The 508,961-nt window shown below is 41.5% G+C and overlaps 5 protein-coding genes and 5 long non-coding RNA genes across 27 annotated transcripts; 6 read left to right on the top strand and 4 right to left on the bottom strand.

The window, feature by feature from the left end:
- Nucleotides 1-12,090: 12,090 nt before the first annotated feature.
- Nucleotides 12,091-351,734, bottom strand: IL1RAPL2 (interleukin 1 receptor accessory protein like 2). 9 transcript variants are annotated; one of them, XM_064426721.1, is made up of 11 exons: nt 339,691-339,762; nt 281,334-281,420; nt 180,168-180,441; nt 165,298-165,484; nt 159,534-159,687; nt 108,132-108,206; nt 38,836-38,965; nt 32,634-32,779; nt 27,365-27,508; nt 24,421-24,591; nt 12,097-16,010 (listed from the first exon to the last, which is right to left on the bottom strand). In XM_064426721.1, the coding sequence occupies exons 1-11, from the start codon at nt 339,722-339,724 to the stop codon at nt 15,313-15,315; spliced, it is 2,100 nt and encodes a 699-aa protein (XP_064282791.1). In that variant the 5' UTR covers nt 339,725-339,762; the 3' UTR covers nt 12,097-15,312. The 9 variants fall into 9 exon arrangements, with proteins under 9 accessions (XP_064282799.1, XP_064282800.1, XP_064282791.1 ...); XM_064426722.1 differs by lacking the exon at nt 281,334-281,420 and adding an exon at nt 351,697-351,734 and having other exon boundaries at nt 12,099-16,010; nt 339,691-339,791; XM_064426729.1 differs by lacking the exons at nt 281,334-281,420; nt 339,691-339,762 and adding an exon at nt 170,857-170,945 and having other exon boundaries at nt 12,091-16,010; nt 180,168-180,322.
- Nucleotides 54,662-57,963, top strand: LOC135304398 (uncharacterized). Its single transcript, XR_010365812.1, has 3 exons — nt 54,662-55,065; nt 57,679-57,747; nt 57,865-57,963. It is a non-coding gene; the product is annotated as an uncharacterized LOC135304398 (long non-coding RNA).
- LOC135304397 (uncharacterized) lies at nt 62,368-92,595 on the bottom strand. Its single transcript, XR_010365811.1, has 3 exons — nt 92,473-92,595; nt 92,152-92,229; nt 62,368-62,487 (listed from the first exon to the last, which is right to left on the bottom strand). It is a non-coding gene; the product is annotated as an uncharacterized LOC135304397 (long non-coding RNA).
- LOC135304394 (uncharacterized) lies at nt 170,496-174,701 on the top strand. Its single transcript, XR_010365806.1, has 3 exons — nt 170,496-171,033; nt 172,010-174,337; nt 174,439-174,701. It is a non-coding gene; the product is annotated as an uncharacterized LOC135304394 (long non-coding RNA).
- Nucleotides 322,416-325,226, top strand: LOC135304396 (uncharacterized). Of its 3 annotated transcripts, XR_010365809.1 has the most exons (3): nt 322,449-322,565; nt 323,154-323,292; nt 324,811-325,226. It is a non-coding gene; the product is annotated as an uncharacterized LOC135304396 (long non-coding RNA). The 3 variants fall into 3 exon arrangements; XR_010365810.1 differs by lacking the exon at nt 323,154-323,292 and having other exon boundaries at nt 322,416-322,825; XR_010365808.1 differs by lacking the exon at nt 323,154-323,292 and having other exon boundaries at nt 322,416-322,565.
- Nucleotides 351,735-411,476: 59,742 nt separating the features above from the next.
- On the top strand, nt 411,477-418,644 carry LOC135304392 (homeobox protein ARX-like). Of its 2 annotated transcripts, XM_064426737.1 has the most exons (5): nt 411,477-411,607; nt 411,713-411,926; nt 412,002-412,047; nt 416,474-416,760; nt 417,671-418,644. In XM_064426737.1, exons 1-5 carry the CDS (start codon nt 411,508-411,510, stop codon nt 417,894-417,896), a joined length of 873 nt encoding a protein of 290 aa, XP_064282807.1. In that variant the 5' UTR covers nt 411,477-411,507; the 3' UTR covers nt 417,897-418,644. The 2 variants fall into 2 exon arrangements, with proteins under 2 accessions (XP_064282807.1, XP_064282806.1); XM_064426736.1 differs by having other exon boundaries at nt 411,482-411,926.
- Nucleotides 418,645-438,701: 20,057 nt separating this feature from the next.
- Nucleotides 438,702-451,498, bottom strand: FAM199X (family with sequence similarity 199, X-linked). 7 transcript variants are annotated; one of them, XR_010365805.1, is made up of 8 exons: nt 451,196-451,498; nt 448,274-448,493; nt 446,017-446,166; nt 445,535-445,696; nt 444,227-444,487; nt 443,304-443,376; nt 440,904-441,051; nt 438,702-440,796 (listed from the first exon to the last, which is right to left on the bottom strand). XR_010365805.1 is itself a non-coding variant. In XM_064426735.1 (7 exons), exons 1-7 carry the CDS (start codon nt 451,381-451,383, stop codon nt 440,957-440,959), a joined length of 1,146 nt encoding a protein of 381 aa, XP_064282805.1. In that variant the 5' UTR covers nt 451,384-451,498; the 3' UTR covers nt 438,702-440,956. The 7 variants fall into 7 exon arrangements, 5 of the variants coding, with proteins under 5 accessions (XP_064282805.1, XP_064282804.1, XP_064282803.1 ...); XR_010365804.1 differs by having other exon boundaries at nt 438,702-440,799; XM_064426735.1 differs by having other exon boundaries at nt 438,702-441,048.
- Nucleotides 451,499-451,542: 44 nt separating this feature from the next.
- On the top strand, nt 451,543-467,764 carry COMMD5 (COMM domain containing 5). The gene is made up of 7 exons (XM_064426739.1): nt 451,543-451,716; nt 453,729-453,889; nt 455,007-455,035; nt 458,815-458,865; nt 462,848-462,943; nt 464,639-464,714; nt 467,256-467,764. The coding sequence occupies exons 1-7, from the start codon at nt 451,575-451,577 to the stop codon at nt 467,355-467,357; spliced, it is 657 nt and encodes a 218-aa protein (XP_064282809.1). The 5' UTR covers nt 451,543-451,574; the 3' UTR covers nt 467,358-467,764.
- Nucleotides 457,027-473,954, bottom strand: LOC135304395 (uncharacterized). The gene is made up of 2 exons (XR_010365807.1): nt 473,438-473,954; nt 457,027-472,649 (listed from the first exon to the last, which is right to left on the bottom strand). It is a non-coding gene; the product is annotated as an uncharacterized LOC135304395 (long non-coding RNA).
- Nucleotides 473,955-474,086: 132 nt separating this feature from the next.
- On the top strand, nt 474,087-493,993 carry LONRF3 (LON peptidase N-terminal domain and ring finger 3). Its single transcript, XM_064426746.1, has 12 exons — nt 474,087-474,800; nt 476,012-476,130; nt 476,692-476,814; nt 478,985-479,140; nt 480,509-480,752; nt 481,431-481,521; nt 484,681-484,795; nt 485,196-485,317; nt 485,988-486,146; nt 487,136-487,298; nt 488,074-488,223; nt 488,932-493,993. The coding sequence occupies exons 1-12, from the start codon at nt 474,179-474,181 to the stop codon at nt 489,088-489,090; spliced, it is 2,223 nt and encodes a 740-aa protein (XP_064282816.1). The 5' UTR covers nt 474,087-474,178; the 3' UTR covers nt 489,091-493,993.
- Nucleotides 493,994-508,961: the final 14,968 nt, after the last annotated feature.

A 508,961-nucleotide genomic window follows, 5' to 3' on the forward strand; every position in this document is an offset into this window, starting at 1 on the left:
GTTCTGCACTCCTGCCTTGGACTCTGTTCCAGCACCAGCTGAATCCTCAGCAGTGATTTTGTGCTGTAATACATGAATTGTATAGATAACTGCTTCCCTGTGTGAAAGCTCTTTCTATTATTTGGTCTCTCCATGAGAATTTTTCCTACTCTGATTTTCTTTCCTTTCATGTGTCACTATTTCACTGTGGCTCTGCCTTCTATCAGAATACCAAGTCAGTATCTGCCTGCTAGGATGATACCAGTGCACAAAGGCTGGCTGGCAATTTTGCAATATAAAGATAATTTATTAAAATAAATTGAACTTTCACATTTTTTATAACTATTGTATCTTGCTGTTGTGCAGCCATCTGCCTTGTTAGAGGCTTTTCCCTTCCCTCCCATCTACTGCAAATTTATTTCTTCATTCAAAATAAGAACACTTTGAAACACTTTGCAAGGAACAGTAGCTATATGTTACTAGGTCATCAGATCCCAGTGGAGTTTATGAATACCATAATGAATTTCAGCCCAACATCTGTCTGCTCTCTGAAACAGATGCAATTATGGAAAAAATAGCTGCTGCCTCTTCACAAGCAGATCTCTCAGTAACAAAAAAAAAAAAAAAAAATTAAAAACCCCAAACCCCAAACCCACCCCCCCCAAAAAAAAAAAAAACAAAGAAAACTGACAATGCACAGTTTAATCGCTACCACATTAAATTTATCAGTCAAAATATCACATGGCAGACGGTCTTTTTCTGGAAGCAAGACAAGTTGTGGTAACTCTGGCAGACAAGCAGGGGTTTTTTGACTTTAGAAAATCCTGCAGGCATGGCTTTGCCAACCAAATACTAACTCTGGATGACTCAGACCACGGTTCCCTTTTATCCAAACCACTGAAGTTTGGTGGTTAGCTAAAAAGGAACTGGTATCTGAATCACCCTTAGTTGGGAGGAATTGTCAGATTAAAGTCTTGGGCATGGGGTTTTGGGGGCAGGGTGTTGGTTTGGTTTCTGTTCCCTTCTTTCCCAAAGGAAAGAAAACAAAGATCAAAAACTTTAAATGTGAGGACACCTTTCTCACTTAAAAAATTATTTTAAAAAATTAACTTTATCCTATATTTTTAGCCACCTTAGTGTTGTGTCAATTTGAGCATATTCTCAGTAAATTAAATAGATTTTTTCAGTACTGCTGCAAGCCTAACCTGTGCCTCACAAAATTACACAATTTTAACCTTGCCTTAGCTACAAAAAAAGCCCAGCTCATTGCTCAAGTCCCTCTTACACATCTGCATTTCCCAGGCCCTCTGCTTCTCCTTTTCTTAGACAAGGAAAAAAAAAAGCAAAAGAGGAACTGTAATTTATAAACCTCTGTCCAGCCCTCTGGAACAAAACCTGCCCTCTGTGACCTATTAAACATCTTTGGGGAAGTCTCCTCTATTCTTGTTCCAGCTTCCATTTACTTCCAAGCTGCTTTTCATCTCAGTATTTTGCCAACTCCAACCATTTCAAACACACTTGGGTGCCCCAGTGCAGCGCCTGAATCTTTTAAATTCTCCTCTTTTCCTCAAGGGGAATGCATCCTGTATTTGGGAGGCTGCCTGATTTGTGTGTGTGTGTCTTCTGGGTGGGAAAGGCAAAGGGAAGCTCATTTAGGCATTGAGCAACAGCCTCTTCTTCCAACAGTAACTAATGAATAATCTGTGTCTTTTCCTGTAGCTCTGTGCCAGTCCTATCGAAACATTCTCTATCTTTGTGTATTAATAACCTGCATGTAACTTCCAGCCAAGTTTCACTTGTGCCTGTAACACCACGCTCAGCCTGGAAAGAGCTCTCGTGGGGCTCTGTCAGCTTCTCTCTGCACTTCACAGCGTTTTGGGCAGAGCACTGAGTAGGTGCACTCGCTTGATGCTGCTGCTGCACAGTGCAGCTGTCAGCTGAGACTGCAAACAGTTTAAAAATTAAATCAGACAAGTTGCTCAGCAGTTTGGGAAGAGTGGGAAGGCTCTGTACATCTGCCAGTCATTCACTGATATTTAGTCATGGAAGTTTTGTGGGAAGGAAATGTGTTTGCACAGGTCTGAGACTGGGTGTGTCCATTGTTTCTATTGATAACTTGGGAACAACTGCTGAATGAACCCACTGGAACAATATTCACCCGGGCAGCAGCTCGTGCCAGGCTGTGTGCAAGCCCAGCCTGCACACACTGGGGTGAAGGGCTGTGGCACTGACCCTCCTCCCTCTGCCTGGACACTGCCCAGAGCCCCAGAGACACAAATCTGTGCCAAATCTGTGGGAACACCTCAGTGCAATGCTGTGGGACTAGGGCTGATGGGATCAGCTGCATGAGCAAGGAAAGACAAGGGAAGGGACTTTGCCTCCAACGCTGCTTTGTGAGGCTACAGCTCCAGCAGCTTTCTAGCAATGCACAGAGCAGAAATGAAGACTTGGATTCAGTTAAAAGAGGGGCATAAAAATTAATACTGAGGGCAAAATGGTTTAATGTGTCCACTTGGAATAGCTAAAGCTATAACCTTATTAAAAAGAGAAGTGACTTTTTTATTTTCTCCTAAGGAGAAAATAGTGGCATTGTAATCACATGAGATATAATGAGAGCCAGTAGCTGAAGCAGAAACCGAACAATAAAGCAATAAACTCCCCCAAAACTAAAAGAACTTCAACAAAGTAGAAACAAAGGCACCACATGTTCACAGACCTCCTGGTTTCCATCTCCATTGGGTCTCTTGGGTCCCCTTCTGGTTCCTGGGGTGTGAAAGAGTGCTCAGACCCCCCCAAATTAGAGGTGCTTTCAGCAGCCTCTCAGGCAGCTTCACTAGTCCAAAGTCACAGGGAACCACATGTCCTGGCCACAGCACTTCTGTGCCAGCCAGGAAACCTGTCCCCCCTGGAGGGTTGATGGCTGCTGTGCAGCAGCCCAGGCACAGCCAGGCCCTCAGCTGCCACCCTACAGCTCACTTGGGCTTCACTTTCCAGCAGGGAGATTTGGGGATTTAAACCAGCTTCCCTTTTCACAGCAGCTTAAGTTCTTTAAGGAGTTTAGCTCCATAAGCCAATTAAACATCTTTAAGTCCTTGAGCTCTCCTACCTTCCCCGAGCAGTTTGCATGCTTACATGGCTTTACAGGCTGAAAGCTGATTTCTCCCAGCCAGGACCTGAGCATCTTATGAGGTCACAGGCCAAGCAACCCCAGGCAGAGTCAGCAAGTCTGGAATCCCCTGCAGACCTCAGAGTGCTGCATCCTGTGGCCTCGATCCTGAGAGCAGATTCTGTGGAAAAGGCCAATTCCACCTTTATTCCTTTGCTTTCCAGAAGCCGCAGCTCTAGGTTATAAAGTAATGGATGACCCATGGGCTCATAAACTTTACACACTGAGAGTGGGAGTGGAGCAGTTTATCCTCATTTACACATCCCCTGTGGAAGTGCAGGCAGACTGAACTGGTGTCATCCCCCAGGTCCCATCCCTGGGCGTTATCTCTCCTTCCTGCCTTTTTTCCTTTGGATTAGTTAACACTACAAGTAAGAGAACAGTAATACAGACATTTGATATTTGAATATGAAAGCTTAGAACCAAGTCTCTTAAGTGCTGTTCTAGGCTTTTTTCTCAGGGTTTCTTTCTATTTGTTTTTAAATGGACAAATCAGCAGCATCTCGAAAGCCAGAAAACCACAACATAAAATTTTATGAGAAGCTATCACCAGCCCCCTTTATTTCCTGTAAGACATCCTGCAAGCTAGATATATTTATATGTATTTGTTTCCTGTAAGACATATCCTGCATGGCTAGATATATTTATATATAAAGTATATGGATTTACATTATATATATGTTTAAAAAATCATTGTATATCTCCTAAATGCTCTTTTTAAGTCAGCTAATGACCATATGTCATTATGCTGTCAGAATGCAGTTTTAACTCCTTCAAAGCACAACCAGCATGCTGCAGCAACAATAAGATTCTGTAAAGTTGTGGATTAACATTCAGTGACCACTGAATCTTCTCTGTGATTAAAAACCCCCACCAGCTGCCCAATCTGCTTTTGTCAGTGAACTTTCTCTCATTTTATAGCAATAAATATACAGCTTGCCCACGTACTTGAGGTCAGTCATGCTTATGCCTGAAAAGGAACATTTCCATAAGCATCATGTGAAGGGCAAACCCACAGCTCTGGAGCTGCTCAAGGTCACCATTCTGTTTCTTCTACACCAGTGACAAACCATCCCAGAAGGATGTGACCCCAAATGCAGCCCCTGGACCCTGGAGCAGATGTGAGGGTGCTGGAAAAAAAAAACCCAACCAGAAATCTTTCAGTTTAACTCTGAAATGCTTGAACCCTTTTGTTCTTTTTGCTGGATTTAGGTCACCCCACATACATTGATTGTTTTCTTTCTTGTCCAGGCATGTCCTCCTGCTCAGGCTGATAATTTGCTCTACTTGTGTGTGGCTGCATGGGTCTGGGTTTTCCCTTGACATTTCTGTGAGCAGTGTAGCAAAGGTTGGTAGTGTTTATCCTCATTCCCTTTCTCCTTTTTGCTTATTTTGATTATTCTCCCATACCAGTGCTGGCTGTTTCTCCAGTCATATTTAATCCTCTTTTTGGCCACCTCCAATTTTCCAATGCATATGCTGGCATTAAATTTCCTGTTATCCTGTCCTAATTTCCATGTTACAACTGCTCAGAGGATAATAAAAATTTATCTATTATTTTTCTCTTTGCCTTTGCATTGTTTATTGTTCATCTGTACTGGGAGAGCCTGTGAATCCTTTCATGACTATTATTTTTTCCACATGTCCAAGCTCAAACTGAGAATAAGAAAGCTTCCAGGGCTGATCCCTCCTTGGCCAGAATTTCTAGTGCATTTTTATTTTTAACCTTTTGAGAGCATTTTCTGCAGTTTTGCCTTTCCAGCTCTGGGGGTGACTCTGCACTCAGATGTGCTGGGGCTCTTTGCAGAGGCACAAGCCAAGAGAAAGGTAAGTGAGACCTGCTTGCCCTTAAGGTCAGGAGGGACAGTTGTGGCCTCTGTGATTTTTGTGGTCATTTAGAGCACAGATGACTTCTTCAGGGAAGATTTGGTTGGTTTGTGTGGGAAACTCACTTCTTAAAATTTGGTGCAGTACTTGATGTCCCACCCCTGTAAAACTGGGGAAGGGGGTGAGTGTGGTTTTGTACTGCAGCTGGCAATCTGAAAATACTCCTGGTAACTTCCCTCCATGTTAGAGGGAATCACAACTTCTGCCAAGCCACATCACATTAACTAATCCAAAATACAAAAATACAGACCCTGTAACTCACAGGTCTTTTTTGTCCTCGACAGAGACCATTGGACCAACTGAAGCCAATGCTCAGAGTTATTACACTCTTCCCTTTAAGCCACCCAGATTAATGGAACAAATTCTCATTCAGAGAAATCAGGTACAGATCCCCAGTGACTACACTGATTTGACTCTGCTTTTGAGCAGTATAAATTACAGCAGAATATCATTATTAATTTCAGCTGTCCCCTGTCCTGGCAAATTATCATTCATCTCCCCAAATGGGTATCTCAGCTGGAGACCTTTATTTTATCATCTTAGTGGAAAAAAATCTGCACTGTTTCCTCCCTCCAAATTAGCAGTCCATGATTTCCCTGGAGAAGTCTTTCTTAGATGTAGTGCTGATTAGTGCTTGACTAACAGGCACCAGCACATTTTTTACCTTCCAACACATACCTGAAATCTCTCCCCAGGTCCATGGCTGCCTGCTCAGGATTTAGTCACTTCCTCCATGGCCTGTAGGGAAGACAGCAAAGTTAAAGAAATGCTCAGTTCTAACAAAGCTTATTGTTGGTGTCTCACTGCTCACACGTACACTGAATTTCATTCCAGAAGGAAAGCACCCAGGGTGAGGCCAGGGGCTGATCATTAAAGAGTGATTTCTTGATGGTACCTCGGAAGCTTCTGAATCAACCAAGCACCATAAAATATAATTTCTAAGTGTCACAGTCAGCCTCACTGCCCAAGTGCTGCATTTCAAGTTGCCCATGAGGAACTTTTCCCTTCCCAGAGCCAGGGAATTGCTCATGTGGCTCAGTGCAAAGTACTAGTTAAAGATAAAAATGTTTTGTCAGGGCAGTGGTGTCGGTGCAGGGTGGCTGAGGGATCAGCTGGGACCCCCCAGCCCATGGTAAACCTGGGAAAAGCACAGTGGGCTGGGGCAAGGCAGGTCAGCCCAGGGGAAAGTCCCTTCCCAGTGGTGCCAGGCAAAGCCATGAGGACACTGAGGCTGATGATTATGTGAGGTTGTTCTGCTCCAGCTGCTTTGGGAAAACACTGCTTCCACACCACAGTTTTTAAGTACTATTAAAAAAGGTGAAAACTTGCTGCAAGTGAGGCTGGCCCTGGCTAGGTGACCTGGTTACCTTCAGCCACTCTTCCATTGTAGCTCTGCCTCCAGTGCTATTCCTGAGGCTTTTTGCTGGCTTAGGGGCAGTGAGTATTAAAAATCAGACCCACTCTGATTTAAAAGAGCTTTATTGAAATGCAGTTGCATCTTCTGCCATGGAAGGGACAGTGACAGCTCCTGAAGCCCTGTGCCCTGGATGCTGGCCCCAAACAAGCATCCCTGTGCCACCCCTCACATTGTGCCCCTCTGCCCTCTCCCACCTCAACATCTGTCACCACCCTGCACAAACCTCTGCACTTTCCTTGGCTCTCTTGGAGAGAATTTGTGCTTTACAGTCTCACTGTAAAATAACAAGAATCAGGCTTTTAAAATCAGGAAGTTTCTCTAAGAGACTTCTGTGCTTTTGCTATAATCGCTCCATATGCTCCTCTGACAATTTCCATGACCTTATTTCTCAAAAAAAAAAAAGAAAAAAAAGACAACTCCCATCATCCCTCAAGTCTCAGAAGAGCTCTCCATACAGTAAAGGAGAAGCAGATGCTGCCAGCTCTCTATCTGGATCTCTTCTTACACATGTTTAACCCTCAGGGTACAATGGATGCTGAGAATTGCTCTTTCGCAACATTTGTTTGGCTGCCAGAAAGGAAAAATGATTAGCAGCTCAAAGGTTACATTGCTGTATTTTGCAAGAGGAGCCCTTGTCATGGGCTGGCTGTGGATGTGAGCTGAGATGCTCTGCTGCCCACGGGGCACTGGGGCTCTCTGCCCACTGGGCTGTGCTGCCCCAGCTCTGTCCCATCCCAGTGCTTGTGGTGCTGTGGGGAGTCTGCACTGCTGCCCTGCAGGGCCTGTCTATCCTCTCTTCCCCCCATGGGCAGCAGCACCCAGACATCACAAGGGGTACCCCGACCTTGAAGGGGTACCCCAGACCTAATGTCTCATCTCCCATTTAATCTGAATGACCACGCCCAGTTTTATTGGCACATAAAACACTTCCTGCTCTGTGCACTGCTATTCCCACACCCTGTCCCTAAACTTCAATATGTTAAAAATAAGCAAGATTATCAGTTTTTAAGATATAGTTAATGGTTTAAGAAAGGGATTTAAAATAAATTGCCGAATTAATGACTATTGTTATTGTTTCCTTTATTAGCCCCTTATTAGCCTGTTTCCTGAGGGCAGAGATGCTTGGATAGGATTTATCTCTCTTTGGACCCTCAGGAGCTCAGAAATTTGGTATAAATAGCTTTAGAAGCCTTTTTTGTGGTTTTTAGAGCAGGCTGCAATGTGCTGCTGCCGTTGTGTCCAAGCAGAAGCCTTGCCCTCCACTGCCAGCATGGGCAGCTCTGCTGGCCAGTGCTGCTGGGCTCCTTCCCTCGTGTGTCAGCTCCTGCCCCTCTCTGCCCTGAGCTGCTGCTCTGGACCATCCCCTGGACACACTCACCCAGCCTGGCTGCTCCTGCCACCTCACTCCTCTCACAGAGCACTCGTGCTGCTGCTTCACACCTGGGGGTCTGCCAAGGACGAGCCAGGTCCAGCAAGTTCATGAACATCCTCCTTTGGTTTGTTGTCTCAGGCTGCTCATTTTTGTTCCACAATAAAGGGGCTGCTTTGAATTATCTCTGCACTCGCTGTACCCACACCTGCTTTGGTCTGGGCAGTTTGTGCAGAGGGTAACTGAAATTTCTGGCCCTGGGTTGAAGCCTTCCTTGCAGATTGTCACTGTCACATCACAGATGCTTCTTCTGTTCATTGTCTTGATGGGTGAAAGCAATGGAGTTTGAACTTTGTTCAAATTTTCCCCTAGCTTGGCAGCATAAGAGCTCTAATAGGGGTTCAGGCTAGGTACAAATTATGTGTCAGTTCAGTGCTTTCCCCTGCTGTCTTCTCTTGCCAATAATTTCATACAGCACACAGAATTCCTGTCATCCCGTCAGCCTGCATCCTTCCAGAGTCACTTCAGTGCCCATGATCAGCTTCTGTCTTCTCCCTTCCCTGCAGTGAGCTGCTGATCCCACACAGAAGCATCACAAATCCTGTGGGAGAGCTCTGCTGAGCCCCAAACCAGCCCTGCTGTGACCTTGGGGCACACCCAGAGGCTGCTCACACAGGCTGGAACACGATGTGGCCACACGGCCAGGATGAGGCAATTTGCCCTGGAGTTACCAGCCCAGTCCAGGGAATATTATCTACTGGTCAGAACTCCAGACTGAGAGACTGTGAGCACAGCCCAAATTCTGCCTTTGGTTTTTTCACCGGATCTTGGGTAAAATGGTTCTAAACCCTCTTTTTCATTTGCAAAAGGGTGGATGAAAATATTTCCCCAGAGGAGTTAGGTGTTAGATTGATTGTTTCATGATCACAAAGCCTTTGATATCCTTTAATCAAAGAGTTGTTAAGGGTTTTAAAGGTTGTTATAATCTGTGGAAGAGATGTTAATTCTCTGTGTGCAGCCCATACAGAACAGGGAGTCTCTAATGCTATTTGGGGACTAAATATTAAGTGCTCCCTTCAAGATGCTGACAGAAGTCACCTTTCAGCCTCACACACGAGCTGATTAGAGTACAGTGTGCTTTGAAAGCTTCTGCACTTCTCATTAGACCCTCTCTTCTTGAGTCACCTCATAAGAGGCTGATTTACATGAAGTCTAGGCCACGTTAGGGTCTGGATTTCTCATGGAAATACATCTTGGTAGCAAAAGCAAAACCCCTTGTGCCCTCTGCATAAGAATCACTAATTCTCTCCTCCACATCATAAATCCCAAGGCATGCTCTGAATCCCAAATAAGTTTGATTTAGAAAGAAATTAGGTGCACATTTGGCAGTTTTTATTCCTGCCTTGGCCTGACTGTATTTCTCCATTAAAAGAGGGCACCAGAGATTTGCAAATCCCTCTCTCCAGTGTGAGCACACTTTGAACTGGTGCTCTGTTCTCCAGCCAAATTCTTGAGCCCACCTTGCCATGCTGAGCATGGTGGGTGCCCCACTGCCCTCAAATTTAGCTCTGTTGCTCCTCCAGCTCTGGCAGGTCCAGCAGCAGCTGTGGTGCTCCCACTCCAGCAAACCACTTTGAATATCCACAGTGGATACTCACAGCCAGGAAAACATTCACCACCCACTGCTGTGTACAAAGGAATTACTTTGCAGTCTTAGAAATTGCAAAACTCATCTAATGTAAAATCCATTGTTCTGTCTTTGTGTTTGTCCTGAAGAGAAGAAAACCCTTAAAACCTTGTAAAGCCAATTACACTCTATCAAAATGAATTAGGGGAGTTTATAGAACACCTACCGTGAGAATCTGGCTCAGCATGACAAACTGTATTTTTATTGTTATTATTTATTTGCTTTACTGCTTAGTCTGTAGCTATACAATAATACTGCAAAGAAGAGAAAATGCTGACAGGTCATGTTATGCTTCTATTGGCAGTGCTGATGTTTATATTTATATGACAAATATCCTGGTAAAGCTTGGTAACTTTTACTTTGTTGCCTTTTTTTTAGACATTGTTTTATACCTCTCTGGAGCAGCCTTATTAACCTCTGAATTTCTCCAGTGGCACTGAAATGATCAAAAAGGTTCTTGTGGTGAGCATTGCAAAGCTGTCCTTCCCTTGACACCACAAACACTGCAGGTCCTTTCTTTAGGGAAGCAAAATATATTACAGAACACTGTTCTTTGTGTTTGCAAGAATGTGACATGTTATTACTTTCAATTTTCAAATTCTACTTGCTTCCTATAACAAAATATTCCAAAATGTCATATTTTTAACATTTGCTGGGCTGACTACTTCTAAATTGGCACTGTTTCAATCAATGTTATTTATGAAATTTCAAAACCTTAAATACTTCCAAGACAGTAAATTATATTTCTCTACTTTTCATTATTTTATAAACAAAGAGAACAATATTGATTATGTTAAATCAATAGTATTGTACTGTTCACACACCCATCTTCCTTTGGGCCTGAGCAAGGAAATACTTCTGACATTACATGCAAGATGAAAACCTGAAATTTTAATTTTAAACTTATTAAGACAAGGGTTCTGAAGCAAGTGGGCTGCAAGAAATGGCATCTTTTTGGGGAACTTCACACAGCATCCGTTGAAGAATGGACAAACATGATGCATTCATACAAGAAAAACCCTTGGACTCTGACTGCTCTCTTCTTCCTCTCCCTTCTCCACATTCTCCACCTTTTTTTCTTAGAGTCCTAGAAACTCTGCAGCCCCAGCATGAACCTCAGAGGGTGCCCAAGAGAGGATGCAGCAGCTGCTGCAGGGATGTGGAGGTGTCCTGCAGACAGAATCTCTCACCAAGCCATCCCATGGGATGAGCTCCCGCTGCCCAGCAGGGACCCAACGCAAGCCCCAAGTTCTGCCCCCATGAGGAGCTCCCACGTGGGGTCACTGCCAGCCCAAGGGGCACTGAAGGCTCTCCCTGCTGTGGGCAGGGCTGTGAGACCTGGCAGCTCCTCTCACCTCTGCTCAGAGCTCTCCAGAAGGGCTCAGCTCTAAAGGCTGCTGAATGCTCGGATTTCTCGCACTGAACTGCCCTTCCAGACCCTGCTCAGAAAACCATTTCTCACTGAATTAAGGGGAATTTAAGTAGGTGCTTATGCATTTCGATGAACAGAGAGAGCCTGCTCAATCAAAGGAACTACTGAGAGCACAGGCCCTTAAAAGTCAGGATTTTTTTTTTCCTCTGTAAAAGTATCTGTTATTTATTCCCAAGTTCTTATCTTGTTTATAACAAAGAATGAACAAAATTCCTTTCCCAAGGCTGGATGGTCCTGGAGCATATCCACACCAAACAGGGACAAAAATAAGCTTCATTTTAGACAGAATAAATAAGCAAATGCTTCTTAGTCTCTTGCCTTCTATCTCTCTCTTTTTTTTCGTATTCCTCTGTACACAGCAAGCATAAGGTGTTATGGCCTCATCCAGAATCTGCTGGACTTCATGGAACTCTTTCTGTTGGCTTGAGTGGGTTTTGGAGCAGATCTGGTGGCAGAGTATGGCAATATCTTTATAGAGGCTTCTCATCTACTATCCAGAAAAAGGAATGTTATTAAAATACCAGCCCAACACACGTCCCCCAAGAACTGTCAATATTCACTGTGTTACCTAATTTTAAATTATCCTGTTTTCTTGCTGAGCATTCTTTAGGAGCATCAAATCTGTAGCACTGGATAGGCTTCCAGCTTCTGGCTCATTTTATAGACAATCTTTAACCACAGCTACCTTTAAAGTACATCACACACAAAGGTAAAAAAACAGCAGCTTCCAAACATTATCATAAACCATCTTTAAGATGGATGTGTCCCAAACCAGAAGTCCCCATGGTTGCAATAGGGATGTTTGCTGCTGGTGGGTTTGTCACTGGGCAAGGCACAGCCTGGCCAGCTGGGGAAGTGGGGCTGCACAGCCAGGGTGGTGTCCTGGCCTCTCCCCTGATAAATCCAGCTGATAAAGCCACCATGGCTCTGGTGAGAGAGGGGAACACAAAGTGCCTAAATGTCCTTCTATTTCAGCTGATGAATTTCACATGATTGAGCTGGGACACTTCTGCCACCAAGGCCTGACCCAGCTGTCACTGCTGCCACCCTGGAGGGCTGCTGTGGAGGTATTCCCACAGTGGGACAAGCTCGTGTGCCACCCAAGTCCCACAGATGGATGCACTTCACTGTTTGGCAGTGATTTTCCAGACCCTTAAATGCTACCTGTGGAAACACTTGGCCTCTTGCATGTCATAGAGAGGCTTGAGCGTGTCCAGAGAAGGACACAGAGCTGTGGAAAGGTCTGGAGCATAAAAATTTGATGAGCAGCAGCTGAGGGAGCTGGGGGGCTTAGCCTGGAGAAAAGGAGGCTCAGAGGGGACCTTCTCTCCCTCTACAGCTCCATGAAAGAAGGGTGCAGCCAGGTGTGGCTCAGTCTCTCTCCCCAAGTAACAATAACAGAACACAAAGAAATGGCCTCAAGCTGAGCCATGGGAGGTTTAGATTGGATTAGGAAAAAAATACTCACTGAAAGGGCTGTCAAGCACTGCCCAGGTGAGTGGTGGAGTCACCATCCCTGGAGGTGTACAGAAACCACGTGGCTGTGGCACCTGGGCACTCGGGTCAGAGGTGGGCTTGGCAGAGCTGGGTTAAGAGTTAGAGTTTATAATTTCAGAGATCTTCCCCAGCCTAAACAATTCTGTGGTTCTGTACTGATATCACACAAGCTGAGTCAACACGAGGCCCCGAGCTCAGGTGCCCACCCCCAGAAGCAGAGGGGCACAGGCAGGTCTGATTCATTTATATATTGTCATAGTACTCAACATACACTCAGAAACCTTAAAGCAGATTGTGACTTGGCATCTATAACTAAAAGATATCGATACACAGACACTCAGTGTGCTTTTGCAAAAGGACTGAAAACCTGTTCTTTTCATGTTTCCTCAATACAAACATGACTGCATTTTGCTTTAGGATAACTACTGCTCTGAGACATATCATCATTGGGTAAATGAATTTGTTACTGATATTAAATCCCTGTAAATAAAAGAAGCAGACCAACCTGCATATGTTTTTTTTCTTTCTTTTTTTTTTTTTTTTTGAGTTTGCATGCTTAATACAGAACTAGCAGGTTTAAATCTCACTGAACATTCTATGTGAATTAATCAGATTCTAGAATAATGTGGGAAGGAAAATAATGAAAAGTACAGCTTTTCATTTAAACATATGCAGCTCTTTTCATGCAGGGTTTTCATTTAGGATTTTTTTCTGGTTTTTTTTTTCATTACACTTTGCATTAAAGAACATAGCCAGTGTAAACACAGTCTGTAACATTTATAAAACAGTGCAAATTTTGTAAATTTTTGGGAGGAAGTTGAAATACATATATTTATAATGGAGGTAAAATCGCTTTCTTTCTCAGTAGAAAAATACGTCTATTAAACACCTATGTTTGGAACTTAACTTCACAAAAAAGCAAGTTATAGTTCTATACTGTGTAATAAATTAATATCTTTTCTAGATTTTCACTTTCAGTGTTAGTGTCAAATGCATAACATATTAGAAAAAAATGAGAGAAACATGTATTATTTTGAACCTAATGAAAAATCTTACAGACAATGACTAGTGAAGGAGGGCACAGAATAAAGAACTGGGGAAAGAAGCAATGGAAAAATACTGACCTCTATGAATTATTGCACATTTGAGATCATTTTCATGGCCTTTGGGCCAATTCTGGATACTTTTAAGTCTTAGGTCAGTGTTTGTTTCCATTTGACTGTAGGGTACAATTTAGGAACCACTGCAAAATGTCAAGGATTTACTGAATTTGTTTGCTGATGAAACCACAGGCAGCTGAGTGCAGAGTGCTAACTTTTATTCATGCAATCAAAGAGAAAAATGCTAAAGACATACTGAAGAACAGGCAAGGCTGCCTGCCTTAAAAATATTTTTGGGAACTTGCTCCAGCAGATCTTATTGAGACAAAACTCTCATGTCTGCTGTGTTTTCATTAGAGCCATGCCATAACCTGCAAAACTGGCTTTTGCCTTCATTATTTAGAGCTTTTTCCTTTGATAGAGTTGTCTCCATAGCCTGACTCTGCAACCCTTTCCCAGCTGAGTGTGGAAATCTCCATGCACCAGCCTGGTACTCGCTGAGCAGCAATGCCTGATGCCCAGCACCTGTGCAACAATTCTCATCCACCAGCGGCAGCAATGCTAAATGACAGGATCCTATTTGACTGATGGCATCACTCACACAAGTGTGAAATGCAAGACCTTGCCAGTTGCTTAAAAATATCACTTTTCACTAGTTACACAGAGAGCAGAAATAGTTCTGCTTCTGCCATATAAAAGGTACATAATTTGGCAGGTAGATAAACAAGAGAGAAAACTGTTTCAGGTGATTATCACTGCAACGGAAGTCAGACTTACTAGTAAACCTGAATAAATCAGCACTTAATCTCTGAATATTGCTGTAGTTTTCTATTGCTGATGTTCTCACAAAAAAAAAAAGGTTAATTCAAATTGTAACTAATGGTTTTGGAAAAATAATCCTACATAAAATTACTTTACTACAAATATTAAATCTTAAGAAATTTCAGATCAATGAATTGGCCAATAGACAGCTAAATTTATATTTAAACTGTTTGGAAAAAGTCATTAAAAATCTGCAAAAAATTGTGAAATAATATGTTGCTGACAGAAAAATTGTTTAAAATCCTCCTAAACATCTTCCAGTATTCTAGTAAGTTGTTAAATAAAACCACATTGCTAACCATTGACTAGGAATACAACATGCCTCAATAATAAAATGAAGAGATGCTGATGGGAGCAGGTGATTTATTTTGTAGTAACTGTTACTATGCACTTTATTGATAAAGCTTCATCTGCTTTGTTTCAGCTGGGCATCTTCTAAGAAGTATTTGCAAGACAATGTTACCAGGAAGGTTTCCTTCTCCTTCCTTTTCAAGATTATTCACCCCCTGTGGTCTGTGCAGGAGACACTAATTTTTGTAGCATGATTAGAATTTCAAACTGTACTGTAGTCTATATGAAAAACCCAACAACTTCTGTGTATTCCAAATACTGCTACTTAAATATGGATGGATGTTGGAAAACGTACCCAGGGACCTTTTATCTGTCCCAGATTGTAAACCTACTGTGAAGTGATGGGATGCGTTTTTCTCTCCCCCCTCCTTTTTAAAGAAGCAATAAAACTGTACATTAAAAGACAGGAAGGACATTACCGAGTTACAAAAGAATGCCCCCTTCGTCAATAATTTGTAAATGTAAACAAAAAAAGTTCAAGTAGAAAAGCAAACAAGTGTGCTGCTGCTCTGAATAGGTTTTCTCACCCCATGCGGGTAGGGCAAAGTTCTTTACAGGCGCCTCTTCATGGTGGCCATGAAGCGTCTCCAAAGAGCCCTGGTGCTCTACCAGATATCACTGGTGAAGCTGAGCTCCTTGGCCGACAAAGGCAGCAAGGGGCTGTTCCTGTGGAACTCCTGGGCGTCCTTGACGGCGTTGTTGAGAGGTAGCTGTCCGTTGAGGAGCGTCAGGGGGATGTTACAGTACGTGTGGTGGTTGCTGATGGAGGCCAGGGGCAACGTGGCCGCCGACACGTCGCACTCGTAGCCGCGGCAGAAGTGCCTCGTGTGCGCGGAGTCTGCCGGCTGGAAACCGCCCAAAGCCGCCCGCGACTCCACCAGCGTGGCAGAAGTGCCCGTGACGGCAAGAGAGGGCACAGTCTGGAGGTCTCCAAAGAGGCCCTGCTCTGCAGAATCCAGGACCTGATGCCGCGACACCACCTCCTTTTTCTTCCCTGGCATTTCAAAGACTAGGCGCTTCCAAAACTTAGAATTCAGTTTGCTGCTTTTTGGTCCTTTCCACTTGACCACTGAGAGAAGTTTGATGGTGTGCTTTAATGATTCCACTTCGTGATAATTCACCTTCCCTTTTAATTCAGTACACTCAATCAAAATAACTTTGATTTCTCCACTGACTAGCATGTTATGGAGTCTGTTTTCCATCTCAAAAATACTCCATCCTCTCCTGAGAACATAGTCTGGAGTTAACACGATAATGAGTCTTCTGCTTTGCTCAACACATCTTGTGAGATCTTCAATGTAGGCTACAAATTATAGAAAGAGAGAAAGAGTAAAGAATAAAGAAGTCTATTGTATTAAAACATCAGGCTTGCAATCAAGTATAACAAAATCCTGCATTTTACTGATCCACACCATTTAAAACAACGGGCATTTCAATATACTCCAACAAAAATAGGATTGTGTATCACAAAATATTTCTATTTATGGAGTACACATAGGAAACTCCTTAATAGCACCCTCCATCCTTTGCTATTTCCCCCTGTTCATTGCAGCAGGATGACATTTACATAACACCCTTGCTGTGTAGGTGCATTAGTGAATAAAAACACACAGTTCACTTAGTGAACAAAATACAGGTTGAAATCAATGCAATGTTTGTGTAAATTCTAACATTAACATTGGTCATGATTAACGCTGTGCTGAGGGAAGCAGGCTCTGGGGAGTGGTTCCCGTGTTCCAGATGCAAAGACATGAGGGTGCTGCAGGGTGTATGAACCATAGCTTGCAAAAGCTCAAAAAGAAATGAACCCTCATCACATGCAGAACTTGTGTTATTGCATAGAAGCATCATGGTAGCTTTTTCTTCTTTAGGTATTGACCACAAAAGCATAAGAACATTCTTTGTGGCTCAGTGGTCTGTTTTAATATCACAAACCTGTGCTTCTATGTACCCCAAGGTATTAACAGAGACTTCACAAGTGACAGGAACAAATGGAAAATTTAAACATATTGGAAGTATTTATTTGTTGAGACATCAGTGACAAAGAAAATAGTAGAATTCTTTTATTCATGCATGCCAAGTAGTTGCAACTGATCAGTGTAAGCAGAAATGCCAGCCCCATCAGCAGCTCCATGATGCCAGTTTACTGAACTTCAAAATATTTGTAAAGTTGGACTTTGATCCCTGAGTTTCACTTATCCCAGGGATGGTAGGGAAGAGAAGCCAAATACACTGGTCTGACATGGAACAGGATGGGAAAGAGATCTACTTACAGACCTGATCCAAAACCCATTCAAATGAACAGACTTCATTCCACAAACTTCAATGGGTTTTAGGTCAAAACCAGAAAAATTAAATCCCTTGAACAAAACCACTAAGGGCAGAAAATGTTCATTGGTTGCACAGCATTACAACTGCAAGCTTTGAGACAGGATATCGTTGTGTTTTCAAACTACATGAACCTCTTGACCATGCTGCTGGAATGTGCTGCCTGACCACAGAGGAGAAGCACGTGTTAGAAATGAAGACTTGGACACAAGAGCTGCACAGAACAGATCTTTACTCAGCACAGGGCAGGACCTCTCTTACACATCTGCCCTCTAGCAAGAACAATAATTACAAATAACATCATTAATCAACATCTGTTACTGCAAGACTCATTTTATAGTCCCAGGCACCATACCACAGCATGCTTATTCACACCACTTCCAGTAAAGTAAATTGCTACAAAATAGGCCAACAGGAACATTCTAAAATAGCTTATTTTCATGAGGCTGAAGGCATAGTTAGCATCAAATCTGCCTTTACCAATGTTTTATTTCACCACTTAGCAGCAAGAAGAATTTCTTTCACAAATGGAAAAAAGAGGCAATTGCAAACATCCCACAGACACACGAAAATTTAAGACATACACATACATTACAAATGTCTATGCAACAATCCTGACTTTTAGTTAATGGTTTATGACTTTTTAATCATGCAGCATTTACAGTTGTTTTTGTTTTTTGTTTCTTGAAATACTTTATGAGGAAACCCCCCCATTGTTCTGTGTAAAATAGTTAACTCATTAATGAAAAAAATTCAACATTAAAATCCATGGGAGAGGCAGTGGAGCGGGGAGAGAATCAGCAACAATGAGAAAATGATAAGCAGAACTGGTGAAACAAAACTTAAGGAAAGGTAGAAATGTTCAATACAATGGAAAGATATTATCCCAATGTATCAACAGCTCAGACTCTTCATTTTCTTCCTTTCTTTCTGCTCCCAAAAAGAAAGAATTTAGGTGGGAAGCTTCATCATTAGAGGTTGAATCTGCAAGATACAGTAAAACAACAAACTATCATGCATCTTTCCTGAGACATATTCATCCCTCCTCCAAACACTCAGAACACTGCTATGCACAAGACAATTCCCTGCAGGACACAATACTGGGCAGTACTATATGTCCAGAGTAGTGCTGAGCATGGCCATGCATATCCAAATGCATCCAACTGAGAAAAAACACAAACCAACAAAACAAACAAAAAAATCACTTCACTTCCATCTGTTCAAATATCCAGCACCAATCATTTCAGTAGTGACACTCCAGCAATAATCCATTACCCCATCGCAATCAAGAAGTTGTCAGCCTTTGCCTTGGGCAAACAGGGTGGAAAGAAGATGGGAGAAATTCCCTATTTTCTTGGGTGAACATTTCTCTCCTCTGTGCTTCTCATGTCTCTTTTGGATGCCCACCTTCCCTACTGGGTATTGCTACATGTTAGAGCTCTGTCCCCAGCTGAGTAGTGAACACCTTCACAAATTGTCTTGAGGTGATCCCTCAAATTCCATGTTTGGAGCTGGTCACGGGTGGACACGGCCAGTGAACAGGGGACTTGTTGATGAGGGTAAAGTCCACTGAGCTACAAGAAACTGGAACCCCAAACTTCCAGCCAACTGGTCCAGAAGTACTTAGTACTCCCACTAACTCTGGCTTGGGACTGCTACTGAAGGCAGGTGGCAATTTTCCTGGAGCCTGTGGCTCCACTGGGTGCACTCTACAATGTGTCAAATTTGCACCACTTGAACATTTCTGTGAAGAAAAGCACGGGGAGACAGATTCCTGTCCCTGGAATTTCCAGCTTTATTTTTCCCAGTGGTACCAATCTGACGGCATAAACCTCTGAGTTGCTAAATCATCTGCTCTTCTTTTACTTTAGAATTGGAGACTTCCCAAAATCCCACAGGTTCAGTCTGTCTCAAGTGTTCACTCCATTAGAAGGTACCAAATCCAAGGAATCTATATTGCAATGTGGGAGGAAGAAAGGGTTGCTTTCACCTTTCCAGTGAGCTAAGAAATTATTGTCAGGCAATGGCTCTGTTTCATTTGCAAGAAAAAAACTGAATAGGGACTTCAGGAATAATGTCACCAACTAGTATCAACTGTAAAGATCCAGAACAACATAGCTCCATCAGATAAATATAATTTTGCTGTAACTTTGCTTTTGCTGCAGGAGGTGTCAACTTCAATGAAATTTCATTGTAATGGGAGAAAAAAACATTGTCTTGGCAAAGTCAGTATGCAATTATTCACATTTAAGTCCCAGGGATTGTATTTTATCATAAATTAGAATGTAAAACTAAGATGTCAATGTTAGATCGAACCCACTTGTTTTTACTGAAAAAAATACATTTTAAATTTTGACCGTTTTCCCCCCTCCTGGAAACATATTTTGCACTATGGTACAAAGCTCTTCCCAAAATGTTAGCAACTTCCATAGGTAAAAAATTACATTGTGAGTGGTTCTATCAGTAACTTACTTACATCATCTTCAGTGCAATGCTGAAGAAGGAATGGACAGCAAGAAGTGTTATACCCAAACCCAAATATTGTTTTAGTCTTGCCAACAAATGGCAAGCAAATTTGTCTTGACAGCAAGTATGTGCTCACCAAACACTGTCTACATGTAACAATGCTGAACTGGAGTTTGGAGCACTGAAGTAGAGAATTTCAAGAAATGAATTCCGTTTGCAATTAAATCATGTGTAACTGCCTATGGAATCCTTAATGAGCTACAATAACCACAGGCTGGAGGGAAACCTAATATGCAAGCAGAATAGAATCAAGGAAATTAATGAACATTATGGGAACAGAATTGCTTACACAAAGAAATGACTGACTAACCAGATTCAGATGATTTGCAGGAATTGAAGGAGAAGGAAAAAAACCCACTAGAAATCACATAAAATCCTATGGATATTTTTGGGAAACACGGTTTGCAGCACTACGAGAACCAAAGAGTATCTACCATCAAACCAATGCTGGTTGGTTCCTGGCACTCTGAAAATAACCAGCCTTTCTGTGTTTGGCAGTGTAACCATCACTTGAGAAAGTTATTTATAAAAGAGTAATTCAGTTCTGGCTTCCTAGCTGAATAGTTCCCAAACCCTGAGTCTGATTACTTTATTATAACACCAATGATTTTGTGTCTTGCTTTTCCTATTTATTAAATGTATATTGCTTCTCTTAGCTTGGACCAGAACAGCTGAAACACCAAGCAGAGTAATGGCCCCTTCCCAGACAGAGCCCAATTCCAGGATGAGCTGAGGGACAGCTGATGAGTTTAACATAAAGAAACAAATAATGCAGATTAGTGCACTACAGGACAGGCAGCGCTTCTGCCTTTTGTTGATATTTATTCCTCTTTCAGCTGACATCCATGTGTATCCCCGCTACCCTCACCCATGCCTGACATTGAAAGTAAGATTCATACAGAGCAGACAACCAGGGACTCCTGAAAGGAGTTTGTGGAGCTGGATACCAAAGAAATGGTACCCTATAGTTTACTAAGGCTCCTCGGGAACCCCAGACACATGGTCCCACCAGGTTTTCTTCATGCAGGAGCTCAGGAAGCTGGAATTCCCCAGGCAAAAACCACACAGGTGGGCAGAAAAAACTACAAAGTGCCAGAACTACAATATTCACTGTTGTGTGCTTTTATCACATTACGTATTCATCCCTTGTGCTGAGAACTTCTCATTTTTCAGTCCATCACCATTGTTCTTTTCACTGCCTAATCTTCATACCCTGGGCTGAGCTGGAATGAATTGTTGGTGTTTTCTCTATTCTGTCAAGACCAAATGCACACATGCTTAGAGAACAACTAGGTGATGCTCTAATAGATATGTATTGCTGGTATTAAAAGTCTAACTTGACAATTTTTACCTCTTGACTTTCAGGTTTTAAAATAATTTGCAGAAACCATGGAGAAAAGTACCTTCCTCTGATGTAGTCCTGATTTTAGAAGAGTGACATGCAAACAGATATTTTTCACTGCAGACATCATCCTTGGCAAGACAAAAAATGGCTTAGGTGAAAACACAACTCGTCCTGTTAACCCCCCACCAACTACTCAAGGTCTCCTAACCCTGAATTGAAAAATCTCAGGGAACTTGAATATTTGTTGTGGGAAAGGGTTTGTTAAAAGAACTCTGAAAATGATAGGGTGAAAATAATGAGAACTGCTCAGGAATTCAGTAAGAAATGCAAGTGCATCTCAGGAATCCCAGCCTCCTTATGAAGGGTAATGTGTCCAATTACACCTAAATTACCTGTAGGGAGGTGTGTGTGCTGTCAGCTGTGACAGAATGAAGAACACTCATTCTGCTAAGACCAAAGAGCATTCTTTAAGACAGAATAGCTGCTACAGTACTTGCCATAACATGCAACTCAGCTCCTGGGTTACAAACTCGGTCTCCATTGCCATGTCTCCCTGCTGGGTCACCAGTCTTGCCTCCCACAGCTGTGTGGGATTTTGTTCCATCTTGCCAGCTCAGGGCATTGGATCCATCCATGCTGCTCTCAGGCAGCACCAGGAGTGATCACAAAGATCCCTGCTGGCCACTGTGTGACAACGGGCATTGCTGAGGCCATTGGCATCCTTCACGGTGCTTCTCCCTCCCACTGGCACAGAATGCTCTACTGGGATAAAATTTGTATCCCAGCAGGGCTCAGAACCAACACCTACTGCAAAACATGACTGTGCCCCATCTGACCTGAACCCTGGGATCTGCTTCCCCGTGGTGAAGAGATGGCCTCAGTCCCCACAGCCAGCACCTCTGTCCTCCTGGGGACAGCAGCAGTCGCTCCATGGACATCCCTGAATCAGACACAGAGCTGAAGGCAGAGCTTGGACATGTCCCTGGCACAGCACATCTGGCTGTAATCTCTCCCTGGGCTGCACAGGGACATGCAGAGCCCATCACAGCTTTCCCCCAGAGGTTAGCAATGAGCCAGCTGGACAAAAACACAATCAAACTTGTCCCTGAATTTTCCCCAAGTCAGCTTTTTAGGTTGTTTGCAGAACTGCGCAAGAAAATTAATGAAATAGTATTTGACAAATCTATTTTTTGCCTGCTCTCAAATGCAGGGAGCAGCTGCAGGAGCTGCTGCATGCCAGGAAGGAAGCGAATGGTGCACACCCTCCCGTGGCAGCTCCTCACAACTGCAGGGATTGCAGGAAGCACCAGCCATACACAGCTCCTGGCTGCACTGCTGGGGCGACACACGCCCAGGTACACAGGATACAGAGGGACACACATCAGAGCAGAGACTGGGAAATGATTACATTGATGAAAGTAATTTACCCTGAAAGAAGAGGAAGTGAAACATGTGAGAAGAGATATTTCCTAAAATAAAACTATAGCTGTGATCAACCATCCATTTTTCTACAGAAATCTGCCCTGGAAAGTTTTATATTTTGTCACATCTGCCAGTTTTTGAGACAGTCACTCAAAACCATGCTATGTTTTCCCCTGAAGTTTCTAGCAGGCCCATTCCACATCACACTGCCTTCAGCAAGCACTGCAAGTCCTTGTGAGAGTGGGGAGCATTAGGCAGAACACAGGCATGTTCCCCTACTCCAGGGCACACGGAGAACTCACAAATGCAGGAGGCCGAGCCTTCCCTCCTTCCCCATCCCCTCACCCTCCCTCTGGCCCCTCTCGAAATAAAGTGCTTTCCCCCATATCTTTTTCAAAGCTAAAGCATGCAAATCACACTCATTTCAGCTCCACATTTTATTCTGCCTTGTCATTATGTCTGATTAGGCGTTCTTGAAGCTCCATGTGTTAGAATCAGGCCTTTTCATAACACTGAAGAAGTGAGTTTGAGAGGAGAGAAGAAGGATTAAATCTGTGAATGTTCATAAATGAGAACTGACATTTTCAGGTACCCTACATTTTCAGGAGAGGTTTAATGAATACCCAAATTGATGGCAAGTATTTGCTGAGTGCCTTGCTGACAAAAATAGACAAAAATAAAATACCCTGCTGGCTGGAACAACAATTGGGAAAAAGAATCTTATTTCAGAGGAATCTGTGCTTCAGCATAGTTATTATTTAAGAGTTAACTTTAAACTTCTTAGTTCACTGGTAGGATTGCTATGTGTACTTTGCTATATTGTTGGCTATAAAACAACTAGTTACAACAATTCTGTGGTTTTTACCACAGAAAGATGTATTTTCTCTTAATAATATCTAAACATTTTATATAATTTGCTTGTACTGTAAGAAATAAGAAAGCTATGAGCCAAATCCCCTTTCTGTAATTTTTCACTATGGGAGAAAAACTTACACCTTGCAGAGGCAAAAAGAAAAAGTGAATCAGCTCTAAACTAGGAGCTGAAAATGCTTGTGATAAATTCAAGCCCCTGCAAGGCCTTTCATGATCTCTGGTGAGGCTCTGACTCCTCTTTCCCAGTGCTGAAGGGTTCAGAGATCTGTTTCCAGTGCTCTCAAAGGTCAGAGAAGAAACAGGCTCTGACTCCTGGGCCAGGCATTGGCACTTGGCAGCAGTTCCAAGTCTTTTGGCAGGCAGGTTGTAATAATGCAGCTCTGCTCGAGCCATTCCATGTTTGGAGACATCTGCTCCACTACAGCCACTGCTTTCTTCTCTTGTTCATATTTCCTACACAGCAGCACATTCAGAGAGAAGTTCACGTTCTCTTCTATTATTTTTATGAAAGTGATTTGGAGATGGAATTTAAAAAAAAAAAAAAAAGGCGGATTTTTCACAAGGGTAGCACTTCAAACAAATGTGATATTAAAGCAAACATACTATGCATTCAGAATTCATCAACACAATGGATATGATTTGTGGTCTTTTTGACTTGATCAAAAACGAGTCTGGTAGAAGAAATGCCATAACTACCACTAGGAAAGCATTGACCTTTGGTAGAGACATCCAAAGGTGCTGCTGAATCTTATTAGACTTCCAAGTTAAGGAAAAACCCAAAAGACAATAGAAAATATGACTTTTACTTGTAAAGCTGCTGCAGAGAAAACAACTAATCACTGAAAAAAATAATAATTCCATTTTCAAGCATGTAACAGAGATGATAAAATCCTTTTGGAAAGTTTCCTGCTTAGTTAGCTGAGTTTGATGTAGGTATTTTGGACTTGGTATTGCTTGCAGTGCTGCAGCCTTCCCTCTAGGAAGGTCCAGCTCCTGTTCCCACTGAAATCAATGGCAAATTGATTTCAACGGAAACTCCCTCTGATTTCAGCAGTGCAGGAACAAGCTCTATGAGAGAACTCAAATTTGCAGTGCTGAGGAAACTTTTCCAATCTTTGCAACCACTTCTCATGGTTTTCCATATCTGGTCCTTATCACACAGTCCAGGCCTTTGTGACACATCAGACAGAAGTTAAACTGAAAGGTCAGAAATACTTACTTCCACTAGGGATCAGGTCCCTATCTGGAATGAAGAGCTTATATCCATAGTGCTTTTCTAGAACATCTGGCAGAATTTCAAGTGCAAACTGCTCCTCTTCATTATTATCACGATCTAATGCATCAGGATCCACTTTGGTGTATGAAAGATAAGCATCATATTCTTTGTTGTCTGTAAGAAAACAAATTATGTTCAGCCTGCTGTTTGCAAGAACACTGTAAGGAACACAGGAGAGTACTGGGAAATTGCATTATTCCTTGAAACTACCAAGCATTTCCCAACAAAATGGGGACTTTTCACAGGAACATATAATCTGGCTTCCAGGCAGAAATCTCATGGATCCTTTCAGTTTTCTTCTGCATGCTGAGCAGTAACTCTGTTCCATGTGGTCAGATATGTGCCACAGATGGAAACATCATGGGCAAAATATTCATACAAATACTGAAGTGGCAACTTTTATTTTAAACCTTTACATATTTGTAATGCAATCCTTTAAACTTCTATTCCTCAAAAGTTCTAGGAGGTTGTTAAAGTTTTCAGCCTGGAAAAGTTTTGAGCCCGGAAAGTTTTGAGCAAGGAAAATTTCCTTCCATAAGTAATTGTGAGAAAAGACATGACTTAATTCAAATGAATACTGACTATTCAGAAAACAATGCCAAATACAAAGAGTTCAAAGCTGCTTTTTTTTTCCCCCCAGAAAATCCCATGGTTTTAAAAATCAATATCATAATTTTGGATCATAATCCACTTGATCCAGAAGACTTTAAATACTTGGGGATCACATCATAAGAGAGACAAATAACTCCCAGAAAGGGCAACATTCCTTCTCCTCTTCCTGCTCCTGCCCAGCACTGGGGCTTGTCTCCAGCTCTGCTTCTGAAACATGGAGCTAAGAGCTCATGAGTGTGCCAGGAACAGAAGTGGTGCCACCACAGAGCTGGGGACCCATGCTGGGATCAGACTGTCTTAGTGACATTTCTCTTTGTGTTCCTCTGCAGTAATGGAAAACAGTATATTGAAAAAGTCAACCTTCAGCAATTCAGCCTCTAGGGAAGAGCCCAGCTGCCATTATTTACAGAAAATGAAAAATCAAATAGTTAATGTTGTGAGAAGAAAACTGCATGAATGGAGGGTTTCTGAGTACCAATTATCTATAAAGAATAGTGCACATGAAAGATAATTAAGGCAGTTAAAATTCCTCAATATATTCTGATAAAAAGAACAAATACCTAATCATAATAAAATATATCTCTTTACGACCTTGAACTGATGGTTACTTACAATTCCTGACACAAAGCCAGACCCATGAGGGTCAGAGCTGTAGTCAAAGCATGTGAATAATTACATATTTGTAAAAGGCAATTTGCCTAGTGTCACCATGGCTGTAGGGGTCGATGGAAGATGTCCACCTGGCTTGCTGACATTTCTCTGAAGTCAACAGGCCAGCCAGCTTTGGAGGCCTTTCCAAAACCTGCCACCCTGTCCATAAGGAAGCCTGCCAAAACCTTTTAAGAGATGCCAGTAATCCTGGAGGCAGCATCCCTGTGCAGGTGTGGAGCTGCAGAGCCCTGACATCTCTGGGTCCCTAAGCCCCCTGCCCCTGCCCTGCCCAGGCTCCTGAGCCCACAGTGCCAGGCTGCAGGATGCTGACAGAGGCAGCTCCCTCGGGCTGCTGGCAGCTCGTGCAGGGGTGGTGCAGCCTCTGCTGGCTCCCCATGAGCTTCCTGCACCAGGGCACAGGAGAAGGAGCTGCCCACACTCACCCACTGCTGGCTCTGGGGGCTCTGGGAGCAGCACTGTTTGGAGCCATTTCCCAAATGGATCCTTTAATCCTCAGTGTCATTTTCTCTAAAAGCAAATGCTGCACACAACACAGGAAGTGAGTGTGTCCAGCACTGCTTACGTGGGGTATTTTTAGAAATAGGAATAAAGCAGATCAGTTGAATTCCAAATCTTGTTTTTTTAAAGAAACACACATACAAGTGGAAAATGACCCTGTGATTGCATCCATACAGCTGAGTGCTCATGGGAGCTCTGTATGCTCCCCCTGCATGAGAAGAAACAAACATCCCCATATGTGCTTTGACTTCTGTAACATTCTGCCTCCATCTTTCATCCTGCAGGATCAGAACAAGACACAGAGCTGTGAAAGGTCTACAATTATGCGCTGGGAAAATACGAGGTTGTTTTCAAAATTTATAGGCAGACAAAATCCTCTATGTACTCATGGGGCTTCCTCTAAACAATGCGAAAATAATATTGTTTCATAAATTAAAAAGTGATTGAACCAAGGAAGTTATATGAGTAAAAATGCAGCAGTTTCATGCTGAAAACAGAGGATAAACAAATTGAAGCAGGCTGGAGGAAGTTACCACTTTTGGTTGGTGTGAAGCAGGGATATTATGTTGGTACAATCCCAAGGTGTTTCAGGTAAAGTACTTCTCAAACCACATAATCTCACCCTTCTCTTTATCCTAGGTACCAGTATAAATATTGTGCAGTATCGTAGAGTATGGAAAAATCATAATTTTAGTTTTTTCCCAATCATACATGAGGATCAAGAAAGAGCAACCTTCCTGATCTCTATTCCTGCTATTTATCACAAAGAATCACAAAATATTCTGAGCTGGAAGGGACCCACAAGGATGACCCTTGGCATCTGGCACATGAAGGTGAAGAGTTCACAAATGACATGTGAGCCTCTGTAGCAGACTCATGAACAATTCTCCTGGCTCCCTTTTGCTCATGGCAGAGCAGTGACATTTCTGTGGAAGACTCATTGATCTCAGGGGGCTTTGGGAGAAAGTCTCAGGGCTTTACACTGTTGGGTGCTTAGTAGTTTAAACTAGCAACAGGTATCTTTTAGGATTAATTTCTATCTCACCACTTTGGGTCTCTGAAATACTTCCATTGCATATATTGAGTTTCCTGTGCAACTGCTTACCATCAGCTGCTTCATCTCCTCCAAAGTTCTGTCTGTAGAACAGCATTAACTCTATGTTGTAGCACTTATAGATGGTCACGAGCAAAATAAGCAGAAGAAGGATGGCTCCCAGTCCTCCAGCAAGTTCTATTTTGTAGATCAAATCTAAAATTCGCAAGGAAAGGCAAAAAAGGTTATGATCTTTCCAAGCTGTATTTTCTCTAATCCACAGTACAATTCCACATAAAATTATGCAACTTCCAATTACAACCACCACAACATTAGAAATGCCTAATAATTTTGTCCATTGCCTATTATTTAATTTTACTCATTTACTCCATGTACTGCTCATCTGAAATAACCATCTGAAATCCAGAATGCATTTGAAGCTACACATGTAAATCTCCTACACAAGAAGCAGTGATTTTACACAGAGGAGTAACCAACTTTTAATGAGCTGGTGGGGTTTGAAACTTCTGCACTGGCAGAGTGCACCAAATGCTGTATGCAGCTTGTGAGGACAGATTGGGCAGGGTCTGGTCCCATGCTCTCCAAATTAGACAGCTTTGGTTTTCTATTTGTGAAGCCTGTGGACAAGCTGATGGGAGCTGCCAAGCCAGGGCTCCAGCTGGATCCCTGGAAAATGAATTGGGCTTGCAGGAAGCCCAAGATAACACAAGAAGCCAGGAGACATCAGGCTGCAAAGAGCTGCTTGGTTCGTCATGGCTGCTAACACAGTTCTCACATATTTGTAAAGTTCACATCATACTTTAATGGGACCTAGTGCTAGCTAAAATTTTCTACTCAGATGCTTTTGTTAGGAAACATCACAAGAACTCGAAGAACTTCACAAATGCATCCAGACACACTGATGCATCTTTTACAGCTGGGGAAACAGGCTTAGGGAAGAGAAACAGCATGTTCAAGGTCATTCAGCAAACCAATGACAAAAGGGATAAACCCCTTGGATACCAGTCCAGAGCTCCATCTGATGCAAGGGACTAACTTGAACAGCATTGCTCTTGTCCTCAAATGTCCTCTGAAAGCAATATTGCTCCTAACACCACCTGGCATATTACTTAGCCATAAAAGACACAGGATGACAATTTGACTCTCCCAGCCTGTATTGGTTCAGATAAGACGTCATGAAGATATTTGCTGCTGTGACAAACACAGCCAGAAGTTTCCAAACTCACATAGCTGGGACAAAGTTCTTGTGATCTTTACGCTTCTAAAACTTTGGTCAGAAAAGAATTACTCATATGTCATTTGTGTCACTTTCAAGATAAAAAGCAAATTAGCTGTGTATCTTTGGGGGTTATTTTTGCCTCACCATGCCTTCTATTTCAATAATTAACATCAGATGTCAAGCTATTCCCAGTTTACAGTATCTCTGATGTGTGTCTGGCAAGAAGTCATGGACTAATAGATGGAAAAAGTCTATTATAATAGCTATTTAATCTCTCTGACAACACAGGGAATTCATGGGACTTTTACTACACGGCATGATAAAGCCTGCATCCTCTGGGGGATAAATCTAGGCAAATGGAGAGCAGAGTTGGTTAAAATCACTTTTGAGGGGATTTTTTTTTTTTTTTAAATTGTACTGAATCTTTTTTTCTAGGAAATTGAGATGATGGCAAAACTAACAGCTTGGAAGGAGAGAAAATGCTGAGCCTTGCAGCCCACACAGGAGCACAGAGCTGTGCCCATTTTGGTGGGGGGAATAGCAGGGTATTAAGCAAACCCACAAAATCCATCTTGAAAGGCAGAATTGATCAGCTTTTGCATGTCCAATATATATTCTTCTGCCCCATGAACTCTCCTAGAGTACATGGGAGACATAAGGAGGGAAAAGCTGAGGCTTTTGAGCTCTCCTTATCTCCATTCCAAAGTGGAGGCAATGAGAAAAACCCAGGATGTTCAATTTTTTGCCTACTCTACTTAGCCTTGACATCTAATTCCTTCCTCCTCAAGTGGTTCTCACTGAGACAAATAAGGAAGCAGCATATCCAACACTGGAAAAGAAGCTGAATCTGGTCTCTGTGCTGTAAGAGTGACTGAAAAATAGCAAATAATAATGTTGATAGTTTCTAATGTAAAATAATGTAGAAGGACCTTGCCACAATGTATTACACATATTTCAGAGGATCACGGTCTTTAAAATAGCAAAAGTCTCATTAATACCCAATAAGTGAGAGACAACTACATTTCAGAAGTTCCTCATAATTTAGTGATATACCAGTATCAAACTCACACCCCCCCAAAATTAGTTCCTTACATGTCTTAATTAAAGGCAGTCTCTAAAAAATCATGAAGAAAAGTCATCATAATATTTACTTTTATCTCAATTCACTACTTCTTGCCACTAAAAGCATGATCTGACTTTATTCTGCGGTTTCTGACAAGTTATTTATCTTTCAGAACAGTTATATTATAGACTATGTAGACTCCAGTCATGAAATACTGGACTGTTTTCAAACCCTTTTGAAGGGAATCCTGAACTATTCCCACAACTAAGGGACAACTGGGTGTATATTGCATTTCCATGTTATTTGAGCAGCAAATATGTTAGGACAGCATGGAGAAAAAAAAAAAATAAAAGCAAACCAAACCCAGGATTGTCCAGAACTTATTTCTGAACTGCTTGAGAGCAAGTAAAAATGTGGTCTTGAATTAAGTCAGTAAAGAAGAATGTGACAGCAGACAGTTGTGTTCAGGTCTTAGGAGCATCTCTGACTCTGCCTTTGCATTGGTAGCTTTGGGTTTGAAACTTGATTTGGTTCTTTTTCAGGTGAAAACTCCAAAAAATAAAAATAATCCTAAATGATGGCACATGCTTCTGGGGCTATTGCTACACTTGAGCTGTGCAAAAAGCCACTCCTGTATTCTCCAGAGGGTTTGTGGGGACTGTATCACTAATACAGTCACTAATGTATTTTGCCTGAAACATTTGAAAAGCTAATTTTTCTTTTTTTTTCAAAGCAAATTATGTGCTAAAAATAACCATCTGATGTCAGAACAAGAACTCTAGAAAATCTTACACAACATCTGCAATTTAGATTTTGGGTTTATTCCTGTTTTTCATCCAAGCCAGAAAAAAAACTATAACAGAGGGCAGGTCTGGAGACAAAACAGAGCTAGAAGTGCCTCTTGTCAAACACAGATAATACAGCTCTTAAGACGTAAGACTTTGCAGGGAGGGGGATTTCTCTGACTGAGAGATCTGTGCTGCAGCACATTGCAATAGAAATCCCTTTTTTGACACACACAAAGGATGCTGGGCAACAGCTTTCCGCAAGTCCTGCCCTAAATCTTGTCCCAGCTCAGCAAATACAGTAGTATTTCCTGACTCATGAATATCTACAGTAAAATCTAAGCTGGAGAAAGTTAGGATAAGAAGCAATTAAATCAAGTTGCAGAAAGGAAAAGTTTGGTCAAATATTTGTGAGAACTTAATAAATAACAAACAGGACAATAGGACAGGCAGTCAAAGGACACAGTAAAATACAGTGGTTATTTTAAATGACACTTTAATAGCCTGGAAATCAACTACTGAGAGTGCCTGAGGGGAATATAACTTTTCTACAGCCACAGTGCAGAGGGAAATGAAATAGTAGCTGCGAAGTGATCCTTTCCACCTCCAAATTCTGTATTCAGCAGTGCTTCTTCCATAATTCCAGCAGAGCTCTGAAATATCTGCATTTTTTTGTTATAAATAAATTGAGCTTGTTATTCTACTATATGCACATAGCAGAACATTTACCAGTGCCAAAGAGATATACTTACTATCAGTTGAATATTTATGAGGTTCAGTGGAAGGAAAGGTAGAATGCTTTTTGCACTAGACACTAATCCTTCATCATGATGACCAGATCCCTTAATTAAAGCTGTGACAACCTGTGTCAGTTTAGATCACAGAATTGTAGAATTGTTTCTGTTGGAAAACCCCTCCCAGATGATTGAGTCCAGGCATTAACCCAGCACTGCTGAGCCCACCACTAAACCATGTCCACGAGGGCCACATGGCTTTCAAACCCCTGCAGGGATGGTGGCTCCAGCATCCCCACATCCTTTGCCACCTGGCAGCTCTCCAGCCCCTCTGCCCCAGCCTGGAGCTGGTTGTGAGCCAAGAGCAGCACCAAGCACTTGGCCTTGTGGAGCCTCACACAGCTGGTCTCAGCCCATGGACCCAGCCAGTCCAGGTCCCTCTGCAGAGCCCCCTGCATGGAAGTTTGCAGTAGATAGTAGAATGATCAGCTGGATCATCATTCCTTTATTCCAACTTTGCCACAGTGAAAGCACACAAAGGACTGGAGCTTTCAGGTTTGCCTCATGAAAACAATTCTTCTCCTTTTTTGGCAAAATAATTTACATCCAAGGGTGATGGCAGAGGTCTGGATACTGTGTCAACTCTTGAGTCAATCTCCTGTGCTGATGTTCTGTGGTTTCACATAACAGCTTTGTCCCAAGGGTGAAACCTTTCTTTGCTTTTCCAACAATTACTATCTTACAGTTTTTATGTTTCCTAATACACTGATCTCAGAGAGACCAGCATCCAACCTAAATGTCAGCCCACTTATGAATAGGAGAGCTGATTGAACAAACAACAGAAGAACTGCCATGAGATATTGTTACACTCCCTTGATAGTGACTTTTTCAAACACAGAGCACAGCAGCACTTTTAAATTTGGCACATTCAAATCCAGTTTCCTTTCTGCTGCAGGTAATCTTTCAGTAGTGCTGTTCTCCATTCAGGAACTTCATTGAGGATCAAGCAAGACAACCATGATGGGGTAACTCTCCATGTATTTGTAGCTCCCATTGCAGGTCTTCATTGCTGATGCAGTTAGAAATCAAAACGCATGGAGACAGCTTAAAGTTTTCAATTTAAAACACAAAGCCAGGAAGTAGAGAAACAAGAGAACATCTGACCTCACTGCCAGGGCACCTGTTCTAAGAAATGTAAGTTTTAACTGGCCTAGTTAGTCAGTTCTGGGTCAAATTCATAGGTTGTTTAGTCCAAAATACCTTCCCTGATTTTTGGTGCCTTATGGGTGACTGTATTCCAGGCAAGTGCACCACCTGCAAGGCCAATTTTCTAGACACCAAAGAACAATCCATGATTTTTTTCCCCACAAATGGTAAACTGAAGCTGTACACAAGCACACTTCAGCTCCAAGCAGGCACACAGGAGTCCAGCCTGGCTCAGAGAGGTCAGCAGGACCTTGATGGATGTGTTGCTGCTGAGGCAGGTGAGGTCACAGATAACTAAAAAAGACAAAATTACCTTTTTTGCGCAGAAGAACACTGGCGTGTTTCCGTCCATTTCTGTTCTCCACGTGACACGTGTAGTTAGCCAGGTCTGCCTCCTCCACAGCATCAAAGATCAATGTCAACTCAACTTCTTTTTCTCCAAGATGTTCTCTGAGGAGTCTGAAAGGAAGGATGCAGCCTTTGCTTTAACTGAATTAATATGGATGGCAGATTCCCAAAAGCAATGTGATTTCTCAGCACATGACAATATTCATTGGCCTTCTTCACTCCTGGAGAAGGACTTAAAATAAGACTCATGTTGCCTGACAGAGGCTTCACAGAGGCATTTTCCATGACCACCAGAAGGGTTTTTCTCCTGCCATGTCTAGTGAGGAGCTGAACCAAGTGCAGGAAGAGTGGCCATGGGTACAGTGGATATGTGTGGCTTCTTTCTTGGCTCCATCAGAATTAAATGCTAAAAACAATCCTTCTTTTAAAAGAAGTGACAAATACCCATTTTCCAGAAGCAGGATGTGCTACTAAGCCATCAGTGAACAAATTACAGGGCAATTTACAGGCTGGGTATTGTGATACATTTTAATTCAGTGTGGAAAACCAACAAAAGGAGCTGTCCTAGTCTTTGGAATTTTCCTCTATTTTCTGGGGCTAGATCCTGACTTTTAAGGGAAACAGTGTCAAGAATAAGAGCTCTCTGCTCCTTTGAGAGGAAAGAGGAGACGTGCAAATCCCCACAAACGGAATAAAAGTTCTAGCAGACTTTCAGGCCAGAGGTACAGCCTTTTCATGTCATTGTTCTCATGTGAACATTAAAAAGAATGCAAAGTAAATGCACGTTTTCTGCTGCTGACATTAAGTCTAAAAATACAATACCCTATTCTCTCATAGGGCTTATCACTTGCTCAAGAAAACGTTGCTGCTCCTTTGAACAGGGAAATGTAATGTCAAGTAAAATCCACCAGATTAATTTGATCCTGTTTGTGTAATGCTGCACAGGAAGGTAAACAGAAAATGTGGGGTGCCCTCACAGTCACCTGTGAACTCCCCACTGCAGTGGTACTTCAGTGAGTCTCTTCTCTGAAAAGACAGCACAGCACTGTGAGGTAAAGGCAGAAATAAAACCCAGGGTCACCAAAAAAGAAATATTTTCTCCCAAGACCAAAAGGAGAAGAGTGGATGGGAAGTAATGAACCAGAGTGCTGCCTGCTCTGGATGGAAACTGCTGCTGGAGACATTCACAACTGTCAGTAATGGCAAACCCCAAGCTTCTCTTTTATAAACCAAAGACATTGTGAGCACACACATTTCCTTATGTACATGATTTCACATGACATCCATGGAACTCCAAACACACTGAAAACAAATCAAAAGAGAAGTCTGAGGGCATTGCACTAGACAGTCAAAAATGCAAGCCTGACTGCTAGAAACACATCTCTGCAATAACTCAGAAGAGGCACAGGAGCATCCACAACAATTCAGCCTCTTTCACTGTGGCAGCAAAACTTGCAAAAAAGTGAGTGGAAAAACAGTTTAAAAACAGGGGGGTGGTGTGTGTTTGTGTGTGTGTGTGTGTGTGTGTTGAATTTAGAAACTTGAATTGCATCTTTTTTTTTTTTTTTTTTTTTTTTTAGTTCTGGTCCAGAGTCCAAGTAGTGAAATAATGGAAGAAAGATTAAATTTGCACAATTTCTGGCCAGAAAACAACCTCCTCAGAAAGCCTAGTCCATTTGCATACTCAGCCTAAATCTCACTGGGAGTGAGATAAATCAATTCTCATTTACCTATTATTCTGCTATATCTATATAAAGACTCAGGAAAGCTACTTGGCTGGTAAACAATATGCCCAAAAACTTTTGGTCTACCAATCATGCAGTAAGGAACAATATAATCATTAACAGAGAAGATATCTGGGAAACTAATCTGGAGCATTCTGCAAATGTTCAGATTTTCTTGTTTATTGTAATCAGGATATTTTACTCAGAAAATAATGGAGACAGGTTACAGTTAAGATAAAAGAGACTTATTTTTATCTATATCTAAACTACATGTATGCAAGATGAAATAACTGACCCCTAACCTAAATTTAAATAATACATAATCAGCTAAAGATGAGCTTTCATAAAAAAAAGAATATTCAATATATTTGGACTGAGAATTCTTTTCTATATATCTTTTAATAGCAATTTTTAGCAAAAGAAATCTATAGAGTAGGATCTATCATAAAAATGCTGACAAACATTTAAGCATCATGCTGGCAGCAAAATGTAGAAAGCCCTTAGTGGTGTTAAACCTTTCATTCCTGCTTTTTCATTTTTCTTCTTTTTTCTTTTAACATTACTCTACACTTACATTATTGCCACAGAAATGCACAGCTAGTCACCTGCATTTTTTTAACACAAATGCAGCCCTTAATTAATTGCATTGACTAATTAATTGTTGTTGTTAGTTCAGAGAACACGGAACACAATACAATCTCAACAAGTAAGACCTTAAGGGTGCAGCAGCATTTGGTGCACACCCAGACATGAATCTCTGTCCCTGTCTGAGGTGGGGGAAGCTTCACGAGCATCACTGTCAACACAAGCCAGCTCCCACAAGTTGACAAAACAATAACTCACTCTTTCTGGGTTGCTGAACAAACTGTAAGAGTAATTACGACATTTAATGCATAGCTAAATCAATGGTGCTTGACAACTCACAACAAACAGGATGGAAAAAGAGAAATAAAAGGTGGGTGATGTAAAAACAACACTCAGTGCTTTCTTTTCCTTCAGGTTGAAGCATTTTATTTGATCTGAAACAAAACATTTTGTCTAGTGAATAATTTTCAGGTAAGAATATGAATTTTAAAAAGGAAGTGTCATTACAGAATAGAGATGCTTTCTTTTAAAATTATGCAATGGCTTGGATTTTTCAAATCCTTGATCATATTTTCCCAGTGCTTGTATGCACTAAGTTGAATCTGAATTTAAAACACTTTTACTTTGATACCATATTTTCCCAAAATGTTCAGTCTTTATATGACCAGAGATAACAAGTCCATAAGAAAGCTTCACTTGGGTCTCTCTGCAAGACAGAGGCATCCATTGCAAACCTTTACTAACCTGCATGAGAGCTGGGATTAGCAAAAATGAAACTTTCATTATTTATAAAGCTGAGGATCTCAACTGTGAACAGGGTTATGAAGTCTACTCCCTTCCTTCTATTCCTTGACAACAGCTGGAGATGAAAGGAAAGTTCTGTGTGTACACAAGCACCTCTCCAAAGCAAAGTCGTTCAACTGGCAGCACGACAGTGACCTTCCCTCTTTCTTTCCTGCATTGTGTTTCTTGTTCTCTGCCCTGAATTTGTCTACTTGAGTAGTGTAAGCTTTTCAGGAGAGAGCTGTTGCTTCCATACTTCTCTGCAAAGTACCCAGCACATCAGCTATGGGAGCTGTGCCTGCTGCCTCCAGCACCCCCTCCTAACAGAAAACAACATCCTCGTCTTGTCTGAGCATTTCATAACCATCTGTTGGCTTGTGTGGATGATAAATCAATCAGAAGAAATAAGGCTGCCATTCAAAATGTCTCCATTCACCTCTTTTCATGCCTCTAGGATGAGTTAAACTTATTCTACTTTAAAAATGGACAAGAGAGACAAAACAAGGACAAACACACTTTACAAGATGAGCATTATTACTATTCAGCGGTGTTGCCTGTTGAAGATCCAAAAAAGTAACTCATAGGTGGCTGAGAGAGCAACATTTATGTCTGAAAATACTTTGCCATGGCAGAGAGCCGGTGTTGAAACTTGCTGTGGGCTGCTTGGATAATTAGGTACAACTGACAACTCTGCAGACATGCTTAAAGACTCTGATTCCTTCTTTAATAACTCTGGTTCAATTTACATGACATTTTTATTACTGCTGTGAAAAATCCAGCTGGCAAGCAAAGTCTCTTCCTCCTTCCCCCCACGCATGTCTAACACCTGGGGATCTTAATTCAAGGGAAGACAAGGGGGCAGCTCAGACAGGGTGTCATTGCCTCCAAGTCCTGCAATATTTTGAGTTACTTTTTACCATGAAGCTTTGTAAAAAGGTCTAATAAATACTGAGAAGCCCAGAGTGACACCAATACCACTCTTGGTGAAGTGTGCTTACCAAAACCCAGTTCCATGGATTGGATTTGAACAAGAATGCTCAGGTCACATGCATCCTTATTTTAGTGCTTTCATGATAGCACAGTGAGTGTTAACCCTGCACACTGGGGATGGTGGTTTGTGCTCCCACATGTCATTTGCAAACCTGAGCTCTCATCATGCACAGAAAATCCAGCAACACAATGGATGGGCACAGCCCAGGGTAAGGACAGCACCATCAATTCAGAGTGCTACTAAATTTGTGAACTAATTCAAGAAAGGGGATGCAGAGTTGAAATGTACCAAAGGAACAGCCCAGGGAGTATCTTGTTCTGGTTGTAACAATTCTGTACTACTCCTAGCTTCTCAAAATAAAATGCCCCAGTAACACCATAGAGAAGCAAACTGATTAGGCAGACATCTAACCAGCAAGTTCACCATGGCTCATCAAATTTGAAACACACATGACAATTTTTAAATACATCAATAAATACATCAGGGTGGAAGATGTGGGCTGCCTCAGGGCACTGACAGAATAATTAGTGCTGCTTAGTTCCCCTGAAGCAGCATACCTGTACTGGAATACAAAAACAAGAGCTGTTATGGGCAAAAAATAATTTGCAAAAAGTTACTACTTCAGTTGCCATAGCTACTTCTAAATAAAAAAAGGGATGGACTGGGGTACTGCTGCTAATGATGAAGTGTGTTTTGGAAAATGCTGTTTCAAATGCTGGCAGTGATCACAGGAGATTAGGTAGGTGATAAGTAGCTTTGCTGAAGAGAAGATTCAGTGAATTGTGAAGGTCTGTAAACTGAGTCAAAGCACTTTAATGGAATGAGAAAAGCAACTTGTCACAAAATTAGTTTGAAACATGAATGTGCAATGAGATGGCACAACAAAGGACAAGTAACAGCCTTTTCAAACTCAGTTTCACTAATAAAGGAAAAGTTTTGAACTGTGCTAAAGCTGGAGCACTCTTTAAATACAAACCTCAAATTGTCCTGATGCAGAGGAAGAACATGACCAAAATCACTCTGTTCATATATAAACACACCAGAGAGAACACAATGCCATTAAGTGCTGATTACTTACAATGGCAGAAGTTTCCAATAATTGCTTTTTGTGGTCAGAAGCACAATGGCAATATAAGATAAATTTAATCTGTGTGCAATTAAGTGTATCTTAACAACTCGTGGCTAAGTGGCTGAACTTCACATTATTGATCAAGTAATAATGCAAAGGGACCTCTCTCCTCTTGCTCTCCAAAATCCCCTTTACAAGAAACAAAAAACTCAGACATGAGATAAAAAAATGTGCACTGGAAAGTGAAAAGACCTTGGCTTTCTTTATAATCCATATTCATTGTATCATAACTGATATTCATTGTATCTATAGGAGCTGGGACCACCTTGCCCACAGTAAAACCATAACTTAATCTTTGCTCAGAGAACAATAATCAGGTAATTATTAGGGAGGAGAGAAAGGTGCTGTTAGGTGCAAATTCCATGGAAGTTCATGGGGATACAAGTGTGTTTTCTTTACAACTTACATCAAATGATAACCAGCACCTGGGAAAAAGCCCAGAACAAGCTGGATATTGGACACAGCCACTCCTTCCTCTCCCTTGTGTGTTAGGCCTGGAGGAGCAAATGCTGACTCTTGAAGGCTCAGGTTAAGGCACACTGAGGGCTGGATCACACGCACACAAAACACATTCAGGAGAAGAGAAAAAGTGTGGTGGCTTTGACAGGAGCCCATTTGTCTTCAAGATTAACAGTGGTGCTGGAATGGATGTCATGTTGCCAAGGCAGGTCCCATGGGACAGCACCATTCCCTTGCAGAATCAACCCCCAGAACACTCAGGAGATGTTTCAGCCTCCAACCATCAGGGGAATTTGGTAACAGATTTTCAGGCATAAGTTACTCTGTCTTTAGTGTCCTCACTACAAAGGACAGGGAGCAACTCACACAGCCCTGGCTCCAAGTCATCCATCACTCTTTGGACAGGAAATGATTTCCACTTTCAATTAAAAACTTGTCAGCTCAACAGGCTTGTGGGACATACAGTATTTTTAATAGTAAATAATTCAAAAAGTACCTGACTTCGCCCTCTCTAATGTGACCTTCTAATTCTTCTATGAATTTTTCCCCTTTCATCCAGTAGATCATGGGGCCTGATTCTCCACTGAATCCAAAGAAAGCTTTGCAGGCCACAGTCAGTGGATTTCCTGAAGATAAAAGGAAGAGAGAAGATTAGAGACTTTGTCATAGCTACTAGTGAGAAAATTATTGTAAGAAATATCAACACCTCAGATAAACCTCCTTACAAAAAACTGGAGGAGAAAAAAAAAAAGAAAGAATAACTATAAACCATGGGAAAAACAGTGATGTTGATTTACATCTACAGGAAATAGGTGTAAAATGAAACTCTGAGGTTAGCCATTCATTTTTTTTCTGAGAAAAACAGTACATGAACAATGAGAAGGTATGAAAATGGTGGCAACATAAGGTGACACCAGACTGGCTGTTAAAAAGAAAGAGGTGACTTCCCTGTCACACTCCTTGGATCTCTACCAGGTTTAGAGATTTGTCCCTAAAAGGCAGGTAAATCACTGAATTACTGCTCCTTATCTATGCATAAAGACAGAGGAATAATTCCTTCCTTGGTGAGCTGCTCAGAGAGCTTTCAAAGACTCCCAAGAAATACATGATTCCAGTCAGCCCAACACTGATGTTACTGTCAACAGGCTTTTGGCTAAGGACCAAACTTCAAAGTATTATTGAAGCAGTAGAGTAAAGAATTCTTCCTTTCACCTCTTAAAAGATACTTAAAAAAAAAAAGAAAAAAGAAAAGTTGGAAATTATTCAAATTTATTTTCTTTTTAAAAATTCAGCATTTTACTGGTTTTTTTTGTTGGTTTTTTTTTTTGTGTGGTTTTTTTTTTTTTTTTTTTTTTTTTTTTGTCTGGCTACAGTTTTCACTGCTCTAGGTAGTCCAGGAATGTGCTTACACTGCCAGGACAGATGATGGTCTGCCTGCAGAAGACAACAAAAAAGAAAAAGAAAAGAAAACAAAAACCACAAAAACAAACAAAAGAACACACAAAAACCTCCAACAAATCAGGCAATTTGGAAGAACCATGCCCATTCCCTTGGTATGCAGATACAGCTGCTGCACCCACTTTTCTTTGCCTATTTTACTTCACATAGACGCTCCAGGTTCTGGAGCAGGTGTAGAATCAGCAGCTTAGCTGGGAGAACAGACCTCATTTAATGTCAGTGGAGACTCCTGCTGAATCTTTCAGGGCTTCAAGGAAGCACGGAAAGCCTAAATAATGAATTTGACTGTATTTGAAAGAAGTGTTTTACTATGTCAGGTATTCTCTGTTAGCAGGAGACTCTTGGCTGATATAGAAGAGGCCTACACTTTTCCAGAAGGGGCTAATCATTTGGAGCACACCACTTGGTATGGGCTAATAGCTTCCCATGATTGACTTGCTGTGCCTGAATTATTCACCTCTTGTCAGCCCAGGAGTGATAACTGGCTGTGTGCACACTCAGAGCATATCAGAGCTGAGTGTTAAAGTGCCTTTGCCTAAGCCCCCATAGAGCTGAGTCAACTGCTTGCACTTGTCTATCTATTATTTCAGTGCCCAATTTAAGACATGTCTAAAGAGTCTGATTAGTCAGGAAGCACAGCACTCCCAAACACAGAAAATCAGCTGCCTTTAAATTGTTTCCAAGTCAAGATCCAAAATTACAACTGCTTTGAAACATTAGGATACAGCAAGAAAAGATTTAAAGGCTGCACTTGAGTCTCTGTTTCTCAAATAGCAAAAGACAAAAATAGAAAATGTTTATCCTGAAAATGTTTTCCAGACTCTTTCATTATCTCCATATTCACGATGAACTCTGGCACCACAGCTGGCCCCTGAACACGTGGAGATGCTGGCAGATTACACAACTAGACCAGACATACAAGAGAGAAGAAGGGTGGATATTCAATTATCTGCACATCCTACAACACAGAGAAAGTTCCAAACTTCAGTAACTAATGAAGAGTCTGAAACACTTCCAGGCAGACATTTAATTCCACTACAGGCTCACCCAACCCTGTGAGTGCTGTGTGTCCTCCATGGGCAGAGGGGACAACTGGAGCCTCTGGCTGTATCCACCTCACCTTTTCCCAATGTGCTGAATGCCTGCATGGTGTGAGGTCTCTTTGTCTGCTTGCCTTGGAGTCACGACACACATCTTTTTAAATACCACTTGGTGATTCCTAGTGTGTGGCTGCTCAGTCCGTGCTTGATATTAATGGAAAAAGACATTGTAGCAATGTGAAAACTAAAAGGATAGACGAGATCTATCAGCATTGACAGTATTTGCCCTTTTCCTGGCACACCATGCTGGACATTAAGTGTTACAGGCAAAATATCTTACAGAATGTAATTTTCCTCAAACCAGCAGATGTTTACCTAAAAAAACAAGCCCTGAGAAATGAAAATATTCCAAGGAGAGTCTAAGGTTTCTATACATGCAGAGTAAATACCCTGAGGTAATAATGTCTGGTTTGAAGAAATATGAAGTTTTCTACGCAGATAGGAAAACTTAAAAACTCCAGCTGTTGGTAGACAGCTTCTGTAATAAACAAACCCAATATAAAGCATCAGAAACCTTTACCATGACAACCTGCATGCTCTGAATGTGCCTGGGCAGATCTATTTCCCAGCTTTGCCACCAGGGAAACTAGCAAAATAAACTAATACCATGAACAGAAAAATCTGGAGTGAGTTTGTATTCACAGTGCAAAGTTTGGAGTCAGCAACACCTGAAAAACCTCACAGTTCATCTCATCTGCAAACCCATCACTGATCAGAGGGTGGCATGAACAACTTTTCTCATGGAACAAATAATTTTTATCTCAGTAGCAGAATAATGCAGGTTTGGGTTGATCTGATCTGTCCTGGAATGGAAAGAACTGGGGGCTTGATGATACTTCAATGGCCCATCCAAACTCCAACTCTCACCTGCAGTTCTGATACTCTTCAAGCTGGTAAGGACATCTCACACCTCTATAGCTTCTGAAATAGCTTCTGGTTTATAACTCTCATTGCTCCTTTTGCATCTGGGAGGGGGACACCATCAGAAAGGTAACACTGACTTCCCTGCAGAACCACTCCATCTCCCAAAATAAGCCTCCATATGCAAAAGTAAGGGAGATTCCTCCCTCCTGCTGTATCACCACACAGCTACAGCAACAAGCTGTTACTGCTGGTTTTCAGGGAACTCCAACCATCCCCACCCAGAAAGGAACATGGCATGTTTCACTACATTCTCCCCCAAGTACTGCATTACTAAAAATGAGTCTGAATTCTATGGTCCCTAAATGTATCCTTCAATATATGGAGAAATAGGCACTGAGCATGGAAAGTGCCCCTTTGCAGGTCCTGGTTTTAGGGCTGGCTTCAAGCCATGCAATATTACACTGAGCCACAGTTCCAGGCAGAAGGAAGTAGCAGGCAATTTGTAATTCCAGAAATTCATCTTGTGTAAGGCCCAAACTTTTGCACATTATTACTGCTATTCTGCACGACCTTCAGTAGTTCCACTACTAATTGGTCTTATTAAAAAATATTCCCCTTGCATCATTTAATTAACAACATCAAAATTCCTGGAATGAATAGTATCCTACAAGTTTTCCATTTACAGATGGATTCTGTTCAGATCAGACAGACATTTCAGATGCCTTTACACTTAATAAAATAATTAGCTGAGGAACAGAGAAAGTTATTTGTGAATTTCTAATGAATCAACAGTTAAGAGAGTGTTTGAAGAAACACGGAAAGAAAGTAGAAAAGCTTGTTTGCAGACATCACTGTCTTCTGCTTTGCTGGGGTCACCTTGAATCAGTAAAGGACCAGGTTCAGCAGAAGTCTCTGGTGTAGCTTTTCTCCCTACCTTGTCAGTCAAGCAGGCTTGTTGCAACTCCCAGCTGATAAGACACAACCACTGGCAGTAAAAAAATTTATTGCTAAATCTCATTGTACAATTTTCGCCTGCCCATTTTCACAGTAAATCTGTGTGAACTCCACCATACATTCAAACAACTTTTTTCTGGCAATGAGAATTCCACAAAAAGCAATTATTCAAGCAGAAGAGCTGCCTGATGGTGTTAGGAGTACTGGCTAATGATGGAAAAGGGTCTGCAAAAGAATTTAGTCAGGAATGGTTCGGAATGTGCTTAATGCAGGGCCAGCATGCTTTGACAGAGAATCACAAATTCTGCAGCACAGTTTCTCTTGAACGAGACATGCTTCAAGCATAAAGTAACTGAAGCTTAAAATACCTAAAGTTGTTCTGTCTTTTAAAAACTTAAATGCCAAGGCTGGGTGACTGGCCAGCATGGAAGGCAAAGGCTCTTCACATCTAGCTTATGCCAAGGCATTTTTCTGGATTTTTTTTTTTTTTTTAATGCAGATGGATAGTTTGTTCTTTTTCACTTGTTTTGCCCAGGCAGGTGTATTTTGTAGTTTTGAATCCCACATCAGAGAATTTGCTTCCAGCAAATCAGACCTTCACTCACAGAGCACACCATCTCAGAGCAACCCCATCAAGCAGCCAAAGTATCTGTGAATCCCTGGATGCAGTTTTTTCCTTTGTCTTGAAATATGAATTGGTTTTCCTTTTCTCTCGCATTTTTGAGCCAGATATTGCTCTCAACAAGCCTGAACTGGAGCAGGTGAGCCTTCCCACCTAGTGGCAGAACTGACTGAAAATGCCTAAGGTCTCCCTTTGTGCTAAGCAACACCAAAAGTCAGACCTGCACACATTGCTAGCTGGATTTACATCTTCCACTCCAAAGGGGTGCTAATCCCCTGCTTTCATCTACTGCAGGGCTGTGTGCTGCCACGCATGGCAGGGCAGATGAGTGTGCAGTGCAACCAGAGGGTCAGCCCAACACTCCAAGTCCCTCTTATCCATGTATTTGCATATTGGAGCTCCTCTCTGGTAATGGTGCTTGTGTCTCTGTCCCTGAGAGACTAGGAGAGAACTGGGTGCTGCCAAAGGAGCAGCTTCCCACTCGACACATGCAGAGTTTTACAGGCACTTCATGGGCTTTGTTTCTTTCCTTTGCTGAGACAGAGGACAGCAAAGGCAGGTTACTTATCACTTCTCAGTAAGTGCATTCTGCAGACTGTCTGTAGAATCCAAGCTGACTTTCCAGGCTGTGAGCTTTGCAAGGCAAATCACCATGTCACTGACAAGAACATTATTGTTCTAATATGCTTTACAAGTGCTAGAAAGTGGCCAAAGAGCAGCAGAGTGATTTAAATTCCCCTGGCAAGGCAAGGCTGGGTTGTATACAACCCTGAAGTAAAGAACACATTTCCTTTTCTTTCAGAAGGACATCCTGGATAAGAAGATATGGGAGACAGAGCTTATGCCTGCAATTTATCCACAAAACAAATGTCAGGGGCAGCACAGACCTTGACTCATGAAAAACAATCTCTGTGTGTGGTAGTTCTATGCAGAGAGTGCCAATTGTCTCCAAGTGCCTTGCAATGACAACCTCTGAGCTGCTCTCCTGGGCTGGGCAGTGACAGCAGAGCCAGCAGCAGATGGAGGGGCTGCAGCCCAGCCCAGAAATGGCCCTGCCTTGGCTGGCTGATGCTGACCAGGCTGAGCTGCTGCTGGGCATGTGAGGTGGCCACGGCAGCAAATGGTGCCCACACAAGGTCACTCCTGCAATCAGAGCCCGGCCCTGTGGCTGAGCTGCTAAGCACAAACCCCTGTCCAGGGCTCACCACTGCCCTGGAGCAGGCTGCAGTATTTGGCAGGGGCAGCTGAGGCTGTGCTTGGGTTTGCTTGTGTCACCCAGCAGAGCTGATCCCATTTCCCACCCTCTCCCAGTACAGACCTGCAGGACCACTCACACATCAGGGGATTCAGCCTCTGTTCCTCTCACCTGCTTATCTGGCACTGAAATTCTTCACAGATTTACCCACTACTGAATTTAGGTAAACCTTCACAAAAACCACAGATTCATGATCCCTTATTTTCCCCAGCCATATCCCAGCACCACTTGCTCAGAGGTTCCATGCTTTGCTTTTTTCAACAAGATCAATAAAGACAGAGCTAATTACTGTACCTGGGCTTCTCTTCCCCCCTCTTTTACCTGTAGATTCTACAGAATACAGACCTAGCTAAACCACGCTATCCCATTTAGATAAAAGTCTCATGAAATTCAGTGACTAAGAGAATTACTGGATCCAGTGAAAATACAACATACTCAAACCAAATTATCTTCCCTTATGAAAAAAAACATAATTACAGAAAATTATATAATATTTCAAAATTCTATTCCAGCAGCCAGTGGATTCATGACTGGATATGAGCCTCCCAAACATTTGCATAATTAAAGCTCAGCCAGGAATTAATGAACTGAAAGCATTTTAAAGAAAATTAAGAAACCTGCTTTGGATAGTGATAATAATTTTCTCAATAAGATAAATTTATAGTGAAATCAAATCCAACTAGCCTCCAGACATTCATTTCATAACAGTTTGAGAGCATTTGAAAGCACCCATATAATATATATTTTATTAGATTTAGTCTCCAGGTTTTTAAAAGAAGCCTAGAAGGAAACTAAAGGAGGTGCTCTTCCCCTAAGCAAGGCCCTGTGCTGTGAGCTGCACATGCAGCCACTACAGTAATATCCTGGCAGCTGTAATGATGTGTAGGAAAAATAAATGGCAGTAGCACATAACTTAGAGTTAGCTGGCTCTTCACTCATATAAGAACTTTTTGACAAAGGCAAGTCTTTGGCAATAAACAAAAAGACTGGCAAAACTTGACGAGAAAAATGCAAGAGATCTTTAGGTTTTTGGTTTTTTTTGTTCTCTGTAGTTTACGATCTTAATTTTAACTTTCTTTCTTGCTCTGCTCTTATTTCTTATGCCCTGAGACATCAGAAAACACATAGCCATGAGATATTTGTGCTTTTCTGTCTCACTCAAGTGAGCAAATAGCACATATAAAAAGTAGGATAAAAATAACACTAACAGAGAGCAGAACTCCAAACACGAAACAAAGCAACTGAGCCTCTAGACAGTTTGTTGCCAAGAACACAAGTCAATGCATTTGCTGTCATTCCATACAGCCCCAACTGTTGCTAATTTAAATCACACAATCACCCACTGCAAGGGCTGCTTGTAGGCTTGGCTATTGACTGTAGCTCCCACAGAGAGAGAAAAACAAAACAAAAAACACACACAAGGCTGAAATGTTGCTGATAAAAATTTATCAGATGTTCCAAAAAATGAATCAATCAAATCAAGATCACCTAGAGCAGCTTTCTTAAAAAAAAAATAACATCCAGAAAAACATCCTAACTGCTAACTCTCCCCCCTCACCCTCGAAAAAAGTTAACCTCACCTAAATCCTGCAAAATCCTTTATCCCATTTTCAGAACTGCCTTGGGGTCAGAATTTAAAATCATAGTCATTGAGAGCTCAGGTATAACTGAAAGTCAAGGATTTTATCTTTCAGTTATGCACCTACAATGAAGACAGATGCTTAGTGGGATTTCCAGGAGCAGCTTGACAGCTGCCTTGTGCTGGCTTTAACTTGTGCTCAATGCTGAGGTCCTTCTGAAAATCTCATTTCTGTGCATTTTGAGGCACAGAAGAATTATTTAAGAGAAATATCCTGCAGGTAATTGGAAAATGTCCCCTTGGTGTTGGGGTTCCAAGGGCTGGGGCAGCCCAATGGCAGCAGAGCAGTGAGATCCAGAATAAGGTGAACTAAGGTACTTGCTAAGAAAACTGAAATGTACCCCAAGAATGATCATAGAAAATTCAATGCAGGGGCAAGCTGGAGAATTGGAAATTCCTCAACTAGCAAGTGGCAGCAATGTGAGGGGTAGGATCCTCCTTCTCCTCTGGCCAGCAGATTGGTGTGAGGACACAGGAGCATCTCTTTGTGGTCCATCTCTTTGTAGCTCAAAGAAGAATTGGCTGTTCCTCCTTTTCACCATGGGACAGCAATCTAAGGAAGCAAGTGTTCCCCAAACAATTCCTGCTCTTCTCTCAGAGCAGTGGCAGAAATTATGGCTGTGGTGTCTTGAGGCCATGCCTGGGCCAGAGAGAGATGATTTGTTCCCTTATTCCAGAGAAAGTAGCTTTGATTTTATAGAGTCCTAGAGCCTCAGAATGTCCCTCCCCCTGTGTTGCCCACAGCGGTGTTTGGATATAAGGCACTATCTTAGGACCTTAGAGCAAGATCTTAAAAAAACCCATCCTGAGAGAAAAGCTTTGCTCTTCTTTATTGCTTATCTCTTATCTTAGCTGTGCTAGAGCCAAGAAGGAAATTAAGCTGCTCTCCGCAAGGTCTAATGTGAAACCTTGGCCACTTCAGCATCAAGATTGTTATTTGAGCTTTTGTTCTAGTGCCAGAAACCTTTACATGGCCTTCACCTCTGCATTAACTAGAGAAGGTTACAGCCTTCATCTTCTCTCCCCTGGCAAAGCTCCTGCTACCACCCAACAAGGACCCAGGTAAATGTGATTGTCTGCAAGTGTGATGGTCTAATTACACAGATGGGCAGGAGCCAGAGCAAAGGACTGTTCTTCACAGATGTGCATCTGCTACCCCCAGAGCACTGAATAAAGCTGTGCCTGCAGCTGGCAACAGGCTGAGGCAAACCCTGTCCCCAACACCCTGACAATGTTTCTTTTAAGGATTTTTAAAGGGATGCTGTGTGTGTTCTCAAAAGCTCATGTAGCAATACCAAACAGAGACAAATACAACAGAAGAAACTTGCTGTCGTCCAGAATGTATTTTCAAATTCAGAAAAGACACTATTTCTCCAGCACAGGGTGACATGAACATGGCAGCACTTTGCTGTTATTTCCCACTCCAGCACCCAGGGGAATACTGGCAGAGGGTTCCCAGAGCAGGGTGATACCTGGGAAGAGCTGATAGCTGCCCTGAGGGGGCTGTTGCTCTTTGAAGTCAGAGAGGTTTTTCTCTAAGTCTTCCACTGACTGCTGAGTATTACAGACAGAAAAGGCTGAGTAAAATTTTCTCTCTGTTTGGATAATTGTCTTCTACGCTGCCTTGTTGAGAATGAATATGTCTGAGCTAATTTCTTTTATTTCTCTGTCAAAACCATACCTCCTTCCTTAGCTGATTCATTCTTTGGGCTAGGGCTCAGAAAAATACAATAACTTACATTTGTCAGGAATCATCTTGACTGAATGCTCCTCCCCTCAGCCCTTAACTCCAGAGTCAGCCCTCCTACAGCCTGAATCTCCAATGCTGCATCTGTGTTGACTCGGAAATGGACAGAAAGCTTCTTCTCATGGGTATGGTTTGTGTACTTTGGCATTTCACTGAAGGCCTGTTAATATTTTGCCTTATATGCCATAGCTGCTCCATTTCAGTACAGTATTTCTCAGAAACTATTCCCTCCTCTGAGCTGTGCAGGTATCAGGCAAGAGCCTGAAAGCAGCACTCCTTTGGGAAGGTTAGGACAGATTAGTGCTCTGTGCTATCTATACTTGTGTCATTTCCCATTTCCCACAAAGAATAAGCTCACAGCTGAGCCCAGAGAATGAGCACAGACCCCTGCAGAACACTGCACTTTGAAAACCAGAATCCCTTGGGTAGTTATCAGCTAAACAGACCTAATAACCCTCACTCTTCCCAAGTGCCAAACAAATTAGCTACACAGACACTCCCACTCTACTTCAGTCCCTCTAATGAAACCCTCTTTAAAAGGCAGCTCCACACAGAAACACAGCTCTGTTTGCAAACAAGTTGAGGTTTTCTTTTTTTTCCCAGTGAGTTGCTGATTGTTTCTTATTTTCCCAACAGACAGAAAATACATTAATTACTTGTAATATTGACTCCTGTAGTTTTTCAGCCCTATTAGATTTACTGACCCCTACCAATTTTCTGCTCAAGCTGTTGACCTACTCAGAGAGCTCTTGTCCCCAGCCACAGAAAGGTAGAGCTCAGCTGCCTTTCACACTCCTGAGCAATGATTAGTGAAAACACCCAATTGTGAGAATAAAAGGGACAAATCATGGCCTCCCTAAATCCCGGGAGGGCTGCTTGCACAGTCCCCCTGGCACTATGCCTGCCCTGCCTGAAAGCAGCATGGCCATTCCCAAGGCTGCCACAGTGGAGGTCCTTGCCTGTGCTTCACCAAAATAGTCTCAAGCTCAGGTTCAACAGTGCAAGAGGCAGTGCTAATGAAGGTCACACTTCTTCAGGGAGGCTGGCAGGGGACTGTTGCTCTTCAGCTGCTGTCACCTTTGACAAGGAAGAAAAATCTGCCCACATGCCCATGGAACAGCAAACCCATGGCTGGCAGTGAATTTGCTCTGAGCTGGGCTTGCAAGGGAAGACACAGCCAGGGGAACCCTATCACTGCTGCCTGTCAGGATTAGCCATGCCATGGCAGCAGCTTGCTTGTCCCCACTGCCCACAGGCTTGGAGCAGAGCATGGGGCGGCCCTTGGTGGTTCAGCCACCATCTCCTGCCTCCCCTCTTCACAGCCCATGGAGCCTGGCCCTGCTGCCACCACAGCGGGCAGACACTTGAGGTGACACATCTTTTATAATGGGTTAAAAAAACCTCAGCCCTCTGTGCACAGCCACTGCTGAAGTGGGCCTGGCCCACCAGGAGAAGGGGCCTCAAGCAGCCTTGCCCCCTGACACTGCCTGCCCTACTTTTGTGGTTGGCTTTAGATGCAAAAGAGAGGAGATGTGACAGGCAGTTTATGGGAGATACTGATTGCTGGCACCCTGCACTTTGCTTTTGTCATGCCAAGTCATCTGCAAGCTGCTCAGAGCCTCTGTGATGGTGCTCTTTGCTTGCTCACATGGAAATGAAGTGAAAGCCAGGCTGACATGCACGACTGTGCAGAGAAGCAAACGCAGAGCCTGAGTAGCACTTGCACCAGATCTGAGCCCCTGAGCCTCACCAGCGCCTGGGGAAAGTCTGCTTCACAGGAAGAAATTTCACTTTGTACAACATGAAGACAAGGTTCATGTAACCTCAAACCCAAAATAAATCAAAGGTGTGTGAATTGTCCAACAGAATGCTGATGCCTGCCCTGCTTCTGTCTGTGCTTTTCCTTGCACTGTTCCTGAGGCACTTCACAGGTAACAAGTCACCACCCTGATGGTCACTTGCCTTTAGTGTGAGCCAGCTTGGTTCATAGGCAGGGAAAGCTCAGTGTCTGGCAGGGTGTGAGCAGGACTTAGCTGCTGGGCCAGCAGCTTTGCCAGGGGCTGGTGGGCTGTATCAGGGACTGCAGACACCTGGTGGTGTGTATCCATCCATCCATCCATCCATCCATCCATCCATCCATCCATCCATCCATCCATCCATCCATCCATCCATCCATCCCAGACTCTGTCTCTCTCCTCATCTACCCCTCTATAAAAGGAAAGTGACTTTTTTGCACAGTTGTTCCAATACATCTCTCAACCCACAAAATATGAGCTGGGGTAACTGAGAGAAACACCAGAAGTACAAGGATACTCTAAGTACAAGATACTCTAAGTCATTCCAGAGCATGATGTGACCCATTTTAGCTCAATCAGAAGTATCTTAACTCCCCCACAATATTTTCATTTTCAATATGCTAGATTTCTAGAAAAGTCCAGTTTTTCAGTGATGGCAAAGTATTCTCTCAATAAGATGAAAATATATCTTTAGTCCCTAGCAGAAAAATGCACTGTTTGCACTTTGAGACCAGAGTTGAACAGAAAGGAAGAGAAGCCTTGTGGAGACAAGTTCACACAATAAAGCTTTTGGTTGCAAACACACTCTGAATGTTAAGATCTCAAAAACATGATCCCTCTTTCAGTGACTTCAATTTCACATAAAAACCTGAGTAGTGAGACCTGCTGTGGTACCAGGTGACAGATGGAACCACTGTGAGTCATATCAGTAGCTTACTTCCCGTGCACAGACACAGAGGTGTAATCAGCAGTTCATATCGGGTCCCTCCCAAATTAAAATGTGCTCAGATGTCTCCAACTTGAAAAAGAGGATAATAAAAATCTCCCAAAGAGACTCATTTAAAACAGAAGTTATTCAATTTTCTTTTGTTTTACACCAGATGTGCTCCAGACGCGCAAACTCAGTCTCTAAAGATTTTCCTGCCTACTACAGTCTCCTCTTCTCATCAAAGCACACCAGGTAAACATTTCCTTCCTCCACATCACTAGTCACCAATACAACCTTGTCATTTCAATTTCTCACATCTCTTCTTTCCCCCTGCCCTACATCTCTGCAAAGTCTCATCTCTACAGCTTATTGCTATTGGCTACTAATGTTGAACAAAGTGTTCCCAATTTCAAACACAAGGAAAAGAAAAATCAGTAGCACAAAAAAGAGAAAATTAACCATGGAAACCGTTCTACCAGGGCTGGCCAGGTTCTTTAGGTTCAACACCTGAATCTGCTGCTTTACAGAAGCATGGATTCACCTGCTGCTGCTATCCTTCATTTCCTTCAGAGTTTGTTACACTGAACAATCTGTTTCCAAACACAGGAAAAGCACTGGGGCAGGTGCCAACCTGAGCCCCCCCACCCTCCTGAACAGCACAAAAGTGTGGTTCTGCCCCCACCATCTTCCTCAGGTTTACCTACAGGCACATCTCCACACCCTGCCAGGAGCCCAGCTCCTGTTTCACAATAAGCAATGATTAGGAGATGTGAATCATCCCCTCAATCCTCTGTCACAGGCACACAAGATGCACCTCTTTCCCCTGCTCCCGCTGGAACTCCAGCAAGCTGTTCTCATAGCAGGTTTTCACTTTAGAAAGCAATTTGTCAGTACAAGTGATGCTTAAATTTTAAAAGGTAGTGACTAGTGCTGGGATTCAGAATCTCAGTCCTGACTCAGGCAGACCAAATCAGGCCGCTGCCTCTTTGGATTGAGGGTTGGTAGCCAAAATTCCATTTTGCTCTGATTGCTAGTATTTAAAATTTTAGTGTGTTAAAAATGGCATCTCAGGATGTCAGTGTACAGACACAGCCTGTGTTTGAGGGCACTTCTGAGAGCACCAAAGCACACAAGGCCTGGTTCCTGCCTCCAGCCATTTGGCTATGGGACAGAGAAGGAAGACAAAAGCAAGCAGGTTTTCTATTGGGACAGAGTCTCTACTTTACATGATGTTTTTTTACAGCCAGAGGGCTGCTCCTTACCACTCATCCATGCAGGAAAGCAAAGAAGGGGAAAGCTATGGGCTTTGCTTCAAAGACAGAAGCAATTGTCTGGTTCTATTGTACCACAGACTGCTTCTAGAATCTGCTTTAGGAGGCAGCGAGGAAAAGAAAGCTTGGCTGCATTGTGGGAGGTTTTGCAGCTACTATCTTTCTTAAGGAGCATCCACCTACCCTGCAAAATGCAATTTCTCCTTAGAGCAAGATGTCCAGCCTCAGAGGATGTGGTCTTATACTTTTGTCCTAGTCCTGCAGAACAGTGCACTGTTCCTTACTTCTTGTCCCAGGTAAACTCAAGCTTTTATCCTAGAGCAGTGCACAGATAATAGATTTAGCTAGCAAATCCCTCAATCCTTTAAATGATGCCTTGCAGAGTTGTATTTTCTTAAAAAGGAAAGGATAAAATTATATGAGAAAAGTCTCACTACAGCTAATATTCACAAAGTAAATGCTACATGCTTCAGAAGATATGAAGATTACTTTTTAAGACATGGACATCCTAGATTAGGGTACTAGGCATGATACTGCTCTACAATTTTGGAAAAAAAAAAAGAAAACCCACTTAGTGATTTTTTTATTTATTCACCTTGTATTTTGCAAGAAAGCAAATATTTGACCTTTGTGTTAACACTGGGGTATTCTGCACATTCCCTGTGTCAGCAGTGGAAGGACACTCACTGGTGTTGCATGTTGCCATGCTTATTTCCTTAAACCCTATTACTGCTGTGCTGTGTGAGACACTGACCTGAATTTACCCCATCGAGGTGTAAAATGTGAATGGCAGCTACAGTCTGTGAAACTACACCATGGCTAGGGAACAAGGATTGAACATTATAATGCTCAGGCTGACCCAGGAAGAGATGCCTTAGAAATCTGCAGGAGTCTACTACAAAGCATGCTGCCTCTCTAAGCCAATATGACTCAGGCTGAAAACTGAATCTCTCTCCTGCTATTTAATTCTGTGTGGTTTTACCAACATCAAGGAGTTCACTTGTCTAATGCTGGTTTGCTCTTCTGATAGCTGCACTGGGCTCTCTGCTGGCATCAGAGATTTGTAAGGCTTGAATGGTCATGGAGACCATCTCTCCCTAGCCCTGCTCATAAAGGTGTTCCTACTGACCCTGTGCCCATTACCCAGCACTCTCATGAGAGTGCATTTGGAAAGAGGCTGAGTGTCTGGAAGTCTGGAATGGGAAATGGCCTGGGATCCCTGATCCACTGCTCAGAAAAGCTCTGGAGTAACACTGAAGGCACAAAGAGAGCAAAATGCTCCCTCAGCAGCCATCTACCCTCCTCTTCTGTGGGCTGGTTGATAGCTTCGAGCACCCCTTGGCACCACAGCAGAGACCAGCACCTCATTTTCAGAAGCTTGCAAGCAACATGTCTGTACCAGCCTGCCCAGGGCTTGTAGATTTTTTTTAGTGTTGGTTATTTGTTCACTGCATTTTTTAAAGAGGGAAAGAGAACACCAGATTAATAACGTAAGCAAATGGAAACCTACCTTATTTTACTTGCTCCTGGAGAAAATACTTATGTGACAAAGTATTTTTAAAGTAGCAGTTAGGAAGTTATAAGCTACCTGCAGTCCCTATAGTATATAGGGATTATATATACTGTATATAGTATATAGGCACTATATATAGTATATACATTTACTATATATAGTAAATGTATTTTGGAAGATACATATAGCTACATACTCGACATCTAACATCAAAAGACCCTGTCCAGTTCCCAGGAGAGATTTGTAAATCTGGCAGATCTCAGCAGAGCTGGAAGGCCCTGATCAAGAGAGAACATCATGGTGACAGGAAGGCTTCTGTCAGGATCAATTTACTTTGACAAAATGTATTTAAGAAGCCTTGTAGAAAATATTATCCTGTTATATAGATAGCTCTGGCTATGCCAGAGAGCCTTTTGCATATACTTCCCCCAAGGCAGGAAGGGTTTATGACTTCTTTGTCCTCAGTAAAATAAAATTGCAGTCAACATCCTTCTTTTAGCATCCCCCTCTTCTGCACGCTGCCCCTAACCCATCTTAAAATAAAACTTTGGCAGAGTCATCTATCACTATGAATATAAGAGCAGATATTTCATGAAACTTAAAAAAAGTAATATCCATATTCTTTGCCCAAACATAAAACATGATAGATATGGATTGGTTGCCATTTTTTATGAATCTGCTTAGAGCCCCAGTGGATATAAATTATGGTAAAGGGCAAACTACAAGTTCTACATGACTTGGCTTGTAGTAATGAGAAACCAACCCTGCACAGAGTGTGTCACCAGATGACATACTGCTTCTCGTAGTTATCGTCAGTATCCATCAACTTCCTGTTGGGGGAATTCCCTGCCCTTACCCTGTTTGTCAGAGCTTTGGTAACAATCCAAGCACTTATTCCAGTCACATCCACAGCCAGTGACCAGCTGAAAGGATCCTTGGTTTCTGAAAACTCACTTGGTTTTAAGGAAGGAAGAAAAGGATAAAAGGATCTTGCTGCTTTTGCAGTATGTGTGGTTTCTGTCACTCCAGCCCCTCACAGAGGTGAGCCTTCAAGTCCAAGGAAATGAGCTTTGTATTTTTGATGCATCTGTGCCTTTTGCCACGTGTGGCAGCAATGCTTGTGTCATAATGAGGAGTCAGAATGCTGGGATCCAATCTGGGTACTGACGTGCAGAAACCTAACAGAGACTTACATCAAACTTTAAAAGGCAAACTGAAAAAATATTCTCATTCAGAGAGAGCATGGCCTGTGTGCCAACTACCACTGCTTTGAGAGATCCTCTTTGCACAGAACTGAGGAAAACAAGCTATTGCAATGTTTGACCCCTTTAGTGTTACCTTCCTATCATGAGCAAAGGGCTGTTATTTCACCTTTTCAGACTGCTCAGCAGAGAGACACAGCATTGCTGCCACTGTCTTCCTAGCTGGTACAAAACTTCCACACAGACTTTTATCAAAAGGAACCTCCATCCGGTGGAGCATATAGAGATTAAAATAGCATCCATATTCCAGGATTCATTCTGGACACAAATGTCCACAGTGCTGGCCCCAAGAGGACAAGTGAAAATGTTACACTGAGGTAAACTTGATGTGATTAAGTCTGTTGGCTTCAGCAAGGGTATCCAAATGACAGAAGGGATTAAAAGGGATAGCAGCAGGCAGTGGTGGTGCAGGCTGCTGCTAAGGTTGCTTTGTGACCTCAGGGAGCAGGAGCTGCTCAGCACACAGCTGCCTATTGCTTATCTTAATGATATCAGCCAGAGCCATGCTGGCTTTTGTGTTTACTGCAAGAAAAAACAACCAGGCAGTAGAACTTCAAAGGCAACTAAAAAGCTCAAGTGGAGACCAAGAGCCATGATCCTGTCCTCAGTGCACTCCAAAGCTTCCCTGTCAAACCAGAACAACTTCATGCTACAATGACAGCATCTGATTGGGTTTATAGTACAGTTTATAGGGCACACAGAACAGGCTGGGGTAATTTTTTCCATGTGCAAATCTTACTGAACTTCTCAAGCTGAATAGCTGAAAAACAAACCATTGTGTCCAAAGCAGGGAACAAGGGGAAGAGGCAGTTTGGGACAACACCATGCCCAGATCATCCCTTGATGCTCTTGTGTATCTCAGCCATGCCCCTTATCCTTCATCCACTTTACCAACCCAGCCAGAGCAGGGGACAGGCTCAAGCTGAAAGGCAGAAACAATTTTGCTTTAAATCATATTCTCTGCTGAGAAGCTGATGATGCTGAAGCTTCAGAAGGTGGAAAAGTGCCAGTGCCTGCTCTTGGGATGGCACTGTGGGACCCCACTGTATGTTTTGCAGAGACTGGTGCTCTAAGCTTGGCCTCCGTGTGGTACAGATCTCTAGAGAAAACTGAAGTTCAGTGATCTAATTCAAGTATGATGAAGTGTCCAACAATGCCTGAAGACTGTTCTGGCATTTAGATATATATTAAAACTCTCTCATGCATTTTTTGAGCCTGACTTCCTTTTTAACTCTTTGGGTTGTCAGTGATAGAAAAGAATAACACACGTTTCAGTTCCCTTCAAGGAAGTACAATCAGCAGGGAATCAGATCAGGTGCTCTCAGCATGATGTAGGGTAATGAATCTAAGGAAGGAATCATGACTGATCTCTCTCTCTTCATTGCCAGACTGGTTGGCTGAGAAGTCCTAGGACTCATGAACAGGCAGTACTGGTTGGGAAAATTATGGCAAACTACTTCCACTGAAGTGTGATGGAATTTACTGTCTAATCCAAACTGGAATTTTTTGACATACTGTATTACAATGCCCACCAAGCTTCTTTCCAAAAAAGACTCTAGTTCTTAAATACAGGTGTAGAATTTCTTACAGGCCCAGGGAAAATCCACAACTCTACAGGGAGCAGATGGGCATGTGATGGTCAGGGAAGGAAAACTGGGCCCTTCTTCCTGGGCTCTCAAGACAGCTCCTGCAGTGAACATTGCTTCTATGACACATATATCTGCTTCCAAGAAGTATCACTAAAGCACTATTTGGGAATATATTGATCAGTGGACATTTACAATGTTGTAAGTCCCAGACAAGATGACCCAAGATCAATTATTATATTGGGTATTACTTACAAATGTCAGAGGCATTACTTAGGAAATTGATCTTGACTTTATGAAATTTGAAGATCAATAGAAAGCAGCAAACAATTACCAGGCTATTAGTAAGGCACTGATACTCTGATAGACAGTTCTCTGGGAATTTATGTACTCACAGAAACACATACTATGTTTACATACCTGACACCTTTGGGCTACCTATACCCTCACCAGATGCTCAATGCTCTCACTGAATTGCACAGCTGCTCCAGAGTCTCATCCCTTCTGTGATTTTGACCCATCATTACTATTATTATCTCAGTGCCATCATAATCTTGTACACATTCTCCTTGGGATACATGGGGGTGCACCAGCAGCACACAGCAGCTTCCTTTCTTAACAAGTGCTCCAGGAGACAACTTACTAAGAAAATTGAGCTAGTCAGTCACTAGGGGACAAAAGAAAAAGAGAAGTCTGGATTGCTGTTTTTCCAAAACACAAAATAGTATTAAATATGTTTGTCTTAGTGTTCTGAACTAATTATTCTGAAGTACAAAGAAGTCTAGGAAAGCACAGCATTTCTCATTCAATTGTGTCTGTGCCTTCAGAACTGAGCTTTGTAATCAGTACCCCATCACCACCCACAGGAAAGAAAATGGTTGTTTTGTCACATCATTTACAAATGTCATTTTAAACTTCTGTTGCTTCCCTGGTAGGAAGGGTTTGAGTAAGCACAAAGCTGTCCATGAAATTATCTGTATTTCTTTCTGGCTACCTGCTACATAGTAACTGCTTTTCTCTGTCAAAACTGCCACTACTTTGAAAAGAAGGATTTAAGAATGCAGAAAATGCAGCTTGATTTCCCTTTCTTCTCCTCGAAAAAGAGATTCATGAGCTAGCTAAGCTGCCAGGGTTTTGAAAGCAGATAATGACTGTCTAGCTGCAGGTGAACAGAAACCTTGTACACAAAACTCTCAGCTATGTTTGGAGCCCCCTGCACTCATTTTGGTTGTTAAAACTCCACAGGTCCCAAGAATGAAGAAAAAGATGAAAGGTCTCCTATGATTAATTACAGTTGTGTCACACCTGCTCAGTCCCCTCATTTCCTCTCGCCCTTCCATGTAGGTACTTCAGTTTTAGTCTGAACAGTCTGGAGGAGGTTTGCAGGAGAGTGAACGCCTGTGGACACTGAAGGTCAGCAGAAATTCTGCCTGGGGTTTAATTGCAAGTGCTCTGCATTGCTTGTTTGAGAGGGGCTTGAGGTGACAGAGATAAAAGGGGATTTAGAAAATCTTCTTTATTGCCTTTCAGATCCAAAGCAGAATCAAATACAAGAAACTCTTCCATTAGGCCCATTCTCACTTTCAAGATGGTGCTTTAGAAGTATCAAAGGAAGCAAGCAGAAATACAGGTGGGAAGCTCTGCTTGGAGTCAAAAGAGGCGAAGGGGAGGAGAGGGGATGCTTTTTTCGGACAGATTCTCTGAAAAAGAAATGTCAAATCAAGTGACTGAAGCAAAAATACCACTGTTGCCTTACAGGCTACAGAGTCTTCCAATTTCCTTGCTGATTTGTCAGAAAAGCATTAATGTTGAAGAACAGAAGATCATCTAATGTACATGAACTGAATATACAAAGTCATTCTGGGGGTCGTCAGATGGAGAAAACCTTCCTGGAGCAGAACAGAGAGATGACAATTCAAAACTCACCAAGGACTTTGACTTTTTCTCTTCCAACTTATTTTTACAAAGCAACACACAGTTATTATTTTTCCTTGTCACTGACATTACAGCTGTCAACTGAATAAATAGTGATGTTTCAAAGGAACATCACACATTGGGAAGAGGGCATCAAGGAAATTAGAACACTGAGCAGGAGCCTGACTGTCACAGGAGGCATGACAAGAAATGACTTTGTAACTCTGCCTGTAGTGTAGCTGTGCAGTCAGTAAACACTGGCACGCCCTTTTCATTGCATTTTATTCCTCCTGGCACAGCTGCCAAAGGAAAAGCTTCTCATTTAACAGATTCCTGCCAAGTACAGTAAGGGGAATAGCCTCATTTGTGGCATCTGAGGATTTTGTTACATGGCATCATGTTTTAAAGCCCCCAAAGATCTGTCTAATAATGGAGCCTACATGCTCAGATGTTGGTATTGGCAAGTTCTTTGATTTAAGTGTACTTGTCCCTTTGTCAAGCAATAGTAAACAAGCTGTGCTTTTGCATTTTTGATGTGTGTGTAAAAGCAATGTGCAATGAATTCAAAGCAGCTCCCACAGCACTGCCCACGGTTTCTTTAGCACGAGGAGCAGAAGGCATTAGCAGCACCTGGGAATAAATAAGAAAGAATCCTGCTGATGTGATCTACCCTGTGCCGAAAAAGTTAACTTTCCTAGAGATTAAGCAGTCAATGATGTGACTCAGTGATTACATTTTAGCAAGTTGTGTGCAGTTTCTTTGTATGCCAAATGCAGACTGGCTGACTGCAGCAAATTCAGCTGAACCACTTGGCAGCATCTAGTGCTGAACCACACTTCTCCTAATGCTGCGCCCATGCAGGGGCACAGTCCAGCTCCCATCCTACCCAACAGGGACTCACAGCTGATGGAATTACACCTACTTAGCCAAATCCAAGATTTACCAGCTTTGGTCCCGATTCTGTGAAAATTTCTTTAATTATGCAGCTAATTCTGTTACAGCCACTGAGTCTTGAGATGTTGGGCTTGACACCAGCTGAGAAAGGCAGACAGGCTGAACACCTTAAGAGGGCCAGGGAGAGGTCAGAGGAAGAATTCAAGGACTTGTATGTTCAGTTTGTTGGTAAGAGAATTGGAAGGTGCTTACAATGCAGTGTACAAGGATTTCACTGGAAAGAAAAGCAAGAAAGTGGAAGATTTCTTAGCACAGCAGGAGAGGCATTTAAAGAGCTGAAAGGGGTATCCAGGAAAGTTTTAATTGCAAACAAAATACCAGTTTGAAAGAGTGAATCTAAACAGCAATTGGAAGACACTACTCTCAGAAATAGTGAATTCTCCAGCTCTCCACACCTTGAGATCAAGGCAAGTTGAACTCCCTGAACTACATAATCTTTTTAAAACACACTGTCCTGGGCTCAGCACAGGTGGTGACTGAAAATTTCATTGCCCATAATGCACACAAGATGAAATCAGGTGAACTAACAAACTGTCTCATGAAACTCAGAGCCTATGGACTAATGTTGATGGAATTACTTGCATGAAAAACTCCCAAATAAATGAGATCTTGCATGACTAGTGAAAATTTCTCCCAACAGATACCATCTATTTGACGTACTCCATCGCAATACAGCAATATGACCTATATCCTAATTTAAAGGAAACAACAAAAGCAAGGGGACTTATGAAGACTTTTAGAGAAAACTTTGTGGTGGTTTTTTTCCCCCAAAGAGTTTCTCAGTTACTCAGGTTTGTTTTGTTTTCTGCAGACTTGACTACTGAAGTGCAGTTGTCCAAATCTAATCTTACCACATTTTTCATCATCTTCAGAGTTTCCCACATCTAATGAAATCTTCTTTCTCATGACTTGGCACACATTGTTTGGTTTTTTCCCCTGTTTTAGAGGTAGGAAACAAAACATATTACCCTTAAATGTAGGGATCACTAAAAAGAATTTAGGGAAAGGTCATTTTAGAAATCTATCTGCAGAAGAAAAGTTATTCAAAATACAAAACATTAAATTCCTTAAATTAGTTTTAGGTTAAGAGGAGAAGCAAACAAATAGGAAAAAAATGGTCCCCAGGCTTAACTGAAAACCTCCTTATCTGTAAATTGGCCTTTTTTCTGAGTTCTCTTGGCAGCTTTGGCCTGAAGGAAGGTCTAGATGATGTGACTGCTTTCTTAGAGGAGCAATAAGATTAATGGGATGGATTCTCATTCACTGTATATAGACAATTCTCTGGCACTTACACTCTCTGAGGGTCTAGCCCAATATAATTTCACAATGATGAAGCAATTCTTAATGGGGTGGGTTACATTTCAAAAGGCTGTGAAAGCATTAAAACATCATTTCAGCCAGTAATGCTAAAAATGGACATTTTCCCCATCCTCCTAGCAGCAGAAGGTAGTGGACACTTTGTGATTAATTTCTAATTCTGCAGTTCATCTCAGTCTGTGGCACTGAGAATGTCAGCCCAACTTACTCTGGCAATTATTTTGAATCAAGAGGACATCTTTAACGAGCCAGGACTCTATTGCTGACCTGTTTCCAACTCATTAATGCTTTTAAAGTCTTTGCCATCTTTCATTTCCACATCAACTTCCTCACCAATGTACTTACCAGTAGCCCTGGCACTTTGCTAACAAATGATGTGGCACACAGCTCTCAGCTTGGAGAGATCTTACTCCAAAAATTAAAGCCACACTTTGAAAATGCATTTGGAGTGACAGTAAACTCCATCAAGTCTCAACTGCTTATTAAATCAGCAACATCTCAGTCAAAACCTGTGCAGTTGTCTGAGTCCCATACCATTTTTCACTGATGCTATACCATTCTAAAGACTTTTTTCTTGGCTCTTGAATAATTAAACAATATCCTTGCAACACAAAAGCAGCCATTCAGGATCAGGCCAGAAGTTCATCTAGCCTCCTATCTTTTCTCTGACAGTGGCTGGGATGAATGCCAAAGGAAAACAACCACCCTTCCCCTGAAACACCCTTCATCCTTTCAGCAGTCAGCATTGTAAGGACTTCCTGAGCTGCAGGTTGAGTCACATTTCAGAGCTGCCGCTGGGCAGCCTCTGCCCCAAGCCCTTCTGACATGCTGAGCCTGTCTATGATAGTGTCCAGAGGCAGAGTGGTCACAGTCCCAGAGCATAAAATTAATCAACTGCACAGAAATGCCAGTCTGCTAGCACACAAATGAAACTAGCTTTGATGATGGCCATTCTTCCTGTTTACATAATAGATGCATAATAATGACCAAAATATTTCTGGTCTTATCATGCACAAAAGTCAGCTAGTGACAAGACAGAAATAAACTTCTCCTTGTGGTTTAAAGTTTATTTACATATTAATTGCCCTTGTTATCATCTATTTAATTGTGCTAAAATTTATTAGACTGCAATTCTTTGGACAGAGACTAAGAGCCATACTTCCTCCAGAGTCCAGGTATCTTTGATACCTATTTTGCTGCTTAAAAGAATATATGTTTTGTTTCATATTTTTCCCGTATTTTGTAAAGTGGATACCTGAAGCTTTCTGCAGGACAGGCACCCCTGGATTGTGTGCTAGTACACAGTTAATCTCTCCTGGACTCAGTAAATGGGATAAGCCAGTGGCATTGTTAGCCTGATGGGGCTGCTGAATTCCTGCAGTGCTGAGCTGGAGCTGCCTGAGCTCTGGCTCAGTGTGAACCCAGGGGCTGGGTAAAAACTGCTCAGGCCTCATCCTCTCTAAATGTGGCCTTAAAGACAAGGATTGTGACCTGCCTGAACAGACAGCAGTGCTCTAGAAAAACCCATCTCTCTGAAGGAATAGTTGGGATGGCCACAGTGTCCCTTGGTGGGAGCTCTGCCACACCAAGTACCTGCCCTGTCCTTGCCCTGGGGAAGAGCCCAGGGAGCCATGGACAAGGAGAGTGAGGGCTGCTCCCCTCCCCTCCGAGCAGGGCGAGTGGCAGGAGGGACACGTGTGAGTGATGGGGAGAAGAGGAGGAGCTGCTCTTCCCTATGGCCTGAACACATCATATGCAATCAGGCTGCTAAAGCTGTCATAAAGTAAATATGCTGCATTTGTTAAAAATTATCTGCATACAGTTACCTACAAATACAATAACAATAACTCACCAAGTCGTGGCTGCAGCTGAAGGTGGAAACCATGCTAGCACCAAAGCCTGCATGTCCCTCAGAGATTTTACTGCCTGGATTTTGGTACTATTCCCAACACTGACACAGCTGATACCCTAGAACAGGGATGTGCTTTGTGAGAAGATAAATGACATATTTATCCAAGAAGTGTCCTGGTAGCTGTCAGTGCGAGTCTCTCATCCATCATACTGTCCCCTGTCCTACGGAGAAGTTCATCTATCCCACTATATATTCTGATAACCTGGTGGTGCGTTAAGAGCACGCTCTGCCTGCTGGAAATCACCAGTGAAAGGCAGGTTTGTTGCCTCTCCCCTCCACCAGCAGCACTGCTCGTGTTGGGGTTCATCTGAACTCGTTTGCAGCAGCAGAGCTGGAGCAGTGAGGACAGAGCAACTCCCACAGCAAAGCCACTGCTCTCTGCAGGCTGACAGGGCTGGTACCCAGCCCCAGAGCCCTGGCACAGGACACACTGCTGCACTCAGGTGGCACCTGTGGAGAGCTGTCCCAGGTGCTGCTCCTCATTTTCTTATCTGAAATGAAGGCTATTTATTATGTCCACACTAAGGAGTAAACTTCTCAAATGATGCAGTGTCCTAAAACAAAGGCTCCCCACCATCAGACAGCACTGATGGCACCCAGTTTGCACAAAGTCAGAGTGCTATGCAGTCTAAAAGCTCAAACATTCTTCTGCAGGGCCAAAAACATTCCTAGGGCCAAAACCAATAAAAACCCAAAAAGAAATGCCTTGAAAGTTGCAAATGTTTTAGCTTACACATTCTCTTATACATTCTCTCTCTCTCAGGATTTCACAGGATTTCTATTACATACTAGAACAGCTTCTCCTCAAGTCCCTACTCACCAGAGTGCTTAAAAGTGTGCAAATTTAAGTGTCAACATCAATGAAGTACTTGCATGCCTTAAAGTCCTGCTAAGCAGAGGCCTTGGGCTATGTCTCACTGCAAAAAGGTCTCTCCACATCGAGCCTCCTGTGCCAGGCCAGACACTGGGTGACACAGCACAGCAACAGCTGCACTACTGCAAAGGTCACATTATTTCTGCACATGGGCTACTCTGCAACTGTCTGGACTGAGTTAAAATACAACATCAGCTCTTGAGGGTGTTTGCATGGACACTCTCCCAGTAGCACAGCCTCAAGCTGCAGCAGTATCATTATTCCTTTTTGTGGTGAGAAAACTCCACACTGGAAAAAGCAAACTGAGCAGCTAAAAGTGTCTGTCACTGCTTTAACAAGGGAAGGAATGTGCCACCATCAAAAGTCTGTCAAAAAGCTTCTCCTCCAGAAATAAAAAATGAAAGATTACATCAATAGGGAATTTTACAGTTTTCCTCTGTATCACAATGGGATAACAGACAGATATAAAGCAAAGCAGCAGTGAGAAGGAAAGAAACCAAGGTAAGAAAGTTGAGATCTCTTCCCTTATAGCCAGAAAGAAAATCTTTCCTTGAACTGCAGGTAAAGATGGATGAATTTTCCCCAAAGGAAAAATAAAGCTGAAACTACTCATAAAATCCACCTGAGTGTACCAGTTAGTCATCACTTGAAATCTAAATAAAACAAACTTCATTTTTATGGGAATTCTGTAGAAGAAAAGAAAGTATTTTTTACCAAAAAAGCAAAGAATGCACCCGAGTAAGAACAACATCATTCACCCTGCAAATCAATGCGGGAGTGAGCCTTGGATGCTCCCAGAGGTCTCTGGTGCCTTTATGGACACATGATCCTGGAGCTGCACTCATCCACTCTGGCTGCTTCACCAAGGAAGCCGTGCCTGCAGCCTCACATTCTCCCCAGGGCCACTTCTGTGACAGTCTTGTTTGCTGTTTTCCTTCCCTGTGTACCAATATCTTAGTGGCCAAAATGAGACCTGTCATTTAGGCTTTCACGTTGCTGTCTGTGGAACAAATCTTTCTAAGGGTTTCTTTTCCTCTTCACCACAAACCTCAAAAAAATGCAATCACTGAATCTGAGATGAAATTAGCTCCTTCTGTCTTTTGCTTTGACTACTAACCTTGAAAAAAAATTTATTTTGTCAATTCTTGTTTTGGTCAGCATCTTATGTATTTGGACAACACCTCTTGTGATTGGCTCTTGTTTCATTATGGACAAGTTTTGAGGTGGTTTCTACAACACATCCTAAACACAGTCAGAGAAAACATCACAACAACAATAAAAAGGGTGTGATGCCAAGTGCTTGAGAGCTGGAATTACAGCTGCAGCCTTACTACAGCCTCCTTGTGCCTCTGCAGCACCAGCAGCCCAGAGACACAGACACAAGGTGTTTGTTCCTCAGCCACTCCCTCACACACTGCACAGGCAGGATGCTGTCCACGTAAAGAAAAACCATTCAGTGTTTTGTTTTTGCCCCTTTGTTCACTGCATGGTCCCAGGCTTTATTTACTTCACATCACTCAAACACTACAATGATGACAGTTTGTAATTTCCTCTTTTCCATTGGGTTAATCCCTCTCGTTTCAAATGGCTTGACAAACAATAAAAAATATCTAATTTTCACAGCAAGTCTGAGAGGCAAAGTGTGTGTGCTGAATCTGGACCAACAAAATTACCACACGTTACACAGAAGATCACATCATGCTGGATTCAAAACTGCTTCAGGCAGTGACTTTGCCTTTTCCACAGCAAAGTGCCATGTGCATCAATAAATCCACACAGCAGCTGTAACTTTACAGAGTGTCTTTGTGAACATTACTGAACCTCTCTTAATGCCATGTAAAAGACACTTTCTAGAAATGGAGAAATGAATTCTCCAGTTAATTACATGGGTGCAGAAAATTCAAAAGAGAGACATTAGGTAACACTGTGCAGCCAAGAAGGCCCAGAGCCAGATCCAAATTTCACTGAAGTGCAAGAAATTGTGACTCTCTGGGGGACTGACTAATCAGGCCCTAAAAGCTGATAGTACAGTTTTTCTTGAAAACAGGCAAACTTTTTTTCAAAATGTGTGTTTTCTACCAGTGGAGAGATCCAGAGGCTTCTTTATGCTGGCTGGCCTGGTATTTGCTCTCTGTTTGAAGATATTTTTTGAAACCATGTAGAAATAATGCTATTGATTGCCAGGGATTTATAAATATGAGTACTGTCAGCACAGTTTTAATCACAGCATAAATGTGGTGCAAAATAGGATTTCTAGGTAACAATCTCTATTCTAGATGAATGTTACAGACAAACTTCTCAGCAGAGTGATTTTGTAACCTCTTTGCAAGAACCATTTACAGTGTTTGATATATTGATATATGGTACCTCAGAGAACATTTTGTAGTGTCATAGGAAAAAATCCTTTGTAGAGGGCTTCAGATTCTGGTCAAACCTTGTTAATGAGTCAGGCTGTCAGCTTGTCAGATGAATTATACAGATTTGCAGGTCATTAACAAGAAATAGCTACTGCTAATTATAACAAGGCCATGAAAGCAATATCATTCCAAATGTATGAAGGAAATAAAAATAATAAGGGAAGTGTCTTTTAATCTGAACACAGTTTAAATGAATATTAAGTGTCTTTTCTCAGTATAAAGTAGTTTGTTTTGATAGTTGAAGTTATAGCTAGGTATTTTTTTACTGGAAGATGAGATTAAATTAGAGACATCCCACTAATTTAACTTCACTCATTATTTGATCATGCATATTTATTCACAACAAGTACTACTCAGCCCTTACTGGTTTTCCTCTTAATATTTTCCATGCCAAGACATTTGCAATTACAGAATTTTGCCTTCCATATTTGCTAGTAAATTGATTTAACTGCCACAAAACAACATGTTTGTAATAAATTACTCTCCTCTGCAATTTGGTTTAGCCTAAGGTAATGACAAATTGAGCTTCTTTGGAACAAACAATTTACACTTTGCACATAGGCAAATATTTGTATATTTAAAATGCTTCTGGAAGTTTCTGTTTATCACATTGAATCCCACAGGAAATCAGCGACTGATTTTAGAAGGGCACAAAGTTATCACTGCAGAAACATATTTAATATCTTGCTGTGGCCAGAATCATAACCATCCTCCTGAAATCCACAACTCCCTGCAGTTTAGGAGGGTGCATTCCCTAAATGTTTGCCTGGCCACCAGGCAGATGCTACTACCCTGCTAGGAGGGATGGCAGAGCAAGGGGCAAGCCTGTGGCTCTCCATCACATTTTCCAGCCTGGGATACAACTTTCACTTGGCACCAGCTCCTCTCTGACAATAAATGCTGTGAGCTGTGTGGGCTGTTCTGTCCCACCTTGGCTTTACCTCCAGCTCTGGAGAGCCTCAGTGGCCCAGCACCAACACCAAACCTCTCCCTGTGACTTATAGAGCTCTAATCCTCACTCATGAGCCAAGGAGGTCATGTCCTGATCCATTGGCAGATCCTGTTGGCAGAAGTAGGGCAGTACATTAGAGAGACTGATAAAAACTATAGAAAATTTTGGTCCCCAAAACACCAGGGTTTTTTCCCAGCAGACCTAGCTATGGGCAATGGTTTCTCCTGCTGGCTAGAATGGGCAGAGAGGCAGTTGATAAAACATTTTTAAGAGCAATTTGTAATAATGTCTCAGTGGTGAATTCCAGCAGAATTAGCATCAAAAAAAAGCTGTTATGTTTATTTTCACTACTGAATGTAATACAATCTGAAGCAGAAAATTGCAACTTTCATTTGAGGAAATTTCACTGCAATCTCCTGTATCTGAGGGTCTTCCAATATACTGTCAAACCCCAAAGTCAACACATTCCCTCTATAAAATGTAAACACAAAGTACTTCAAAATCTGGCCTGAAGCTTCAATTTGTAGTATCCCTACAGAACACAGAATTGTTCCCTGCCAAAGAATTCTGCAGAGCAGCAATACAAAAGAATAGCTTATTTTGTGTAAAAATGGTCATATTTTCTGAAAATGGAATCTACTGGGTACATTTCCATGAGGATTGAAATGTCTGTTTGGAATACACAAGCCTCTGTAAAATATTTCTCACAGCAGCTAGATAATTGTTCATTTCTGTTGCTTTGCTGGGAAGCATTCCTATTGAATTGAGTCTTGAATCACAGAAAAAAGAAGGCTCAGAAGCACAATAGAAAAGCAGTGTGTGGATTTCAAAAACAAACCCAAAACTCACATTACCTCTTAGGAAAAACTTTGCAGCAATGGGCTTAGTACAAGTTGTGAAGAAGAACAACGATGCCAACATTAGCAGCCAAGAAATCCTCATTCATTTAAGATGAAAAGGCAGAGCCAATTTCAAATTACACTTGCTGCCATATAACATATGCAACGAATAAAGAAAAAGCAATGGATTGAAGTCACCCCCGAACACCACACATGGTACACATTTCCAAAATGGTTTTGTGTGTAAAACAAAACATTCTCTTAATCCAGCACATTTCAGTGGCCCAAAGGGCCACCTAACTTTGTAAAAGGGACAAGCAGCTCTGCCACAGAAGATGATCTCCAGTGCATCTGAGTTCCCAAATCAAATTGGGAAATTATTGTTCCTCCTGGTTATGCATCACACTTCTTAAAGAAATTCAGAGGTATACTTGCAAAATTTTCTGGTATATTTAAAGAATTGTTCTCTGGGTAACTTTCCCCATCACTGTCTACCAAAATAAGTTGATTAACCTGCAGCAATATCTATAAAATGAAAATAATATTTTCCCTCTGCACCACAAACCTACCAGAGGGCACATTTTGTGAAGTTGCACAAACTCCACAAGCTTTATCACTTATTCTGCTTCTGGATCTATCTGCATTAGATCAGACCACCACCGCTGGGGTCTAAATGTTCTCCAAGGCCAACCTGTCTTTTTTTGTGAATATCTTAAAATTGAGGAACTCAGCTTAAAGGAATGAACTGTCTGGATTTCACCCCAAACTGCTGAGTGCTGGAATCCTGCCTTGGGCAAAACAGTGTGTGTTTTAGGTTGTGCAACCAATAGCCCAAAGGTAAAAAACAGAGAAGAAAAACATTTCTTTCAACATATTGGAGGCTTTTCTGTTGAGCACCAGCTTCTTGAGAGCTTTGCCCCTTCTGCCAACCACCAGTTCACAAGTGTCCTCCTGCATCCCTCACTGCCCTCTGCCCCTGCCTGGGGAGGATCGTGCCTTTTGCCTGTAAAAGCAGAGCTCTGTCCCCAGCCAGAATCCCCCAAAAAAGAGGCTTAAAGGACAGAGGATTTCTATATTGAAAGTCAGATTAGGACAATGCTCTGGGTTTTTTATCTAGTCAGTTTTACAGTATAAATAGTAATATGTTCATCACTGTTTTTTATCACAATCTGTCAAACTACCCCGTACCTACTAAAAACTGCTGTAGCACTATGAAGTGGAATGAGTAGAAATAATTCTAGGTTTGTTCCTGACATGAGGGGTTTGTTTACACTTAAAGACTGAGTCTCAATTTCCTACACAGTCTGAAGCCTGAAGCCATCACACAGGTGACAATTAAACATTTTTGGGAAGGAAGGCAAATGCAAAAAGCAGAGATTGAAGGCGACCTTTGTAGAAAACATGGTGAGTTCCTAGGGATTTCTATTTGCTCTGAAATTTTTCATCTCAGCAGGACTATAAGCACCAAAAGTTTTAATGAACATTAAAAAACTATAATTCACGTCTCTATTTCAGCTGCACAGCCCTATTTTGCAGAGATTTGGCAGCCAAGTCCCAGGCTTGGCACGGATCTCCTGCGTGCTCCCTACTCTCCATCTGTCCAGGCACTGTCCAGAAAAGCTCCCGTCACAGTCCTGTGGTGCCCTGAGTGATTCATGCTGCTCCCAGGCACCCCCAGCACGCTGGCATGGGGAGAGCACAGGCCAGCACTGACCTGAACCAAACACTTGGCTGATCCATCTTGCACATTTCCTGCAGGAGTGGGGAGGACCAAACCACTGCTGCGTTATTGCTGGGAAGCCATGACATTTTAATTAATGGCTGATTACCAAAAACATGAAATGGAATGAAAGGAGGACCTGGGTACCCCAAAACGTGCAACTTTCAATGAAATTAGAATTAATATTCCCAGGACCATCTTGCCAATTAGAAGAAATCCCTCATTAACCATTTGTTTCACTGCATTTACTTTCCTGGAAAGTGCAGCTGCAGTAAAGGGTTGATGTTTCCTTTAACTGATAACTTTTTTTTGTACAGATTCTACATTGTGCTGAGGTGCCTGCATAAAGAGAGATACAATAGATTATGTGGATACACACTGATACTCAATGCGCAGGGCAAGGAGGGGAAACACAACCACGAGAGTTACAATTGCCAAAAGGACCACCAATGTAGAATTTTGGATTAAATTAGTGGTAAAGGATTTATCTCAAATGGCTCTGCCTGAGAAAGGTAGCAATAAATAATATAAATATCTAAATATATGTGTGTATGCATGTTTTATCTGGGAAAGTCACAATGCACTAATACTAGCAATTCCAGTTTTCCACTGAAGAAAGGACACAAGCGAAGCACAGAAAGATCAATGCATCTCATGGCCTAATGGATAAAAACAGGAGAGAGTGATGGAAGCCTGGATAGTTGTGGAACAGAATAATTTACAGCCAGCTAGGCTTATGAGCTCTAATTCTGTATGAACCTTCCCAAAATCTGCACTGCTTCCAGCAGAAGCACTCACTGTGTCCACCCTGGACTTCCCCAGGCCCCTCACTTAGGGACTGTAGCCTGCCAGTGCCCCAGGCTGGCTCAGCAGATGCCTCAGCTCTGTGCTGCTCCAGAGCAGGGAGCATGCCCAGGCAAAGGCTCGGCTCCCCTGCCACGCAGACAAATGGCACTGAATGTGTCATTATTTACCTCTCCTGCCATCAGAGAGAAGATGCAGAGGTTTGAATTATTCCATTGGAGGAAGGAATATTTTTTCAGTGTTTCAGGACCCAAGTGCTGCACACTTTCTGCCACAGCTTTCCTGCTCATCCATGGCAGTGGCTCCACTGAAATCCATAAGGCAGACAAGACCTGGCCTGCTGTTGCTCAGCTGGAGGCAAAGGGAATGGAATCTTCAAGGACTGTACTCACTGACTACAACAAATTAGTCTCCAGTGAGCCTTTGTACATTTGGGTATTTTTCTTTACTGATGGCTTTAGAAGTTGTTAAACACCTGGAACTTGTTCTCTAAAAAGATTTAAAACAGAATATTTATGGAGAAAAATAAATGACCATATGGATGAGCGGGGGCTGAGTGTGCTCAGTGTGAGCACGTACAGAACACAGCTACAAAGTTCCTACTAACTTCAGGGATTCGATCTGCAGGGACACAGCACAGAAACACAGCAATATTATCAATAAAGTTTTTAATCTCTGAATTCCTTCTTGCCTGCATAGTTTCTGACCAAATTTGCTGACCAAATTTTCAGCTTATATTTTTCATGTGCAGAATTACCATTCTGCTTCAATCCTTAAGGAATACTTCTAACAAAAAGGATACCAACAAAAAAAAATGGATATTTAAAAGAATATAATAATATATTTTCATTACTCAATTGACTTCCAACTGAATTTTCTGTGATTTATACTTAGGGGTACTCTCAGAACATGTATAGGGTAATCAACCCTTCCTTAAAGATCACCATGATTTAGCATCACTTATTTTAGATGTCTTGAAAGTCACATTTAATTCTTCATTTTAAATATTCAATAGGATGTGTCTAGGAGCATTTTTCACTTGGTTATATTAACATGCTCTGACAAGTGAATATAATAATGAGATTAACAGCCCAGCTGTGAAACAAAACTCTTAAATTCTGTAACTTTTGCTAGGCAAGCAGTTATGTTATGGCAGGTTTGGTGAGCTGCTTTGACTTACTTGTCACCCACTCATTCTCCTGCAACAGGAATATAAGAGATCTTCAAAAACCATGAGACAGGTCTGTCTATTCATGTCATTGTGAAGAACCTCTGCCCCAAAATACACAAGGCTCTGAAGATCTGGACTTGACTATTTCCTCTGCTTCATTGTAAAATGCAAAAGCCAAGAGCAAAACTGGACTATGAGAAAACTCTCTAATGGTTTACAACATGCAGACAGAGCTGTACGAATCACAGGGAAGAGGATGTCAGCTATGGGCATGAAAGCTGTCAGCAGGACTGAGCCTGAGGTGTGGGTGCTCCATAGGAGGGCTGGCATAAAGCAATACTTGAGCTACTGTTTTCATCAATGTCCTGCAAGCAAAAACAAGATCAGGTACTGACACATTTGCAGGTGACAAATTGTGGCTGAATGACACGTCATGAGGAGGACAAGCCAATTAAAATTATGGGGATCATTGGGAAGCTATGCCCAGTTAAATTAATTAAATTTTAATTAGCCAAGTGCAAGGAGTTTAAGAAATAGAAACCTACTTGCAGGAAGAGGAATGCCTCTGTGATACCAGGAAGGATCTACACTACACTACACAGATATCTACACACATCTACCAACTCCCAGTATTATCCCAGCTGTATGAAAATGGAAACTTACTTCTTAAATTTGAATACCAGAGGGCAATGAGAAACAGAGAAGTGTAGACAGCACTTGTGAGACCTTAGGTTAGAACACAGTGTGTTCATGTCTTGTCTTAGAAAAAAAAAATGGAGAAAATACAGAAAGCAGCCCCAAACCCTTGACTACGTAGACAATATGAAAAATTCCATATAGTGAGACTACAGAAATCTCAAGACATTTAGTTTATAAAACAGAAGATTGACAAGTGACTGGTTTATACAGTGTAAGCACTTTCCTGTGGAGAAAACAAACACTGGGTACTTAGAGTCTCTCTTGTCCAGCAGAGAGAAATTACACAAGAACTGATGGCTGGGAACAGAAGCCAGACAAATTCATTTGGGAAACAAGGCACTGCTTTTGAACCCTGAGCCAAGCAGTACATCGAGTTCTGTGTTTCTTTACTTTTCAGTTGGGGGATGCCTTTGCAGGACAAGTATTGTACAGGCACAAGTTCTCAGGTGCAGTCTGAGAGAGCCAGGATAAGCTTTAATATGTAATTATCTTCCTTTTTTCCTGACCCTAAAGTAAATAAATTTATCCACATACATGAACCTTTTGCAAATGTCAAACAGATTTAATAGTTTCCTTTAATTATCAAACACTGCAGTGCAGCAAAGGGGACCCATTATTTCTAGTTACAAATATGCTGCTAACAGGCAGTGACACCGCTTACAACACCTAGACATGGAAATGTCTGCCATCACTGCTGCTGAGGGGACAGGCTATATTAGTAAATTTTTAATATTATGCTGTGAAGGATAGCTTACTTATTATTGTTAGTTCCTCCCTGGTGATATTTCCCATAATTTCTTATTGGAAATTTCACACTCTTCTCTGGAGTGGATCTAGCTCCCCTTAGGAGCACTTGGAGCTTCCCAAAGCTGCTCAGTTCACTTTTAGTTGGCCAGATGAGCTGCAGTATTACTCTAGATTGGCTCCATTGTCAATGAGCAACAGACACATCACTGCCAAGTGTGGGCAAAATCCACAGCATGTCACTGCACAACAGAAGGAAATCCCACACCTAAAAGCTTAACAAATTCTATTGGGAGCACCTGCTTCAGCTCTTCAGGACACCTGAGTAGCCAGCCTGGGGCAACACAAAATATCCAAACCCAAAACTTGTGTCTGTATATGCATTATGTAGCACCTCACTGCACTGGGAACCCTTCAAACTCATATCCATTTTGCTTTTGTAAATGGGTAGGGATGTCCTTAAATTACCTCTCTTGAACAATTTTCATTTATCCAACTAAACCCTTATGGACTTAGAGATGATTTTATATGAGAGAAAAAAAATCAGGAAAATTTGGAACAGGCTTTGAAACAGAAAACATCCACTCCTTTTAAATTAGAAACTGCAAAAGGAGAAAAGAATTTAAATGAAACAGCATTGTCTTTTCAACATAAAAAAATGTTTTAATATTCTAGCCCTGGTCGTGTCTCCAAAGGTGTTAGCTTATTTGACTTGAATTAGCTCCATGTGGAAAAGACCCAAACAAATAAATAAACAAAAACCAACCCCTACCCCACCACACCCAACCAAAGCAAACTAAACCAAACCAAACCACCTAACCCCACCAGAATTGTAAAATAAGCTGAAAAAATTTTGCGTACTCATTTCGCCATGTAATTATGTATAAAAGCTGCCCAAACATGCCTTAGACCTTTGTCTGCCTACTATGCCCACATCAGCTGCTGGCAAGCACAGTTCTTGCAGTAACAGGGTGTGGGATGCTTTCCCATCCCAGGAATTCTGCAGCCTGTGCTCTGCCATGCAATGATCAAGAAGTGCTTTTATTCCCCTGGGTGAAGAGCCTGAACAAAGCTTAACACCTCTCATGCCAACCCCCCAAGTGGATGTCAGTGATGCACAGGCTCTGGCAGAACAACAGCAGGTGCCAGATGGAAATCCCTCACACCTTGTGTGCATGGGAAGGCTGCCACTGAGGACACCACCACAGGACCTGACAGGGCTTGGTCTCTCACAACACGCTTGCCATCACAGCACTGAGAGTGCCAGTGAAGAATTCCTCTATTCCAGGCTGCTCCTGATCCTAAACTCTTGTGATCTGGTCCTCACTGACTTCTGGGACAACAGAATCAGATGACAAGAGACAGATCGATGGTGCTTTACACTGATTTAAGATGTCTTCCTCTCTCCCTCAAGCAGAGCAGAATTAGCCTTTTGTTACAGAAGCCAAAGCTATCATTTACTTAAATAAAATGAAGAGCCCTCTACATCAAACATGACTGAGCCCTCTGAATGGAGAGGTACTCCTTCAATACAAGGTACTGCAGGCACCAGCAGATTATCTCTGTCAAACAAACCCTTAGCAATTATGAGCTTTGGGAAAGTAGGAGGCTATTTAAAAACACAGGCTTCTAGTGAAATTGTAAAAAATTTAATAAAAATAAGTTTATTTCTTTTCATACAAATGGATTTGCAAAGAAGAGGTTTGCTAGCCGTTCATTTAATGGACTGCACTATAAAATAGTGTCTCAAAGCCCTGGCTGGAAAGGGAGGTGTTTTTATTTTTGAGCCCCCAAGTGAGCTCTCCAGCTCCATTTGCAAAAGCACAAAACTCAGATTAGAAGAAGAAGATTCAGATTTGTTGCCTACCAGGGGATATAAGCATATGCTTAAACATCCAGCAATGGGCTTCAGCACAACCTTTGCCAAGCTGAGCCCTAAAATTTCAAGTTTTACTGACTGTCATTACAGCAAAGCATTTACAGATTGCCCGATGTGTCACACACACCACCAGCACTCAGCTCCTCATCCCTCCTTAGCTCTTTTCTGTGCTCCCTCTAAACTCACACAAAGATGTGATTTGCAGGTAACTTGAGGGTGAAGAAAAAAAAAGAAAGGGTTTGGTTTGACAATTGGTAATAATCAGAACTAGTACTCCAAGCTGGTTTTACCAGAACAGAACAAGAGGATTTGACCTGAGCTTTTGCTGGCACTAACTCACTGAATGAATGATGCAACAACAGATGTCCCCACAGAGCTACAAAATGATCAGTGCTTCCAGCACCCCGAGCAATGATGGGTATTTATTTTTCCTCTGGAGGAAACAGCGTGGCAAACCAGCACCCAGATGGTTAAAAAGAAGCCGGAATAAAGAAAGTAAGTTTCAGAAATTCCTGGAGTAGGAAGATAAATTTAGCAACTATAATTCAAACAGCCATTGATTTCAGCAGGATGAATTCCCTGGTTGCTGCCATCACATTTTCCTCATCATTTTTGCTGCCCTTTAAAAGCTTAATTTTGCCATGTGTGCAATGGCCAGGGCAACAGTGAAAAGTGGTTTGGTGCTGTGACCTCAGATGGTGCATTTTGGCAGTGGCAGGGAGGCAGAGCAGATATTTCTCTGAATTATTTTTTAACATGTCCCTAAAGCAGTATGATTTCTTTGGCTTCAGAGGTAGCAAAGGAAAACTATTTATTAAATTGACTGCTGCTATTTCATCTATTTAATGTTGCTGATATAATGTCTCTACCCATTCTGTGACTTGAGTTTTTATTTATGCTTGTAAATCTGTGCTTAACATTTTGCATTATTATAGAAATAAGCTTCTTTTAAATGTTATTTTTTATTTATTTTTATTTGAACATGCAAATCGTCACTGGCTTAGTTTCCAAGTGAACACATCAACTCCCAACCTCTTTTTTCTTTTGAAATAATGGTTTTATTGTCTGTGGCATTTTGCAAGATGTTTTTCTCACTAATAGCCTGGGTTTTGGTGGGTTACTTAGAATGCACCATCTCAAACTGCTTTACTGGTCAACTGGGAGGACGAATTCAGCAATTGCAGGATTTGTCATTAGTGTCCTGAGGCACTTCTGAGCCACCTCTCTAATTACATACCAGTGTCAGCAGGGCTCTGTCCTCTGCTAAGGCACCATGTTCATGCAGAAAATCCCAAAAAGCACCTGAACTCCTGTTCTTGCTGGAGCACTGCCCAGCCACTGATTCACCTCCCCAGCCCTGCTGACACGAGCTCAACACACAGCTCTGACATGCTCTGCTCCGGAGCACACATGGAGCATCAGAACAGCACAACGTGCCCCCACAGAATCATTGGGTTAAATTGGATTGGAGCTCTTCCCCAGCCAAGGAAAGCAAATGCAGAATGACTGACTGCTCTGGCTTTGAGACATGGTCCTGCTCTGGGTAAAACTAAGGAAAGGGTTTATTTAAATGCCCTTAGGATCAGATCAAGCCCATCACAGTCTGTCAGGAAGGGGTCAGTGCCTCATTCCCAAGAAAACAGGATGTTAACATACGAGTTCTTGAAAAGACCCTACATCCAAAGCTGTTCTTTTTCTTCTTTTCAGCAACTTCTGAATCAAACATGAGGTTTTTCAGCTTTCCCTTAAACTCTAGCAACACGCTATATCCTGCAGACTCTCTCTGAGGAAATAATTCTTCTATAGCCTTAGCTCTCTTCTCCCTCCAGCTCTTTGAATAGCAAACCATAGTTAGTGTCTATATAAGATATACTTTTTCTAGTTGTTGAAGGCTGCAGCTCACTGTTTCTCTTTCTTAGGACTACTTATTTAGCAGCTCTCTTCCGCCTACAGATTTCTTCTTTAAGACTATTCATATTTTTCTTTAGGGGGAATGATTTTAGAGGAGCTGTTTTTTGACAGGAGAACAAATGTTTAAGACCTGAACTCATTACTTTTACATTTCTGGCAAGAATAAGAATTCATAATCATCTTTTGAAAAGTAAAAATTAAATCTGACTTCCAAAAAGTAGAAAATATGTTAGGAAATAAGAAAAAGCCAGGAAGGATGCTTCTCTCCTTATTCATTTAACTACAGTGAATCTCAATGTTTTTGAGGTAAATTTTGGCAGCAGCAAAACTCAATATCCCAGAATCCCTAATTTGCAAAACAGTGACACACTATGTGGACTAATTGGAATTATGGAGTGCCATCAGTCAGCATGGTAAGAATTCATTTACATTATACTAACATGACTTTAAACTAAATTAAATTAACCCCCGACTGTGCACACAATATTAATGCAGTGCTATTAATAACACTTTGGTTAAAGGTTTGGGCCAGCCTAATTCTAAGATCATTGTAGCGAACCAGAGCATATTGAACAACCCCAGGGTACATTTGTTAAAGAACCTGAGTGAATTAATACTTGGTGTTCCATTGATTTTTCCCACACATATCTAAATCAGTAATGTTTATTGCCAAACACCAAGTGGCTGACACACCCCAGCACTGAGTAAAGCACCAGTTAGTCCTTTCAATTCAAGCAACTTTGCCCAGTTTTAAATCACTTTGAGGAGAGAAGCTAAATAAATACCAACAACCTTTGCTGAGCAGGGAAGCACTTTCCCCTCAGGGAGTCCCTCTGGAGATGTTACAATGAACACATAAAAGTGCTCAGCAGTGGAAACACCCAGTATTTTCACATTAGAACCAGTAAGCTTTTCCACAACAGTATTCATCACATTTTCAGAACGAGCAGACCTAGTTCAGGGCTTCAACCAGCGCAAAAATATATTGCAATGTAGCATCTAACCAGACACCTCTTCCTCCACCAACATCTTTTAAGCTGTAAAAACTTTTAGAACTTGCCTGACTTACTCTGAGCAGCTTTTTTGCTCACTAGAAATCTGCTTGAAGATATCCTGGACTCAGTAGTTCTTCATTTTATTACAGCAGTGGTGAGAGAGCCATCGAAAGCCTCTTCATATCAGCAGCTGTGTCAGTCTGTGTAGTTTTTATCTCCCCAGACAACTGCCACCACTAGAAAAAGAGGCTCAGGAAAGATGACATTCATTCTTTAAAGCTGACAGCTGTAAAACAAGGTTCTTAGGACTGCAAAGACACCTCAAAGATTACACCAGTAATCAAGTCATTTGAGTGTTTCTTTTTAATTCTCAGCTGTCTAGGGGATTTTTCCTTTCCCAGGTCTGCATCTCACAGCTGCCTGCTAGAGATTAGGTGCCACTCACAATTAAAACTGCAGAAAAACTATAAAGATCATGTTTCTTTTGACACTTCTCTCTTGCTCTCTGAGCTTGTAATTGAAAGCCCTTTTAGTACGTTACAAGTACCCAGACAATGCTCTCAACTTATCAAAAACTCCACATCGCTGGAGTTCAGGGTAAGATGAAAGTCTGCAAGCGAGAAGGATCCTTCTCTATTGTACTTTCCAAAATGTCCCTTCTGCAAAGGTATGGAAAGGGTACAGCTCTGTGCTTGCTCTTGCTACTGAGACACCCATTTATGACTGTGCCAGTTGTGCCATTTCTTTTCTTCCCCAGATTTTAAGTGCTATCCAATCTCTCCCAAATTTCCACTGCAGCAGCTCCTACTTCAGTGAGCTCATGGGAAAGTATAATCTTCATGTGAAAGTGAAAAGACTCCGAAAGGCTCAGATGATCAAAATGTACTGCAGAGCTGGAGGCAGCCCCAAGGAGGGTAAGAAAACAAGCAAGGAGAAAGCAGAGACCTGTCTGGACCTGTGCAAGCCATGGGGAACTTTTTCTATCAACTTCCTGAAGAGCAGGCTCTGGCAGGAAAGATGAAGGACACAGAGTTTGAAACTGGCTTGAAAATTTCCTACTTGCACTATTTTCCTAATTGCACTGTTTTTAACTACATTTTATTAGTCACCCTTGGATGACACATCTGTGTCTATTTTGTTTTGTGATTCTCTTGGGATGACCTAATCGTGTAAAAAATAGGGAGGCTGTTCATGTCTAATCAGATGGCTCTGTGATTAACTCATTCACAAGCATTTTAAAGGCAATTTTATAAATGCATGTAAAGGCCTTTGTCTCCAAACTTGAAAAAGTCTATTTCAGTGTGTGTACACAGTCAGGCTGAGTCACTCCCTTTCTGCTAGTCAGCGAAAAGACATCCTATTATAGGACATTGAACTCTTATCTATTTACTGGTTACATTTATAGTTCAGAAAGACTGATTTTTTTCTCTTTTTTTTTTTTTTTTTTTTTTTTTTTTTTTTTTTTTTTTTTTTCCCCGCTGCACAGATTCAACCCCTGGGGACAAACGAGCTAGGTGACACCAGTGTCAGGCTTGTCCAGAAAATATTTTTAAAAACAAGGTTTTTAAACTCAACTTCCTCCAGTGTAGAAGAGGCAGCATCACACAGTAACACCAAGAACTGGGGAGGCCTTGTTCCCAAGCATAGGAGCTCAAGAAGAACTGATGTAGAGCTCAGTTATGCTTTATATCAAAAAATTCTGTGTCTCTCTTAAAAGTGGAGAGGGCAGCAGCTCCTCTGCCTGTGCCCCCATGTGTGTGCTGTCCCCTGCACATGGATCCCAGTCCTGTGGGAGGTTTTCAGGACACTGCAAGCACTGGAACAGCTATTTTGCACCATGGCAGATCTCACAGATCCCAGCTCATTGTGGGACTGCTAAATATTGAGAATATGAGTTTAACACAGACATGCCCTCTTTAAATAGAGTAGTAATATAATTCTCCCTCAGAAAGAACCATAATATTGAACAGCTTTACACTAGGCTTCCCCCCGAGTTTTACAATGTGGCCAAGACAGGGGGTGAAGAGCAGCACACAGACTCCAACAGGAAGGCTTATGAATCTCAGTAAAAAATATGTTTGCTTCTTGAGCAGAGTGAAAGTACTTCCTCAGTCAATAGATCTGGGCAGAGTAAAACAAATTTAAAGTACAATTCTGCATCAGGTTATAATTAACTTTTTTGTAAGAACAAGACAAGACCTACAGTCAGTAAGTAGAAATTCTATAACAAAACTTGACACTTAACAGATTTAATTAAAGTACAGATTTCCCAAATCCATTTCCTGTGATTACTGTTGTTTTTCTTTAGAAGCTGATTAGGCAATAGCAGATGTCACCACTGTACAAATCTACATACACATGCACAAATACCATAATTAGAAGATTACTCAGTTCTCACTAAAAGTTGCCTATAAAAGAACAAAAACCGAGTCTTGCTCCAAATATTTTTCAACATTTCAACACGAACCAAATGAACTTAATAGCAGAATTAATCTGCAGTTCTCTACCACCAGGATTATCTGTAGCAAAAGCATTCAAAAAGGCCTTGACTTGGAACCTTTTTGGGTGCAGGGGAAGGTTGCCGTCAGTGCACTGAGGTGTGTGAGCACTGCTCACCACGTGCACTGCTATCTCTGCTCCTGCTCCTTCCTACGTTCAGAGACTGCCAGACTGCCCAGAGCTATCACAGAGCTCAGGCAGCTCTGTCTGGTGACACAGTGACAGTGTTAGGCTCACTTCTGCATGGTGAAATGCAACATAAGGGGCTTTCTTGAGGCCCTGCAGTCCCAGAGCCCATTGCAGCTGGGTGGGGAGATGTGGGACCTGACCTCCTCCCACCCTCCTGAGTTGCTCTGCTTTATGATATTGTCATACATTATTAAATTGCAATAAATAAAAAATAGTTTGCAGGGAAGATGCTATTGTGTTCCATGCAAACACCTTATAAAAGGATTTTTAAAAAGCACCTATGCAAATCTGAAGACTCTGGTTTCCACTGACAAATCAGGGAAATTCATTCTCCTACGACAACTGTATTTGCATTGAATATCTCATCCCTCTCAGCCTGTTTCTCCTGTAACAGTCTGTAATTCTTTTGCCCACCTCAAAAGTCCTGTGTTTCCTTTTATTGCCATTAGCTAAAACCAATTCCTGCTGAGCAGTGTAGCAGTGTTGACTTCTGATACACGAGCTGAATCAGCTCCTGGATGTCTACAGCTATCTTCTTTTTTAATTCCATTTCTCATTTTGCTTCATGCTGTTTTGTTATTCCCTTGAACAATGCAGGAAGGACTCTCTGTAACAATGCACAATAGGTATGGTGCAATAATAAACAGTCCTTTCTACACATCCCAGCTTCATTCAAATGGAAAGTACCCACTTAAGACAAAACACAAAAGTGATTATTACCTGACTTGAAACCAGAAAAAAAAGATGAGAGAAAAAAAATTGTTCACAGGGGATTCAACTATATTTCAAAGGTAAGAATGCAGGAAAGACTAATGCCATATAAAATTATACTGCTTCTAAATGAAGCCTTAGACATTTAAATTAAATGATGCATTTTCACACAGGAAATATCTAAGATTAATAATATGATGAAGACATCAGCTCTTGCCATAGCAATGGAAAAAAATTTTGAAATACAAACCCCTGAATTGATATTTAACTATTCTGAAACCTATTTCAGTTAAAAAAGCTGGAGGAAGTATAACTGCATAGCAAATACCAGACTGAAGTTCACAGGCAGCTCCGAGCCAGGGCAGTGATCAGCATTTCCCAGGAAGGGAGGAGGGAGCACTCCATCCCGTGCTGCTGGCTGGGCTCCTTCCTGCCCCGGGGTGTTTGTGGAGCAGGAGAGGTGATGCCCGTGCTGGAGCAGAGCCAGGTCAGGATGCAGCTGTGAGCAGCCACAGAAGGAGTGCTTTTCAAAAACCAGATAATCCAGCTCAGGATTAACAACTACTGTAGCTGTTGAATTTGTTCAACTATATAAATACAAGGCTGTCTGCCCTCAATACAATTTTAAACATTTTTTGGCTTTTGGCCCTTTTCCACTTCAAGGCTATTTTTAAGCTGATTTAGCTTCTCTTTAACAAAGACAAGCCCACTTCCTCATCACAAAAATTTTCTTTACGTGGCCAGCAGGAATGCTCCACATACTTTCTTAGCACTCCAGAAACATCCCAGACACTTGTGGGATTTGGCAAATTCATACCAACACCCCCAAGTTTGCCCTTATGTGGAAGCACCACGTCTTTAAAGGAGGGATCTCTGTTTGGCTCCAGACAGGCCCACGGGTGAGATCAATGGCACCTCACACAGGCTGCTCTCTATCCCTGCCATAGGTCAGGTGATGGGATGATCCTTTCATGCTTTCTTTCTATAGACAGCAAGAAAGCAAAGGTTTAAACCTGTTTTCTGTCCAGTCCTTACATCACCTGGAAGAAACAGAGCTGTCTGTGTTGCAGAGCACAGCCTGTCCCTGCCTGGCCAGTTGGATCCAAATGTGTGTCCATGGAGGAGAGCCACAAATAATGACAACAAACACCTGCAAGGGGCTGGATGTTCACCTGCACTGTGAAAGTTTGTAGTTTGGTAAATTACACAGGTATTTTCAGCAAATCCAAAAAGCATATTCCTGAAATCTGTGTTAACCTTGCTCTCCAAGCTATCAAGTTTTTGTTTACAAAGCCCTAGTTAGAATGTTTGATTTTGCATTGGTCTCAGATACATGTGAGTTGACTGAATTTAAATTAATTGTTGAAGGCATGTTCCCCCAGGATGGGAAATTTGAGTTCAAAGCTTGTATTTTACTCAAATTCAAATTAAACCAAAGTTTTATAGTGGAGGATATACAACCACCATAATAAAACAACAGTGAGCTCTGCTTATAAAACAGAAAGTGTACTATCACATTCCAGCACCATTTAGTCAGAGTGAGGACCCACAAAGCCTAAGACAAATATGCTACAACTGGAAAGATACAGTAACAAAAGTATAAGATTTCATGTTCAGTCACATAGGGAAAAAAACAGTCCAGGACTCATTCCAGCTCTGTTGGGGGGAATGGGAGCCTATTTATCACTGACAGGTCATGCTAGACAGTCCTTGTCCTGTCAAATGAGCCAGGATATACTTTTGCTCCCAAGGCTGAGAGCTGAGGAAATGAGCCATGTTCTGTAAAAATGGTTCTTTTGCCCTCACAGGTCACAAACAAGTTTAACAAATTTAAAGTAATGAATTTGTCCTGGTTTGCAAATGCCAAATGTGGACTTTAACTTGGACAGCTATGAATGTATGATAAGTCATCTTCACTATCACCGCAAATGTGTTGATGGCTTTGATTTTACACCAACAGTCTGTACCACCTTTGTGGAGACAAGAAAAAAACCTCAATAAACCCAAACTACAGAACATGAGAGAAAATTATGAAGAGATTGTCATTTCCATTAACAAAATGTGAATCTGGGCTGCAGGAGTCACATAGTTCTGGGCTTCAGCAGACACAAAGAAATAGTTCTGAGTTGGGTAGGTCACACTTTGAACTGTTACCTGACAGCACAAGCAATATTCCATTTGCAGTTTTGAGATAAAGGCAGATAATAAGTGATATAGCTCTTTATTCATGTGAATGTGAACAGAGCTGGTGCTCTCTGAGTAGAAATAGGGCTCTAGATCAGACAGCTGCAGTATTTCTGAACAGTGTTTCTGTCTTAAACTTTCAAGGTCTGAAGGTATTCTCCAGCTATAGTGTTCCCAGTGATGCTACAATATATGGAAATAATACATCTCTGTGACTTGGAGGGGTTTCAAAATGAAATTTCTAAACATTTCTATGATTTCAAAGTTCTGACTGAATAAAGCACATCAACGTGTTCTGCAACAGTCCTGCCACTACCCACAAAGATGCACAAGAGTAACTTCTGCTGCTCTCTGTGAAAGCAGAAATGCTGATTTTAGTGGACTCTAATTTAGATCAGCTTTCCAAAAAATCTACCCAAGAGGTTCAATTTATCTACAGGACTCAGTCCTCAGGCATGTTTTCCAACATCAACTGCACATAGCCCTGGGGTTTTTTGATTGAGAGTAAACTCATAAACTTACTGGTTAGATAATTACTGGTTCATCTATAAGCAGTGATTAGATTTGTAAATGTAACTTGCAGCATCTAAATCTACCCATTTACAATGGGTAAATGATTTGAAAAACAAGCAGACTATTAGTGCCATAAACCACTGAGCTGATTGGCACATCCTGAAAGCATTTTGCATAATGCTAATTCTTTGAAAGCAATCCTTCCTACAAGAAGCTACCACTTGGCACAATGCTAAACCCTTCTGCTTTGCCTTGGGCTGTTAGCTGACTAAATGATCATTAATTCTTTGGAAATAACAAATACCTCTGAGATTAGCACTTTAATGTTGAAGGGAATCTATTTTGGTGCAAGGAATACAGTGAAATATGATGCCAGTTTTACGCAGTGCATTAATATTTCTAATTATCTTTAACACAAAAACTCAGTAATATCTATTCAGTCTACAATATACTTACTGAAGCATCTGCTGTGTCTAAGGCAGTCTCCAAACTCAGGTTGTTTGTTTTCACAATCTGCCACAGATCCACTTGCCCTGTTTTAGGTTACATTGTAAGATGTAACCAAAAGTATGTATTCTATTACCATCTTCATAAGCTGTTAAAACAGGTGGGGCAGTGTTCCTGATCTTCACCATGAGTCAGCCCTGATAACTCACTCAGGGGACCATTGTCACTGATGGACCACCAAGGTGTCACAGCATGACTCACAGAATTACAGTGTCCCATTGTGAGATGTCCCACTCTGAGGAGAGGAACCAAGAATTCCTGCCTGGGTATAATCTGAGTTTTGGAACACCATGGGCAGCACCTACCACGGGATTCCCAGAGGACAAGAGCTAAAGAACCACGACTGGAGAAGGATCAGATCTTTCTCCAGGATCACCACGTTGACAGAACCACATCCATCAATCCAGCAGGACTGCAGCCGCCATTTAATCACTCTGCTACCACCACCCTGACCAGCAGGGTGTCTGGTTATATTCTGACTCTGTCAGTTTAAGACAGTGTTTCTGTGTCATTGCCTTCATTTTAATTTTCCTACTAAATTGTAGTTCTGACTTGGAATCTTCTACTCACTTGCTTTCCAACTAGTACACCCTATAAATTTCCACTAATGTGTTTGTAAGTTGGGATGTTGGAACCCAGGTCTTTGGTGGGCCAGTTATAACCAATACCAGAAAACCAAAATCAAGACACATCCACTCCACAAAGCCATGAGAAGCACAGAAGTAGGAGGAGAAGGCAGAGGTTTTACATAAGACGATAGCTCAAGAGTCTAGGGTGGTTTTGTGCTGCAAAAATTTTTTTCTGAATCAAGTCAGACACCTCTAGCTTTCTCAACTAATGGTACTGATGACTTCAATAAATTTCACATTAGTATAAGTACTTACAAACATTATGGTGGGTCCAATCTGCAAGGATTTTGCACCTTGTTGAAATAAGATCAAAGTGACACATCAGTAGTTTCCTTTTGTCTTATTATAGCCAAAACTGATTGTTACTTGGCACATCATCTTGCTGGAACATCAATGGTGTCAGTAACTAGCGATTGATATAGCTGATTCCTTGAAAGTCATTCAGGAATCATCAGTCTCCTTTGATCCTTCAGGCTAATAAAGTGCAGTAGCCAAGCCAAAGGCATAATGATCCTTTGAGTTGGCTGGACTTCTACATTCACATGGTCTTTTTGTGCCTTTTCCAAGAAGCCATTAGAAATTTCAGGTGGTTCAAAGACAGTCTCAGAAATCTATCATTCCCTTCTCCAAGGAATTCTGTGGATCCAGCTGTACCAAGTCAGAGATGAGGGCCAGGTCCTCAGCAGGAATCCCAGCTCTACCATACCACCTTTGGCAGCAAGGGCACAGCAGCAGTGTAGCAGTTATGTCCTAGTTCCATTAAAATGCTCTGGTTTGATTTTCCTCTTAAATATGTCATCACCGAGGTGTTCCCAACCTCTCTAGCCGGGCCAGCAGCATGTCCATCTCCAGAGCCATCAGAGATTGGCTCTGTCAGACATGGTGGAAGCTTCCAGCAGCTTCTCACAGAAGCCACTTCTGTGGCCCTCCCACTACCAAAAACCAGCCTGTGCCAAATCAACACACACATATACTGTATTATCTACCACCTTCATGCAAAACACTGGAAAACAGATGCCAGAGAATAGGAGCTATGTAATTAACAGTCACTGTGAGGAAAATGGGAGAAGAAGTTAAATGAGGGATGGCAGCTGGGTATTCTCAAAGCTTCCATTTAGTTTTGAAATAAAGGTTGAGCCTTTTATTTGTAGGACAAAATTATAGGTTGAGCCTTTTATTTGTAGTACAAAATTCTATCTCATGTTGCCATAACCCAAGGGCTGACCTGAGCCCCATTGCTGTCAAAGGGACTGTTCTTCAGTCAGGGCATGAAAGCAGAGGTGCTCAGTGAGAAACATGTCATGTCTGAGCAGGCAAGGCACTGGCATACCCTCAAAATCACTAACAGCTGGCAGGCTCTTCCACAGAGCCATATATCCACCCCAAACCCATCTGGATTTTTTGGTATGCGCATGATCTTTTTAAGCATAATACTGTGGGATTCTGCCAGAGTAACAGTGGCAGGATCTGATTTACTACATGGCAAAGTAGGGAACTACCCTGTTTAAAATAGAATGGTGCAAGCTAGGGTATCACCAAGCAACTAACACCCAAGATCCCCCCTCATAAATCTGTATTACCAAACCCACTAAACAGAAGCATACAAACACTCCATATGTTCACCACCACCACATCATTGTCCAGAAAAATAACTCAGAACTGCAGTTTTAATTACGACAGTACAAAAGATATCTCTCTTTCATGATCTGCTTGAGTGTAATATACATGGCAAATGATATTATGTCTGTTTGTAAATGGCTTAGAAAAGAGTTAGGGGCTAAGATTATGCTGAGGAATTCTAACTTCTGCCTTTATGGAGCTTAACAGGGTTAGGCACCATGGCATCTCAGCCAGTCAAAACCATGACAGCAACACAGTGTACAAAATGACATCAAACCAAAAGATTTTCAGATAGAATCAAACTGGGACAACGGAAACAAAAGAAAAAATTAGCAAACACCTGCAAAAAAGCTGCCTAACAGTGCTCTAAACTGCATGAAACAGATATGATGCGATTCAATTTTTAAAGTATTTGCAGGAACAACATTTAAAAACATGGAATGAAAGTCTTTCATGCAGCAGCCATAATAATTCTCTTAGGCACAGAGAAGAATATTTGCTGTAAGTATGAGTATTCACTAGTCCAGAAGAAGAACATATCTATTTTCCAAACATTACCTATAGCAAAGCCTTATTTTTATGACAATGATTATTTTCATGCTGTTACAGTATTGAACTCAGTGACGCCAAGTTATGTAATGGGAGACTGAAAAAATCTGAAGCCTGTATTTAGAATTCAGATCATCTTAGCACACATAATTTAAGGAGTAATAGTCCTATTCTCTAAACGATGTTTCTCAAGCCTTTAAAGACTATCAATAAACCCAATATCACTTCCACCAGGAGCTGTTCAAAGCCTCCTTGAAGGGAGAGAGCACTCAGAGCAGAGCTCAATGATGTTTGCAAACTTCTCTCCTTTTTTTGGTATATTGATGTGCTGTGGCACAGATCCTATGCTAATAGTTTTCCAAATGTTCCTTTATAGCCAGACATTTACTTTTAAAGCTCCCTTTGCAGCTGAGAGTTGTGTCCTGGCCCAACACTGCCTCCCATGAGAAGCCTGCAGGGGATGGGGAAGTCAGCAGCTGATTTTGGCACAAGCTTCCCCTGGGGTGTGTGGATGGATGTCACCTTTTGGGTGAAAATCAAACACTGGCCTCTGGTTAAACCCAAGTCTGGGTTAGAAGGCACCAACAGTAAAGGTCAAAAATAAATGGGCCAGATTTCTGAGGCTGTTCTCCTTTCCCTTACACTGTCCTCTGGATTCTCAGCTGCTCTGAAACTATGCCTCTCCCTCAAAAAAACTTGCTCATACAGGAAAAGCGAACCAAATTCACCCTTCCTTCCCCAAGCCCGTAGAAATCTCACAGCTCAAAGCAAACAGGGAGCCACACATTCCCAATGGACCTCTTCTCCCACAGCACCACGATTACAGTGGAAATCAGAATCCTTTTCTAGAAAAGCTCATGCAGCAGTAGCCCACTGCCAGCAGTGTTACTACAGAACTGAAATGGGGTGAAGCACCTCCGGAATTTTTCATTTAATTGAACATTAGTATGGTTTGAGAATAACCATGCACTCCTACTACTGCGATCCTGTCTCTTATCTGAGCTGAAGTTAAGCAAAAGCATTTGCACTTTCCACTTCTAAAGATCATGCAAGCTGACTGAAGGGAACTTTCCAATTACTTCTGAGTGAGGATTATATAGATGAGGCCATAAATAATATCAGAGCTATTGAAATGACCTGACAGGACAGAAAGATTTATTTCATAGTTTATCTGAACACTTTTGTGAGACGATGGAATGAAGCTTGAATGTTCAATTTAATCCCTTCCTTGCTTTTTTATTGAGTCAGGAGATGTTTAAAGAAATTTATGTAGCTGTTTGAAAGTCAGAATTTTTAATAAGTGAGACAGAAAAAGAGATTACAGTAAGGAAAAGACGCAGATAACACAATACTGTACACAAGAAAAAAAAAGGCTCCCTATGAAGGCAGAGGGACAGAACATATTTTTTGTGATTTATCCACATAGCTTCCTTAATCACTGCACTTAAGGAAATGAGGGAAGGGGAAAGGACAGTTGTTAACTATATTGTAGAACTGCAATATATGAATGCAGAACTTCCCAAGGCACAGCATATAGAGACAGGGATGAGGGTGTGTATGCTGATCTACTCTGCCCAAAAGCAGAATTCTGTGGCTAACTTGTCCGTATGGCTACACAGACAGTGAAATAAAATGTTTATTCCATTAGTAGCAGCTTTAACTTTCCCTTCTTCAGGACCAATATTTCAGCTTCAACACTTAAATCTCAGTTTAAATAAGGGTGAGAAGAACACCTGGAGTCTTACACAAATTGTTTATAGGGTTGTGGGCATGTCTACTTGGAAGGACATTTCTCTGAATCTTGACTTTTTTCTCCACTTAAGATATGATTTTGAAATTGTTAAAATGCTGAGTTCATAATATCTCCCTCATTCACTTCAAATTTACTGTTGTTAGCTAATTAAAAACTCATCACAGATTTAAAAAAATGCAGAAGAATTTAGATTTCAATCTCATGTAACTGTGGCTTTAAAGACTTACTTGCAAGCAAAATATGATATATATGCAGAAATCTCTTTCCAAGTGTCTGCATGAAGCATAAACAGCAGTAATTCATCTCTAAAGGACAGCTAAAATATGCACTGCTTTGAATTCTTTCAATATTGTACACAAGGGATTGGTGAAGAGAATCAAGTGCCTTATGCTGCCTGGTTGTACGTATCAGATGGGTAACAATAAAAGAGAAAACAAAACCATTTAGAACTCTTTTAAGCCCATATGCTCAACTTCACTGGCAATAATTAATGATAGCTCCAATACTGCATGATTCAGGGTGAAGAACTGGAGACAGAATCTGTGCTCCTTTGGAAGAGTTACATAATCCAATCACACACACTTGCTGCCCTGCTTTTGGCACAGTTTAGTCCTGAAGATCCATGCGGATGTACAGATTTTTCCCTTCACATATAGCCAGTACAGATTAACTGAAAGTCACACACACTTAACCATAAACATGTAACAGAAGTGGAGTCAGGATCTCTGTCAGTATCCAAGCAATCCTGGCTGGTTTCAGGGAGTGGGAAGCATACATGCCAGTGTTGGAATAGAAAATGAGGAAATTATTCAGAGTTTAATAAAACATACATCTGAGTAACTGGTCAGGAGAATTAATGTATCCTATTAACATACCTCAATTTTAGAACAGCTCTCCTGAGGCTGGATGCTAGGTAGAGACACTTCTTAAGTCTCTCATTTTTTCTTTTCTTTTTTCCTTTTAAAAAGATCCTTTCCTCTCCACCAGAATGTTTTCATGTTGCTTTTCTTCTTGCTGAGAGGTGATAACTTACTCTAGCTTTCTGTTTCTCTCCTCCTGCCTTTCTGACATTATTTTTTTTTCCCCCAGACAGCTTTTTCCTTACTTCTATTCTCATTTCCCTACCTTTCAGAGGCTGTTAACAGAATGTTTAAGTGATAGTAGAACCTGTGTGCAGAACACTCTTAGAGTCCCTGGAAAAGGACAAACCCCCATCCCCATCTTCATAATTCCTAAAACATCACTGTGCTTTTTTTGAGACATCTAGATGTATTAACACCAGCATTATGAATTCTTTATGTGAATCCTTCTCTGTGTAGCACATGGAAACTAATCCAGGTAAACAGAGTTGTGCAAATAGAAGTGAACAGAGAGCAACAACTATGAAGAGCACATGGCTGAGCAGTCATTGCCTTTACGGTTGGAGCTGCAGGTTCTATGAAATCCCTTTCAAGATTGTTAAACATTTAATTGTACATAATTATTAAGCTTTAGTTCCTCATCACTAACTGGTTCTTCCTTAGAACTCCATTGAATCATACAATTCATGGCGAGTACATCAATGGCTGTAGAATGTTCTGGGTCTACATAATGCATAATTGCTCGAATTTATTCTTAACAACAACTTGGTGATAATGAATTAGCTCTTTTGTCTGAATACCCAGTGACAGCACATTGCAGGCAATGGGACAAGATATGTGATTAAAGCAATGGCTCTGCTAAGTTTCCATCATTTTCTGCCACAGATGGGACCAATGGGAAGCAGGAGAGGACTAGCTGGAAAAAACATAACTTGCCTTGGGGAAAGTTCACTTGAAGACAATAAATTGGGTCATTAGCAGCCCTGGATAAAATACCATGTCCAGATTTATTATTTTCCTGGTAATTTGCAATACCTTTGAAAATTTGGCTCCTTATCTCTGAGAAGTTGGAGAAAAGCACATTGCCTCCAGACACATGGAATACATACACACTACACTATGTTAAAAAAAGCCACAGCCTAAAATGCAACAATTAAAATTCAGGGAACTAAACAGGGAAAGAACAGATAAAAAACCTATGAGCATCTGTTTTCATTTTATCAGAGTATCTCAGTGCCTGAAGTTGCAGAGGATGGTAAAACCATCAGGTACAATGAACATGTCCATCCCTGGTACAGCTATTTATGAACTCATCCTTTAGGTAGTACAGACCAAACTTGAGATTTACTCAACAGGATAGGGCTTTGCAGGCTCCTAGGCAAACCACGAGCTTTATATATTACTTTTCTCTGGTAGGAGGCAGAATCAGACTATGCACCTCCATTTCCTTGGGAATAGCTAAATAAAACTTCGGGTTTAGACTTATTACTTCATAAAATAGAGAATAGATGAAAAAAGCAGGCTCTTCTGAACACCAGAAACAGCTAACTTTCACAGTCTATTTTACTCTCCTACCTTAACATGATTCCAAATGGAATTTTCTAGCAGAAAAATCAGAGCTAACTGCATTACAACAACAGCTTCTGGAATCAATTCCCTCTTTTCAGACATTTAGGCATATGTAACTAGAGCTTAGCTCTTTAGTTATAGAGAAATAAAACCAGAATAGAGTTGGTGCATAAAAAGTAAGCATATCTGATATTTGTTTTGTGTAAAATCTGACTATCACAGGGGTTTATTAAAACTATCTGTTACCTCAGAATCTGCACATACAGGCACAGACAACCAAACACTAAGAACCAGAAAGTATTTTGAAGTATAAGATACCTTTACATTAGCATAACTATATAGCAGGGAGTGTGCTGGCATAACTATTTCCATTTTTTAAAATCTTGAAACTTTTAAATCATACATTTGCCACGCAGGTGCATCTCCCAGATTCCCCACTATTACAAATTATCTTGCAGCAAACAAAACTGGAGGTCCAGGAGAGATTTTGGGGTGGGAGCCCTATGGTATACGAGCTCTGTTTTGTTCTGGAGCAAGACAATCTCCAGGACTCTGAGGTCTACATCTTGAACACATTCTGCCTTGGCCAGTTATTAGAAATAGCACATGTTAGCCTGAACTAGGCTATTTTCTCTCATGTACTGGTCCTCTACAGAGTAAATAAAGGTGCATTCACACATAATTAACAATTACAGACTAGAAATTTCACTCTGGCTATGTACCAAGGCTCAGATCCTGCTGACTTTGAAAGGGTTTTAAAATCAAGTCACTTACAGAACTTCAGGTTCAACAGTTTAACACTGGACATCTGGCTTTTTGGAGAGGACAGGGACAGAAGGGCCCTCTGATCTCCCACTTTGAGCTCTCATTCCAGAAGCCACAGGAGGAGGTCAGACAGCAGCACATCTTGAATTGGGCAAAGTCCAGTTCCTGACTGAGGAACTGACACTGATGGAGGGCCACAGGCTGATGAGCTGCTGCATTTTTTCATCACCTCCCCTGGAGAAAGCCTGTGCTGTGAATCTGGGATACACTCATAGTATCAACACAACATAATCACTTCTTGTTACACACTTCAGCCTAATAGACACAAGAGCTCTCCATCACCAATTCCAGCTCCCTCTACATGTACCTCACAGACGAAGCCATGCGTCACTGTGTTGAACACAGCAGAGATTCTGGATTTTCCTCTCTGCTTCTCAGGATGAAGCTGACATATAAATCCTCTGCTAAGGATAGAGTACTTCATGGGGGAAGTTTTATTGCTGATAAAGCCTGATTTCCAGCTTGCCACAACGAGGATGAAACGCAACACCATGGAACAGGCCTCCCAGCCTTCAACTAACAGTGAAATACCTCATGAGGTCACCTTCCTCCTCTCTGCAAACCCATGGTCTGCAGAGACACCACCCCATCCCTCTTCCTGCTCTTTCATGGCTGCAATGAAGGATACATATCCATCAGAAACTGCTTCCAGGCTCTCTCAGAAGCTGCAAACCTTCTGACAGATGGCTCCTCCTTCCCTCATCTGCTCTTAAACAGGTGATAAACATTGATTTTAGCACTTCCATCAGGCAAATCATTCCCACCAGATTTCTCTTATATAGACCAGGTTGAATTTAAGCCCATAAAGCTCCCAGGCTGTGGAGCTCAAATACCCTCAACTCAAATAATCCTACCAGAGACAAGTAATGCCAATGCCAAAAGACACAGAACTGGGCAAGAGGAGTGGTATCCATACTGGGGAATATACATGAACCACATCATGAAGGAATACTTGTAACTCAGGCCTGAGTCTCTGGGGATTTGGCAATGTTTTATTAATGTGCTGGCTCTCTATTCTTCTCATTTGAAACACAACTGGAAAACAAAAATGCATGAAGCTTCACACATCACACCAAAGGGTTTTATTTTCCCAAGGTTAAATGTACCAAGGTTGGCTGATACACAGAACAAGAATGAACAAACCTCAAGGAAAAAAAAAAAAGTAAAAAGAAAAATCACTTACTTTTTGATGGTGCAATTGTGTTTTCTCTTTGCGAACATCTGAGAGAATCATTCATTCATATTCTGAATGGGAAAAGGCAACTGAAACAGGTGGTCTATTACCAGATCCATTAAACAAGAGATTTATGCATTACATATCCATCTTGAGACAATTAGGCTGATCTTTTTTTTTTTTCTCTTTTATGGCTTCATTGAAAATTTTTGGCAATAAAGCAATTAAAAAGTAACTATCAAAGCATTTATCTATGATATCAAAGACAACCAGCCTTTATCAGAGAAAGGCTGCTTCACTTTCCATATTTAGAAAATACAAATTTAGAGGCAACATTCACACTTAAGACAGTGACATAATACTGCCATTGTTCCAAGCTTGAATGGTGAATGATGGGGTATGGACTATCTAAATCATTGTTTGCTTTCTCTTTTGGAAAATGATTCTTTTAAGTTTGACTTTAATCTCAGGAGGCATCCAGAGAAATGAAATTGCTGTAAAATAAATCTTGAAGTAACCTTGTTGCACGTGCTTTGGGTTTGTACACACACTGTCCTAATAGGGAAGCACAAAATCCACGTGGAATAATGATTTTAAAAGCTCAGGTTGATGTGACAGCTGGAGCCAGCCAGACACGAAAACATAAAACAATGTCTGCTGCAATCGGCTAAAAGTGCTACAAAGGTTTTTTTAAAGGTACTTGACATCAGCGGTGGAAACCAGTCTGTGACATAGTCCCCAAAGTCTCCTCCAAGAAGAGGCAACAAAAAGGGGATATGCAGAATGTAGTCCTGACAGTTCCCTTCTCTGCACCCCCCAAAGAAATCTCAATTTGTAGATTCTTTCTTCAACAACCAAAGCAGCCAAAGCTCTGTCTGTCAGTAACCTAAACAATGCAGGGACTGGACACACACTGACTGAGAGCAAACTACAGGGACTGATGGAATTGCTGCAGGTGTAAGAGCCTGCTGTGGCTGCCAGACTGTGCCTGAGCATGGCCTCAACCCTGGAAATAGTCAGTCAGGTTGGACAGGGCTCTGAGTGACCTGGTCTAGTTGAAGACATCCCTCCTCCTTGTAGGGGTGATGAACTAGATGATATTTAAAGGTCCCTTCCAACCCAAACTATTCTACAATTCCATAATTTTGGGCACGACAGGTGATTCTCCACCACACCACTCTCCAACCACACACATTGATACATTTCAACAGCAAAGATTAAAAGTGTATTAAAGAAACTGACAAATTAAATCTATTCTAATAATTTGATTATGGAATTTAAATTAACTGCAATGAAGTGGTGAACAGAAACAGAGAAGAGTACACTGCCAAGTTCATCAACATCTTGGGATTTTAACAAGAGCCTCAAGCTTTTTAAAATCTCCAGCCTCTTAAATCCTAACACAGTGGATGCTGAACCAGGAAGGGTCCTGAGAGATCAGCTCACCCATCCCTAGCTCCCAAGGCTGGCTAACTCTTAGTAAGCTAGCAAGACATAGCTGCATTTTTTACTGCTACTCTGAGTAAATTATTATACAGCCTGCTCTCTGTTGTGTGGATAGTCAGATGTGGGATGATCTGGAAAGCCATAAATCCATTAACATAAGCTCTATGGGATACACTGTGGGAATGGAGAAGCTGGATAGCAGTTCTTAAAGTGCAGTTCTAATGATGTACTTACAGGCAGAGAGCAATCTACATTTACAGAAAACAAAAGGCGAAAAGCCCCTTGAGTCTGATATATAAGCCAGTCTTGTGATTTATAAATAACCAATTCTTGATTTCTGAGAGCCAATAATTCCATATATCTTAAAAAGCAGAGTGCACAGCCACACAATATTCTATAGGATAAACCCAGCAATTACATTCAGTTCAGAGCAGGGCACACATTGCAAATGGAGCTCTTGCTCTTATTCCACCCTATGTTAGATAAGTTCAGTAGTTCTGGAAGTACTGCAGCACATTGTGAATGATGGATGAAATGAGAAATCTCTGCTCAGTGCACAGCAAGTAGCCAACTCCCTCCTGTACTGCATCGTTTGCTTTCAAGGTACTTAATATGCAACTTCAGTGAGAGACATTCAGAAAACCCCAGTGAGGCCATTTGTCTCAAAAATAAAAATAGAATGTTGCAATTTTGTCCCTGGGCTTCAGTTGTTTTTATTCAATTTTGATTTTATTTCTGCCTACCTCCATCCAGTGAACTCCCTTGTCAGGGTGCATTATGGACTCAAAACATAAACATCTACCACTGCTGGTTGCTCAGTTACAGAAGAAGTTTAAGAAACTGGTTGCTTCATCTCTCACTAATCAGACAATTTGTACTGCATGAATACTTCTTTTTGAAAATGTATCATAAGTGAATAATCCATCACTTTTTAAAATCAGGGGCCACAGAACTACATTGTTTTCTGCTGCACTTTGAGCAGCTTGATTTCTATAAAATATAATTCAAGCCACAAGCAGTTTGGATTGGTTTTCACTGAGATGATTTTCCATTAAATACAATCTGCTGGACAGAATTACCATGGAGGATGAAAGATTTAGTCTTTTGCTAACAAGCAGCACAAGTTGGCTTACAAAAATTTATGTCAAGGTTAAGTCATGGCTTCCCTTACGCTGGGTTAAAGAGTCAATACTCCCTGGCTATATTACTGTACTGTTTCAGGTTGTTGTATTGGGTACATGATCAGCTGCTATGCTGCTCCTGAAAGGCTAAAATTGCCAAAATCTGGCTATCTTATTGCTTTGTCTCTCTAGTCCCTCACTCCTGCTGGATCATTTGTATCATCAATTTACTACTTGCAATAACTGCAGACAATATATTATTTCCTACATGCATGGGCAGAGGTCAGAAGTTGCTTTATTCCTGTCTAAGTGCAATGGCCTCTGTTGTAATCCCATTAGGAATGTTTAAATAAGAAAAGCAATAAAACAGTTTAATACCTGAATGCACTGCTGCTGCATCTCTATAGTTAGTAATGGGGCATGGCAGGAAGAGAAAAGGATTAGCCCTATCACCACAATTCCTCCCACGAGGTTGGTTCCTTCAAAGGAGAAGACAGGAAATTATTTAGAGATTATATATAGTGTTACAGTTTTATTTACTCCTTTATTGGCACTGTAAGGCTGTACACACAGCCTTTATACAGAGAATTTATTACTAGATACAGAATTTCAGTCTAAAGATACAAAATTTGCCTGAGGAAGAACAGTAAGTCTTTCCTGTGCCCTTATGCCAGGCTCTCTTCAAAGTCCATGGACCAAGAGTGTGAGGCACATATTTAGCACAGTGGAAGTGTGGGATGCCAGGTTTGCTTGGATCAGCTGTCCAGGCTCCTTTCAGCTGACAGCATGGTGCTGGCTTCCAGGTATCAGGAAAGTGTTTATGTTTCTTTCTCAGCAGTGTCCAACCTCACTATAAATGTCTGGAAAATTGTTTTAAGCCATCATTAAAGCAACATCCACCGTGGGAATGCCCTGGGTGCTCCACTGGTCCATCACTAATTATCGTTCAGCCAATGTGGTATTTTAATAACACCCAGCTCTAAAAATGCATTTGTTTTTATGTACATATCAAAGCCCTGACAGCTTTATTTGCTTGGAAGGGAGGGTGGAACTGTTCCAGCAGACTTTCTATTTTCCACCAATTCCCTCAAGGATATTAAGGGCAGAGAGCAGAGTGGGTAATTCCCATCTCTGGGTAGAAAATGAGTCAGACTAGTTATGTAACAGAGGCTTTCACTGATTAAGAAGGATGCTATATTCAGGTAGACAACTGGCCAGAAACAGATGCTATTTGTGGGCATAACTGAGAATTAGCAAATTGGCTGTTTATTAAAACAGGTGTTTGTGGGGACTCACGTGTCTGACACTGCAGATGTGACATCCTGCTAGAGAACATTGGTTCCCTTCCCAGTTACACTTAGATTCAACTGAGTTGATGCAGGAACTACATTAGATTCAACAGAGTCAGCATCAGCTTTGAAAACTGGTGATTTCAATCAGAGATATAGCAAAAAAAACCAAACTAAAACCAAGTTTTTACTCATGCCAGCTGTTCTGTTGCCCACTTTTGATCTCAATCATTCATTATTGTGTCATCAAAAAATCTCCCAAAACCTGCTTAAAAATGCTTCTCTGGTTTCCATTAGAAGAACAACAACAAAACCCAGCAAGCAAACTCCTCGCACACTTCCAAAATTCCCAAAGATTTAGACAAAATACATCCTATTCATGCCATGAGAAACAGGAACACAAGGAGAGCAATGTCTCCTCAGATGGAAATTAGGCTCATGTCAGAGCAGGAACACTACACTGTCACTATAAGGCCATGCATCCTTTCCTGCAGGAGACATAATTCCCACAGATTCTTGAATTCCAGGTGTGTCTGAAGTGTCATCACTTGGATGCCATGGGCAGCAGGCGTCAGTTTGGGAGTTCACATCATTGCACCTTTTCTTTAAAAGGCATGCCACGGTGGCAGTAACATAGAATATCATTCCAAACATATCAGGTCATATTTTTTTGACCCAATAAAAGACAACAATTATTCTAATTATTTGTAAAACATTAATGATGGGTGTTTCTTCATGTGACCCAACATAGCCTTGCCAGACAGAAGTTCCTTTGGCTTGTACTGTAACAGAACACAGTGAACAAGACTGGGCCTGGATGTATCAATGCTGTTTTAGCATCTCTGTTCATAATGTAGACACTCAACTACTCTCATTTGTCACCCAATTTTTGCTGTGCCAGAAGTTGACATAAACAAAACTTCTGATAACATCACTCTGAATGCTTAAATTGATATTTCTGAACCTGATTTAATTTTTACATGGTTATGTACGATAACAGAATCGCAATTCAAAAATACTATTTGCACTAGAAATTTGCCAAAGCTCTCTCAATCAAAAGATATTTGTAATTTTAACTAATGTGGCCTTAGAAACAAGATTAATGGAAACTCTGACAGGGATTTCAGTGCTTGAGACTGTATGGTAAACTGTATGGTAACCGTATGGTAACTGTATGGTAACTATGGGAGAGGAAATAAAACGAAGAAGATACACCAATATTTACAAGTTAGTAACAGGAGAGTCTTATATCACAGAAAAAAAATTAATCTGCATGGTCAGTTTTGATGAAATGTTAGTAGAACACCTCACTACATAGCTGGCACAAGACAGGTGTTGTACAAGACAGGTGAGAACCAACATTCTAATACAAAATCATCACAGAAAACAAGATGCTTGCAAACTCCCAGGGAGGATTTACTGATATCTCCTCAAAAAGCCATTCCACTAACCTGAGGCAGCCACACTCGTTGTTATACACTACAGTGCTGTGATTCACTTGTGGATTTCCTGGCGTTTTTTACAGGCAAAACTATGACTGATGACTCCCAAGTGACATTAAAAAATTCAGGTGTTTGGAATCACGAGTTTGTTTAAGAGTTCTGACTGAGGAGGCATTTCACACAAGAGAGGTTAGGCTGTGAAGGTATGAGCTGAATTGTGAGACACAGAAAAACCTGACATGGAGAGAAGCAGCATGCTTGCCTGCCTCAGAAAAACTGCTCAAATGCTACAGATCCCCTCTCAGAGGCACTGTGCCCACAGGGTGAATAACAACTTGATAACTACACACCACTCACTATGCCAGGTGATATTTAGAAAAGTTAAACCACAGTCCTAAATAAAAGCACTTGGTCAGTGATCCTCAGTAAAGCAGATTCCTCATTGCACACAGTGCAGTCTCTTTAACTCAGTTTCCAAAGTGAGTTAAGCAGGAAAGGCAGGTGAATTCCAGTAAAACTAAACCACAAGTACACACTGCCCTTACAAATGAAATGCTCTGCCTACTCTATATGCATTCACTTCATTGGGGCAGTGCTCAAATGTTACAGCAAAGCAGTTTTCTGCCTGCAATGTTTTTTAATATCAACAATTTGAATGACAGGCTGCAGAATATTATCTATAAACTGGATTTCAAATTCATCAAAACAGATGCAGAAATCATTAAAAAGAGCTTACAGTAATGTGATTGGGAAACAGAAATCCTGATTTTATCAGCCTGCCCAATCATAACAGTTTCACTTTTCAAACTGCATATTGAGGACTTGACAATATGCTATTCAAAATAGTGTGTCAAATCACACTATTTTGCTAGAAGCATTCAGAGGATGTATCCAAGGAAACATCCACATGGACAGTCTTTTCCTTCATAAAGAGAGACAAAATTCAGAGAACAGAGTGCTTGCTAATATTTAATCATCTCACTAGTAATGAAAAAGGACACTTAAAACATCAGTTGTTTTCCTTCTTAAAATTAAAATTACTGCATCCTAAGTATTTAAATTCTCAAGTCAAACCACTGAGCTTGATCACAGAAATGTGAAAAACAATTTGGGTTTGCAAATGGTTACATCACATTTGGCCAGGAAAGCACGTAGCACCATTTACAAACTTCATCACTGACACTATAGCAGTAGCATATTCAGCTTACTTAAATTTGCAGCTCTGCTGGATATAAAATGAAATTTTCTTAGGCCTTTTAATTAATGCAGTGTACACGACCACAAGTGAAATTCGTATTAGAGTATATATAAAACATTGCTGAAGAATGTGTTTAGGCTCTTGTGAGCTGAAGTAACTGCACACCTGACTGTGCATCAATGAGATCTCCATGGATGTTTTCATGACTAATTATATTCACTTATTCATGGGATTAGAGCCAAGAATGTTAAAATGAGTAACCTTCTCATATAGTATAAGCAGATAATAAAAACCTACTCAGTAGCTGAAAGTTGCAGTCATCATTTACCATGTGGCTTGTTATAAACTAAAAAACCATGGTAGAAATCAGAGCACCTCTGCTGCCTTTCCTCAGATTACTGCTTCCTCTATTTTTTACTTTCCATCTGATTAGGGGTTCTGGGAAGTCACATAACATGTGTCTTCAGTAGGTAATAAAAATATCTCTTAATTTCAAGAGAAGCCTTGTTTTGACTGTCTTTCATTTGGTCTTCATTGGATTGCAATCTCTAACACGAAAACTGTAGCTCAATCTCATTCTAATGGTCGAAGTTCAATTACCTAATACAAACTATTTGTTTCTGCAGGATGGAGACAAGCACAAGGGTATTGAGGATGAAGGTAAGAGCAACATTTATCAAACGTGGATTAAATGAAGCAAAGATTTGGTGAGTGGAATTCCATTTCACTTCTTTTGAAAGACTATGACAGCTTTGATTTTCACAGCCTCTAAGATCATGACATTACGGTATTGAAATTTTAAGAAATAAGAATTATACCATCAGTCTTCATTTTCTGCATTGCTGCCTTCGGAACAGATTACAAAATACAATTTTCTATTATTTTTCAGTGAAGGAGGAAAAAATCACGAGAACACTTAGTCTAGATTTTAATCTTCCCTGTCCACTGAACAGCAGTGCTGTGATGCATGACCCTGACCTTTCCCAGCCCCGTATATTTTGACTGTTTGCCCACTCAGCTCCATCCCTACATTTTAGTGAGGCCGTAAACAAAAGATGTGGAATGGCATGCCCAGCAAATCACAGAATGCTGAAAAGGTCAAAATAGTAGTGCTGAATGTTTCTACTCTGTAATTTACAGAATATATGAGGCATTCACAGCTTAATAACTCATTCACATGACAAACACTGTAGAGGGAATGTAAAATGGCAGCACATGAATTTCTTCCAGTGACAGTGCTTCCAACAAGCATGGAAAATGGTGCAAACTTTGCCCTGTGGTTCTGTTTTCTGAAACATTAATATTGTCTGACTTTCAATGCACAATAGCATATGTCTGTGGATGGTGAAGTCAAATGTCTCTATGTTTGCAGTCAGGCTCAGAGCCCAAAAAGGCAAGGTCCCTGAGGCAAAAATCCAGTTCAAAGCTTTTTCTATCTGTACTCCTTCTTTGCCCTTCTTGGAGCACTTTCCCAATACAAGGTGATTTTATTGTCACAACATTCCTGAAAACTAGAGAAGCAATATCCTCACCTTAAATGAGGACAGAGCCCTGGTCAAGGTCAGGAGAGTTATGGCAGAAAAAAGCCCCAAACTCTTACTAACAGCCCTAAGCCCCTGCTCTCCACCAAGACCATCTTTTCTAGTACTTGTTCATGGGCTGAACTTCATTGGTGCACAAACAAATTTGTGCCCATTTCCCAGACACCAGTCAAATGAAGTAAATTGAGAAACCAAATTGAGAAACCAAACAAGCGATCCTTTAGCCAAGCTCAGCACAGCTGCATGTCTGTGGCAGCTGAAATGATGGTTGCACTGGTTGATGGCAGTTTAATCCTAATGAAATGCTACAGGTCCATGTGCTGGACACCCCCACACTACAGTCACCACTTTCAGAGGAAGATTTACTGGAGCAAGGTGATTGGAGGCATTCCTCAATCATCATGAGTTAGCTAATGCCCTTGGATGAGTGCCTTGGGACAACTCTAAGTCAGGATATACTGAAGTGTTTCCTCTTAACCACTTTCTTGGAACAAAAAGAAGACAACAGATGGATATATAGTATTGCTGTTTCAAAACTAACTGAAAGAGTGTCTGTCTGACACCAATTAATCAATTTTTTCTATACAGGCAGACTCATGTTACCCTAAGAGCATATACTGACCTAATATCTATTGAACCCAACATAAGCAATAAATAGTTTACAGAAGTACAAAAAACATTGGAAAGTGCTAAATCTTAATATCTGACATATCTGTCCAATCCCATGGATCCCAATGGGTGTAAAAACCATGGATACGCAGTCAGAATTCGGCTTGTCTTTCCAAGTCCATTAAAACAAAAGAAAGAAGTGTGCCAATGAACTGCACTGTTCCACAGATGAAAACCTGGATTAACCATACAAAAGGCAAAACAACTATGGATTTACACCAGCTGAACCACAGATCCCAGCCCAGGTCTCTGAAGTGCAGCATTTCACCATTATCCCCGAAAGAAGCAGGGATATTAACAACAGACCAAATTAGCATCAAAGCATTAGCAGTAATACACTTTGGGTATTTAGGGAACTACTTCTAAACCTAAATGTCAGACAATTTGTCTCTAATATTCCCTGCAGATTAGTACAGAATGATTGCAATAGATGTAAATCCTGCCTCTTTTCCTACAGGCACGTACAGCTGTGGAGCTGTATCCTTTGTGCTGCAAAGGAAGGCAGGTCCTAAAGTCCAGCCCCTCAGTTTCTCTTCATTTCCTAGTGAAAACTGCTCCTTTATGTATTTCTGTGCAGAAACACAGAGCTTTTTGTATGTGAGTCTGCACTGCTGGAAGGAGATGATTTTCCAGCACCAAATCTGGAGTGATTCACACAGCAAGTCTGAAACCTGGTGAAGGGAGGGGAACAATGTGTGAGGTTTGGTCCTCCCATGGGAAGAACAGGGATCTCCCAGCTTATCTGTGGGAGGAGGTGGATGCAGTGAAGAGCCATGGATGACTGGGAGAAGGTGTGGAGACAGCAGTGAAGGTACGAGCTTGCTCCTCCAGACAGCAACAGTACAGGGCTATAAGATGAAGGTGCAACATAGAGAGAACTGGGGATGGAGGGAAACAAATTTTTAGTGGTGTTGGGGTGGAAGGGACACTACCCACAGGTCTTCTCTGCCTTTAGTCCCATCTTCCCTCTGCTCTGCCATTCAGATCACTCAGACCTGAATTTGTGACACACAGACAGAATAAGGCAGTAGGACATGATTTGGGGCAAGACTGTCACTTATCCCCCACTCAGGCCTTGCACTAGGAAAGAACAGTGAGTCTCTGTGGATAACTTTCAGACAGCCTCTTTGTTGACTCAGGACCCACTTGGATCAGGTCACCTCTGATTCCTCAATGTTTGTCTCCTCCATGCCATCCCAGATGAGCCAGAAGGTGCAAAGCTCTGGGTCTGACCCGGCTCACAGAAACCCAGATCTCCCTCTGAGAGCCCCTGCCAAGCCCTAGGCTGGAGAATGCCTGGGAGCAGCTGAGGGAGGAAAGAAAGGCAGCCTGGAGTAACCAACATCCAGGATCCCTGGTACCCACTACATTCCTGAGCAGCTGTCTCACATGACCCTTTAATCAAACCCCAAATCAAAAGGCACATCCACAACACTCAAGAGGCTTCACCATGGACAATTATCAGTGCTCTTTTCACTCTGCAAGCACACTAAATAAGAATTTCTTACCAACTTCACTTTTAAATCACTTGCTCTACTTGAAGCATTTTACAGTTCAAATATTCTGTATTGCTTCCTGTCCAAGATCACCACTCTATTCAACTGCTTATCAAATACCTGTATCTTTAAATATGAAAGAATGCAAGATTTAATGAGCAAATCTGTAATGAGACAGTGCTGGATTGTCTTGAATAAATAGGCTTGGTATGAAATGAATGCCTCAAACATCTTGCAGGGTTTTCTTTGTTAAAAATTATTATTTAAGAGAGAAGTGGCATCTCACTGAAAATTGAGATTGTGGAAAGTGAAGTGGTATATTTAAAATGTCAGTAAATGCATGAATTTTCACTCCTCAAATAATTCCTTCCAGCCACTGTTGCAAACCAAAAGGGCTTTTTTTATTCCTGACTATTTTTAGTCGATTCCTATACCTGTCAGCAGATGTAACTTTGTACATTCCCTTGCACTTGTTTTACAGTAGCTCTATTGATCTCTATTGATCTGCCTAATAATGAGTCCCAGGGAATTGTGCTGTTAAATCTTTTAGAAACAAAATCTTTCTGAATAGTTCAGCTATTAGGAATAATGACAATCCTCATAAACTACGTGTTTTCTTTCCTCAGCATCTTTAGAAACAGAGAAACTACCATGACAAAAGCGAGTTAAACCCCTTGACATCCTTCCTGTTCAGTAAATGAATTAACACAGAGGATTCTTGCTTTGTTTTTTAAGACTCCTGCTACATTTCTTAGGTAAACACCTGAAACCAAAACCAGGACATAGCTGAAAAGAAAATGATATGTAAATTATATATTCAATTAATACAGACCCAAACATGCAAAATTCATTCCACTCAACTAACTCATTCATAAGAAGTCTAACTTAACACTGCACTCTCTGTAATACATGGTACAGAGTTAACAGATTTAGCATCCATTTTGATATTGTATTTTTAGCTTTTTTGATACTCTGTGAAACACACAAATGAAAAATAGCAGCCATGATGCAAGCTAGAGAACTCTGGCAGCTGTTTATACATAGACTGGCTAGATATAGATCCTTACAGATCTGTGTCCAGCCAAAAATCAGCAGAGCACAACTGTGCTTCCTTTCTCTCACAAATGCCTCTGTCCCACTGTTTCTATACCAGCTGAGAGCTGGCAGCACAACAGCTCCAGGGATCAGTGGGATTTTGGCTTCTTGGTGCTACTAAAACTGTGCAAATTCAAAGGAGAAACCTACTCTGTAATCATGTAATCAAAACACAGAAGATTGGTTTTCCTTTTTTCCATGTTCTCAAAGCACGAGGAGTGGACAGAGTTAGCTGGAAAAGAATGTAACAAATGAATTAAGAAATCAGCAGAGCAATGTACCAACATGTCATTTTTAGAGTTACAGCCCAGCATGCTCCACTTGCTGTCAGGCAGCTGTATGTGAAAGTAGATAACAGATCTTTAAAACTTACTGCTCACAGCCCCAAGACACCTGACTGAGGTCTCAGTCTTTACTCTTCTAAATCACATAAGGAATTCTCTAAACTCAGGGATTTGGCATAAAAAAATCCATAAACACACTTAGGTTTATATGGTCAAAGTAACAGCAAGCTCCTGCTCCAAAAAAGGGGCCTTTGAACAACTCAGCTATGAATCACACTGGCATACACTTCAATAAATTCCAGTCAGAGCTTCACAGGGGAGATGGTCTTCAAGGCCTTCTGCCAAAGCCACCCCATCTCCTGGGCAAAAGAGCTGTGTATTTTGGCCTGTACTATCAAATTTGATTTTAATGTCATGAAGAAAACTCAGGATTTATTTTTTTTTAGGAAGAACAAATATTATTTGTTAATACCAAGGTAGAGAAATATGAAATGTATCATATCACATACAACACAATCAAGAACTATTTTTGTACTGACCTCAATGCAAAAAAACTAAAATGCAAATAAAAAGGTTGAGTCTTTTTCTAGTTTTTTGTTTGTTTGGGGTTTTTTTGTTTTTTGGGTTTTTTTTTTACAAAAAGGAAGCAGTAAATGGACACCAACAAAAACAAAAAAATCAGTCATTATTTTCTAGGTCAGCCCAGAGATGAAATGATTGTCTGACTTGGTAAAGCAAATGAGTGAAACTGTTTTGGACTGTTTCTCCAGTCCTCTGGGATGCTCTTTTGTCCTCCTGTCAACCCCCCCGTGCCCCCATCTCTGGCTCTGTTTCTTCACCACAAGCAAATACAGAAAACAAAAAAGAAGCAAATTCCAGATTCTGCTTCTTTCTAATCTTGATGGGATTGGTTTTTGATCTCTGTCACATTCCAAAGAAAAACAGAAAACATAAAATACATGCCTGCTCCTTAAGAAGAACAAGGCAGGCTCGGGACCATGTTTGAAGCCTGAAGGAGCTCTTTTATCCACTGTCAATAAGAATGGTGCACACCTGTTTTCACTAAAAAATCCTATAAGTTCTGAAAGCTAAAAGGTGAATATTGAAGTTTGCAGTAAGGCCCAATAAGCTGCTAAATAGTTAGGCCACTGCCTAAAGGCCTAGGGAGATTTTGCATTGCATCATGCTAATCATTAAGGATAAAGACAGTAAATAATTATTAATCTTGTCTATTTATAGAGGAAAAACAGCTATTTCTTTAAAGATTAGTTTTCCAATAGAAAACTAAAATAATCTCTGCAGAACAAGTAGATGGATTAAACTCTATTTCTTTTGTAGTTTAGTGACACATTCATACTTGCATAACTACTGAAAAATCAGCCATATTGGGTGATTTGACTCCTTGGGCATGTAAAACACAGAAATTTCCTTTTAATATCTAATAAAATATCGAGTAATGTAAATTTTTCAAAACTCCTAGGAGCTTAACAAGGTTTCAATGAAGTGACCTTATAGATCCTTACACAAAACTTTCCCCCACCTTACATTGTGCAATCAAATAATTCCCAGTCCTTCAAGGCTGTGGCACATTTCAGAGGCCAGCACAAGCTGCCTGCCCCAAGCTGCTGGTGGCCTCCACAAGATGAAGGTGCTCCCTGAGAATCTTCCACTTCATCTATTTGCCAAGTTAAATCAAGAGGGAAATCAATAAACTTCACTGCAAAATAAGTTAAGGTTCAGTCATATGAATATGGTTTAGTGGCAATAACCAAACCTATTAACATATCAGAAAAAAGAAAAAAGCACCATATGTAAATTCCCTGCTCTTAAGGGACAACTAATGGATTACATTCCAGCAGATAAAAATGCAAGGTCTGTATTTCCCTCTAGAGATATTGCAAAATCCTATTACTGAGCCACATCTCCATGGAGAGGAGGGGGTTTATTTTAATTTTTTTAATCAAACCTCCTTTTAATCAGCCAGAACAAAATGTTTTCACGTAAACAACAACAACAACAAAGAATTCAGTGCAAAACCAACAGTCCTGATGGAGCAGGGGAACTTGGAAGAGAAAATGAAGATGAAATGAAAATGCAGGAAACAAAGATGGGTACTCTGAGTGCATTTATTACACAGATGTATACAGGGACAGTGTGCTCCCAAAGGAAATCATTAGAAAGTTGACTTTTAAAAAGTTAGACGAGGAGACTGAATTCAGCCTTTTGGGCTGATCCAAACTTCAGTGACTGGGTTTGGCTGGTAACTCAGGTAGGGTTTTAACTATGGCTCCAGGTCCATTTCATATCCTCTTTTAGGGGCAATTTCTGTTCAGCTACAGATATCCAAGCCCTGTGGAGGGGAACCTAAATATACAGACATGCAGCTGTCTGCAGAATTCATCTGGCAGTGGCTGCTGCCCAGATCCACTCCTGTCTTCCCTGTGCAAGCCCTTACAGACTCCTGAGTCAATTCAGCTGTATGAAAGCAAGCTAATCTTTAAGGTCACAGATCATTTATATTCTCACATTCAAGAATTCAAGCCCATTTTTAAATACTCATAGCAGCTACAGTGCTTCTCTGACATTGTTTGGCACCTGGTTTAAGAACAACGATGTGTCTTTGTACTCATCTCAAGTAGAGACCCATAGAATTTCACAAATACAAACAGCTTTACCACAATGTCACCAGCCCTCTTAAGATGTTTCACACTGACCCTGCTGGCCATTAAACACCATTCCACCTCTGAATTCCAGACAGCTTTGGTATAAAGGAGGAAGAGAGTCAAGCTCAAGAAGGAAAGTGCCACAGTTTGAGCACTGAGTGAATAATCCCCATATGCAATACATCTCTTGTAATTTAAGCTCATGGCACCACAGTCCTTAACAGCAACTCCAATTCTCCCTCTTAAAATTAGAAATCTATTTTAAAGTCACTGAAAAAAACCCCTGGAACCTCAACACTGAGCAGTTCTTTCAGTATCACAATGCCCTACAGCTCTCCAAAGTTAGCAGAGCTCTCTAACATTATTTTCTAACATGACAGAAAATAGAGGCTGCTAGCTGGGATTCAGAGATGTGCATTCACAGAAGAATGTATAACAGGAGTGAGAAAAGCATACAAGCATTTTAGTCAAAAGCCCTTTCTGGTACACATTCAGAACAACCTGAAAATGCAATGGTTTACACTAACTTTTAAAGGAATCAGCATTTCTTTTAAGAGAACATTTGTCTTACAGTGAACATCAACTGACCAATACAGCACCAATTTAGACATCTTTTACTCTACCAATCATATATTAAGAAGAGCATCAGTGCTTTATATTTAATACCCATTGTAACCAATTAGTGCTGCCATCCCCTGATGTTCACTCCCTTAAATTGCCGTGGCAGTAAATTCTACGGTTATAAATGAGAAGCTGCAAATTGATTTGCATGTAATAACTACCACTAAACCTTTCTTACCACTTTCAATTTATCCCATCTGCTACCAGAGTGGAAGTTTAGGATCTATTATTCCCAGAAGGGGACTTACCCAGCTGGACATCTATAACAGTTGGCTGGTTCTCCATGGGGAACAATGGCTTTGGAGGTTTGTCTGTGAGTAAAGCTAGAAAAGAAAATGAGAAAATGTAATGGAAAAATTGAGACCAATGACTGCAAAAGAAAAGCTCTGTCATGTAAGCAATCAAATGTTTGTATACTTGATGGCATGTAAACATTTATTACACAGTACAGCTGTTACACGGCCAATGTGTCACCACCTACCTTGTGGCTGTGGCGATCCCCTGATTCAACAGAAATTACCAGTCTCAAGAATTACATTTTTAGCACAAAGCAGCAAAACAAATTCAATTTCTCACTTTTAACTTACATGTAATAAGTAGAACAAGCAGTTTAGACCCTCATATTGCAAAGTTAACACAGTGAATTTGAAGTGCCAGACAAATCTATCTCGGTGTGACCAGTCCCAACATGTCTTTATGCCTGTCCAAAACAACGCATAGAAAACTTGCACACGATAGTGCTTGAAGGACCCCAGCAGCTCCACAGTAGCTTAGACTCCCACCCCAGCAGGTGGGGTACCCAGAGCCTGTCCTCAAAGCCTTACTGGGGACCCTGATTCCTGCTGTGCAGGAATATCTCCATCTGAGAGTAGGAAACAACACCCCAGCCTTTCCTGCCAGGGAACTGCTCCAGCAAGCAGATAACACAACTCTTAAAAAGTATAGCTGCAGGCACAGGCTTCACACCCCTGTTTGAAAACTCAGGGCCAGACTGTGCAAATAGGTTTTGTAATTTGGCTTATCTTGAAATAAACGACTGTGTATTCCTGAAAATGGGGAGAAATGTTTTTTTATAAAGTACAGCATCTTGCACCACATGAAATTAAACATTTAAAAATTACCTTCAAAGTTCTCTTGTTAAAACTCATCACCTGAAATTATTTGACCAGAGTTTGTAAAATAAACAACAGCGATTGTCAATCTACAAACCAATTTTACATCCACAATGGCCTCAGAGTTTCAGTTTCTGGTATAGTTACAACAGGGTTTTGTTTTTTTCTTTAGCCTTTTCTTCATTTTTTCAGGCTTTTCTTCCTACCTTTATGCTTTTCTTATTATTTTTATTTTATGGTACTAAATAGTAATCTGTTCATTGTAGAATATGCAGAAAAGTTGCTGGAGCAGCTTCATCCATACTGTGCCAGTGTGATCAGGCTTTCCTTACTTCATATTCTCTTCATATCCCATTTCTACCTACACCCTTTCTAACCCAATCTGACCAGGGCTTCCCCCTGTTTCCCTCAGCTTTACTTGCAACATTTGGAAGTTTTCTAAATGTGCTCCTGCACGTCACATTTTAAATGGTTATGGTCTGCCATGTTCTTGTTGGAGAGTAATCACCGTAATGAACTGGCAGCCTGTCAGAGCTCTTTCCACAGGAACTGAAATGGCCCAAAGGGATTTTGGGATGAGAAGGCAACAAACTGCTGGCTCTTCTATGTCAGATGTGTTTACTGAAAACAAAGGCTAATCTTATTTTAGAGGTCAGACATCAGACGACTTATTCACCTTATGAAATTCACTTTTGGTCCTTCTTAAACAGAAAGGCAACACAAGATATTTTCAGTTACAAGGGGCTCTAGACTTATATGATCTCTGTACTTGACAGATGTCTAAAAACATTTATTCAAATTCCTATTCCCCTACAATTCCTATTCCTCTACAATTTTCTTTAATTCTAGACATGGGGCACTGATATGCAGCATTGCTCAAGGAAAAGAAGAACAAAAAGTTAGTGCTGTTACTGTATCAACATGTATTTAATAAAGCTAACAGTATAAACTCTTACTTGACCTCCCACAAAGCTACATTAAATTAAAACAACTAAATGTACTGTAAATGTTCTTCCTATTATCAAAGGGGCAGTAATTCTGCTATGAAACTGAATCCACCTCATGAACTGTCAAGGGAAAAGCTGTGATACAGCTGTCTACACTATTTTTTTCCCCTTCCAAATGCCATGGAATGCGGCATGTCCCCGGGCTGCTCTGAGCATGGCGAAGCCACAAGGATGACATCAGCTTCCCAAGGCAGCAATTCCTGTGGCCACATAGACAGACCCACCTTTGGAAAGTACTGGTCTGACTTTGCAGCAGCCTAAGGGGTTGCTTTGCCTTTCCTCATCATTCTAGGATTTCATATAGGATTTCCCAGCCAGTGAGCAGGCTGGGACTTCCTGGGCTGGATTTGGAAGATACAGACAGAGCTGAGACTGAGGGGAGGCTTCTGTACCTTGTCCCAGGAGTAGAGCACTCACTACCTGGGGCATGGCTGGAAGTCACAGGTGTTGGAAGACAAGCTGGAAAGACATTTCTTTACTCAGAGGCACCTGGCAATGTGCCTCCCAAAAGACACTGGTGAACATGGCCGGAGGCTGTTTAGCAGCCAGACTGCTCAGGAACTGTCTAAAGTGCTGTTTCCTCCTATGCTTATATTCACTCCATTGAAAAGTAACACAAACTTTAGGACAATAATCACATTGCTGTGATTTCAACATTGTCACTCCATTTGTCCATGAGAGTTTTAAAGAGACATTGTTGTACTGATCAAGACTCTGAAGTGGTCCTCTGCAGCTGTTCATACAGGTGCATTTTCCTTCCCAGCATAAATGATGCTTTTATTCTCTTTTTGTCACAGTCACAAGGATTATGCTGTCACACCTGAAACGCTGCAGGAAAGCAGAGAAGAGACCTGTAAAAGATTTGGTCTCTCCAGTGAGTTACACAGTGGTCTCTGTCAGATAAAGCAGAGCATGATGTGCTGCACAGGTCAACATTTGGCTACTCACAGGAGCAACTAAAGAAGAAAACTGCCTTAGAGGAGTGGAGCCTCAGAGCCTGGAGGCTCATTTTTTTTCCCCACCACAGCCCTACTGTTTCAAAAATCTGTCATTCCATAGTCAGACACACTAATGAGTTCTCTTGAAAAAGTAGAAAGCAGTTGAAAACAAACAGCCTTAGGATATCTTTACATAGGGAAAAGCAGCCATAACCAGCTAGAAAAACCATCAGGCTTCTCAGGAAGCCCCAGTTCCTTCACAGTTTGTTATCTGACACAGCTCTATTTCCCCTTCCCTCTGCAGCAGCTTCACAGCACCCACCCTGCTCCAGTCAGACTTTTACAGCATCCACAGTGACAGACAGGGAGCCCAAACTGCTGCTACAATGAACTCAAGTCTCTCTTACTGCATATTTTGAGTGGCTCAGCTAAACACATCTTCTGAACTGAATGCAGATCCCACTCCCCTGTGCCATGCAGTAGGGCATGCCCCAAGCCAACAGGCATCACCTGTGCTCCAGGCCCTGAACTGCTCCAGTGTGAAGCCTGTCAGCACCAGGGTCATCCCTGAAATCCAGCTGCTTATGATCTGAAGGGTCTCTTTCTTGTGTGTGGGACACTCAGCATAGCTGGAGTGTTTTCCAGACCAGATAATTCTTAGAAGGGAGCTAAAATGTTAATTCCCATGTGGCTAGAAACTGTCAAATGCTGGGGAACAGCTTTCTTCTTCCTAGTGGTGGATAATGACTTCCCTCTTCTTGAGATAATCACCCAAAGTACATTTGCTGTTCTATAATTTTGCTATTGATGTACCTCCTGGACATTTGCTCATGTAATTTGCAATGATGAAATGAAAAATGATCTAAATATGAAACAGAATGCAAGGAATCTAACAAAATTGTTTCAAAGATTCTATGAGACAACTGCATGCCAACCTACTTCCTTCAATCAAAAGATCTGGCATTTTCCCACCATTAATTAACATACAGCCTCTAGTATCACTCAATCAAGAATCTGGCTAACCTTTTGACAGCAGAACAGATCTGTTTGAATAGCATCCTCTGGGGCAAATAACTGCATGCCAAATCCTTAATCTGAAACTAGCTCATACCCGAAGTTAAGCTTTTGTTCACTCCCAGTTCAAATACATATGCTTCCAGACATGGCTTAGATCTACTTTGGCAAAGACAAACCTTGGCAGTGATACTGCAACTTGCACACCACAGACGACAATGGAGCTAACTGCATACAAAGCTCTCAATCAATACATTAACCAGAGGGCATATGTTGCTATGAGAAACTCAGCATTCTACCTTTTAAAAAGATATGTATCTAACTCCCTTTGTCTCACCTGAAATCCCAGCTTGTGCCAAAAAGTTTCTCAGAGGCTGGCAGTAAAATGCTTCAGGCCTAACCTGCTACTGCTTTAACTTTCATGTTGCTGCTTACAACGACACAAATGTGAGTCAATTGTGCAGATGTAAATGGAAATGTGACAGCTGTAGTTTGGCTGACAGGGAATGGACTGTTCACTTGAAGGGTTAAAAGCTTGTTTACAAAGCCAAGGGTTCTCACTTGGACTTTGTGGACTGAACCTCTAACACACTATCACCAGCAGTCCTGCTACCAGACAAGAATCATTGCTTTCCATTTTCTTGGCACAGTAGAAAATTACCACACAAGGTGAAAAGTAGTAGGAAATCACATGAAGCAACTCATTCATAAAAATGCAATTTTGTGAGGCTGTGTTTATACAGGGACCCTGTTTCCTGATTAGCTCTATTGTAGTGTGCTCCACCAGTCAGTCAAAACACACTTCTCCATCAGTTGCCTATTGTGTTGTTTCCTTCCTCTCAGTTTAAGCTGACAAAATGATTGCACCTCCATTTGTTGTTTGCTCTAACAGAAATAAAGCCACTGCAATGAGATGTTGTCTAAGGATAAATATCTCCATCTTTGAAAATAAACACTGAACGCTTATTCTCAAAAAAACTGCAACTCAGTAAACTCAGAACTTGTGTGGAAGTCAGGAGTCATTAGCCAATGACAAAGAGTTTTTTTCTATTTATTACCATTCAAGCAGGAAATGCTTCTTTTGGGAAAATGCTGTGAAATGATTTAGCAGCTGGATGCCTCCCCCTTGGCCACTACCACCATGAACACCACTTTTTGAAAACCCTACCTAGGATCAAGAGTGCTTTAATGCACTGTTATGGCTGACTTTGGGGCACATTTTCTGCAAAAAGAAGTTTAGAATTTTTATATTAGGAGTAAATAATTGGAATTCATCACATGAATTTTTTTTATGACATAGAAAGAAGGACAACACAACCACAGCTTTCACAAGACGCTGTGTCCATGCTGAAATGCAGCTCACAAGGGAAATGAATTTTGAGGCACTCAAATGATCTTGGTTCGTTACTGGTGGTTTTGATTTTAAACCATCAAGTCCTCAGTGACTCAGAACAGACCCGTGTTTCATGCTACTGGCACCAAGAAGAAGCTGGCCATGACTGCAGCTCCCTTGACTTTGAGAGCAGTGAAAATCCTGCACAACTGGCTGTGCCTGTCCTGTTCTTACCAGCTGCTCCAACAACTTCTACTGCAGTTGTGCCCTTGTAACCCATGGTGACTATTTACTAGGAGCAGCTAATAATTCCATGGGCAAAATCACTTTTGAATAAAGAGTCTTGCTGCCAGTCTCCTCACCTGTCTCCATCTACTGCACATGGGATGCTATCAGAGTGCACAGAGAGAACCAAATGGCTTTGGAGAGAAGGTACCAGATGAACTCTGCTGAATTCATGAACATGTTAAGAGAAGTAGAGAATAACTCAATTTTTGTTTTGGGATCTTCTATTTTTCAGGTTTGTGCTGGACCTTCTTCCACCTTCTCACAAGGCAATTAAGTATCATAGGGTTGTAGAAAAGAAACTGGTGAGATTGGTAGAACTTATGCAATAGAGTACGGCTCAGGACTGGTGAAGTGGAGTAGAAACAATAGCACAGATTGCACATTACTGAAGCACAGATGGCAAAATCCCACAAGGTGCCTATCACAAAGTAATTACAACAGGGCTGAACACTTAACACGACTGCAATATACGTGTTAAATGCCCATGGCATTGACTGTTAGCATCTCCTGATGTGAAACATTCAGTGGCACTGATGGCAGGGGTTACCATTGGTGCTGTCACTAGAGTCATTGCAAGGTGGGTGCTGGAAAGCAGAAGAATTCTGTGCTAGCAGGGCTTTCACTGTATGAGGTTATCAAGCTTCCTTACTCCTACGCTTGCCAATACACCTTTCCTTTCACTGCATTTCTAAATTTCACAGATTGTGTTAGATTATGCAAAGTTCTTTCCCAACCAAAATGATTCCTGTGATGATTTTATTCCTTTCCTAAATGTGGATCATGCAGCTTGCTTTTAAGCATGAGTTTCCTCTCAAGTAGAAAAAAAGTGTAATAAATTCTTACTAAATGTAAATTACATTTTCCTTCAATGTAATTCATGAAAATCTCAAATGGAGTATGCTTTATTTAATGAACAGAGTGTATTTAGTACAAAGGACACCATTTCATCTGCACTCAAATGTTTCTCTTGGACTCTGGGCAGAAATAAGATGCTTGAAATTACCCTCTATTTCAAGGAGATCTGCAAAGAACATTTTATGACATTTTATGGTTTGGCTTTTTTAATTCTTTTTTCTTTCTGTCTTATAAAAAAGTAAAGAAGTGGTGACGGATGAAGCCAGAACCCTTCATCCATCTTAAAGGAACAGCTGGACTCTGCATGCAAATGAAAGCTATCATTCTTGTCAACCTGAAGCCAGGCTACCAAAACCCTGCAGTCCACAACCCATTAATATTCCATGATCAATTTGACCACCTGTGCACAGTGAGGTACTGCACCACAGCACAGCCCCAGACACATGAATTACCACAGAGTGGATTTTTTGCACTGTTTTAACAAAACTCAAAGTAATCCATTATTATCCAGAACTAAAAAACTTGTATTAGGTACAGAAAGTGTACAAATGAACTAAGTTTTAAGCACCCATGGTACCATTTGTAGGCAAAGCAATGGGTGCTCTTTTTGAGGAAAAGCCATCTCCAAGCTCAACAGCAGCTTCCAGCCAGTGCTCACCACAAACTGCTGAAGGAAGAGCCAGTGCCATTTCACCACCTCTTACTTTGCTGTTTCAACCTCAGGGCTCACCTGTGCCCTGAGACTGCCCAGATCAAACCCTCGCTGCAGACCAAACAACCCTGGGCAGCTTTTCAAAAAAAACAACAGAACTGCTGAAGAATGATGTTAAAAATGCATTTCACTTAAGTCTCAAAGGCAGTAGCAACCATTTAAAACTTGTATTTTGGACAATTTTAGATGTTGCACAGTGCGACAGCTCAAACTGTTTTGATGTTCAGCAGGGTCATTACAATTGCAAAGCTGCCATACCATAAACAATTTTTAGATGGAATAAGTCTTTAAGATTAATTATATTCACAAGTAAGAAACATGAAACTTCAGTTAAGTCATCTCTTGCCAATTGATTTTGCTCTGTTGGGGGCTAATGAGAAGGTTTCACCTGCCCTATCCAGTCTATTAATTCTGATGCATTCTTTGGATTAGCACCCTGGCTTCCTAAGCTTGTTACAATGATGAAAAATGTTACTTTACTTGACAAGGAAAACCTTTTCAAAAAATGTTTATGCAATATTTATGTAGGTTCTTTGTCTCTAATTTGCCTTCAAAAGCTGCAAAATATATTCTACCAGGTTTGTCTGTTATATTTTTGGTTTTTCCACTGAAGAAGTTTTGAATTGTATAATCACTAAGCACATGGAGCATCATTAAGAAAAAAATTGGGGCAGATCATGTCATTATTGGTTGGATGAGCAGTAAAATGAATAAAAGCAGGCATAATATAGGCAGATAAGGAACTCATAGATACACTTGCTATTGTTTATCCTGCTTCATGACCAAAGATCAAGAAAATGTAAATCTTCTGATGAAAGACAATGCTTTAAGAAATGAAGGAGATAGATCCCAGGAAATTTGTCTTCTTATTTGAGGAAAAGGATTTAAAAGAATTAACAAAAAAAGCAGCATCCATAGAAATCTCTGGCGGGACGACCCATTTTCAGAGTCAGCTCTGCTGCCTTTTACCACTTACATCAGAGTCTCTAGCAGCTGATGAGAAGCAGAATAACCCCTGGTGATCAGCCTGGGACCTGAACCTTTCAGTACTAGCTACTATCAAACAAAGGGAAGTGTCTCTGATCCAAGAATGCAATTTCTTTTTCACAAAAATACACCAAACATGTGCAAAGCACTGCACCAGGTTTGCAGAGGGCAAGTATTCAACAGTAAACATGATATTTTAAGACTACCATATTACTTGAAAATGTTTACTGGGCAGTGGGGATGCAAAGAATTGCAGGCAAACCTCTAAGAGGAACTTGACTAAAGGCTGTACAGGGATCTATTCATGGAAAAAGTCCAAGGATTTGCATTCCAGTGCCCACCGGGACATCTCTGGACAGCCCCATTAACCAGCCCAGTGAGTGACACTCAGCACAGTTGAGAGGAGCAAATGAACTGTCCAGAAAAACTGTTCAAAGACCTCAAGGCAATGCTAAAAGCAATGGAAAGCAGTGAAGTCATAGCCAAAAAAAGGTCATTGGGACTTTACTTGTTTTGAATCAATGTGACCATTGTGAAGCAGGTTGTCAACACACCAGACATTTTTATCACAGGACAATAAAATAAACTTGTCAGTGAGTGAGCCATGGATTGTACCCGTCCCACAGGTCAATTTGAGCACATATATACTGTATGCAGCAGAAACTGCAAGAGACCTAGCTTCCAAATCCTCTGAAATGTGAGATTAAACAGTCCCACAGGCACTTCAAATGGCTGCAGATAAGGATTTAATCCTTCAATATATTTCCTCCATCCTTTATTAAAAGATGAAGATAATCTTTAAATCAAGAGAAAAATAGAAAAAAAAAATTGACAGAGCCAAAAATCATCAAGTGGAAAAAGATGAGAGCAACCAATTCTATTTTTATTAACAAATCCTCTCAGCCAAGGCTTACACACCCAAAGTTGCAGGAAGGGGAAGCTGCTCCCCCAGCCTTAGTGGAAAAGGCAGTACAAGCTCCCCATGAGGGGGCATGGGCACAACACTAAAGGGCTGTCCCAATACTCAGGTACTCCACCTGCCTCTGCCTGAACCACTTGCACACAAACACACAGAGGGGTTTTCTGCTCTCAGAGAAACATTCCTTGCCCATCTTTTAGGTTTTCTGCTGCTTTTTTTCCCAGCAGACAAATAAGAGTTTTGTACCAGGAATGTAATTTCTGAGAAATTTCTCATGAAATTGTATCAGCTTCTTGTAAGGAACCTGCTTGACTCTTCATTCTCCTATTCAAAGTGTCTTCTGTTTGTCATGTGTTGAAGCAATTTAAGATTTTGCTTTGACATTTTCAACAAGAGAACAAGACGATTCAATCTGCTCTGGGTGGTAACTGCCATTACATTTAAAATACATCATTCAATTGAAACTCAACATACTATTTTGACTGCCATTTTATATCTTCTGGGTGATTATGTAGTGTTACTGCCCCAGCTCATGGAACAATTTTAAAGCAATAAAGACATTTAAAGAAGACCCCCTCCAATTTTCCAGTCAGGCCACTCTGGAACTTCTGTTTCTTTCTGAAACAGCATTCTCACACAGCATTTGTCAGACATGCCTTTATGACAGGAGTTTTATGAATTTTGGATTTTGTTCCAATGTAAAATAAAAGAAAAATCTGAGGAAAAAAAAACTAAAAAACCCACAAAATTCCTTCCAAATAAAAACTATACATTTCTTACTATACTTCAGTCCCTAAGGATGGGAAGATAGGTGGATGGAGAGGCTGGCTGAGCACAAATACAGCAGGGCAGGAAACAGTAAAGGCTGCATTACTTACATGTTCTTCATACAGTGAGTGTCATAACCTGCCCAGGCACGTGTAATTGTTTTACCTACCACCTAGCCCCATTTGATTTTTTTTCCATTTTGTTGTCTGCTCTAAGATGCATTATCCACCACATTCAATTCTCTCTAATCAACACATACTTGTCCATCAACTCCTTCTGATGCACAACAGCTATCAAACACCTATTTATTTATTACAGGGGAAAAAAAAAAGATTGTCTTGTTCAGCAATTCAATTCTAAGGTCTGTGTTTCCAGCAATGTAAGGCAAAGGCTTAAACTGAACTACGTGAGATGCATAGCTAAAGAGGAGGACAGTTTTTCAGGAGGTGAACAATATCTGGATTAATAATTACAGAACAAAGTATTTTAAGAGGGCATTATGGAGAGAATCTAAATACAGGATTAGAGATGGGAAATATTAGCACTTTGTCTCATAGATTTCAATTAGTAAATAAAGAAAATCTTTGCGTGTCAGCACACTTTTAATATGGCAACATATAAGGATCTATCACTTATATACAAACTACATTATATCAATGCTCTTTAGAGAACCAGTGGTTTAAATACAGAAAGGAAGAGCTGGTGGTTGTTTGTTGAGTTGTTGTGTTGGGTTTTCTTTAATTAGTAAAAGCATTGTGGCATTGTAAAAGGGCTGGATCACAAAAGCAAAAGCACAGTGCAGCAGCACTGTAAGACAGTCTTTTAGGGCAGAATGTCTGTCCTAATCTGTTATTACTCTCAGATTGTGTCTAAGGACCACCTTCTGTATCATGTTTTTGTTGTTTGTTGCCCATCCTGTCCCCATGCATGCATTACTGACATCACAAGCACAGGAAGCATTCAAATGCAGCTGCAGGATTGGGCTGCACTTCAGCAAATACACCAGAGCAAGCCACAGACCTCTCCCAGCCCCTGGTATTGCTCTGCAATGATGTGCTTCCTTACCAAGGTGCTGTAAAGGGATCTAATATACTGTACTGTGCCATAAATTGGCAATTTTGGCTGAATACATTGCAGCACTATTTTTTAACTGCTGCAGAGCTGACATTTAGGGAATTCTGAGTTGTTGCTGGAATGCTGCTTTTGTCTTTCTACATACTCCCAAGTTAGTACATCTCTTTCTATTGGCAAATAAGCACCTTTCTGTTCTCTTAGTCTCAATTGAAGCTGCTTAAAATAGTGAAGTATCATTAACACCATATACTGATATTAAAAGAAGCAGAATACTGCAGCACACTTTCATATCAAAGCAATGGACCCTTAAGCTTTTGCATCTATGAATGATGAGCAACATTACTCCAAATGACATATTTTGTCAGAGTTGCTTGAGCTAAAGACAGAGTGAATCCATTTGTATAAATTGTGGCTTTGCTGCTGAAAAATTACAAAAATATATGTTGCTATCCTTAAGTCTCAAACCATTAATATTGCTAAAATATGCCATCTTTTCCCAGGAAGAACTAGCAAGTCCATAAAACACTATCATCAATCATGACTAATTCACTAAATACACAATTCCAACAGCAACAGAAAAAGAACATACAGTACAGGGTGTCATCTGTCACTACATCAAACACCTCTATCTTTCAATGGAAACTGAAGTCAAGATTCCCCAGGTCTGTGATACAGGTGGTTCATAACTGAATTCCTGTTCCACTTGGATTAGTCCTTTGCTTGTTTCCTGTTTGATGGAAAGTTGCTATTTTTCTTTGAAAACAGAAACTAACATTAATTTCACCCCTCAAGAAAATATCTGCCTGGATTCTATCATTTAGTGTCACAGTTTAACCCCAGCTGGCAACTCACACCCCACAACCACTTGCTTACTCCTTCCATGCTGGGACTGGGGAGAGGATCAGAAGAGTAGCAGTAAGAAAACTCATGGTTGAGATAAAGACAATTTCATACATTAAGCAAAAGCTGCGCTCACAAGAAAATCAAAATAAGGAATTCATGCCATGGGCAGGCAGGTGCCCAAACCTACACATTCACTGATTTTTTAGAATTACACAGATTTTATACTGGCAGGATGTCCACAATCATTACAAGAGGAAGCCAGGAGTCCAGTGTACTGTACAAGAAGCTCCTGCCCAGGGGCACTATCTTGTTTGACTCAGATCATTGCCTTATCAGTTGTATTCTCAAGCTGTTAGGTTGTGGTTTGGAGCAATAAGCATTTCACTATGCAAGACTGAAGGTCACACTAAGGAAAAGAAACGCTAATGGGGTGAAAATGAGTATCATGAGGACAATAAATCATACTTGGAATCCTATTTAATTGATCATTTTGTAGCTGACCTTGCTTCCATGGAAGTCAATGGCAAAGTTTCCATTTCTGTGGATATGAACAGGATTGGGTCCTTTAAAGTACAGCAAGTTTTATGAATGTTGAAGGTAGCATATTTTACACTAGAATTTTCTTTATTACTTCTCAATACAAAACTTCACCAAGAAAACCAAATTGCTATATAAAAGCATCCCATAACACAGTACATTAATTTAACACATGATAAATTTTCCTGCTAGTAGTATTAGGTGTTGTCACTTTCAATACACAGATATCTAATAGAGTATCTCTTCCCCCCATCTTTCTCCCCAATATTTTCCTCCCAGATTTTACAAACATCCTCTTCTAAAACACCATCTCTCCACCTTTGGCAGTCTGATATTTCCTTTAATAATGAGCGAACTCCTCTGAGGCAACGGGAGCTTTACCTGAGAGCCCAGTTCCCAGCAGCACAAAACCCACAGCTCTGTGAGGACTTAGCAAGACTATTTATGCTTACTTGGAATGGAAATGAACAACAAGGATTATTCTGCAGCCACATTTTTTAGGGTAAAGAACCTGACTTAACCTAGTCTGATGGGAGGCGTGAGAGAAGCAGCAGCTCAGGGTCAGGAGTCTCTGTGCTCACTTTGACACTGTGACTGAGGCAGACGCTCTTTGTGACTGAACTGAGCTGGCCAGGGTGGGCAAACTGGCTTGGAAGGAGCTTTGGCTGCATTTGAGGAAACTTCTTTATTCTCTTTTCTTTCATTATAATCTTAACACAAGAGATGCCTCTGTTGTACAATTATTGCGGTTAGTCACAATGAACGGGCTTTGATGAAGAGTTGTCAGGGAAGCACAGGTTTCTCCCTGGTGCTCACCTCTGCTTTCTCAACATATTTGAAAAACCTGGATCAGAATGAGTGGCATCCACCAGGGAATGCTCAAAAATCTGCAGATTTGCACTATGGTGAGAGGAAACAGCACCAGAGAGTGTGCCCCCTCCATCCCTGTTGTGGCCCAAGCCCTGTTCCTCCTCCCTTCCATTTCCCTGTGTCTCTCAGGACAATGATTTACCAGCATCACAGACTGGAATATCTGCTCTGGGAAACAGGCATGAGGGATCCTAGCTGGGAAGAGGAGAGGCACACACAGTACCAGTGCAAGCCACAGGCATATGGATGTGGGGATGGAGCCCTTCCTTGAGGGACACTGTACAGGGAACAGAGCCATGAGACAAGGCTGTGACAAGGTGCCCTGATGGGAACAAGCTCTCTACCCCAGGTGAAGCAGTGCTTTACTCAGACCCCACATAAAGGCCTGCTCATCTTAACTGATGTGTTTTGGACTGATGAAGGGGAAGAATAGTCTTTAAAAGCAGGTAAAATCCCTGAGACTGGGGAACTTCCCAATCTGAGTCTCTCTAGTGAAGTAATTTCGTCTGGAGATATTTCCTTCAGGAGATGATGCTGCAGTCTCATGTGAGCACACTCAGGGCAAGCAGATTTGGGCTGATTATTGTCATGCTGCTATTTATATTGATCCTTTATGGGTTTTGTCTCCTGACTTTCTGTGGTCTAAGTGCTGGCACAGCAGCCTGACACTGAGGAGAGTAAATTTGGCACCTGAGCTCCAAGTTCCTAAATTTTGGGAGCACTAGTTTGACAGTAAGGTATCTGATTCTTTGTGTTCTTTTTTGCTGGTACTCTTGGTAAGCACATTTTTTAATTCATAACTTTTATTATAAGTTTTGGATATATTACATCTTTTCCCAAATGTCAAACATCTCAGGTAATAATTCATTTGTTTTCACTTCTACATATTGTTTATTCTTTTTAAAATATGACAGTGAGAAGAAGCAGAAGAGCTAGGAGTCTCCAATTATATTTTCACACAGTTTGAACACTGAGAAGTTCTCAAATATTCAAGATAGGAACCCCATTAACTTTTTCAGACAAATGGTTTATGAAGGAAAATAAATGTGTTATTGGTTGCCTGAAACTGTTTGTACATTAATATAAAATTCAGTTCGAGGTAACAAAATAAGACAAAAACAAAAGAACAAACAAACAAATGAAAATATAAAACCAAACAAAAAGAAAGAGAAATATCTCCACAAATAGAAACCCCCTAGTCTGACATTTTTGCCATATAAAACATACTTATGTATTTTTCTTCAGAAAATTAAGACAATGTCTTTGAAGGTGATTTAACTTCCTCCAAGCTAAAACCAATGTGCTGTGGAGCTTTCATTAAAAAAAGCAAACCCCAAAATATTACTTTTTTCCTCCAAAAATATTATATTTAACTACTATACTGAGAAAATTGCCATACAGCATTGAGCAATGGCTTGTCTTCCCTTTCCAAGGTTTTAAACTCTGTACAGCTGACTTTCTTCATAATCTCCCAAATGTGTCCTTTTATACCTTGCCATTAATTTGATTAATCTGCGTGTAGGATTTCAGGATATTGAATTTCCCCTGGTTTTGCATAATTTCATATGATGCTTTCGTTATTTCATTAAGCAACTAAATTGACTGCAATGACACTTATATTTTCAAGTTTCAGATTCAGGCACATAAAACTTCCTAATTTAAACACATTTAAAGTTCTGAAAGCTTCTAGCACAGCTGCAGCAGCTAGAGCCTTAACTATTGCCTTTTTCTTTTTTAATAAACCTGTTCAGTCACCCACATGTACAACCTGCTTTATACCAATATTTAAGGTAAAGGGGTGACCTTCTGCTCTACTCTCTGTTAAATCTATGTCCAGGAAATCAGGAGTAAGGACAACTACAGCAGTGTTTTGAAAAGAAAATGAAGAGAAGCACTTCCTATTTCTGCTGAGTTCTGCTCCTGAGCACCATGCACAAGGTTGCTCCACACTGGTACCTAGTCAAATGAAATTACAGCTAAAAATCAGGTTTTCTCTCTGTTCTAACCTTATCCAAACCCTAAGCTCATTCTCTGGTTAAGCCTTAGCTCTAAGACCTGCAGCCATTGCATATGTTTGGTGTTTAGCAGGAGCATAAATCAGTTTTCTGTTCTGAAAAGACCTTGCAGGGCTGGACATGCACTTTTATTAATCCCACGCTCAGTTTGTCTGAGACTGCACTTGATTCTCAGGCTCTCAGTACACCCTGCTCACTTAGCAGAATCTCTCCCTAGGCTGAGCCCACCCCTCCAAGTCTCTATAGCATTTTTAATTAAGTGCTACTACACAACTGAAAATTAGCACACTTTCTAGCTATTCAAAAGCCAGTGAAATCAACACTGCTAGGGAAGACTTGCTAAAAGGTTTCCCCAGTGCCAGTTATTGCTGCCTCAATGATCACTGATTCTTTGAAAAAATCATTACATATACACAAAGTCAACAGTCTGCAAGCAGAGCAGAGTCACAGCAGCAGCTGGCAAACACCAGTTACTTTGCACTTGTATACTCACAACATTCCTCTTGCACACATGATCCACAATTAAACTGTGCTACATGACTCTAATTTTGCTTCCTGAATGCAGACAAATCAAACAAATATAATTTAAGACACAATTGACAGCTTTGCTGTCAAAATTTTGACCCCAAGTATGATGAACTTGGGCAGAATTGAGTGGTTTAAATGGTGCCTTTGAGCTGTTTTAAATGAAAATGATGGTTTTATATGTGGGAATTTGGAGTATCTGCCTGCGTTTACAGTCCTTGAACAGAACATATTTAAACTCTGTTTCTTAAAATGAGTAATTTTGAAAACTGGACAATATGCACACAAATTAGGTAAAGATATCCCCATTTTTGAAATTATTTTCATTAATATTTAATATGAAATAAAATTATAATAATAGTGATTATTGTAAAAATAATTACTATTATTCTTAAACCATTTAACTCTGCAGCAAGAATGATCTCAAGACTTAATGCATGGTCTTTGTGGCTTTATTCTCCTCACGATTCTTTGCTTAAAAGGATGGAAAAGCAATTTGGAAAAATATACACTCTCTCTGTCCAAACAAAATAGTTTCTCCAAAACAGAAAATACATTAAATTAACAGCTACTTTCTCCTGTGGCAGAGTGGATAATCTCAGGTACAGTCACCCAGCCTCACAGAAATCTTTTATATTAATGTAATGCAATATTACCAACCCACACCACCCCAAACCGGCGGGAACAGGAAGGGTGGAGTGCCTGACAAAGTATGTTTATCCTCTTACAACTAAATTTAATTTACTGATCCAATGTTCATCTTTTGGTTGGAAATCCTCCTGTATTCGAATTTCTGATTCCTCAGGACAGCAGCTTTGTAGACCTTGCTCCCAATGAAAGAATATAAATAACTCTTGGCACAGCTGAGCCATGCCCTGATGAGCTGCTGTTCTGACACTCACACTGAAGTGCTCTTGTACAGCAGATGGAGGTTTCTAACACAGCCTCATCAGATACCCATGTGCTAGATTCAACATTCTCCCCAAACACACCATTATTCCACCAATTTACAAGAAAAATGTAGCCTTCTATCAACTGGTCTTCCAGCCAGCACAGGAAAAAGCCAGCCCTCCTCCTAATGTCCCCATGAAAATGCACACTGCAGATGTCACTCCTTGCCAGAGCTCACAGCTGGCACGTGCTGATGTTTGTCCTCCCTGTCCAGCCAGGAGAGGCCAGGGGACAGAGTCAGCACCATCCCCACCACATGGGCACTGTGTTCTGTGTGCACCAGCCTGGCTTCACTTGGTACCCTGCTGCTTCTGTTTTCTCCTGTTGAGTGACAGTCAGCAAGCCCTTCAGTGTGAAAGCACCACACACTGCCAGAAAAGCACCTTCCCAGCACTTCTACCAGACAGAGATTAATTTTTTTCAATTTTAAGCCCTTTCAACAGGCTGTTATCAACAGCCTCATCCTGCCAAAGACTGCCCTGGCCATGCACCAAGGAACTGCTGCGGCTCCACTGGCAGAGCACCACAATGTGCTCTCACCCCTGCAGCCAGAAGGTGCTCCAGGTTTTTGGGGTACACTTTGTAGCTGTGCCTGGCTTTTCCTCTTGCTGGACATATCACTTTGTGTCTGCTACTGTTGAAACATCTTGTGATTTAAAATATCCAGCTTGACAACTGATCTGGAGAATGCTCTGAATTTTTGATAAAGCAAGGCCTGTTTTGATCAATAGGTGTTTCCTTAGAGAACAGGATCATAAATAAAACAATTTTAATTTTTAATAATAGAATTAACATGTAATGGAAATCCTAGCAAGGCAGGAACTAAGATATTATTATAACCACTACTTTATAATCTTTATTGTCTTGGGAACTTTTAATAAATAATTCTTGCTTGTACAACAACTCTGTTGCTTGGCCTTCGATTTTCACATGGCTTAACCTCCTCTGTTTTGGGAAGGTGTTAGAAAGACCCTGCAGTACCTCTGGAAAGCTGACAGTACATTCAATATTATTTACTTAGGCACACAGTGTCCTGATCCACTTTCAGATTCCCACTAAGGAAAGGGCTTCTCATACAGTGTCACAATGGGGACATTTGTAAAGAAGGACTCTGGCAACAGAACCATATTTGGAAAGTCAAGTTAAAAGAACAATATTTCAGCTAAAGAACATTACATGGCATTGAAACAAATGGTTATAATTGACCATGAATTTAAGCTATGAAGACGTATTTTAATGACCAGTAAAGAGAACATTCAGAATAGGCTTAGAAAGCATGAGCAAAACCCCCTCAATTTCATTTAAAACAGGACGGACTAGCTTAAAAAGTCGAGTATTTGATGTTATAAAGAGAATGACTGTAACAGAGGACCTGGGATGTCCCTGACAAATGCTGCTCTTATTTATATCAATAAAGGAAAAAGAGCCTCGCAGCAGGAAAAGAAAGAATTTGCAAACAATGGAAAACAGCACTTCATACCTTTACCAGGTTGCCATTTGAAAGCAGACAAAATGTCTTGCTAAGTGCTAGAATCTCCTTTTCCATTAAAATGCTAATAGGAAGGTTAACTTCAGCTTAAAGCATTGTAAAAAATAGCAACATAAGCAAAAGAGTTTAGCTTGAGGTTATACTTTGAGAAAAAACCCCACAAGTTTAAGCTAAATGGGATTTTCACTGAGAAAGAACATTCACACAAACAGCAGGGGGAAAAAAACCTCCCACAGCAAAATGGGGAATAATTCTAACACCTGCATTTGTTTATGTGAGACAGTCATGGACTGATGTTTTGCTTTAAGAAACAAAAATTCTGTGGTAAAACAGAATGTCTCCTGAGTGGAAGTGCATCATATGGGAGCCTTGCTTATTTATTGCAAAATTAAATAAAATTTGTCACTTCACTCTCCCCATGCTGTAAAGTGAACAATGCACAGTCCCCGTGCTGATTTACACTGTCCCTGCAGAGGAATCCTTGACATCCAAACAGGACTCACAGCACAATGGTTTGAGGAAGCTTTTGTGCACATCCCAAAGTATCTCAGGGATATGGATCAAACTCTGTAATTACATACTTATGTGGGTGACACATGCAGATCAGCCTTCACTCTTTCATCTGAGAATTGGGTCTTTTCTTTCGTGCTTGATTATGCTGATGATTGTTCACTGGCATATGGGGAACATGCAGCAAATAAACATTTTAACTTAGCCAAAAATCAGTTGTGACTCTCAAATGGCCTTCCCTGGTGCAGATATAGACTTGGAAGATCCTTTCATACAGACAGCTTCACCTATATTGAGCACATGTCCCTTCTTCCCCTTTTGACAAAGGACAGAATATTCAGTATGCAGAATAATGAGTGCCAGGCCATGGAGTATGGAATTTGTAATTACATAATGCACACAAGAAATATTCCAAATTTAATGGGAGTTCCAGAATTGAATACCATCAAGGGATAGAAGAAGGTAAAAGTGTAATGAGGGAACATCACAGTCCCTATAACTTCTCACTGTGCAGCCCTGGATTGTGCATCCACACTGGTCAGCAGACAGTGGGTTCCAATTTCAATTCAGGAGCAGTTGCCTCAAGGTCAGGGGAGAGCTTATGGGAAAACTTGTTTGTTAAGCAGTCCAGCCAGCAACCTCCAACATTCTTAGATTTACACAAAATCTAAAACCTGCTTCTAATACAGCCGAAGTTCATTTGAGGTCTGCTTTAGAAGCTAACTTTTATTCTGAGACTAAAAAAATGAGAGGAGAAAGGATTTCTTCTGAGGACTGCACTCAGTATTTTCCCTGTTTTCCAGGAATGAAGGTATCTGCATTCATTGATGTTACTCCTAGTCTGAGGAACACAAATGGTAAAAGTTTTCTCAAACTGGAGGACAAGATGCAATGATCTTCACTGGAGCTGTATAAGCCTGAACCAAGTTTTTGTGTCAAGGATCTATCACAAAAGTGAATGAGATAATCATGACACCTCCAGACAGGAGAAAACAACTGCACCAGCTCTGTGTAAATGTTTTCTATAGCACAAGGAGTGTCCTTGTAAACATGAACACATCTTGAGTTAAAGTAGTGCACATGCAGTAGAGAGGAAAATCAGCATTGTTCATTTGTCCAGATGAAGGCTACAAAACTGAAAAACCAAAGTTCACATCCTGTTTCTTCTCATTTCTGTTCAACTGCTAAGTGAAAGGCTGTCTATTTATCTTGGCTCCCCACAGTTTCTCCCTGCCACCCTGAGAAGGCACAAACACAAGGACAAGGAGGGAGGCATTCTCTGAAGCCACTTAAAATAACAAAGTTCAGTGCAGGCTGCAGCACAGGGGCTCATGGCCCTGCAGAACAATGGGGAATGGAGCCACAAAAGGCAGTGAAGAGACCCCTGAAAACAGATTTTGAGAAGTAGAGCTCACCTTTCTGAAGTGAGAAAACTCATGTTGTTCAAATGTATTTTATTTAACTCAAAGTATAAAACAAAAGTGAATTCCCTCATCAGCTTTGTTTTAGAAAGATGGAATAGGGAAGACTAGAAAAGTGCAATAACCAGTAACAGTTCTCCTATTAGCTGTGAGAGTGTGAAACTTTATGTCAATTTATAAAGTGACCTCTCCAATGGTTTGTGTGAATACCATACTGCAAAACAGCATAAGACCAAAAATATTCAGAAGACATCATTCTCCTCACTGCAACCAACTCACAGACATAGTACAAAACTCAGAATGAAAACCACAATTTCAGAGGTGGCCTCTGTAAATGCTGCCTTTCCTAGTGAAACTGCAAACAAATAAATAAATCCCATTTAAAATACGTTTGACTTAAATTCTAAAAGACTATCCCACATCTACTGTTAAACAACGACTTCCAGAAGATGACTGATGTGCTATCCAGCCAAACTCGGGCTCACAATCTGTTTGGTTTTGTTTTGAAGATTCACACAGAGCCTGTCTATTTCCATAGACTTTTTAATATATCATGATTTTCTGCACGAGAACTGCAGCTGTAAATTTCATAATATAGTTTCACAGAGTCTGGAATCAAGGCATTAATGTAACAGACAATGCTTTTGATTTCCTGCAATATTTTGGGTGCCAGGTCTTTCATACATTTTAAAGTACAATCTTTCAAAATGTCATTTGCTTGCCTCAGGACACCATGGAGAATGACATTATTGATTCTCAAACAAACTCTGCATTTGGATGTTATTCCCATTACTAAGGTTCTTCCAATAAGAAAGTACATTAATCTGCAACATTTTCAAAGGAACCCACTGTAAACAATGAACAGGATGTTCACATTTCTGAGAACAAAGTACATTAAAATCAATAGTGCAGCTGTTGGTCACACTCAAAATACCAGATAACCAGGTAACCCAGTACACCAAGTATTAGGAAGGATTAAGTGAGACTGATGTGATCACAGATTGCACACTCACATACACTGACACACTGCCAAATTTTATATACTCTTATATATACTTCATTATACTATGGAGTTCTCCTCCTGCTTCAGGAACCTGTAGTGCTTGAAAGTGTCTCAGGAGGAGAACTAACGACAGACAGAAAAATAACTAGACAGATTATCATTGCTACATTTTACTGAGGCCTGACAAAAAATGGCAAGGTACCTATAGAGACCATGTCTACCATTCTCTCACCCAAGGGAGGATCAGCTCCTCTTTCAACAATCCTCTACGACCACCGCTTTCCTGACAGGTGTTGATCAAACCAGTTCTTCAGTGTTACAGTAAGATATTCAAGGTGACATGGAGTCGCTGCCTGAAACAGGCTCCTTGATACTTCATATGTTTTCTACAAAGCTCAGCTATTCTCAAACTGAGCTCAGGATGTTAGCCCAAGCTAAAGTACTCCAAGTAAGCTGATGCAAGTAAACACACTCAGAATCAGATAGTGTACATGCTGTTAATCAAAACCAAGAGCTCAGTAGGTCAGCACCAATTTTCCAATACCAAGAGCAAAGTCAGAATGGGCATGCATTGCCTTCTTCCCTTATCTTCAGACTTCACTCCTCACAACATCTCAGTGCGTGTTTTGCCTTATTTACAATCAAACACGCTGTTGTCTCATTTTCAGTTTGGCATCCACTGTAACCCCCAGGCCCTTTCCAGCAGCCCTGAGTGCAGGAGTAAATTGCAATCTCAGAGATTGTTCACACAAGGCTAAGCACTTTCAGCTCCCACTGGCACAAAACTACCTACGCTTGTAGCGAGATGAGGGTATCGGATTCCTGTAAGTTTGGGTTCATTGCATGTCAAGTGTTTCCTACTTTCCCTCAGGCACCTCACTAAAATATCTCAACACTCTGAAATTTGTTTTCTTCTTCACATGCCACCAAAGAACAACTGAGAATGGAGGTTCCCAATTAAGTACCTTTCTTCTCTAAAATTTTTGAGAAAGAGTTTTAACACTATTCTTCTTTAGCAATAATGGGAAATAGCTGAAACTTTTCTAATTATTGAACTTCTAATGGGTTACCTAAAGGATGGAGCTTGTACCTACCTTATATTCAGTGATTAACTACAATAGCTGGGTCAAATTACAATGGCAAAAGAGAAAGTTGGCTCGAGGCTTTAAAATCTCTGTCCTGTGATATTATGCCCAAGGCATACTTTTCAGGTCTTATTAAAAGAAATTCCCTGAAGTATTTCTCTGAGAGCTTCATCCTTATATTATTCATGACAGTCTTCAGTTCAGGATTAATCATTTTTTAAACAACAGGTGCTACTGGATTATTTTACAATCTTACTTTTATTATTATTTTACAAGACTGTGACTTTGTCCTGCCTTGTGCTTTCTTTAGTTTTGCTGTAAAACCATTCTTAACTCATTAGATAGGCAATCATTAAAATGAGGCAACTTCCTTCAACAGGATTCATCCCACGATGACACTCTTCCTTCAAACCTTAGATTAAAATGTACATTTTAGGCACATACATGCATGTCCACAACAGAAAAGAGACTCAGAAGGGATAAAGTAGGCCAGCTGTATGTCCACTTTGCTTGTTCACCTACAAATTAGCAGTCATTCCTGGGTTAATAGGATCTCTTGGTGACATTTTGTGTTCGATTCATGCAGCACGAAGCAGCTTTTTTTTTTTCCTTTTATTCTTTCTTCCTTTTTTTTTAATTCTGGGCTTCAGCAGCAACACAACTCACTAGAGCACACACAATTGGAATACTCAGCACTGGAAACAGTCAGAATGCCCACAGCACGTTGTATCTTCATTCAATTAGGGACTTTCAATTTTTATCACAGAAATCATCTTTGAGAAATTGTCACAAATTGTCCAATTAATATAGAAATCAATGTCATAAGATTCCTGACTTATTTTTCACTATGGCCAGGAGTCAGCTGGAGCTAAGCAACTTATCTCACTAGATTGTAATGCAAGCTAGAGTGATTTTCATCACTATGGTTTGGGATAATGAAATAAACACAACTGTTCAGTTGAAAATGGGAAGAGTACAGACATCTGTATACACACAAGCATTTGTGAGCAAGGTATCTTGTCACTCTGATTTATGACTTATTCACTAATGGGAATAAACACATTGTTCTGACTACTGAGGATAAAATTCATAATTTACAAAATTCAGTCTATATCTTAAAAAATATTTCACTGTCAAAATATCTTATGCACTATTTAAATCTGCATCACTCTACATGCAGCTTCTCAAGCACTAAAAATAGTTTTGATATGTACTGTGATCCTTTAGCAATTCAGATATCAAAACTGTTTGAGACTTTGGTACATATTCTTGAGAAATAACCCAGCATTATTTTGCAGATGAATTCCAACCACCACACAGTAAAATGGAATGCCCAGAGGTTAGCTTGTTTATAAGCATTTGATGCCTTATATTATTATTTTTTAAATTTGTTTGTTGTGAAATTATATTGCTTGGAAGAAATGATAACATTTACAAACTGTGATACAAAACTCCATGACCATGGTTCACACAGTATATTAGAGAGACTAGAGATTAGAAATGTAAGCTGAAAGACTGAAAAATTGGTACAAACCAGGTTAGTACTGTGCAGCAGAAGAACATAATTTAATGATTAAAGTTAGGATGGATTTTGTATCACAAACCTCTACAGATTTGTACACATGATCAACATCTGTTGCAGGTAAGTGGCTTCTTTTAACAATGATCTGCCATATGAACTAACAGCAGAGCTGCAGCCCAGCCTACAGTGCTGCTGATGCTGGGAATGGAATGGGTGCCAGCACCTGACTGCTCTGGGTCCTCCCTGCTGGGAGCAGGCACTGGATAAACAAGTGGAGTTCAGCATGGCCATCCATCCACTCCATGGGTACCAAGCACACTTCACACATGCCCAGCTTTGGATTACAGTGTTTACTTGTATAAACCCTATCATTTGGAGAACAAGCACATAAGTGTCAATGTGCAAAACTGAAGCTGCAGCTTCTTGAAAATGGAATTCCCATAGGATTTGAGCAAGAGGGAGATGTGACCTTTCCTGTAATGGAAGTAATGTGCTCCAGAATGCCCCTCTACCATGTCAAAGCAATGTGCAAAATAAATATGATTCTGGGGAGGGTCACAATAAAAATGTTTCTATGTGTGTAACTTTAACAGAAGACATTTTCTGGTAGTTTTATAAAATTGAAGTATTGCTGGGCAATAAAAAGCAAGTCATAAAGTGTATATATTTGGGTGGCACCTTTAGACTCCATCCATAATGTAAGGAAATTGAAAACAAGCAGCAAGCTAGCTAAACTACTTCAAAATCTACCATTGGGACTAAAATAATTTACTTACTTTTCTGCTCTATAAAATGTATGTTAATGATATTCAAACATGACAGTATTTGGGAGGAACATATAACCCAAGGATCCTCAACCAACTGCTCGAGCTGACACTTCCCTTACTTTCTTTAGCCTTTTTGCTCCACTTCTCTTCCATGCAGCACATCATCCTTACTATGAGAGACCAATCAAACACTGTCCCTGCTGCTTCTTGGGAGAAGCAGCACATTAGATCAAAGCTCTCACCAAATATCTCTCAGATCAGGATACCCACACCAGGAATATCCTCAACCCTTCAAAGCAATAACCTACTTAACCAAAGACCTGTAATATCCAGTGCTGTGACACAGCAGAACCAGGGTACAATAAAGACAAGTGTGAAAAGCAATAGTAAAAAGTCCTTCCTGCCATTTACAGGAGACAGTTTTCCGAACAAAATAGCTGTCTAGCAATGAAGTAATGAAATCATAGAATGCAGCATGGAGTAAGGAATGTTCAAGCTAGTAACAGAACTGCAAGACAAAAAAAAGAAGTCTGGGGAATTGCAGCTGGAAGAACTAAGTACTGTAGTAAACACATACAAACCCACATAAAATATTAAAGTATCATCAGTTATACTGACATGATTTCACGCTAAGGATTCCTTGGCAGCCAATTATTTACCATCAGAAATACAGCTCACTTATTGTGCTACAAATCTCAACTGACTCTAATAAGGAACTAATTAACAAAGATTAGCACCCTTTTTGTATAATGAGCCACAAAGCCAATCAAGACAAGATGATAACAAGATGCAATCAAGAGGTATTAAAGACAACAAAATAGTGCCTAAGACTAGAGAGAAATATGCTGCAAGAAAAGAAATATCCAGCCAAAGAGAAATCTTCTTCCTAGGGAAGTGGTTGCTTCACATCTTTAAGTATTTACACAAAATGTTGAAGAGAGGGCAAGATTTGTCTGATAATTGGGAATTTTTCTGAGTTACAGAGATTTCTGGGCTTTTTCATCTGTTGTCTTCCAGCACCAGTAGGGACTTAGTTGCTAATTCCTTTGCCAGGGGATGTGATACACCTGTCCTGCATGCCCATGTGCAGAAGTTAAAATACCCAAGGGATACCTCTGATGTATCCCTTCCCAGGGCTACAATGGAATTCCCAGCAAGAGGCATTTGTCCCCTCCAGATATCTCTGAGCTGTCAGGATTCAGCTCAGCCATGCCCAGCACTCAGAGATGCACCCAGTGCAAAAAAAAAGAAAAAATAAAAAAAGGGTGGCACAAAGCAATTCCTCTTCCACAGCTGAGAACAGGTAATGAAACTCTGCCATGGGAAAACACTCGTGATGTTTGTTACCTGTGACACCAGCATTAAATGGAATCATTCTCAGACCTGGAAATTATTTAGGCTGTGACACCCAGGGATACCCTAAGGGCTGATGTGTGTACAATGTGCAAGCCAAGATTGAAAGTTTGGGTCAAACATATTTCCTGTCCATTTTCCACTCTACAATTCCACTGATTTAGGGATAATCAGAAAATATCAATTCAATCTGACAGGAAAGTCAGAGGAGACTATTTTTTTCCAATGCTGCTTTTAAGCTATAAGCAAATCCTGATCCTTCTATTCCAAAACACTGAATAAACATCAGCATAGGAAACAACAGAATAGAGGGTGCAGTGGTCTTGCAGAAAGGGCAAACAGTTAATTGGGGATGAGAATTTCAGTCTCCACAAGGTGATTGTATGGACAATCAACCTCCTGGCTGTTTCTATAATGCCCTCACTTTTGCCAATACCCTTGAATTTCCACCAATATCCATGCATTTCCATGAGCAGGTCCATATTGATGAGACAGCATTTCCCAAACCAAAAATAAAATTTGTATTTGAAAGGTTTTGCCAATTAAAAATGTATTTGATTTAAATTAATTCTGTATTTTATTCCATACGTATGGGTTAAAACATAGAAGTTAAAGTTAAAAAAATGTAACCAATCCCAGCTGACTTCTTCAGTAACACCTAAAACTTCTATAAAAATCAACATTTCAATTTTATAATAAATTTCTGCTAAAATACAGATAAAATAAAAAACTGGATACTTTCACACCTTGTCTGTATGAAGATCTAAATCACCACAAAATAATTCCCATTTTAATTTCAAAGTCATTTAATTACTTCTAAATGGAAATAAGGTATGAGTTAAAAGGTACTGTATTCACTTAAGGGCCTGTGATCAGATCTGCTCTCAATAGGATGTCTCAATCTGTCAAGTATTTGCCCTGTAACAGAATTAACATTCAACTCACAGGACGTACTTTATCAGTTTCCTTTGTTTCACTGAAAAGATGTTTCACTTTTCCATTCTCCTATCAGAAGCTGAGGACATTGACGAAGCTTCTGTAAGGAATTCTACTTGCTAAGCCTGCATTATGACTCAAGGGTGGAAAGGTATGTCAGGTCTGAGATGAAGCACACTGCAGGGTGCAGGTGTGGCAGGGCTGCACCTGGCCAGATCTGGCCACACACCTGCACAGAACTGCCCCCACCTCTGTGTGCCCACAGCCCAGCCCTGCCAACCTCCTGACCTGCCTTCTGCCAGGCAAACACAGCCCCTTAACTGCTTTGTGGAACCTCACACTCAACCTTGAAAGCAAAAAATAAAAAAGGATTTTCTAGAGAAAGAAGCAGCTGTGAATTTTATCATAGGCCTGTCTCAAAATGAATAAATTACACACTATAATTTCATAATTATGCCTACATCAAATCGTATAATGAGAGATCACTGCAGTAGCTCTGTAACTACAGAGATAGCCAACGGACAGTGCAAGGCAATTAAAATAAACTCAGGATCAAAAGCAACTGAAGGGGGCCATAGAGCAAATGGGAACATGGAGCCACTCCCAGACAAATACCTGTAGGCAAGGGTGAGAGCACAGCAGCTTTTCCTGACGTGCCACTGCACACAAGAGCTCGTTTTGGAAAGTGTCAAACCTGGGTTCAAACCTCTACTCCTTATGACAAATAATAAATTCAGTCTGAGTACAAGTAAGCAGGTGCCAGAACATGTGTAAGCTGGCAGCTCAAATCTGTGGAAGCAGTTTCACTGTGGCTGCCCATTTCCGAGCCTGCAGAATTCACCATCATGCTTTTACACAGCTGTGTCTATGTGTCTGTCTGTGCAGGTACATGAACCTTCTGCTCTAAGTAAATACTGGCAATGTGAGGAAATTAAGTATCCATTCTCTTTGCAGGCACTTAACTGCAGAGAATAGCTGGGGAAGTGAAAAAGGCAATACAAAATCCAGAATGATGAAAAAAATCTGGAAAAAGAAAACATGGGTAGATGATACTGTGTGAGATCACTCATAAATACAACAACGAAAATATGCCCTCCTCTTTCTCTTTGCTTTGCCTCCCCATATCTGGGGCTGTGTGAAGTCTCCCTGCCTGAGATTTTCTCATGATTTTCACATCAAAACTAGGAGCACACCTTACTGGGATTTGCAAGCAAGCTTTCTCCTGCTACTGCCAAAACCTGTTGTCATTTCTAATTCCATATTTCTCTTGTTCCTCACCCCACTCCCAGCCACAGGAAAACTTCAAAACAGCTCTAGGCAGACCAAGCTGCTGCCACAACAAGACAGGATCATCTGAGGGTAAAAAGTTTCCTGACACTATCAATGAGAAGTAGCTCTGGTGATCTGCTCCTGCCACCAACACCCACACCTCCAGGCCTGCTCTGTTAGAATAGTCCAGCCTGTGTTCAAAGGAAAAGAGGCTTCTATGTCTTATTCCCAAGAAAATCAGGCTTAGGTTTTAGTCCTGCACAACCTTTGATACCATACTTTGAAGCAGAGAGAAGACATTACCTCAGCAGATTCACCCCAAAACACAGCACGTGGCACTGGGGAGAACAACCTGTTGCACGTCATGGACAGGCTGTTAGGACTGGCTGGGAGTTTCTGCTTGAGCTACATGGTGGGGAACAAAAATATCTCACAGCAGTAAGAGAAGGGCTGACAGGAAGTGAGGCTGCGAGATGGCAGGACCCAACTGCTGCCATGTCCAGCACTAAGGAGAGAACTGCAGGAAAAAGATTTATTCTTCACTAAAGACTGAAAAATAGCTTAATATCAGATCTAAAGAGCCAGCAGCAAATTTCATATTTCTTGCAGGTTGGAGAGGTAAGTACACTCTGCCCAGATGATAGCAAATAACACTGAGTAAACAGCAGATATTACTTGGGAACGTCTCACCAAATGCAACACCATTTTCATCAGGTGCAGAGAAAAAAACTGGACTTCGTTGAGTGCTTTGAGTGCCTAGGAGATCTGGCCTTCTAAATGCACCAAAGCAAAGAGGAACCTTTCATTTTAGTGAACATCTCTGGGAAACTATTCCTAATTCCTGAAAATGAAATTGTTACCAGAGTAACCCTAAGCACAGGGGACTCTGCTGAAATTTGCGATGATCCACTTTCACCTTGTGCAATCAAGATTGACACCAGATACTCCCAAAACCAAAATAAGGAGAGATGCCAGCTATACCTGTCCCCAAGCTCTCTAATGAATTCTTTTTACACAGTCCAATTTCCTTGCATTTTCTTATGAATGTCATTTTTCAAAACTGCTTTAAAGAACTCTTAATCTGCAATCTGAAGCAAGCAGGCACAAATGGGGCTTTGACACTGTCTCTTCCATTAAAAAGTCTCCAAACATCTAAAAACCTACTAATATAAAACCAATCCTTCAAAAGGGGCAACTTCTCCCAGCTGCTGCATTTCTGATATCTTTTCCATTAGTTTGAACCAGACTTCTTGAAGTTAACAAGAAATAATCACAAAAAAGACAAAGAGCAAAACAATGCACTCCCCTCCTGTAGACTGCTGACCAGGGGGGTTTAGTAGCTGGACTATATGTAATCTTTGTTTCATTTAGAAGAGTGGCAAGCTCTACATCAACTCAAAACTGAGATCAACAGAAGCCCAGTAGTCTCCATGGTTTTCAGTGTTTCTAGCTGCTGCAAGAACAAAATAATTATCCACCTTCTCCTCCACCCCTCAAAGTAGCACTCTCTATGTACCTACTGGGTAATGGCTACACAAGCAGCAGGCAGGAAGGTACACACAGAATTAACCACCCTGGACAAGCTGATTTCTCTTTTGCAGAATTGTATCAGCAAAGGCAGGCAGCAGCACAGGTCAGAAATTCAGATGTTAGCCAAGTACCTGATAGCACACCTTATAAATTTATTACGAAAATGTCAACAGACATCCCAGGAAATGCATATCCACACGTAAATTGAAATCTGGCTGCTAAGTTGGATGTAAAAGGGGAGTTACAAACTGTCCACTGTCAGAGGAAGCACAGCCCTTAGAGAGACAATGGGTGGAGAGGGACATACAGCACCAGGGAAACCAAGCTCCTCCAAAGAGAAAAGGGGGGCTGTTGCTGTGTTGGTTTTGTACTTGCTATGTCTCTAAGTAATTCTAGAAACAACTCAGTCTGTCAGAGAATTGCCTCCAGCTCAGCTGCTCAGGGAGGGCTTTCAGGGCGTAAGCAAAGCAGGTAGGATTGTGTAGTGATACCCATTCATCCCCACTGCACCATTCAGGGAAGGCAAATGAGCCTCCATCAGGCAAAGGTTTGTCCACTGAAACTACCAGAATAATGAGCTCCCTGAACTAATACCAGCAACACAGCATGGCTATGTCCTGAACAAAACATACTTCTTGCTCAAGAAGATACTATGCTTTCAAAAGTGTGAATGTGAACACAAAAATGATTGGGATTGGATTTGTAAATTCTTACCAGGTGAGGTAAGCCCTAAAGCTTTCAAAAATGAGAAACCTGAGCCTTGTAAAATCTCCTCAAAAGACCTTTTTAAAGTATTTCCTATAAATTAATATTTTAACTCAGGAACTGCTTATGTGAGAATTATTTCTTATCTCAAGGCCCTTCAGCATGTCCAAATGGACAAATCTCTTTTGTTAGCTGTGCTCCATTACTCTCTTCTGAATGAGCGCCTCTGGGATGGCTATAATAGATATAATTTTTAACATCATATCTAGTCTGCTAATAAAATGATGCCACTTTGCAGAGAGATTTAACACCAGCAGGCCTCTCCAGCAAATTTTTGATCCTGCTGTGCGGACTAACTTCTGAATATATGGTTCAATCATATGGTTCTCATCCAGATATTTTTATTCCCTATGAAAAAAAAAAAAGTTAATATGGTACTACATGAATAGAGATTTTTTACAAGAGTGCAAATATCTCAGACACCATGATGAATTAACTCCTTGCTGTTATTTATCACTGTGTACAGTCCTGGGTTTTGTGGGACCAGGTGCTTTGCAGCTTGGTACCATTCTGTTCTGAACCCAAAGGGACACGCCAGAACTGCAAATTCTGCACCAATCCTCCTCACAGCCTACATGACTGATTTAATGTTTCTGAATCCATAAACATTTTTCTGATTGCAGGACAGACCTGAATTTTGTATGACTAGTCTTAAAAGTGTCTGGATTCAGGACAAACACAGTAACACTGTACAGCAGTACACAGCTGCTGTTCTTCCCCAGCTTCCATTTTTTAGTACTGGCATGAATCTAAGCTACTGGAATGCTGTTCTGCTGGCATATTACCAATGATATAAGAATTATTTGCTGGGGCATGGACTTTTTTACAATCAGCTCCACATTCCCAGCTAAAACACCCTCTGAGATTACATGATGGCTTATCCAAACGTGAAAATTTTTAGCCAAAGCCAAGTGCAGGAAGAATTCAGAGTTCCTGCCCCAGTAGATAACAACAACTATTATTTTGAGTTCTGTCCTTCTACCTACAAAACATTGGAAGCATGAATTCACTGGGTAGCCTACATTCAGTGTATACAGTAGGTATGCTCGAGCTTTTGCTGGGAGGGGAAAGGACACACTTTGAATTTGATAACTTGTTCAAAGCCATGAGTTGAATAGATTGAGCAGCAGAGCTGAAACCCTGAAGGTTTAATTTTTTGCAGCTTCAGATCTCCATGCAGCCAGACAGCAGCCATGGTAAGTAGTGATGCTACTTTCAACCAGATGTATTTTTATCATGCTGGGTCAACCACTGGTGGGGAGCAATGACTCTTTCTGTGCCAGTTTGGCTTCCATCTGTTCTAATCCACTGACCAGAAGCACCTCAGTAACACACAAAGAGTTAAGTCCACTAAAACCAGAGCACTTGCACCCGAAGGGAATGTTCGTATTCTTTTTTTTGATCTTAAGTTATTGAAAGAAAATCCAGGTAGGTGCAGTGCAAGCTCCTTTACTGATCTGGGATCCTAACTTCCCTTCTGGTTCCTGCACAGAAATTATTAGGGTTTAAGCTCTGCTTTCCGCACCAAGTCTGTAAAACCTTCACAGCTTTCAGAAGAGTTTAGAACATAGACTTCTATCAGAGAAAACTGTAGTAAAATACACAACTGCTCGTATTTCTATCTGAAAAAGCAAAGCTGAAAAATATGTATGCTAATTATAGGCTAAAAAGCTATAGGACTCTCTTTAGATCAACTAGCATCTTACATAATTATTTTGAACAGATGATTATGTGTCTGCTGTTACAGGAACTCAGCAAAAGACACAATTATTTAGCAGTCAGCAGATTCACAGAAAGCAGCCTGTGGTCTAAGAATACAACCAACATGGCACCAGAGCAGTGACAGACATTATGTACTTATTTATATTACAGTTCCTCTTGCATTAATGCCAGAATTCAGAGCGCTTTGAATTACAATGATCAATAGAAGAGTCTGATATTTTATTAAGCCATTTTGTATTTCACAAAAATATCAATCCTTAATTAAAGACCATTGTTTTTCAAGGACAACAAAACTAAAAATTTTCTTCCTTCTTCATCTGAGTGTGACTTGAGTTATAGCTGCCAGAAAGATTCTTGTTTGAAAGGAATTTTTGTTCTGCTTGGATTACAATGGAAGTAACTCTCAAAGCATACAAGCAATTGTACAATTTTAGTAGGCATGAACAAAATATTTTCTTTGTGTTCCTTTCGTTGCAAGCAGGTACTGATTTTTCAGGCTCAGTTCTCCAGTGCTGGTTCACATCCATATGTAATGGTTTCTAGTGACCTGTACCATTGCCTCCTCCTCCTCTGAGTGCATTCTTTGGACAGAACTGCTGGTGGGCTTCAGAGAGAAATCTACATCCTCCTCTAAGCTCTCACAGGTACTCCTGAAAATTACTTTTACTTTCCTAGAGAGCAAGCGTGGAACTGCCCCATCCTTAATCTGAGATCTACTTGTGGAAAATATTAAAAATCTGTGGATCTGATGCGGTTTACTCAGGGTAACCAACTCTTCCCTCCTTCACCTCACACCAAATGATGAAGCATCAAACAGTGCTGAGGAAGACATCAGTATTAAGGGAACTGTCTCAGGTGAGGAAGCCAAAGTTCCAAACCTTACTTTGCCCAATTAAATATATTATTTATAGCCAGAAAATTATCTCCTTCCCTCTTTTAACCTTGAAATTATTGTTAGCCAGCCAATTTCATAATGCACTTAGGCTACTCATGGATTTTTTACCTAATCCTTCCCAGACATTTCCAATACTTGTAATGTGGTGTTGAGTTTTACTTTCAACACAGAGAAACAGAATAATCCCACTGATTTGGACTTCTACAGTTGTTTTCTGAGGGCAATTTACTTCATGACTTGTACTTAATTATTGCTTCCCTATTTTTCAAAACCAACAAAGCTAGCAAATAAACTTTACTTTTTAACAGAAGACTACTGATGGCAGAAAACAAGCAAAAAGCTGCAGGAAGATGCCCAGGAGTGTGGGTTACACTAAGGCATGACCCATATCTAATGCAACATTATTTGCTCCCAAATTGTTGTCAGAGAATACTGCTGCACTGAATTGACACTTTCATGCAGCTTTGCACCAGCTGTTAAAAAAAAAAAAAAAAAAAAGGAAAAAAAAACCAACAGAGAGACATAGAGTAACTCTAAATCCCTGTCTGTGCCAGGACAATGAAAGAGAAGTGCATGGAGTCAGACTCAGATTCCCAATCAGTCTCACTTTTAAAAACTTGAACTTTTGGAGGAGCAAACATGTGTTGTAAATCAGAAGTTACACCAGAACTGAGCAAGGATTTACTCATGTACTATTTTGTTAAGATACAATCTCCTCCTTCAAATCCAAGATCACATGTTTTACAATGACAGGAAACTTTTCCAAAATCCTTAGCTATTTATGCTCCCAGTGAATAAAGTGTCTGTGCAGAGAGAAGAATTGAAACTCCTTTGACAGCCTTAACACCCTATGGACAGTTGTGATGCTTATTTTTCTCTTGTTTTCAGCCTTGCTGAATTAATTTCTGACAAACTGAAGCCAGACTCTGTCCACATTACAAAGTGACACTTTGTTCAGGCTGTAGAGACCTATTTATCAGGTGTCCAAATCAGGCACACCAAGTTAAAGGACCCAGTACATAAGTGACTTTTATTGTTCTGTTCCTGCTTTTCTCTTGAATCAATAGAAAAGTTCTGAGATAAGCCTGTTGTAGAAGTGATGGATGCCATCACTGCTAATTATTCCACCCATTACAAGACACAGAATAAATCACTTTTTGTCTGGTGACTGTCGCATCGAATTTGTAGAGCACAAAAGACACTGCAGATCTGTGATACGCCTCTGTTCTTCTCATTACATAAGAGATAAAGATATGCATACTTAATAAATACATTTATTTTAACAAGATGAAGACAGGCCTAATTCAAGTAGTAGCACTTTCTGAACAGCTTTTTTATTATCACTATTACACGAGCACAAGACAAGTTTTATTTTCAAAATGGTCTTCACAGCAGAGCATGGGGCTTTGCCATTTATGTTTCTAGTAGCTGCAGCTAAAAATGCCATTTAGAGATGAAGCTGCTGCACAAGTACACTTTGTTCAATGAAAGAGCCAAACACTCATTTCTATCAAGAGCTCTGTAAGAAAAGCTTCCTTATTCATAAGGTATTGATTCAGCATAAGTTTCCTGAACACTTTCAAGTGTTTGGGATTAGAGGGCATTAGGGAAAAGGACTGGATGTTTTACAACAACAGTTGTAGCTGGGGTGCTGTGACAGCTGGAAAAGCTGTGCTCTGACATGTACTGCTGGAGGTGACCACAGGCAGCCCTGGGAGACAAAACCCTGCAGAGGTTTTCACATGTACCCTCCTCTAAAACTCCATTTTTCTTCTGCCCAAGTCTTGAGATTGCCCTTAAGCATTGTGCTTAAACCTTCTACACTTCCAGCAGAATAAAACACTTGCTTATGTTTGCTGAATGCAGCAGACAATTGGTCAAGGGAAGGACAATAGGTTCATGCTTTACCTTGGCCCCACAGAAATCAGTTAAAGCCCATGAATACCTCCTGCCATTCTTGAGTAAAAAACTTCAGAGTCAGAGTTGACACTGGAAGGCTCAAGCAGATCCAAAGCATTTTTCTCCACAAGCAGAGAATGAGGAGCTCTGGGTAAGCTCACGTACGTGGTACCAGTTTAACAGTGCACAGCAAGATGGGTGTGCATGCCTGCCCCTGGTATAAATGCATTCCCACCTCTACTTTTATTTTAGTGTCTTCACATCTTTCTGCAGAGAAAATAATCCAAAACCTAAGCGAACAGAGTGTTTTGTAGTTAAGAAACAACTGTTTCATCCCTACTCTTTGTTATCTTTTGAATGAACTGCTTAACATAAAATTTTTATTTTGCATTTTTCTGTTAAATTCTCCAAGGGCATTTATTTTTAAATGGTTGGATATTTCACAACAGACTTCAATTTCAAAACTCAAAACTTGATTTGAATTTAGCCCTGGATGAAGGCCTTTGCTGTGATATGCTTCCAAAATTATAACTACAAAATGAAGTAGCAAAGTCCTTGGAGACTTGTTTACTGCATGATAATTTCCACAGCTGGAACTGCATATGTTTCTCTTTAGCTGGGGACAAAGAATGTCTTGAAAACTTGCTCTCCATGGCAAACAGAATTTAACACCCACCAAAAATCCACTCTCTTCCAAAAAAATGGAAGGCTTTTCTTGCCAAATCACCTCAACTCTTACTTTTCTAACCCTTTAGCCTATGCATCTGAATGGTTCTTCTCCAGCACTGGCACCTATGCCTGGCACAGACCAAATACTCACCTGCCCTCTGGTGGAACTCTGCTGAGGGCAGCACAGGATCCTCTCATTAACATCAACAGAACCAAAGTGTTTATTTCAGATGTTTGCCCCTCCAGTGGCACAGACTGAGTCACACAGTGGCACACCCATCTAACTGCTACAGGTCAATTGGACTGCCCCAGATGAAACCAGATTAATATGATTGCTTTTGCATCCTGGATTTTCCTCCTGATGCTGGCTGTCTAGAGCACAGTCACCTTCACCCCAGGAAGGTGGCAAATACCCTCATTTCAGTTTCATGCTGCAATGAATTTCGTGTAAGCCCTGCACTATTTCCTCACCCGGTTACTTTCCTATCACTTACACTTCTCACATTATGTTTTGCCACTCTGAGGTTTTTGGCACACATTAGCCCTTGTTACAGTAGTCACAGCTGCAATTACACATATACACTACAAGGTTGCCCCTTTCATGCCAAGACAGTGACTCAAAAATCTTTCCCTTTCAGGCTGAAATTTCCCAGGCATGAACAGAGACCAGAGTTGATTTTGCTGTTGCTGTTGCCATTTTTGTTGCAAGGAAAATATCTGTTTAGATGGCCTTTTTCTCTTTTGAAGGTCAGAAACACAAAACCAAAGCCAATGGGAGAACGGAGCTGTGCCTGCCGGCCCAGCAGAGGGATGCAGCACCATGACAGTGTGGTGGCATCTATCCTGTCCCTTGGGACAGTCATCTCAGCCTCTGACAGAGATGGAACAGAGCTACATTTCTCCACTGCTTTGTATTACATGTGCACCTTGCCTCCAGGAGTGATGAACAGCACCCACGACAACAACCCCACCACAGCAGCACTACATTTGTTACACTGACAAATGAGCTTCGGACACAAAATTGCAGCACACGGTTTGGAGTGACTCCATCTCCCCTCCTGCTTGCTATGGCTAAAAGGAAAATAGCATTTAATTCTCCCAAATTGCTCCTGCTAGGAAATGGTTTATGATAAACACTTTAAATAATGATTTTAAATATTTATTGGTTCACCAGGTCTTCAGATGAGAGGAGAACAACTGCTCTTGTTGTTACTTGTGTTATCTTGCAATGCCCTCTCCAGTGGCAAGGTCCTTGGCACACATGAAAAGCACAGGCAGAATCTAAATCAACAGGAGCAACTTCTTAAACCCACCTCCATAATAACCAACATAAAGGTCAGTACAAAGCAGCACTGTCTCCTTCATTTTTAGTGCTGATTTGAGCTGGCTGACACTCTGGATTCTTTTAGGCACCTGTTTTAGCTGCCTCCTTCCATATCTCTGCCAGGTCTTTGGACTGATTTGGACTGACTTGGACTGTTGGTGCTGGGTCACAGATTGCACCCATTCTTTGGAGATTCTTTTTTCCTCCATGATGATACAGTGCAGCCTGGTTATAAGTCATTCAAGCATGCATTAGAATGACAGAGAACCTCAAAGATGGAAACAATCTCTGGGTTTAACTTTCTTTTGTTCTGGGTTAACAGGCATGGCTATGTCATGGATTTGGGAATTTAAACTGCCACTTTCCACACTTGCAGCTGTTTCTCATGTCAGCCTCTGGGATTTAACTACGTTCTTATATTTACTAAACACAAAAACAACAGAAAGATTTCCTCTAATTTAGGCATCTTTACTTGAAGATAAGGATCTGCACTTTCATTTCCTATTCTTATTTTCATAATGTAAACCCAGCAAGCTGTTACTCACCAAGCATGTCACCAACAGGGAGAGCAGAGAAATGCAAATGTCTGTGAATTAAGGCAAAATCAGAGCAGTAAAAGCACACTAAGCCAAAATCAATCCTATTTAAAAGATAGAAACATGCCATGAGGTATCCAAATATAATTGATGATATTCTTGAAATGTAGTATTTTTTACCAAAATGAGAACTTATCTATTTTCCTTCATCACCCAGAAAATTCAAATGAAAAAACAGCCTATAATGTTCAGATGAAAATATATGCATTGCACAGTAATTTATTTTTTAACCTAGACTTTATTATCAATTTTTTTAAATGTCATGTTTTAGCAATACTTTTCTATCCCACCGCTCAGCTCTTTTCACCCTGGATACTTCAAAAGAAATCCTAACAAGAGAGGTTGGTCTTTTTGCAGTGTTAGGGGGAAAAAAATAAAATCATTCTTTGTCATACTGGAAACATCAGAATGATTCGGAATCAAAGGAAGAGGATTTCATCAAAGGTCCAGAGAGAAGATGAATAGCTTCAGGAAGAAAATGGGCTTTTTAAATGCAGTTTAACATTGAGAATGAATGTAAATATCTAGCCTGACTGTGCAGAGAGATGGAGGATTTGGGGGGAAGGAGAAAAGGGAGAGATATAATGCACACAGGAGGGTATCTAGCAGACACTGCAGACTGGGGCCTGAGTGTTTTCTTCCAAGTTTTTCTTGGATTTTGACTGTCTGTCATAGTAAACAGCCCCAATTATATTCAGCTGGATTGACACATACAGAACTCAAGGCTGGGGAGAAGAATATTTCAATAAGCAGCTAATTTACTGTAGGCATGAGGACATCAAGTTTTAGTCTCACTTCCTCCTCCTTCTGACATTTTGAAATGTCAGACTCCTGTCCACACTGCTGCCTTGTTTCCCACCTTGTCCACAACTGAGCAAGGGAAAGTTACCTGCTCACTGCATAGAAAGGACCACAGGATCACTGGTGATGTTCAAATGAGAAATATGCAACCACAAAGTCAGTGTAATGGTGCAACTAGAGGTCAGGAACTGCAGTGTGGTCAATTTTATGTTCTTATTTGAAAGACATACATTTCCAAACACCACAGTCCTGGGGAAAATCAGCAAGAGCTCCATGCTGGATGGGGTCTGTCTGCAGCACCTCCATCCATGGCTGCATTGTGGTGTCAGGCACCACAGGGAGCTTCATGTGACCTCCAGGGCAAGTGACAAGTTCCTGTCACCTTCGGCTGACACCCCATGTCAGCAGCTGTGTCAGTGAGAAGCACCCAAACTTAACAACAAAGCTCTTCTCTCACACCAAAGAAAAGCTGGTGAACAACACAATATTTAAACTCTGCAAAGTCCTTATTAAATGTGACAGCAACAGCTGTAGCAGCTTGAGCACTGACAGAATGAGGGAAAGAATTAAAGCCCTTTTGAGGGTTAGAAAAAGAAAGCAAGTACAATTTTAAATATTAAAATGAGGTCTGGGCTGAACAGGGAATATAGATCTGGTGGCAGATAGCCAGAGACTTTGGAGGTGCTCAAAGCTGTTTCTCTGACCCTCCCACAACTTAATGGAAAGGAACCAACTTGCTTTCCAGTCCATATCTTCTACATTAAACTAATATATATAATTCACTCTCCTTATCTTCAGAGTATGATGTGTCCCATTAACCTCTCCCCCACATCATGAGCTCCAGCCGAAATAAATCTCAGTATTTGCTTATGAAATGCACAATTCCCTTTGCAGTGCCAGAACACTGGATAGTGGGGAATAGAATTATTCATTTTTTGAAGGTGGAAAAAAGCAGACATTAAAAATAAAACCCCAAAAAGAGGCATTTTCCCCCACAAATAGAATGATTCAACACGTGCATTACAGGTGTGCTGAGTTTCTATGACTCTGCTTTTCTGGAATGAAGGCAATGATAACTTTCCTTGAAGGAATTGTTGGAAGTACTTCTGTGCTTCAGCATGCTGCTTCAGCCATGAGGCCATGATCTACAGGAACTTGAACAGTCCTGTATAGGAAGCAACTAACATGGAAGAGAAATTTCTCATGGATAACTTTGTTTAAGACAAGCAGTCCCAAGTGAATTAACTTCAGTATATGAGTAAACAATAAAACATTTCTTTGTGTGAGATGTATGAAACTTGTTAAAGGTGAGAACTTAACAGGCTTTGCCACTGCTAGGAGGTGTAGGAACCACAGTTCTAACCCCTGAGGACTCCACATTTCCAGACTGACCTCTTCACCATCTTTTCTTCCCAGCAGCAGCCTGTGATCACAGGATTTCCTCTGAGTGCTGCACTGCCCAAAGCAGAGCAGCTTCTTTGTCAAGCGATAGAAGAAGTACTTTAGCTAGAAAAGCAGTGAATTCTCTCCCTCCAGAGAACAACACAGAAAAGCTGTAGTTTTTCCCAGAATGGAATTCTTACTATGAAGGAAAAAGAATTTCTTAAGGGGGCAAATGCTAACATTCCTCTCTGACAAAACTCATGTTTTTTCTGAAAAGTCACATTTTTTCATCAGCCTGATACTCTGGTTAGGTCTTTCACCAATTTCAAACAGACTTTTATATCAGAAAACTAAGTCTTCTTCTCTCTCCATCTAATCCTTCTCACTGTATTTCTGAGATCCACCCCTCTCACACTGGCATCCACACCACGCTGAAGGACCCACTGCATACCCCCCTTTTTTCATTTACAAATTAAGCAATCTGTATTTCTGCAACATGTGCATATCCCAAGAGAAGCACAAGTGGCATCTCTAAATCAGATTGCTTTACTGCACAGCCACATGTACCAATATTTAGATAATACTCTCCTTAAAAACATCTGCCTAAATGCAGTTGCTACAGCCACTTAGAGGTTACAGAGCAGTCATAGCCCTGGCAGGGTCTTGTTCCAGGTGCATTTCATCTCGCATTAAGGAAGAAAGAGCAGCAATGGTAGTGCATTCCAGAGAAGCTAGAAGGGCATACACAGCTTATGGCAAATTGGTTCCTTCCCTGCCAGAAGCTATAACCACTCCTGGCCCAGGATGGGCAGCTTGACTCTCCACAACTGGATTGCTGATGTGATATGCACTGCATAACGATGAAAAACCATCTGGTGCTTGGATCTAGCTTCCTTCCATGTAACCAAAGCCCTTTTATCATCTCAATCGATTATGAAATTATCTCAGACCAGTTCCTGGCAGACAGGTACCCACACAGGAGAACCAGCTCCAGCCAAGATAAAATAAAATCAGAGACCGCACAGACCACACTGCCCTTTCTGAGGAGAAACAGGCCTTTAGGTCCATTGCTGGCTACACCAGAAAAAAACAGGATAAGAACAGATAGGAACTCAAAGCTGCCTTAGAATTTTATGACTATATTGTTTATTAATTTTACTGCTAAATCATTCTGGTTTGCAATTTGCACTTGATATTTCCTGCACTTTCTCAGCGTACTTCAGCCTACAGGGCTTGTCATAAAAAAAACCTTGGAGAGCTTTTCATTTCAAGCTGAAGAAAAGGATGAAAAGTTAAATCACTTACTGTTGCATTCCCATTGGCTGCAAATTGATTTTATTTACTGAAACATGCTTGCATTGCAAAAACCACTCAACACACACAGTAAATAAGTCAGTACATGTAAGTCTAACATAACAGAGTAGTTACCCAGCCCTTTGAAATAGACTGGAGTAATAAACACCTAAATACAAATTGAGTTGAATGCTTATTTTTCTCTTGCTTAGAAAAGGTCAATCGATGCTATCAAAGACAAAAAATAGCTTGGTTGGTGCTGATGAAAATTAAGAACATATTTTCCATGCTGCTCCATGATATCAAAGACAAACAAGGTACTTAACACACCCAGAATATTCTTGTATGTCCTTTCAACTTAAAAATTGCAAGGCACAGAGCAAACATTGGTAAGTTATTAGCTCCAGTCTTCTGGTGAACTTCATAAGAGCAACATCAGAGCCTGAAGCAATACTACTACTGTCAGATCTCATAAGCTAAACAGGGTCAGGCCAAACAGTCTCTTGAATAAGGCACCTTTGAGAATCACATCACTGCAGCAAGAAATAATGCTGACAATTCAGTAGCGAGCACTATTCCTTCCACAGCAGAACTTTTCATCTCAGATGCACAGCTACAAGTGCCAAGCAGCACAAACCAGTTATGAAAGGCATCAACATTGTGCTGTGAAAATATTATCCTGATCTCCAGCTCAAGTTATAGCAGAGCTTTTCACCTATTAAAATTTCTCCAGTCATTTCAAAGGAACAAGACAGTCATTGCTTCTGGTTCTCAAGCTTTTCTTATGAGACAAAATATTAGGCAAAATTTGCAGTTTCTCTGGGTGGGAAAGCTGCATTTTCAGTGTACAAGGCAATCTGCTCACTCATGTGTATCTATTTTACCATTAGCAAAATGGTTTCAGGGGCAGTGTTATTTTGTGCCTGTGCATCTATCTACTTATCTATTATTAATAAAGAAGAAAGAGCATCCAGCCTACACTTTCATGAAGAAGGAAACCTCCTCTAACACAGAAAATGAAAACATACAAGTTTCTTTCAGTGTGTGTGCTTTACCTCACTATTGTGGGCAAAACCCCCACAATCCTATCATTTATACTAAGTCACGTCCACTACTGAAAGCACAATACACTTAGAGAATGTGGCTCAGAAGCTCCTGGACTGAGCAGCAGTTTTTAAAGTGGGAGCTCATATCTGACATTTACAGTATATAGTCAGTGATTCAGCGAGCTGCAGTTGCTGTGCACAAAGACAGATCATTGGAGAAATGAGCAACCCATAACATGTGTGGAAGCCTTGGCTGTCCACATCAATAAATTAGACAATACCAAATAATCAATGCTACAAACTGCAAACTGCTGATTTAAGGTGGACGGAAAAAACCACCATGTTCAAGAACATGACAGGGAACTAGGGGGCAACATAGGTCAATAAAAACTAATGCTATTTGCCATTCTAATTACTTTGCATGTTCATGAGCCAGGAAGGCAGGCTGTGGAGCTGTAAGTAAAGCGCCAAGAGTACTGACACTATATATAATTCATAGACTGCAGCATATTGCTACATTTCTCACTGCCCTTAGAACTTGCAGTTTCTCCAGGAGATATGGAGGTAATACTTAATGTTTATCTTCCAAACTCATTTTTTATTAGCCCTGTATTAACAGGTCACTCTGGTGAATGGAAAAGTCATCAATCTGGATCACTTGAGGGACTGAAAACGAAGGAGCTTTTATCCATGTGGATGTATTTTATTGTCACTTCAACAGTGACAGCTCACACAGCAACCACGAATGGGCACAGGCATCCCTCAGACACTGTCCAGATCCTCAGCTTACAGACTCTGGCAAGGTGCTCCTGAAACCAGAAGAGCTGGTCCAACTTATCAGGACCTTGCTGGGTGTCACGTGAAAAAGACAGACCAGGACTGGCACTTCTTCCAGGTGAATGGGCACCTCATTGTACTGATACCATGCTCTGGACTGAATTTTCCTGTTGACTCTTTGTAGACACAGAAGTTGCTGCAGATTTATAACAGGGTTTTTGCAAGGTTGAACAAGAAATCCTCTGAAAAAGGCAGAGAAATTGCTCCATTTCCCAAATAGGGTCAAAAGCAAATCTACACATTTCTCTTGATGGACCATACTGGGCTTTGCCTGAGGTAGTTAGAAAAACTAAAGTCAGTACAGAAATCAGTTGCAATTAAGTCTGCTTTGACCACAGAAACATGCTTAGCTATCTACAGGAGTTAATAGGATGCCAGACATGTAACAAATCAGAATTGAAATTAAAGTTTTAAGATAAATACTTTACTGTATTACAGAAAGCTAATATTTACAAAACAAAGACCTTGGTAAAAATTAATACAAATCACATAAAATATATCAAAAGAAAACTCTAATTGTTGGCACTTCCTATATGTAGCTTTAAATAGATAGTTATTTTGGCAATGGTTTGAGAACCCAGCTGTGAAATTCATTTCCTGGTCTTTAAGTACTGTATTTGTCAGCACTTAACCCATTTCTGCCTTGCTGTCTCTCACAGAAAGGAAGGTTTCCTTTAGAAAATAAAAATACTAGAAGATGCAATGCATCATTTATAAGAAAGTGCAGCAGAGGAAATGCTAAGAACAGTATCTCCTACCACAGATCTTTTAAAGCTTGGGAGTCTCTGTAAAAACTTAATTTGAGTAGGCTTTTTGCTGTCCCTTGCATTTAATGAAAAAGTGATTCCCTGACTGTGTCAAGATATTGCAAAGAGATGAAATCTTGCTATGGAAATGTGTAATTTATATGAGCAAGTAAATATTACTTGAAATATGACGTGTCAATATTAGAAGTGAACAGGAAGGATTTTCTGTTCCCAAACCATCTGCAGTCTCCCTCCCAGAAGTAAAAACTTATGCAGATTTAACTTGTTCATTTTAAGATTTCATCTCCAAATTAACAGTTATCTAATTTTCACAGTTTTAGAACTGCAGTCACAAACAAGCTGCTTTTCTCTTTGTCCACTGTTTTGTAAATATCTTCCCCTGAACAATTGGTTTCTCCAGGTTCTTTTAATTTATTATCTTTTGGACTCAAATACTGGTAAAAGTTCTGTTATGAAAAACATGTTTTCCAGGAGGAAGGAAAGCCTTTCTGCATCTACCACTATAAATGCAGTCCATTAGTCAACGGAATGTACTAACACTATGAACTAAAAAAGAAACTGAAAATATTACCAGTTTTTATCCCCTTTCACTGCTTACATTACATTTGAGGAAAATCTGAAAATGCACACTTTATTTTGAGCTCAGCAGCCCTGGCTGGTTAATCATGGTATCTTTCTTTGTGACACTATTTGGGTAGTGACACCTAAAGCCACCATGGCACACAGGCAGGTGCCAGGAGAGCCACAGTGGGAGCCCCCTTCTCCCTGCATTCTCCCAGGCCAAGCTGCGAGATCCAACCTCATAACAGCCAAGGAAATGGAGTGCAAACATCCATCACTCCTTGCTCCAGGAGCTTTCTGCACTGGGATTTGCTGTCTACATTACAAAGTATGGGAGGGAGTTCTGACTTACGGGTAAAATTGCCTGTTAAGAAAAAAAATGAGTTCTAAAGTAAGAAGTGCCAATATTCCAGTGTTCCCTGCATGTACTCCAGCAGGAGTTGGGCTTTCAGCTGGAAACAGCACATGTCCTGCCAAAGAGGACCTCTGGTTGGAACACTTGCCTGGGATACAAGAGGGGACTGGCATCCCAGGCCATATGTCAGAAGTGACAGGACTGCCAGGCACTGGGAGTGAGCTGCACTTTGCTCATAGCAGGCAAAGAAAGGCCAAAGCTGCCAAGCCAGGAGAGGAGGGAAAGAATAAAAAGTATGTCCCTACAGCTGCTGACAGCTTCAATATCACTTTAGAATTCTGGTGAACACTAAACAGGGGAAATGTTTCTTTAGGAGATGTGGAGCTAAACAGATAGAGCTCTCACGAAGGAGCATCTGCTTCCAGAAAAAGGGAGACAGCTCCAAGTACAGCAAACACTTCCCATGCCCACGAGCAGTGGCGATGCAAGGCAGTGAGGAGCAGCAAGCCCTGAAGGCCAGACCAGCCACCGCCATCCGCACGTCACCATGTTTTACCTTGGAGTGCTTTTCAGGCTGCTTCATCAGGAAAATTCACAGGCTGCTTTAGGCTTTCCTTGAAATGTTTTCTGCTTTATTTGAGACAACAGACTCCCTGACCCATGCTTGAAAATACAAACAAATAAAGGAGAGGGGAGCTAACAGCTCTCATAAGAGCTGCTGGCCAAAATCAACAATAAAACACCATTGCACTTTAAGCAACTCTCAGATCCCAGGGATTAGGTGAGATATTGAGTGCTGACAGGAAACAGAGCCTGCATTTGCGGAAAATTTGGTATTTTACAAGAAATTTGCAAAAACTGCAAAACATCAATTAAAAAAAAATTAACAGAAACATTCAAAACTTCCCATTTCATAAATGCTAAAAAAATTCAGTAATATATATTAGTAGCTATATGTGTTATCAAAATTTGACTTGTTACAGCCACAAGACAAAATGAAATATATAGGCTTACAACAAAGAAGTAATTTGACATAACAAAATCAGAAATATGAAGTGTTGCAATATGACCTTTGCTGTTAAAATTACATAAATCAAAATTAATGTTATTTTCACAGAGTGCTCTAATTGATGTTACTGCCTTATTTGATGATAAAAAGGTGCTAATATTAGCTATTTCATCCCATCTCCAAAGCAAAGGCTCTGGAGCTCAAAAAATAAAGCAACAATGGGAGAATGGGAGCATGTCCAGCCTCCATCAGGATCTGGAGAGGCTCTGCCTTCTCTGCAGAGTGCAGTGCCAGGCAGAGAGGTCAGAGTTAGTTTGGATACCCAAAGCCATGCAAACATGTTAACTGGCTCTGCTGGAAAAGCTCCCTCACAGCCAGCTGAGGAACCCCTGCACACCCGAGCCCAGCCATGTCCAAGCACAGGACCTGTCCCTGCACAAAACCACTGGGGATGTTCAGTTCAGCCTCTGCTCCTCAGCCACCTGCTTTTTTAACCTGAGTCTTATGCTGGCCCTGATTTTATTTACATTTATAAATCATATTCAGAGCTCAGTGACCTTTCAGAGCTAAACTGGGTTTCTGGATAAGTAACTACTCAAGCAACACTGAACCATTTCATAAATTCATTGCACATTACTAAACTGTTTATGTCAAAACACAATGCCGTTGGGAGGGAATCACAATTACATGTTTTCAGATTTTTAAGCAAACACCAACTCTTATATTTGACACCATTAAAGTAAATCCCTTATAACAGTCTCAATTCCAAAGGACTTGGAAGGACTTCCATGTTTCAGCTCAGTTTAAATAAGCTTTTAATTTATCTTAAACACGTTTTGATGTGGTTGTTCTGGAAATTGTCAGCAGCCAAAAATGCTGTCAGTCAACACATCATTTGTATGACTTTGGTGACAATACTTTATTCACCATAAACTGATTAGGCCTAGAGTGCACTGACAGATTACTGTATAAATTTGATTTTGATCAGCACCCAGTAAATGCTGCCAATCTGTCTCTAGCCTCAACTTCTAATAATGTAAAGCAGCATATCCAATTCACAGAGGACTAAAAATGGGCAGAAAAGCAACTACTACCAAAAGGTGGACACACTTTTAGCTCATATCCTCACTTCTTTTGTGGTAGCTTCTCTCTCTATGGCATTAGAGCTGCTGGAAAATCCAACTAATTGTCTGCTCTTCTAAATCCAATTCATCCCCTTGGTTTAACAATAGCAAATGACCACCAATTACTTTTCCTAATAAAGGGGTCCCAAAACCACAAACAAAATCTAGCAACAGCAGCAGGTGTAATTTGAAAAGTGAGAGATGTAATGAGACTTGAAAGAATTTAATTGAAAAACTATGATCAAAGAGTGAATTCGGGCAGAATCATTCAACTCAAGTAGCCATGTGGAATAATTTGTCATTTACGATGGTCAAAACAGATATTGCTGCATAAATGACTTTTAGGAACAGCTAGGCATTTTAGCAGCCTGTGAAGAATATGCCAGAGTAGAGAATGAAGGAAACTTGAAGGACACAGCTCCTGGACAGAGTGGTCCAGTAACTCCTGCATGTCGCTCCAATCCATCACCAGCAGTTTATGAAGTTGGTCAGATGGCCACCTTCTGCTGTCAACTGGAAAATAATTCACCAGTACAAGCTCACAAATCACCTCTTTCCACAGGCAGCAGAAAGAACAAGGCAACTTCTCCCACTAGCACAGCTGTCCCTGAAGAGACACATCCTGCAAACAGCCTCATCTGCCAGGGGCACCTGGGCCACGCCCTGAGAGCAGGTCTTGCTCTCTCCTCAGAGGCATCACCCTTTCCCAAAGCTCCAAGACGTGTCTCCTTGCATTTTCTTCTCAGCCTGTGCCCTTACAGACCAGTGCTCCAAAGCAAAAAGAGGGCTGAAGGAGCAGATAAACACAGCAGGTGTTTTTCACAATAGCACCTTTTCACCCTCAAAGCTATTGAAATACTGCTGTGCATCAAGACAGGGTAAACTTGTTGGTAGGGCTGGGGAAAACAGGAAGATGAAAAAATTGCCTTTCAAAACCAACATTGCATTCTAAGTTTTGGGGTTTTTTTTCTTTTAATCTGGATAGTGTGTAACTGTTTTTTAATAAATGTTGGCATTTACAATTCTCATTGAAATGCTTTTGATTGTTAATATTCCTAAATATCTGTAATTTTAATAAATTCTAATAATGTAAGTTATCTGTAACTTTATATTAGTGCATTCAGTTTTTTTCTAAATGGGTGCACTCTGATTTATTATCTAATTAAAAACTGAGTTTCTGTTACATTTTTACACTTTAGAACCCTAGATCACAGTTTATAATTTAACTTGTTTGTCACTCTAAAGCTACCAAGAAGCAAAGTGAAATGGTATCAATATATTTTTTTTACACAGACTGAAGGGTTACACGTTATTTGCTAAGAGATAACACTGTTGTCATGTTTCTTCAGCAAAAAGGGCTGACAAGACTTGTTTCACATCTGTCTGCATAATATAACAAACCCATGAAGAACTAGTGATGAAAAATATAGTTTGTTGACAATCTATTATTGTTAAATGCACCCAAACACCAAGATTTAGGCACTGCTCATTAGTGCTGTATTGTAGCTCAGGATTTTTTCCCCATAAATACTTTGTGTCAAAATATTTTTCAAATATATTCTAGGCTGCAAGCCTTTGCCTTAGAACCCCAAAGAGCTACAGCCTCTGAAGCCCTTTATCAACTGAATGACACCCAGCTGTTCATTACCCACCACAGCCAGACAATGACACTGCCATCCCTGTGTCCAGCTGCCCCTTCCTGCAAATGCCATCTGACCTGTTTGCTTTCTGCTCTGCTCACCTACCAATACCACTCAGGTCCCTCTGTGTGTCTTCCCCTGGCCAGCCATCACACACTGACAGCTTTCAGTTCCATCTAAGACTGCTTAGAATTCTTTCTTACAAATTATTTCATAGTTGCTCATATCATGACTTAGTCACATAAGAAAGGGTGGAGGAACTCCCCTCCTACCTCCAACTGGCCCACTGAGATCTTCCAGTTGGGTCTGCAAAGGCCAGCAGGCAAGACAGGATCCAAGGAAAGCACACTGGCCTCACAGCTCCCTGCCACAGACACAGCCACTGAAACAACTGTGCTGACACTCTGGCACAGGAAATTAAGGCAACACCTCCTAATAGCTCTAATGACATTCCTGGACTTTGCTGGATAACTAAATAATAAGAGCAGGGTTGTGTCCCTTTGAAAGTCTCTACTTGAAATAAATCCTGAGGCAGCACTGATGTAAACACCAAACAGGCAGACACCCTTCACTCGGCCCACAGCTGCTCTCTGGTCTGCTGTTAACTTGGAGCAGGCTGCCTTCCGGGATCACATCTTCAGCAGAGCTGCTGCATTTGTCTGGAATCTCGTTAACTATTCTGATTATTTTTACCAAGAGCAAGTTAAAATGGTGCATCTGGCTCCTGCACCTTGGAATTTTCCTAAAGCTTTTGATGTGACTTCTGTTATGACAGCACTGCATTTATTCTGATTTCAAGTTTCACTTTTTAGATGCCCGTTCTGCATTTAGCTATGAACAGCAAATATTTCATATTGCTACTTACATAACTACTAGCATCTTCACAAAGGATTAAAAACCTCATGTACCATATTTGATGTGAGTTCAAAGAAGAAAAGAAACTTGTCTTACAATCAAGAGATAAATAACTTCATCCACCTAACTGGTGTATTTTGTACTGTGTATTTCAGCAAATGCCTGAAAAACTACAGGGAATTTAAGCCAGCTTCCCCTCTCTCCATGGCAGTGCATCTCTCCTTGCTCAAGGGAGATATGGAGTTACCCATTTCACTTTCAGAATAACTCTTCAATAACAATTTCAGGTTACCATGGCTTCTAGCAGTGCCCAACAGAGTCTTTCTGTTCAAAATCTTTATGTTACAGGAACTCAGACACTTGCCAATAAATGCCAATTCAGACATGGTAATAAGTACCAGTAATAGAAACAGCATCACAAAGCTCCTTCAGAAGAAAACAGCAGGCAAGATCCTTTTCTTCACATCTGTGCTGCAGGCTAGCAGAGACAATTCTATCCCAGCCTTCAGCAGTATTTGCTAACAGGGATTTTAAAGACCAGCAGGTTCAGAAGTCAGAGCTCTGGTTCTCCCTCTAGCTTCTCCCGGTACAAAATTTTGATGAGAACTCATTTTCAGACAGATGAAAAATGGGGCCCAGTGCAACACCAATTCCATTGCAAGAAAGACCTGGGCATACTGAGATGAGTCCTGAAGGACCACAACATTTATTCACATTTATTCAACCAAGACCCTGAGGATGTCATGTACCTGCTCCCAGCCTGTGATCTGACCTCAGGACCTCCACCCTGGCTTGGACAGCCACACAATACAAGCAATCCTTTGCTGTTTGTTGTACAAGTTTTCTTTGACCGGTCCCCCACAAAGATCTAAACCTACACAGACGTAAAATTCACCAACTGAAACAAAACAAAAACAGGAGAAACAAACTGGCTCATTCAAGCTGTCATTTGCAGCTCTTATACACATTTTCAGGTTTTCATTTACATAAACTTACTAGCCACTTTCACATATCTAGAGAGATTCAACCAGCAAACACACAGCATCAGATATGTCTCCCAAACATTTCCATCTGGAATAGGTGTTTACAAACATATGTGCTTTTATAAACTAAACAAAATTTAATGCAACACGAATTCACACCAAATTAAAAGAGGAAGAATCTTCTCCTTGTCAAGCATTTTGCAAAAAGGAGAACACTTACATATTTCATACTTACATTTTAATAATACAGATAATAAACTTTTTAATAGGAGAAGTAACTGTAATAAATACTATATTTAGTTTAGGACAAATTCCTTAAATTGTGAAGTATAAATACACCACAGTGTTTAAATAATGAAGAGAACACATGACTTCTAGCAAGGTCATGATGAGAGGGAGAGCATAGAATATCCGTCATGAGGAACTGAGTTAAATGCATCTCATTTTCACTTTGTCAAATTTAGTTCACATTCTGGTTGAAGACTAGAATGCTACTTAGGGTAGCAACTACCCACAAAGCAGGTATTATATCTTCATGCATTATATCTTCTTTCATATCTCAGGTCTAGGATCAGGTAGCTCAAATCACTACTTTAGAGCTCTGCCCATGGCCAAAAATGGACAATGAAGTGTCATAAGACATAGGGCACACAAGTAAAAGAACTCACTGAAAACGAGGAATAATGATAAGAATAAAAAATCAGATTCCATTCAAAATAAAGGGAAGACTTCTTTTCAAAAACATATTAGAAACATCATACGGAATAATTCAGTTTGATATAAGAAAGAGGAATTCTACCAGTCACTGCTTTGAGCAGGGCCCTATTTTAATCAGTATGTGGGGAAGATACCTAACCATTTGTTTTTATGGTGTTGTGTGAAAGGCTGAAGAAAACCTCAACTGTTTCCAGGCACTTGCAAAGTTCCACAGACACAGAAGGCAAAAATACTAATTATAGATGTCATACTGTACAATGAGATGAAAAGGGAGCAAGAATATACCAGCAGACAATACTTATTTTAGCTGTTCATTTTTGATACCTGGCAAAAATAGACAGAAAAATACTGTTGTCTGGTAAATACTCCATGGAGTCAGAACCATAGAGTGTATCACCTCCTGACAAGCAGGTTACTTTGTTTTGACAATCCAATATTGCTAACTTCATTCTTAGAATAGGTTGTGCCATACTCTTCACTAAATACAATCCCTAGACTAGAAAAGCTGATCAGCATAAATTAAAGGAAAGCTTAAAAATATGGAGCATTTCCAGATTTTGTACAGAGCAAAAGGTAGAAATGCTCTTCTGTGGAATTTTAGAAGATCTTGATATAGATTTCCCTGAGTCTGGGACAGCTCAGCTACTGGGACTTGCTTTGGACTTATTTCTGTCAAACAGATTCACTGACGATTTCACTGACATGTGAATACCATTTTTTCTTATTTGAAAGCTTTATTTTTTCTTTTCCTATTGGCAAAGAAAAAAGATTCTTACCAGTAACCTTGAATTCAACCGTCCTTCGTATAAGCTTGCCTTCAAACTTTAGTTCACAGGTATAATTTCCTCCATCTTCTTCCTGGACCTCTTGAATTAAGAGAGTATTTCCCTTCTGAATTACAACACTTCTCCACATTTTTGGCTTACATTCCTGCAGGAAAAAATCCGGTGCCAAAATTACTGGGCTTGTACAACATAAGACAGTGCTGCCTGTCAGATTTTCAGATTTTCAGTATTATACATAAGGAAACAACCACCTAGATATATTTTGCAATTAAAGTTCAAATATCATTTCAGAAAGCAGAGAGATCTCAAACTGGAATTAATTTGAAGACTGAAATTTAACAGAAATGTTTTTAAGGTTCAGTTATTCCTACTGTATCACATGGGCTGTGTTTAATACATGGTGCCCTCAAGCAGTGGTTAAGTATTTTCTTTTTCTTCTTAAAAACTGCTAAGACCTCTCCTTTAGGATGGACCATTAGAATACATCTCTATTTGAAGGGAGTAAGGGCAACATCTGTTAAGAGTTAGCCTGAAGGCAAATCTTATACATAGTCCCAGGCCAGAACCATTTACCAATAGAAGAAAACAGGAAGAGCAGCAGTTTTTTGAGAGAATTCAGAAGCCTGGTTTCCTTACAGCCTTATTTCTCATCACTGGCTTCTCCAGCACCTGATGAGCTTTGATTCAGTCTTTTCCCATCACCTGGCACTTTGCAACATCACCCCTCCATGCACCCTGTGATGCAGGACATGGCACTGACAGCCTGCAACTCTCACAGACTTCACCCACACAGTCCTTAGCTGTTGTTTGGCAGATTTAGGTTCATTGCTACAAACTGTGGTTCTACTGGAACCACGTTTGAGTCCTTCTGGATAAGGTATGATACAGTGCATGAAGAGGCTCTCCCTTTCCTTAACATACTGGATCCTTGCAGGCAGATCAGTCACTTTCCATGTGAGCAGCACTCATGATTGAATTATTCTTGGAATGCTCTGAACTAAAAGCACAGTCCAAATCTAGTCATTGTCTCTTGAAAATAACACCTTAAGATTATGTATTTATTGCCTCTAAATACCTTTAACATCAAACCTGTCCTCCCTGCAACAAAACCATATTTTTCAAGTTCTCTAAAGCACTCAGTAGTCCCAGCAGCTCCAGAGGCTCTGGCTAATCCTGTACCCAGGAAACACAATGCAAAATAGGGCCTGAGTACCCTCAATGCCTCTCTACTCTCTCTCTCAAGGTGGCAGCTTGGAATAAATTCTCAGACTGCTGCAGTCTCCCATCAGTTACATCAGGCTCAGCAACTTCAGAGACTGGTGACATGCCCACACCTATGCCCCATTTTCTGCTCGTCTGCAACAGCAGTGTCAGAAACACAGAAAACAAAATAGAACAAAGCTTTCTCTTAAGAAAACAACCAAACAAGAAAATACGTCAACATGCAAATATATTGTACCACAGTAAGAGATCAGCACGACACAAACATAAATTTTTCATGGACTCCATATGCATTCCAAATCCATGTCAGATTCTAAATTCAAGGACCACGACACAGAAATAAAAAGACAGGACTGAGAGCCTCTGGCCTTGCACTTGAAAAGGGAGCACTAAAGAATTCTCCCTGTCCCTAGGAGGCCAAATTCAGTCACAATATAATCAGATTTCAGATTTGGAAGCTGTGCAACACTACTGCAGGTACCAGAGTGATCAGCACATCCCTCTGTTTCCAAAGAACAGTTGTAAGGGAAGCATCATCCTGTCTTGTAAGTGAACTTCAGTTAACACTGGTGATAGAGAATGACCAGAACCCAGATCCCATCTACTGTGCTGAGACTCACTCAGGAGACAAATCTGAGCCAGGAAATGCCATTAAATCCTTTTTGATTTGAGTCTGAAATTTTGGATCTATTGAAAGGTACATCAACGACCTACTCCGTGTAACTAAATCTGAACACTGGGCAAAGAATACGATTCAGTCCTATTCAATCCTAATTTAGCAGGAATACAATTCCTAGAACACACAAAGTAAGCATATTTCAGATATGCACCCTTTAGTGCAGCACTGAAATAACCTGTGTTACCAGTTTTACATTCACTACTTTATTTTTAAAATCATGGGAACAAAGAGATGGAAGATACATTTTTATATGCTTTATATTTTTATATAAAGCATATGAAAGTTTGCAATAAGAAGGATGACACTACAGGAATAGAAGAAAGATTTACTACTACAAAGAGTAATAATTTAGCAAAAACTGTGTTTGTGCAATTGTGGTTTTACAAAGAGGAGTTGTTTTGGTGGAATTGTACCACTAATTTCCTTATTATTTCTTTTTGTATCTTCTTGAAACACTTCCTATTAAAGATTATTTATAAGCCCTTCCTTCCCAAATTTCAGCTAATTATTTTTTATTCTGCTGACTATGCAGGCTTTACAAAAGTATGTTGAAAATGCTTGTTTATATATTTAATACACAAAACTAAAAGCAAAAAAGGGAAGAAGCTGGAAAATGGCTGAGAAACAAAATTCTTACTGGTTTTTATATTCTGAAAACAATCTAGATTTCACTGTTGGAGGTCTGCTAATTTCCCTAAAAGGGTAAGTGCTCAATTGAATGACTCATTTAATGGAATCACAGAATAGTTTAGGTTGCAAGGGACCTTACAGATCATCTCTTTCCAACTCCCCTGCATGAGCAGGGACAGCTTCCAGTAAACCTGGCTGCTACAAGCCCCATCCAGCTGGGGCCATCCAGCTGGGGTTGAACCCTTCTAGAGATGGGGAGTCCACAGCTTCTCTGGGCAACCGGTGCCAGTGGCCCACCACTCTCACAGGAAAAAAATTAGTATCTAATCTAAACCTACCCTCCTTCAGTCCAAGGCCATTCCCTCCTGTCCTTTCACTACATGCCCTTGTGGGAAGACCCTCTCCAATCATCTTCTAAGCCCCCTCCAGGTACTGGAAGGTGCTCTATGTTCCCCCCAAAGGCTTTAACCAATTAATTGTTCTTTTCTGCTTTTGCAGTATCTACCTGCTAGAAGAATCTGCAAGTTTCTTTTTCTAGACTATTTACTTTCCTTAGACATTTTAAATGTTTGAATCACCCAGTAAAAAAGGTGTGCACTATTATGTTTCATTTTGTCTTGAAATCTAAGTGACAGTACCTCAAAAGTCTATTTTTCTGGGTAGTTAACAACTACCTGTCCTTTACCTGACATTTTGATTGTTCTCTTAGCTCTCCTTTCAACCCAGTAGTAGAAAAGACATGATGGAAATGGATTAAGACTCCACACTCAAGATGTAATATACCTTTTCCCTCTGCCAGCTGATTTTTCATGAAACTGCTCTTACTTTTAAATCCCATTCATTCAATCATGCCTTGACACATACATTCACTTAAAACAAAATCCCACACATCTTGTCAAAACAGTTCTACTAGGCATAACTGAGCTGAGCATATAATGGCATTAATTGGGGAAACCTTTAAAAATAAATATTTAACGCAGTGTAATTCTAGCCAGAAGTGAAGTTCATACAGTTAAAACAAATCCTCACAGCAAATGCTATTTTATGTACTGGGTGTGCACGTGGAATTCTATTCAAGCATAATTAAGAGCATGTTTAAATTATAGTTAAGTCCCAGTAAATTGATGCAATTACTAGCTCAGATTCAGTAATCCCTCAACATAGAGAAGCCTTTTGGAAGGCAGAGCAGGTTCTGCAAACAGGGAGCAGGCATCATCACTGTCCTCTCTCATGGTATTTTGTAGGTCACAAGTCCAAACTCCCTGACTACCAGTGAACTGGCAGGTTCTCATGAACACAAGAATTTCTCTTTTCAGCAGAAGGAATAAAGAAGGAAATCTCAAAGACTTCCTCATATTTATTTATCTAGGTCTAGGTAACAAAGATATTTTTCTAAAAGCCAAACGGATAACTCATAATTGTTCATTATAGAGAAGAAGGTGTATGTAGTAGATAATCTCACTCATGTCTCTTTTCCCTATCTAGACAGACTAAAGGTTGTCAACTGCAATTGTCTCACTGTTATCATGCAATGACATAAAGTCTGTTCAGTTTCACCTCAGTGATGATTTGTCAGTCAGCTGCCACACTCCAGCGTGTGTGTGACACCCAGACAACACGGGTGGGATTCTGGAACAGACCCTTCCACTCCCTGTCGTGGTCAGTACAAAGCATCAAAGGTGTGGGGCTGCACATGCATCTTCTTTAGACTCATTTCTGCTCCACGACAGCTGAACATCATTTCTGCCAGACTATTTTTCAGTGTGCTTTTGCAAAAAATTGAGATCTTCAGTGTTCAGTAATACTAAGGCAGAGAGGGCAAGAAGCAGCTTCTCTTCAGTATCCTCTCTGCTCTGAGATTTCAGACTTCATGCGCAGAACAAGGAATTGCAATCAATGATCCCTGTGAGCTCCTTCCAACACAGGATATTCTATGATTAACTCAATACATCTAATTGACATATGAACAGCACTGAAGATATCAACCCATATGCTGAGAGAAAGAGCTTCAACTGTTGAAAGAAAAACTTTGTTCACACTAACAGTGGATTATGGCACACATTTTGTTACTATAAGACATAACATATGAGATTTCTGTAAAAAACCAAATTATGACAACTTTTACAGTTGCTCTTTTCAGCTGCAACCTGCTAAGGAGAAAAAAAGTCTGCTAGTCTGCCCATATTACTTATTTCATGCAAAATAATTATCTTTAAATAATGTTATTAAGGTTGGGAAATCAAGGACTCCAAATTTAGATTTCACCTAGTTTGTATATTTCTGTCTGTATTACCTGAACCAAGCTTATCCCAAACTCCTACAATCCAAACTCTATTTTCCACAGATTCCACTGAACTGTTCCTGCTGCCCAACTATTTCTGGTTCCTTCTGACTCTCAGCTCTTTATTCCTCTCTACTGTTTCTTGCATCATTAGTTGAGGGCATTAGCCCTCAACTAATACCTAAGGGCTTTTCAAATATCAGACTGACCCCAGTCAAGACAACAGGAAAAATTTGCCAGACCTTGCTGTGGTCTCATTATCTGATATTTGCCAGCCAACCCATATTTGACTCATTCTCCTGCTTTCTTGGGGAGCTACAGAAACACATCACCAATACATCTGCTGATGAAAATGGTGTATGATACTTGACAGTCCTTGGAGAAGATGCAGGCAGAGTTACCAGAAAAGTAGTAAAAGTATCTAACTGACCTCAGTTAAAAAGAACTGACTTTATCACAGTTACTCAATGAACTTCAGCAGACTTCTGTGCAGACTCCAGGAGACACTGGTAAAATTTACAAGTCCTGGTGAAATTAGCTAATGGACTCCATAAAAATTAATTGGCAGCACAAGTGGAGCTGGCAGTGCTGGTACACCTTTGGCTCCATTGCAGGTGCCTCTCTGTTTCTACTCCAGCGTTGTGCAGGGAGACACCACACCCAGGTACAAACTGGTACAGAGGCACTGTGGTTTGGGGATGTGGTACTGCTGATAGAGGAGTCCTGGGAGCACTCTCACAGAACATCCTCACTGACACTGATTTCTGTTGGACAATGATTATGCTGGGTAGTTTTACCTGCAAAACTGTCATACTGGGAAAACACTCTCCAGACCAGTCACAAACCACTGATGACTCAGAGAAAGTCAGCTCTAAGCCTCAGATTGAAAACAGTGAAAGTTTTGAACAGTTTCAGCCCAATAGCAATAAGACAGCAATAGTTACCTTGTACCACACCACATCTGGCTCTTGACTGCCTGTTTTGTAATCCTCAATATCAGGACAGGAGATTGTCTTTCTCTTAGTGACTTCTGATTTTTCCAGGTATCTGATCTTGCTGTTGTAGCAAAGCCCAGATTCATTCTCAGCTACCGTCAAGGACATGGACACCTTCATGCAATACGTTGAGTTTCTGCAAGGACAGAAAAATTGTTTCATTTATCCTGCTTTCTTTTCACCACGTTTGTTTCGGCACAGAAAGTTTCTTTGTCAAGCCCTCATTTTCACAAACACTTGAGTGGCACATGCAAATAGTGACAGCCATGCTGTGCGTTTCCTGCACAGAAGAATTACTAGGAAACACGAAGGCTCACTTCTGACTGACTGTGAAGACTATGAAGAACCTTGAAGAAATATTGTTGACAAGTGATCCAACCCAGCACAGCAGCTCTTTCAAGCTTGCATGTCTATGAACACAGGAACCTGTTGGCACCTCAAACGTTGGTCAGGATACACAGTCTCATTTCCTCTGTACCCCCCCCCACACTTATCCTCACCTTTCTTCTCTCCCACCTTCAGGAGATTTCACTCCAGCGTGCAGTGCTATATGTTTGAGAAGAAGGGTTATGTGCAGGATGTTAAATTGCACCACACAGGAAGGATTTCTCCCTGAGAAGGAGCCCCTGTACAAAATTCTGCAGCACATGATACTGACCTGGACCAGCTGCCAGCCTCCCACCAGCTGCACCCTTCACTCCCCTCAATGGGATGGGGAGTAGAAAATAAAGTGAAAAATCTAATGGGTCAAGAAGAAGACAAGCAGACCACTCACCCATTACTGTCACAGAAAAAACAGACTTCACTTGGAAAATAAGTGTTTTTATATATTTTGAAATATTTTCCTGACACTAAAGATGCTGACTGCTCACTCCCACCAACTAAACCCAGGACAGTGTTTTTAATTTAAAAAAAGTTCAAAATGCTCCATGACAAATATTTTCTTACATTTCCTTCTGTCAAGGGAGCCTGTAGTTGGGGAGAAAATAAAAAGGTCTACAGGGACACTTCACCAGAGCTTGAAGCTTCATGCTAAACAAGTGCTGGCAAAACACTACAAATGGGTTCTTGTCAAAGGTGTGACATGAGCAGGCATTGGCAGACAGAGCCATTTGCAAGGCAAATCAGGAGGCAATCTTCAGAAACATCCCATTTTCAGCATCATTAGTGTTATGCATTCAGCAAAACCACAGACTTTGTCCTTCCTTCTCACTTCTCCTCACAATGCCACCTGTACATCTGTAATAAAATTGGTGGATATTTTGTCCATTCCCTCACCTCTGAGTGAAAAGGCTCACTTTGCACACTGACATGATGTGTTTCAGCTGAGAGTATATAATAAAGTCTCATTTTCACAAACTGCACAAAACATATTATTTTACCTGAAAGAAAATTTCTCTGGACTGAAAACAATCCATCATTTGGGATGGGTTTATATAATTTAGGGAAAATAAGTCAACTTTCTCCTAAATTACCTTTTGAAAAGGGTTGCCCTTCTTGTAGGAAGAAAACAAAACATATTTGAGAGTTCTTACAGCACTGAAAATCCACAAAATATGGATACAACCACTCAGTGTAATCAATAGTAATTAATCAGTAATGATTATTTAGCTTTCCTGAATGACTGTAAGTATTACTGAGTGCAAGTGAGGTCACATGTGCTCAGTAATAATGATCCTGGCTAATAAAAAATAATGTCTTTGAATAGTTGTCCATTACTTGGTGTTATTTAATAGTGCTGTATTTTCTCCTAACAATCTTGCATTATTTAGATTGCATTTTGAACATTGCTGGAGGCTACTTCTATTTAAAATGCTTCCTGGAACCACAACCTAAAAATGCAGTATGCTTTTCATTAGTTACAATTAGAATTGAGAAGAATTGAGGAAACTAAGTGCCTGGGGAGTACTATCACTTTTGTTCACACTCCATGACCAAGACAATAAATCTATTCAGGCTCATGATGAAGAAAGCCCTCACTACGCCAAAAGCAATAGACTTGAAAGCTTCATGGATGGTTCTTCACCAGCCACTCACATTACTGCTACTGCTGGTAATCCAGAAAAGACAATTTCTGCAGGAATGTCAGTGACTGAAGCAGGAGTGTTCCTTTAATCTAGTCCGCTCTGGAAAACAGTGATATTTCAAGGCATGTGCAAAAGGAATCAGTAGTTGGATCAGCCCTTCTGTTTTTCTCAGTTTTGAAGGAGAAGTCTGGGAGCTGAACTCTGCTAAGTCGTGAGCCATTCCTCACTGTGCTGGGCAAGCTGTTCCCCAAGGCTGGGCCGTGAGATTTCATCTCAGTTCTCTGAGCAGCTGATGCATCTGTGCTGATTTGTTCTTGGTGTCTTCCCTTCCCTGGGGATTCTGGAGGCATAAAGGGGCTCTCTAAAGTTGACAGCTTGAGGGAGAACTCAGGAGGGGGATCGCAAAGAGGATTGGTACAACTTTGTTTTTACCACATGGCAAGCAAACAGGAACAGGGTGGGCCTGGCCACACCGGGCACTGATGGGAGCCCACCCCAAGAGTTCTCTCAGGAAGGCCATAGAGCTGCTGTGTTGGGAAGGCATCCAGTTCTTTCTTCCCAATTGTTTTCAGGACCCCTGTGTCCACAAGTGCTCTCCTTCATGACCTGCATTTAAATTGTTTATGGTAAGGGTATTTTTCCTTTTTTTTTTTAATTGGTGGAGGTACATAGATAAACTAGCACAAACCCCATGTTTTTGCTTTTCTTCTTTCAGAAGCTAAACAGATGGCCTATGAATTATTAATAGGAGGATCCACTTTTGTTTTCAGTACATGGTCATGGAGCTTGGTGGGGGAGGTCAGTGCTCCCAGCAGTGTCTGGCTGGCAGGAAAGGTTATATGGCCGTTTTTGATGTGCAAAGGCAGATACAAGAAGAACAAAAGATAACAACAGCAAAGCTACAGGTAACCTGGGCTTTGCTGTCAGAAACAGTGGCCAAGAGGAATGAAAAGCAAGCAGCTTGCAGGTGGGTGAAGAAGATGCTGGAGGGCTTCCAGTGGTGATCTTAGTACCGTGTGAGGCCAGGTAAGAAGAGTTGTATCTAAGTAGCAAATGTTGGAGCCCACAAGAAAATGTCAGGCGACATTTTCCATATACACGTAAAGGAAATACAAACCCATGGGTCTGGAAGTGGGTCTTTCAACAATTTGTCTTCTCTGAAATGTTTCCAAACCATTCATTTTCCATAGGAGTTGATTTCTAGTGGGTTCTAATTCTATAAGAAGTAGTTGTGGTCATATGGGGAACAGGAAGAGGGAAGAAAAGAAGGAACCACTCCACAGTGCAAAGAAGAAAAACTGTCTTGAATTTTCACACTGAAACTAAGATCTGTAATTCTCTGTTCCAAGGGAATAGTTACACACTGGGCCTACTCTCTCAACTGGAAATAGGAAGAAGGGCTTAGCTTTGCCAGAGTTCACAAGGCAGTTTCCTTTGTTCTGGTGGCAAGACATCTGTAATCCCCAGGCCACCTGGACCTGGCTCTAAACCACAAACTGAAGCCAGCTTCAAACCAAATAGAAAAGCAGAGGGAGAACCAAGGGAGTCTAACAGGTCTAAAAACAAAAGCAAGTAAAACTGTGTATAGCTTGATTGTGAAGCAAGGACAAAAGGAAAAAAGGAAGGATATAAAGAAATGGATAAGGACATTTGAAACTGGTGTTTCAGTCCCTAAATTATTTTTCATCTTGTTTTGGATTCAAGACAATTAATCAGCCCCAAGGCTGAATTCAAATTAAATATTCACAACTTTTGAAAAAAAAAAAACCTTTTTTTTTTTGCATTTGTGTTTCTGCTAAGTGAGGGTGGTTTGTTAAAAGAGTCAAGTAGAAAATTTTTGTCTCTAATATGCTCAGAATCACCCCCAGCCATCCCCATTTATTGATTTTCTTATAAACAGGAAAGGCGGCAGAAATGTCATTGAATATTTTATACCTACTAGATTGAAAAACCCCACCTAATTTTGAACTGCATATTCATACAAGAGGATTCACACTAGGTTTTTTCCCTTTACAGATTCATTTCTCATTGTACTAGGTTTTTTATTACACTCTAAGTCTTCAGCGGTAGATCCAAAAGCTGGGAAGTGTATTTATCAAAGCAGTGCTCAGGGAACAGCACACCTCAGGCTTAGATCTCTCTCCATGTCCCTGAACGCTCTAGCTGTTTTAATGACATTTTTATTGGCTCACTGACTGCAGGACTGAACAGATCGACTTGTACATTCATCTTAGCTCATTTTGAGTTTGAGCAACAACAGCAATATCTTGGTTTGAAGGACAGGTGTCTGCCAAAGAAGGCAAGAACCTCCCTTGGAACAGAAAATATGACCCCCTTCCCTCCAAATTACTAAAACCTTGGAATTACGTGGCTTTCAGGAGCAGATTCAGGACAGTGTATGCGTGTGTGTGTGTGTGTCAGTGTCAGTGTGTGTGTGTCAGTGTCAGTGTGTCCCTGTGTGTGTGTGTCAGTGTGTCCCTGTGTGTGTGTGTGTCAGTGTGTCCGTGTGTGTGTCAGTGTGTCCCTGTGTGTCCCTGTGTGTCCCTGTGTGTGTCCCTGTGTGTGTGTCCCTGTGTGTGTCCCTGTGTGTGTCCCTGTGTGTCAGTGTGTCCCTGTGTGTCCCTGTGTGTCCCTGTGTGTCCCTGTGTGTCCCTGTGTGTCAGTGTGTCCCTGTGTGTGTCCCTGTGTGTGTCAGTGTGTCCCTGTGTGTCAGTGTGTCCCTGTGTGTCCCTGTGTGTGTCCGTGTGTCCCTGTGTGTGTCCCTGTGTGTCCCTGTGTGTCAGTGTGTCCCTGTGTGTCCCTGTGTGTCCCTGTGTCAGTGTCAGTGTGTCCCTGTGTGTCCCTGTGTCCCTGTGTGTCAGTGTGTCCCTGTGTGTCCCTGTGTCTCCCTGTGTGTCCCCTCACGCAGCCCCGGCGCGCAGAGCACAGGCCCAGCCCAGCCTCCCCTGGCTGCAGTTCCGGGCACGGCCAGCGGGGGCGCTGCTGGCTCACGGCCGGCAGGGGGCGCAGCTTCCCCGCGCCTGCAGGGGGCGCTGTGGCGCAGCCCGGCCGCGTCTCCCTCACGCGCTAATGGCGGGCGGGCTGCATGGCGGCCTGGCTGCGGCAGGAACCTCGGAGCGCAGCTGGGGCGGCAGAGACGGGCACACCCCAGGGTGGAGCAGCAAACAAAATGTAGCAGAAACTCCGCAGCTGTAGCAGGAGCTGCGGGGTGTCCTGCTGGGCAAGGGACACTGAGTTTAAATTGTAGCAAAAAAGCTGGAGGAAACAGTGCAGGAAACACCCAGGCTGGGCAGCAGCCGCAGGGATTCTGTAAGCAGATGCTGCACACAGACAGGAGACGCGGGCTCTGGGAAGGGGGAGAGAGTTGGGGTTCCAGGTTTTTCCCCTGAAGCACCTGAGCAGATGGTGAGGGTCCTTTCCAGTGTGATCAGGTTTTAATAAGGTCCCAGTTCAGTGGCTGCTCTTAGGAGCAAAGGCTCACCCGCAGCAGAAGAAGCAGCACAGGGCTGGACGCCACGGCGGCAGAGAATTCTCCTCATAGCAGCAGCAACTTGACCATTCCCCTCCAATCTGAAAGTGAGATGGGACAAAGGCCAGCCCCTCATCCCCAGCCAAAATCTCATGGCATGTCTGCCCTTCCAACAAGAAAACCCCCCAGGTAAGAGAGTAAACAGCAGCACCCTTTCCCCCACCTTGGCCAATTCTCTTGTCTCTTAAGTACCAGTTATCATCTCTTAGGTAACAAATGGGACAAAATTCCCTGAAAGAAAGAAGTAAAAAAAAAAAGAAAAATCCTAACCTCCAACAAGCAGTAACTACACCTCCAACCATCTTTATCCATTTGAAGCATTAATGCACATCCAGATCCACTACTGACTGCTCTAAAAATGTGCTGTTTTATAAGCTCTTAGACTTAATCGACCATTTGATTGTTTTCCCCTCACTTCAAGGGAGTTTAATAAATTTATTCCTGTCCAAATTTTACAGTTCACACAATGGTTACCAAGGTCATGGTTTGATGATCTGCTTAAAGAAAAATAAGTTGTTTATCATCATTGTTTTTTTCCAGATCACACAAATGTACCATCTTAAAAACAACAGATTATTACTTACTCAAGTGTTAACTTATTTCTAGTGACTCCCACTCACTCCTGCATATTTGGGGTCACTGTCTGGAAAAAATCAATTTCCCACCCATGGTGTAATTGACAGAGTAACCTCTGACAGTCAGAGGTTACAAATCACAGACCCCTGATTTTTTTTGATTTTTAATTCTTATTAATTTGCCAAGTGAGAGGGCAAGAGGCTGACAGTGCTGTAGTTGCTCCCTGAACCAAAGGCCAAGAGGTGCAGTGATTCTGTGGCTTGTGTGTGGTACCTAGCCTTGGTACTGCTCCAAACACTCCTGTCCTGTATTTTGCTTTCTTGTTGCTGTTATCTAATTCCAGCTCCTGCGCCTGAAATGGAGAAATCCTAATTCCATGTAATCATTCCTTTAGCATCTGACACATTTTCAAGATTGCCCTGGTAAAAGAAAATAATACCATGGAAAGTATGAGCTCAGAAATTAAGTGGTAAACCAGCACAATGTTACAAATCCAGTGCTCTTATATTATCTCTACTTCTTCCAACAGAGGAAGAGGCGGTGAATCCAGACAGAGGTACCATTCAAGGCCTCATTCCCTTCAAGCAGAAAAAGTATCTGTGTGGAACTAACCCACCATTCACCAAGAATTTTTATTCTTTATGCACTTCTTTTCTCCTAAGATCCAATCTCTACATAAGACTCACTAGAAACAAGACAATTTGACCTTGACTGAAACATCCTGCATGTCCCAGAGGGTTATGTTTTACAGTGAAGAAAGGCTACACCCTCTCTATTCAAAAGAAAAGAACTTCTGAGCAAAGTCACTGAAAGGTAATTTTAAAAGGCTCACATTAATGACAGCTTGAAAAATAGATATCCAGGAATGTCTTCTCAAGTCACCTGTCAACAATCTTGTTCTCACCAGAGGCACTTAAAGCAAGACCTGTACTTCTCACTATGAGTTTAGCCATCTTTAGAGAACTTTTTTACTTTGTATCCTGGGATGAAAAATAAAAGATGTTTGGATATGGCAGCTGGGTAGAGCATCTCACAGTTGGGTCTCTCTCACCAAAGCTTAGCTCCAAGCTTAAATTTAATATGGACATCATCTTAAGAGGGAAATGAGACATAAAATTGTCAGGATATGCCTACTACAATCAGAGATACAGCCAGTAACAGCAAGGCCATGATTTGAAAATTTGTGGCTATGATTTGAAAATTCATGGGTAATCTCCAGTATTATGTTTCTTAAGTGTGTCTTAAGAAAGAAGAATAAGTGACAGCCATCTGATTCATACATGGTTAGGGTCAGGAGGAGCTATTTCTTTTCTGGGTGCCTTCACACACACATGCCCTGGTCCTGATAACCTCTGCATTGTGACAGATGCAAAAAATAGCAAATCACCCATCAGCCTCTCCAACAGGGACTACCCAGACACAAAGAGAAAATCTCCCAACGTTAGGAGAGGAGACATCCCAGACCAACAGTGTTCCTTGGGTTTGGGGTTTTTTTTAACTTGGCATTGAGGTTAGTCATTAAATGTTAGAATTGAATATAAGAAAATACAATACAGAACACAGAATAAATGAAGAAGCCAAAAGAACACCAAGTTATTGCAGCATATCACACCTCAGTTCATGAACTAGGTGGTCTCTGTCAGCTTCAGACAGCCTGTTCCAGCAAAAGAAATCCTGTAATTGGCTGGGTTTGCTCTGGGGGAAAATTCCTTCCTAGTCCTTAAAAATTACAAGGCAGCAAATTGCTTTAAAGTTTGCTACTGCAAATGACTAAGCCCTTTTCATTTATTTCCTAATACTTTTCTATTAGAACTTGGATATTAATGTTAAATTACATTGTCTCACTGAAAAGCCCCATTACAAATGACATAAATCTGAGGCACAGGAACAACTGCTCCCAGGACAGTATTAAGAAATCCCCTTTAAATATTTTTGCAGTTGCCATAACCTGTTTCTGAGAGGACTGAATTCTTTCTCCTTTATTTCTTCCAAAACACACACTGTGTGGATTAGCATATCTTCTACTCTATGCTCTTGTTTTTTTTAATTAGACACCTAGCACACAAAACAAAAGTTGCATTCAAGACACCCATCAGACTTGTCTGCATTGCTAAACCTCAATGATTTTATTGCCTGGAGGAATAAAACCTGTGGAGCACAGCCTTCGTTCTGCATATAAGTCCTATTTTGCAGATCCAATGTTGAAATGTCCTGCTCTGTTTGTACATGGGCAATTGAGCAGGAAAACCAGTGGATCAGTTATTGTCTCACAGGGTATACAAGGAATGAAAGAATCATGAAATGAATGTCCTTACAATGGGAACTGTTTGAGTCCTACAGCTGAGTCCTCCTGGCTGTGCCTTCCCTTAAAAGAAAAGAAGAAATTTCCCTCCAAATATCAGTTCAACTTCCTACAGTTCTGTCATCTTGTACTTTGGGCATGATGGATTTCCTCAGGAAACCTTCCATTGTCTGTCCACTCACAGGACACAGACAACATTTCCTACTGATGTGTTGTGGTTACAGCTGACTTCATGGGGATTCCAACAGGAATGATACCTGGGTGACCACATTGTCATTGTTATTTGGAGAACAGAAGGGAAATGAAAACTCCCTGACATGTTGGAGAAGAGATGGCTGGGGAGGGCCGAAACATCTCAGCAGCAGCTCTCCTGCAGGCGAAGTCTGACTGCATGAAGAAGCAGTCCCTCCACTCTGCATCCTTTCTCTGCTCTAGGCAAGGTTTGAAGCCCACCAGGGAAGGCACTTCAGGAGCAACCAGTGACAGTGAGCTGAAACATTACCAAGTCACTGCAGCACAGGGAGCTTTGTTATGACAACCTGTAGAGGCTACAAAGTAAGGCCAGTAATTTTAAAAGATTCTAAATCTGGGACTTCACTATTAGGAAAACTGAAGGATTCACAATGTTCTCATTCTTGTCCATGCCACTGCAACAGGGAAGCCACTGGATGCCCTCCAACCACAAAGCAACATGGATATTTCTGCTTGAAGCCCAGACTGTTCTTGCAGCTTCTCATCAACAGTAAACATTGTTTTTCAGAGCGACAGAGGATGAATAATTTCTCTTTTAAAGCTTTAGAGGAGGAGGTTGAGTGAGCAGAAATACACATATCACCAGGGAAGAGAAACAAATCTTTGTTTTTCTGCAAAGAATAGACAGAACTGATTTCTCTCAATAAAGACAATGTCATCAAAATGATTTGCAGGAGCACCATCAGTTTTTACACAATTTTAGATACAAATGTAGAAGCATTCTGATTCCACTTTCCCCTGCATTTTGATAATGCCAAAACATTATATCTCAGTGATAAAACCTCAAAATAATTTATTTTATCATGAATCATACTGACTTTATAATGTATCTGCTGTAGCACTGAATTCAAGTATTGAATACTGTATCTCACAGGGATTTTGTTTATACAGAATCTGTCAATTTTATTGTGGGTAATATGTGGCATTTAATGTTAGTGCCACACAGAACCTGGAATGCCTGTGCCATGCTGAATCCACTTGCTCCAAATGTGAGATGTTGCTGCTTCTACAGACACACCTGGGACTGTAAAGGAAAGCTGATCATATATCAGTGTGCAAGGCTGAGAGGTAACTATGGGGTATGTAATCCATCAGCTACTTAGATGTGCTTCTCTTGGATATCCAATAATTAAAGACACTAGCCCACAAGAAAGTATCATCTTTAAATCTTTCCAGTGTAAGTCTACGAGGTAAAAAAGCACTTGCCAGTAACAGATAGGGAAGAATAGTCTATGGCTAAACTGGAATTACAGCACTGCATCCAACAGGGTTTGAGATACAAAATCACCTTTGTCACAAGCAGTTGAATGGTGAGCAAAGCCAAACATTCTGTATTACCATCAACAAAATGAACAACTGCATTAAAACACATAATCTAAGAACCGCAAGACATGGCTGCAGAGAAAGCTACCTTACCCTTACACATGTTCACCTTATGACTTGGTCCTACATTTCTGTTTGGATCCAAAACCACACTTTTTCCATGCTGCTCAGAAGCCAGACTTTCAGTACTCAGAGAAGGTGTTCAGCTGTTCCTGGATGTTGGGTGCATTCTGCAGTCCAGACAGGCACTTGCAACAAGCCCCTAAGCCTGACTAACATCCTCTGAAGTTAGAGCACACAGGCTGAGCTTCAGATTTTACTGCCAGCCCCTCCAGGCTGTCTAAATCTGATTTTGATTTGCTGGTCATGCGCTCCACAGACATTCAGAAGCCAGAAGGCTTAAAATCTACTATTGCTCTATTTTATTACTGCTCAGAAAGTGGTATCTCAATAGCTCACCAATGGCTCAGCAAAAGCTCAATTCCACTGTGCATGTCCATAGCAATGCTTCTCTCCATTAAGAACTGTGCACACAGGGATACAGCAAGAGAAAAAGGACACACAGATTTTTTGACTTGATTTGTCAGCAGTTCTCTGGCATCAAATGCTGGTATTAGAGATCTGCAAGCTTATTCTTCCATAGGCATTCAAGGCCCTCATTCCCTTGTTATTCTGTATCCTGTAGAAAAATCAAGGCTTAGCTTCATTAGCCAGTTTGATGACCACAAATTTTCACCTCCTGCTCCCCTGCACCCTCTTGAGGCCCAGATTTTCTACCCTTCTGATTCACGTTATGGGAATCAAGTTTATTTCACCAACAGCTAATTAACCGCAAATATATACTTCCATTTTTTACTCTTACTGGTTTTATTACTTAAATCCTGACTACAGTTTGGTTTGGAGCTGAACCTAGTTAGAAGAAGGTTTCCATAAGCAGTCCCTAGATGATGGCAAATTTAGGCCAAATTTTGCTGAGATTTCCTCCTCAGCTCATCTTTTCTTTCACCAGGTGAAGATGATCTAAGTCGGCCCAGTTCTTCTTCTGTCTTTAAAAACTGGGCTTTTAACTTAGAAAAACAGATGATTTGTTCAGAGAGCAAAAGTAGATCATGATCTGGCAAAAGACTGTCCTACATACTTGGAACTTTAGGGCCAGCCTATGCATTTAGGTTGAGTGTAATTTCCATGTTTTGGTTTGATGCTTCATCATTTTGAAGCTCATCTCTGAATTCTTCAGGGAAGAAGCTGCAATCCAGAATGCTGATATAAAAATCCCAGAACATCAAACCTCCATAACAGAAACGCCAACAGCTTTATCTGAAAGTAGCATTTCTGGGTGCTGGAAGATTAATGGCCTATCCAGGGTATGTACTGGAAGGAGACCTCCAGAACACAGCATTTCCACATTGGGCAGTAAAGTCATGATACAAACGTCACAGCATTTACCTGGGAACTGCAATGAAATATACAGATATCTATTACCTAGGATGCCTTTTGGATGTAGCAGCAATATCCCTGATTTGACACAGAAAAGGCATCCAAGAACAAAGAAGATCCATGGAATTCACATTGCTTAACTAGCACAGCTGGACTCTGCACTCTTAAAAGTCCTTGCAGAATCAGGACCTTTTCATATGCTTAACACTGGAGAAAAATATCACACTTCAGTTTGCATTTGAGTATGAGCTCAATGCCAAAATGCATTGTGAGATGGGAGACGTAGGTTTTAATGCAACAATAAGTTCCTCCTATTATACACACACCCCCACACCTGTCTATGGAATAATGTTTAATTGGTTAATAGAGGAGAGGCAACATTTAAATTATTATATCAAATCTCTTCAGTCTGGATAAGCAAGCTCATTTATAAAGGCTGATCTAATACTCTTTAATTTTATGCAGCATTACAGGTTTTTTACAAAACAGTAATTATGATTATTGAAATGACAGTTCTGTATAAGAAAGAATTCACTGACACATTTAATTTTTACCCATCTTCAAATCACTGTCATAGCAGCCTATCCTTCATCTGCTCATACCCACCCTTTTCAGGCAGGTTCTGAAAAATTCCTTCACACTGCTTCACTGATAGTCATGCCTTGATCCTATGAGCACATGTGAGAAACCAGAAAATGCAGCTTCTGGAAAAACAGGTTTGCTTTTTTTTTTTTTTTTTTTTTTTTTTCCCCTAGAATCAAGAAGAAACATTTCAACAAATAAGAAATTCAGTGAAAAGTTCAGTTGACATTTTCCCCATACAGTTTTTTTATCTGTCATCTTGTGTTGACTTGGAAAAAAAGTCACAAATTCGATGTGGAGTAAATGAAAACTCTAACTATTGCCTTCCCAGATCAAGACTGAGTCCAGCATTTCAACTCACGAACTTCTGGGACCAGGACCCCTCATCCCATTTGGCCCTAGCACCACATCTAAGCATTTCACACCCTTGCAGCCTTTTGCAAAGACAAGCACAAATAACAGAACACTTCCAAGGTTGGGAGTGATGACTTGAAGTGGTGGAACTGGCCACTGGGACATGCAAATGTGGGATTTCATGTTTTGGACAGCACAGGGAGATGTACCAGAGCTTCACAAGTCCCTGGTGAGTGGCTAGACAGATATCAATTCAGAATTGAATTGCTTCTGATTTTCTTTTAAAGAGCCTGAATGAAAAATTCTCTGTTGAGAAAAAGTTTTAAATTTATCTTGAATCAAAAGCATTTTCCTCCCCCGTTTTTTTTTTCTTTCAGCTACCAAACCAAAAAGCTCAGCTATGCATGCAACCCTCAACCCAGTGTTGCACATTGATGGAGACAGTCACCTCTTCATTTCCACTGCATCAAGTTCTATCTACCAGTGTCTGCTAATTCAGTCTACAAAATATGGCATTTGTACACAGAGATTGTTAATGCTTCTAGAAAATAAAATCATATTCTAAAATTACTGCTCTCATTTGTGACCTTTTAACTCTCATAAAGCAGGTGAAACTGGTTAATGACTAAAACGCAAACATCTGCTTATCCCCCTCAAAAAAAAAATGGATTAATAAAGCTGAAATTACACAGTTAATGGTGTGGATAGTCTCCCACAGAAATGTGATCACATTTCAGAACATTACATCTAGCTCAATTTTAATGAAATTAAAACCAATTACTATTGCTACATCCTCTGCTATTTTAAGCCTCCTATGGTTTCATAAACAATAACAGCAAGGATACATTGCCACACTTTTGGAAGAAAAAATTAATTCAGTAAAGGAAGACATATAGTCTTTTATTTGTAACCACTACACATATTATTCTGCACTCTGATATAAATCTGAAAATGGCAAAAATATCTGTAATTATGTAAGAAATTTCTAGTCAAAGCAAGGAAACTGCATAACTGACAAGGAAGATCTTGTTGCTGTGTAATGCCTTCCAATAAGCATGTCATATAGTTTTTAGCTGAAAATTAGAAGAAGCCATGAATTATTCAAGAACTTGCCCATTTGTTACCAAAACTACTTTGTCATGTAAATGAGCAGTTTTGAAATTTCCCAGAAAAAAGTATGCCCCAGAATTTGATCCAAGATCAATTCTTTATTTTTCACAAAGGATTTGCATTAGAATGTTTCAGAGTATTAAACTAGTAACTTGATTATCACAACAATGACTTCTTATGAAAAAAGCACGGCTCCCTTGAATCATATAAATCACCATCTTCCCATAACGTTTCAAAATCAGGGCCTTCACATCACACCCTACCTCTGACAGAGGAGCTGATAAAACTCCAAAGGCTGCAACACAAACCAACTGCTGCATTAGGCAGATGTATCCGATCTTTGAACTGGACATTGGTGCCCAGTACAAACCACCACAATCCAGGGCACAATCCTTGATTTTAGCAGCATTCCTCAGGATCACAACGATCTGAGGCAGCTGAGGCAGCAAGACTCAGCAGAGATGGACAGAGAGCAAATTCTGGGTTCTGAACAGTGCTATTATTTGCCACAATACTTGTCATTTAATTCATGAAATGTTTCTAACTTCAGTATGGAACAGCAGACAAGGATGAAGCAAACATTATCTGAAACTGAATAGTTTAAAACCATACAAAGTAACTGTTAACTCCTTTTCATTCAAAACTGGATCATTTAAGGAATATTTATTCATTCATTCTTTAAAAGTCCTCCTTTTTTTTATCTTCTCATTTTAGGCATAGAGATGACATCAACATCTACACGATGGAAATCACGAGCTCTAGCACATGTTTAATTTAAGGCTCATCCAACAGTTCCAAGACACTTCTGAGAAATCCGTTTTGGTGTCTTACCAAATGAGGTCTGCTTAAATTTATGATAAATCATAATTGTATATTAAAATAAACATTTCTTTAAAATCAGACAGAACTGTAACTCCTCATGGCCTGATCCCATCAGAATAATTCAAACTGTAACTGCGTAATAACTCAGAGGATTTGAAACAGAACAGTACTTAAAATACTTCACGATTTAAAAAGTATCAGGTTCTGAGGGTTTACAGAAAATTGAGAATTTGTAAATGTTGTACTTAAAAAAAAAGAAGTAATTAAGTGAAAGCACATTAATTATAGCTAGTGGACTAGGTAACTATAGTTACTAGGGAAACTAATTTTGAGACAAAGCATTATGAGAGATATATAATTATGAGAATAAAAAAATAGTATGTATTAACTGGATGAATATCTAAATTCTAATGGCTAAAATTAATTTTTAACCAATATCTAATACTCCATACATTATTAACCAATAATCCCCACATTCTTATTTAGACTTTAACACAATACTCACCTCAGAACACATGTGTAGAAACCACTGTCTTGCAGCTCAACCGAGTGAAACCATATGGAATCTTCATCCTTGCTCATCCTAACTTCGGAAAATATAATGGGTTCTTCTAAATCTCCTTTGTTTTTGTACCACATAAGCCTAAGACCTGTGCTTTGGGCCATGCTATAATTAGTTCTGATATAGCTGTAGAAAAGGGCACATTTCACTCGGACTGGTTCACCTGCCAAAGCCATGTATGTCTTGAGATCCACTGACCAGTCAATGCAACCATCAACTGAAAGCAAAACAATAATAAAGAAATATTAGACATAGATACATTTTCCAATATAGTGAAAGGCAGCTTGGGAAATGCAATACATTACATTAAAATAAATGGCTTTTGGCATGTGCTGAATTGTTTCAGGGTAATATGAAAAACCTAAAGCAGTTATTGGCAACTAAGGGTTTTCATACACCTTTTTAATTACATGTAACTGTGAATGTGCAGACAGCAAGTAGAGCACACTGAGCTTGCTCAATTCCACTTCTTTAGAATATCATTACTTTCATCCCCCAAACACTAATTCTTTATTAAATAAACCAAATGTTTTGCACCTTAACTACTTGCCTCTGTAAACCGGTTTTGAGTTCTCCAATTCCTTGTGGAAAGAAAATGTACATTGGCATCTGATGCCATTCTTATCCCTTAAAACCTTTCCATCCACCTCTGTTAGTTATGTTATGCAAAAAAAAACCAAAAAACCAAATAGCAGGTGTGACATTTATAATTTTCTTTTCAAGGCAGTTCCACATAGTTGGGTTTTTTTCCCTACAGCCTACTCAAACTGTAGAGGTCTGTATTATACACAACAGGATACAATTACAACATGTTGCCTATACAATCAAACTTAATACAGGAGTTATTCAAATAAAAAAGGACCACTTTTGATGTTCTGTACAGCAAAAACTTTTGAAACAGTTTTCTTAATGCTTCACTTTAAAATTAACATACACTAGACAGTTTAATGAAAGATCACTTCTCCCTACAGTTTTTTCTCCCATTGCTATTATCTTGGTTACAATACAGCCCTAGCACATGTACACATATCAACATATCACATATCAGAGACCTTTCAATTCAATCTTTTTCATTGCTAGAAAAACTATCAGTGTGAAAATCAGCCAAGAATAAAACCAAAGAAAAATATTTCAAAGGCAGATCATCAAAAGGCAAACACAATACCTAAAGTTAATAGACTTCATTAAATACGTAGGGTTTAGAATTTATTGATCATATTAAGCTACAAGTAAATGGAACACCTTTACCATTACTGCAGCACTTCAAATTCAACCACGTAACTCTCAAGTTGTCTCTTCTGCATTTACAGTATCAATTCTAAAACTGTAATTGTTGGATATCCTCATACACTCTTCATTTCATACACATTGTCAATTGCATTCTGTCATCAAGTGATTTTTTATCTTAGTTCCTAAACATAGGTAGTCAGCAGAAATATGTTCCTTTTCCTTGCTGCTTCCGCTGTGTCCTTCCTCTAACAGTGCCACACGCAAGAGGACAAGTTTGCTTAACCATCATTTGAAAATCCTGTACTGAAGCATTTGTTCTCAGTGCATCTCCTCCAGGTTTATAACATCCTTCACCATGACCAAAGCTGCACATTGTAACTTGAACATGCCCTTGCCAGGACCCCAAGAAACATCACACTGACCTCTCTCTGTGCTGCTGCTGCACAGGCATGGGCAACCTGCAGCAGAGCAGGAGAATGAGCCTGCTTCTCCCAGTGCTACAACCCATCCAATCCACTTTTACATTAAATCCCTGGTTCTGACACCATGAATTACTCTATATAGGTGACAGGACTTTTACATTGAACAGGGATCATTGTACTCCATACAGAGCTTCCTCTGAAAACCTCTGTGCTTTTATTTCAAGTCCTGCTCTTCAGGCTGATGTGATTTACAACTGAAGAACAGTGCAGAGCTCACAGCTGCCTTCTCTCAGCAAGAGATGTGCAAGGCAATGCTGAGCTCTCCAGATGGCTCATCCCTTGTCCTCCAGGACACATGGGTGTTCTCAAAGATACCCTCTCTCTTGTGATTTAGTAAAGTCACAGAAGTCTAAGTAGAGCCATAAAATTAAGTGAATATGAGTGTCCAGAACTGGAATTTAGATCCAAACTAATCCAGCCAATCTAATTAACTCTGTCACTCTTGTGTCAATCGAATCCTGTCACATCATCTAATGCTGTCAAGTCTGTGCTGGTTCAACAAAGCTAAACCACACCAAAGAATAACTAACAATGAGACACACATGGAAAGGTTGTGGACCAAAGACAGCAGTGCCAGGTTTTCATTTGTTTCACAGAGTAGAGTCGCAATTAGTACGAGTTCTGTAGTTAGGAACTCACCCAATATGGAAATCCAAATTTGGAAGCTGAAAATTCCCTGCTTCCAATGAAATTTCTCCCATATCCACACCAAACAAATTGTCAAAGCACAGCTCAAATGAACTCTAAGCAACCCTCCATTTAATCTGTGTCATTCAATCTGCCTCATCCTCCACTTTCATTTGAAAATTTCTTTTCCCTTCTTGTGTTCACTTCTCTACTATTCTCATTTCAGAATTTGAGCTGTAGAAGTATAGGAAGCACAGTGAAAAGCATTTGAAGAGTAATTTACAACCAGGTCACCAGAGTGGCTAAAAACCCTCTCTGACTGCCCCCAGGGGACAACACAATGGTGGGGCCAGTGCTCTGTTGGCCATTGCCAGCTCTCCAGTGGAGGCACCAGCCACAGTGACCCGAGCCCAGCATCCCAAGAAACAAAAGAAAGAAGAGGAAATTTACACTAGAGACTTTTTTCCCTATTAATAGTATCTGAATGAAAGAATTTGAGCAGCCCGCAGGAGGCTGACCCCAACAGGGAGTGGGGTGGAGAGGGAAGGTGCAGGCAGGCTGCTGCCCATGGCCCTGTCTGCCCCAGCTGCTCTCCGGTGACAGCTCTCCCTGCAGCAGGCCAGGAGGGGGTAATTACAGAGAGAAGAGCACACAGAGAACAGAGCAACCAGTCATTATAGTGTTGATAACATCTGCAGAGGGGAGAAGTCTCACAGAATAAGCTAAATCTTAATTATTGAAGAAAGACTAATCAAACAAGAGATGACTTTTTCCCCTTACTCTTTTTTCTTGTTAAATACACAGGTAAGAATGTTTCCTCTTCTGAAGCTGTAGAGGCTAAAATCTAGGTCAGGCTCCCTGCACTCACATGGAAACTGGAATTTTTCCTCTTGCTGTGCTGTCAGTCACTGGAGCGTGAGCATTGTTAGATTCGTTTGGAGTATTCTACAAGCTGTCATCACAAATGACTGGAGCTGCTTAGGTGGAGTTCAGCACTCCATTATCCAGAACAAAGTTTGCTGTCATTTTTGTTGGGCTGGCTCTCAATATGTAATATAATCAGGTTGATGTGAAAAATATTAGCATTAGAGAGGCACTTACATGATAAATGTATATACACTATTTCTCTGCTACCCTATAATCACCTGGTAAGTGCCTGACTGAAAGCTCATTCAAATTAAATCCTGTCTATTGAGGATGTACTTTACACACCTCCAAAAAAACTTTTTTTTTTTTTTTTTTAATTTGGAACATTAAGAAAATATGGAAAACACTGTCCCATTTTTATCCCAGGTTCTTAAGGAAAAGTGGTTTGCCCACCTATCTGTCAATCTTCCCCATTCCCTTAGCATAACTTCTACCCCAGCTGACTAAATTCAATCCTACTGTATAGAACATGGAAGTGCTCAGGAGTGCTCTCTCCTGCAAGGGTGCAGAACAGTGTCCCACTGTGTCCTCCACGAGCTGGGAAACACAGCAGCACTGAACCACAGTGCAGCCCCACTGGGCCCATCCCAGCCACCTACCCAGCCTACTGCTACCTGAGCAGAGAGTGAAAATGAAGGCTACAAAACTATTAAGGAAGATAAACATTGAGTTGGCTGACAATAAGTTACTGTACTTTTATGTTAGCAATCACCCAAAGCATGTACTGCATCTTCTTCCTCACCATTTCCTGGCAATTTCCCATTACTCTTATTTTAAATAAATCTAGTTGTCTAGGGAGTCTAGATGCTTTTTAACATGAACTATAATAATTTATAAGCAATTATAGAGGAGCATGTACATCGTCTCTAAGTAATTTGTCTTTCTGATTGCTGTCACATGAATAATTTTTTGCATTGCGCATCTGCCTGTTATAATTTTTATAGGGATCTGTCAGCTACAGCAATTTATATCATGGCATTGTTAAACATGTTTGCCTACCTTGTTACCTGAAAATCTCATTTTAAATTGAAATCATCTACAAATAAATCATTAAAAAAATAATTCACTAGCTAATGTATTAAATTTATTGCTCTGCAAAGCAGGCAATGCTTGTGACTGTAGGTACATAGTCAGAAATAAAACAACCATTCCTCCAATACAAGAGTTATATCTTTATGTATACATTAGCTGTAGAACAGCAGAGTCCAGGAACTGATATCCGTCATGCTCAGCGTTTGCAGACACGTAGCAATGATAGATGCACTCCATTAAGAATGTCCAAAGAGAGATGCAAATTTTTTAGAGTCTTAAAGGGGAGAAATCAGTTACAGCCTATGAATTTTTGGCAACTTGGTATTTTCAGATCTTGATTCTGGAGGAAAGGGAACATGCCCTGCATTTGAGTACATACAGTAAAGCCTTTAGCAGCTTTGGCTGGATGTGACTGTCTCGAGGGTCAGATGTTGGATCAGCCTTGCCATGTGTAATTGGCTTCACATCCCTGGATTTCTGACTGCACTGTGTTAATGCTGCTGCAGTGCTTGCAGAACTCTGACAGCTTCTCCTCACAGCCTGGCACTGCCATGTGAGACCTGAACATCAGCAGAGCCCAGTGTGTCCCCTGCCTCCTCCCAGAGTCCTTCCCTGCTCCTCACACCATGAGCTGCTGGGGAACTGAGCTGCCTAAAAACCACCACCCTTCCAAGTATACATTAAATACTCCAGTGCTCAGAGCCACATTTGCTGGTCAGAGAACACATTGCAAATAACACTCTCTTTGTGCACTGTTCAAAATCACAGACATTGCCTCCAAAGCATGGTGAGATCTCTGTGTGTGGAGCTGCCTCATCTTAGCTGACTGACCAGACTGGATGATGAAAGAAAACTCTCATAACTGTTAATAAAAATTCTCTCACTGAGAGACATCTGAGCTGACATGAAGTTACCTGGCTTTACAGGGGAGAAGGACAAGCCCATGCTGGCAATACTCCAGGGGGGAGTGGAGGGTGGCCTTGTCCAGCAGCAGAGAGCATTTCCAAGAGCAGGCAGGGAGGGAAGGAGGGGAAGTTCAGGTAAAATGTCTGTCACACCTCTTTTCTGTGAGTTCTACCCTTCTTTGAACCAAGTAGACTCTAGGTTTTGACTCTATTTCCACATATTAAAGTGCATTTTAGAAAAAATTTAAATCATTTTCCCCTGAGGGACACAAAATCAAAAAATGTATCTGCTGGAGATAAGATCACTTAGAACATAACAGATCTTGAGCAAAACCAGGTTTATTGTGGTTCAAGATGGGTGCATTTTGCTATGCTTCTCCTACAACCCTGTTAGTAACTATTACTAATTCTTTTCTATGACAGTAACACTTTGTTTCAGCAATAAAGCAAGATTTTTTTTTTTTGATGGAGAAACACAATATCTAAGAATAGGATCACTCATAGACTTCGTAGTTTCTCTGCTCTGAACTCATGTTCTGAATATTTTCCAGCAAGAATTAGACTATTCAAACTTACTGGTGAAAATGTTTGGGACTTTCAAGGCATATAAAAGTGCAAATAGTCCAAAATTCCTAAATCAAGTCATGAGGAGTGCAAAATATCTTCACTAAATTTAGCAACATGCAAATGTTTCTCCAAATCTGGGCCAAAAATAAGGAAAAATGCATTTAAACTTCTATATACACTATCCAACTTTTTTTCTAATTTTGATCAAAGCTCCAAATTTCTGTAGGATGAACTAAAAGGTTTTTCAGACTTGTGTACGCTTCATTTTTTCAACCAGCTTTTCTTACAATCCACAGCTAAACAACCCAACTCAAATGTCAAATATTCCAGCCGAACACTCATCATTTCCTTTGAGGTCAAAATCACTGTAAATATATACTGCCAGAGGTTCAAATAACCACAGATTGCTCTGCCCTGAATTACGTAAGCATAAGGAGCCAGGAGCATTTTAGCTTTGTATTGAAAATGCAAAAGAAAGAACATACTGGTAGATCACCAAAATTCTCAAGGGAGAGAAAAGCCCCTGAACAAAGTCTCAGCTTCCAGGGGCGATGGCATATTAATGAGGTCAAGGCTTAGAAATTATACTTGAAGAATGAAAATGCTGCAGCAGCATGAGTAGAAGTGACTGGACAGGGGCATTTCATCCTGTAGCACTTGTCAGAGCCAGCTTTTCAGGTGGCACCTTATCACGGGGGTTTTCTGGAGCGCTTGCTGATGGAGAGGAGAGCAAATCACAGCTGGCAGGTTAAGATTTTGCTGGAGCCAGGGAGGTCTGAGACACATTCTGTGATGGAAAGGAAATCTCTGTTCTCATCATATTCTTTGCTACCTCTTCCAAGTCAGATGTTCCCGGAGACAGATGGAACCTGAAGTGCCCTTCCAAAGCTGTGCTCTTTGCGCTCAGCTGATCGCTCTGCTGAGCACAGAAAAAGAGCGGGGGAGGGCACTAAAGAACTCTTTAAAATGCAGCACATTCACCCTAAAAATGAGTATTTGGTGACCTTGATCTCCTAATCACTTCAATATCTGGCAGGTTTTTAAAGAGCCTGTGTTGAAGTAAACAGTAGAGAATTTGGAACTTATAAAATGGTTTGATTTAAAATATTCAGTGTAATGCCTTGATTCTCTGCAGCTGTCACCATGTTAGAAAACAATGTAAAAGGCACCTTGAAAATCAACAGCAGTAAAGTCAGGACACAAACAATAAAGAAATCATGCTTCATGGCTTCATGCCTTCATGTATTTTGTGAAGTCCCAGCCATGGGTTCAAGGCATGTGCCCAGCCTGTCCTGCCTTCTCAGCCCCTCCAGCACTGCTTGGCCCTGCCCTTCCCACTCCAGTCCCCCTCCTGCCATGGGGCAGCAGGTTTGGAAGGGCTGCAGAAAAGATCATTGACAAATCTCCTGCCTCTGCCCAGCCTCCCTCTTTGCTCAAAGACAGTAAAGACAAGCAGGTGATCTGTAGCCAATAAGGTAACCAAAATACTAAACTTCTTTTCTTCTTTGAGGATCTATAAATTAATACCTATTTCTTCAAAATCAGACATGAAATAACATGGTAAATTCAGCACCAGCTAGCCCAGGAACATTATCTTAAGCAAGGAATGACTGTTGCTCTAGACTGAAGTGGCCAGATCAGATACTTGATGTTACATCTGCTTCTTGGACTGCACAAGTAACAAAACTTTCCTGTTTAAATCCTAACATTTAAATTCCATAACTTATGAATTCAGACAACAAAAAAGTCAGTGCAAACATTGGTATGAAGTCAAAGGCTCTAAACTAGTGTTCATCCAGATCTGAAACCCATCTGAAGATGGTTTTTCTTTTCTTGTCCACAAAATCTAATAAACAAAAATACTTCCCTTTTCCAAGCTTCAAAATGGGGAAAATGTATTTTTTTTTCTACCGTGTTGCACAGTGCATGCTGCCATTTTTGTTAGCTCTTTGGATTCCTGAGGGAGTTAATGAATGATGGAAAATCTCAAAGAGAGATTTCCCAGCATCTCTGATACTTCTTTGCTGCACAGAACTATATTCAGGCAAAGGAGATAGAAAGAAAGAAGAATCAGTATCTAAGGGAGAACAGTAACTGATACCAATAACAAGTAAAACATACTGGAAATATTTCTTTGCATTCTAAGTTTTATCCTAACACAATTTTGGGTAAGGAGCAACATGAAGACACACTTTGTACCTGAAGGTATGTGGCATTTAATATTTTAAGTGCTGTTGACTACACATGAGCTCTTTAAGGATACTCTCTAAAAACTTTCAACATTCTCCAGCCAACTACATAAACCATGTGAAACTTCACACAGCTCTGTTTTCATGTCTTTAGCACCATGCAAACTTTGGGAACAAAGCTGAATTCATCTCAATAATTGATGAGTCTCTTTTCATTACTTTCTTTGAATAAAGTTACTGAAGGTAAAGTAAATGAAAACTAGCTCCCAGATCAGGCAGCTGCAGTCTCAAGTAATCACACAATTAGAAAACTATATCCACTGCTTGTTATTCCCAGTAGAGAGTACTAGGAATGAATTGTGAATAATAAGAATTTAAAATGAAAGAGAATGAACCTCTATTAACTTGGCAGCCCCTGTGGGGTAGAATAACTGGTGTACATACACAAGATCATTTTATCTGGCATCTGTTTTTCAAGTATGTGGACAGTTTGAATTGGATTATCTGCTCTGAGGGCACAGTCCTCTTGAGTTTGGATTGGGTTAGGAAGATGGGCTGGGCTCCCTGTTCAATACACAGGGCTAAATTCATTTTGTCTGCTGTCTGTAGAGGAGAATTCTTGAGGCACACAGGTCTGCTGTAAGAGCTCCTACCACACCTCCCCTGTGGCAGAGGCAGAGTGCTCAACAGGAAAAGAGAGCAAGGAGATATGAAAAGAGTCAACCACCAGAGGAAAAAAAGGACTGAGTTATTCCTGGGGATGATCTCCATGGTGTTTGTGCAAGGTTTAAGCAATCATCCACTGGACACCTCAGCAGGGATATTTCTGGTAACCCAAATTCTCCATTTACCATGGCAATTTCTGCCTCACCAATGTTCCTGCCCGTCTCACAGCCACCTGTGCCATCAGCCCGGGCCTTGGGGCAGAGCCAGATCCAGACCTCCAGGGGTCTCTTCCAACCCACCTGACCCTATAGTTTGTCCTACCACCAACACAGCCCTTCACAATCCACAGACACATAGAGGGAGCCTTCCTCACAAATATCTAGATCTGGGTGCACGCCTGCACTGCTCTACTCATTTGTAATTTATTTTCTAGCTCACAAAGATGCAATCAGTTCATCAGAAGATTACCAAATGTTTTCCAAACTGGTTCCCCATCATAAACACGCTGGGTAGAATAAATGTTTTGGGGTTTGGATAGCTGTAAAGTATTGGATAAACACACAGCAATGTTAAAAAAAAAAAAAGGGGGGGGAGAGAGACAGAATGTCCAATTTTCAATCAGAACATGCACATGAATAGAAGGGAACAAGTCAAGTTCATCTAATTTACTTGCAACAAATAACTAGCTTTGGTCATTTGCTTTGACTCTACACATTTACCTTTGGATATCTAGGTACACTTGCCATTTTACAATTGCTGTGCCATTGTAAAATGGCAAGTGTACCTAGATATTCTTCCTGTTATCTGGCATAGATAATTTCAGCTGCAGTGAGCCAATTACCATTTCCAACCGCATGACAGGAGGACCTCTGTTTAAAAAGGTTGTGACCCACAGTCTAACCTAGGTTGTAATTCCTCCTCTCATTTTAATTCATTATCTGCACATATGCAGGAGAATTTAAATAGGAAGCTCTCCTGACTGCAGAACACACCGATTCAATTTCAGTAAAATGAACATTCACAAATCAAAGGAGTATTTGCTTTTATAGTATAGACATGAATAGAAGATAGTCGGTTATTTGACTGAAATTTCTGAGAGTGATGAATGATGAAATTATTTCAAAATCAGATGTTTTTAAACAGTAAACATTGTTCTTAAGACTTGTTTCTATGTAGAAGAAACAAACGGGGTTATTCTAATTGCAAGCCATTATAGTTTCATGTAAGAAAGAAAAATGAAGGATGATTGAAAAACGAGCCATTACAAGAGCTACCTGTGCAACAGAAGTGTCTCTCTAGGTAAAGTGGCAATGCAGTGCTGTGCTCTGGAACACAGAATTGCACATTTGCTTAGGAACACCTTTACATTTACATATCCATTTTCTAAAAGCTGCCAGTAGCAACATTCTGCAGCACCACATCCACTGGCAGCCCCTCACCTTCAATGAGAGTATGGGTCATGTTGATGGGAGCACATCCACCCCTTTTCTGGAAAAAGGCCATAGGGGGGACTGCCACCACAGCCCCCCACTGTGACCTGCCAGTTCCCCAAATCCTCACCCCCTTCCAGATGAGTTGTGAGCAGTGACTCTGAGCAGGACTGGTCACCAGTACCACCACTCCTCTCAGTCCCCTCTCAAGCTCCCATTCCTGAGACCTTGTTCCTCCCTTGCCCCAGCCCCAGTGGTCACCACTATTGGGGTAGTGGGGCCATTTTGCCATCAATGGGATGACAAAATGGAATTCATCCTATTTCAAATCATTTTCCAAAGTCTTTACTCAGAAGATTCAGAGCAGAGGCAACACTGACTGAAATCCCACAAAAACTGGCCCTGCTTCAAGCAGACACAAAGTAGTGATTGTCTTTAAATGAGAACCACCATCAAGCAGACAGACCCCAAACCAGCCCAGTTTACATCCTTCTCCTCACACTTCCCTGTAACTTCACAAGCCAGAAACAAAACTGGAAACAGGAAGATTTCATTTATTAGTAAGCAAAAGTAACAAACTGCAAACACTTCATTACTAATACATCATTTGCTCGGAATGGCACAAAACAAACAAGTCTGTGTTTTATTCATGGGCCTCCTGTCATCCTCAATGGCCCCGACTCACTGCAAAGCACGCAGCTGCTGCCTGTTCCACTGAAAGGGGATGGAAGATGGAGATGTCTGAGCTCCAGGGCTGAGGCTGAGCCAAGGTGGGAGCTAAGAATACAGGAGGGGAGCTGGAGAGCTCTTGGCACCTCAGGCTTTCCTTTGGATGTCAACTCGTCCTCCAGGTGGGACACTGCCCTGCAGCCCCCAAATCCATCAGCACATCATTATTAAATCATCACAGCAGAACTGTAACACTCTGAAACTCATAGTAAAAACCGCCACCTGAGTTACTGATAAACCAGAAAAATCGCACAACTGGAGCAACATGTTTAATTAATGTCTCTCCACTGGTTACCCAATACTCAGTGAGCAATGTGGAGACTGCTCATTTGCTCACTCACTCCCAGTTTCTTATCTTAACCCGCATTCCATCATTTCCTGTCCCAGCCTTGGGAATTGACTGCCGTGACAGCTTGAAGACAACTGTTTGATTAATATTTTAAAATTATTAAAAAGGCAAAGCATAGAGATGACTACACCTGGATTAGCCACTGTAAAGATCACCCCAAAGAAAACCACTATGTTTTCCACTTAAGAAACCCTGCTTTGAAACATGGAAAATCAGTACTTCAATTCTTAAACAGAAAGAAACTCACAGTGATCAGGGAAGACAGGATAGAAATGCAAAGCTGGATCCCTTCTTTTTCCCTTCCATCTTCTTCATAGAGAAAGGGCTCACTTCCAAGCCTGGCCAAAGCTACCTCTGTAAGTTTGAGGCTGCAAATGCTCAGTGCCTGAAGGACTCCCATCCCTGCTCAGGGCAGGCTGTCCCTGCTCCTCTCAGAGGGCTCCAGCCTCTCCTGTCTGCCAGTCCCTGATCCTTCCCTCACTGCCCCTGCTAAACCCAAGCAGATTTCAGCAAATAGTGGGGAAGTTTCCCAGTGGGGAAGCTGAAGATGGGAGGGAGAATTAATTATGACACAGAGTTTTGTGAATGGATGCATTCCCAATTAAAAATGCTCTATTTAACTCAACTCAATTTTATTATTGTTTTGACTGTATTATTTTTTCAACTCAGTGACAGATTTTTCAGTTGGGATGTCAGAACTGTCATCTGTCCAGCTCTACATCTGAAGGAAGAGGAAAATGACTGTTCCCAGCTGGAGAGGAAAAAGCACACAGGAGGCATGTAACCTCAGGGTAGGGATTTTGGGTACAGACAGGGAAGTGAAGTGAAAGGTGTCTGACAGACTAACACGTGTTACTGGGGCACAAAAAAAAAGCAGAAAAAAACCCAGTTTGAATCTGCTCTAATCAAGGTTAAAGCAGAATTTAATGACAACAAATCATTCTTGTTTTCACAAGAGACAGACTCAGAGGTGTGGATGGCATCCAGCTCCCACAGAGATCAGTGCACTCCATGCAACCTCTGCATCCTGCAGCACGGGGGGATGACACTCCAGGGAGCACGTCCCCACAGCAAACCCTCTTTGTGAGAGGGGAAGAAGAATAAAACAGAGAGAGGCTCTGTTAGAAGCAGGGATATGAATCAGAAATAGAGATGCAGGCGTCATGCAAACTGTGTTAATGGAACTGCTGATAAAGAGGACTTCCTCAAAGATAAAGACTGTCATATTTCTGTTAAAAATAAGACTATCACAAATGCAATCATATTTTTTCATGTGTCACTTGTGAAATAAATGATATTTCACTGGGAGGTTGACAGTGTAAGAAACGCAATTAGAATGATTTACATATTAAAGACATTATTATGTCTTCATTGTAAATATTTCTATCATGATGACTTTGAACAGAATCTTTGCAAACAGAAATATAAATATCCTCATGCCAGATTTCAAATAATCTGAAATCATGCTGTGTCAAATTGTCAATTTTAAGAAATCTCCTAAGCCATTACAAATCCCATTTTAATCTCTCCAAAGACTGGTCTGCTTTTACATAATTGAAAATAACCACTGCTTGTAATGTGTTAATTTTGATGTGCAGTGAATAACATGGTGCCAGAACCCTTCTAGCCAACCACTGTTTTGAAAAACTGTACTAAGCTTTCCATCTCCAGACTGCCTAGGGCTGCATAAAGCTTTACAATGCAATTTTTTTTGTTATTGTTTAATGCTAAATATTCCAAAGTATGTCATCAAAATCATGAGAGTTGGATTTTTTTCCTCTTCCCTGGGACTGAATAATGTGTCTTCAGTGAGAAAGATAAGCAAATACAACCTCATTAACGAGCTAGGAACTTTAGATAACAAAAAGCACCACTAATAGCCCAATTGCTATTGAACAGCTTCTCTGTTAGAAGAGACAAATCCACTCAGCAGGAATCACAAACCCTGCACTTCTTTGCTTCTCTTTGCATATATTTAAAAACAGTCTTGGCACTCCAGAGAGCTCGGCTAACATGAATGATGTGAGGGATGACAGCAGCGCTCCACCAGAGCCAGAACAGACAGGCAAACACAGGCACGGACACAGGGGGCTGGGGTTACAAGAATACAGTGCAAGAAGTGTGACCTTCAACCGAGCTTTGCAAACTCTACGTTAATTAGGAAAGCATCACCAAACTTTGTGCTGGGAAAAACATTTACTGCTAAATGACAAGTGTAGACTGAATACTAAATATTATGAATTTTTGGTTCTCTGAATTACTGTTAACCCAACATTATTCCAGTCTACCTTGGGTTTTTAAATGGAATTACGTATAGCCTGCAGCTCCAAATCTAAATGAAAAATAGAGCTCCAATTGAACCTTAGGAAAAAAAAAAGGCAAAAGTTAATGAGATTTAAATTAGTAACAGCCATAGCTTTCCCTTAAAGAAAACATTATTGATTTTAAAGAGCTACCTAATGAAAAAGAATGGCACTCATTTAAGACTTTGCATGAACTACATTAGAGTTTCATTTGTAATAATAAATAAGGATGTGCTTTACAGTCCAATTAATCAGCAGAATTTATGTACATATTTTTATGAGTTAACTACACATTCCCTAAGTCCTTAATCACAGTTTTGGGTGAACTGTTTATGGCAGTAAAGAAATTACAATTTCTAAGGCTCGGACTGTAAAGATAATTAAGTACCAGTTCCCTATAAGAGTTAAACACCTGTATGGTTTCTGGGTTTATAATCTATTCTTCATTTGAAAAATGGAAATGCATAGTGTTTCACTTTATTCTTCATTAAAAAATGTTTATATTTTCAGTTTAAGTAACTGATTATTGGAAAAATTCTCCTCCTATGAATGCTCTGCAGCTTTTATACACCATGAACAAAAAAAATATTACTGCCAGGAAAGGAAATACATGGACTCTTTGTAAATTCCCTCAATATTCAGGTAGGAAATTTGTTGGGCTGATGGTTTTCAGGTATTTTCATTTAAACATCATTTCATATAATTTCATATAATCACAAGATACTTCATCATATCAGGAATTCAGGAATATAATGCTGTGTTCCTATGACATTTAAATATGGAACACTGGTAACCATGCACAGTTTCTTCTCTGAGAACTGCTGAGAAAACAGATGAAGTGCAAGGTCCCCCAAGCAAGTTTCAAATGACATTTAAACCCAACTACTTCTACAAAAAGTAAGCATGCCTGGACCCAGTCCAAACAGAATTTCACCTCATAATTAATTAAAGATCCAGACAAAACCCATAAGAACAAGAAGAACATTCAGTTCATTTGCTGAGATACCTGAAAGTGCTGAAACTTTAAATTGCTAAATTCCCTACAGATGCTGAAAGCAAGCTCACCTGGGGGAACCCCAAGCCCCCTACCTGGACCCTCATTTCTCACCCTGGGAGGTATCAGCTCAGACTCCCCATTTAAGCCATAGAGCTGCTCAGCAGCACCTCCCAGGGCTGTAAATGTGTCACCTACAAACATAGAGACTGCCCTTCATCTGCTATTGATGACCACAGTGGTGTTTAACTCCTCACCAGCTCTAAAGATGACATTTCTCTCCTACAGCCAAACAGGAACAAAGGTAACTGCAGTTTCTCTATGAAGCAAGCAACAAATGTCTCAAGTTTAGCTCGTGCATGCCAAGATGACAAAGAACATGTAAAGGTGCCCCTTATGGTACAACAAATACCAAAATCCCAGCACAGCACTTCTCTTTCAATCCAATTCACTGGGACAGCACTTCCCAGGGGAGATAATACTTGTCCAAACACGTCTGAATGGTTGGACTTCATCTTTTCTTTGTTAAACCAAAAGATACATTTACAAAGAGATGCATTTATTTTTAATAAAGAACATTCATACACATTAATTTCACCTGCCACAAGACCGTGCCTTGAAGAGGTTCTTTAAAGTAACTGAATGAAACTTAATCCATCTGTTTCACAGAACTAAGATTTACATCTGCCTCTTTGGGAGCTGATTTACAGATCCCTGGTAGATCTCCTCCCCTACCTTCAACATCCTGCTGTGGCCATGACTGTGGTCACCTTATTCACATTGTCATCACAATTCAGAGCAGTAGTGCAGCTTGGAATCAAATCCTACCATGACCTTCCCGTACCTTCCCCAGTCCAATCCATAAAGTGCATTGCCTCCAAAAGGCAAGCCAGCTCTCAAACATAATTTTTGGGTGGGATTTTGGAAATTGCAACTCAGGTACACTAGGTTGGTTTTGTACTTTGTTCTTCCCATTCTTTAATTATGAAGTAAATTAATAAATATGAGCATTATATTTGTGGTATTGCCTAAGGCATGACAAAAACAACTGAAACTGCAGGTGCTGCATCCCTGAATGGATCTTAAGGTAAATAATTAAGAGAATGTAACCTATCATTGCTTGTTCTTCTAAACTATGTATTTTAGTAATGTTCAACAAAACTCTTTAGAGAACAGAAGCCAGTCCTTCCTTCCCCACACCAATGTGACTGGAGTACATTGCAGGTTGGAGAGATGCACCACAGGACCCCTGTGAAGACTCAGGACAGCAGAGGGGATGGACACAGTGACTCCTGCAACCCCAGGTGGAGTCTGCACCTAAGCCAAAGGGACTAAGAATTACTAGTGGACTGAGGGCATCAGCTGGCAGTTGGAACAGTCCTAAACTGAAAAACCTAGGCTAGGTCTGAGGGAAGCAATAAACAGCTGCTACTTACCCTGCTGCCATAGTGATTTTCACATCCAAGTAAGCCTAACACTAAAATGTTTCTCTCGCTTTTATTTGATTCCACTTTATACCACACTGTTTTTCTTCTGTTGTTTTACAGCTGATGCAGGGGTTACTTTCTGGTGTGTTATGGACCACAGCTCAAGAACTCCCAGTTTAAAGCCTATTTCCCAGAAAACTAGTTTGTACAGAGCAGCTCAGGCTGCTCTGACAGTCAGCAGCATTGTACTTCTTAGCATCCTCCTGCTTTCAATTACCATTGCCCACATTCAATGAAGAAAGTTTACCACATCCCTTCTGATTTTTGAAGCTTTCACAAGTAACAGGCTTCCATAAGATTTTTTTTTTCTCCCTTTTTCTCCTGTCTCCTACAGGTTACCTTTTTTTTTTGCATTGTTTCAACCCACAGAGTTTAAACAGGTTCACACACTGTCTGTACAATAGTAAAAGCTTCAAGACTTGGAATTTGAAGTTTGATTTCCTCCCCAAGAGCCCTTAGATGAGTGTTTGCTCTGTTTTATACATTCTAGTGGGAATTCCTACAAGTACCTTGACCTTTCCTCTCTGCCAGCAGGAGGACTGCTGCTTTTATTGCAGGGAGAAAACAACAAAAAATATCCTGGCTATACAGACCCAAGGTTCCCTGGTGGAGTGATGTACAAGAGAGATGGGAATTCTTTGGGGATGGAAAGACAGTGTTCACAAAGAGGTGGCTGAATCATTCAAGCATTTTTTATGCCTGTAACTTTACCAAGTCTCTTTTGAGCTTCGACAAAAGTTTCACAGAGAGATGAGACCAAGTGTTGGTCTCTTTAAGCATCAGCTGCAAAAGAAAGAAGTCTTCCTACAAAAAGCATCTGAAAATAATTTCTTTCAGCTTTGCCAAGGCCAGGCATTCCCTGGTCTTGTGTCCACCCAGATGGTGAAGGCCATCTTAGGACAGCCTTCTCAAGGAGACAAAGTCTGCCCACCAGTCAGATTAATATGTTAACAAAATTCTCTGGCCATTAAAGATGCTTTAATCAACTCTGATTTCTTTTGTAAGAAAAATTATGTATTACAGACTTTGTCAAAAGAGCTTTGTTAACACTAACACTTGAAAAACAACTATGCTAATATGACATTTCCCATCCACTTGTTCTGCACTTTTATGCCACTTAGCAATGAACTACAGAATTTCCCTCCCAACCTCTAATATTTGGCCATGGGAGTATGTGGGAGGTCACTTTTAAAATTATTTTTACTGTGCTAATTTATTGTCATTTTTGACTTATCTAGAATATACTTGCACTTTAAACCTAACTAAATGTGCCATGTGACAAATAATATTATTGGTTTACTAAAATAGTTATAATTAAAAATGGTTATGATTAAAAATGGTTATTATAGTAGTAAACTAATACTCTGGAAAAACCATTTGGGGCAAGACAATTCCTACATGTGCCATTTCTCCATGCTTTCACACAAAATATGCCCTGGCAGACACCTGAACACACAGAGCAGCTGTTAAGTCTCAGCTCAGAAACCTAAATGAAGCTGAAAAGGGAAGTCTTGGAGAACTCTGGCACTTAAAAAATAATATCTTGCTGTGACACTGGAACCACATTTACAAAGGGGACAGAATGACCATCCTTTCCCAACTAGCATTTTTTAAATGTACAAGAATTTTCAAAAAGTATTAATTCTGCAGTTTAAGCATGCAGACTGGTACTTGCACAGCCACTGAGGTTCAGCACACAACACTTGGTCATCTCCTCTGTGTGACTGTAATGATGATTCTCCACTTAGTGTGATGAACAAAAATCACAGGTCATGCCAAGATGTTTATCTAACAGACAGAAATAGACTCATCCACAGGAATATCAAATTTAGATTTTAAAAAGCAGATAAAAGGAATTATCCCCATTTCCTAAAGAAAACAGAAATAATGAAGCTTCAAGGCAAGAAAATATTTTCATACACTGCAACTCTTAAAAAAAAAATACACTGTTCAGGCAGTTCCTGCCAATGGCAATGGACAGCTGAGGCTTCCCTGCCCTTCTGCAGAGTGACCTCCTCTCACAGGCCTGGTGATTCACAGCTGACACTGTGCACGGCTGGTCATGCACACAGTGCTTACACAGCTCCTGCTCACAGGAGCAGAGAAAAGCCTACAGGGACTGTGCTCACTCACCTCCCATGGCCAACATGGTCCTTCTGCATGCTCTGATCAATATTTAAATGATGGTGACAGCATTAAGAGGCCTTTCCCCATGCACTGATATGGTGCCTCCAGCCATCCCATCTAGCCAAGGTCTGAAGGAAAAGGAAAATATGAGCCTTGCACTGTATCTTGAAGGTCAGTAGGTTCAGGCATGTTTGAAAGTTTTTCTAAGGCTTTCTGGCAGGTCATCTCCTTCTTTCCTGATGTGGAAACAATTTTATTTAATACTTCATTGAAATAACAGACCATTGCATAATACCCCTGACAACAGTCTTCAGTGCAAACCTGCCACCTCAAACAGGTAAAGCTTCAGTGCAGCATAATTAATAGAATGTGAGTTAACAGCTCTGTAACATCCACCTGAAGCTGAGACACCCATCCCTTCCCTTTCCACACCAATGCTGAAGCAAAGCTGGACACTGCGTGGAGGTGCAGGCTGCTGCCTGGCTGTGACCAGCCTGTGCCCACTCAAACCTGTGGCATCCCCCAGAAAGCCTCAGCAGGTCACTCCAGACACGCTTTGGCTCCCTCCCACTCATGCTGCTTCAGCCCTTGTTACTTAAAATCTGCAGCTCATTACTGATGACACTGCTAATGCAGTTTCCACTGTGAGGCTCAATATGGCTTTTCCAGGAGCAGAGCTGGGAAACTGCTCTGAGAAAACATTACCCCAGCTGCTCTGAGACACTGCAGCTCTGAGGCTTCCCGAGTAACTACAGTGGGTGTAAAGTGCCTTTCCCCTCTCAACACACAGCAAAAGGCAGCATCAAACACATATTGCTCTGCCCATCGTGCAACTGCTGCAGGAGGGCCACACCTTCAGCCTGTGACAGCATGCAGGCAAAGGAAAAGGGGTATCCCAATCTGGTATTCAAAACATGAACAACTCAGGATATTCCTCACTCCTAACTTTGATTTTCTTGCTGGTCCTTACTTACTGTCTTCTAAGACACTTCAGGATACAGCAGGTGATGTCTGTTCATGCACCTTTTAGAAGGAGGGACAGGAAAAAAAAAAAAAAAAGCTTCATTCAAGTTTCCTTGCCTGAATTTCTGAATTTCACCTTGAACAAAGCCCTTGGTGAAACCCCAGTCTGTGTGGTGACTTGGTGCATTCAATGTCAAACTGCTGAAGACTTCATAAAATTCCTGTCCAAGATGCCAAGAGGAGCAGCAGGTAGAGAACAGTGTGAGTCACTGCAGCTGTCCCAGGACACCAGCCCCGAGCCAGCTGCACTTCTCTCCAGCAAAATCACTGGCACTGGGCTACAGAGTAAATGGCAAAGCCACAGAATTGCTAAAAGCAGCAGGGAGGGGAGGGGATCTCAGAAAAATTCAGATTAAAGGCAAATTCTGTTTTAAAGATTACTTTGAATTATGGCAGATGCTAAAATTTGTGGATGATTCTAAGTTTGTTTCTCTGAGAATGGTGACTCACCAGGACACTGCCCATCAGACACCAAGGCAGAGCCCACCTACCAGACAGGCAAAACACCATTAACTGAGGGTATTCTCTACCATATTTACATTTTAACTCTGTCTATCAAATAGAAATGGAAACTAGATTTTTCCATCCAAGTATTCAGAGTACTTTCCTTATTCCAGGCCAGCAGAACAAACATATGAGGAGGTGGTTTAGGTTTGTACACCCTGACTATGACCTTCCAGATACTGCACTGATTCCAGCAGCAATATTGTTCACTTCTCTGTCACAACAAAAAACCCTACCTGCATTATCTGAATGCAGACACTCACGGAAGCCAGCATTAAGCATTTTCCCAAGGTAACACAGATTCAGACAGATGGACAGCCCCTGGTTTTTAAGCTGTACCATTCCACGGGGTTTCCTTAACCAGTTTGATCACCTCAGAGGAAAGGAAGCTTTACACCTGATGCATCTGTGCTGAAAGACCCCCTGCCTTCAAAACGACTTTTCTGAGTGTTATTGGAAACAACAACATTAGGGTAATGACAAGACTGGCAGTGAGAAATTCACAGGGGATGCAGAATAAATGAAATCAATTAGTATTATAAATACAGGCTGAGTTTCACGTGTCTTACATGTCGATTACTCATATGAACTTCTGAGACTTTATTATTAGCAGGTTTGTTTTGGCAAAAGCTATAAAAATGAAGAGAAAAACCCAACAGTGCTATTTTAAACTTGTACCACCACACTGCAGTTTACATAGCTGCAAATAAAATGGAAGAATGTTTTTATGAGCCATAAAATGGCTCTGCTAATACCAAGAGGCATCTACTGAAACAACATTTTGAACAAGCCTGCATCAGGCAAGCCTTATTTTGATTTTCCCAATTAAACAAAGGACAATTAGCACCCGTATAAGAAAGTGGATAAGCTCTGTTTAAGTATCAGTTCTGGTGGATCATACATTAACTGAACTTGTTGGTTTTGAGGTCAGCTGTCATTCTTCCCAAATTGCTCCCTGAGCAGATCACAGAGCAGATGGAAAAGGCCAATTTGACATGACTCTTCGGCTTAATTATAGCATTACTAAGACAGCATACGGAGTTGGTATGTACTGTAGAATTTTATCCCATAACTTTATTTCTCACAAATTCAGTGATATGGTTCATTTGCCTTGATTTGATCTTCAGTACATACATTCACTAAAATTGAATTATTCTTACCTGTGCATTACTAGGCCAAACTTTCTTATCAAATTCAAGAGCTACACATCCACACTAATGTTCAAAGAATTGCAGAATAAAAATTCTATATCAAATATAAGATCTTTTCCAAAACATTAGTATTTAAACTGATCCACTGCTTCCAGCAGTAATTATGTCAGACCCCTCGAGCTACCCTGGGAGAGATGAGAGATGCCAGACTGCTCTAGTGACAAAAAGGCTTTGTACTACATAGACTAGCACACCCCAAAGAATCATTTCGTGGCATATGCTTGTCTACATGCACAATGCACCCACTGTGCTAGCAAATACAGCAAAGATAGGTCCACTAGGAAGAGTAGATCACACAAAATCCCTAACGCTACCTAGAAGCATAGAAGGTTTATCACCTTATCATAGCAGTGCTCCATTTGAAATCCTCAGCTTACAGAAATTGCTGCACTGTTCACACTTGCAAAGTAACTACCTATCAACAAGAGATTTAAATTCTTGACACTCATCTTCTGCTGCAAATTCTTTAGGAAAGGTGAATGCCAAAAGAAATTGGAAGTTGTAGTTCAGGTTCTGTAAATACTGCAGTGACCTATGTCAGCCATTCCATTTGCAACACTGATAAGCTGTTCAATGTTCAGATCAGGTATCAGGATATAGCAGAAGTGCTGACACAAACTACAGAACCATTTGCCATCATGGCAAGGCAAACTTTAACTGGCCTGGACCATCACTAGAATTCTCCATAGTCTATTATTGCCCAGAGGGCATTTTGACAGAATCTCAAATCACTGCCAAATGTATCAAAAGCAGGAAACCAGAACACCCAGCTCCTATTTGATACTCTTTGCCTATTTTCCTAAAAGAAGGAAATGGAAAAAGGACAGAGCTGTCAAATTGTGAGAGAAAGTGGTTTATTTTCACTGCCTTCTTTCTAGGCAGTTCAGCTTTTTCCTGCTGAGCAGGAATGGGACAGGGCAGCAGTTTGAAATTAGGGAAAGAGGGCAAAATTACCACCAACAAAGAAAAGTGTTGGGTTTCTATGATGTATAAATAGAAATTCCAGGGAAAAGCTTAACTTTGGAATTTCATCATGAAGTGAAATAGGAAATTTTTCTTGTAGAAATATCACCTCTGAAAACTGAGTTTTGAACCAGATTATGTAATTTTTAATCACCTCTCAGGTCTTTCCTGAAATACAAAGGACTCTGAATGCAGCCACTTAACCTGACAAAGCAGACTGCCAAATCTCCCATTGAGAACTTCTTTCCAAAGCTACTTAGGACACCCATAACATCTTTGACACCTTTTGTTCTTCACTCTACCTTCATTAAAGACAAATCCGACTTAAATTAAAAAATAAGGATGGAAAAACCAAAATAACACAGGATCAAAAATGTAACAGTTCTGAAAAATTCTCACTGACTAAAGCATTAAAGTGTCTGATTTAAGAGGCTGGTTTCTCACACTGCCACATTAACAAATGCTCACAATCAGCCTGCAGTTTAACTACTTAAATTTATAATCCTAGTGAAAATAGAAGGATGGTGTGTAATGGCTCTTCATTTCTTTCCTGGGCAAGAACCAGATCCCATTTCACCAACAGGCAAGCAGGGACAAGCTCAGAGGTGCCATGGAGTCTGCCAGTGGATGCTCCCAACTCCTCAGTGTTTTCCTCACCTCTGTGACCCACGGCAGACCAGAGTGTGGACAGTGATGGGATTTGAATCCACAGCAAGCACAGCCCTGCTGCAAAGAACAGCCAGGATCAAACACCTCTGACAAAAGAACATCAAACAAGGCAAGAAAATGAGGAATACGTGCACCTGGGGACATGGTTCACTGGTGGCCTTGGCAGTGCTGGGTTAATTGTAGGACCTGATGATTCTAAGAGTCTTTTTCACCCTAAATGATTTTATGATTCTAAGATAAAAAGAGCACTGTTCTGCAAAAATCTGCATTTTATATCAACTTCCTTTACTGAAATTTCATTTTAATTTATTGTTGCCTCTAATCAAGTGTACAAAGTTTTAATAAAACACAGTGCAGCCAAATAAAACTGTCAGTATGTTTAACTGGAGGAATTCACTCACTGTATGGATTTTCAGCATTAATATTAGATTAACATTAATTGCATAATTATCATGAAAGAATCACAAGAAAAACAATTCTGAAGCAAAACTTTAAATAGCTCATGTTAATAGGGAGACTGAGATAATAGTCACGTTTCAGAGTTTGATGCAGCCAGTAATGTTTACAGGCTGGGGAGGGGGATGGGACAGTGCTGTTTCCTGTAAAATTTGTTGCTTAATCCCTTAGAAGATCTAATGATGGTACTTAGGTCTTGCAATTTGAATTTTTGGACTCAAACACTTATGAAATCTTTCTAATCTATTTCACTGTTCAGATGTATGGCTGAAGTGCATTGCCTGGTGAGGATGAAGGATGTCACCTGCACCTCCCAGTTATTACACCTCTACCACCAGTCTGACCAGGAACCTGGCTCTCCCAAAGTCTTTCCACACCTTTGCACCATCAAAACTCTACTCTGTGGCTTTTATGTAAATGTAGATTTTGCTCAAGCTTTGGAAGTAGTCACTCAAAACAAAAGCAGATCTTCCCATTGGTGACGTGAGTTGATACAGTGGTGATGAATAAAGGCAAGATGTGAAGAGTCAGGAGTTAATCTCAGGTGGAAAATTGTGCCTGAAAAGGTTGTAAAGCCAAGATGAAAGGGAGAGTCTGAGGACTGCAGTCAGAACTCAATTCAGAGCATCTCCATTTCAGTTCAAAATTAGCTATGTCTGAACTATTGAGCGCTAGGAACTCTGGCTTTGTTTTCACAAGTAACTGCCATGATTTAAAGTGAATAATTTGATCTTGGAGATATTCTGAAGTTAAGAAGCTACCCAACATCCATTACTTTTGCTACCGTGTTGGGAACATGACGCCTGAAGCTAAAATAATTTTTCTCCACAGCAGTCAGAGATCAGGGCAGTGAGGCTCATTACAGATGTGCGCTTCCATCACTCTGGACTACTTCCAATTTTCAGCTCCTGCTTAGATCCCTTCATTCACCCTGAATTATTGGCAACTGGAGGATAATTAGTCCATCATTGCTTGGGAAAACTAGAAGGTTTTCTATATTTCTTTCCAATCACTTAAGCTGGCACACAGTAGTACCTTATACCATAATTTTGCACTTTACTCTTATTAAGGTCTTTCACCCTCTGTTTCTTAACATTGAGATACCGAGCAATTCCTTGGCTTCATTCTAAAATAAAAGTTACATCACATTTGAGCTGATGCCTTCCAGTCAACCTATGCCAAATACAATTTGCTTAGAAACCTAAACTTATCTAGCTGAGGTGGGATAAGAAACTTGCAGCAAATACTGCTTTATAAATAAGACTCGTGCTCTTGGACTTGGGAAAAAAATAAGTTTAACACAAGAACCTGAGAAAACCTGACTCCACATAATGAGAAGAGACCTTCAACTGTATCAATACAGTCAGCCAAGAGGTTCTGCTAATTAAAACCAAATGACTCCTCACAAATGGAGCAGTAGTTTAGTTGAGTTTGAGTAGGCAGCATGTGACTCTCTGCTTTCAGTTCCTGAAAAAGTGACAGACATAACAGACAGACGTTGAGCAAGAAGCTGCTGCCTCCACAATGTGCCAAGGGCCAAACTTCAGCTTCCCTGTAATGCCTCTCATTCTGAAACAGCATGAATGGGCTAGAGGTTTTTCTCCCTGAATATATTTATAGCCATGTTAGAATTATTCTGATGGCCACCAGCTGTGGTCTGCTGATGAAGGAAACTCTCCACTGGGTTCTTCCCAAAGGTATGTTTGAATCAATCCAAACAAAATCTGCCAGTTTTAAACTTTGTAATACAGAGCTACCTTAGCATAGCTAGGAAGTGCTGTATGTGTGTAGAAGTCTTTCAGAATATTTACTGTATGCACGAGATGTTCTTTTTGATGCCATGCATTACAAAGAAAAATAAGATCTCCCTTCCTCACGTTAGTCATACATCTGAAACCACATTTGGTCCATTTAGAGCAGAGGTGGTTAAAATACCACGAGGATGGCAATCAGATGAAATACTACAGCTAGAATGAGAGCAGGAGTAATAGTAACATCAGCTACATGCTGGGGTTGGGTTGTCATAAAACCCTGTAAAATATCATTAACTTCTTACACATCAAGCAAACTGTTTCAGACCAAACTGTTCTCTTGTAATTACTCCATACTGGTGACCACTCCTAGCATAAATTTCAGTGTCTCTCAATATGTGACCCTTAATAAAGATGAGCTCCTTGTGTGCCCTGAAAGCTGTATTGAAAATATTTTATAGTGACACAAATAGGAAATAAATTCCATATTCTCCAAGGTCTCCAAAAGCAAAAAGGAAAAGATGTTTAAGAGAAGGTAAACTGAAAAATCATTGAAAATTTAGGAATTAGGAAGGAGAAAAATAAAACTCCTTTTTGAAGTATGTTTTGTGAAATTTCCAGAGTAATTTAATTTTCTATTAATTCTTTCAGACACCATAGGAACTGGTTGTCAAACCCACACACACAAAAAAACCCAAATAAAATCCCCCACCATTCCACTGCAAATGATAATTTCTAAAGCTCTGCATGATTATCACCAGTTTACTTCCTATCCTTTCTGAACACTCAGAGTATCAGATGTAGGGTGCTTTTGCTTTGTCTACTATCCAGTAAAAAGCAGAGTTATTTGTTATCATTAGAGACCCAGCAGAGATGCTTTAAGAGACTTTATTCTGTTGATAGAAACCAATTTGTTGTAAAGAAGGGAAATCTGGGTTCTTGAAGTTCACTGAGAAAGTTAAATAGGCATCTATCTCACTACCTGGTGTATTTACAAAAGGAGTTCATTAATCTATCACACATAGTTAGTCTTTTTTGTGACCACAGAAGGGAAACAGGATAGCAAGGCCTGGAATTTATACTTGAAGCTTGTTAATAAGTTGGTAGTTGCTTTGCCTTCACAGGAGTCTCTGGAAAGCTCACAAACCCATCCCTCTTCCTTAAGAAGACAGTAAAAATCCTGGGACTGACCCTGAGGAATATTTCCCATCCTAAATCTAATTGAGAGCAGGCCAAACTACTTGTGTGTTTTGGAATGGCAGTGGGTGAATTTCCAGGAGTATGCGGGCTGGAGAGACTCTGCTTCCCAGGAATGGCATCTGAGTCCCAGGGAAATCTGAAGAGATAGGAGCCTGCAGACTGGAGCAGGTGTCAGATCCCTGAACAAAACCTCCTGCTCCTGGGGGCTCAAACACTCAGGCTCAAGCCAGCTTTGACAGCCTGCAGTACATCTCCTCCTCAACAGGTTCTGCTAGGTGCTGAGCTCAATATTGTCTCCTTCCCACAACAAGAAAGTTTGCACAGTGTGAGTTTCTCTCTGCCAGTCCTTCATTCTGGGCACATCAAATAAAAAAAGGCAAAAAGCCATATCAAGAACAAAGACTAAGCTATAATTGAAAAACTGACAACTTCCCAAATCAGATGTGACTGTGACCCAAATCAGGAGGGGAAGAAACAGTAATTCATCCTGGCACGCTAATTAATTATCACACAGATTACTTATTGATTTTCTTGTGTTCACTGATACCTTATGAAGTACATTCATTTCATCCAAACTTCTCATAGAATGGCAGATGCTGACGGCTCAAAAGCAGACACAAATTCACAAGTAGGTCAGGTGTCCTCTTCTAGAGATGGGCAAGGCCAGGGCAAATCCATTCATCCACAGCACCAAATCTCAGCATCAAGAGACTCATCTCCAATCCCACTCATAAAAGCTAAATTCTTCAGTAATGATCCCCCAGTGAAGCAAACCAGCCCTTGCCAATAAAAGTAGTCAGATTGCCAAGGTCATAACCAAACCACTTCAGCTTCTTGAAGGTTTCCTGCACTGGACAACAGCCTGAGTTCCCAGAGAAATTACCTAAAAGGACATTTTCTAATTATAGAATTAATTACTACCACAGAAGAAACAGCAGAGGCTCATCAGGCTGAAAATAATTATTTGTACAATTAGCTCTTTCACATCAAATAAACATTTACAGCTATTATTGAACTGGGAATTTGTAAGAGGAGAGGTCCCATTCTCATCACCCACCCCAGGAATATCCTGCCACTACAACAACCAAGTGAAAGCAGTTTATATATTCTCTCTGAAACAGTATGAACATATTCCATTTAAGTTGTTGATTTTCTTTGGAATTTTCTGGGTACTAAGCATGCATCCTTACTACAAAGGTTTTAGTCTTCTTTGTTGTGTTTTGATTGGGTAAAAAAACCTGTTTGCAATGCACGATCACAGGCAAACTGACTGTTCTCCTGACGTGCCCACGGCAGATGTGTCACAGAGATCAAGGAAAATTCGTGTGGACAGCATCTTGTTTGCTTGTGCACAGGGAAATAGCGACGGACTCATTTCCAGCTCTTTGCACAGTCAGTACAATCATCATCATTACAGTGATAAAAGCAGCCTCTGAAGATGTTTCTGTCTAGTAAAAAACCTGTTGAAGAGGGAGTGTGAACAACCTCAGAAAGGGGCTAGCATACGAAAGGGCCTCATTTTGCTTTTTAAAAACCAATATGGGTGAGCCAGCCATCTACAAAGTTGAGCAGCTTTGAGCATGGATCTGTTTATTGGACTCAGCAACAATTCAACAAAACATTAACAGAACCCAAAATCACGATTAGCCCCTGGTATGTCATCATACCTTCAAAACTGCCAGCAAATCATGCCATGCACTTCCCTCCAGATTTCCCTTTCAGGTCCATCCCAAGTCACAGGCAGGTACTTGGGAAGAGTGGCCTGATGCATTTAATGATGGATATCTGGATCAAACCAGTAGGTCTGCTTGTGAAAAGTAATGGAAAATAGAGTGTGCTTTCCCTAGTCTAGAAGAAAACACAAGTAATCTACTTAAATGAAAATCACTTTTGAATGTTCCTTTATTACACTTCATAGTCTGAGAAGATAATTTCTTTTCATGCTGTCACGTGAATGGTATGCAATTCCCACACTAGCCATAGATATTCCTTTAGAAAAGTAGTGAAGGTCTTAACTTTTTAATACAAATTATTCCTCAGGAATCCTTAGTTGCTATTGAAGCAGTTTAATACAAAGAGTTATATCCCTCATTCAGGAAACTTAACTGACACTAATCAGACCCAGCTATTTTTATTATTAATGTACAACAATAGTAATCTGGTGTGACTAGCATCTTTAGCCAGAGTATTAAGGTCTTCCACTCCCTAAAGTGCTATTTAGTAATAAAAAATTAACAGTTTTGCATAATCTACTTATGTGTGCCGCAGCTACTAAAAATGCTGCAGCATTTTCTTCTCTTTTCTGAGCCTCAGCACAGACATACATACCCTAAAAATTAACTGATGCATGTTTGTGAGCTGATGGAAATCCTTCAGTGTGTTGGCCACAGATGCAGCAGGGACTACATGGAAACACACAGTCCCTGTGATAATTTACACACAAGCCTCAGAGTTAGAAAGTGATAAAACAATCAGGCAATTTTCATCCCATTTTATATTTTGAAAGATCCAATGAGGCCTGCACGTGGCAGCTCTGCTTCTTTTAAACCCCACTGGTTTCACATGCCGTCCCACAGGTCAGGCTGCACGAACACAGGACCTGGCCTCAGTCCATATGGGTTTAAGGAGAGGAGGCAGCCAGCACAGAGGTTTACACAGAAGGCTGATGTATCAATACACTGAATTAACACAGGTACATATTTTAGCAGTGAACTAAGCGTTACAAGCAGTGAACTTTAGAAGGACACACAATGCAAATTGCAGTCCAAGCACAGTCAAGAGCCCAACCACACAAACCCATGGAAACAGGTTGCAGAATACCTTTCTTCATCTTAACTGGACTTTGTTGCTGAAGCATAACCAGACTCCTATGGTACCACCCTCTCTCATCAGAAATAGGGCACAGAAAACCAAGCCCCTTCACTGTTTAATTTTGACTGGTCAAAGGCAGGATGCAGGGAACAGTTCCTGTGCTGTCTACAGGAATTAGGCTTTTTTTCTCTAAGTTGTTCTCCCCTTACAAGATGCACTGACGTGTCTCCTTGTTTCTGATCTGTTTCCAGCAGAGCTCGGAGCTGCTCACCACGAAATCAGCGCAGCCACCCAGCCCCTCAGAGCCCCAGCACAGGGCAGGTCCTGCAGCTCCTGGGAGCCAGCAAAGGCTGCTTCCCTGACAAAGGAAAAAGGCTCCACAGACTGCTCCAAAGGCTCCACAGACTGACAAATGCACCAAGGACTGATAAAGGACCTTAGACCAGACATCAGCCTCTGACATATGGCCTCACCTGAAATGTACTACATCCAAGCCTGTACTAACAAGTTATTTAGAAAGCTCCTGGAAATAGTTTTTCCAAGCCTCCGTTTTTTCAAGTCTCTTTCCAGATCTTCACTTCAGCCAAGTGCATCCCCTCATGCCTGAGATTTAAGAGGAGCCTCCTTCATTCCCATAGTCCTGTCCACAGGTTCACTGTGAGCAACACAGCATCTTGATGGGGGGATTAGGCTGGTGCAGAGCTCTCCTCACTGGGGCATTCCAAAAGAAATCACCAATTTGCAAAATCACCCTTTCCTCCAGAAAAAAAAAAAGGCAAAACAAACCAGAAAAACCTTGTGCTAACAGCTTTCCTGTAACAGCAGAGACAGCAGGAGCAGGGCCAGCCAGCACCTCATGCAGCAGCTGAGGGAAATTGGGAGTTACTGGTTCCCCAGAGGGGAAAATGAAGATCCCAATTTCAGCAATCAGCTTGTATGAGCTTTTATGCAGCAGATAAAGCAGCTCACAAATTCTTTTCCACTTTGCCTGGAACCAATTTTTGCCTAGAAATTTTTCTGTCTTAAGTTTTAAGGGCTTCCCCCCTCCCACATCTAATTTCAGTTTTTTCTTTTAAGCTTTTTGTCCAGCTTTGAAATGAGTTTCACTAATACAAAGTGTCTCAGAGAAAAGAGCTTCTGAGCTAAAACTGAACAAGATTTCAGGTCACTGCATTAATATTGATAGCTTTAAAACAATAACTGTGCATCATGTACAGGATAGGATATTTTTCTGTGCAGCTAATACAGCTAAATACTATGTCATTACCAAAAAATCTATTTCATGTTTTTAGGAAAAAAATAATTAATTTCATCCAAAGAGGCAAGAGATTTCTATGTTTAAAGCACACAGGAACAGTGACTCACATTGTCAAGTGCCAGGCAGCTGCTGCAGGCAAAGCTGGCACCTCCTGGAGCTGGCATCTCCAGCCAGGTGTTAGCAACTCCATGGGAAGTTGTGCTTTCCCTTCTACAGGCAGGGCATGCTGGTTAGCTCTCAGAAACTGGGGTGTAAGGCCAGGCATGCTACATAACCACAAGCAGTTTTCTCATTGTAATTCAGTTCTGGCTTCTATTTCCCCAGGATGGATGAAGGGTTTTGCTAATCCCAGTTGTCCCCCCTGGTCCCCATGTGATACCTGCTGAACTCTACAAACTACAGCCTGCTACAGGATCAAAAAAACCTATGCTGCCTTACATTAACAAGTCAGGCTGTAAAGTGACATGTCAGGAACTGTAAATGATAACTACATTCCTACCTTGCACCTTATAAAGTTAAGGTCAACAGCAGTCCAGACCCTGACCGGGCTCTGAAGCCTCCTGTCACCTGAGCTCCCCTGGCGAATTCCTCTGTGCACACTTTTAGCGTCCTGTATAAATGGAGCATGGCATTTCATCTCACATCAACAAGGGGGACTGAGGAGAAAGCACCGGCTTTATGAGCAGAAAGCTTCCTCTGCTAATAAGATACAGCATTTGAAACACTAGCACTTTTTAAAATCATATTCTTTCCGTATTAATTTTGGCTAATACAGTGTGACAGTCCCTAATATGATCTGGCTCTCATACCCTACTGGTGACGACTAACACTAATTCAGTCTGATTCTTATGTGACAGGATAGGTGGAAAACTGACAATGTGGTAGAAGAGCAAAGCGCTTTCTAGTAGACTTTTCAAGTACCAGATTCAGGTCTACTAGTGGTTTTCAAATAATCAGATAAGATCTCCACAAATAAATTAGTACATATCCTGATATATCTTGATGTGTAAGCACCTCTATTTTTTTGTTGGGCTTTTTAACTTGTGCTAGATAAATACATCAAGATCTTTTACTAATCCTTTATAAAGCAGCTTTATTAATTAGAAATTATTTTCCTAATTCTTCCCAGTTCTTTTCAAGCAGCACAATGTGATATATTGCAGTAACTGCTAGTAATGGATACAACAAATAAACTGCCTCTCTCTCCCCTCTTGGTATTTCAGTGCTTATATATTGATGCTATTCCTCTTAACCACAGCTTTATATCTTGGGTGCGTGTTCAATAGGTTCTCAATGTGAGCTCACATGTTCAGAGCTGCTACTCTCCAGGCACAGCTCTCCACCCACATAAGCAAAAGCTACATTCTTCATCTTAGATGTATCTTCAAAGTTGTTCAAAAGAAATTAATGTTACCCTGTTGATGGAGCTTGCATCAATCATTATTTACCACTTTGCCAACATCTAATCCTTCTACCAACTTAATCAGAAGAATTTTTTTATTTTACTTCACTGAAGAACAAGTGCAGCAGGACCAGCACAGTTTTTTGCAGAACATCCCAGCTGCTTGCTGCTCCCCATTAACTTTGGGTCCTTTGAGAAAAGCACAACATTAGTACTTTTTTGATCTCTAACCGTTTCACATAGCTTGTGATCTGAGACATAATCCTCCATTACTCTAAAGACTATAGTTGTAAGAAGTTTTAATTTGAACTTTGCAAATTAACCACAGCAAAGAATCGCTCACGCAGGGTATCCCATCAGCAAAGATGTCACATTAAATTAGTGACTATTTGGATCAATGGGTTTTTATTGAGCAGGATTCCTCAAGAAGGTATTGATGTAATATTGTCAGTCCTGGGAGCACACGGAGCACCAGATTCATAAGCACAGGTATACACTGCTGCCTATTTCTAACCCTCTCAAAACAATTATCTGGCATGCAAATTACTTACGGAGATAAAAAGCATGATCATAATAGCAATATCCTCCTACTCCTTTTTGGTTTATATTAAAGCAAAGAGATGGAAAAAAAATCTAGCACTGGTTATTCCCTAACTTTTTCACAGCCTGGGAAGACAGCAAACACTAACTAGAAATGCAACTAATGTTACTAAAGTAGCAGGACCCTCCACTTGTGCAGATTACACAATGCTATTGAATTTTTTCCCTGAATACAGCCCTTGCTACATGAACAGAATCATTGTTTAGAAACCAACTGGACAAAACTTACATTGACCATAATGAGCTTTGGCTCAAATCCTGTGTTGATTTGCTTTAACCCACAATGAAATTGAGAAACACAAAGAACTCTTGTAGCTGCCCATGTAACACTGAAGTCAGATTCAAAGCCTGAAGTTCAACTGCTTAAGCCAATGTACGCCTGAGTGCTGCAGAGAGATCTTGTTGGTGCAAACACTGACAAACTCTTTTTGAAAAGATGTAAGTGATTTCTGCCATAGATGAAAATGAACAGTGCCCAGATAATGCACATTTAGGAATTCTGGGAATGAGAGCCAGATTTGCATTGCTCTTCAGGAAACAAAATTATACATCGATTGTGTTTACTTATGAAATACATAGATCTCTGGCTGACAGCGCAAAAAAAGATCTTTTCTCTTGCTTGCCAGACACCCAAATGCATGGCCAGGGCTGTATCTGTTAATATTTGTGGCAATTAGCCAGGAATACTGTTCACATGGTCCTCTGCCTTTATCTATGTAACTGTAATTCTATTCTAAAATGTGACAGGCCATCACTCACCATGGTCAGCCTTACACTGAAACTTACTTCCACACATCAATGCCATCATTTGAATTGATTTAATTCCACATTCTTCTTTCCCCCCAATGGACAGAGACTTTCCATTTGTCCCCATGCCTTAGCCTTACAGGGCTCTGTATGCCTTTTAAACATTTTTTCATTAATTTAACTAATTGTGAGCCATGAGAGAAGAAGAGTTTCACGTGATGGATCAGGCAGGGGATGGCAACCAGCAAAACAGAGCTACTGCCTTTCCTATGAGAGCACACAGAATCACAGGCTGGTTTGGGCTGGAAGGCACTTTTAGAGGTCATCCAGTCTGACTCCCCTGCAGTGGGCAGGGACATCTTCAATGAAATCAGGTTGCTCAGAGCCCTGCCCAAGCTGACCCTGAAGTGCCACACAGAGGCTACACACCTGGGAAGCTGAATGCATAGCCATGCTCCTCTAGCAGGATGAGGCTGAAGCTTGTCATAAAGAGCATCAGAATACACACCTGTGAGGATGGGGGGAAGAAAAAGCAGTGTAGAAAATGAAGCAACATAGGAAAGCAGCATATACAGCTGATCTTAAGGATCAAACACATCTCCAGATCCCCTGTTATGAAATAAGGGAAATCTCACAGAAATATCAAATGTTAAATCTCCTAAATCAACCACAAAAAGCCAAGTTATACACTTCTTCAAGAGATCCTTTCTATAACACACCTGGGAACCAAGCAGTTCCATGCTCTAGTCTTCTGTGACTCTCTACTCCCTCTTTTAGTTAATTGCAGGACTGAATCACTTCTTAAGGTAGAAGCCTTTCATCCTTATGTGCACAGCATAGGAGGCCAGGTAAGAAACCTCATCCAGCATGACAACCCATGATGGCCCAAGGAAGTAAAAAAAAAATTGTATAAACCTGTAGGGTAAAAATGCCTTTAAACAGGCATTAAGCATATAAGTCTACATAAGAAATGAGCTGAGACTGCACATGTTCTTTCATCATAAAATAATGCTAAAATACTGAATGTTCTAAAAAGCAACAAGAAGTTTTATCTCTTGACTTGAAAGTAATGACACATTAGTCTCTTAGACTCCCACTCTGAGAAATAGTTTTATCACTCTCTCAATAAAAGTAATCAGAGAAAGACCCAGTTTTTTGGATTTGTGCAGTTTCACTTTATTGTAATTTTCTTTGTCAACTCTAATTAGTGGGCTCACTGAGTATCTCTTAATATTCTCCAACTTTTAGTCTCTTTTCAAAGAATGTTCCAGCAGCATCCTGGGATGAAGATGTCCCTTTAATGGGCAGCCACAGAGAAGCATGCCTGGCTTCAGAAGATGGTGTTTTTTTCACACTTCAGTGGGGAACTTCAGACACAATTAAAAAAGGACAGAGTACCATGGTATCCTGGATATGGGTTACACCAGGTTAAGCAGCTTGAAACAGGCACAGGTTGAAATGTGAAAGATTTCAGAACAGACTTTGGAAGCCTCGAACAAGCACAACACCCCCAGAACCTCTGGATGGCAGAAAGCTGCTCCTGGAGCACAGAATAAATTGCCTGGAAATAAGGACACATTTTGTGACAGTAGAGACAAGGGCTCAAGACAGACAGATCCAAAAGCAGTGATAGTTTCCACATTTTGGGGTAATGTCTTCTTGCTGTCTATTTTTACTAATGGCTTCATCAAAGCCAAGCTGAAGGTAGTGAGCAAAGCCCATTTCTTCAGATTACCATGAACCGAAGAACTAAGATGTGGAACTAAGGATCTCATTTCCTGAATCTTATGAGCCTAGAAAAATGAAATAATCCATAAAAATAGGTAGATTTGCCTTTCATGGCATTTCTGGAAGGCCGATAATCTGCTTAACAAGAAGATCATGTCTCTAGTAAGACCTGTTGAAACAAGGTGGAAGATGAGCAAGTGAAAGCAAGTCAGCATGTGAATTCCTGACAGCTCAGAAATCTTACACAGAGTTCAGCTGGTTGTGCCCTTTAATACCCCACAGGCAGCCAAGGTCAAACTGCACAGACCTTTGGCCACCTCAGGCTGATGGCTCCTGACAGAGCAGGTTTCAAGCATTCTGCAGGTGGCTCTGAGGGACACAGCAGTCCCTAATTCTCACTCTTTGGAATTATTTCTGTGTGCACAAGCACTCAACCGTATATTAAGGCCCTGGTGCTCAGCTCTCTCTTACAAAGACACATTTCAAAGCTGTCCCAGCCACTTGGCACGTTCCTGCTGGGGCAAAAAGGCTGTGGATGAGCTTCCATTGGAGAGGGGATATCCCTGCATACAAACAGGGCAGGGTGCTGCTTGAGCTGGAGCTGGGAAGCCTCACTGGGTGAAGAACTATTTTGTGTTTGACATCTGACTCCTGGCAGTGCCACCTGGCAGCCAGTGCCAGCAGAGCAACTTGAAAAAAGCCCACTGACATCCTCCAGAGTCTGTCAGCCCTCAAGCATTTACAGCACGTGGTCTTCAGAGTTCACAGAATAAAATATAATAGATTTCCTAAAATATATTTACAGCTAGTGGTTTCACTGTTCTAAAACCAGCATTTTCAGTCATCACCAGCAAAATCATGATCCCTTTAAAGATCAATAAAATATTTATTTCCTTAGGTTAATATATGTTCTGTGCAAACTGCCACTGCTTCATTTCCAAGAGCTCTGTGTGAATATTCATATCTGAACTGTACAGACATAACTTTATTTACTGTAGAAAAGTATATTAATACTGATTTATTTAAACACTTTACCAAAGTGGCAGTTTAGTTTAATCAAATACTGAAATAATTGGATTATGTTTGATTTTAAACTTTGAAAACCCAACTCTAAGATTTATCAAGGGCTGAATTTAGCAAAGTTCTCATCATTAAAAATTGACATTATAAAGTGGGGCTACACCGGCTTCCCTGGCACATTACCAAGCAGCAGACCTTTTAAAAGATTAATTGTTCATGCCTGCATGATTCCCCAAGTGCTCTGCACAGGGGTCACCAGCTCCCAAACACCAAAGCAAATAGGGCCCAAAGCACCAGGAGGGAAACACTGTTCTGCTGCACAGTGAGGGAAGAGCTCTGCTCTCACATGGTACAAACCTGCACCCGAGGGTGAGTGCTCTGCCCTCCCTGCTCCTTCCATCCTAGCCCCAAAGGTGAGTTCCTTCCTGATGGGGAGAAGAAAAGGGTCAGCCAAATTCCTGCAGAGAGCTGTGGGGAAGCCCCTTGACTCTGAGCAGCTTTCCCAGTGCCTGTGCTCAGACCAGCCCTGAGTACTCTGCATCTGGCAAGGCCAGGGATGCTCCTGCTGCCTCCCTCAGGAAAACTGCAGAAGTCAATTACTGATCTACTCCAAACATCCAAGCCTCATTGGAACAGGGTAAGCAACACTTCTCAGCTAACAATAGTGCTACTGAAATGTATGTATTTTTTGCCATTTGATTTCTGTTTTCCAAATCAGAGAAAGCTGAGGAACTGAACTCAAGGCTATGCCCTGCCTTTACTGCTGTAGGTTCTCTTCCCTGCTGCCTTACAGCTCCATGCCCATGGAGACAGACCTCCGTCAGAGGCATTTTCAGCCTAAATCCATCATATTTATCAAGGCTCTGGTGACATCCCTATGGTCTTGCTGATGGACACCAAGGCAGGCTCTATCCCGACCCCTCCAAAGCAGCTGAGGATGCTGTTGTCGTTTGCACTACTCATCTGACAATCCCATACATGGCACCTGAGGCATGACTTCGTGGTCTACCTCTATCAGCCCTCTTCTTTGCCTCTCCAAAACACACTCCAAGGGTGAGCACTGAATAATAATCCTCCAGTCTGTGACCCGTGGGAAACAATGTGGTGCAGAGTCTGCAGTACCAACATGAGAAACTGACAAATTTAAATAAACAAAAGCCCTTGCAAGGAAGGGCTGACACAGATACACTCACAATTATTTTTCAAATCTTTTCTCAGGAATGTAAGAACAAGAAAGCAGTGACAGCTGGAGGAAAACCACTACATCTAACTAAACATTTAAAATTATATTCTGGAAAGAAATCTGCCCCCATTTAACAGAATTTTGTTTAAAAAATCCACTGGCAGAAGGAACCAAAATAGAAGACATCTAAAAAACCTGAAATTCTTGTGACAGCTTGTCAAAGTATTCTTCACCAACAAATTATCAGAATATTTGTGTTTGTACAGAGAGGTAAACTCCTACACCTAAATAAGCTAATTATTGCAGAACACATATTTAAAGTGATACAATGTCCAAACATCGTTTTCCCCAGAATTTCCTCATTTTCCATAAGTGAAACCTTTGAAAAGCATTAGTAAGGACATGTGGAAATTTAAAAATGTATGCTGTCTCAGCTGAAGCTGAAAACATCAGTTCTCAAGACCAATTCAAACCAAAACACTCCCTCCCAACCCTGCCCTCACTGCCAGCCCCCAGCTAACACCCAGCTGACAGCTCTGGGGGAAGCCACCCAGGCTGCAGGGCTGCAGCTGCACAGGAGCCTTTAGCAGCCCTGCACTGAGCTGTGCAGGGCTCAGCCCCATGCCCAGGAGCCTTTAGCAGCTCTGCACTGAGCTGTGGTGTGCTCCAGCCCAGGACTCTGCCAGGGCTGCAGGGATGGGGCACAGACTGGCACAGCCTCCTCTCTTCCAGAAATACAGGCCCTGGGACTTCCCAAAGCAGGAGCTGGACTCAGAGCACCATGTTTAACAGATTTTGACGTATCTATCCCCCATTAACTCACCCAATGAACTTCTAACCTCTCCATATATTTGATCTTCATAACACACAGTGGCAACAAGCACCACAATTTAACCTCATTCTTGTCTAAAACATACTGCTTTTACTTATTTTAAATCTGCTGTCTCAGTCATCACCAAGTGCCTTCTGGGTTTTTTATAATGAGGAACAATAAATATTTGCTCTCTAGTCACCTTCTCAAATCAGTTATTCCTAGTGTCAGAGTAACTAGATCTAGGACAAAAATTTAAAGCAAATAATACTTACACTTTTTAGCTTATGAACTACAGTCTGCATGCTCATGACAGTGAAGCTAATGAGAATTTTGCTTGAGGAACAGTGGAGAAGACTACCAGATTTCTTTGCAGAATCAGTTTTGCTTAACTGAAACTTTATTTTAATGAAAAAGCTACATAAGCCTTGGGGACATTGTTAGGTTGTGACCTGAAGTCCATGATTTTTGCCTACCTTTAATTAATAATAATTAACTGTCCTATTGCAATATTGGTTCCACATCCTACCTTCTTAAAAGTTGTCAGTGCTGTCTCAGGGTACTACAGGTTTTATTAACCGATGCTACCACAAAATAAGATTCCAACTATTCATTTGCAATTGATGATAATAACACAAACATGCAAAATACTTGCCTAAAAATGTATTCAAGTCAGTCTGCCAAATACCTGAAGCCAAAAGTTGAAGATTATTGAAGTGGTTCTTAAATTCCATATTAAAATTGTAATGGATTTTTATAATAGTAGATAGTTTGCTTACAGTAATTTTCCTACAGTACAGGTAACCCACTTCTCAGAGGGCTACTTGTACCAGCAAGCTAAATGAGCCACCTTCAGCTAATACTGGAAAAAATACTTACAATTCTACGTATAAAAGGCTGATTTCTTTTTCCACAAAGTTTTAGTAAATGAACCTAAACTTACACAAATTTCTCCCTTTATTGTATGAAACCCAGCCCAAGATGATACCCCTTAGATATCCCATTTGTGGAGAACTTCATTATTTATTTTAGCAACAATACCTTCTAATTTACCCAAATGCATCAGTCTCCCACCTGACTAACCTGGCAGTGGTCCCTCCCCAGCCCATTCCAGGCAATTTTGTGCTGGGTTATCCTAAGGAAATTGGGGTTTTTGCACTGGACTACCCTAATGTGAGGGCTTTGCACACATCCTCTGGGTCAAGGTGAATTTCAGCACAGGTGATTATCCTGACAGCTCACATTAAAGACATATTATTGACCTCAGCAATTCTCATCTCTCTGCAGGAACCATGCCTATTAACTCAGGAACTAAAATGAAGAAGAGGAGAAAAAAGACTTTTGAAATTTATGTCTCATCTTGTAAACATGAATGGATTTCTGGAGCTTTTAAAGAGTGCAACTATTAAAGATCAGTTCTAACAGCTTCAAACAATCCACCATAATGCATTTCACAAAAGCTTTTCAAGACCTTTTTGAAGTTCCTCCTCTTGCATTGTTACAGCCTCTGTTCATTGTTGCTCTGGGAGCACTTTCGGAAGCTCGGTAGGAGGATATTTGACATTAAGGTCAAAAACTCTCTATGACCAACTATGGAGATGGTTGAAAAGCAAGTAAAATAACCTTCTTTGAAGGTAGTTACCAATGGTGCTCTGCCCAGACAGACTGCACGTACTCCGTGTGCTCTGCAGGAGCCACTTTTATTTCCCAATTCATTCTCACACACAGTTGCCCCCGAAAAAAAACAAAACAAAATAAAGATCAAACAGAGAAATCAGGATAGTAAGTTCTCCAAAATGTCTCTGCACAGCAGAGGATGGTCCTGCCCCACGGCCATGAGGGCATAAGCCATGTGTGCATTTGGCATCTCTATGCTCTATCTTCCAATCCACAGTGACCAATCCCCTCTTCTACCTGCAGTGTCAGCAGCCACATTTTGGCTTCAAGCCCCAGGACACTGGCAGCTGTGGATGAAGAAGAGGAGGAGGAAGGGATGGACCAAGCCCAGGGCTCACAGCTCAGGGACAAAACACCACACAGGAGTCCATGGCCTGATTACACACCAGAAGCTCTCTCAATCCACTGCACATCTTTGGGCAAATGACTTTGCATCTCCACATTTATTTCCCAGCATTTTCCCTCTCCATGAGACACTGAGCACTGATGACTGACTATGGAACACTACAGTGCATTAACTTTGGGTATGAATAGGAAAGTGCATCCTTGCAAATCATTCCTTTTCTTTTGGAAGCATGAAATTAGACAAGGAATCTTTTCCTGAAATATCTCTGCACTCTGTTTGCTTTAATGATTCAATCTTTTGACCACCTTATGGTCCTCCAAATAAAATAAAAATTAATGACCTCAAACAAAGTGCTGTGGTTTGTGCTAAGATTCAAAATTATTCTAGCTGTTAGAAAGAAAGAAATCCCTCCTTAGAAGGGGGGATGACTTAAAAAAATGCTGACAGCACATCAATGATACTAACAGAAATAACCATGTTCAAATTGACAACTCATGACGATTATGGAAATACACCATAATGGAAATATGTAATGGATACAATTATCCATTAACTCATTCTCATTTTATTGACCATTTCCTACTCAAGCAGATTCTGAAGTGCCATGATGCCTCCAAGATGGGTTCTTAACAGCATTGGAAGGCAAAAATAACACCAGAAAATGAGCAGGCACAGACATGTCATCTGGTTCTGGTACTAAATCAGCAACAACACTTACTGCATTCATTCTTCAAAGGTTCTTTATTTGGAGGCAATCTTGAACTCTTAGCTCTGCTGGAACACACACTAACACTACTGTCTCAGTTTTGAGACAAATTTAAGAGAAGACACTCTGCAATGAGTAGTCTCCTCTAAAGAGTTTCAAAAATCCCCCTCCACCAACAGAAAATGAATACTAATAGAGAAAAGCAAAAAAAAAAAAAAAAAAAAAAAAAAAAAAAAAAAAAACAACAAAAACCCAACCCAATGGTTTATTAACAACAGATTGCCCACAAGGCAAGGAAAAAAATTAAATAACTCCTCAACACTGAACTACCACAACTCACCCCACACACACACATGAACAAAGGCCCCAAAATGCCTGAAGAATGTGGAAAGTGTTGAAGAAATACCCCTTCCTGACAGTGGTGCAAGATGGGGCTGGGTTTCACTCTGAAGAAGTAGAGCTTTCATGAAGGAGTTCCAGCGGGAGGTAAGAACCTGGTGGCTCTCTGGTGTCAACCTCCTCATCACGGCAGACAGCAGCAGGGCTGGAGCCTCTCTCTGTTTTCTCTCCCTGGTTTGGCTTTCTGAGATTTGGGGCTGCAACAGAGCAGCCCTGCTCCCCCTGGTCCCACTCCTCCAGCTCCAGACCCGCAGCTCTTCTGTTCACCTCAAGGCAGCTGAAAGATTGCTACTGCAGCTTCTCCAAGCCAAGGAAGGGAAAAGCTTTTTGCCTGGGCCAACAAAACCAAGCTGGCCAAGCAAAACCCAACTGAACTGCATCACAGAGTGCTTGAGCAGTGAGGCTTCAAAAATTCCTGCCAAAAAGTTCAAAGCTCCTCCCACTCCCTGGCCCCACACACACCTGGGCCCAGGTCTTGAGATACAGCAACCACTTTTGGGCATACAGCAGAGGATCATGGAATAGACGTATTCATACATCACTCAAGACAACTACTCACATTCAACATGCACAAAACCCATTAAATCCAATGCAGGCATCTCAAAAACATTTACCATTTTTAGAACCAGTCTGCAATGACACCAGGACCCCCAATACTGGCCGTTCACTTCAAAAGCCCACGGAGGTAGAGGGTTGAGCACTGCTGAAACTTTCCTCCTTCCTCCCCTAGGCTGAAAATTTTCTGTGACTCTAGAAGCCTCAGCTTTACCTTCAGAAACTATTTTCAACAAGCAAACAATGCATCAAGTCCATAAAAATAAACGCAGCCATAAAGAGTTTGCTTACAAGTAAACAAAACCTGCTGCAAATTCTCACACTTGTGAGTGAGAATCTCCCAACACTTTACAAATAGTTCTGTAGACTCTAACTCTTGAACCCTTTGTTTTGCATTTTTTTCCTTAGGCATCTATCACCCGGATATTTAAGTATCCAACAGTTACAGAAAAGACTCAACAAGTTACCTTTTTAGTTCTGAGCTCCCAGTACTTTCCAAGCACAGACTTTGACACATGAGATATATGAAAATGTATCATCTTTCACAATCCTTTCCAAAGCTGCCTGTGAGACTACCAGACTGTGCTGGAAACCACAGACCAAAGCAGTGTCAGCTGTACCTGGAAACCCTGGCACTGAAGCTGTGACACCCCACGGCTCAGACCATGCAGCAGGACTGCTTGGTGTCTGGCTGTGGGGCAGGGCAGATGGCAGCACAAGAGCTGTGTGCTCCCCAGGGTGGCTGCGACTCACACAGCCCCCCAGGTGTGTCCTCCAGGAGCCAGATGTGCCCCCGCTGTGACATCTGGGCAGCAGCTCCCAGACACATCCTGGCACTGAATGGATAAGTCAGACCACGAGGCTGCACTGCGATTACCCCCAAGCAAAAAATCCTCAGCAGATGGTGGAGCTGAATGGACCCAGCAGTTCAGCTGTCCACGGAAAAAAAAAAAATGTGTGGCAGGGCTCGACTGACACCTCTCACCAGCACTGCCACAGCCAGACTGCTGTGTGCCTCACTCCTCCCTCTGCTCTCCACTTGCAGCGAGACATTCAGCTGCTGCTCCTAAATCAAATGGGGAAGGAGGGGAGAATGATGGTGGCTCAGAAGAGGAAAGTGCAATTAAAACATTCAGAAAAAATAGCTATTAAAAGTATCTAGGAAATTATTCATTTTTATTGACTACTTTGATTATTCAGATTTTGGTCAGCCTTGTGAATATGCACTTGATTTTAACACTGCTATCTGTAGTCTTTTAAACCACTTAATTGCTAAGAAAAAATGAAAAACTTGGACTGAAAAGCTTCTAAATTAAACATACAGCCATCTAAACCCCCCAGCAAATGTATATAATTTAATATAATAGCCCTGAAATAGCATTTCCTCTGCTGAAGTTGGTACTTACAAATCTAGATGGGTGTAAAGGTTTCATTATCTAAATGATATGCTAACACTTTTTTGAATTTCACAAATTATATGTTGGCAGTAACTTCTATTGTACTGCAACTCATTTCAGTATTATACCACCTTGTACAAAAACCAGCACTGGGATTTAAATTATTTCTGAGAAACATTATGTATTTCCTAAAGTATGATTAAGTTTAATTTGATGCATTAAAAATAATCAATATTTAATTTTTGCCTGGAACTTCACAAGTCTTCTTCCTGGGGGTTTCCCAAAGAATTTTCATTAGCTAATGAGGCAATTCTACCACAAGAACATTATTCATTAGAGCAATTTAAGTACTAAAGAAGCATCTAAATACATACTGATCTTAAGAGTTATTTCTGTTGAACAGCTGGACTATTGTTCATGTCTCCCTTTTTCTGACTTTTTAATTGCTACTGTACATGCTGGTACTAGTTGTACAGTACTAGCAACCTCTGTACAGTGATAAAGAGTTCAAAGTTGCTTTCAGGCCTTAAGAGTTTTGGTTATTAGGGCTGCAGCTTAATGAATCATCTACCAGCCCCAGCACAGATTTGTATCACACAACAGCCACAGCAAGTGGAGAAGCAATTTCTTTGTCTCAACATTCCAAAAGGCACAACACTCAACTCTGCAAGAGGAGAGGTTTGTGCTTCTCTGAATGGGGCTCTGGGCAGGCAGTGGAGCCACTTCAGCTGAAATTGGGGTTTTCAGGTCCTACATCTTGTTGCTTTGCTCCTCCATGGTGGCAGAGAGGGCTTGTGGGCATACATATCTTCTCCTGCTCCATCTTACAGGGGCTGGCTGGCATCACTGCATCATCTCATGTCACAGAAAGAAAATGAGGGTTTTGTTTGGAAGGAATCATAGTAGAAAGTATTGCTGAGCAGGTGCTTTACCTTAAACATTTAACATTTGTAAACCCAGCCTCTGAAGACAAAGCAGTTGAAAACCCTCCCTGAGAAGACCAGGGAGTGAGTAGAAGAAGAAAGAGAAATAGATGCTAAAAGCAACATGTCTCTGAGGTTACCCAGCACACGGGCACTTAACCACAGATGCCCTTTGCAGTGAATTTTCCCACCTGAGCCACGCTGCTTGCAGAGCTCTGCAGCTGCAGAGTCACCCCCAGCCCCGGGCTGCTGGCAGCATCACTCAGTGCAGGCATTGTTTGCACCATGCCAGAGCAGCAGTGCTAGGTTTAAAATGTGAGGTAACTTTCAGGGACACACACATTTGCAATTCATGACTTCTTTTCACAGGCCTGGCTGCTTTTCAAAGAGGTTTAAAAACCAGATGTGGAAAATAAGATTGCTAAAATCATTTGGCAACTTAATAAAGGGGTTCTGCATGTTCTCAGGGTAGATTTTCAACAACAGAGCACAACAAACACATGAGAAAATGCTTTCAGGGCAAGGGGGAAAGGCTTTGAAAGTTTAGTACTGTAGGAGAATGAAATATAATGTTTTCTTTATATGATTTAGTTTTTGCATTAAGCATTTTTGTCTATCTCCATGTAAACAATTTTGAGAGGTTAACATTCCTATTTTCTGGGGGGAAAGGATCAATCTCAATTGCATGCGATTTCAGTAGATCAGGCAGCATAATGTACAGTTTTAATGCTTCAACTTAGAACAACACAAACCCCACAATTATTAGCAATATGAAATTAATTTTTAAACTGGGAGTAAAACAGGGACAACAATGCAAAAATCAAGAACAGAAAACAGCCTCAGACAACACTTGCTGTCAACATAATCCTACTTGTTCAGGCTACCAGGTCATAGTGGTTCAGATATCACGAGACCAACCCTTGATTCCACCAACTCCACTTGTCTGGACAAGCCATAGTGCTTCCACTTGCCATCTCAATATGTTGTCTGATTTTTCTTTGTCTGTTTTTTCCCTGAAACATCAAGCTCAACACAGAAATGCATTCTACAATGTAAACCAAAGAATAGTCCACCCTCTGTGGGCACAGATGTTCTCCAGTGCAATAAAACCAGAAATTATTACAGGTGGCACTTGGGACAAAGAACATCAGCTAGAAAAAACAAAGACAAACCAACCAGAAAACCAAACCCAATCTGTTGCTCACAGCCAAGCTAAAAAGGCCTCTCTGTCAGAGTGCAGTGGAGATCCTGCTCCTTGTGTTATGCATGACAGTGAAGTCACACCTGAAAATTCAGTGTAAGAAATAACCAATCCTGCTTGGCAAAATAAAGTGGGGGCACTTACAGCAGTTGGTATAATTTGGCAGAATGTCACTGCCCCAGCTGTTCACATAGAAATGAAGACAGAAAACCACAAAAGCAAGCACAGACACACAGAAATGTGCAGGAAGAGACATTATCCATATCCCATGGGAGCAGGGCTGGGGTGATCCCATCAGGGCTGGCTGCCCTTGAACTTCATGGGCAAGGGATAAACACTTGGCATTTAGAGAACAGCCTGAAATGGTGATGCTCTTTAGAGGCATTCTGTGTGCCGAATAAATATTGTAAGTTTAGATCAAGATTATTGTAACCTATGTAATGGCTCATTGATTTTAGAAGCCATAACAATTCTCTCTTTCCTTTCCATTGAGGTAGTTACACCAATAACTAACCATAAAAATTAGATAAGATGCTGAAGTGTGATTTTAAAACATCAGTACTTTTAATTATCCCTACTTTTAAATGAGAGATGAATTAATGTCTGCCTGCCTTACCCACATCACCACCTTTGCCCTATAAGAATCCAAAGACAGACAAGACAAATTGGATTACACTGAGCATGATTTTAAAAATAAAAATAAATATAAAATCCTCGAAACTCTACCATTTCTTCTATGGTCCTTTGAAGCACATACGAATACAAAATCAAAGAGCTGGCTCCCAGGGAAAGGCTCCAGCCTCAGATGCCTCAGAAACATGCGTGCTCCAAACGATCTCCATACCCCTCCTTCAGAACAGGTCAAAAATAACTCCACTGTAGCATTTCCCATCAGATGAACAAATGCACATCTGATTTTCACAGCATCAGATCCACTTTCACATTCTTATTTAGAAAAAGTGGAAACTATCTGGAAAATGCAAACAAAGCACCTCTCCTCTGCATTTATCAAGCAGCAGGTTTCAATTTTTCATTTCAAGTAGACATTATTCAATCCACTAAACTTCTAAGTGAAATATTTTAAGAAAAATGAGAGAAATAGAATCTAAAGAACACAGTGAGAGTTTATTCAAATATTCCAACAGAGAAAAATAAGAGAGATTTTATTTAGCAAAGAACGTTCTTAGTAGCTTTTAATCTTATGCAGGGTCCAAAAAAAGTTTAAAACCTTAAAAGCTTATTTATGCATAATAGGAAAAATGTCTTTTCCAAACAGGCTAGCAAATTTCAGCCCTTTGATTCATAGTTTTCCTTGATCTTGCTATTGTGTCTTCCTTAATGCCCTATATAATCCTTTTTTCCCAGCGCTTGATTCAACAATAATTTGGGGGGTTGTGGCCCATGCAGAGGCATTCAGCACCTGTTTCTTCACAGCATTATCTACTCTCTCCCTGGCCCAGGAGGATTGCACAGGTTCATGTTTGCAGTGAATGCTCACTTCACGTTTTCAGCTAAAACTCTAGTCAGTGTAGAAAACTTCCCAAAATTGCTTTGCAGCTGACCAGATGGGAGATCATCCAATTTCTGAGGCACTGAAACCAGAAGGCCACTTTGTCCCTGCTAGAAGACTTTTTTTTTTTTTCCCTGAAATATGGCAATTTATCTGAGAACAAGCACAGAAAGAGCTGTGTGTTACATCTCACCCAGCAAACAGACCCAGTCCCCAGCGGACACTGCAAACTCAATACCAGTAACACACCAGCACTTCAGTGCCCACCTTTCTGCACACACTTATCTCCCTCCACTACTGTTTTAGTCTGCAATTATCTCAATGTTTATTCTATAAAAATAAGGATCTTTTTTCCTTGGTTACTTTGCATATCCTTGTTGAGACACACTACCTGTTTTCCTTGTCCTGGTACTTTTGCTGCTAGGTCATGTGGGTGACATTTGGGCATCTGTTCAAACATCTTTAAACACTTTCCCAACTCCCACAGTGTCCTTTGTAGAACTCTCTCAATTGATTTAATGGAATTATTTTCACAAATTCATCAGTCCCACAAAAATTTATTTGCAAAATTTCATTTCAGCAGCAATCAGCAGATCCAAATGGTTATTACAAAATGCTCAGAGGGTCTCTGCTTTGTTCTGCTGCATCTCCTCCCAGCACCCTAGGGATGCAAAGAACCTGGATACAACCCCTGTGACACAAACTATGGGTACTTTTGAGATCATCATTCAGAGCTCTGCCCATCTTTCACCCTAGCTCTGACTGAAATGTATCAGACACTGACAACACAAACACCTCCCAATCTAAGCATGACCCATCACAGACTTGCACAAAATCCATTTGTAAATGAGCTGCAGGCCAAAAACTGCTCATTTAAATAATTTGCCAAATGCTCTTGAATGAAACTTAGAAGAACACAGCTTTGTGCTGTCAGGCATTTCACATGCCTCCAACCAAAGCCGTTTGATAATGACTAATTATCCTGAACTTCATTAAAGTTCAATCTTGATTGTGATTATTACTGATTAAGTACTACTCAAACTCCACACTTCAGTACAATATCTGAGATTCAGAAAATGAGTGGAGTGCCCATTGCCCTTGGCAGCATTAACACACATTCCAGCCACAAACACAGGGTCTAACATAACATGTACAGGTTTCCAAACAACTGGGATTCATTACTTTCATAGAGTTCAGTGATACTCACAATTTCAAAATTAATTTTGACCCTTTCTTAGTCACTCTTGAGCTCTGTCCCTTCTACAGCAGTGAGCCAGTACCTTTAGGTATTTACACACGCTGAGATCTCCCTAAGCCTCCCTTTGTCCAGACTGTCTGAGCTCCCTCAGCTGTTCCTCATGGGAGATGCTCCAGTCCCTTCAACTGTGGCCCCTTGTTGGTCTCTTTCCAGTTTGTCCATGCCCCTCTTGCACTTGGGAGCCCAGAACTGGGCACAGCACTCCAGGTGCAGCCTGACAAGTGCTGAAGAGAGGGAAATGATGCTTCTGCAACCTGCTGGTCATGTTTCCAATACAGCCCAAGATACCACTGAACTTCTTTCTGGCAAGTGCACATTTATTGGCTCATGGTCAACTGGGACCACCAGGTCCTTTTCTGCAAAGCTGCTCTCCAGCTGGGCAGTGTGAAGTGATGGATGACTAAGGCTGAGCTCAAGGCTTTCACACATGGAAGGGTATATTCTCCACACATTGCAAAGGGGTGTTCAGTTCAAAAACATGTATTTCATTTTGCTCACAGCTCCTGACCCAGATGGTCTGGGCAAGAACAGTCTCAGTTTACTGACTCACTCACAACTTTGGTAAGGTTTTAGTAAGCTCTTTATCAGCCACTGCTTGCCTGCCTTTAAAACTTATATGCAACCAAAATGCTTTTTCATGGTGATGAGTCAATTCTAGTACATTATTTGTACTAGATGTATTGAATATTAGTCTTTCATTACCTGTTGTACATCATGTAGATAAAATTACATCCTCTGTGAACAAACTTCTTTGCAAATATAAAATCAGAGCAAAGAACATTAAGTTGTAACACAACTGATAGTGCAACATTAATTTCATTGAAAGGAAGCAGTCCTATTCTTGCTATTTGATTTTCTCTGAATAATAGTACCTATTTACTAGACCAAGGAGTTAACAATTTTTCCAATTCTCTACTGGTAAATCATGGTAGCACATAATAGCATGACTTTGCTGTGTTATTAAAAAGAGGGTTAGTATTTCAGTAACACTCTTGTTATCAATAAAGTTACTCAGCATAAGCTGAACATCCTGTGACTCTGAAATGTTAAAACATATCATTCCAATCATTTTTCCACTCCTTGCTAAGTACCACTGCAAATTAAATTGCAATGTCAGCTGCCTAGATAAGGATTATGTAAGCCAAGGAAAAAAAATAGTGTGAATATCTAACTGCAAGTCAGCATGAAAATAAATGACGCAAACAAGGAATAATTCAGATTTTGAGACTGGCACTGCAAGTCACATCCGGGTCCATTTCTGTGCAAACAAAACAGTGGCTTATTACAAAACTAAAAACCCACTGGCATCAGCTTCTGCAAAGAACAGATATATTTCATTGAAATATTCAGCTCCCAGATTGTGGTATCATACAAAATGGGAATTGTAGGAATATCATCCACAGAAAACAGAGCTTTCATAGCACATAACAAAATTACAGTGGTTTACAGTTATATTAAAAAAAATTTAAAAAGAAGTTGTGTAGATATGAAAACAATCCAAGGTCTGCCACCATAAGAAATAAGAATTGGAAATTCTGCAGTATTATTTTTTTTAAAAAGAGATAATATTGTTTTGAAAAGAAATCATTTCAAAATAACATGACACACTCAAGCCACAATATGGAAAAGACAACAAACATGGTTGTTTCCTCTGTCATAAAACACTAGATGTTTTGAAATGCTTAAAGAAGTTCGAATGAAATAGGATGCTGCTTAAAAAGTCCCAAATCATTATAAGATCATGGGCTCCATAGAACAATTAAGTGTCACTGTCATGAGTGATTTCAACGTTGAGTCTATGACTCATCACAAAACAGCTGAATTTTGCTTCCTCATTAAATAGATCACTTTTGAGAAGGGAAGGCAGAATTTCTTAAAATCTTACCAGTGTTAAAATCTTGTTACCACTTCAGCACTCAAGGCTTCCTTCCCATGGAAACTATGCCATTAAGCAACAAACTTGTCAGTCAAGGCACCACTGGTATTTATGTGTTCAGAACTGGAGGTTCCCAAGAACAGCTGTACCTATAAAAACACTGAGCCAGGCAGGAATCACTGCTGAACCTTCCAGCAGCAATGACGCATTCCAAAGCAACAAATTGGCTGGCAATGGAAATATACAGGAAGGCTGAAAGAGGGCAAAAAAAGCACCTCAAAACCTTTTTGCCAGAAGCAGACTAAAGAAAGGAAAATGGGACAAGGAAGATGAGATTGAGGCACTGGAATTAAACGGAGCTGCAGATGGATGGAGAGACTCAGAAGTGCCACCTTTGTCCAGCAATATATTTTAAGACAAATACAAGAAAGTGCTCACAGAAGGTCTAATGTACTGTGCTTAGTATTTGGATTAACCTTGTCCCCTAGTTTGACACTATCATTCACCAAACCCAGTAAGTCTAAGTACCTATGTGGGGCTGTAAGCCAGATGGGCAAGCAGGGCAAGAAAGCAAAATGGAAAGTGGACACATGAGTTGGACCCTGAGGGACCAGAGATGCCCAGATAAATGGGTTTGAGCAAGGTATTCAAGTTGTCAGCTTCATTATGAGCTAAAGAAAATTTAATGTTGGTTAGGGTTAGGTTAGTAGCCATGTCTGGCCACTGTCACAGTGGGATACCAGGCAAGTGCGACCTCTGATCAGTCTTCCTTCGTCTCCTGGTCTGTGATCCACTGTGCTGATCCTGTACGTGCTGGATTTGTATTCACTCACAGCTGGAGGTCAGCCACACTTTCCAGCACGAAAATTTTTAAAAGTTAAAATGACGGGAATTAGCACAGAAGGAATAACATCTCTGTTCTCATGTTGGAAAAACATGAAGATTTCTAAGACAGAGTAGCCTGGCATCTGAAACAGTTTTCCCTCTGAAGCTGTTGACCTACTTTGTTAGCTATACAATTTCTTACAAATTTACTATATTATAACAGCTGTGTTCATGCTGTTCTAGTGTCAGCACTTCTATTCTGAACCCCATTTTTTACACACTTCCGTAATAACTCAATTATAAAACTTGGATAAAACGTGGCTCTCCACAAGCATTTTCTTCTCCAAAGTGCATTTGACCATCCACAAAAACGCACCATTGCAAAATGCCAAATTGCCCACTTGGGTCTGATTTGTCCCCCAGAGTGTGGCGGGACTCTGACTGAGGGTGGCTGGGGAAGGTTTCTGAGCTCATCTGTGCTGTCTGGAAACAAAGACCTGCTCTTACCCCTGCCAGCCTGACTGCAGACATGTGGTGTGTGGCCCTGCACAGTTTTTCTGTGCTGCCTGGGTGGGTTTACACAGACCCCCAGCACCCTACGGAGCTGCTTTGCAGTCAGGCAGCCCAAGTGGGATGGCAACCTCATGGGGGATGGTGTAGGAAGCGCACAGTGCTCAATAAAGGAGAGGCTTGAGCTGGGAGAAACCAGTGTAGGGAGGGAAAGAACAGAAGAAAGGGCAGTTTGGTTTCCTATGACATTGTCAGCAGCGTCCTTGCAGAGGAGCAGATAGGAATAAGGGAGGGGAACCCAACAGCTGTGCAGACAAAATGGCACGAAGAAATCTATCTCCCCAGCTCAATTACAGCCGAGCTTTGTCTTTCCTAATTCCCTCCCTGTTTGCCTAGGATCTGTCTTTGCACCTCTTGGATCCCTGCCCCAAATTGGCTTGTAGCCCTCGCATAAATTTTTCCTACTCTATCCTACTCTTTCTGCTAAAAGGCACCAAAACCACATGAGATATTCAAGGTGCTGGACCAACACAGATATGGTGGCACAAGGTTGTTTTTCCATTTTGTTCCCTATTTCTCTCCTAATAACCCATAACATTCTGTTTGTTTTTCTGCCTGCCCCTGAGTCTAGCACCCAGGCTGTCACAGAGCTGTCTGCTGCAGACCAGGTCCCACTCCTGTACAGTATCTCTTTGCTTAGACACATCAGGCCAGGCAGCACATACTCCCTGGTGCTACATCCACACATCCTCCATCGTGCTGTCCTTGGCACTGGCTGCACACAGCCTGAGCAGGACACAGTCACCAGGCAAGGACTTCAGACAGAAGACATCCTCTGGCAATGCCTCCGCCTGAGAACACCGAACCCCAAAGGCACTAAGCTCCAAAACATCACCAAGGCTGAAATAAAATCAACCCTCTCTACATCCATGCCCATCCAGCTTCTTTCCCCACTTAAGTGTAATCCACAAGGTAATCTCCACACTGGAGACTCTCTTCTAAATACAGGATGGCTGTCATTCTTAAAGACTTACTACTTTTCTGCCCATACTCTGTTTTTCTCAGTCTGGACTTCTGGAAGTCTCCAAACAGCCACTGGGCTCCAAACAGCAGCAGCTTATTTACCGTAAAATAATCAGAAAAATCTTAATTCAGGAAATGAGAAAATATTAAGCAATTACCATTTGTCATATAAAAACTTTTTATATAAAATGACCAATCATTTTATGTGTAAATGATGTCCTACTGAAATAAATGAAATTCTGTGCCTACAAAATTAGGCATGACCATGTCTGGTCAATTGTGCATTGCAAGTGATTCTCTTTGACTTCTTAGAGCAAGAAATGTTGCTGTATGCTAATTTTGATAAGTTACAGAAATTAGATTAAATTCTACAGTTAATTTTAAAACATCACACAAAACCTTTTATCTGCTCCTCCTTTCTTCAGATGCCATGAGCAAATGAAGGAATTCAGATTCAGTCCATAAATGAATCTTGCCAATCACTACCTAAGCATGTATGTGACAGCTATCAATTTGTAAATAGTTTACCACAACAGAAAGATGACAGGAGAACACTATTGATACAGCAGCAATGGCAAAACCATAGAAAAATTTGAAATCCTGTAGGAAATCTCTTTGTACTACAAGAGGTGGTCAGTAGTTAGAGAAAATCATTAAAGCCTGAATTGAAAAAATGGGTTAAATTTTTAACAGCACAGGGTATCAGATAAAAGTAAGCAAACATCACCAACCTTGCAGGGAGGGCCATCCCTTGTACAGAGTGCAGACACCTATGAACAGTGCAGGCAGAGCACTGGATTTCACAGGGATGCTGCTATACTGGATAATGACTTTATAATCATCATATCATTTCCATACACCATGCAGACAATACAGTCATGCAAGTGTCATGATTGCATAATTGCACGATTATTAGATTAATCCACACAGGCAGCAATTACACTCACACTGCCACAGCTGCCAAAGCCCACCCCTGCTGCCAGCACTCTGGCTCTGGATCTGCCATGGAGCTTGGGAAGGAGATGGGTGTGGGAAGCATGGGAATCCCCTCCTCCAATGCTTCTTCAGGACCTGCAGGGATACTGCACTTCCAGGTGTTTTGGAATACACCAATCAGCTGGGATGGCATGGGGCCCATCTGAAGACAGAGACTTTCCTCTACATTTGAGAATTTTCTGCATCTCAAGAGAGATACTGGCAACATATACAAATACTATATTTGAATATACACAATATATCAGCAAAGACTGACTCTTGAACTGACCCTCTCAAAGTTCATATCCTTCCAGACCAGCCCTTTATACAGAATCACCAGGTCTGCTTTTTTGTATGACCAGCCCTTTATACAGAATCACCAGGTCTGCTTTTTTGTATGACTAAAATATATTCCAGGACAGGGCAAAGACTATGAAGATTTCCTAAGAAAACTAGGACAATTTCCTTAAAACTAGGATAAATTCAAGGCGTATGAGCATTGTAGCACATCTGGGCTGCACTCCAAATGACAAGGGCTAAGATAGGGGATTGGGGAATTTTATAAAGGTAAAACTTCATAAAGCTTGCTTTTGGGACCCATTTAAATGTGAAACTCAGGGACTACAAACCTCTGGGAACCAGGGAAGAGATGCCTAACTCATTCCCACTTTTAAAGGCCTTTAAAGAAAAAAAAACCCTGGGGAATGCAAAGCAATACTTGTCTGAGTGAGAGCACCTCAAGAGCCATGTGTCTGAGCGCTGCTCAAGGCTGACAAGCACAGCTTGCCTTACTTGCACAGTCCAGGGGATGTGCTTGTTGTGGTAAATGCTGTCAGACTGTGTCTATTAAAACTCAGCTGACTTTAAGCAGAAAGCAGAAGGGAAGTAGGAACAGTCCTCCTCACCCTGGCATGTACAGCAGCCATGCAGTGGACATCATGATGGCACTGAAAATTCTCTGAATTTGATTTGAGAAGTACTTTTGATCACTGATAAAAAATAAGGAAACTTTTAGCCCCTGAAATACAGTTCCTATTCCTTCTCCCAAAACACAACTTCTATTTTAAGACTGAAGTGATCTTTAAAAAGCATAAAAGCTGTTTCTTCAGCTGCACCATACATTCCTGTGAAGTGTGCATCATAAGCAACAACAACTAAATTAACTCCATAACAATGTGGTGGGATTTCAAGGGAAAGAAAAACAAACAAACAAACAACATTGTAATGTGAAGAGACACACTTTTTCATAAGATCTCTGCCCACTGGGTGAGGATAACCATGCTTCCAGAATAGTGTTCTCGCTCATTTAATAACAGGATACAATCTGGGATTGTGTATATGTTGACAGAAAGCAGAAGTGACAGAAAGCTTGGAAAGCTTTGATTTTACTATATGCCTGTTGGAATGGAAACACTTGAAGAGAACCTCTAGGCTGCTAAAATCTGTCACTTGAACATCAAATAAATATAAATAAAATCAGTTTTATCTGCCAATAGAAATATCCCATCTATTTCCCTTGTGAATTGCAATAATATGTGGTTTAGGCCTTTTCTGTTTCAGCCACTTCATAAAGCTTATTTCTACTTTGGGGATGCAAATATTCTGTACCTGCCAAGGAATATAGCAGCAGTACCTCAAAGTTGTGTCAAACCCCCTGCACAGCTGGAATTTGAAATCCAGAATCTGAAAACAACCTATGAAGAGGATTCAATGCTAAGCAGCATGAAAACCCCAGCTGAAGACTAACCCATAAAGACAAAGACCACAGTGAACGTGGGCTCTCCTGACTATGGACAATATTCAGTAACCTAGAGAGAGCTCTACTGTTTCTTCAAAATCAGCATCAATCCTTAAAGCTGCAGGAAGTTCCATCTTTCTGGATTAATAATGGATTAATAAGGGTAAAAACTAAATTCCTAATGCTCTGAAACATGCTCGGTTTTTTTCAAAATCCTCCAATCATAATAGCCAATTCTGACAAACACAGCCTATTTGAGTGCTTAACTTTGAATATCTTGACTTTCTAAACTTAATTTCATAAACACACAAATGCATATATACCTTCTAGACAGAGGCAGTAATTACAGCTGGCAGCTGTGAGGGCATTTTACATTTTTCAGTAATAAACCTATCTATCCCTATTAAATATTAATGTACAATCTCTCCCTATTACCTATTATGTCATCAGTCACATCACTTTAAGGAGGAAGGTCAGCAAAAACAACATAACAAGGTTTTTGCTCTTTTTTAAATACAGCCTGAGCAGTTTATAGATGTTAATAAAACCCCCTGACAAGAGAAGCACTATTTATTAAAAGGACTGATATACAAGCAGGAAGAATATAATGTTTTCCTGCTTTAAATTTGCTTGTCTATTGTATAAATAACAGAGGATAGGAAGGACAGGGAAAGGAAGGTGAAATGAAAATACCCCCCAGTCAATCTCCTTGCTGTGATGTCCCAGCCCCCCTCAGGGACTCAGAGAAGCCTCCATGGAAGTTGGTGCCACTCCACAAGGACACCTGGGAGCCAGGAGGGCTGTGTGGGTAGGAGAGTGCCCAGATAAGGTTCAGATACACCCCACAATGCCCCAAACTCCCCCATCTGTATTTGAGAAGACATGCAGAGGCTGCCTTCCAGATCTGCCATAAACCTGAGTATCTTCAGCTGTCATGTTTCTCTTAATCTCACAATTTATTTCCACGTCTTCCTAAATAAGAACGATGGCACTGGCAAGTGAAAGCACATATGATACCCACAGACATTGTGAATCATTTGAAATTATTATTTTCATTTTCTGACTTTATTAATACAGTCTGGCATACAGCTCATAGGCTGACTCACTTGACACTCAGACTTCTCTACTGTAAAAAAAATACCAATTTGATACAAATTGAGATGTTTCATATAACTGTATTTCCCACAAGCTACTTTCAGTTAAACTGAAACGTGTCCTTTTATGTTTGACATTTTTGGACTAAGTCTACAAATTTCAAGAAAACTCATACTATTAAGGACACTTTTGTTTCCTTTTCACCCGTTGTTTTTACCCAAATAACTTCCATATCATTCTTTTGAAATTGCTATTTTTCACCTCCTGTAATAACTCCTGCAAAACACACAAAAAAATTCCTTTAAATCATAAAACACAGGAAAAAATTCCTGTTTTGGCAAGGTAACTACATTTGAATACAAACACACACATGCATATATATATATATATATATATATATATATACACGTATACACACATATAGTCCACACCACTTTTTTTTTTTCTCTTTAGTAATTCAAAACCAGTTTTGACAACAAATTTTGAGTCAGCTTCAGTGCTTATTACTGGCTTCAATTTTCTTTTACTAGGGGATATTGCTCCATTAAATCAGTGTCTGCAAGATTGGAGTCCAGGAGAATTCTATCCTATTTCATGCTTCATTATGAAAGATTCATACAGCCTTACTCATCATGTTTCTACAGTCATCTACATCAACTTTAGCGTACTAAAACGCTGCACGGTACCGAGTGACACGTTGGAATGATCAATCAAGTCCACCAGCTTAAACGCTCTGACAGTGATACGCAATCTCACTTTGGTGAGGGATAAAGACACGTTCTAATCAGCACACGAGGGCCATCTTTATAGTGGTAATTAGCATTCACCAAATTGCAATGCTAAGTACAAAATGTTGAAAAGTGCCCTGGAGGCAGAAGTACAGGAGAGAGATTACCCACAGGCCACAGGCACTGGAAGATGCCTTTGTGCCGGAAGAAGTCCTGCAGTGATGAGAGCACCACATGCCTGAGCCTGTTTTCTGTGGGAAAGGGTGGCAATAGGATTAGTTTCCAGATGACATTATTAAAATTGCCTCTCACATGCACACCTTCCTCAATAAAAACCTAAGCAAACAAACAAAAAACCACAAGTCATTCCTGTGTGAGACAGACTGATTTACTTCAGCTGGTATATTGCTTCACCTTATTTTTCCACTGCATGTAAAAATACCTTCAAAGAAACATAAAACAGGGCTGGAACTAGAAGAAAACCCAGGTACTGGCCTGTCTGTCAAACCAGGGATGGGACATTAAATTGTTGATCTTCATTTAACACTGTACACCTCAAAAATCTGTCTGTAGGTGTGTGTTTATGCACAAGAAAGGTTTAGATTGGATATTAGGAGAAACTTCTTCACTGAAAAGGTTGTCAAACACTGGGACAGGCTGCCCAAGGGAGTGATTAAGTCACTATCCCTGGAGGTGTTTAAAGACATGTTGATGTGGCACCTGGAAACATGGTTTAGTGGTGGCCTTGGCAATGCTGGGTTAATGGTTGGACTTAAACATCTTCAGGGTTTTTTCCAACCTAAATGCAGTATAATACCTAACAGTATGTAGCTAAATATTCAAGCATTTGAGGGACAGTTCCATACCAGGCTGATATTACTGGAGAAAACAGATTGTTTCCCTACCACAGCTACTATTTTTATCAGTGATACTATTTCCTGTTTCTGGTCTTGCTACCTTCCAATGATCTACATTTCAATGTATACATTTGTGTCATTATTTTACTAAGAGAAAAACTTCAAGAGACTTTACATGGGGCTTCATTTGCATTTGATGATTCCATTTAATAACCCTGTGGGCTAAAAACCAACCGATAATTTTTTTTTAATTCATGATGACAGAGGAGGATGTTAACCCCATTAGCATCAAAAAGAAATGACCAAGTGTCAAGACAGTTTTCACAGTTCCATTCCTGTCCTTTCAGACCAGTTAAAGCTCTCAGAATTAGGTTAGTCAGTGGTGCAGACTAGTTCTTCAGATAATACGTCCAATGGTTCTGTTGGACACGATGCATCAGTCATGCTCCTGGATCCAGTTACTGGAAATTCAAAACAAGCAAACTAAAGGATGCACAATGAATTCTTCACACTTAAAAGCTCTTTGTGGAGAGGAGGAAAAAGAAAAAGAAAAAAAAAGAAAAGAAAAAAGAAGAAGAGAGAAATTCTTTCTTTTTCCATTTAAAAACAAGTTCACATGTTTAAAATGGATGAGAAGGGAAGGACAGGTATTTTCTGCACTATACCATTTGTCCTTCTCACTATCATGACACAGGAAAATTAAAGCATCTTTGTACCATTCTCAAACTTGACTAGATAAATCACAGGGTAAGCACAGGCTTTTATGATACTCCTCAGAGATCAGTCCCACAAGATTGGCTGGGTCCTCATCTCCTCCTTGGTCTCATTTCAACAAAGCCTCCCTGCTGAACAAGGAGTCATTCCAGGCTGGTAAAATCAGTGTTGCTGGTGTTAGGAAAACTTTACTTCAACCTTTTTAGCTCTAAGTATCTACTTTTCTTCACTCTTCTCTTTTGACCTCAATGTTCAGATAAATCTCCACAAACAGCCACCCAGCATCCAAAAAAGGTAAACTGAGGCCCTCCACAGAACATACTTCAACATGAAGTACAAGCAAGTAACTTGAAACACAGCAAAACTGGGCACATTTTGCAAGACTGATCTTGCAAGGCATTGACTCTCTGGTTCTACAAGGGTTTGCATTCTGCAGGGGACTCAGTCTTTTAACTCAAGTAGGGGAGTTTCTTGCTTTTGAAAAAGCAAAAGCCATATCAATGGCCAATGAGAGCCAGTTCCAACTGCAAAAACACAAAGGAATAAGTGAATTTTTACTCTTATTCTTTCATTCATTTAGAAGCTAGGAAAGCATTTTTACCAGTCATCTCCTATGCACTTGCTGTGGCTAGTAAGGACATTTAGGCTCTAAAGATAAATATAGAAGTTACGGACACTCCTCCTTCATTCCCCAAATTAACTGAAATCCATTTCCAAAACACAACAGAATCCTCAAAAATGTGGGTCAAAGAAAATGCATTAAAAAGTTTCACTTAACAACAACATTCTTCCTTCCAACCAAATTCCCAACTTTTGTCTTAGGCAATCTTAGACTCTTCACTCTATTAATAGTTTAATGCATGATAAATAATACATTATTCAAAAGGAACTTGTACTTTCACATTGGGTACAATACTTGCAAGCTACTGGCACTGTCTTCCACTTGATTTCAAGTGACATGGCCAGAGTCTTTGCAAGGAAAAATCTCCCATTCAAAAGAGATACTGTCTCTGCCTTGCTGAATGCATCTTTTTCTTGCAACTGAAGGAAGAAGAAAGAAGAAAAAGAAATACTCATGTAGATAATGTACTTCAAAGGGGAGGAGAGCACATAAAAAAGAATGAGGTTTCTATTTAATTTGGGTCACACCACTTCCAAAAGGACGTAGCAGGATTACAAAAGCCCCAAAGATAGGCAACCACATTGATTAAAGTCGTGCTGATTCTTCTGTATCAGCAGAGACTGAAGATGTTGGGACTTCTTAGATCAGAGAAGCAAAAGCAAAGGAGGAGATGACATGAAAATAAAGAAGACAATATGATAAAAGGTACAGCAAAGATAAATCAAGGTCTACCATTCAGTCTCTTTCATAAAGCAAGATCAAGGGTACATTCAAGAGTATCAGAAGACTGCAAAATTGACAGAATGCATTATCCACCTGAGGAACTTAAAGAGTATGTGATATTATTCATGTCAAGGGTTCAGGTTGAGTAGAAGCCCCCTGCACATTATGCAAGCACAGGTTCCAACAGCATTTTAAAATTTTATTAATTAGAGTTCTAATCTGGCCAAATAAAATACTTTTCTTAGTAAGAAAAGAAAGAAAATAAGAAAATACTTTTCTTAGTTTTTTAGAACATAATTTCTCCGGTCTCTAATTGTGATAGTATCAAGAATACTTAATTTTCAATTTATCAAGTGGCCAAAATGCTTCACTTTTCACACTGCCATAAATTACAACACTACAGAAAGTGAAATAAAACATTCTGATTTTACTAGTGTCCATAATTCCACCACAAAATACCTGAATCACACTTCTAAATGTATTGGTGGTCTACTGTGGAGGAAAATAAATTTATAAATAATGGCATTTCAGAAATGGAGCTTCCCATTTCAACTAGCACCTTTCCATAAACATTGTAAATACTTTCAATGTGTCTTTAGTAGGAAAAAAAGTCAACATTGCCAAGAACAGAGACTGAAATAGTATCAAACATGAATTTACTGCAAACACAAACAAGAAAACAAAGAGGTGCATACAAACAGCACCTGTTTGGCAATGCATCACTTTTACAAAGCTTACGAAGTTTCCTTGAGATCATCGGATATCTCACACTGGAAGACATTCATAAAGAACAGATACTGAGCATTCATTCATTCATTCTGTAAGTGAGCAAAATACACCTCAATGGGAAAGCCAATTTTAAACAAGGTACAGAAGTCAACTTTCTCTGTCTCCCACTATTCTCTGTTTACTGAGGGGTTCAGCTGTCACCAGGAAAAGAAGGCTCCTCATGCCCATGGTGGCAGGGGAAGACTCATCCTCAGCCTGAGGCTACTCACAGGCTGCACTGGCTGAGTTCCTCTCCTGCCTGGACAAAAGGGAGTGGTCAGCCAGGAAGGATTTGGACACAATCACAGCAGTGGCACACAGAAACACCTGAGCACCCTGCAGCAGCTCTGAGTTGGAGAGCCTTTGCACAGGAGAGAAGACACTCAACTGCAGCAGAGAGCAAGAGAAAGTCTACCCCAAGGACGAGATAAGAGGAATGTCACCAATATATCACTTCACATCTGTGCTACTATTTTCCTGTTGCTATGGGAATACTAAAGAAAGTGGTTATCATTGTGTATTCAAAGACCCATGTAAAGTCTAGGTGTGAACAGTATCATTTGTTTGCAGCATATAATTTTCTCGTCCAAGCAGTGTTAAATAGTTTTGTTTGGGGGGAGGGTATGAATAATATTCCCTTCTCTATTCACATGTTAAAATTAGCTAACCTTCTACCTGCTCTGGAGAACATCCAAAAAATCTATAGCAATGGCAAGCACCAACTTATCAGGGTAAAACAGATCTTTTTCCCATATAATTAAAATTAACACACTAACTGGAATACTCTTAGAGCTGATGCTATCATGCATTCTATGATGAGGCCATCTACAAAATTAATTCCATCATATTTAACTTGAGTGTTGAGAACCAGGCTTCAAAGCACTTTAGAGGAAATGGCTTTGAAAATTTTAGTAATGATTACAGGGGCAATGTAGAAGTCCTTCCTTATTCTAATTAAACAACATTGCCTACATTCTCTGAGACAGCATCAGTGACAGAAGACCACAGAGGTATGTACTGAATGTTTTATTTCAGTTGTATCAAGACAGAAGAGGGGAACAAAATGCACAGGATACACTGGGATGTGCTCTTGTACTCACAGGGCAACTTCTCAATTCAACCTGAAAGAAAATAAGACTCCTCATGTTTAGTCAATTGTTGGCAGGAATAAGCAGGTCTTGAAGAACAAGCTGAGCACCATGAAAATGCTACCAACACTTTGTGTGTTTCAATTAAGTGCTTAATATTCTGACTGAAGACTTATATCATGTAGGAGTAAGTGTGCATACCTAGTGAGTGACTGCACTGCTGCTCACTCATGTTCAAAAATTAAGCTCTCCTTCGGTATTTTCAGAGCTAAATCCTGTGAGGTTAAAGAGTGCAGTCAGTCCCCGTTCTGAGTGTTTTCTACACAGTTTATGTACTACAACAACAACAAAACAGATAAACCACACACAAAATGTAGAAAACGCCAATATTTAGTCTCTAGGCTGTTTTCACTGAGCAATGAATAAGAGTTTGCAACCCAAGCTAAGTATCAACTGGAGACAGTTTCATGGCATCAGGGAAGGGCTGCACAGAAAGGTTCAAAGCAGCAGGTTTCCAAGAGTAATGACTTAGTTACAAATTCTGAATTATTCCTCCCAAGCTGCAAGGGCCATTACAGTAATTTCTCCTAGAAAACTTGACAGGATTCAACCATAATCAAAGAGATTCAGCATTCAGACTGACAGCAGTGTGGACAGGGAGTTACTTAGTGTGCTTCCACTACTATCAATCTTACACAAGGCTCACAAAGATCAACTGAAAGAGTTGACCTGACCTCAAAAATTTCTGAATCAGCCCCCTTTGTGCCTGTTAACAATACTCCAATGATGCAGCTCATGTCGTTGATTACTCAAAAGTAAATATAAGAAGCTGTAAGCAGGCATATAAGGATATTGAAGTGATAGTAATGAGAAAGGCTGTTTCCCCAGGAAGCCAGAGAAAGAGCTCTTAACAAAATGCCACTTCAAAATCAAAAATACTTTAGCTCAGCACGATATTCTCTTTGCAGAGGTCATCAAGTATTGCGATGAGTGAAACAAAGAGGGTAAAATGTGTCCCAGATTTAGATGAAGTCTTGATCCTGCTTATAGAAGGAGCTAGAGGTATTTACTGCAACACCAAAATCTGTAGCAGCAGTTAGGGCTGACTAAAACTCAGATACTATAACCAGAGTGTGTGAAATGTAGAGCTACATAATTCATAAACAGATTGCCACATTAAATAGCATTAAAGATCCTGTTTATGCAAAAGCAAAGACATACAGAATGGGTGCTCTCCTGCTCAGGGTATGTACTAAGCCCTGCTTCCCTTCACAGGCACAGAGAGGCATTTCAGCATGGCAAACATTACTCAACTGCTCCAGCACAAGGAGCTCCATCGAAGCCTGGAGGACAAGGAATCATCAACTGAGGGGTACCCATAGCAATTAAACATTGTGGGGATCTGACTTGCTGCAGGTGGGGAGGGATTAATTCCTGAGGGCTCCCAGCTGACTCCTCTCTGTAGAGATGGCACCACTGCTGAAGGTGCATGCTCTGAGAGCACCAGGATCAGCTCGGCAGCACGACAGCTGGCGGTGTACACACTCTCAGACTTGGCAAGTCATCCACTGCCATATAATGGCTATTGCCAGGCATTTAATTTGGGATTAATGGGATAAAAAGTGGATAGTAAATTAGAGCCAATACTGTATTATAAAGAAATCACAGGCCAAGTTCTCCATTGCAGTGATTCACCTTCCCTGAGGTCAATCAAACTACATCGGCAGGAAATATTGTCCCATTACAAGGATTTAAGCAAATAATTCATACTGAAACATTTATTTAATTAATCTCAAGTTTTCAGCATGGATGCTAACAGGTTTCCTCTTACTTTCATTTGCAGTTATTCATTGAATAATCCCTACCCATGACACTACTGCAAGGCATCCACAGAAGGATGGGAGAACTTCTGACATGTCCTCAAGGTTACAGAGCATGTGTCTGTCCACCAGGAATACATGATTTGAAAAGCAAAATTGTTTCCCACCATTATTCTGTGCCATTTGCTGAAAGGTCAATGCTATTGTTTAAAAAATTTTGCCAGTGAACTGACTCAGTAATGCACTCAAAATAAATGAACACTACAAATGCTGTGAAACAACAAAGATCACTTACCACTGTTTCTCTATTGCTTATAATAAAAAAACAACTAAGAGAAATAATCCTTTTTGGTTTTTTCACTCTTAGAATTAATGCAGGGGGTTTGTATGGATATGAATAATTGAATGACGCAGTGATTTATAGCCATTATATATTTATATGTTCTCTCTTTTTATTTTGGTTTTTGTTTTTTTATCAAAACAGTCTGCAGGGTTGAACTATTCAATGGATCTCCCTCCCATGCTCCAAGGCTCATTTTTTGCTGAACACTTCATATATGAGCAGTTTATTTGTTGCAGTCATTGTTTCAAGGATGCCCTTTCCATACTCCCTTTGTTTCCTGGGGGGTCCCTTGTTAAAACCCTTGAGAACAGGTCCTCTTCATTTCTCCACACGTCTATTTTTGTTCAACCCCTTACGCTACTACACATCAGTACTTAAAATTTGTATGGACTTAATGCTTAGAGGCCAAACTATGGTTGACACCATTCTGCCAGACACTACACTGTAGTGCTTGGAGTAGAAATCCCTTGTCCCAGCCATGGTCACCACATAGAAAAGACACAGCAAACAACACACAACACAGCCAAGAATGGTGCAAGCACAATTGAACCAGAATGGGGACAAGCCTTAGCCTTGCAGGAGCCTTTTGCCACACTGGACATTTATCAAAGGTAATGCTCAAAAGGCTTTTTCTGGAGTAACCAGAGTGACTGCGCCTTCCTCCTATATAGCCAGGAACTTGGGAAGGTGCTTTCATCCTTTCACAACAAAATACAATGTCATCAAAGAGGGATGAATCAAGAGATGAAAAACATCTTGCCACTTTTTCTGACTGCCAGTTGTCCAAAAAAGCAATTCAGGAGATGTTGTAAAATGCTTCTCAAAACATTAATGTCACTACCAAAAATTGCTAGGAGTCACACACAGTCACAAGTGTGCATTATCTGTCATTTCCTCATTTTCAAACCTTCATATTTACACTCTGCAACACTTGAAGCACTTCTGGTATGTCATAACTGTCCCCTCCCAGTGAATTATCCTGCATTCACAAGGGGCAAGGCAGGAGGACCTGAAGGATTTCTTCACAAACCTTTTACATTCTGAAAAAGCACAGCCTTTCTCCCTCTTTCATTTTAACAGCAATTTGTTGACTGGAAAAAAAAAACAAAAGGATTAACAGCTCTTATGCCTCCAATTAAATGCTTTGGCCTTCTCTACCTTGCTTTTTAATCAGTGGCTCAGGGCCCATTCCTTTCATACACTAACAAATTTAATATTAGCTCTTAATGAGCCATTTGCTGACACCCAAGAATGAAAGCTGCAGAGAACAGAGGAAATTATACAGAACATCATTTGCCTTTCAAATTATATGTAAAAATTATGACAATGGCATGCCAATTTTTTATTTATTTATGTATGTTTTACCTATTTTCACTGATTATTATATAAGCCACTTATATAATATGTGTTAGAGGGCCTGTTGTTTCTAAAGCAGAAAGATCACTCTGCTAGGGTCAAGCATCTTATTTTAACTTGTTGAAGTTAGTGTATTTAGTGCCAGAAGCCCTGTTTTCCACCTCCTGTTTACTGACCCAAGAGGTCATCAACCATAAACACCACGTCCAGTTCCAAAAACAATCTCACCAGATGTGTCAAGTGCACCCAGAGACAACATGTGAATTTTTCTTTCAGCATTAAGAAGCCAATCCCTGTGAGGATTTGTCCCTTCATCACTTTCTGGGGCTTTGAAGGTTGTCATCAGGACTGACACAGAAACTCCAGTGTTCCACATCACCTACAACTTTGCTTAGCACAAGAGTCAGACTCATAAGCCCCACACCCTTTTGAACAGGAAGAATTATTGAGGGTTAGGGAACAGAGCTATCCCAAATTAAACTTCAACAGCAGCCACAGAATTTGAATCACTTTATACACTTATTAAAGAAGTGTGTAAGGAAGTCAAAAACATCAAGAAAAAACTTGCTAATTTACTCTTTTTTTCCCCCTCCCTTTGTTCAGACAGTGAGGAATTTTACCAGAACTACATCAGACCTATCACACAACAGTTTCTTAATTGGCATTAACCAGTATTTCAGGAGGTAACAATTCACTAATTAAAAGAAAATCAGATGCAACTTATTATATTCAGCTTACAGTAATAGTACCCTTCAGATTTTGGCAGTAATGAAGATAAAGCAATAATGCACTCAAATAATTGTTCCCCCCGATTTTTAATCCCTTGGACAGATATTAGCGTAAAGCACAATCATGGCTCATTAGGACTCTCTAAATAATAACTCAGAACAAAAAAGAGAAAGACTCCTCATACACAAACTCATAGAGTTTGTCCATATGACTGAAGTACCTGACTGAGATTAGAGTAGTAGCAAACTTCACAGGTTTAATTGTGTTAAGCAGAAAAAGAAGCTTTTGGAATCTGTTTGTGCTGTGTCCTGCTACATCTCCCCTCACTCATCTACAACCTTTCCTTTACCCCCAATCTCTGTTCCCAGATTGCTTTTTATTTCTCCAACACTCCCACTATTCTTTCAGTGTGCTCTCAGAGGAAAAGCAACAGAGGAAGATAGACATGAAACAAATCCCAAGCAGCTCCAGACCAAAGGATGAAGGCAGCAGGTGACGGAGGCATGAACAAGGAGCAGAGTGGGGTTGTACAAGGGTAAGAAAGACTCGCATTGTTTCTCCTCTTCCCTTCCAGGAGCAACACAACTAGGGAAGCAGACAGGTGCCTTCTTGCAGACAGAGCAGCAAAGTTGGTGTTGCTAGTGGAACAAAACCTTCACACATGCTGGAGAAGCCCAAATTCAAGAGGAAGATCATTAACCTGAGTATTCCCAGCACCAAAGACTGAGTACTAAAGGACATAACAAATTATGCTGGAAACAAATTACAAGGGAAAAGTCAATGTCCAGCTTTATCAGACCCCCAATCATTAATGCCCAGGACCTAACAGAAATCATACCAATAGCATCTTTATAAACCTGCAAGAAACAGAGAATACATTTTCCAGTGGACCAGCAGTAAATCCAGCAGACAGAGCCTCAGACTGCTTAATTCCTTCCACTGAGGATAGGAAAAATTAGAGCTATTGGTTGTCTCGGTGGGACTGAATATAAAAGAAACTCTGAATGGAGTAAAAAGATTAAGTCATTAAATCTACCCTTAAAAGCAAATCTGGCTGGGCTGTGCCAGCTCCTCATCCACACATATTTTTCAGTCAGCTTTAACAGAAACAAAGACAGGAAAGTTTGGGCTTACTGAGGCAGAAAAGCTTATAGTGGAGAACACCAGAACAGCTTAAAAAATTTAACAAACCCTTTCATAACCAAAATCAAAATGATGTCTTATGGGAGAGTGAGCTGGTCTCTGAGATCAGGAGGGTTGAGCAATGAACAAAAGCAATACTTTGGGCTTAAAGTCAGAAACCTCCATGTCACTCCCAGCTCACACACTCTTCCTATGCCATCATGGGCAAAAACAGCTGCACCTCTCTGGATCTCGGGGTCTCGGTTGCTTTTTTTCTACTTGCCCTGCATACAGCAGCAGAGGTTCTCTCAGTTTGCCCAGAATTTGGCCAAGCTTGTGATATCAGTCAGGGTATTTGCACTGGAATGCAATAAAAACAATCAACAAGTGACTGACTATTGCCAGAATTTTAATAAATTGCTCCATCAGCATATAAATAAATGAAATCTTCCTTTCCAGAAAACGCAGGGCTGTTCAGCCACCAAGAAAGAGAATTCATATGAAGAGGTTCACACAGACTATTCCAGAACAAATACTGTGATGAAGATTCTACCAGTCTGGTCTTGGCAAAATTTGATAAAAATGACAGATACACACGTCAAAATAGATGAAGAACCACTGCACAAAAATTCACACCAGTTACTGTGCCAGAGCAAACAAAACTACCTGGAGTCATATCAGATAAAGACATAGATAAAATACTGTCAACAATAAAAACAGTAATACAAAATGTTTGGCTGGTGAACAAAAAACATATCTGGAGTGAGAAAACATCAGCAGTCACGACTGGCTGACTTAGGCCACACTGGTTCTTCTTGGGACACTCAACTTGTCCCTGTCACCTCTCAAAGAAGGGCTACAGGAAACCATTGCCAGTGATTCTGCACTGACACTTTGGTCACAACATTAGACTACTAATCTATGGGCTGGTTCTCAGTCCCAAGAAAATGACCTAAGCTTGATCTAGACAAGGAGCTGCTGCACCCTGTATTTCTCTCTTTGGTATCATTTCCCAATGCACTGAAAAAATTAACACTCCATCAAAATTTGTTTTTTTGCAAGAATGAATAACGTCCCAGGATTACATTTTTATCCTTATCCTATGTCTTAATTGTATTAACTATTTCAAAACAAAAACCCCAGAATTTTAGCTAAATATTAAAATAATAAGCAAGTGCAGCACTGTGTATGGCAACAAAAGCTTTACAGACTTTTTTCAATGGTTATTTTAGGAAAGAGTCTCTCCATCAAGTCACACAGTGAAGCAGTTGTGTACATACAAGGAAAACAAACTTTAAAGAAACTCACAAGAAAAAAGGCAGGGTGGAAGAGAAAAGAACTATTTTACAGCTACTTCTGTCACGAAGAAGAAAGTTGATTATCACTCTTTGATAAAGAAGAAGAAAGCTGTCTAATGCTTCTAAAGCTGAGCTGGGACATAACTTCCCTTTAAGTTCTTTGACTTTCCCCTGAGAGCCTTTCTTGTGCAAGGTTACATGCGTCAGCAGCAAGCAGTTGGGTTTATGGCTCTTTTCAAAGCACATCGTGGGATGTCTGAACTCCTGCAAGTGTCCTAAAGCAGACACCATGTGAGAGCACTCTCTCAGAACAACAGACCAACGTGGGCAGCACACAGCTCTAATGGAGGGGAATCACCTCCTAGAGATCTTCAAATCCCTCATATGTAGGCTAACATGACCTCCCTCAAGTTCAGCAGGACATTTACATCATTCCCAGGGAGATTCACACAGGTGTTCTCACAAGAATGGGGAGTCAACATACGTCAAGCCTGAAAATGCTGCCCAATGTCAGGATCTGATCTTTGAAACTCAACTCTCCACAGTCCAGATATCTTTCCCACAACACACCAAAGCACTGCTAGGTTTTTTGCCACAGCTCACACCTTCCTGTTTTTCCAGGAACTTCATGCCAGGTTATTACTGTAGCACAATCACCAATCACCAGTGACCCTCCACCCCTCCAAGTCCTCTACTTCTGTGATTACAACTGATTAAAATTATTCTCAGCATAAAAAAAAAAATCTCATGTGCTGTCCTTGCTTTGCTGTTAGACAATGGAAAGCTACATCCAGAGCAGAACAAGTGAAACCAGCCTTTTGTACAGCCCTGAAAGCAATGAGTCTCAGCAGGTAGCAGGGAAGCAATATGAAGACAGCATGTGCCTATCCCCCTCTGTCCAAAATTCCCCAAAACAGGCTGCTTTCAACTTGCAGCAGTGTATGAGTGGGAGGACGTGCACAGTGGCTGGGTGAAACACAAAGGCAATACCTTATATCAGCTGGAGTCAGGAGCATGAAGAGAGTTTTAATCATTAATCCTACAAGAAGCAAAGATTAAAGGACTATTAAGAACAGAACAAGCTATTAGTAGACTACTGAAGGTACATTTTTCACACTCAAACAGCCTGATTATGAGAAGGCACAAGACCTTTCTCCTTAAATGATAAAGAAAGCACAAGCAAGTACTTTCCAAGATCTACATGACTTCATTTGATCTGTTTTACAACCAGACAAGAGATAACAGCAAATACAACCAACCATTTCACCTAATTTAGTGTTCAAGCAGGCTTTGCTGGACACAGACAGGAAGACATTGCCATCCTCAGAATCCAGTGTGCCAACTGCAAGTTTCTTCAGTCACCTTCCCAGAGGTCCCATCTTACTGGGATGAAGAACTACTCCAGCTCTTATATCTGACCCCATCAGATTCCTGCAACGGGATCCTGAGGTTTTCCCATTTCCCAGATGTTTTATTAACTGAGGCTCCAAGGTGCTCTGCATACCTGGAATTGCAGTCTCCTACTTCTGAATAGAGACAAAGCAATATTTATCCCTGCTAATATAATATTCTTTTGCTTTTTTAAAAGATAGATCTACAAACCAGTACAGTCCTTTCCAACACCAATCACAATTAAAGAAAGATGGCTATGGGTACCATGGAAAGCCATTCAAGTAGTGGGTGCTGCTTTGAAGGCAGCTTGTCACATCCTCAAGCACACGTGTTAAACAACGCTGGGTTTGTTTGTCTTGTTAGAAGGTGCCATTCCCACACAGGGAAAACACAAACCAATGCACTGCTACACAAAGAGGTAACAGACAGAGCCCTGAAAGCAAGTCGTGCTTGTGAGAGAAATGTGGCATAGGGTACACAGAACAGAGTTTAAGCTGAATTCAGAGGACTGGTCAGTCTGTCAAGGTCTTTCTGTTTCTTCCTGTAGACCAGCAGGAGCATCAATGGATGGTGCATTTATCTGCATTAGGGAGATGAGTTAAATCTCTCATCATAACCCACATTTCCCACATCTCCCATGGCCCTCTATGGAGAGGCTGTATTGAAGAATTGAAATACAAACAACAACTTGGAAATTTTTAAAAGTCTGAAAAAAGGCCCACCAGTGTTTTGCACTAAGCAAGGCATCTGGAAAGCTTATGTTTGAGCTGGAAGCAAAAATTAAATTGGGTAAGAGTTAAGAAATTTTTCATTCTCCTTATAAGAAAAGAAATTGCAAGTAAGACACCTTAAATAAATTTGACTACAGTAAAGCAGGCAGGATTAAGGGAGCTTCTATCTGTGCCCAAGCAATCAAGATGTTTCAAGCACATGCAATGTATTTTCACCATGAGATTATAACCTTCTGTGTGCTGGCTGCATTTTCAGAGCATTTAACATCAGCAGTGCTATACAGGTCCTATATCCAACATAAAAACCTAAAACATCTTTAAAAGAAGACATCTCAGTCTGGAGATTCTGGCCATTGCTGCTCTTGTCACACTGTTTTAATTGTGAACTGCCCCACTGCCCTGCTCCAGAGAAATTTCAGCACACTTGAAGCAGCCATCAGACAAGATTGTAGGATGTGGAATACCTGGAGTTAGAGCTTATTTTAAAGATGGTTACCAAACAGGAACTAATTCTGGGAAAAAAGCAAGTCAATTGCAAAACTGCTTGTAGGAGAAAAAGGAAAGATAAAGAAGGGGGAACATTCACACTTCTTTCTTCACTGCTTGTTTTGTCCTTGATTTAATACAATACCCCTCCTTGGATATTGTCTTGTTCAACTTTTACAACTCCATTAAGGTCACAACTCTCCCCACTTCACTCACAGAATGATCTCTTCTCTGCTGCCCTTGGCTAAAATGTCACTCCACTGGGGCTGACCTTCAAAGCTTTCAGCTTTAAAATAAACTCACTCAAAGTGGCAGCTTCATTTCCCATTGACTGAGTAAAAGAAGTATCTGGATTCTTGGGGATGGTTTATTATCCCATCTCATTTTGGGGGGTTTTTGATCTGTTTTGTTTTGTTTGGCACCCGGGGTGGTGGCCTGCCCTATCCCCACCCTCCCGGGCTCCAGACTGCCACGATGAGTGGGAGCCAGGCTGGGGTTTCCAGAGGGAATTGGGGGAGGAATGAGAGGCAGCCCCTCTCTTCTGGCAGGCGGTTCAACTGGACACGTGGCCAGGATCTCCTACCAGGGATTCTGCTGGTTCTGTGGGCTTTGCCTGCTTTTTTTAGTTTTTTTGCTTTTGCTACCATGACTGATTTTGCCAGCTGGGCTTCTCTTTCTGCTCTGCGGTTGGGAAGCCCAGAGCCAGTGCATGCCCCGCCACGACCTGGCACTGTTCTCATTTCCTTCAGGGAGCTGCTCCCACCCTCTGCACGGCCCAGACCCAGGGACCAGCCACAGAGATCCCCAAGAGCCCTTTTCTGTCCTGCATTGAGGAGCCAGGCTGCTGCTGCCCAGCGCCCGCTGTACCTCCGCCATTGCTCCGGCTTTGTGCTACACTGCAGCTTTCCACCCTCTGCCTGCCAGGAGGCCCTGCCATTCCAGCCCACTTCTCCTGAGGCTTCTGCTCCAGCTCCTTTCATCACGCAGAGGGGGCACCGGGATCTGCTGAACCTCCACTGGGGGTTTGTAAAGGAAGCCCCTTCCCCATCCCGTCCCGCCGGCTGCGCCCGCCATTGGCCTTGTGGAGAAAGATGGCGGAACTCGCGCCACAGCGCCCCCTGCAGGCGCAGGCACCGCCCTGCCCGGCCGGGAGCCAGCAGTGCCCCCGCTGGCCGTGCCCGGAACTGCAGCCGAGTGGACAGAGCAGGACGAGACTTTTGGGTTTTCTGTTCTTCATTTGTTGTTACCATTGTTGTTGCTTGCCTCGTTACACAAACACACACCAGTAAAGAAGCGTTACTCCTTTTCTCATATCTTTTCTTGAAAGCCCCCTTAATTTCAAAATTATAATAATTCAGAGGGCAGGGGGTCATATCTTCCATTCCAAGGGAGGCTCCTCCCTTCCTCAGCAGACACTTGTCTTTCAAACCAAGACAGTTCTCCAATTCACTACCTTCCCTCATAAACACAGAACTCCAAAGATCAAAGCCTGTTGGTCTGTTACAGTAACACACATTAACCCCACTACACCATATATATTTTTTTCTTCCCTCACTCCCACAAGGAGTTCAGGGATCTGTATACCTTCAGGCAGCCCCACACAGCTAAAGGAGTGAAGACCCCAGCAGCAAAGCGCAGCACTATTAGTCCGGAGACTTCTTAAAACTCTCTTCATTATATGAGCAACCTTTTTTCCAGACTTTACACTTGACCTGGAAATGAAGATGGCTCACCCTGACACAAGAGGCAGCTGATGATTTTGGATTCAGTGATGGTGCTGGCTCCTCCTGTGGGCACTGAACCCTGCCTGTTTGTGAGCCAAGAGCCATGGGACAGTTTGGCTTTGGCATTGGAGCTGTACAGATCCAACTGCATCCATGGCTCCAACAGATTCAACTTTAAGGCCATGTCTCTCAGTCTGCAAAACTCCCAGACAGATGCCACTACCCTTATGTAATTTTCATAGTTATAAGAGAGACAGCATACAGGAATAAACATTACTAGATCATTACTAGATCTAATTAGCTTTAAGATAAAGAGAATTTAATAGTTTTCTCCTCCAAAATGAATGTCAAAGGGGCAAAAAAAGCTTTTTTGTAATCACTTACCTAGTTTCAATACAAGAAAATTTTATAAATAGCCAGGGTTGGAGAGAAAGGAAGACCTCTGAGATCAGAAGACAGCTAACGCTCTGTTTATTTGTAAACACTTCTTCCAATAGCTTACATTAGCCAAGATTGCTTTTTGAACAAAAGAGCTTTATGACAAGCTTCAGCATCCATCAGAGCACTTCTCAGAAGCTCACAAGTACCCTTCCCCTAACAAAAGAGGTGGTGCCAAATGCTTCAAAAATAACTCATGCATATTCCTTCCTGATACTTTGGGGTTTCACAGTTTATAGTTGATTTTGTGCCAGTTTTCTTTTACTGTTCAAGGGTGTGAAAATGCACAGCAAAGACACGATGGAGCTTGTGTATAAGTTTATGTGGAGTACAGAGGTTTCTCCTACCAACACTGCTCATGCCATGACTCAACTGAAACTACCAGACAAGGCAGGCAGACAGTTTCTACTGTTTAGAAAGTCTCAGTACATTCTTCTTTCTCAAGTACTTTGCTGATTTGAAGAAAAAACAATTATATGCCATATACGGGAAAAAAACCCACACGGGAAGAGATTACAGCACTGATGAGATTGTAATTCTTTGAGTGAATATTACAAGATACACTCTCTTTAAAAAGCTGAGCAGACTGAGCTACTTATTTTCATGCTTGGATTCTAGGCCACAAACAATGTATGTGTGCAAATAGTGGGATTATGTCACCCATGTTTTCCTGGGAAAATGGAAAACGAAAGTTTTTCTAGTAGATCTACATATTGTGAATACTCACTAACCAATGTTTTTATATCCATGTTCCTTTTAAAAAATTATTTTGATATTCCTTCAGGGAAAATAGAATGGAGTCAGACACCTTCCAATGTGTGAAGACAGATTTTCAGTGTTACTTCATATAAATGTTTATGTTTGCTGTCAATATATGAACATGTGCAAAACTTGTAGTTTGCCAAATTTCAAATATTAAACCCATGAAAATGATAAAAAGCTACATTTCCAGACCACAACTATAAAAAGTAACTTGACTTATTTAAGAGTAAATTGAGTTTCAGATCTTGGTTAGTTCACTGACACTGAACTTTTTCCTTTTAATAAGTCTGTGCTTAGCACCTACAAAATGAAGCATCTTTTCCTGAAATCAATAGCTCCATTGGCTCACATTCCTCCAAAACACGTAGTTTGGAGTTTTGGAGGAATGTTTAAGACTCTAAACTGGCCTGAGATAAAGCTTCCATTTGTCACCAATATCTTCCTTATTTCACATTGTCTTGAGACTTGTAAAAAACTGCTGGTTCAAAATATTCTCTGGTCTCAAGCACAGCAGATTACAATATACCCACAAATAATCAAGGCAGAGCTGATGAGGTTTTACAAGTTTCACAACGTTGATAATATCTTTTCACAATGAAGACTTCACATTGTAATATCACCAAAAAATTCCCTAGCCAGGAGCAGCTCAAAATTTCAGAGAGTGTTTAATGCCCCTACTCTTTCCCTGGACAGCCCAGCATGTCACAGCACCCTGGCCATCAGTGCCACTGTGGGTGCTTGTGGTGATGCTCAATTTGGCAGCAGCTTCAGCAAACAAAGCCCTGCACAGAGTACACAGTGCTTTGCAGACTGGCTCCATATTGTTGAATTCCAGTTTGACATCACCTCATTTTTTGGAAGTGCTGTGCTCACATTCAACCCAATAAAGTCAGAAGCAGCTCCCAAAGTCAGAACGAGAGCATTTCTCTGAGCTTCTCTTGGCCCTTCCTCTCTCCCTACACTTCGTAACGGGACTCGCTTTTCATTGAGGGCACACAGAACTCTTTGCAAAGTCTCCAGTAAAACCACCTTTACCCATACAAAGCCTATTTTGGGCAACTCACACTCTGTTTATCCTTCTTCCCCTCTTTTTCTCACTGCTTTTCTTGATAAAGAGTAAGATTAAAGTTCACTCAAGCAGAGATGCAGCAGAGACGGCTGCTAGCCCGAGGCCAGTTTCCACTCCTGAGATTTACAAGGCAGCCACTTGGAGCTGATTATACACTTTCAACCACACATTTCTGACTTGACATTGGGTCACATACGAGTTCTAAATTTAAATCCCACTCCATTAAAGCACAAGAAACGCCTTGCAGGGACCCACTGCCCCTTTCTTGCCTACAGCCACTGCTGGCTTTCCCACACCTTCCCAAGCATTACCCCAGCCATGGCACTCTGTCCCTCATCCTCAGAGCCATGCAGGTGTCTCCAAAATCTGTTCCATGTGTGTAATGTACTATAATTAAAACTCACCTCCCAGAAGAAAAGCATGCTGTGGGTATAAATACTATATATTATAATACCTACTCTTACCTTTTTCTCCCAGCAGGCCATACTATTTTTAAACTCTCCATAGCTCTGATTATAGCTCAGCTAACAATAAATATTCCATACTCAGCAGTTCCATAGCAGACACATATAGGTTCCTCTTAATAATACCCAAGTCCATTAGAAAGTCAACCTCTGTTAGAATGTCCCAGAGCTACCAAACTATAAGCACTGTAGTTCTTCCATAAGGTATTTCTTCCCATTTATACACACGGCTCAAACATTAATCCCCCCATTTCTAACACTCAGAGCAAAACCCAGCCTTTAACACTGACCCTCCTCAGTCACAGAGATGGCCCCAGCGTGCCCATTTCCCAGCCCAATCCCCAGGGAGCCCCAGCACAGAAAGCCCCAGACTCACACCAAGCCCAGCCTGCACAGTTTGAACCCTGGGGCAGAGCAGCCCCATGAGGCCAATACAGCAGCAAGGCAGGACCACCTGCTATGTACCCTATTGCACCTCTACCCCCTCTGGCTACTGCTGCAGGGTGCAGTGACACCTGCCACAGACTTTATCAATATTCATTATTTCCTATTAAAATTGAGTGTACTCGTCTGGCCAAGTTCATTCCTGTTACAGACACAGCTTCAGTGAATTCAATTCCAGTCAGATTTGTCAACTGAAATTTGCTTAGCATGTCTGATCCTGCTTTACCTCACATCAGACTTCTCTCTGTTTTAAAAAGATCTGCCAGCAATAATGTTGCATGTTTATTTTCTTTCTGTGTTTTTCAGGCCTTTGGGTGTTTGGATTTTTTAAACCATGCATATAGAGGAGAAAATTCTGGGGAAATTGTGGAATCCTAACTCAAACAAATTACAGAAAACCATTCTTTATTTTGTTTCTATCATGGCAGCTGACTGGTTATTTGGTAATATTGTTGTACAAATGAGTCAGTTCTTGACTGAAGTTAAGCATCACATTCAATAATAGCTTTGAAAGATGTGTGTCTTCTCAAAATTAACAGTCTGAAATTCAGTAGAAAAGTAAGGGCTTCATTATAGTGTTCATTAAATTGTGTTAAACCTGAAAAGAAACTGTTCCTGTGTACTTATGTACCTATGGAGTCAAAGTGTGAATGCATTCAGGCCACACAAGAGATTAAAAACTGCATAAACACTTGTGCCCAGTCACGTAACAGCTAAGTGCTTTTTAGAACTGAGGTCTCAATGTCAAGCCTGAGTTAAACTGACCCCAAACAGCAGCATGGCCATAATCACTCTAAGGATTTGAGTTTGCTCATAATCAACTTAAATTGCTTAAGTGTCTGTTTATCCTGCAAATATTAACTATATATAATCTCCAATTCTTTTTCATATTGCGCTCCAAGAAATAGAACTCATTTTAAATTACCTAGGTTACCAAAGCTAAGAGTTACCATATTATTTACTTAATAGAATATGTGTCTCATCAGAAGTAATTACATTTTTATCATTACTTTTGGGAGCTCCATTAAACATGGTGCCATTTTAATTTTTAAGTCTGCAGTACTGCAGGCTGCCAGCCTGTTGTTTTCATGTTAAATTTTTTAACATCCTGGTACACAGATTTACTGCAGTCAAAGCTTTCTGCAAATTTAAGACCACTTCTACCTTCAACCCACTGCCACTACAAACCTGCTACCTTGAAATGTCTACTTAGCAATGTTTGTGTTGAACATATGAAGCTTCCAGCTGAAACACAGGGAGGCTGCCCCAGAGCACAAAGGTGCTCCAGCAGCCACAGACTACATTCTGTGCTTGACCCCTCTGTAGCTAGAGCTGACCACGGCAGGTTAAAATACAAACAAGAACAGATCTTGCTTTATGACACACCAAGGTTGCTTGTGACAGTACATGAGGTACAGAAAACAAATCCTGCTTCAGCCTTCTGAGGATTTTGGATCTTGCCTCCACAGCCTACTCAGCCAGAGAGTTCATGCCCATCAGAAAGAACCTCTCCTTTCCAAGCCCTCATGCCTGAGCCCAGGACTGCACAGAAAGCCAAAGTTCAGGTCCAGCTTGCTGCTGCAGGCTCACCCCATGGGGCAGAGAGGCAGAAGAGGTGAAGTGGGTGAAGAATGAGCAGCACAAATGATGGAACAAGGCACTGGGTAACTACCTGGGTACACTCTGAGATTGAATAGCTGCAATAGTGAATCAGAATTTAGTAAATATCTTTTTCCAGCCAAAAGGCCAGTAGGAAGAATTGGAAGAAAAGAAAGCAGTTCAGGCAAAGCAAAAGATCAACGAATTAAGAGTTTAGAATGGCAAATCAGCACAAAATTTATGTCAGTGATGTGAAATGAATTAGTAACCACCCCAATGAACAACTCACCCAGCCACCCACCCAATCACTTCCAAAGGGAGGGGAATAATATTTAGACATCTCTTTTTGACACACTGCTAAGCCAGCGGTGCAGGAACCTGCATTTCATAGCCACAAGCTGGACTAAACTACCCAGTGCCAAGGCTCACTGGGATAAGCCCCAAACTACAGCAGGCAAAAAACAGGCACCTCAAAATTCCTACACAACCCAGTCCAGCACATACTTGATAATCTAATGACTACCGAGCCAGGCTAGGTTTTAACAACCTTAAAGCAGCATTGTAGCTTTGCAGTGGAAGAGAGGATGTTCTGCAAAGTGAACTATCAGGGGTTAACTCCACACAGACGGCACCTGTGTCACACAGGTCAGTGAACATTTTTTTGGCATAATCCCTGCTCCCCAGAGCAATGGGAATTTCACTGTAAAATCCACTCATCCTTTTCATCAGGCATGAGAAGACAGTTCTTCACTGCAATACGTTGAGCTCTGCACTTAAAAGGAGAAGTGGATGATTAATGCCTGTGTGAGAAATACCAAGGTGAAAAACTGAAGAACATTTTGGAAACATGTGTTTGTTTTTAAGTTGTGATTACAGGAAATACATTAAGGATGAGTTTTCTGAAGGGATTGCAGCCCACTCCCAAGCTAGGCTATTTCCATTTTGGTAAACAGAAATCTTCTCCGGAGTTAATGCCCCACAGGCTGACTCTGCAAACACTGAAACGGAGAGCATGGCTGAGTGAGCTGAGACTCACTGTGATGAACAAAACCCAACCAAACCAGAGCTAAAGGCTTTACACCAGCTCCCAGTTGGGCTCTCCAGCCTCTGAATCCCTGTGCATAAACTGAGGCACAAGCTGTGCCCTGCTGCCCCAATGTCCCCCACAACACCTCCTTGGCAGAGGCAGTTCTCCCATCCTGCCTGGCAATCTCCTAAATCTCCTAAAATGCTGAGGAGAGGGACAGGAGCAGCAGTGCTCTCCTGCTAATGAACATGAGAGTCTACCCTAAAGCCATAGAGAAACTAACTTGGGAGTTTAGACAAACACAGCCAAGCACAAAGTAACCCTGGTCACAGGTGCCATCAAAGAAAAATCAGTTGCAACTTCTCACTGCATTAGTGCTTCACTTGCTTTATTTAAATAGAGAATTTAATATTTAACTTTTTCTTCTGAAAATGAATTTAACCTGAATCTCAACCAGGTAATCAGCATGGCTTCACTTTTATTTGCAATCATTGCAAGGAAGAGCAATGCATGAAATGGGCTGTAAAAACCCAGCAGAATCTCTGGTCAAGTCCAGTTTCTGCAGATGATGAGGTTGGAGCCAGGTGCTCCATAGGAGCTGGGTCTCCAAACAGCCACCTGAGTGTGCCAGGTGCTTGGATGATCCCTGGCAGAGCTCAGACTCCTGGGCTAGAACAAGCTGTGGGTTCAGCAGGTTTCCAGGCTGAAGGGCCTGAAGCAGTGATGGGCCCCTCAGTCAAATATAATGTCTCTTTTGGCCTTTGTCTACACAGCCCCAGCACATGAAATTCCCTCATCCTGTTAAAAAGCATTTAACTGCCAGAAGTGCTGGTCTTCTGCTACCAGGCAGCACCTTGAGCTGCTGGCACAGCTTTACAGGAGGAACACGTCTGAGGTACCAACACCCTCAAGGAAAGAGCAGGTCAATCCCAATCTGCTATGCTGCCAACACAGGGACACAGCAGCCCAGACCTGCAGAAGTGACTCAAGCCCGAGCTCCCAACCTCAACTATCCAAAGCCAAGCACCAGGGATCTGCTGAATTTGGCAGTTTGGGTCTGGGATGGCCCCGACGGGCTCAGTGCAAGGGCTGGAGAAATCCAAGCCAGTTTGCATTTTGGGCCCTGGGCTGGCTGATTACCCTCAATGTCAAGTGGGGAGCTGAAGGGGCCCACTCAGGCAATAACAATTTACATTTTCTTCACATAAGTGCGCTGCTGCCTTGCACATGAGTCAGGCTCATGGACGATGCTTCAGATTGGTCTAACAAACAAGCCACTGTGCAGAGGGTATCAAAGCTGGAAGCAACCTTCTGAGTGTTTCGACATTTTTGACAGCAAGCCATAAGAAAAATATTCAGTAGCAATAAAATGCATGTTAACTAAATACCAGTAAAGCTTATAACAGAATTACAAACAAGCAATTCAGCTTCTCTCATGAGTCTTGCATACTCCAAGGAAAATCTCTCTCAATTATCAAAAAAAAAAAAAAAGCTATCTCAGATTTGCATAGTTCATCTATAATATGCTGATTAAGAATGTAAAACCTATGGCTCAGGTATTTTGTATAATCAGCTGTAACCTTATCCTCAAGTGTAATGACAAGCAACTGGAACAGCAAGGCTAATACTTTAGCTATTTAAATTCAGATTGCTTGGTGTTTATACTAGTATTCCCAGCAGAGAAAGGAAACAAAATATTTGAAACAAACAAGTATCTTCTCTGTAATATTAATCTTCTCTCATAACAGAGGCCTAGTGGAAAAACAGATTAATCAACAACAGAACAACGGAACAGAAACAGATAGTGAAGCAATTCAGCTACATCATGCCTTCAAGAATAAGCAAAAGGCCAACATGAGTGCAAAACAAATATTTCACATCTCTGGGAAAATCAGTGACCCTCATTAAGGGTTCACTGCAGACCCAAGGAAATGAGGATTTACTCAACAGGCAAATGCAATGGTTCGGAAGAAACTTGTGAGCAAGAGAATCACCCGCTGGAAGGGCTCAAAGCAGAGCCCTGTTGGGCAGTCCTGGAGCCAGGGGACCAGCCCTGCTCCCAGGGTTCCAGTCGTGCTCCCAGGGTCCAGAAAAGGCCATGGGATGCACAGAACCATAGACTGGTTGGGGTTGCTGTGCCTGTTTAACAGAACTGCCCCTGTGCACAGGGAGACAAAGGCATCAGGCATGGTGCTTGCAGATCAAAAAGCATCTGGGGATAGCCAGAGAACTTCCACCTGCAGAATCAGCTGCTTTTCAGCACTGACTGTAAACACCCGAATGGCCTCAAGACACCAAAGCCAACTCTTGTAAAAGTAGGCACTTTTATTCACAGAGATGATGTGGCTGCTTAATAGAGTAGAAAATCTGTCAGAAGATTGCTGCATTCCCTAATAACCATGTCTGTGAAAAGATCTGGTTGAAATCAGCCTCTTAGCAAACCATCAACCACTCTCTTTGACAAGGAGGTTGTACAAGTGCAAATGACCATTATGAAACAATAACACTTAAAAAGAGAGTATCAGCAAACAAGTGACTGTTTAAACACAAACAGTCCTCAGCAGCCTCAAGAACAATTTTGGGAACAATTCCTTATTCACACACCAGAGCTTTGCAGAAAACCAAGGGTATTCCTCTGTTTCAGCTCCCTGCTACCTGGCATCTGTAAAACAGTAAAGAGCCAAAAGACAAGCAAGGCTGCAAGCAGGTATAAAGTAAAAGTGAAAATATGTCAATGCAAATTAAACATCGATGTCAGGAGGCTTTACAGTTCAGCAGGCCCCCAGATGTTCTGTGTGCACACAGCTGTCTTCACTAACGTTAAAAAGCAAATAATGTTGAAAAGCACACAAACAGAGATGTTAAGGAGGCCCATTCCCACCCCCAGTGACACTCCATGGTAGAATTAAAGCAATAATAGCAATATAAAGGTAAAGAAAAGAGAAACAAAATGTTTGATGAGGAGACATGGAGTGTATTTTTGTAACCAGGGGCAGATGCAGTGATCTAGGATGTGGATCTGGCTCCTCAGTTTCAATGCATCAGAGGGGCTGAACTACTCAAGAGCAGAGCTGGGAGCAAGGCAGTTCACAGGGTCAGGACTCAAATAATCCAAAAATTCAAATGCTTTAGTAGAAGAAAAACCTGGTTTAAAAGGAGAGGATATCATATACCTCTTGGATTATTAATTTCATTGCTTGGATGCTTTAATTTCTGGCTAGGAAGTAATTCTTGTTTGATTTTCTGCATGATTCCAGGTACTTGTGCACTGGGTAAAATATTTTCCTGGTTTTCCACCTATCATTTCTGTCCTTTTGAGTTGCACTACTTCTCTCTCACACACACAGTACCAGTCTGTATTCTGAACTCTGGAAAATTCAACAGTTTGGCTTCTGGAATAATCACAAGTTTTTTTTCCTAAGAAGTAACCATATTTCATCCTGTTCAAAAGTGCAATGTCTCAGCACCACAGTACTTCAAAATGACAAAAAAAAGCAGCATTCAAACATTGCCAAAAATTGATGTTTTATGCCAACATATTCAGAAAGAAACTTACTGTTTTTCAAAGAGAAATTTTAGCAAGGAAAAAAAAAAGTTGGGCATTATTTGCACTTGTGCAATACTTTGTTCCATCCTGTGCTTCTCTAAATATGAAAGTCAAGGAAAAGGAAAGAAAAACTACATCAAATTTTTCATGAAGAGAAGAGTTTTCCCCTAGAGCTGAAGCTTCTTCCTACTTCTTTGTGTTTTGTCAGCTGGCGTGGGAGGCATATTATCCAGGAGTTAGGCACAAATTTCCAAAAGGGAGAGAAACAGACAGGGTAGACAGTCCATCAAGAAAGGAAATATTGAAAGTTTCCACTCTATGAAACACACCAGATAGAAAAATCACTTTTCTTTAGTCCTACTGTCCTTTTCTCTCCCTGTCCCCCCACAGCAGCCCTATTTCCTGTTTATTTATTTTTGAGAGAACAATTGTCTCAGAAATCTATGGGAGTAATTCCAATCCTAAAGTTAAACCTGGGCTTAGCTATTTCCCTGTACCCAGCCCTTTGTTGATGAGGGGGGTGAGAGGGCTCCTTATGCTGGGCACAGAACTGTTGGGGCATAAATAAAAGGAAAGGAAAACCCAATGTATTTTGCCACTGAGATTTTTGATAGCATTATTTGTCCTTCACATTCCCACTGAGCTCAGAGCCATCAACCCCAGCTGTGCCTAGCACAGATATTCCCATCAGAGACTTGCAGAATCTGGGGATGAACACAAGGCAGAAACACCCAAGCAGTGACACTCACCACTCTGAAAGCACCTCTGGATACACAGCTTCTGTGCAACCTGGGGTCTAACAACATTAAATACCTGCAATAAATTGTCAGCCTCATCCTTACACACGACTGTATTAATAAACCAAAAATGCAGCACAGTACCAAAGTGCAGAAAGGCAAAGTAAGAACTATGGAAAATATTTCTTTGTTCCCTATGCAAGAGCATTAGCTTGATAATTCTTTAGAAATGGAACATAGCTGGCATAATCAAATAAATTATTAGAAGGCATATAAATCATTACCACCTAATATGACTGCAACAAGATTCAATGCAATTTACAGATAAGTATGAGGAATGACTATTGCATTTTACAGAATTAAAACTGGCAAAAGTTCTAAGAAGACGAATGATAGAAGATGACCCTACATTCATTTGCAAACTAAAAAGGCAGAAGGGAAGCAGCAGACAGATAAGTCTTACTTTTTCAACTATTTTGCAACTTGCCCTGAAAGGAAGGATTAATCATAAAGTGGAAATTCTTACATTTAATTAGAGATTGAGTGGGTAGGAACTGGAGACAGTCTAAAGCTATATGGAAATTCTTAATGCTTTTGGAAATGAGGTGTCCTGAACTGAGACAGGAATGCAGACTTTTAGAAAGTCCAAGTCCAGGCTGCTCTCTGGATTGTGTCTGCTGGCCCTCATCATGTACTATTTACACCCAAAAAGACAATTCCTTACAGGACATATCTCTGCTCCCATAGTTGGTCTAGACATCTCTAGAAGGAACTGAGGGAAAACAGACTTACTATTGAACAAGTGGTGGCCACAGGGCTTGCTACAGAAATAAAAGGCACTCCTACATCATGGCAATGTGCCATCTATAAAAACTGGCCAGAACAAGCAGGCCAACCCTCATCTTAGAAGCAATGAAGGGCATGCACCCCACCTATGCATGGGAGTAACATTCATACACACACATATAAATACATGAAACATTTTGTACAAAAAGGAAGAGGACATGTACTTTTCTCTGAAATGTGAAAAAGAAGCATTAACCCATCAGCATGCTCTGCTGCCTACACGGTGTGGACTAAACTGTCACAATACACATCTCTCTTACTGGAGCCCTGCCATTCTCTTCACACAGTCCTCCAGCCCTGTTTATATTCAAAGGTCAAAAGTTTTATGTAATTTTGCTTGATCTAATCACCAGTTTGCAAACATTCCCAAAAATTTGGCAGTTGCTATCACCAGTTTTAAATGGAGAGCCATCTTTCTGGCTCCATTGTCTCAGTTTTACAAGGTCATTTCCAGTTCTTTGACCTTATGCCTTACCTGCCATCCCCAATTAAAATATGGGGGAAGATTACCAAGAGACAAGTGCATAATTTCAAAGAAAATGTAAAGCCAGAAGCTGACAGAGGCTGGAAGAAGCAAAGAGAGGAGATAGCTGTTTCTTTTCTCCAGGGTTGCAACCTCAGTCTCAAAAGCCCCACAGTTTCAAAAGCCCCACAGTTTCAAAGCAGGATCTTTCAAATGCCTGTGCTACTGCACTGCCTGTCTCTGTTTGTGACATGTGCACTCACAGTATTTTAATGGAGCCCAAAGCCCAGTTTTTAATGCAGACACTTGTGCTGGGGTCTGGATTTCTGCAGCTGACATGACTCTAGGGAACAGCTTTCATTGCAAATAAAAGCCAGAAAAATGTTTCTTCCCTGACAAGGGTTTTAAGCCAGTGAAATCCACTGTAGCACAGCACGTGCAAGTAACTAAGACACAGCTATGAACTAGAAATCATTCCAGGTTGATTACAAATTAAAGTGATGTACACATGCTCTAGGCTCACTCTCCTGCTATTGCTTCACACATTACAACAAACATTTATTGGTAGTGGAATTAACTTCACCTTGACATCTCTTTGGGGAGAAAGGGATTTACATACATCTGTAAATATGTATGTAAACCTAAATAACCAAGCTCCAGAGTGTGCTGCTTGCTGCTACTCCACATCACTGCATCACTAAAGCCCTGAACTAAGCATTTCAGAAAGCAGGATCCAAATCACTGTCAATCCTCTGCCATTCCACAAGAACAAAATCGACAGACAGGGCAGCAGCAATTTAAGATGTCTTGCATGAAAACTTCAGGAACTGGTACAAACATCTGGGGGCACAGCATGTCCAAGGGTATAAGCCCTCCCTAGATCATGATCCTTGTGCAGCAGGAGAGTTTGTATTCACACTCACTCTGAACAAGCCCCAAAACCAGCAGATAAATGGGTCCAATTCCATCTGCCTCTGCTGAGGCCAGGGGAGGATCAACCAACTACATATTACTCGTCTGTATTTTTATAGCACTTGCTATGTGCTTCTTAAACAGTGAGTAAAACTGAAAAGTCTTTTCAGTTTATATGTACCTTCCTCCTTACCATTTGCTCACTCAATGCTCAGTCAGTCTCCATCTGTGTGGAGCCAACATGCCCACCATGCCTTATGCCCACCTTGCCGCTCAGTCACACGCTCTGATGGCGAATTCCCCGGGGAGGTTAGTGCAGCCAGCCCCACTGCACCAGCCAAATCAGCAGTAGAAGGGTGGATTCCCATCTCAGTGGATAAAAAAAGATTTTTAAAAAAAGGAAAAGTCTGGCCAACTCATGCTAGCTAGCCATGGAGAACTTCCAGATAAACACTTTGACATGATGAGCTACAGCAGCGTGGAAAATCAGTGAGGCAAAGGCAGAAGCTTCTTGCAAAGTGTGTGCTTTACTAACTTCTGGATCCACTGGAATGCCTTACCTTCTTCAAGTCCCACAGAAACAGCAGCCAGTAGGCTGCCTTAATGTCTATGCAGCAAAACACCACATCTGAGCTGCAAGTCTTGAAGACTTAATTGAGAAACCAGGTGTTCAGTGATGTTGTGCCTCATCCTCCCCCTCCCATATTGCCCATGGAGACAAAGACCCACAACTAGGGGAGGGCAGGAGATGACAGTGAAGAACCAAAAACCAGAAACAGCTTAGATCCAATTGGTTAAGAAATCCAATATAAGTTATCTGTAGAGACACCTTGAAAACTTTCAGCCCAAACATATACTTCCCAAAACCTGTGGTATTCCACTGGGGACCAAAAGGAGTAATTCAGACCTGACTCTGTGCTACAAATATTCCCAGCACAATTTGCCTGGTTTCACTATGGGAATTCAACATAAATCTCAACAACTAATTCCCAAACAGAATGTTTAGCACGTGGGTGATCTCAGGCATGTGGAATCTTCCGAGAACTTCACAACATCCATATGTCAGATTTTTATATATAGGTGCTCCATACGGCATATGGATTGCATCACTTCACAGCTGCTGATAATAGTTTAAGAAAAAAAGGTACAAAAAGCCTGGCTTTCCTACAGCTGAAGTACCAGAGCCATTTTTAAAATGTTCATCAAGAACCCACAGACCAGTGTCACAAAGAAATTACCCTCTAAGGAGCCCAGCTGACTCCGTGGCTGAGGTGCTTCACCCTTTTGGGAGCATTTCTACATTTTCTTAAGTCGCCAAGACAAAACCTAAGATTACAGCGTGGGACAGGGATTCTTATTGCCCCATTAAGCAGGGAGAGGAAGCAATCCAGAAGTTATCACCAATCACAGTCTCTCATCTTCATCCTCTTCCATGCCACGTACACTTCAGCAAGCCAAGGTCAGGCACTCCCTGTACTCAACCCTTCCTGAACAACCTCAAGGAAAGAGCAAGTCCCTTCCCCTTCAAACCCTTGCTGCAAAGAAAGTCTTGTCTCCTGTGTTTGTTTTGCACAGCCTGGTTTTTGGTAGTGGGAGGGCCACAGAAGTGGCTTCTGTGAGGGGCTGCTGGAAGCTTCCACCATGTCTGACAGAGCCGATCTCTGATGGCTCTGGAGATGGACATGCTGCTGGCCCAGCTAGAGAGGTTGGGAATGCCTCAGTGATGACATATTTAAGAAGAAAATGAAAACAAAAGGGGCACCTTTTTTTCTAGCTGGAAAAGAGAAGGAGAAACATGTGAGGGAAACACAGGAGGTGCCAAAGCCAAGATTCCTCTGCAGGCCCTGGTCATGACTATGGTCAAGCAGCTGAGCCCCTGCAGCCCATGGGGATCCACAGGGATGCAGAGATCCACCCACAGCCCATGGGATCCACAGGGATGCAGAGATCCACCCAGAGCCCCAGGGGATCCATGGGGGATGCAGAGATCCACCCACAGCCCCAGGGGAGGTGCCCATGGCAGAGCAGGTGGATGCCTGGAGGAGGCTGTGATCCAGTGGGAGACCCAGTGGAGAGAGGGGGCCCTGCTGCCAGGCTGGAGAAGCCTGTCCTTGCAGGGCTGCACCCCGTGGAAGAGTGACCCCTGGCACAGCAGTTTTGGGGGGCTGTCTGCCTGAGGAGGGACTCACGTTTGCAGCAGGTGAGGTTTGGCTGCTGCTCATGAGAGTGGACCTGTGCCAGAGAAGGTGACAAGGAACTGTCTCCCATGGGAGGGACCCCACAGTCTCACAGGGCAAGGACTCCTCTCCCACAGCAGCAAATAAACCCCTTGGGTGACAAACTGACCAAACTCCCGCGCCCTGTCTCCCTGTGCTGTTGGTGGGAAGGAGGGAGGGGTTGGGGGGGGGAAAGGTGTTTTAAGGGCTTATTTTACTTCTCATTGTCTTCCTCTGATTCTGTTAGTAATAAATTTTACTTTGCAACCTTAAGTTGAGCCTGTTTTGCCCTTGGAGTGTTTTGTCGCAGTCCTTATCTCAACTCATGAACCCTTCATTAATTTTTTTTTTCTCCCCTGTCCAGCTGTGGCAGGGGAGGGTGAGTAAGTGACTTTTGTGGGTGCCTGGCATTTGGCCAGTGTCAAACCACGACATCTCCAAACTACAGTGAAGACTTTGGCCTTGCCCACATGGCTGGGCACATTTTTCCAGCACTGTCATCTTCACCTATCTCCTGATAAATCACTGCCCTGGTACCAGCATCCCTGGCTCACCCTCTTGCTGTTTTGAGCTGAGAACTATTTAATCAACAGGAATTGAACATACATAAAGTTCTATGCCTTGAGAGAATTTTATTTTTGTTATACATCAAAAAGGCATGTTTCTGGTTTGTCAGGCAGGTTTCATTTACACAGGCTTGCAGCACTTGCACACAGCTCATTTTATTCTCAGCTTGCCTCCAGAGTGACTGTAGGAGTGCATCCATATGGCCAGGGCTTTAGAGCTAAACTGGAAGTACCAAAACAGAGATGCAACTTCGATGCAGTTCTATGCACTGCTTTGCTGTCTACATTGGGAAGCACACACCAGCTCCCTCCTACCACATCCGCAGGGGAGCGCGTGCTGCCAAAGGGCTTTGTGGCAGAGCCAGGAGCTGCTGCTGCTCTGCTGCTCACACCATGCCAGCCTCAGGGGCTCCTCAACAACAGCTTCACAGAGCTCCATCAGCCATCACACTTGTGGCTGCCACAGAAACACTGCCACCGCCTTTCTGCAGCCTAAGAATCGCAGGACAAACTGGAGATGTGGAGCAGCTATGGCTTTCTGTCTCTCGACCCTCAGTAAGTGGGCACTGAAACTCTGCTGAATGTTCCTCTCCAATGAGGTCCAAAGACAGCTTGGGTCACTCATCAGGGTCCTCCATGCAGATGCCCACAGCACCCAGCTGTGAGAGCCTCACAGTCCAGGATCAACAGGACTCTCCTGTAGGCAGCACACAGAGCCAGGCACAAATGACACTGGAAGTTTCCTGTGCTGAAATGACAGGAATGCATTGGTCTGCCTCCAATCTCTGCACTGAATTCTACCTGCAGAACATAATTCCAATGCAAAAGCAAATGCTCTGAAAGCAATAAAAGCTTTCCTATTTTTTAATAAGCTTGCATTTTAAACCACTTCATACATATATAGGTATATGTTTGTCTGTGTGTATATATATCTCAAAACATAAAACAAATTGAATTTTTCAGTGAAGAGTGAAAAATGGAAATACCTAAGACTATTACTCACAAGCCAATTCATCTCCTCAGAACCTGGAGTTCAAAACTTCACAGTAAGAAGTTTGATAAGCAAATTTAATGACTTTGTGCAAACGTATCAACCTCCGTTTATATTGCCTGTGATCAGATGACAGACATTCCTTGCTGGATTTTTTTAGGTACTTGCTCATTTGCATGCACTCCAGAATAACCCATTACAGCCTGCCTTTTCTTGAAAAACTTTTGCCTCTGATAAATGGCCAACTCTGCTGGCCTGACTTCATGACAGTCCTTGGTCCTGACAGCTCAACTTAATTAACCCACTTAATTTATTGATCAAGCCCATGGCAAAGGAGTATTCCCCATTAAATAGGATTTTTATCACCCTTAGTTATGTGACTAAAGGCCTTCCTAAAAATTGAAATTTAGTTAGCAGCTTCCATGCTGCCATCCAAAAAGCTACTTATGAAGAGGAAAAGTTGGAGACTAAAATTGACTTGGTGATTTTAAATAATGACAAGGTTGGGCTGTAAGTTGAAGTCATTTTCTTGTTTCACAAAAAAATGCATTGCAAAACAATAAGAAATCCTTGAAAAGCTATTCTGAAGACTGCCTCTTCCATTGGACTGTGTTATATTTGTGTCACTTGTAGCAAACCAGACAGTTTTATTTGTGCAAACTCTGACAATTATTTCACTTGGAAAGTGCAGATTATTTAGTGCTACAATATTTCCTGGATGACTTATTAATATGGATGTAAAACCTTGCAGTTAAAAATAAAACAAACAAGGAAGCAAACCATAGGCTGAAGTAGATAAATGAACGACCAGCATAGTCTTTAAATCTAAAATTAACAAATCACGTTCAGATGAAAGACATTTGGGTAAATCAATTCCCCTGCTACCTAAGCCCCAAAGTGCTTTTTTCTTTACAATCAAACAACCAGAGGCTGTTATAAACTGGCAGGAAATTATAAGCCTAACCAGCCAGATCAGAAAGCTGACATACCACACACCCTACACATTAGCCTTGCTGTCTGCGATACCACAGCTCTCTACAGCCACAGCTGTTTGCAGAAAGATGCAAATGAGGTTTAACTCTTGCAGTAATCTAGCCACTAGAGGATAATCAGAATAAATACTGTTTCTGTGCTAATCACTTTTTGTGGTTTTGCTATAAAACCGATTTGTTCAGGGAAGCTTGACTGAACAGATAAGGACAGGTACACTGGACAAAGGTTCAATGGTCTTGTCATAATTGCATACAGTTTAATTTCTAGATATGAAACAGAAATCCTTTTTAATTGGATTCTGGTCATATCATTGTAGCATTAATATGCTGGATACTTTACAATTGTCACTTCATTTTCTTTCTAAAATGTTTTTAAACCAGTGACAAGCAGGATGAAAACATTTTCTATAAACCTACCCAGCATCTGAAATCACCTGAGTTTTGTGAGCAGCAAGTTGGGGGAGAGGCATCATTTGGTTGCTGTGTGTATTTTCAGGCTGTTTTCCATCAGCATGCTTGGATCTAATCTCAGTTAGCTGCAGGAAGGCATTGGTGTTCCTGCAGGAATGGCCATGCCTCCCCTGCGAGGCCAGGAGCGTTGCTTTGCCTCAGCCCCCAGAGACACAGGCTGCAGGCAAACTGAGCAGTCTCATCCAGATGGAAAAATCAGATGACAATCTTTTTTTATCCCAGCCTTGAGTCTGCCTAACTCTGGCAGGTAGCAGTCTAGGCTAACACATTATTATGCTTAATTCCTCTCACAGAGCAGAAACCAACTGTTACTATTTCCCCTTGTTGTTCAAGTTTTAGGAGGGACAGGTCCAGAGCCACAAGGCATTGCCTCTCCTCTCCCAGGAGCTGCACACCCTCCAACACTTTGGCTGCAGCACACACACTGGCCCTGCACAGGGAGAACTCTGCATGGCGCTGCCCACCAGAAGGGGCCACAGTCCTCAGCTCTGCAATTCTCATTACAGACCCCAGTGGTGGAGCTGCCCGCTCCAGCCAAGAAAGGACAGCCTTGTCCTGGTCCCCAGCATCAGCAGAGATGCAGGGGAATCCTTCAGTGGAAGAATCCTGCACATTTGGCCACCCCTAAGCTAAGCCCTCAGTGCCAGCAGCTCCCCAAGCCCCAGCCCCATGGACAGAGCCAGAGCTGGAGCTCCTGCTCTCCAAGGGTGTATTCATAAGTACACGTCAGAAAAAGAAGGCACATGCATCTTGCAAGCAGGTCTCTTTTCAATTTTTCATCTCTGAACAGCTTTAACTGTGTCTCCTAATTAAAACACACACTGGTTTTAGTTTACAGATGCAGATAAAGAGAGCATGGAGTCCGGAAGCTGTCTGTTTACACACCACAAATCACATCACAAATATCCAAAAGTGCATTTAACTATCCAGGAGATGGGGTTTTCAGCCCTTTGAGGCCACCAAATTACTTCTGACAAAAAAGAACATTCTGAAATTAACTTTGAAAAATGTCTCTGTTTTATTAAGATGGAGGAAGCAAAAGTGATAGCTCATGCTTCTTGGCAGCATTTCTGTTCCTGAGACATGGAGGAAGGATTCCTGTAGGACCTTTGCATAGCTCTGGCATGGTGCAAGAGCCTGGAATTGGAGAGTGCCTCATTTACAGTAATTACATTTAAAAGTGGGTAGCAGGGCTTGATCTGTGACAAATGCACAAGGAGAAAAACTGGATGTGATGACAACAGAATCAACAGGATGCTGCTTTCCCGAAAGGCCAAAATTAATTGCTCCTTTCCACCCCTTCCCATTTCCCCCAGCCTTTGCTGAAGCAGCTCTGCATGGACACAAGCTATAGGGCAGTAAGTGCATCTGTATTCACACACAACAAATCACATCAGCCATCAAATGCTGCCCTGCAGTGTTCCAGTGGAACCACAAAACACGTGCGGTGACAGACCCTGGCCCACACGTGCATCAAAAAGAGCTGCCCTGCTCCTCCTCTCAGGACACACTGGGACATTCCCAGGCCTGCTTCTCTTAAACACTCCTGCACAGCAGGGAGAGATGGATGTTTGATGCAGGGGGACTTTCACTGAGGCTGCCTTCGCAGGGTCAGGAGAAAGTTTCTTTGCCTTGTGCCTGTTTAGCAAAGTGGGAAAACAACATCCCTGTTATTCCAGCACACACAAAGCACAAGTCACTAATTGGCTCTAATCACATTGCTGTAAAAATTGACAATAACTCAGAATTCAAAGGCCTCCCTGTTAGATGGAACTCAAAGGGATTTGCAAGACCTAAAGCTGTGCCACAGGCAAGGTTCATCTTTGACCACAGCCTGCAAAGGGCTCCTGCAGCAGAAACATCTTCTGGTACCTGCTGAAACACAGACACAGATTCACACCTGTGAGGAGGGGTTGGATGAATTTTCTATTGCAAGTTTCTCCTATAGCATATAAAAACTCACTTATGCACAAGAGAGCATAAAATAACCCAAACCTACAAAGTGGGGAGACACGCCACTTCTTTGATGTTAATAAATGGGATATAAAATAATAAGCTATAATAAGCTGTAGTCCTGATTCCACTTCACTGTATCAAGGGCAAATCTGGAGCAAAGACTACAATGCATCACCACCTGCATCAGATAAAAACATGGGAAATTTTTCTTGTATGAAAACGTCTAACCCAAGGAAGAGGATGGAGGTGCCATCCTTAGATCATTATTTCATAATCTGCTCAAGCCAAAGCTGTCCCAATGTAGGAGTGTTTGCTAAGCAGCCCAAAGTTTGGTCCAGCCTCAGTTCTCACAGTGGAGCCTGCTTTCTGCTTTCTGCTCACAGGCAGCATAAACAGTACCTTTGAACCCCAGAGTATTTAAAAGCTACCTGGATCCCTCTATAACAGGCATGTAAGTAACTCAAGTGGTACTCAGCTACCAGAAACTCCCCCAGTACTTCAGCTACTCAAGGATATTTTTGCAAGAGTATTAGGAGCTGTTAAAACTTTTGGTATCCTGAATTCACAGCACTGCAGTGTACATAAAATTATTAATCTTAATTAAAATGATAAAACATTCTAAAGCAATAGAAACATCCAATTTTTGTAATTAAAGTAATGCAGAAAAAAATTGCTTAAATGGTTCAAGAACTAAATTTCACAATGGTTATGCCATTTTAAAGTTACAGGGTTTAGAAACTAGGTTGCACTTTTAAGAGACTCTTTAATAATTCAAGACCTTTCAAGGTCAGAGAGAAAGCAGTGATACAGTAATTTCTCTTCTTGAAATTTGAGAGCTCTGTTTATTCCTCTCATATACATGCATACATATTCCAAGAGTTACCAAGGGATCTCAACAGTCAGGGTCAACATGTCAAGTCAGTGGATACAGCCTACTACTGTGTACCTGCAGCTTGACTTCAAAGCATCACTTTTGCAAATATTCAGTTTGGTGCACCCTTGATAACAGGGCCAGGTAAGTTCTTCCCCTTCAAATTCAAGGCAGTGCATTATCCAGAAGTAGCTGGAATGACCAATAATTTTCCCCCTGGCTCCTCTGAAATAGTTATTCAATATTTATTTTCAGGATTGTCTTTTCATGGTAAAAACATAACTTACCTCTAAAGTTTTTTGAACAGGAACCCTTTTTTCAATATGTTTAAATGTTGTTTAGTGTAGAAGGGACCCAATATCTGAATCTTTTAAATGCTACTCCAAGGAAAACAGTGATAGTACCTATTGCCTGCAGAAAAACATAAATAACTCCCAATTAACTGTCACTGAAGCACAGCTTCAGTTTGAGATTTAGTGGACTGAGTACTTTCATGGGAGTATTCAACTCCCAAGCAATCAATCAGACCATTGCAAAAGCCATCCAGAGCAAGTAAGAAAACTTTAGAGAATTACAGAGCAAAAAACTGCACACACAGGTATGAGCATGAAAAGGGCTCTGATACTTCACGGAGATCTCCAGAACAAAGTAAATATCCTTATGACAGTGGTCAAAAATAAAATGCACAGGAAGAATACACCATATTTTGACACTTTCATACAAGCAGTGGGAAAAGAAATGGATGAGGGAGACCCTTCCTTATCTCACCCCAGATTGCAATGTCTGCTTTGACAAAGGAGTGTTGAGGAAACCTTTCTTCCTTCTGTGCTAAAATACCTTGGCTGGCCCCTGTTAGAAAAAGATCATTTTGAATGCAGATTTTTAAGAGTCCAAACATCCAGGCTGACATTCATACAATTAAAAGATAATCCTCCAACTGTGTGGGGACACAGACTAGAAAAAGTGCTGGCATGCCCAAAAGCAAATTCATGTTCAAATTCAAACACATATTGACAGCAAATTAATGACACAACACCTTGCTCAATGAGGGAGGTCACTCCCGATTTCAAGCAGCTCCCTGCTAGCTGGATTCTCTGTTCTGCCTCCAAAGAGCCAAAAGACAAGTTCCCTCCCTCTACGTGATGTTAGGAAAAGCCCATTCCATTTTAAGAGACAGCAACTACAAAGCAACAGGAGCAGGCACAAAAAATCAGGGCAAATGTAAGAGGCACAATCCCAGCAGCTCCCTCTGTCCTGTCTTTTGTCACGGAATTAAGAATAGTGTTGGCAAGCTCTCTGTTAAGTTTATTTGATGTCTTTATACATTTTTAAATGTAATTTTGGTAGGTTTGTTTTTGCATGGATCTGTCAGTGTGTTATGTATAAAATGACAATTCAAGTCTCAAGCTATCAGCCTCTTTCTGCCAAGTGACAAATAATGGATGCTTAAAAAAGTCTCGTGGCATTCCAGAGAGCTAAAGAATAATGAGTCACAATCTCAGAAAAACTTAAAATTACTTTTCCTTTCCCCTCTTCCCTTTTTTCTTCTCCCACCTTCCCCCAGTTGCTCACAGGAGAGGGTTAGGTCAAGGGGTTCAAGAAAAGAGAATTTTCATTTTGGAGTTTTAGCATAGGGTTTTTAAGTACCAGCAAAACCTCATTTTCACTTGCACATTACGTGGAGCTTTGTCATTAATTTGCACAAGGTGTCAAAAGAGTAGAAGATAAGCTGTAACACCCTCCCCCAAGCTACACTCTGCTGTTAGATTGAAAAGGCCAGGGTAACAAAGGTGCTCATAAAATGTAAGCAGTGTTTCCCTTCTCTGGAAAAACCTTTCCAGTGCTTAAGAAAAATAATTAAGTTTGTATAAGAATTTTATGAAATGTGTGTGTTAAACTTTATTCCTTATTTTTATTTGCTTTTTTTTCCTACATTCATTTTTTTAATATCTTTTCCAATTTAGGAATCCTGTACAATACTAGGAGCAATATCCAGGAAGAAACCAGAAGAAATCTTACTATAATGTCAGAAAATAAGTGTGGTGTTGCACATCCATGTAGTCTCTAGAAGAGCAGAAAGAGAGTGAAACATCAGGCAGTTCTTGATCACAACTCCAGTGCACTGATTTCTCAAGTACTGAGATGATGCAGATTCATATTGAAACCAGAGCAAACAAGCAAAACAAAACCAGCAAAGAAATCTGCCCTATGTAAGTAAAAATAAATAAATCCTCCTAGTCATTCTATCCCTATTTTTACAGTTGTGCTCATCACCTATGCACTCAAATTGAACAGAAAGTAAGGCAGCATCCTTCAGGAAATTTCACCATGGAGCATTTTCAAGCCCCAGACTTTCCCATGCCTCACCAAACTTCCTGTGCTTCACAACAGCAGCACCTTCAGCTGGGACAAAGCCCCTGAGTGCTCCAACTCCACCTCTTCTCTGGCACTTACTGAGCCCAGCTCTGCCTCTCCTGGTCAGCCTACCTGGGGACAGGCAGGAGAGCCCACAATCCAGCGTTCCCTACAGACTGAGTCCACTTAATTAATGTATGTCTTCTCACTTATAACACAAAGGTTTTAATCCAGCCCTGTGTTTTCATCTTTTTGACCTTACCAGAATAAATAAATAAATAAATAAATAAATAAATAAATAATCCCAATACTGAGATGGGACAGCTTTATCTTTTGAAGTCTGCATGAAGTTATATCCAGGTCTTAGAGCCCAATTCAGGGGTGGGGGGAAAAATCCTTACCTTGGACACAATAAACATCAACTTTTCACTCAAATGCTGTCCTAAGAAAGAGTACATGAAATCAGATGTTTATGTGATTCTTTTGTCAATCTTACAATACCAAAAGATATGAGATGAAGAATGATGACAAACAAGCCATGGAAGTGTCCCAAATACACAGGACACTGTCTCAATACATAAAATGAAGTCAGTAGATTATTATCCAGCATCCCCAGTGTTTCAGCCCTGGCTGAAGAAGCAGTCTTGAGAGGAGCTGTTCACAAGCCTCATTTCAGCAATGAAAATCCTGACAGACATGAGAAGGTAAATGTCACACAGCCAGCCAGGCTGCTAAAGGCCTCTTCCCTTGATGCTTTGAATAAATACATCCACATTGCTATTTCTGTTTCACAGGAAGGGTATAAAATTGTGAAACAAGGAGAGCCTGCACTGCCAGGACACGTTAGCAGGCTGTGTGCCAGGCAGGCAGCTCACCACAGACATGGCCAGGAGATCAGGGCCCCAGCACTGGGAAGGCTGGGAGCATTTCAAAGCAGACATCATCTACTGGGATGTGTTGTTTCCAGCAGCTCCTCTGTTTCAGCACAGAGCCAACTGCTGGGCCAGCTCGGGCACTGGTTTCCAAAGAACCCACTGACCCACTAAGGAAACAGCAGGAGAAAGGCTGAAACTACCACAGGAAGGACAGGAACAATTTCCATTTTTGTTTAAATCACCCACTTCATCAGTGTCTGGTCTGCATAGAGCATATTTAAGTGCCAGCCCCTGCAAGCACAATGAGAGAGGAAGCAACAGCACGGGAAGTGCCAGGGCTGTGTGGCTACCAGGAACCAGGCTCCTGGCCCCTCACCCACACAACAGGGAACACACCCATGGGGACATCTTATCCAGAGGCACCTAAGAGCAGTGTCCAACCAGCCAGCACTTCTACAGAGAAAACAAAACCTGTCACACAGAAAACAGGTTTTGTCACACAACTGCTGTTTGCAAACCTGTTGGCAATCCATCACAATGGTCTAGCCCCAGATGGACCAAGATTGAGATGGGAAAGCTTATCTTACCTTCAGCACTTGTGTACCATGGCATCATCCCCCACCCCACTGGGCTTCTCTAACACTGCCTGAGCTTCCTTGATGCTGCTCAGTCTCCTGATGTTAATGAAAGAATCTGTGTTTTGATTAAAGCTACCTTAGGAGAGCCAGGGTCCTTATGGCACATCATGTTTGAGCTAAGGAACTTACAGGTGAGGATAACAACCCCTTGGTATTTCACAGCTAGCCAAGCATCTAACAAGTGGTCAGCACGGCTCCTCTGTCACTCAGCCAGCCACACTGACACACTCCTGCTTTAAAGGCACTTCCCTGTAAGGGGTTTGGCAGCACATAAAAGTGGCATGGCAGTATGTGCTTCCCTCCAGGCTCTGGTCAGATCACACAGGGCCTGGGTTTAGAGAAAAACAGGTGTTGCACAATAAAACCTCTGAGGCAGCAAATAATTCAGATGTGATTGATGCCTCTCCAGGCATCATGATCAAAAAAGTGTCCACAACAATGCAAGTGAAAGGTAGCAGCAGCAGCAAGGGGACATGGTCTTCTACTCACAGCAGCATCTGCCCTGCTCCAGGGGAGCCCACCAGGTCCCTCTTCCCTGTGGAAGGGGCAATGCACTGGCAGGTTTTGCCACATCCTCTGTAAAATTCTGTGTTCCATGTACATGTGCTCCTGTGTTCCAAGATCTTCAAACTCCCTGCTGAAAGGCAGAAATTTTACAGAAATCACCTTTGCTAAAATAACAGCAGAAATTCTCCTTCAGCTCCTGCTGAGGACTCTGAAGGGAAACATGAACCCAAACCTTCCATCTCTCCAGCAAAGTTCCTCTGCAGATTTTGTCAGCCACCTTCAGGGAGAGTGGGAAAACCTGGTCTGAAGGGGCTGCTGCCAATGTGAAACAGAGATCTGTGTAAGCTGAGAAGTGCTTTCTATTTTAAATGTATTAATTCATACAGTCACAGGGCACTGATTCCAGACTACACCTTAGCCATCACAAACAATCACAGCAGGTCAGCAAAGAGCCAGCAGCAGCCCTGTCTGTCACAGTTCACCAGGTCTTCCCAGGTGGGAATTCCCAGCCTGCCAGATCCCAGCCCACCAGGATGAGCCACAGCCCACAGGGGCTCCCACTGTTATCTCCAAGTCAGCATTTGGGTCCCTCCCACATCCACCTCACAAAGTAAAAAGGTAATTAAAAAGTGAGATGACAGAGAGCCTGGGAAAAAAAAGTGCTGAGGAAATTCAAGAGGAAAAACAAATTAGATCAAGGGAAGGGGAGGGGAAAAGAGAAAACAGGCAATTTATGGCAATTTCATTAGTAGAGGTCAAAAGAGTTTCCTTTACCATTTCAAAAAATATCAAATTCTCTTGTACTTAACATTACAATGAATTAAATATTACCAGTCAGCGACAGATTAATCTCTTTGGAATTGAAGCATAATCTGAGCATTCTTACAGTAATAAACTACTGTATTGAGTTCAAATCTTCTGGGAATTGTATTTGTGAATTGTTTCTGTGAATTTATATTTAAATGAATACATTGTATTCCCATACATTCAGCAGAGAAAGTGAAACCCTACTCTTCTGACAACTGAAGTTTCTAAATGGAAATTGTTTTTACTACTTAGATAGAAACAAAAAAGAGAAACAATGAAAAAATCAAGGGAGTCAGTCAAATTAACCTTTTTTGATCAATGACTCATTTGTAGGGACAGACACATTTTTAAGCTGTGAAATTTCTGATGTATGCAAGCCACCAAGGTTGGAATCAATAAAAAGTGAAAATAAAGTGGATTTGTGTAGACTGATTTTTAAAGCAAAATTATGCATTATTCATACAGAAATCTGCCTATAATGACTGGAAAGCAGACTGAAAAGTCTAAAGGTTTAGACCTGGTAGAAAATGTAAGACAAATCACATTATTAAAATAAGCTTTGATTAGACCTACAGAATACAAAAATCCAGTCTTGCTCACCTATAAATGAATTTCTCATGTGTGTATTTCTAGGTTGCAGCATATGTACAAGTAAAAAGACCCTCTTAAAAACAAGACACATCAAAGTTCCAGAAAAGGAAAAAGTTGGACTCTGCAGGAAGCAGAGTAAATTAACTAGACAGGTAATTAAGATGTTAAATATTTACAGGACATATTTTTTTGTACAAGGTACCTTTTTAAAAATTTGGAACAGCTGCTTTTAGTAGCCAGACTCCTACCTACCAAAGCATGCAGGATGCTGCAAGTGGTGAGAAGGCTGCTCTCAGCAAAGCACTGTCTGCATCTGGGATGGGATTCCCAGCAGACACTAAACACTGGCTCTGTCCTTACCCCAGTGGTAAAGAAAAGCCCATGACTCCTGTGGAACAAATATCTGCAGCTTGGTCTTTGTTAGTGAGCAGTGCAGTGTGACAGGGCAGGTCTGGGCAGGCAAGCAGAGGGTGCAGAGGACAAAACCCCCACATGTGATGCCTTCTGGCCCTTCTCAGTCAGACCAGCACTGATCTGGACCAGCACTGAGCACCTGTGAGCAGTGTGAACCAGGCAAACCATGGGAGCCCATCTTCACATCTGTCTTCACTGGAAAGGAACTCAGCCCCTGCACCCAGTCCATCCTACAGAGAACACCAGGACTGCAAAGTGGGGACATGCAAGGTTCATGCAAAAATACATTCCTGAAGCAAACTAAAAGTGATGGCAGAAACAATGTGTTTCCATTAAACACCAGTGTTTAAAGATAACTTCACTATAACAACCAGGCCATGTCCAGTGTTTCCCCAGAAGTTTAAATATAAAGCATTTTTCACTCTGTCATCTTGAACTGTACTTTGCCAGAAGACCAGCTGATGCAGCTCCACGCACCAAAGTCAACTCGCTTCACTCCAACCTAATTTGGTTGTCAAGTAATACTCTCACATTTTCTCAAATCTCTATTTAAGGAGCAAAACAAAAAAAGCAACCCAGATTAGAAAAAGAAGTCTTCAAAACCTGCAGATAATACAAGATTTTATAGGGAAGAGGAAAATAGCAAGAGGAAGCTGGAATATAAAAAATGTCAAGAAGAGAGCTTGTACAATTTCAACAACATCCAGCTGCAATTCAACCCCTGCTTCAGCTGTAATCTCTAAATCGATCCAGATCTGCCTAGAAATGTTTGATTATCTATATGGGCCTATAGTTATATACAACAAGTACAGAAAAAAGCAGTTTCCATCTCTTTACCATTACTGTGATTAACTTCAAAACTTATTTACCTTGAAAGTACTCAAGGGATTGCAGTATTAATTATTTTTAAAGGACACTCAATGCAATTGGTGGCCTAGCATTGATGAGTATATCAAAAAGAAAAAAAGGAGAATTAATTGGGGACCTTGGGACCTTATTAAAATTTGCTCTTGACTGTAAGTTCTATGACCTTCTATGGCTGAACTTCTCCTGATGAGGCAACTGCGTTTATACTTTAAGAATATCATTTGGTGAAGAAAAATAACCAGACTTTAAAGAAGTATACAAACACATTTGCAATACAAATCAGCAGTTTTCCAAGGAAAAAGATTAGAAAGACTAAAAGCTTTTACACTAAACACTGAAACAGGGTCTGGTTCTTGTATGCCTTAGATGCAAACCTCCTCTCAAAGCATCACACTTAGCAAACCTCAGGAGGCAAAAAGGGCATTCACAAGGCAGTGTTCTGGACAGAAGCATCAAATTGGGCAGGAAAATGGAAACCTGCACCCTAGCAGGTAACTAGACAGTGTATTATCCATCTCTGAGATGTGCAGAAAAGGAAGAAAACCTCTCTAGTTCAAACAGCCTTGTCCCAGGATCAAACTGCCTTGTGCCAACAGTAGAAGATCTGTTTCCAGGCTGGGAGATGAGCTACACATCATAACCTTAAGTACCTTAATATGACACCAAAGCTCAGTTTCTCCTCCTACAACGAGCAGAGGTGGACACAGACACACTGTACACAGACCAGAGACACTCTGGACAGCACCTTCACACACCGAGATGCAGAGTCCGTGTAGGCCCAGGGCTGTCCACCCTGGTGATGTCTTTGCACTGCCCACCTCAAATCTGAGCAAGTTCCTTAAAAGCCTGCACCAATCCTACATTTTCAACCAGCAAAACCCAACTGGCAAAATCAATGGGTAAATCTTCATCAGCCTTGTGGAAAACAGCTTTGACTGCAAACACTAACAAGATCTCTCTCTTTATCTCATCACCAACTTCAACAGCTCTATGGACAGAGAGCCCCAGGTGCCTTCTCAGCTTTTTCACATTTAAACCCCTGTTCATGTTTCATTCAATGGTTAGTTTTATTGAGATTTCCCTCCCCGCTGGCCCCACACAATAAACTTCAAAAGTTTCAGAGCACAGAAAAACTTCTCTCAAAACCACCCTTTACATGCTCTGTCTTTGACTGTACCAAATCACTTAGAGCCTTTGTGGAAATCTGAATTATGCCACATACCCCAAGTGAATTAAGCAGAAGATCAAAGAATTGGGAAGCACAGCCCATGCCAGGAGGAGGGAAGGCTTTATCTGTGGCACCACAAGCTTTTTGATAGTCTTTTCTGCTGGGTTTTACAGCTTCCTTGAACAAACCTCTGTGTTTTTATGAGAGGGAGAAAACATTTTGTTTTCTCAGCTAAACTAATCTCCCCAGTCTTTTCAGTTTTATTTTAAAAATTTGGCCATTTTACTTGCTTTGACTACTAGAAATCTGCTTTACAGCAGTTTAAATAGTGGCTCTTCTACAGCAAAAATCTCAAATTAAATCAAAAGTCAAGAGTGCTGTTGCTTGCTGGGGAACTCCTCAGACCCACATCACAGCCCAGGGTTTCCATCTTTTGCAACACTTGCACAGCTTTGTTTATTGTAGGGGTTTTCTGAGTATCACCATCCAGGACCTCTCTATTCCCCTGAAGAAACACTTCACACATTCCCCAGGATTTCTGCCTCATGATGTTTTTTTAGTATTAATTTCTCTCCTTTCAATGTCAGCAGTGCAAGTCTGACCCCCCTGTCAGCAGCCACCTGTTTGTCCATCCTCTTCTTCATCTTCAGCACAACTGCAGGACGCAGCATCAGACTCTTGTGGCCCTCCACATCCTGGTGCCTGGGCTGGCAGAAACACAGGAAATTTCAATTTCCTCAGGGCACTCATCTGTTCCTGCCATTCCCTAGTAACAGCTGAGTAGACTTTTGCAGGCTTCATTTAAAACCCTCGTGCACTCCCCAGCAATTTGTCCCTTTTGCTTGCCATGCAGATGACTCCCAGAACACTTCTCTTAAGTGAACAATCACATCTTTGCTGTCTCTTCCTTTAAACTTTACTTCCAAATATGGGCAATTTTTGCTGCCACTTCACACAGTGATGAGAAAATCTCCTTTAATATTTCCAGAGATAATATAGTTTCAAAAGTCTCTACACTTCTCCTATCTACCACTAGAAAGAGAAGAAAAAGGAGTAGCTCCCTGACAGTGGGTCTGTAAGAGGGGTAAGGATCTTCTTTCCTTTCACTGTATTTGTAATGGGAATAAACCACTTGTAAAGTACCTGAAAGAATGTACATTTCATAAGCAAAATATTTCTGCTCTGCATTAATGCTGGAAGGTAACAGGAGAAGATGAATAATACCCTTAGCTGCTGAGAAAAGGATTCTTTCTAACGAAAGACTTAACTGAATTCTTTTTCCTGTGCAATCTTCAAATCTGTTTCAAGTTCTCTCCCACTCCAACAGTTGTGGGGTTTTCTTCTTTTAAAGGAGACTCAAACAGAAATCAAACGTTCATAATTCATGAGGAGACACATTGAACAATCTTTTTAATATTGATACATAAGGCAGGGCTGTGTGGATGGAGAATCCCCAACTCTGGGTCACATTTTAAACACACATTTCTTATCCAGACAACAGCTGGGAGCCATTGCCCACCAGAGACTCAGCTGATGCCTCACAAAGTCGCCTTTCTTGAGTACTCCACATAAACCCTTCCCTTGCAGCTGCTTCCAAGAAGCCTCTCCTTTCTCCTGCTCCTTGTACTCTGCCAGGGAGAAAAGGCTATATAGCAAGGCAGGAATTGCCCTCCCTCCAAATTTCTCTTGATGTTTTTTTAACAGGAAAAAAAAGTTATTGAGATACTTGGGGTAAAAACACATTGGTTGAAAAAAAAATACTTCAATTTTGATCAAAACCTGAAGTTTAAGTTTTGTCTTGATTCTAAATGGGAGACACACCAAAACCCCAATCATTTTCTTACAGCACTAGCACAGTCTACCAGAGCTGAATAGCTTTAATAAACACACATATGGTTAGAGCAAGATCATCTTCCAGCAGGCTCCTTCCCCTGAGACCAGCTGGAGTTATATTTCAAACCATGAAGGAAGCAAGCAGAGACTATCCTCCAAAACCCCTGCTAAGGGAAAGGAGGGCAAAAGGAGATAAATCAGGATGAAGGTAAAAAAAGGAAATAAGAAACTGAGCTGCCCTTTGGGAAACATGTAATTACGTCTCTGAGTTCCTCTTCTAAGCACAGGCCTGAGGCAGACAGTTCAGGTCTGAGCATTTGCAGCTTCCACACAAGTTGGGCAGATAATCCTAAACTTTTCAGATTTATCATTATTATCAGCAGAGCTCCCCCCATGCAGCCAAAGGTTTCAGCAGCATTTATAGGAGAGCTGAGGAAATGATCCCTCAGACCACACAACAGCAACAGAGGAAGGATGGGATGGATTGGAACTGGCATTGTGCCAGAACTCAGCCTGGATGATGACCAGGAACTGCAAGAGAACCTGCTTAGAAAAAGGACAATCTTACAGGTGCAAGTGCTAAATTACCTTCAGAGAAGCTACACCTGAGATGATGGGACAAAAAGAAGGGACAGAAATACAGAAAAAGCATCCACACTGCAGCCAGCAAAGTCAGCAATCCTTCAGAGCCCAGGTCTTCTCCAGCCTGGCATGAGGCTTCACCTCAGGGTGTGCGCAGCCCTCAGCTCTCCCAGGAAAGGGAGCAGACCTGGGACCAACACCAGCCACACGCTGCTGAAGATCTAGCTGGCAAGCCCCACACAAATTTGTAACCCTGTTTCACAGGCTATTTACCCATCCCAAGTGGGTAGGCAGCTCTGGCTTGGATGGGATGCTCAGGCAAGAGGATACAGCCCAGCTCCTCAGACTGGCTCCACCAGCTCCCATCACAACAGCACAAGACTAAATAAAAGCAACCTGCCCCAGGAAAAAAAGTCCCCCAGAAGAGAACACAACCACCAAAATGGCATGGCAGGACCAACAGCGATCTGTGTTGTGAGTGGCAACAGCAGAGAGAGTCCCAGGACTACTGAGGCTGGAGGAGTTTGTAGAGCTGTGCCCCAGGCAACTCCATTCACCAATATCTAGCAGCCCTTGGACTGCTGAGAATATCACAGCAGTAAGTAAAATGAGAGCAAGCAAAGGAGTTCGTCTTGATTTAACTTCAGATCCTCGTTTTAACTTGAGAAAATTCAATTAGTTTCTACCCAGAAGCAGTTTAGCTGCCATTGTTGGCAATCAATGGTCCCTAAATGCTGAGAAACTGGCAACTGTTCAATGTGCTGGCAGAGAGGCTTTCCTAATTAAAGATGTCACTTTTCCAGCTAATTTAAGTCTGCCATCTCTTGAAAGTACCAATTGCCACAACAAAATATGAATAGGAAATTGACTTTCTGTGCATCTGTTTTTGCAAAATACTTCCTCGGAGTCATATGTTTCAGCTTAAATGGTTTAGGTCACTTGCTGGGAGGCAATAGCAGAGCTTTGCTCTGCCTCCCAAATACCTCTTAAATAAAGAAAAATAAGCAGGGGTTCTGACATCTACAGGAATGAAAAAGGTATTTGTTGGCTTTCGCAGCACCAGTGAGTTGTTCTGTTCTCCATCTGATACCGATTTTGTTAGTAAAGGAAATCCACACTGGGTAAGTCTGCTTATCTAAACAGCTTCCATCACACTAGATGCTTATCCACACAACTTCCCTGGGGATAAGGAAGTGCTGTTATTCCTGTTGGAAGGAAATGTAGAAGCACACAGCTGAGACACAAAGATTTTTAGATGTCTAACTTCCACTAAAGTCAAATTTCTGACTCACACTACTATCTCCTTTCTATAATAGCTAAATAACATCCCTTTTTTTCTGAATCCAGCTATCCCAACATTTTAGCCAAACCGTGCATTTTTAAGACTGTTTGCACTCTGGCAACAAAAGGAAAGCAATGCCTGTGCACCTGGGAATGGAATTCCTAAGTTCAGTCATAGAGCAGCATCCTAACTTCAGCACAGTACCTCATGCATCCCCACTGTGCTCACCCCAGTCCTTCCTGCTGAGGCCCCAAACTCAGCCCTGTTCTGGGTCAGCCAAGGGAGGGAGCACAAATCCCAGCAGAGCTGTCTTCATCAAAAGGACTTCTGACTCCTCTCCATCCTTCTAATTTCTTCTTTTTAATGGTCTATTTGTGAATCCTTCTAACAGTTTATTGTGAATCAGACAGAGCAATAAAGTAGTTTTCTTTGCTCCACAAGCCTCTGACAAACAAAGCAGTTAGAAGCAGGACTAGAAATCTTCTCCTTTCCTCCTGTCCAAACATCAAAAAGGCCATTGAATTTTGTTTTTCTGGAATTCTAGATAAGAGTCATCCTCTGTTGAGTGCCACAAGAAATAAACCCCTGATCTTTGACTGGGACTTAAAGCCTTATTGTTGTACACAACAGTTAAATTTAACATGGATGAGATGCATTAAACCACCAGGGTGGTTGCTCACATGAACATTACTGATATGAGGCTGTGTTTCATAAGCTTGGAAATGCTGCCTGGCTAGGTAGACTTGAAGCAAGTCATACATTATTTATAATTTATTAAAATTTATTTTAAACAATTCCTCTCCCACACCATCATTTGATCAGCTCTGTTTACAGTCTACAACTGTGGAGCAGAGGCGTGCAGCATTAATTACACCACTGGGCTCTCCCACCCCCAGGTATGACAGAACAGACCCACACTTCCCTTCCTGAAATGGAAACCTCCTAACATAGGTAAGAAAGGGGGAACATTTTATACTTGTTTTTTCCCCTGCCAATGCAAATTCACCTATTCCCACTGCAGTATGCCCCTCTGCCTCTTCCTGGAGCTCAGGAAGGACTTCTGGCAGCAGCAAAGTCTCTGGGAGCTGAAAAAGGGGACTCCACACTTCACTAGGGAAAGAGCATGGACACATCCTTTCCTCAATCTAGCTCTCTAGAACAGCAATTCCTAGGACTCTACCTCTCTCCTCTTCAAAATGTGTTGGTTGAATTCCCTAATCCCAGGAGAGAATCACAGAAGGTTTGGGTTAGAAAAGACCTTTAAAGATCATCTACTTCTAATCCCCCTGCTGAGGGCAGGGACACCTTCCACTAAACCAGCTTGTTCAAAGGCCAATTCAACCTGGCCTTGAACATTTCCAGAGTGCAAGTGCAAACCCCAAATTATTTGCAAAGAATTCCTCTAGACTGTGAGGATGGTAAGATTTTCCAAGCCCAGTTCAGCAATGCCACCATTGTGCCCTGCTCCAGTCCTGGGGCTGGCTGTGAACTCTGTATCCCACAACCAAGGTCAATGAGGCTTTCTTTTTTTTAAATTAAGTCACAGAGGACTGGAATGAACGCTATGCAGAACTAATTTGTCAACCCAGCCACAGTGTCTTTATGTCTGCATATTTGTTGGCAAATTCCCTCCCCCCATCCTGGTCCATGTCCTCCCCTCCTGCAGGGGCACATCATGGCTGAAGTCAACACATGAACTGTCTGCCCCTGCTCTGCCCCCTCCAACACCACAGTGCACGTTGCACTTTCAGCTCTCCCTCCAGAAACACTTCATTATTCCCCAGAGTCACTGAGCAAAGTGATGCCAGGAGAGGAACAGAGGCAGCACCACCCTGGGGCACCTCCAGCTCTTGCCCCAATTTCTGCAGCTGCTGATCAGACCAGCATCCACTGGGACCTTTCCAGAGGCTCATTGTGGGACACACAGCAGCTCTAGTGGCACCTCCTGATCCTTCAGGAGCTGCAGGATGGATAAATCAGAGGGTGGCCGTGGCTCCTGCAGCCTCTGCCTTCCCCAGCACACATGACAGTAACCACTGCCCACTCACCCATCAGGACAGGATATTCCCATCTGCAGGCATCAAAACTCACAAACAAAACCATCCCATGAGCAGCTTATTACAGGACAACATCCAAAGGCAAAGCCTGTCTCTAGCTCTCCAAGAAGGTTGCTGTGCAGAGCAGGAGCTCGCTCAGCCCTCTGTGGCAGAGCAGAGTGCTCATGTCCTCAGGTGTGAGGCAGAAGCAGTGCTGGAAATCAGGAATAAAGCTATAAAACACAAAAACCCAGGAATCTCAGCTCCTTATCAGACCTCCTAATTACTCAGTCTAGCAACACAAATGCAATATGGAAACATTCATCACCAAGAAAATAAAAAAAAAAATCTTCACAACTTATATACATACACACATATGTGCACATACAGTTTACTCTACAAAAATAAAATATTTAACTGTATGTTTTCCAGCAGCACATTTCATCTTAACTCAGGGATATATCTCACATATTCCAAGTTATTTTATGTACACAGCAGCTGTGTACCAACACCTCCATGAGGAAACCTGCAGGGCACTGCTGTCTTCATCTACCCAAGTGCTAATGGAAAAATAACCTGCACAAATACATCTGTCAACACACAGGGGAAAACTGTATCCCTTGAAGCAACAATCACATTGCATTTGGCTTTCCATGAACACATACAACTCCTTTCCACTAGGAAAGACTCTGAGTGGGTCAGCACTTGAGACAGTGACAGTCCAAACTCATGCACCCAGGTCTGCTCCCCGCTGCACTGGCAGAGCAACACACCCCCATTTCTCCCTCCCATTTCTTTCCATGCACCAGCACAGGTCTTGCCAGAGCAAATTTGCCTCCTAATTCCCATTGGGAGGAACCTTGAGCTGTGTCTTTTTAATGCTGTCCTACAACAGCCCAAAGCCTTGTGCATGACACAACAATATTTGGAGAAGGAGGGATTCTGTCCAGTTTCTGCACAGATTCATCTCCAGGCCATTATACTTAGCACAGATTGTATGAACTATGACAACAGTAAAAATCAGCAGGAACAATTCCACACAGAACCCCAAGGGATCTGATGTGCCATTGCCCAGGGCAGAGCTGCTTCCTGTTCTCCGGATAAATGGAAAAACCAGACCTTCCCTCCTGCAAGACAACACCCCTTGGCTTTGCTGCCATCACACTGCATGCCTAGAGAGCACACACACAGACAGACCCCAGGAAGGAGTGGGAGGGATTCAATTATTTCTGTTTCAATGACTCCCAGTTTAAAACCGTGGTTTGAAAGAAAAGAAAAGGAGAAAATACCAACACAAAATCCCCAGCGTGGCTGCTGAGGGTGGCTTGTTCTCCAACCATCTGTGCTCCTGGCAGGAGCCATTCTGCTCCTACACATCCTTCAGCACCTTCTGCTCCCTGAAGTGTTACACAACTGTACAGTGCAGGAAAACCAACAGAATTAACAAGTGGCCAAGAACAGAATTACCACTGAGGCTGAGCACTTTGGTCTCCCATCACCTCTGGTTGGTACAACCTCAAGATGAGTTGATCTCAGCTCTAGCCTCTGGCTACTACTCCAATAAATAATTACTAATTACTTAGGAGAGCAGTGAAGAACAGCATAAAATTAAGTGATAATGTTGCTCCTGGCTCCCTCTCATCTGTACAGCTCATTGTTGTCCCTGGCTGCACAGAGCCCTGCCCTGACACCAGGGTGGCACTTCAGCCATTCTCAGTCCTTGTGCATCAGCTTCTCTGCATTGCTGCTTCTGGGCTTTTCTGCCATGCAAAATTCCTTGTAAGCCCAAATCTGAATCCATAGTTTCCATATGTTCTGCCATTTGGATCCAGAATCTAAAATTACCTTGGTTGTCACAAAAATAGGAGCTTAAAATTCCCCTTTGCCTTGCAATTAGCTCTCTAAATCTTAATTGTAGGAGCCAGATTTTCTAGCAGAGTTCATTCATAAGCAGAGTGAGTCAGCTGCAAAATATTTATCACAGTCCAAATTCTCTCAAATTTCCAGCATTTGGATCACAGAATTCTCTTCTGATCCAGGTCTAGGAGTAATGACAGAAAAATTATAGGAGGCGAGAAAAATCAGAAATTGTTTTCATCAGAAAGCACACTTCTCCTTCAGGAAATGCTATACCCTGCCAATTCTTGCACTAAAACTGCAATCTACTCCTTTAAACTTCTTTACTCTTCTGCAAGATGCAAGACATAATCTGAAGGATGCTGAACAATTATTCTAACAATTAATTATAACTTTATATTATATTTCTATATATTATATCTAGTATCTATATTTATATAATATTATTACGTATCATCTATTATATTTACTTCTATATAATATCTTTTTTATTATATTTTTTGCTAATTAGCTAGCTGAAAATTCTATTAGCCTGAAATTTATCAGTCTGATTATTTAAGCACCTTCTTTAAAAACCAAAAATTAAGAGCATCTTCAGCATAAAATATAACAATTATATCTGGTTTATTACAGATAGAACAAAACACATGTGCACAACTGCTAAGTAGAAAAGCCTCAAAATACTGTAGAACAAGGAATATCTGATGTAAATTACTCCCCCTCCCCCAATATTCACCAATCTCAATAGAAATTTCTGTAATTAAAATTACAAGCCAACAAAGTACTACCAGCAGCAGGTACCTCCTGACAGGTGCTCAACATGGACTAAAAGAAGCAGTTCTGTAATCACACCAAGTGCTTACATTGTCAACAGCACTCTTTTAATAAATGGTTGCATTTCTTATGCTTTCTTAAATAATTATTTGCTAGAAGATCATAATCATCTAATAAAAATGTGTTTGGTTTTGAACCAGACCTAATTATAGGTTTTAAAAGCTGGTGACAACATATGCACTGGAATCCATTAGCAAGTTCTGCATAGAAAAGGTGATAAAAAATCAAAAATTTCTTTGGTGAATTGAGACCGTGATCTATAGGAAATCAATGAGATTTAAGTGTTTGAAATAAACTCTCTTTTCAAAATGAAATTCGTGCAATTATTGTGATTTTTAATTATTGGGATACCACAAAAAACACTGCAATCATCCCAACAAAACCCTCTTACACTCGTGCCAAAGATTTTTTTCCTCTCTCCATATGCAGAAGAAACAAGTTAATAACCTGAAACATTCCAGATTTCAGCTACTCCAAACAGTACAGCAGATTTCTGGGCAGGTGCAGAAATCAAACCATGCACTTTGAACTGCAGGGCTGAGACAGTGAAATATTCATTTGATGGTCACAATCTCTGAGTGAACGTGGAGGATCAAGGATTTTTAGGATCAACTTCTAAACAAGACTACCAACTTCTCCTTCTTCAATGTGTGTCAGAGTTTTAACATCTTTTAAACACCATTTCTTTGTATTTATGACTGAATTACAGTTCAATAAGACAACCCACTGAATCATCACACTTCCTCAGGATAAAGATTCTCATGTGAACAGCATCTCCCTCCCCAGCTGTCCTTCAGGCAACAATGAAAAATGACAGAGACTGCAGCATGCTTATCATGGTGACATGAGTTACCTCTCTGAATATTTCTCTGTGCAAAGCCAGACAAGGGTCACAAGAGTCTTACAGGGAAAAAAAGAGGAAAACAAGGAGAAATGTCAATTTACATTAAGTGCACAGTAAAGACTTGCTCTGTCAAAGAAATCATCTGAACTTCTAAGTATCAATACCCATAACAATAAAAAAAATACTTCAGAAGAAAAGGGAAACCTTGATTCACAAAAACAATATTTGGAGGCTTTCAAAGCCTCCATTTACTTTAAACTAATATTTTTTTCTTCAGTGGCACAGGAGAACAGCTCCTGGCTGCAGGATATAGCTTCCAAAAATGCAGGTTATTGAAGTAATGCTTCAAGAAATGAATATGCTAGCTGGTATTGGAAATCATAGGACATTATTTACTTCTATTGAATGCTGATCTAGATGCTTAGAAAATGGAATGCAGATTAATTAAGTGCTTTTATCTAAGGAACTTTGATTTGATAATAATTAGTTTAAATATCAGCTAGTATTTTCTCACTTCAAGCCCTTCAGTTATTATTAACAATAGAATGGGTGTTACTGCAAGAGCAATTTCTCATGCCAGTGGAAAGGACTTTTATTAAAAACTCATAATGACACCATTGTATGGACCTGATTCTAATCAGGAAAGCATGCCATGCATCTGAAATTGGTGTTCATGAAGCACAACCTGGTTCCCCACTGTGGATACTGTTCCTGTTCTGCCACCTCTTCCAAAGGCACCCAGCAGTGCTGCTGCAGGCTGGCTCCAGAGCCAGCAATGCAGAGGTGCAGGGGTTGCAGCTGAGCCACTTGCATTTGTTCCATTCAGAGGTGGATGTATTTACTCATTTATGTGCTTTGCTACATCCAAGTGCATCTCTCAATCACCTTTTCTGGGAGTTACATTAAAGAAGAATGTAGGGCTGCAGGAGTAAACGTTCCAAGCAGCTCTGGCAGGGTCAGTGTCAGCACCCCCAGCGCACACAGTTTCCAGGTTTTGGTCTGTGACTGACCAATGGAGCATGCAGGACAGGACTGCAACTTAATTGAGAACAGTAACTGCACTCTGCTACTCTTCCTGAGTAAATTCCTCAGGAAGTACTGAGCCAAAGGCAGAGACTGGTATATCCTCTATACACTCCACAGCTGATGGAGGAAACACAGATTGTTCCAAACACAGGGGAGCTGGAGGAGGGATATTTGTGTTCAGAGTTCACCACTGGAGATGGCAAGCAAGGGAGGGACTCTGGCCAGCAGCACTGACTCTGGTGAGGCACCACAAACAGCTCCTCCTAGAAAGAGACCTGACCAGAGGTGCCCTCAGGACTCCTAGACCTCGCTGGGGTTCAGTGCTTTGCAGAAAAGGTTTCTGCAGGTGGGAGGCAGCAGTGTTGTGTAGGTGTTGGACGCTGCAGTTTGAGATGTTTTCTGTTGCCTTCTGCACATGACTCACAGTTCTGCACAGCTATTTTCAAATCATGAATCTGCAAGGCAGACCCCCTTTGGCTAACAACCCAGCTAACTGGGGAGAAAAAACAATGCACCTGTCTCATCCTGAGTGCTGAAGTAGCAAATGCTTTCTGAGCTTTATTTGCAGAAATGGGACAGTCATGGCCGTTCCTCTAGTTTTAGAACAAAATTTCCATCTAAAAATAGCGTGGCAAATCACCACTGTAGGATCTCTGCTTTCTTAGACACACAGCCACCCCAGAGCACCTGCCCCAGCACATCCCAGAGTCTGCAAATGGCAATTACTCTGCATGTTGAATATATACATCCCATCTGTGTGTGTGTGTCTTGGCACATGTGTATTTCCATCCTGATACATCTGTATAATAAATCTTTTCTACATGAATTAAGCCAAGCAGTGATCACAACATGTTATTTAAATATCACTAAGGATTAGAAGATTCAAAAAGACTCCAAACCCCATAAAGTGATGCTAAGCAGGATTACTTCCTGGCAGCATGTGGATACATGTGTAAGCTGATTATTTATTTTCATGACCTACATTGGCACATAAGGAAGAGCCACAGTCCTCTCCCTCCTCAGAAAGAATGAAATCAAACTGTATACCTCCTAGTGATGGATTCAAACTCACCTTTTCTTTCTCTTTAATGAACAAAAAGCAGAAATAGATGAGAGATAGACTTCAGCAGCTGAAACAAGGTGGAACTGCTGAGCTATAGGAATAACCACGGTGTTGAGCCAATGGCATTCAAAGAACTAACAGTAGGGATAAATTGGAAAAAAAAAAGTAGTAAGGAGCATGAATCTCAAGGTAGATACAAGGTCAAAGCAGCTTTTGGAAGAAAGCTACAAGATAGAAGGGTGAGAATAAAAAGAAAAAACCCACCAGGGACTATTCACATTCACAACATTCCTTGAGTATTTGGTATGCTCCTGCTTACTTACTGCTAATTCATACTATGCTGCTTACAACAAGAACAAAAACATTGCTAATTACAACAAGGTGCTACATACACAGAGCAATGCCACTGCCATTCCTTACAGGTCAAGGGCAGCATCCTGTGTTATCCTGCTCAAAAGAGGCTAAATAATGCAGTAACTGTCTGAAAAAGCATACAAGCAAAACAAATGTCATTTTTCATGCACAGAGTAGTTACATTTCTTCACGCATGTAATCCTCAATTACTAAAGAAACTGTGATGTCAAAAATAAAGCTGCCAAAACAATAAGGGGCTGAAGACAGCTTCTATTTTCAGGCTCACAACTCTCTTGTTTATATGGAGATGTTACACAGGAATGCAGCACAAGAGCAGAAAGCAGCATTAAGTGGCCTGTGTACTACACCCAGGTTGCACAGACAAAGACCTTCAATTAATGCCAGTGCTAGTTTTTATTCAGACTGTGCTTGGGAGTGACAAAAACCTCCAGCATTTACAGGATTATGGGGATTTTTAATGTTAAAGACTGAGGTGGTAGGTGACTATTTGTAATACAATGTCCAACCCTGCCAAAGAGGGCTCTAACACTAAAGGCAAGGGATAAAACGTGCTGGTTGCAGCATGTTTTCCTCTGCCCAGATTAAGAGCTGTTCAATAGAAGTATAATAGAATCTGTAAATCTACTCTGGCTCAAGAACAGTGTGCCTGACATTGAAGATACAGAGCTGTCATACTGGAGATAACCTGCACAGTGAACAGCAGGCCTCTAGGTATGGATAATGCATCATCTGACAGCATTATAGTTTAAAAAATAAATAAATTAAACCAATGTAAAATAAAAACTGGTCGTATCACAGCCTACTTTAAGCTTTAAAATAAATAAGCACTGGCATGTTCTGTTTCTTCTTTAAAAGTATGTTATAATCAATTTGTTTGAAAATTCTAATGTGCAATGAACAGCCTGAGCATGGCCCTGCTCTGGCACACATTGCCCTGGCAGTGGCACTGGCATGTTCAGGGAGGCTCCAGCTGCTGGCACACCAGGGAAGGTCACACAATCCCTCACAGAGGGGCTGGCAGGCACTGCCCTGCACCCCTGAGCTGCCTCCTGCTGCAGCTCCTGCTGAACCAAGAACTGCTGGAATCCCACATTTTTTCAGGTTTTTCTTTTGCTTCGGTAAGACTGCAAAAAACATCCCAGGAGCAGGATTTGAGGCTTTATACTTTTCCTCTCTAGAAAAGCCTCCAAGACTGTGCTGTACATCCCCTCTTCTTTGGCACACTTAACTCTGATATTTTCCACTGAAATGCAGTCCCTCACTCTCTGGAGTCACTGCTCCTGTATCTCACCATGGCCCCTCCACCCTGTTTCCTCTGCCAAAAGAGCTGGCCTTCACCCAAAGCTGAACCCTCCAAGAAGGAACACAGCCCTGTGTTTGAGCAGCTGCTGTGATCTCCACATGAAAAGTTTTCCCTTCCTCTACAACCTTTTGCCACCACTGCAGCTGAATACCCCAGATGATTAGGGGCAGATCCTGCAACCTTCCCTGCAGGCAAGACTCCTGTTACTCTTACACAGCTAAGAAAGGACTCCCATGGTGATTTTCATTTCAGCAATGCAGATGGACTCCAAAACCCTTCCATCAGCTATGTGCTTATGGTACTGAAGATTTCTAAAACAGAAAAATCAGTGAAACAGAAATGAACAGAGAAATTCCAGCACAAAGAATGGTAGTACAGAACCAGACCCAGTCCTGCAGCTCCTTCCAAGTCCAGGCAAAGGATAACCAGCACAGACACACTGTGAGTATCAACAAAAGGAACCAGACAGAAAATGCAACATGCCAGCACAGGAAGAGGCTAAGATTTCAGAGCACCAGTAGTCACAGACCTGAAAAACCTTCCACATGCAAAAAATCTACAGCCAGGTTTCATCATTAAATATAATGGACTACATGAAATTACTACCTCAAGCAGTCCCATCCTCTTCTGCATTAGCTGCAAGAAACTAATGTTACTGATCTAACTTCTGTGGTACCTTGCAGAAGGAAAAGGCAGAGATTTGAGCTGACTAAGAGAGCATTTAACCCAGTAACTCTAGTGTGGAAAGGGACTGGAGTTTTGATCAACTGAATTAACAACTTCACTTTTGATCTAGCTGAGAGAAATCTACAAACATCAAAAGCAGGTTTTACTTAGCCCCCTTAATATCTGCAACTTGCCCTAAGATGTCAGCTCTTCTCACGGATATTGGACATGAATCACAAATCCTGTGATTACACCTGCCAAGAATCCTCTGAAGAGGCGTAGGATTTCCTCCCCCCCCCACACCTCTTCACCAGAAAAAGCTGGCTCCTGCTGAATACACATATCAGAACAAATCAGCAAGACATTGACCTGTTTGGGTGTCAAGTCATTAGTACAAACAGAAAACTTCAGAAACACTGAAGAAAGGAAAGAAAAAAGATGCTTTGCAATAAAGGCAAGAATGGACTGCACCTTTAAAGGTCACGCTCTTGTCACAACAAGGAAATTTATGGAATATATGTAAGTGGCAGGATCTTCAGATGCAGCTCAAGAATAAAAAGGGTGAGATATTTTCAAACAACATTTGAAGTGCCAGCAGAAAAGGCTGAGGGTCTCAGCAAGAAGGGATTGGCCAGGGCAGACAGGGGATGGTGCAGAGGCAGAAGTCACCTCAGTGGCCAGGACAGGGCTCAGTACCAGCTGAAAAGCCACAAAGCCAGTGGTGTCCATGGTGCCAGTAGCCCCATGCCAGCCCCACAACTGGGGCAGGACAGGTGGACAGAGGGAGCTCACTGGAAACCAAACCTCACTCACCTGATTTAGAGCACCTGTGTGTGCTCTGACAAACACACGAACACACACACTCTCCACAGATCTCAAGATTTGCATGCAAAACACTCATTTTTCCCAGGGTTTCTACTATTTCAGCTTTATAAAATTACTGCTATAAGTTAGTTTACAGCCTTCCATCCAGTTGGCTGCATTTCAGAGCTATTCCAGCCCACACAGCTAGAGTTTAAGGCACAAAAAAGATGTAGGGAAAAAAAAATCTGAACAATGTCATAATCTTGATGGAAGATAAATAATCCCAATCCTTTTCTATTAGGAAAGAACCGGTACACTAAATCCCACCATTCTGACAAATTCTGAAGGAAGATTACACAATGCCTTTATCTACCTCTCCCTTATCCTGTTTTATGCAACTGGAGCACTGCTAGACTAGCACCAGCAGTCACCACTCTTTTCATCCAAAAACTGGGTTCTCCAAACCACCTTTCCCTCTCCAGCTCTTCACCTATGTTCTAACCCTCTCCCAACTAAACTGAAGGTTGAGGCTTTTTTTATAGCTGAGATACAGAAGAAGCCACTGCAACAACCACTCTGCAAGGTGAGGAAGCACAGTTCATAACAACAACCCTGGTGCTACACACAGCAGAAGGTAATTCATCTCCTGTGCATGACCCATGGTTCATCAAGCCTTCTAGACAAGAAGAGATTATTCAAAAGCACCAACACTTGAATGCAGCCATCAAACACCAAGCACCTGCAATGCACACTGCACACGCTGGTATCTGACAATGTCACTGCTCCCAGGTGACAAAACACACAGGGCAAGAGAGATCTCTTCTTACAAATGGCCCAGCAGAGATGTACACTTTCTTCCTTGCAGGTGAAAAATGACCATGCTGCATCTTCAACCCCAGACTAGGTTGAACATGGCCAAGGTGACAAACCTGACCTGCAGGGTGCCCAGCAGGATGAGACTCTTCCCACACTTCTAACCTGCTCAGTCACAAAATCCAGGGCACAACAGTAGCCCCAGCCACTCTTCTGAGATAATTTACCCTACCTTACCCATCTCCTGCATTTCATAACATTTCTCGTGCTGAAGAGAGGAAATTGGATTGTAATGGTATCCTCCTTCCTATCTCAACATCTACCAGGACAGAGAAGGATTCTCCCAGCCACCCTCTCAGACCCAATACCTGCTGCTCCCCAACACACACCTTGGCTTTGCCATCTGATGGGATCCATCCCCTCCTCTCCTGGCTCAAGGCAATCCCAGATTCTGCATGCCTACCACCACACACCTCCATAGCACAATTTGATGCCTTGTTTAAAACCTTGTTTCCAAGCCAAACTAACTGAAAATAGAAGCAGCAAAACGAGATGGTGCCCAAACAGGCAGCCTGCACACAGCACCACCATCACCTGGGCCCAACCATGTCACTTCCTCTGGACTGTCACTGGATCAGCTCACTGAGACCTGTGCAATGCAGAGCCCTGTCATCCTTTGGAGTCAATCCACAGTTCCCTGAGCCCACATAGGCCCAGCTCAGCTAACTCCTGGCAGATTGGAACCCTCATGTGCACCTCCAGCTGTGACTGACTCCTGTCTGTCATGCACTGATAAACATTAGGCAAAGGCTCCCCTTTGCTCCCTCATTCCTTCCCACCCCTCTCAGTAACACACCTGATACTCCAAGCTCTGGCTCTCGTTAGCCTGAGCAGGAGCTGTGCACAGGAACCTGCCAGCCAGCACTGCCAGAGCCCAGCTTCCACCTCATCCCTGTCCCTGGCACAGCAGGGCGGGCTCGCTGGGGTGCCCAGTGAGCACAGCTCTGAGTGCCTCTTCCTCTCCACAGAGCACCAAGGCTGTATCAAAGGGGCTTCAGATAACGCCTTCAAAATTGCATCTTTGTGCCTGCAATGACGTGCAGGCTCTTACTCATCTCTCTTTTTATTAGATAAAAATCCTTTCAAAGTTGGTAAATTAATGGCTATATGCCAGGCTTAGGGCTCTACAGAGAGGACTAGAAGTCCTAATAGGGTTTGTTCCAAATTTGCTTTGCTAGTAATAACTCTAAAGAAACAGCTAAATGAGCACAAACACCATATTTTATTTCTACTTTTCACTTTTTTATTTTATTGTAGGATATGTAGTTTCTAATGAAATACTAAATTCACTGACGGAGAAGATTTTTAAAACATATAGCAGTAATATATCTTAAACTTACTTTTTATGGAGTATTTTTAGGAACCCCTCCAAAACAGATCTCCAGCTCCCATGGTTGCCATGAAATGTCAGCATTTGACAGTTTCCATACAGTTATCTCTCAGACAACAGTTTCTGTCTGTAATTAGAACAGTAACTGTAGCAAATCTGAAGTGGCTGTTGCTAAATGTTGTCATTTTAAAGGCAGGTTGGTTAAGTGACCAAGGTCTAAAAGAGCAAGGTTTGGGGGTGTCCTCCCAAATCTGGGATGTGTGGGAAATGGGCACACAGCCTTTGATCTTACCAGCCTCCTTCCAGCACCCCAGTAAGGCTCCAGGCCTCTCCAGTAAGGAAAACTGTCTCAAATACTCACAGAGACCTGTACACAGATACATGCAAACCTGGATCCATACATCCCTCATGTTTTATTCTTTTCTGCTCAGATGCAGCCTTCAGATGGACAGATTGCAGTGTAGGCTGGCTGTGTTTTTGTTCAGAAGAGGCAAGGTGCTAGAAATCAGATGTTGGTAAACAACACAAGTTGTTTTCAGTACACTGTGTAACCCTACCTGATGTTTAACATGTAAATATTCCCCACCATGCACCTACAAGTTCCTCAAGCCTTTCCTGAAAGACAGATTGAGGGCTGGCACCTGTCCTTTGGTGTAAGTCTCAAGAGCTTTGCAGAGTACCTTTAATGTTCTTGGTGTACTTCAATAGGATTTTGTACTTGCACTTTTGACTCCACAACTGAATTCAAACACACCAAGAGAGCAGCTGCTAGGGCAAGCAACTTCTTCTGATGCTCAGAAAGCAAAGGTACTTTACAATGCAAGAACCAATTCCCAATTTAAAGACTTCTTGTTGTTCCTAAAAAGAATTGCAATTTTGAAAATGTATGAAAGAAAATATGCCGGACATGCTAATTGCATCTTCTGTCCTCAAAGACCAAAAGGGAAACCAATTATCACATACACTCAACAGGCTGCAGCACCAAAATACCCATCAGCATAGGCAGCAGCTCCAGCAGCACATCAGCTTATGGCTGTTGTCTTTGTGCAATCAGCAGCTGTAAAAGTTTGCTTGCAGAGATGGCACAGGAGGGAAAACACAAGTGAATACAGCTGGCATTTCAACCAGAGTTCATCACACTCTGCAGCTGAGGACAGGAAATTGTTGTTGTTGTTGTGTTGTTATGCTTTTCTAAGAAATACACAAGAGGAAAAAGAAAATTGTCTCTTCCTGAGCTACTCCCTGTCCCTGCAGACCACAAACCCATTCAAGGACTCTGAGTCACAGCCTGAATGTGCACTTTCCCAGAGCAAAGGCACCCAGAGCAACCCCATTAAAGTGCAGCCAAGAGAGAGAACGAGCTTTTTCACATGCTTCAATGGCTGACAGCACTTGGATTTCCATTTGGTCAACCAGTATTCAGCCTAAATCCTCTTCTGGAAGTGTCCAGAAAAATTAAACTGGAGGAACAGCATATTTTAGTGAGACAGCGAGGACAAGTGGTTGTAGTCTTGCACACATTCTAGCAATGTCCCTTTTGAGTGTGGTTGTGCTACACAAGATGTAGCCAATAAACATTTGTAGAGCACCTCCTTCTCCAGCTCACACCAGTGCCAGGGTGGGCAGCAGCTGCCACATCAGCCCTGCTAAAGGCTTCCAGTCCTGCAGGCAGAATTGAATTTTGCTGCCCATGGATCAAGCCTGGGTTTTTCCAGCTTGTGGGAGACACATGAGAAGTCAGCCTTGCTGTTCCTGCTGCTGGGGATGCGACAGCAGAGACACAGGCAGCAACAGCTGGTGCTGGGACCAAGGCACATCCTGCTCACCCTTGTGCCCTGTGTGTCCCACAGAGCCCAGCCTGGCTCCCCAGGGCTCTGGCACTGCCGAGGACACAGCAGAGCAGCAGCTGCTGGGACTGCCCTGCCTCAGCATCCTTCTGCCCTGCCTAGTGCTGCCTTGTTTTCACACCTCAGCCTGGCAAAACTGCAAAAAGCAGCACAACTCGGGAGAGGCACGGGAAACACCCCTCCACAGCAGAACAGAAAACAAGAGGATATCTCTTATAAGGTTAAAAATATTCTCAAAGCATAATTTTAATAGCCTTCCTAAAAATGAGAAACAAGTGCTCTGAACATGTGAGCAAAGCAGGCAGAAGTTGGATTTATTACATGTAAGAGCTTAAATATTATAACCTCTTTAGGTCAATAAATGCAGTTAATTTTGATGAGAAAAATGAAGTAACCCATTTGGTTTTGGACAAATCATGTTTTATGAGAAGCACTGCAGATCACTTGCTTTTAATTCATTCCAATGACTTGAAAACCCATTAATAATAAAGAAACACAAGATCTGGCCAGTGATGAACAAACACAAAAGAAAATCTGTGACAGCTAGCAAAGGGAGGAAAATCTAGAAACACTCTTGTGAAGAGACACACACAACAGACATTAATCTCTGTGCAAGCCAGCAACCACAGTTTCAGAAAATATACCCAAAGGAGGAAGGCAAGGGATGTAAAGCTGCCCTGGCCTCGCAGGACACGCAGCCCTTGGGCAGACTTCCCCAGCAGGGCTGGAAGGGAGGCTGGGAAGAGCCAAGCCAGAGGCACTCAGCTCTGCACAGTGACAGGCACAGGGCCCTGGAGCCAAACCCAGCCCCAGTGCCTCTGAGGCCAGGCAAGTTAATAGGTGGGCAGATTAGGTCCTGCTGACATTCATGTCAATGTTTTTCTCCAGCTCAGGTTTGCAGCTTGCCCTGCTCACACATGCCCTAATGGATGTGACAGCCCAGCCAAGGTGCCAGCACTGCTACACTTTGTTCACAGCGGCCAGGGCTCAACATATTCCACACGCTTACAGAATCCTCCAAAGGCAAAACTATTTTTTTTTTTTTTTTTTAAGTCTGTCATCACAGAGGGACACTTGCAGAGCAGATGAGCTTAGAAAGCATCAGCACACAAAGCAATTTTTCACTACTACTGTGTCACTTTTGGACAGTGCAGTGAATTCCACATCAAGTTGGGTTTTGCTCTTTCAGCAATTTAAGCTACCTGCTCTTTCCAACCACCCTTAGCAGTCTCAAGCAACTTCGATTAACTGAGTGACTCAAGAAAAATTGCATTTTATTGAAACCAGCAGACCCAAATATCCCTAATCCTTACCCTTAAATCAGATACAGGACTTAAAAGGTTATAACATCTTCAGAGCACACAAAAACATGAGAGGCAGTGCACTGCCCATAGTGAAAAGGCTCATTTCAATGAGTTTTTATCAGCCAGCCACTGAAGTCCTGAGCCTGGCTGGAAGGCACTGACCCTGCCACACAAGGAGGTCACCTGGGCAGGACACACTGCCTCATCCTCAGCACAGCTCCCCTGCCAGCACTGAGATCTGCTCTTGACATTTCACCCCCAAGACACCCACCCTTTGTACAGCCCAGGCTTTTCTCTCACACCTTCCTGGAGCTGAACAATTCAGTATCTGGCTGGAGACTGCTGAAAAACCCGCAGTACCTGAGGCTCCATTACATTAAACAAAAACATTTGCCATACAATTAGCACTACAAGTACAAGCCTCAGCCAGATCTTTTTCCACCAGGATGGATCCCATGTTTTATGGTCAGAGATAACTGCAATAGCTTGCTCTCTAATGAGCACCTTCTGGGTTCCTAGCCGTGCTACAACCACCTGGAATGAGAGTGACCCCAAGCATGCACCTGCTGCCCTCTGTGAGCTCAGACACATATTTTGAACACTTTTCAGAATATATTCTAATATAAAAACAAGAGAGAATCTTCTCCAGTGAGTCCAGGCCCTGACAATGACCACATTTGCAATGAGGTAGTACTTCTCAGTATATGCACCTTTATTTACTTCCTGGTACAAGAAGTTTCATCAAAATTCATAGGTTTCTCTTAAGAACTTAGTAAAAGCAGCCCCACATTAGAGAAAGAGCCCTGGCTAGGACACATGCACAAAGGTTTACACTTTCCCTTCTGGCAGCCAGATTTGGGGGATTGTTACCTTTTACCTCGAGGGTAATTTTTCAAGATAAAGCTACCTCTTTCATTTTTTTTTTACTCACAGAAGAGATGTTAAATTGCCACAGATGGTCATTTGTTTTCATTTTGTGTGCTTTACACAGCACATTTTATGGATTATAATAGCTAATTAAATGTAGCAAATAAAATTAATTTCAAATTTAAATGTTGACCCTGCCTAATCTTCACAACACACCACTACTGTTGAGGTAGCACAGTTTAAATATAATAGGGGGAGCAGGGTCCTTTGGCAGTTCCATCACAGCCCAGCTGCTATCAAGTCACTTTATGGTTTAAAATTCAGAGGGGCTGACTGCCACTGATATACAGGGTGCTCAACACCACATAATATCAGGCCCCTACTTTCTTTACAGTAAAACCTATTTATTTTACAAGGGCTTTTTCAGAACTGTTCATATTCATATTTTGTTCTCTTCTATCTAAACTGTATTTGCAGATTGTATTATTCAAATACACTTCCATGACAGTGAAAGATAACAAATAGAGCCAGGAATGTGCTACTTCACAGGACAGATATACAATTCCCTTCACTATAAGAGGACTGCAATAGCATTCAGAAATTCCTGGTTTGCAGAGTCAGCAAAAATGCAGTTCTAAAGAAAACTTCAAAAACAAGTATTTAATTCACTCCTCCCACAATATTTTTACTTGACATAAATAATGGAAATAAATGGAAAATAAAAATGCTGCCCATAATTTATCACACTGTGTTTTTCACCTGCTGCTCTCCATATTCACATCTCTGATCTTTGTTGAGTTCAGAACTCAGTAATATTGCCAAGTACTATTCCAACAAATAAATTGGATTTTAGACCTGCCACAATGCTTTTTGTAGAGACTGTGGTGGTGTGGAATAAAGAACATTAAAATTACTGAGAAGAGTGGGGGGAAACACAACTGTGGCATCTTTTGTTCCTGGCCAGATGCACAAGCCCAGGCTGCTTAGGCAATCCTGCAGCTCTACCTAAAATCCAGGACTGCAACAGCTCAGAAACTCTTTACTTTTTTTTTTTCCCACGTGGGAAAGATAAACAAATATACAGGGATGTTTAAAAAAACAACAGACCAACCAACCCAACAAACAAAAGGCCAACAATACACTTGTCTTATGGGCTTGTCAACAACACACAGCAGACATTAACATATTTGTCTGTCTCCCACGGTGACTAAATAAATTTCAAGGTGAAATGCATTAAGTAGGAAAGAAATGCCAAAGGTTCCACCCCTCAGTCAGCTGGAACTAATCTTTCCTTTTGCATTTGCTCAGAAATTAATGAGGACTGATGGAAGGTGATAAGGAACACCACATCTTCAGTAATGCACAGAGATTTCTCTACCAGGCTAAAATGAAATACTTTAACATCCAAGATTTGACATCTACCTTTGCCCATTTCCTGCTAACATGCCCTTTTCCTCTTAGTACAATCATTACTGGTGTGACCTTTCAAGAGCCCCATACAATCTGTTGTTAATTTTTCTGAGCACTTCATCTCTTAAAGTACCTTAAAGTTTTCACATGTCCTACAGTTAAAGCTTTTGATAAAGAAAAAAGCTGCTTTGTCTATACCTTAAAATAAAACTCTATACCTTTCATCAGTGTTACTGCTATATCCATGAACTGTTGGGAAGGTTTATAAAACACAGTGGTTCCTCTTGGAGAAGGCTAGAGGAAGGTTGGATATTGATGGATTGCTGGCATTTGGAAGCTGGTATTCGAAAAAAATTATTTGGTTTGATTGGGAAGGGACAGTCTGTGCTTGTTTGAGTTTGTTTGTTGTATGATTTTTCCATCACACTAAAAACTCAACAGCCCACAGGTTTTGTTTTAGACTATTTTGTTTTCAAAAAGACCAGAGCAAACAGTAAGAGCTGTGTGAAGCCAGACCTACCCAGTCCAGTACTTCACTTCAACAGCAGCCCCTGAAATAGAAATGTCTTGACAGAAACCAACATTTTGGGGAAAAAAAGGAGACTGTCCCTTAGCAAATAACTTATTTTGAAAAGCTTCAACACAGCAGTTTTGCCCTCCCAGAAGAGCCACATTCCCACCAGTGGGTGAAGCAGTCCCCAGCACCTCAGCACTTGAGCAGGTGCACAAGAAGCCCATGATCAGGTTTGTAGGGAAGAGGGGAGCACCATCAGGACAAGATTCACTCTGGATTGTAATTCTGGAGCCAAAAAGGGGTGAGCTCTTTAACCACACCACTACAACATTCTGTGGAGGCAGCATGACCATGGTCTTCAATTTTTCTCTTGCTTCACATAAGGAAGATGCATATTTGCAGAAAGCCAAACTTCTTAAAACAGTATTATGTGCAATTAGGAGCATTCATCACACCTCATTCATTCATGCATCCTTGACATTCAGCTGGATTTTCCAAAGAACCTGTTGTGAATTTCATTTTCCACTGAACAAATACTTACACATTACCTGATAAGTTTTTTTTTTCCTTTTTCATTCATTATGATGAACTCATGAAATTCTCTAATATATTCGTTACTTAATATTATTCAAACATTTTGTTGGCAAATAATCCTTGGTTTATAGGTCATTCGAATTGCAAATTGCAACTATTAGAGTCTTTTTTTTAACATAAGTAATTTATTTAACTTAAGTAATGCATACAGCCAATTTAATCAATGTGCAGTGAATTTCAATTTGTGCATTTGGCTTTAATAGTCTTAGATACATAAATCATGCACTCAGGAAACTGAAGATAATAATATGGAACTTAAATTAATAATTGGAACCACATGAACTAGTTCCACAGAAAACATGAAAATAGCCACATATACAAGCCATTCTAAATTCACTGTCCAAATCTTATGAACATTTACAACCCTTTTTTCCCTTTCTAATTCACTCTGATACAGTTAATTTGTAACAAAACCATGCCAGCAGCTTCAGCAGACACTGCCAGATTGCTTTCCACTTCCTCCTCTGTATCCTTATTTAGGATATTAAATAACCCTGGTCGCTATTAACTTTGCTGCATGCACTGTCACAAGAAGATATTTGACCATCACGTATAGCAAGACCTTCAACTTCCACAGCATTTGGGAGGCAAACTGCAATTAGTGGTTACCTGAATCGATCCTAAATAGCCTAGGACAGCTCCAGTTGCTTAATGCTTTTGATTTTATTATAAGACCAGAGATACAACTATAATGAGGTTCAGTGATAGTAGGAAGTTGTTCCTCTGGGACTTAAAATTGAAGTAGGCAGGCAAAAATTAAATGTTTATCTAGCAGATTCCTGTTTGTTCATGCTTTAATGTATTCCCCACCTCAGCTTCTGCTGCAATTAGGGAACAACCCTATGTCATCATAATCCTTCAAGAAGGAGAGCATAAAAGATAAGGAAGGAAGAACTAAATAAAGAAAAACATGAAGCTGACAGCTGATACCTATTTACCAGCATGACTTTTCCTAGTGAAAAGTCCTTACTTGGAATGGGCAACAGACCAAAAACTGCACAACCTCCACAGCCTTGAGACTTCCTCCTTTAACTGGATCCAAGGCAGAAAAACACAGCACAACAGTGCACAAACCACCTGGAGTAAGCTCATATGTGCTCACCTCTATCAATACATTGCACAGTTCGGAAATGAGCAGGTGATTTGGAAGCAAGAGCAAAGATATGCTGTGCTACATCATGAAGTCAGGTTCTAACAAAAAACACAGCCCTTGCCCTCTGCAGACAAGCCTAGAAAAGGGTTTCTGACACACAAAATTGCTGTGAGATTCCAAGAGCTGGGTAATCAGGAGAAAAGAATCAGTCACAGAAAGCCTAGACCACAAAACCTGCATTCCCTCCCCTCTTCTGCAGCTGTGCAGCTGTTCAGACATGCAACGTTTTGCTCCAGGCTGCTCTGCAGTTATTAGAGGGTTCAGGTCTCACAGATGTCCCATCATGTCCCAGACACACCAACAAGTAAAAAACTGCAACCACCACTGAAGTGTTGGGCCAGCATTTGAATGGGCAGAGCTGTGGTTATACACGACTCAAAACTTGAGTGAGGTGCTGAAACAAAAGCACCTTCTGCAGACAGGTTTTGTGCAGATTCATACAGATGTTCTTCCATCCCATGATAACACCAAATAGTAAAAATGTAAGACTTGCACACCGGTGTAGAATATACAAGTGATCAGTTCCAGATGCAACATCCATTAGAAAGACTGATCTTCATGGACAAGTTCTGATGGCCAGAAGAGAAACCTGACTTTGGGAATTGACCTGACAGTGGGATTTTGGGTCTGAGCAGGAAGGCAGAGATGAATGGCCCTTCCAAGAAATTACAGGGGCAGTCAAGCCTGAGGTGGATTAGATGGGAAATGTGATGATGTAAGCACTCTGCTCATTTGGGTGATGAACTAGAGTTCTTCAAAGGGTTCATGGCTGATACATCAGGGTAGATTCACCCAAACAGTAACTCAGGCATTCCTGCAAGGAGAGAAAACCCACCTGGACCTATCAAATCCCACCCACAGCACCCTATTTACAAACTGAGGGAGGAAGCACACAAGTTTTTGAGTTGTTTGCACAAGGGATTTCCCATGAGAGCTCAGAAAAGCCTCAGCACATGCCATTTCATGCAGCAATGGTTTGTCACACCCTGACAAAAGGAAACTTTTCCCACCACCAAATTCTCTATTACTGGAGGCACATTTTCAGGGCAGGCAGGTGGCTCAGGGACAGCACAAGTGGAACCATCCTGTCTTCACACTGTGCAATTGCAGTCCATAAAAGCCCCTTAAAGGGTGCTGCTAGCACACACTGCTGCACAAAAAGTGTTCACTGCAACATCTTTCTTCCTTTTCCACTTGAATGTTTCACCTCATTCTACGTTACAAAATCTGAAATCCTTACTAAGTGCCGTGACACACTGAATTGTTATTAACAAGCTTATTAGAGCTGTGAAACAGGATTTCCATTACATAAATCTCTCACTTTCCCCATAGTACAACAGGATACCATTCTAAGTATCTTACAATGCCCAGTGACCTACCTATTGCCTTGTAACAGAAGCAATCATCTCTGATTTGGCCTTCAGAATTCTCCAGCTGTCGTGATTCATTAACATACTGTAAAGTGTTCCTTGTCTAGCAGTGAAAATGTCCTGCTCTTCCATCTCATAAGTAGCCTCTCTCCATTCAGCTCCTTGGTTAATCAATGCTAATTACATAGCCCTGTGATCATCTCCTGAAATTAGCACAAATGGTAACATGTTCTTTGATTGCCAATGTTTTCGTAAATGTTACATTAAAAAATAGCACTAAAATAACAGCATAGACAAAATTTGTATTAGAACCATGCATGCCATTTCAAAATTCACAGCAAGGATGACATGCAGAGTGGGAGCAGACTGCCATTCATTGGAACTGATTTATCAAGGCACCCACTTCCAGTTTTGACAATACTGGGGAAGAAAAATACAATCTACAGTGAGTATTAGCAATAAGAGACCATGACATTACAGCTGCAAATTCTCAATGAGTCATTTTTTAAGATTAAAAAAACAAGATTTAATTATAACCAAGATAATTTAGCAATATTTAGGAATGGGGAATGGGAAAAAGCAGCACAAACAAATTTCAGAATGCTGTTCAGTGGTTGCTTCAAACCAAGGCATCTGATGAAGGTTTCTATCTGTGTAGCATCATGTAGCACCAGTTCCAGCACAGCACAAAAGCCATTACCAAACAGTTCCTGTGAGAACTTACACTGGAACATGGCTGTTAAGTACTGAAAGTCAAACCTCTACAAACTCAAATTACCTACCACGAGCTAAATAACTATAAAAATATAGGACAGGTCATTTTGATATTCAGTGAGATGGGAAATAAATGACCAATAAGAAACACAGAAAATTATGAGAAATTAACTGTGTAACTGGATCAAGTCATTATTTCTGAAAATATCCAGGAGGCTGGTGGATAAATTAGTCTGATTGTCCAAGACAAGAAGTAGCTTCTTGGAGAAAGTTTTTATGAGCGTGGAGCCTTAAATATTTCATTGTGAAATAATAAAGGAAATTCCTGGAAGATGACCAGTTCTATCAAAGATAGGTCCACTGACTAGAGCAATTAACACGCCTCAAACAAAGGCCCTACAGGACCCTACAGTGATCAGTTTAAACAAACAAAACAAAAGCAACACAGGATGAAATTCCAAGTCAAACACAAAATCTCAATGGCCTTGTCCCTAGCCCAGTTCTCACCAACTGTCCTGTGCATGTTTCCAGTTGTCTCAGCAACTTTTGGTTGCAGCAAAGAGCTTTTGAAAGCTTTGAGCTCTTCATCTGTCCTCCAAGAACATCCCAGAGTTCCAGATGTCCTGGAGAGACAACCCCACAGAGCAGTGCCAACAGCACTCACAAAGCAATTGTGAAGCAAAAATTACCTTCAAGAGCTCTTTGAATTCTCTACTCTTTCAAAACAAGATAGACAAAGCATCATTTAACCACAGAAACTGCCAATGAGCAAGAGGTTTTTGTTGTGGAAGAAGAACTGGCATGGGGATTTTAAGTAGATGTAATGGTTAATTACTGCTTAATACTCCCTCACAGCATTGGACATGTGAACTAATAACAATTCTGACCTCTTGTAAAGGACAATTCATTTCATTTTACAAGGTACTCAAATAAAAACCACCTCAAAGCTTCTGCCAAAAAGAAATGTACCCTTGGTCCCTGGACATGTCTACTGCAATACTCGTGCACTTATGGGACATGACAAGTTGATGGGGGAAACTGCACAGTTCCAGTCACCCTTGACTGAGAAATTTACATTGAAAGAAGTGCTAAGAAGGATGATCTAGAAGACCAGGCAAACTGAGATTCAATTCTCAAGGTGAAAGTAGCAAAAAAATGGACTTATAAGTATAATAGGGAAAAGAACCAGGGAGGCAGAAAAGCTGTTTACACCGCTGCAAGTAACCATGGAAACCTTTGGAGCATGAGAAGGTGTCCAGCCAGCAGAGCCCAGGGGTTCTGAGGGAGCAGCAGTACTGGGAGCCTGGATCCAGCTGCTTGTGAACAGGACATCTTGATAAAATTGACGAGAGTACGTGACCTGTTTGTCCACTACAGCAGAAGACGTGATCCAAAAGCATCTCCATCCCTCCACACACCTACGCAAATCTAATATTCTGAAACTTCCAATTTCAATTAATTGGATGCACTCCACTGTTGCTGAAAAGTATCAGCCTTTAAAACCTCAGGAAGTATCTACAGAAACAATTCTGTCATACACATTAATGTTTCTATGGTGACTTTCTAGCACTTCATTGGATTCCCTTTTGTAAACGTTCAGGGTACTCCCACACCACCCTGCAAACCCAAACCCTAGGTAAACCAAAATGGAAAACTCAGTTTTTCTCTACCCAAATGTAAAGTCAAGCTCTAAATACACATTCACTGTTGTGCCCACACATCACACCTCCATGGCCTGAGCGTGTTCTAGAGCACTGCCGGATGATGCCACGTCACCCAGGCAGTGCCAGGGACACAGTCAAAGCTGTATCTTGCTATATATACACCATTATCTCATTTGAGCCAGGAATATCACAGTATTTTGTCTTGAAACACATGAGCATTTTCCTGGAGCATTTATATTCATAAACTGTTTGCAGATACTAGAGCACAGAGTCCACCTAAATACAGAAAAACTACAGAAACAACAAGCCTTCCTCACTGCCTTCTTGCATCCTTTTCTTGTCAGTATATGTTCTCCCTCTTTTCCATTAAGGAATTCCTGCATTCTCCTTGAGGGCTCATTAACCTCTCTAAAACACCCTTCTGACACCAGCAAATGCCTTCTGAAAGGGCCAGTGCTGTCAGAGGAACCCAAGGCCCAACAAATACTCCCTGAACATTGACCTCTCAGAGCCCATTCACCCACAACACTTGCATGTTCTCATTTGTCTGCTTTCAAGTCATTTTGTCATTTGTTGATAAGCAATTACCAGATCTGCCAGTGGAACAACTTATTCTTGTCTTCAGTTCACTATTAACTCTGAAACCTTGCAGATGGTAGTGCAGAATAAAACCCTTTCCCATCTGCCTGATCAAACAGTTGATAATCAATATGTGGCAGAGCTTGGTAAAGCCAGCACTGTGCTTGGCAGTGCATAAATGGATTAGGTGGCTCCCTCACTCTGTTATTTTCTTAAGGGCCTAGAACATAAAGATATTTCTTGGAAACTCAGTACAGCCCCAAGACTCACAGGTGCTTGCAAGCATTGCCAGATCATGTCATTTTTTTCCTCCTACAGCTCCCCTTTTTGCACGTTAAAGATTAATAATTTATTTGGTACAGAACTCTACTATTCTGTCTCACTCTGCTCTGGCAGCAATGCAGCTTCCTGCTGAGTTGAACACACCACTACAGATACTTCATTTTCTGTTTTGAATATTTTCTGGCAAAGGTAACATTAACAAAATGTAGGTTCTTGCAAGCAGCAGCTGTTGTGGGTAGCATATATCCTGGGTAACTGCTTAAAGGAAGTAATAGAGGCTGTTTCCTCTGGGAAATATGTATAAATGGAGAGGTCTCGGATGAAAACCTTCAAGAGAAATCTGAACCTATGGCTCCCCATACAGTTATTTGGGGATATTCTTATTAAACAAGGATAGATTTGCATAGCAAGGCTCCAGTCACAAGCCCTCTCTCATCACACAGCTTTCAAAGAGCACAGCAGTCATTGCAGCAAACAGCCTGAGCCACTCTCCCACACAGAGCTCCACTGGGGGCCTGCTGGCCAAGACACCTTTTCATGGCCTTGTTCATTTGTATACAAAACTGCTCCCCTGTACAAAACAACAGCAGGGTCACGGGCCAGCCTCACAGTGCCACACTCAGAGGAAATCCTGGCACTCCATAACTAACCCGTGCCATGCTGCTGCTTGCTCCTGTACCCACTAATGCACAGGACAGAGTGTCAACTTAAATTCTGCAATTCTCTGATGCTGTCACTTTGTGTCACAGTGTTAAGTGGTTTTGATTATTTGATGTCAGCTCAGTTTACTTAAAGCATTCCCACTACTTACATTTGGTCTCCATCAAAATGTGTCAGAAATCTCTTAGCAAGAGCAATTCTTAACCCAAAGGGCTCAGCAGGGCTCAGCTGCAACTGCTGGTGCTCACAATGTGCAATTTTACTTGGGAGGTTCTCTTGGGAATGGCTCTCCTCATCACAGCATCTCTCTCATTGAAATGAGCCTGGTCCCCAAGAAACACACTCAGGAAAGCTTTTACATGGAAGTAATTATTAGAAATAAGTAAGTATTAGGCAGTAAAATTACTTTCTAATGACCAAGGTGCCCACACTGTGCACAAGCCATGCTCCTGGCTGCCCAGGCCTCCTCAGCCAGGCAAGGGATTATTTTTCCCAGCACTGCACCCTGTACCAGCTTCAGTGAGTGACAAAACCTGCTCAAGCAACATCAGCTTTTCAGTGCAGGAATGGTACCAGCCCCAGTACTCTCCATTCACCTCATTACAGAAATCACACGGACTCTGTTTTTGATGGGTACCACAAGTGATGGAGTCTCCCCTCAGATATGTGCCCTAAGAATGAGAAGCCAGTAGTGATAACTGACTTCCAGCTTTTCTTCTCATAACTCGTTCACTTTTACAGCCTGAATTCACTCTCCTCTGTATAACCATGGAACATTAACAGTCTTCTCAGAGCATCCTGGAAGAAACATCAGCTGAAATGTACTTCCACTGACATCCAACCTCCCTGGACCACGGAGACCTTCACAGGCAAGTGATGTGCTCTAATACTGCATTTGAACACAAGCTGCAGCGTTAGGAGAACGAATCACTGAACATCACCAAAATTATTATGAAAATGAGTAATAACATGTTCTTTAAAGCTCTCCTGACTTTAAGTCCTGACCTCCCAATGCACTGTTAGCACTCATAACGTTTCCTTTATGTCAAGGAAACTACGACCATTGTCAACTGATTTACACACGATCAGAATCAATCGTCTGTGTTTTCAGGGTGATCCTGGACATGAACTGAATGCCATTAGAACAATATAGCTAAAGGAAGCAAATGGTGAAAAGTCTGCAGAAAACAAGACTGTATTTTTTTAATAAAGTCAATGTAAATTAAAGAATAAGTGTTCTTAAATTACTGAAAGATTTAATTTACACCGGAAACACCTGAATCATCATTAACACTATAAGGATCTCTTTGCATTAATTCATACCCAAATTCAAGGCTGTACATTTTGTTAGGTTTCTCTCTTCCTGTTCATATTTGTACCCAATCAAACTTCAGTACAGGTGCATACGGGTTAGTAATCACATTTTATATTTTGCATGCAGATTAGTCCTATTTGAATCTGCATAAATTTGTTATGCATCACTGCAAAAGTGAATGCTCAAGCAACTTTTATTTTTATCTAATCAAATCACTACCTAATGAAAAATGAGCAACTGTGCACAAAGGTGCACTCGGGCAGACTCACGGATCCCTGGGAACAGGAACCACTCAGGAGGGCCCCCAGGTGTGAGCCTCTCCCTCCTCATGGCCAAAATCTGATCAGCCACACCCAAAATGCCACTGCTGCCTCCTGCACAAAGATTAAATCAACCTTCCAGCAGAGGATGGACCCAGAAGGAACTTCTACAGAACTCCTTTCCTAAACCTTCGCAGAGTCAATTGCTGCTTAGTAGACGATGATCAAAATCCCTCCTCGGAATGGAAATGGTCAGGTCTCTGCTTCCCTGTGCCTGAATTTTCTGTCTGTGCAGTGAGCACCACACAGAATCCCAGAGGCACAGAACAGTGTGGATTGAAAGCAGTCCCAAAGACCACCTAATTCTAAACCCCCTGCCATGGGGGACACCTTCTACTAGACCAGGTTATTCAAAGTGGACACTTCCAGAGATGGGGCATCCATGGCTTCTCTGGGAAATTTGTTCCAGTGGCTCACAACCCTCACAGTAAAGAATTTCTTACTAATATCTAGCCCAAACCTACAGTCTTTCAATTTGAAGCCATGCCCCCTTGCCCTGTCACTGCACACCCTTGCAAAAAGCTCCTCTCCAGCTCTCTCGTAGGTTTTTGTTCTGAGTAGCTGAAACAAGAGGAGCTGAACCTGAGGTAGAAAAACAGTTCGTTTAACTAAACTGCCAGCAGTCATATCACACAGTGGTAGGCAATATTCAGCAGTTTACTCTGGAAATAACAAGACAAAGCACACACCTTCCACTTCTGAAATTGTATTAAACCATTTTAAAAGAGATTCTGTGATTAAATAATGCTGCACAAACTAGCATTACTTCTTAGCACAAATGGGTGGGTCTAGTCCAGAAACAAGTAAAAGTTGGCTGGTGGAGACAAAGAGGGCTTGTTCAAGCACAATGTAAAAGACACAACCACTTGAAAATGTCATCCTGAAATAGGCAACAGTGTTGCACTATGGCTTACAGTGAGAATGTAATAATGGAGACAAGCAGTTAAAAACTGGTGCCAAGTAATTTCAGACTTAATCTTGAACAGAAAGCTCGATGAACTCTCAAGCTCAGTCCTCTACATAGCAAAGGGCAGAGGCTGAGGAAGGAGACAGACACAGAGCTCCCGAGGAGTTCTGGAGGGAACAAGGCACTCCACTCACCCATCCCACTCCCAGATATCATCCTCTATTCAGCCACCTCACAGCTTTGGGCAAATTATTCTTTTCTTATCCCATGAGCTAAAGGAACATGGATACCAGGATCTGCAAAATCTGTGTAATTCACCACAGGACTGGAGTACAGGAGTTGTAGTTCATCCACCTGAACAGCTGCAGCAGAAGCCGCAAAGGCTTGGATGGATATGGCTACTGAATGACATGCAAATCCTTTGAACATCTGCCTCACCGTGCAGGAGAACATCATGCACTGATCTCATCTTCACACTCACAAACATTTTTAGGAGCATGCTGCCATCTTGGAAACATGCTCTGCTCATCTCCTATGATTCAGTACAAACAGACACAGTGCTTACAGCTATTTCAAGTCCAAACCAACACGAGAGGGCCTTTAGTAAAACAACTACAGCAAAATTAACACGCAGCTGCCACTTTCCATTCAGCTCCACTACTGGTCTCAACATGACAGAAAGGAAAGGTGCTCCATGAAGGTCCAGTCTCCCACAGAAGCAGCAGCACTGGGTTCACAGGGCATCCCAGATGGAAAAAGCCCATGGACATCCCTGCTGACAGGGCTCCCTTCCTCACAGACAAGCACCCACCTCTGCAACCCCTGAACTGCCACCTCCCCTTGATTCGCATGAAGCTCTTTAAGGGATTTTGGAAAAGAGACATTTGAAAGGCATTAAATGAAGGCTTAGGAACAAGAAGCAACTGGCAATAAACAAGTCCCCTGAAGTGTGAGAGACTTTGTCCTGCTCACTCCCAGCACATTTCGAGGTCAGTTGTGCTCCCTAAAGAACCCTTAGCAGAGCCAGGCTGCACGGGCTGGGGAGCAGCACAGACAGCTCAGCCACAGCTCCTAACTCCTTCCTCCCCGGCCAGCAGGGCTCTGCACCTGTGACAGAGCCTAAAACACTGCACCTCTCCCTTGTCTGAGAGCACAGCCATCCCAGCTCAGCCAGCAGATCCCTCAGAAATCCTTTTTATCCTTTCATTTTTATTTTTAAGTCACATTTCTATTTGCATTTCCTTTAAAAAGCATATCCTAACCTTCTTCTGACTTTCCCATCTGCCACCCCCCTCCTACCCACATCCTCTCAAAAAACACAAACATCACCAACTTTCCTAAAAAATCCATACATTGAGGTAATCGGAAACCAAATACTTCATATTAAAGTATTTATGAAACTTGATCAAGAACAAAAAAATGAAAAGGCATTTCTGATACGTTTCTTCACTGATCTCTTTTCAGAGAATGCATGCACATTTTCAACCCACTTTTCAGTCTCCATAGACTTGAACAGACACATTGGTAACCCAAATTGGTCATTTGTTCAACTTCCTACAGTGATTTTCTTACCAACTACTTGCATAAAGGAATTAATCTACTTCAGAAATCAAACCCATGGGACTGATTATTTAAGAAAAATAAAGAAACTTATTCAGAAATGCTCTGCATTACCACCATCAAATAATATATATGCATTTCATTTTCTGTAGGATCTGACACTTCATCCTGCCCAGGTGGGACAGGGACAGATTGGGGAAACACAACTCTCAAGCAGCTGTACACACCAGCCCAGGGTTTCTTCTCCCAAAAACCTTACCACCTCACCAAGATTTATTTTATGCTTATGAGCCATTAAAAACAGAGGGCTTTTATCAGAAATCCCAGCATTTAACTGCCATATTTAATCCACTCAACTAATAACTCTTAGAACAGTTTTCTCCTGTGTCATTTAAAAGGACTAATATGTACAAAAATCAGTTTTTGACCAAGATATTACCTGAATCACTTATCAAGATTTTTTCTATTCAATAGTAAAATTATTGCAGTGCTTAAAGGCATTCTGCTTTAGGGAAAATAGACCAGTATCAACACAAATGCATCAAGTCTAATTGTTATTATTATGGCTGAATACAATTCCAAAGTATATAAAATATTTAACAGCTCTAGTAAGCAATATTTGCCTTTTAAAAAGATAATCATTAAAAGCACATTAACCACAAAATGAAATTAGCTTTTCCTTTTTTTTTAATAAATGTATATGTTCAAATCAATGGTTTGACTTCATCTGCAATTTACACAGCACCCAGATGGAGAGTGCCAAGTCTCAGAACACTGGAAAGATCAGACATTTAAATTTTGTCATTAGCTCCATTGTCTTCAGCTCCTGCAAGATAGTAGATTACTTGGAGCCACCTCTTCCTCCTCATTGACAAATATTCACATACAATATTTCAATAGAAAAAAGCAAAATTAAACAAAACAGCCCAAAGCCTGCCATGAAGGATGTGTGTGAGGGAGCCAGCACTGGTGAAGGGGCAGGGAAAGTGAACTCCAGCACTCCCACCCTGCATCACTGAGTCCAGGAAGAGTCTGGCTGCTGACTTAATTGAGGACAGGGTTTCAACCTACAGCACTTTCTTCTGTAATTTGAGGGATGCTCTGATTAACTACAAATAATTAGCTCATTTTTAAAATGGCATAATCTTCTTTATGCACACAGCACATTCTAAAAATGGATTAGCAAGGGGTCTAATGCTGGAGCATCTCTGGCATTAGAGGATTACAGGACACCAGTCTGAGCCCATGGCTAATTGGGATGGCTGCATCCCCTCAGCCAAATCCACTTGTTCTGCCTCTGTGTGCAGCAGGACCTGCAGGGGGCACGGGCCTGCCCACCACAGCTGCAAATTGAAGGGCTTTTGTTAGAGTTAAAACTGTCTGCAGCACTGAATTTTGGAAAGCCAGGCACAAGGGCATTTGACTGGACATCACTGTTTAATAACCCTGGAGTCACAACTGCAGATGTCTGCATTAACACGAGGTCAGAGAGGGGAGCAGATGGTTAGGAAGCTCTTACTGTGAAGGCCCTGATGATTTCCAAAGGTAAAACAGCAAGTAGCTTTTATGTATAAATAATGCTTGCCATATGGTGAGTATGATTGAAATTTTAAACAAAAAAATGAAATTATTACAGTTAGACTGAACAGAACCAAAAGCAATTAAAAGTAAAGTTGAGTTTTACATTAAAGATGGGCAGCAGTTTTACACCAACAACATTAGTGATCCCAAAAATGGGAGCAGGGTACACTGAAGAGTGGCGTTTCTAACTGCCAGGCACAAATCTCATTAAAACCCAGCTTGCTTCTCTGAAGAAAAACCCAACAACGAGGCTGGCACTTCCAGGCACCAAAATCAATAAACATACAATCAATAGAAAAATCATATTTCATTGGCATTAATTTATTAATTAATCTATTAATTTATTGATTGTGATTACAGGCCATGATTAAAGCCTGATTACAGGCTGTGAATAGGTACTTTCTAAAATACATAAGCATTCTACAAATATAAATAACCAATGACGTTCATTTCTCCAGAGCACCTATACGTGCATAAAAAGGCACAAAATTACCAGGTGTTCCTAAAAACATAAAAATAATATCTGCTGGTTTTCAGTAAGTTTTCCTGGGCAGATCATCACTTTTTGCTAAAACTGAGAGCTTCTGGTTGCAAAAATAAAGATCCCTGGAAGCCTGAGGCTGCCCCATCCTGGCAGGCACCCACAGCACCCTGCCGGCTCCTGCCAGCCCCCCTCTGCCCCACTTCAGCACGGGGACAAACACTGCTCAGTGGGGTGGAGTTAAGCACATATTTAACTTCACGCAGTAAAATCAAAATAGCCACCTGTGGATCATTAGATTATCTGCTGCCTCTTAACATAATAAGCAGTTAGATTACATGGCATCCCTCAGTTCATTAAATTAAGCTCACTCAGCAGTGTGCAGTCTGTCTTTCAGAAATCTGGGGGTTTACTGAATTCAGTCAGCCATTCTTCACTTTGTCACAGGCCTGTGATGAAAAAAAAACACCTCAAATCTTGATTTACCAAAGTCAATCTCAAATTTGCATAGACTTTAAGGTGGCTGGATGTTACATGAGACAGTCACAGCAAAAACCAAGATCTAAACACAATTGGGCAGATCATTGCCAACAACTCATCTCATTCAGCAGGTCCAACTGAGGTGTAAGTGAACCTTGTGCCTGTGGTACAGAGCTTTTGCAGAAAAAATTCAGCTTTGAGCTTTCAGGGTCTATAAAAAGTGAAATGAACCTCAACAGATGTGTATTAAATCCAGAGGAAAGTATGTTTGCATGCCAGCACACACAGAGAACCCAGCCTTGCCTCTCCTCCTTGTTTTGTCCCTACACCAGCTTTCCATAAACCAAACCCTGGCTCAGGTGGATACACTGCCCCATGGTAACACAGGATTTTGAGGAAAACTCTACCAGGTTGCATGGGGCTGTTCACTACACTGTGAAAGATGGTTTCACTCCATGAAACACAGCCCAGAGAGGCTCTTTGCTATGGTCCAGGTCCCTTCCCAGAACATAATTCCACTGATCCCATACTCTGGAATGGGGTCTCCAGGCAGGCAGCCCAGCACTGATGGGCAATGTGCTTTTTCTCTCCCAGTAGCAGAGCAGGTCACCCACTCACTCTCCCCATTCTGCACTGCCAGGAGAGTCTGGCCAGGTGAGATCAGTGCCACAGGTATTTTGGGGGGCTTCAGTACCTGTGTTTGACTCTGGCAGCAGGGGAGCTTTGTGTGCCTCCAAAACACCTCCACCCTTAGGTCTGCAGGGCACAGGAACTGAATTTGTTGTCTTGCTATGTGGAGTGGGAATGGAGGAGCTGAAATATGTTTTATTAATTCTTTCATTTTTTGAACATAAGTGGATAAGTGGTTTCAGCCTCCAGACACGTCTTAGACACTGTTGACTTTTACATACTCTTTCAGGGATCATAAAGTTAATTGTTTCCTTCTTTCCCCATGATGCAAGAGGATAATGAGAGACCAGGAGCACTCAGAGGGCGAGCATCTAGCAACAGACCACAGTCAGGCTCAGGGATGCTTGAAAAATATTTTGTTGCTTTCATTTTAGTCCATTCTCCACTCACAGGAGAGGCTATTCCCACAAAAATACAGGCAATTGGGATAATAATTTTGCAGCAGCTTAGGGCTGAAGCAGAACATTAGGAAGACAAGTGTGTACATCTCTGGGATGTGACAGATGGGGCACACTCAGTGTTACTAAACCCCATTCCTTTCCTTTCAAACAACCTGCAGTGAGTCACTGTTACACCACGGCTTCCCCACCCGTGTTCAAAACCTCCCTGTAGTAACACTGGCTCCAGTCACACATCCTTCTCTCCCTGCAAGGCACACAAACTGTAAACCTGCTTTCCCCCAGGCTGGAAGCCATGGTCCCTTGCTGCAAAGCCACTCTGGTAACCCAGAATGATGCCTGGAGTGCTGGGAACATGCCTGGGACAAATCACCACCACTCAAGCTGCTGATAATGCTCCTGAAGAGTTTCTGTTCTCTCTCCCAAACTACCTCATTTAAAAGACTTGATATATTAACTACAGGCTTCTCCATCAGCCCAGTTAGAAAGCCCCCCAGCCATTCCATGCTTCCCAAATTGTTAATTACTAGTCCACACTTTTGTGAAGACCGTGGGTATCCCCACCAGGAGGTTGACACACGGTGGTGAAAGGCATAGGATGCTCCCTGGAACAGGCTCAACTCTCTGCATGGGATTGACCAGACCTGAGCCACTACACCTGCTAATTAATTGCTCTCCCACCACTGAGGGAAGACATCCACATCAGAGCTCAGCTCCAAGGTGCTGCTGTTCTTATTTCTCCATACCGATTTATAAACAGCAGAGATGAGCTCTGAAGAAAACATGCCACGAGGATCTTACACTTTTAATTATTTTATCACAGACTTCATGTACCCTTTTTTGGATATTATTACCCTGGAGATTGTGCTAACAACCTTAAGTTGCTGACTAATTAAGTTTTGGTATACTCCAAAGCTGGGTTTTGCACACTAATTAAATTTACAGGCAGTTAGATTTGACGGGTACAATGGTATCTGCCAACGTGCCTTCATAATCAGTTAAATTATTAATTGTGAGGCAGCAGCCCATTCCCAGGTGTGCAGGGAAGCACTGTGGCAGTGGAGCTGCCCCAGGAGAGCAGCAGTCCCTGACTCTGGGCTGCAGGAGTGAGGGGTGCAGGGGTGCTCCCTCCCTAGGAGAGGGCAGAGCTGCAGAGGGGCACCTCCTGCCCCCACTCTGCTGGGAGACACCAGAATTCCCACCCAGCTCCAGCCCTGAGGGGCAGCAGAGGGGCAGCTGAACAGCCATGGGTGCTCTGCTTACCCCTCCTGCCATCCCAAAACCAGCAGCAAACACCCCCAGAGGCACAACTGCCTTGGCTGCAGACAGCATCCCTCACCCCGGCCCTGCACACCTGTACCTCAGGGTCATTACAAAGGGGCTCCATCACATTCCTGTCCCCAAATCTCCCTCCAGACCACGGGGCAGGAAGCCCAGCCCACGCTGTCGGAGCCTCGACTGCCATGCTGGCAATCCCAACAGCCAGGAAAATCCCCCAAACCCACTCAGTGCTATCACACCTCAGGCCCTCCACAGACAAAACACTCATTTAGCAATCTATATGATCCGTGGTGTCAAATGCCTCTCTGATAATTCCCTCAGGACAGCTGCTCTTGCTATTTCATCTGTTAAATATCTCCAGAACCCAAAAGTCCTCAGGGAGAAAAGCAGTTATTTTGACTAACTGCTCCTCCTCCTCAACTAGTTACTGTGTGAGCTTCCTCCCACTCAAACACCAGGAGCTGATTAAGACATATGGATTACCTCAACACTACCAAGAATTTCAGTTTAGAAAGTGAAATATTGACATTCTTAATATCACGTTTCACTTTCTCTGGGGAGCCCTTCCTCACAGTGCCACTGATCCCTGCTGAAACACAGCATCATTGCAGACTGCAATTCAAGAGCCAGGCAGATGGCTTGTTCTGCATGGATTTTGGTTGAAATTGCTGATGGAGTCAACCCTTTACAGTTACTTAATTCTACTTAGAAAACTAATTCCAAGTGGCTCTTACTTATGGAAATCTTTGGATCCTAAAAAGAATTATTCAGTTCCACATTAAATTTTGCCTTTTGGTCTTCCTCCTTGTTTAAAAAATTATTTTGTAGTGGGTTGGGCCTATTTTCAAAATAACGTAAAAACAACGCACATAAAGAAGTCAGAGGAAAATTCTGCACTTGGAAATCCCACATTTGGAAATCCTTTAGTAATACAAGTCTTTAAAGTAACGCCATATTTCCCATTTATAAAGCCTTTGAAAGATTTACATCACTCTAACTAGAGGAAAGGTGAGATTTTGCTTTGAACTAGAAATTAAACAAAATATAAAGTATGTGAACCTTCCTATTAAACAAAAGTCCTGAGTTTGGACTGGCCCTGCTGCGGTCCCACAAGCTCCCATTAAACAGAATCATCAGCATCCCCCTTTCATTAATCTCTTTTCCTGAGTTTCTATTTAAGATTGATGGCCTTAAGCTGCAGTAATGTATTTAACCAAGTCAAGAAGAAAATCAGAGTGAACCTCAGTGACTTTTTACATCTAAAAGTACTGGGCAGATGTATTTAAGTTAACCAAGTGTGAACTCACATGAAATACCTCAAAAAAAAAAAAAAAAAAAAAAAAAAAAAACCAAAAAAAAAAAAAACTCTCTGACTGATTTTTCTTTTAAATCAAACCTGAGTGAAGAAACCTCTATTTATTTTATAAGAATACACAAAACCCTCAAGGAATAAACACCTCTTTTCAATAACCTAGAGTGATGGCAAAAGGATCAGATCCAGGCGACAACCTTATTTCAATATAGCAGCAGTCAGTGCCACAGCCCCCTGCACCCAGGAGAACCAACTAATCCCACTGCCAAAGCTTTTTTACAACTCTACCCCTACAAGGAGAGCTGTAGCCCCCAGAACTGCTTGTAGCTGACATTTCTAGTGCTCTGAGCCACCATTTCTGAGGCAGTCACACATGAAAGAGGCAAAAGTGATTGCGAGGCTTTATGTTTTGATGCCAGCCATTGGTTTGGAGTCAGTGAACCAAGAGAAATTCACATTGAAATGTACTGAAACAAACAAACTAGAAACGAGCCTAAGGCAAAGAAAAGAGGCTTTTATATATTAATTATACTTTGGTTTTGGTTTCTGCCTCGAATAGCAGCTATACAGTGAAATCCAGCAAGCACTCAGGTATTGCAGAAATGTGCAAGTCAGTCCAATGACCTTCCAGCATCAGGCTCAAACCCTTCAAACACGGGGAAATCTTGCTCGAGGCAAAGAACCAGTGCTCATCTTCACTTTGCTGATGCAAATCCCCTTTACCTTGAGAGCAGCCCCTGATCTTGGGCAGAGCTGGCCCTGAGAGGGACGTGAGGAGCCCTTTGCTCTCAGGCTCTGTGTACCCCTGTGCCCATGGCAGGACAGTGATCAGACACTGCTGGCAGCACCGTGACCCTCTGAAGGGCAGGACACCAGCACAGGGGGCCAGAGCTGCCAGCCCGAACTTCAGGTGCTCAGCCTTGCTTTGAGCAAGTTGAAAAAGACAGAGAGCAAAGCCCAACAGAGCTGCACTCCAGCAGGGCTCTGCTTTTCCGTTCAGTCCATCTCACGGAGATGCAACCGGCACCAGGCTGACAGCAGTGCAGCCCAGAGAGCCTCTTTAGCTACATTACAATGACCCCGTGCATTTTTAATTGGAATCTGCCCTTTATTTGTGTTCTCTGACAGCCCGAGGGGGGCATACAACGATGCTCATGAAGACAGGTGGGGATTCCAAAGCATCTTAAGCTCCGCAGGCACTACAGTGTGTTTCAGCTGGAGGAATTGTGCCCTGATGCCCCCTGCAGCCAACAAGCACTGCATAAAGGTTTTGCCTTGAACACACTGAGCCAAGCCCCTGCTTCTGCACAGATTTTTTTTTTTTTAATTTAAATTGTCTGAATGGAAGCTGTAAAATCAGGCAAAATTCAGTTGCTTTCCCAGCCCCATTTTACATTGAAACAAGAGATTCCTATTCTCATTTGCTAGACATTTTGCCCTCTAATCTCAGTATTTCTTTTCTCTTCATTGAGTAAGTCCCCTCCCTGGTCCACAGACAGCCCAGCTTTTTCCTCTACCTCTGTGCAGAGTTTGGATGAACAAGCTCTTTACAAGTCCTGTTATGGTCCAATTCACAGGAGTTCCAACTTCTACTTATTCTTCTTGTTCTGCAATTCTCCATAAAGAGGGGTGGGAAAAAAAGGAGTACTCAGCCCAGGCTCAAGGCTAGCTGGGAGCTGTTTGTTTACCTCGGTTGGCTCTGGGCTCAGCCAAAGCTCCAGTGTTCCCAGAAGCAAGTTCCCCTCTTCCCCCAAGGCATTGTGAGGACACAGCCCAAGATTCCAACCCAGGCTGTGAGGAATAGCACATTCCCACTGTCCACAAGGGCCGCAGCACTCTTCCATCCAGTTTCCAAGTCCCTGTAATGCCATCATCTTTGTAAATCTTTTCACTTTCCTCTCCTCCACCTCCTTCCTTCCCTCACCATTTGCTAGCTCCATTCTTTTATATTGTTTATAACCTGCCCAGTTTTTTGCTCTTTCAGTTGCAATGAACTTAATCTGTGCCCCCCAAACTCAGAGAATGTGTGCAGAAGCCCAGGAAAACCTATTTCCTGAGCAAGAGCTTACAGCACAGAGAGTGAGGCTGTGAGGAGCCAGGTGCAGCTCCAAGCATGCACAGGTCCTGCAAAGCTCTTACATTGCACTTGTTACGGTATCAGCCTTTCAAAAAATGCCATATGTATCAGCATGTAACACTCCATGTTTAGTTGGGGTTTTTTCCTCCAGGTAGTAAAAAAAAATAAAAAAATAAAAAAAAATCCCACAGCTCATTCAAAGTTTAAACTTCTAATTCTGAAAACAGATACACTCTACTCTTTGAGTTTTGGGGTTTTTTAACTTCGTTACTCCAGTAAGAAACACCTCACATGCTAGCATCCTCCAGCACAGAGAAACTATCAAGGCTTAACAAAGCCCTACACCCTGTGGTTCATTTATATGGTTTGAAGGTTTATGAAGACAGATCAGCAAAAGAAGAGGTACCACCTGCTAATTTAAGACCTTCCATCTTGGGTAATTCTTCTTGCATGGGAAAAAAACAGGACCTTTGTTGTCTCTCAAGAGAAAAGGAAATTCCCCTTGCTAACAGTAAGCCACAGCACTCAGTAAATAAATCTCAGTGCATTAGAAGCAGGGCTCACTTTCTAGGCTATCCATTCCATCTGGACTGGGGAGAGAGGCCACGTGTGGGTTCAGGGTTTGCAGGTGAGCCTGTGGTGCCTGCTCTCACAGGAGAGCCTCAGCTTCAGAAGCAAAGAAATCAACAGAAACCTCTCTTCATTTAGGTGCTGGAGTTTTAAGTAAAGCTCCCTAAACTCCCCAAGGCATATTGTTTCCATCAAAGGAAGCCAGTGAGCATGACTGATAAGTTTGATTTTCAGTGGTGCTTAGGTTCTGCAGCTCTCATCAATTGCAGAGCAAGTCATGGGAACTCAAGGCCACATTTTTTTAAAGGGTTGGTATTTCAAAATGTACTGCAGTCAACAAAAATTGGGAGTTACATTTCTTTGAAAGGTAGGAAGGCCTTCAGCACTTCTCAGAAGTCACACTGTGAATTTTTTTTCTCCTTTTCTCCCTGTTTTGCCTTCTGGTTCAGAAAAAATGACAGGAACACTGGAGCCCCTCTTTTCATTACAGAAACTGAAAAGAGCAGATACAACCAAGTATGTCCTTGGAGGGAAACACAAGCAGTGCAGGGAGCTTCCAAAAAATGTACAAAACACAGGAAAAACACACAGTCTCTCTGGAGTGTGTTTGCTTCTATTTCCCATGGGTCAGGGGAACCACACCACCATTCTGAAACCTGAATTTATCCCCTCTTCCAAGAATCAATTTAGTTAGCAATGATCTCTGTATTAGTACTGCTAGAGGGATCTCTAGTATAATAAAGTCCTCTCTCTGTTACTACTGCAGAAACTAAAGAGCAAAACTGCATTATCCATTGAGAGGTTTTCTGTGTATTTGTTTACAAAATGAGAATTACTTTTACATTTCTAATTAGGTAGCTCTTAACTAATATACAGAGAAATCACAGCAGCATATGCAGCTTTGCTATCAGCACAATCTTATTAAAGGAGAGCTTAATATTTTAATAAGAATAACAAATTAATCATGATAATGTGCTTTTAGAACATCAAATGCAGACGCCAAGAGGGAGTTTTTTAAAAATTCTTTGAGTCAACATTTTCTCTGATGATGTCAGAGTTTTAACACAGGTTCAGTAAAAGAAAAGCTTCTTCAAATGCTTCTGGCATTATTCTATATGTGAGAATCTGTGAGATACAAAATTAAATTATGCATAGTCATTCTTTTACTGTTACACAGGGAAAATAACTGCTCTAGTATTCAGAAGCTTTCAGAAAGTATTTAATCCTTTCTGAGCTGACACAGCAGAGTAAATGCTTGCTGAGGTGTAACAGGCCAGAGATCCCACCAAGTCCAAGGAGACCTCGAGTGCTTTATGATCATTCTGTGGTCCCCTGCAGAAGACATTTTCTCATGCAGTTTTCCAATGTAGTGCACCACCACAGAATTCAACTCAGACATTTTTAAATCACCTGAGTTAAACACAAGCATGTTTTGACCTTTTTTTTCTTTCTGGTTTAGAGATGCAGCTTGAAGGACTGTTGCCAGCATGGAGGGACAAAAAAGTCAGACCAAGGGACAGCATCAGTGATGCTTTTGCAATAGAACTTGGGAGCAGCAAGGTCTGACTGTGCCATCAAAGACTATGGAAGAAAGCAGCCACAATTTACAGTCTCACCCAGAGACTTCATTAATCCTTCTTGACTTAGGGATCCTTTAATATCTGTAGGAGGCTGCCACATTTTATTTCTCCAGCTAGCAATTCAAACTACATGGACTTGAAGTCAAACTGTGAAAGCTAAAACCAAAGGCAGACTAGATGACTAAACACAGGAAGAAAACTTAGAACAGAAATTAAGAGAAAATTCTTTTTCTGTGATTGCTGAAAGTATGAACCTGAGTTTCTCACCTCTTATTAAAAATCCCTTGCTCTCACAGTTATTTCATTGCTTTTAGTTCACATAAAAATGCTTGAAGAAGGTATTAGAACATGGCTTCTAAAAGTCTGTTTTGCAGCCTTGGTCTCCAAGAGAGTCCTGAGGAATATATCTGGCAAAAAGCTGTTACTGCCCTTCCCTGGTTCTTCACAGCCACAGGGCTGACAGCAGATAATGGATATTTTCAGTCCTATTCCTCCTAACAATGCAGGCTTAACAGCATTTTTGGCAGCAGCATTGTTCACACACTCAGGTTTGAGCGCAGTGAATTTGTTTTAAACAAAACCAATTTTTCCCCAGCTATTTATGAGTATTCCCCCTTTTGCCTTATATGCCAAATGTACACACTGCTGCCATTTTAGCAACATCCAACCACAGTGCTCCAAAAACTAAAACACAAACACTCATTACACAGCACTGGGTTCTTCCATCCCAACAAACTTCTTCTCCAAGAGCTGTCTCTAAATATACCTATTACATATATATTTTTTTTCTGCTGCAAACTGAACAGGCCAGAACTGAGATGGTCACTAAGACATGGCCAGGCAATCCCAAGTATTTTCCTGCAGAATGAGGTTCATTTGTGCATTCAGTCAGGCAATTCAGTCTAATTCACAGTGGAAGAATTACCAACCAATCTTGACAGTGTAGCTCTTAGCCACTCAAATCATCACAAGTCCATTAAAAGTTAATCACAAATAATATCAGTAATATACTTTTGCTTCTGATTTTTTTCACATAGCCCTGCCAGGAATTGCAGTATTTCTGCTCTTCTGTACAAAGTGATCCCAATGTCTATAAGTAATCTTAATTAATGTTTTGAGAGATTAATATTTTATCATTATCACCATGTTCAAAGACCACTTTAGGACAGGCTACAGCCTTCCAATTAGCACTATTAAAGTATTGCTCATCCTTCATACAGCTGAAGCACTCAGGAGCTCCAGTCAAATACAGAAGAGAGACTATGCCAATTCATGGGAATTTAGTTTAAATGAGTCAACAATTCCAGCCTCAGAGATCATTTTATCCCCATATGTACTTGACAAAAGATAGCTGCCTACTGATACAGTCAAGTTCTGTTTTACAATTTCATTTAGGTTTCAAGTTGCAAAGGCAGTTTCACAGGCAGTGCTCAGCTGGAGACCACCACAGCTTTGTTTCTTCATATTATATCTAATTGGAAGGCTTCCAAGGATAATTGTTGTTGAGAAATGTATTGATTTGCTGCTGAGAATCTTAAAGATGTTTGAGGAATTGCAATCCCCCCAAAGGATTTGTCTTTGAAATAACAGTAGTTATGTATTACTTTTCTCTTGTGGACCACAAAACTGCAATTAAAATTCAGATTTTGTATTTGGAAACAATACTGTGGTATCCAAATGGATTAGCATTAGAGGGCTTTTCAAGTGGATGCACTGAAGGAATCTGCACAGCACGCCTGAATTCAGCCTGCACTAAACAATTTGTTGTATGTTTAGTCAAACTACAAACCAAGGTGTCATTTTGGGGAATTCCTGCTGCTACGCCTCTTGCCATGCTACCATATTGTCATGCTTGACTTTTATTTTAATGAAGAGCCAGGTCCCTACAGAATGCAATGCAACATAATTTTCATCATGGCACTCCCTAGAAAAGGCAAAGATTCTTCCTGGGGGTTTACTCTGACATATCTGTATTTTTCTCTCCACTTACATCCACTGCAGTGCCTGAGGTGGAAGCAGGACAGGGACCTGTCAGAGCCTTCCCCTGACACCTTGGCTTCCTCCACCTTGTGCTCCCACCTCAGCAACTTGTGGTGCACACATCAAATTACACCAACAGGGAAAAAAACAGCTTAAAAAGGGTTCACATTTACAGAATAAGCACACCATCAGGTGCTCACTGCTTAAATGGCAGCTGCTGTCCAGAGCAGACCTCCCAGGACAGTGGGTGGGGCGTTCCCTGCAGCAAGGGCCAGCACAACTGGGCACCACAATAAGAATTGTTGTTATAGGCTAAATTAGCAGCTCTGCTGCTTGATCCTCTGGGCTATGAGGTAATTAGCTGCTGAATAACCAAAATCAATGGGTGTTTCTGCAGAATCACACTAAATAAGCAGAAGCTTGGCACACAGAAGGGAGAAACAATCATGTTGCTTCACAGTCGTGTTTTCTAATTTCTAGTTTAATTCCACCAAACTCAGTAGCTTTACAGCAGGAAAAAAAACCTACAGCCTAGGGTTACTTGTAAACCCTATCAAATTACCTTGAAATTTGAAAGCTAAAATGAATGCTTCTCTTCCTTTTTCAACATATTCACTTAAAAAGCCCTTCTTGCTTTCAGAACTGCAGACACTGCCACTTTGAAGAGTTTATGGAATTCCACTGCAACCAAACTCCTGAAATTTCCTTGGGAATCATGTCACTCAGTGGTTTCCTGTACTTGTAAACCCCACTTCTCCATTCAAGCCAAATCTATAACCCAGTAAATATTTTCAGATTTCTCTTCCAAAGCCTGACTCTTTTACACATATCCTTGCAAAAAGCCTTCCCGTTTCTCCCTGTATGACATCCAACCCATGCTCCCATCTCTCCATACACCTCTGAGCTGCATGCCTACTCATAGCCTTAAATAGCCTGCTTATCTGTAAATGACCTTGGAAACATTGAATCCCATTGGCCCAGTGAGTACATTCCATTGTTTCTTCAAAGTCTCCAGGTTCAAATATTTTGAGTTACACAAAACAATCTGTTTCATTGCAGTCTGCTCCCTTCAGTGCAGGTTGTGGAAACCGTGCATGCTACCAAGGATTTAACCTAAGCCTAAAGCAGGACTTAAAATGAATAGTACTCTACCACAGGGAGGAACAGCATCATTCAAAACACTTTTATGCAACTATGAAATTATTCTTTATAAATTACATATGTTATCTGGTGCCATCAGTATTTCTAAAATATACTCAAAAAACCAAAAAATGAACCTCAAAACATCTACCAAAGTGGCTCTGTACCTTACACACCCAGAGCAATGCAGAGACTAATCAAGCTGAGGTGGAACCATTCTTTTCAACACCAGCACATACTCCAATAACAGTCATCCAATCTATGAGAAATGAAAAACAGAGCAAAGCAGCAACATAAATTACATTGGCTGAAAATGCAAGAAAGTGCTTGCAGGGCATCAACAAGGGAAACATTAAATTCTTTCATCAGAAAGAATTTGTCATAGTTCAGGACAAAGACACGCAAGCACTGATAGAAAAAGCAGCTCTAAACAAAATGTAACTACCTAGGAGACCAAACTCAGATTTTCTGGAAAGAATGGTTATCCAAGGAAGCCCATTTCTTCCCCAGCCCAGTCTCAATGGTTAAAGCCTCTTAAACACAAAGTTAATATGCTTAGGAATTTGCAGGTGGGGTGAGGAAAGTGCCTCACTGCTCACAGTCAAGGGCACTAATTTTAAGATGGGCTCAGACCCTGCTCTGGCAAAAAAGAGACTGCCCAGAGTAGGGATGGAGCAGTTCTCCATTCAAGGGACACGTGGGATGAGGAGCAGAGGGAAATCCCACCATTTGAAAATTAATCCATGATTATTATCACCTCTGGGTTTGCCCACAGCTTTGAAGTGAGGGGAAGCAGGGCTGTCCCCTGCCCAGGGCTGTGCAGCCCCAGGGGCACAGGCAGTGAATTTGGGAGGTCACAGTGCCCCTGCTCACCCCCCAGCAGTGTCAGAGCCTCCTCCAGGCCCTGCATTTACCATCTTCCCGGGTGGGCAGTTCCTTATTTGTTATCCATTAACATTTGTAGAGGGGACTCAACTTTAGAAAAAGTCTTACTTTGAATTAACTGTTAACAACCTGCACACAGAAAGAACAGAGAGCAAAAAATATAGATATATTCAAAATAAAAATTGGGCTCTGGATATATCTCACCCTCTAGGCAATTATATGGGTAAATCAGCTACTGAAGAAATGAAGCAGTTATGCTAAGTCTATTATTGCAATAGAATTTTTCTAGAAACAGTAAATTACTCTAAGTATTTATCATAATCTGTTATCTGCAGTGAAAAAAAAGTGAAAACTAAATAAATTTATGTAAATGCATTTGCCTAATAATATTTACCAAATGACACCATTCCCTCTGCTGCTTGCAGCAAACTCAGTCACAGAGGCTAAGGACAGGTTTGCCTTATTAACACAGCTCTCTGCCTGTGTATTTTAAGTACCTCAGAGCACAGTACCATCTGTGTGTATTCTACTAATGAGCTACTTCTTAGACTGTGGAAGGCTGGCCAGCCAGCCAACACCAATTACTCAGATGGAAACTGCCTAATTTTTAGGCAATTAATGAGCTCCTCTCTCACTTTACATAGATGCTTCCTCTGGTTAATTCTCCTGGCATATTACAGCATATCCTACTCTAAAGAAAGTTTCTCAAAGAAGAAAATAAAAGAGAGGAACATGGAACATGACAGAGCCCGGTCCAGCTCCCTAGAGCAGATCCCAAACCTCGTGTATGGGACAGAAGCTGGAGAAGAACCTGCTGAGACCACCCTGAGCAGGTGAGCTAGGGAACAGGACCTTGAAAAGGGACAGCTCAGCCACCTCCCTTCCCCTAAAGCGTTTGAGGCACTAAAATACCTTAATGACATCTCACAGGACAGACTGGAAGAGCCAGTGCCATGCTCACACAGGACAGTGATGGTTTTATTCCCTCTCACCTGGAAACACCTGACACTGAGTGCCACCAAACACCCCACAGCTCCACAGCTGGGGATCACCACCAGGGATGCTGATGCCCACAAACCCCTGCACACTTAACAAGATGACTGACTGCTCCCATCTCCTCCCTTATCTGTTTGATGTGATTTTAAAAGGTGGGTCTTAAGGGGCTTTTAGATTATGCAAATATAGAATTCCCTCTTCTGCCATTAAGAAAATATTTCTTAATAACCTATACAAAGTTTAAGGAGACCAAAATTACCTTTTACAGCTCCCTGTTGGAAAGCACCATAGTAAAGCATGGAAGGAGCATTAAATTATCTAAGTAACTACACTGATAATGCACAACTTTCATGTGCAGAATAAAACTATTAAACAAGATCTGATTTTTATAAGTATATTACGCATTATCATTCTAAAAGGGCAACCCTCTGTGCAGGAAAGGATGCACTTGCCTTGCATAAACCTGAAAAACATGCCAATTGCAGCTGTGAAAATACTCAAGAGGACAGCTTTACCCAGCAGCCCCCAGCAAAAACAAACCACTTCCCTTTCTTGAGGATGATCATATTTACACACCAACAAGAGACTTAATGGAACATTTCAACTGTGTGTGACATTACCAACCATTCTACAATCATGTTGTGGAATTTGTATTACCTAAGTTCTCATGACCAAGTTACCCAGCATTTCACTTCTGAGAGATAAAAAAAAAAGGATATATTTCCATAAGACAATTAATTACTACAGCTCATCAGGAGTCTTCCTCACTACAACATGAAACAAGTTGGTGACACATTCTGCAAGTGACTTCATACAACAGAATTCTGAATAAGCAACTGTTCACATGGGATCTGTATCCTTCAGAGAAAACCATCAATTACAGCTCTTCATGAAGGACAGAAAATGGAACAGTTCATTTGTAAACTCTGCTAAAATGGGATTTAATAATGAACCTCTCTTCATCAAGAGAGCTGTCTCCCTGTGTAAAGTCCACAACCGTTGCAGACAGGCATCCCAGGTCACTGGATTTAGGTTTTATCTCTCATGCAGTAAGTCAAAAGTATGTTGCACAGTTGGAACAAAACCCTTTGCAATAAACATTGAGTGGTAAAGAGCAAATTTAATCATCCAATGCAGATGAAAAAATCATAATGCTGTAAACAATATGATGTAAAGTCACAGCAAATAGGAATTATGTTGACCTATATCAGAAGTCAGCCAAAAAGCTTCAGCTTTCAATCTGCTCCAATAAAGCTGAAACACTCCACTCCTAAGCACATTTCCACTGTAGTCCCCAATTTCCCTAAAATTACAGATGTCATTTTGAATGGAAATACTATATCCAATGTGTCACCAGTGATACACATCTTAATTTCCTTCCTTATGTCTAAGCACACACCATTATTCACACCTCTCTGCCTTTATATAATAGGACAAGATTTTCAAGGTCACAACAAAAACAAATAACATTTAAGAGCTCCAATTCTTAATAATTACTTTATTGGGTTAAGTTTCAAACCTTTTCTAAACCACAAGTACCAAAACAAGCGTTTAAGAAACACCTGAAAGTTAGTTGATTTTCTCAGCAAAACACACTCTGCAATAGGAGCCTGCAACAACAGGGGAAGAAGCAGGTCCTAGGGAGGTTCTTTACCAGGGAGGCTGCCAGAGAGCAGGGCTGATGCCACAGAGCCACCCCCAGCAGGAAGCCAAGGAAGCTTCAGGATCACTGGCTCCACTAAAGTGCTCCCATTGTCTCAGTTTTCAAACCTCCTCTGCAGTAAACCTGAGGGATCTGACACAGGTAAATGCTTCAGGGAATCCTACAAAGAGTGGAGACCTGACCACTCTGTGTTCATCTTCCAGCTCCTCCTGGCACCCACCTGGAGGATGACAGACGTGCTGTGCTCAGCTCCAGGGGTACAGAGCCTGGGAACAACCCTGCCTTTGATGCATGTTCCAGCACTTTTCCATTGATTATTAAATGTAACAGTCTCAGGGAATTTATTGTTCAAAATGAAATTGTGTCACTGGAAAAGAAATTCTGATGAGCTCTATTCCGTAGAATGGGATTGTATTTCTGCATTTTATCAATAACTCAAGGACATCAATGATTGTATATCTCACACTACACCTCTCCTTCCAAGCCCACCCATACATATATTTTTCTGAACATGTAAGACAGCACAAGGGTGCACGAAGTGGCTCTGCACATTGATCCAAATAAGGATCACAGAGTGCATCAAGAGTGCCAGTGAAATAAAACCAAAATGCTTAAATTCAAGAACACACAACTCCTGCTGTCTTGTGAAAAAACTAGTCTGCTATATTAACATCAGTCTTCACAAATAATGAGTCAATTCTATCTTCAACATACCAGAAAAGTAAATCTCAAATATTAAAAAATAAATAAAATCTTAAAAAATCTGTGAAACAACTTTGCCCTCAAATTTAATGTGTATTTGTACAGTGTGATGAAAGGACCTTCATTTCCTTAAATAAACATGAACATCTGGTTAGACTATACACTGAGGTGTCCTTGGACAAAGGTGTTTTAGGCTACTCACTCATCTGAGGACAGAACTGCAGCTCCTGGTACTGCTGGAAATCTAAGGGCAGCTACTTGGAGAGCACAGATGGAGCCCAGAGAGGCTCGAGTGCAGCTGAGCCTGCAGAGTCCCAGCAGCTCAGGAGCAGCAAACGTTCTTTAGGCAGAGCAGCAAATATACACTGAGCTCTATAAACTTGGTTATCCAAGAGACATGACTGGCACCTCCTGGGCTTGAGGTTCCTCAGGTATTCCATGTGCCATTTTACAGTGTTAAGTGGTTCTTCCTCTTCTTGTGCCCCCACTCCTCACTGGAAGGACAGACAACAGTATACACCTATTGTCCTGTAATATTCTAAGCAAAAGCTCTAAGGCTAACACTAGTGCACAAAACCTGGCATAACCAAATATTTCTCCTTCTTTTCCTCTTCCATTTCTAGATGACACATTTTTCTATCTACTACTGAAAAATAACAGAAATTAAAGAAGCTTTTTTCTATCCCATGCATCCAAGGACATAGAAGCACATTTTATGCACATGCTTATTTAACTTCAAAATTTTTTTAGAAGACAGGACTGCTTTCCTTGTTCTTGCCCGAGGCATTAGTAACACAACAAAACAGAGGGAAACATTTAATTTACGTGTTATTCCCTGCATCACTTTCAGTGTGCTGGGCAACCTTAATACAGTTTTCTCTCTTGCTGATTTTATGCCATCTGTAAAATGGGAATAACTATGAAACAATCATTAGAGACAAATAACACTCATATGAAATACCATGATAGCAGATGTTTACTGAAAACATCAAAGAGTCCCATGAAACTTTTAAAGAACCCTGCTCAGGTAATAGAGTACAACTAGAACATGGAAAAATAATACTACAATAATGTTTCAAGGCCTCTGCTACACAGCCCTAACAAACATTTGAACTGTGCACATGGTTACTGGGGGTCTAAACACCAGCACATCCCCCAGACACATTCAAGAGTGACACCCAAAATACTGTACTTTAAAACATAAGAAAGTAATATGGCAACTCCAGACTTTCCCTTTGTGATTTACTTCAGCTTAAAACAATTTAACTGTGTTCATTTCTTTTATTCTAATACAAAAGGTTTCCCTTTTGGGAAGGAATCTTGCTTTAATATTTAAGTAACAGCTCAATATTTTAATTGCTTAAATTATATATGAACTCATTTTAAATGTGTGCAATAGCTAAAAATTTGAGTGCTTAACTAAGTTCAAAATTTAAACTTTGTCAAGTTGAGGTCACTAAAAAAAACCCAACTTCTAGCAGATTATTTATCTCCCTTCTTGTTCTTCTGTGTACATGTCCCTTCCTCCCCACCTGCACACAGACTATAAATGCTGCCAGCTGTCTTCCAGACATGTCTGTCCAGCTGCAATGCCATTTTCTGTCTAGAGGAGAGGAAGCTCAGGCTGAGACCCCTGCAATGAGGGGCAGCCAGAGGTTCAGAGCTGACTAGCTGGTACCCCCCAAGACCTGACTGAGCACAGGAGCCGGCTCCTTGCTTCCCACTGCTCCAAAGAGAACAGATGGAGAGCAGCCATGGACCCGTGAGCAGACACAGCTGATGCAGGAGAGGCTGCACTTTCCTGCACCGATGACAGCTTAGAACAGCAGTGATTCTGACTTTGTTTGCTGGAGCTGTGAATAACTTAACATCTTCTGGGAAAAGTAAGAGATCAGCATGCACTGATGAGCACTGCCAAGCTCCCGTCTCCTCTGTCTGCACAGAATTTGCAGGCAGCAAAAGTCAAAAGCCTCTTTTGCATCCCTCATATCACAGACACGGGAGGGCTCGTGGCCATGAATTTTACATCAGGGTCAGAAGTCAGCTCTTCAGGCAGATGCAACTGCAAACTAAAGCAAAGGGCAAGCGTGAGCACGCATCCAGCAGCTCCTCAGGCCCACTCCAGCAGGAGCAGTGGACTTCAGAGTTAGGCTCATCTAGAATATCCCACTCCAGGCACAAATCCATGAGTTATCTCTCAAGTACAAACACCTCCACTTCTGTGTAAAGCCACAGTTTCTGTGGGCAAAGTGGTCAGGCAACACAGGAAGATTGATCTTCACAGAAGGGAGCAGGCAGAAATCACAGGCACAAGCAGTGACAACTGCAGGAAAGTGAAGGTCTGAAACATCTATAGCAGACCAGAGTAAGTCAGCTGCATGACATCTAAAAGGCACAAAACATCAAGCCAATAGGTTTTAAATTAATGTGTTCAAAGGCACTGCAATATCAATGAGAATTTAAGACAATTTAGCTGTGTCCATACAGAGTCAGGCCCAGTGCCAAGTCAAGCCCTCTCTCTCCCAAGCCAATGGTGATAGATGCAGATAGAGGGTGACAAGGTGGGTGCAGGATCAGAGATACACCTGCTCCTATGGGATAAATGCCTTTTGGATGGTCCCAAGAAAAGCAGGAGAAGGATGGAATCTGACAGCAAATCCATCTGACAGAGGAGAGAAGACATGACTGTGGCTTGGGGGACATACCTATGCTGTGGGACATAAGAAATCCTGTTGACTTCAGTTCCCCCTTGCTCACCAGAAAGCACTCTGGGGAAGGTTCAGCTGCAGTGGGGTGAAAGGTGGGCTGTGTAACAGAGGACAGGTTGTACAGCTGGGGTGTGCTCACCCTGTGAGCGAGGCAGCGGCTGGCGAGACGCGCAGACACCGCGAGGTGACAAAGCTGCTTGGGCAGAGGGGCACTGAACAGGGACACCGTGGTGGCACGCAGCCAGTGCCTGCTTGTTTTGGTTTAGTTTAGAGCATAAAAAGGCCTGGCTTGTTGTAATAAACTATTGCAAGAAGGAGGTCCATGCGTCTTTGCTCCCCATTGCTGCCCTGTGCCAAACCTGAGCCAATTAAGCTGTGTTAACCTGCAGAAAGGCTCCTCCTGTGTTAAGCTGCAGCAGCCTCACAGAAACCTCGGGGATGTCTGGCCCTGCTCCTCCGCACAAGGCTGACATGCCCTCCAGAGCTCCAGCATGCTTTCATTTCAGCTCAGCAAATAATATAGCAACAATAAATGTCATCAATTATTCACTAATGGAATTATGTCTAGCAAGTCAAATAGAATCTATAATCTGAAAAATCTTTTGCTTAAAAAATGCAATGATTTTAAATTGGTATTATATTCCCTACTATGATTACTCAAAGCACTGTATATACAAAGGCTTTGGGAAAAGAAGTCGCTTAATCCGATTAAAGCGAAATCACCTATCAGCTGGGAACCTAGCAACTCCCACATCCTCAATTCATTTGTATAACCTCCACCTGTAAAATACCTTTCCTAGGATATTGCTAAAGCTGCAGTCCCCACATTTGCTGTTTGCTCAGTTTTACTTCTTAAAGCAGGCAAAAAGGACAACCTGCAGTTTTCAAAAATGCTTCTTAATATTAAGAAATGCCTGTGAAACTTAAGTCAATATTACACTCACACAGACGCTTGAGGCAAACTATTCTGTTCCCACCACAAACAGCAATCGTTACTCTGTAGACATGACAGATTTCTTCTGGAGCATTGGGAAGTTGCTGCCTCCAAAGAAGAATCTGATGAGCATAATTAAATTAGCTCACCCATTTAAATTATTTTGGCACCACATCTCAAGTGAGAAGCAGCCAAATTTGTCTTGCTACAAGTTTCTGTGTCATTTTTGCGGTGTTGCAGTATACTCTAAATCTATTTGCAGTCTTCATATGCATCCCTGCTTCTCTTTTCCAAATAGGAAATATGGACTCCTAAATCTGTAACAAAGGGGAAGTAAAGGACATGAGAAAAATCTTTCTGTTCTGTTTTTCTATTCCCTTCCAAGAGGACTGTTTCTTCAGCAAACTACAGTTCTATGCTTGCAGCTGGAGCACCATTTCATCACCTTCTGTTTAACATCTTAGATCTTCCACTCCTTACCTCTCCTTAATGACTCTTGCCTGTCCAGCCTCTGTTACTGCCTGCACTTGCTGTCTGGAGCTCTCATCCTCAGCTTTCTCCCCTTGGGTTTCCATTCCTGGACTTTGAAGGAGAATTTCTGCACCAGCCTCTGAAGATGCTTTCCTAGCCAAACCTTTCCTCTCTTTAAGGCAATTCCAGTTTCACCTTCTGAACATTCTAACCCACTCTTGACTGCCTTGGTTGAGTGATGCCTTTGTATTACCTGACAACAATACCTCACCTTTTCTTTGCTCCTCTTCAAGTCAGCTCTCTTTAAGTCCTCCCTACCACTTAAACAAGATACATTCCATTATGTGATATTACACACATGCCAGTCAACTCCATAATTGCTCTTGTACTTGACACTAATCACAATTCTGGCCATTCATGCAATAATTCTGTACATTGCTTAGAAAAAATGCCAGTCTACATAAGTCAGCAAAGACACCAATTTTGCTGGTTTATTGTTCTAGTAGCCCAAATCTGTCTTTTTCATCAGTGTCAGCACCTTCCATGCACTATTTCACACTGCTCTACATAACTGCACAATTTCCCTTCCCCTTTTAAGGATGCTCACCAAGCACAGACATCCCCACACCAACAGCCAGCAAGACCCAAGACTACAACACCCATCCAGACCCTGCTGCAGAGATCCTGCCCACAGAGCATCCTTTGGGCCCTTCATCCACTCCCCCACCTCAGCTCTAATCTACGGCTAAAACACTATTCCTGCTTCCAGTGTACACTGCAGAGCAGCTGCCCACAAATAACCATTGCATTAATTTCCCCTTTCCACTCTCCTTCATCAAGACATCAGTGTAGTAAAAAAAAAAAAAAAAAAAAAAAAAAAACAACAAAAAACCACTCTGAACTCCAGTACCAGCCTGTTAGAGCTACTGTCACCCTATGGAAAATATCCTGACATTGTTTCTTTGTGCATTTGCCTGTCTGCATCCACTCACTGTCCCCGATCTTCCACTAAAACTATACCAACAGTTAAAGTTCAGAAGTGGCTGGAACATCTCTCTTCACAACATATAACATTTAGTGAAGCCCCAAGCAATCAAACAAGTTCTTCAAATGTAAAGACCTCTCAGAAAAGGAGTAAAATTATTAGTTTTACTCCAAGTGCTGACACCTAAGGAACAGAAAAATATTTTAATGTAGTGGAAAAAGAAAAAAATCAATAGTTTGGTCCATGCAGCAACCAGAATGAGTACTCAAGGTGAAAGCCAACTACATGATTATGTACTTGCAAAGAAACTATAATTTTACTTTATGTACATTTTTTCCTCTTCATCTTATTCTCAACACATACTGGCACAATCAAATGAAATGAGAAAGAACCACCTATTCACTAGTGGGATATATTTAGCAAGAGGCAGTCTAACATATTAAAGCATTTTTCCCACCAGTACTGAACCTAAATTGACACTGCCAACAGCTGCTATAACCACAAGAGTCAAAGTTCTGCAAAGAAAGCAGATTTTAAAAATGTAAATCTAATTAAAGGTAAAGTACCAGCTGAACAATGCCACAGCCACCAGCATGCCACTTCTACAGTTGTGTGCTCCTGGCAAAGGAATTGCAGGGACCCTTTCTTGCAGCCAGGTGTTGTTGCCTGGCATCAGAGAACAGAGGCTGTTCAGGTTCACACTGATTGTGAATCTCACAGAGGGTTTCTATCTAGGCCAGTGACAGCAGTTTTGAAGAGCAGGAATACCATCACCCTTAGCAGAGTTCAGACCAAGACTGCACTGTAGCCAAACCCTAATATCTGTTGTCGTCTTATTGTAAAAGTTCCACACTGTTGTTTCCTTATCACAAAAGTTTCACACCTTCTTGGTGTTTTCTCATGGGCAGCTCCTCAGAGCACTTACTCTTTCCTCCTCACAAAGCAGCCAGCTGACTCCAGTTCCCTCTCAACCAGCCAACCCACTCTTTTATAGCATTCTTCTTCTCACTGGTCATGACTGTGGCCTGTTCCTAGTCTTTGGTAATTGGCCAGCTGCAGCTCCTTAGGGGTGAGATTGCTTTCTGCACTATTTTCTTATAGTCTTTCCCCCCACAAATATCCATGACTGCTCTCACAGCACAAACTAGGCTCTGGGCACAATAACCACAACAAAAGGCTAGAGGCTGGCTCAGTTCAGCAACCTCTATTTACACTTTCCATCCCAGCAGAAAGAACTGAGCCCAGCATCTGGCACTTCCCAGAGTAACATTTCCCAGCCTGGGATGTGACATGCAATTCTTTTTAATAGACAGCCCAGTAATTTTCTCTTCTGTTCCCAAGACATGCAGAAATTAACACAAGCCACACCAACTGAAGCCAGAATTTCTGTTTGTGCCTGCAGTGCTGAAAAGACTGAAGACCTTGAGGCCAGCAGGATCAGTGGAAGCCCCCACACAGGTAAGTACAGCGCACAAACAGTGTGGGAAAACAACATGCCATCAGAAGTTTCAAAGTGCAACATTTACCCTCACACACAGCCCAGGCTGCAGCAGACTGACACCCTGTGCTGACCCACTGGTGTGCCCAGTGCCTTCTGAGCTCACAGCACACTTGAGAAATACAAACAGTCTCCCAAAGTCACTCCTTTGAGAGGGCAAAGCTGCATGGAGTAGACATCACCCCAGGCTCAGATGACCATTATCCAGAGGAGCTGTCTACCCTGGAAGGAGAGATTCTAACGCTTCTTTGAAGAGTTCTCTTACTACTAGAAGGCTTCAAAATCAGATGTAAACATGAACCAACTCCTACTCTCTTTTACTGACAGAATAATCAGAGATTATCTACTCAGGAGAGCTCTTCCCAGTTAACCCGTTATATGATCACATATCAAGCCAGCATGACATTTCCAAAAATGGCATTTCAACATACAAAAAATCATCCAGACCTTAAACTCATCACAGATCACATCCACAGTTAAGAAAATCCCTCAGCATGAGTAAAACACTGGATGTTAGAACAATGCCACAATGCCAAAGACATTATTACCTTTGTAATACCTCTGGTTGAGGTTTCAACCCAATCAACATTTTCTTTTTTAATTTTTTTAACAAAAGAAAACATAAGGACACTTTCAAACAGCTTTCATTTACTAAGCAAACCACACCAGTTATGACTTTTTTTTGGCAGAACAGAACAAGCAGTATATATGCAAAACAAAATGCAGCCATCTAAAATGCTTGATTGCATGAACATGAGGTCCAGATCCAAAAGTAAAAATAATTTTCTGTGACTTACCAGAATTTCTCTTTGACACAAGCTTCAAATTCATGCTGACTACAGTACAGATCACAAGAACCAAGAAAACAAGAGGCTTCATTTTTCACTTTCTGTGGCAGCTGAAATGCAAACATAGTACAAAGTCTGAATCACAGCTTTTCACTGCAACAAAGCAGCAGCTACAGTTAAACATTTCTCAAAGAACCACAACAGGGCAATGGCTTAATGTAACAACTTCTCAGTTTATGTTTAGGCAGGAGTGGGAAAACACAGCAGTTCAAAGTAACCATGTATAAACGATTTACCTCTTACTATTGCAAAAAAGGGTTGGGTTTTCTTAAATGACACCTCAAAAATACCATTTTGCTCTCAAAGGAAAAATCACAAGATGTAACAGTTTATTTGAAGTAGTATGGGTCTAATCTGGCAGATTTTTGTGTTATTTTGTATGTTATTTTTGTATGTTATGGGGAAACCCTGATGGTCGTAATTAGCTTTGTCTCAAACAGGCCACACACTTAAAAAATCTTATTATTCAGAAAAAGAATAGGTCATTCATACAATCTCTCTTAGCAAGCTTACTTTCCCACTGGTGGCACTGTAAAAGCTCCTACGATGCCTACAATTAATGCTCTTCCAGAAACTTCTCCTATACAATGAGGTAAAGAAAAGTGAACAAAACTCAGAAATCAATGAATGTAGGTCTCAGGAGTCTCACCTGTGAAGTTTACTACTTACTTTTGTTATGTACATTAAAAAAGAAACAGGGAAAATCGAGTTTAGAATTTTATTTTTAATTTTATATAATTGCTGGAGCTAATTCTATTTTCATTTACAAGTACCAGGCCACTAGAAAAAAAGATAGGAAAAGCAAACCTAGGCTCCTTCTCTGCACTTAAAAACAGGTAGAACAAATCTGAATTCATCAAAGCCTATCTCTCTCAAAGAAAAATGCTTAATTATAAGCTAGAGTCCTTAAGTCTATGCTTAGCTTGAAGTCATGGGCCTTTAAGTGGCCTGACACTCCAGGAATTAATCTCCATATAAGATACAGACTTTAGATCAGGACCCTTATCATCAGATAAAGTTGGCAGCCATCTAAATTACTGTGAAGTTATTATTTGCACCAAAAGATTCAGCACACATTTTAGAGCAGTTTCAATTAAACAGAAATGCACACAACTATCAGCACTAGCAGTCAAAACTGATGCCAGTGAAATGGAATCCTCCCATAAATGCTGTAACACCTCTGCCCACCCAGCTCACTCAGAGCTCCCAAACCCTCAGCCCCAGGAGGAGCCCAGGCCCCTCCAGCTCTGAACATTCACCCAACATGACCAAGCAGCGAGAGGTTGCAATGTCCTGCTGTTCACTGACGCTTATTCAGTTTAATTTGAGTTTATTACATCAAATATTCCTCCCTTGTAATTTTATTACTGGCCTATCGTTGTGTGAAGAAAATGTAAGTAACCCTGTGTAATCTTTTACACTACAGGAATTGTGCTGCTATTCAATTATTTCAAAATTACCACTTTAAACTGAAGTTCTCTTCCTCTCACCTTACTGTACTACAATCTATAAACAGGGAGTGGATTTTTTTTTTCCTCTCTGAATTCTATGGCACTTTTTGTCTATTGATTCCTCACAGTAACAATACTAAGGCATTTTCAAGAAAAAATAAGCACTAAAGGCTGTCTGACAGTGGTTAATGACAGAATTAGCATTCACTCTTCCTTGACCTCTCCTTGGAGTAACACAATCCTGAAACCAGTAAGGCCATCTTGACAAGAGAGCTCACAAAAAGTAATTGAACTAAATCTTTTGACAGATAATTGCAATGATGATGTTATGCTAGAATGATTTTCAAGTATAGCTTTACAAATTAGTTTCTCCACTTTTCCCCCCTCAGTAATTACAGCTGAAATATGGAATTCCTAGGTCCTTTTTTCATGTGGATCTGTACACCTCCGCCCCAAACAAGCTAGGCTGCATTAAATACGTTTAAAAATTCAAAGCAAGTTCTGCCAACCCATATTAATGCTAGGCAGAGCAGAAAACTCTTGGTTCTGTCAGCATTGATAGGAGTTGTACTTTTTGAAGCCCTGGCCTCACCAAGGCAGTCAGTCTCTGTACCTCCACAAATCAGGAAAATAGAGCAGCAAAAGGGCAGGAAACCACAGCACCACCCAGTCACTCATAATCAAGCCCAAAGCCTCAGCTTGTCACATCTGACACAACTCCACTGAGGCTGGCATGAAAATACACATCAGAGTCTGAGCTGTCACCTCCACCATGGCAAAGACTCCAGCAGTGGGATCAGTCACACCAGAGTGACCAGTGGGTCAGCAGCCAGCTACAGACAACCAGGCTGTTCAAACTGCCCTGCCCAAGATGACTGTTCTTAAACATTCAGCTTAACAAAGGACACAAGATACAAAACAAGCTGTATTTCCCCCAGAAGAACATCCAGCAGCCAGAAGAAGAAAGGTTGTATTAGTTCAAGACTAAGTTTCTAAATTTGCTCAGGAGGTTTCTGGAGCTGGGTGTGCCAAGACTCTCACCATGTCTCCCAACAGGACTGGTCTCAACTTTGTCCTCAGGACCATTCACTCACCTGTCAGGCAGCCCTGTGCCAGGCTCCTGGGAATAAATGTGTAGTGGATACCTGTGATCTGATGAAGAACATGAACAAACTGTGCCACCTCGATGAAACACAAGCTAGAATAAACCAGCCAGAGTTCAATGCCACCTCGCTGCAAGCAGGGGCTGATTTTGCCATTAGACAAAACTTTCCCCTCACAGGCACTGAGCAGCATTTTCCTGAGGAGCCACTTACTCTGATGCTGCAAACTCCAAGCAGGTGTGAGTAGGGCCACACAGCTGTAGCAAGAATTTAATACTCCATGGGATAGCCCTCATAACAGGGGAACCAAGTTCATGCCATTCCCAGAAGACACCTTACTCAACAAGGACATAGAAATACCAATTACAGCCAACTTGCCTAAAATCACTGTGAGGAGGGAAGAGAGACACAGAATGAAATTATTATTGACAGAGGTGAAAAAGTCAGTGATCCAAGCCTTGCTGTGACCAGCCAGGTAAGTAAAGGGAGGTTGCTGCTATCAGAAGGAGAAGTGTAGGAGCAGAAAGGTGTAATAACTTAATTCTTCATCACTGCACTGCCAATAAGGTCTCTCCTTCCCTCTTCACCAATTTGTGCTACAGACCTGACTTCAGGCAACTGTCACAGTGTCCTGCAGGCACCCAAAACACAAGGGGACCAGGCTGCAGTGCAGCACAGATTTTGTTCTTCTAACAAAAAACACCCTGACTCCCATATCCTGCCTAACACACTTCATCTCTTTTGAAAAATTTATTTCTTCCACCCAAATCCTCAGGAAACAGAGCCTGGGAAATTGCTGTGTTCCCGTTTCCTTCATGTACTGCCTGCTGTCTCTCCAGCACCCTTCAGCTCGTATGGCTTCTGGGACTCAAAGGAACTTCAAGGGACAAGGTTAGAAGAAGGCACTTAGAAATGAAAAGAAAATCACAGCATTAATATTTTGCACAAAATCCAGCACAAAGATTCCCAAGTTCACACTTTAAATATAATTGAGCTTTGCTCTAATTTGTAGCCCAAGCTTTGTTCATGCAGTGCTCCTTTTTGAAAGAAAACAAGAAAGGAAAAGCAGTGCATGTGCACTCAGGCACACTCCTGTGCACAGGCTGAGATTTGCTGACACACCACGAGGCTCTGTAGGTTCTGGTTTCTCCACAGAAGCTGTGATGCAGAAGGCACTCATTAAAAACAGCGACCCACCTCTTTAGTGATTTCCAATTGTCAGGTTTTGTTGCTCAGATATATCACAAAAATAAATTACTCTTTTCACCCCACACACAAAGGATGAAATGGCAACAGTAATTCTTTCATTGTTTTACAGTAGGCTAGATGGTGAATCCTGTTCATTTCTTTTCAAACCATTTCCCCAGCCCACTTTTTAAGGTTTTAAATTTTAATATGAACTCACTCTCGGGTCTTCTCTTTTGCCAACACACCACATTGAGCTGTTTATTACTAAAAGATTGTCAGCCTATATAATGTGCTGATTGGAACCAATCCACAATGGGCACCAGTTCCTTTTTGTTGATACCTCAAACATAAAGAAAAAAAATACTCAAGATCAGAGATAAAATACTCAAGATCAGAGATGCATGCTTGCTCAAATAACGTCTCTTCAGCTCTACTTGATATGGGTCATGCAGTGTTCTTCGCACTGCTGCTCAATGAGCATCAAAAAATATTTCATTTTGCCTAACTCATTGTGCATCTTCACCATCATAACCAGCCACTTAAGTTGTCTAAATACACAAGGAGCATTAATTCTACAAGGCAGTGTGCATTCAGCATTTGTCTTGCAGGATTTAATTCTCCACTGAACTCAGGTCCTTAACTAAACCCCTGCCTAACATCTGCCTAATTCTCCTTGTTCAGCTGAAACTCAAAGAGAAATTTAAAACGGGGTGTCCTAGGGTTATTTTATGATGATACTTTATTCCCTAATAATCTGCTTCATGCCCAGAAATGACTGCTGTATCTTACAGATGAGCCAGGCAGCTTGCTTTGTTAATAAACAGTTTTACTTTTTTTCACTTGCATCCCCTGGTATCCATTTCTCTCACTGGAAGAAGAAAAGGGAGATATTGAAGCCCTTTCTCTTTAGAGGAAATGCTCATTCCAGAGCACTTTCTCCTAAAATTTGTCTCTTACACTGAGACATGAGGGAAACAGGGTGTGCCTGCTCAACACAGTGCTTGTGTTACACAAACTGGAAGTAAACAGAAACAAAGAGACAACATTTAAACTGTCTGGGATTATTACTGGCTCAGCAGTGTATCACCTGCATGACAGTAATACAACAAGGAAAAAGCAAGGTCTTGTCCTGACAAAGCAAAGGGAACCCAGAGCCAAATACTGACAAGGTTATAATACTTATCTGTAATGACTCCCCTAAAGGCTGAATGTCTGGGTATAAAGGAATAGAAACCTAAAACTCACAGATCTTCTGTGATTTGAAAGGCATAAACTCAGAATCTTACCAGTTATTTGAGAAGAAACACCCTTTGATGTTAACACACAGGTTTTGTTTGAAAAGATTTTAATACTTCCACTAAAAGGTTAAATATCTTCCAAATGGAACTGTAGAAGACACCAAGTGCAGAATCTTAAAGTTTCAAAAATAATCGTATAGCGTAACACAGAAACAAAAAAATGGGCTTCAGTGCCAAGCACAAAAGAAAAATACTGTGGATGGCAAATATCCCATTAACTTCCCCCTTAACAGGTCTGGCTGCAGAGTGTAGAAGTGATTTTAGCTATGGTAAAGTGGCAGTCAGACTCAACACTTAGCAAACTGCTGGCTTGCCCTGCAGAGAAAACCCTGCAAGCATTAACACAAGAACATTTTCTTACAAGAATTTTCTGATCCAGTAGCTGCCTAAAATAGTGCTCATTTATGGGGAAAAAAAGAAAAAAAAAAACAGGAAACGGGAAAATCCCCTGAAATACTCTGAATATAGATAAAGATGACAATATCTATACCATCAAACACTACAGAGAGTGATGAGCATATGATGTATGCACATATCTAAATTGCTGCCAATTCAATAAAAACCCAAGCAGCCCATCTTAACAGGTTTGTAAACCAGAAGAACTAGGACTACTGAGCACTGATTAGCAGATGGAGTTCTATCAGCTCACACCACACACTGACCTCTATTCCCTAAGCAACTCACACAGAATTCCAGTTCATTATATCTCCAAACCAGATTTTAAATCTCTGAGTCGTACTCACCCCTCATGACAACAGCTCTTGCACTTGGAAACACAGAAAACTGTAAGGAGCAATGAGAATGACAAAGGAGTGGGAAAGTTAGCTACTGTTTTTTAAGCCTCATAGCCAGCTGCACCATCAGTGATGTACTGATTCAGCACTACCCTGGATTCCAGAGAGAATTATTGTTCAGCCTCAACATTGCAATATCCTAACTACACATCCTAGGATAGATGGAGATGTGTGTCCAGTATCACAGCTTTTGAGTAGTCCAGACCTTTTACAGACATTCAAAGTGAAATACATGTTGTGGGAGGAGGATTACAGCTGCACTGCAAGCCCTCATGGTTTATGAGGTCAACATAATGGATCAATTAATTTACAGCCTTTTTTTCCCCTAGAGTAGAAGCTATTAATATTCTACATATATTTACTCCTGCAGATTGTGGTTTAATCAATACAGTACTTCAGGCAACATGAAGTACTGTAGGAAATGCAAAGACTCTCAGAGCCAGAGTTTAAGTTTACAGAGCGGGGTTTAGCCTCTCACCACCTTGCAGAAGTACTTAAAAGCTTACAGAAAAGCCCACTGGGGAGAGAAGAAAATGCAAAGGCAATCTACACTTGGAAAGCTAAACATGTACACTAGCACTGAGAAAAGGGGAGGGGTTTTAAGATCACTTTGAATCAGCCTAAGTCCTAGAACTGATGCAGTTACAGCAGAAAGTTCCCAATGCAGAGTGAGGAGCAGCAGTAACCACAGCCACCTGAGGGGAGAGAGGAGCCCCAGCCATGGGTGGCCACACATGCTTCTCACAGCTGACAAGGTTGCAGGGCACTGTCCCAGGATGGCAAATTTCTTCTGGGCTGAGACAGGCTCAGAGACTACTCAGACCCAGCCCAGCCAGGCTGCCCTGGGCTGTGGAGAAGCCCCACACAGGAAAAAAAGGACTCTGACTCCTGCTATTCAGAGCTCTTGAGTGAAAAAACCAAGTTGCTGTTGGGCTTCAGAGTCACTGATAAACCCTGTAAATTCCAGAAAAACCATGGCTGCACTTGACTCCAGCTCTTCAGCTGCTGACACCCAGAACAAACACCAGTGCTCAGGTCACGGCCGTCTCCTCCTGAGTGCTTCAGACAGCCCTGCCAGCGATCACAGGTCCTCTCTACAGAGCCTCAACTACAAAAGTAGAAGACATTTCATATTGAAAGAGATGAGAAGGGACCATTCTCACCCACACCAATTTCACTCACTGCTCTCTGCTCTTATATCAATAAGGAAGCCTGTCCAATTCGCAGCTGCCGACGCCAGGGCATTATTAAGCCAAAAGATTAGATGCTTTGCTTCTTTCATACCCATCCTAACCCTGCTCCCCAAGCAGCTTTTGCAGAAAAGCTATTAAAAATGGAGAGAGACAGTTCAAAGGGAGGTCTCAATTCTGAAAGATAGCATATCCCTCCTCTTTCCCCCCCTCCACCACTTCTCTCGTTCCCCTCGTGCTCCTCAAGGCTCAATACGGAGGTGCTCAGTACAAACAGAACTAGATTTTAGACTGGGCTGCCATCTGCATGCTGAAATGTTCCCTGCTTTTACAGAGCCTTTAAAACAGGCCTCTTTCCATGACCACACAGCAGAGAGACTACAGCTGTGACTGTCAGCCGTATTGACATTATCCCTGCTCTTACACACACTCACAGCTCTGCAATATGAACAGAATAGCAAGATTTGCACTGCTCATGGAAAATCTGGACCAAACTCACTCCTGCACGTTAATGAAACAGGCTCTGTGAGAATACAGTTCTGCATGTGATGTGCTTAGAAATACATTCCTTGATCTCATCCATGGCCACACGCTTTCCTAACTAATACAAAATGCTCAAAGAAGACAGAATTAACAGGAAAAGATGACATCCCAGCTGTCAGGCTCCTTAGAAAACACTCGTCTACAGTTTTCCACTTAGAAAACAGTCCCAGAGAAGCCAGACATGGCACTTTGCCGTCAGCAGAGGTAAGTTGCTTTCACTGAACTCGGCAGCATCGCTGCTCCTTAAAGTGATAAACAGATTCTTGATGGGGAATTTTTTTCCCCTTACATAACCAGAGGCTGGACTTTACACATATGCATTGCCAGATTTGTCTGAGTGAAAATAAGAATATAATTAAGTAAGCAAAGAAACAACATCCCCCAGAATTTGAGAACCATGAGAAACTGCTTATAGGATGTTCCTTTGACACATTTTATAGAAGTCTTGAAAGCAATGGAGTTTTGTTCTGATTCAGCCAAAATAAGAGTAAAATACATATTTTATGTGCCCTGAAATTGCTTTGTCAAATAGACATCCTTCTTAATTTACTGTTACATAAAACAAAGAAAAGGGAGGTGGAAGGAACTCTCTGTAGTGCTTTTAGGGTGGAAAGGATTAGCCAAAATGCCTACAGAAGTTTCCAACACACAGTCTCTCTCTCTCACCAGCTTTGTAACTGAATATAACACATCCCTCAGCTCTCCACCAGTTCCAAGAGGGTTTACCTGGATCTAGTACCAGATGCCAGAGGAAACCCTCACCATCAAAGCTAGCAAAAAGATTTTCCTTATTCTCAGCAAGGGCAAGATCTTTTCTCTCTGTTTTCTTTTCAAGCCTGTTTAAAGAAAGATTTATTTTTAGTTGGACATCCTGAAAAGCAAATTGCCTCTTAAAGTGCCTCTTTATTTTGTGATACACTTTAAATGTTCGCTTTCCCTTCCAGCACTAAAAGAGCTCCTGATAAATAGCTCAGACTCTCATTGTTTGAGGAAGGCTTAGAAATGAAGAGCAGACACAGTTTCCCATACAGCTCTTTAAGGCTGTTTAACAATTGTTCACAATTTAGCATCCCTTGATATTTTCAGCTTGAGCCTCAGTTTGAGAAGCAGGAATGTTTCAGAGAGCAGGAAAAGCCCATGCACTACAAATGCTTTATTTGTACTTCTCACAGTGAGTACAACTTCTCAGCCTTTTCCCTCAGACACACGGGTCAAGGCACCTGCCCCAGCCATCCCTGGCAATTTCCCACCTCAGCCAGCAGGGATGACTAGCTGCACAAGCCCCTTGGAACTTTTCCTCCACCTCTGGTCCCACAAGGGCATCACAACCCAGGGCATAGAAAGTTTTGAACAGCCTCCCCCTTCCAAATGCCACATAGGACACTGTTCTCCATAGCTTTAAGTGATTGCTGTAGCACGTATTCTTCTCTCCCCAGGAAACAGCTGAGAACAGTCATGGAAAAGATTACTCTGTCTATGCAAACCAACCAAATTCCCTTACAGGAACATCCCATCCACACAGCCTGGATGCTCCTGCCCTCTCCAAGCAGGCAGAGCATCCCAAGGAGTACAAGCCTCACATGCTGTCCCCATTCCCTCCTCCTGGCTCTCCAGCAGCCTATCTGCATCTCTGCTGGGCTGCTCACACACACGCTGCCCCCAGCAGCTGCCTGACACCTCCAGACAAACCCACACCTAAACCCTCCAAGCTCCAAACCCACTCCTAAACCCTCCACAGTGGCACAGCACAACACCCACGAGATCCTGAGACCAGCAAGTTACTCCTACCTGCCTCCACTTCCACACTTGGCAGGCTTAAGGCTGCCAAGTCCAGCTTCTTCTGAGGCCCAAGCCTTCAGCCTCCATCAAAGCAGGAAGCTTCCTTCTCCCACACCACCATCCTGCCTGATTAGAAGTGATCTGTGCCACAAGATCAGCCCTTCTGCTGAACTCACCTGCACCAACCAGCCTATGAATCCCTCCTGACCCTTTCAGGCTCCTTTTTGATCTGACTTCTGTTTGGAGAGTGGTCAGTCCCACCCCTGCTAGCTTCCAGCAGCTTCAGCTACTGCACTGCTTCAAAGTGCAGCCACCAGCCTGGCAGCTCTGAAAATTAAAAGGCTTTCCCTTGCTCTGTGAGACACAGAGCAGTTCAGACAGCACTGACTAGTGCCATTCCTGCACGGAGGCTCCAGCAGTTGTGTGGCATCCACTAAAATTGACTCATGCTGGCTAAGTGCATTAATGTGGCACACCTGGCCTTCCTTCCTCCCCTTTCCCACCCCCTCCTATCCAACTGCTAAAGCATCAATCACCACACAAGTTGAAGACAAACCTCCAATGAGCTTCCAGGTACTGTGAAAGGAAAAAGGTGCTCTGCAGAGAAGTCTCAAGCTTTACAAATGGAACATTCAAAGATTCATCTCTGTCTCCTGGGCTCGCCTGCAGCCCGAGTAGGTGAGTGAGTGAGTGTAAAGAAGTCTTGCTGTCAGCTAACAACCCTGAACCTTCCCAGCTGACCACCCCTCCCCAATACCCAGCAGCAAGCCAGAAGTGCACGCACACCCACAGCAAATGTGCTTTCTACCCTTGGTCACCAGCTGGAAAGCTTTAGTTCGGGAGAGGAAGGTCTCCCCTCGCAGACCGGGATCGGGAGCACGCTGGAGGTGCAAGCTGCTGCCTAGCAACACCGGCACTCCGCACGGAGCTGGTCCCGAGCCCGTGCTCCCGCGGCAAGAGGTCTCCGGTGCCCGGAGAAACATCTCAGTGATTTCTCAGGAAGGCACCCTGCACATCGCCACTTACAGCCCCTGATGAAGCACGGGCTCGCCCCTGAGGCGCTGCCCGTGCCTCGGTGACCTGCCACAACTCTCACTTCTCATGCATTACCGGCTTAGGGAGCCCAAAACCCCAAATCCCCGCGTGCCCCAGTCTCCTCTGCAGCCACTCTCCGCAAAGCCAGCGCTCGTCTCGCTCTCAGCTCCCTCCCCACGCTCACCGCCTGCCTCGGGTCTGGCACGAGCGAAGCTTTTCGGACACCGTGTCCCCATCGGGGCTGGCCCGCTCCTGCCTCCGGAGGGAAGCTCCTTCCGTGCGCTGCTCAGGAGCGGGGCAGGCGTTCACCTGCTCGTACGGACACCGCGGAAAGCGGCTGCAGAGGTTTAACCCTGCTGAGAATCAGCGTCCTCTTTTCGTTCAGGGCGGAGAGCCTGTCTCGGGTGTGGATGCAACAGCCACGCACACTCACAGAGCAGCAGGGCACCGTGGCACTGCCCTTCCCGCAGCCCTTCCCGAGCCCGCGGCAGCTCACCCCGCCTGCCCCCGCCGCTAAACATCCCCTGGAAAACATCAAATCTGCCTGCACTCCGGCAGTAATATTGTAGCATCCACAAACCTTACACAGACGCTAGAAATGTTATTGTTTTTTAAATAATCAGGGTAAAAACTCAGGGAGTATATATCAGACATTATAAACACTGCGAGGAGCACCCCGAACTGCTGGCTCCTGCCACAATGGGTTTCCCCTCACGGTACAAACCCAAGTTTGAGCGTTAACCCAACAGGCACAGAAATTGCCAAAAGTACACAAACCTTACTACAACTCTGAGAAACCGCAGCTTACAGCATTTTCCACCAGAAACTTTTGATTCTTTGAATCCTGGCAGACACAGCAGTCCAAGGACAGGCTCTCTGAAAACAGCGACTGAATCCAAGCCACTTCAGAAATGTTTGGTGCTCTTCAGCAGATTTCCATCGGACTCCGAAGGGAACCAGGGCAGCTTTATTGTCACGGAACTTTCGCAGGCAGAGGTCTCAAGTCCAACACCCAGCACGGTAACTCAGAGCAGCCAAGCCTCCAAAGCACCGGCACCACTTGAACAGACTCCACCGCGCTGCATCATCCCGAAAGGCTCTAGTGCTTTTATTTTAAATCCCCGGCAGTAACACTTTTCCCAGGAAGCCCCCGACGCGTTCCAGAGGCTGACAGACCCTCGGTACCAACCGAGATTCCCCCTCTTCGTGACAGAAAACATTCCCGGGGCTTCCGACAGCAGCAGGGCTCAGTCCGGGGAGCGTGGAGCGGCCGCGCCGCTACGGACGGACCCGGCCCCGAGCATCCGCTCCGCGACAGCGGCACCGGGACGGAGATGCGGAGCTGCGGCGGGCCCTGCCCGAGCCCCCGGCAGCGCCGCGGCTCCAGCGGGACCCCGCGCTCCCTCCGCCCGCCCCGGAGCCCGGGAGGGATGAGGCAGTAGCCGCAGCTCTGGCCCGTCCCGCGCGCGGCGGCAGGAGGGACGAACTTTTCTTTTTCGGAGGGACTTTTATCTTTTTCTTCTATTTTAATAAAAAAGGGAACTGCCGCGAGAAGCGCCGCGCGCAGGACTCACCTCCACGGGAGCTCCCTTCTACGGCTCCATGCCGGCGGACTGCGGGTGTCCCCTTGGCGGGGCGGTCCGGCCGGTGTCCGTGCCGTGTCCGTGCCGTGTCCGGTCCGGTCCGGTCCGGTGCGGTGCGGTCCGTGCCGTGCCCCGGGCGCGGAGCGGGCCCCGCGCGCCAGGTGCGCCCGCGCGCCCCGCGCCAGCAGCGGCGGCAGCGCCCCCTGGCGGGCGCGGCGCGGCCCTGCGGGCCCGGCCCCGGGAGCGCCCCGGGCACCGCCCGCAGCGCGGGGGGCACAGCGCCGGGACACGGGCGGCGGCCGGGCCCTGCGCGGGGCTCTGAGGAAGGTGCAGCCAAGGGAGGGATGGATGGAGCGGCAGCAAAAGGCTGAGAAGGGGTGGGTGCATTACCGGGCACCTGGCGCGGACCGGAACGGGCGTAACCCTAACCCTAGGCAGGGCAGTAAATGCAGCCTTGGGCTAAGGCTGGTTGAAAGGCCAAAGCTGTGGAGAAAGGCATGTTTTGGCACTTCTGTGTTCCCTTTGGGATGCCCTTTGCAGCTGCAGTGTGCCTGGAGCTCTGGGCTTTGTGGTTTTCAAAACCCTAACCCTAACTCTAGGCGTAAACCTAAGCCTAACCCTAGGTGTAACCCTAACCCTAACCCTAGGCATAACCCTAAGCCTAGGTGTAACCCTAACCCTAGGCATAACCCTAACCCTAACCCTAGGCACAACCCTCACCCTAACCCTAACCATAACCCTAGCCGTAACCCTAGCCCTAGGGGTAACCCTAACCCTAACCCTAACCCTAGGCATAACCCTAGGCATAACCCTAACCCTAGCCCTAGGGGTAACCCTAACCCTAACCCTAACCCTAGCCATAACCCTAACCCTAACCCTAGGCACAACCCTCACCCTAACCCTAACCCTAGGCATAACCCTAGGCATAACCCTAACCCTAGTCCTAGGGGTAACCCTCCCCCTAGGCTGGGCAGTAAAAGCAGCAAACGCAGAGCAGTCCCTGCCGCGGGTAGTGCCCGGTTGCAGTGCACACTGGATGCGGAGCTGTGGCTCTCGGGGGCTCGCAGACGAACGGTGACACTCAGAGCATCCCCAGGGTCCCCTCCCCCTGCCCCGGGCAGTGCTGCCCTGCTGAAACCCAGAGGTATCACTGCGGACAGAGGGACAGCTGGCCCCAGGGGTTACAGCATCTGTGCTGAACGGAGAAGCCGCTTTCAAACGCACTTGGCATTTTCACACCATTATTAGCATGCCTTTAACTGGACCAGGCTAAGTTTCTCCTCCCTAACTCTGCTTCTGTCACGGCACATTCATGCTTTCCACAGAATGGTAGTGTTATTTTTAGTTTCCCTGTGCTGGTTTTTATTCACTTTTAAATATCTTGGAATAGCTCCATGTAGACTATAATCTACTGCATTTTGCTCAGTTTCAGAAGAAGACACAGTTTTGTCAGGTAACTGAGATACAGGCAGAAAAACCATGGGACAAATTTCTGCAAGTGGCACTTTAGGATTTACAGTGCCACTGCTTGGCTTGACTGGTGCTGTGTCACAGGGCATGGGATATGCACAGGACCATTGAGAAGCTGCAAACACTGAGCAACACAGCAGTGAGAAGCTTAAAACCTAAACACCAGCCAGCCACAAAAAAACATCTTCCTCAGGAGACCCTCACCAGTGAAATCAGCATCCCCTCAGCACCCTGCCCTCAAGCCAGAACAGATTAGAAAAGCCAGATCCTGCTCAATTGCACGCTGCTCACCTCAGCTATGCATCAGCATCTTTGAAATTATTGTCAAGTCAAGAAAACACTTGGGCCTTTATCACATATGCAGAGCTGACAATTAGAAAGTTTGTCTTGTTAGCTACAGACAAAGCAAATCTGAACTAGATACCACGCAAGGATAACAAAAGTAGCAACATTCTTAGGCACTTCTCTGAGTACAACCATCCTTTAAAGCCTCTGTAGGCTCAAGGAGACATTGTTCAGCCACGCTGACCTGCAAGGCCAAGAACAACCAAACGTGGTGACTTTTCCCAGTCCCAGGTGCGGGGAGGACTCAGGCACACTCAAAGTGTTCTTACATACAGTAAATGAGCAAAATTATTGTAGAGCAGAAATGTGACAAAGATCAATAAACACTTTACTGCCTGTATAATTCTTTTAAATAATTTGAAAGAGACAAAATGCTACCAGGAGACCTCACTTGTCAGGTGACACAGACTTCACCAAGACACTGATACCTTTGCTGCAATTCATAACCTCCGACACTTCAGCTACTCTTTCACTTCTTCTGACATGATTACAGTGTAAGAGTGCTATTTTTTTCATTACATATCAATTCACTTACTAAAGTCACTTTTTAGTTGAATTAAAGGATTTAAAGCTTAAAAATAAAACATCCCATTAACTTTGAAACATACAGTTATGTGAAGCTGTATTTATCAGTATTTTGGAATTATACTTGAACATTAACATGGTATCACTAGACATTCTTCAGCATTTTATACCAAGTCAAAAAACATAAATTATTATGGTCACTATATGAATGTATATATTATTCATTTAAAAAGTAGGGGAACATATCACTGACTGATAATTTATTTTTTAAAGTAACTTTGTTTCCCTTATTCTGATGTTTTCTCAGCCTATTGTGGAAAATAAGGTAGGAAGGCAAAGAGGAATGTGGTATTCATGGAGTTGAATGCAGAGCAGAAGAGATCAGCCTTCAGAGGAGCTGTAGGAGCAGCCTGCCATGCACCAAGCCTTGCACTTTTTTAAGATGTGCCACTAAAGAAGTAATGACACCTGCTTTGACCTTTGTTTCTGACCTCTTTTGTTGTTGTTGTTGTTTTTTCATGTCTGGTAAAGCAGGTCAGGGACCCCAGGCAAGACCTCCCAGGTGCACTGTGTTGTAGACAACTGAAAGAAAAAAGAGTTGACCTCAATAAAAATGGGAGAGAGAAGAATTATTCTCACTGTCATATCTGTCCATACTAGGAAGGGGTGACCAAAAAGACCAGCGAACCTGAGCAATGCCAAGCAGTAAATCTGTGAAGAGTCAGGAACCAAATGCATAATTTCAAATTTAGTTCTCCAATCCTTGATTTACTAAATTTCTCCATTTTTCTGCCAACAAAATTATTTCATGAGGTGGTATTCTAGGGCTTTAACACAATATCAGAGAATTCAGGGAAAAGGATTGTTTTCCACCAATTTCAGTTAGCTTTGAGAGAGTCAGGTAGACTTTCTTAATCAATTTTAATCAATGTATGTGTGGACTCACCCACATCCATTACAATTAGGTTGTAGCCAAACATCCTCATCAGACAGCCACCAGCTGAGGCTGCTCTCCCAGCTGCTCTTTTTCCACCTCCCAAGGACTGATGGATCTGCTGCTTTCGTGTGTTGCACTCTGCTCTTCTTCAGTCAAATAGGAAAGGTTTGGTTTGACTTTACACAGCAGAAATTAAAGAACTTCCACATGAGCAGCTTGCTGGGCTGCAGTGAGCAGCCTCCAGCAGGAAGAAGGGGACGTTAGTTGCCCTTAAGAACCCTACAAGTAACACAGCTACTTCCAGAAGGGGACATCCTCTATGCTATGGTCAGGAGAGCCCCAGTCTTGCCATGAACCTCTGCTGCTGAGTCTACATAATTCTCACATCTTTCTTGCCTGAATGGGAAGGTGACAGGATGAGAGGATTTACAGCTGTTAGAGTCACATTTATTGGCTTTATGTCTAGTCTTTCGTATATAGCAGCACAGATTCAGGTCTGATCTTTGGGAAATATGGCCACACGTGAAAACTATGCACGTGTGAGTGTGTGTATGCTTCTGCTCACAAGACACCCTGTGATGACCACCACAAGCAAGGAGAAATAAGGCTGAAAGCTAAGTCCATCTCTGGAAACACCATCAACCCTTCCCAGCCATTAATTTTAGCAGTGATGCAAAGCCAGTAGATAACCCCATTGCAGGTGGGCACAAGCACCCAGCCTGCCTCAGCCCAGGTGAAAGCTGCAGGGCTGCAGGGCTCCAGGACATCACCCAGGCTGCCCCCACCATCTCCAGCCCCTGTGTGTCCTGCTGCCCAGGGCCCTGCAGCACCCACAGCCCTGGGGCAGGGAGAGGTGGAAGCACTGAGCCACGAGGAGGGAGATGCTGATGCTGCAGCAGCAGAGCACGGAAGGGAGCGCAGCACAGAGGGACTTGGCAGGGCTGCGTTTACATGGGACAAAAGCCAAAGCAAAGAGTGCCTGTTGTGAAGGGAGGAGGACATCAACAGCTGGATAATGCTGGATGAGGGATTAGCTACAGGAAGGAATAAGCTGACAAGGAAAGAATCCTGCCTGGCTGGTAGCAGCCATGATTCTGATCACCACTTTTTGGGAGACAAGCACAGAGCTGAGCAGTAACATATTCCCCATTCAGCTGTGCAAAGAGGGGTTGTTAATAGAGTGCCAATTCCCTTCAGTTGGAGGGACTCACACAATAATGTCACTGCAGTTGATTGAAGTTGCACACATAGAGTATAAAGCAGTAGTAAACGCCAAGTTTTCAAAATTCATTTTGCATCTGACATTCTCCTGGGTTATTTCAAGCGAAAGATAAATGCAGTATCTTCCAAGCAGCAATCTTATTTGATACCAACAACATACACAAGTAGTTAAGTTTGGAATAGGGTAACTTTCTCACTTTTATGCTTGAAAGCTGAAGATAAAATTATTAAGCATTTTGCGTGTACAGAGTGTAAGAAGAGTAACTGCTCTGCATAGGTATATGGATGGGAAAATAAGAATTTCCTTTCCCAAAGGAAAACACAACAGCTGTAGGTAACATTTTCCTGCAGTAGGCATTATATTTCTGTAAAAGAGCAAAAGATATAACATATTGACTATTTACCTCTTGACTGGCCAACAGCAGAAAGGGAATCACTGTTTGGGATTAATTGAAATCAGACACAAATCCTAATTTTGCCTTAATCCAGCAAACAGCTTGCTAGGGAAACTGCTCAAATAGGGAGCCTTTTTTCATGTGCAGAATAGTTGGTGGAGCAGAGATGTAAAATCCACTGATAGATAGTGGAAATAAGCTTCTATTTGCCATTGGGAATTTCTCAGGCAAGAGTAAAACAAAGTCTGCCTTTGCCTGTTTATTTCACATTTTGGTGGGAGAACCAATAATCAGCTAAAAAAACCTGGGGAGGAGTAAAAGCACACACAAACTCTTGTACTGGGGATTTCTGGGTGGGATACAGCTACACAATCAATTCATCAGTTCTGAGACTTCTGGTGAGTACCAACAACATCCTAAAGCACAGCAGCACCCAGTAATACAAAAGTCCTCCATCAGCTCCCTGCTTCTCCTCCCTTCATCCCCTTTTCATTGTGCTCATCTGCCAGCACAACTGTGGTTGGCAGAGCCACAGCTACAGAGACAAAATGCAAGTTGTGCTTCTGCTAACCTCTTGTGGTGTTGAGAGAAGCTAATCAATGTTGCATTCAGTGGTATTCCAGAGATCATTTTTGTTTGCATCTAATCACAATTGCAGAAATCTCACTGCAATAGAGAGTTTGGCAAACTCATCTTGGAACAGCTCATTTGGTGCAAACTTAGATTATATTTTAACTTCAATTATGAGAAATTACTGAGACTATGACAAGCATGGTTGGTTTTAGATGCCACAAACTGAGGAAAAAGAGGTAAGTTACCTAAAATGATCTCATCACATTTTGTTCTCATAAAATGCAAATTTCTGCAAGTGAATGGTTTGAAAATCCTAGTTTAAAAACTAAAACAAAATAAAACATAGAAATCAACAAATAGTGATGTTTTTCTGTTACAGATTTCTTTTCTCCTCTCCATTTTTGCTGGTGCTTCTAGAAAAGAAGAAATTAATACAATATTTTTTAATTACTTTTTTTTTTTTTACTTCTTTGTGTTTGTAGCACAAAACAAAAGTTTTAAATCTGGTTGTAAAAATTGTCCTATTTTGCATTTCTGTTCTGCCCAGATTGTCATATTTCAGTCTGAAGAACAGCTCAAATCATAAGTATGAAAGGAAGAGTACCACAAATGGTCTGAAACTCTGGACTGATGGCACAAAAGCCTAAATTACTTTTCTGGACAGAAGTTACACGTATTTGGGATAGCTTATATTTGGTTGAATAATGGATTTTCCAGGTCATGTGACAAAAGGAGAAGAAAAATGTTGTTTCAGATGAAAATGAAATGGAGTTTCAGGGCAGGGGAGGTATGTGGTAAAAATAATAATGATGAGCTTTAAGTGTTGTTTCACATCCCTGTTCGCAGGCAGATAAATTGTGTATTAAACCTACATACCCAATCCCATACTGAACAAGTGTCTCTTTTTTATGTTGACCAGCTCCATTACTAAAATGTAAAACTCAAGGTTAAATTCTACAGCCTGATCCTTTTGCTTCCCAAGAAGACAACTGGGTTTCGACTCAAGCAGAAGCAGCAGGCTGGCCTGCCATGTAGAAAAGCAGAATTTCCTGTTCCCACTTATGCCTCACAGGGGTCCCCCCTGGCCCTGCACCCCCACAAGGGCTGCCAGGGAGTCCAGGCAGGTGAAATGAGCCCCCAGCACAGCCCCCAGCCACAGCAGCTCCTGCCAGGCTCCAGGTGGGGAGGGCTGGAGCCAGGAGCTGCAGGAGCCTGGCTTGGCTCTCTCAGCACATCCCTCTGAGGCAAAGGGGCTCGTGTGCCAAGACCCCTTCTCAAGCCCTCACTTCACAAGAGGGTGAAGATCCTCCAGCTTTTATGCAGCAGAGCATTTGGCAGAAAAGACATTGCTTTGTTTTTGTAGGGGTGCACACAAAAATTATGTTGGCAAGACCAAGGTGCTCTGCACTTGCACACCTGCACACCCGTCCATTCACCTGGCAGGCTGCTCCAGCATGACCTGTTCAAGTGATCCCCCAATTCAGCCCTTCAATAATTCAATTCTGGTGCCAGTGTTTCTCTTTAAGCACCAGTGAGCATGTCCTATAAACGAGATGAGATTAAAAAAAAAAAGGAAAGAAAGAAGTCCAATATATTGGTAGCAGTCAAATACATTTTTGTCAGCTAAAATATATTTTTTACAGCCTTACCTGTTTTAATGCCTGGTAATAAACTCTTTTCAGGACATTTGTTTTCAGGTTTACCATCCTCAGTTGTCCATGCATTTCAAGGCACTGAATTACCCTCTCCCAGTACATCTGTGAAGAGAAACATTTATGTAAATAAAGGGATATGATTTAATTTCAGACTCAAAGACTAAGCAGCGGTGTTGTGGTTTTTCTCACTACGCCTGAGCCAGTCCTGCCCTCCAAACTGTCAGTGAGTTCATTTCCTCAAAAACAACATGTTATCAAAGAGAAAAAACTAAAACTAAGTCAAAGAAACTGGAGCTAATGGCTTTAAAAACACCTTTGATTGCCAATGCTTTTGGCTTGAGATAACATGGTCATATTCTAAAATTGGCTTGAGTTTCTGTAAGAAGCTGTGAAGTGTATTTCAGACTTGAGTATTTCTTACTTATGTAAAAATGCCAATAACTTAGAAATACAGAGCACATTACAGTTATACCCTGTCTTAAAGGAAACAAAACATGCATGTTGAAATTACTTGCTTAATTTCTGTTTGGAGTATTAATATTCCTTGTCAGAAAACAGGAGGAGAAGTACACAGACATCTCCTCTCCATGCAGGCACGTGCTGCTCGTGCTCTCCAGCCCTCACCACCATCAAACCTCCAGTGTGCAGCTTCCACTGAGCTGCCCAGGGCCAGAGGCACCTCTTGTACTTCCAAGTGGAGAGGGAAGACAATTCTTAAGCAATCCTGAATTTACAGAGGTGACTTTTCCAATTCTCCTCTGACAGAGCTTAACATTCCTTCTTTGCCATTTTGTCCCCACAAAGCTGGTGCAGCTAAAGCAGCAGAAGTAATCCACTATGGGTGATGAATGCAGCACATGATGCCTTCAAAAAGTTCTTAAATCGAGGTTTCTGAAAAATAAAAGTTATAGAGCAAGAATCAGCGTTCAAGGGCAGTCAATCAGGTGTCTGAATTATGTCCTGCCTTTAAAATATACAGCAGATAACAGTTTTTAAATAGTCCCTGTAAAAGCTTCTATGTGTACTGCACCTTGACATTAAGTCCTCACTGAAGTACTTACCTTCAGGATTCTCCCCATTTATTGGTCTTTTTTCTGCTTTAAAATAATCAAAGCAGCTGCTCCAGAATGTAAAAAGAAAAAAAAAAAAGATGAATGATTTACTGCCAGACTCCAAGTGAGGAAAAGGGCACACACCCATCACTGCAGGCAAGCAACAAGCAAAGAAAAATGACTGAGCAACAGAGGGGAGGCAAGAGGGAAAAGGTGTGGGCTGGGCAGGGAGTTAGTACCTGATAAGTCATTAATGTGTGTACAAGGCCAGTCTGACATCAGGGAGGCTCTTACAGGATTGTGGTGGAATTACAGCATATATACACAAGCAAAAGAGGCCATTAGCTTCAAAGAAGCACTTATTCATCCTTTTGAGTAAAATCCAGCAAACCCTGAGCTCACAAAGCACATAGGAAAATGCTGTCAATCCATAACAAAGTGTCAGAAGAACCTCAAAAAACAGCAATAAGTTGCTTTTAGTTCCAAAGATTTTCCCTGATGATCGCCTCTGGATTTACATTAGAGTTTTCTTTTTACTGACCCATTCCTTAATGGAACTCTCCATGTACCTGCCATTCTGCACACCCAGAACTGAGGCTATTCCCTCTCTTCTTAATGGTCATTTGTGGGCAGGCTGAAAATAGTTTGCCTTTGCCTGTTACATGAAGATCACTTCAATTTCTTCCCAGGAACTTCACTCTTGGTAAATTGTTCAGTTCTCGGCCAAACCTGACAGCTGATCACAGCCTGTTTTGAATATGTGAGCACTGCAGAGCTGGGCCATTTCCAAATAAAATTATCTCTGAGAACCACTGAGATGCCCTAGCAAACAGCAGCAGCTTTAGGTCTTACCTGTGCTGCCACGGGTCTGGTTAGGGGGTGCACCTTGGTTATTTATAAAAGGGAAGTTTGGAGGGGCTGTGTCAATGAGCAGTGTAGGAAAAAGGAAATCTGGCTGCAGAAAAGCATTCAGGATCCACATCAGCTCAGGCAGGAGGTGAAGTTCCTGGGGCACCATTTCACTCTGCCCAGGGCTGAGGCTGCAGCTTCCCCATGTCCTTGGATGTGAACACCCAGCCTGCAGCAAACACACAGGACAGGGAGGCTCAGCAAAAACAACACGTTATCAAAGAGAAAAAACTAAAACAAGCCAATGAAACTGGAGCTAATGGCTCCAGGAAGGGGCCTCTCACACCCCTCCTGCAGTCCTTTCCAGAGCCACTTGCTGCCCCTGCACTCCCTGTCCAGCCCAGACTACAAACACTGCTGTGCTCCTGCTCTCAAATATCTTCTCCAACACCAGCAGTGCAGCCTGGTGAGGAAATGCAGATTCGGTCCCTTAGCATGTCACCTCATGTTTTGGACTAGGAAATTTAGATTCCAAATATCTAATTAATGGAAAACATAGATAAACAAAAACAGATGGGTTACTTCAATTATGTGCACAGTGCCTGCAGGGCTACAATTAAAAAATGCAAAGAAAGATAACAGTCAAAATGAGTAAAAATATGCAGGAGAATACAATCTGCAGCTTACCTTAATGACAATTAAAAACACCTTTCCACCAACTGTGAAATGAGGGAGGTTATTCTTGGCAAATGAGTGTAATACAGAATTTTTTAGCCATCTGTAAATAACATTTACCTGGTGCAGCTTTACATAATTAAATAACTTCCTTGTGAGTATTGCACAGACCCATCTTCACAGAGAAGGAATAACTCATCTAAAATAAAGACAGAGAAGGAAGGAGAGCAGAAGCTCTCTATTAATTTATTTAAATTTCTCCCAGAGGCAATTTCCCCAAATTTCATGAAGTCAAGCATCTGCTTTCCTTGCAGCTTAACTTACTGAAAGAAGCATTACCTGCACAAATAATACTCTCTCTAAGCAGCTTAACAAGTTTGTGTAAATGTTTGAGCTGCTATAAAGAGGCAAGAAAGTCATTTCCTATCCTATTCAGAAAGGTAAACAATTTTCTTGTTATTTTGAGTCCCTCCACTATTTGCACCACCAGATGGATTAGATGAATACTCTGTGGGATGGCTTTTCTGGGTGACATGACTCATGTGTAGCAAAAGGTTAAAAACTGTGAGTGAAAACTGGTTTTCAGTTCAGTGATTTTAATAATTAGGTGCAAACGCAAGTCCTTTGAATGACTTAATTTGTATTTAGTAAGAATGTGAGACCAATTATCAAAATTCACTGTTCAGCTGCATTTGAAAATTTAAATGGCCAAAAATGCCACCATATTGAACTCCCTGGCTCCTCCCCTGTGTAAACTAGCTGTTTGTAAAACAAACACCAGAGTTATTTCTGTTGCCTTTTGTATTCAATGGATCCCTATGTTTGGTCCTGAGAAAGATTGGTTGAAATATCTAACATTTTACCTTCCTCCTCTTGATCTGGTCATTTTCTTTTCCTAATCACCTGTGGGACTATCTCCCCCTTAAAAAAAGAAAGTAAAAAGCTTAAAAAAATAGCTTTCCATTCAAAGGTTTCAATGGGACTGAAGACATCTCATTGATCAAAATGTATCTCTATAATAGCTTTCAAAGTAAGCACTCCACTAGTATTGCAGTTAGAGTCTTCAGTCAAAATAAGCCAGAGGAAGGACCAAGTTCTTTACTCGTTTAAACATGGATTTCAGAAATCTCCAGAGACAGGATTCTGTTTTATTGCACCCATCCAAAACCTGTCTAAGACAAACTTTTTGCCTTACCAAGTGCCCAGTGCAGGGATCATCACCTCAGATTTAATTGCATTAATGGCGTGAAGTTGAAACTGCTAGATTACAGTGAGTATCACTGGATCATTTTTTGCATTTTCTCAGCCACAAAGCCATTGTGTGACTGGAAATAATTTAGTACCAAACACTCCAGAAAAAAATTCACCAGGGGTGTTAATGGTTTTGATCCCCAGAATGAAGACTTAGGAACAAGGTTTAGTTAGGCACAATCTCCTCTGATAAAATAAGTTTAAAATTTGCTATATCATAACAAAACAGGGAGCTTGCTTTCTCAAGATAGCTGGAAAGTACAAAAATCAATTGTGAATTCAGTATTTCTGAGGCTGCAGAGTCATTTCAGAACACATGGTTCAACAAGGCTCATCCACCTTTACCCTGCCTAGCACCTCTTAGCAGAAATAAGGGTAAGACATACAGTTCTGAACGTTAAATGTTGGTTTTGATACAGTGTTCACTTCAGGTTTTATAAGATTTTTGAAGCAAATTGCTTGCTTCTGAAACACAGCCACCTCTGATTTCTAGCTAAAAGATGAAGATCAATTAATTTTAAATTAACTGAATAACTCTAATAAGAGTGGTGGGTAAAAAACTCACCAGTTCTATATTTAAGGATATCTCATAACAAATCAACATCATGTGGAATTGAGACTTAGAGATTATGTTTTGCACTGCATAAATATTACTCATTTATTTATTTCAGGCCTGTCACCTTTAAGTTTCATTGGGCATTCCTTTCATACACTGCAAACACACAGTGAGGAACAGCCCTGCTGACCTCTGTGCCATTCAATATTATACGTCCTTCCTTCATACTTTTGTTTATTAGTCTGCTCTGAGAATTAAATGAGTTTTATTTTGCCTAATATTGTCCCAAATCAAAGCCCTCTTATGCCTGTAATTATTTCAGTTGCTCTTTTCTGCCCCCTTCCACTTTCAGCACAGCCTTATTTGAAAGAAAGATGATTTTGCATTCATTTCTCCAGCTGTAGATGATCAGTAATAAGAAGGCTGGAAACAGGAATATAGTAAGCAGGGAGGCTGCTATGCTATTAATATTTATTCCATGTTGGTATCTAGAGGCATCAGCTGAGTCCAATTGTGATAAGCTACACAGCCTTGTAGCACATGACAGTCCTTGCCCAAAGGATTGCATCATGAGGGATGCAGGGATCTTAGCGAGGGAGAATTCCTATTGCAAGTTTACTTGTCTAATGCAAACTCATCACCTTTTGATGTCCCAGCAGATGCAGCCTGCACTCAGTGAGAGCATGGTGTGTGTTTGATAACACGAGCACTTTCATTTCATTCTCTACAAAGGGAGATGGTCCCTGCTGTCACAGATCCCTGTAAAACATTTGCCACAAAGCTACAAACAAACCCTTCACAGCATCTGCACGTGGTCAAAAATTAGGCCATCATATACCAGAGAACTCCACTGCTGGCAGTAGGGAGGGGTAGAAAATCTCAGTGCTCCAGGGAGCAGCCTGCCTGCTGAGCAGTCATGGAGAAGACAAGCACAGACCCCCTATCACATGTAGCCATCATTTTAAAGCATGAAGCATTTCACTGACCAAAATCACTCCTGGGAAGTGGTATTAGGTATTAAATGGCCTGTTCCCAGAAAATTTAAGTGCTTATATTGGCAAAGTCATGAAGAAGAGATTTCAAAAACATCAAGCAGATAAATAAAAGATCTGAATCTCAATTATAACGTAAAAATTGAAATACCTAATTGACTTGGACACAAAACCTGATGCTCACAACCTCTGCTGCTTTCTGCTGTCCCCAGCTGTGGCTGCCAGGACAAGCCATGTCAGTGCCTGAGCTCATCCCTCTCCTCCCAGCTGGCAGAAGGTTCCTGCTTTGCATCTTCCCACCCTGCTCCTCCTGAGCCTCCCTTTGCCCTGTGCCACGGGGCTGCCTCCTGTTCACCCTCCTGCTCTGTGCTGGAGTCCCTGCAGGAGCCCCTGGAGGAGGACAGGGACGTTTGTCTGTCTGCCTTTTTCTGCCAGGGACAGTGTGTGGAATGGCCCTGCTACCACAGCAACAGGCAGGATGTTTGCTAAGCAGGCACTACAGCAGCTCTGCTCATTGTGTGCGTGATCTTTTTAGCAGGGAAAACAGGGCAAGGTCAAAAAGGAGCACGTAAAAGTGGACAAACAACTTCAACAATGCACGAGCACCAGTCCCACAAGCACCCTTGCCCTTGGAGTGCACTTAGGAACAAAAGCAGGCAGAGGAAAAGAGCAGAAACACAGCTGGGGGAACTCCTTGAGGCATTAAAGAGACCTTGTAGTAGACCAAGGTAGTCAGACCTTGATTATTTGTCTTTAGTTAAAGGCATAATATTAACTAGTCACTTACCCAAGGTGCAGGCAGGAATAAGGAATAAGGAATTTTTACCAGTTCCAACAAGCTCACATCTTACACCAAATTTTCTTGGATGATTAAGGAAAAAGTTTTTCTTTGCTTCCTAAATAGGTCAGCATTCACAATTATTTCAGTGGTGACAATGCCCAGGTTATTCAAGGATGTTTCTCTTACCCCATGCCCAGCCCTTTCTAACTATTTTTCTGATTTTTGGCATGTCAGTCTCCCTCATCTGCCTGTTTTATACCACAGGCATATTTTTAATTATTAAATAGCAGGTGGGTTTGAACACACAGTGAGAAATGAAACACAGGTGACTGCAAAGCTACAGGTAACAATAATTCCTGCAGTGTTTCAAGATGAAGAGGGCTTAATATGGTTTTAACACAATTACCCCATCACAAATTTGTCAGATTCTTCATCTAGTACTTGCATTTCTGACGACACAGCCAAATCTACCAAACACATGATCAAAAGCAGTAGTAAGGGATATATTTATCAGTCATTTCAAAATGGATAATAAGCTTTAAAAATCCCAGCTTCATGTAGACTTTGGGAGATAGAAAGAATAGAGAAACAGCTGAATAGAAGCAGTGCTTGAGCTATGAAAAAGACATGGTACTGCAGTTAATTCTGGTTTAGAACAAATGCATTAAACATTTATTTCACCAAATGTTAGTTTAAAACAGTCATTAAAATCAGTTTTCTCTCTGTCCACTGGAGATCAGTTATTCATTCAAAGTTGATGAAGCTTCCCTAATTTCAACATTATTCTATGCTCACATAACAGATGTCATTATATTTTAGCTTCATATAATAATGTTGCTCAATTCATTTCTCACACTTTCTATCTCCTGTTGCAAACCTTTATACTGATCACAAACACTTCATTTAAAAGTAAGTCTCTTAATGACCCTTTTCTGGAAATAAATGTACAGCCTGTACAAAGAGAAAAAATCAGTTTAGAGCAATATGCACAGATTGATTATTTCTGAGCCAGAACATCTCTGCTCTTTTTATTTTCTTCAGTCTTTAACTAGTCAATTCATCATAGTATTTTTGCACTTCATTATTTGCCAAGCTTTTCACTTCCCCTCCCAGATGAAGGTGAGGATGTGGGCCCACATTTTCCCATATCTCTTTTATCCCCAAAGAATAACCCCAGGGAGGGCTGAGGCTGATCTAGCTGGTAGCTCAGCAAAGGCTGAGAGCCTGGGGCCGGGCTGGTGGGTGCCCTGCTGCCTGTCCAGCACAGACATCCTGGGAGACACTGCTCTGCTACTGCCCAGCACTGCACCGACTGCAGGACAGCAGGGATGACATCCCAGTTAATAATGTCTGCTGAAAAGGGCAGCTGAAAACTTTGCCTTTTGAAATATGGTCATTTACAGTAATTAGCACACTGATCTTATCAGATTAGGACTAAGAAAATTGCTGCCATCTACTGCTGGAAAGAAATACGTGAAAACTGAAAGTGTCTTCCAAAAATAAGTTAGGACCTGCCAATAGCTTAAAGAAGTTTATTTCAAGTGGCAGATTAGCTCTGAAAAGGGGGATTGTCACACACAAGCAAGGGGAATGTGACCCTGCAGTTTGGTGGCCAGGGAGTCAGGCTGTTGTGACACACAGACATTTCCCATCAACAGAATACAGGCTTAAATTCTGGGAAAATATTTTACTTTGGATTCCCTATTTGCTTGAAATTCAGTAGGTATTCTTCCCCTCCTCCAAGTTCATAACTCCTTTATAACTACCCAAATGTGTTGGAGTTCCTATATGCCACTGCTGGCTGGGGGAGGAAAATCCAGTAGAGATGCTGCCTTGTCAGGGATTCAAAGGCAATCTTTACACTGGTCTGCAGGCAGGTATTCCTAGTGAGAAAGTCAGAGAGAGTGGACAGCTCTTAGAAGGGGGAGAACTTAAGAGTCTGGAACAAGTTTATACCTATTCCAAGTTTTGGGGATAGAGCAAGAGTCCTCCAACAGGAATTCCAATGTCCTTTTCCCAGTCCCTCTGCCCATCAGGTGTCCTTGTGCTACCTCTTGACCTCACGGTCACTCTAAAAGCCAAACTAATATTTTGCACCAACATTGTATTTTCCCTCAAAAGCATTTGCTTCAACAGCCTCTCAGTCCCTGGAGCAGCAGTGCCTCTGGGGATTTTATTTTGTTGTAATCCTAGGAAAGCAACATGAGTCCATCAACCTTCCTCACTCTCCCTAGTGTGCTGCTTCTTTAAAGGCTAATTTTTCCACTTAATTTTCAGGAGTATAAATTGTCTTCTCTGCATGTGCTCAGCAGCCTCAGGAATCCTGCTGTCTCTGCTCAGCCAAATGTCCTCTAATTGTGCATGCCTCACCCCTGCCCATGGTTCAGCTCAAAGATCACCATTCCAGCACTTCCTCCCCCTCTCTGAATCAGCTAACAAAACATTGTTTGAGAGGACAGAGAAATCTGTTCATTACGTGAGGGTCCAATTCTGTTAAACAAGCAGCTTTTTCTGCTTTTCCAGGAAATTGCTCAGCTAGTGGGTGTGTTACTTTTGCCCTAGGTGAGCTCCACTGGCTTCAAAGTTTGCCCAATTTCATCCCACTGTTCTTTCTCCACGGTGAAGAGAGCAAGCAGCAAGTTCTGCCCTTCCTCTGGGACAGCCAGGATGAGACTGCAGCAGAGCACCTTTGACTGCAGCTTTCACAAAGTCACCCCAGGATTTTGTCCTGCTGTAGAGATCAGTGTCAAGTTTGGTGAGTCCAGCTGTGCAATCTCCCAGAGCAGCCCCTGCTGTTCAGCTCTGCTGGGAGCACAGAGATGCCACCACACATCTGCAGGAGGGGACAGACTGACAGAAGGGAATGAGGCTGAATTAGACCTCTTGAACTACAAATCATTTTCCATTTCCTCTTAATTCTCAGAATCATATTACTCTGTCTTGGACATAAAGCAGCTGAGAAACAGCACTTAGACATCAGCCTAGACCTCAGGGCAGCAGTAATTAAGAGGGTGAAAAGCAATAATTTTCCAGAGTGTGTCATTCTCTTCCTCCTGTACATATATCATGCACCACACATTGATTCATGTCAGCAGTGAAGGCTTACTCTATTCTCAAACACTTCCCTCATATAGCTGATAGTCAAAAGTATCTGAAATGCCAGAAACATTCCCCACCATCACTGGCAAAAAAAGGGAAGAATTAAAAAAGAAAATAAAAACCCTCACGCGTTCTAAAATACATTTCTTCAGATTTAGACAAAGCCAGGACCAACACACTTTTCTGAGCCCCTCTTTGCCTGACTGCCATGGGTACCTCGAGTATCCCTCATGTTTAGAGAGACCTTGTCACTCTCTACAGCTCCCTGGAAAGCTGGAGCCAGGAGTGGGCCGGGCTCTTCTCCCGAGTCACAGGCAACAGGACAGGAGGAAATGGCCCCAAGTTGTGCCAGGAGAGGTTTAGGCTGGAGAGTAGAACAAGATTTCTTGGCTGAAAGGGTGGCCAAGCACTGGAACAGGCTGCCCAGGGCAGTGGTTAATCACCATCCCTGGAGGTATTTAAAGATGTCTAGATGTGGCACCTGTGGATGTGGTTTGGTGGTGGACTTGGCAGGGCTTTCACTGGCTGTACTCAATGATCTTTAAGGTCTTTTCCAACCTAAACTCTGTGATTCTGTGTTTCTGTCAGATAACTTGCCTTGACTCAATGCAGTTTCCAGGAAAAAGTCCATCCAGCCAGGCCAGCTGGAAGTGCTGCCAGTGTCAGATGGCAAATCATTCCCCTCAACTTCACTCACAAGCTTGTACTTGCATCTCTTAAGGACCTGGTTAGGTGAGCAATCCTTGATGAGCAGGCAAGAATCTGTCCCTGAAAACACAGATTTAATAATATATTTAACAGCTTTTCTGAACCAAGATTCTGATGCATTTAAAAGAAAAAAATGGGAGGGGTTTATTTGTATTTTCCTGATAGAACCAGGAAAATTGCTTTCCCAGTAGGAAGAAACCATAGAAAGCTCTTTTTCCTCCTAGGAAAAGAGTCAACAGTCTTTTAGTGACATAAAAATCAGCCTAACAGAAGCATTTATGTCAGGTAATCCTACAAGGAGCTTTTCAGCTGTATTATCCAGAGAAAAACATTTGTACAGTATTTGCCTGCTAGGAAAAAAGTCTCTACTGCATTTTCCCAAAAGAAAAAAATTCATAACCTTTTGCTGACAAGGAAGTAATAATTATCCACATAGGAGCGTACCATTAGAGTTCCCTTGACAATGACTGATTGGTTTACTTATAAATATTTGCCATGGAATGGGAAAAAAGTGATGAACAAAAGGCTGGTAGGTTTCTTTTGCTAGCAGAGCTACAGTGGAAGGGGAAAAAAACCTCAAACTACAAATTGCAGTGCTACCAGAGCACCTGAAAGCACAAATACCACAGCAGACCAAAGAGCCACAGGAGCACAGAGGTGCTGCCAGGGTCTGCTGCAGCTCTGAGGTGAGCACCCCACACCACCCAGGCTGGCACTGCCTCGAGTTTCACACTGCTGTGTCTCCTCTGCCAGCCAGGATTCCTGGGGGAGTGTGAGAGGGCTGAAGGAGAGGGAAAACAAGAAAGACTTGCAAAGTTATTTTCCAGTCACTGCCGTGGCATCCTTGCCACTGATCTCCCTTTCAAGTGATCTTAAGGAGCTGACAATGTGCTCAGAAATTATATACAAAACACAGTTTTACATACTCATTACTCTGAGAACAAGAGAATGCCACAGCTAATCACAAGGCTACCACTGTTGTAAGATGAAAACACTGCTTTTTCTTTAGATGCTGAGGTTTTTTGTGTGTTTCTTGTCTAGTTATTGTCATACAAGTCCTGTTATATGAATCCAGATCTCTAGTCCTGTAGCTCTTTTATAAAAACACAGCGTTGCAGTTTTATACATTCCTCTTGGATGAATATCACTCTTCATTTTTTCATTTTCCCTATGATGTCCATTTCTCTCAGCCTTTGTCAGCTCCGTTAGATGTGCTCAATAATCAGGGGTTAGCTGCATGGGAGAATAATTTATATTGCCCTGCTGTCTCCAAAATTTTTGAAACCAGAAATCTCCAAGACCCAGGGTAGAGAAGCAACAAGGGGACCTCCTCTCCATGTACACAAGTAGTGTCCTCCTGCCCTTGCAGTGTTCTGGTTTTTTCACTGTCAGTGCCCAGCAGGATAATTCACTAATTTTTCTGGTGTAGTGACAGTGATTGATATCCCTCTGGTAATGGCACTGGGGAATGAACCATGGCACACAACTCCACTGCTGCTGCCCCAACAGGCAACAAAGCAAACCCAGGCCATGTCAGTGTCACCCCAAAATTTATCCAAAAGTGCCATGGATAACCCATTGGCATTTTTTTGCTGATCTTGGCACCTAGCTCCTTTTCAGAAACTCATTTCAGAAAAATGAATTCCCAGAGTAGGGGATAGCATGGAGATACAACAACATCCTCAGCACAATCAAGAATCTTTGCAGTACCTCTTGGTCTGGGGTCTCCTTCAGGTACTCAGCTGGAAGAAGCAAGAGATGGTTTCAGTCTGTGTTTCAAGAACCATTCAGATATTGGTCACAAAATAGTCAGTGATGCAAAAGCCTTGGGTCAGGACACACAGCTGCCCTGTCCTGGGGCACCAAGCTTTGGGGAACAACCTCTTCCTCTTGGAGTCAGTGAGTCCTGAATTCTTCTGCATGGAACTGCAGCCTGGGGCTGTGCCAGCCCCTCCTGAGGGCTGGAGACCACGGGAGCTTTTGCTGATGAAATGGGAGGTTTCATCATCCCTTCAAAAGGAAGGAAGAGAGATGGAAGCTGAGTCCCTTCTCACATCTCTGCCCATGGGCCAGGTGTAAGCTGACATTCCCCAGCCTGTGAGGCAGGCAAGCACTGAAAAGTGCAAATGCAGGTGCCCACATACTGCTACAATTAATTCACTGAAGCAAAACAAACTCTAAGAAAGTATAAAAGAGATCTGTGCCCAGTTCTTGAAGATATAAGCAAGGACAGCTGAGTGCTGAGGCTCAGTCCTGTGGGGGAAGGCCAGGCTCTGGAGGTCCCTGCTGTTGTTCTGCCCTGAGCTCCAATCCTGGCATCTTCACTGAGCACTGCCCTATTCACAACAGCAACACCTGATGGGAGCATTGCCTAAATAAGGATGGTAGAATCAGCCTTGAAAATTCCATGAGAATATGATCACAATATTTGGCAGAATAATGTCTCATGGCTCCACTAGATTATTTATATCTTTGATTTCTGCTAACAGTCTTGTCAAATGGGGAGAGATTTATTATTTTAATTATCTCAAGCTTGTAGAGATTTAAACATATGTTATAGGTGTTCAATAAGTATTAGAACAGCAATCAATTTTTTTTCTTATACAGGAGAGTGATTCATGGTGTTCTGTGAATAGATAAACTCTCCACAGTCAGTACCAGACAGATACATTGTAAGCAGGCAGAAGGCTTTTTTAATTAGCTTCTAGTTAACTCTATTTAAGAAGTCTAGATGAAACATAACATTTAGGAGCACTAAAAGTCATTTAATTACCGGATTTGGTGTGCTCTTCTCAGATCCTTCATGACCAGAGCAGCAGTGTTCTCTGTTCTGTTTCCCAGCAGGACGGTGTTTATGGATTATCTGTGCAAATTTCATTGAACATCCTCTGTCCCACAGGGATTTCCTGCTTATGTAACAGATTTATCATTTAGCAGTGATAGCCCATCGGAAGAATTCAGCCCAGAGCTTTTCTTGATGTGATTTACATCCCCCTTGGGCATGACTTAACATCAATAAAAATCAAAAAGGAGGAGACTTCCAGGCTTGACTTGGCACAAAGGGCTCAGTTAAAACAGCACAGAGACCACAGATAGATCTTAGAGTCTCAGCCTTTGTGTCTAGCATCTGTTCTGAGGTGAAAATTCAGCTCTAGAGTTTCATCCTCCTGTGAAAAGCCTGGGACTCATTCTCTGAGGAACTGTGCCACAGGCCCAGGAGGAGCAGAGGATGGCAAGTCTCTGCCTCTGCTCCTCCCCACCTGGGTAACCTTACCTCCCCCATCTCAGCTTGGGCCAGCCCAGGTGTTTGCACCTCCACAGTGTCTTTTAATGCATCCCCCATCCCTGATTCTCCCACACAGCAACATTCCCATCCTTGGGCCTCCTCTGTTGAGGATCTAGTCCAAAATAAAAGAAAAAAAGAGTAAATTAAAGGCAGAGCTAAGACAAATATTGTTATTCCTTTCTTACTGTGGGCAGTCCTAAATTAATTTTCATGTGAGATTTAAGGTAAGAAGGAGCAGAATTTGAAGATAAGGATGTATCCTATGAATAGGAGACAGCAGGAAAATGAGACATTTTGGGGTTGTTTACGGGAGAAATGGATAAATGGAGCATCGAAACTCATCAAGTTAATGAGACAAAGACAGATGTCTAAACAGAGGAGGCTTTGAAAGGATATCTGAAAGATGCAGTGAGCAAAAATAAATACATAAATCTGATTGCTGCTCCCCAACAGAAAGCAGACAACTTTTAGCTCAAATTATCCCCCAAATCAATGACAGAAATATCATTTTCTCCTCTACAAAAGATTTTATCAATTGCCAACCTCTAAAGTCAATCTTTTCTGCAATCAACAGACAAAGACAATGTTTTTAGGAATTAGAATACAGGTGCAAAAACAAAGGCCAGCTACAAGTCTTAATAAATTCACCATCAGTTCCAAGAAAGCCTTTGACCATGTACTGAACAGATGAAAATTAATACACGGGGTGTGTCAATCAGTAGCAATTTAATTCTGATGTAAACCTGCTCGTTGCTCAGTCACTGATACAATGCAGGTGCTGGTTTCACACTCCCTACCAGTGACATTCCCGTGGGCTCCAGAGACTTTGGATGAACCTAGCCCTGCTATGGCACTTTGGAAAAGGAGTGAGGAAAAAGCTTGCTTCCTGTCACTCCTGAGATTCACTCCACAGCTTTCACCAGGGCTCAGTGTGTTTCTAGTTTTTCCTAATTACATATGATGTTTTGCAGGAGCACAGTGCCTTCATTTCTTTAAAATTCAGACTGACTTTACAGTATTAGCAGTTTTGAAAAATACTACAAGACTAAGCAAATATGACAGAGCTTATTTAAGAAAAAAAATAATAATTTTGTTACTTTATTTTTTTAAAGAACTGCCTACAATTAGGTTTGGGGTGGGGGTTTTGGGTTGTTGTTTGGTTTTTTGTTCAACTGAATCTAATTCTTCTAATTCAGAATCATAAAATCTAGTGGGGAAAAATATTTTTAAATTACCAAAGGCAAGAAACAATATATATTTAGCTGTACTGGTTATAGCAATTTTCATAGTAATTATGTTATGCACATCATCTAATAACTTGTCTAGAGTAAGTTCTCTACTTCATTTTAGTACAAACCTAGGAACATGTATTTAAGATGTTATAAGAAGAAAACAATTGCCTTGGGGAGTCACTTGCCATGTGCTCTAAATTCTAAAACAATACTTCTAAGAGAGTAGATTTTATTTTATAAGCAACATTATTAATTGAGAGCAAGAAACAAATCATGACATTTTTTTACTAGTCTCATCTCTTAAGCAGAGGCAGACACTCTTGTGGTCTCTGTCCACACAAACCCAGGAATTACTGAATTTGATGACCAGTTTTATTTAAATTCAGAAGAAAAAAAACTAATTTGAAAAGGTATTGAGTTCCTACAAGTTTGGCAAAAGCAAAGGTATCTAAGACACAGTCATACTAAGGCACACAAGGAAAAAAGAGAAGCAGACTTTAATTAGAGAAGATAATATGTTTGGGGGCAAACCCTCTCCTATTCCTCTTCCCATCCTATGCTGATCTCTACTGCTTAATGTAATTCAGACTAACAGTCAAACCAACACAATTATTTCCTCACTATAGTCATCTTCGTACCTGGTAAAAAATATAGAAATGATAACTTAATAAAGTTTCGTGCTCTCAAATTTATAACCTAGAAAAATGAGCTGATCAAGGCAGTGTCACAAACCTTTTCCTGCCCTTAGAAATGCACGTGCCAAAAGTGCATGGCTCCTGCCTTGCTCTGTGCTCTTGTGTCCTTGGATGAGCAGCCATTGACTCCAGCCAGCAATTCCAAATATCAATGACCAAGTGAGAAGTTAAGGTGTGTCTTGGTCAATTCCATTGGAGCTGAGTTTGTTTATTTAGCGCCTCCATGTCTGCAGTGCCTGCAGTGGGGACTACATTGGATAAACCCTCTCCAGGTCTGCCTGATGAATGAGGCATTGAATCCATTAAGTTATTCAGAAGTGGCAGCTAATGAGTAATGAATTAAGGTTGTGACCTCTGACTTTTGTGTAGCACCTCATAATTTCAATGCACTTCCACAGATTTGTCAAAACTTTCTTCATCTCTGGAGAAAAAAAAATCCTCAAATAAAGTAAAAAATGTGTAGCCTGATGAGGAAACAAAGCTAATGAAAGAACGCAGATCTAGTGCCCCCTTGACACTGCTAATGCTCGATAAAATTACTATGTTATTGAAACATATATTGATTTATTACCTACATAAACCTGCAGCTGCCTGACATTTTCTATTATTAACAGAGAGGCCTTGTGGTGACACAAGGCTCAGTCCTGCAGTTCTCACAGATTTCCAGATCTCTCCAGATCAAGGGAGCCCTGGCTTTGTCTGTAGGATTTCAATCACATCACACTACACCTAAATCTGAGAAATCCATACCACGAGCTCAGCCTTCACTGAAATATGATTAAAAGCATCATTGGACTATTTTGCTGATAAGTTATCTGTCTTCCCAAGTCCTTTTTGTGTTCAATCTCCATCCTCTAAAGAGAAAAGGGAATGGTCTCTAAAGACAGATGGGAAAGAATCCCAGCCACAAACCAGGAGTGAGTGAGTTACATTTCCCCTACACACACAATGTGCCTACACAGCAGTTGCTCCATGATTCTGCCTTTTCCTATGAAAAACAGGAAACAGTTCAGCAGCTGGGATGCTGCTTGAAGCATTGGGAGCCCATCCTGAATCCATCTTAGCAGGGATTCAGACCTCAACCTGTAATCTTTGCACCAAGTGCCACAGATCCACTGACTTCTCAGGGATGGATTTCCATAATCCTGCTGTGGTTCTAAATAATCCAAGCATCTGTAAGAAATCTTAAGACCTATTCATTTGTCTAAAGCAGGCCATTGGATCCACAATGTGGAACCTGACAACATTCTGCTTTTCCAAACTCCTTCCACTGCAACAGGGATGGGGCCAACTGCTTTGCTGTGACCCTATGGAATATTACTCATTCCCCAATGGAAGATTGACTCATCCCCAAATCAAAGTGACTCAAGGGTGGCATTTCTTCAGCATCAGATGCCATTACTGAACTTCAGAAATCTTATATGAGGAAGCAAATCCCCACAGTGTCAGGTCCAGGGGAAGGCATCTGCACAGGGAAGTCAGCAGTCTGAGCAGATGAAGCAGCCAGGACTGAGGAGAAAGAACAGCACGAGGGTGAGTGATGTCCTTAGGGCTGCAGCAGAGAGGCTGGGTACAGAACCAGGTGTCCTGGCTCCCAGCTCTGCTTACAGCACCACAGCACTGTGCCAGACACACAGATGCTGCAGTTTGAAACCTATCAGTCTTTGTGTCAGGTGGTAAAAGGCACTTACATGAGGTAAAAGTGTCATAGTAATTCCTCCCAGATTTCTGTAATTTTTCTGGCCTTGCCAGTTGTGTTAGAAAAGTCCACAAACACTACTGCATTGGGATCTTTCTATTTGTGCCTTTTCTCAGAACTTTTGTATCATTTTGTTTTCCTGGATCTAAATAAACACCAAGCATTTGCAGGTGAATATAAAACCACAGACACATTACAGTTTTGGGTAGTGCTGCATCTCTTCTATCACTCACGGCACTGGGTTATCCATCAAGGATCATTCTGGATTGTTTCACACTCAGATAATCTAATTTAGTTCAAAAGAGTCCTCACAGCAAAATATGACTTTGAAAAATCAGTCAGCAGACTGTTGTCAGGAAGCTTATCCTAGCTAACTTCTACTTCCAAGCTGATTCCAAAGTGTCCCTTGCCTCTGACAGCTGGCTGTGCATAAGAGGAAAGCAGCATGCAGAGAACACGGCTAAAATCAGAGAGGAAGGTTAACAGGAAAACCAGCAGGGAAAAAAGATCAGAGTCTAACATCCTAGTTTTCAAAGGCTCTGCTGAGTTACAGGAGGTCTGTAAATGCTCTTAGATGCTCTCTGAGAGAATAGGTCACTGAGAGGTTAGGGAGAGGAAGAAAACCTGATGAAAGATCAGGAAAATGAAGGAGGGCTGTAATTTCACCTAAAAGGGGAGCTCTGAATTTGATGGAGCTGCTGGAGCAGACACTACCACCCATCAGAACTTCTCTTCTTCCCTGTGGAGAACGAGCAGATTTGTAAAAGCTCCACAATCTTCAAATATTGTCTCATAATGAGGCACAATGATATCTGCAGCACAGCACGAAAGCAAGAGGTGAGGTTCCACAGTACCCTCCTTCTGCAGGGGTTTTTCACAGGAGCTTGAAACAGGAAGGGGACCAAATCACACAGGCAAAAAGCAACAGGAACTGAGTGAATCCCAGCTTTCTTTGAGGGAGGAATCCAATTAGCCATCCCTAATAGGATCATCTGGTCTTAGTCTATGAAGAGTCCCTACAAACTCTGTCTTGGCCTAAATCCTGCAGGGACTCTGCTGGTGGTGGGTCCTCTGAAAACCCACAGGCATTTTTCTTCTGCCCCAGAGTTCACAAATCACAGTCAAAAGAAAAATCATAGTGCTTACAAAATGGACACAGCCCAAACTCTCAAGTGAGGTATGCCATAGGGCCACAGCTGAAGGAGTCCTGTAATTCTTCAATACTTTAGGGTTTCTAGAAAGACCATGATTATTTTATGAGAGGACATGAGATTCACCAAATGTTCAGTTTATTCCTCTTTCCTGACTGCAATATGGTTGACCCTTTAGGCAGAATCTTAATGAACTACAGAAACTAATTCTATCTCCCTTTCTCTAGAAATTCACTGTACAATAAAATAAGTATAAATTGATTTTAACTCTTCTTCCCTCTCCACTATTTCTTCTTTCTCACTCTTTTCTCTCTCACTTTTTTAGAAGGCAAAAATGCAATGCAGACACTTACATGCTCCACACATTCCCAGGCAGAGACCTTCAGAGCACAAACTCTCTCCCCACTGAACTTCCGTAGATGATGTGCCACACATGAGTTCTCTTTACCAGAGGAGATTTCTAACTGGCCAAATTAAGCCTAATGCCTGATGTCCCACACATCTACATAAGCACCATAGTTTGAAGAGGTAATTTTCTGTTCTAATAGTCCAACAAATGCTCTTCCTCTAAAGCGCAGGAAAGACACATGGTGAGAAACTTGTGTAGAACATATGGTGCTGAAATAGCAAGCTGATAGTTCTTTAACAGCTTTTGACAGTGGTAAAAGATCAATTATTGCACTATAAATATTAAAAAGTTCTTCCAGCCCTTTGGTAGAATGAATGTATATTTAAAAATCAGTGTTTCCCTTTAATAACAGCCAAGTTGCCTCTGAATTGCAAAGTTATGCAGCAAAGTTAAATTAAATGATTGATTGCTGTATGTTTACGTCTCCAGCTGCTGAAGAACCAGCCCAGCAGCTGAAGCACAAACTCCTGAAGGCACTGAAAGTGCAGGCACTCTGAAAATGGCCCTTGACCTTTTGTTGAAACTGAAGTGTAAAATGGAATTGCCTTTCCTTACCCTTCCCTGCAATGGCAAGAGTTTGCAACAGCAATAACCAAACATAGCTCTGAAAAGTATTGGGGAAGACAGGTTGATTTCCCAGCTTGACTGCTGAGCCAGCTGACATGAGTATGGTTTTATTCTCTGAATTTCTTGACCCATGAGATTTCTGCCTTGGACTAATATCCATGTGTATATAAATATGTGTGTGTGCATACACAGACTCCTACAAGCATTAGTTTGAATCATGAAGAAAACTGACAGCTCTGTTTCAGCAGTTCTCTGTGCAAAGTCACCAAGGTACAACAGTGATGATATAGGTTTGCTACTCAAATCAGTACTACATGTGGCATTCTTTGTGGAGATTTTATGACAGAACCACATATAATGACCCTGGGCTCCAGTTCAAGGCAGCAGATTCAGAGCTAAAATATCTTATTATGGTTCTGAAATAATTCATATGGATCCACTTCTATTCCTTAAGGGCAGCCTGCTCCAGAAGCACATCAGCTTCTTGCTCTGAAAAGCTTCCCATCCAAGGGAAGCTATCTGCTCATGTTTTGGGTTTTAAAAAGTGCCTGTCTTTGCTGACTGCTATAGGTAAGGCTGTTATAAAGCGTATACATTATTTATAGCATTTTTTAAGGAAGGGATCACATGGTGATAGCAGTGAAGGTCATGGCTTTGTTGTGCATCAATGAACACTCCCTTGCCACGTGAACAGACAAAACAGGGAGAAAGGCAGAATAACACAAAGGGTAATGAACTCCTGAGCTCCAGCACAGCACTGGTGAAAAGCAGAGGGGAGTTTCCTTGCTCCCAGGCCAGTCATCACCTGCCAGGCCAAATCACTGCCCTGCTTCTCACTCAGTTCAATGCTGCCCATATTTGACCCTCTGTGATCAAGATTCCCAACATGCCCTGAGGGCATGGCTAACCTTACACACAGCAAACTATCCCATGAACAGGTATTGGTTTTTTCAAGTCAGGTTTGATCGACTTTAAACAACCCCAAGAAAAGGTTCAGTGGTGAAACCTAGGCTGCAATGAAGTGCAAAGGTTCTTGCTCAGGGTGGGCTGGCCAGAGAAGCCAAGGACCATTGCAAGTCAAGGGTGCATGCATGAGATGGCTCATCAGCAACCCAGGAGCCCTTATTTTAAAAAGGGCCCTGAATGGCAAACAGGCGAAGTCCAGAGCCAGCAAAAGCAGCAGAGCAAACAAGGGAGGAAGGGAGGCACAGGAGGAGATGGAGCAGGCTCAGCCAGCAGTGGCACTGCCTTGACACCTGCCTGGCTGACAGCCAGGAGCCTGCCAGGGCTCACGGCACTGTCTGTGGAACAAGCACTGCAACAGCAGCCCCCCAGCTACTCCTGCCTGTTTCACAGCTTGTGTAGCAGTGCTGATGCTGAGAAAGAGAAACAGGTTTTGCCCAAAAGGAGGGTGGGCCAAGGGGAGTTAATTTATAATGACATATTTCGGCATTTACAGAATGATATTTTGCCAGGATATCCAGTTCATAGAAAGTGTCAAAATATTTAGTAACAGTCTGATTCAAACTGACACAAAATACAATTTTAAAAAAGTTGTTGTGAGACATGGGAAATCTGCCTTTTGGCCAGCTCCAACTGATAGCCCAGTGTCAACACAAAAAACTAGGCACGTGTTTCTTCCTTCTATATTTCCTTGTTGCACTGTAAGAACAAGGAGGTAACTCATCTGTTACATTTCATAGGCTGATGTGGATCTGATCCCATTTTCAATCAGCAGAATTAGCAGTCAATTAGTCAAGTTATTTTCTAACATCATTGCAGGATGTTAAAATGGTTGTCTTTTTTTTTTTTTTACAGCAGCTAAGCTACTTTTAAAGATTTATGTCTTGCTTTCATGCCTTACAGCACTCCTTGAAACATTAGTAATATCATCCAGGCAGGAGCAATAAAATGCCAGAACCCCTAACCACATGCAACACTGCCTGACACCAAATCAAGTTTCTCAAGTGAAATATAGATTGAAGAAAGAAGTGATGTAAGGAGCGGAATTAAATTCATCTCAGTTATGCTCACGCCACTGATGTCAATATATCCCTACCATGTTAAACCAAGGGTTCCTTCTGAAAGAGGCAGGGGTAGGGCTTTGAACTGGAAATAATACTGACACAGGGGTCTGTGTCTATTGTTAACATTACATAGTGTTATACTTTCTAACTCTGAATTACTATTTTTTATTACAAAAAAAATTCTATTCTTTCTGCTTGAAGCCATCTAAAATATTTAATAAGGCTGTAGGAAATAGAGGAAGGAGGAGTAACAGACTGATTTTAATCCTGCTATTAGTCAATGACAATATTGTAGATGAAAGATTGCAGATTAGTCTTTTCAGTCTCTGTCTCTGATTCCCCGGATCTGGTGGGAGAATTAAATGTGAATTACAGCCACAGTCAAATGATCACACTAGATATTTATTTTCCAGACACTGTTGAAAATAAACATTTATTTCAGCAGACTTTATTTCTGTGGAATCCTCAGCACCAAATTGCCCCCAAGAAAAGACCTTCTCCTCACTCAACCTAAGACATTTCTTGTCATTCTGACAGTACTAAGAGCACTTAATGTGATCATGCTTTGTAGCCTCTGACATGCTGTCAAAGAAGAGGAAAATACTTTAGTGCAATTGAGAATTTAATTCAGAGTATATTAAAACAAACAAGAATGGAATCAAAATGCCATCAGAAGAATTACTTATGTGGAATCCACCCATGGGTACTGAGGGAGCTGGCAGCTGAGCTGTCCTAGCCACATCCTTCTACTGATGCCTTGAGAGGCTGCCTGGAACAGAGGCCAGACAGTGTTAGAGAACTGAAGTGGGGATTTATTAAAAGGCCTTTAAAGGATGCACCTTGGGCAGTACCAGAGCCCAGCCTTGGCTCCACCCAAGAGGGACCTGAGCTGGGCCCAAGATGGATAACCGGTCGCAAGTTTTTATAAATTTTGGTCCATTTCCATATTGGGTTAATTGTCCAATTCCAGCTCCAGGTTATGCACTCCCATCCTGCTCTCCTCAATTTGCTGTTGTTTAACTTCCTGGGCCTGAAGCTGCAATGGTGTCCTTGGTTCTTAGGCTGGAAAAGGATTGCTTTGTCTAACTCAGCTGTGAAGAGAACCTGCAAACACTTTATATGAGAGTCACACACTAAGGCAGTACAGAGTCTGAAAAATATAAAAGCTAAATCTTAAGGCATCACAATTATCAAGCAATCCTGGCTAACCAAGGAGTCCCAGCTGAGTGGAGGTTAGAAGATGTTATACCCATTCCCAAGAAGGGCTGGAAAGAGGATCTGGTGAACACAGGACCAGGGTGGTGACCATCCCAAGTGCTGGCACTGGGGAGCCCACACCTCAGATCCTGTGTTCAGCACTGGGCCCCTCACTCCAAGAAAGACATTGAGGGGCTGGAGCTGTCCAGGGAAGGCCAACAGAGCTGGAAAAGGGGCTGGAGCACAGGTTTGATGAGGAGTGACTGAAAGAGCTGGGGGTATTCTGCCAGGCAAAAAGGAGACTCGGGGGGACTTTATTGCTCTCTAAAAGAGAGTGAGTTCACTGACAAAAGGGCACAGCCAGGTGGGGGTCAATCTCTCTTCCCAGGTAACAAGACATAAGACAAGAGGAAACAGCCTCAAGCTGCAAAAAGTGAGGTTTAGGATGAATATTAGGAAAAACAGGCTGCCCAAAGCAGTGATTGAGTCACCATCCCTGGAAGCATTGAAGAGATGTGTAGATGTGGCACCTGCAGACATGGTTTAGTGGTGGGCTTGACAGTGCTGTGCCAATGGCTGGATTTTATCATCTTAGAGACCTTTTCCTACTTCAAAAATTCTATGGTCCTCTGATTTTATAAAATGTCTCAGGGACAGAACTCAAACATTACTCAGGGTGTTCTTTAAATGCCATTACATAAATGCCAATTTCCATCCTTCAGGACAGGCCAGCATCAAGTATTCATATATTGTCCCTCTTGAAGACTTCTGCTTCTTCCCAAGCAGAATTTTAAGGCTTTTCCCTGTTATGCTGCCCTTGGCAGCTGTCAAATAGGATCCAACTCATGCCAATAAGGCTGTCAAAAAAGACACACTGGTCAAAGCATTTTGTCCTTAGCTCACACTACCACTTACTGCTTAGTGCTGCCCAGTTACTTGCTCTTGTAAACCCTTCTTCATATTCAAATTTAAATCTCTTCTTCCTCATGACATGCAGAAGTCCAGGGAGACCAGAGCTCAGTATGTCTCCAAAGAAAAACACTTATTAAGACATATATTACTTCATTAACATAACAGGTTGAAAATTACTGGTTGTTTATAGCCAAAAATCTCATGGAAATGAGGCCCTGACCTTCCAGGAACGGTGCCTTCCAATAATGAAATAATGACTTTATAACTCAGAATGAGGTCTGAAGCACAAAGCTCCCTCCTGTGAGGGGCTCTGCTGTTGGCACAGCATGAGGCCCTGACTCCAGGGGCTGTGTTTCAGTTTTTAGCAGGGTTCCAGCTGCACCTTCTCCCCAGCCCACAACACATGATCAAGAGCCCACCTTTCAGGTGTCTCACTGCCAGTGCCCACGGTCCCACTGATCAAGTGACAGTGACCACCAGTGCTTGGTCACTGCTGGGGGCACATTGTGTCCCTGCATGGACAGCATCTCCACACTGCAGCACTTCCAGGGAGCTGTGCAGGAGCACCGACCCCTCTGTGTGATCCAATCACCCTCTGTGTGGTTCCCTGCAGCCACAGCTGCTAGCACAGCACAGTCCCCCTGATCCCAGGGGCTGCCTTAGGGCCCAGCCCTCCTGCAGGCTGAGAAACTCCCCCGAGGGAGCAGATTGGTGCCTGGGACAAGGGCTGGCTGTGCAGACTGCTCACAGGCAGCTTCACTTGGAACCCACACATATCTAGAACTTCTCTTTCAGCTGCTCTCTCTGCAGTGAACATTGAAAGAGCACAGTGAGCATGCATTGCCTTTTAGAGATCATGACTGACAATGATTTATGCTTAATTAGCAAATTCCCTATGATTACTTGATAGTACAGATTAAACCCTAATAAATGTGTTTCCTGCAGATTTAAGTGACTAACTCTATGATCTATTAGACTTGTCTCATAATTTTTCCTGGTAACCGTGGAAATTTCAAAAGAATTGGCAGCATCTCTGCCTGGAGTATAAAAGAAGTCTATTTTTATTCAAGGAATTTTGTACAAATTAATTCCAGGCTTGTATATAAAATGCTAAACTTTGTATTATCTCAGCATATTTATTAGAAAAAATCAGAACAAACCCTTGTAATCATTTAAAAATTAAATTGTTAGATATTCCTCAAACATTATAACGAATCTTCTCAAGCTGCAGTTTCATATTTTATTTCCTAGTTGTTTTATCTGTCTCAGTTACACATTTACAGCACATAATATATTCTGTGTTATTCCTCCCCATTTCTAATACTTTAATGTGTTGATCACTATGGGAAAGTTTTAACATGCAGCTTCTTTTGGTTAGCATCTGTCAGAAACCCAAAAGATTAATGAATATGGTGCTGAGCAGCAGGTCCAAGATTCACAAACCTCCAGTAAGATTTTGATCACTCTGGAGGAAAAGGGTATTTAAGAAACTCTCTGAATGCTAGAGGGAGGGAAATAATCACTTTGAATGAAAAATCCAAATTCACTCAACTGGTAATGAAATTGCATGGAATATTGATTCGGGATTCTAATGAGCCCAGAATTTCAAAGCAAGCACTAGAAGGCAAATATTCCTTCCTCTTCCTTTAGAGAAATTTTCAGTTGTACCACAAAGTAAGGTTTCACTTTATTCTAAATATACAAGATTATAAGAGTTCTGAAAGCAGTCCTGCAGTAACAGTCTCTGCCCTGCCCTCTCTCTCTCTCTCTCTCTCTCCCTCATTTGTACGCTGAAAAATTTAACATCAACTAAATTCCAAACCAGAGAAAGCAATTTAAAGTGATTTACAGCTAAATTAATAGTTTTCTGTCTCCCTTTGGTTTTCAGAAATTATAGAATTGCTTTTTTTTTTTCTTTTTTACTAAACCAGACTACTCTGAAATTAATGTTCAGCTAAAGCTCATCCTTCATTCCTCACAGCTATGCCAGAGACACTAATGGCAATGTTAGGAGTTAGTTTTGCAGAGGATTCCAGTCACCACAGCACAGAAGGAGAGTTACAAACAGTAGAAAAGGAACTCTTCCATTTTATTTTTTTTAATCAGTTACCAACTTTTCTTTTCCCAGCAGACGGTGGGACAGGCTGCACAGAGAAAGGGAAGGAAGAAAGCCTTTTTTTTGAGAGTTTTGTCTGATTAAGGATTTGCACATATGACACTGATCAGAGGAGGGTTTCCAGGGGTTGGCCTTCCAGGTTGTAACTCACAAAAGATGAGAGGCCAAGGGCTCTCTGTGTTAATGCTGGAAAGTTCCTGGCAGCAGCAGGAGCCTGCCCTCACCTGCTCAGGAAACAGGATTGCTGTGGGCAGCCTGACATTCCAGCTCCAGAGGATCCCAGGGAGGACTGCCTGCTCTCAGAACTGAGCTGGCCACTGCTTAGCAGTGCTGCCCGTGGGGTAGGCAGCAATCTTGACTGTGCTGATGACCAAGCAAAGCACCTTTCTGCTCAATGCTTTCATTCTCTACCTGCAAAGCAGGAATGAAATCCACTACAAAGAATTATGGAAGAACTGGGCACACTTTTATACTCTTTGAGGCTCTGTATCAATCATCCATTCTCAGAAAGGACCAGATATTGATGGAAATGACTGAGATCTTCCCTGATGACACACACAGTTTGTTTCAGAATGAAATCTCAGAAATGCCTTCTCAAAATATGCTAGGCCATTTATAGGAAAGTTTAAGCTTTTGCTCCCATACTGTCCTTACTCTGATGTAACAGTTCGGTGTGCTACATTTTTGTCATTATTCTCTGGATAAAAAGGGCTGTGTCTTCCTTTCCACCAATGTTTTCTATAAGAACTTAACAGATTCCAGCACTCCAAACTTCATCACTAGCAAAATCTCTGCTATTTGCTTCTAAGAGCTGGCACTTTTGAAAAGCATCCGTTTGCATTCTGCCTAGCTGTAGCAGGACTATGAGGTTCCATGGCCACTAAGCACAGTGCTGTGTGGCTGGTAGGCACTTTGGCTAATATTCTGTGTGCTTTAACAAAGTATTGAGCATTGAATAAAACCAAAATATTTCTTACTAGACCAGGATCAGCACAAAGACCATCAAGATATTGCTAAGGATCCTCTGTCCCAAATGGAACTGGGAATTTGCTTTGGCCAATATTTGTGACTCTGGGCTGGAGAGAGGAAAGCACTTTCTCTCCATGGCATCCTTACTGTCTGAGAAGCCTTAGAGCAGACATGCACATCCCCCTCCTGCTGCCTTCTGTCCCCTCCTGGTAAGTCACCATGTTTCACACTGCAGGCTTCAAAGAGACTCTGCTGATGCAATGCAGTCACACCTTTACGTTCAGAAAGTGTCAGGCTTGGCTCTAGCTGCCAGCAGCTCCCTCTCTGCACAGCATGACACAGCTTGCACACCAGCACATGGTTCCCAATATGTCTATTGTTATAAATCACAGCCCTTTGTGCATCAATGATGCCATGGGATAGGGCAGGTGAGGAGAATAAACTTTTTAATTATGACTTATGTCAGGCACTGAAAGAGGATATTAATTATAGTAGAAGACACAGCATGGACTGGGATATAGGATCAAAAGGGACAGTTGGATTATGGTGACCCATTCCCTGCTGTTATCAGTAACTTGTCAGATCCCTCTTTGTCTGAACAATCTCTATTTCAAGATAAACAGACCCTGGGAGGGCTGAGATATTTTTGGGGTTCATTGGCCCAAATACTCCAATACTGCACAGCAAATTGACAACTATGGATGAGCCTTGTGCCTGGTAAACAGCAAGACACCCAGCATGCTGCCAGCTGCATATGCTCTCTCCATACAGATCAATATAGTCATTGGGAAAAAATACCTGCCAGATCCCTAGATACAACGTGAATGTCAGGGTGAAAATGGAAGGGAAGCACTACCCACACAAACCAGGCCAGAAACATCCCCCAATATTTCTGCTAATAGATAAAAGATCTCTTACTGCAAGGCCTAGCATAAGTAAAGCCTTGGACAATGACTGCGTTTTCAAGAGTTAGAAATTATATGGACAAACACAGAGCTGGCTTTGTAATGTCTGCTTCACTCTTTCTCACAGTCTGGATAGCTTCAAGATGCAGCCTCAGGCTTCAACTTCACAATCAGCAAGTTCCACTCTAAGTATTCTAGTAAACATTATGGTACATGGAGCTGAGAGAGGAAAAAGGCATATGGGAAGAGAACACGGAAACAAAACAATCCTGAAAAAGCCTCAACTTCTGTTACTGTTCAGATTTTCTTTTACTATGTTTATCTGTCATATAACATGAGGGTAGAGGAATAAATTTATACAAAGCCCAGGGTATGGGTAACTGCTATTGATGAGCAGCAACATCTGACTTTTGAAGTACAGTAGCTCTACCTATCAGTTCATGAAGGCCTGATGGAAAGAACACCATGTGAAACAAAAAACTAAGGCATGGTGTAACAGTTGGGCACAGGAGGCAGAGCTGTGTATCTTTGCCATAGCAGGGGTTTAATTTTAACTTCTTGAACATTTCATTCTTTGTTACTGCCTTGCTTGAGAAAACCACTTTCCTCTCTGTTTGTCCATCTGTAATTCTGCAGAGAAAGAAAAGCTATAGGCAGCTTTTCTTTCATCACCTACTTGCATGAAACTTACTTCTCTGAATTCTCATAGCACATAAAATGTCCCTGCTGCTGCAAGATAAAATGTGTCACTGCTCCATCTGCTACTCATTTGCTGATGATTCTATGTGGCAACATGCTGCCGAGCAGAATATTCCAAAAAAGAAGAGACTGTGCAGCCCAACAGATCTGGTTTTGACAGAGGTAAGGTTCAGTCTCATTAATCATTTCCCTGTGTTCCTTACAATACCTGGTGGAGTATTAAGACTGCCTCCCCAATTCAATTTTTCATGGTACCATCACACACTTCTTGGATAACTCTTCTTTTGGGACAGGAATGTCGAAACAGAGGCAGCAGGAGATTCTCAGTGCTAAACGATTTCTTATTCCAGTATGGTTCTGAAATTCACAGGCACAAGTCCTTTGTTTGGGGGAAAGAAGTGATGACAATCCAGGTACAGAATGTACTCAGTTGTCACCTTCCTCTGTAATGTGCTAAAGCTGTATCAGAAGACACCCAGATCTAAGACACACGGTAGTGAGCATTGCCAGGTACTATGGATCCCTGCCCAGTGCCTGCCTACTAAGCAGAAATTTCACCTGTTTTGGAGAAACAAATTGCCCCTCAGCATCAGCCAGTGGGCAAAATTCAGGGGAAGATGGCAAGAGATGTGCAACTTCTGGCCACTCTCAGGGAGGCTGCTCACCATAAGCACAGACTGTGCAGGAGACTGGACAGACCCAAGCACTGAGGAAAACCTTTTTAGAGGACAGGTTGGAGAAGAAATATAAATAATGTTTCCATTCAAGTCACTCAATGGTTCCACTGTACATAGAGTTGCTGCAGGACAAAGGAATCTCCATTTTTATCCGGAGTCAGGATCACAAGCCTGTTGTGCAGGACCATAGATGGGAGTTTAACTCTACCCTCCATGCATACTAACACCATAAATTCAGTCTCCTTGTCCTAGATCTTGTGACAGCCTCCCTACACTGCTTCCAGCTCTTAAATCACACTGTGATTTAACAGGCTTCTCCAAACACTCCAAAGCAGCAAAACTCTTGCAGCAACTACCTGAACACTTCAAGACCCCATAAGAAGGAAGAAGATGAGGTTAATTCTGGTACAGTGTATAGACCAGCACAAACAAAAAAAGCCTCACTGAAAGTCTTTATTGCTCATTACCAAGATGCAAAGGAGAGGAAATTTGGATGGCTGTAAGCAGCAATCTCCTGATAATATCCTTTCAAACCATCACCCTCAGTCTTCTACACGGTCAGCAATTACCACACCAGCCTCCCTCCCCTGTGACACTCCCCTAGGCACTCATATACTAACCACACTTCTCAAAAACTGTAAATGCTGAAAATTTTGTTGGCGTGCCACTTGGCATTTTTTTACAACAAAGGCATATTTTGTAAAAGCAAGTCTTTCAAAAGTAAGATAAATGAAGGGTATTTATAAAAATAACCAGAATCCTTCCCTAAGGCATTCTGAATAAGACATTCCCAACTGCCTAAAGGTCCAATGTCAGCAATGTGAGGCTTGATGAAGCATTGAAAAGGCACATCTCTTTCCATAATTAAAGGGTAACTTCATTTCTGATGACTTCAGTGGAGTGACAGTGAGTACATGATTAACTCAATACCCAGAGAGCTAAACACACTTGCATCACCCCAGAAGAATCCAGCATTGACAAGGTGGAATAAATGCCTGCTTTAGTTTAACAGACTTTTGTTTAAACCACATGCAAAATACGGTAACCTTGGCACAAATCTGAGGCCAGCTGCATAGGTTACTTTTTGTATCAGGACCACTTCACTGGTTTTATCAGGAGCCAGGCAAAAATTTGGGAGACATCTCTTAGAAGTTACTCCTGAACTGCTGTTTTCACTCTGAAATTTAGTTGCAGACTTTTTTTATACTCAACTGATGAGCAGTCCCACCCAAGAACTTTCTCTAGAAAAGATAACTTCTATAGCAAAAGTTTCATTCTCTCTGATCTTAAAAACCCAAAACAGTGAGAATTCATGCCCATGGAGCCTAAAAATACCCATTGCCTGAGAGTGTTTAGGATCCCATTTACTTGCCTGCAAAAAGGGCACATCAATATCCCACCCAGATCTGGGCTCAGGAAAATAATTTCATGGAAAATGGACCAGCCAGCTCTATGAGCATGCCCTTTGAGGCCCTCCTACCTTAGAGGTTAAAAATCTGTCTCCTACGGGCAGTAACACACTCACAAACACCTTGTCTTTTCCCCAAGTCTTTCTAAAAGTTCAAATTCTCGCCTAGTCATCAATCAGTGCTGCAAAGGCTTTAACAATCCAAGAGAGAAACTTTTCCTGCTACACCTAATAAGTTGGCTTCCATACCTCACAACCTCACCCACAAGTCTATTTGTTCCTCATCCTCCCCAGCTGGGATAATTGATCTGCAATTCTTTCACCTTGCAGCAGCCAAGGCAACACAGCTGTACTTTCACCTCATTTATCATGCTTTCTTTGCCTTGGCTACAGCTTAAACCTGCTTTCTTGTTTCCTTCCTCCCCTGTCCCTTGGGTCCTTGAGCCATCCTACAGGGTCTTACTAGCTTAATAAATTTACAGCAAGGGAATTCTCCTCTTGCATGTTTTGCTGAGGAGATTCTCCCTTGTATCACAAAGACCTTCCTGAAAACCTGTACTTGGTGGAAATTCCAGTCATGAGATTAAGCTTCAGCTTAAATCAACAACAGCCACTTGAATTCATAACACACTCTTGTCCAGGACATCACACACATTTCAACAGGAATATAGTTTATGTCTGGATTTCAGCTCCTCAAAGATCTCCACCCCACCTCTCACACATCCTCATCTTCCTCCAAAAGACACTGGGCCATGTGCTAAGCTGTGCATAGCACACTGAAGTCCTGGCTTTAGGGAAGCCTCAACTCACCCCAAGAGTGACCAAATCTCTGAACATCCACTCACAGCTCAGACACCTGAGTGCCTGCCCCATATGAAATGTCTAATTACTCTGTTCTCATACGTCACTAAGTCTGTCAGGCCTCAGATTTTGCCCTCTGTGCCTGCAGAGGATCTCTGTTAAAGAGAAGTCCTTCCTCCTGGTGCTAGGTGAAAAAGCCACGTGTGCTGTAACACAGACCATGGGCTCTGCAGATCTGCGCAGGATGGGCTCCCTCGGGCTGGACGGGCTCCATAGGAGGCTGGAGCAGCAGAGCAGGCAGGGTGGTCACTGCTGCCCCTCGCTCCCTGCCCAGGACCCCCTGCCAGGGGCAGGCATCAGCAGTCCCCTTCCAGGCCTGCTCTTGTTCCCCCTTCCTCCCAGGCTTGTGAAGAAGTAAAATCTCAGCTGTCAGGGGCTGGCGAGAGGAGCAGGGTTTCTAGGTGAGAAGAACAGGCCAAATGCTCTCTTTCTATCACTCTCCAGTGTGCCAGCTTCAAAAACCTGCTGACAGTCCTTGAGAGCTGATGACATTTTTCAAAACACTGACAAAAATAGAGAAGCACTTTCCCCCACCATTGAAAAAACCACTTCCACAAAGTCTTTCTGCTCTCCACTCTTTCTTTGACCACCTTCACAGACGGTTCTTATCTATCAAAGCATTTTCATAGACTCACCCCATTCCAGAGAAAAATATCCTGTCTTCTAGGGAGAGCTGACACCCCAGGCCCTTAAAAGATTCTAAAATTTTAACAGCAGCTACCGTACACTGTAAATTCTGTTCCTCTCCCCTTAAACAGAAAACTCTAGCAACTCCACAAAAACAGATTTGCTTAAGGGAGACTTGAATGTAATGATTTCCCAAAATGTAAATGAAGCTATTATACTTCTAACTAAAACAGGGAAAACAGTTAATGCTCAGTGATCTCATAATTTCAAATAAAAAAATTTATTTCTGTAACCTGAGTATGTACCTTGTTATATAATACATTGTCCTTGGACATTATGCACTAAATTGACCTAAGTGTTTTAAAGACATATTTATATCTGTACCTTTTGCACTGATCTTTTAAAATCTGTAATTAAGCCTCTGTTGGGAAGTAAATGTACTAAGAAATATATTGTAGAGGGGCAATACAAATATTTTACAAACAGGGATTAATATGCCCATTATGAGTCATTAAATCACATGGGAATAACAGTAAAATGGGAAGCATTTCAGCTCTTATTGTACTTAATACTTATGTTTTGCATATGTCTGCATCCCTGTAGAAAAAGGAAGCTGTTTTTTCAGATCAGGAGCATAAAGAATCAAACTCTCACAGGAAAACAATGCTGTTATGACAAGTACTGTGATATGTGTGAATAATCAGGTATCACATGCAGAGTAAAACCACACAGTTCCACTAGAGCCGAAAATCCAAAGCAATTGAGATTGAAATCTTACAGAGACAAGGTCTGTTTATGAAATACAGACCTCTTCTCTGAGCTTATCAGAAGTTAGTTTTGCTCTGTGTGGCTCTGATTTAGAAGAATTTCTCCTGTTTCTTATGTCATTCCATATCAAAGGAACTTTTCTTAGACACTGTGCAGCCTGCTCCCACAAGTCTAAGAACATGCCTAAATTATTGGCAGCTCTATTTGTCTTTAAAATAAAAGGTCACAAATAAAAGCTGTTTATATTGCAAGCTCACAAATCTGAATGCAACATTTCACAAATCTGAAGACAAACATCAACTTCATTACAGTATGAAAACCAGTCATCTCCAACCTTTCTTTTTTCATTTCTTATGTTTTAACCATAACTTTCTATAAGAGTCAGGGAAAAATCCTCCAAAAGCCATAGCAGGTATTACTCATTACATACTTAGCAGTTTTTAATTATTAAAATTCTATATTCAGAAGTATCTCCAGCCTTATAGATTAACCACAGTACAGATGTTATTGGACTCCCCAAAGGCATCTTATATTTATATACAAAGAGTGACTTTTTAATAAAATATCCTTCTTCCTCAGAGCAAACTCACAAAACACCAGATTTGTCTTATATAAATCAAACATATTTTCAAGTTTTGTGTTAAGTAACATCAAATTAATGACTTATATGCTGGCATAACACTTAGCTGTATCCTGATCCTACACACTCTGGGCTCCAATATTTCTATCGTTATGCTTGCTATAAAATTCTCTCTCTGGTTGAATAACTTAACAAATTTCTATTATGTACATAACCTAGGTAATAAAGAGGTGACAAACTCCACATGCACATTGAGGTAGTCAGATATCTCATAAGCTTTTTTTGGCAATGATCAATGGAGCATTATTGTCAAGCAGAAAAAGATGCTGCAGCAAGTAATTTAGCCCAGTTCCCATCATTGCTTATATTCATTGAGGAAAGATGAAGATCCATGGAGCACAAGTTGTCCATAATTAAATTGCTTACATGAGTTTAGAAAACCCACATTAACACAAAGCAAGAAGAAAAACTGCCAGTGTGTGTGTTCTTGCACTGCGATGTTTTCAAAAGCAGTGAAATTTATCGTTGAAATCTCAACTCATCCAAAAAAAAAAGCTCTAACTCACCACCATCGTGAAATATTTTTTACAACTGTTCCAGCAAGATGTTACAATAAGGCCAGTCAATAAAAGCTGCTGGGAAAACAAATGTCTGAACCTGTTCAGAAAGTTTCAGTAGCTCTTTAGACATTTTCATCAATTTTGTTTGATTACTAAATATGTCACTTTTTCCCTACTGACAAACACAGCCTGTTCATGCTACCAGTCTGCACTGAGCAAGACACTCCTACCTCACACAGGTGTGGAGCAAAGGAGTCTGGAGAAAATACCCACAGCACCAGCAGAAATTTAGAGGGGTTAGCCTGGCACAGAGGCACAAGTGGTTGCACACCCAGTTTTCTCATGGCCCCTGTTTTTCTGCTCTACTTTGCCTCACATCACTAAGCGTTAAACACAGTCCTTGAATAAACACTTCTCATGTAGGATCAAAGTCAAATGGTCTGAATTTGTATATTAGGGTTTTATATTATTTTCCAGTTCCTTCACTGCTCATTTCAGTATGACTTTTGTCTTTTTGTTACTGCTCTTGGATCTGTATGGTCCCTGTGTGATGCTACAGCAGCCAGGAATGATCTGTTTGCTCACCCTCAAGCTCTTAACTTTGGGTAAGTCAGATCCATTTGCTGCATGGGCCAAACACTGTATTTATGAAGTCTACGTTTAAAAATTTTATGGAAATCCCATTACATTGAATAGATCAGAGTACTGCAACATATTCTGTGCCAAGTGCTCACAGACCAAAGAACAAGCATATATTGGCCTAAATCTTGTCTCACTGAAAGCCAAGATATCCACATCCATCCTGAGCATGGCAGTCTGGATCTGCCTAGTGAGGAACAGCTCAGAAATGAGTCTATGAATTCAAGTCTTTTGTCCTGTCACAGTCATAGTCAGGCATATTCAGGCATTGTATTTCACCCTGTACAAACAAGCCCTTACTTTTTCACACAGAAGGTTGAAAGGGACCTTTCCTATGCTGGATATCTCTGTCCATCTGATTGAAGCAGAATCTCAGGGTTCACATAAGCAGGAATCTTCTATACTGGCTCTTTCTTTCCAGTCACTTCTTGATTTATGACGTGAACAACACAGAGTTTTCATCATTCACACTATTTTTTCCCTTTAAAATTGCAAGTATCATAAAGCTGATGAAACAAAAGAAAGCTGCAACGAAAGAAAGGAATTTTCCACTAAATTCTGAATCCATTTTTTAGCCCATTCTATATCCTACCAAAACATAGTGTAAGAAAACAACTGGTAAATGTTTTATGCTCTCTGATGAGAAAATCTCAGAAAATTCTTCCATAACAGCACATCTTTATGTAGCAGATAGATTTTTCTTGCCTTGCCTGTGAGTGTCCAAGCACCATAATTTCACCCAGCCCATTAAGGTGGGAAATGAGAGAGAGGCAGGAGGGAGCTCTAATGAGTGGCTACCTTCTTCATACCCCTTGTCAAAGTCTTTAAACACTGTGTTACACTGCAGATAAACTGTTCAAGGCTGCCAGTACAGGCTCTAATGCATGGGCTTGGGCAGTTGGGTTAAGACTGTGGCAGAGCTAAGGATGTATCCAGACCACTAGTGCACATTAAAACTGCAACTCCTGAATTCTCACTAGAATTTACCTTGGACTAACAGAGTAAACCTTGAGTTTCCCTCAAAACAGTAGAGCTGTGAGGACTAGCACCCTCACCAAGGCTGTTCACGATGATGTTTCAGGGAAGGATGTACTTAGAAAGGGAGAATTAGAAAGCAGCTGCTCCTTTTAATGTAAGACATGGAATGAAGACTACTGCAACCATGGCTGAGGAAGCAATGCTAGAGGGGGGAGTGATCCCACCTCCTGTGTGTACCTCACAGCCAAGAACCCTACTGCTGTGCTGGGATGGTGGGACAGAGATCCAGCACCCTGTGCTCTTCACAGCTCTCTGATCCTCAGTGCCTAGGGACAGAACAGCCTCTGATTCTCCTGGGAACAGAGCCTAAAATCCTCTGTGCATAACTGGGACAGGGAGAGCTCACTTGTTTTCTGCAGGCAAAGAGGAGAACCAGGCTGGTGCTGGTCCTATTCTCACTGGTACCTTACATGCATAAATAGTCAATCCCATAAAGATGCCCATAATTGCTGAGTCTGTATAGCAGCTAATTTAAGTCCATAGCAAAGCTTTTAAAACAGATATTCTTTGTCAGCACAGCCCTTCCTTGCTGGAAGGTAACATCTCCTTCACCTGAAACAAAGACTTACATAATTCTGTCTCTCTGGGGACACTAATAAGTGGCTGCTCTGGGGCAAGCTCACTCAGATCCCTCTAAGTGATTTCCTTCAAGCTGTCATAGCTGCTGGCTGCACCAGCCTTACAGAATGAAGGCCTTCAGGGTAGCACATTCTCTGTTTGCTTTGTTTCTTTTATCTGTTTCCCCTCTCCTAAGATCTTACCTTTATTGTCTAAACTTAGACCCACCACAGGTCAGGGCATGAAGTGTCAGAGTGAGCCTTAAATGTGAATTCATTCTTTTCCTCCCACATAACCCTCACCTGCCATCACCTCCCCCAGTATAGTTACCTTTCACTCTGCCTTCTCAATCCTTTACTCACACTTTGGTCTTTTACAGGTTTAGGGCTCTACTTTGAAATGTGACATGAAACCTTGCACAGGATTCTAAGCTCATTGTCTTTGAGTGACGCCAGATCGGACACGTTCAGTTCAGAAGAGGAGTGAGGGGAAGAGAACCAAATGCAGCAAAGTTTCTGACAGCTCAGGAGTTTGGCTGCCATTCTCCCTTCCTCAAAGTGCTCTGCAGGATGAAGCGAGCATTTTGAACAGAAAGGTATCACTGTTCTCTAACTCTGTTCACAGGAACAGCAGGGCCAAAATCCAATCCAAGCTGAGGGCACCACTGAAGCTGTCAGACCTGGATCCACAGGCACAGGGAGCAGATACAAACAGCAGTAATACATTAACCAAAGCCACCATGCTGTAAATCCACTGGACCTAAACCTTCTGTTTCACCCAGTGATTCTCCAATCCTAAAACTCACCCTAACCACATCTGCCTTCTTCCCTTTCAGAGATGTTTCCAAACCCAGTGGTGCTGTTAGAAGCTGTCTACAGACAAACTGCTCTCTGGTTTCATATCTGATACCTGGCACCCCCTCAGCCTTCTTTCTCTCCTCTTCCTTACCTCTTGCATGTCACCTTCCATCAGTGGAGGCCACTGTTTTCACTGTACTGCCCACTCCACTGTCTTCCAAGTCATTAAACAAAGCAGGAAATGGGGGAAAGCAGCAAATGTAGAAAGTTTTCATGCATCTTCATGTTGCTTTTTTTCCTTTGGAGGAATGTCAAAACTTGGACCAGGCATTTTTGCAATGCTAAGGGGTCGGTAGGATATTCTGAACATGAGATCATGATTTCATGGGACTCCATATCTTCATATTGCTAAGATGAGAAGACTTCCAAGCCACAGAGAACTGAACAAATTGCACAGAAATAAGACTGTCAGGGCAGGAGAGAAAAGTGGCTTGCAGGCTCTGTGGTGTGCAAGGACTGTTTTGGGCTCAGTATTAAGGACAGGATTCACTGTGAGCTTCCCTTGGGCATATTGGGAAAGACAATGTAGGTTGATACAAAGCTATAAAGAGTTCTAGAGGCATATGGACACTAAAACATCAGATGCTGATGACTGGCAAGTTTAAAGCCTATCAGCTGTGAACAAATGAGAAGAAAAGCAAAGGGGTAAAATAAATAAAAGATAATGTAAGATAGTCAGACAAATAAAGAAAAAATTTCAAGTCCAGAAGGCACATGAAGTGCTAGCAGTGAAGCAGCCAGAATGGCTTGGAGGGACACAGCAGCCAGGGAAATTTATCGAGATGGCAAAATGACGTTCTCTAAAACAAGATAAATTAATTATTTGCCTCAGCACCCCAGAAGGAGAAAAGAAGCTGACAGAAAATGACATGTCATATAATTCTCAGGGTGAGAAGGAGGGGAACTAACAGAGATGCAAGGGTTGAGGCACATATATCCCTGCGGCACTTCTTGGCTGCCCAGGGCAAAGCCTCCAGTGGATGAATGCAGAGAACATACCAATGGAGGCCAGCTGTGCTCTGTGATGGAGAAGGCTCTGTCTGACCATTTTCATGAAGCTGAAGAAGATTTCTGTGTCTGAGTCTCCTTTGCCACAGCCCTTATATTTTCATTTCTGCCTGCACAAAATGACTGTGAAATTCCAAAGAAGAATTCTCCTTTTTCCTCCGTGGTAGCTCAACACTCTCAGTTGACAGGTATAAATGTTAGATAAGGTGACAAGAAAAACATCAGGTATTAGCACATACTGCTATTAAAAAAAAAAAAAAAAAAAACCACCACAGGTCAGAAGCCTTTTCCAAAGTCATGTGAAATTAACAGTGGAGAGTTTTGACCTTTCACAAGCAAGGTGCAGCCCCCTGTGCTCTTGTTGTTCTTCTGCACAGTGAAGGCATTGCTGACCTCCTGATCCTGAATGGACCTCAGTGAAAGACAGAGAACTTACATAACTATAACCAATTTACCTGAGCTAAAATTGGGGTGAAAACTCATTTTGATTAATAGAGAGGGACATGTTAACTCATGAAAAGCAGAATGCAAAATACTTTTTTGCACTTTTCCAGATTTTAAGAACTACAATAATGATCAAAACTTGAGATAAAGACCATTAAGACAAGACCTGATATACATTTGGCATTATTGTTGATTAACTTTCCATAAGCATAGAAAGTCTTTTAGTTACTATGACACATATGTATGAAAAGATTGCATGGTGTAATATTATTTAGGATCATTAAAAGTGGCCTTACAGGCAAGCCTTATCAACAGCTGTTTAACCACATGGGGAGAAAAATTTTGAAGAGATAACACACTTGGAGTAAACTAGGAAAATTGCAGTAAACTTGGAAACTAATCCCAAAATTGTCTGTTCCTCAGCACAAGCCTGACCAATTTGTTTTTCAGCTGTACATTCTGTGCCTCCAGCATTCAAAATGACATTTCACAATATTATCATCACACACAATGCAGGCAAGCAGGTACACAGAGATAGATAAATGTAAGGTCAGGAAAACCAGATAAGGTGGGAAATGCCATTAATATATTTAAGCAAAAGAGCCTTAAATGAGGCTGCTTGAATTGCCTCTTTTCCGATGTCAATGAGCTGGATGATCATGGCAATCATTTACTTTAGATGCTCTAAAAAATGTAATCAAAAATTAAGAAAAAGATCATTAAATATAATTTCTTTTTATGATTTTTAATTATTTCTTCCACTGCTTCAGCCACAAGACAGAGCTGGAGGGGAATACTGGGACTAGGATTTGTCAGTGTGTGTTTTTGGAGAGTTATTTCACCACAAAGCAACTGTTAGTGCAGTTAGAACACCAACAGGAGTGCATAGAATAATTGACAAAACAACAGGTTACACATGGATCCTGTTTCTTTTTGCCTTTTTACTGAGAAGTTATGGCAAAAAGCACCTCACTTAATGCATGCATTTAGGAGCATCCTGCAGTATTCTACATCAAGGGCCAGAGAATAAAGAGGCATTGATCAACTCTTCTCCCCAGCATAACCCGACATATTGCCATTCCAAAATTATTGATTGGCCCAGGCTCTGACTGAATTTCTATTCTTTGTCCAAAATTCAGTCTTCTTACTCTTTGTGAACAGGAGACACCTCCCTTCCCTGGACAGGGACATCTTGGTACCATCTGCAGCAGACAGGAGCATGCAAAGCTCTGTTGATCTCAAAGGGTGTTCTGCACCCCAGGGTGGCTACATCTCTTTGCAGTAGAATTTAAATTTCTTATTTCCCAACATCCCAACAACAATAACTTAGATATTCCAGTGTTATGCCCCAGCTCTTTCTTGTACTTTCTTCATCCTTGAATGACCCTTTTGTATTGGAATGATTTACAGTATCCATTAAGCAGTTTAAGTGTTGTTTATTTTTTCCTAACCTTACCATGTAATAATCCCTTTCTAGAGATACCTTTCTCTACCTGCAAACTTCTGATACACACTGGAGTCAGTACATTTGCCTCTGGTGTAAGTACAGACCTGAAATGTGAGTGATCAGATAAGCACTTTCTGTTACCCCTGAGTGTGAGATTTCGGAGCCTGTGGCTGGACTTTCCAGGTCCTCCAAGCCATAGGGGCCAATTTTTCTTCATTGTACTAAAATGATTCTCTTTGTTTCTTCCTGACCAGAACTGTTCAAAACTTACACTGTTCTTATCCCAATTCGTGTTTTACGTTTTCCCAATTCTCCTCCCCATCCCAGCAGTGTGTTGGCTAGTGGCTGGAGTTAAACCACAACAACCTTTATAAGAGCTATCTATAACATGTTAAGTTTTATGTAAAATTCCCCTCTAGATTCTACTAAACTGTTTATTTTTGACTTTTTCCTCCTTGGACTTTCCATAGAAAGTAAGTGCAGCATAGTTTTCATAAAGACTGAACAACAAGAAGTTTAGATAAGGAAGGACGCAGCAGCTCCCTTCTTACCCTATGTCCATTTACTTTAAGTTCTTTCTTAGTTTTTTATTTTATGCCCAAAACAAGATCATTTCAGCTGCTTTCCTGAAACGCTGCAGCAAAGTTTTCGGACACGATTGAAACAGAGATTTTGTGATGCTGCGATCACAAAAAGCAGGCGGGCAGCAGCAGCGATGGCGTTTTCAAAGCTGCCAAAACATAAACCCACAGGGGGAGCAGCGACAGCTCGGGATCCCGGGTGGCTCCACGGAGCCGGGCTGGCAGCGGCCACCGCGCGGCTCCGGCGACACCGCGCGGTGCCCGAGGGCACCGACGGCACCGGGACAGGACAGAGCGACAGGGACAGAGCGACAGGGACACAGCGGCAGGGACAGAGAGACAGGGACAGAGCGACAGGACAGAGCGACAGGGACACAGCGGCAGGGACAGAGCGACAGGGACAGAGCGACAGGACAGAGCGACGGGACACAGCGACAGGGACACCGCCACAGGACAGAGCGACAGGGACACAGCGACAGGGACACAGCGACAGGGACACAGCGACAGGACAGAGCGACAGGACAGAGCGACAGGGACACAGCGACAGGGACACAGCGACAGGGACACAGCGACAGGGACACCGCCACAGGACAGAGCGACAGGGACACCGCAACAGGGACACCGCACCACCGGCCCCCAAAGGCAGCGGGCAGGGCTTGGGCTCTCCTTGCTCCCCATCAGCAGCGAACAGCACAGGGACAGGTCACGGGAAAGCCACAACGGGACTCAAATAATCACAGAATGGTTTGGGTGGGAAGGGATCTCAGAGATGGGCAGGGACTCCTTCCACAAGGGGAAAAGAGGGAAGGAAAAAGAAGCTGGAGTGCAGGGTCTGTATGAATGAGCCAGATGCTCAAATCCTGTAGCTGTGTTAAGGAAAAACCACACTGAAAAGTCAAGTCCATCCTGAAAATAAAAGAGGAGAATTGCTGGAGTCTAAGTCCAATTGCTGAACTTCAAAGCAAGGGGATTTCATCCAATTTTAAAAGCTCAATAGACCAAATCCATTCACTTCCATAAACCAACCGTAGTTTAAACCATCTCAGTGCTGGATAAAGCTGGCTGCTAATGGATTGTTGTCCACACATCAACTGTCTCCTACCTTTGAACCCACTCTAAACACCTAATGCTGCACTGAAACCCACACCAATGAATCTCAGACAGTAAATCAAAATGAGACCATTTATAAACTTCTATTTTTATCAGCCAGAAGTTCACCAAAATTCTTCAGTGACATTTAGAAATCTTCATCATCCCATCAGGCACTTCAAAAATGTGCAATAGCATATAATTCCCTGGACACTGAGGCATGTGCCAACACTTGAGCAGGGAACACTCAGCTCTTCTTAGGGTTCCTACACTATTTTTGCAAGGCAAGGACCAGCCCTATCCTGGCCTGGCTGCTGCCCTGCACATATCTACATAGGAGGCATTAGGAATTTAGGAAAACCCACCATTTTCAGTGACCTCTCCCTGGAGGAAGGAGCTCTCAGTCTCCTCTACTATATATCCTGGGCAGGGCTGGCTGTCAGGAAGTATTTTCACTTTGAGGTGGTTAAGTTTATGGTTAAGTTTATGAATCTCAGTGGCAAAGGATGGCAGACAGCTATGAGTCTCTGTCAGGCATCTGGACTGGAGGAAGAGGCTCCACAGAGGAGCCAGGGTGCAGATCCAGCCCACCCCCTGGGCTGCAAGATGAGCACAGAGGGTGGTGTCAGCCAGAACAAGTCGTGTCTTCCAAGATGTTCACTGCAGATTTACAAGAGCAGAGGTTGTTCCAGCCCTCTGCCACTTCATCCATCCATCTCCACGCAAGCACAGCTTGTTTTCTCCCTGTCCCTGTGAGCTGGTACAACAGGGCAGCTGAGCCACCATCTCAACCCGCTGTGGCAATCTGTCAGCATCAGTACAACCAGGTCTGAAGTCACTGGGTTTGTGCTGGTTTGCTTCCCTCCCAGACATCATTCCAAGTCACAGGAATGAGTATATTAAATTCCCTCTTCAAACACCTTTCTGTGCATGTATTCATTCATCTTACAGAATAAAGTTACCTCTATTACTCTTGCAGCCATCTTATAAGTTGGCCCAAATAGAGCAAGCTTCGATAACATAAGCCCTTGATCATGGAAAACCCAAATGGCTTTTCAGGAAAATTAATTTTCTTATGTATTCCAGCAGAAAGTCTTCACATAACTAAACTTATTTGATGGATGTTGCCAAAACAGTCAGCCTTTTCACAATGAAGGTTGCTTCTAGAAATAGGTAAATGTCCTTCATCCAAGAGCTGGGATCCCAGCTTCCACAGAATAAACAGATCTTTCCTGCACCTACTAACTGCTGAAGCATTTCCTGGGCACAACAGACTCCATCAGTGCCAAAGAAAAAAGGTCACTGAAGAAAGAGAATCTCAGAACAGGGTACCACCAGCAGCCAGCTTTACTACAGAGGTAAAATGACACCTTCTTGAGAGAATCCCTCTAATTCCACCAAGTCTGAGATGAGTTTTAATTCAGAATAAGGGAACAATGCTTGTTAAACCATCACAGCATTGAAATCAACATAGTTATTCCTACATGCAAATTTTCAGAACCAGAACAGTAAGCAGTGTCTTATTTGGAGAGAATTTTGAAAGTGGCAGGGAATTTTATTTTGTGCCTGTCCCTCTGTTGTTATCTGGCCCTCATGTCTCAGCACTACTTTTGCATTCATCAGCAAGGCCAGTTAAAAATTGCCTGAACTGCCATTTGACCAAGTGCTTATCTGCACAACTGCACAACCCATACCATCAGTTAGGAAAAACAATTTTCCCTGGCTACTCGAGACAGCCTAATTACCTAATCTGACAGGTTATTAATGGCCCAAGTCAACAAAAAGTATAATGGATGCTGATAAGCACGAGCTGCCTGAACATTTGGCACGTACAACCCAGCCAGAAATCTTTGCTGTGAAAAGCTGCCATTGGCCACAGGACTGAACTGTCTGATTTCTCAGGGTTTCATTTAACAGGTCTATCAACATGCTAAAGAGACAAACTGGCAAGTTTAATCCATTAATGAGGGCTGTGAATCAGCTGAACAGTATAAAAGATATTTATATAGCAGGTTAATGTAAAAATAAATCTCTGCTTCATTTCTCAATAATTGTAACACCCTCGCCTCCATCCTGGGAAGGAGAGCAGCACATGTCCATGTTCACCAGGAAACGGGCAGCAAGAATTATGACACAGCCCTTGTTTAAAGCACTGTCAGCACTCCCACAACTCACCACAAGTGCTGCACTATTTCATGGGTCTGTTCTAAAGACCCAATGACTAGAATCACATGATCCCATCAGAAGCTCCGGTTTTCATTTTAAAGAGGGAAAAAAGATATTTTACTTGCAGGTACTGAGACCAGTGGACAAAGGTGTTTCCTGAACAGCTCAAAGACAGAAAGTATTGAAACAGGAGCTCATGACACCAGTTATTTATTTTAAACTCAGGGCTCTACAGGCCACTCTTTTAATCATTTGGCTCCTTCCCCCTGAGGTGTAAATGTCTGGGGATACCATCAGTGAGGCATTTAAGGATGAAAAGAAACAGATTGTCCCTTAGACTTCAATTTGTAGTTAGCACATTCCAAAGCTGATAGTAGCTGGAACAACTGCACCACAAAGGCAAACAGCAGCTCACACCTCTAACACAAACAAGATAGATTTTTTCACAGAAACTATTTAAATTCAATCTGGTTCACTGACTTTTTTTTAATTAAGTAGAACATATTTTATTGTGTTTTGTTGCTCCAATTCTCTGTGAGAGCTTTCATCCACTTCTGTAGGTAGTCCACGTCTTTGCTCAAGCATCCATCTTCTACTGCTCATACAATGAAAGGGTTAAGGGGGTTTCCTGGGCAATGAATACTCCAGAAGATCTCATGCATGTTTTGAAATGTCTCCCATCACTAAGCATCTCCCATCTCACAACACTGAAATATTTATTTCTGTATCTCTGTAAATCCCCAGCTTCATGACAGCTGCACCTTGGAAATATATGAGACACCTACCCACTTTAACGTGCTCTGGATGATGTTCCTAAGTGACCTTTAAAATCAAGATACTTCAGGGTGTTCCCCATTCACAACAGCTTGTACTCCCTGAAAATAAGTCCCAGTGGCTCACTGAGTGCTTGCATTGCTTAGAGTACTTTAGGGCTGCTAATCCAGATAAGATAATTATTGATTTCTTTGCATGGTTTTTCCTCTACCCAGCAGTAAAACTACAAATATCTACATAAGCATTCTGAGGCAAACTTAAATTCTTTAAATCGCAGCAAAGAGAAATGCAAAGCAATTTCTTGGAAATGCCAAGAGAGCCACGTCAAAAACATGTTTTTCTTTAATTAATGTTAAAATTTTTCACCACTATTTAACCCCAGAGAGCAACTAAGCACCACACAGCCACCCAGTGGAATGTGTAAAAGAGAAAGTAAATGTGGGAATACCCTGTTGAGAAAAGTTTAATAGGAAAGCAAAAGCTGTACACACAAGCAAATCAAAACAAGGAGCTCATTTCCCACTTTGCCAAGGCCTGCAGGTTCTCAGCATCCCCAGGACAGCAGGGCTGCATTACATATACAGTGACTTGGGAAGACAAATACCATCACTCCGAATGCCCTCCTTCCTCCTCCTCCTCCCCCAGATTCCTGAGCTGAGCAGGAGCCCTGTGCTCTGGGGCATCCCTGGCTCAGCTGGGCTCAGCTGTCCTGGCTGTGTCCCCTCCCAGCTCCTTGTGCACCCCCAGCCTCTCTGCTGGGCTGGGCTGAGGGGCAGAGAAGGGCTGGGCTCAGGGTAACCCCTGCTCAGCAGTGACAAAAACACCTCTGAGTTACCAGCACTGCATCCAGCACAAATCCAAACCATGGGCCCAAAACAACTACTGAAGATAAAATTAACTCCATCCCACTTTCTCAAAATCCCACTAAATCTAACCAACAGCACTGGCTCTTACTGTCCACAAGACTATTGGTGACATTGGATGATATTGGAGGCTGCAGACATTTAATGGACACAATTATGGTCAACAGAGAAGAGTAGTCATGATATAACCTGCAGAATATTATTAGCCTGTTTCGGCAGTGATACCATCATTCCTTAAAACTATTATTGGGCCAAAACCAATAATAGTTAGTCATTCTGTGGTGTTAGTTCTGTATAATTGAGCTAGACCTGTTTCTCTTTTCCTGTAACTGTGTAACACCAGTTACACCTTTAACAACTACATAACTACTGACCTCTCTGATATTCCTCACTTGCCTCTCAGTAACTTCAAGATCAGACTTTGCACCAGCTCACAGCTGCAGGGTACCTGGGGTTCCTGGAGCTCTGGGCACTCCCACGTGTGTGTGTGCAGTAACACTGCAGCCCATGGCAAAGACATGAAGATAACATGAACAAATAGTGAGGACCCCTTCAAAACCAGGCTCCTCACCCTGCAGATGACTTTGCAAAATACTTCACTATAAATTTTTTTAAAAATTCTTCCCTGAGGGCATAAATATTTCCAGAAAAATACATTATCACAAGTGGCATTATGGAGTCGAAGAAAACAGCATCTTTACAGAGGCAGAGAAACCTGCAGTAATCTGGGGTGTAGTTCTCTGTTGCTATTCCTTTTCTCATCTCTAGAATGCAGATAATTTCTACCCATGGGATCAGTATCTTTGCACATCTTATGTAAATGTTTTGTAAAATCTAGGGCCAGGCAGGCTAATGGATCACAAAATGAATGCATTTTCTGCTATTGGATCACAAACTTGAAGAAGAAGTAAGGGAAAGAGAAAAATACACCAAAGAAGAAAGGGGAAGACACACCAAATGGCACAAAGATCAGCAGGAGTAATGTAAAAATTTAACTAGTGTGAGGTAAATATTCCAAAGCTATTCTTTCATGTAAAAATGAACCAACAGAGCATATACCTAACTGTATTTCACAGTTTCAATTCTGCATTCCCTGACTATTGGAAAGCTATGATAAAATCCATCATTTAGCCTTGCTTGAGAAAGCTATTTGCTTCAGGTCTGCGTTTTGACCTAAGAAAAACTTTTATTTTCACACCACTCCGGGTAACATCAGAAATCTCACTTTATTCTGTCATAAGATGGTAAGTAAAACCAACACGTTCAACTTCCCTCACTGTCACGTCAGTTTTTCCCCAAACTTTCTTCACGTTTCTACATGTGCCACAAGAGGGAGCGCAGAGCTCACCTTCCTTAAGCTCTGCCAAGGAAAAGGTAAACTGCTCGATGCAGCCATAAAGTGTGACCCAAGTCAGCCCAGGAGTTGAGAGTGGTTTTGTACAGCACAGACAAAGAAAAGGAACAGGTTTCTTCTTTGAGAAAGGTGTTACCTCACATTCACACTGTGGCATTGCTCTCTTCAAAGACAGCCAGTGCTGCAGATTTCACGTGAAGAAGAAAGACACAGGCTGATGCCACAGGAGGGTAAAATCAAGGAATCCTGATGGGAAGAAGCCTGCAGGCTCATCAAAGCTGTGTGAATAGGATATTTGGAAGAAATTGATAAGCCTTTCCTAGCATATCAGATATACATGGGAGCAGGGAGAGATGAGGGAAATACTTCCTTCTGACTGCACAGACTGCTTCTAATGGCAGCGTAAAAAAAAAAAAACCCTCAATCTCCTTTTCTGCCGCACACATGACCAAAAAAAAAAAAAAAAAAAAAAAAAAAAAAGGGAAAAGCTCGCAGTGCAGGAATGTCTCCCTGATCTAGCGGAAGGTGTTTCTGCCCACAGAAGGGAAGTTGAATAAGATGATCTCTAAAGTCCTTTCCAACCCAAATCCCAAATCATTCTATGACCTGTAGAGTTGGACACAATCCAGGTCTGATTCCCATTGTACTTTCAGTCATGAATGAGCAGCAGAACTGCTGTGATCAGAAACTTGTGCTACAATCCTGCAAGCCCTCTGTACTCTATGTACTTCAATAAATCCACCCAAGGAGTTTCCAAATCACTCTATTACTAAACACAGGGCTTTATGATCTTTAAAAAGACAAAAGTGAGTCAGTGAAGTAACCTAAAAAATAGTGAAGGAACCTCACTACAGTCACATTTGTTTTGTACTAACATCCAGAGTATTATTGAATGGCTGTGAGCACATGGATGCACTAAAAGAACTGTACCTCTACACACTCTCATATATTGACTGACTACTTCACTCACACTTTTGTTATAGGAACTGTGTGGATTTCTACAATTATGCCTCCTTTAAAATTTCTAGTGTACTAAAGAGGGTATATTAAAGAGAAAATTGGATAGTTCAGTCAATAAGGCTGAATATGGACAAAGACTTTATATAGAGAGCTGTCCAAATTTCCTTCACCATTCCACCTCCCCACGCCTCAAATCTCCATAAGGGCAGTAACAAAATTGTTATAAATACTAGGAGGAAACAACAATTATTTACTACATTTGCAGAAGATTGAGACACAGATAACACAGAGATTGTAGCAGAACTTCTCCTGCATATTACTGGACAGTTCACAACTCTTTGAAGTTTCCTGACTTCAGTCCCTGTCCACAAAGTGAGTTGGAATTATTCATAGTACCCAGAGCATTTGGGAAGAACTGGATAGCTCCGTATCTGCATAAATGAACACCAGAGGACCTCAAGCAATATTGAAGATTTCACCTGGTAAAGATTTGTTTCTAAAATAATCATGGCAATACAGAAAAAAAGTAATCAGAAACAGACTTTCCAGTGGTCATTTTGAAACTAACACAAGATTATATTTAGGGTTTAAAAAGGGAATGTATGTAGCATGTTTTTTATGGATACAACACATTTTACAATTGCAAATGGGTAAATATCAGCTGTGTTTATTTTAAATATTATTCTAAACAGACCCAGCTTTCCCAGAGATAACTTAATAGCAATGAGTGTGTGACCATTCCAATTTCACGTATGAATAAATTATGCATATAGAAGTAGTGATTTGTTGTCAAGGGCCAGCAAAGGAAGAAGGAATGTGGTCCTCCAAGTCTAGTCCAACCTTCATAGTCAGCCCCTAAAAAAAGTAATTTGAAAAAAAAACCTAATTTTCACTCTAGGAATATGCAAACATGATGGAGGACTGACACCCCTCAGAAATAGTAAAATATTAACTTTTAAACAAAGATAAAAAATTGGTTTAGTCTATTATCTAGCACTTTCTAAGAAAAAACATATCAATATTGCATTATTTTTACTTATTCTTGGGCTTCTGGGATCCTAGGTGCTACCAGATTTTTGCTCCACAAATACAGAGTCTAGAAACTTTGAGATGTTAAAACATACACTTTTTCACCTTTTAGAAGAGATGAGAGCTTCATTTAATCATGACTCCAAAGGGATGGCTTTGGCAGATCCAGTAAATATTAATTTATCATAACAGCACTGCTAGAGGTATCTGTGCACCAAGGAGCTCTTCACTTTTTACCAAAGGGTTTGAGAAATGGTGCACTACAGCAGTTGCTGAGAGGACACTCAGTGCAGTGTGTTTAGGTCGTTCCAGGTACCTTGCAACACCTTCATGTCACTTCAACAGGAACCTCTCACATGCCAGCCTTTCAAGAATAATCTATCTCCTTCAACAAACAGCTGCACAAAGGGAAGACTGAGGCTCTCCGTTTATTTCTCTGCATAAAATCAAAGGTCAGAGAGGGGGAAGGAAGAGACCTGAGACTGCCAAGAGATTTGGATGGGGACACAAGAGAGGGACATCTGCTCCAGGCGGGCTGGTCAGAATGAGCACAGTGACAGCAGTGTCTGCCATCTCAACACAATGCCTTCTCCACAGTCAGCAACATTCCAATTCTTATCTTATTCTTCTTTCAACTAATATTTTATTGTGCTTTTGAATATGCAGCACAGAAAGGGAAGCTGAATTGCATGTACTGCACACACATTCTTTTCCAAGCAGTCACGTGTGCCTAATCAGCAAAAAGCACTTACATTATTTTCACAAGTTATTAACTGAAATGGGAAACCAGCTTACCGTGGTTCCATTACAAAAGAGTTACTGCACTCTGGTGCAGCTGGTATAATAAGTATCAATTGGCTTGAGAGAAACCAACTAAGGCTGTACCACAACATTCAGTCTTGCATTTCCCCAGTATTTACAGGATTGCCACACACAACCTAGATCTAATCCCATAAAATGGAAGAGAGGTGCTGATCTTCAAGTTCATGCAGATCTTCAGGCCTCTGTGTAAAACAGAAACAGAATGAGAAATCAGTTGTGTTAATAAGAATATGAACAATCCAAAGAGGTATACTGGCATTAAACGTTCTCAGCACTTTTCATCTGCTCCCTAGGACATCAGCCACAGTCAGTGCAGAGCTCTCATCAGAATCACTTCTGCTTTACCCAAGTTTTGCACTTAATGCTCAAGTTAGTAGCTATTTTCCTTCTTCAGGCCAATAAAGATCCATGCCAAGCTATCAAACCAACTCCTTGGACACACTCAAGAAATTTTTCCTGTTAACCTCATCACATATTTCATCTTAGAACTTTTTTTTAGTGTAGATATGGAAGGATTGTTTTCTAAGCCTAAATATTAAACTTCATTAACATATATTTATATATTTAAGGCAGTATAAAGAATGCTGAAATACATTATCAAACTGCCAAGAGACATTTCAAGCATAGCAAACACCAGTGCCCCTCATGCAGCTGGAGCTCTGCTGTCATCCACAAACAGATGCATATTCTTCCCTTCATCTTTCAAACACTCCATGGACAAGGTCAGCTTTATGATTCATCTGTCACATTTCACTTTGTATGGGAACCAAAGAAAATGAAGAAAGCAGTCGCAACAAGATAGGTTAAACACAAAGTAATGAAAATGTATTTAAATCACACTTTTTTAGGGCATTTTTCAATGGCATTATGCAGCAACTATGACATAGGTTGCTCATCTCACAACAAGACACAATACAAATCCAAAATAACAACTCAAGCATCAGACATCAGTGTAAATGCGACCTGCCTGAGAACATCTGAAAAATACAAATGTATTGTGGGTTGACTTTGACTAAACACAAGTTGCCTACCAAGCTGCTGTCTCCCTCTTTGACAGGGAGGAGAGAAAATAGGATGAAAATAATAATGGATTAAAATAAAGACAGTTTAATAATGCAAAAGCAGAGGCTAGGCACAGAAGCAAAAGAAGACAAAAGATGTATTCTCTATTTCCTATTAGCAGACCATGTCCAGCTACTTTTGGGGAAGTATGGCTTCGGCCCATGCAGGCAGCTGTTCTAGAAGAAAAATTCCATCATAATAAATGCCCTACACCCTTTTCCCTTAGCCTTTATTGCTGAGCAGACCTCATATGCTCTGGGACACCCCTTTGGTCAGGTGGGGTCAGCTGTCCTGGCTCTTCTCCAAAATAGGTCTCTTCCACCACAGGCTGCAGTCCTTCAGGAACAGACTGTTCCTAGGTGGGTCCCCATGGGGTCACGAGTTCTGCCAGCAAACCTGCTCCTGCACTGGCCCCTACTCCTTTGGGTACATCCACCTGCTTCAGCTTGGGGTTCTCCCTGGACTGCAGGATCTCTGCTCCACCATGGACCCCCACAGGATCCGGGGCACAGCTGCCTCACCACAGCTTTGCACCACAGGCTGCAGGGGAATCTCTGCTCTGGCACCTGGAGAACGTCCTGCCCTTCTTCTTCACAGACCTGGCTGTCTGCAGAGCTGTTCTGCTCATATTCTCACTCGCCCCTCTGGTTGCAGTTGCTGTTGTGCAGGTTTTTTCCTCTTCTTAATTCTGTTGTCCCAGAGGTGCTCCAGCATTGCTGATGAACTCAGCCTTGGCCAGCAGTGGCTGTACCCTGGAGCCAGCTGGCATTGGCCTGTTGAATGTGGGGAAAGCTTCTCCACCCTGCAGCTCCTCACAGAACCTTTGTCTGCTGTTGTTCATGGTTTGTATGGAAGACAGAAGTAACAAAAATTAGTCCCTTCTGGCTCTTGGGAGATCCCACTGGAATTCCTGGGCCTGCTCTCCAAGATGCCGGGGCTTCTCTTTGACCATAGACAAGTGTGCAACTGTAACACCTTTGTAACTGTAAAACAAACATATCACTGGCTATTTCACATCCAGGACATTCCTTATGAAGTTCTGACAGTTTCTTTAGTCAGAGGAAATTAGGTCACTCCAATCTTGTTTCCTGGAGTTGACAGCATTTGGTCCATAAGATGCATAGAATCGTTGTTTTTCCCAACACAAATGAGTCCCTAGGCCTTTGAACACAATTAAGGTTGAATGTGGCAGTCTGAGCTTTAGAATGTAGGATCAGGATATGAATAGGGCAATAAATTAGAAAATTACAAGAAAACACCATGTTAAAAAACCCCACTTTCTGTAAATGTTACCAGAGTCATCTTTCATACAAGCACCTTACTTTTTTGAGAGTTAGCACCACAAGGTGCTGTCCCAAATCTTCTCATAGAGGATGCCACAGGAATAGGTTCACAAAGGTATTGCTCCAGGCCAAACCAAATGGTAGTGAAAGGAATGAAGTCAAGGTCTGAGTCAAAGAAGAGCCCTGCAGCAGAACAGAGACACAGCAAGGAGTTCTGTCAGTACAAAGACAGAAAAACTAAAGCAGTCACACAGCCCCAGTGAGGTGGGAGGAGAGCAGGAAAAAACTGAAAAAAAAAATTGTCTGTGGGCTGCAATTCCAGGAGTAACCAAAAGATTTTTGACAGGTCACAGAGTCAGGAAGCATTTCTGCACTGACAGCCTATGTCTTCAGCTAGAATGTAAACTAATCCATCTTGATATGAAGACACAGAACACAGAACTACTCTTGTTTCAAAACTTAGGTGTAAACACAGAGATTTTTAAATCTTTGCCTCATTTCTAATCTAATTTTTTTTGGCTTCAGCTTTCAGCCACTAGTTTTGGGGTTTGGGGACTCTTAGCCCTTTTCTGCTGTACTCTCTGTAAGAGTCTCTAGAAAGTAGTATTTAATTCTCATCCCCTAAAATCAAGATCTCAGGCTCAAGTCATTTTGTCATCTCATTTATGACAGTCTCTATCAGTACACCACAGTAAGATCACAGAACTGCTGGAAGTCTCCCTGCACAGGAAATCGTTTCCAGGCCTCCTGTTGAGGAACCATTGCTGTAACTGCACCGACAACATAATTACAGCAGGAGTGGAATTAGAGATCTCCAGGAAAAAGTACTCAGTCTCGCATGGGTTTGTGCACTTTCCCTTCACCTGCTGGCACACGGTGCTTTGCAAGGCCAGCCTTAAAAAGCTGAATTCAACAAGTGTAAAGTCATGAGGAGCAATAAAGGTAAACACTAGTGACTCTTCTCCCTCACTCCTGGGTCTCAGCTGGGTCCCTCAGCCCTCACTGCGAACCCATCCGGAGCTCTCGAGGAGCCGGGCACCGGCACAACTTCCCCGCAGGTTCACAAAGGCATTGTGAACAGGCACAACTTCCCCGCAGGTTCACAAAGGCATTGTGAACCGGCACAACCGGCGCCCCGCGCCCCCGAGCGAGGCTTCCAAAAGCTGCCGCCGGGCTGCGGGAGCGCAGGGAGCGGGCGGCACGGCCCCAGGGCGGCGAAGGGCCGCAGGTGAGCGGGCGGTGAACGCCTGTGCCCGCCCGGGGAGGCGGCCCGGGGCACGGCGCGTCCCTCCCCCGGCCCTGACGCCAGGCGCTAATGAAATGCTAATGCCGGGGCGCGCAGCCGGGCGCTGCCCGCGCCCATAAAACGCGGCGCGGCGCGGGGGCCCGGCCCGCAGCCATGCAGAGCGCGGCCCCCGCCGCCCCGCCGGCGCTGCACCTCCTCACCTCCTACTTCATCGACAGCATCCTGGGCCGGGGCCCCGCCGCGGGCCGGCTCGGTGAGGGGCGGCGGGAGGGCGGCGCGGGGACAGGCGGCCCGGTGAGGGGCGGCGGGGTCGCTCCACGCCCGGCCGCCCCGGTGACCCCGCGGTTGTGTCCCGCAGGCGCGGAACGCGCGGAGCCGCCGCGGCCCGGCGGAGCGCGCAGCCCCGCGGAGGCGCCGCGGGCGGAGGAGCGGGAGCAGCGCCCGCCGGGCCCCGAGGCGGCGGGGCCGGTGAAGAGGAAGCAGCGGCGGTACCGCACCACGTTCAGCACGTTCCAGCTGGAGGAGCTGGAGCGCGCCTTCTGCAAGTCGCACTACCCCGACGTGTTCACCAGGTAGCGGCGGGAGGGGCGGGCGCGGGGCGCCGGGCGGCGGGCGAGCCCCGGTCTAACCCAGCGCTCTTCCCGCAGAGAGGAGCTGGCCCTGCGCCTCGACCTGACGGAGGCCCGGGTGCAGGTGAGTGCCGCAGGGGCCGAGGGGCAGGAGGGGGTTGAGCACAGCGCGATTTCCCTCGGGCTCGGCCGGGAGGGAAGGGAAGAGCGGCGGGGCCGGGCGCGTCCCGTCCGCGCGGGTGGTGCTGAAGGGACGGAGCAAGCGGCGCTCAGGGACATTCCCGTGCACTGTGCTGCCGCCTTCATGGGTCGAAAGGCAGGAATAAAAAAGGGTAAATTAGGTTGTTTACAGAAAATGAGGGGTTCTGTGGGGTATTCGAAGTTATTTACTGAAGCTGCAGAGTTAGCATCCTTCTCTTGGTCTAATTAGCTCAATAAAACTTAAAATGCTTCTAAATGACCGGTTAAAACAAATGAAAGATGAATTTGACACTCATATATGGCAGTCAGAGGATTTTATGTCCAGCAATACCTGTAGAACTTCAGCATACTTAGACAGACACTAATCCCTTGCAGGCTGCAGTTTGCTTAAACTACAAACGAACTCTTAGTAACTTTTTCTGACTCTATGCACTCCTCCTTAATAATATCACTTAAAAACCCTTTTCTTTAGATTCATCTCTTGATAACCTAGAAATCCCCTTTTTATACAGAAATTATAGCCTAAAAAAATAAAAAAGTTGTTTCAAAAAGTGTGAAGGCTTTCAAGTATTTCTAAGCTGCAAATGACAATTGTACTAAATTTGGCTTGTGCTGTAGATCAGATATTGACTGTTCCAGCACAACTCTGGATATGTGCCTGCTTGTGAAAGACTGAGAACCGGTGCAGCTGCTCAGTGTGACAGTCCTGCTTACTACTGAATAGCTTTGATACTGATAATGCCAGATCCTTCTTTGTATACTTTGTCATTACTCCAGTCTCTGGATCTGCCATGGCTCACACCACAGTTACAGTCTGTAAAACTGTAACTTTCTTAGCTTTTTATTTTAATATGCACCATCTTCCAAAAAGGCATTAGAAGTATGAGTGGTACTATATAATTGACTCAAAGAACACCTAGATGAGCTTCTTAGCTCTCTTTTGTGGACTTGGGGGAAATTATGTATCCTCCACTCTTCCTAACACCAACAACTACTAAAACCTCCAGTCACTGACATGCCTCAGTCACTGACAATTGCACATGGCATCTAACAATGAAAAAGTGGGTGAAAAGTTGTTACTTTAACTTTTACTATCAAATTCCCTTTGTGGGGTACATACTCTGTAGACCCTGTGAAGCAATGGTGCAATGGTACATGGCAAAGAGAAACTCATCTCCTAATGACTCATCTAGGGGAAAACAAAAAACCCGAAACATTTGTGTTTGGTGGAGTCAAAAAGGAATTAACAAGAAAATTAACAAGAGTTGATGCATCCCCAGGGGATGGCAGGAACAGCAAAGAGCTGTTCCTGGTACGTCCTTGCCTCCTTAATCTGTTAGGTCTCAACACAAGTCTCCTGAGCGTGGGGCACAGTCAGCACAGCTGTTCAGTGTGAGCCTGCAGTGCACAGAGCCAAGCCCCAGTTCCTGCCCTGTGGGAAACTGGGCTCAGCCTGGAGGGAAGGGGATGTGGAGGAATGACAGTGATGTACTGCACTTAAACCACCATAATTACCAAATACTTTGTCCATGCTCACGGTTGCTCTGTAGGGCAGCCTGTGTGAAATGAAGACTGCCAATCCTCTCCCATGGTACCTGGCTAAATCACTTGACATGGAAAGTGGCATCTCTTTACTTAGTCAAGTGCAAACTCAAGAAATTAATCTTACCCAATGCCGTCAGACCATTTCTTCACCTCAGTGTGCTTTACAAATGGAGGTTTGCTTGTCTGGGGAGAAACCAGCGGAAATGGGTACCAGCCACCCTCCATTGTTCCTCCTCTGGCCTTTGAGTCTCACATAAAAATGAACAAATAAGAAAAAAAAATGGCATGAATATATGCTCATTCCATCATCATTTCAAAGAGTTCTCCTTCATCCAACACCCCCCTTATTTACTTTTATAGAATAAGGGAGAATTCCTTCCCAATAAGATTCCTTACCTTGGGAAAGAGGTAGTCAGAGAGTCTGCAAAACCTTTGCATAGCCTGGACCCGTGTTGGGATTGCTCTTCAATAGCATTTGCATCCATTGTTGCCATTCATGTTTCTCATTATTCACATTGTTAGGATGGGAAGAAAATAGGAAGAAGTTAAAGGAATCTTTTATCGTGTTTAATGTGAGGGGTAAAAGGTTTCATGGGTATTTCATTGCCATAAACTGCATCAGTTTTAAAACATTGGCTTACAGATATAACTGATCAAGAAATCCTTGTCATATTTTCTCATTACAATCCTCTTATTCACTTACAGCAGAAACATGATACAGTTCTGCATATCTACGTATCTTTCTAGCATCATTAGGTATTACATCAATTAAATAGGATACATTTTTACTGAAAATTACAGCAAGAAAGCAATCAAATTTTACATGCTCACATTTTCCTTTATAAAAAACCTGAATCACTTGTCAGACATGCATGATGCTACTAATTGCAAATATAATCTGGGTAATATTTAGCATGCAATTCAAAACTTGATGGTTTAAAACTCATTCTTGAGTATTAAATAAACCTTTTTTTCTAGAGTATTTTGCCATTGATATTACAGTCATAAAAATCTTAAGACTGGTAGAGCAGTTTCTGTTATGGTTAGTTTGTCACTTCAGAAGTGTCTGAAAATAGAATAAAGGCAAGTTAATGCTTTTATTGGAAGCAAAGGAAAACTGCTTAACAAATGGTTCAAGATGACTTATCTGAATGTTAATGACTCTAATGTGTGCAGTTAATTTTAAAAGCTGTTTTTCATGTCTGTCTAAGGTATGAGGCATTGGTCTACTCCTGTTACCACTTGAACTGATGGGTTTGTACCAAAAAGGAATGGAAAGCCAGCTTTTTCCTAATTATTAGATATCTATGCTGGTATTTCCTTCCAGTTTGAGAAATACAAAATCTGAGAGACAATTAAATTTTGGAGTTAAGCCCAAAATTACCTGTAACATTAAAAAAAAATTGTAGTCAAAGTGCATGTCTGAGTGATCAAATGGATTTGCTTGAGGATGGAGAAAGCAGAAAAGCAGACGTTTAATTTTGTGTCAGGCTTCTTTAGGAAGAACAGATTGAGGAACAGTGCTAAGATTTAGTAAGGACATGAACACCTTGCAGCATCTATCCTTTTTAGGAAAGGCTGTATCTGCATATCTCAGTGTGAGACAGTTATTGCCTTTTCAACTGGATATTTTTCATAGAAAACACTAAGCCTTTGAGTTGGTGGTCTTCTCCTGTGAGATCTTAGGTAAGCTCCACTTACAAATATTTGAGATTACTGATTAACAAGGATTTAAATGAATCTGATGCCAGTAATTTAGTTTTCTTACCAGACCCTTGTTTTGCACTAACACTGATGGAGTATCTTGTCCTCACTGCCATGCAGGCTTAGCTGCCTGGCATTTCACAGGTTCAGATATCCCTTTGTAAGACATCTTGAAAGCTGATGGCTCCTAGAGGAAAAACCAAAGTATGAGTCTTACCACTCAAGAATTTCAAGTACCAACTTCAAAATTTTGATGTTCTGATTTTCTGCTGAGTGCACTCCCTCTGCTGACTGCCTGTGAGTGAGACAGTTCTGTGTTACACACGAAACCTGAGGGTGCAAATCCCTCTGCAGGAGAACAGCAGCTTTCCAGTGTAAATATACTGCATGCAATGGAAGGACCAGCACAGTACTGCTCCAGCTGGATCCTGAGAACCCCAGGATGAGGGCTTTGAAAGAGTCAGTTGTGTCTCTGTCAATTGACAGAGAGAAACCACATCAGGCTCGGGACAGCAAGGCTGGGGTGTGCCGCAGCCTTGTGTGGGGATCAGCACTAGGTGTGTGCAGGGCTTTTCTCCCAAACACACTTTGTGACATTCAAGCACCTGAAGGTAAGTTACACTGTTGGAAATGGTCATAGGGCATGGCTGAGGTAAAGCAAGCTGAGTCCCTCAAAACCTGGTTTTTAAATGCTGTAGATGCTATTTAAAACTTTTGGAAAGCAATTTTTGCACTGTATTATAATTGCCACCTCTTGAATGGCTTTGTTGAAATTTAACTTTCAATAAATAGGTTATGAAAGGAAGAATGATAATTTTTAATAATTGCTCTTGCATTTCAGATGATAGGTTAATATATGACACTGGCTTTAAAACATATGTGACTCTTCAGTCAAAGAGTAGTCAAATTTACAATATTGAAAAGTGATTTATTTTGTACTAAACCCACTAAGGCCTTTATGAAAAGATCTTTTATGTTAAGGAAGTGGGGTTTGGTTTAACAGTAATTATTTTTCCATCCATATCAATACATGCTGTAATAGCTGGTAAGACAAACTGCAGAGTAAATTCAGCTAATGCCTTTATAATTTCTTATTGAAGGTCTGGTTCCAAAACAGAAGAGCAAAGTGGAGGAAACGTGAAAAAAATGAAATTCTGGGGACTGTTCCGGGAATCTCCTTAACGCACCCCCTTGGTCTCTTTTTGGATGTTCCACTGAATCAATCTCCCCTCCTAGATCACACATGGAGGTCAATGCCTCTTTCAACATTGGCTGTGCCATCCATGTCCCCAGCTTTCAGTCCTTCAACCTTAGGGCCATTGGGCCTCAGCAGTCTTACCTGGACTTCTCTCTTCAGAAATCCCATATTAAATCCACATTTTGGAAGGTATAGAATAATTTTATTTTCTCTAAATTTTAAAGCTGTTAAAAATGCTGCTTTTATATTATTTTGCTACTGCATGTTCTCAATAAACTCACTAAAATAGGTTAGTTCCTGTGTAGGATCACTTGATTAGGAATAGCCAGATTTGGGTTTAAGTCATGCTAATAAAATCTTAATGTGTAATTGCTTTTTGAGGACAAATTGTGCATACTTACTGCAATTTTGGTCTTACTGAACTCTACTCTTCATACTGACTGCTGTGACCTCTGTGGCTGCAGCTCCATCCTTCTCCCTCACTCTCTCAAGTATAAATACATCATATATAAAATACGTAAATACATTACATATTATATGTAAGTATATACATATATACAAAAAAAAGAAGATAGCACTCTTGCTGAAATTGGAGCTTGTATCTTAGTACTACATTAACAGACAAACAAATGCTTTTCACATGGAATCAATTGATCTGAACAAATTGTCTGCATAAACAGCAATATAAATTGGCCTTTTTATGAGGTGGTTTATTGCTTTCACAGAACAGGCTGATCTACAGCATCCAAGGTTTGTTTAGAAAGAATTTCACATGAGGGGTTAAGCAAATGGTTGCTGGTTTAGATATCTGCATGCCATGTCTGATCATCTCTTGCTCATTTTATTTAAAAGTGTTTCAGTTTTTTATTTAGGGTGGGGTTTTCTGCTTGGGTTTTTTGGGTTGTTTTTTGGTTTGTTTTTTTTTTTACTGGCAAGACACTATACTGCAGAATAAAGCTTAAAAATGTACATTTGGAAGAAATTGGGAATTTTGGAACTTTTTTTCCTAATACTTTGTTGGGGGAAGCTGCAACTCAGTAAGTATTTGTTCTCCAAAACAATTCTTAATTTGGGTAATATTGACTTCTTTCAAATACAGGTTTCTCAATGCTTTAAATCCTCTCGTGACAACAGCTTCAGTACTAATGAAAGCTCCTGGACCCCCGTCAGACCCTGTTCTCACTGCCTTCACTGATCCAGCAGCAGTTGAAAGGAAAACGTCAAGCATTGCAGCACTAAGACTCAAAGCGAAAGAACATTCAGCACAAATCCCTCAATTAAACCTCATCTCCAGTCTTACAAACACTAACAAAGAACTTTGTTAGGAGCTCTCCCACAGACTACAGCCACGGAGGGGAAAGTGAATGCCTTCTCCAATAAGTAGCTCTCATTAGAGAGACACATTTGAAAAAAGAAAACACACACACACACAGAGCTCTATTTCCTGCAGCTTCGGTAACAGACTGAAAGGAAATAAACCTGCTAAATATTGTTTTCCTTTATTACAACATGAAATCAGGCAGTAAATTGGCTTGTATAATTTCTTGCACTGCAGAAACAGAAGCAGGAACTATCTCATCTGTGTAAATCAGGCTAACATGTATCTGAAGCTTTGAAATCACCGAACTCACCAGAAGCTAGTCCAAAGGCTCGAAATTCTTTGTAGGAATAACCACTTTTCTAAGTAATTCTTAACTTCTCAGGAGGAACTCTTACATGCAGTACTTGAGACTCAGTACACAGTTATTACCTTGGAGACCATGCTTCATGTTGAAGTGCAAATGCCAGTGAAATATTGCATTCTAGACAGACTTAGCAGGAATGAGATGGCGACTATTTTCAGTATGGGCTTTTGATTCAGATATAGGTTAGTGAAAAGAGTACCTTGTTTCAAATTTTTTAAAAGTTTGCTTTATGTTCAGGGTGTCAATGTCTTAACTAAGAAAGTTTAACCTCTGTACATGAACTGTATCCTGTGAAAGTAGGTTAGCAGTGTGCAGTAAATTGTCTGTAGGTCTCTGTGTATGTACATACATGTCAATCAGTAGTTTATAGCTGTAAATATGAGGTTGCTGAATACTTTTAGCAAGATTTCTGGCACACCTTCCTAGGCCAGTAAGTTAACAGATTATTTGTATATTTTGAGACATTTCATGCTTTGAGTAGTTTCAGAATGTAAATGAGTACTCAATGTGAAGTGTTAAATTCTTCCTTGGACCAATGTTGAAATGAGTGAAAACAGAGGCCTTACTGAGCAGCAGTCTACAGTCCATCACAATCCTGGACTCCATGACAGTTCATTCTTAAGTCTTTGCTGAACTTCCCCATCCAGGATCAGAGGCAAGTAACTTCATTGATGTGCATGACAGCTCCTGCCAGGGCTGGGAGCTGCCACCTCCACCCAGCACACCGAGCCACCCCAGCACGAGTGTGGGAACTGCAGGGTTGGCTCCCAGGACTTGGAATTGAGAACAACTTTCCACAGGTCTGATGCTTTAGTATAAAGTGAGGATATGTAGGATCCTCCTGGTGCTGTAGTGAAAAGTGAGGACAGGTCATCATATGCTCCTTTTGCAGCTCACTCGCCTACCTCACAGGGCTGTTGTGAGGACTCATTAAACAAACACGACACTGTACAAATGGAAGAGTTATACAAGTGCTAATTTTTGCTTCACAGCAACAAAAGAAAGGCCAATAGTTGGCTGCACATGGAGATCACCTTTCCCACACCTGCAGCAGAGGTCCAAGCAAAATCTGTTCCTGTGGTTGATGGGACAGCATGGGACTCCTCCACTGATGCTGCCTGTTTTCTCAAAACTGTCCTCAAACACATTTACACTGAAAAGATTTTGTGTATTTCAGAACTTCTTTCTCAAGGCAGCTCTAGGCCTACTCTTAAGACTCCACAGTTGAGTTCTCAGCTAGAGTTTGAGGTGCAGAGCTCCAGCTACATCACTGCTGCTTCTGGAGACTGCACCAAGCTTGTTCTTAGCTCCAGGACAGAGAAGGAAGTTTGCTGGTTCAAAGACAAATACTCATCACTTTCCGCTAGAGTGGAAGTATTTCTGTTGGGCTCACAGACCTCATTGGTAGCACAGGCAGGAGAAGGTGGTGGTATTTCAGCTGTTGGGAAAAGCCAGCTCCCTGCTGGAGTTACAGCAGGGCTGCACTGTGTGTCAAGCAGCAGCAGACTGCGGAAGCAAAGTGAGCAGGACCTCTCACACAAAGTTTGAGTGTGTTTCTTCCACAACAGCTATTGGCTTCCACCAGTCCACTCTCATGGCCCAGGCTGCCAACTGGCAGCACAACACGGTATCCACTCAAGTGTTGAGTTTGTTCCAAATAAACCTTTAAAGTAGGTTAATGGCTTGAAAACTGTCATTACACAACTCCTGTTCTGTACCAGCTTCTGTGGTATCTTTCCTTGCCACAAGTGTCTCTCTTGCAATGCAGAGAGGTTCTGCAGGAAAGGAGACTCACTGTTTCATTTAAAGTAGCAGAAACTGTCCTGCATTTGCCATAAGTCATTAAGAAAATAACTGCAATAATAATAAAACCTGGGTATTTTTGCCAAATCCTATTCCTAGACAAGTTCACCAGAAGCAGCATGTGAAAAATAAGAGCTGAAGGCTGATGTAATACATTGCATGAAATAGTAGGCCCTGTGTTATCACCAAAGTCTTCATCACTGACCAGAGGGCCGCAGATATCTCACTCAGGTATGGGGGAATCAAATTCACAAGCTAAATTTCAGCAGTTACATTGGAGGTAACATTTATCTATCAACAAAATTATGGTTAGAAATAATTTCAGGGACAGTAATTAAACACACAGAGGCAAGTAACTTCATTGATGTGCATGACAGCTCCTGCAAGAACTGGGAGCTGCCACCTCCACCCAGCACACTGAGCCACCCCAGCACAAGTGTGGAAACTAAAGGGCTGGCCAGCAGGGTTGGCTCCCAAAGCCTTGCCAGTTTGGGTGTTGCTCTGTCCTAATTCTCCTTACAAGAGGGCATGCTTCTCCTAGACATCCTCCTCTCCTGCTGAGACCACAGCCTGCTGGGTACCACTCCCCTGCCAGCTGTGGACTCTCCTCAGTGTCACACTTGGGCCAGGGACTGTCTCCTTTGGGGCACACTTCTGCATGGCTCTGCACCTTCAAGCTACTGTGCCCAATCTGACATGTGACAGAACAGCACAGGTAAGTGCACTGCCTGTTCTGTTGCTGGTTAAGGAGAAGCTGTCATCCCTGTGCCATCTGGGCAGAAGCCAATGTCTGCAATCATCAGCAGTTCCCAATGGGTATAGGTAGAGAACACAGCTTCCTGATGTTTCAGATGGGTTTACTTTGAAATTAAGAGCTTTTCTTTAAGGTGATTTCATTTTTTCTGCTTTAACGAGTCCTTCCAAGAAACTTCCATTCTTCCATGTGATTTGAAATCCAGCTGTGAGAGCTAATGGTATTATGAAAATAAATATGCAGGGTAACACTCGAAATCAGCTTAGGAACCACAGAGTGCTCATAACCAAAACCCAGAAAGTTTTATGTGTTAATTATTACTACCTTAAAATGAAATATCACACCAAGGGAAGAAGGCTTATTTATTCAATCTCTTTAGATTTTAAATAAAGAGGCTTAATTACCAGCTTTTATGGATATAGTATTAAAATTACATTTTAAAAAATTTTGGAGAGCTATTAATTGAAAAACCTTCAGCCTAGTTTCATAGCTGCACATGGGGTCAACTATTTGCTATTAATCAAGCAGGAACATTTGCTTTCCTAGACTTTCTCAGGACAATGGAGTCTGCAGCCTCCCCTATCCTGAACAAGTCAGCCATTTTATAGAGCATGTCTCACACTAAACATTGCAATTATTTCCTGACATTTTACCTTGCCTTGTGCAATAAATTATTTAGTCCTAATTTAGGCAAAGCCTGGACTGACCTGGATTGAGACTGCAGGATATGTCCCTATGATTCTCTTCTGAATAAAGAAAGATTGCAGCCTAAATCTTCTAATCTTCTCTGGGTGACATCAAGATTGTTTCCTGGCACAGATTTCAACTGAAGCAGGACTGAAGCCCTGGTTGTTTTATTGGGTTTAACTGATTTTCCTGAAAGCAAAAATACATGGGAGGATTTCCAAAGCCACAGAGAAATTTGAATACAATCCCACCCCAGCCATCTTCTGCAACTACTGAGGAAAAACCTCTTATCTTCAAATTAAACTTCTTGACTTTACTCTCCACAAGTTTTTGAGGTGCTTTGCTGGAAGACCCTGCAAGCATATTAGTATCTCTTCAGAAAACATTGATAAATACTTCCATTGGAGGGCTCACATTTGGCTAAATTGTCAAATTTTTTTTCAGTTTGTTCTCTGGTTGAAGTTCAGTTCTGGTGCCATAGGATGTTGGATAAATTTCCGTATTTCCAGTGACATTATATCATCAGAACCTTGCCTACAAAGAGTGAGCGATTTTGTTGGGGGGAAAAAAAAGGAGAATAATAGGCCAGGTGTTTGAAGAAAAGACAAAGAAACAAGCACAGTAGGGTGTTCTGACTCACAAATCTGTATTGAGAAAGAAGTATTCATGAAGAAAATTAATTTAAGAAGTATGTAGTTCAGGTTTTGAGCCCATAAGTTCCTTTCAAAAACAGATTAGTGATTAAAAACTTTTTTAGTCTAGCAATCTCTTAAACAATTAGCACAGTAATTGGAAAGGGACTACAAATTCAAATCTAGATGGACATAAAAGACTTTCCCCATAGAGCTTTGCCTTGGTTTTGTGGGTAACTGGCACGCACCTGCCTTTACCATCAGTGGGACTGAAATACTGAAGAAGTGCTCTGAATAGGGATACAAATGCCCCAAACAGTAATGCCATACAAATTACTTAATTCATGTAAAGTAGAAGTAATTGTATTGATTATGAATGTGTGAGTGACTCCTTTATTTCAGGTTATATGAGATGTAAGCCAGCAGCTTTCAATGGGGTCCTTGCTGCAAATTTGCCAACCATAGAGTGGGATGTTACTTTTTTGCTTAGTTTGAGGAATAAGTACAATGCACTGCCATTTGAAGCAGATATCTGCTGAATTTAAGCTAAACCAGGTAAATAAGGATTTCTCTCCTCCAGCCAGGCATTAGTTTTGCTCTGCTTGTGCATCCTGGGAAAGATGCCTGAAATCAAAGAAAAAGGAACATAAGGGAGAAACATCCCCAAACTTCAGATATTTTTCCTCACAGTAGAACCTTTTTTTCCCTTTTTGATATTATTGTCATAAAACACCATGGATCACTAGATAAAACCTATACTGCCAAAAGAAAAGAAAAAGCAGGGAGGGAGGAAGAGATTGTGCAAAGTGTGCCCCTAGCAATACAATTGCCTAAGAGCAAATGTCTGACCTATGGCTTCCCAGGAAGCCGTATGAAGAGCACACGTGGGAAGAAGTCTGTGATAATACACACACCCCTGTACTTCACTCACAACAGCTGCACTGCCACCCAAAAGACACAACAGGCAGCTAAGGACAGGGCACTTCTGTAGACCTTAGAGTCAAGCAGTTCTACATATGGACTCTTCAGAAATTGAGCCAGTGGGTTGTGTCACAGTCTGCCCTGATTTTGGATTCCCTCCTGCCCCATCCAGGCCTGAGAACTGTCCTTGCTGCACGTGGAGGAGCCACAGCACAAGCAGCTCAGGCATGACTTCACAGCAGCTGCTTGTCTTCTCCTCAGCCTCTGGTCACACTGCCCTTATCAATTAACTACTGAGTTTGCCAAGAAATGGGAGGAAAGCCCGGAAAGAACATCATATTCTCTATTAACTTCCTTTGTTGGCTGCAGCAATGTTTCCTATATTTCAGCTGGAGAATTGCTCTGTGCTTGATGGTGAGAAGCCACTGGAAGATTGGGATGAGCTTGCAAAGTCACGCTGGTTGAGTAACAAAACTTTTACATTAAAAATATAATTGAATGGAGGATTGTTGGTTTGGTTGGGTTGTTGGTTTGGTTTCTTTATTTTATAAAAACTACCTTATCAGAAGTGACCTGCAGAAAAACTAGGATAAAATATCTGATGTTACAAATAAAAACTTCAGCCTTTGGTGTGAGCAGCATAGTGACATTATTGTGAACTAAAGCAGAAGCAGACAAGACAGCTTGAATTACAGTTTCATCTGGTTCAAAAGGGTTGCTAGTGAAATGTATTTAAGGGATCTGCTAAAGAAAAGAATACATTGCATTTTGTAAGTACCCAGTCACAGCTAGAGATTTTGACAAAAGTTGACTTTCACACGCAATTAAACACAATAATTTCAGTTTTCTAGTTTCATAGAAGCTGATCCACAGACTGCCCTATCTCCAGGGTTATTTTGTACTGATAAAAAATCACGGGATTAATGTTTGTGAAAGAAGACAAGAAAGGACAGCATTATTATAGCCTTATTTTCTATATATCCCAAAGTGAATATAGGAAGAGAAGTGAAGCAGGCTGAAATGTTAATGTATGAGAAGAGCCTGGAGACACTTTCATCAGTAAGTTATCAGAACATCTCAGTCTTACCTCTGTTTGTGCTCTCTCAAACTGAACTAGCAGAGAAGTTGCTGACAGCAGCAATAAAGTTTTCAGGTGATGTTTGGCACTGTGTACATTCAGCTTCTTTGTACAGAGCTGAGCAAAGAGAAAGCAAAGCAGTGAGGGGGCTATGTTTGGAGAACACAGGAGCAAATGAGAGAGATTCTTACTTGCTTCCCAGCTCAACAGCAGGGTTTCTGCTTTGGGACTGTGGTGAGCTCTAAGCTCAGCCCTGGCTGTAAAACAAATAACTTTCCCCAAGCAGGGTGGATGGCAAGTACTAAGGACTGCCAAGACACAGCCTTGAAGACAAAAAAAAAAGCAGCACCAAGCATTACTAGAGCATTCACAAAATTCTCAGTTTAAAAAGAACCCAATCTGCATTTCAATTTCTCATCCTGAGTCTAAGAGAAGGCAGAAGAGAACCTCACTTATTATTTCCAGCCCAGGCATGGCCATTACTATTGACTCTTACAGAATTCTACCTTACGAACGTGCCATTTCAAATACTTTCAAAATTAACTGTTCTTAAGACAAAAATGCATGGCTATGCTGCAGTCAAATATTTGAAATTATCTACAGCCTTAACACTGAAGTGTTCAGCAATTTTACTTGTGGAAGAGCACTTTGGTCAGAGAAATAAAATGCAGGGAAGGCCTTTCAAAAACCCCAGTCTGTTTCTTAGACATGTATATCTAGGGAAAACATACCTGACAGTGAAAGAAATGTTGATTATTGTAGCAAATCTAAAAGCACCTTCAAAATCCCCACTGTTACTATTTAAAAACTTCACACCCTGCTTTTGACTAGGTGGTCTCTCTTCACTTTTATATCTTCCTGGCATCCACTCCAATGTTTCTTACAGAATCTTCCTGGACATTAGGAATGACTTAAAAAATATCTACATCTAGACTGAAAAACAAACAAATGAACAAGAACAAGAAAACACCTAGCTCCATGCATAGAGGGCAACAAAGGCCTCAGCAGCCTGTGGAATGAGAGCCATACATCACCTGAATTCGAGCTAAACCAGCTCAGTGAGAAGACCTAACCATGCTGAACTGAGACTTTCTGGTCCCACTGAGGTATAGTGTGAACAGCACAGGGTTTAGAGATGTTAAAAATTTCTGCCATACTTTTAGTAGCCAGAAAGTTGGAGTTTTAAGTGGCATCTTCCCCAAAATTTAGAAATTACTTTTTGCTGTAAATATCTTTCCCGCCCAGAACTGGCCTTGTGCCTGTTAGACACCCCAGAATATTACCCTTCACTTCCAGAGCTTGCCAGTGTTATTTTGAGGGTCTGTTTTTTTTCAGGTTTGTGTAAGTCCATTATTAATCAGTTAATATGCCTGGCAAAAGATATTTTTTAAAGTTATTTTCATAAACACAACTCAAATCATGGCTGCACAATAACAACAAGACAAACCTAGAAAATTACAGTCTTAGATAATTCCTGCATTATCTACAGGGGAGAACGATGCAGGTTGTAATGTCAGAATATTGTTGTTTGTCTCTCTTTAAAATTTAGAAGGTGTTACATACAGACTTTGCAGTTTGGCAGCTATACAGCAAAACAGACAGAAAATATTCTGTTCTCTGCTACTATTTCAATATGGAAAGGTCTCATACACAATGCAACGGATTCACAGCAGGTCTTTAGAAAATATTGTACCTTTAGTACCTTTGAGTAAACAGGCGACATTGGAAGGAGAGAAATGAATACAACAAGCAATCCAAACAAATTTTGAAATAATTTCACGAATGGTTTCCCTTTCAGAAGGATAAAAAACTCTGTCTACTTTCTAAAACACTCAACTGATAGCTTACTTATTAGACAAAAATTAGTGTCCATTCAACCATGAAAAAGGCAAGCCATTATATGCTATAAGGGAGATCAAACTGACATCAGCTACTGTACATCTTGACACTTACTACATAATCAAAGTAAACTTTGCTATATGTGTCTGATCTAATGTACCTGTCAGTTATCACTGTCTCTGCTCAGATGAGTTCGTGTGTCACCTATATATGTGGGACAAAACAAATAAATAAATTGCAGTGTTATCTCTTCAAGCTGCTCACACAGTAAGGGGAAAGTACTTAGTATTCCGTAATGGAGTTAGGAGTAATTTACTGAGAGATAATTTCTTTTGGACCTAAAATCTCCTACCTCCTGTAGAGCAGACAAATAGAACTATCTTACAGGAAATGGGGCATGATAATACTGCTCTTTAAATAGAACTAACAAAATGGAAATACAATAGGCATTACAAAATATATAGCTAACAGTTACCAAAACCTTTGATGTTTTTATAGCTATTTACTACAAGAGATTGTATTAGCTGCTCCAGCCCATTTTAATATGAGGAAAGTTTACCATGTGTTTTCTAAAGCACTTTAAAAAAAGTTAAGCCTATAAAGTAGCACTCTCAGGTATTTGGAGAAACTGAGCATAAGGAGAGAAAGCCACTTGGTTGATGAAAAAACAAAGATTTGGCAATCAGCTCCTGTAGTGGATAAGAAAACTCTTATGGAATAGGGGCCTTACAGGTCTCTGATCACTTCTGCTCCTTTCTGTCATTTTTGCTCACCAAGAAGAAGTCTAGGAAAGGCTCACTAAGAGGAAAACAAGTTACATACCCTAGAAAACAAGTTGTTGTGCTGGTTTAACATGGCCTGGTTTTTTGGTGGGGGCAGGGGAAGCAACAGAGGTGGCTTCTGAGAGAAGCTGCTGGAAGCTTCTACTATGTCCAGCCAATCCCTGGACATGCTGCTGGCCCACTTAGGGAAGGTGGTCACACCTCCGTGATGACAAATTTAAGAGAGATAAAAAACCACACACAGTGCTTCTGAGGGGTGGGGAGGGGCAGGGCCATCCCACAGCATGGTGAGCGATTCCCTGATACAGAGCCCAAACAAACTCAACCTTGCAGTGCTGCAAAACCCTCTAGGAACTTTCCAATTGATAGAACTTTTGAACAAAAGAACCTATGGACAACAATTTTCTTCTGAGTCAGAGAAAAGGAAAAGGTGAGGACATGTGAGAACAACATGGCAACACTAAGGTTGGTGAGAGGAAGGAGGGAGAGGAGGTGCTCCAAACATTGGAGCTGAGATTCTTCTGCAAGATGTGGTGAGGACTTATAACACAACAAACCATGTTCCTGCAATCCAGGAAGTCCATGGGGGGATGCAGAGACCCACAGCCCATGAGAAAAACTGCTCACACTGGCATGGGTGGATGCTGAAAAGCTGTAATCCAGTGGGAAACTCCAGCAGAGAGAGAAGATCCCTGCTTCCAGAGACAGAGAGCTCTCGATTCCAAACTGGAGCAGCTTACCCTTGAAAGACCACACCCCATGAACTAAAATGACCCACACCATGGCAGTTTTGGGAGGACTTTTGGGCAGTTTTTCTTGCCCATGGGAGGGACTCACAGCAGCTCAGGAGAAACTGCTACTCATGAAAATTAGAGCCATGCTGGAAAAATTCAGAGAGAACTGTCTCCCATAGGAAGGACGCCATGGTATAGCAGAAGAGACTCCTCTCCCTAAGTGAACTGAAGAAAGATTTTTAGTGAAAAAGAGTGACCAAAACTCTCACACCCTCTCTCCCTGTGCTGTCAATGGGCAGGAAGGAGGGTCTGGAGGGGGAAAAAAGGTGTTCTAAAGGTTTATTTTAGTTCTCATTATCCTCTTTTAATGCTATTAATAATTTTTTTCTTTATAGCTTTTAAGTTTAAGCCTGTTTTGCCTTTAGTGTTTTCTCCTAGTTGTTAACTCATGTGCCCTTCAGTTCTTCTTTCCTCTTCCTCTGCTCCACTATAGCAGAGGAGAATGACTGAATGTTTCTTTCGGGGTGCCTGGCTTTCAGCAAGTTTCAAACCACGACAGTTGTATAACCAAGTATGGTCACCTCGTGTTTTGGATTCAGATTGGCCAAGAGAACACATGAACACTGCCTGATCAGATAGCTGATTGGTTAGAAGTAGTCATCAGCAAGCCCTGCAGAGCAGGGAGCCAGTGCACAATGTTATCTTGTCACAAGAATGTAAATAGATAGGAACTTAGCATCTGAATACAGCATAAAATGGCCTGGATTTTTGCAATAAATTATTCTCTTTGGAACAAGAACCAAGAGGGCCCCTTGTCTCATTGCTACAAGCTCCAACAGAGGTGAATATGTGGTATAGCCCTGATGATTTAATCATCCAGAACTAACCTTCCTGAACCTGAACAGAGATGCAGCAGGGTCAGGAGGCTGGGATTTGAAAGACTAATTCTACTTCTGACTCTGCCCCTGCACCTCCTTGTGTCTTAGGCAAGACACTTCTCCATTTGCCACACTCTGCCCTGTCTGCAAAGCACAACATCCTCAGGGAGAGGAGCACCACCCACCCTGATGCTCTGCACAGCACAAAGTGCCAAACACAGCCCTCCAGCACACCCCCAACAGGGAGTAATCAATGTCTTACTGGACAAATAAATTTGTCAAGTTGATTTTTCAGGGTTATTTTACCTTTTTTTCTGCTTTATACACATATATTCCTTTCATTGTATTCCTTCTTAATTTCATGTCTTTACCAAAATCATCTTGGTTCTGGCTTCTCTTGGCTTTTCTCTTTTGCCTTGGGCCTGGTGATACCTCTTTAAAATGAAAAGATAAATTATCCAGGAATAAAATTGTTCCTGTAATAGAAAGTGAAATGACTGCAGCTACCCAAACTCAGCTTTGCTCTGCATCCTAGGGTCAAGTTGAATCTCCAGCCACCAAGAATGCTGCTTTATAACAAATTTTTCAGGGCATTCTAAGCTGAGTTTTTTTCCAGAGCATCTCTTTTGTTCATTTGGCTGGTGTCACTTCCCTCTCAGGGAACTTTTTCAATACAACAAAATATTTATCAATGCTGAATGCTCTGTGAAGTAGAAGTGGGAAGATTCTCTTCAGTGGAAGATGTTTAAAATATTTCACTTTCCAAGTAGCTCTGTGAATACAGGGAAGAAATGCATAACTTAAACACAAGGAGTTACTGACCCAGAAGTGATTAGCATTAGTGTAAAGCTTTCAGACCCTTTTTCATCTTATTGATTCTAAGCAGAATAAATCCGTAAATGATAATAGGGCTCAATTTAAATTACCTACAGCAAGTGCTGCTTTTCAGCTCTCATCAGACAATCATGCTGTTCAATCAGCTCCATTCTGTATGTACAAAGCAAATTAATGTGTATAAAACAGTCGTAACTCAGGCCAGTTTTCAACAAAAGAATCTTTTATATAGCACACAACTGCCTTTTATCGACATGCTTTTAATTGAACTTCTAAAGCTATATCCATATTCCACCTAATTATAGAAGAAAATTCATATGTATGTTAAAATACTGACCATACCTTTTCCTTTGTAAAGTTCCCAGAAACTTTACCAGGGTAGGGTATGCTATTCTCAGTTAAGCTCAGATTTGTTTAGAAACACTGACAGGGTCCACGAAGGCAATTCTGAGCCTATGGCAGCCAAGCAGTGTCTCAAGGATAATTACAGTGGTGCACTGAATCAGCAAGGCCAGCTCCTCACTCCTTGAATCCAGCCTGTAAATGTGCTTCCAAAAACCAGGGGGAGAGCATTGCACAAGAGGCATTGATAAAGAAGCCTCCAGTCTGCAAGAATTCTTAAGCAATTTGTTTCTATTTCAAAAGGCATCTTTTGTGTGTCTCACTTTCTTTACTTGTGTTGCTGAGTTTACCAGGAAACAGGCAGACAGGATACCACTTCTTTAAAGGGAGAATTCCTGGAATAACAGAAGCAGCAATGGAAGGAAACAGAGAATTAAAGATGGACTCTGGAAAATACTTCTGGGTCAATCCAAGACATTTGGCCTGTGGAATTATATTTGAGAGGACAGCAGTGGGGGAGATTACTTGAATTTGTCTCTGCCATTTCAAGCAGGATGGCTTAGAGAGAGTTAGTGAGGGATTCTACAGAGATGAAGGAGGACAGAACACAGGCCTTTTATTTCCATTTCAACATCACCAAGTCCAGACCTTGCTGTGGGTAGGAAAAATCCTGTCGTCAACTTCCACAGTCTTTGCAATAAGGCCTCAAGCTAAGACAACAGCACATATTCTTCTTTAAGAACCATGCATGCCATACCATGGTTACCAGCAGCAAAGAGCAAATAAACCCAAGGCTAAAATCAACTAAACTGTTGACATTGATTTTAACATGGGTAGAACTCCACCTCAAGGATGTACATTGCAATTACTCAATTTTATTGCCAAGCTCTTCTGACAGGTCTGATCTGCGTTGACACTACACATGGGACTCCCCTTTAATATATTGCTTTAAACATTTTTCTATTAACCAGTCATCTCAAATACAGATTAAGGTGGAGGACATGAGTGCAGCCACCCTTAGGTGCACACAGATGCAGCAAGTAGCTAGGAACACCACACAGAAAGGCAAGTTCTTCAGAAGAACACAAATACTCCTCCTGATCAATAGGTACAAAAGGAACCTGTAGTGTAAATTATTCAGCTACACTTCCCACCACACAAACACACCTGCCTGGCATTCAGATGAGCAGGTGCAGCATGGCAGCCAGTGCTCCCACTCAGGGCAGCAGCTCTCCACAGGACTGACCACCTCTTCCTCTTTCTTCACTTCTCCTTTCTTCTGGAGTTTGTCAGGCACTGCAATTAAAAGTCTGTGAGCACTTGTGGAGTTAAAGTAAATAGATGTTTAATCTCTCTGGGGAAATATTTAAGAAGTGTACCCAGATGTATTTACTGAAGATTTCACTAATTCAAATAAATCAAGTTAAAATTACAGACTAGACTGGCTATTGTCAGTTTTCTGAAAGCCTTTCAATTCAAAAAAAGCAAATGGAAATGGTAAGTTCATTTGTCCTTAGCTTTCTGACTGGGAGCAGAGCTGACATTGATGTGGTGAAAGACATTAGTATTTAACTACTTGAAGAAATTCACATTACCACAGTGTCCTTTTAAATTGCTGTACTTATGTTCGCCACATAAGTTGCTATTAGCAACTCTAAAAAAAAACAAAAAAAAAAACAACCCTTATATTACAGTCTTGGACATATCAAAGGTTTATTGTACTATATTCTTTGGAGCTTTCTTCACTCAATATTTGAAATAGAATTAAAATGCTATGCCTGGAAAAGAACTATTTCTTCTAAAGTGTATACATCATTCACTGTAAAAACAGACATTATAAACTAATGTAGCTGACAAGTAATCTCCAAGTTTTATATCATAAAGTAAAACAAGTCCTTGTGAGAACATTGACTTGCCCCTAAGCTTGGCTTTCCAGCTTTTAAGCTAAATAAAAGCATATTGGTAAAATCCTTATATTGAAGGGATTTTGATTTCTCTAAAACATGTGATAATTCCTGTTGCCCTCAAACACTTTTTTTATTTGCATATCACTTTTCCAAATTTATAGTACCATGAAGTTCTGGAGGAGTAGAGTTTAGATGTTATATATTTAAAGTTGAAGCAGACATTTTATCTAGGACATATCAAAGCCTTTGGGAGAATCTGCCTTAAATATTTAAGTAATGACTCTCTAGGAATAAGGCAGGCCACCTGATGTTAAAAACAAAATAACTATTTTAATGTCTGCTATAGTCAATAAAAAAATGTGTCTAACATCCAGATTTGGGGGGCTGAGCTTTCCATTCAGGTAAACAACATTCTATTGAAATAGCAAACAAAATCCTTGTTTCTGAAAACACTCACACTCAGCTTTAACAAAACAGAGGGACAACATGGCTCAAATTTTTAAAAAAAACCAACATACCAGTAGATTCTCATTTACCATACTTTTACACAAGAGGATCAAATTAAAAACTCAAATGAAGAAAACAGGTCCAATCTGGTAGCAGTGTAATATTAAAGAAGGAGCAAAATTATTAAGTCAGGAAGAATGTTGGAAGATCCTGCTTCCCTTTCAACATGTGTCAGAATCCAGATTAGCTCAGAGCATTGTGGTTTCCTCTCTAAGAAGTGGGCAGTAAACATGTCTTGGACCTGCAGGAATGAACACAGGATCAACTTGCTTGGGTACAGAAGCAGCTTTGCTGCTCTGTGCTTAGATACAAGCATCTAACCTGTTTAAGTAACACAAGATAAACAAAAGCTTCAGAGAATGGAATTCTTTCACTGATATTATGAAATGTCTCTCAGTGGCAATTTGTATCTAAAAATACAACTAGTCTCAAAATTTCCCTCTATGAAGTTTGGAGCTTAAGTGCCTTGCAGCAGCACAGAGTCCCATGTTCCATTAGGCTTCATTGTTATCAATATTATTCTTTATGGTATTTTAGTCAGGGGCACACAGCTCATTAACTAACCAGGGGGAAGGAAGAAGACAAGAAGGAAGAAGACAAGTGCCATTTCTTAATGGCAGAAAATTGTTCACATCACGTGCATCCAGCATGTGAGTTTATCAGTTTGGAAGATACACTTTCCCCATCAGTGCCAAAACACTTCACCAAAGAAATGTAGTTAAATATGCCTTCAGGAATGGGCTAAAATACTGCTGATGTAGGGCTTTCAGGTCTCATTTCAAAGTGAGACTTTAAATTCTATTCTGTGGAGTTAAAGATGGACCAAAACTCCTTTTTCTCTTACACAAACACTCTTACCTAGACCACCTCCAAAAATACTTTTTAAAAAACTATAGCTGGGCTCAGATTCTTCTCAATTGTTACTTTTTTCTGGCAGTACTAATCAAGTTATTTTTTGTTGTCTCAGCAGAACAGATCCTAGATTTCCATGCTTTTCTAGTTGCAAAAAATGCTGTTTTCTTCGGGAACAGAGGATCTAGATTTAGTTCAGAGACTACATTAATTTTTCTAATGCATTCCAAGTCTCTGGAGACAGGTGGTTCAGGATGAAGAGATAAATATAGCTGTTTCTCCATGGAGCATTCTGTTGCCTCAGGTTTCCAAATCCAAATTAAGTAGTTAATGATTTATGTATACACTGAGCATTAGCATCTTTGTGCCACGTTAGTCATCAGATCACAAGTGGCTCTAAAGAGGCTTTAGTCAAACAAATGAATATTGGGTTGAATGATTCAGATCACTTCATGCAAACAGTTGCAGCATGTTCACATCGATCACCACTGAACAGCACAGAGGCAGCAGGCTCAGTTGTAAAGGTGAAGGAAAAAACCAACATTATCATGGGAGCAGCAACAAGCCCCTGGCTCCTCTTTAAATTCAGATTTTATCACATGGATATGCCCTTCTCCAGATGTATTTTCCAAGCTTGCAAGCATTCACTGTAGGTAGTGGTTTTATAAAAGCTTCACCATTGCCATTATGAAAATGCAGGACCATGTCTCTTCCTTTAAAGATAACTTTTAGCTTCCATGGTCACAAGAAACCCTGAAGCTGTAAATGGATAACCAGAGACCAGCTATATTTATGCACACATGTGAGTATTAATGATTTTTTTTAACCTAATTCCTAGTGCAGAGATTTAACTTGGACTTTTTAGACCCTGAGTAGGCAATACAGGGCAGGTGTGAATTCTTCATTCTCACCAAAGCTTCTGGTTGTACGTTTTGCTCTTTAAACCAAAGTTGCCTCAGAGGGTGTTGGGTTGGCTTTTCTCTTTCTCAGTGTTGATACTGACAGTGAATCATTTTACCACCTTTGCATTGTCTTCACTGACAAGACCAACCCTCAGCAACCTCTGACTCAGGAAACCAGGATGGAGGAATGTTGGAAGAGTTTCCCTTGGCCAAGAAAGACTGGGCTAGAGAACACCTGTGCAAACCTGACATCCACAAATCCACGGGCCCTGAGCATTCTAGTAATGAGCAGGGTTTACTCTGCAACAAGGAAAGCAAAATTGTCTCAAATACAGAGTTAACTTGCAGGGGTGGCCTTAAAAAGAAAAATTCAGAGACAACTTGAATAATACCAGTTTTTAAGGTTAAATTAGTTTTGTTTTACAGATTCAAGATAATTACTGCAAATGGTTTGGCCTGACCAAGTAGAATAATTACATTTCAAGGAAAGGAGCAGTTGTAAAATTTTTGTTTGTTTGTTTATACTCAGCTTTAGATAAAGTGACATCAGAAGTCCTTTAACAAAAGGACTCCTCAGCTGTATTCCCAGTCCCACATTGACAACAAGGCAATTCTCTGAATGTAGAGAAGATAAATTGTGCTAATGCCACTAAGCAAACATGACATTTTTGTTGTACTGTGATCATAGATGAGTCACCAAGTAAAATGATTAATCACAAATCCATGTTACTAGGCTCATTTAGAGATGATTCTCCCTTCACAAAGCAGGTAGAAGCTCTAAATTTATAGGCTAATGCGTTTATTCTAGCTGTAGCAGTCTCATTATTGGTCTTAAGCATCAGAGTCTGCAGGAAATTTGTGTGCAATTAAGCTAAAGTGATGACCTCCTTATACACATTTTGGCACTTTTTTATCTGACAGTCTGTTGTGCAAATATATAAATGAATTGAAGCATTACATAGAAATTACAGCTAATGCAATACTAAGAAAAATAGACATATCCCCAAACTTTAATACATATGCCAGTAAGGTATCTCGACCATAAATTACACTCATTTTATCAGTCTACAAATGGGTTTATCAGTCCACAAATGGGTTTGTGCTAAGATTTCAGACTGCTTCATTTTTGCTTGGCTAACATTTGTAACTTCTACAAACAGTTTTATGACCTCAATTGTTTCAGGAGGAAGTGCATGCATTTGTGGAGCAACATGTTTATAAGTCAAACACACATTGTGAATACTTTCTATTTGGTAAATAAACTCACCTTATTGAAAAATTGAGCAGAAAAAAATATTCTTTCCAACTTCATAAAGGCTTGCTAGCACCATGGTGCTTTCTCCCTCACTTTAAATTTACTAAAATTAAATACACACATAAACTCATGTATTTTTTTATCTGCCTACTGAATTAGTCAATACAAATTGTCACTGAAGTGATCATTTCCATCTACCAAGAGCAAAAGGTTGTACCAGTCCTAGACATGATAGGCCTTGGTCCCCTGTACTACCCTAGAGAGGGACTATTCCAGAGCTGACTGAATATGAAACATGTTTTAAAGAACATGAAATAAATTCATGACAATCTGATGAACTTTAATGTTCAATTATACTTGCAGCAGAGAGTTGAATATAATAAATATACTTCTGAGTGTGTGGTGAAAGTCACTTAGCACCATAAAGACAAGTTTTTAGACCCTCCTAGCACACAATGTTTTTGCTTTGTTCAGCAGTAACAAAGAGATGGGATACAGAGGTGGTCTCTGTTCTAGAAGAGCAGAGAGGAGTTGCCAGGAGTTGTGAGATCCTAAGCAAAAATAATTTACAGTAACTGCTAAGCAGCTGACACTGCTCTTGCCAGAAAGTACCAGCCAGGCAGTGAACACACCACTGTGCTTGGCTTTGGAACAAGCTCAAGAACAAAATCTCTGGACATGCACAAACCTGCCCTGCATGAGGAGCATTTATTGTTCAAAGCATAAGCCCATCATCCCAGTTCCTGTATTCTTCCAGTGCTCCTCAAGATCCTAACTGCTAACTGCATCTTTAAATACATCTGCAACACAGGAGACATGAAACCTACAAAATTATCAAAATTATGTTTAGATGCTGAAAATTGACCAGCTAATAAAGTGAACTAATTTCAGCTCTTCCTTTGCTCCTACTAGGCACAATGAAAAGTAAAACAAAACTCTGTGACTAATTATTTATTTCTACACTGAACAAAGAAAGCAAGGACAAAATCAACTTTTAAACTACTAAGAAAGGAAACAAATACCATGAAATGAGAATTACCTAAATAACAAGGATGGTCTATAATTAATTAAAACTATGTTTTCAGCAACTCCTGCAATGAACTGCCATGCTGTACTCACAGCTTACTGTTCTCAGGAGGTACAGACAGGAACTAGGTGTCAAGAAAAACAATCCATCTGCCACATTTTAAATCTCTTTACTCTGTGGTTATGATTTAAAACTTTATTCCCTCCTTTCAAGATTATTTGGGCACACATCTTCCCTAGGGGAAATATCCTACAGTTGAAGACTTGAGAATCTGCTCTTTAGGAGAGCTAATGGCACAACAGAGGATGGTTCTGCAATCACACAGAAGTGCTCAAAGCCTTCCTAGCTCTGCACAGAACCACTAAAAGCTTGACTTCCAAGAATGAACCCAAGATACTGGGAGAACTCCTCACATGTTCTCTGCAGTTATATGGGTTAGTAAGCTTTATAAAAGGTAGCAATAACTGTCAGAGGAGCAAAGAGAGACAAATAAATACTACAAAACAGTTCCCTTTGAAGCAGTACTTTGCTCCAAAAGAAGCCAAATTCAGAGGGGTTTTTTTGGTTTTTTTTTTGTTTTTTTTTAAATAAAGCTAGTCAAGGTACATCTTTTCTGCACTGCCTCCCAGGAACAGACAGCTATGTACATTATGAGACTCAGCACATTACAAGCTGGCTGCTTGTTTCCTATCATCACCTAATATTTTCAAGTGCAAAATTCTCAGCCCCCAGTGAGGAAGTCTTAACCCAAAACAGAAATCAGGGAATTTAAACAGCAAAGCAGTGCATACAATAAACAGGAGTGTACTTCCACCTTTCAGTTGAAATAAGCAGGAACAGACAAGAATTAGCAATCATCATGAATAGAAAAAGCTAACTTTTCCCTTAGTTGCTGGAAATGATATTATTGTAAAAGTGACCCTTAACAGACAGAGCCCTACTTCAAAAACAGCATAAGAGGAGAAGCAAATCCCCTTAACATCTTTTACCAGGACGTAACAGAATAAAGGCAAGCGTTTGTAGCAAAGCAACGCTGGCAGCTGTAGCTTAAAATCCAGTAAATGACCACGGTGCTCCCCCTGGTGACAACACAGGCCGAGGTACCTGCCGTGAGAATCAGCCACTGCCATAAATCCTCCTCCTTCCAGAAACTTAGTAGCAATAGTGCAGTTGTTTCCACAGAAGTAGGATCAGAAAGACTCTAATGCCACGATGAATTATCCTGCTTTAGCTTCAGGAATGTGTTCTACATTATCAGAAATAAGTTCTGACACCAGTGATGCTGCCAGGTGTAAGTCACCACACCGTGGAGGAAAAGCATGAAATGAGATTTCAGAACAGAAATGTGGATTTGGATTTATATTTTATATTTGATTTCAACACTAGAGGAACAATTTGCAATGGATGAATATTCCAGAAGGAGGTGAAAAAAGGAGGTTTTCTACCCAGTAGGGCACAGATCTCAGGAAACCAAACTGTAACTAGTTTTGTACTGGAAAATATTTGGGTGAAGTGTACAGTTCAGGCCAGTACAGTAAGAGTGGGTTGAGAACAGCAAGCCCATAGCCAATGACACCTTTCCCTGTCAATTAAGTAAAGCAAGCTTATCAATTGGTTTTGCTTTGTTCAGTTTGTGCCTGAATAGTGTTAAGCCATCAAATGAGTTCTTCTCAATGCAGTGAAACTGGCTACACTTGAGAGAGAAATGAAGAAATGCCTAAGGATGGCTAATAAGAGATTCATAACATCACTGGTCATGCCCATGTAACCCTGGGGACAGGAGATCAGACCCACCCATGCAGCTGGTACCCTGGTAATGAACTGCTGCAACAAGCCAACATCCCAGTGGGTCAGGGTCCTTGGAAACATTTCAATTTGGTTTTTGTTGCAAAACATTCCACACAGTCACTCACCTTTGGGTGAAAACAGAAAAAGCACACAAGCAGGCTGCTCAGGTGAAGGCATAGCACCACAAGAGCAAGAGCTTCCACAGTTCTGTTCACAACAAGATCTCTCACAGCTTGATAAGACTTGCTGTGATATGCAGCATTTTTCACCCTGCCCTTCTCCATCCCTCGACATCTACAGAAACTGGGATAGCAAGACTTGGTCAGTTTTAACTTTTGTCAGTGTTTGATGAGAATCAACTCCCAGAAGTGTTTGATGAGCCACAGCCAAGACAAAGAAGGCAGCTTTAGATCCCTGAGGTGCTGCAGGAAACTTTCTGCATGCTGAGGAATACATCCCTATGCCAGCTATCCTCAGGTTTTCAGGATTTTTTTACTTGATTCCAAAGGGAAAAAGGAGGTTTTGCAATATTACACTTCAAACTTTAGTATTGCAGAAGGCAAATTTTGTTCAGGGACACAACTATAAGCTGGCAAGTGTCCTCACTCTTGCCTGTTCAAAGACTGCCATGTCCTTGCTGGTGCTGAGCATATATATAAAAAATACCTCTGGCACAGGAATCAAAACAAAGGACAGACAGCTTTAAGTACAAGACCTTGGGTTATACAACTCACAACAATTAATTGCTTCCCTATGAAACAATTCTTGCCAGATTTTGCAATCAACAAACCAGTTTGCTTTCTGCCATCACGAACAGTTAAGATGTGTCACTTTATTTGTATTTTCTGCCTGAAGAGTGACTTTGCAGGTCCTGCATATGAATCCCCCTGCTGTGAAGAAGACACCACATCATTTCATAAGAATATCTTTGCTATATCATTAGTTTTAATTCCAACCTGTACTTCAATATGCACATAACTATTTTCAAATACAATGAAAACTTGAATTCAACAGCATCAGATCTTTCAGTAAATCCTTCACAACTTCAGAAAAATCTCTATAAACATTGTGTCAAGTAGATACAGAATTTACAGAGAACGGTTTTCTATACAAAAGTGCATTTTAGCAATACAATTAGCAGAGAACCTGGGGAAAAAACCCTCAATTTAAGCAATACCATATACTCTATAATCTATACCCTCATCTCTCCCCCCCACAAAAGGAAAGAAAAAAAAAAATCAACCCTCCCACCTTCCCCTTGCTTTGGTTATTAACTATATTCAAGGCTTCCATATTACAATTTTTTTTTTTTACACCGGAGAATTTATTTGTAATTTGGAAATGTTTTAAAGTTAGCCAGATGGGAGAGAATACAAATATGATTCATCAGATTTAACAGTCAAAATAGACAAACTTTGAATATTACATAGATTTGCTCTTGATAGATTAATAAACTAATCTTTGCAATCCTTAAATGGACAACTGTTGACTTTTCTGTGCCCAAGAATTGCAAGATCAGTAAGCTTAAGAAAATTAAACCAATAAATCTAACAACATTTGCCATGAAAATCAGGCTTATATGAATGAACTTTAAAAGCTCCCAAAACAGTCCGGTTTATTAATATTTATAGACCAATGCATCAACTGATTTCAAAGTTGAAAGTGTGTTAGGAGAAAAGAAATGGCTTCAGGCCATTCAGCATAGATGAACAGTAAATATTGCCATTTTTATCTTTCTGTATTGTATATGCACTCTGATGTAAATGCATGTAAGTTCAAGCAGGTTGGTTGGTTTGTTTTCTCCCCAGAGAATGATCTTCACAGGTTTCAAACCACAATATGAGAACTAAAACTTGAGCCCAGGAAAGTCTTGCAAAGACTTTTCCTGCTCTTCTGAGTAAGCACCCCATACTGAGCACATTGTAACCATCTTTTTATCAGCTTCCCAAATAAAAAAAATAAGTATTTTAACAAAAGATGACATTAGATACACAGAAATCAGCCAAGTTTGTCAGGCAGCTTTCTTCCTCATATTTAAAATCATATTAGAAAATAATGTTCTCTCTTGTTTACAGTCCTATTGCAATCAGACTTCAGTGCTCCTTCTAAGCCTTTTCAGAGAAAAAGTTACCATGGAAGCAAACTCTTATCATTACAGAATGTAAATTTATACCCACATTGCAGTGGGTACAAAGTTCCTACAGACACAGTTTCAGTACCACGAAGCCATGGAACTATGAGTTTTTGCCTGTGTGTCTCTGTGTTGCTTTTAAGCTTGACATTTTTTCTCTATTAACAAAAAGCAGGGGTTTGATTTATTCTTTTAGAAAAAAACTCAATAAGGATGCATTATTTTAGCAGTCTGTTACTCTTCATCAGAACCCAGTAGTTACACCTGTAGCCACAAATGCCAAAAGTTGTATCAGCAAGATCATATTTCACTGACGTTCCAACTGTTTGACTACTACAATGGGTATTTCACAGAAATTAAGAGATTTAAACTGAAAAAGTTTTTTTAGGATCATAAACCCTAAATCTAACACTGCCAAGCCCACCACTAAACCTTGTCTAAGCGCCACATTTACATGTAATTTAAAACCACCAAGGACGGGGTCTTCCTGAGTAAGCATTGAGCATGCTGCAGGGAAAAACATGAATTTGACAAAAAACCTCCCCCCACCACAAAATGACTGTATCACTGGAACTACAGAGGATGAGAAAGCAAAAGGAAAAAAAAAACCCAAATGTGTATAAGTGTATGAGAACTCCTGAGTCCCTTCAGGCCTGATTCTCTGAGATCAGGGAAGACAACCTCGTATCTCTGAGTACTTGGCAAAGAACACTTAAGGTAAGCAAGATGTTATCCTGCATTCTTACCAGAACAGTCAGTTTTGTATTCTTTGCATTCTTATGAGAATCCTGGATCTATGAGATCACAGAGCTATAAATTATTAGCATGGATTCACTGGAAATCCACTCTCTTCTATCTTTTAGCTGTCACACACATGACTGAAGTACCTGCTGGAGACAACACAGCACAATCAGCTATTCTGGCACCCAGGACCTTTTTGTCCAACAGATGAGCAACTGGACCCACCTAATCACTTAGAATAATTTATACTTACATGCTCACACTATGATGGAAATACTATCTTCCCTCACTTCAGATCTCTGGAAGCTAGTGGACAGGTGACCAGAATGAACTGTACCTCATCAGAATGATGGGGTCTTCTCTCAACAAAACCCTGAGGCATCTTAAACTCTGAATAACTGCTGAAACAGAATAAAGTGACACACTTTCATGCTCCACCACACTGAGATATTGCACCTTCCTTACAACTCACTTCAGAGTCAATTCTCTACAGTACAAAGTGTGCATTTTTCTTCAGAAAAAAAATTCAATCACATTTCAAAGTCAATGCAGAACATAAAGTTGTACTGAACTGTGACAGTGTACACATGGTGAAGCATTTCACAATGAATTCATCTATTACCATGGAAGAGTTTAACAACCACACCCTGAAATTGCCAAATTGATAGCAATTGAATTTTATCTTCCATACAAGATATTTAAAAGAAGCTCCAGATTTAAGTAAATGTAAATTCTCAGTAAAGTGTATGCTGTTAAGAAGTTTTCAGTATTGATTGTACAGGAGGGAGGCATCAACCAGCAAGAGCACAGTACAAGCAAACACTGACAGGTCACAGACACTTGTGGTTAGGGGAGAGATAACTGGCCATATGGGATAGCTAACTTGAGCTCAAAATGACATTACCTGGCTTTTAGCCAGTCAATGGCCAAGCCTGGGACCTGTTGTACAGCAGCACTAAGTTCAAACATATTAGTTTGACTATGGACCTCATTTATTTCTTATCAAAAACTTTCAGAGGCCATTGTTCAGATAATTTACTCGTCAGTTTATTTTGAGGCTAAAAGGAATTCCACTTCTGAAAGAAAAATATTTCAGCTCTCAGGGCTATTAAGTCTTTGCAGGACATGGAACATTAATGTCAGTAGTCCTAAAGCTGACCATGCATTCTGCAGGATTGGACTATAACCTGCAATTACAGACACCTGTGGCCACATTAAACTGTCAAACTCCTTAATTCAGGAACAAAATTACAGTCATGAAGTATCAACATAATAAAAAATTATTTCCTAAACTCAGAACTCAAAAATACTTTTATACACTTTTAAATTTTATATTAAAATTTAGAACCATCATTTTTAATCTCAGCCATGGGGGGAAGGAGTTCTATAAAAGTAGTTCCAAGATAAAAAACTAAAATCAGCTTAAAGATTGTCAGAATTAAGAAAAAGGTTGAAACTAGTACTACTTCCCTACCTGAAAGCCACAATTTTACCTAATTTTCTTATCATGAGAAATTTCAAAAGCTGATAGACAACAAAAGGAGAATTCTGATACATGTCATGGTGTAACAACCCACACAGAAGACAACCTCAGCTAAACATACAATTTTAAAAGTACAGCTGCATTAATTAAGTTCTCCTGTCAACAATATGAAACAAATATATTTAGATATGCTTCTGGGGAAGAAAACCACTGAAGTTGTGTGCCACTTTTTGCGCTTCTGTTTCCAGTAGTGTTTTTAACTATTTTAAGTAGTGTCCTAGACAACTTAATTGTAGGTTAGTGTATTTTCAATGCATAAATGTGTTTTTATTGGAATCTTTTCACAGAAGTACTAGGGATGCAGTGGTGAACCATTAGTAACAATTTTAAGATACTGAGCAACAAAATAACCTTCTGAAGACTAAGTCTGCAATTATTTTGAGGGTTTTTTAAAATTTTTAGTTGGTTCCTAAGAACTACATTATTAGGCAGTATTTGTATTACAGATTCTCTGCATTAGATGTCCTGCTTCTTGTTTTCTGTGTAGTTTAATTTAAATCACAACTTTTAGAAAAGTATCAACAGTACTTTGATTTTGTACAAACCAAGAGCGAGGCTGAAGAAAGCCCCATAGAGCAAAAGATTTTTCCTCATGCTAAACAATCTTCCTAATAATGCGAAAGGAGGACAGAAAAAGTCAAGTGTAATACTAACTCAAAGATGGAAAAAAACTAAATAAGCTGAAACATATTAATGCATGCTTTGTGTCATCCAAAAGTACCCCTAGACTTACGTGCAAGTAAGTTAGCATGTTAGCCAAGTTCAAATTTCCTTAAAATCACATCTATTCAGCAGCTTTTCAGAAGACAGGTAAGTTTCTGAATTCTCTGTTGCAAAATTAGTCTCAAAAAGCTGAAGTTACTCAATACTTAGACCTTCTTAACAAAATTACACTTGAGAAAAGATCTGGTTTGTATTGTTAATACTAATGAAAATTTGGTCAAGAAATATATGTAAACAATAAGGATAATACATTTAAGGCTTAGAAAGAACACTGATAAATTCACCCCTGTCACATTAAAACATCCACATCTCCTTCATGGTCCTCCTCAGTCACTTTTAAAGACAGCACTTCCTCGTTAAGAAATAATCCACTCAGTCTTTCCTTACGAGCTTGTCTTTGCTCTTTCAGCTGTCTCTTCCGTAAGGCCTTTTGCTGGAGTTTCCGTTGCTTGGAACGTTTCTGTCAAAATACAGAAGAGACAAAATATAAGATTTTACTCTGTAAATTAGAAAAAAACACCTCCAAAGCTGGCAAATATAGATGAACCTCTAAAATAACACCTGCTCTGAAAAGTAACAAATACAAATTCTCAGAGGTGGTGTAAACCTTCATCCAAAATCATACCTAATATTAAAATAACAAGACCATTTACCACAACTGTATTCTGAGGCACAACATTAACCTGTGATGTTGCATAGTCAAGTCTTCAATTGAAGGAATCTTTATTGCTGGAGAAACGTTACAGTCTGACATTAATAAACCCAAGATGCTGAAGAGCAAGAAAGAACTGCTTCTCTCCTTCACACTTGAAATTTAAATTATGGGGACAGAAGGAGTGCCACAGTTCTACTTTAAATGAAACATGCTTCAGAGGGTCCCTTCTCACCAAGAAATCTCATGAGACATGCTCAAAAAAATAACAAAGATTCAAAAAGCCTGATGAAATTTCTAGTTGAGAAAAAACCCAAAAAACAATCACAGGTGTCTCTACTGTCCAGAAATTATGCCTTAATTAGGGTGATCATTCTTAAACAATTTTTTTCTTAAGTTAAATGCATAAGCCCTTATTCAAGCCCACTCACTTATCCTAAACAAAAGGAATTAGAATATCTACTACATACAAACACCAGGCTTTTGGTTGGAAATGATGGGGAGAGCACAAGTTTCAACTCCTTACAATCATTGGCTTAGACAGGTAACTCAGTTACTCTGCTCCTTCAGTACAAACATCCCAGGTAAGATGCCATGAGCAAGCTTCAGGAGTTTAGACAGCTTAATGAATACAGATACACAGAACTAGAAACTTTACTTTTGAGTCCCGGATTCTTTCTGCAGCACTTGTGGACAAATTGCTGTCGCTGTGCGCTCGGCTCATGTTGGCACTGGAGTTTGAGGCGGAGTTGGCAACGCTGGAGCCACTGCTGCTGGCTGAGCTGACCATGCTGGCACTGCTGCTGCTGGCACTGGCACCACTCACACCACTGGTGCTTGCACAGCTGTAGCTGCTCCTTTTCCAGCTCTCCCTTGCAGACCGCTGGCGAGGTCCATGTTCCTTGATATAGTTTCTCACCTTTAGAACAGAGGCAGCAAAATTACTATAGTTTGATAAATGCTGCACTGAGATACTCTTTTTCATGGAAACAAGACAGTCTGCCTATTAATAATGATGAAGTTATTGGGTCAGTTCAGTTAGGCTTTTAAAACATTTTCCTGTGGCTGCTAAACCCCAAGCCATCTGGAGTCACACAAATGTTAACATTTGTGACATTTCACTATGGAAGGAAGAAAAATATGTAGCAAGGACTGAGGGGTTCTTTTCTCTTCTGCTTGTCAGGTTTGTGACTATGTAACAATGTGTTATTATTTTAACAACAAACAGGAATATCAGTCAAATTCAACTGAATTAAGTTGTTTACTTAATGTATCAACCCCCTTTATTTTGCTACTCAAACAAGAGTGTGTAAATAAATAAGTACTTTTCTACTTTAAGATGACACTTACAAAATGTTTGAAATATGAAACAGACCAAGCCCATAAAAGCAGTGAATGTTTTCCATTTTTAACTTTATCAGGGCAACACGGAGGAGTTCAGCTGGTATGGACACTGCATCTCTTCCCAACAACACATCTCAGTAATTCAATGACTGAGAAGACAGTAGGATGTATCTACCCTATCAGCCAGGTATCCTTCTTGGTAATAATTTGCATCTTGAAACATCTTTAAAATGCATTATTCTTTATCTCCTTCTACATGAAATTGATGGTCTTCCCCAATGAATTCCAATCTTTTGAAGTTCTGAATGCTAATTTATATACAGTGAACAAAGGAAGACTCTCTGCCAGCTGATGAAGTGGAGTACAGTGCCATAAGCAGCACCAGGTCCACAACATAACTCATTACACGCTCACCAGCTCTGGCTTAACACATAGTGAGAATATACAACCAGTCTTATATCAAGGTTTAATACATACAAATATGCTTTTGAAGTCTAATTTCTGTCACTGACAGTACTGTGCTCTAGTGTCTCTCTCAACATCTAATGATTATGCATAAAAGTTGATCACAAGTCCATAAAATTTTGCAATATATAACCAGATGCTGAAACCCTGAACTTACCTGTTTCAGTTTTTCGTCTGTGAGACAGTTCAATTCAATAATGAATTCACTATCTGTAGGTGAGATCTGAGCAGTAGGATCAATAATTTTAATAATATCAAGTTGCTCTCGAAGGCCCATCTCTGTACTGACTTTGCGACTCAAATATTCAATATATTCAACCTAGGACCCAAAGAAAGGCAAGTCATTTTGAAGTATTACTGATTCTAAATGAGAAAGAGAAAAAAGAAAGAACTGACAGAATAAAACATGCTCAAATATCATGGTTCTAGCCTTGAGTATCCTTAAAAACTTAGGGTGAAAACTTGAGTAGGCATTAAACTGCCTTCTATAGATCCAAAGGACAAGGTTTAGTTTTAAGAATCAAATAGTACTGCACAGGTCTGCATTTACACCTACAGCACACAGGATGGCCTTTAAGTTGTGTCTTTTAATTGGAAGCTCTTCTGTACATTGCAGTTCTCACATAGGAAAAAAGTCACCTGTTCATCATTTGTCATTGCACTCCATGGAAGCTCATCAAGATTCCTATGCTTGTTTTTCTTTTTGGGAAGCAGACAGGGAGAGCTTGGAATACTCGGTATAACATCAGAAAGCACATCACTCCCACTTGCAATGTCGCTGCCAGGCAACTTGTAACATGCAAAAGGAAGAACAAAGCTTTAGAATAGAGTAGGCAGATAGTAAATTATTCTAACACTATTAACAATTCAAAACATACCATCAAATTAACAAAGCATTGATTATCTCCATACTTTAACAAACTCTTTCTAATTACTCATAAACCTGCAATACTCCCTTGAATCTTCCCGTAAACAACAAGTGCAGCAAATTCATTTCACACTATTCTGTACTCATCAATCCTCTTGAAAAATTTGTGTTTAAGAAAACACAGACTGAAGTCACATTTCAACTATTTCCCTTCTCCATCAGTGGAAAATGTCCATGACAATCCAGCCTAAATCTACACATCCCATTTTGGAGCATAAGTCTAGTTTAAGGAAGATAATTTTAAAGCAGGTCTGTAATTCCTACCAAACTCCACAATTACACAAGAAAATTCAATTAAAATCACTGCCATTTGCCTGGAAGCAACTGAGAACTTCAGCTAGCTTCATTTATACAACTGATATGTGATTTCTGAATGCACTTCCAGTTAAAGTGGGACAGCTGCATTGTGCTCAGATTCTGCCAGATAACACCATAAAGAGCTACAAAAAAGTCATTCCAAAATCCTACAAATCCAATCAAGTAAGTTCTTAAGAAAAACTTGTTTTAAATAACAAAGAACAATAAAAAAGCTGGTTACCAATCAAACATACTGTCAGCTTGCTAAGGCATAGGAAATGGCTTCTTTTCAAAACAATTGCCAAGTTTATCAGGCAATTGAAATTTTCACAACTCAATAAAGCTTTGAATCTTTGGGATCCAACCTGAGCTGTTCCTACAGACTGCATTATACACACACACACTTAATTTCAGTGATATGACATACATTGTTGAGACCAGCAGCTGGACTAAACCAGTCAGAAATTCAAAGCTGATCTCAGTACACGTCTCAAGTTCACCTGCATCTTCTGGAACAGGATTTGAGCTTTCTTGAAATCAGTTTTCAGTTCATGTATTATCCTTACAAGACTCTATATGCAATAGTCTAATGCTCTGACTAAGCTTTATGACAAAATTTTCAAGTATTCCCCAAAAAATTCTGAAGGCCTATGTCACCTATTTCAAAGTTACGTATGCATTCATAGCTGATTTAAGTCTTTAATATAAAAAGTCAATTTAGGTCTATAATACATTAAAAATGCATATCACATTTGAAAAACTGCTGAACAGGGAAGACTATCACAAACTAGAAATACCCAATGAGGACTGCATCCAGCACAGGCTTGGGAAAAAGATGTGATTTACTTTCCCATTCTGGTGAGACAAAATGAGCTCTGTACTCTTACTGGCATAGAAAAAATTAGGATAGAAATAAGCTATGGCAAGAGTTCATACACTTTACCTAGAAAGTATCAATAGGGCCAGATATCTATAACCAGATTTCATTAGCAGGGCAGATCCTCAGTACAAAGGGTCCAAGCTCATGGCTACATGAAACACAGACTGGTCTCTAAAACCAAGTGACCATCATACATAAGTGACCTTCTTTGGAGAGCTGACCTTCAGTCTCAACTCCTGATTAAGGAGGTTGGAATAAAATGAAACAAAACATTTTTTATATTGTTCAAGATTCAGATATGTGCTCCTATGTTTAATAGTTACAAAGAAACAAGTGCTCAGGTCACTTGGTTCGTTCAGAAGAGGAGACTGAGGGGAGACTTCATAGCTGTCTACAGCTTCCTCAAGAGGGGAAGAGGAGTGGGAGGCAGCAGTCTCTCCTCTCTGGTGATCAGTGACAGGACACAAGGGAACAGCAGGATGCCAGGTCGAGGCAAGTTAAAGTCAGGTATCAGGAAAAGGTTCTTCTCCCAGAGGCTGGCCAGGAAGTGGAACAGGCTCCTCAGGGCAGTGGTCACAGCACCAAGCCTGACAGAGTTCAAGGAGTGTTTGGGCAACACTCTCAGTCACAGGGTGTAATTCCTGGGCTTGTCCTGTACAGGGGCAGGAGCTGGACTTCAGTGATCCTTCTGGGTCCCTTCCAACTCAGGATATTCTATTCTATGACTTTTCAACTACAGCCAAATCCAGCATGCAATAGTCTATTTTACATTTCCAGCAGAACTAGTTTACCTGCCACTCAAACTCGCTGTCTGACCAATCCCAGTATGTGCTGATAGAAGAGGAGACATCACTGCAGACACTGCCCTCGGGGAACAGATCAAAAGAGGTGAACTCCTGGTCATCCAGCAGAGAGTAGCAATCATCCTGATCCCCCACGGACACGGAGGAGAACAGCTCCTCGCTGCACTCCGAGCTGGCCACGCTCGTCCCACAGGATGTCAAGTTCCACCTGCAAAACAGGACAACACAATTAGAGAGCAGCAAACCTTGGCATCATGTGTCCTAAGAATTCCTTTAAGCTTTGTAAAACTATTGCCACTTTGCTAGTCAGTGATATCATACACTGATTTTATTGAAATAAGTTGTATATTATGTAAATTGAAGAATTCTATTTTTAAGTATTTTTAAAAGTACATCAACAACACCAAAGGGAACACAGTGTTACAAATATAAAGGTAAAATCCATATATAATTAGTATAATTACACCTTTATGTTCATATATTGTCAATTTCTACCCCAGAACTATGACTCCTGTAGTACTGAAATTGACCCCTTTTTGCTTCTGGTTGGGTTTTTAAAACACACTGATCTAAAAATAAAATTTTTCATGTATTGAGATATTTAAACTTCCATATAAACTGGAATAAACAGAACTAAATAATTAATCAATTTGACTTTAGGACAAATAGAAGTCAAAAAGAAATTCCAGGTTGATAGTCTCCCACAAAATTAAAGCTTAATAAGGAAACACATTATGGATCTATTATTCACAACTCTGAATGTCAAAACCATTGGACATGCTATTGGAATGAGACAGTGCAGCATGGGAAGTGACCTGTGTGAAAATGATACCATGCCATAACTAAACACTTTTTGGCCTCATTACCAAGCTAGCTGAAGTTGTTGCTAAAGGAAAGCTATTGAGAACTCAGTTTTCACAGAACAGATTTTTTACTCTAATGAGAGTAAGCCAGAATGTAACAAACTCATGAAATCAGTCTCCATATCTGGAACTTATTTTACATATTGGAGAAAAGTAGGTCGAGACAAATATGAGTCAGCACAGCACTGCAATATGGCCAAAACAATTTGAAAAAGGCATCTAAAATGCACCACACAAACCCACACAATCAACTCCTGCTCCATCAGCCTGTCCACTTCAGCCTGGCTAACCAGAAAACACCCTGCTATCCAGCTGAGCAATCCTATCACCAGACAGGCTGGTCCTCAATCTCATTAAGCTGCATACCAGGCTGGCTAAATGTTTGTGATGGATTCACTCCACATCTACTGGGCCAGATGTGAATTTATCCAATGTTCAAGACATTTCCAAAACTTTCCTTGCAGCAGATTCAGGAGTTCTTGCCCTGCCTCCCTTTCTGCATCCCCTATAGATGCCAATGCCTTGCTGGTACAGACTCTTGTGGGCAAGGCAGCCCATTGGTAGAGAGCAGAACAAGACTCTGGTGACACAGCACGTTACTCAACAGGAATACAATTTCAGAATCCATGAAATAATAATGAAATGAGAGACAGAGTGGACAAAGGATGAGGTACAGGGGCTCTAGCACCAACAAACTACACAGACACTGCAGGTACAGCAGTCAGCCTCGCCTTCACATGGCTGGGGAGCTGCTGTGCTCCCCGGGGTGAACTGGATTAACAACAAAAGGGAACTACATTAAAATTACTCCCAACCTCAAAAAACAGAAAGCCTTATGTGAACACCACGGATTGAGCTGCACATCTGCAATGGCTTAATCAGTGCAAGACAGGGCACGTCCTTTTCCAGAGAAGTCAAACAACCCCTTGAGATGCCTGGTTACAAACCTGGGCTTGTAAAAGGAGCAAACCTGAGCAATACACTTGGGAAGGCAACACAGAGAAATGTACAAAATTAATTAAATGCAAATTTGGTGACTGTCACACATTTATTTACAGATATTCTAAGAATATATCTTGCTGCTCATGTCTCGTGACTTAAGAACTATATTATGAGAGTGTATCATGTTTGATCAAGACTTTTCATGCTGAATCATTTAAGAATGTATAATTAAAAGTTTGCCCTTGTGAATGACACTTCCAAAGTGCAATTTCCATGACTTAATCCAAATTCACTCTTGATGTGCCACAGAAATACTAATAACCCATAAAAGAATCTTGCAAGACTGGAACAGGACTCCAACAGGAATGTTGGAGACATGTATGTTGGAGACTGAAATCTCATAGAGTATTCTCAAAGAAAGCTATTGCTATATTCAAGCTTAATACTATGTATTAGCAGAATCAGGTCCTAAGGAAAGGAGGACTGTGATTTTGATTTTATGAACACAACTGGAATTTCTTTGCAGAGCTGTATTAGCATTTCTACAAATTGCAGGCAGAATAATCTGCCCTTAATTAGCAGCATGGGGTGGAAATGTTTCTGCAGAGTCAGTAGAGTCACCAAGCCGCCTAACTCATTCTGAATCTCTAAAGGTCTGCCTGGTGACCACGCAAGGCCTGCCTTTAAGTCTTATAAACACACCACTCTGTAGCTGCCTACAGCCCTCAAAAATTCAAAATCTCAAAAATTAAGAAACTCGGACTGAGGCTGAAAGCATCCTGACCCTAGTGGAAGGTCTCCCTGCCCAGGGCAGGGGATTTGGAACTAGATGACCTTTAGGGACCCTTCCAACGGAAACCATTCTGTGATTCTATTAAAAAAACACATCTTAAAAAACCGAGCCAGCTGACACCGTCAGCGGTAAGGCGATGAGCCGCAGGCAGGCTCGGCCGAAGGGAGGGAAGGCAGCGGGGCGGACACGCGGCAGCTGCAGCCCGGCCGTGCCCCTCCGGAGCCGGGAAGGATGCGCGGCCCTGCCAGGGCGGCCCGACCCCCGCCCCGGCCCCAGCATCACCCGCCCGCCGCCCCCAGCCGCCGAGCGCACCTGTTGGAGTGGAAGCGGTGCAGAGGGTCGGTGCGGTGGCAGGAGGAGAGCTGGCAGCCGAAATCGCTGACGTCCAGGCAGCCCTCCTCGCTCAGGCTCAAGCTGCCGCCCCGCGGCGGGTGCTGGTGCGAGAGCAGCGGGCACGGCTCCTCGGGGGCCAGGAACTTCTCGTACGGCTCCTCGGTCATGGCGGCGGGCGCGGGGGCGGCGGGAGCGCCTCAGGCGGCGGCGGGAGCGCCGCGGGCACACGGCGTCGGCGGCGCCGCCATCAGCGGCCGGTGCCGGGACGCGCCGCGCTGTCGCGGCCGCTCCTTCCGGCGGCGCGCCCCGCAGCGCCCCCTGCCGCGGGGAGGGCGCGCGGCGGGCGGGCGGCGCGGCCATGGCGGCCGGCGCGGCGCAGGGGCTCGGCGAGGGCGGCGGCGGCCGCGGGTTCCTGGGCCCGCGTGTGCCGGCCGAGGTGGAGGCCATGGCCAGGGGCGTGCAGGACGTGGGCAAGGAGACCTTCCGGCGGCTCCTCAAAGGTAGGGCCCGTGCGGGGCCCGCGGGGCGCCGCCCCGGCGCGGAAGGGCCGCGCTGCCCCCGCACGGGGACGCGGGGGGTTCCCAGGCGGAGCCCGTGGGCAGGAGCCGCGATCCCCGAGGAAGCCGTGGATCCTCTCGGGAAGGCAAGGACAGCTGCTAGAGAGCTTCCGAAGGAGATCCAAGAGAGTGGGGAAAGGCCATAGCGGGGAAGCCGTGCGGACTGAGGTCACTTGGAGGGGACTGGAGGGAGACCTCACAGCTGGCTACACCTTCCTCACGAGAGGCTGCGGAGAGATGGACACCGGTGCCCTCTCTGGTGACCAGTGACAGGACACGAGGGAACAGCATAGTGCTGTGTCAGGGCACTGCGGGTTAGCTATGAGGAAAAGATTCTTTCCCTAGCAGGTGTTGGGCACTGGAACAGGCTCCCCAGGAAAGCGGTCACAGGACCAGCGTGACAGACTTCAGGGGGTGTTGGGACAATTCTCTCAGGCACATGGTGGGATTCTTGGGGTATCCTGTGCACGGCTGAGTTGGACTCAATGATCCTTCTGGATCATTACACCTCAGAACATTCTGTGGTTATGTGACAGCTGGAGGGCTGCAGCTGCAAGGCTGCAGCTTCCTGGAGCACTTCCCATTGCTTTTCCCAACAGGAAGCTAGAGCTGAGCTTTAAATAAAATGGGGAGCTTGATTCATTGTATTCTACAATTCTGTGAAATCTGTGATAATGAGGAACAGAGTTCTGCAGCTGTGGATGGCTCCTAAAGTCAGCTGAGTGCTGTTAAAGTCATTCCTCTCTCATCCCTGTATCCCAGAGCCAGCAGTCCAGTCGCTGTCACGTTCGCTGTGTGGCAGTCAGAGACCCGGTGGGCATCTACAGAACATGCAGGAGACAATACAGCAACCCCAAGGTGCAGGTGTCCTGTTGAGGTTGAGGCTGTAAGATTGGCAATGACTGATTTCATTTTTGTCTGTGAGGCTTCTCCGTGTAGTGAGAATTTTCTCAAGGCACCTTTGACCATCAAAATCGAGAGTTACACACTTGAGTAAATTAGGATATGTAAAACAATCTTGGAATAATGGAATTATTAGTGGAGCAAAAGCACAGCTTGCTGGAGGGTAGCTTCTGCCCAGCACGGTGTGACCCTAGCATGTTCTCTCAGCTAACATCTTGTCAGGGATTTCCTTTTTGATTTGAAGGACTCAAAACATCTGGTAGCTGGTTTGTCTCTAAAAGTGTTGGTGCTCAGTAGCAGAAATGAGCAGTGTACTCAGGGGTTCCTTGTAATACTTGAAATAATACAGCTGTGTATAGGCATTTGGGACAGAGGTAAGTACACAGGTTGAACTATATTTGCTGTCTAGTGCAGGGACATAGAGACTGAAAAGCCTTTTCAGTGCCAGGAAGCCTGACTATGGGCTTAATTTTGGTGTAAGTTATCCCCTGCTTTCGGGTGTGCAAGGCAGACACTCCTTCAGAACCAGCTGCCTGGAGCCAGGGCAGTGACCCCAGTGCAGGTCCCCCTGCAGTGGGTGGGCACAGCCTCCCTCCAGTTATGCAGAGCTGGCACAAATCTCCCATCGCTGTCTGCTCTCGCTGGCCTGTGACTCACGGTTTGCAGGGCTGCAGTTTTTCCTCTGAAGGTTTTGTAATCTTTGAAGACGTGATGGATTTCAACACTGTTTATCTCCGTTGCTCTTGCAGTTGCACCAGGTTCGTTTTTCAATGCTGTTGCTGTTACTCTATTGCTAAACAAAGAGTAATGTAAAAAATGAGATGCAGTTTCATGTACCTGGTCAGTTCAGGATGCAAAAACTGCATGTAACAGTATCTGAAGGTTATCCAGCCAGTGTTATTGCAGGCTCTGCTACACTGTCTCAATTATTGATTTCATTTTTGTCTGTGAGGCTTCTTCCTGTGGTGAGAGTTTTCTCAATGCACCTTTGACCATCAAAGAGCTACACAGTTGAGTAAATTAAGGATCTTGCTTTGCTTTCTTGTTCACAGTCACTGTTAATGCCTTGGAAGGAAAAGACTGCAAGGAATCTGTCAGGCTGATTGCAGAAAGTGCTAACCTCTCAGAAGAGCAACTTGCTTTCCTCATTTCTGGCATGTACACCCTCCTCCGAGAAGCACTGAGACTCCCCTTATCAACTTTCAAACAAGAAGTAAGTTCTGGGAGTACTTGGAACCTTGATAAGGTAAAAGCTGTGTCAGATACAAGTCACCATCTAGATCTCATTTGCCTGGGTGGGAAACTGCACATAAAAGTGATTCTCCAAGTTAAGGTTGTTGGAAGAAACTGTTAGAAATCTGGAACTTATTATTTCACTTGTTGGGTAGATTTAGACTGAGCTTTTTGAAAAAAATATTTAAGCTTTAGGGAAAAGATTCCTGTATCTATTTATGCTTCAGCATCTTGTTCACTGTGCATGCTTGTTTTCGCTCATAAATTAAAACTGCCAAAGAAATCATAGCAAAATGTTATTTCACAGGCATCAACACTCACTCTAACTGGGTGTTCACACATACCACTCATTTTTGTCCATGATTTTAATTTCTCATGTTTGTTTGCTTCCTTTGTTCACATTTTTTCCATAGAGGAAGGAAGATCTTAGGGCCAGAACAATATAGTGGAATTTGGAAGAAAGTGCAATTTCCACTTATGCTGTGGATGTTTGGTGTGAATATGCACATACCCACCATGTTCCCAACCCCTATCCCTTCTTCATGGCTATTTTCTTCATTTTTCATGTTCCTTTACCTCACAATTTTCTTTTCTCATTTTTATGTGAGTGACCCACTTCAGGGTTTCCAGTATCTCTTGTTTAAGGTACAGCTTCATATTTACCCAGGCACACTGGGAAAGCTTCCATATTGCAGGAAATGTAGTGGAAGTATGCATTTAATATTCAGACCTTATCTTCTGCCATTTCCTTTTTCTTGTCATAGTTTAAACAAGTTACTGCAAAATGTTTTTGAGAATAAGGGCACACAGTTACAGTAAAAGAAAAATGTTTCTGAATAGCTACATAAAAGAAGTGGCAGAGTCTGTTGGTTTGAAAAATAAAGGCTTCCAAGATATTTAGGTCTTTAAATCTCAACTTGATTGAGCACTTCTGAAAATTCTTTTCAAAATACTACCAGTTATTTCAAAACTACTGGCACTCAAGTCTAAAATTTTTGGGGAGAGATACCAGATAAGTAACCACTACTGTGTCAGTAAGTAAGAAATTATCATTTAAGACTGTATCATGTAAAATTTCATCTTCCTTGTCTTTTTAGGTTTTTAAAGAAGACCTGAAGGAGCTCAGGTATGCCTGTTTACACCAGTTCATTTAATAATTGTTTTTTTCATGGCTTTTGTGTAACTGCTTCCCCAAATTAACTTTTTTACACAAAAAAGTTGGTACAAAAATTACCTGTAAATACCTCTTAATACATCTGTTGCCAAACATCATGTAAAGCCAGAGGAAAAAAACAGGTGTTGTGTAAGACTTGATTTAGCACTGAGCATGAGCAGTTTTATTTCACCTGCTGGGGAGAATGGTCTGATTTATTCTGTAATGTAGGTTATGCAAATATGAGTGACCTTCTCTCTGCCATCCCCATCTTGCCCTGCAATATTTTTTTAAGTGTTTGGTAAGACAGTGGTAGCATTTCAGAAGCTAAGAACTGCCCTACTTCTTTCCTTCTTTGAAAGGTCAATGATATAACGTTCATGAAACCCTACCACCATGTTCAGCTATGATTTCTCGTGCCCATTACCCAAGAAATCATGACCTTTGTTACAGCCTTTGACAAAATCTATATCAGTCTTCCATGAGTGTATCTGAAGGTCTCATATCCTAAAAGCTAGAGATCAGATGCTAGTAATATTTATAGGTTTTCCCTTATTTCTATTTTCAGTAGCAATGAGAAAATAACAGCAGTTGATGTTTTCTTCTGTAGTGAAACCTCTGCACCAAGGCTTAATTATTTTAAAACACTATTTTGCACATTTCTTTAACATTCTGATTGCTACCTAGGAGAAATAGATGTTTCTAACTGTCTTTTTTCATCCTTATTTGTCCATCAACCTGTACATTGGCTTTCTCCTCATAACAGTTAAGTCATAAGCATGATTAACTTTATGAGCAACTTCAAGCAAACTAAAACTGCAGATGAATTACATTACATGGGGTGTAATCAATGGAAGGTGGCATTTGGGCACACTGAAAGGTGCCTTGCAAGTTGATACAGTTTTGTCTGTGGCTCAGTGCTGGAGTTTGGCCTGCCTTTTGTCTTGAGAGCTCAAATGCAAGCTGCTGCCTCTGCCACATTGTGGAGTTCACACCCAGGTTAAAGTAGGTCAGTAAGAAACTGATGAATTGCTCTTGGCCCAGTGGGAGCTGGTGTCTTTTGAGTGCATGCAGAATGTGCCAAGTTTGATTATGGAATAATGAAGAATACTAAAGCTTTATGCCAGATTCTCTGGGGCTGGGTGAATATTCCTCTTCTGAGCAGTGGAGAAAGTTGGTGTAGGAGTGTCAGAAGTCACTGTCTGGGCTGGCTGTGTCTGGAAATGCAGACTCCCAGGTCCCTGTCCTTGTCATTTAACCACACTTCAATGACTTACACATTTGTAGTTGTGTTTGGGAGTTTTTTTCTCACTTAATGGTTTATTCGTACATTTTACTCAGACACTTTTCAGTCTTGATGATCTTTTTATATCTTTTATATCTTGATGCATCTTTTTATCTTACTGTTCTGGTTAATGTGGCTGATCTAGCAGCAATAGTTAGGTAACTGCATTTGTGCTGCTTGCTGACTTGAGTGTTTTATGTGCCTCTAGTTGCTGCTATGCTCCCATTATTCTCACAGTATTGGGACTCTTTCTGACTTCTGTCTCTGACCTTCTCACTTCCTGTAAGTAGCTCTCTTCACCTTGTGGCTAAATTTTTAGAAGACTAAATAGCTTATTCTACTCTCAAGCTGTGGTAGTTAGAAATTTGGTAGCACCTTTAGCACCTTCAGTCCCTCTGGGAAACATAATTTCATACATTTCCCAATGGGCTTGGGTTGGAGATTAAGTACTTGCTTGTTTTCAAAGCACTTGCTAATTGCATTGAGACACTTAGCCTGCTGAAGTGGCTATTCTGTGATCAAGTGCACCAAGAACATGGCATTGGTTGAGCAGAGATGTCTTGGCATTATTGATCCACTGTTTGGGCAGGTATTTTGCCTTTTAAGGCAGAAAAAGGGCCTATAGCCCTCTTTTTTGTTCTGTCTTATTTTAAAAGGTTTGAACTCTGTGCCATGTAACTTTTTTTTTTTTTTTTTTTTTACTTTTTGCATTCTGTTTTGGGTTTTTTCAGTGAATCTGAAGCTTGAGCTAATTCTGCCCATATATATCCTGTAATTCTCAATTTTCTGGTCTGATCTTGGCTTCTAGTTTGATGAAGAGAGAGGCTGGAATACATGCCCAATTCTGATTAACTGTATCAATATTTCTAGTTTAAAAGAGTTGCATTTCCCTACTTCTTAGCCTGAGTGGCTGAGCCAGTGGGAATAAATTCACACTAAACTGTGGTTGCTTTTTTTCCCTTCTCCTCACAGAGTAGTTAATAACTTTATGACTCAGGCAAAGAGCATGGGATTGAGACATCTTCACACATTTCTTGCCCTTTGAGTCCCTTCCTCAGAATGTTCCAGTGACAAGTGATTGCTATCTGTAGTTCAGGCTGAGCTGTGCCATGTTCTATCTTATCTGTGTTGTGTGTGACTGGCCTCATGTGTGCTGCTTGAGCCAGGAACAGAATTTTCAACAAGAGTATGGACTGCACAGCAAAAATAATGCAAACTCAAAGATAGTGTTAATGCTTCTGTTTTAGTAATGCTCTTGAGTCAAGCAAGTGTTGTGGTAGGTATCATCATAATCATATCACAGCCCCCTGTCTCCAGCTATTCCACCACACAGTCAGGATATCCAGTCAGTGTCAGGATGGGCTAAATGATACACTTGCATGAAAGTATAAGTAATGTTTGCAGAAATAGTCTTGTCTCTTCCGAAAGTCAGACTCTTGCAGCCAAAAAACGCTGTTCTAGTGCTTGCTGAAATGAATTTCTTTTTATCTAAGCCCTATTTAAAAATGTGGTTTAACCCCATTTCTCCCTTTCTGAATTTGAGCTGTAGTAGCTGCTGTTTCATCATCCTGCTGTGTGAGTTGATGAGTTGTTTTTTCTCTGGTCATTAGACACTGTAAGCTCCTTAGGACATATAACTTCCTTGTCTGCTTTGATTTTTCTTTGATACACTGCTGTGTGTCTCAGGCCACTGGTGAGTAATGTCTCTGGGCACTGATTCATGGTGAGTGCTGGATTTAACTGTGGCAGCAGCAGTAGTGACTTCTCCCACTTGTCCAGCCTGCCTCTCTGTAGGAGGTTACTGTCCCTGTGGCAAAGGCAGCTAGTGGATAGTGTTTGCTCTGTGGTCTTTGCAATTCACAGCCTGATCTATTGAACTGAAAATCAGCAGAAGCTTGTTTGTAAGGAAACAGCAGTGTCAGAGAAATGGTGAAGGAGTGGAGAGGTGTAGGGTAGGTGGAGTGTGTTGGTCTCTTCAACCAGTCCCCACGTGTGCTCCTTTTGTAAGTAGCCCTGGCTACAAGGGCCTCTGAATTTTGAGGGGCAATTCCTTGAGGGGAAAGTGAAATGAAACATGTAAGTTTGGGATTTTTGAAAGCATGCATTGCTGGCATGCCTTCTGCACTTGTCAGAGCCATCAGTGAAATTTTTCTTGACTTTACTGAGAAAAGTTAAGCCAATACTGGATTCTTTTGAAATGCAGCATTTCCATACAAGGTAGGATGGGAAGATGTAGCACAGTTTTTAGGGTTCTTGATGTATAAACACAGGTTGTCCTTTTGAGAGCCCTGACTGAATCAATACTGAAGTGCTTACATAAGAGCTGGCAATTTTAAGCAGTGGAAGATGGAAAATGTTGACACATCTGTTGTGTTCTGTAATTGATTTAGGGGTTTTTTTCAGGTAAAGCTGTATAACTGTGGTTACAAAAAATCCCTGACTGTTTTGTCTTGCTCTTCTCTTTCAGAATACCAGAAGATTTCATTGTGGACTTTTCCAGTGTAGTCTTTGGTAACAGGTTAGTGTCTTCATTGTGCAGACAGCAGGGCTGCACAGAGTTCTGCTGACACAAATCCTTGGTGTATTGAAGGAACAGCAATATTTTCCAAATTAATGAGAACAAGACTTGTCCCATTAGTTTGATTCAGCACAGTATGATGTCCATCATGCATGGCAATACATGCATTAAGTAGCTTTCTTGCCAATTTTCAGGTTTTTTGTGTTCATCAGTTTTTATAATATTCTATAGACTGTGAGGTCAATCAATACCTACAGATGAAAAATGCAGTGCAGAATTATTCATTTTTGCCATCATTATCATTGCAAGTTATAGCAAAAGAGGCAGGCTCTGGTTTATGGCAGCTTTCTCAGATAGCATTTCTCAAGTCTTAATGTACAGTTCAGTTGGGAATTCACACTGAGTGACTTGATGACAGCATATATGAGATATCAAGTGCTCTGCCTGCTGTAATTTGCTTTTTAAGCAACATTCCTCAGTCACTCTAGAGTAAGTTCTAAATTGAGAGCTTTTTGAACAGCCTGTCTCTTTTGTCCATTCTTGGGATTCCCTTTTTCTAGAAGTTTCTCTGCTTGACCATATTTAGCCTATTCTACATCTAGAAATTCAAAATCTTGACTGTTTTGAATATGCAAACTTGTGCAGGGTGAAGAATTGGACTCTGATGATCATTGTGGGCCAACTTTCCTTCTTGAAACTTGAGGTCACTCAGCACTTGACATCACTAACCCAGTGCTGCTCCAGATTCTCTGCATGGAATCCAAATAATCATAGTTGTGGTTTTTCAGTTACCCTCAAGGGTCTGTGTGCTGCTACCAAAGCTAAAAATATTTTTCATTTCTTTGATTAAGATCTTGGCTTACAGATAAAGGTTCCTGGAGTAAAAATAAATTCAGTCATCTCATCTTTTCTTTGCTCCTCTGTTTGAATTATAGGTGTTAAGAATGCAAAATTCATGGTTGCAAAGTGGAAATACTGCTTGCAGTAGGAAAGGAAGATAAATTTAGATATAATTTGAAGCATGCATGATTGTCTGTTTTCTACTGTGAAATCACGATGCTGGAAAATTTAGCTTTTTCTCATTTTGAAAGCTGTGATTATCCAGTGTAATCTTGCTCTGTGTTTTGAGACCAGAGAAAAATACCTCAGGTTTGATTTCTAGACAGATCTACTTCTACAGTCTTAAATGTAACACTGAATCATACATATGCTTATTGAGTTGTAAATATATATGTTTGTGATGGTAAGAGATGCATTAGCATGTGATCAAAAATTCAGTAATTCAGTATGAGGTAGATAACCCAGAAAAATCCATTTTTAATACTTTTCCTGGCATCTTATCTTATTTTTGGAGATCTTTTCATTAAACAACAGCTCTGAAGTATTTGGTATTTGTATTTGTGTCCCTACAGTTCCATCAAGCTGTGTAGACTGAAAGAAAAACTTGCCACATCAAATAACTACATTAAATTAAAACTGTCTTTTAAAGGAAGGGATAACACTAACTTCACCCTCTCTGAATGTTTATAATAAATGCACTGGGTTTTGTTCCTAATGGTGTAGCTTTAGTTTCTACCAGGAGGGTGCATTCTGTGTGCTGTTTGTCAGCATTTCACACGTGCAAGCTTGTTCAGCCTTCCAACTCAGTGGCCTGCTGGGCATATCTTGTTATGTGCACAGGGACCCATCCAGAACTTGTCTTTAGTTTTGATACTGGCAGATCAGTTGCTGCTCCAAATTCTCTTAATCTTTCATTTTCGAGTTGCATTGTTTAGCAGGTGGTGTTCTTGTCACCAGGTGTGTCATCCTTTCCACCATAACTTGTGTGGACTATAAAATGGTCTCTACCTGATCCAGGTCTTCTACTTGCTCTGACTTCTGCCTTCTGCACAATGTGCTGACAGTGTATTGCAGCTGCTGGCACAGAGTGTTTACAAAATGTAATTATAGGCTATAGGTTTTGGATGTAAGATTCATTGAGTCGTTGCTGCTCCATTTTGCTATTCCTCTCAGAATTTAATGGCTTGATTAGCAGCCTGTGTAATTTCTGTATGCATGTTGGCCACTATGCACATTCTGTCATCTTTGCAGGATTCTTGCAGTTCCCATTGTGGTCTTGTCCAAGCTGGGATGGTCCTGACAGAAGCTTAAACTGAGTTATAGAAGCTGTAACTCTTCCTAGGAGAATGGTACAGAAGCGCAGTCCTGACCAGAAATAAAGCTTTGTGTTTGACCACAGAAATGCCATCTCTCAACAGTATTCAGAAGCTTCCCCTCTCTTTGGGAGGTCACCATTTCTGATCTTTCCCACCACAGCTAAGTAGAATATCTTTCTGTTTTTAAAACTCCTTTCTTCCCCCAGGGTGCTGGTGCTGCACGAATGGACTGACTTCCATCAATGGGAGTTAGCATGTCTTAAGGAAACTGTAGCACTGTGGCTATTTTTAGGGAGTCTCCAACTTAAGCAATACTCTGGCAGCAGCTCTCCACTGAGGGAAAGGCCTGTTCTTACTGTTTAATCCTGCTAATGACTGTTCTAGACTCCAGCTCCTCATGGCTGCACCCAGCTGTGGTGACCTACTTCCTATCCAGGAGCTGACAATGAGTAACAACCAGCTGATCTACTTTTTTTGCTCATTTCTTTACTGTGCTATTAGGAATGTCTCTCACTTCTGACACCACCCAACCTCCCCTCACCAAAGAGATAAATTCTTTCTTATATCACCTTTGCAAAATGCAGGACACTTGGAGGATCTCAGCCTGTGAGTCCTGTGTACCTTATCAGATCATTAATCTTTCTGGGCAGTTTCTAAAGGCCCAGCTAACTTGCACACAAGAGTCTCAGTAGTGATGTGAGCCTGCCATTCCTACAGTGCTTGATTTGTTCAGAGAGGATTCCCTTCTGCTGCAAAGTCTGTAATTAGATTATGTCTAGCACCATGGATAAAGGAAGTAATGTTTCTTATCCTGCCCTTAGTGGAAGTAGCCTTGAAATGTACCATAAATAAATTCCAGGGACACAGGATGCTTAGAGAAAAAAAAAAAAAGAGTAACACAAAGTCCAGAAGTCCACCTGCTGAATAGACCTCAGCACAGTGACCTCATTCTGAAATTATTTCTGCATGTATATCTAAGAGTGAATGGTTATTATGTATTGGTATCAGATTTGCCATTTAGTTATCCAGAACTTAGCATGTTGTTAAAATTTTGAAAATTGTCAACCACCTGAAGTTTAATTGCTGTTAACTGTGTTTCCACACAGAAATAAACTAGGACTTGATCAGCCTGATTCTTCCTGCAGTATGAGGAACAAATGAAATGCTTGGCTTCTTACACATTAGACTAGGCAAAAATATTGAAGGCTGAGCTGGGGTTGGCAGTAAACATTATATAAGGAACTTAAAGTTTGTAAGTTTCATTGCACCAACAAGAACCACTGTGGGGTTTTTTAAGTATGCTTCAAAATACACTCAATACACTGACATTACATTTTAAAACATTGCTGCTAGTCAATAGTGGATGGCTTTTGCTGAAGAAGAGCAGTGACCTTATGCAACTGTTTTGCCTAAGTCATCTGTCTTGTCTCTGCTTGCTTGTTCCTGTTGGATTTGCATGAAGATAAGGACATGTTTGCAGGTCCCTTTCTATGCCTCACAGTTGCATATCATTGAAATAATAGCTATGCCAGTCACCACAATGACTTACTAAACTTCATAGTGACATCAGTTTACTAGAATTATACAGTCACTTGGTCTCTTTTTTCAACATGGACCATAGTTAAGCATAGAAAAAGGAGATAATCTGAGCACAACTGTCTTAAATCCACAAAACTCTCCTTATTCAGACCTTTTTAAGTGAGGGCAGATGTAGGAGAGAAACAAATTCCAGACAGGTTTGTACCGAGGAATCCTATTTTCTCTTTAAATTGTTTCTTCTTTTATGAATTTCCCTTGCAGTCTCTTGTTTCTGATTCTCTCTTCAGGCGTCCCACTTCGGAAGGCACAGCTCTGATACAAAGAAGTCGGCTGCCAAGCATCCAGGACTTCAAGTGGAGAGTGGATGTAGCTATATCCACAAGGTATGAAAGAGAATCATGCACATCCTTGGAATTTCCTAAGATTAAACTGATTTCTTGTGCTGCTTAAACATTTTAATGGGGTCAAAATGTGCCTTGCTATTAGGGATTGGCAGGTAGCCTTAAACAGTAAGATACAGGTGGAATTTTCTGAAGAGTGTAGAAGTCAGTGTATACAGACTTTACTGCTGGTAACATTTCACTCAAAGTTTGAGTCTCTTATTTTAAAACTTAACAGAGCTGATACAAACCCACACGTCCTGGTGATGATGGCATAAATTAGTCAGATGTAGCCTCAAGCAGCTGGGCAAGCTCTTAGTTCTACTGAAACAGAGGAGGGTATTCATCTATTCAACTTCTCAAGTAGATCATCATTTTTTGCATCAGTTTTTGCACATGTTGAATGAATTTCCATCTCTTGTACTCTGCTTCTACAAAGAAAAGTTTCAGGACAGCACCTTTACACTGCCATGGTTATGTAACTGGTCATTGAACTACCTCCTAGTTTCTTTCACAGCAGGAGTAAAAGCCTTTGAGATCATCCTGCCTGTGCCTGCAGTGAACAGCTTCTTACCATCTGCCATAACAGGGGCATGTGGGGAATGAATCTTTAGCTAGAATCCAGAAGGAAACAGAAACCTTTTGTCTGTGCTGTTTGGTCTCTGTCTAGTCCTAACCAGGACAGACCAAGCTGAAAGAAATTAGATGATCCAGTCTTTGTTAGCAGTGTAATTTGTTAGCATGAGTAACTTCATGTTGCATGTCTGAATGCCTGCATCTGGGAGGGAGTGCTGTCTCTTTGCTGCCAGGGAGGCCCATGGCTGATCAGGGATTGTCTTCCTGAAATCAGGAAAAAAGGCTCCCAAGAGAAAATTGGCCACAAGTTGCTGGTTCAGGTGACTTTCTGATGAGCAGTGCTGTAAGCACCACACAGGTATCACTCTGTAGGAAGAATCTATACTGATAAGAGAGCAAAATGTCCAGGTAAACATCCTCAGGCACAGTGGTGCAAGCTGAAAGCAAATCCTATGATTTGTTTTCCAAACAACACAGGAGCAATACGTTACCGGTTTTTGTTTTCCTTCCTTTTAATTTTGTTTTCAGTTAATCTTCCCCCTGGGATTTTTTGTTTATTATCCAGCAACAGCCTCTGCAGGGAGGTATGGCAGCTTTGGGCTGTAGTGCCTGTCTGTACCTGAGCAGGCTTTGGCAATGTCATTTGATGGAAGCTGCACAAGAATGACTCATTTCCCTTCTTTGGGTCATCAAATAAAATACCACACAAATTTAGGATGAAGCCTGGAAGAGGTTGATTCCCTAAATGAGGTGGCAGCTGAACGTATGAGGGAATGGAAATGATTAATGCAGCATGGTGAACTGCATAAGAAAACTGTGCATTATTGTTAGCAGTACTTGGTCAGCTCTTATCCCTGTCACGGTTCCACTAAACCAGTTATGTAAAAATGAAAATGCTCCTAAACTTGCTGTTACTAAACTATTAGCAAAATGTTAAGTCTCAATACTGAGGTAAATTGGACAGAACTGTTGTGTTCATGAGTTTCCAGCCAGACTCTGACTGAAATTACTCATGTTCTGTGTAAAGCCTACATGAACATCTAAAATTGTTAATGTGCAATGCTGTACTCATCACGCTGCTGATCTGTACTGCTGTAATCCTAATGATGTAAATAATTTCAGTTCACTGGCCCGTGCACTCCAGCCATCCATTCTGATGATGATGAAGCTTTCAGATGGGACAGCTCATCGCTTTGAAGTAAGTCTGATTGCCATAATAAATAAGGAAACCATTTCTAGTTTTATTTAGAAAGTTGAATTATTACTTAAAATACTAAAGCTTTTGTAAATGGTGTGTTACCATTGGTTGGTTTGCTTTGGAATCCTTCATGTTCAGTGTAGCCACAAAAAATATTGAATGAAATACCAATCAAAATAATTTCCTACCTTGTTCCTCCACATGTTCTTCTGAACTGCAATTTACTAGAAGAATATTAATTGCTGGAAAGCACTGTTACATAATATCTGGTTTGATTAAAAGTTATGGGGTTGTTATGAACTGTAACCTTCAGACCCGATGGTGGCTCTTGAGGGCAGGAAAATTACTGGGGTAGTTTATATAATGTATGATACACTTCTAAACCTTCTGCATTTGGCAGAGAATGGTAACATTCTTTTCTATGGCAGAGGTAGTTTTATTCTTTTTCTTCAGAACTGTTCTGGCTGCTAGAAAGTAAAAAAAAAAAAAAAAACTCTTTGCTTATTACAGGATTAGTCAGTGGCAGTATTTCTGACACTGTACCTAAAGGCTTGCCAGAAGATGGCATAAACTCTTCCATAATTTTAACCTTTGGAAAGGAATGCTATTTGTTCTATAAATAGCCTGGTGGTGCATACAGGAATTCAGTGCACAGCAGGCATTGTTACTTTTGAACTCTGTACAGATTTTGGCTTCAGTTCTCTCATTAGTAGTAGTCTGGAAGAAACACCAAAGCCCTGTGGGTTGAAAGAGGTGGACTGATTTTACTATTAAATTGTTTTGCAAGAAAGCATCTGTTGAGAAGGGCATAAATTCTAAGGGCATAAATTTGCTGCATTGCAAATTGTTGAGGGTGTCACTTCACAGGAGATCAAATTTACCCCTCTGGACAGTCCAGCCCAGAGCATCCCATACACTGTATTTGAGGACTTCCATGGAACTTAAATGATGCCATGGACTTCAGGTTAACCCTTTACAAAAGGGTAAGTTTCACTTGTGAGAATAAAATCTAGTTTATACTCTATTCCCACTTTATTTCCTGGTATATCATGTCCAGTGTTGGTCTTAGTGCCATTGTTTCTGACTGTTTTGGTTTGATTTTAGGGCTTGTGTTTTGGCTTTTTGTGGATCTTTTTATCATTGTGAGTCTGTGAAGACCCTTTGTTATTCTGCAGGGGACATGTGTTTGTCCAGCACATGCAGGAGTGCAGATATCTGATAACAAACTGTGCTTCTCTTAGAATCAGCTCTTTGCTGTTGCTGCTTGGATCTGAATGCCAAGGGTGTGACTTCAGGCAGGATTTCTAGATCTGATGAGTGGTCTTCCCACAGTTAGCAGCTCTTTGGGATAAACTTGTGTGTTGGTTCAAGGTACCATATGCAAGTAAACATAGTCCTCAGATGTTCAGTTTTCCTTTATTTGAACACATTCAGAATGTCCTGCTCACTAGCAGGGCTTATGTAAGATGGTAAGTCCAGAAAATAATTCTGTTGTGAACAGTTTTAAAATGTGTATAGCACATGGAGAAGTTACACTCTTTGGTCTCCATTTGGTATTTTAATCACAGTGTGGCTTCTGACTGAAGTTGTTTTTTTAAAGCAGTGGGAATTGCAGCATTTTGAGTCTTGTTGTATATATGTCAAAAGTGAAAAGGACGTGGTGCCTTTTTATGCATTTCTGATGTATGTGGAAAATGCAAATCAGGTGTTGGATTCCTCTCATATAATTGGTATCTGTGCTGGAGTGGGCAGAAGGATGACAAGGGTCTCTGCCAAAAGAACTGCTGTCTTCAGTGCAGTCAGAGTAAATTAGGCAGTGCTGTGCAGACTGTGTGGGACCAGCCAGACTGCACTGGGCACTCGTGTGAGCATGTGTTTGTGCACTGCACCTGTGTCACCAGTCTGTGTCACCAGTCTGTGTCACCAGTCTGTGCCTGCACTCAGCTGGGGGTCTCTGTCTTCACAGGTAAGATTTCCATCCACTGGGCTTCTCGGGCTTGAAATGGTAGAGGAGAGCCCGTGAGTCTCCTACACTGTTGAAAATGCTTTGTGTGTTTAACCCTAAATCTTTTGCCTTCCATGCATAGTGGAATTTGCTCTTGAGGTTGCTGCCAAGTGTCTTCCCTCAAGTCTCAATTCCTTTCTCTTGCAAGTTTGGATGAGCAGAATATCTTGAATTTGTTGCTTGAGAATTCTGTAGTCTTCATGACCTTCTAGATGTCTTTCCTTCCAGTTCATGACTTTCATCTCACCCAAGCAGCTCTCAGTTTACATCCTTGAGTATTTCCTTTCTCTCATGATGCAGTACAGAAAATGTACAATCTAGGTGTCATTTCTGTTTTTTTCCCTCTCTCCTTTTCCATGTGGATTTAGTTGAATTACCTGAATTTTATTAACCTTAAATCCTTTGTCTTAAGTCTGCAAAAATTAAGTCTTTTGAAAGAGATTGGCCTTATACTGCAGAATGTTCCATGTCCAAGGCATGCCCTAGTCAAGTTCCTGAGATGTCTTGTGTTTCCTAACCTGAGCATTCTGTTTCAGGTGCCAGTTGCAAAGTTTCAAGAACTGAGATACAATGTTGCCCTTATACTGAAGGAAATGAATGATTTGGAGAAGAGGAGTATACTGAAGATCCAAGACTGAACACTTTTAAATTGGGAGTTTATGGAAGAGATCTGAAACCCTCAGCATGTTTTGTGAATGCAAAACAGGGGACCATCACCACTTTGCCTCTATGAACTTCAATGTGGTATTTATGATGTCTGCTGTAAATATTTTTTCTCAATTCAAGTGTTTAAAAGCACAGGCTCTTTTTGTAAGACTTAGAAAGAACAAAACATTTATCTAAGAAAAAATATAATGCTCTTTGTGAACATTTTTGCATGATTCATCAAAACATTTTTTTAAATAACTGTCTTAATAGATGTAAGAGTCATTTATTTCTGATTATGATTCATAACTAATTTTTTGAAAGTGTGCTACCGGAAGCCCTATCAATGTGTATGTATCATAAGAAAGCTCTGCATTATTTCAAATAAAAATAAAATAACCCACTCCTGCCTTCTAGTATGACAAATGTGATCTTGAGTTTTGCATAAAATTGTTGCCTCATTTCTTACTAAGTGACTATGGTTTAGCTATGGATAGTTAAAGGCTAATTTGGAAGAAAATTGGAAGACTGTGGATCAAGACAGAAGTATCATCTGGGCTTCCAGGGCTAATTCCATATAATTACAGCAGTGGAAAGGTGAAATCTGTTTCTTTAGCTGGTTGATCAGAATGGGCTAAATAGCTGTTATCTCATAGTTTTGTAACTGGAAGTGCCTGCCTCTTGTTTCCTGTGTTGCCTGTGTGTTTGATTCCATGAAATCAGCTGACATCAGGCAGAAACCTCTGACCTGCAGTGGTGGTGAGCAGCAAGAGGCAGAGATCCTGTAGCCCACTCCAGCTCATCAGTCATGCAGGCCAGACCCCAGGATGAAGGGCTGCCTACAGCTGGGATGGAAGTCACAGGCAGGAGGATTTCCAAGCCCCCAGGCTGAGAAAGCAGTTAAGCTCAGGCTGGAGTTTCCTGGGCTGCTCAGGCAGTTGGCCTGGATGGTCATCGTAGGTCCCTCCCTTTGTACTGGAATAGTCTGTTCTGAGTTACTCCTTTGGCCTGTGAGTTTACCTTGGAAGGGCTCCCTTAATGTGAAACGTGTTTCAAGTCTCATTTAACCACATGTATGTTCCTAAGAGCTTTGCCAAAACACTGATGAATTCCTCACTCCTTGCCTGAATCAATTTTCCCCAGCAGCAAAGACATGGAGGCTGTGAGCAATTGCCCGAAGACAGCAGGCTGTGGCTCTGGAGCTCACTTTGTCAGAAGTCAGTTGCACTTTAGAAAGTTCCACTGCTGCTGTTGAGCATTGGCTTATTCCAGCTAATTACAGGGTTTCTATCACAGTAATACCACCCATATTTGTCTCTTTCATGTTTTATGGTTGTAGAACTTGCCTTTATCTTCCTCACTCCCTGCAGAAAATTACTGAAATTAAATTGTGGGTTAAGGAGGCCTTTTACACTCCCACAGATGTTTGTGTAGGAAAGGATGACTTGCCTTTTGGATTTAAAAAATCACAACAAGCATAGTAAGGCTTATTTGTCACACTTCTAAAGAGGAGACTTCTTTGACAGCAGTCCATACCAATCTAAAGATAGATGAATAGCTGTGGTCCAGAAAGCTTTTAAAACCTGGGCAAGAATGTGTCCTGTAGTTTCAAACAAACCATCAGCAGGATTTCAAATTGTTCAGAAGCTTCCTGTTCCATTTGCTTTGTAGTGGACTCATCAATAACTTGAGCTTTGATCCATACTGCATCTCAGTCTTTAACCTTCCAGGTGGACTGTAGACTGCATTAATTCCTCTGTGAAGCTGGTTGGTCTTCTGGCTTACCACAGGCTGTGAAACAAAGCACACATCCTTGTGTTCCTTGTTACAACACTTCCCTTCCAGCTGTTTAGGCTCACATTGTTTCAAACTGAAATGTATCTCAGCTGAGCTAAGTGAAGTGGTTTCTGACAAAGGGAATTTTGCTGCATGGAGGTGAAATGACCTGGTGCTCAAGGCAATTGCAACGTCATTTCTTACTGGTCAGAGCAGAGGAATCCATTAATACCTTCTAGACAGAATATATTCATTTGGTGGTTCTGTAACAACAATTGCTCGTGTTCTCCAGAACTGGAAAGGCTTCTTGACTGCATTTGTCATGTTCTCTGGACCACTTAGTCTTGAATTTGTCTTGCCACACATTAAGCAGCAGTTTACTGTAATTGGAGGTTACCATGTATGCTGATGGGTGCTTGAAAACTTGGGGTGTTCACTGCTCTGTATTTAAGAATTAATTTGGCCTTTCCTCCTGAGAGATTAGTAAAGAAGTTGTCACCAAAATGGCTAGTGGGAGTGCATAGCAGATAGTTCCTCAGTTTTGCTAAAACGAGAGTCTTCAAAATATTGTTGGGGTTTTCAGAATTCATAATGGATTACTTGTTAAATATTTGTTCAATGCTGAAATATCTTCTTTCTTCACAATTAAAATACCCTGGAATTTGAATTTCACTGAATTTCTGGCTGTAGCCTTGCAGAACAAAAGTAACCTTCTGAAAATCTGGGTATGTCTGAACAGAAATTATTTTATCCCAGTCACTCCAGGTTTGGTTACGCTCCAAGGGCACGTTGTGAATCCCCCTTCCAGTGTCACACAGTGAGAGACACAGCCTCAGTGGGATGCTTGCTTTGTCGGGCCTGAGATCTTGTCAAGCTGATCACCAGTCAGTCATCAATTAAGCAGGCAGGGGTTTGTGTGGGAAGGGCTCTGGGTTTTTTTCTTATTCCACACTTCATGGACCAGTAGGTAACAAGAACCTTTTGCAGGCTCTGATGGTATTTTTCCTTGAGAAGCAGCACCCTGTGATAGCATTGCTCTCTCTATTGGTGCCTTGCATTTATTTAAACTGGATCATGTATTTGTGTCTTAATTGTAGTGATTTTCTAACCATGGCATATGAACATAAACTTCTCTATTACACTTTAATTTCCTTTATAGAGGACAGAACATTATGTCTTTTCTTTCAATATTAATTAATTTTAAACAGATTTAAAGTAAAACTTGGGCTTAATAGTTTCTCAGTGTAAATCATGTGTGTATGATAGCAAGGATGTTCAGCCCATGAAGGAGGAGTCACCATAAGCAGAATGAAGAGGTAAAGACAGTTGCCAAAAGTCATTCAGAGGTTCAGTGGCAAAATAACACAGAAGAACATACATATCTTCTCCTCTTGTTCCCTATGCACATGTTAGTGCAGCTTCCTGACATAATGGTCAGGCTTCCTGCTTGGTGCTTCTCTAAAATTGCCTCAACTGCATGGGCCATCAGTCAGAATCTGTTCTTGCTATGGACTATTACAGCACGTGCAGAGCACGTGGAAATAAAAAGCCATCTGTGGCAGTATTTGTGATGTGACTTTTCACATCCCTTCTTCCACTAGAGAAGGAGCTCTGTCAGGTGGTTTGGAATTTCACACTTGGGTTAGTTGTGTTTGAGAGGGGAGCAGTGCAGGTTTATTGGTGGCTTTTGTGGACTCAAAGCCTGATGCACTTTTTTGATTCAGAAGAAGGCTGAAGAATGTAGTCATGCTCTCATGCTGCCTGTTATGCCAGCCATTAACTGCTGGAAGAAGATCAGTATTGTGTTCATTGTCATTAAAAGGAAGAAATTAAGCCTCCCTTTGCAGAAAAATCATACAAGGGAGATGTGCTTTTGCAGAGTGAGTCACCTCCTCACTTTAACTTTTTCTGTTTAAGTAAAGGATAAATCCGTTCTTGAGCTCATGAACAATGCAGGTAGGCAGGAGGGTGCTTTTCTGCCTCTTTCTTTTTTTCTTTTGCCTTCTAATCAAGTACACCTCATGACCTACTGCTGCTCCAAGTCCATGAATATATGTATGAATGTATGAAAACTCTATGCTTTCAGGATGTGTTATATAAAAACACCCCAGCATATCTAGATTATGTATGATCAATTCACACAGCTGTTTTTGCTAAAAGAGTCTCTGCAGAGCCAGGCCTGATATCAGAATCAAATATTTAGTAGTTGTTTGACTTCTAGTGAACAGTAAATTAGTATCTTGGCTTCAAAGTATTTTGCTGTTAGTGACTGTACGGCTCACTCTGTACCTGTCACACCCCACCAAGTACTAACATTTACCAAACACCACACACACCAGGAACTAGGGGAGGCAGAGCCAGCTGGTTCCTCCCCTGAAAAAGAGGGTCACAGAGCTGTTGCCCATGGGCCATCTGTCATAAGGTCTTAACTATTTGCAGGCTTGGGATAAAGCTCAGTGTTCTGAACCCTCCTAAGCACACAGCTCCCACCACGGGGAGTAGTTCATAAGCACAGCTGCTCTTTTCCCTTGAAATGTTTCAGCTACGTCCTGCTGGTAGAAGAGAATTCCCACAAGTGCATTTCCCAGTGCCTTTTTGAGACTCCTTTCAGTCCAGAGTGCCCAGACTGCCAGCCAGCTCTGCAGATGCTTTCATACACTGAGAAGAGGAACTGTGCAAGTCCCTTGCAGAGCACAAATGCTGATTGCATTTCCAGTGATAAATCCATTCCCCTTCCCTATCTTGAATCCATGTTCTGCTAGAACCCCTCCCTTTATACCACGAGTTCTCTCTTTAAGTGTCTGCTATGTAACTATGTAAATACTGGTGGCGTATCTCTGGTAGATTGTCACCGCATTGCTACTGGTAACCAGTGGTTATGTCACTTTCCCTCGCTTGAATAGGCTTTGACTCATAGTGGTTTTCAGGACAATGGTTATAAAATAACACACTGAGGGGTTGCTGAGACTATAGTTTTGCAATAGAGACAACTGTTGACCTCAAGGCTACAAGAAAGCATTTTTCTTCCTTTTCTTAAGGGTTTTGTTCTTTAATAGCATGAGATTTTCTTGCATGGAAGTTTGGAAAACAAGAAGTCTATGTTAGCAAGCTGGAGCCTGGAGGGAAAACCGCACACTCCTGAGCACAAATGCTCATTCTTTCTAACTCTTCTGAAGCACAGCTTAACTGAAGTTTTCAGTGCTTCAACTGTCCCACCTTTCTTTGCTTTACTTGCTGGCAGCCTGTGCCATACTTTAGATAATTATCTAATATAAATGATGACAGAAAGAAGCACTGAAACCAGTGCTTATTCAATTCTTTTTCTAATTAAAGGACTTGCTTGAGAACAGCAGTTAGATGTTAAACTTTTTCTTTTTTTTTTTTTTTAAAGATTCAAGAACCCTAGAGACAAAGACCAAATTTTTGGCAGATGCAAAATATCTTCACATCACAGGAATCAAAGGACAATTAAAGGGTCTGATGGCTGGCTTCTGTTCCCAGGTACATATCTGGACACAAACATCACAGAATTAGTGCGTATCGTTAAAAGTTAAAATCCAAATTTTAAGCAGCTTTAAACTATTTTTTTCTCTTTAAATCTAAGGTAATCTGAATTTTCTCAAGCATCTTCCCTAAACAAGGTCTTGCAAAACTCAGGTTGCCTCTCTTTTCTTTCATCTTTTCTCCTGTCCATTCAAGCTCCACAGGCAGGGCTTGTCCCTTAATACCTGCTTAGCTCACACAGTCTAAACTGGGGAATCCAGACACTTCTGCAAGTAAGAAAATGGAAATTAATTCCTTCATCCCCTCTCTGGAGCTTCGTGAGGAGGCTGATTATATCAGTAATAGGATATCATCAGAAATTTCAAATTCTGCAGTGGATTTTAAGACAGTGTGAAAAGTGCTCTGTATTTTTAGAGCGTAAGTGTATGTATACATAACATGGACATTTCTGGTAACTGTAAATATGCATAAAGCTGCAAACAAAAAGCATTACACAACTTCTTTTAGAACAGCTTCTTTTCTGTAGTAGCACAGGTGATTTTCTCCCTAGACTACATTTAGCACAGACAGTTACACAACTAGTGCAACTGTCTCATCTAACAAGAATTGGTGGGACCACGCAGATTGAAAGGGTCAACAGGGCTGCTGTTAAATAAAACAAAGATACATCAAAAGGCATGTGCTTTTCATCCGGAATCTGGCACGGACAGGTAGAGCCGTGCAACATGCCACACTGCAAAACTAAATAAACACAACAATGTTTTCCTTAGTTGCTCTATAAAACCAGGAGTACCTGACATTAAAATAGCTTCACTACTCCGTAGATTCCCGTAAAGAGAACGATTAACTGTGCAGCTACAAAGCTTCGCGATTCCAGTTCTAGCAGGAAACGGCACTCTCGCTTTTCAAAACCACTTGGAGCCGAGGTTCCTTTCGCATTACACGAGGCACCAAAACACCGAGCCCTGGAGCAATTCCGCGTCTCTCCGAGGCAGACCAGCGGCTCACACCGAACTCCGGTGTGCCGGCGGGCAGCGCTGCACAGCCCCAGCCCCAGCCCCAGCCCCAGCCCCAGCTCTCCGCACGGCTCAGCCCCCGTGCCGGGGGAAGCGCCGGCGGGACGGGGTGTCCGAGGGGCGGAGGAGCCCTCCGGGGAACCAGCGAGCGCCGGGGCGGGGGACGGCCCCTCACGGCGCGGGCAGCGAGCCCCGGGGCCGAAGCGGGCGGCCCCTCACGGCGAGCCCCGGGGCCGGAGCGGGCGGCCCCTCACGGAGCGGGCAGCGAGCCCCGGGGCCGGAGCGGGCGGCCCCTCACGGAGCGGGCCGGACCCGGCGCGTTACAAAACCGCCTGGTTTTGTAACAACCTGCGGGCGCTGCCCAATGAGCGCCGCCGCCGCCGTCACGTGCCCGCCTCTATATAAGCGGCGGCGGCGGCGCGGGCCGCTCCCGGCGCGGGGCGGCAGCAGCACCATGGGCCGGCGGGGCCGCGCCGCGCCCGCGCCTCACGGCGTCCCGCCGCGCTAGAGCCGCCGCCATGGGCTCGCACCTGCCGCCGCGCCCCGAGCCCCAGCTGGTGCTGCAGCTGGCGGCCGGGGCTCTGCAGGCGCAGAACTTGGAGGCGCCCGGCGGCGGCCTGGGGCCCGAGTGGCAGGTGCTGCTCGGGCGGGCGGACGCGCTGGCCTTCGGCGGGCGGCTGCACGAGGCGCTGCCGCTGTACCAGCTGGCGTCCCGCCACCAGCAGCTGCGAGCCGAGCAGCTGGAGAAGCTGGTGGAGTGCCTGGCGCAGAGCGTCCGGATCAAAGAGGGACTGCCCGCCGCCGGGCAGCCCGCGGCACCCCGCGAGTGGGACGTCTTCAGGTGCCGCAAATGCCAGGGCTTCCTCTTCGAGCCCGTTTCCTTGCCTTGCGGACACACGTTCTGCAAAAAGTGCCTGGAGAGGGACCGGGCGCCCGAGCCCCGCTGCGTGCTGTGCAAGGAGGCGGGCGGCGCGGCGGCCGGGCAGCTCCTGCGGGTCAATGTCATCCTCAGCAACCTGCTGACCAAGTGGTTCCCCTGCCAAGTGAAGGCTTCGCAGCTCCGGCACGAAGGGAACCTCCTCTACAAGGAGAAGAAGCTCCAAGCCGCCCTGCAGAAGTACAACGAAGCGGTCAGCCTAGGTAAGGGCTCCCTCTCCCCGCTGATGGTCCCCGGCTCCGCGCTGGGAGAGATAACTTTCCACCGGCCGGGGCTCGCTGGCTCTCCGGCGGCTCTCTTTCCGCCGAGCCCGGGGCTGGGCCGGGGATACCCCGGTGTCCGGGAGCGTGCCGGGGACGCGCTCCCGCTCGCCGCCGGCTCCCCGGGCCGGGTCCTGGGGCGGGTGTCCGGAGGGGCCTGGAGGGCTGCCCCAGGAAGGGGTCTCGGCTCTTCGGCCCGCGGTGAAACTGGGTCAGGAGAGCAGCGGTTGCGTAAGCCCGAGCCTGCGGTCCGGCTGGGCTCCCCCCGGCCGGCGCCGTTGTGTAACCGGCGGGGAGCGGAGCGCCGCGCCCTGGGCATCCCGCCGCGCCCCGGGCCGGGCTCCGGGCGGGGGATCCCCCCCGAGCAGCCCCGGGCGCGGAGCAGCCGCTCGCAGCCCAGCGGCGGGGAAGCGTGCCGGGCTGCGGGCGTGTCCCGCACCCCCGGCCCGGCCCCGCGCTCCCTCCCCAGCGCCGGGGAGCGCCCGCGGGGCTGCGCAGGGAGAACTTTTGATGCGGTCCTTCTCATGCAGTTTGAGGAAAAGTGACTCACGGTGCAAGTACAAAGTAGAAGTTAAAGGCATTATAGGGAAGCGTTTCGCTTGAATGAAAATGTTTCCGAGAAAAGTGCCCAGCCTTCTCCCAGCACGCGCTGTGTCTCGGTGCTGCAGTGGGTGTAACTCGGTGATGATTGTAACGCTACCTGATTCTTCGTGCTGTCCCTTCTTTTCCCGTGTTTTGAGCTCTGGCATGAAAAGACCCTAATTTATCACTTAAAAACTTTGATGCTACCAATTTTGAAACTCTTCCCTACAGTATCACAGCATTCCTCCTGCTGTCTTAAATTTCTCCTGTGTGTCTCTACCAACCATCTGATCCTCAGTCAGTGTTGGTAATTTATTGTGTGAGTGTCTCAGCATTTATTTATGCAATGTTCTCTGCAGTTATATAAGACATGGCTGGCATTTTGTCTGGAGTTGCCCAAAGAGGTTTCCAGATTTAATTTAGTGCATAGTTATTTAAAAACTGGATGTTTTGTGGTTTTGCGCAACTTGGAAGCACCAACATGTGTTTAAAAAAAAATTTTAAATGGGGGAATAAAGCTTATGTAACTAATTTCTTTTTGCCTAATCAACCACTTTTTCTATTTCCTACAGCTCCAAATGACCACTTACTGTATAGCAACCGGTCCCAGATTAACTCCACTTTGAAAGCTTGTGAAGATGCGTTGCACGATGCAGAAACGGCGTGCAGGCTCCAGCCATACTGGTTGAAAGTAAGTTCTGACTCCAGTTACTTCTTTAAAACCTTGATAGTGCCCTGAAATGGTTAGAATGGTCAGGCAGTGGAATCTGAGCGAGGCTTTAAGTCCTGTAACTTTTGGACTCCTGCAATTTGCAGACATTTAACCTTTATATTCTTGAGCTTCCTGGGGTGAAGAAAGAGAGTGCTAGTCCTGGAGAATGAGCCATGCTGTTATCTTTGACTTGGATAAATATCACTTTTGTGAACTCTGTAAAACTTGAATGCTAAGGACAAAATGACTATTTTAGAAGGTGGATGTAGGAGGGAATTAGATGCTTCCAATATCACTTGGCCTCAGGTGCTGTGAGAATCATACTTGCATGAGTGGAAGAATATCCTGTTTATGCTTATAGTTTTCAGGACTGTTGTGTTTAGATTCCCAGGCACTGGTGGTGTCTAGGTGTAAGACATGGTTATAGTGATTTTTCCTGTCTAACTTTTCCTTCTTCAGAAAGATCTTTTGTACTTTCCCTGTGGTTTTATTGCATATTCTCTTGACAAAAGCTGCAACTGTGGATGTGTTTCCTTGCAGGGTCACCTAAGGAAAGGACAAGCATTAGCTAATCTGGGGAAAACAGAAGAAGCTTTAAGGGAGTTTCTATTCTGCCTTGCTCTAGATACTGGGAACAAGACAGCCAAGTCTGAGGCACAAAAGGTGAGTTCCCTAAATCATCTGGATCTGCACAATTGTTTTCACGGGCCTCTTTTAAAGGAGGATATGATTTTTTTTATTTTCCTCTCTCTCATTACTGCAGAGAGCAGGATGGAGATAAAAATCCAGACTGTTGTTCACATTTGAGTTGTGTATTGCTGATCTGAAGATAGGAAGGTAGCAAGAAAATATACTCAGCAGCCATTCAGTGGAAACAGTTACAGTGTTAGCATCAAAAAATTTGAAGGAAAACGGAATTGTTAATAATTGCCACCCACAGACTATTGTAGTTCTCAAATTTCTAATTGATTCCTAGGCTGGGAATCTATTCCCAATGCTGGAGTGCAGAAGAGGGGGAGTTGCTATTGAATGATGTATCAGGCCAGAGACTGGCAGAACACAACACGCAGCACTCATCAAACTCCACTTGGGAGCAGCAGCTTCCTTCCTACTGCCAGTCATGCTGCCCGGGTGTCAGTGCGTGCAGGAGGTGTGAAGGAGGAAGCAGTCAACAAAGGAGGAGCAGTTTTAAAATAGATTTTAGGGTTGCTAATAATTAATGCTAAATAAGTAAAAAAATGGATCTGCAGTGAGGTTTTTTTCAGATGCAACCTACAATGTGTGGGAATTCTTATATGGCTTTTGTGAATACTACTGTTTTGCCCACCCCTCAAATTTCTGATATCCTGTCAGTATTTTGACATTTGATGATTTTTTTTGTTGTTTGTTGTCATAGTTAAAAGGCTCAGTTATGGCAATAAAAATATAGTAGTTTTATTTTCCTTTATGGCAGTGTATTTATGCCATTCTCAGTTACTGGTGGGATGGGAACATTAAGGTTTCTATGTTTCGTAGCACATAAGGCTTTCTAAGCACAGTAGGATTCCTGCAGTAAAACTCTATTCACAAAGGTAACAGAGTATAATGGTTGCAGTGAAATCAAATTTCACTGAATGGTTGCAGTGAAATCAAATTTCTATCTCATTTTATATATGGTTGATATTTCTGCCTCTGAGGACTTTTTTGTCACTGATGTTTGAGGGCTTTGTTTGCTTTTTCCCCCAGTGGGTTCCATGCAGTCTTTCATTGTCATTGTGTCATGGTTTGTGCTCACAGTCATGCTGGAAGACTTTCTGTGCACTAGAGCAAAAAGACCAGAAACAAACAGATATGTTTCTGAATTCTGACTCCAAATAGCTGTTTCCAAGACATTTAATTTCTGAGCAGTGGGGTTCTGAGAAAAACTAGGCTTCTTATGACTGAAAGAATTACTCGTGCACTCATCAGACACAGAGTTCATCCATGATGCAATATTTTACTGGGTCATTTCCAAGGCTGGTCACATAACAGTGACATACCAGGTTTTACCAAATTCTTTGGGTGCAGTTGTGATGTTCTGCTTGTATTAACTGTCTGCCTGTGTTAGTTTGGACATAGTGTGATCCTGTGAAATCCTTTTTGGCTTTAAATAGAAATCTCAGCTGTCATGTGGCTTCCTCAGGCATCAGCAGGATCACCTCAGTAGTATGTTGAAATTAGTTTTTGAAGTGTGAATCTTCTATTTAGGTCTGTTTCTTTCCTTAAATATTCATCTGATAATCTATGCCATACAAGAGGCTTCAAGCTGCTACTTGAAATAGATTCACTTATTTTCTCATAGAAAATGAAAAAAATGGCATTTTTCTACTGCCTACCTTTTTTGTATTCTCACATAAGTGAATTAAAAATAGCTACAGTTGACAATATCAGACACATTTACCCAGCTGATCTTGGATTAAGCCTGTGAGATGAGTGCTTTCTGTACTAGTAAACTCCACTGAAAGATGATGTGCAGCAAAAAAAAAACCACCTAAAAACAGTTCAGAAAGATGTTAACAATTTCTGGTGAGCCCTGAACTGCAGGACAAAGAGGACAAAGGCATGTGTGTGTCACATCACAGAGAATGGTTAATAACTCTGTGGGCTTGTTTAACTCTGAAATTGTTTCTTGCTGTCTGTTTGGCCTGTATTGCATTAGCTCTTGCACTTTTTGTTCCTACCCTAGTTTAAAGGGCTCTTTAAATGGTTTTAACAAAATCCTAGATGCTTCTTTCAGCTATTCCCTTACTTGCTTTTTCATGTAGAGGTTGCAAGGAAGGAACTAAGCAGTGAAGTATTCTGTTTTATATCACAGCTTCTACTTAGTTTGTTTTCACTCATCCCGGGAAATGCTCAGGAACACTTACCCGATATCCTGCAGCTGTTGTCACATCACTCTAGATTAAAGGGGAATCTCCTAAATTCAGTGGGATCTGGAGGCACCAGCCATAACCTACAAAGGTTGCTCAAGGTAAAGATCAAGTCTGATGTGTGGTTCTTAATTTGTGTGTGTTTTGTGTTCACATTGGGAAGCCTTCTCTCCTTTTTGCCTCTGGGAGACAGGAGGATACATTTCTTAAATTTTTCCTGAGTTTCAGAACATACAAAACAGTGTGAACTTACTGAAGTCTCCTTATTTGACTTTTTTTCTTTAACAGAAGTCTTCTGATAAATTTTATGTCAGAATTGAGTGGGTTCTACTCCTGTAATTGTTTTTAGGTCTTTCAAGTAGTTGGTAGTGGAAAGGGGCCTCTGTAGATTGGCTCTAGATACCCTCAAAAACTGTGAAATGCTAAAATCTACAGCTTCAACTTGAGCTATAGCTGGTGATGCCAGTAATGAAGTCATTCTGTCCTCAGTCTGTACAATACTTAGAGGTTATTGTAGAGCTACATAAGATATGTTAGCTACTTCATAACTTTGGTTTTGCAGCTGTAGTTTTGTAAAGGGCTGCAGAAGTTTACATTCATAGGTTGGTAAGGATCACTTCTGCTTTACTGAGACCTGAACTTTGGGATGGGGTTTGCATATATGGTATATTTAGGAGAAAACTTGGCTAGTCCTAACAAACAAGTGGAGATTTTGAGCTGCCTTGTTGAGACTGATAAGAAACAATCAGTGACATTGCCCCATGGAAAGGCTGTTAGGATATTCTGGCAAGAATGACCATGACTTTGCATGACTTTAACAAAGCCATTCAAGGGAGAGTTCACTCATCTTTCTGCATGTTACACATCACAATCCAGTCTTGGGTCCATCCAGGGAGGTGATGTTACAAAGCTGACAGGTGATGTCCTGTGCAGTGGCTGCTCACAGGATGTCCTGTGCCCATAACAGAATAAACCCTGAATGGTTTATCCTCTGAGAAAGGAATCTGCCTTGCAAGTGGAAGCTCTGGGCATTTTCTCTCTTATAAATTTTGTATTTTTTTTACTGCTTCCTTAAAATGAACTGAATTGGGTTTTTGTTTTTCTGTTGGTGATACCATCACCAGGATGTAAACAATATGCATTTTACCATAGGTTCAGTGATAACAATATATTTAACATGAGATCTAGCCATATTTCTGCCTCAATCCAATTTTACAACCTTTGAGCTTTAAAGCCACACAAAAGGGCTAAAACCACTCAGTGGTGGGGAGGGGAAATCAAGTTTGTTTGTTGTTTGCTTTTTGGGGTTTAAGTTTTTTGAATTAGGATTAGCAATGTTCAAACTCTTGCTTCTTGACCTACAAAGTCCTTCCTGGTGAGCTATAATATTGAAGATTTTTGGCAGGTTGGGTTTTTTCCTTACCAGGTTGTTGGAAGATTGGTCTAATGTCAGTCCTCTCTTCACACAGGTCAATGTGGAACAGAAAAAGGGTTTTTCCATTCAAGAGGAACCAAGTGTAACTACTTCTGGTAGTTTGAGGAAATCTATACAAATTACAGAGAGCAAAAAGGACTGCTCAGAGGAGGAGAACAAATTCACCTCTGTGCCAGAGTCTACTTTTCTCCTCTCTGAGAAATGCAGCCTCCTGAAAAGGAAGTGCTGCTCAGAGGAGATGCGAAATTCCGAGGTGCCCTGCAAACTGATGAAGAAAGGTATGTTTAACTACAGGACAAGGTTCCATGGTGTGCCACCCATGGAATCTTTTCTTCTGTAAGATTCAGACAAAGAGGGACCAAATTCCACTTTACCTTTTATATTTTCTCTTTTGTCTAATCAAGACATGCAGGTTGTGGAAGCTTTACTGTGGATAGAGAGAAAAAAAAGCCTAAAGAGGGGCAAAGAAGGTTGGGTCATGTGCTTTTCTCAGCAGAGCTCTGAATATTTTAAAGAACATCAGTGTTGCACATGGTTTTAGCTCTTTCTATAATAATTCTAAAAGTTTAAAAGAGCAACCTCTATTTTTTCTTGGTACCTGGCTTTGTTTTCATGCAGTGGGATGTATTTGTAATGGTATGAGAGAAGAATTTGTCTCGCTTTAGACTTTCAGCACTAACAAAAAGTGTTTTGACATTGATTGCTAATGCAAGGCCAGATTTATCCCTCTGTAAGTGGGTATAATGTGACCAAAATTAAGGGGAGATGTGCTGATTTGTGCCAAGGCTGAATTTGAGGTTTTGCCTAGAAATTACTCTAATGATGCTTCATGGTTGAGTAAGTTGCAAGTATATACAACAGACATTTAAATATCAGATGCTGGTGTAAATACATGAGATGGCATTGTGTTTGCATGGTTCTGTTCAACTACATTTATTTTTTTTTCTTATTGATAGACATAGTTGATATTAGGGAAAATAGTACTGGACAACATATTCCATTTGAAGTTGTGGATCCATCAGATTTGGACTGCTCCCTGTGTATGAGGTGTGTTCTTTTCTCACAGATATCTATAGCTTTCCAGCTGTATTTTCCTCCCTTTTATGACCTAGAGATTTTCTAGCTTGCTTGGTACTTACTTTTGCCTGTGACATGAAATTAGCTTTTACTGTGATTGTTACTCCTGTGATACATTTTTAGACCTTTGGTTCTGAGCACTGCTGATGAATGGGGACTCTTTGGTCTTCTCTGGGTTAGTGATTGCTTTGGAAAGGGCACACAAAATCACGTGGGGGTTAAGCATGTCAGAGAAGGTGTCTGAAAGATTTGCTCTCACCACTGACACAGTACACAAACCACAGCTCTCACCTGGGAATTAGTAGAGCTTTTTGTTTGTCAGAAAAGCACAAAATACCTAAAGAGACCACATCCAGTGAATATTTGAGTGTGCATGTGAAGTACTGTGTTGCTGCTATTGCAATAGGAGGATCTTGTGAGTAAGTAAGAGTATGTTTTAACTCTTGCTTGAGATGTGTTCCTCACTTTACTGAGGCAGTCACTCCATTTGCTTGAAGATTTCTTCTTCCATTAATGAAAATTGTTGTTAATAAAGCAACAGTTTTTCTTGGGAACAGCAATGCCTTGGTAAAACAAGTAGGAGTTGTCAACTGCATCTATTTTACTACTTGTTTTGTACAAAACATTTTCACTTTAGCAAATATGTTATGTGGGGGGGTTTTACTGACTTAGAAATATTGGGAAGGTGTTTCACTTGCTGTAGGGGGTGTTGCTTGGTGTTTGGTTTTTTTAATGACCCAGATTTATCTATAATTCATGTTGGGGTTGGTTTTGCACAATATTTTAAAATTGTTAAATAGCAGATAGCCTCTTCAGGGATTTACTTCTGAAGGCTTGTGTTTTGAGAAATCTGGATTTTGTTGTTTGTATGCAGAGGAGGAGGCTTCAATTTGTTTCAGACAAACTGAAAGCTTTGAGGACCAACTGCTGTATTGTCTAATTTGCTTCTGCTTGGAATAAATCAGATCTGCCCCCTCTCCCTCTGCCTGTCTACAGCTGAAATATGTTCCAAAAGTTTGTGCAGCTGTCAAAACACTCAATAATGCAAAGAGCAAAACTTTCCTCTAACAGAAAGCCACACAATTAGTCTTAGATGGTTTAGTGATTCTGCTTATTTATCATCATGTCCACAAAGCATTTTTCAGATGTTTTAAATAAAAATAATTCATCCTACTTTCTCATCCTCTGTTAAATCAGAAACAGCCAGACTACAATACATTTGTAAAGGAATGACCCAAGGATTACTGTTTCCCTTACAGAATAGAGGATGGTATAGGTGCTGTGCCTGGAATTGTAGTCCCAAATGCAGGCTTTGCCTTAGAAGGATGTTGGCTTTGTGTAACATCACTGCCCAAGGAGGGCTTGTGCTCAGGAAAGCTCTCCTAAGATCTTTCTGGTTATTTATGCAGACCCATTGTAATTACTTCCTGCCATGTTCTTCAGGAGCCTTTTGGGGTTTTGGTTCCTGAATGCTTTGGACTAATTACCTAGTAACCTACTGACCTGCTCACAATTAACTGCAGGAGCTGTTATTAACCTGTTTGTCTGTTGGAGTGGCAAAAGTGTTATTGATCTACCTTTGCTCCAGCAGCAAGCAGAAAATACAAAGTAGTTAAAGCAAGGTACTAGTGAGAAAAGAAGGAACATTGTTCTGCAGCAGCTTTGTTTCTGTGTTACAGCAGCTCAAAATAATGGCTTGGCAAGTCTTGGTGTGTAGTGTTCCTTTCTGCAAGTCATGGAGCTTGTCCAGGTCCTCTTGGAGTAGTTAGGAAAAGCTGCTGCTGGCTTTTGTTGGAGCTAGGGCAGGCTCAGGAATCTTAAGAGGAGTATCTTGTCTTTGTGCTACATTTCAGATGAAGTCAGTCCCTACCAAATAATTACATATGCAATGCAGTGCTTACTGGAACATGGGGTAGAATTTAGTGTTTCACATAGTTTAAGTGAGGTTTTGTTCATGAAACAGTTAACAAGTGTTTTCAATTACACCATCAAGTTGCAATAAGATAGGTGTGGCATTTTAGATACTATTTCATATGTTCCATTGCTTAAATGTCAATGTTTTTAGTAACTAATGACATTTAATGAGCTCTCTATAGCAGTCTTGTTAAAAGCCAATTGTGTTCTTAAATACACTCATCTTGTCAAAGATGCTAATAACCCTGGGTTTATGTGTTTTAACTTCCATGTTTAACAGAACATAGTGTACTGTTTTGATAAACTAATACTTTTAAGAAAAATTAATTCACTTAAATTATAATGAGAGTAGTATTTAAGTCCTTAAAATGTTCAGACAGTATGTTATAAAATACAGTATATTCCAGACAATTTAGTTTTTAGATTTGAATGGTTTATATTTTTAAAAAAACTTCTGTATTATTTACATCTCCTTAAGGTCTTTATTGACAAGGAAACATGACTCTGCAGTATTACATAATCATAATAAGGAAAAAAAATCTTTACATGAAAATAAGTGTCATAGAGGCCCTTGAAATGGGTAAAAAATAGGTACCATGATATTCTGAGGACCTGGCCTTATATATTTAAATATTCTTCCAGATAAAACATGAACCTCCTGCCACTCATTTTCCAGAAAAGCAGTCCCTTGAAGGTTAAAAACTCTATTAAAAGAAAAAAATACCCATTAGAGCTGGCAATAATAGAATCATGCCAAGTCCCAGTATATTGTAATTACTCATGTGGGCTTTACTGCAAATAGGTATTTTGTGCTTAGCTCTACTCATACAAGTAATCACAAAATTTCAGTAATAGTTGTGGAAGGATTGCTCAATTTCATTAGTGAAGTCAGATGATCCAGCTTCTGGGTCTGTTTATTGCTCACACAGGAAAATTAAATGCTGGCTTGTTGGAAATTTGTGACAATATTGTCCCTCACATTCACTGAAGTCGGAGTTCATGGGCTGCCTTTCATGTTGGGTGGCAATAACAAAGTCTGTAGGGTGAATAAATACAAAAGTTGGTTGGAGAAATTAAAAGCAGGAAGCAACTTTATCCCTGTAGTAGTCAGTAGTTAAGTTAGTGAATGAATTCTGGTTTTCTTGGTAGCAACTTTTTTCTTTTACTTTAGTACACGATATTGTTGTCTTTTTGCTCTTGGATTTTCCAATCCAGGCTCTTCTATGAACCTGTCACTACACCTTGTGGACACACCTTCTGTCTCAAATGTCTGGAGAGGTGCCTGGATCACAACCCAAAATGTCCCCTGTGCAAGGAAGGGCTCTCAGAGGTAATTCTTGGATTTTTTTTAGCATAAGTTCAAGTGCAAGTGATAGGGACCACTTCATCTTCAGACAACCTTGATATTTCCCAACACAAAATAAATATTTCTTAACTCAGGAAGAAGATGACTTTTAAAATGTTCTTGTGAGTTGCCAGGCTTGGCTAGTCTCTGTTCGAACCTTAGGACCAGGCCTGTGCTTAGAAAATCTGTAGGTGATTTTTGCTTTCCAGATTTCCTAAGTGAATGTCTGTAACACAGGGAATAGTTAAAAGAAAACAACTCTTCAGTGGCAAGTTTGAGAGATGATAGACTCACAGACATCAGAAAATGGGGTGATGCCCTTTGCACAGGCACCAAACACTGAAGTGCTGGATGTTCTAACTGCTTGTGTGTGTTCTTACTGCAGTGCTTGGCTATGAGGAAATACTGTAAAACAGTGCTAATGGAGGAGCTAATAGCCAGATATCTTCCAGAGGAACTCACTGAAAGGAGAAAGATTTATGAAGAGGAAATAGCAGAGCTTTCCAAGTACGTAATCCATTTATGTAAAATCCCATCTCTAATTCTGCTGCTACTGGCTGTGAGTGGCTCTGGCTGCTGTGGAACACGAGCTGAGATGCTGATGGAGCTTCTTTCTCTGTACCATGTGATTTCAGAGAACAGGGTTCAGGGGAAATTGTGCTTGAGTGAGCATAACAACTAAACACTGTGCTAAAGAATAAAGAGAAGTAGAAGAAATCCAGAAGTTGCTTTATAAACAAAGTACAAAGCAATGTCTGCTTTCAGTGGACCTCTGTAAAAGGCACAGAATGAGAAGCAGTCAGGATGGGGTTTGGAATATACTGGATAGGGAAGGAATAGGATTAAGGGAAATAAAATAAATAGAAGCAATACCAGAGATCCAATAATGCTTTCACAAGCAAATCCAGAAAGCTTAATGAAAAAACTGTCTGTTAAGTGGTATATAATTTTCTGGAGTATTTAGTCAGTTAAAGGGAAAATAATTTTAGCTTTTACCATTCCAGTAAGAATGGAATTAAGCTTTTACCAATAATTTTAGCTTTCTTTATTCCATTAAAATTTTTATTCTAAAGATGCTATAATTTCTATTTAAAGATGTCATCATTTTAAACAATGTGAGACTTGTGTCACTAGTTTGGTAAAACATCCTATCTGATTTTTCCTTTCTTTCTTACAGCCTAAATAAGAATGTTCCCATATTTGTGTGCACCATGGCCTATCCTACAGTCCCATGTCCTTTGCACATCTTCGAGCCGTGCTACCGGCTGATGATCCGGCGGTGCATGGAGACAGGCACCAAACAGTTTGGGATGTGCATCAGCGACCCTGTCAAGGGGTGAGTGAAGACCCTGGAGGCACCTTCTTAGTCTGGAGCCAGTGGAGAGGTGCAGAAAGATCCATGGCTGTAATACCTGTGGTAGTTTTCCAGTAGAGAAAGTTTCTTCCTGATCCTGCAGGTTAAAGACATTGAGGAGACAGAAGTTTTTCTTTTGAGCTCTGACTAATATGATGGTCTGTTCTCTCATAACTGAATGTGTGTCACATGTGGCTGAGCTGCAGACCTCCTGTAATACATGAAAAAAAGTGTATTTTTCTCCTGATTTTAAATCTGCTGACTGTGTTGGCACAAGAAATCAAAATGGCAATAAGGTGTGTTCTTGGGCTAAATTTCCTTAAATTATAGGATATGTTTATATCCTTTGTATATTTATAGTGGAGGCTGCAGAGGTATAACAGGACCTTCTTAAGGACTGGCTAAGCATTTACATTGAGCCATTTACAGTCAGTCTTAGGTAATTTGACTTCAATGTTCAACTCCTTATTTAGTTTTTCTTCCTTCTTTTTATGCTATAAACTTACTGGGTATGTATACTCTGTGAAGAGTATAATTTGCAGAAAATAACCCTCTGCAAAGTAAAATCTGCTGAAATTGTGCAAAAACCTTTTTCTTCATGGATTTCTTAGTTCTTCCATAATGCTAATATTCTGAATTGCACTTGTTCTTCTGTACAAACTGACTGAACATGTTAGGATAATGGAGAAGGTTTGTTTCTGATCTGTGTATCTTTGCGTTTCATAAGATGTTTCCTGTATTCCAAAACATCCAGTTAGCATTAATCAGATTAGACAGTCTGAATCTTCCTGATAGTTTTGCAAACAATTGTGGAATAATTTGAACTGGAGCAGGTCAGTGCTATGAACAATGGAAATGAGCTGACATTGGTAAATACCTTTGTGGCAGGGACTGGCTTGTATGGCAGCTCTGTGGAACTCAGGGTGGAGAGAATAAGATTTGTTTACTTGCTTTTGTTCTGATTTCAATAGGTTTGCAGATTATGGCTGCATTCTGGAGATAAGAAATGTTGAATTCTTTGCTGATGGTCGCTCTGTTGTAGACAGCATTGGCAAGAGGAGATTTAAGGTGATCCAGCACAGCCAGCGTGATGGATATAATACAGCAGATATTGAGTACATTGAGGATCAAAAGGTAAATTCAGAAATGTTTCATTTAAACTGTATTACATTTGAAATTCTAAGCATGTATGTTTTTAAGGAGGCTTTTTTGGTAGAAGTTTATAATAAAACAAATTTGTGGTATTTAATAACTGCTCGTGGTTAAGGTGGGACACATACTAGTTAGCACAAGCATGCACACACACTGCCCATTTACTGAACAGTGTTTCCTGGAGGTATTTGTCAGAGGACCAGACTAAGTGAATCCAGGATGAGATCTTACTGCTCTTCTAGACAGAATAACTGCAGTTTATAAGAGGGTGGAGGGGGAACCCTACACCATTTGTATGGGAGCCATTTAAAAATCCCTATTCAGGCAAGCAGCAGCAGGATTGGGTGCACCATAACCTTCAAAATTGCTTGCATTAATTCTTAAGAGCTTTTGGTATGTAATGGGAAGTAGACATTGTCTACTCTGAGGCTCTACTGAATTTTTTTTTTTAAGTTTTGCACAATCTTTTTTTCTGTTTTTGTGTGCTAATTGTGTAAAGGATTTTTCATATGAAAATCCAGAAACTGCAGATTCTACAAATAGATATTTTTGGTTTAGAATACAGGCAAAGTGAAGAATTTGGATAGGGGAGGGTCATCAGAAGGGAAAACACCAAATGAGCTCTCACTATTTATTCCAGAACTCTTTTGGCATACTTTTTTTTTCTTTTTCCTTACCCAATCCTGAAAATCCTATGCCTTCCCCAACATGCAGACTGAACTAACAGTAACCTCCCCCCTCTCATTTCTCATTCCAGGTGCAAGGACAAGAGTATGCTGCATTACTTGTTCTCCATGACTCTGTCTATGATCAGGCCTATACGTGGTTTAACTCCCTCAAGCAAGCACTCAAAAGTCGAATTCTCAGTCATTTTGGTCCAATGCCAGCTAAGGATCCTGACCCACAGGTATCCACAGTCAGTGGCTTATGTAACTTTTCGGGACAGAAATAGCAGGGATATCCGATAAGCTGGCAGGCATTGTGTTTTAAGATGAAAATATGAATACTCTGCATTTACCCCACGTAAGCTGAGCCTCTAAATTCTGTTGCCACACACCAATGGTAGCACAACTGCAAAGAAAGAGTTCATGTTTAATGTTGATAACTTTCTGAGACTTTTTATCTCAGTGCATTAATCCCAGGAGACTGAACTGCCTTTTTGCCTGCTCTACTTGCCCAGTTAAATGACTGACAGTAAATAGGCAACTGGAAACTTGTTACTTTTGTTAAAGGACTGCAAATAAGGGAATATAACAACGAGCTAAATATGAGGTAGTGTCATAAAGTATGGAGAAGACAGAAATCGCAAAGATGTGGGTCAGTAATAACATGGGAAGAAAACAGATTTTTGAAAATCCAGAAGGCTCAGCCTATAAATTGTTGCTGGTAATAGAAATGCATCCTATTTGAACATTCTGTTTTTAGGAAAGCTGCAACTTGTTTGTAACCTGTTTCAGGCCAACCAGTAATCACAAGCCACTAGGCTGGCAATGAAATTATCCACTTGCTACATGGCTATCCAAAACTGCGTTCTCAGAGTTAAATCCTCAAAACCAGGACCTTACCAGCCGTATGAATCCTGACTTCTAATTTCTTTTTTTGCCCCCGCCTGCAGGCTAACCCCAACGGGCCAGCCTGGTGCTGGTGGGTCCTGGCTGTGCTTCCCCTGGAGAACAGAGCCCAGCTGCCCTTCCTGGCCATGAAGTCGCTCAGGGAGCGCCTGAGCGGCATCCGGCGCGTGCTGACCTTCATGGCGCGCGCCAGGCCGCGGTGACGGTGAGCGCCAGAGCTGGGCAGCCCCTGGAGCTTCACCCCACTGCAATAATGTCTTACAGATCTGAGTGTCAGGATGCTTCAAGCCTGAGGTTCAAAGAGAATGACTTTATAAAGAGCAGGGGATGTTTATGGATACTTCAGTAGTTTCCGTTTGGAACTGAGACGAGTATTCAATCGCTGCACTGCTAAATTAATAACAAATGTGATAGAACAAAAAGTGATCTTGTTTGCCATAAACCTTTTAAAAATCTTAAGGGTTTTTTAATTTATTTTATTTTTATTTTTTAGTGGATAAAGGATAAACTGTGCAGTTTAATGTGAAGCAGAAATATTAAGGTTAATGCATTATTTCAGTGAACTGCAAAGTCTTTTATTCAAATGGTTCAGGTTTTATATAGCATTGTGTAAAATAATGTTCACAACTTCTGTTTGATAATTTATTTTTGCACTATGATTTTTTTTGTTTCAAAATGTATATTATTTATGTGTTCATTCACTAAAGGAAAGTGAGCTGCTCTATTTATAGTGTTTTTACCCTGTATTTATGACTGGGGGCAAAAATTATGATTCTTGCAGTGCACAAGCAACTGCTTTGATAATTTTTCAGTTATTTGTGTTCAAATACTTTGAATGTTTTTCTACTCATCCCCAGTTCTACTGTAGCTTAAGAACGCCCCCAAAACATCCTGCCTTGAAGTCTTTAAATACACAGATTGTCTGAGTTAATTCAAGCACAGCTGTTGAAGGTTCATCCTGTGCTCGTGGAGAGGTTCCTGATACAACCAAACAGTCAAGCACCTGCTTAAGTATTTGGTTGTGCTTGGGTAAATTCAAGTCCTGATGGTTGATGTCAGTGGGAATTGACCATAGTGGTGACAGAAGGATCTAACCCCTAATATTTCACAGAACGGAATAACTTGAAGTTGAATTTTTATCTGAACTCTTTCTTGCAAAAATGGACAATGGCTACAAACAACTGCAAAGAAAGAGCTGCAATATATGGAAAGTGGCTTATCCTAGAGAAAACTGGAAGTACTGGTGTCATTTCATTGTAGGTTAATACATAGTTTGTTTTTTTTTTTTGTTCCCATCAATTCTTGTTGCTGTTAAGATGAGTTTTATTTCTTTTAACTGTTTGGTGGGATTTGGCTTTGGAGTGTGTGTATGGGAGGGGGAGGGGGGAGTTATTTTGAACTGTAGGACTCAGAGGGTGGTTTGTGTCACATAAGAAGGAATATGTTGTAATAAATGCTATTTATTTCACCCCAACCTTCAGGCTTCTGTTAGCTTCAAATCTCTACCCAGCCATTGCTTTTCTCTTAAGAGATTGGGTAGTGTTGCTAATAATAGTTATCTCCCAAGGAAGGCAAGGGAATTTTAGTGTGATTACTTCTAGCTATAAAGCAGGTAAAAATAGGGCAGAAATGAGAACAGGAAGTATCTTGGTTTTGATTTTTTTTTAATCAACAGTTGATATATTTGTTTTGCTGCTTTTATTGCTTACAGTGTACCATTTTCTGGGACTGCTCTTACCTCCATCTGATTTTTGACTTTCACTGATTTCAATGTGAGCAAAACTGGGCCTTTTTTTCTAAGCTACTCTTTTCCTTTTCAGTGGCAAAAACTAGAATGAAGTGAGAATGTTATAGAATGCTATAAATTTTCTTGGGTTTTTTAATGCAGGATAGCACTCTGCCATTTCATGCCTTTATGAGAAAAATGCAGTAGGATTTAATGTAGTTTTTCTGCATGTTTTTCCATTATCTCATCAGAAATATTTGTTAGTTAAAATTAGTTTTCATAAAGCTACCTTTGTTCCCCTTTTGTTAAATTCTGTAGAACTTTTTTATAAGGGTACCAAAGAAGCAAATGGAAGACAAACATGTTTCAGCCTTGTGGTGCACATGGAATCTGTATCCTGTTTGCATTGAGCTACTTTGGAAATGCTGTGACTTCCTTCCATTCTGCTGGATTGCTGCACTTCCTCCATGGAATGGTATTTGGCATGCTGTAAACAATGTATAAAAACACCTACATCTTCTGAACAGTACCAAGTGATGGTGGCTGACACCTGCTATGGCATTTTGTGTTCATAAGTCAACAAAATGATTTCTACTTGTTTGGAAGTGAAACTGCATTAAATGCAATTCTTCCACAAACCATTATGTACTATTGCAGAGCATAAGTGTCTCATATTGCTCCCACAGGAAAAAAAGCTTCCACTTTTCTTACTCTTATCTGTAAGAAAAGGAGCTTAAATACCTAATTTAAACTGTTTTCTCACTGATGTAATTATTTTTTTATCCTGCACGCTGTGTCTTCTACATAATCATTCTGCCTATTTTGTTGTTTTAGAAAAGATGTCATGGAAAGAATCCTTGATTTTAAAGATGAATATTGTCTTTTCTGTTAGCCTTGAGTAAAGCTGCCAGAATTTCCAAGCAGAGACTTGTGTACATGCCCTGCATCGTGAACACCCAGTGCATTTGTTGCAGCCTGGAAACACTGGACCTACTGCATGTAATGCAAGCAGGTGATCTGCATATGCACAACAAATCAAAATTCCATCTGCACAGGTACAGTAGCATTCTTGCTGGGGCTGCTCTATGGCCACACATCCTAGATTAATGGCTAAAGTCTGCAAATTCCTTCAGAAATGAAAACCAATACTGAGAAAGATAGATGCTAGAGAGCACAAACCTGTCCAGGAAAAACTGGACAAGGAGTACCCTTAGCCTTCATTATGCTGAGATGGTAAGGATTCAGTAATGGTGTTTAAAATTTAAAAAAATCTAAGTTTGCCACAGTACCACCGATTTTTTCAGTTGCATAAATAAGTACAAAGATGTAAATGCAACATTTATCACAGGCATGAATAAACAGCTGAACAGATTTAAAAATACCTTCAGTTTAATTATAGAAATAGCATTGATCAGATAAAGTACTAATTGGGGGAATATTTTAGTTAGGCTGCTCACATTTTTCTAGACACCAAACCCAGTTTTATAACCAGTCTTGCTCATCTGCTAAAAACAAAAAACCCAACAAAAGGAAATCATGATTCAAACTTGCATTTCCTGTGTGGTCAGAAGTATTGATTAATTGTTGTGGGGCATAGGTAATGCACAGGCTGCTTAGACAGTAGTTCAGTAGTTTTAATAATGAAATGATAAAATGGTGTGATAGGCCTTTATGCTAAGTCTTAAGTGACATTCTGGTGTTAGCTGTAAAAGTTCCTCTTGCGTTTTTTCTGTAATTCCTTGAAGTGCTGCTATCTTCCATGACAATGTAGCAATAAGAGATACCAGCTACCAGCTGTCAGACGTGTGGCTCCCCCGTCCTTCTGTCCTGCACCACTGCTCACTGACAGAACACCTCAACCATGGATTTATTAATCCAAAGATTGTTTTAACCTAAAAAAAAAAAAAAGTGGATTTGGATGTAGCAGGTCTGTGTTAGTCTGTGCTGTAGAAAAAGAGCTTCATAGAGTTGAGTTCTGGTTTAGATAGTTCTTTTCACAGAATCGTAGAATCCCAGGTTGGAAGGGACCTCAAGGATCAGCTGGTCCAACTTTTCTTGGCAAAAGCATGGTTTAGACAAGATGGTCCAGCAGGCTAGCCAGCCAAATCTTACAAGAGTCCAATGCTGGGAAATCCAACACTTCCCTGGGAATATTACTCCAATGGCTGATTGTTCTCATTGTGAAATTTTTTCTTTTTAATGATTTCTACTTGGTGCTGAAGTTTTACTGGTGTTTAAATCAATGACAGGAATTGTATTTAAATGCAATGTTTAGGAATGGAGAACATGTTCACAAACATTTAAAAAAGAAAGTGAAAATTATCTATAGGGGTTTTGTGCATAAAAACCCCATGGACCTATATGCACTTATGGTAGTGCTCCCCATTTCCCCCAAGTCCTACATCAGACAAACACAATCCCTCTTTTCAGCCCCTGCTTAGTTCTCATTTAATTCACAACTGAAACTGTAACTAGTGCTGCATGTAGTTTAGGAGCTGGGGTTTATTTAAAGCCTAGTAAATCACTGAAAGTCTTATGGCAATAGCAAAATGGTAGTTTGGGCAAAGTCACTCTCTTGAAACACTTTGCTAAATAAATATTGTCTGAAAGAAGAAAGAAACTAATCTGCTTAGACAGGATTAAAATGGTGGATAATAAAAACCTGAACTATTACATTGACTTACTCATCCAGGTATCATGTGAAGTGCTTACTGATGTTGGATTTTCATAAGGTCTAAAGTAACCCTCACATAGAAGTGCCTGTATTCTGTTATTGCCATTCTTGAGCTTTTTAATAGTCATAGCCATATATTTTATAAATATAAAACATATGCAGCTTTTAATCTTTACATTCAGTTTGCAGAACAATGGTTTACAGAGCAGAAGTGTAGCAAAAACAATGTAATAGCTTCTATAATTCCCTGATAAGGAACGGGAGAAGTACAAAAATGAGGAGCAAAAGACTATCTGTGTAAGATGTCTTAATTTAGAACCATATACTTGTCCAATTTAATTCCATCAAGCTATGTGGTTACAAGAGTGCCAGAAATATATCTATCAAGCCATTTTAAATAAAATGTTTTGTGGACTTGTATATTCCATTTGTTTGTAAAACATCCTTTTGTGCACTGTAATGAACTTGAAATGAAACTTAAGTTATACTCTCATATCACTGGACAGAATACTGTTCAGCTACCTCTACATAAGTTTGAAGTAATTTGTTTTTTTCCAGATTTGTTTGCATTGTCATATAAAATATATTTTAAAACAATCATAGTCCAAAGAACCTGTATGTGTTTGTAGATGTACTTATAACTATGTTGTACCAACAAAGTCTGTGTGGAGAGTTGTTTCCTAATTAAAATTTTTGTCTTCTTTACTCTTTGGCTTGCATAACAACTACAGAGGCAAACAAATATTACAGGGGAGCTGCTTTTTGCAGGTCTTTTAGATAAAGGAACAAAGAACAACTGTATCCAGCAGTCACACAACAACACTTGAAGTCAAGAAGCCAGACCATAGAAATTCAGTTGTTCAAACCTCAGATGTTGTATGACAGCAGGTGCTGCTGGTTTTTGGAGGGGGGGGAGTTTGGCGTGGTTTTATTTCCCCTCCTCTCTTTGTTGCTGTGGTAAAGTGAAAAGGATGGGAGCTGAAGAAGGCCTGGCTTACTGCACTGCCCTGCACTTCTGTGGGCTTTGGTTCCTCTGCTGCATTACTCTTTGCTTTACAGGTTGCTGTGATTTAAACCTATGCCCAGGATACTTTTTCATTTACTGTTTCAGACAGGAGTGCTTCCCAGCCACATTTAAGCTGTGTCTGTGTGGTGATGAAAGGATTGTTCTCAGTGATGACCTCTTCGGAAGTTCCATAGGGCTACCAAACTCAACTTCACAGAGAAAGCTAGGGAATACCTTTATTCATAAACCTAATACTAAGAGTTTATTCTACAAGAAATATGAATATTTGAAATTTTTTTGCAAGTTACATACATATGGGCTGCTTCATTTGCCTTGTCATTTAAGAAAGCTGCAGCATGCTTGTGACTTGCTGCCTAAGCCCCAGCCACTCTGGGGTCAGAGGTTGCCTTGCTGGCCTCTTATGTAAGCTTGTTCAGGCTCTGCATTTACTTTAGAATCCAGGGCACAGGCTAAGGCCTATGGTGAGCCTACAACTCATTTTGTCAATGCCTCTGTTATCTATGAGAAAGTATATTTATGTCTGATCAGAGGAAGTTTTGGTTGGAGTGCATTTTCATCAGAAATAACAGTAAATAATCAAAACTGGACCTTTTTCTTGGAATGTGTTGATTTAAACTATTGTTCTGAAGTCATAACTTTAGTTTTAAAAGCTTTAAGAGTGGTTATAAAAAAGTGGGGTTTAGATGCAATATGAAACAGAATTTAACCCAAATATAGGATAGCAAAATATTTCCCAACTACTTTCTCACTATGTCCTCGTTTTATAACTGTACCTACACAGATTGATTCAAATGGTATTTGAAATATGCTAAAGTCATCCACACTTACATAAGGCTTCATATTAGAATGATCATTAGCAATTTTGGATGATTTCTATCCTGTAAAGCAGTTAAAGGAAAGCCACTGTTTCCAGTCAGCCTTTGCTCCCCATTCCCTGACACAAGACCCTGTGCTGGATTTGCTGTGCATGGCATCAGGACCCTGTGCCATCCTGGGCAAAGGGACATGGGACCTGCCTGTGACCTGCCCCAGCTTCAAAATGCTGTCAGTAACATGTTTTTATTCTGCAAAAGATGCCACAAAATCCTGGAACTTCTGTTAATGTGCCATGGTTCTCTGTGTGACTGGGTGAAAGGTATAATGGCAGCAGTTTTTATCTTCCAAAAGAGGTGCTGACTTCTTAATTTCAACAGTTCTTTAGCCTCTACTGTAGGAGCCAGAGACTGCCTGGTCTTTGCTCCATACTACACAACCAAGGATAAGGTAAGGAATGCCATCTCTCAGCCTCTTAGCCATGTGTACAGATGAAAGAAGACTAGAAACTGCTGTACTAAAGTATGGGCTAGGATGGGTTTTGAAAGGTCTTCCTGATTTTCAAACAGGCTTTTCTCATCAGTCACTAATATCAAGCTCTCTAAAACCTGCACAACAGAAGAACTGGTTATGTCATGCTTACTAGACAAGAGTAATGCTATATTTTAACTACACAGATCAATTGTATTTTGATACCAAAAATTAATATATAGAGGCTACTAGAAAACTGATGGAAAGGTAGCTTTGCTATGAAGACCAGCCTTCAGCTGACAAGTACTAAATACTTTACTTCTCAGAACAGGATGATTTTCAAGGTGCTAAAGCCCAAAAATCACTGGCTGGAAGAATCTATATAATGAAAGTATGCACATGCTGTCAATACCTGTTTTATGCTAGCGTAACATCTTTTGTTTCAGTAGATCTGCTCTTGATTTATAATTCCATATAAATGAAAGGAGAATTAAGCTATTTATGTAAGGGACTTTATATAACTGACTTATGCTGTATTATGTGATGGCAAAAAAACCAAGCACATGTCTCTTTTGTGTTTTCTATGAGCTACAGAAAGATTTTGTAAAAGTAATGCTAGCAATAAACAGTTTTCTCTATGAGACAGTAGAAATTCATTCTCATCCACAGGCAGGTTTTATCATGAGTAGAATACAGGGTAATAGATGATACGATAATGTGGAAGGATTTTAGCAAGTCTGCAGACAGTCTAGAAAATGTGAAAGCTGCACATCACAATTTAGACTGCAAATCAGTTCAACAAAGCAATTGTTATTCAGGCTCTTCCTTGGATGAGTCAATGATTTGTACTGTGACTATTAGTACTGAATGTACCATCTAAAATTCATTTTGAAAGATTACTGAAGCATTAATGATTTTAAAATTGGTTCTACAAGTATTTTTTATCAATGAGAAGTCCAAACACTATCAAGGCTAAAGAGCATAACACAGGGATTTTCAACATAGTGGAATTAGGGGGTTTTTCACATGCTTTTACATTGTTTTACTCCTTAGTGAACAATGACTATATAATATTTAGGAAATCAGGGTCAGTAGAGTAAATGCTTCTGTAGCAATGTGGCAGACACACCTTTCATAACTCATAAAGTCACTACTGGAAAGGCACAACTGGGTCACAGAAGTGCATGGTGGGATGCTGCTTTCCAGTTATGCAACCAGGGTAACTAAAGGTTAGAGCAAGTACTTGAATAACGAGCTTTTTGCCAGAAAGAGTGGAACAGAAAAACAGTGTTTTTAAATGCTGGCTTCTGAGCAGCAGCAGCCTAACGTGTCTCGTTAGGAGTCATCAAACCGAAATAGAACCGGATGCGTCAGAACTTTGAAGAATGGCAGCTCAACATCCCAAAAGAAAAATACATCTGCTTGTATTCCAAAAGCAGATTCTACCGGTTCTCTCTTTCCCACAGATGATACTAGAGACATTTGCAGCATGCTGCTCCACTTTTTCTCCTGGATCACTGTAATTGGCTTTATCACTCATCTTTTTACTTTCTCCATCATCCAGCAACATTTCCTACTTTAAGGAATTACACAGTTTGCCCCATTCTCTTTCCTCCTTCTATGCATATGTTGCTGGATTACTTCTAATAAACATAATTAGTGCAGAATTCTTACCTAACTTCTGACAGAGGAAAGAAGAGAGGAAGGAAATTGTGTTTCCCCGCTACAATTTTCCGAGGTTTGGAAAGCTAGGACCATAGCCCCAGGGCACAAATTATGACATAACCAGCAATTAACTCCCATCAGGTTCAGGGATATTAGTTACAAAAACTAAAGGCCATTGCAAAGAGACTAAAGAAAACGGTGGTCTTTTAATCACAATTACATGTCCTGTTACAGCTGCACACCAGATAAATATATTAATCAAAATGACCTCATTTTAGGCATGCGTAGCAGTGTGTTATATAACCATGTTAAGTATGCTATTTTATTTTCCTCCCGCCAAGGAGAAATGGTATTTGTCTCACAAGAGTTCCAAATAAGTCTGGTTATAAAGTGATGGAGAAAAGAACAGGAGGGAGAGACAAAAGCGAGAGTATTAATAAGCAAAATGACTCATTTCCCAAGTGCAGAGGTGATGTTACACTCCACTTCTATCTCATGAGCTCTGTAGGAAACTAATGTTGTCATCAGCAGTCTCAGCATTCCTAACATGCCCAGTATTTCTCAGGATGGGAAAAGCAGATGTGTGACGAGGATGGACACCACATCTTTTGAGACCTCATTGGTTCACAGCATTCCTGATTTGTTTTCAAAGCTGTTTTTGAAGGCTGCCTCCACAAACAAGGATTTTGCAGACTCCCCGTCACTCTTTTTGTTAGTCACTTCTTTAGTGAAAAGTAGCATTCAATTAATTCTTTTCTAGTGCTACTGATGCTTTAAACAAGCTCAGAAGCACCCTTAAAAGCAGAATACATCCCCCCACACACAACCAGGCTGAGGCTTGTCTAGATTCATACTGCACTACAGAAAAAAGGACCAAGAGGCGTACATTTTTGCAATATAAGATCACTCAGGCAGAGAACTCTGATAAGTGCTGAAAATGTGAAAAACAAATGGCAGGGTATGCATTTCCCATTTGCTCAATACACACACATAAAAGAAACACTGTGTAGGCTTCACTGCAGCATACCAGTGCGTCCAAAACTCAAAGGTTAGTTACATAAATGATAAGGCGTGGGCTTAAATGCTTCATTCAGCTTGTTAATTACTTGCTTTGTGGCCTGAGCCAATGTTCTGAAGCAGGTTCATCCAATATTGTGCTGCTTCCTCTGAATTTTCATTTACTGTGTTAAGCTGAAGTGCTGGGAACAATTTGTTGCAATACCTAGGAAGAGTCTGTTTTCTTTTCAAGCAATTCACAGAACAAACTTACTCAGACTAATCCACAGATGCTCTTTAAATGTCCTTGCTATTTCAGAAAATTGTGAAATTTAATTCTTTGAGTATTCTTCTTAAACAAGGGAACTGCTGGCTGCATAAATATGCATGTGTTATTGGCGTATGTTTGAGGTTTCCTTTTTTTGTTCTTTTCAATCTACAGATCCAATGTGGGGAAATGAATGGCAATGTGTTAGAAAACTCTCAAAATGCTTATTATGTCTCTGGCAGAATATGAGAAGTTACATTTTAATAAAAGATGGTAATATTTCCACCTTCAGTTCAGTTAACTGGGACACCTCGTTGGTAAGGCTCTTTAATGCCATGGCTATGAACAAGACCTCATTACTGAGGAGCCCATCCCAAGCCAGACAAACCAACTGTCTATGTCCTGAGATGTGCAGGCAGAAACTGGAGTTTAGAATTCCTTACCTCTGTGGAAATTAATCCTATTGTAGTTTTGCCTCAAGATCTCTCCTGAAGATTGCACCTGGGAAACCTCAGATTTACATCTAAAAACAGAATTTGTTTTAAAATTAATACTTCCTAACCTGCTTTGTTTTTTGTCAGTAGCGTATACTTGCAGACAGCTTGATTTGCAACTCAGACATGGGTTAAGAAGCCTATGGAGACCTTGAATTTAACAGCTACAATAATATGGAAGCAAATTGAACACAAACATCTCAGAAGTTTTTGACTACTTGCATTTTAAAAATTAAAAAACATCCTTCAAACATCACCTTTCTATTTCTACATGAAGGCTCCATCTTTTCTTTCTTTGGTAAGGATGTCACTTAGAGATTTCTGAGTCACAAATGCAGATTAGCATTTGGATTTGAATTACATGTCAAAAAAAGAGGCTGACTGAAACAGAAACCTCATCCAGTCCGTTATATGGACCAACTGCAAAACACAGATCACAGCTGCAAATCTGGGCTGAAGCTCTCTGGCTGTATGGACTGCTGAGGGAAAGGTGATGACATTATCATGTTGCTACCCTATGTAAAACCTCCTTTCTGTATCATTCTCCCGACTCTTCAGGAATATTACTGCTGAAGTTGCTCATTCCTTTTGTTTATTCATTTCATATAATTTCCCCTACTTCTACTGGCTTGCTGTACTTTGCACATTTCCTTATTTCCTGCCCATGGGTCATATCACATCATTTCATCAATATTTTACCAGAATTACTTCCTACTGGAACCAGTACAGATTTCTGCTTAAAAATTGATGGTGCAATATGGCCCCATGTTTCTATCCTTATGCACCTGTTCCTCTTGAGGTACAATCCCTCCATGTCTTAATACCTTCATTCTTCACATTGTTCAGAATAGCGCAGTATCTTTAACTGTATTTAAGCTATCAAATTAATAACATTTCTAAGTTAGAACATGCATAAAAATGCCTTTTTCCATTAGCAAGTGAGACTCAGCCACACTATTTAGCTGATTTCACTACACTGATCACTTTTGTCTTCAGGCTAAACATTGTTTCTTCAAACTGAAGATGAAAACTACAATTAAATATAGGCCACAGATGTTCAGAATGCAGAGGACAAAAATATAGGTTTCATAACTCGGCAGTTATGCAACCAGTTGCTTTTCACATATCAAAATGAACATTTAATTTTATGATCTTACTTACCCTTAATCTAAACACAAATAAACCTGTAAGGAGTCATTTAAACGGTGAGACTTAAAGAAAGATGTTTCTGATCTATTTTAATCTTTGATAATAATTTCCTCAAGATGTTCATTATTTTCTGATTTAACTTCAGGTCCCTAAATAGTCACACATACAGTTCTCCATTGCATTAATGAGACACCTAAATAACTTTGAGGATTTCAGTCTTAATTTTGTCATATATCTGTCAAAGGCTAGACTGTTTTAGAATGATGTCTATTATATATAGATGTTATTTACCTTACCTTTTGCATTTTACTTAAAGTATCTACCCTGACAGTCAAAGTCCTCTCTGGGACTGGCTGTGTGACACCCTGCAGCAGTGAAACCTTCATCTAGTAGAGCATAATCACACAGGCAAGAGACAAATTTTTATAGCAGCTGAATCTAGACTATGGAATTTAATCCTTCAGCAGATAAAATTGATCAGGAGAATAAGCACTTTCTGTACTTACATAAAAATCCCTTTTTTCAACTTAGCTGTCCTCTAGTAAGTCACACATATCAATTCTCTCACACAGAAATAAAGCAGCAAACAAAACATGTTTGGTAAGTGGAGACAATGTAAAAATGAGAGAATGTTCTTCTTACAAATATTTATACTTTTAACCTGGGTTTATACAGAACTTCACTTACAATATGGTCCTGCACGTCCATCATCTCTGAGAAGTTTTGAACACGACTTTTAACCAATTTTTTTTATATTTCTACCACCTTTCAAATTTCAGCCTGCCAGCCAATCACCCAACACACAGCTGCACACAGAGAGAACGTGGTGAACTTCCAGGTGGCTCTGGAGTATCTGCAAGGTGGAGTGGAGAATACAAGGGACAGGGAACAATGTAGTGGGAAATATGGAAGAGAAGATACACAACTCTGTATGAGAGAAAACTTATTCAGTGTCAGTATTCACAGAATTAACTTCTTAATTATTCAGAAGACACTTGAATATTTTAGCAGTATAAGCACAGTTCTCAGAAATACAAAGTGAGCCTTGCCAGGTATTTCACAAGCTTTTTAAACTAAGACCACAAAGCACTATCTTAATGATAATAACAACCAAAAGCAGAATAGAGAGACAACAGGTTTGCCCAGAGCCAATTAAGGTAGTCATTCCCACAACAAGTCAATTTTTGTAATCAACAAGATAAGCTTTGTAGATATATCAATCTGGTTTTTTCACTAGTGCGGATATGCAGAACGAGTAAGCTTTTATTTTTAAGCCAAAGAAGTTTAGTTCAGACACAACCTAGAGCCTCACAATGCCATTTTTGCAGCATAATTGCACTCTGAAGAATGCACATCAGACAAACTAAGAGTCTAAGATTTCTTAGAATAAAATCCATGTAAACATCTAGAAGAGCTCTTGACCCTTTTGCAATGTCTGAGGAACTGGAAAGCTACACAAACAAAACACTTAATAAATCTGAATTACAGCTGCTGGTACAAAACCCTGATGTGTGTGTCTGTTCATTCTGGGTCCCCAGAGCCTTGCAAAGGCAGAATCAGCTGTTCCCAGCCCCTGAAGAAAACCTCCATTAATCTTTTCTAGGAATCTGACCCAGCTCGGTCGGGTCTGTCAGGTTCAGCCAAGCTGCCTGAGTCGCGTCACACGAGTCAAGAATAGAGTTTTGCTGGTAACTTGGGGAGAGACAGACACAGAGACATGTTGTTTTAAAGACCCTATAATAGCCAGTCTGAATCTGGCAGGCCAGTTCCTCTCCACAGCACAAAGCAAGCTTCTCACAGTTTCTAAATGAAGCACAAAGTCCTTAATGCAGTTACTAAATGAGAAGTGGCATCTCAGTGGGCTGCCTCAGTGGATTAATTTTAAATGCATAATTCAATATAGACCCACATAAACCTTTATGAATAGAAATAGAGGTTATATAAGCATGTTCTTACAGCATATATTGCAAATTTAAAGGCCAGTTTGAGTATAAATCAACTCTATCTTTTATTAATATTTTCACCTTCCCATTGGTTCATTTCTCTAGCAAATGTGCTAATCAGATTACTTCCTCACTCATACATTGAGATGCCTAAAATAAAAACAGCATTTCACTGCCAGAGACCAACTTTTTTCCTCAATCCTTTAAGAAAAGTTTACACTGGGTTTATTCTGTGGAGGCAGTTTGCATCAGTGGTAGTTCAGCAAAGGCACTGAAGGTGAAACCACCATTTCACATTGGTCAAAGTCAACCATGCACAAGTCTCACTAGAGCATAAAAGATGCTGGACAAGCTTCCACAGCAAACCAGTGCTAGAAGGCAAATTTGCAGAATATATTCCATGAAATAGGTATCAGGCAAGTGTGAAGTGGGATGTCCTGTAGAAAACAGGTAAAAGCTCTATGTCTGCTCCCTGCCTCCTTTGGAGCCAAAACACACACACGTTTCTGGGAAACCAAAATGGAAACCTGCTTCCTATTTTCAGCCCTTCCTAGCTAGAGAAAATTTGCCTCCAAACATAGGCCAGCATTAGACACAGGCACTTCACTGCTTCTGTGATGATAAATGGTCACAGGTCATTCAGTTTAACTCTCATTTCTGTGCTTTCAGGACACAGCTGTTAACTCATCAAAGACTTCAGAAAGCAAAAATAAATTCAGACCTACCCCAAAACTATTTTTCATGCTGTAGACAGACTGTTTCCCATAAATTGATTTCTTTCAATGCACATCACTGCACTACAAAGAATAAAGGCAAAAAAATGTTAGTTTGGTGATTCCAGAAACACAAAGACAGTCATCTTTGTAGCCAGGGATTAATACTGCCTTCAAGCAAGGTAAATCTCTAGCTCAGAGAATGCCACTTTAGCAAAACTGATTACCAGTTACAAAATATGTCCAAAGCATTAATGAAATTTATTATTAAGCTAATCAGATTAATTAGAGTCAGAATGTCAGGCTTGGGCTATTAGTAGAAATATTTATGATTATGTGTTGATAGTAGCAGCTATTCTGCTATTAGGCTGAATATTAATAGAGTGACTCCAAAATTAACACTGTTTATAAGAACAAGAAAATTGTACGGGTTTAAAAACAAAAACAATCTTCCAAATATCTCCATGCTTTGAGAGAGTTCAGATCCAAACTTGGACCAGAGCAGCATCTCTGTATTACAGTTCCACAGCACACAGAACCAAAATCTCAACTTGGTCAGGCTGTGAAATCTCCCACCTTGGGACAGCTCAGGGGAAGGAATGTCTGCAGTGACAGAAAAACAAATGACATTCACTCAGTTCCTGTCCATTCCAGTGACTTTGGTGAAGTTGCAAAGGAGGCTGTTGCTGTATGTAAACTTGAGGAAGTCAAAGAAGCCAACAAAACAGTATTTCTAGTAAGAGACTACAACTGTTAATTACAAGTCAAGTTCTGAAAGGGCTACCTAGGAAACACAGATTTAACCATTATTTATGCTGTAGGCTATCAGGCAGTGTGAATTTGGAGCAATTTCCCCCAATTTCAACACAGTTCTGGCATAGCTAAGAGGAGACTTGACCTCAAGTTGTTTACTGGGATTTATTTTTGAGCAATGCAGAAACAGAAAGACCCAATTATAATCTTATTTAGACCAAACTAATTCCATTGGCTTTAGCAGATTGTTCCTGTCTGACGGAGCTGTTCCTCAGATCTGAAAGAAAGCCCCAAGTGCCACTTAACACTGAAATCCTTGTTGTTATTTTACATTTCTTTGGAAAATTGCATAAAGAGTGTTGCTGTTTAGGTCACTCCCTAAAATAAAAAATCATTATTGCAGTGCTGTGGTTACAGCCCCATACTGTTAATAAAAACAAATGCAAAAGTCCAGGAAAAGTATGAGTTCTGTCTGGAAAACTGCTGGTTTTTCTGCTCAGTCAATACAAAAGTGTGTGCACCCACTCCTGAGACTCCCGTTATTAAAGAGCGACAGGAGTGACTGTCACGGCTGGTCCGAGCAAAGGGATCCGATGTTCCTCCTCTGGCTCCGCTGCTCCCACGCGGCAAAAAATGAGAAAGTAATTTTGAGGACTAGGTTATTATGAAACGGTTACATCAGCACAGCGAGGGAAACACCAGCGGAGAGTAAACAAAAGCCAGGGCTTTGCGGAGCGGCGGGGGCAGAGAGGCAGCGGCCCCGGGACAGCCCCTGAGGGACCGGGCCGGGCCGGGGCCGCCGGGCCCCTGAAGGACCGGGCCCCGAGGCCACCGAGCCCCTGAGGGACCGGGCCGGGCCGGGGCCGCCGAGCCCCTGAGGGACCGGGCCGGGCCCCGGGACAGCCCCTGAGGGACCGGGCCGGGGCCGCCGCTCCAGCTGCACCCCGCTCCAGCCGGGGCCCGGGCAGGGAAGAGAATAGGCTCTGCCACTCCCTAAGTCTCTCCACAGAGGGGTCCAGGCGTCCCACCGTGCCGTGGCAGCTCTTTCTGCTGTGGCATTAGCTTTCAGAGATGCAAACTGCCCTTTAAAGGAGTGGCGTGCTCTAAAAAGTCAATTAGAGCAGTGTGTCTGTATACTGTCACTTTTGAGCTGCTGCCTTCAAAGGTGAAATCCATTAGAAAAGGACGGAATAAGATAAAAACCAACATAAACAAATTACATTCACTCAGTTCCTGTCAATTGCAGTGACTTTGGTGAAGTTGCTGTGTGTGAATGAGCACACTGGGCCAAAGCAGTGGCTGGCAGCCATAAAGCCACCAGTACTGCAGGAAAGCCAGTGAGCCAAATTAACCAAACACACCGTGGAACAACCTGTGTGGGTAAGGACTGGCCACAGCTCTCTCAAGAGAGCCCCTAGACTGAAGCTGCACCCGCACTTGTGCTGCTGAATGGCAGGAGGGAGCTGCTGAACGCAAAGCCAAAAGGGCAGGGCCCCCTCTGGGCACAGGAACTGCACGGAGCAGCTGCTGCTCATTGGGGTTTAAAGGACTCTCAGGGGTGACTGAGAGTGTGGCTTTAGTGAAGATGCATTTGCTTGGAACTTCTGAGCACTTCAGATAGTGTTTTGGGGTGCAGTAGCTAGGAATAAGTGAAGACCTTCACACCCAGCAAGTCTAAGGCAAACACACGTCCCAGAGGCATTAGACTGAGCACAGCCCAGGGCCCCACCAACCTGGTTACCAGGCTTGGATTCCCAGGAGAAAGTGCTAAGACCCAGCTTTTCTCCCATCCAAGTAAGGTTGGACTCTAGATTGCAATATTACACTTTGTCACATCAGCCCATGCCATATCAACCCCTGAGTTATTTCTTTTGAATTTTCATGACATGGTTTGCTATTAAAAAAATAACACACTTTCCTGAAAGCTTTGTTCCAGTTTGCTTAAACATCTCTTAAAAGGGGCCTAATCCAATTTGTCCAGTGAAGAGCAGGACTAAACCCACAATGTGCCTTTGGACATGCCCCACGGGGTCAGTCCAAGCCTCACCCCACACTGAACATGGTGAAGTACCTTGCAGAATTTGGTACTAGTGGTACAGAATTAGTAGAAAGTAATCCTCTGAAATTATTAAATAAATAGCAAATAGGAACTGATATTGACTTTTCTAGCATTTTGCACTCAATTATTTTGTGATTATTCTACCACAGGATGAAGTACATCTCACAGCCAAAGCTCTTATTTTATAAACAATGCAAAGTAAGGAGACAATTATTTTTTTTATAGGGATCATTACACTAAGGATGCTTATGTAATAAATTGTTCTCTCAAAGTGGAAGAAAAACCCCCACAAAATGAGGCTCTGTTCTGATTTTTTTCATGCAACTACAGATGAGGTCACTCATCTTTGGGCAGAACTCCCTTTACGAATTGAATGCTGTACTAAAACATATATTTATTCCTCCTCTTTGAAATATGCATGACTCAGGATCCAAACTGAGTAAATGCCCCTTATGTTTAAAACACAGCTCTAGTTTAATGTAGATATATCCTAATTTGTACATCTAGCCGTGACAGAAATGTCACTTTATTTACTCCTGTATGAATAAAACATATTTCTAGACCTCACAAAGTCCAGTGCAGTTATTTCATCCCACGGGCACAACTGGTAAATTTGCACCTTTGGGGTGCAAGTCACCCCTGCAGTGCTGCCCAGTGCAGGTCACTTTAGCCCCTTGCCCAGGTCACCAGTGACACTGAGCACAGCCTGAGTGCCACCCCGAGGAGCCACCCAGCAGCATCCCCTGCTGCTCTGTCAGCTCTCTGCACTGCTGTGACACCATCAGGGGAGGCTGCTGCATGGAATTTCAACTCTATGGAAACACAACACAGCCTCAGGACTTCGACCTTTTCCCATACATTGCTGCAGTTGCTACAGGGAATTTATTGTGTAACTTGGAAGAAGTTACCTCAGTGCCACAGAAACATATTCCTAAGTAGTGTGGAAAGGCTCTAATTTTAAAGCAGTTAATCCCACCCTTCTGTGTTGGAAAAATACCTGTAAATCAAAAACTAATTTGGAGTCAGAATGGTATCATAGAGAAAATGCAATGAAGTATTAGCTTAACCACATAGATTAGGATGAACTTTGAACAAGGATTGCCAGCATTGACAAGTGATCTTGCATTTGTCAGCTTTTCATCCAAATTCCATAAAATAGGACTGACTACAAAACAGGTTAAGTAAAAATTGGACTGACTACAAAACAGGTTAAGTAAAAATTGGGTTTTATCCCCCAAATGAAAAGTAAGAATGCTTAGAGAGGGAAGTATATTCTGAGGCAGAGAGAAGAAAGGCTGGAATGAGGCTTCCAGCTACCAAACAACCTTTTCCATGTAGGTTATTTATGTCAATCAATCTCTTCCTCTATTTCTACATAAAACACAATTATATAAATTAAATATTCTGTGCTTCACCCATTTCCTTACCTGCTTCTTCTTTAGTGGCTAACTTGGCTTACAGATCAGTCCAAGACTTGACAGTTAATAATCCTGTTTAGATAATCTGCCTCTAGATTCTTCTTCTTTGAACTGCCTCTAAAAAATAAACAGCTATTAAAATAGCTTCTTTTTAAATCACTCCTAGCACAATGAGAATAAAAATAGCATCTCACATTTTCCATAGTCAATAATCTGCCCCTCCAGTCAGAGGAAGCTGCTAACGTTTGGCTTAGTTCACTCCTGAGAAGTTGCATTTTTAATACACAGATCATACAGCAATTCCTTTTAAAGTGCTGCTCTGCTGTGGACTTGATCAGCAGCTACACCAGGTTTTGATTTGCACCACAGTCATGGTGCTCACCTCCTTAATGTGGCTCAAAGCAATGAGCAGTGGTATCCCTTACATGCAGAGAGAAATGCAGGAAAAATCACTATTTAGAGATTGCTTTCGGTGCCCTTCCTTGGGCTTAGATCAATCCCACTATGGAAGGGTAATTTGAATTGCAGCTTCCCACTCTAAGCCTTTCATTTCTCCTGCTGAACTTTCACTCCTCATCAAGCCATGCCCCTTCAACTACCCAGCTGGAAATACCCGAGTAACATTTTTGTTCTGGGCAGATTAATGGGTTTGTGTTCCAAACCAGAATTACAGTTTATTTCATCTGCCTATTTCCATAAAAGACATAGAAAGCTGTTTTCAATGGCAGAGGTTTCAGTGAACCTCTGCACCAAGAACTATCCCAGGTTGTAGCCTGCAACAAATTGGGTGCAATATTTTCTGACAACATATAGGAGACAGACTTCTATAGTACAGCAAGCAAATCAAGGTCAGATTCCCCAAGAGGTTCCACGTCATCTTTACTAATATTTTGGTGATGACTGATGTGACAAATTTGTCAAATCTTATAACCAGGATAAATCTCTAAGAAAATTGTAGGTCGGTTATCAAACACTGGAGGAAAAGACAAAGAGAAAGGTTTGCCTTTTTTATTGGGCTGCTAATCACATCTTTCATTACCTGCATCCTTCAGCTCTATCCTCTTCCAGGAACAGTTCTAAAGGACAGAGTACCCTCACAGGCTAATTTCCTTCCTGTATTGATCTGAAAAGCACTTAGGAGAGCAGGTGGCACACACTCAGGAGCTGCAGCTTTTCTGAGCTGAGAGTTTCTACTGTAATACTTCAAAACAAATTATATCTTTTATTTTAGACAACAGCCCTTAAGAAGACATAACATAATACATTTGGGGCCCCTCTCTATCAGAAGTTCTACATGAGAAGGCTGGTGTTTAGTGCTTTCCTCTCCCTGGAACAGTGCAAACATTCACCAAAATCCTCCCCCTGCGCTGCTCAGGGATGGCACCAGCACCCTCTGCTGTCACACAGAGCCAAGTCAGAGGCACAGGGAATTCAGAGACAGCTTCCTGCATCCTCCACTACAGATTCCACAAAACCTCACAGTGCATTCTGCAACGAACTCTGCACTTCAATACAGCTTATTTTTTTTAAACAGTGACTGTGTCTAGGAAAAAATCACCCAAAATGAGTTTATTATATTAGTTATTTTTACTCACTGAACACCTAAAAACTACACTGGAACAAGAATTCAAAACCATGCTAATAGAGTTACCAACTTCTGTAAATGCAACAATAAATCACTGATCTTTCAACATTTATCTAATAATCCCATCTTCTAACCTCCTTGATTACATGAGACTCAGTCTTGATGATTTTTCTTTTTCTCTTAGTTTCTCATGCTTTTTTTTCTCTTAGTTGCAGAGATACTTGAAAACATTAACTGCAGAAATTCAGAATGCAAGTGAATTTCAAATATACATCGCATGATTCTCTAGCATTTTCCTTCTTTGTTAAAGCACTCCAAAA

The sequence above is a fragment of the Passer domesticus genome, chromosome 7, assembly GCF_036417665.1.
Source record: "Passer domesticus isolate bPasDom1 chromosome 7, bPasDom1.hap1, whole genome shotgun sequence".
In the NCBI taxonomy this organism is placed as follows: Eukaryota; Metazoa; Chordata; class Aves; order Passeriformes; family Passeridae; genus Passer; species Passer domesticus.

Bases quoted from the DNA above. Each gene is read 5' to 3' on its own strand.
- LONRF3 (XM_064426746.1), top strand. From the start codon at position 474,179: ATGGGCTCGCACCTGCCGCCGCGCCCCGAGCCCCAGCTGGTGCTGCAG. The intron at 476,815-478,984 runs GTGAGTTCCCTA...TTTATATCACAG, and splicing joins CCAAGTCTGAGGCACAAAAG to CTTCTACTTAGTTTGTTTTC. The intron at 488,224-488,931 runs GTATCCACAGTC...CCCCGCCTGCAG, and splicing joins CTAAGGATCCTGACCCACAG to GCTAACCCCAACGGGCCAGC.
- IL1RAPL2 (XM_064426721.1), bottom strand. From the start codon at position 339,724: ATGAATTTGAAGCTTGTGTCAAAGAGAAATTCTG. The intron at 165,485-180,167 runs GTGAGTATTGTG...CTGTCCTTGCAG, and splicing joins TTCTACACATGTGTTCTGAG to AAACTCAACGTATTGCATGA. The intron at 27,509-32,633 runs GTAATTTTGTCT...TGCGAATTTTAG, and splicing joins TGTTCTTCTGCGCAAAAAAG to ATTTGATCTACAAAATAGAA.
- COMMD5 (XM_064426739.1), top strand. From the start codon at position 451,575: ATGGCGGCCGGCGCGGCGCAGGGGCTCGGCGAGGGCGGCGGCGGCCGC. The intron at 462,944-464,638 runs GTATGAAAGAGA...AAATAATTTCAG, and splicing joins GATGTAGCTATATCCACAAG to TTCACTGGCCCGTGCACTCC. The intron at 464,715-467,255 runs GTAAGTCTGATT...ATTCTGTTTCAG, and splicing joins GGACAGCTCATCGCTTTGAA to GTGCCAGTTGCAAAGTTTCA.
- LOC135304392 (XM_064426736.1), top strand. From the start codon at position 411,508: ATGCAGAGCGCGGCCCCCGCCGCCCCGCCGGCGCTGCACCTCCTCACC. The intron at 411,927-412,001 runs GTAGCGGCGGGA...CTCTTCCCGCAG, and splicing joins TACCCCGACGTGTTCACCAG to AGAGGAGCTGGCCCTGCGCC. The intron at 412,048-416,473 runs GTGAGTGCCGCA...TTCTTATTGAAG, and splicing joins TGACGGAGGCCCGGGTGCAG to GTCTGGTTCCAAAACAGAAG.
- FAM199X (XM_064426733.1), bottom strand. From the start codon at position 451,383: ATGACCGAGGAGCCGTACGAGAAGTTCCTGGCCCCCGAGGAGCCGTGC. The intron at 446,167-448,273 runs GTAAACTAGTTC...GCATGTTACAAG, and splicing joins ACAGCGAGTTTGAGTGGCAG to TTGCCTGGCAGCGACATTGC. The intron at 443,377-444,226 runs GTAAAGTTTCTA...GTATTTTGACAG, and splicing joins AAAGAATCCGGGACTCAAAA to AAACGTTCCAAGCAACGGAA.